This window comes from Loxodonta africana, chromosome 16 (genome assembly GCF_030014295.1).
Source record: "Loxodonta africana isolate mLoxAfr1 chromosome 16, mLoxAfr1.hap2, whole genome shotgun sequence".
In the NCBI taxonomy this organism is placed as follows: Eukaryota; Metazoa; Chordata; class Mammalia; order Proboscidea; family Elephantidae; genus Loxodonta; species Loxodonta africana.
The window spans coordinates 61,021,338-61,504,903 of record NC_087357.1 but is presented as its reverse complement, the minus strand read 5'-3'; the positions used below and the strand labels follow the sequence as shown (position 1 = coordinate 61,504,903).

General features: G+C 37.9%; 3 protein-coding genes and 1 long non-coding RNA gene across 12 annotated transcripts; 1 reads left to right on the top strand and 3 right to left on the bottom strand.

Moving 5' to 3' along the window:
- Positions 1-13,292: 13,292 nt before the first annotated feature.
- REEP3 (receptor accessory protein 3) lies at positions 13,293-101,021 on the bottom strand. The gene is made up of 8 exons (XM_064269628.1): positions 100,894-101,021; positions 62,890-62,962; positions 39,500-39,576; positions 36,415-36,535; positions 36,131-36,244; positions 27,331-27,478; positions 21,198-21,343; positions 13,293-20,084 (listed from the first exon to the last, which is right to left on the bottom strand). The coding sequence occupies exons 1-8, from the start codon at positions 100,923-100,925 to the stop codon at positions 20,028-20,030; spliced, it is 768 nt and encodes a 255-aa protein (XP_064125698.1). The 5' UTR covers positions 100,926-101,021; the 3' UTR covers positions 13,293-20,027.
- Positions 100,646-421,753, top strand: JMJD1C (jumonji domain containing 1C). Of its 6 annotated transcripts, none has more exons than XM_064269625.1 (26): positions 100,646-100,737; positions 235,436-235,600; positions 330,958-331,071; positions 374,206-374,311; positions 377,007-377,131; positions 378,581-378,724; positions 378,822-379,014; positions 379,120-380,804; positions 383,686-383,858; positions 384,128-386,334; positions 390,979-391,180; positions 393,112-393,326; positions 394,307-394,459; positions 402,282-402,371; positions 404,198-404,325; positions 404,513-404,726; positions 405,231-405,445; positions 406,158-406,436; positions 408,778-408,946; positions 409,487-409,577; positions 410,068-410,198; positions 410,393-410,515; positions 414,055-414,194; positions 415,405-415,581; positions 420,410-420,541; positions 420,841-421,753. In XM_064269625.1, exons 4-26 carry the CDS (start codon positions 374,305-374,307, stop codon positions 420,928-420,930), a joined length of 7,083 nt encoding a protein of 2,360 aa, XP_064125695.1. In that variant the 5' UTR covers positions 100,646-100,737; positions 235,436-235,600; positions 330,958-331,071; positions 374,206-374,304; the 3' UTR covers positions 420,931-421,753. The 6 variants fall into 6 exon arrangements, with proteins under 6 accessions (XP_064125695.1, XP_010587456.2, XP_064125693.1 ...); XM_010589154.2 differs by lacking the exon at positions 100,646-100,737 and adding an exon at positions 152,044-158,281; XM_064269623.1 differs by lacking the exons at positions 100,646-100,737; positions 330,958-331,071 and adding an exon at positions 152,664-158,281.
- Positions 386,323-401,234, bottom strand: LOC135227932 (uncharacterized). The gene is made up of 4 exons (XR_010318104.1): positions 400,478-401,234; positions 399,670-399,721; positions 388,923-389,032; positions 386,323-388,721 (listed from the first exon to the last, which is right to left on the bottom strand). It is a non-coding gene; the product is annotated as an uncharacterized LOC135227932 (long non-coding RNA).
- NRBF2 (nuclear receptor binding factor 2) lies at positions 411,384-460,198 on the bottom strand. 4 transcript variants are annotated; one of them, XM_010589150.3, is made up of 4 exons: positions 459,989-460,195; positions 442,623-442,707; positions 432,742-432,782; positions 411,384-431,460 (listed from the first exon to the last, which is right to left on the bottom strand). In XM_010589150.3, the coding sequence occupies exons 1-4, from the start codon at positions 460,016-460,018 to the stop codon at positions 430,750-430,752; spliced, it is 867 nt and encodes a 288-aa protein (XP_010587452.1). In that variant the 5' UTR covers positions 460,019-460,195; the 3' UTR covers positions 411,384-430,749. The 4 variants fall into 4 exon arrangements, with proteins under 4 accessions (XP_010587452.1, XP_010587455.1, XP_064125697.1 ...); XM_010589153.3 differs by lacking the exon at positions 442,623-442,707 and having other exon boundaries at positions 459,989-460,198; XM_064269627.1 differs by lacking the exons at positions 442,623-442,707; positions 459,989-460,195 and adding an exon at positions 441,142-441,296.
- Between the last annotated feature and the right edge of the window lie 23,368 nt (positions 460,199-483,566).

The window sequence follows — 483,566 nt, the reverse complement described above, 5'->3', positions numbered from 1 at the left end:
ACCTCAGTGCTTTGGCCTAGCTATGTTCTTTTATATATATGGTCTCCCTTATTTATACCTCTGATAGCTTTAATTTCCTGGGAACTGTGTCTATCAAATTTTGTCATCTGTTGTGCCTTGTGGGAAGTTTAGTGGAACCCATCATTAGTGATGTAGTAGTTATGACTTGTTGATATTTCCATTGTAGGCTCTAATTTTGAATTGTTTATGTATGACTGGGAGCCCTGGTGGCACAGCGGTTAAGAACTTGGCTGTTAACCAAAAGGTCAACAGTTCCAATGCATCAGTTGCTCCTTGAAAACCCTATAGGGCAGCTCTACTCTGTCCTATAGGGCCGCTATGAGTCGGAATTGACTCGATGCCAGCAGGTTTGAGTTTTTGCTTTGTTTTGTTTTTTTTATGCATAACTGTGGCTTTAGTTTGCACTGGGCTGAAAGTTGACAGAATTTCAAATAGTCTCTGTGAATGTTGACTTAGATTTATTATGTACATCAGAACCTTGTTTCTTACGAGAGCATGGGAAAAAATTCTTTAATGTGCTCTTAAACTGAAAACACTTTGTCTTTTACGTATAAAGTTTAGCTGATCATTAATAATGTGAATCAGATTATTTTCATTTTAAAAAATTAAACTTTTGAAGGCTTGGGTTTAAAAAATAACAGCATACAGTACTTGTAGTTTGAATAATTCAAATACAATGAGAATATTAGTTGAGAATGTTACTTTGCTGTCTACAGTTTATACTCTTTAATTGAAGTCCTAAAAGGATAATATAATGTGTGAAGTGACACATGGCCAACATGAAAATATTTTTCTAATTGTACTAAGTAAAATAATTTGAGTGCTTATCTAATAAGCCTTATAGTGGTTCTCTAACAAGCCACCAGGCAAGAGATGTCTTTCATTTATAAATATGTTAATATTTTCTCAAGGAACTAGGATTTCCAGTAACTAAAGAAAGACTAAATAGTTGTTGCTGCTGTTAGGTGCCATCAGGTCTATTCCTATGTACAACAGAATGAAACACTGCCTGGTCCTTCATAACCGTTATTATGCTTGAGCCCATCGTTACAGCCACTGTGTCAATCCGTCATCTCTTTGAGGGTCTTCCTCTTTTTTTGATGACCATCTACTTTATCAAGCATGATATCTTTCTCCAGAGACTGGTCCCTCATGTTCAATGCATGTAAGACAGTCTCACCACCCTTGCTTCCAGGGAGCATTCCGGCTGTACTGACAGATTTGTTCATTCTTCTGGCAGTCCATGGTATAATCAATATTCTTCTCCAACACCATAATTCAAAAGCATCAATTCTTCTTCAGTCTTTCTTATTCACTGTCCAGCTTTCACATTCATATGAGGCAATTGAAAATACGGTGGCTTGGGTCAGATGTCCCTTAGCCCTCAAACTGATATCTTTCCTTTTTAATGCTTTAAAGAGGCCTTTTGCAGCAGTTTTGCCCAATACAATGTATCTTTTGATTTCTTGACTGCTGCATCCGTGGGTGTTGATTGTGTATCCAAGCAAAATGAAGTCCTTGACAACTTCACTATTTTTTCCATTTATCATGACGTTGTTTATTGGTCCAGTTGTGAGGATTTTTGTTTTCTTTATGTTGAGGCACAATCCACACTGAAGGCATGGTCTTCGAACTTCATCATTAAGTGCTTCGAGTCCTCTTTCAGCAAGCAAGGTGGTATCATCTGCATATCATAGGTTGTTAATGAGTCTGCCTCCAATGCTGATGCCACATTCTTCTTCACATAATTTAGCTTCTCAAATTCTTTGGTCAGCATACGGATTGAATAAGTATAGTGAAAGGATACAACCCTGAGGCTTTAAAGCTTTCCTAACTTTAAACCATGCAGCAACCCCTTGCTCTGTTCAAATGACTGCCTCTTGGTCTATGTACAGGTTCTGCATTGAGCATAATTAAGTGTTCTGGGGTTCTCATTCTTTGCAATGTTATCCATAGTTTGTTATGATCCGCACAGACAAATGCCCTTGCAAAGACTAAATAGTTAAATATTCCAATATCCAGAATTATAATTATGCCTTTCTACGATCATTTTTGTCTGAGATTACTTGTACCTTAAAAGCCTTATCTAACTGAAGTTGTGGTTCAAAATAATTTTGAGAAAAGTTAGGACAGTATTGATTCTGTTCCTCTAACAGAACCTTGATGCAAGGGTTTTAATAATACTAATAGGGGCTTAATCTGATTTCCTTGTATCTTGAATTTTAGACTTTTTAATCTTAAATGATAACAGAAACATTCGCTGTCTAGTAGCGTTTTTTAGTTTAGCTAGGCTGATGTGTTTTTTCAAAAAGTGCTTGATGATTTTTAAATATCAACTTTTTCCACTGTTGTTTTAAAAAAAAAAATCTAGCCTTCATCACGTGATTCCTTACAATATTTTTATCAACTTAACAGAAGTGATTGGGAGAAAATAATATGTAATAGTAGTATGTCAATTTATTGATAATAAATCCATAAAATATTATGTTGGTATTTATAGTATCATAAAAGAAAGAGTTTTGTCAAGCTCTTAAAATAAGTCAAGTTTCGGATCTAGTTTTAGGGCATGATGTGGAAAGCAGCTTATTATAATTACCTTAAATTATCTCCTCCAACACAACGGAACAAAAGTTAATGGTTGCATTTATTATTTTTAAATTAAGTTGTCTATCTGTAACTTAATCAAAAGTAATAAAAATATATTGGAAGGGGCTTACTTTTATAGAGATCTTTTTATTTTTATTTTATTATATTTGCTGTACTTTAGATGAAGGTTTACAGAACAAACTAGCTTCTCATTAATTAACACACATATTGTTTTGTGACATTGGTTGCCAACCCCACAACATGTCAACACTCACCACTTCTCGACCTTAGTTTCCCCATTATCAGCCTTCCTGTCCCCTCCTGCCTTCTCATCTTTGCCCCTGGGCTGGTGTGCCCATTTAGTCTTGTTTTATGGGCCTGTCCAATCTTTGGCTGAAGGGTGAACCTCAGGAGTGACTTCATTACTGAGAAAACCCATATTCTTGGTGGTTTCTCTCGTCTCTGTCAGGCCAGTAAGTCTGCTCTTTTTTTGTAAGTTAGAATTTTGTTCTACATTTTTCTCCAGCTCTGTCCAGGACTATCTTCTGTGATCCCTGTCAGAGCAGTTGTTGGTAGTAGCCTGGCACCATCTAGTTGTGCTGGACTCAGCCTGGTGGATGCTGTGGTAGTTGTGGTCCCTTAGTCCTTTGGACTAATCTTTCCCTTGTGCCGTTGGTTTTCTTTATTCTTCCTTGCTCCAGACGGGGTGACACTAGTACAGTATATTAGATGGCCGCTCGCAGGATTTTAAGACCACAGACACTACTCATCAAAGTAGAATGTAGAACATTTTCTTTATAAACTATGTTACGCCAATTGAACTAGATGTTCCCCGAGACCCTGGTCGCCACAGCTCTCAACCCAGTAATTTGGTCCCTCAGGGAGTTTGGCTGTGTCTGTGGAGCAACATGACCTTGCCTTTGTCGTTGTGCTAGTTCCCCTAGTATAGTGTACTGTCTTTCCCTTCACCAAAGTTACCACTTATCTATTGTCTATTTGGTGTTTTTCTCTCCCCACCGCTCTCCTCCCTTGTAACCATCAAAGACTGTTTCTTTTTGTGTGTAAGTCTTTTCATGAATTTTTATAGTAGTGGTCTCATATAATATTTGTCCTTTTGTGATTGGCTTATTTCACTCAGCATAATGCCCTACAGGTTTATCTATGTTTTGAGATTCTTCACATATTCATTATTGTTCTTTATCATTGAATAGTATTCCGTTGTGTGTATGTACCACAGTGTGTTTATCCATTCACCTCTTGATGGGCATCTAGGTTGTTTCCATCTTTTTGCTATTTGAATAATGCTACAATGTACATGCACATGTCTATTCATGTGATGGCTCTTGTTTCTATAGGATATATTCCTAGGAGTGGAATTGCTGGATCATATGGTATTTCTATTTCTAGCTTTTTAAGAAAGCGCCATATTGTTTTCCAAAATGGTTGTACCATTTTGCATTCCCACCAGCAATGCATAAGAGTTCCGATCTCCCCGCAGTCTCCCCAACATTTGTTATTTTCTGTTTTTATGATGCGTGCCAGTGATGCCAAGGCTGAGATGGTATCTCATTGTGGTTTCAATATGCGTTTCTATAGAGATCTTTTTAAGTGTACTATATTTCTGAAAGGTGAACATACATTTTCAATGCATACTTAGGTAACTAAGGAAATGAAACAAAGAAATGAAAAGCTGCAGTAAAGAGCACGTTATTGAACCATTTGGGTGGTCTTCACATGTCCTTTTGCTTGAACGTAAACTTTAATAATTCTTGAAGTATATTTTTTATTTAATACATGCCTCTGAGAATTAAAAAAAAAAAAATCACATGTGCATAGAAAAAAATCTGGCCAGGATGTACTTCAAAATGTTAATAGGAGTTTTCTCCTGAAGGTAGAACTATAGTTGTTTTTTATTTCTTGTATATCCCAAATTTTCTATAATGAGTACATTACTTTCTGAGTCATAAAATAAACCAATAAATGCTTACAAAGTTCCTTAGAGAAAACACCATCTGATTCTTCTGGTGAAAATTCTCTTTAATAGAACTGAATAGCCGGCGGGGGAGATCATGGAGTCTCCTATGTCATGGCAAAAGGTTGGGATCATATGCCAGAGTTTAAGGAGAGCTGGTGAAAGATTTGAGTCTGGCCAAGATCACTTTAGGCAGATTGTGAAGAATGGATTAGAGGGGAGTAAGAAAGAGGCACAAAGTCCATTTACTAGGCAGTTACAAGAGCCTGACGGAATACCAAAACTTTGTGGACCTCTTGAGATCCCGTGACTGCCTCCTTCTCTCTGTCTGGGTCAGCGCTCCAGCTGTGCCCAGTTGTTGCTCTGCTTTTGGAGTTGGATGAGATACCACACCTTGGGCTTGGAATCTGCCTTCCTGAGCAGCCAGTAAGGTACCAAATGATAAAATACAACCCAGAAATTTGGGGTTGTTAGTTCTCCATGGGGTAAACCTTAACCAATGACAACTGGAGACTGGGGAGAGGCAAGCAGATATATTTCTCCTCCTTTCTCTTTCTGTGGACTAGTCCAAGATGCAGTTCCTCCTTGTAACTCTTCCAGAGAAGTCCCGTGCCTGCTGAATGATTTCTTGTATCACTGCATGACAGTCACCAGTGTGGTAATACAGTGCCTCTCACTGCATCACATCTTTTGCTTCACTTTCCTTTCCCCTCCATCTCACCATCCTAGGCTTGCACCTTGCTAACAGAATGCCTCAGGCCCTGCATTTGAGGGTAGCTGGGATAAGACCACCTTTACTAACAAAGTGGCATTGGGAGAGTGTAGCGATGAGGGCAAAAATTCAAGAGATATTTAGAAGGCAGTACTGCCACCAATTTGTTGATTGCTCAAATATGTGGGGAGTGAAGGAAGGAGGGTATTTAAGATGACTCAGAGGTTTCTAGCTTGGGCAACCAAGTGGCCAGCACTAGCATGATTCCTAGCATACATTAAGCCCTCAGTCAATATTTATTGAATGAATGAATGCATGAATAATGGTATTATAACTAAGGTAAAGACTGCATGAGATGTGCTTATTAATGTATCATGTGTAGAGTAACCTGAAGGAGATTTTAACAAACATTAGGGGGAAGAGTGTTTCTAACCCTTTCACGAGAGGCCCTGACGCAATGTTGAGCCTAGATAGGAGCTGGCAGCCTATTCACAGTTCAAACAGATTTTATTCTTGATGAACCTGAATGTGTACCTGATTTGTTCCAGGTAACACAGCAGAGTTTAAAACATCTCAATTGTCCATGATTCACAGAGCAGCCAGGCACAGTTAACACAGTGTTAAATCCTGAACCTCTCATTTCTAAGCTATTTTCATAAAAAAAAAAAACCCACAGAAAAATAGAGCTAAGGAGTCTTCCAAAGACGATCTGCCCAACTCCCCTGGTTGAGAGACAATTTGGCACACAGGTTTAGGAAAAGCACTGATGTTTGTTTTCCTATAGGGCTGACTGACACTGAACTACCAAATAACAATATTATGTTATAGAAAAGCTGGCCAAAACAAGCTTTCAAAAAAACCCACTGCCATCGAGGCGATTCCAACTCACAGTGACCCTGTAGGACACAGCAGAATTGCCCCATAGTGTCTCCGAGGCTGTAAATCTTTATGGAAGCAGACTGCCACATGTTTCTCCCATGGAGTGGTTCATGGGTTCCAGCTGCCGACCTTTCGGTTAGCAGCCAAGCACTTAACCACTGCACCACCAGAGTTATTTAAAAAAAAAAAAAAAGGTTTACAGAACTAAAAAGTAAGGAGCATCTTTTATTCAACCATAATATGGTGGATGACCCCGAAATATGCAGGTTCTTTTTTTCTTTTTGCAAAATTATGGATGTTTTGGCCTAAATGGAACTGATGGCTAAGCATAAATACTAGAGCAGAAATGGCCGTAAAATCATCATTGTGCTTGGCACTAAAACTAAAATTACTGATCTAAAATCATAATGAAAACTCCAGTGCCAATTACAGAGGAACAGTATGTTATGATATAAAATCTTCAAGAAAGGAGAAAATCAGTATAGTCAAGTGTTTTAAATATATAGTTTATTAAAAAATATACATAACTTACTATGTTCCAGGCACTAAGAACTTTACAAATATTATTCATTTAATCCTCATAACAATCTTATAAAGGAGCCACTATTCTTATCACCATTTTACAGATGAGGAAACTGAGAAGAAGTCAAGTAACTTGCCCAAGGTCATAGACTACCGTGGTGGACCTTGGATTAGAACTCATTACCCAACTGCCTTGCATTTGAGGGTCATGGTGCATCTTTTAAACACCCAGCTTGACAAACTGTTTACGCTATGAAAAGGAAGGGGGAACTGAGAGTGACAGAGAAGAACAGATTCATGTTTCCCATCTCATGCTATTCCAGTGCAGGGCCAGATTACCCAATAAGCATGGGCCCAATTGTGCCTTCCCACCAATTTACAGTGCACAATTTCACCTGTCTCCCACTACATCAAGGATGTGGTGAAACCCATGTGAAATTGATCACCACAACTAGCAAGTAAATACAATTAAGCCTGTGAGTACCTTGCTCAATGCAAGCCAGTGTATACCTTGCTTACCGGTTAATCTGCCCCTGTTCCAGTGTATACACTTACTAAGTAAAACAGTAAACAGAATTACTCATAACTGTTTACTTTGTCTCTCTCTCTCTCAAATTGAATGAATACAGATTGATTCACATACTTATATACATGCAAGTTATGGCCACATTCTTATAGCTGGTGTCCATCTTGGAGCAGTAGCCAATCACACTGGGGAAGAATGGAATTTTCTTGAGCTCAGGTTGGCTGAGAGAGACCTTGCTTCCCCACTGCTGCTCTAAGTATGAGTCTCTCTTCATTCATTAAGGTCTTCATATTCAAGATATATTTACTGGGTGCTTTTTTTTTTTTTTTTTGACATGCCAGGCACTGTTTTAGACTGGAGTCGCTTTGCAGAAGAAGATTGACCCAGTACTTACCTCCATAGAACATACATTTCAGAGGTGAGACAAGCAATTATCAACTAAACAGGTTAAAAAAAAACTTAAAAGATTTGGTAAGAGATATGAAGGAAACTAAACGAGGGTAATTGATTAGAGAGTGGCTATGGCTATGTTGTATCCATATTAGATGGGATGATGATCAGTCTTCTCTGAGGTGACATTTGAGCAGAGATCTGAATGAGGAAGGAAGTCATGCAAGATCTGGGGGTTGAGGGGAAACGATAGCTCAGGCAGAGGAAGCTGCAAGTGAAAAGACCTGAAGCAAGAGTGTGTTTCACATTCTTGAGGAACATGGAGAAGGCCAGTGTGACTGGAGAAGAATGCGCAAGGAAGACTGTGGCGGAACATGAGGTAAGAGAATTAGACAAGAGTCAGATCATGTGGGCCATGGTTCAGTGTGCAGATTTTATTCCAAATCTGACGAGAGACTACAAGTGGATTTTGAAAAGGAAAGTGAGCAGATTTCATTTACATTTTAAAAGGATGGCTTTTGCTACTGTGTGGAGAATGAAATTTAGGGTAGGGGAGTGGAAGGAAAATAGGAGGTTATTGAAGTAGATTGGGGAAGAAATGATGATGACTTGAACTAGATCGCTAGTACAGGATGTAATAAGAAGGGATGGAGTTTGGGATATACCCATATCTACATCCACATTGATATCTAAAAATTAGACCTGAGAGGAGTGGCTGGTAGATTGGACATGGGGTGTGAGGGAGAAGAATCTAGGGAGATGGAGAGGGAACTATGTTATTATTTGGAAAATATTTTTTGGGGGAGAGTGATGAGAGAAAAACACATGGGAGATATCCTGAGGTAAACTGGGACTGGGGCCATGACAGAGGGGTCACAGTCTTTCATTTCTGGAGGATTTTCTTGGTAACATGACAGGAGGTCCACAAGAGGGCGCACTGCTTTCTTCCAGCCAGAACCATGGTCACCTTCAGTTCCAAGTCCTTTCCTCTGCTAAAAAGTCACCCCTCAAACCATAGTAATGGCTGCGGGGTGGGGGTGGAATTCTATCCTTTTGCAGGTGGTGGAAAAAGTTACTAAAGGGGGGATTGGTGTTGTATAGGAACTATACTATTGATATACTATAAACACATATGCATCTTATAAATTTTAAATGCATATAATATGAATGTCTCCATTATATGTATAGAAATATGTTAGTATTTACCTGGTTAGAGGTACTTTACCTGGCTTTTTAGTTTAGTACTGCTCTCAGAGAATTTAAAAGACTCACATAGGATCCAACAGTTGCCCCGACCTTTTCAGAATTATGCTTTATGCTCATCAAAAAGTTTTCCCACCACCTATCTGTCAGTTTGTTGTACTGTGGTGGCTTGTATGTTGCTGTGACGCTGGAAGTTATGCCACTGGTACTTCAAATATGAGCAGGGTCACCCATGGTGGACAAGTTTCAGTGGAGCTTCCAGACCAGAAAGACTCACTAGGAAGAAAAGCCTGGCAATCAACTTCTAAAAGTTAGCCAATGGAAACCTTATAGGTGACAGCAGAACACTGTCTGACTCCCTTGCTTGGATGTCACCAGGAGGGATCAACTGCTGGAGGAAGACATTACGTTTGGTGAAGCAGAGGGCCAGTAAGGGCAAGGGAGCTCCTTGGTGAGATGAACTGGCATAACAGCTGCAGTGATAGACTGAAACACATGGTGATCTGAGAATGCTGCAGGACCGGGCAAACATTTTGTTCCGTTGTACAAGGTCGCCATGAGTTCGAATTGATTCAATGGCAGCTATCTATCTCTATCTAAAATCCTTATATGGTCCCACATTTTCATTTGATACAGGGGCTGCTCTAATCAGATTCCTCTATAATTAGCAAAGGGAGAAGATGGGCAGAATAAGGAAGAATAAAAGAAAGGGATGTTTCTGACACACATCTGTTAATACCGAGTGAAATTTTCTCAAAGAGTGGTCTTCTCTGGAAAGTGGTTGTAAGGGGAAACCCAGAAATCAAATTCCTGTTTTAAAAAAGCCACATTCTGACAAAAGCCTATGCATCATTATTATTTCATTCAATAGCCCCTCAATAGACTGAAAGCTCTGACAGGGCAAAGGTTGATGTGACTAGAGAGTTACTAGTTTTGATTGCTTAACAGATGTGTTAAAACTCGTATTCTTAAAGGAGTGACCTCAGGAGGCTATCTTTTCCACCTGTACTGCTGTAGCGCACAACTTTTATTTTGGTGCTAAACGGAGCCTGCTTACGTTAATAGTAATATTAACAATTATCAAATTCTTCCTATGTGCCTGGCTTTGTATTAAGCACTTGATTTGAATGACCTCATTTAATCCATAATCCTTACACCATCTCTATGTATTGGCGGTTCAGTGGTAGAATTCTTTCCTTCCATGCAGGAGAACTGGGTACGATTCCAGTCAGTGCATCTCATGGGCAGCCCCCATGGCTTGGGTTTTGCCATGATGTTGAACAGGTCTCAGTGGTGCTTCCAGGCTAAACAAGAAAAAGGCCTGGTGATCTTCTGGAAATCAGCCAGTGAAAATCCTATGGATCACAACAATCAGATCCCCAACCCATCGTGGGGATGGCTCAGGACTGGGCAGCAGTTGTACATGGTGTTGCCATGAGACCTTGCAACTTGACCAACAGTTAATGACAATAACAACGTTATAGGTGCAGTTACATTTTAGAAATGGTGAAACTGAGGCACCAAGCATCAAGAGGTTGAGTAATTTGCCACAGGTCACAGAGGTATGCAATGCAAGACGTTCGAACACTGTACTGGGAGCATCTAATGCCCTCTCTTTTGATTATTCTCAGCAAAGCCTGATAGTCTTTGGGAGAGGAAGCTAAAGCTTGTTCAGAGTTTCAGCTGATAAACAAGGTAGACTAGAAGGCCCATGCAAACACTTTGCCTCTAATGGGGCAGATTTGCCATAAATTAGACAGAGTAGTGAATGGAATTATTTTATTTTGCTGGAGGGAGAATATGCAATACTGGGGCTACCAGATAAAAAAAGGAACGAACACATTTTAACATAATTTCCTGTCGGTTGTGCTTTTTCTTTTAGGATATTTCCCCCCTCTGGTTTTCTAAATTATCCCAAAACATTTGAGCAACAACCTGGGGCATTATGATACCCTGAGATGAAAATCTAAGGACAACTTGGATGAAGGACAGCTTTTAAGTAAAAACATGGTCTGCCCTAGCCTTGGTTAAACAAATAGAATGGTAACGGTTTGTTCAGAATGAAGCATCCAACAGACACAGGCTGTTGGAAACAGCCCTGTCTCCTAAGGCAAACACTGTTGCTTAGCGAGACGTGAAAACTGCTCGCAAACCTCCAGGGGCGCGCAGATTTCTTCCGACAACCTCAGGTTTTCCAGAAAGTCCAGAGGGCACTTGTAGCTTCTCCCTCTCCGGGTAGCGGGCTGGGGGGAGGGCGATGAAGAGGAGCATGGGTCGAGGGCCCGGTTCATCTGAGATGACGGTTCTCCCCATCCCGGGAAAGTGTAGGGGAGGCAAAGGGAGAGTGACTCCGCCTGAGGAAAAGCCTGCTTCTCTGCGCAGCAGCAGAGGGCGGGGACCCACTAGGAGCGCGCCCCTTCCCCCCAGGAAGCATCCCTGTCGGCCCCTCCGCCTGCCACCCCTTCCTGGAGACCTGGGTTATAATATCCCACGCCATAGGGCGGGCTCGGTGACGTGGCGGGACGAGGCACTGCCGTTTACAGGCAAGACCCAGTATCCGTCTAGCATTCCGCCTCTCCAGCTTCCCAGTCACCCCAGCGCAGCCCCAGCACCCCAACAACCCCGGCTGGAGCCCCGCCCCCTCCTCAACACCCTAACCCGCGGACTGGCTCAGCTCGCTCCCCGGGGGCGCCTACCGGCTCTGGACTTGGGCTGCCTGGGCTGGAGGGAGGAGCCGCAGCCGCAGTATCCCCGCCTCTAGAGTTCTTGGACTCCCCGGCCCTCTGAACATCTGGGTGCAGGGTTTAGCGCTCCAGATGTGCCTCCTGGGCGGCCAGATGTGTGCGCTCCCCCGCCCGGAGCCCTGCGGCCGGCGAGTCTGGGCGGGCGCGTGGGAGGACCGGGAGTTTTCCCTCCCAGCTGACTTCAAAGCTGGCGGAACTTCATCCCCTTGGGCTCTCCGCCTTTGCCCCCTAGTCCTCTGGGACGCACTGCCTGAAAGTTTCCAATCTTGCCTCAGCCCGAGGGGCCTTTGGAGCCTCTCAAACCAGCAGGGGTAAAAAAGCAGCTCTACAGAATTCCCAAAAGAAAATCCTCATGTTTTGTCCGGGCGAGACCCTAGTCATGTTCGTGGAAGTCCAGCTGCGAAGCCAGCAAAACCCAGGTGTGGGGGGAGAAGTTACAGTAGGGTTGCATGTGGGGGCCTGCACTGAAGCGCTCTTTGACCGGTTATAGATTTCATATTTGAAGTTGGAGGTCATATTCCACCTGGTACGGGCAGCTCAGGGCGGGGGAAAAAAACCAAGTGAACCTTGTGACTTAACTCCCTTGGAATGTGCCTGGAATAATAAAGGGGACTTGAAAGCTTTTTATGGCCGAGGTAGGTGGTGGAGACGAGGCTCCTTCCCCTGCAGTTGGCGGACGGCCGGGGGAGGCAGTATTGCCTCTTACAGCGAGCGCAGCTGCGCCAGCAACGGGACAAAAATAGTCGGAGCATCTGGTTTAAATCAACCAAAAAGCATTTGTATCAGCTTAATCCACCATCCTACAGAACCGACAGAAGAGCACAAGCCAAATATATTCCCGGTTCTCTTTTAACACTCGGGTAATAGCTGAACCCAATCACATTTTACCGCTGGGATTTCTACGTGTCCTAACGTACAACTGTCACTATTTTATAGACGTTGCAAATTAAACTTCCTTTTCTGAGGTTGTGTGTGGGCATGTACTCAAACATCCACATTTGCAAGCAACGCTTGGACTACGTTGCTTTTTATTTTTTATTTTTTTGGTAATCGACGGCGTTCAACCATGCGGCCCCAGAATAGTAAAAAGTATCCGAGGCCAACATACGGGTTGCTTACACCAGTAAATTCCCTCCCTTAAAGCCCTACTCAGAATTCCAAAGGCAAGTTGGAACAAAAGGAAAACGTGTCTGAGTGTAAAGAGAGAACTTGTGCCAAGAACTACAGTCACAGGCTGGGTAAATAACCTTGTTTTCTCCTTCATCAGTGGCTGCTACCAAACCCCATTCTTGGGCGAGAGCCAACAGTCTGTCTGGTGGAGGGTGCTGCTAATTAGAGAGAGCCCATAAACCTCTCCCTCAAAGAGGGCATGTGACCTCCCTTCAAGTCTAAACAATAAAGCTGGCGAACTGCAGACTGCACTCAACACCCACTGCCCTGCGGATTCCCTAAATAGGAACAGGATGATGGCCAGGCTTAAGAGGTTACCATAGCTCTGCGCTCACACATTGAGGAATCGGTCACTCCACTTCCCTCGTGTAACTCGTTTCAATTACACTCTACAATCTATTTAGAGGAGAGCAGCTTGCAGAGAGGAGGCACTGTCTAATCTAAATGAGGAAGCAATTATTACTTGCTGCAGCCTAATGTGCCTTGAGACTGTCGGGTCAAATATCAGCTTGATCTCACATAACCTCGCTCTGCGCTTTGGCAGTTTATTTATCGCTGCTTTTCTGAAAGGTTTTTTTTTTTTTTTCCTTCAGTAAGTTTGCAAAATTTAGTTCCCCCCATCATCAATGTCTTTTCTAATTTTAGATTTTAAATGGATTGTAAAGGCCACAACTTCTACAAATGGGTTAATATTAAATAACTATTAAAAAACATTTTTTTTGTTTGTTTTCTCATTAACATTTCAGAATATAGCAAAAAGAGTTCTGTCTTCCCTTTCTCTAATTTACCTCCCTGGGAGCCCCCTGCTAGATTTAATTTTATACATGTTGTAAACTATAAACAATACAGCTCCACTTTCCTACAACCTAACATATGGTGACTGTCTCCTGCTATATATCCTAACTGTACTCACTTCTAGCTTAAAGGCTGAATAAAAGTTCACCTCCTGGGTAAACAAGCACTTGGTCCTTTGTATGTATGTGTTTTATTAGTTAAAACCCAGTATGCAGCAACACATGAAAATTCTTTTTGTGAACAGAGGACATAAAAGGGTTTACAAGGTGTGGTTTGAAGGGAGGAAGCCATGGAACAAATGCTGGTGGAAAGGCGAGGAAGGAAAGCTCTTCCTGAGAGGATACACCTCCCTTTTAAGCTACATCCTCTATTCATATCTCTTCTTCCTGTTTGTCTCAGCCAATAGTAAATTATTTGCCTTTATTCTCTTTATCCTTTTCGAAAGCACCCTTTCTCCCCTTACTACTTTAAGAGCCAAATCTACTATGAACTTCAAATGACTCAAAAATTTTCCTACATTTAATCTTCTGATAAAAATGTGACATTTTTGTGTAATGCATAGGTAGCCTGGTACGAATCATTTCTCAGTTAGCTTTTAAAGCATCCTGTGATCTCAGAAATAACCTAGTGTTAGTGGAATTAGCAACCCAGAGCCTGAAGTCACAAAGATTATGGTTGCACCCTAGGTTGGTCACTATGGAGCCTAGAGTCTTCCATTTGTAAAATATGGATGATTAACTCTTCCCAAAATGTGAAGACAAACTGAGATACACATTAGTTATCACAACTGAATACAAGGGGCATCGGGAGCCTTGTAATGTACAATTCTTCTTCTTCTAAATCAACCATGTGCTCCAATATTCCCTTGCTTTCTAAGATAAACTAATAAAACCCAGGATTGGTACATTTCTACATACTGAATTAGTCACAAGACTTTGTATTTCAAGGTAAACAGTTTCTTTTGGAATTTAATGTTAAGGATAACTACTACTGACTTCTGGCACTACCATAATCTATTATTGTAGCCCTCAAATTTCGAGTAACTTAAATTAGGCCTAGCAATGATGAGGGAGAAATCTCCACATAGATCCCAACCTATTTCCCAATATTTTGAGATGCCACCACGTCAGAACATGTCAGAATTCAGCCAGCCACTCTACCCTGGCTTCCTCAACTCCTCTATTCATCGACCTGGTCCTATTCTCAGCATTGCTTTTCTCTTCCAAGGCTGATATTCAAAAGCATCTACCTCTCTTCACCTCCCTTCTCTCCCACAATCCTTTTTTGAAATAAGTATTCCCTAAAGACACCAGTTTTAAAGATGAGACCCTGTGAGGATCCTAGGGGACCTGAGTTTAAGAGTCATCTTGACAAATTTGCAAGACTATTAATGTTTCAAGAAATTCTGCCTTAAATAAAAGTTATGCTCTGACTACTCCAGGCGCGAGATGATGTGACCTGAACTAGGGAAAGTTGCAGCGGAGTGAGTTACATGGTCAGATTCGGCATGTAGTTTGGAAAGACCCCAAAGGAGTAACTAATGTATTGGACATAGAATGTAAGGGAAAGAAGAGAATCAGGATTTAAGGGGGAAAAAAAAAAAGAAAAGAAAAAAAATCTGATAGAAACCAAGTAAACTATTTAATAACCTAGAATAAATCCAAGTATAAATAATACTCAAATAATCCAAAAATTGATTTGGTAACAGTGAGCCCACTTTTTAAAAGCAAGAATGATTTATCTTAAATTAATTGCTATGCTTTCCTACTTGGGTGTAGGTATTGTGCAGAAACATATGGTGTATTGTACAAAGTAGGCACTCAATGAATATTTTTGAATGAAAAAATATTCATGTTAATTTGATTTATACACAATGCCAAAATACTATACCTTCCTTCCTCCTTCCCCTTGCCCTTTATCTGGGATTGCCAGGTAAAACAAAAAGTGAGCGTGGTGATTATCCTGCTTTTGTTGAGTACTGTCTATCTAGTAACCTACACTTACAATTACCAATCTTGTGCTTTAAAAATTCAATTAAAAGCATTATCTTATACAAAATCAATTTTAAAAACATTACCACAGCCAGATTATGAGGAGGGTGTCTCAAGGCTAGATTATTGACGGGTAGGTAAGAGAGGGCAGAATGTTTTCCAGGGAACACTGAATCAGTCTCTGACAGGATTTTCATTCCATAAATCTTTCTCAGGAACAGTCAACCACTTAAAGGGCGAATAAAACACTGAAAAAAATGCTGCGGTTCATGTATTCATTGTGTTCTTTCGAGTTTTTATTTACATTTCTAACCTGTCTGAACCATCGCAAAGATACGCCCCATAATAAAAATGAAAATATAAAGCCATTTTAAATGCTGCCTGGCAATATTTTACTGGGTTATGTCATAATGAAGGAATACAAAGAAATTTTTGTAGAAATAGGATTTCTTTCTAAAGCTTAAATGTGAGACAGACAAATGTCTGACTTTAAAACAGATGGAAGCCCAGAACATTCCTGGGATAGGTAAATGTGAATTTTGTGTTCTATTTTATGCCTGAGACAGTTAACCAATCCTAATGGATGGCTAGGGTGTCTATGCTATTGCTGTTCCTGTCTTTCCAACATTGAAATTTAACAATTCAGTGTTTCTTTTGTAATCCTATGGATGAGCATTCCAGAAAGTATGTGATTTTTATAATTTGCTCTGTAATTTGTACATATGTTGTCCATTAACTAATCAAGACATACTCAGTAATAAATAATACCAATTCATGGAATCCAACATATGTACTCTGACACAAGAAAAAAAAAAAAAAAAAAACAAGTTGCCACTAATAAAATGAGTTTATTTTCATATTAAAGTTTTCAAAAAACACACTTGTAAAATCATCCACATTCTGGGCTTAAAGATACAGCCTTTACAAAGGGATTAACAGTTTATAAAACTTTTTTCTTAATTGTTAAAGTTAACAGATTTAAAAGGTGTTAGAAGAGAAAACGTTATGGTCAGTGTTTAAAAAATAAACAGTTAATATACATTAAATTTGCAAGATACTAGTACAAGATTAAATGTTAAAAAACGCTTAAGGGAAAAAAGCTGTACTTTCTTTTCAGAAAATTTTAATCTACTGTGGGATACACAGTATCCCACAATAACAATGATCTCAAAATTTACCTAACTGCTTTGCAAATGAACCTACCAACACCAGAGAAAACAGAGAAAATTGCTTTCAATTACATAATACTTCCTTAATTTTCCTGATAAAAGATAATTGAGACGAAAATTTAGTCCATTCCAATTAAAAATATAAATTACTGATATGCAATATAAGATAGTAGTGTTTTTTTAACAACACAAAATTTCAAGCATTTTCCAAAAGCACAAACTGTGTTATTTCAGGACAAAATAAAATAAAGGTAGAAAAACACATTTTATCCAATCAAGATTTTACAGAAATTTGGAATATTTACATTATAATACTGCAGAAATCTTTGGTGGTGACATATGGATTATGTTCCCTGAAAACACTTTAATAATAATTTTGTTCTACCCATCAGTGTAGTCAAGTATTTATTATGAAAAAATGCTGGCAGTATCACTTTCTTGCCAAAATCCATATATACAGTGAAGTGTATGGAGGGGACCTTACGCAGGACTTAGGTGGGTTACTATAATTAATTACTTAGCATTGAAGCTTGCTTCTGGCTCATTTTCATACCAGAATAAGTATGGTAAAGAATGGATCAATTTTTACTTCTAAACAAACTCTGGAAATAGCTAATATTAATGAACAAGTTGAAAGACTATATAATAAAATAAAACAAAACACCAGCTACAGTTTCTAGATACATTAACTGGCTACCAAACAGGATCATAAATACGCTTGTGGATGTGATGCCCATGCAAGAAATGGTGGGGGGAAAGCAAGGCACTGTGGCTCTAGGGATAACTTAACTTCTCTTAAAACCGGGAGACTTAAAAAGAGAGAAAGGCAAAAGAGCTACCCTGCCTTAGAAGAAAATAAAGTATATAAGCCTGTATACAAAGTACAAAGGAAATGACATGCTAAAACACACATGAGGGAGAAGAACTAAAATTTAAGCCATGAGAGAAGAGGAGAAAGAGGAAATGACAGAACACCAAAATGACATCAAATGTGCAGAAGGATGCCACAAAAATATATCAAGAAGCATTGTGAAGTGTGAAGGGCACAGAGTTAAACAAGACTTGCACTACCTCTTCCTGACTGGTGTTACGTTTGATGAAATATTTTGATTCTAGAAATGTAGAGCGATAATTGCTCCAATTAAAAATAGTATTTATGAGTTTACTATGATTAAAGATTTGATACGGAGAGTAGACTTGAAAAAGATACAATGGTGTAAATCAGCCCCCACAGATACTGTTCTTGATACAAAGTCACTCTCATTATCTCATCACACAATTTGAGATGACACTGCCTTTTTGCAGAAAAGATAGCACGCTAGCGAGCATTTATATTGAGACGTCTAAAGCCAGCTGCCATCGAGTAGTCTGTGACTCGCGGTGGCCCCATGTGGGTCAGAGTGGAACTGCACTCCATAGGGTTTTTCAGTGGCTGTTTTTTGGAAGTAGATCCCCAGGCCTTTCTTCTGGGGTGTCTCTGGGTGGACTTGAACGTCCAACCTTTTTGGTTAGCAGCCGAGTGCATTGGCTGTTTGCACTACCCAGGGACTCCTACTGAAAAGGCTAGATCTAGGCAATATAGATAAAACTCTCTTCCAAGAGTTTATAACGAAAAATTACTACAGGAATTTTGAACAGAAATTAAGGAGTTTTTCCAGAAACTAAGAGGCGAAAAATTAGTCAAGGTAAAGCTGATAAAGTTATTCACAGAGTTAAACTTGAGGGGAAAAGAAATTGAATGAATTTTTACTTGGTGTTATGTATCAAGAATGAGATAAGCTAGAAAATATTTTAAAGCCAGGATCAAAAGGCAATGTATGAATTATCCTAAATAAAATAAAATAAACAGTTGCTATTGAGTCGATTCTATACTAAGGTACTCCTGAGGAAACATTTTCTTCTCAGTTAATACTCTGAAGAGGTCCTGAATATACATTACCAGCTGGCTTCATTTCTTAAAAGGTAGAAAGATCAAGATCCCACAAATCTTTCTCACTTTTTTTTTCTTTTGGACAAACAAGTAGAACAGATAAGTAAATTATCTGAGTAAGCATAATTGCACAAATTTGATTACCGATCACTAAAACCATCACCCAAAATATACTCACTTAGGGTTCATAATGCATAGTTACCAATGTAATTAATCTAAGAGTCTCAAAGTTCAATAACTCAAAATCCCTTAGATTAAAAAAAAAATTATATTTTTCTAATTGTTTCTCATATGTATTTTGCGTTGGCACTCAACTTCAGGAAATTATTTCAGCCAGGAGAGAAGTGATTCAAACGATTCTGGTTAATGCCAGGTTTGTAAGCCTGCGGCACATCTGATGCCGGGCTTGTGAAGTGGGTTGGCTGTTGGGCAAAGCCGTGAGCTAGAAGAAACCTAAGTGCTATACCTACGTCTGACTCTATTTCACAAGCTGCCATTTAAAAGCTGAAAATGTAACCAATGTTAACAAAAACATCTTAAATTCAACTACAATGTACAGCTAAGTATGTAAAATTGGTTAATGTTTAAAATCATTTCTTATTTGTAAAGGAGGTAATTAAAAATTGTTAAAATCGAACAATTAGCTGTATTTTCGTATTACTAAAATCAAACAAATTTAACAAATGAAACCCACGGGAAAAGAGATGATGTAATTCAAGGCATTAATGTGACATTTCAAACCGTGATAAACAACAATAAGATAGTGTCAGTAATATTTAAAATAAATGTACAGCCATAATATAAGTAAACAGTCTTCAAGTGTGCAAAACTATTTAGGAATAAAAGTGCAATGTGGATACCTGGTTTTGAAATACTTGCTTAAAAACTTTCTGTTGATGGTGGAAAATCCAGAAAGGGTTATAAAGGTAAAACTTTAGAGAATATATAAAACATACTTTATCATCTTGCATTATGCCCTTGTTACATTGCTGATGGGTTGGAGGTCTATTTAGTTACTACCTTCATGTGATGTATATAACATAAATACGGGTAAACTATAAGACAATACCATAAAGGCTGATGTATCCTGAACCACAAAAATACTCTTCCCAAGTATACTGTGGGTTTGCTTTTCATTTTATATTCCAGACACTCAACGTTATTGGTGAATTTAAAACAGACAACATGAGTTTTGATAATTTTCGATATACATATTAATAAACTTTACATAACTACCTTTAGTAGTCAAGATTTGGAAGTGATTGTTAAAGAAATAAAAACTACTTAAAGTGATGAAAGTAAACCCTATCACCGCCACAATTTAAAGAACTAATGTATAAATCCTGAATATATAATGTTAGAAAATGAAGTTGATGTATTAGTATAATTTGTCTTGGGACTCTTGAAGCACAGATGGCTAAAAGTACACCTGTGGTCTCTTCTTCACTTTATATTTTAGTGACCCATACCGCACCTGAAGAGAAAAATGTGTTGTTATTATGAATTACATGATTAATTACATAGGATAGAGTAGTTCATAATCATAGTAATATTTTTTTAACTTTCTATTATAAAGAGCAAACCCTGGTGGCATAGTGGTTAAGTGCTACAGCTGCTAACCAAAGGGTCGGCAGTTCGAATCTGCCAGGCGCTCCTTGGAAACTCTATCGGGTAGTTCTACTCTGTCCTATAGGGTTGCTATGAGTCGGAATCGACTCGACAGCACTGGGTTCTGTGTTTGGTTGGTATTATAAAGAATCAGTTATCCCATTATGCTCTTTTAAGAACTATCTATATGGGATCAAAGTGACAAGAGCAACTCAAAAGGTTAGATAAGAACCTTAGTGAGTTTCTGTTAATAGGGGGGAACAACTCAGAAAGGGAGGGTGAGAATGGTTGCACAACTCAAAGAATGTAATCAATGTCACTGAATAGTACATGTAGAAACTATTAAATTGGTGTGTTCTGCAGTGTATATTCTCAACAACAAAATAAATAATCAGTTATCCTTTAATTGTGAATTCAAAAGACAGTACTGTTTATGTACTCATAAAAGTATAGTTGGTTCCATATGGGGTGCATGTTTCAGATTATTATTATTACTAATGGTAAAAACATGAACTGTTATTGTTTATTCTTTGCTTAGCACAATGGCAATGGGCACTGGACGTAATGACCTAAGGCCATTCAAAACCTCCACTGCCTTCTGGGCAGGAAGACAATATGTTGTTTTGGATAAACTTTTACTATTTAATCATCATGTAGGGCTGATACAAAGCAAAACTATGTGGTTAATTTTTTTGTTGCTTTCCTTGCTTTACCAACAGGGCTGGCGCTGGAAATTCACGATAACTATACTATTTGCTATATGGGAGCACTATTTTCTACCCATGAAGGGAGACTAGGAATTTACCATTTTCAAAATTTCGAGTGATCCTAAAACATCTGATCTGAATAAAGAGGTTTAAACATAACTGCTCCTCTGCCATTCCAATCTGTCATTTCTGGGTCATTAACATCCACGATAATGCAGCAGGGAGATCCCTTAATACTCATCATTAGGAAAACAACTCTATGCTCAACTAACCTCTTTGCGACCTTTGGTGGTTTTCACAGACTTCATGCTTTGCGATCTTCGAAGTCCTCTGTGTGTTAACATCTCATCGTCTGAGTATGGCCCGTTCTCTTCTTCATCTGTTTTCTCCTCTCCATCTTTCAGTGGAATTCCATACCCTAAATGAGTTGTCAAAACAGGATGTTTTGGTGAAAGGATACTTAGGCAGGATGGCCTCTTCACTCTACTGCAGTCTTTCTGTTTGCAGTTCTCTGCGTGGTTCGCCTTGGCCAGGTTGCTCCTCTCCCTTGCCTATCTGGGATGTGCTCCTTGCTCTTCATGATTAACTTTTACCCCTTGCACTATTCTAGATTTCCTCCACAGAGTTGTCCCTGACCATTCTTATTTCTATTGTGCGTATTTCAGAATAATTAAAAAAATTTTTTTGAGTAGGTAACACATTCACCTTGTTCAAAAATCAAAGAACATAGACACATAGTAAAGTCTCTTCCCACTCTGTCTCCTTTGGTCAAAATTGGCGCTGGTAGGAGTTCAGTAAGGACACACGAAGACCAAACGAAACCAAATCAATTGCCATTATGTCAATTCTGACTCATGGCAACACTATGTGTGTTAGAGCTCCACAGATTTTCAATGGCTGTGAACTTTTAGAAGTATATCACCAGGACATCCTTCTGAGGCATGCCTGGGTGGATTCAGTAGCCCAGTGCTTAACTATTTGCACCACCCAGGGCCTCCTAAATAAGACTCAGAGAGACTAACTAGAAATTTGGGCAAGTTGTATTCACTGGAAAGTCCCTGTGTGGTGTGAAGGGTTTGCACTGGACTACTAACTTAAAGGTTGGCGGTTCAAAACCATCCAGTGGCACCATGGAAGAAGTCCTGGCAATCTGTTTCTGTTAAGATTACAGCCAAGTAAACCCTATGGCGCAGTTCTACCCTGTAACATACCGGGTCGCCATGAGTTGGAATCGACTAGAAGGCCAAGGAAAAAAAATGTTTACTGGGGGAAGGTGATGGAGATGTTGCAGCTGCTGAACCAAAACCCAGACAGATGGGTTACCATAATTGGAAACACTGCAGACTGTGACGACAGATGTTAGTCAAAGAGAGGACCCAGCATCAGGAAGGCCAGTAAGAGAACATGTGGGCGTGCTAACAAAGACTTCATATTAGCCAGCATGCAAACATCCAGGCTGTCTGGTAGGTTACTGTCAGGAAGTAGGAGAGCAAGGGGCTGGGATCCAGGGAAAAGAACTCTCTCGTCCCTGAAACACTTGTTCTCAAATTTTAGCACATACCAGAGTCACCTGGGGAACTAGTTAATACACGGATTGCTGGGCCCCACCTCCAAAGTTTTTAAGTCAGTAGGCCTGGGGCTGGGCTGAGAATCTGCATTTCTAACAGGTTCCCAGGTGATGCTTATACTACTGGTCTGGGGCCTACACTTTGAGAACCACTGCCTGAGGTTCTTGGAGAGAGCAAGACAGGTGCCCAAGTCTAAGGCAAGCAGAATACTAGGTAAACTATGAAGATGGCGGTGAGGTTACAAGGCTCTGTTAAGTTTCAAATTTTCCTTTAATAGAGATAAAGGAGCACAACTAGTAAATTTTCAGGTAAGGAAAAGCAGAAGGGTTTCCAGGCTCAGGAGGAGGCAGGGATAGGCTCCTTGCTTATCAATAAAAATACACTCAGTAAAATGTTTATTAGTTTGCTCTCCTAAGACACAGACGATTTGAGACCCACTTTTCACCCAAACCAAGGTGCCCTGGTGGCGTAGTGGTTAAGAGCTCAGCTGCTAATCAAAAAGGTCAGAAGTTCAAATCTACCAGCCGCCCCCTGGCAACTCTATGGGGCAGTTCTACTCTGTCCTACAGGGTTGCTACGAGTTTGAACTGACCTGACAGTATCTAACAAAAACAACAAGCAAACCATGGAGTCCTGGTGGCACAGTGGTTAAGAGCTATGGTGAGTTATGGTTGCTAACTCAAAGGCTGGCAGTTCGAATCCACCAGCTGCTCCTCGTAAACCCTATGAGGCAGTTTACTCTGCTGTATAGGGTGGCTATGAGAATCAACTTGACAGCAACTTTTTTTTGAAGCCAACCATGAAGAGTTGTTAATAAGCTTCTTACTCTCATAATAATACAAAAATCGTTGACTGTAAATTGGGCGAATATAGTTTCAAGGTGCCAGACTTCTAAGGTAGAAATTAAGGAAGATTAGGGAGCAGAATCAGTTCGTCATCATTTTAGGCCAAGATCCTTGTTCTATCACTTGGTTTTCCCCCAGCAGTCCATAGCAGTGCATTCTGGGGAGAACAGAGAGCAGCGGTCCCAGGGCAAGGGGAAGCATGACACTGTGAGGGAGTGAACGGAGGCCAGGGGCTGGGAACTGGACAGGTGATGGGAAAATGCTCTTTATGCATTTTATGTGGAAAAAAATTGTATATATAGAAACAAAGGGAGAACATAAAGACAAAACTATTACATCTTTTGGAAGTGGGCTTTTAGGTGATTTTAAATTTTTTCCTTTTCCTTGCCAATTTTTTGCTTGAAAAACTATTACTTCTAGAATTAAGGAACATAAACTAGAAAAAACACATCGTTTTTAGGTTGCTACTTCTAGATTTTTCGCTATCGCTGTTGCTTATACACTATTCCTGATCCCAATGTAATAAAACTGAGGTAAAACGCAGAACGAGGAATCAAGGGCTGAATCAGAAAGGAAGCCAAAGTGATCAAAAAGTCCTCTAAGGCCACAGATGAAGCATAAGGTTACTGTTCAGCAAACATGTTGTTGTGTGCCTTTGAGTCCATTCTGACTCATAGCAACCCCACAGGACACCGTAGAACTCCCATAGTGTTACCTTGTCTATAATCTTCACAGATGAGCCCTGGTGCTCGTAACCGAAAGGTTGGAGGTTGGAAACCACCAGCCACTCCACAGGAGAAAGATGTGGCTGTCTGTTTCTCTAACTATTTACAGCCTTGGAAACCCTATGGGACAGTTCTACTTTGTTCTATAGGATCGCTATGAGTCGCAATCTACTCGATGGCAACTTTTTTGGGGGGGGGTAATTTTCATGGGAGCAGATCGTCAGGTCTTTTCTCCCAAAGAGCAGCTGGTCGGTTCGAACATCGACCTTTCAGTTAGCAGCTAAGCATTTAACTATTGTGCCAATAGGGCTCCTTTCAACAAACACAGTCCCTGCTATTTGAATTGTCTCCGTTTTGTACACTTAGGGATCAGAATTTCATTCAAAAGCTGTTTACACCGTATTTTATTCTTTCCTTGTTTCCTAATTTCTGTGAAGAAAAAAATCTTAGTTTTCTAATTATGGTTTCAGGAAAGTGGTGGATTGATTCCACGAGTATTTTTAAAATGCTAATAAGTGAGAGGTAGTGTACTAGATTATGTGGTGCAATGATGAATAAGACACAGCTGTCTTTTTTTCTACTCTCAAGTAACTTAAAATCCAATAGCGAAAACAGGCTCAAATGGGCATTACAGTGCTGTGATAAGTGTTATGAACAGAAGGTAAGGTCAAGACTCTGTAGTACACAGTGAGAGAATTACCTTAGCCTGGAGGTGTGTGTGTGCATGCGTGTGTGTGTATGTAGGCTGTCAGGGAAGACTCCTTGTACAAGGGAAGGCTAAGTTAAATCCTGAATGGCCTATAATCCTATACAGCTAGTACAAGATGGGGCGCGGGAACGAGGCTGGAGAGCTAACATACCACACTATTGAGTTGGATTTCAGGAGGGAGCTATGAAGCATTGCTCGTTCAAAGCGTTTTAAACAGAAGGGTGACACCATCACATTTGGGTTTTTAAAAAAGATTCTTCTCCAAAGGCGCACTTTGGAGAACGTATCAGAAGTGGATGAAACTGAAAGCAGGGAAGCCAAGGGTAGAGACTACTGCTGTACGGCAGGAAAGAGATGTTGGACAGAAAAGTAGCCAAATCTGGGATCTATTAACGAGGCGAAGTTAATAAATTTAACTTAGCAACTTATTAACCAAATCCTGCATCAAAAAGAGAGAAGACACTAGAGTCAAGTCAAATTCTTCATTAAAATAGGCATTTTCTATTCAACTTAAAAATCTGAAAATGAGTACTGTAATTTTTCAAAATGAAGAGCATTGTGGTTCCACTTCTGATTTTGAGAACTATGTTAATAATAAAAGAAAAAAACACTGGAAGTCCCACTACTTAGAGGTAACCACTGTTGCCATTTTATTAACATCCTTCCAGACTCTCTTCTGTGTATACGCATTTCAAAAATAAACATACATAATAAATCTATTTCATCATCTACTTTCTGTACCTGTGCACTGTAATCATGTCACGAAAAACGTTTTGTCATTTCCCCCCCCACAATCTGGATATGTTTCCATATCAGTAAGTATAGACCAATGTTATCATTTTTCATGGCTAATAAACCACAACTTTGCTTAACAATTTATCTCGGGCATTTAGTTTGTTCCGATAATTTGCCATCATACACGAGGAGGTGAACATTCTTATACACACACTTCTAAACACTTGTCTGATTACGTCCTTAGGATATATTCCTAGAAGTGCTCTTGCTAAGTTAAAGGGAGCAAATTTTTATAATTATTGCCAGATCGCCAACCAAAAGGATTACTTCATTTAAAACTCTCATAAAACGTATATGAGCGTGTTTGCTTCCCAACATGTTTGCTGTGGTGGTCTTACACATGTCCACAAGTTCTCTGACACTCCCCTTCCCTTAAATAGAAATCAATATACCCTAATTATTAAACGCTTATTAAGAAAATGCCTATATTAGGAACTTTTTTCTACATTATCAATGTATTAAGGCTGATGATTCAAAGTTCAGTGGTTCCTCCCTATTAAAGGCATTAACTACCTTAATCAGTGGCCAGCGCTTAATTACTACTTCTTAGATAATAGCCACCAACTTTGCCAAGTTACTCGCTTTAGGGAGAATATGGAAAAACATTAAAGTATTATTTTTTTCTTTTTACGAAAGGACTATTATTTATATTTCAAATTGGTTTTAATTATAAAGGATGATTTTCAATCTCTCTGTAAAAAAAAACCTCTGCTTAAAAAAAAAAAAAGGTCAAGCAGACCTGTACCTTATGGCCTTAATTTTTTAATAACAAATATCCTCAATATCTTAGTTCTTAGCTAAGCCTTGAACTCAAATGTTCTTTTATATGTTAAAACGACCAAGGAACTACCTTTTTGTTTATGTGTATGCTTCTAAGGCCACAGTAACTGACTAAAATTTTAAGGCATATCAATTATGCCACATTCATAATTTATATTAGAACACACCTACAAGTTAGCTCTTGAACTAGAGTATGTAATTTCAACACATTTCCCACTCAAGTAATCCTATTTTCAAAATGAGTCATCTGTTGTCATCTTAAAATTCTTTGTCTTGTGAGTCAGTACCTTTATTTGTCCGTGACATTTACGGTAAAGAGGGTTTAACTATACAACTCTTGGATGTCACAACATAATGTGAGTGGCAAAAGTATTGATTACAGGTCAGAACTAGTGTGGGGTGGGAGGTGGTGGTAACCACCCTCACGGCTTCGAAAAATTCATGGCAGCACAGAGGTTATGGCTACTTTCTTAGCTGGATCATCTTCCAGGGTCAGCAAAAGGCAAATACTCACCTAATTTAGAGAAAATTTAGAGGAAAGAGAACTACGGTTAAGTATAAAACTCGAAGACGTAAGCTCAGAAGTAAATTTGGCTACCCAAATTGAGATAGTTACCTAATGTGTTATTTTATTGCCCATCTTGACCAGCCAGCACAATTATCAAATAACTACTTATTGGTGGTTCAGTGGCAGAATTCTCACATTCCATACAGGAGTCCTGGGCTTGATGCCCAGCCAATGCACCTCAAGCGCAGCAGTCACCACTGGTATGCCAATGGAAGCTTGCATGTTGTGGTTTCAGCAGAGTTTCCGGACTAAGAGACTAGGAAGAAAGGCCTGGCAATTCATTTCTAAAAATCAGCTGATGAAAACCCCATGGATCACAATGGACTGATCCTATTGTGCATGGGGTCACCATGAGATGGGGGCCAACTTGAAGGCAGCTAATAACAATAACATATATTAAAACAAACGAGCACACCTGCTGATTCACTGGATGCTGGTTTACTTTTCTTTTTTGCATCCGGTAGAGGCTGGTATGGTCTTTGTCCCACAGGCTCGTCACCTTGAATAGTTGTTAAATCATGCATACTGAAACTTCTTAAACGTTCAGTTATTGCTCCTTGGCTCTATTTAACAGAGAAGTGATAGATTCAAGAAAAAAAAGACACTTTAAAATATTTAACAATGCTTACATTTAACTTTTGCCCAACATTTTATTATGAACTTTTTTCCAGCTTATTGTGAAATTTGCAGAAAAATAGAAGTGTACAGTGAACACCTGGGTATTATTTACATTTTCCTGTATTGGCTTTAGCATATATTGACCGTCTATCCATCTGTCCATTTTGTTTTTTTTATGTATTTCCAAAGTAAGTTGTAGACATCAGTACCTTTCATCCCTCAACATTTCAGAATTCCATTTAATTTTAAAATGTAAAACACTGAGGATGAGCTTATTACCTTCAGAGTATAAATAGCATCCACAATTCTGCTTTCTCCTTGAACTTGTACTTCAGGACTTGAATGTATGCTTTAGAAGAACTTTTTAAAGTAAAACAGACACTGTTTTAAAACTAATGTAAGTCCGGACTGATACTGGCTCTACTTAGAAGGAGGGAAAAAACTTGAGAGCCAAAGAATCTTGGCTATAACATGATATTCCGTAAATGAACTCATTCATCGGGCAAGGCGGATTTGCTGCTGTACAATTTGACTTCAAGCCATTTTGCATTAACAACGTTGTAGCTACTAGCCACATGTGGCTATTAAAATTAATTAACAGTAAATAAAATTAAAAATTCAGTTCCTTAGTTGTACTAGCCACATTTCAAATGCTTATTACCCACATGTGGCCAGTGGCTACTGTATTGGGCAGTGCAGATATAGAGCATTTCCATCACTGCAGGAAGTTCAACGACCGTCATCGTTAGCTGGCTCTGAAAGCACATTTCTCAACTTTTTCAGACATAGCTACGTTCTTCTCCAAGTTATAAAGCTTTGTAAAAAGAAAAAAAAAAAAAAAAGACCACTTCTAAATTTAACCACTTTGAAAATTTACGTAGCACATAGATGACTCATTTCTTATTTCTAACTAGATTAAAAATATTCTAAAGGTTTTTATACTTATTATTTCTTCTTTTCAAATATGTGAATTTATGATTGCCTCTAGTTATAATGTTACTGTAGAAACTCATCTGTAATGGTTCATCTCTAAATTTCAAAGCCTAAGATGGGGTATTACTGTTAATATGTATTTTATATGGAAGAAAAAGGTCTTGATTCATGAGTCTTGATTCAACTGCTCCAAACCAAAACCCACTGCCGTCAAGTCGATTTCGACTCATAGTGACCCTACAGGACAGCGTAGAACTGCCCCAGAGGGTTAGAGAGTTAGGAATATCATATTATGTCAGAACCAAATACCACGCCTCAACTGAACTTTGTATTTCTACCATATTATTTGAATTGTGAAAAGGAATTATTAAATTCCTGTTGCTGTGGAGCCAATTCTGACTCATGGCCACCCCATGTGTGTCAGAATAGAACTGTGTTCCACAGGGTTTCTATTAGCTGTATTTTTTCAAAACTAGGGAAGCAGGCCTTTCTTCCGCAATGCCTCTGGGTCGATCTGAATCACCAAACTTTTGGTTAGTAGCCCAGCACAAACTGTTCGGTACCTTAATTATTAAAGGGTCTATATTCTCAATAAGGAAACGCTGGTGGCGTAGTGGTCAGGAGCTACGACTGCTACCCAAAAGGATGGCAGTTCAAATCCACCAGACGCTCCTTGGAAACTCTATGGGGTAGTTCTACTCTGTCCTATAGGGTCGCTATGAGTCAGAATCGACTTGACGGCAATGGGTTTGGTTTTTTTTTTTCTCAATAAAAATCATTCCTCTACTGGATTCCACATATTTTAAAACATTCTTGGCATGATTTAATTCATTAGATTTTGTTCCTCTTCATCAGATACCATTTACTTATTAAACAGGTGGCTGAAAAAAGACTTCAGAGTCACACTAAAAGGATCAATGGTTATCTCAAGCAGATGCCTGATTTTCTCAGAAATGCCATTTTCTTTGTCCTACCTTTGTATTCCTGTGCCCGCTCTCAGCAATTCTTGACTTTTGTCCTACTGCCACACATCAGGAGAATGGCATGCAAGCCCCGATACCCTCTACCCATCAGGTGCAATGCCCAAGGCTCGGTCTAACTCCCAAACCTGCTCACACTCAAGAAGATACACCTCAGATCGCAAAGGAGTCAAAGTGCCATCGAATCGCAAGCAGTCCAGCTTTATAATCATGTCTTACGCAAACTTGGGTACTTTTAATGATGATAATCAACAAATTAGTTAGGACATACCACACAGGAACTCACACATTATTGCTACTTCTATTGCTGTGCTATGTATATTTTGCCTCCAGAGCAATATTAAACAGATAATAATCAAAAGAATAAGAAAAATGAGGAAAGGTGCTTTAGTCTCAGGGGGAAATCTGCATAGAAGTGGCAGTCTTAGTCAATAAGGAGGAAGGTGGTTACCATTCACAAGGTAATCCCACAGCCCAGCATTTTAGATCCTATTCTCTGCAAAACTGTATGTACACTGTGTATGTTAAACTAGATCCTACGAAGAAGAAAATCAAAGAAGTAACAGAAAGATTGTGATAAGAATGCAAAAGGCAAAGTAATTAAAGTATTCCATAGGATATTTTACATTAAACCTGATCATTATTAGCAGAGGTGTTCTTAATCTTTCTGAACTTTGGGTGGCTTAAAGGACACAGGGTTTGGATTTAGGTGGGCCCAGAAGGTCCGTTCAAGAAACTGACAACACTGCGGGGGCTGACTGGGCAGGACTGACAAGCTCACAGGGCCAGGTGGGCTTTCATGCAGGAGGCCGGGTCCAGATCTAACACACTCAAGCTCTGGGAAGGATTTTTCAGCTGACAACAGCTCCAGGTGCTGGCCCCATACAGAGCTCATTTATTTCTAAGGGCACTAGGACATTGGGGTGTCTACTCAAGTATCTTAAATGGCTGACATCTGTAAAAAGGAGGAAGTCTCTGACTTTGTGTGCATGACCAACTCTAACTTCCTTATACTTTACAAATTCTGCTTTTGTTTAAATATTTCATTTCCTGGTTAAATATTGCATTAACATGACCATATTTTATGTGAAATAAGGGGAGTTTATTGTGCTCATCAGCATCTTCATATAAAGACTTCAGTCTTTTCTCTTCACATTTTTATTAAGAATTTAAAAATATATAACCAGTAATGCTTTAGAACCATTTAAGTATGCAAATATTCCTTTACAGAATAATTTTTATTGTGTTCAATAACAAGTAGTCATTACGTTATATTTCTTGTTGATTCTTGACATGTTACATTATAATTGGGATAAGGTTTAGTTACTAGTTTTTAAGGGAAATCTCTTTTCCCTGTGGACACTGAACAATTAGTCTGATCAAACCCATAATGGAACTATCTCTACTTGCATTTATTGAATATTTTAGTGTTTTTAAGATTATTAGAGCAACATATATTTATTGAGGAACATTTGTAATAAAGTATTAATAACAAAACCCAGTGCCGTCCAGTCGATTCCAACTCATAGCGACCCTAGAGGACAGGGTAGAACTGCCCCATAGAGTTTCCAAGGAACGCCTGGTGGATTCGAACTGCCGACCCTTTGGTTAGCAGCCGTAGCACTTAACCACTATGCCACCAGGGTTTCCAAAGTATTAATAGGAAAATAAAAATTATTTGTAACCCACCACCAAAACTACCTATATATATTCATAGATCCTTCTAGTCTTTTTCTGACTCATCATACTTTGAAATCAGGGTTTCTCAACCTAAGCGTTATTGCTATTGGGGGCTGGATAATTTTTTGTTGTGAGGAAGCTGTCTTGTTCATTTGTAGGACGTTAAGTAGCACCCCTGGTCTCTACCCAATAGATGCCAGTAGCACTCCCCACCCCTGTTGTGATAACCAAAAATGTCTCCAGACATTGTCAAATGTCCCTTGGGTGACAAAATTACCCCCAGTTGAGAATCACTCTTTGACCGATACAAGGGGCTTCAAAGGTCAAGTTCACGCCTTTATTTTACAGGTGAGAAAATTAATATTTAGAGTGCTCAGGGTAGATAACTTGCCCAAAGTCTCACAGTTAATTAATGGCTGAATCAGGGCTAAAAAATCCAGATAATCCGACTGCTACAGAATCAAACGTTCATTATGCCACTCCACCTCCTTGGATCGCAGGGGAGATAGTATGGCTTTTCTTCTCCACTGCCTTGGACAAATGCTATTTTAGGGAATGTTCCTTAGCAGGTGGACATTCCCTTACCCTTTCACAGAGAGCCATTAAAACTGACAGTAAGATATCAGAATTTTTGACTTAATCCTGTGATAATTTAAAGTCAATTAGGTTTCAGCAATTTTACCTGTAAGGCTCTAATTTCTGTGATAAATGATTTTTTAAAAACAATATCTGCTAAGAAAAGGCAGGCAGAGAAAATGCAAAGAGATGATTAATAAGACCAGTAGTGCTTTTCTTCATCCGCCCTTCACCCGGCAGTAGTTTTGCTCATCTGTATGAAGGCCACCTCCACTTCTCATGGGAAAAGCTATGGAATGTTGAACATCCGCAGCAAAATCCTTGAAGGTCCTTCACATGTTTATGCTTTGCTCAGCCAAAATAAACTTGTACACCGACCTTGTGAACAGATGCCTGGTAATGAGGTCACAGAACTGAGTAACATTTTCAGAAAACTGCTTTACAGTGTAATAAATGTTCTGATTAGATTCCTATTTTCATCTTGAACACGCTCAGGTAGTTCAATCAGGGAAACCTCGTCGAGGGATTACTGTTCTTTAAAGGTCACACTATGAGTCCATTAATTTTTAATCTGAAAGCTATTTTTAACAAACTACATGTTGTAAAAATTTTAAATAATTGTCAAGTCTTAGTATTGGTTTTCTTGCAGTTTCTCCTTAAACTTGACCTATTTCCTATTTCAGTTTCAATTAACTCTTCAGTATGAAGTGTCTGGTTCAGTGATTCTTCCATAGCAATGTCTTTCTTCGACATCCCCAGAGATGAAACTAATTTCAACTACTTTAAAAGAGGTACAGTGTAACTTGTGGCAAATAGTGTTAACATGATGCTATTTTCAGCATACTTAATGACTATTTCTAATGAATAAGACAGACTCCAGGATGGTTAAACACAACATTCCTGTCCTCATGATGAGAACGGCAAAATTACAGTGATCTTGTTAATGAAAGTATTACCACAGGACAAATGTGGGGGGCAGTTTCAAAATGAATTCCAATGATGGAAAATGTGTTTATTTTATAATGATAACTTGGATGGCTTTTATACTCAATTATGATTCCGGCCTTTAGGGTGGGGAGGTAACTTTAATGGTGTTAAATACGTAAATGAAAATAAACAACGAATCATGGTGAAACGAAGAAAGCCAGAGAAATATACATACAGAATTGCTTTTATAGTTTTTTTTTTTAATGCAAAAGTATTTATTTTAATAATGGAAGGTGAGGGGCTGGCTCTTAGCAACTAAAGGGATGGTAAAATTTTTGTTTAGTGAATATGGGCATTAGCTGTAGCCACATAGTAGGGGCCATGTTTACCTTGTTTACGGCTGCATTCCCAACAGCTAGCATATATTAGGCATTAGATAAATAGAAGTTGAATAAATGATATGTAGGATGCTGAATACTTAAGGCAGCCAAGTATAAAATAAAAACAAAGGAGAGAATGAGGATAAGATAAAATAGTGAGGATTGCTAATTCTCCATATAGGGGGTTTGGATGTAAACACGTCAAAATAAAATAAGTATCCCATAAGACGTCATATTATGTGGAAACGCGAGTCACAGAACAATAGGATTAAAAACTATGTTAAAATTAGAAATTAGATACTATGTTTTCTAAAATGATATTCCAAAATGACTGCATTTTCTAAACAACTTTTCAAGTTGAAATTGAATCTTCAGTTTTTGTCCATGGAATCATGATGGATGATGCTTTCGGACGTGAAAAATCCAGAAAGCATCTTCTTTGGGATGTAAATAAATACATGCAGTTAAATAATGCTCAAAGCTTGCAATAAAGCTAATTTTTCTTGGGCCCCTTCTCCTCTCCATTCCCTTGAAGATGCAACCACTCTAAACCTTCTTATTTCCTATTAGGGCGGAGAAGGATTTCAGCTCTCTCCCCTCTCCCTTTTTCCTTCCCCTATCCTCCCAACACAGTGAAATCAGAGTTGTTGCTAAATCGACAGTCAGCGTTCTGTGATGTTCTGATTATGATGATGTCAATGCCACTCACTGCTGAGCTGAGTCATGTTCGCTTTATTTCCTTTCTTATCTAACTTTTGGTTTTTCTCTTGAGTTAGTGATTATGCCTTTTGACATTTTTCATTTGCTTAGTTGTCTTACCCTCGCCCTCTTCCACTGTCTCCAATACATTTTTCATGAGGCTCAGGGCTGATGGCGGCTGCATCAGTACCAGCTGTTTACAGCCAGAGGGTCTTCTGATTGGTCCCAGCATGGGCTCTGATTGGTTTAAACATCATCTTTGCACAGGATTAAACCCATCAGGTACTCTCAGCTCCCTATCCTTTCTAGAGACATCTCTCTTGGCACTCTTCATCCATCTCATCCAATTTTGGCTGGATGTACTCAGGATTTGCTGCACAGAGCTCATTCTGGGAATTCCCTTTACCTCCCTGCCCTGTTTCCCAGATATCATGGGTTTCTCTTTTCTGGGATTATTCTTTAGCTTTGGCAGGGCATCTCTCCTGACAAAGGATGGACAAGAGGTACACTCTGTGACTGACTGAGAGCTTGATGAGTTACAGAACTTCTGGGTAAAAATCATTTTCACTCAGAATTTTGATGGGATTATTTTGCTGTCTTCAGGCTTCCATTGTCACTACTCAGAATTTTAATGCCATTTTGAATTTTGCTTGTTTGCATGTGACATATTTTTCTCCCTGGAAGTTTTAAGAATTCTCTCTTTATGTCTGCTGTTATGGAATATCGCAGTAACTTTGCTTAGAGTCAGTCTCCTCTCCCTACTCCCACTCCATTTATTGTTCTGAGTACTTTGAGGAGCCCTTTCAATCAGGAGGCGAATGTCTTTCAGTTGCGGGAAATACTGTCATATTATTTTTTCAGTAATTCTATCTATTCTCTCTTTTTAGAATTCTTAGTTTATGAAAGTTGGATCTCCCAGATGGTCCTTTTTAGTAGATGTGCAAGTTAGGAATGCATTTTCATTAAGCAAGGAGTAACAAGCAAATGATCTGCTTCTAAAGTGGAAAACAGTCTTTAAAGAAGCTGAAAATTTTGCCATTTTAGTATCTGTTTATAAATCTAATCAAATAAAAGAAAAAGTTTATAAAAACCAATCAACACGCAAACTCTACCACAATTAAAATGCTATTAATAATCAACAATATACTCATCTTGTGTGAATAGTTAATAAATTCTCATTTAATCCTCAATGTAACACTGCTAGGTATATAATGTGACAATTTCACCTTTTTGATCATTATTAATTGTGATAACTGAGCCAAATACTCTAAGTGAAAGTTCCATAATTTTACATCCCTTCACTATTGCTGTCATGTAAAATCATCACTTAACTAGAATAATTATTTCCATACTATTGGTTTAGTTTTAAGATAACTAAGTTAAAAAAGCCTAACTTGAAAGCTGGAATATTATTAGTCTCAATGTAACTCAAGAGCCACCCACTGCCATCGAGTCGATTCCGACTCATAGTGACCCTACAGGACAGAGTAGAGCTGCCCCATAGGGTTTCCGAGGAGCGCCTGGTGGATTCGAACTGCCGACTGTTTTGTTAACACTGGTAGCAATTAACCACTACACCACCAGCGTTTGAATTGGGCTCCTACTAAAAGCAAGCAAGTACTGTGCTTATATATATGCTATCGCAGATAGGTATATTAGCCACAAAAATGAAGTAACTAATGAACAGAATGTAAGTAATTGCCTGTAGTTACTCAGAAAGTCACACTCGGTACATTCTGGATCTGATGTCTGTTTTCTTTCCATATACTACACACCAAAATCCATTATGCTATGGTATTTAAATCACACTAATTACTACATGCAAAAGTAATCCAAAAGCCATAATGCAAGTTTTCACAGAAAGCATTCATTTGATAACTTGGCTAGCAAAACACAACAAATGACATTAGTAATTGGCTGAGTAAGATCTCAAGTTTTTAAGAACAGAATTTTTTCATGCCTTATTTTGAATAATCAGTTACCTCAAATTGATTGAAGTAGAGGTGCAGAAGTAAGCCAGAAATCCTACCAAGATATTGCCATCGAGAGAGATACAGAGAGAGGGAACATCAAAGACAGAAAGAAAGAATGATCATCTTTACTAAAGGTAACGTATTCAAACTACTTTAAGGCTATAAAGTGGGAAAATCATGACAGAACGACATTTTCAGGTATGTTCGATTTATTAGCTAGGTCTCATTTTGTGATCAATTAAAAGATAGTTGTAAAATACTGAGTAGTTATAGAAAACACAATGTTAAAATGTCTTTCAAATTATCTACTTGTTCTTTCCAGTATTACAAAAATAAGCACAAAGCAAAATCGTGTCAAAATTTGACAATAATTTGAAATAAAAAGCTACCCCCCTTTATCTGTTGACTTAACAGGACACTGGATTAAAAAAATATAAATGAAAAATTACCTTCACTGCTGCGGTAACAGCAGCAGTAGCTGCTAAGTTTAAACCTTGTCGTCCAAAGTTTACCATAGTCTCATAGCCTCGTTCCTTTGCTTGTACAATGTAATCATCAATCTCCTGGGAGAAAAAAGCCCCGTAAATGTTAATTTTCTTTAAAAATAATGCTGAGAAGCAAAAATGAGGACTTTCCCTCCATAATATTATAATTTCACTGATTTTATAGTGTAAAGCACATGACAACATATATTTTTAACAAAAGATTTGTGGAAATCATTTATGTATCTTACCCTTTCCTTTGAAGAAAGAAGTGGATGAAGAAATTTTCTGTATATTAAACTTGCTCCTTTGGTATAAGGAGAGAGCAGCCATATGACAAAAGCAATCTTAAGCTCATAGTACAGGGGGAACCTAACAAGAAAAAAGGTTGAAAACAACTGCCAGTGAATATAAACTACAAAGAGTAAAAAAATCACACACACACAGGCAAAACTTTTTTAAAAGTTCAGTAACTGTGTTAAGTTTTCATGTGTAAATATTAGTGATTAGGGAAATAACCACTTTTGAACTGATGAATTAATCTCACAAATGTCTCAAACTATAGATCAGTGATCTGATCCCCTCAGAGAGTCACACAGTCTAGTATGTGATTCTTCCTTTTAAGTGAGCACAAGCAAGATGCCAAACTGACTGCAGCAGTAAGAGAGGGCATGAAGACCATTTAAGCAGGGCAGTAAGGTACGTATCTATCCCGTTGACATATGTGACGTGATATACATGATATCCCTCAAAGAGTCACGACACAACTTTATATGTTCCAAGCACACAGAATTTAACCCATAGACATATCTCCTTCTTACCTTTCTCAGAAACCCCAGGAAACTTCCCCTCTAATCTTATTTGGCCAGAATTGCAGCACTTTGTAGCTGAAATCAATCACTTGGAAGGGGAAGGAATCACTACTGTGGTAGATTGGGAATTAGGATTATATACCCACACTTTTCCGTAAGACTGTGCAGTGCCTTCCCCAGAGGCTGAGTATGCTCCTCCATCCAGTGGCTGTGGGTTTAGCAGTGTGACGTGCTTTGGTGAAGAGAATGTGAGTCTGACATGTATCACATGTAAGCAGAAGCTTTAAATGCCCTCGTGTGGTTTGGCTCCCTCACCTCCTTCTACTTGCCTCCACCCCCACACCGATTTCTTCCCTACGGCTTTTGCCTTCTGTCATGAGAGTAGCTGCTTCTTCAGCCTTGGTCACAAAGCAAGAAGACACTTAAAACTGAGCTGAGCCCAGCAAAGCTGCAGTCAACCATTTGTCCCCATGTAACTTGGGCAAGAAATAAATGTTTGTTTTTCCAACTCAACTGTGCTTTTGGGGTTGTTTGTTGCCAAAGTAAAATCTAATGAGGGGACCACTATCTTCTGGTCCATGATGCACTAAGACCTATGATAACTGAACAAATCTGGGCGCTTCTGGCAACGCAGTCGGGTAAGGTGGGTGCGAAATGACTATTGTGCAGTCAACAAAGAGCCTCTGCCACGGTGCAATTACAAAAGGGTTTCTGAACTTTCGTTCTTCATGTTAAATCTTTTCACCATCGTTCACATTTAAAATAATGTAGATACGCTACATCTGCACTCAGAAAAAAACCAAGTTTTTAAAAAATGAGCTTTGAAGCTTAAGAGACCTAACATGGTTTAGAATCTCTGCTCTGCCTCTAAAATACAAGCAAATAAATAAAATGTGGTATATACATATAATGAAATATTAACCAGCCATAAAGATAAATGAAATCCTGACACATGCTGTAACATGGATGAAACTTGAAGACATTATGCTGAACGAAATAAGTTAGTCATAAAAGGGGCAAACACTGTATGATCTCACTTATATAAAATATCTAGGACAGGCAGGTGTGTATAGACCAAAATTTATTACTGGTTATCAGGGGCAAGCTGGAGGGAGAGAAAAGGGGGGACTCATTGCTTAGGGGATATTAAACTTCTATTAAGGGTGACAGGAAAATTTGGAAATAGATAACGGTAATGATTGAATAACATGATAAACATAACTAATGTCACTACATTGTACATGTGAATAATTTAGATATGGGAAATAATTTGAGTAACTTATCACATATGTATTTACTACAATAAAAAATAAACAAAACATAAAACAAGTGAACAAATGGGGGGGAACCTCACCAAAACCCCCACACCCAAAACATAACAGGTGAAAGAATGATCTGTGAAATAGGAGAAGGAAAACCTATTTCAAATCAGAAGGATGGATGCAGATACAGAGCAGCTCATAAATAAGGGCAGGCTGTTAAGAACATTCAGGTCTGATAATTTTTTTCTAGTAAATCCAATGTGACCTAATGTGCTATGAATGAGAATAGCCAAGTGGGAAAGACAGCTTAAGGAGAACAGTAAAGGTTTGAAACAGACAGAGGAAGGAATGGAAGTAGTAGCTGACCAAAGCAAGTAAAGGGAATGCTGAGGTTTGAACTGACACCTATGTGAGAAGCTGGGTTTTTTTTGGCTGCAGTTAGCAGCTCAGTTAAAGAAGTAAAGACAAGTGATTGCTGGACTAATTTAGGTTTGTGCAACAAGAGCGGTTAAAGATACTGGCAAGGCGGTAAATGAAGTAGATGAATATACAGGACCAGGCTGGGTAGGAAAAAAGGTAAAACTAAGTGGAGGCAACAGACTAGGGGATAATGCCATAATCAAGGGATGAAAGGTCTCAGTGAGGTGAAGAGCAGGTATACTATGGGGAAAAAGGAGCTAAGGGCATTGTTAGAATACCAGGTTATGACCAGTCAGAAGTCTGAAGATTTTGAAGGGAGGACTTCTCCCTCCACGTGATGGCTAGGATTACATGGAACTGCACCACTGACAGACAGCACAGGTTTTGTTGGAATACAACAGCCATGAACTGGTGTTGAGGGGGCTGTCCACATGGATGGTGATGTTGTCCAGTTTCAGTGTTTGCAGATGAGAGCTTTAAGGAAGGGGAGGCAGTGGTAAAGCCAGATGGTATCGGCTTCAAAAGAGGAATTGTTTAGGGAAAGATAAATAGTCTGAAATCATCAGTATGGAAAAAGGAAAACAACAACCAAGTTTCTCAAACCCTAAAATACCAGGGAAGGTATGTGGGAGGTGAGCAGAGAGATTGCCACATGGGCAGAGGAATGGGCTACCTCTGTTTGAGGTGGGGTGTAAGAAAAGTAATGTTCTTATAGGGAAAGCAGGTGAAGAAAAGGAGACACTGGACAAATAGGTAACTTGATCAAGTTCACTTAGTTAACAGCAAGAGGAGGACCTGATAAGTAGTCTGTAGACTGCCTCTTGCTTGGTATTCGAACTTACCAAGCAACTGTTTGATCTGCCACTGTTTCAATCACAGTATAGAGAGCAAAAACAATCCAATACATCATCCATCGAACCTGGAAATAATAAAAATATTCATGAACTAACATTATTTGCCAGTCCGAATAATTATATTTACATACATACATACTATATATTTGCATTTTTTTCCATATACTAGATACATATTTAATGATGTCAAAAATTAAAAAAAAAAAGGAAAAGAAGAAGGCCCTATGCCTTTTTAGTTAAAACAATGACAACAACAAACTGTCAAATCAATAAGGTATTCCTCAATATTCTCCTGGGGTATTGACTACAATTTTATATAAGCAAAACCTCATGGTCTAAATCTTTCTTTGATGAATAAACTCTCTAACAATCTGCTCTCTGAAACTTATGGATTTTTCCATCTATTTATCAGAAACATGGACCTTCGAATATAGTTGAATGGAAGCAATAATTAAATAAATTCAATGTGTATGTGTTATTCATGGGAACAACCACAAAGAAAGTTAATCTTGATAACACATTGCTTTCTTTTTTCCCATTAATGGATTTGGTTAGGATTTTCTACCAAATGATTACTCAGTGAAGCTTTATTAAAACTATACCTCAAGTCCACTCAGCCTACTGTTTAAGGTTTTGCCCAAAGGAAATAACAGAAAGAAGTCAACGTCCAAAAAAAAAAAAAGCAAGTCACAAAAGATTAAACCTATAAGTAAGCATACGTGAAGAGGAAAAAAAAAAAATCTTGAGATCAACAGAAAACACCAAAAACAAAATGCATTATTAATACCAAATAACTGGTGGAAAATAATCAAATTACTAACCTTACGGATGTACATAACCAAATATAATAGAAATAATTTCTATTAAAATGTGTTACGCAAATGACTCAGTAATTTAACAGATGACTTTGATACATCACAATCACCTTTTAATTTACTAGAAAAAGGGTTACTAGCACCATCTTTATTGGTACAAATTTATGTTCTCGGGAAAGTGGGAACAAATACATATTTCTTTCCAATTGAAAAACAATTAGTAAGATCAATAAACTGCTGTCTTTTTGACTTTAAGGCAATTGAATTATCCAACAAAGTGAAGTTTCTATCTACAAGCACTAAAAAGGATATACACACACACCTCTACTTTTGATCAATCTTTCATAACAAACATAATTTAGTCAAATCTTGACGACTCAGGTGTCAACATTACAAATAACGCTCATCAATACAACGGTAGCAAATTCCTACCTACTTCATGGCCACAGGAACAGAAACATGAAGGTGACAGCTTCTGTCTTCAAAGATTTTACCAAGGAGAAAAAGTTCTGTGCCTTTACAGCACCGGATGCCTTACCTCCCAATATGAGCCAAGATCCCAACAATTTCAGGAAAGCTTAATGAAGGAACTATTTATAAAGTTGTGGGTGAGGTTCAGGGAAATTAATAAGGGATATAGTGGTACACCCCGAGCTAGCAAAAGCAGGAACTGATATTACCCTTAGGTGAGAAGGGGGAAGGGCAGGGAGGGATAAGAGTGAACAAATACTCTGACTGGTATGCTCCTCCTGCCTTCTGATCTTCTGCAGGACCCTCTCACTGGCCAAACTCAAAGGCAAGTCAGAGATGACTGTGTCTATAAGAATCAGCTTCCTGGGCCACGGAACAAGGTGGAGAGGTGTGGAGATGGGCACTGGAGGGGCAAATGGAAAATACTAGCATACTCCCCTCGTCTGCTTGGCTGACATCCACCCATCCTGTCTCTTTGAAACATACCCAGTATGGGAGCCATTTCTCACCACTTCCACAGATACCTCTCTAGTCCAGATGACCATCATCTCTTGCCTGGATTATGCCAATAGTATCCTAACTGATCATTCTGTTTTTTTTAGCCTATTTCCCATACAGCAGTCAGAATGACCTCTCTAAAACATAAGTCAAATCATGTCATGCCTCCGCTCAAAACTCCTCTGATGGCTTCCCATCGAAATTCTTACCTGCTAGTACGCCTCCTTCCCTCGTTCTGCCTCAGCTACACCAGCCCTTTGACTGTTCCTTGTATGTGCTAGTGTGTTCCCACCTCAGGGCTTCTGCACACGCTGTTTCACTGCCTGAAATGCTCGTCTCCCAGTTATCCATGTGGACAGCTTTCTCGTTTGCTTTAGGTCTCTGCTCTGATGTTACCCATCAGAGAGGCCTTTCAATATCGTCCTCACTCCTTTATCCTGCTTTACTTTTCTCTTCAGCACATGCCATAGCACACATCTAACAAATATTTAATTTTCTGCCTTCCCTTATTCAAACGTAAACTCTAAGAGGACAAAGGCTTTTATTTTATTCACTGTTGAATGCCCCGTGCCTGGCACAGAAGTGCTCAATAAATATATGTTGGTGAATTGCTGGTGAATTTTAGCAGGCAGATAATGAGATTCGAGTTATGAGAAAGCAGGGATATTTAACGAACAAGATCCTGGATGTCACAGACAAGAATAAGATTAGGAACATTGATGGAAAGAAGCATGGGCTCGCGAAAGAAGCAGGTGCATCTTCCTCTGAGATAGAAAGAAAGGAACAGTGGCTGTGTTGGGAAGAGAGTTGAGGCGGTTTACAGTTGAGAACCTCTATTTTTATTCTGCAGTGGGGGGCTGGTCATCGTTAAAGCTGAGGATAGGTAGGAGGGCGAGTGGATTTGAGAAAATCAGTAAAGACTTAGAAAAGCTGTTTTTAAGAATGGGAAAGGGAGCTGCCTAGGAAAGAGATGGAACAGAATATATGACCAATGATGCACTCAGCTGATCTGGGTGTTAGAGCAGGTGGTTTCGATGAAAGGTTTGGGACAATGAAACAAGAGAGGTGTGAGGTGACAACTTCCTGTCCATCAGAAGCCGTAATACAGAGTTGTGGCTAGGAAGTGGTTGCCCAGGCAGGGCCAGTACTTCTCAGCCCCACTTTGGAGGTAGGTGGGGCCACATGTCTAGTTCTCGCCAATAGAAGATGAACTGAGAAAGCCTTTGAGAAGTAGGTGTGTCTCCTCCACACACTCTTCCCTCCTTCCTGCTAGAGCTGGCATGGCAGGGAAAGGGCAACCTTGCACGCTACATGTTGAACATGAGAAGAGCCTCAGTCCTTAAATGGCTGCATGAGAACTCCTTGCCAAAATGGACACCTAGCATGGACTGTTAGATGAGAGAGAAATAAATTTCTGTATTCCTTCAGCCATTGCATCATTGCTGTATATTCTTATTACAGCAGCTTGTTATTTTGTTGTTAGTTGCTGTCGAATTGGTTTCAACTCATGATGACCTTTTCTAAAACAAAAAGAAACATTGCTTGGTCCTGTGCCAACGATCATCATGATTGTTGGTATGTCTGAGTCCATTGTTGAAGCCATTATGTCAGTCATCATTGAGGGTTCCCTTATTTTTGCTGACCCTCTACTTTAACAAGCATAATGTCCTTTTCTAGTGATTCGTCTTTCCTGCTCTCATACACTAAAATTTCTGTGGGAGATCAAGAGTGCAAGGCCACAACGGCACTGGTTCTAGGCTTGGGCAGGTGTTGCTATCTGTGGTACAGCTATGGCCTTGGTTGGCAGTGATGGGTACTATTACTACAATAATCAGGAAATGGAGGAGAGAGCTCTAATCATTTTAAGAAAGTCTGTTTGAGATATTCTCAGGGAACTTTCAGAAGTATTTGGGAAGAAGTTGGTAGGTAAGAAGTGTTGAAGTTCTCATATAGCAGACTGGGGCAGAGCCAGAGAATTACTTTTTTTTTTTTTAATTATGGTAAGTAAATATATATATTTATGTATGTACATATAACAAACATTTGCCATTTTAATATTTTTTACATGTAGAGCTCAGTGAAATTAATTACATTCATCATGCTGTGTGTCCAGCACCACTATGTGTTTCTTAATTTTTCCATGCACCCTTAGAGAAATACTATTTTAAATATTATTGTGATCTCACAGCAAGTGCAGCTTCTAGTTGTGTGGCCTTGTTATCATCTGCATTGTCAGTGTATATGACCTCAGCAGCAATCCCATCTTCTTTTCAATAATCCAAGATATTAGATAAATAATCTCATTAGAAATATATACCAATTTTAAAGCAAATAGATTCTGAGTGAAAGGCCAAGGAGATAGACAAATAATAAAGTGCATAGAAGTCAACGGGAAGACTACATGAAAAATATTTTAGTGGCCCAGTGGCCTGTTTTGCTTACTTGGCCTTGAATATTTTCTTTCCCAAAAATATATCTCATGCCTGACACGAAATAGGTAGGTACTCAGAAAGATTTATTGAATAAACTAATAAACTGGGCTAATGTATGTGCAAGATATTATCATTTTCCCTATTTTGCAATGAATGTCTCTTGAAAGTGGTCACAACGAAATAGCAATCATTTTTCAATTATGAAGTACTTTACCCATGACATTTTTTGGGACTATAAAAATATGAGAAATAGTTTAAGATAAAATATTTATAAATGAAAGATTTTTCAAATGGCATCTTAAAATCAGTTAAATATCAAAATGAATTTATTTTCTAAGAGGATATACTCTTATAATTAGGTAAGTTCCCCCGAAGATCATGGAGTCATCTGTGACACAAAATCATGGTACCTAAAATTACATTCTGGTTTGTAGAGTGCACAGATCAAATTATCAAGCCAGCGCTTGCTTTATTATTGCTCAAAATCCATAAGGCTTTTATAAAGCCTTAGCATTTCAGAAACCCAGACTGTCATGTGATGGTGTTTTTAGTTTTACTCTCCCAACGGAATTAGAGGATATTTTAAAATGGACCTACCCATAGACTAGATTTACTATCCAAAGACCACGCTCCATTTAATACAGATACGTTTACCAACCCCTGATGCAGAAGGAAAAGGAAAACTCATTTCATGATCTTTTAACAGGTTTCAACAAAAGAAGTTTTTACAATTTACATTCTTAGATAAAACTTTTATAAAATTGATTTAGATCCCAGGACAAATAAACAAAAAGTGAATAACAACTGTAAAATGATCCTTATGATTTCTACCACAGAAACTGAGAGCACTGCAAAGTTTCCAAGTATACAGAATATTGTCGTGTTCTGGTGGCAGGCATGTTGCTGTAGATGCCTAAGTCTGGAATTGTAGTTACAACTGCCTATTAATGAAAAAGTACTTGTCTGAAATCATATCTTTATATAACTATTCTCGCTATGGCCAGTGTGATATGATAATAGCAATGAAATCAACAGTAATATGTGTTAAATAATAGAACTGTACTAACTTATACTTACATGATAAGAAGAGAAATGAATGTGTTGTATCAGTTCAATAAGTATTACTTAAGGCCTATTATGAACAAAGCCTTTGACATGAAATACATAAACACTGATGTCAAGCAGTTCCTATCCCCAAGAAGCTTTTATGGAAAGGACTTATAAAAGAAGATATATAAAAGGATAAGAATGGGTGATTGCCAGCACAATGTTTGATTCTACTACTATTTTATCACATATTATATATTATCACTGCCTTGTATGAGTGAAATCTCTTTGCTTCCTAAGGAAAGCCTACTCAACTATGCTCACCCCCTTGAAGGTAATATATAATATCTAAGTATTACAGAGTCTTCCTTTGTAGCATATCTGTGTAATTGTTTCTTCAAAACCTGCCTCCCCTGTTTTTCTGTTACAACCAATACAGACCAAAACTGTTTTATTCATCATCATATTCCCAGCACTGAGCACACACTATGTTTGGTAAAGCAAGCTCAGGGGAAGGCGTCTATGAACTATTTCTTAAGTTATAATGTCTGAATTGATATAAGATTCAAACAATTAACTCTGAATTGCAAACAGCAGCTTATGACATACAAAACAGCCTATTTTGTCAAAGTTGTTTTCAAAATTATCAGAGATTAAACAACTTTTCAATTTATCTTAATTTTAGATTCTTAGAATCACAAAATTGGTCTTTCAGTTAAAGTGAAAAATTACATGTGTCTAATGATTTAAATTGTAACCACACTAAGTAAAGCCTGAGCATAAAATACTAAAACATGCTTCACTGAAAAAAAAAAAAAAAAATCTTTGCTGAGTCTGAAGAGAAATAAACACTGCTGAATTTCAGACCACCCAAAGAGAACTTTATTTTCTGACCATTATTCGTTATTCACTCAAGTCAATTCGCCCAAGCATTCATTCTACACCACATTTCAGAGACAACAGAAAGACCTAATATAGAGTTCTTTAGAAACAGTATGGAGTTGAGAACATTTCTCCGTTTCATTAACTTTATGCAATAATTTGGTTACTTCAAAATGATTTTTTCCCCATTAAAAGCAAAGGAGAACAAAATGTGAGAAATCAAATAGAAAAACTCCCTCTTTTATCCAACCCAGATGGCTCAGTTATGGGATTTTTCCCAGAGCCCTGCCAAGTTAGAAGCATGCTTGAAAATAAACTAGTTTAAGTTGAATCCAAACCGAGTAATACAGACCATGACTCAAAAATAATTTTTTAAATAAGACTGGGTATATGTGGGGGGTGAATATACTAAGCTAGGAATGATTTCGGCTTCCTCAACTTTGAGGTACTTTCCTCCCACTGCCTCTGTCTGCCTTCGTTTTAACTTTCTGCAGCACCCAGTCCTCAGATGTTTGGGAGTTAGACTTTCAGATGCTGACCTTGCAAAATCCTTTTCCTGCAGTTTCTAGTTATCACTGCCAAAGTCTTCACAGAATATCCTGTAGCTTTGAAGGAGAAAGTCTACTATTATATAGATGTATCTCATGTTAAGAAGGCATTGGTGGCTTAGTGGCAGAATTCTCGCCGTGCATGAGGGGAGAGCCAGATTCGATTCCCAGACAATACAACTCATGTGCAGCCACCACCCATTTGTCAGTGGAGGCTTGTATGTTGCTATGATGTTGAGCAGGTTTCAGCAGATCTTCCAGATGAAGACAGACTAGGAGGAAAGGGCTGGAAGTCTTATTTCCAAAAATCAGCCAATGAAAATTCCATGGATGACGATGGTTTGATCTGCAACCAACCAATCATAGGAACAGCACCAGGCCAGGCAGTGGTTTGTTCTGTTGTGCGCAGGGTTGCCATGAGTTGGGGGCTGAATCAACAACATCTCATGTTAAGTAAATTAAAACCAGGCAGATCGTAATTAACAAAGAGCCTCTAACTAGATTCAGGTAACTCTGCCACAATCCTGCCTTGGCCTTCCCCAGGGCTTTTAAGTCATGGAACCCTCAAGTATTTCATCCCTGACCTCAGTAGAATTTGAGGAACTGGAGAGAAGAAACTGTGCAAAAATGTTTAAAAACTAGACCATAATTAATTAAAAAGGAAAACTGAAAAGAAGTTGTAAAGAGCAGGAACTACTTGTGGGAATTATTCTATGGAGCAGAATTTAGGAAGCAATGGCTTCTCAGGCCCAAAATAATTCTCTCCATCCACACAGGATGAGAATTCACACTTCACTTTTTATATTATTTAATGTCCTATTGGTTTACTTGGGATAATAAACACACGTAAGAGGCACAGTTCTCTTTTCATAGCACCATACAGAATTTTCCAGAGTTTTAGCATGGGAAAGAGGCTACCAGGTAGGAGGAGCAGCCAGGTCCTCTTCTTGACCATCCTAATTTCCATCCTGAATTTTCACCTTACTTTTTTCTTTCCCTTAGTGTTCTCCAAGTCTTGGCCCGTTATGTTTCCTACGTGAGGTACTCCAAAGGGTTGGCATCACTTCTTAGGCCCCTGGGTTCCTCAGTTCCTCATCTATGTTCACAGTCAATTCCACAAGGGAACTAACCTAGCCACTAAAAGCAAAAAAAATATCCTACCACCTCTGTGTAGTTTCAAAGACATATCTTCTTTTTCCAGGTGACTAGGGCTGAAAGTGATTAAAAAATTTCGTTCTTTATGTAAGACTTACAGCTTTATTCCATAGGCTTGACCAGCATGCTTCAGACATACAATAAGCATTCAAATAACAAGAGCCAGCTTTTATAATACTAGGACCACGTGGTCTTTCCAAGAAAGCAAAGAGCCACAGAAAACACTCTGGGAAGAATAAGCCTCTGTCATTACTGCGAATGACCCTGTGTTACTATAGTAACTACTTTCCTTCAAAAGCATGTGCAATCAGTCTCACCAGGAGAAGTGAAGTTCAGGTTCGGATGAGTGGAGAAAGAGGCAAGTAACAGAGCTCAAGACTCTCGGGGTAAGGCAGGGTTGGCCGAACACCACTGTACAGGCCACCAAGAGGGCAGCGGGTAAACAGAGGGAAAGGAGCAAAGAGGCTGGAGACAGGTACAGAGACAGAGGTGGATGATTCTAAAGGGAAACTTCACCAAAACATGGACACTAGGAGAAAGTTTAACTTATTATCCTTATTTCCCTAATCATACACTCAATTTTCTCAACATATTATTTTTCTGTAACATATCTCTGGTTGTTAACCAATCAATTTACATACAAATGTCTGTAAAACAAATCATTTGTTATTTTGTGCCTGTCTGCATAAATAAATTTACTTAAAAAAGTACAAGGTAGATATTTGACAAAGGCCCAGTGTCAGTTAATTGGGGAAAAGATAGTCTTTTTAACAAATGGTGCTGGCACAACTGGATATCCATTTGCAAAAAAATGAAACAGGACCCATACCTCACACCATGCACAAAAACTAACTCCAAGTGGATCAAAGACCTAAACATAAAGACTAAAACGATAAAGATCATGGAAGAAAAAATAGGGACAACATTAGGAGCCCTAATACAAGGCATAAATAGAATACAAAACATTACCAAAAACGATGAAGAGAAACCAGATAACTGGGAGCTCCTAAAAATCAAACACCTATGCTCATCAAAAGACTTCACCAAAAGAGTAAAAAGACCACCTACAGACTGGGAAAGAATTTTCAGCTATGACATCTCCGACCAGCGCCTGATCTCTAAAACCTATATTATTCTGTCAAAACTCAATGACAAAAAGACAAACCCAATCAAGAAGTGGGCAAAGGATAAGAACACGCACTTCACTAAAGAAGATATTCAGGCAGCTAACAGATACGTGAGAAAATGCTCTCGATCATTAGCCATTAGAGAAATGCAAATTAAAACTACGATGAGATTCCATCTCACTCCAACAAGGCTGGCATTAATCCAAAAAACACAAAATAATAAATGTTGGAGAGGCTGCGGAGAGATGGGAACTCTTATACACTGCTGGTGGGAATGTAAAATGGTACAACCACTTTGGAAATCTATCTGGTGTTTTCTTAAAAAGTTAGAAATAGAACTACCATACAACCCAGAAATCCCACTCCTCGGAATATACCCTAGAGAAATAAGAGCCTTCACACAAACAGATACATGCACACCCATGTTTATTGCAGCTCTGTTTACAATAGCAAAAAGCTGGAAGCAATCAAGGTGTCCATCAACGGGTGAATGGGTAAATAAATTGTGGTATATTCACACAATGGAATACTACGCATCGATAAAGAACAGTGACGAATCTGTGAAACATTTCATAACATGGAGGAACCTGGAAGGCATTATGCTGAGCGAAATTAGTCAGAAGCAAAAGGACAAATATTGTACAAGACCACTATTATGAGATCTTGAGAAATAGTATAAACTGAGAAGAACACATACTTTTGTGATTACGAGAGGGGGAGGGAGGAAGGGTGGGAGAGGGTTATTTACTGATTAGTTAGTAAGTAAGAACTACTTTAGGTGAAGGGAAGGATAATACTCAATCCACAGAAGGTCAGCTCAATTGGACTGGACCAAAAAGCAAAGAAGTTTCTGGGATAAACTGAATGCTTCAAAGGTCAGTGGAGCAAGGGTGGGGGTTTGGGGACTATGGCTTAAGGGGACTTCTAAGTCAATTGGCAAAATAATTCTATTATGAAAACGTTCTGCATCCCACTTTGAAATGTGGCATCTGGGGTCTTAAATGCTAACAAGTGGCCATCTAAGATGCATCAATTGGTCTCAACCCACCTGGATCAAAGGAGAATGAAGAACACCAAGGTCACACGATAACTATGAGCCCAAGTGACAGAAAGGGCCACAGGAACCAGAGACTTACATCATCCTGAGACCAGAAGAACTAGGTGGTGCCCGGCTACAACCGATGACTGCCCTGACAGGGAGCACAATGGAGAACCCCTGAGGGAGCAGGAGATCAGTGGGATGCAGACCCCAAATTCACATAAAAAGACCAGACTTAATGGTCTGACTGAGACTAGAGGAATCCCGGTGGTCATGGTCCCCAAACCTTCTGTTGGCCCAGGACAGGAACCATTCCCGAAGACAACTCATCAGACATGGAAGGGAGTGGACAATGGGTAGGAGAGAGATGCAGATGAAGAGTGAGCTACTTATAGCAGGTGGACACTTGAGACTGTGTTGGCATCTCCTGTCTGGAGGGGAGATGGGAGGGTAGAGAGGGTTAGAAACTGGCAAAATTGTCACGAAAGGAGAGACTGGAAGGGCTGACTCATTAGGGGGAGAGTAAGTGGGAGTATGGAGTAAGGTGTATATAAGCTTATATGTGACAGACTGACTTGATCTGTAAGCATTCACTTAAAGCTCAATAAAAATTATTAAAAAAAAAAGCACAGGGTAATGATTATCCACTTTTAAAATAAAATAAGATGCCTTGTAATCAGTGTTTTTTTTTTTTTTTTTTTTTTTTTAACTTGGCTGTGGATAAGAATCACTTGGAGAATTAAGAAGAAAAAAACCCAAAAAACATAGATTCCTAGGCCCCCATCATCACAATCTGCAGAGGGAGGGCAGCCAGGTGTTTAAAAAGCATGTCCCATGAGTAGTTTTGATACATAACTAGTATTTTGATATGCACAAAATCCTTTTCTACTTGAAATGCGGTCTGTAGCTGAGCAGTACTGGTATCGCTTGGAAGTCGGTTTGAAACAAGACAGCATCGGGTCCATCCCAGGCCCACCAAGTCAGAATTTGCACTTTAACAAGATCCCCAGGGGATTCATACAGTTCTTAAAGTGGGAGAAGCACTGCAGTGGGAGGCTGCTCTGCGAATGCTTCCCTAAGACAGAGAATGTGAGAGCTGAGGGCTTAGAGAAGAGATGAGTTCAGTTTTCTGTGATAACTTGTCCAATGTAAACATTTAAAGTGTGCCCTTGTTTTCGTAACACTGCTTAGGCATATCGTCATTTTTTTTTAAAATACCAAAAACCTCACAAAGTGGAAGAAGCTGGGGTGTGAGTCCACCTCCCAGAGGCACTGTTCCTGGCTATCGATGGAAGATACTTGAGCAAACTACGCAGGGAAGGGCAGTCCAACAGGCTTTTTTACCCATGAGGAAATGTGCCTGTTATCTATTCATCCAAGAGCCCAGAACTATCTGGCAATTACCATTCCCTGGAGGCTTTCTCCCTTCCCAAGAAAAAAGCACCCTTAGATTCTCCTAAGAGTAAACCTATTCCCATAGAGAAAAGGCAAGAACGAGGATTGTTGTTATGTGCCACCCAGTTGATTCCAACTCATAGTGACCCTATATGAAAAAGAACTGCCCCACAGGGTTTCCTCTGCTATAATCTTTAAGGAAACAGATCACCTTGTCTTTTCTCCCATGGAGCCACTGGTGGGTTTGAACTGCCAACCTGTCCTTTCTGTTAGCATGTAACTTTGCACCACCAGAGCTCCTTAAGAACCTTGATTACTAGGCTGAAATTATATTCAAATATAACGCCAATGGCAAAAACTTCACCAATGTGCTCCAGCAATTTATTCTGACACTCCTATTAACCAGGATCTGTGGAACACAGAAAACCAAAGTGTTAGATCTTCATTTAAAAGCTACTTGTTGGGACCCTCTGGAAGTTACCATAATTTTTTAAAATGTAAATTATTCAATCTATTTCTGTGACTTTTCAAGACACTTTGAAGCATTTTTCCATTATACTTTCAGGGTTTGGATCTGTGATTAAAAAAAATGGAATTGGTCTACATTTATTTTGACAGCCAAGAGACAGATAAAATTTAAGATATATATTTGTCTATACAATATATCTTAATATTTTTTTTTATAGGTTTTCAAAAGAGTATCTCTTCACATTTCCATTTCTTAAGTAATATCTTTCTCATGCACTTTTGAGGTTTTGGGGAAAGATTTTATTTCTCTTACTTAGCTAAAATTTTCAGAAACAGCTCTAGTTTTGATATTTTTAGGAGGACCTTTCAAAGTGTGATGGCAATCTGGCTGACGATCAGATTATTACAGCTGTAGGTGGTAAAGCAGAGCATTTCCGAAATTACATAATGGGAAAATGATGTCCAGAGCCGGGCATTCCAAAGCAGAGTCTGGTATTCTGTAAGAGTGGGAAATTTCATTGCGTAAGTAAGGTAATCTTTAGCTGATATTAAAAAAAGAAAAAATCAGGTAGTTTAATATTTTCCTTGTGACTTAAATTTAGTATTGCTTGTCTAAGCTCTTTTCTTGTTTCCCATTTTGTCCATGCTTTTTCTATCCTTCCCCTCACCTGAGCTATTTATTTTATTAGGCTTACTCGGGGAAAAACTCTGAGGTACATTAATTCCCTTGATTTTTTTTGGTAATTCATTTCTGCCTTTATGTTGCTTTATTCATTCTCCTTTCCTTCCTTATTTAGCTTACAACCTTACTTTTCTTTTGGTTTTGACATTTTTCTTGCTTTGTGAGTTGAACGTTACTTTTTTTCTTTTCCCCCGTCCTTTTCAAAATAAAAGCTTTGAAAGCTGTTATACCCAAGAATATAAACTGTGGTATGCATTATTTCATTTTTATTTTTGAATCCATCTGTTACTACACTTTCGATTTTCTCCAATAGTCAATTATTATCTCTCCCTTTCAGAACTTACTGGGGGTTTTCTCAAGTAGTCAGGTTATGGTTTCTAAACAGATAAGAAAGAGGCATAGCACTAAGGGGAAGGCGGAACTGCCTCTGAACGCAGTTGTCCCCATCGTGAGGGCAGTGGCAGTTAATTTTTTCGGTTATTGGCAGCTTTTAAGATTTGAAGCTATTCTGTCACTAGGGACTAGGGTGGAGGTGGCTAGGCCTCCCTCCAAATTACTTCTTAGCAACATTTTCCTTTAATGGTAACAACTATTTCTGTCACTGCTTTCAAAATCTATATCCACTGGCACTACAGTTAGTACAATTCTTCCCAGATATTAACAAAAGCCTGATTTAGCCTTGTAGGTTTAAGTGCTGTTGTGAGATTTAAAAAATTTTTTATTTGTGTATGTTTTTCAAAGCATGGGCATTGAAAGCTATAAAAGGACAAGTCAGCTGAGGATGGCTAGCTACATCTTAGTGTGACAATTGTGGCAATGTTTTCAATTTACTTCATAGAGGTCAAGGGTAATTCTAACTCACATCCTAAAGCTGTAGGAACAACTACGTTAAGCGTTCCTTTTAAACTCTCCAATTACATAATCCCATTCAAATTTAACTCTTGCTTCCTTTTTCCTAAAGTGGGAAACCCTGGTGGCGTAGTGGTTAAATCCTACAGCTGCTAACCAAAGGGTTGGCAGTTCGAATCCACCAGGCGCTCCTTGGAAACCCTATGGGGCAGTTCTACTCTGTCCTATAGGGTCGCTATGAGTCGGAATTGACTTGACAGCACTGGGTTTGGTTTTTTGGTCTTCCTAAAGTGGGTGGGTTATAATGATTCTAAGACGATCATGAGGTAATTGTATTTAGAATTCATAAGGAAGAATTATAAGTCACTTGAGGACTGTAACAGTATCAGATACTTCAGCAATGAAGTTATGTACTGATACATCTAATTTACTTGAAGTAAATGGGTTTCCTTCAATAATCAAAATAAGAAAGAAAAAGGAAAATCAGAGAATCCGTCTTTCCACCATCTTTCCATGCCACCATAATGGTGAGCAAGAATGTCCTGGCCAATGCTCTTAAGAGCATCAATAACACCAGAAGAGAGGCAAATGCCAGGTTCTTATCAAGCCATGCTCCAAAGTCATCGTTTGGTTTCTAACTGTGATGAGGAAGCATGGTTACAGCGGTGAATTTGAAATTACTGATGATCACAGAGCTGGGAAAATTGTTCTGAACCACACAGGCAGGTTAAACAAGTGTGCAGTGATCAGCCTCAGATTTGATGTGCAACTCAAAGATCTAGAAAAGTACCCTGGTGGTGTAATGGTTAAACATTTGGCTGCTAACCAAAAGGCTGCCAGTTCGAATCCAACAGCCCTCCTTGGAAACCCTACGGGGCAGTTCTACTTCCTCCCATGGGGTTGCTATGAGTCAGAATCAATTCATTGGCAACGGGTTTGTTTTCGCTTGTTTTAATCTGCTCCCAGCCTATCAGTGTGGTTTCATTGTACTGACGACTTCAGCTGGTATCAGAGACCATGAGGAAGCAAGACAAAAACACATAGGAGGGAAAATCCTGTGATTCTTTTTCTAAGGGTGTAATACATACATACAAACAAAATGCCTCATTGGACCCAAAAAAAAAAAAAAAAAAAAGAAAGAAAACAGAGTCCAAAACAAGTGTGAGGTAAAGGGACTCCCCAGCATGCTGGTGGAGGAAGTTGTATGACTGATGAGAGCTGTGCTGCTGGCCCAGAGAAGACCCAGTCCAGAGTACCTAGCAGATGTGAACGCACCGAGAAGAAATTTACATTATGGGGCAGAGTTTGGGTTTGCACTTGCAAGAAGCATAGAATACCAAACAAATGAAAAAGAAAAAAAGACAACAAATAACACCAGGGAAAACAAACTATTATACAGGAAAGGAACAGTAATGGTAAGATACAGTAGAGATCAGCTACAAGTCAGGTACTGGTTTAAATGCTTTATGTATGTTAACTCACATAATCTTTATAAGTCCTACTACTGTACTCATTTTACAGATCAGGAAATTGAGGCACAAAAAGGTCAAACAGTTTGCTCAAAAGTATAGCTAGTAACGAGTATGGCTGGGAGGATAACCCAGGCAGGCTTGTTCCCAATGCTGTGTTCTTAATCTTTATATGCTACTGGTTCTTTCTAACTTAATCTGAAGGATGCAAATACTGAACACTGATCGAACCCAAATTACAGTATAATGATGCTGGGAGGCTATAGGTAAATACTCATGTGTACATAGCCTTGGGTAACTACATAAATCATCTTTCACAGGAGGAAGTCAATTGATGATGCACACCTGAAAGATTAAGAAATAACAATATAAGCATGTTATTTTAGAAATAGAGAAGTGAATTCTGTATTTGTTTCCTAGGGCTGCTGTAAAAAAGTATCACAAAATACCACATAGTGGTTTATATGAATAGATATTGCCTCACAGTTCTAGAGGCTATGGTTGGAATTCAGGGTGTCCAAAGGGCCACGTTTTCTAATAAGGCTCCAGGAAAAGATCCTTTCTGGTCCCTTCCAGCATCAGGTAGCCTCAGGTGTTCACTGGCTGGCAGCCACAGCCTAACTCATTCATGACATGGTCCTCTTCCCTTTGTCTCGCTGTGTCTCTTCTCCTTTTTCATAGGGCATCACTAAGGTTGTATTAGGACCCAGGCTGCTCCAGGATGACCTCATGTTAACTGATAACATCTTCAAAGACCCTATTTCCAGACGAAGTTATGTTCGCAGGTACCAGGGATTAGGATATCAACATAAATTTGGGGGGAATACAATTCAATCCATAATACTAAAAGATTAAGATAAAAGAGATGAAAGTGATTACTTTTAGAGAATGAAAAATAGGGAACGGGTAGGGTGGGAAACTGTTTTATTAATACAGCTTTGATAAAAAAGAAAGCCTAAATCAAAAGCAGACAGAACGGGGGTGGGGCGGCGGGGGAAGACCCAGACAAGCACTTGGCCTGACAAAACTAATTCAGTAAAAATCCCACCTTTATCAGTGGGTTAATCTTTATACTTTCCTAATTATTCAAATCCTTGTATCAAATTAATACTTTTAACCCAAAATTTCAAAAGATGCCTGGGGAACACTTCTTAACAGTAAAGAAAGATTATTTGATACTTTTTCCCCTTTTCTGTACCCTAAAACAACTTCAGAGTTGACTAATCAGCAAAAACTGTAGAACTGGCATGTGGTATAAATTTTTTCACTTTCAATTCCCCCAAATATTCAGCCAAATATTAGGTCACTTTCAAAAACAAAGTCACTGGGGTTTTAGAGTGCCATTTCTATGCCTTTTAAAGAGCACTCTCCTAGAGTTTTGTCTGCTCTTTGTTCCTGCTCACAGTAAATCTCAGGACCAAATGTCTGATTTTGATTTTTAGGGGCTGTTTGTTAATCTTCTCACTGCCACTTTCTTCAGCATTCTTAGAACACTGGCTTCCTAGAAAAGCTAGAGCAATTACACATGGACTTGGAAGTAAACACTCTATTTTCAAGTCCTGAGATGGTAAGAGCCTGAAAAAATTTGCAAAACCGTACTAACTCTTCAATAAGTTTACATTTCAATTACTGCAAGACTGAAAGACTTTAAGGAGGCCATGTCAGCCGCACGATACAGGAAATTATACCCTAGGAAAGCTCTGTTTTAAAAATAGGCGAAGGAAGAAAGGAGGGCTGCCAAAATATACAGCACTTCCCATTTGTTTTGATTTGAACACAGCATCTGTTTTATCAGGTGCAATCTACTATTTGCAGGCTTAAGGGGAATGGTAGTAGTTAGGGTGGGAAGAAGTAAATAAACTGAAAATGTTTGCTTCCTGAAAATAATTTTGAAGTAGGTAACAGTGAAATTTAGGTCAGAACCAAATACCCAAAAAAAAAGAAAAAGCGGGGGGGGGGCGGCCTTTGGGATAAATGTTCAGACTGAACTGTATACTCACCGACCTATAGAATCAAAGATGAGAAACTACCTGTATACTCGTTGCCATTGAGTCGATTCCGATTCACAGCAACCCTACAGGACAGAATAGAACTGTCCCATAGGGTTTCCAAGGAGCGGCTGGTGGATTCGAACTGCTGACCTTTTGGTTAGCAGCCGAACTCTTAACCACTATGCCATCAGGGTTTCCAGATGAGAAACTAGTCCAATCCAATTAAGAAATATACAAGCTCTTGTAAACATAATGTAATATCTGATATAGACTTAAAAGTCAACTCTTCTTCCTTTTCTCATTCATTCACTCAAAAAATACTGAGTACCTACTATATACCATATACTGTTCTAGCTATGAGAATGTAACAATTAACAAAGCAACCAAACTCCTCCCTTATGGAGTTTACATTCTGGTGGAGAACAACAAACACATGTTCAAATAACAATATAATAGCAGGTAGTTATAGGGCTATTAAAAATATAGCTGCAGTTTTAAGATTATTTTTACTAAAAAACTACCGTATGAAAAAATAAAGCAAATTTGGACGTAATGACCATACAGGAAAACTTTATGAGGTCAGAGTCCTGATAAAACTGTTAATTACAGTCAGAGGTTAAACTTGATGGCTAAGTTGAGGTAAGACAGCCTCCTTTGAGAGGTGGGTGCCAGGAAGTGATACTCAAATTTTCTGACAGAGGTAAATTTAGGTTGGAAGCACTTAAAGGATTGCCAAGACTTTACAGGACTTTCAAAAATGTCTCATTTCTTCTTCAAACTCTTTGTTCACAGGTGACTGAGATGCTTATGAGTCTGGTCCTAGTTCTGGTTAAGCTGTCTCGTTGCCCCTCCTGGAAGTGTCCATATGGTTGTGATGCGTGAAGGTCTGCCTTTGGAACTAATCTGAAGCATATTCACTGGCTGGTTGTGAGAGCTGTTTTAACTCCTTTTGTGAAGCTTGGATCCTAACCTACCTTTTTAAAGGCAGCATGGTAGAGAAGAATGAATGAAATATTAGAAACAGAAGATCTCTGATCTGGTACCAATCCTGTCTTTACAATCCATGAGACCCTAGATAAATTAACTTCTCTGAGCTTGTAATACTGGAATGCCTTCCATGTATACTTTATCGGGTTGTAATAAGGACCAGTGAGGTATTATTGTGTAGGCAAAACAATACCCCCCTGCTGCCCCTCCATCACAATTCTACCTCCTAACCTCCAGAACTTATAAATATGTTAGGTTACACAATAAAGGAAAAATCAGGTTGTGGATGGAATTAAAGTTGCTTTGGAAACCCTGGTGTGGTTGTGATTAAGAGCTACAGCTGCTAACCAAGAGGTCAGCAGTTCAAATCCACCAGGCGCTCCTTGGAGACCATATGGGGCAGTTCTGCTCTGTCCTATAGGGTTGCTATGAGTTGGAACAGACTCGGTGGCAATGCATTTTTAATTAGCTAACCTTGAGATGGGGAGATTATCCTGGGTTATTCAGGTGGGCCACAAGAAAGGCAGAAGAGAGAGAACCTGAAATGGCAGTGTGAGAAAGACTCAGCCTGACATTGCTGGCTCTGAAGATCAAGGAATGGAGCCGTGAGCCAAGGAATGCAGGCGGCCCCTAGAAGCTGGAAAAGACAAGGAAACAGATTCTCCCCTAGAGCCTCCAGAGGGAACACAGCCTTGTAGGCCCATTTCACACTTCTGACCTCTAGAGCTGTAAGAGGATAAATCTGTGTTGTTTTTAAGCCACTAAGGATGTGGTAATTTGTTAAAGAAACAATAGGAAACTAACAATAATATACAGACATATTTTGAAGTTGGTAGGAAATTACACAAACACAAGGGTTGTTATTACTCCAAGACGACATCTCAATTTAGTTTAGCAGCCTTGATGGCAGGCAACTTGGTTACTGGGAGGTCTTCAGAGCTGTATCACATTTCCTTGTCAAAAGCAGATGCTTTGTCCTTCCTGTTCAAATATGTGGCCATTTTTGCTTTTAGCTCTTTTTTTATTTGTGAAGTAGAGTTGATAACCATGTAATTATCAAACTGGCTCTGGCTACCTGCTTGTCTATCATATTTTTACGCAAATAACGTGTGCCTTCCGCGTTTGTTTGCCAGGCTTGCCCTCCCCTGTGAGGTATTTTCATAAGTGTGGCATACTAAATTTTTTTTTTTTTTACAGCAACATGTGGAAGAGGATTGGCACGGCAGTGGTTGTGAAGGTGCCTCAGAGGGGGCGTTGGCCAGCACAGAAACACAGTAGGCTGGGTTATTTGCATAAAAATTCCGTACTTCCCTAGTTTTGCTTCAATTACTCATTAATTATTCTGGTCTTCAAAGAGGGATGATTAAAAAATTTGTTTCAGACTCACAATACTACAGCAATATTGGTGTTGTATGCCACTGAGCCAATTCCAACTCATATTGACCCTATACGACACCATAGAACTGCCCCATGGGGTTTCCTAGGCTGTAATCTGTACAGAAGTAGATCATCAGGTTTTTTCTCCCAAGGAGCCGATGGTGGGTTTGAACCTCTGACTTGACCTTTTGGTTAGGAGCCAAGTGCTTAACCGTTGTACCACCATGGCTCCTTATGGCAACATTATGTATGGATAACTCTTACTTTCTTTGTTAATAATGAGTTACTGTATAAAAAGAACTGTGCAAGGTAATATGCTAAGTATCCACCTATCCATACATACAAACACATAGCAAGTTGTATAGTTTTCTCATCGGTTCAAGTAGGAGTGCTAATGGATTCTCTTATGTAGGTTAAATGAACTTACAAAGCTGAATTAAGGTTCCAGGGCTGCTGCTGTTGTGTGCCATCGAGTTGATTCTTATTCATAGCGACCCTATAGGACTGATTAGAACTGCTCCATTAGGTTTTCAAGAATGAAATCTTTACAGAAGGATGACTGCCAAATCTTTCCCCCGAGGGGCTGCTGGTGGGTTCCAACCACTGGCCTTCCAGTTAGCAGCCAAACGCTTAACCACTGTGCCACTAAGGGGTCCTTGGTTCCAGGGTAGGATCATCCTCATTACTTCCAAATTTAAAAAATAGTCCAGTGATAAAAATTCGAGTTATTGTATAAAACACACAAATCCATGTAATAAGTCTTTAAAAATTAACAAAGCTAAATTGATACACAGTGATAAATGGACAAATCTTTCTACAATGGTTCTTAGGCTAATCCCTAAACAACACCACCTTTTTCTCTTCTTTTAGCGTTCATTTACACATGGCAAATATATTTCTTTTTATTATTATTTATTTAATAACTTTATATTTATTGGAAACCCTGGTGGCGTAGTGGTTAAGTGCTACAGCCGCTAACCAAAAGGTCAGCAGTTCGAATCCACCAGGTGCTCCCTGGAAACTCTATGTGGCAGTTCTACTCTGTCCTATAGGGTCGCTATGGGTCGGAATTGACAGCAATGGGTTTGGTTTGGTTTTGGCTTTATATTTATTACTATCCTCTTACATATTTTTTTTTTTTTTTTTTAGGGGATGGTATTTCTATGCCTGCTGATAATATCCTCATAATATTAGGGCTTCTCAGCTAAACGTTTTCAATTCGTACTTTAATTCCCCCCTGCCCCCACCCCCCCAAATGCAAGCAGGTTTAGGAAGGGAGATGGGAAAATATTTTAAGCACAAATACATACACAAAGACACACAGACACACCAGTTATTTGGTATTCTGGCTATCTATAATGCTTTATAAGTGAGACAAATCACCCTGTACTTCAACTGTACAGTTATTAGATTCAGAAAAAGACCTCATTTAACAACAGTACCACAAACATCCCAAACAGGGAGAAGGGTCACATTTATTAAACACTGGCCAGTAGTATATTCCCCAGTTCAAATTTCATGGTGTCTGAAAATGAAAACCAACTTTTTATCTTTCAAAAGATAATTCTGATTACATTATTACAGTCAGGTGTTGTCTATGGACAAGTGCAAAGTTCTGAAGTGTTATTGTGTTGTTATAATCACAAAAATGCACAGAGTAATTTCATGTCTATTGAATATAGTAATAAAAAAAGTTGGACCGTATTTTCTGTATTTTTTTTTCCATTCCACTCTTCTAGTAAATAATTTTTTATTTTATTTTATAAAAGTATTAGTGTATGACTTACTGGAAATTAAAGAAACTGGTCTTTAATTTCTTTCCACAGGTTTCTTAAAAATCACTGTTTTAGAAGATAAGCACTGGCTTCTAAAAGCTACTTACGTAACGTATGATAGTACTGCGAAACACTACTTAGGTATTTATTACAACATATATTAAAATAGGCCTCTTAAAAGCATCCATAAAATTACTTTAAATTACTAATAGGACTTAAACTTGTCTCTATGGCTTGAGACTATTTCACCGCTTCTAGATAAAAGGTGTTATGGATTCAACTGTGTCCCCCCAAAAGATATAATGAAGTCCTAACCCCTGTACCAGTGCTTGTAAGAATGTTTGGAAATAGGCGTTCTTTTGTTATATTAATGAGGTCACACTGGAGTAGGGTGGAATGCTCAGGGTTACAGAAGCTGAGTGGGACAATGAAAGACCTTCCCCTAGAGCCAAGACAGAGATAGCACAGCCCTACTGATGACCTGAATTTGGACTTTTACTCTCCCAAACTGTGGGACAATAAATTCCCATTCATTCAGACCACCCATGTGTGTTATTTTTATTACAGCAGCACTAGGAAACTAGGACAACAGGATAGAAAACTTTCAGAGCTTCACCAAGTAACTTCTTTAACTCTGCTAGATAGATACATTCCACCGTTCTCATTGACTTGTATATATATCACTTCAAAATAGTTTTATATAAAAGAGAAAAAGTGACCAAAAAAGTTCCAACAGAATAGGTTAGTTAAAAAGGTTTCAGTTTTCCCAGGATAAAACAATAAACAAAGAGAATTAAGAACTATGATTGGATCTCTGATCATTTGATGAGCTGGATGCGAAGACTACCATCCAAGCTTCCTTAAAATGAACCATGGCTATATAGCCCAAAGCACTGAAAACAGGTACTCAAACAAATCCTTGCACATGAATGTTCAGAGGTGGAAATAACCCAAATGTCCATCAGTGGATGAATGCATAAACAAAATGTGGTATATACATACAATACCAAACCCACTGCCTTCGAGTAAATTTCAACTCACGGCCACCGTATAGAACTGAGTAGAACCGCCCCAAATGGTTTCTAGGAGCGGCTGGTGGATTCAAACTGCCGACTTTTGTGGTTAGCAGCTGAGCTCTTAAACACTGCGCCACCAAGGCTCTGATGAAATATGAGTCAGAAATAGGAATGAAGTATTGATACATACTACAATGTAGATGAATCTCAAAAATATTCCGTTACGTAAAAGAAGCCAGAAGCAAAGGTCACATATTGTCTGATTCCATTTCTATGAAGTATTCAGGATAGGTAAATCCATGAACAGGAAGCAGACTGGTGGTTGCTAGGGTCTAGAGAGAGTGAATAAGAAGTGATTGCTTAATGGGCACAGGGCTTTATACTGTAGTGATAAAATGTTTTGGAATAAGATAGAGATGGTAGTTGCACAATATTGCGAAACTAAATGCCACGGAATTACTCCCTTTAAAAGGACTCATTTTATGCTGTGTGAATTTCAGTAGGCGTGGCGGGGTGCGGGGTGGGGAGGGAAGCCACGGCTACTGATGTACCGACTCCTTACCTCCCTACCGACTCCTGACCCCTGCTGACTATCCACCAATAAGATCTCCTCTGCTATTCTCTGAAAATTCATTCCATCACAGATGGTAAACTATGCCAAGATTTATAGGTGGAAAAGGCTCGTTACATGAAACAGTATGGATAAAATTGGGAAAGAAGAGAACTTATAGAAATGAGAAAAAATAAACACAATAAGGAGAAGCGGCGGGGGGGGGGGAGGAGGAGCCACAATACTAGAGAACAGGGAAGAAGAAACTGAAAGAGAGAAGAAAAAATGTTGAGTAGTCAAAAGGAAATCACTACAAATCCAGCTTGTTTCATGAAGGAAAAAAGATTACATCTGTCAGTAGTGATAAAGTATCTGCATATCTGAATCGATCAGAAAGCAATAAAACCCCGATGACACAAGAAAAAGGCTTTGGGCCCAGAGAGATATATTCTCAATGTACCAATAAATCTGTAAGGCTAAAAACAAACAAACAACAAACGCTCCCCCAAACCAACCCCTTAATATACTGGAATTTACAGACTAAATTAAGAGCTATCTCTGATGACTATCCTGGGAACCATACATTTACTTAAGTGCCAATGACAGTGAATGATTTTTCGAAGTCCACTTTAGAATTGTCTTCAAAATTAGTTTCTTAAAAAAAGAGTGACTTCATTACTTCGCATTTAAACCGTTATTTTAACCCAAAATATTACAGCTGTTTCTAAAAGAATAATGGGTTTCTCTAACCTTGTACATCATTACACAGTCAGCCTGGATTAAGCACTCAGGAAACTATACTTACATATTCTTTCACGTTTTTTGTTTTCACAGCTTTGTAGGAATAATACGCAGGATAAAGCATTCCAAACACCAACCTAAAAGGAAAAAGTATGAGAAGACAAATCAAACACAGCAGTGATTGTAACAGCTCATGAAAATTTACCTAATAGAAAAGTAGAAAGTACACCCACGATAGTATCAATTTCTGTGACTGATAATTTGTGTATAAACTAGACCCACTCAGAAAAAAAAAATAAAAAATTTTTTGGTTTTATTATTTTTTTCACTCAGAAAAGCAAGGTAAAAATCAATCTTTTTTTTACAAAAAGATGATGTCAATTTCAATGCTTTAGATGGCTTCATATGAATGAAATATGTATTTTTGAAAAAATATTAACATTTAAAGCCTTTTTTTTTCCTGATCACAAAAAATATTCTGTGATTTCTCCAAGAACGTTTGGTAAATGTAGAAAGTCACCAAAAGTAAAATAAAAATTATCTTTATCCTACCAGTCAGAGACAACCACAGGGAACATTTTATTGACTGTGTATTCCACTTTTTTTTTTAATCTATTGTGTAATATACCTAAAACACACATGCATAAATTTGTGGTAATGAAAAAGTGCTCCTTCACTGCCATTAGTTGAAAAAGCACTGGCTTCTAAACATAATGACAGGGCTGTGGAACAATGTTTGATATACTTATTATAATAAAAAAATATGTACTAAAATAACTCTTCAAGTCATTTATAAAGTGACTTTAAATCACTAAAAGAACTTAATATCATCTCTAAAGATTATTTTACCAGATCCAGGAGATATGCACATATAATGAAATGATGATCGTGGAAATGCATGACACAGTATATAGCTTTTACGATTGGCATTTTCATGCATCCTAAATATTGTTCTACAGTATTAGTCTTAATGTCTACATTGCATTCCACACTGAGATTTCTATAAAAACCAAACCAAATCTGTTGCTGGTTGAGTCGACTCCGACTTAAAGCGACCCTACAGGACAAGAGTAGAACTGCCCTACAGAGTTTCCAAGAAGGGCCTGGTGGATTCGAACTGCCAGCCTTTTGGTTAGCAGCTGTAGCACTTAACCACTACACCACCAGGGCTTCCAACAGTTTATTTAAATGATCCTGAATTTATAGGCTTCTGGTTAATTTCTGAGGTTTTGCTATTGTACATAACACTGTAAAAAACATTTTTTGTGTACATTGATGGTCACGTCCTGCCTGTGAAGTTGCTGCTTCAAAGGATACAGGTTATTTTTATCTATTATAAAAATGCCCTCCAGTGAAGTTGTTTCAATTTACCTTCCTATACACTGCCAATAGAAAAGTTACAAAGATAGTACAGATAGTTCCCATATACCCCACACCCAGTTTACCCTATTATTAATATCTTACATTAGTACGATACATTTGTCACAATTAATGAACCAATAAGGAGCCGTGGTGGTGCAGTGGTTAAGCACTCGTCTACTAACCGAAAGGCTGGTGTTTACAATCCACCAGCCTCTCCTCGGAATAAAGATGTGGCAGTCTGCTTCCATAAAGATTTATAGCCCTGGAAACCTATGGAGCAGTTCTACTCTGTCCTATAGGGTCCCTATGAAATGGAATTGACTCCACAGCAATGGGTTTGCTTTTAGACTTGATGAACCAATATTGATACATTATTTATTAACTAAAGTCCATACTTTATTCAAGTATATTGTAGGATGCCCCTCTACTGAAATCTGTCTGATGTTTTCCTCACGATTAGACTGGGGTTTTAGGTTTTGGAAGGAAGATCATGGAGGTAAAGTACCATGCTCATCACATGATATATCAGGAGCACATACTTATCAACATGACTTATTCTTACGTTAACCTTGATCACCAGGCTGCGGTAGTGCTTTGGAAGCGGGTCACTATGTGCAGCCAACTCTTAAGGAGTGGGGAGCTATGCTCTACCTCTTTGAGGGAGGAATACCAAAACCAAAAGCAAAACAGAAAACAAACCCATTGCCTTCGAGTTGATTCTGACTCATAGCGACCCTATAGGACAGAGACGAACTGCACCAGAGAGTTTCGAAGGAGCAGTTGGTGGATCTGAACTGTCGACCAGAGCGGATAATATCTACACAAATTACTTGGGATTCTTGTGCATAGGAGATTTGTCTATTCTTTCCCAGTTGTTTATTTATTCAACCATTTATATCAGTATGGACTCATGCATATTTTTATTTTACACTTTGGGTTACAGTCCAGTTCTACTTTATTTGTTGCTCAAAGCTTTGGCCATTAGAGAGCTTCCAGTTAGCTCCTGTATCCCCCTTTAGACTATACTATCATTGTAAGCTTTGGGAACACTTCCTTACTTTTATGCACAAGAAGATGCTCTAGGCTCATCTTGCTATTTCCAGACCCAGTCCTAGAACTGGCCATTTCTCTAAGGAACCCTAGTCTTTCTATTGGAGAATAGTATCAGAAACCAAACTCTGGGTGCTACATGTACTTTTTGCTACTGGAGTATTATTGATTCTAGGCCCTGCTTTTCTATCTGCTAAGTTTAACTAATTTTTTTTACGTAATTTTTACTGTTTGATTTTATTTGTGAATTTTGCTGAAATGCATATATTGTGTATTTGTAAATCTTTATTTTGTATTTGCAATTGTTAACTAAGCTTTTCTAATCCTGAGAGCAAGTAAATACACATCTCTAGCTATCTATCTCTATCTATATATCTATCTAGTTCATTTACAGTTTTAATTTGGGGGAGGGGCAGTAAACACCTGGTGCCTTTCTTATCGCTCACAAAGTTGAGAACTGGGTTTGGGACTTCGGTCACTGGTCATAGGAATACCAAGTCTTCTCTAAAAAAAAAAAAAAAAAAAAACCCAAACCCATTGCCGTCAGGTCAATCCTGACTCACAGCAACCCTACAGGACAGAGTAGAACTACCCGACAGGGTTTCTAAGGAGCGCCTGGTGGATTTGAACTACCAACCTTTTGGTTAGTAGCCATTATATTATCCCTTACCAGCTGGAAGCCACAACATTAGCAATCTCTGCTTTACCTAACAATACTACTCTGTGAATGGTGCTTCATCCAGAGCCAGCACCAGATTTTAGATAGCTGTGCCACAGAGCTTTTCACGTTAACAGGGGCTTTCTACAAAGTGCGTAGGCAGTCCAGCTTACAGACTGCTAGGGAAGCGATCTCTCTACTCAAATAAGCATCTATCCTTAAGAAGTGAGGTAGAGACAAGAGCCCAATTCCCATGTCTGCTATATGTTCATCCTCCCTGTAGACACTAGGCATGTATGATCCCCTAGTTTGCCAATACAATTATATTTTATATATGCAAGTTAACAGTTTTAATCTACTTTGCATTTTTCTTTAGGCTTTGGACACAACTGATGTATTATCTTCCATATTCACACACAATCTGGTACCACAGATTTAAATTCAACATGAGAGTCTTTATTTCTATCTCTAGATGGATCTTTGACTCTGCCTCTTCTGATACTACATCCATCCAATTTGTAATCCACTCCTGCTGGTTCTTCCTTGGTGAGAGGACAGGCATTCATCTCCCTCTTTTGTTTTCAAACCTGTGGCCAATGATACTTTTGGGCTCATGCCATCTCATCTGACTTATTGAATAGTTTCCCAACACATTCCTCTGGCTCCACTGTCAGACTAATCTTTTTAATATACCTGCAACACCCCTTGCTTAAAGACTCCAATAGCTGGCCTCCTCACCTCCATGCCAACCAGCCCCTGCAGGGGCTCATCAGAACATAATTTGAAAACCACTGCCTTATACAAACCATCTGTTCCAACATGGCTTCCTCAATATGCCTCTTGTATTTCTGTTTCACTCCTGAAATGTACACTTCTTGCTCGGAATGCCTCCCTCTCTTCCCATCCTTACTTTTCTACTTTTCCCCTCGCCCCGTGTTTAATTAAATCACATCTTTTCTTCAAGATCCAGCCCTCCTCCATAGACTTAAATTAATTTCATTTTGACTTTTAGAAGAATTTGTCAGGATTAGTCATTTTGAATTTTGCATATTCTATCTCAAATTGTTTGATGTATTTTTAATGTATATAACTGACTTTCAGTAAAAGCTCAGCGCTAGTTGATACAATGCCCAGATGCTCTGCCTTTATTTTTTAACCTTTGTATTGAACAGAATAAGTGGAGCAAATAAATGCAATATCCCTAACACCTAACCAACTTTCTTGCAAGAGGAGAAAACAATAACATATTTCACTTGGAACATGGGAAAGATTAAATGTTTTAATGAATAGTGGGACAATTTTTAAGGATGGCCACTATAATATACTTTATTACTGCTCCAATGTGAACATTACTTAGCAATTTATTACTAACATCTGTAATATTTTTTTAGATTTCTTGGTTTATTTTATTTTAACACTGGGGTCTACTGTAGATGTTTCCAACTTGGGAGGCTAGGCGTAAGGCCAAATCATGAGCATAGTGTACAAAACCAAATAAAGTTTATTTTAGAAGGCCATCTACAAGATAAACTCATGGTTTATAAAGGGACTACTTGCTACAAATAAAACTCACCTATAAATTTGAATATTGTTTCAGTTACAGAGGCAGAAAGAAACCCTTATTCATTTCCTCTTAGTCTTATTTCTGCCTAAAGAGGGAAAACTGCCAAAATATTCATGACACCCCTTTCTCAAAATAAGGTGAAGTTGCCTATTGAAATGTACAAATGTTGGCTATTTTGAATAATTTATGCTATTTGAAAACAGAAAAAAAAAATCACTTATGAGGATGCAACAGTGGAGATGGTCCTTGTATCTTTAGCTATTTCCTGGACAAATGTTCAGATATAATCCATCCTTCCTCAACATTTCTTCAAAGCATTATAGCATTTTTGAAATAGCATGTTGGGAGTAGTAATGTCATTAAAACATAAAATTTATTCACATAATTTCATAAAAAACAGATTAAAAGTGCTATTTCTGATTAAGATCCTAACAACAGCTAACTGTAGAATTTTTGCAAAACGCAGAAAAGAATAAGAAAGAAACTAAGTCACCGGTATTTCATTACTGAGTGAACTCTCTTTCTGTTAATGGTTTTTTCAAACATTTCAATGCTTTTATTTTAATTTTAATCAACCTTTTCTGAAGTCTGATATAGCATATTCCCTCAAATCCTTTAAAGAAAAAAAAGTTAATTCATATTTAAACAGGTTACAAAGCTCTACTACCAAGGATTTAAACTTTTTAAATGTTATTCTTACTGTCAGACTTTTAAAAGACTTATTACAAAAATGGAAATATATAAAAATAGAACGGTATTAATATAATTAATCCCCATATACCTATCACCCCACCACCTGTCAGTTTGTTGTACTGTGGTGGCTTGCATGTTGCTATGATGCTGGAAGCTATGCCACCGGTATTTCAAATATCAGCAGGGTCATTCACGGTGGACAGGTTTCAGTAAAGCTTCCAGGCTAAGACAGACTATGAAGAAAGACCTGGTGATCTAGTTCTGAAAATTAGCCAATGAAATCCTATGGATTACAACATGATATTGTTTGATATAGTGCTGGAAGATGAGCCCCATAGGTTAGAAGGTACTCAAAATACACAGTGGCTGCAACGAAGGGCTGGAGCATACCAACGATGGTGAAAATGGCACAGAACTGGGCAACGTTCGTTGTACATGGGGCTCCCACGAGCTGGGGCCAACTCGACAGCAACTAACAGAAACATACCTATCACCTAATTTTAAAAATTATTAAGAGTCATGTACTCTTAACATTTTGGTATAATCTTTCCCAGTTTTAAAAAAAACAGTAAACAGCTTAGAGCATATAGAGATTTCTACCTTGCCCTTTTTACTCAGCGATACACTATGAGCATTTTCTTGTATCTGGAAATACTTTTTTAAGAGCATCATTTAACAACTACATGGTATACTATTCTTTCATAGAAATGATGGAAACCCTGGTGGCATAGTGGTTAAGACCTTGGCTGCTAACCCAAAGGTCAGCAGTGCAAATCCACCAGGCGCTCCTTGGAAACCCTAGGGGGCAGTTCTACTCTGTCCTACGGGGTCGCTATGAGTCGGAATCGACTTGACGGCAGTGGGTTTGGTTTTTTTGATTTTATGTAAATGATAATCATTCAAATTCTTTCCTGTGTGTTTAGTTTATGCTATGACAGACCATCATGCCATGACTAGAATAACCGCAATTATTTACAGGCCACTTTACATTAGGGGCAATGTTAAACACTTTATGTATATCATTCATTTCATTCTCAGAATAATACCACGAGATGGGTGCAATTTTTACTCCTATTTTATGGATGCGAAGGCTGAAATTTAAAGAAGTTAAGAAACATTTGCAAGTTTGTATACAACAAATCACACAGAAGTTGGGAGGCTGGGTTCAAAGCCAGGCACTCTCACTTCAGAATCCACACTTAAAATTGCTGCTTATTTCCTGATGACATTTTCCTAGAAGTGGGATAACTGAGTCAAGAGGTCTGAACTTTTGAAGGCCTTTGCTATACAGTGTCATATTGCTCTTTAACAGATGAATTACATAAGGCAGGAGGGTCAAGAGCCCTGTCAGGAACCAGCTAATCACACTTATCCGTTGTATGTACTGAGGTTCCTGAGAAAGATTTCCCCTAGGGAGAAAGCATCCTAAGCATCAAAAATCCATTGAAAAAGCATTTTTTTTCCAACAGTTGAACTGTTTTTCTAAGACAATAAGATACCACACAGTGTATAAATTGTTCCTAAAAGGACAAAAAAAAAAAAATCCAAATAATACAGTTAGTGATGTTAACCTTTAATTTTTGAAATACTTTTTCTTTCGTTTTTTAAAAAATTATTTTGTTGTTGCTGTTAATATATGCAGCAAAGCACACACCAGTTCAACAGTTTCTACATGTACAATCCACTGATATTAATTACATTCCTCAAGCTGTATAACCATTCTCACCCTTCTTTTCTGATTTGTTCCTTCCCCATTGACGTAAATTCATTGCCTCCTAAGGTTCCTATCTAATCTTTTGAGTTGCTGTTGTTAGTCTGAACTCAGTAGATAGTTCTCAAAAGAGTATAATGCTCAAGGCAGACAGTTTTTACTCCTTAAGCTAAACTACTGTTTGGTTTCAAGAAGACTTGAGGGGATATTTTTGGTTTAAGGTTTAAAGATTATTTTAGGGCACTAATTTCAGGGTTTCATTCAGTCTCCATGGCTCCAGAAAGTCTGGCATCCATGAGAATCTGAAATTCTATTCTGCATTTTCCCCCTTTTGATCAGGATTCTTCTATAGAGTCTTTGATCAAAATTCTGAACTACTTTTAATTTTCCCTAAAATTATCTTTACATTATAAATTTTTTCTCTAGTTATGTAAAGGTGTTTGAATAATACTTTTTAAAAAGTAAATATAATAAATAGTTTATTGCTGATAATAATTTACATGTTACTAATACTGAAAACATAGACACATGTGCCAACCAATCAGAACTGATGTTGGCACATAATACAATCAGATAACTATTTTTAAATTAAAAAAATAATTTAAATCAGCACACTTCCTGAGTATAACAATACTGCATGCTCACATATGAATTACTTGGCAAATTCTTCTTATTCTACTGCTTTCAGAACCATGATTAGATTTTTTAAAAATTTATGATTATGGCGTTCTATTAGACTAAAGCACAAAAACAACTCAGTGAGACTAGAGATGAACTAAAATGGAATAAAAAATATCTACTAGTAAATAAGCAAAATAAACTATAGACCAAATACCAGAATGAAGACACAGGTACTAGTATATTAGGATGATTTTTGACATCAGTGTTTTTCCTCTAGAGGGAATCTTTCTTAGGAACCTCATTAAATAAATAAACGAGATCAGCAGGTTTCTGAGATAATTTAATTTCATCAATTGTAGAATCCTCCAAGGGGGTCCTAGACCCTTGAGAACTATTTTAAAATTATCTCCTGTAACTGGTCACCTGGTTCACAAACCTGTCTGTGTATAAGAATAACATAGTAATGAGAACTTTTAGAAGCGGGGCCCAAGAATCTGAATTTCTAAATTCTGTATTGGCACCAAACTAAGGTGTGAGAGTATTATGCTTACTTTGGTTCTAGGTTGAAACTGATTAGGATTGAGCAATATGCTGTCAGTATGGTAAACCGGTTTCAGTCTAACAGGGTTTTTTAAAGTAATACGAAAGTGACTATAGGTGATCTTGACTTTTGCTGAACGCTAAAAAGAACAAAAAACAAAGAACTAAGCAATCATGATGAGGAAAAAGAGAAAAAGTTACACAGAGTAAGCTAAAGTAACAACAATTTAGCAAATCTTTGCAAATAAAGAATTTGTGTTTGCTTAAGACCAAATGTGTAAGATTACCCAGGGAATCTGGTGACATGGTGCAAGTTCCAGTGACAACCACTGTACTGGTGTGCATTCTTCCTATGTTACACTTCCTGTATAAGTCGTTCTGCCACTCATTAAGCAACCATCACGTAGCAAAAGTTTCTGCAATAATCATGGCCAAAAAAATATGAAATTCTGTCTTGTACAAATTTCAAGAAAAAGAGATAAGCTGCCAAAAATGCCTCCTAGAAGAAAATTCCCACATAGTAAAATAACAGTAAACTGGCCGTCAGGTAGCTATAACCCTAAAGAAAAACACATTTTCCAAAGATGAAAACTACATACAGAATGAAAAAGTCAAACTCATAGGAAATAAACCCAGATCTTGAATTCTATAACCAAAAGTGCAAGTTTAGAACTGGCAAGGAAAGAATACAATAATAATTCCCTTGAAAGACTTCATACATTATTGAATTACAGTATCAAGAGCTCTGAAGCTTGGAATTTTCATGTTGCTCATGTTCAACGTCTAATTTTACTCCAGAGCTTCTGATTTCTACTCTAAAAGTAAATCTAAAGATCAATCAAAGGGGGAAAAAAAAAAATCAATCTATGGCCAATCAGACTCACACTTTATCATTCTCTCACTCCTGCTGGCCACTGCCCCACCCCCCCCACTACAACCACAAGGGCCTACTCTGTGGCAAGCCCAAAAATAAAACAAATAATGTTTGAAAAGAATGCTGAACTCAGTACAGAATACACTATAGAACCAAGGATTACAAACCCCTGACGCACTCAAGCAGTAACCCAGTGTCCTGTGAGCAGGGTTCCGCAGAACAGTTCACAGAGCTGAAAGAAGGTGATGGCCCCATATCTACAGCATTCCAGTTTATCAGGTGCAATTTTTCCATTCCAATTGCCAAAAGCACTGTCAACAAGAAATTCATAGATGGGCTGGGCGGTAGTGTTCTATTTCTATAGATGATAAACCTAAGGCTCAGAAAGATTAAGGATCTTATGAATCAAGCATCCAGCAAGAAAGCAAAAACATAATACAATGAACTTCTAATTTCAAAACCTGTGCTCTTTCTTTCATACCAAAAAACTATGTACTTCCTACAATACATAGCTTATAGCGGACCTCCAATAAATATTAGCAGTTGAATGAAGTCAATAGTCAGAAGTTCGCTAAGTAAATATAATTGTGACCCTCCAATATACTTCTGCCATACATAAAAAAAAAAAATCTTCAATTAATATTCGTCTCACTCTCTTTAATTCCTATCAAACAGGTTAGGTGGCTATACCTGAAAAAACAAAAAACAAAAAACCTGAAGGAGGTTAAGAATTACTCATATCATCCAACCAACCCCTGACTCCTTAGTAACTCTAAATCCAGCAGAACTGTTTGCTTTATTTAGCCCAGTAAGAACAGAATCTGTTAAAACCCGAATTTACCTATTAGGCCCATCAACATTAAAGATAACTTGAGAGTTCACTTGTAATCTAACGGTTAAAAAAAAAAATAAAGCTTTTGCTGAAGAAAAATCACCAAATTTGGTGAAGAAAATTTTCTCTCCTAAAATACATTTCTTTATACAATTAAAAGGAGGATGAGTAAGAAAAGCCATCAACATGGATTCTACTCTGTTCTATGCAATTCTAAAAAATGCAATTCAGTTGGTATTAAAACCCAGCGCTGTCGAGTCGATTCCGACTCATTACATGACTACAAAGTGAACATCCCTGAATTGAACTCAGATCTAAAATTGCTGCCAAGTCCTGCCATAGGACATTCATCCCTACTGTGCAATCCAAGCTACAGCCAACTCACAAATGAGCACTACAACTCTTTATGAGGCTCCACACAATCTGAAGTGAATTTAATATTTTGCTTTCAAATAATCTTTTTAATTCCTCTCCACTAAACAAACGCAAATAGCACTTATGGCATACTACGTGCCAGGTGCTGTTTCTTCTAGCACTATGGATACAATAGTGAACTCACCACTGCTTCTTAATTACATCTAAATTTGTGATGCTGATTTCAGAAACAAAACATACTAACGCCATATTTCTTACACCACTTCCTTTGTTTCGTTTACTCATATCTTTCTAGTACCGCCAGTATCTCCAACTCAGTAATTTTTTTCCCACGCCACTCCCTATAGCCAGAACAATCTTCCCCTTTATGGAGGGAACTGTCTCTCCTCTCAATGACACTCTACATGTTACTATTTTATATTAATGAGGTTGAAAGGTTTGGTCTCTTTATTCTGTAGAGCAAACGAACAATAACAGAAATTAAACTACAAAATTAACAACCAGAACATAAAAATTAAACATTGTAAAAGCATTTTAAAACACTCTGTGTTCTCTTGAGAGAATGTCTAAGTACTTTCTTTGTCAAGAAAATCAGAGAGGTGGAACATTTATTTCTATCGTGGTCAACTTAACAGAAAAAGAAAGCTAAAATGTGCCCCAAGAACTATAACCCACTGCCGTGGAGCCAATCAGACTCACAGCGACCCTACAGCACAGAGTAAAACTGTCCCATGGGTTTTCCAAGGCTGTAATCTTTATGGAAGCTGACTGCCGTATCTTTCTCCTGTGGAGAAGCTGGTAGGTTTGAACTGCCAACCTTTCGACTAGCAGCCGAGTGCGTGACCTTTGCACCACTAGAGATCCTACTATAATACTGCCTAATTTAATCAGACATCAGTAATTATAGCACAAAACCAGCAAGCTGGCTGGCTGGCTGGCACCATCAAGCCCTCTGACTTTTTATGAAACGTTGCTCATTGTTTCACGAAAGGCAGTTTTGGATGACTCTACTCCCACTCTTGAGAAATGGTATAATCTCCACCAATCCTGACTTTTTCTACTTTTTATTCCCCCTAGAAAAACATATAAAAATGATTAAACGAAGGGCACTGATCTATCAATTGAAAAGAGAGGTGTGTTAAAATTTCTCACCATGCAAAGACTGTTCTATGTGAAAGACTAAAGAAAAATGACAACTAAATGCAACGTGTGATCCTTAACTGGATTCTGTATTAAAAACAATAATAGCTGTTTTTGGCATTATGATTCTTAATAAAACAACAGGGCATTATTGGGGTAACCTGTCAATTTGAATATGGACTGTACTTTAGATATTAATATTTTATCAGTTATATTTCTTAGATGATACTAACCTTGTGGATATATAAGAGAATGCCCTTGTCCTTGGGTAATAATTACTCAAGGAACTAGGACTAAAATGTTATGATGCTTGCAACTTACTTTTTAAAATAAACCTTTTATTTGAGAATAGCTTTAGATACACAGAAAAATTGCAAAGATAGAGGTGATAGTTCTCACATAATCCACACCCAACTTCCCCTATTACCAAAATCTTAAATTAGTACAGTACACTTACTACAATTAACAAGCCAATATTGACACATCATTGTTAACTAAAGTCCCTCAAACCCATACTTTATTCAGGAATCCTTGGGTGGCACAAACAGTTAAAATGTTTGGCTGCTAAACGAAAGGTTGGAGGTTCAAGTCTACCCAGAGGTATCTCAAAACAAAGGCCAAAGGATCTACTTCCAAAAACTTGGCCAGTGAAAACCCCATGGAGCAGTTCTACTCTGACACACATAAGGTCACCATGAGTAGGAATTGACTCTATGGAAACTTTACCTTGCTGGGTTTTTAGCCTCTGAGCAATCTGCACCTTCTAGTCAGATCACTGTGCATTTTTAAAAACAGACTTTATCTAACTTTTTTTTCTTGTTTTCAATGGGCGTTATATTTTTGTCCACCAGATTGCTGAAAATGAAACTCCAAGCTGCTCTTCATATTTAAATTTTCAGAGGCTTTGTTTTAAAAAAGATAATCAGAAAAACCCTGAAGGAGAAATGGAATCAGTTTCTCATGAGGAACCTCTGGGGCTGGAGGAAATAGTGTGGGAGTTCCCTCTACCTGATGTGAATTACACAAATTCATCACCTAAACTATTGCTTATGTGTGGCAGTGCTTCACACTATTCGATGCTTCTGGTCAAAGTGCTTTTCTTAAGACAGTAATCTCCTGCTCAAAACAGATTTCTTTCTGCTTTAAATACACAGCCATTCATTTTTTAGGCCAAATTTGTACAATATCAATTCTTATTCAATCCTAAAGATTTAGTAGTACAAAATAAAATCCCAGGAAGCCCTAATTCTTTCCCCAAAGATATATAAAGAGGGTGGAAATGTGGTTCAGTGTTACATAATGCTGCAACCCACTCCAGAAACAGAAACGAGCGCCTAGCAACAGTAAAAGGTCATCTCAGGAGAGTGCGGATTGCTCATTGGAGCATTGGAAACGCAGATGCTTTTCTATCCTTATCACTTCCAGTCCCCCTTCTACACACACGCTGGTTACCTTGGATCCCAGTGCCATCTCATGAAAACTTTCCTTCTATGACAATCAATAACGGACACTCAGGGCAGCCTCTATTTTTAGGTTACATTCTTGAAAAAAAGGCAAAATAAATTTTGAAGCATTGGAAGAAAACATGCATTCTGTGTGTACAGAACATCTCTACACATTCTTGTTCCCCAGCGACCATCTATTTCTTTTAGAGTATGAAATGCCAGTTTTCTTGGTGGTACTTTCCTGACTCTATCCCCCATCCTAACCACACCAGAAACAAGTGAAAGCCACTTTTTTTTTTTTTTTCTTTCATATGTTTACTGGATGTTTGCCTCCTCCTTCTTGGGGGTGTTGAGTATCTTGTCCAAGTTTTGGTCCACTTTTCTTTATGCATTCTAAATATGAGCCCTTTGTCAGGTTTATAGGTTACAAATATTTCCTCACATCTCTTTTCACTCTCTTACTAGTGTCCTTTAAGTAATGAAAAGAGCTTAATTCTAGTCTAGTTCAGTCGATCAGTCTTTGCCTTTATGACTAATGCTTTTTGTGTCCTGTTTAATATTTTTTTCCTTTAATTAAAAGTCATAAAGGTATTTTTCTACATTATCTTCTAGACATTGTTTTATTTTCATCTACAATCAGTCTGGAACTGATTTTTTGTGTATGGTCTGGTGTAGTGACCACAAATACTGTATACGGATAGCCAACTGACACAGGACCATTCTTGTGAAGAACCGTTCTCCACTGCTTTGTAGTGCCATCTTTGTCATGAAACAAGTATTTATGTATGTGTAGGTCTCCTTCTAGCCTCTATGCTATCCTATTGGCCTATTTGTCCATCTTGCCCCAATACCACATTGTCTTAATTAATGTAGTTTTACAATATATCTGAATATCTGATTAAGTAACTCATCCTACTATTGATATCTGATCAAGTCATTCCACTATTTTTCTTCTTTGTTCTTCTACTTAATGACTGTCTTAGCCTTTTACACTCGGCTGTTCTTTGCCCTTTGCCTTTCCATACACATTTTAGAAATAACTTGTCAATTTTCTTCCCTTCTCTAGGTATACTCATTTCCAAAGTGAGCTTATCTAGTGTCATTGCTTTGAATATCCATAGTCAATCTGTCAAACAATGCTCTTCGTTCTATCTTTAAAGCCAGTTTAGAATCTGACCACGGTGCCAACCTGGTCCAAATCACCAGCCGCCTCTCACTGGTTTTTAAAAATAGCCTTCTTCCAGAAGAGGGAGACAGGTGCTGGTTGAATGGTCATGGGGAATACAGGGTGGAGAGGAGGAACGTGCTGTTTCGTTAGGGGAGAGCAGCTAGGGTTACACAGTAAGGCGTATATAAGTTTTTGCATGAGAGGCTGACTTGATTTGTAGACTTTTACTTAAAGCACACACACACGCACACACACACACACACACACACACACAGAAAGCCTCCTTTCCAACTTGTCTCGGAGCTCTGTCCTTGTCCCTTTACAGTCTATTCTCCACTGTAGAGAGATTCTTTAAAAACACAGATCTTATAGTGTCACTCCTCTGTTCAAAACCCTCCACCGGCTTTCCACTTCACTCAGAGCAAACCCTAATGTTGCCAACAATGGCCTACATTCCTGGTCTCACTGCTAGTGTACTCCAGTCACAATGACTTCCTCGTTCTGAGCACAGCCCCCCTTAGGGCTTGAACTTGGTCCCCTCCTGTCCTACAACACTCTTCCCCCAGATATCTGCATGGGTAATTCCCTTACCTCCTTCAAGTCTTTGCTCAAATGTCACTTCTCACAGAGGCCTTCTTTAACTACCCTATTTAAAATTGCAATTTACTCCTTGAAACTAAATGAAAGCTCTATTCCGAAGAAAATATTCTATCTTTTAACAGAAGCATAACATGACAAAGTATTGCCCAAGATAATCAATTTTAAAAGATATTTCATTTTTTTTCAAATAAACAATTCTGTCTTTCTTGTATTTGTTAAAAATATTAAGACAGCCACAGAGAGTAACCAAACCCAAGATAAATACCACAAAGCAGCAGCTGATATCCCCTTCTGCTGGCCGTTGATCCCAGTTTTTTGGTTTTTATTTTTTTAATGTGTGGAGAAAGACCATGTAAATCAAATGCTTAACTAAACTCTAATGTATGTATACTCATACTCCAACTCCCAGCAATCCTACAGGACACAGTGGAACTGCCCCATAGAGTTTCCAAGGAGTGCCTGGTGGATCTGAACCGACATTTTGGTTACTAGCCGTAGCACTGAGTCGGAATCGACTTGACGACAACGGCTATGGTTTTGTTTTAACGTACGTACGTGTATGTATACATATATATATACATGGAGAACTGGGAAATTTCCAATGGGGAAATTTTCTCAAAATCCTAAGACTATGAGGATATGGGTATTTTGTACTATAGCAGTTATTCTAGAAAATTAATATGTAATATTTTATCTATATTAGAGAATGTATGTAGTATATATGCAAGTTATGAAATCTAACAACAAAATGAACACTGCGAACCCAATACCCAAATTAAGATGAGAACATTACCAATAACATTCCATCTACTGTGTGCTTCTTCCTCATCTACCAAAGTGCTCCAATTGCCCTTCTCTATTAATTCAACACCTTAAAGTTGCTGTTATTGTGGTTTAAACTTCCTTTACCTCTTTTAACCTGTTCTTCCTCTCATGTATTCTGTCTCATGAAATGGTGACACCTCCCACTCAAATAACCCAAGCCAGAAATCTAAAATTCCTTCCTCCTCCCTACCACCCATCTGTCAGTTTGTCTTACTGTGGTGGCTTGTGTGTTGCTGTGATGTTGGACGCTATGCCACCGGTATTTCAAATATCATCAGGGTCACTCATGGTGGACAGGTTTCAGCACATCTTCCAGACTAAGACAGCCTTTGAAGAAAGGACTACATATCTACTTCTGAAAATTAGCCGATGAAAACCCTATGGATTGTAACAGAATACTGGATGATGGAGTGTTGGAAGACAAGTGCCCTAGATTGAAAGGTACTCAAACTACAACAATGGACTCAAGCAGACCACGGTTGCAAGTCTCTGCAACATTTCATTCTGTTGTACACGGGGTCACCATGAGTTGGAGTCAATTCAACAGCAAATAACAACCACTACCACCACCATCACCTCACATCCAATCACCAAGTTTTGTCAAATTTATCCCCTAAATCTCAAATCTGTCCTCAAGTCCCAAACACCAGAACCTTAATTCTGACCCTTATTTTTCATGGGGACTATCTGCCCTCATTCATTTCCCCCACTCACCCTGTTAATATCATTACTTAAAATCTTTGAACTGCTTTCTCCATAAAGAAAAAAACTCCTCAGCAGGCTATGCAAGGTTAGACCTAATTTAGCTAACTCTTCTGGCTTCTATAATCTCATTTTTTGCAGTACTGTGCTTCAATGACATTGAACTACTTGCTCTTTCCCAAGAGAGACATGCTATTTTATGTTTCTATGACTTTGCATATTTTGTTCCCTCTGCCTGAAGCCTCTTCTCAAGGGGGATAACTTCAAAGACAGTTGAAAGGTAATTTTTCTTTTAGGGGATTTCCTTGGCTCCCTAAGTGAGGAACCCCTTCTTTGAATTCTTGTAGCATCTTGTACATACTTGACACCATACTACCAGCAAGAAAAGTGACTCTGGGCAAGTCATTAACCTTTCTCTATTTCCTTCCCTTAAATGCAGTAATAATAGTGACAACCTTACTGTGAGCATTAAATGAGTTAAACCGTGTAACAGTGCCAGGTACATGGTACACACTCTGTAACTGTTACCTAGTATTATCATCATCAGAGCTCTGTTGGTGCAGGGCTTAAGTGCTTGGCTGCAAACCAAAACATAGGCAGTTCAAATCTACCAGCTGCTCATTAGAAACCCTATGAAGCAGTTCTACTCTGTCCTACAGGGTTGCTATGAGTCGGAACTGACTCGATGGCAACGGGTTTGGTTTGGTTTTTGTTATTATCATCATCACACAAATATATGTTAACTGACTTTCCCATCTGTTGCCTGTGTGTTGGGTGTTCCTTCTGGACAGAACTGTGCCATGTTTAGCTCTGTGTCCCCAAGGCCTAGAAGACTCTCTGATATATAGTAGATACTCAATAAACAATAAACAGAATAAAACAAAACAAAAATATTTCCTCTACTCTGTATGACTAGAAAGAGAGTGGAATCTTCTGTATACATAATCCTAATATACAATTATAGCCTAAACCGAGGCCAGAAAATGAAAAAGTGACAAAAGAAATTGACAAGAGTGCTAAATTCCTAAACTGACGGTTCTCTTTCTTTTAGAGTTTAAAAAATGCAATGGCCATTTAGGATTAGAAAATTATCACACCAGTAACATTTACTTGTGGGTGGTTAAGTAGAATTATCAGTTAAGTCTATATACCAGCAATTTTAATTCTCAATATGACACACAATGATATCTTTTATCATAATTTATTAAACTACAAGGTCAAAAAAGTGGTAACAAGTTTAAGTTCCTTCTGTAATAGAACACTCAATGTCAACATACGCACAAAAATGTTCATATTTCCTGATGTTAGATTCACTTGGATTGACAGTCAATTTTCCTCATCTCTGATGCACGGTTATTTTATAAAGAGCATCTGTCCTTGTCTAAAACGTATTTGCTTCATTAATAAAATTTCTTTTTGAAGAATGTTTTTGTTATTGTTTGATGACCAAAGATTTACCTTTTATTTATTTCCCTTATTTTTTTTTGTTTCCAGAGCAAAATACTGAATCATACTTTAAATACCATACAGCTTCTTCTCAGAGATTACAGAAGGGACATAGAAAAGAAGGTGGACAAATTCCAACAAATTCCTGCACGTACATATCAGCTACATAGAAACGGGGTTCACAAAATGAACACCTTCCCCCAACTACTGTTTGCTAGAAACAGTAACATAATAAATCATGCATGCTCATACTGGTCATTCAGAAAAACTCATGTCTTAAAAATATACTCTCTCCTCCACCCAAATGTTTAAACCTATTGTTTCCTAAAAGATTTATTCTTTAACAATCAAAGCAACATTTTTAGTAAGCTAAAAGTCACCTACCTTTAGCAGTATGAGTCATGATCATCTAAGGACCAACGAATTACCTATTTGCTTTTTCGCTTAGAGTCAGTTGTACTTTCTTATTGACAAAATACAGACAACTTTTCAAATCATCCTAGAATTTGAGTCAGAGGGGGGAAAAAGCAGGGTTTATATACGGGGGGAAAAGTTTTTACTTAAATACTTCAAGATGACGCCTACCAACGCTGTTATTATACCATTAAATTTAAGACTTCAGATGTACAAAAAGCCCTGGTGGTGTAAATGGTTATGCTCTCTACTGCTAACTGAAACACCGGCAGTTCAAACCCACCTAGCAGTTCCACGGGAGAAAGATTGGTGATCTGCTGCTGGCTGCAAAGATTACAGCCAAGAAAGAAAAGCCCTATGGGGCAGCTTTACTCTGTCACAGGGATTGTTATGAGTCAGAACTGACTTGATGGCACCTAATAACAGTGCTGAAAAAAGTTTAATGCACCAGAATTCTTCTACCGCATGAAACAGCTTTAAAAAATAATTCCTAACAGGAGTCTGATATGCGATGATGGTATTAGGAAGATTAAAGGAAGCCATTTTCCTTTTCTACATAGAACAGAATTGTGAGACTTAATAATTAACGGTTGTCTCAAGGTTTTTTTTTTTTAACATAGTAATAGATAACTGGAAGCAGCAAGGAGCTCCAGGTGGCCACGGTGGCAATGAGTACAGACTGCTGAGAGCACTGGAAGCCAGGGGCCTGACGGATGGCTGGGGAGGAGCACAGGTAGTTGTAATAAAGTGCAGAGGAAGGTGGCATCAATGACAGCTAGGAGCACAAGGGAACAGCTATAGCCAGAAAACCCAGTGCTGCAGGTGGCAACTTTGATTATATGTGTGACATCTATACCAGAGATGCACCCAGAGAGACAGAAGTAAAGGGCTCAGGCCTTACCTAAGTGAGACAGGTTAGAGTTATTAATCTATTATTAGACTTGGACAAATTGTTAAAGTGACCTTACTTAAGGCCCACAAGTTGGTGTCTAGAGGATATTAAGATATATAACAAAACCAGAACTAATATAAATAGACTTCCAGAAGTCTATTTTTCCCATTTTCCATTTCTTACAATTCTAATAAAGTTTTGATAAAAGGGCTGCGAGTCTGAAATACTCATTAGAGCTTTGCTGTAATGTGAATGACATTCACACAGAATATCACATCTGCCTTTCAGCAACCTCCATGAATTAATCAAGAACAGAACTGTCCTCATTTCACACAATGCAGAAAGGTCACAAAGCTATTGAGAAGCAGTGATGTCACTTGTACTGACTGGAATCAAAGAACAATGATGATGTGTGTTTGCATTTTATGAAACTCTAAATTTTGATAATTAGAAATGATACAAAAAATTAAGTTTTTACCTTATGCACATAAACTGAAATGATATGAATCCTGAAACTTATAAAAATTTGTCAGGAGTTGCATAATTTCAAAGCTGGCTAGAAGAAGGAATGGAATACAGTTTTTATGCTACTGTCACAGGGTAATGCCACTTTAGTTGAGAAAAACATCTTTTATCCTTTGCTGAGATCTATATTATGAGATCTTTAAGACCTTAACCCTCATGTAAAATGCTACTGGCTGAACTTTAGTAGGAATAATTCATATTATAGAAACACTACCAAGAAGAATAAAGGAGAAATCTGAAACTCACACCCGGATCCATCACTTGAAATAATCAATGTTAACATTTGATGATTCAGACATCTCTCTGTGTACTATTATTAGAGACAGAAAGATGGATAGAAAAGATTGTGTAAAACTGACATCTTAAAATACATGCATTTAAAATTTTAAAAACCCTTAAATTGCATTTTGTTTAAATTTAATAGATGATAAGTAAAACTGAAGGAATAAACAAAAGTTTACATAAACAGTAGAAAAGATCAGTGTTGAAAGTAATCCTTTGATTTTAAGAAGGTAAGAAAAAAGGCTGGTGTTTTAACTCTAACCAGCATCTGTCTTTCTGCTATGAAAAATGAGGAAATTTGCCCCTAAGCTTCCTCTCATCTCTTCTCCCACCTCCTCTCCAGATTTTTATTACATATTATTTTTTAACTGAGACTTATAACACATGCTAGTCTACAACCTTAACACAGTGGCTGCTTTTAAAGGCATGGAATGATTTTGATGAATTTAACAAAAATAAATACACAGAAAACCCCACACAGACAAATTTTACAAATGATCCTTTTAAAGGCAGCAAAAATGTGTGCTGCTGCGAATGCACTATTCAGCCATTTCACAAATGCGATATTTTGTTGTTTTTAGACTTTGTTCACACAGGGTCTCTATGAGTCAGAATTGACGGCAATGGGTTTGGTATTTTTTGGTTTTTCACATGCTAGCTGAGGATATGAAATGCATTTCCAAGCTGAATTTCATGAGGTACTGTAGAGAATGTTGTAATAAAATCCAGACGTTCCATCCACTACATTCCTTTCCTCCAATACTTCTATAATTCAATCCAAAAAGACCCATCAAGTTTCCCTGGAAAGTTTATTTCTTTATAGACCACTTATCCTGCTTGTTGCTAAGCTTCAGATATTTTCTAGGTGCTCAGATTTCTTGGTTTTAATATCACCAAATCACTGAAAACCAAAATGAGGATAATTCACAATTTCTGTTTCCTTGTTTTAAAACGGGAACAGTACTCGGCAGCTCAATCTGTGCTAGCTTCGCAATGCTACAATCCCCTACTTATTCTGTGCCCCCACAAATATCATTACTAGGTTTTCTGCCTTATATCTTCTAATGTAATGGTTTTCAACCCTGGTTGCACATTCCAATCACCTGGGGCTCTTAAAAATAAGGATGTTTAGGTCCATCCCAGATCAGTTAAATCAGAATGTTTGGAAACGAGGCCCAGAAAAGGTGGTTTTTAAAAGCTTTGAAATATAGTATGGCGCTTTGTTAGCTCTAATTCTAGATGAAGAGTCCCAAGCATGTCTATGAAAACAAACCCGTTGCTGTTGAGTCTATTCCGACTCATAGCGACCCTATAGGACAAAACAGAACTGCCCCACAGGGTTTCCAAGGCTGTAAATCTTTACGGAAGCAGATTGCCACATCTTTTTCCCTTGGAATGGCTGGTGGGTTCAAACCACCAACCATTAGGTTAGCAGTCGAGGATTAACCACTGTACCACCAGGGCTCCTTTCCTATGAAAATGGATACTCTTAATTTACCATGTGTCTTTAAGTAACAGCAAAAATAATCTTATGAAAATTTTTAAGAGGTGAAAGTTATCACTCTATCAACCATATTTCTTGAATTAAAATGGCAGCATCAATTTTCAACATTAGTAAAGTTACAAAATTCCTTATCTCCAAAGCTGTAATTTTAAGTTTACCATTCATACAAAATTCTTTATTAGAGAAATGAGTTTTAAAAATCTTGTTTGTTTATTGGGATGTATTAGGATAGGCTGGTGTGATAAAATGTTAACAAAACATACGACTCCGACTAATAAAGGTATGGTAGAACAAGAATCACTGATTTCTGAGCCCATTATCCTTTGTAGACGAACACTGCTCACGTTAAAAAAAAAAGTGTTAAACTAAAATTTGCAATCCTGTTTGTATTTCTGGACAACTACTGGGGACAGGGGTTTGAGCAGTTTTTAAAGTTAAATCTAGTAAATTTCTGTTTGGAGTGATATAAAACTTCTGGAAATGGACGGGGTGATGATAGCCCAACATGGTGAATATAATATTACTGAATTGTATATTTAAAATGGTTAAAATGGCAAATCGTGTGTTCGTGTGTGTGTGCATGTGTGTGTGTGTGAAGCCCTGGTGATGTCATGGTTAAGAGCTTGACTGTTAACCAAAAGGTTGGCAGCTTGAATCCACCAGCTGCTCCTTGGAAACCATAGAAGGCAGTTCTACTCTGTCCTACACGTCTGTCCTACACGTCTGTCCTACATGGTGGCTATGAGCCGGAATTAACTTGGTATGTATATGTATATTTCATCACAATAAAAATTTTTACATGGGTGAATTTTGTTATATATATTTTACCACAGAAACTTTAACAATTTAGATCATTTTTATGGAGGTATTACACAGTTCAAGCGATGTACCATTTTGACCAGCCAAACTATCAAAATGGACAAGCAACACTATTAAAGAATGCAAAGCAGAAACTGTTAAGTAAACCTGTTGCCATTGACTCCATTCCGACTCACAGCGACCCTACAGGACAGAATTATTCTACATTTCAGTATCAATACAATGTCTTATCTGTTGCATTGGAGTCGATTCCAACTCATAGTGACTCTACGGGATAGAGTAATAACCCCAAAGGGTTTCTAAAGCTGTAATCTTTATGGGAGCAGACTGCTGTACCTTTCTCCCAGGAGCGGCTGGTGGTTTCAAGCTGCTGACCTTTGATGTTTTGGTTAGCAGTCCATGGTTTAACCACTGAACCACCAGGGCTCCTGTATACTGTGTTATCTCTTAGGTCTGTCTTAATCTGGAATTAGCTAGAGTGAAGGCATTTTAATTTATACATCTTTCAGACACTTAAATACTTTTTATAGTAATATCCCATATATCAGGCAGTCAGACAAGAAAATAATCATCTGAAAATAAGTAGAAGAAAAAAAAAGCCTTTAAGTAGCTATCTATATACCTACTTACAGAACTTAAAAAATCCGTTGGGTATTTGGATAAATAAGAAATTGGATACTTTTCAGTGGGCTCATATCAGCTTTGGGAAAAAGAGGGGATAAGTGACACCCTGCCTGGTGATTTCACAGAGGTTGTGGCCTTATGTTCACATACTCATCATGACAGGTGCAACCCCTTCCCGGCCTCCATCTGTAGCCTGGCTAAGCCCTAAAACTGGCCCCTACACCAGCAAGAAGCATATGGGCTGGGACAAGATCAGCATCTCCTTTCTGTTGGTATTTGCTCCCTGCTTGTCTTGGCTTGTCCCTTTAGTAATTATACTTATCTTGGTCCTGACTCGCTGCCAAGTGTTAAAAATTTTTTTTTATGTAAGTTGATATAAAGAATATATGACACATGCTTCTAAGTTATGAAGCAAATAAAATGAACCCCGTGAACCATTACTCAATTTAAGAAGTAGAATGCCACCAATACTATTATTGTTCCAGACCCTTTCTCCTGCCACCCCTCAGAGCTAATCTCTATCCCAAATTTTGTTTTTCGTTTTCTTTCCTCTTTAAAAATACATTTGCCAAATACGCCTAAACTATATGTTGTTCAGTCTTGCCTAAGCTAGAGCTTTTAAAATGTTATCATACTATATGCAATCATACCTGGCTTGCTTTTTGAAAACACACTCATTCATCCATGTTGGTACTTACAAGGGTATTTTGTCCACTTTTACTGCTATATGATATTCCGCTACATAAATATACCAATATTTATTTGTTCTCCTGACCAGGTAAATAATCAGTGTTCTTTGTAGATTCTGCTTTAAGAATTTTCCTTTAAATATCCTTGCAAATGTCTCCTGGTACACGTACCTAGTTGTAGAATCGCTGGGTTATAGGTTATATGAATGAATAACACATATATTGGAGCCAAATTGTCTTCCTAAGCCTACTCCCACTGGCATCAACTTATACTCCTATTGGCATCATAAAAAGGATCCTCTTGCTCCATACATCCTTGCCATCATCCGGTATTTTCAGACTTCCCAATTTTTGCCATCTAGGAGGTGTGAAATAGAATTTCAATGCAGTCTTAATTTACATTTTTCTGAAAGCTAATGAGTTTTTATCATCTTTTTATATGTCTAGTTGCCATTGGTTTTCCCTTCTAGGAGATGCTTATTCATTTGCCCAGTTTTCTTTTCTTTTTTTTTTGTTGATTTTAAAGAATTATTTATATATTCTGCCTATGACACTTTGTTAAATATGCTGCAAAACTATCGGCATTTTTAACTTGAATTGGCCTACAACACTGGTGCTGGCTTTCTTTGTCACACTCTCTCCCTCTACCATCAGGCGAGATAGGAATTGAGAAAATAACAATACGAGTTTCTAGAAGGAGTCTTGAAAATTCCTTATCCTTACATGAATCATGGCCACATCTACCCTTAAACCAGAAGAACTAGATGGTGCCCATCTACCATTACCAAGGCTGTTCTAATCAAGGTCACAATAGAGGGACCCTGATAAAACAGGAGAAAAATGTAGAACAGAACCTCAAATTGCTTAAAAAAAAAAAAAAAAGACTGGTTGAGACTGGAGGACTCCCCAAGACTACTGCCATGAGATATGCTTCAAACCTTGAACATTTGTCAAAACTCAATGAAATTACTGTATATAAATTATACTTCAATAAAGCTGACTAACACAGAAAGGCAGTATAGCAAATTGGTTAAGATCTGGCTCTGGAGCTAGACTGCCACTTAGCTCTGCCACTTAGTAGCTGTGTGACCACCTTGGGCAAGTTATTTTGCATCTCAGGTTTCTTCATGGTAAAATAGGGATAGCAGCAGCACTTATACCATTAGGGCTATTGTGAGATACAAACAAATTAGTTTGAAAGCGCTTAGAACAATGCTTGACACGGAATCAGCATCAGATACATGTTAGGCTTTTTTTTTTCATAAAAAATATACTCCAATTTATCAATTGTTTCCTCTGTGATTTGTTGTAAGGTCTGGAGAATTTCTTCCCTATTGGATCATAATGATATTCTCCTATTTTTTCCTAAATATGTAAGTATTTTTGTTTTCATATTTAGGCAGATAATCCACTTAAAGTTTACTTTTGAGATTTAATTAGCATCTAATTTAATTCTTTGTCCATAAAACCAAAAATCAAACCTGTTGCCACTGAGTCAATTCTGACTTAGAGTGACCCTATGGCACAGAGCAGAGCTGCCTCATATGGTTTCCAAGGAGCAGCTGGTAGATTCGAACTACTGACTTTTTGATTAGAAGCCAAGCTCTTAACCCGCAGGGCTCCCTTTGTCCATAGAGATAACCAAACTGTCGAAATGCTAATTATTAAATTACTCATCCTTTCCCACTGATTCTGAATGCTACCTCTGCCATATCAGGTTTCCACACACACCTGGGTTAGTTTCTGGGTTCTCTATTGTGTCTAGTTAGCCTATGTTGGTCACTGTACCAATATTACATAGTTTTTATTACTATAACATTATAGTTAGTCCTGATACGTAATAGGGCAAATCCTTGCTCCTTGTTCTCACAGCTGTCTGACTGATTCCTGGGATTTTACTCTTTCTTATGAACTTTAGATAACCAGTGTATCAAATTCCATGAAAACAAAAACAACAAAAATCCTGTTGGTATTCCACTGAATTTACAGATTTATTTGGGAAAAATACTTAAAACCATTATCACTTCTCTTTGTAAAACTGATGTAGGTATTAAAAAAAAAAACCAAACCCACTGCCGTCAAGTTGATTCCAACTCATAGTGACCCTATAGGACAGGGTAGAACTGCCTGATAGAGTTTCCAAGGAGCACCTGGCGGATTCGAACTGCTGACCGCTTGGTTAGCAGCTGTAGCACTTAACCACTATGCCACCAGGGTTTGCAAAGTGAAAATTTAAAGGCCTCACATTTCAGAAAACAGCAATAAAATCTAAGGTTGATGAAAATTAATGATTAAAAACATACAATGCAAATAAACAAACATCGAAAGAACAGCTGGGAAGTTTGTTCAACAACACTGAAGTTGGTCAGTGCCCCAGCAGAAAACACAAAGACCACAGGCACAAAGCAGTGAAGAAATGATACGGCAATAATGAGGCACATCAGGTAGATATCTCCAAATTTGTTTTTTAGTTGCTTCTGTGGGCCTCTCCCCAAGGTTAAACAAGAAGAGATGTCAATTTATCCACTTTTCATTTTCGGTGAAAGTGCATTCCAAATTTTCGGTGCCCTAAAGAATGGTAATTAAAGTTTGATGATGAAAAAATGTCACATTGGTGGAGTCTTTTGCATGCTGCTAAATATCCCACAATGTATAGGACCGTCCCCCCAAACAAAGAAGTATCCAGCCCAAAGTGCCAATGATGTTGAGGTTGAGAAACCCAAACATATTCAAAGGATCTTAAAATGAAATTAAAAATATTGTGAACAGTTGTATAATATTTTAACTTTAGTAGTCTGTTCATTACTTAAAATAATCTTTAACCACTCTTCTATAAATCTTTTTTTTTTTCTATAAGTCTAACCCAGCTGCTACTATTTTCTCTGTCCACTATATGTATGTGAATGAGTATGGCATCTCTCCAGATTTTCAGTCATAGTGGTCTTTGTAAATATTACAGCAACATGACTGAATCGGTCAACTTACTCCAGGGATAAGCATGAATAAACTCTTAGCAGCCAGTTAGTTCTGTAAACACAAAAACATTTATAACTCAACAATTATTACCTATGATCTAAAAAAAAACTTATGAGAGGGGTAGCTTAGTGCAAATGCATAATCAATGATGTAAAAATAAGTGTAAGTTATACTAACAGAATTTGCAGTAATCTTTTTCCATGCGGCAATTAAAGTGATAATAATACATTTTAAGATATTTAAACTACCCATTTTGCCGTTATCATTAAAATATACTATTTATTTGAACATTTTATTTATTTATTTATTTTTTAGAATTTAGGACTTTTTCATTTGTCCCAAAGTTGCTGAAGCAAAAATCATGATAAAACATTCTGCTCTCCTTTACACCTCCCAACACAAAAAACTATTTGTAAGGGGCGGGGGGTGGGGAGGGATTTTGTACATGGGATGAAACTTAATATAACATTTTAATTCTATGCTGAAAGTAGAGAGTATAAAAATCTCTGTCCTTGAGTAGCTAGGGCAGGGGTTTGGGGACCATGGTTTCAGGGGACAGCTAAGTCAACTGGCATAACAAAGTATATTAAGAAAATGTTCTGCATCCCACTTTGGTGAGTGGTGTTTGGGGTCTTAAAAGCTTGTGAGCAGCCATCTAAGACGCATCATTTGGTCCCAACCCACCTGGAGCAAAGGAGAAAGAAGAACAACAAAGATACAAGGAAAATATTAGCACAAGAGACAGAAAGGGCCACATAAACCAGGGACTCCATCAGCCTGAGACCAGAAGAACTAGATGGTGCCCAGTTACCACCAATGATCGCTCTGACAGGGAACACAACAGAGAATTCCTGACAGAGCAGGAGAAAAGTGTGAAGCAGAACTCAAATTTCCCATAAAAAGACCAGACTTAATGGTATGACTGAGACTTGAGGAGCCCTGAAGCCACAAAGGCCCCCCAGATGCTCTGTTAACCTGGAACTAAAACTACTCCTGAAGCTCACTCTTCTGACAAAGATTACACTGGATTATAAACCATACGATAATACTTATGAAGAGTTTGCTTCTTAGTTCAAGCAGATACACGAGACCAAGTGGGTGGCTCCTGTCCAGAGGCAGAATGAGAAGGCAGGAAGGGACAGGAGCTGGTTGGATGGACATGGGAAATCCGAGGTGGAAAAGGGGGAGTGTGCTGTCATGTTGCAATATGTGCAGCTAGTGTCACATAACAATATGTATCCATTTCTGTATGAGAAATTAACTTGAGCTGTAAACTTTCACCTAAGGCACAACAAAAATAATAATAAACATAGGAAAAAAACGATTTTGTCCTAAAAGGGTATACAAATTCAGCAGAAAAAGAAATAGCAAATACATAGCAGCAACAGTGGATAAAAGCAAATAGTTTCTGAAGTGAAGGCTAATGAATGAAATCTGTGGAAGTTCTTGGCCTACGCAGTAAAAACAAGAACTAATAATCTAGGATGCGCTTTCTGTCTCAGGGAAGGAAGACAGAAAATATGACTTCTAGTAGGACATTCCAGGCATTATACTTTTAAGATTTTAACTTTTCAACTTCCTTGAAAATACCATTGCTCCTATTATTTCTCATTATCTAACAGTCATTCCAGTAAGTGGGTCATACTTAGACACAATTCATGAACATTTAAGTTATTCACATGATGGATCTCATCAAAACTGGTAAATAAAGATAAAATCTAGCTTTACATAATTGAAAGAAAATATTCTAGCCATCATTGAGTTTTACAAGTATTTAAAAATATTTAAAGTACATATAAAGGAAGAAAGATATTTGTAAAATATGACTTCCTTCGAACTTCCATAATTTATTTTATCTTTCCAAGGACTTAAAAATTATTCATGATGCTTTTCCTTAATCCTGTTATAGTTTTAACCGACACACACAAATGCCACCTTCTCTTGCTATATACCAAAGATGAAAATAAGAATGAAATTTATTTTCAGCTATTATTTTAGTTTCTTTCCTATACTTGTTAAGTAAGAATACAATCCTACTCCCCTTTATTCCCCCAAAACAAGTTTAGCTAAGTTACCAAGTTTAATAGCACAACTGTAGAGCCTTTTTTCTACTGTTATCTGGACTAAGTATGTCTGGAAAAAGGCTCATGAGTGAAAAGAACTTTTAGGGAACAACATTCTTCAAGGCTGATTCTTCTAGTCTCTCTTTGTGAATAATTGACTCATTGTAGTTTTCATAAGGAAAAAAAAAACTGTCAAAATCAGTTTTGGAGGAAGGAAAAAATAAGGCAATTCCTCAATTCATGGAGCATAACATTTACTGCTAATAGTTCTGTAATTTATAGTTTGCATTTTTTTTTAATAGAATCAACAAATATTCACTGAGCTACTTCTGTGTGCAACAAACAAATCAGAGAAAAGGTCCTGCCCTCATGGAGATTATTATCTAGTTGGAGGTGACAGACAATAAATAGAATGAAGAAGTATACAGTATGCTTAAAAATACCAAATAGTATGGAGAACAGACAGGGAAGGGAAGCAGGAGTGTTGGGGTGGTCAAGGAAGACATCACTGAGAAATTGGCACCTGAAGGGAGGAAGGGAATGAGCCATGCGAATATCTTTTGGAAAGGCACTGAGGCAGGGGATCAACAGTGCCCAGGCTCTCAAGCAGGAATGTGCATGGCATGTTGGAGGAACAGCAGGGAGGACAGCATGGTTAGAGTGAAGACAGAAAGGCAGATGACAGTGGGAGATGAAATCTGAGAGATGGAGTCCAGATCCTTGTAGGCTAAGTGAAGGACTTGGCTTTCCTCTGAGCGAGGTAAGCAGAACTGAGGATGCAAATTAGTCATCCAAGGGTTCTGAGCAGATCAGCAACATGATTTGACTTGGGTTTCAACAGGATAGTTTAAGCTGCTCTGTTAAGAATAAACTGTAAGGGTGACAAGGGTAGGAGGAGGATGCTATTAAATGACACATTTAAGGGATGATATTGGCTTTTTTTTTTTTAATTGGCTTAGACTGCTGTTGTTTTTGTTAGTTGCTGTGGAATGGTTCTGACTTATGGTGATGCCATGTGTGCAGAGTAGAACTGCTCCACAGGATTTTCAAGGCTGAGACCTTTCAGAAGCAGATCACCAGGCCTGTCTTCCAAGACGCCTCTTATTTGGGTTCAAGCCACCAACCTGTCAACTTGTAGTCAAGCACTGAACTGTCTGCACCACCCAGGGATTCCTTTGGCCTTAACTATACCACATACCCATTGCTGTCGAGTCGATTCCGACTCATAGCAACCGTATAGGACAGAGTAGAACTGCCGCATAGAATTTCCAAGGCTGTAATCTTTACGGAAGTAGACTGCCACATCTTTCTCCCATAGACTGGCTGGTGAGTTCAGTTAGCAGCTGAGCACTTAACCACTGTGCCTCCAGGGCACCTAGCCTGGACTACCCAAAACAAAATAACCAAACTTACTACCTTTGAGTCAATTCCGAATCATAGCGACCCTACAGGACAGAGTAGAACTGCCCTATGGGTTTCTGTTATGGGCTGAATTATGTCCCCCACAAAATATGTTTGTTTTAAATCATAACGTCTATGCCTGCCTATAGGAGCCCTGGTGGCACAGTTGTCAAGAGCTACAGCCAGCTATGGCTGCTAACCAAAAGGTCGGCAGTTTGAATCCACCAGCTGCTCCTTGGAAATTCTATGGGACAGTTCCATTCTGTCCTATAGGGTCACTCTGAGTCAGAATCAACCTGACAGCAAAGGACAGTTGTTTTTTTTTTTTTTAATGCCGGCCTGTGTTTATAATCTCATTTGGGAATGTGTTGTCTTTGTTATGTTAATAAAACAGAATTAGTGGAGGGTATATCTTGAGTCAATTCTTTTTAAGATATAAAAGAGATTAAACAAGTAAGGAAAGAGTAGAGATGGGGAAGAGAGATGCCAAGCCACATGAAGATCGCTCAGAAGCAGAAGTTCAAGAGACAAGGATGCTCCGCCACATGAAGATCGCTCAGAAGCAGAAGTTCAAGAGACAAGGATGCTCCTCCAGAGCTGACAGAGAGGAAGCTTCCCCCTAGATATGGCACACAGAATTTGGACTTCTAGCCTCCTAAACTAAAAGAAAATAAATTTCTGTTTGTTAAAGCCATCCATTTGTGGTATTTCTGCTAATAAAAACAAAAACGAAAAACCAAAGGCCATGAATTTTGGGGGGCCAAAGAGAATGTAATGGATTGAATTATGCCCCCCCCCCCCCAAAATATGTGTTGTAAATCCTAACCTCTATGCCTGTGGTTGTAATTCCATTTGGGAATGGGTTGTCTTTGTTATGTTAATAAGACAGGATTAGTGAAGGGTGTGTCGAATCAATTTCTTTTGCAATATAAAAGATTAAAGAAGCAAGGGAAGAGTAGAGACGGGGGAAGAGAGATGCCAAGCCACATCAAGACTGCTCAGGAACAGAAGCTCAAGAGACAAGGACCTTCCTCCAAAGCCAACAGAGAAAGAAAGCCTTCCCCTAGAGCTGGCACCCTGAATTCGGACTTCTGGACTCCTAAACTGTGAGAAAATAAATTTCTGTTTGTTAAAGCCACCCATTTGTGGTATTCCTGCTACAGTAGCACTAGATAACTAAACATTCAAGGTTGTAAATTTTTATGGAAGCAGACTGTCACATCTTTCTCCCATCTGTGGCTAGTGGATTCGAATGGTCGACCTTTTCGTTAATAGCCGAGCACTTAGCTGCTGCACCACCAGGGCTCCTTTCCTGGATTGGACTAAAACCCCAAACCAAACCCATTGCCGCTGAGTCGATTCCAACTCATAGCGGGCCTACAGAACAGGGTAGAACTGTCCAATAAGGTTTCCAAAGAGAAGCTGGTGGACTTGAACTGCCAACCTTTTGGTTAGCAGCCAAATGCTTAACCACTGCACCACCAGGGCTTGGATAGGAGTGGTAATGTAAACATAAGTGGTGAGAAGTGCGTGGATTCTGGATATATTTTGAATGGAGAGTCAATGCTGTAGGATTCAATACAGGGAATGAGAGAAAGAGAGGAATCAGGGTGACCTCAATGTTTTTGGCATGGTGGCTAGAAGGATGCAGCTGCCATTAATTGAGCTGGGGAAGGCTGCCGAAGAGCTGGATCAGGAAAGAAATTCAGAAGCTCAGTTTTGGATATCATTTAAGTTTCAGATATTTCCAAATGTAGTTGTTAAGTAGACAGTTGAAAATATGAAGATGGAGTCCAGGATAAAGGTCCAAGTTGAGGATGTAAATTAATGAGAGTCTGCAAAGGAGTGTAGATGGAAAAGGGAAAGGTCTTAGAGACTGAGCCTCTGGACATGTCAGCCTTAAGAGGTCAGGGAATGTGGAGGAATCTGCAGGGGAAACTGAGAACAGAGTAGGTAAATTACTAGAGACACAAAAGAAGCAAGGTTTCCTCAAAAAACCAGTAAAGAAAGTATTTCAAGGAGAGGGTGAGCAACTGTATCAAAAGCTACTAATAAGTTAGATGAGGACCCAACAACTTGGCTAAGTGGAAGTCACTACTGACCTCAATGGGGGCGATTTCAGTGGAGTCCATGGTGGCAAAACTTAAATGGTATTGGTCTGAGAGTGACTGGGAGAAAAGTGCAGTAGGCGAATGCAGACAATACCCTTTTGAGTTTTTGCTTTAAAGAGAAAGAGAGAAATGGGGTGATAAGAATAATAATACATTGAAAGAGTTTTCTTTAAAGATGGAAGAAATAATAGCATGTTTCTATGCTGGTGAGTAAGATCTGCCAGAGAGAGAAAGAGATGATGCTGGGAAGAAGGGGAAGAAATTGCTGTACATTTTTAAGGCATGTCCCTCGTGGCACAGCGGGTACACGTTTGGCTGTTAACCAAAGGTCGGCAGTTTGAATCCACCAGCCACTCCTTGGAAACCCAATGGGGCAGTTCTACTTTGTCCTGTAGGGTTGCTATGAACCAGAATTGACTTGATGGCAACGAGTTTGGTTTTTTTATTTAGATTTTAAAGATGCCCATTAACTATAACTAAAGAGGAGTTATTAAAGAAGACTGAGGTTTTTACTAGTACTGCCAGACAATAAAATTATGGTAAAACAAAAATTAAAATGTATTACTAATGCAAATATGGAACTAAAGAGGAAGTCCCCAAATTAATGCAATTCTACACGAGAAAATACCCATTAAAAAAAATCCCTTGCTGTCCAGTCGATTCTGACTCATCTTGACCCTATAGGTCAGAGAAGAACTGCCCTATAGAGTTTCCAAGGAGCACCTGGTAGATTCGAACTGCTGAACTTTTGGTTAGCAGCCATAGCTCTTAACCACTATGCCACCAGGGTTTCCATGAGAAACGCTACTTATCAGGTATCTGAATATTTTATATTTCAAACTGATAAATCGTGAAGTAAAAGATGAACAAGTTGAACTGCATTAAAAGTATACACTCTCTATACAACGAAAAATAAAATATCTTAAAAAAGAATTACATTGAGAAATATATTTGCATCAAATATGACAAATGGTTAATTTCTTTATTATGCAAAGAGCTCAGACAAAACTAGTAAAACTATCAAGTCCGTAGGAGATAACGGACAAAGTATGTACAGATTATTTGTGCAACAGGAGATATAATTAACAAACAAGTATTATTTTTTTTTTTATTAGGACAAATATTCAACCTTGCTAATAGGAAATAAAATGAAAAAGTAAACAATGAGATCTGTTATACCTATTAGAAAAGTACAAAAAAATTAAAAAATTAAAACCTCAATGCTGACCAGAGCCTTGGTGGTGCAGTGGTTAAGAGCTTGGCTAACCAAAAGGTCTGCAGTTTGAATCTACCAGCAGCTCCTTGGAAAGCCAATGGGGCAGTTCTCCTCTGTCCTATAGGGTCCCTATGAGTCGGAATTGACTTGACAGCAACAAACAACAATGATGCTGACTACGTTGTAATATAGTATTCATACATTGCTGGTGGCAAGGTAAAATACTCAAATCCTTTTGGAAAGCAATTTGGCAATTCATTTCAACAGTGATAAAAGTATACATAGCCTTTGATTCAGAAATATTCCTTCTGGATATTTATCTAACCAAAACCCATTGCTGTTAAGTTGATTCCAACTCATAACAACCCTACAGAACAGAGTAGAACCGCCTCATAGGGTTTCCAAGGAGCAGCTAGAGGATTCAAATTGCTGATATTTTTGGTTAGCAGTCAAGCTCTTGACCACTGCTCTACTAAAAAAACAAACAAAAAAACCCCCAAACCTAGGGCCGTCGAGTCTATTCTGACTCATAGCAACCCCATAGGACAGAGTAGAACTGCCCGCAGAGTTTCCAAAGAGCGCCTGGTGGATTTGAACTGCCGACCCTTTGGTTAGCAGCCGTAGCATTTAACCACTATGCCACAAGGGTTTCCACTGCTCTACTAGGACTCCATTATTCCTAAAAAAAAAAAAAACCAAACTTGTTGCCATGCAGTTGATTCTGACTCATAGTGACCCTACAGGACAGAGCAGAACCGCCCCCAGAGAGTTTCCAAGGCGCATCTAGTGGATTCAAGCTGCCGACCTGTTGGTTAGTAGCTGTAGCACTTAGCCACTACGCCACCAGGGTTTCCCATTATTCCTAAGGAAATACTTGAAAAGTATATGTAACTCATATCCACTGTAGCATTACTTATAATAATATCAGAAATGATCTAAATGCAATATAAAAAATAGATTAATGGCTATAACAATTATGAGTATTGGCCTGATCAAATATTAGATATTAAGCAAGACTTCAGGGCAAAGTAGAAAATGCTTACGCTATAATAAAGAATAGTGTAAAGTTTTTACTATATTCTAATTACAAGCATGTCATACACATACACACACAGAGAAAATGTAAATTGAAAACAGTTTAAATGTTCAGTGTGGTAGGATTGTAGGTTTATACGTTATTCCTCATTCTGATAATAACTATGGCCACTTACCTGAACACTTACTATGTGTCAGATGCTATAGACTAAGCACTTCATGTATATGAACCCATTTAACCCTATGGGGTAGGTTACAGCCAGTAAATGCCAGAGCTGTTCCTTGAATACAGGGAATCTAGCTTTAGTCTTGATCTTACCCACAGTATTATATAATAAAAACAAAGAAAAGTTAGAAAAAATGGGACTTCCCACAGACTTGTGAGGGTCATGTTTCAAAAGGTGAGGTATGGGTATCACACATGACAATAATATCAGTTGGTAATCTCGGTTACTATCCTTTAATAATTGTGAACTAACCGTTCAATCTTGCCTATAAAAAAGGTTTAAGTTGATTTTAAATGGACTGGAAATTATGAAAAATACTTTCATATGTCACAGAATGCTAGAGCTGGACAAAAGAGCTTAGAGACCCCTTTACTTTTACACAGAAGGAAACTGAGGGTTGTAATCAGTAAGGTGCTGACTCAAGGTCATTACTCAGTTAATATAACCTGAAACCAAAAAACCCAAACCACTTGCCGTAGAGAAGATTCCAATTCATGGCTACCCTGTGTATTCCAAGTCAGTTCTAAATCCCAGGTTTCCTAAAGAGAATGCAATGACATCTCTATCCCTACAATATCTTGTATCCCTTTCCTATAAAAAAATCTATTGTATTTTAAATGCATACAAACTGCCAGCCATCACCCTCCGCATGTTTTAGTTAAGCTAATTTTTCACAACAGCCTTAGGAAGTAAAATATTATAAATATTTTAAGATGAGTCCGATGCTCAGAATGGTTTAGGATGTTGCCCAAGACCACACAGCTATCAACCGGCATCCATGTCTGATTCTATAGCCACTGCTCTTCCCCCAGTATTATCAGGCATACAAGGGAGCTTTGGCTATGGAGATTCCTTTCTCATCCCACCAGAGGTTCATGTGGTGAGAGCTATTTGATCTTTCTTCAGGCTTAGGATGAGCTGGCTGCTCAAGTAGGTTAAAACGCTACCTTCCAGTGTAAAAAAAGGGTTCCAAATTTGTGTAGATTCTGGGATTGATCTTCCATGATCAATCCCAGAATCAAGGGAGCAGACAAGATCTTCTCTTCAGAGATAGAGAAACTGAGGAGCGTGGGGCCGAAATACAATGATGTCCTGACAAGTGTGCTTCTAATATGCTCTGGCTTAATGGCTGATGAAATACATTTCTTGACACTTGATAAGTACACATCTTTCTATGACCTTCCCCCACCCCCCTCATGTTTGCTCCTTTCCTTTTGCCTCACATCTCCAGGACTTAAACCTGGAGGTTCTAGTATCACAGACATTATTATTAGTCCCCTCTCCCCAGTTAGGGAGGTCCCTGGGTGGTGCAAAAGGTTTGCGCTCAGCTACTAATAGAAAGGTTAGCAGTTTGAACCCGCTCAGTGGCACCATGGCAGAAAGGCCGGCGATCTGCTTCCGTAATGATTACAGCCAAGAAAATCCTATGGAGCTGTACTACTCTATAACATATGAGGTTGCCATGAGTTAGAAATGACTCTATGGCAACAGGTTTGCTTTTGCTTTTTTGTCTCCAGTTAGGGATCCTCCTAAATGGTGTCCCTGTCTCTTGTCTTTCTCCACTGCCCCTCATTTCACACAATGGCAGAGAAGTGTCCAAAGCAAATCTGTCACTGCTTAAAATCTATCACTTCCTCCTGAAATTCCTCAAAAACAAGCCTCAGGCTACCCTTTCTGCTCTTCCTCTCCCCACTCCCTCATTGGCACTGTAACTAATCTGGGCTTTTCCTCCCGTGCCTGAAATCCTTTGCTTTTTCTACTTCGTCTGCCTAACTTCAGCCCATTCCTTACTGTTCATCTCAAATGTAATTTCCTTTTTCTTTTCTGAACTTCCAACCAGATAGGATCCTCTCCTTGTCTAACTCTCATAGCACTGGGTGTAACTTTTATAAGACTTGACATTCTAACTCTTATTGTCTGTGTACCTGAACTGTCAGTTCCACTAAGATCAACTATGTTACTGACCTTTGTGTTACAGGTAATGCCTAGAACAGACATTCATATTCATCGGCAATGATCAAAACAAAAAATCTACTGATTTGAGTAACTCGAACTAAATCAAGGTGTTTCATAATTTTCAATCGGTTGAAGAACTGGTCAAGGGAACCCAGATGGTTTAAAATTTTTTTTTCCAAATTGTTCTGTGCCCTGGAGTTTATTCCAACTATAGGACAGAGTAGGACTGCCCCCACAGGGTTTCCTAGGCTGTAATCATTATGGGTAGTGATCCCAATGGGGCACTTGATTTTCTTGGTGCAGACTTAACTCTTGATAGACATCTCCTAGGCCAAAGAAGGAATGCCTCTATTATGTAAATGATACACTCAAAGAGATGCTTGAAAAGGCTTAAAAACACCAGAAGGCAACTGTGGTATGTATTTATTTCTTGATTTTTAGTTTTGTATAGGTGAATACAGGCAGTTCTGAGGAAGAACAACTGCATTAAGACAATCAAATGACATTGTAAATGCCTTTGCAAATCATGTGGAATAGAGCTACAAGAGGTTCAGCCCTAAACAAAATAAAACCCAATCTGAGACAATTCAGTTCCTTGTCTTAAGTGAAAAATGAAATAAAAAAATCTGATAATGTTATTTTTTCCAAATTCTAAAGCTCATCAGAGAAGCCTAAACATTTTATAAGGATGCTGAAATAATATCCCTACTACAGAGATCATGAATAATAAATCCACGGGCTCCTAATTACAGTTATAGGCCTACCGTCATTGTTGTTACTTGTCGACTTTTGTTTTTTTTCCTTTTTATGGGGAGAGGGGCCACGTAGGCAGGATGGTAGAAAACCGGTATGAACTATTCGAACAAATACTTTTTTGGAGTAAACACCACAACTCAACTAATTTTTTTTTTCTTTTTCTGAAAGACTTGTAACACTTGTTGATGAGAACACAATGACATGAACAGATAATATAAACAAAGGCAACAGACACCTGCAGCCTCTCAATCACTTAGCAAATATTTCCACCAAGACACGGCCAAACTTGGGGATCTGGGCGAGTAGGCGGGTGTCGCCTTTCAATATCGGGCTCCTTTCTCAGTAAGCTGTAAATCTTGGGGTAACTGGGACCCTTCCCTGGGATCCTGAGTTGGGAGCGGCCTCAGGTTTTCAGACAAATCTCTCCTCCTACCACACGTGACCGAATGGCAATCAGCCGCCAAGAGAGACACAGCAACACATCTGCCGCGGGATACAAAGACTGGGCGCCGCCGCCGCATCCTCGGAAGGACGGCGGAGCCTCCTGTGCTCGGCGTCTGCGGAGCCTGCGTAGGGCGCCGCCGCGAGGCGCGCCGCTCCCGGGCCTGCAGGGCGGTGCCGCGCAGCGCGGGGAGCGAGAGCGGGGAGCGCGCGCCGCCTGCTCTGTGCGCCTGCCCACCCAGCGCCGCGGGAGCAGGGGCGCCGAGCCGCACGCAGCCGGGCCGTGCCGCAGCCGCAGCCACAGCCGCAGCCACAGCCGCCAGAGCCGCCGGGCTCTCGCCCGCCGCTGGGAGCCCCGCAGCGACGAGGACCAGGGTGAGGAGGCCGAGGGCCCCCAGCCCCTGGGCAGGCCCGAGGCCGGGCCACCCCACCGCCGCCCAGGCCTGGGCCTTCCCTTCTCCTGGCCCCTGCCTCTCCCCACACCTCCCCCGGGCCTCGCGCAGGCTGCTGGGCGCCGTGAGCAGCACTTACACCACGGCTCTGGAGATGATCCAGGACACCATCTTCCCGGGGGCTTGGGCCCCACCTGTGGGGCGGGTGGACGCCAAGCGCGGCGAACCAGGCCGCCAACGGCAGGCCGCGCGCTCGCCGGCTCCTCGCGCTCCCCGGGGCCGCGCTGGCGCCCTCGGGAGCCGGGCCCGGTGTCTGCGCGCGGCGGCCGGAGCTGAGCTGCGGTCGGTCCCCCCGCCCTACCCCGCTCGCGGGCCGAGCCACCGCCGAGCCGGCCGGCCCCGCCCCTGCGCTCAGCTGATAGGCGGCGGCGGTGGCGCGGCGCGTTGGCCGGGGCGAAGGCCGGGGTGGCCGAGCTCCGGGGGCTGCGCGGGCGTGCGTGGGGGCCGGCGGGACCTCGGCCTGCGGCAGCCTGCCCCTCTGCTCCAAACCCTATTTCTCCCTTCCCCTTCTCCCTTCGTCTTTGGGTGGGGGGGGGGGGGAGTCTAGGGTGGGGCGACCTGGGGTGGGGGGAAGTCTGAGAAAGGGAATTTAGGAGTGGGGAGTGTTAGTGCGTGTGTGAAAAATAAAGTATTAGCAGGAACTCAGTGTCCGATGGAATCCTCTGGACCAGGCCCTAGATTTTGGAAAGCCAAGATTTTTGTGTGCACCCTGTCCCCTCATTGTTTACCGAGGCCCAGCGCCAAGGGCATTTTCGAAATTCTGCACTTTAAAGGTTCCTTACACAGGCCTCAGTATGCGCCTTGAGTCGTGTGGTGCGTGGTGCAATGCAGGGAGGGGCAGCAGGAGAGCGTTGGATTTCATGTTTGCAGCAGTGGGTGTAGTGACACCACTGTTCCGGGCCTTTTAGGGCACCTTTCCATCCGAGCATCTGCAAAGCCGGTTTTACTGACAATTCTGTGTTTCCCAGAGCCTGCCAGATAGTCCAAGTAAAAGCTGGGCCTACGGTTCATGACCTTTCCTGCTATTTACAACTGTCTGTTTTTTTTGGAGATTGGATTATTGCTTACAGTTCTTGCAAATGTAAGGTAGAATTTTAAAACGCTTAATTTTTTGGTGACAGTACCACATTGAGAAAATCATCTATAAGTTTAGTCTAGGGCTTTAAAAATTTTTTTTCTTCAGTTAAGATGATAGTAAAAAGTAATTCTAGTATTGAGATGGTGCAAGAAATAGAGGATGAAATGTAGGCTTGGAGCCTTTAATTAAAGTCCTAGAAAATATGATGGCTTATTTTGTGTCCATGCTGTAATTCTTTTGGTTCCTCAGTTTCCCTGTAGTAAAAAGAGGCTAATGATACCTTAGCCAACACTCTTTGCCTTCCAGGGGTGACATGAAACTCTGCTAAATAACATGTTTAGGAAGTGCCCTGACTTGTTTGGAAGAAGATCAAGGGGTCTTTGTACTGTCTAGATTATTCTGATTTATTTTCAGTTCCAGGGGTAAATAAATTCAGTATTGTTCTGATTATTTAAGAAATGAGCTCAGAAGCTACTTTCTACTCTTGGGTTAGGTTCTTTTGGCTTGCTTATATGTATGTTTTTATTTCAGGAAGCTCAATAATAAAATGCATTTGTCCAGAATCTTACTTTTGGGCATTATTCAGCATTATTTGGGGATCACGTGTGCCACATATGTACCAGTTTTCTGGAAACTTCTTTTGCTCAATAAAACTCAAACTCATTTGAGTGGCATTTATGTGCCTCCGTGATCAGGCCCTGAGATGATATTCACAGCCTTAATTATTACTGCTTCCATCCTAAGTATTCTTCCCGTATCTCTCTTCTCTGAACCAACCTGTGTTTTCCTGCTTCGGTGCCTTTGCTTAGACTTCATTTTTCCTTTAATGCACTGCTCCCATTTTCTACCTATCAGAGCCTTCGTTTTTTAGCATCCTTTACCATGAAGATGTCCTTACTTTTCCCCAGTGGAAATTATTCATAATTTTCTCAGGGCCCTCATAAGTTATTACTTGTATTTCTATTTAGTGCCTAGGTCATTCTGCTCTATGTTATGTTTTACCCATGTGTATTCTACTGGATAGTAAAATATTTGAAGATGGATATGGTGTATTAGATATCTTTGTGTTTTTCCAGTGCCTAGCGATAGAGTAATTTCTTAATCAAAGTTTGAATGATGTTTGCTAGGTATGGTCACCCCTTTAAGTATCAAAACATTTTAAAATTTTATCCATGTATAGTGGAAGTGTTTTAAAGATACATGTTTTTCTTAATTTGGGAGTCATTATTCAGAATATTAATTATCTCACTATGTTGTAATGTATTCCTTCCTTCAGGGGTGGCTGAGATATGTAGAACTTCTTGCTGCCCTTCTAGTCTGTCCCTAGACTGCTATGTGTTAAATTTCATTTCAGATGCTTATTATATTTTCCACCTTCTCCACATTTTCATGTTACTTTTTGCTGCTGTCTGTCACTCTGCTTAACTGGAACAGCCCCTGTTCTTCACATCTCAGTGAGCCTTGGGTTGGAAATGTAGCTTACCCTGTGCTGCATACACATTGTTGACTCATCCTGACAACTCAGAAAACCCTTTAGTATTTATTGCCGTTTGATACATTGGAAACTGGAGTTCAGGGAGGTTAACTCATTGGTCAGTGGTCACGTAGCTCATAGGTGACAGAACTGGAAGTCTGATTCATGCTTCTCAAGTGTTCTTTACATTAGATTGTTGTACTCAGAAGACTAGTGTCTAAAGCAGTGGGTCCAGATGGGGATCGCCCTCTAGAGGGAATTTGGGGGGGATTTTTTGGTTGTCACAATGGTTGCGGCTAACCACTAACATTTGATGGGGCCAGTGCTGCTAGACTTTTTGCAGTGTGTGGGACGATGTTGAACAAAGAATGTTCTGTATAATTTAGGAAGATCCTGCCTGACATTCACGTAATATTTCTAGTTACCTTAGCCTAGAACTTCCATTTTAACAGAGACTCCAGTTTCTATTTCAGCATTCACCTGTTGGGTAAATTGAAGGAAGATTTGTTTTGTTCACAACTTGACTAAGAGTTGTTATCACAGATGGCTTTGCTGTAGGTCTGCTAGTAGAGTTTTGCCCCAGAATTCACACTCTGAAATGCTTATTATCTTATTATAAATTATTTTTATTTTCCATTTACATTTTATTTCGGGTATATGAATTTGTTTGAAATTGAAGGAAGATTGCTATTTCATTTCAGGATGGTGAAGCATGAGTTGAAAAATTTTTTATGGGAAGGGGGACATTGAGTCTGATACGGTTGAGAACTATTGGTCTAAAGTAAGAGTAACTTCATCTGTGGAGCAACCTCTCATGAAAAGTGCCAGATATTAGTAGTAGGTAGATTTCTGTGTATTGAGCTGTGCCTGGGTAATTGAGATCTCCCGATAGGTCGCCGTTAGATAACGCTTCATAGTGTAAGGCAAAGCTCTAGGGGTAAGGGGAGAAAAGGCAATTCCTACTGCCCAGGATCTTTGAAAGTGTGATCTCATTTGGCATGGTAGAGATCGTTTCTTGTGTAGAAGATAGAAAATTATCTCTTTAAATGTTGCCCTTACTTGCTTTGTTTTCTTACATGTATTACTAGTATTCATGTGTTAGCCCCGCTACTCTTCACTGGGTTCTGTAAAGAACACTTTTCTCTTCTCTGGGTGTTGGATTTTTAATCATTGTGAGAGGCAGCATGTTGAGGGGAAAGGACATTCTATCAGGAGACCTATTTCTACTACCAGTAATGGGATGTTTGGCAAGTAACTCCGTATGTTCCTGTTAAATGGGGTTGATAACGTTATGAAGATCAAGTATAAGATCAAACATAAGGGTAATTAGATTCTCTTAAAAGAATTGCTTTCTCTTTTGCATCTTCACTTAGTTTTCTTAGGAGATGTGTAGAATGTCCATCTTCTACATGTTTAAGGGAGTTCATTTATTAGCAGATGAATAGAGGAGGAAAGTACCTAGGAGAGCAGGTAATGAGAGGAGAATTACAGAGTGCAGAGATAGGATCTAATCTATGTAATTATTAATGAGGATGCTGATGAGACTGAGTACTAGGTCACACCCCCATTTCTAGCATTTTCTAGTGCTTGAAAACCTTTTCATTTGGAGAAAGGCCAAAATTTACTAAATTAGTGTACCTTTAAGAATTGTTAAGAAAGTAGTGAGAGGGAGAGGATCTTAAAAGGACTAGCTTAAAAAAGAATCCTGTTCTTTTTCGTCTGCTACTAGGTGAATACCTCTGTTCTCTCATCCTGCCCACTTATGGTATTATGGTTACAGCAGAGGTCGGGTTTGGCATCCGACACTGAAATGGAATTATAAAGAAATGATACTGAAGATAACAATGATCAGATTGTAGTGGTTTAGAAAGATTAGACCTGACTTACGTATTTGACTCTAGGTGTCCTTAGAAAAAGATGGTTATTAGTTAGCAGTGAATGAAGATGAAATAAGGCTGCGATGGCTGGATATGGGAAACACACTCAGTAAGAAAGGACTTGACCATTCTGAGGTTCTTACACATTTGAGATAGTAGCTTCACCTGTAACAATTAAGGATGTAGATAAGAGTTTTATTTTTCCTTCAAGGGAAAAAATGTTTTTTTGCTTGATTAAGTTAAATGTTAAATGGCAGAGAAACATTAGTTCACAACATATTTGAGCCATTGTCACTATTCATTTAAAATAGAATATATTATAGTTGCCGGTTTTAAACTCAGGAAAGATCTATGATTTCAAGTATGTTCAGGTAGGTATGAGGTATATTGTATAATTTGCAGAAAGCTGAAATATTTGATAGTTCTATCACATCTGGTGGAAACCCTGGTGGCGTAGTGGTTAAGTACTGCGGGTGCTAACCAAAGGGTCGGCAGTTGGAATCCGCCAGGCGCTCCTTGGAAACTTTATGGGGAAGTTCTACTCTGTCCTATAGGGTTGCTATGAATCAGAATCGACTCAGCGGCACTGGGTTTGGTTTGGTTTTATCATGTCTAGTAAGTGCAACTTAAAAAAAATAATAATTCATGCATATGGAACAAAGTTCAAAAGGGTTAACAATGAAAGTTAGTCTTTTGCACCCCTACCCCCCAGCTGCCTGGTTGTTTTGAGAGGCAACCTCTTTTCCAGCCTCCCCCCCCCAGCCCCCCAGAGTAAATTCCAGAAGGGGGCATTGGTGGCCCAGTGGTAGAATTCTCACCTTTCATGTGAGATAACCAGGTTCGATTTCTAGCCAGTGCACCACGTGTACAGCTACCACCCATCTGTCAGTGGAGGCATGGGTGTTGGTATAATACTGAACGGGTGTCAGTGGCGCTTCTGCACTAAGGTGGACTAGGAGAAAGGTCTAGTGATCTGCTTTTGAAAATCAGTCAAAGAAAACCCTGTGGATTACAACAGCCCGATCCACAATCTCTCATAGGGATGCTGCAGGATCAGGCAGCATTTAGTTTTGTTGTGCATGGGGTCGGGGTCACCATGAACCTGGACTGACTTGAAGGTGGCTAACAACAACAAAAAGTCCACAAAGGTGCAATTTATATATATGTACTTAAGCTAAGATAAAGATGAAATTTCACATCAGTTGAAACCTGATGGATTTATTCAGTAAATGATTTTGTGACAACCAGCCAGCAATTTGATAAAAACTGAGGAAATGTAGAAGTACTAAAAAAGTACTAAAAGAAAACATATGTGAAGGTATTATAATCTTGATAGCAGAAAAGTTGTTCTAAGCACGCCATAAAATTAAAAACCATGAAGCAGATGTCACAGATTTGATTACTTAAGAATTTAAAACTTCTGTGTCTCCCAGAACAATTTAAACAAGATCAAAAGCCAAATGACAAACTGGGGAAAAAAAATATTTGCAAAACCTGACAAAGGGTTAATGATCTTACTCTACAATGCATATTTAAAAAATAATTAATTAAAAATAAAGCTCGGTTGGAAAATGTGCAAAGAATATCAGTAGGACACTTAAAAAGAAGTATAAATGTCCAGAGCATACTATAATCTGAACTAATCCAGAAACACACATGGTCCAAGTTCAGAGCTGGGGCTTGCTCAAGAAGCATAGTGCAACACCAAAAGTTATTAAAAAGGAATTCCATTTGTCCTGAAAGAGTATTAAAGTGAATTTAATTCATAACCATATTAATATTTCTTACAGGTACCTTTTCTTCTCCCATTTCTCTTGCTGTCCCCAGGCTTCTTACAGGTCAAACTCCCCCAATCCCAGCCCACAAAGTTGCTCCTCGCCCCCATTTCTTACTTTATTCCTTTTAATATGTTGATCAATTTAGTCACAGCAAGTTCTTCTACTTTCAGAAGGGAAAAAATGAGTGGACAAATACAGGATTTTCAAAAATTTTATTTTGGTGGAGGAGGAGGGAGGGAGGCTGCGTACGCTCACACGTTTGTAAATTTTGCCATGCCCCATTAAGAAAATATTTTCAGTTTCACTAAAAATTAAGGAAGTCCAGATAAAAAGTTCCTTCTTGCCTGCCAAATTAAAAAAAATAAATAAAAAAAAATTTTTTGTTCAAGTATTAAATAGAGTGATATTACTCAATGGTGAGGGTGTGTAGGTACTCCATTGTACCCATTGTTACTTTTTCATAGATGCCAGGCCTTTGATTCTGCATCCCACTTCTAAGAATTTAACCTGCTGACTCAGACTGTTAACGTGGGCCCACCATGTATGTGTTTTAAAAGCTCCGTGTTCATCTTTGTTTCTGTTTCATTCAAAAGTGATTCCGCTCTGGATATTGCAAAATGTACCACCTGTATTGGAATCATCTGGGTTGCTAAACAGATTCGCTCTTCCTACCTTAGACCAACTAAATCAGAATCTCTGGATGTAGGGCCCAGGGATCTTTTTTAACAGGTTCACCATAATTAGATGTGTCGTTGTTGTTAGGTGCCATCGAGTCGGTTCTGACTCATAGTGACCCTATGCATAACAGAACAAAACACCGCCCGGTCCTGCACCATTCTCACAGTCGTTGTTATGCTCGAGCTCATTGTTGCAGCCACCGTGTCAATCCACTTCGTTGACGGTCTTCCTCTTTTCCGCTGACCCCGTACTTTGTCAAGCATGATGTTCTTGTCCAAAGACTGATCCCTCATGACAACATGTCCAAAGTATGTAAGACACAGTCTCACCATCCTTGCTTCTAAGGAGCATTCTGGTTGTACTTCTTCTAAGACAGATTTGTTCATTCTTTGGGCAGTCCATGGTATATTCAGTACTCTTCGCCAGCACAATTCAAAGGTGTCAGTTCTTCTTCGGTCTTATTCATTGTCCAGCTTCCACATGCATATGATGTGATTGAAAATACCATGGCTTGGATCAGGTGCACCTTAGTATTCAAGGTGACATCTTTGCTCTTCAACGCTTTGAAGAGGTCTTTTGCAGCAGATTTGCCGAGTGCAATGCCTCTTTTGATTTCTTGACTGCTGCTTCCATGAGTGTCGATTGTGGATCCAAATAAAATGAAATCCTTGACAACTTCAGTCTTTTCTCCGTTTATCATGATGTTGCTCATTGGTCCAGTTGTGAGGATTTTTGTTTTCTTTATGTTGAGGTGCAATCCATACTGAAGGCTGTGGTCTTTGATCTTCATTAGTAAGTGCTTCAAGTCCTCTTCAGTTTCAGCAAGCAAGGTTGTGTCAGCTGTATAATGCAGGTTGTTAATGAGTCTTCCTCCAATCCTGATGCCCTGTTCTTCTTCATATAGTCCAGCTTCTCATATTATTTGCTCAGCATACAGATTGAATAGGTATGGTGAAAGAATACAACCCTGACACACACCTTTCCTGACCTTAAACCAATCAGTATCCCCTTGTTCTGTCCGAATAACCGCCTCTTTGATCTAAGTAAAGGTTCCTCATGAGCACAATTAAGTGTTCCGGAATTCCCATTCTTCTCAATGTTATCCATAATTTGTTATGATCCACACAGTTGAATGCCTTTGCATAGTCAGTAAAACACAGGTAAACATCCTTCGGGTATTCTCTGCTTTCAGCCAGGATCCATCTGACATCAGCAATGATATCCCTGGTTCCACATCCTCTTGTGAAACTGGCCTGAATTTCTGGCAGTTCCCTGTCAATATACTGCTGCAGCCGTTTTTGAATGATCTTCACCAAAATTTTGCGTGTGTTATACTAATGATATCGTCCTATGATTTCCACATTCGTTTGGATCACCTTTCATGGGAATAGGCCTAAATATGGATCTCTTCCAGTCAGTTGGCCAGGAAGCTGTCTTCCATATTTCTTGGCATAGACGAGTGAGCACCTCCAGTGCTGCATTCGTTTGCTGAAACATCTCAGTTGATATTCGGTCAATTCCTGGAGCCTTGTTTTTCGCCAGTGCCTTCAGAGCAGTTTGGACTTCTTCCTTCAGTACCATCGGTTCATGAGCATGTGCTGCCTCTTGAAATGGTTGAACATCTACTAATTCTTTTTGGTATAATGACTCAGAGTCATAATTAGATGTGTAATTGGCTGTATGGTTAAATAGTCAGAACCATCATTACAGACTAAAGTTGGGGAACTTCTCCTCTGATGAAGCTCGCAGTCTCACAAAGCTGAAATTCTGAGGAAACCTTGAAAGGATTTGACCAGAATATTTAACCTGTCCAACTCTACCTAATTCCTTGAATTTCCATTCTCCTTATCTTGAATAAAGTTCCTTTATTATCATTTATCACCTTCCCCTTTTTGATACCACATCTGCTAGGAAGAACACGTATCCCTTGCTAAAGATCACTCAGTCTGTCAAGGACTATCTTGATCTCTCTCACATGGCTTTCAGACCTTCTCTTGCTCTTCCAAGGGCTCTTCCTCCCGTTGTTCTCCTACTTTTACTTAATACTGTGTTTTTGAGATTTATCCTATTATTCGTGACTGTGATTCATTGATGTCCACTGCTGTGAAATATGTCTTTACATGTGTATACAATAATATATTTTTAAATTTCACTTAAAGATATTTTGGATGTTTGAAGCTTTTTTTTTTTGTTCCAACTGATGTATGAAGGTTAATCTAGGCTATGTGATGTTTAAAGTATCATATTTTAAAAATTGTGGATCTTTTTATGATTGCCATCTATCCCACTAGGTTTTAAGCTTCCTGAAAGCAGGGGTGGTATCTTAAACACCCTATCCTGCATTGCCCAACCTTACATATAGTAGGTATTTGTTTCATTGAACTGAATTTTGTTCTTTACTGTAAGTTTATGCAACATCCCCTGAAAACTTAGTTTTCTACAAACCTTTTATCTTACAAAAGATAACACTTGATAAGGTAAGTACATAGCTAGAATGTAACACATGAAAAGTGCATAAAAATCGTCTCAACATCTTGATCAATATAACTGAATTAGCAACACAACAAATATAAAAAATTCAGTTCTTATTTGACAATTTTAAGTTGGTATATCCTTGAGAAGTCTTTTTAAATATTAAGCATGACTTTTGTGTCTTTCTGCAGGTGGAAATAATAACCTCTGTAGTAAGCTGTGTAATATTTGTCTAGTGGTTACAAGAAACTTTCAGTGGTTTAGAGTAATGGGAATAATGTAATTAAAAATTCCAGCAGAAATAGAGAAGGTCAGTTATGTTTTTAAGCATTAAAGAATATTTAGCTTTATGATGCAGTTTTATTATAGGACTTGTGCTGTCATAATAAAAAGCCTGTTGATGATAGAGGCATATTGGTAATATGTTGAAAAGCTTGAAGGAAGGGCTACCTCTCATGCTTTCTATTCATCCCGTCTGGAAAGTGTGTCATTCAGTGCCATACTAAGGCTTTTGGACTTTATTCCCTAGGTTACAGGGAACCCTTATGAGGACTTTAAGCAGGGGAGGACTTAAAACAGGGGAGCGTAGCTGTTAGGTTGAACTTTGTGATCATTTATCATAGGACGGACTGGATGATGGATTTGAGGAAATGTCAGAGGTAGGGTCACCATCCCAAAGGCTATTATTGTATTAACCTGGGTGGGAAACAATCAGGGCTTTAACCAGGAGCTCTTAACCTGGGGTCCCCAATTAGGGGTCCCTGGATAGAATTCAAGAGGGTCTATGAACTTAGAGAGTGAAAAATTAATTTTTTTTTTTTTACTAAGAGAAGAGTTGGAATTGGCCCTAGGGCCACTAGCAACCACCACCTCCGCCTTAACGGGAAATTTTGCATGTCCTTCAATAATGAATGTAGGCAACAAACCGCAGTAATACTAGTAGTACTTTTAACTTTTTGACCAATAGAAATCACAGATATCTTTGTATCACATTAGTTGTTGTACGTATTTTGAAATGTATTGTTTCCACTTATCCCTACTTTGAAATTATGGTGGTTTTTAGATCTACTTTGAGAGCTTATTATTTAATGAGTTGATAAAGAAGCACATGTAATGCTACCAAAGCACATTTTTTTTTTTTACTATTTTGAAAACTGTAATTCAATGAAATTGTTTTCTATGTAGCCCTGTGCTTTTTTTTTTTTTTCATTAAAACATCATTTTGAGCCCAGGTTTACCATACTGCTAAAGGGGTCCATGGCACAAAAAAGGTTAAGAACCCTTGATAAAGTGAGACAGCGGCTGTTCTAGAATATACTGTGACCTTGTTGTTTTCGGCAAGTCAAATTAACCAGTTGAACCACTGTTGACCTCTCTCTAAAGTTGTTGAAGCAAACGTTCTATAAGAGCTCTTCCAACTCTAAATTTCTACTCTTGATTTTTCCTCCTTCCAACCAACATCTTTCCCAGCCTTCTCCATTTCACCAAATGACGTCGCTCTCCACCCAGCTCCTTGAGTCAAAAATCTAGTTGTCCTTGACTCCTCTTTTTTTCCCCGTCATGCAATATATCATGCAGTATATCATCAAGTCCTGTCAGATCTGCCTCCTGACCTGAATCTGCACCTCTCCATCGCTGCCACCTCCCTAGTCCAGGTGACAGTCATCTCTCAGCTGGATTGTTGCAAGTCTTCTGATGGATCTCCCTGTTACTATTTTTGATCTGTTAAAGCCTCTCATCTGCATAGCAACCAGAGTGACCTGTTCGTACACAAATGAGAGAACTTTGTTTACTACTTAAAACCTCCTCTAATGACTTTGCAGTTGGCTTAAACTCTGGCCTGGCCCTCAAAGCCCTGTGTGAGCTGGCCCCTGCTTGCCTTTGTCACTTCATTTTATATCACTCTCTTCCTGGCCCACTGAACTTTAGCAACACTGACCTTTTTTCTTTCTGTGTAAACATGTCATCCTACTGTCTTCTTTAGAGTCTTTGCGTTTACTGTTCCCTGCTTCAGAATAAGCAGTTATCTTCCCTGGGTTGGCTTCTTAATGCCATTTAGATTCCAGATGCCTCCTTGGCTGTTTGTTACTCAGTTTATCCTAGCCGCCTTATCAGTCTTGGATCATCCTGTTTCTTCTCTCTGTGTGGTACTTAACACTGGCTGCTGCTCTTATTTGTTTTCTGCCTCCTCCCATTAGAATGTAAGATCTATAAGAGCAGGAACGTTGTCTGTCCTGTTTCACTCTTATATTCCCAGTATCTAGAATAAATATTTATTGAAATATTTAGGACTACATTAAGTCTTAATGAATGAGTATTTAGGACTGCACTAAGTACATTCAGACTAGTCAGGATTTCAAAACTCAGAGGGCCAGTTACACCTTGAAGAGGGAGAAAAAGGCCCCCAAAACAAGTAAAATGGGAACTGAGAAACAGTTAAGAGTTGTTGATGGCTTTATAATGTCATCATATCTGTGAATAAAAATAGCTCTGAAGATTTGAAGGAATCGAATCATAAATTGGTTCATTCAGGGAGTTGGGGATGGGGAGGTTGTGGAGTTAGGTACATAAATAGCGTTCTTTAGGATTTTGAGGATTTCCTGGGTGGCACAAACGGTTAAGCGCTCGACTACTAGCCAAAAGGTTGGCAGTTCTAATCCACCCAGTGGCACCTCAGAAGACAGGCCTGGCAGCCTTCTTCCAAAAGGTCACAGCCTTGAAAACCCTATGGAGCAGTTCTTCTCTGCACACGTGGGGTTGCCGTGAGTTGGAAATGATTCCACGTCAAGTAACAACAGGATTTTGAGTGATTCTTTCTGCACAAAAAGCAAGTACTGAGTTCATACACTGGGTGTGATATTTTTATCTACGGGATGCACATATAATTTTATGGAACATGCCCAACGAAAATCGGCCACATTTAAAATTATCGTTTTAGAGTGTCACAGCAGAGTATGGCTTGTAGCAGATCAAGTGGAACTAGCAAGGAAGTAGAATTGGGAAGACAGAGGGCTTATGAGAACATGTGGATGTTTCTTAATAAATCAGAATAATCTTGATCCCAGACGGGAGTGCTAGAGTGGAGACTCAGGGTGTTCAGGAATGGAAGGAGCAGAACTAAGCAAGTGTCAGACAGCAGATCAGTCAGCAAAGAAGTCAGAACCATCAGAAAACAACAAAACAACCCAGTAAAAACCAGGTAAAGGTGAGAAGGAGTTACCCAGTATTCACAGCAAAGAGTAAATATTGAGTCAACTTCAGCTGCCTTTATTCAGTTTATTTTATGAGAGCTAATCTCAGTGTTTCCCAGTCCTGGCAATAATAATAAAAAGCAGCTGGTGGATTGGTTATAAGTGTGGGATTTGGAGGGAGGGACAAGCTGGAGGGTGGAGCCGAAATATTTCTGGGGTGGAAATGTTTGGCATGGACTCAGATGTTAGATCCACAACAGATCATTGAGGTCTTTTAGCCCAATCTCCCAAACTGTTCACACAAAGGATCTCTTAAATTGGTTTTCCAGTATGAATCCCACATTACGAAAATGTTTTTCCTCAAAACCTTTATGTGTAAGTAACTTGCATCTTCATTTTTAACTAACCAAAGACTGTAATTAGAGTAGCATATGCAGTCCATACTGAACTGACATAAGTTCAACCAAAAGGCAAAACAAAACCCCTATAATTTCAGTTGGCATTTTGCAATTAAATGGTTGTTTCTTTTAGATTTTTGAAATATAAAAATGGCTTGTCATCTTCTGGCTGAGAGCTTTGGAGCTCGTCCATTCAAGGCTTATCAATTCTCAGCCCCCTAGGCTTCACATCTTTCCTTCTCTGTCCCTTAGGAGCTGTGTAGTTTTGCCAAGGTTGCTTAGCTCTAAGCATCATTCTCCCCATCCGCAAAATGGGTCTAATAGTATCTACTTTAGGGAGTTAATTTGAGGCTCACAGAGTTAATGCCTTCAAGCACTTGGCATGTTGCTTGATACGTAGTAAGAGCTCAGTAATTGTTAGCCATTATTTTGTTTTGATTATATTGCTGTTCAGCTCTTGTGCCTAGGATTATATTGTAGGTTTTGGATTCAGAGTTTTATCTTTTTATTCTCCAAGAATTGATGCTCTCTTTTTCAGCTCCAAGGAAGATGCAGTTGAGCGAAGAATACATTATATTGACAGTTGTGGGTGGAGGGGGACTTGAAGAGCTGGCAGGTTTTTAAAAGCCTCCTTCCTATACAAAAAACAGCTGTTCTCCATCCACTGAGTACAGGGTGAGAGGAAACAGGCTTCAATTTCAATAGGAAGTGGGCTACTGATGTGCAGTAATGAGCTGCTGGGGATGTTCTAGGGGTCACCTTGTGTGAAATAGAAGGCATGTAAAGAGATGAAAGGGATAAAATTTGCAAATTAGCAAAATCTGTAAAAAATGATTCTGATTGGAGGTGTTTTTCATGCATTCTCCTTTACTGTACAAATTTCACAATGGGAATCAATATAAAAATGACTGTATGCGAATGAATAAAGTAAATTTCCTTGGTTAGCCATTGGCATGTTATTTCAACATGGGAAAAATATTTCTCTTAGAAAAAGTACTAGTTCAGTCATACCAATTTTGGAAAAAACGATTATTAAATGGTGAATTTAGCTAGATTTCAAATACTAAAATGAAGTCTTTCTCCTTCCTCTTCCTCTCTCCCTGTCTCACTTCCGCTCACATCACCACCAGTTTATTCTCAGGTAATGATTTTGCTGGAGAATTAATAAAAAGCAATCACCTGGCAGAAATATAATGGTACTATACTTATTAAATGATTTTTTCTAATTGGACAGGACCTTATATTTAGTAGCTTTTAGAGACAAATATAGGCAGAAAAGGGCTGAAAAATGTGACAGAGTAATACCGTTTTTTTAACTGTAAAATAAAAGTACAATTTACATCAATACTTTTGAGTCAGTCTTTGTCTCCCGCAATACTTTTGTAGCTAGTATAAAACTTATATAAAACCAACAAAACCAAAGCCAGTGCCATCGAGTCGATTCCGACTCATAGCGACCCTATAGGACAGAGTAGAACTGCCCCATAGAGTTTCCAAGCAGCTCCTGGCGGATTTGAACTGCCGACCCTTTGGTTAGCAGCCGTAGCACTTAACCACTGCGCCACCAGGGTTTCTAAAACTTATATAATTGCCATTAAATTTCATGCCTCTCTAATTTTTGTAACTAAAATATTGTCAAACTCTATTCATAGCATCCAATCAGTTGGCATTGCAGTGAACTGAGAATGTGGGCATTCACGTGTCCTGATTAAGTGACAGTGTCCAGCAGGAACAGAAGCCGGAAGATCTGCCTTCATGTTCTGACTCTTGCTCTTACTGACTGGGAATCTTGGGCATGTTTCTCAGTTTCTGAGTCTTTGCATCCTCATCCATACAACGCACTAGTTCATATGTGCTGTAATTCTAATGTGCCATACAGAGGGAAACGGTATTATTTATTTTACAATAAATAATTCTGCAAATAAAATTTAAAAATACATGATCTTAGCTAGGTTTGGTGATTCTTTACCAACTACCTTTGTGGCAACTAAATATTCATTTGTTATGGACGGTTCTGAATAACACGTGAATTATATATTAATTATATAAACACACGGCCTGTAGTTAACTCTGAGTGGGTTATTTATATTTACCCCCTAGTAAAACCTTGAAATATGACACATTAAAGGCTGATCTACTTAATAGGAATGCATTTAATGTATCTAGGTACAAACTAGACTACTAAATATTAGGTAGTAGAGTTCATTGGGATCGTAGTATTAAAATAGATGAAAACCAAACTGGTTGCTGTTGAGTCGATTCTGACTCGTAGCAACCCTATTATAAAAGGTAAAAAAAATTGTAAATATGCGAAGCATTTTTAATTACATAGCTTCTTCTAAAATGGGAGTCTTTAATAATAGCTTGTTTTCTGAAGTATTTTAATATACCCGCTTCAATCTTGTGTACATCTATAAATTTTCTTATTGTAAAATGGAGTTCAGAAGTTTAAGTTTACATATCCCTATAAATGTGGCTTGAGGTACTGAGATTCTGCTCTGAATTTGTTGTTAATTGATTTGATGTTTCAGGGTTTTTTTTTTAGTCTTTGGGCCATGCCTAAAAGGACACCTTTCAGTATTTTCTCAACTACGCTTTTTCCGTTTTATCTTTGCCTTTGAGAATATTCTGAATGTAAGTTCTTTTCAATTAAGATCCTTGAACTACATTAGTACCTCTGTCTTTAATCAGTCTTGCCTATAAATTTATGCAAGTTTAGAAGTTCTACTGTCTTTATTTTTTGATACAAAGACAGGGCCAGACCTAAATTAAAAATTAATAGCTTAAAACTTAGAGAATTTGAATAATACTACATCTCTGTTTTTATCTGTTTTAAGTAGGTATTTAAACAGATATCTTTATTCAGGTATCAGCACTAGTTTTTCCAGTTTTTTTTGTATATATCACTTTTGTATTTATCTGGGCTTAACACTTTAAAATAATATGAATCAGAGTAATAAAGCATACTGTGCTAATTTATTATTAGACTAGAAATCTCTTGACTATTCAGCTGATAGCAAAAAATGATGGGTTTTGAATTAATGTCCATATATGATAAATTCCTAGTTCATTAAAGTCTCTAACAAATGATTTAAAGCCACCTTAGTTCTAAATTGTTAACTAAGGATGCCTTTTGATACTCTTTAGTGTTTATTTCAATAAGGGCCAATGTCTCACTGTTTTTTCAAAATAGAAGAATACATATTTTGTTTATAAGGCATTATTAATTAATCAAACAGAATAGAAGCTTACTTGTTTATATTAATTTACAGTTTTTAGCAAGGAAGGATGGAAACCCTGGTGGTGTAGTGATTAAGAACCATGGCTGCTAACCAAAAGGGCAGCAGTTCGAATCTACCTGTCGCTCCTTGGAAACCTTATGGGGCAGTTCTACCCTATCGTGTAGGGTCGCCATGAGTCGGAATTGAGTTGACGGCAGCAGACAGGCAGGCAGGCAGGCAGGTACCCAGGAAGGATAGTAGAAATTGTAAGGAGTAGGCAAACCAAAAACAAAAAACAAACCAAACCCATTGCAGTTGAGTTGATTCTGACTCAGAGTGACCCTATAGACAGGGTAGTCCTGCCTCATTGCCGTAACTGCCACTAGTCCCATTTCATTAACATCATAGAAATAAGATTTAGAATACATAGAAAAATCACATCGGGTGACAAAATGGCGGACAATCACACTGTACTGGAAATCATGGCCTAGCCAAATTGATACACATATTTTTGGGCAACACAATTCAATCCATGATAGTAGGTAAGAGAGAGCATTAAGAAAACCAAACCAAACCTGTTGCCCTCGAGTCAGTTCCGACTCATAAAAAAACCCCAAAAAACCCTGTATTGCTGTATACTCATTGATGTTTATGGTGATGACTGTGGTTAATTAAGGAAAGGCAAAATTAAATGTAATTTACATTCTTTAGAAAAGTTAAAAAAAAGCTACATATTTTGAAAAATTTAAAATAAAACTAGTTTTAATGCTGATCAGATAAAAGAATTTTTCCAAATATTTGAAGCTCATCTGAAGCCTTTTGTTTTTTGAGGATGAGGTATTAAAGACAGAGCAAGGGTCAATATTGTGATGGTACAAGACATTGATGAGCCATCTTTTTCATAGACGACATGGTTCGTTCCCATCCTCAAACCTGCTGTCCTTGGTCTCTGTTCTCTGTTTTTATTAGATAGGTGCCTTGCAATATTTTCAGAGTAATTTTATTTACTTACTTGAGGAATAACTGTCAGTTTCTGACTCTTCTGAATTACACAGCTTCTTATAGTACATGCTTGTGATATTGTTACCTTAGAGACGATCTCATCCTTTCTTATCAATTTCATTATCTTCTTATAGTCTGCCTTCTAATCCCAATATTGGTAATGCATTTTATTAAAGGTCATTAAACAGTGCAACTTAATGATTAAGAGTGAGGGTTTTGAAGTGAGAGATACAGTTTGAATTCTGCCCATGACTTTTTGACTCTGTGGCCTTTGGGCAGGTACTGTATAATCTAGGGGTTATAAGACCTCTCTTATGGGCTTGTTATCAGAATTAAATTAGCCAGTGTTCGTAATGTGCTCGCTATAGGACCTGGCACAAAAATGGTTATTGTTTTTAATTACTGCCAAACTCAGTGATAATTTTATACCATTACTTGATTACCTGGTTTCCTGAACTAATTTGTAAATGAAAACTTTTGGCTTTTGATATGGGCACTCCTAGGAGGGTCTCCTCAAATAGAGAGGAAAAAGGGACATCAGGGAAGGCTTCCTGAAGGTGATGGCAACTGAGCTTAATTTTGAGGAATAAAGTGAAAGTACTTTTGAGAGGAGGGTATTTAGGCCATGTCTTTGTCTTTGCACTGCTGACCTGGCCAGTATGAGCCTCTGTTTCTTTGTATATAAATTTATGACGTTTATCAGCATACATTTTACTTGCCTTCAGGTTTTCTATTGATAATAATATTGTAAGAAATATCGCTGTATATATATCCTTGTGTATTTACCCATGTATTTCGATAGGACTAGATTCATAGGTCAAACATAGCAACAATTGTGAGGGTGGCACAGGACTGCACAGTGTTTTGTTCTGTTGTGCATAGGGTTTTGATGAGTCGGAATCAACTCGACAGCATCTAACAACAACAGATTCATAGAAGGGCAACTGCTGAGTTAAAGGGTATGTGCCTTTTAAATTTTGCAGTAGATAAATAGATAGGTAGTTGAATCAACTCCAAGTCATGACAATCTTAGGTACAACAGAATGAAACATTGCCTGGTCCTGTGACATCCTCGTGATTGCTAGCATGTTCAGATCCATCGTGGCCTGTGGCTGTCACGCCAGTCCATCTCACTGAGGGTCTCCATCCCTGGCCCTCTACTTGACCAAACATGATGTTCTTCTCCAGTATTGATCTCTTCTGATGATACGTCCAAAGCAAGTGTTCTGTTGTGATCCATGATGTTTGTGTTGGGTGATTTTTGGAAGTAGATCACTAGACCTTTCTTCCTAATCTGTCCTAGTCTGGATTCTCCACTGAAACCTTCCCACCGTGCTTGACCTTAGTGATAATTTGTAATATCTGTGGCATATCTTCCAACATCACAGAAACATGCAAGTCAGTACATCACACTGGTGGTGGAAATTTTATGTTGTTGTTAGTTGCCTGCAAGTCGCCATCGGAAAAAATTGTATCAATTTACAGCTTTCATAACAACGGGCTAGTGCCTATTTCTTTATGCCCACAATAGTGAATGTTTAAAACTAAAAAATTTTAAACTTATTTAGTATCACATTGTTTTGATTGCTTCCCATAATAATGTCAAAGGGAATTAAATATATTTGCTTCTTAAGGTACAGAATAAATATGATAAATTTTTTATATAAAATATTTTCAGCACTTTTGGAACCTAGAAACTGTTGTTTTATAAGTTTTATAATTCTTTTCTATGGATTAAATAACTTCCCATATTTTGAAAAGTAATTCAAAGTCAGGATATACAGAAATCGTATACCCTGCTTCCCACCTGCTGCAGGAAGAAAAGGCTTCCTGAATTCTCTTACTCTTTTTTTTTTTTTAATATGAGCTAGAGATCTGATTGGAAAGAAAACATTCTTAAAGTAGCTTGAAAGCCTTCTAATTTTGCCAGGTTTTTCAACCTTTATATGACTTTATTACCTCTGTTTTTAGTAGCCACTCGGTCTGGCCTGTGGAAATGGCTGAACCCTAAATGAATTTGTGTGTGAAAGTAGAACATTTATGTTCTTTCTTCAGGTGCTGTTGTATTTATTATTTTAACAATATGTACTTTCTTAAGTCATAACTTTTGTTCCATCTACTTAAAATATCCTATGATTCTTACATATGTATCAACCTAGATTTTATTAGTATCTATTTAAATGTTTCTGTTGTGAATTCTGTTTGTAAACATTATTTCATCAGGTCTCCATAGCTAGCGATTTTACATAAATTATGAATGGCATCTCTTAATTAAATTTGGTGGCTAACATTGAAAAAAGGTAAGGAAAAGAATAAGCTAAAGAGAAGGGAGAGGAATTAGAAAGAAAGAAGGAAATTCAGACAATTTAAAATGATTTTTCCATTTCTTCTCCAAAAGTAGAAAGCTAACATTTTGTCACTTCCCTTGAGGATTTGGTTGTTATCTAGACTAATCTTTTAGTCAGTACCTTGCAGCTAAAACAAAATGAAGACTTGAAATTAACATTGAGATTATTCGGCAGAACTGTGGGGGTGGTTATTTGTCTGAAGTATTTTCAATTGCTTTGATTGTTTTCCCTCTCAGTTTGGAACTTTGAGCTTGGTATATAAGGGTGTAGTGGTTTTTTTTTTTTAATGATTCATTGTATTTTTTAAATGATCTTTTAAAATTTTATTGTAAATTAATATTTCTCTTCCCGTGATTAATTTAGTCAGACTTTATTTGTATTAGAAGGAACATTTTTATTTGGAGACTCAGCTTGCCTTTCAAGGAAAAAGTGATAATTACTCTATATGTGGTTTAAAAGATAAGCTCTCTACAAGAACAAGAAATTTCTGCTAGGTTCTCTTTTTTTCCTCCCCTTTTTCAGCTTAGAATGAATCTTCTTTTGTGGTGACAAATAGCTGCTTCAGAAGTTGGCAAGGAAAACTTCCTCCTGGGACTCTCATAAAAGTGTTGTGGCAGCTATCTGATTCGACTGCTTAGAAAGCTGTCTGAAAGTTGTCTTATTTGCCTGGAAAGGGTCAGAAGCCCAAACCCGCTTTTTCCCCTGAGGAGGATTATAGCTCCAAGCTGAGATGGGGCTAACCAGGAAAGTTTCTGTGGTGTCAGTGTGAAATAGGTCAATACCAAGGCATAAATTTAAATTTTGTGCGCCACAGCAAATTTGCAGACATGATAAAGAACGGGGTTCTTCATGGTAAAGATAGGTTTGGGCAGTATTCGTACTCATATTCAACTTTTTAGGTGAAAAAGAGCAAAGGGGGAAACTTCTCCTTTTCTTATTCCTTTCTGTTTATTCTGAGTAGTCCACAACCGAACTGACTGCTGCATGAGAGTCATAACCCAAGAAAAGGAAGAAGAATCAAGAGTTATTGGTGCAGACTCCCTTTTATGAAAAAATGAAAGTGTAGGTCTTTGTATGATATCTTAAAAAAATATATATATATATTTTTTTTTTCTTAGTGAATACTAATTACCTTATTTTAAAGTATTGTTGTTAGGTGCCCTGGAGTTAGTTCTGACTCACAGCGACCCTTTGTACACCAGAACAAAACACTGCCTGGTCTTGCACCATCTTCGTGATCTTTGCTATACCTGAACCCATTGTTGCAGCCGCTTTGTCAATCCATCTCCTTGAGGGTCTTGCTCTTTTTTGCTGACCCTCCACATTATCAAGCATGGTGTCCACCAGGGACTAGTCCCTCCTGATAACATATCCAAAGTACATGTGAAGAATTCTCGCCATCCTTGCTTCTAAGGAGAATTCTGGCTGTACTTCCTCCAAGACAGATTTGTTTGTTCTTCTGGCTTTTTTTTTTTTTTTTTTTTCTGGCAGTCCGTGATATATTCAATATTCTTCACCAACACCACAATTCAAGGGTGTCAACTCTTCTTTGGTCTCCCTTATTCACTGTCGAGCTTTCACATGCATATGAGGTGATTGAAAATACCGTGGCGTGGGTCAGGCGCACCTTAGTCCTCAAAGTGACATCTTTGCATTTTTAACACTTGGGAGAGGCCTTTTGCAGCAGATTTGCCCAATGCGATAAGTTGTTTGATTACTACTGCTTCCATGGGCCTTGACTGTGGATCCAAGTAAAATGAAACCCTTGACAACTTCAGTCTTTCCTCTGTTTATCATGTTGTTGCTTATTGGTCCAGTTGCGAGGATTTTTGTTTTCTTTATGTTGAGTTATAATCCATACTGAAGACTCTAGCCTTTGATCTTCATCAGTAAATGCTTCAAGTTCTCTTCCCTTCCAGCAAGCAGAGTTTGGTCATCTGCATAACGCAGGTTGTTAATGAGTCTTCCTGCAATCCTGATGCAGCATTCTTGTTCATATAGTTGAGCTTCTCAGATTATTTGCTCAGCATACAGATTCAGTAAGTTTGTTGAGAGGATACAACCCTGACGCACACCTTTCCTGACTTTAAACCACACAGTATCCCTTTATTCTGTTTGAATAAGGGGAAACCTGTCTTTGTACAGGTTCTCCATGAACACAATTAAATGTTCTGGAAGTCCTGTTCTTTGCATTGTTATCCGTAATTTGTTATGATCCACACAATTGAATGCCTTTGCATAGACAATAAAACACAGGTAAACATCTTGCTGGTATTTTCTACTTTCAGCCAAGATCCGTCTGACATCCGCATTGATATATATCCCTTGTTCCATGTCCTCTTCTGAATCCGTCTTGAGTTTCTGGCAGTTCCCTGTTGACGTACTGCTGCAACTGTTTTTGAATTATCTTCAGCAAAATTTTGCTTGTGGGTGATATTAATAATATCGTTCGATAATCTCTGCATTCTACTGGGTCACCTTTTTTTGGGAATGGACATGAATATGGATCTCTTCCAGTTGGTTGGCCAAGTAGTTGTCTTCCACATTTCTTGGCATAGATAGGGGAGTGCTTCCGGCATTATGTGTTTGTTGAAACAACTCAATTGGTATTCTGTTAATTCCTGGAGATTTATTTTTCGCCAATGACATCTGTGCAACTTGGATGTCGTCCCTTCAGTACCATTGGTTCTTGATCATAGGCTCCCTCCTGGAATGGTTGAATGGCGACCAGTTCTTTTTGGTACCGTGACTCTCTGTATTTCTTCCATCTTCTTTTGATGCTTCCTGCGTTGTTCAATGCTTTGCCCATTAAAAAAAAGAAAGAAAAAAACAAACTCGCTGCTGTAGAGTCAGTTACGACCCGTACCGATGCTATAGGACAGAGGAGAACTGCCCGATAGGGTTTCCAAGGAACAGCTGATGGATTTGAGCTGCCAGCCTTTTGGTTAGCAGCTGAACTCTTAACCAGTGCACCACCAGGGCTCCCTTGAATCCTTCAGTATTGCAACTCGAAACTTGAAATTTTTCTTCAGTTCTTTCAGCTTGAGAAATGCCAAGCATGTTCTTCCCTTTTGGTTTTCTAACTCCAGTTCTTTGAGTGTCATTATAATACTTTACTTTGTCTTCTTGAGTCATCCTTTGAAATCTTCTGTTCATCTCTTTTACTTCATCTTTTCTTCCATTTGTTTTAGCTTTTCGACATTCAAGAGTAAGTTTCAGAGTCTCTTTTGACATCCATTTTGGTCTTTTCTTCCTTCCCTGTCCTTGACCTTTTGCTTTCTCCATGTATGATGTGCTCGATGTTGTTCCACGAATGGTCTGGTCTTCGATCATTAATGTTCAGTGTGTCAAATCTATTCTTGAGATAGTCTCTAAAATTCAGGTGGGATATACTCAAGGTCATATTTTGGCTCTTGTGAACTTGTATTAATTTTCTTCAGCTTCAGTTTGAACTTGCATATGACCAATTGATGGTTTGTTCCACAGTTGACCCCTGGCCTTGTTTTGCCTGATAATACTGAGCTTCTCCATCATCTCTTTCAATGGATGTAGTCGATTTGATTCCTTTATATTCCATGCGGCAATGAATAGGTCGTTGGCCTTGTGAAATTCTATCATGTGATCTCCGGTGTCTTTTCTGTCACCAAGGCTGTATTTTCCAACTACTGATCCTTCTTCATTTCCAACGTTTGCATTCCAGTTGCAGGTAATTATCAGTGCATCTTGATTGCTTGTTTGATCAATTTCCGACTACAGAAGTTGGTAAAAATCTTCAGTTTCTTTATCTTTGGCATTACTATTCGGTCCATAAATTTGAATAATAGTTATATTAACTGGTCTTCCTTATAGCTATATGAATATTATCACATTCACTGGCAGCGTTGTACTTCAGGATAGATCTTGAAATATTCTTTTTGACGATGAATACGACACTGTTCCTCTTCAATTTGTCTTTCCTGGCATTTTAGACCATACGATGGCCTGATTCAAAGTGGCCAATACCAGTCCATTTCAACTCACTAATGTCTAGGATATCGATTTTCAAGAATTCCATTTCATTTTTGAGATCTTCCAATTTTCCTAGATTCATACTTCGTACATCCCACGTTCTGTTTGAGCCATGCCACATCAGCAAATGAAGGTCCCAAAAGCTTTATTCCATCCATGTCATTAAGGTCAACTCTGCTTTGAGGAGGCAGCTCTTCCCCAAGTGGTACTTTGAAAACCTTATAACCTGAGGGGCTCATCTTCCCACTATATCAGTGTTCTGCTGCTATTCATAAGGTTTTCACTGGCCAGTGTTTTAAGAAGTAGATTACCCGGTCCTTCTTTCTAGTGTGTCGTAGTCTGGAAGCTCCGCTGAAACCTGTCCACCATGTGTGACCTTGCTGGTATTGGAAATATTGGTGGCATAGCTTTCATCATCACAGCAACATGCATGTATTAAAAAGTATTAAAGTAATACATCTAAATATTAAAATGTCTATATCATAAAATTATTTTCAGTTAGATTAAGTGGAGAGGAGAAAGGAATCAGTAATTTAAAATAATTATGAGGTGATAAAAGGAAAAGTGGTGATGAAGAGTAAGAAGAAGAAAAGCTATAATAGTAAAATGAGATGAGACAGGTAAGAGAAGAGTGGAGAGGCTAAGGAAAAGAAACCAAAACCAAATTAAACCTGGTGCCATCAGGTCGATTCCGACTCATAGCGACACTATAGGTCAGAGTGGAACTGCCCTGTAGGGTTTCCAAGAAGCTGCAAGTGGATTCGAACTGCTAACCTTTTGGTTAGCAGCCTGAGAGCTTAACAATTGTGCCACCAAAAAGCTTCTGATATTCTCTGTATAATGAGTCAATTCCTCTCTGCAAAATTTTGGGCCTCCCTGCAGAGAGGCCTACACACTAGGTTGGGCAAAGTAATTAATAGCTCCATGCCTGGGTATTCTCATTTCTGAGGTTGGTTGTGAGAATGAAGTGAGTTATTTGCAGATTGCCCAGTCAAGTGCATGGAATGTGGTAAGTGCTCAGTACATGTTAGCTGTTATTGTATTAAGCATTATTATTTATACTTTATTCATGTATTCAACAAATGTTTATTGAACAGCTTCTGTGCCAGGCAGTATATTGAAAGTTAGTGATTAAATAAGACAATTCCCCTTCCCTCATGAAACTTATATCTTGTGAATGAAACAAACAGTAAACAAGTAAACAAAGAGATTGCATTAAATGCTATAATGGAAATAGAAGGATGAGGAAAAAAGAGTAACTGGGAAGGCCCCTTTAGGTGAGGGTATCAGAGAGGGCCTTTTTGAAGAGGGAGCATTTTAGCTCAGGTCTGAAGAAGTGAGCCCTAATTAGGTAAAGAGCCGGGGAAAGTGCATTCCAACAAACGGAGCAGCAGGCATAAGGCTCAGAGGTCAGATACAGCTTGGCATGTTTGAGGAATAGGAGATGTGGAAGTATATGTGGACCATAGGACACAAAGAAGAGAATGGTGGAAGTGAGCCCTTGCCCTGCGCCTCTGGTTTCTTAGCAAGCTTCGGCTGCCCAGGTATCTTGTTTTGACGCATAGTTTAGTGATACTGGGCCCTGGAGGAAAGATCAACCCTCTGGACACACTGGAACTAGTGTTAGAGGAACGCCATAGTTCTCTCTTTCACATTGGTCAGGAGGCCAATTATTTATTATATCATTTTGCCTAATTATTTATTAGTCTTATCATAAATTCATATATTTTAAAAAAAAATTTCACCTGGCAGGCCTTTAATCCTTTCCTAGTCAACTGTTTCTTCCATTTTTCACAGGGCTATTTTAGACCTCTTTTACTCTTCGAATTTCCCATCTCATCATCTTCTTCCTATCCTTAGCAGATGACTTTATCTTCTCTTTCAAAAGAAAATAGAAACTATTAGATTTGCCTTCTCTCAGCTTTGTGACAATAACGATGAACTGACCTGAATTTGAATCCTGGCTCTAGCATTTAGCTAATTTTGTGACCCTCAGCAAGTTACTTATCCTCTAAGCCTCACTTTTTTCATCCGTGTCATAGCTTCATGATAGAATTACTTTACAGGATTGTTGTTGCTGGCTGCCATCACACTGGGCCCTGACTGACTCATGGCAATCCGATTATAATGGGATCAGGCCATTGTGATCCGTAAGATTGTCACTGGCTGGGTTTTGGAAATAGGTTGCCAGGCCTTTCTTCCTAGACTCACTTAGTCTGGAAGCTCCGCTGGAACCTGTTTGTAGGATTGTAACTGTAATTAAATGAGTTAATTCATGTAATGTACTTAGTGTAGTGCCTAGTCCATAGTGTCAGATGGTGATGGGGACTTATCAGATGTAGGTAAGGGGTTGCCATTTTATGTAAAGTGAAGAGAAAACCTCACATTAGGGTAATATTTGGTAGAAACCTGAGGAAAGTGAGGAGTGAGCCATGCAGAGATAATAGGAGAAAGGGCTTTTAAGACGTTTGAATATACGTCAAGAGATAGAATAATAACTGAAAGGGATGTTCTGTGATGGTGAAGACTTTGTAGAAATTACTAGGGTTTTTTTTTTAATCTTCATACTTTATTTGTAACTGAAAACAGTGTTTTATCCCTTCAGCTGTGTTAGTTTTCATGGAGAAGCTTAAACTAGCAAATTTTTCAGATAATTACTTCATTGTCTTTATGGTGAATGGTAAGAAACAATCCAGTTGATCCATTTTAAAGACTGTTTTGATTGATATATAGTTCTCTAATGTTAGATTTTATGGTTATTCCGATTTGAGATGAGTTCCTTTTTAAAGATGCTTATTTAGATTAGAGATATTGAGAGTCCACAAAAAGACCACAGTTGGATTAGATGAACCATATATGGTAATTAGGAATTTATTATTTTTTTAAGTTAGGAAACATTTTGTTAATTTTACAGAATGAGCAAATGGGATGTTACTGACTGGCCTTGGGATAGCTAATTCTTACCGAGTGCTTCCTTTATTCAACTATATTGTATGTATGTTACATGCATTCACACATTGGATCCTTAAAGTAACTTCTTAATTCGGAGCTATTATCATTCCTGTTTTACAGTGAAGAAACTGAGGCACAGAGCAGTTAAATAACTTGCTCAGGGTCACACAGCTAGTAAGTGGTGGAACTCGGATTAGAATTTAGGTAGTCTAGCTCAAAAAAAAAAAATTTTTTTTTTTTTAGCTCCAGAGTTTGTTCTCTTAGCCCTAAGTTATCCTATATTGTATTGGCTATCAGCTGAGAATGTTAAAATACCCTCTGATGAATTACTGTACATCTCTCTAGAATAGATCAGTATATAGCCAAAAATAATTGAAAGGCATATATATATTTTTTAAAGCTTCAGTAGTTTAATAGGCTTTCTTTTTGATTACAAACAGGGTGGTTAGTGTAGTGGGATAAACTCGGGCTCTGGAATCACAAGGATGTCTGTCACTTAATGATGGTGTCATGCAGGCAGGTCATACCTCTGCTCCATGAAATGTAGACGATGACACCACTCTCAGAAGGTTGTTTTAGGTTAGGTGAGTCAATGCATGTAAAACATCGAGAGTTGTTTTTATTGTTCTTAGTTGCTATCTATTCAGCTCTTGACTCACGGCAGGTGATCTTGTGTATTAGAGAACGAAATGTTACCTGGTCCTGGTCTTCACAGTCATTGGTATATTTGAGCCCGTTGTTGCAGCCACCATGTCAGTCCATCTCATGGAGGATTTCCCTCATTTTTGCTGAGAATGGTTCCTTCTGATAACATGTCCAAAGTATGTGAGACAAAGTCTTGCCATCCTTGCTTCTAAGGAACGTTTTGGCTATACTTCCCCCAAGACAGATTTGTTTCTTTTTCAGGCAGTTCATGGTACGTTCAATATTCTTCGCCAACACCGTAATTCAGAGGCATCAATTTTTCTTCAGCCTTCCTTTTCCATTGTCCAGGTTTCACATGCATGTGAAGTGATTGAAAATACCATGGATTGGGTCAGGTGCACTTTAGTCATCACAGTGACATTATTTGCTTTTTAACACTTTAAAAAAGTCTCTTGTAGCAGACTTGCTGAATGCCATGAGTTGTTTGATTTCTTGACTGCTACTGATTGTTGATCCAAGTAGAATGAAATCCTTGACAACTTCAGTTTCTTCTCCCTTTATCATGATGTTGTTTATTGGTCCAGTTGTGAGGATTTTCGTTTTCTTTATGTTTAAGTGTAATCTATATTGAAGGCTATAGTCTTTGACTTTCATCAGTAAGCACTTATAGTTGTCTTCACTTTTGGTAAGCAAGATTGTGTCATCTGCATGCCACAGGTTGTTAATAATCCTTCCTCCAACGCTGAAGCCACGTTCTTCTTCATGTAGTCCAGATTCTTGGATTATTTGCTCAGCATATAGATTGAATAAGTATGGTGAAAGGATACAACCCTGCCACGTACCTTTTTCAATTTTAAACCATGTAGTATTCTCGTGTTCTGTTTGAATGACGGCCCCTTGATTCATGCATAGGCTCTGCATGAGCACAATTAAGTATTCTGGAATTAAAACTTTCTTTCTAATGTTGTTCATAATTTCTTATGAACCATATAGTCGAATATCTTCGGGTAGTCAATAAAGCACAGGTAAATATCTTTCTAGTATTTTCTGCATTCAGCTAAGATCCATCTGACATCAGCAGTGATACCACTCATCTCACTTCCTCTTCTGAATCTGGCTTGAGCTTCTAGCAGTTCACTGTCAATATACAGTTGCAGCTCTTTTTAAATTACCTTCAGCAAAATTTAGCTCGCATGTGATATTAATGCTATTGTTTGATAATTTCTGCATTCCCTTTGATTGCCTTTCCTTGGGTGCTAATATGGATCTCTTTTAGTTGGTTAGCCAGGTAACTGTCTTCCAAATTGCTTAACATAGGTGAGTTAAGTGCTTCCAGCATTGCATCTGTTTGTTGAAGCATCTCAATTGATGATCCATCAATTTTCGGAGCCTTTTGTTTTTCACCAATGCCTTCAGTGTAACTTGAACGTCTTCCTTCAGTACTATCGGTTCATGATAATATGCTACTTCCTGAAATGGTTGAACGTTGACCAGCTCTTTTTGGTACAGTGCCTCTGTATTCCTTCCATCCTTTTTTTTTGTTGTTGTTTTTGAGAATATATGCAGCAGAACATGCACCAATCCAACAATTTCTATCTGTTCAATCCAGCGATATTGATTACGTTCTTTAAGTTATGCAACTATTTTCGCCCTCCTTTTCTGAGTTGTTCCTCTCCCTTTAACATAAAATCACTGCCTGTAAGTTTCCTATTTAGTCTTTTGAGTTACTGTTGTCAATTCGATCCCATAGAGATAGATCATAAAAGAGCAAAATGCTCAGGGCAGACATTATTTACTAGCTAAGCTAAATTATTATTTGGCTTTAAGAAGACTTCAGGGAATATTTTTGGTTTAAGGGTTAAAGCAGGGCTTCGAACCAATTCAAAATGGTTGAGTCATGGCCAGTGGAAACATGGACAGCATATGTGTTGCACAGCAATCAAATCTTTACGCATCAGCATTGGAGCGGCACCCTTTTCAAAGATGGAGTCCAACCCTGCCACTTTGAATGTGTGTTGGCTGCCATCTTTGAGTGGGGCACCACTGCCTATTTCCTACTTGAGCTAACAGTTGATTTGCAAGAGATTTGGTTGCTATGCAACATGTATGCTGCCCATGTTTGTATCAGCCATGACTGAATTGTTTTGAGCTGGTTTGAAGCCCCAGTTTAAAGATTATTTCAGGGCAATGCTTTGGGGGGTTCATCCAGCCTCCATGGCTCCAAAAAGTATGGATTCCATGAGAATCTGAAATTCTGTTCTGCTTTTTACTCATTTTGATCAAAGATTCTTCTATAGAATCTTTGATCAAAATGTTCATTAATGGCAACCAGGCACCATCCAGTTCTTCTGGTCTCATGGCAAAGGAGGCAGTTGTTCATGGTGAAAAGCATATAATTTTAAATTGTAGCATTGGAACATACTGTATGAGTTCATATATCTAGAAATACATAAGTAATGGAAATTGAAGGACCCCCTTCAGTCTCCATGCAACTTCTGGTTTTTATTTTTTTAATTTTTATTGTGCTTTAAGTGAAAGTTTACAAATCAAGTCAGTCTCTCGTACAAAAATTTATATACACCTAGCTATTTTCTCCTAGTTGCTCTCCCCCTGATGAGACAGCACGCTCCTTCTTTCCACCCTCTATTTTCATGTCCATTCAGCCAGCTTCTGACCCCCTCTGCCTTCTCATCTCCTCTCCAGACAGGAGCCGCCGACATAGTCTTATGTGTCTACTTGATCCAAAAAGCTCACTCCTCACCAGTATCATTTTCTATCCTATAGACCAGTCCAGTCCCTGTCCAAAGAGTTGGTTTTGGAATGGTTCCTATCTTGGGCTAAGAGAAGGTCTGGGGACCATGACCTCCGGAGCTCTTCTAGTCTCAGTCAGACCATTAAGTCTGGTCTTTTTACAAGCATTTGAGGTCTGCATCCCACTGCTCTCGTGCTCCCTCAGGGGTTCTCTGCTGTGTTCCCTATCAGGGCAGTCATCGGTTGTAGCAGGGCACCATCTAGTTCTTCTGGTCTCAGGCTGATGTAGTCTCTGGTTTATGTGGTCCTTTCTGTGTCTTGGGCTCATAATTACCTTGTGTCTTTGGTGTTTTTCATTCTGCTTTGCTCCAGGTGGCCAGGTGGGTTGAGACCAATGGATGCATCTTAGATGACCTCTTGCTAGCATTTAAGACCCCAGACGCCACTCTCCAAAGTGGGATGCAGAGTGTTTTCTTAATAGATTTGATTATGCCAGTTGACCTAGATGTCCCCTGAAACTATGGTCCCCAAACCCCTGCCCCTGCTACTCTGGCCTTCAAAGTGTTCAGTTTATTCAGGAAACTTCTTTGCTTTTGGTTTAGTCCAGTTGTGCTGTCAAGTGAGCATTTCTTAAACTCAGCTATAGGTATTTTAATTTTTTTCAAATCCTAAGATATGAATTATCTAACCCCACTGCTGTCGAGTCGATTCTGACTCATAGTGACCTCATGGGGTTTCTGAGGCTGTAAATCTCTTCAGAAGCAGATTGCCACATCTTTCTCCCACAAAGCCGTTGGTGTTTTCCAACTGCCGACCCTTTGATTAGCAGTGAATCGTGTTAACCACTGCACCACCAAGCCTCCTAGAATTATCTAAAGTAAGATTAAAAATCATTGCATTGTATAATTATTTATTAACTATAAGTCTAGAAAAGGCTTCATATAATTTATAACTGTATCTATAATCAAGGAAATCCTATCTAGTTCCTGAAGAAGAATACTTAAGTTCATTTCTTAATGAACATTTATGGTTCATTTTAACTTGAATTTAGCAAAACATTTGAGGATTCAGTATACAGTAAAAAAAAATGTTTAAGATAATTTTGTAATATGTCCACATATGAATGGCATTTATAAAATTCAGAAATATAAATAAGCCTTTGTTCTTAAGAGTCCACAGTGAGGTTATATTAAGCATAATTTCTCTAACATAAAAATATGAATTATGTGCTAGATAATGAAAATACTTACTATTTTTCCTTCTGAAAATTAATATCCTGTGACAGAATAAAAGTAAGGAAAGGACTATTTTTTAGAGTCACAAGAAGGAACATTTTTCTTTTATACTAATGCTGGAATCCTGGGCTTTCTCTTTTGCCAATCCATCCATCTTTCACTGAGTGATATATCAAGCATTTAGCAAAAGATGTTTGAATGAGAAGTGCTTCTTATTATAAATGATATTTCTATAGGCATTGAAACTAGCTGTTATGAATTATTATTATTATATAATAATATTTAAAATTATTGGTACTGTGCACTGAAGAAAGCTTTAAGCGCATCCCATAACCACTGTGCTCACAGCTTTCAGTGCTGCCAGTCTAGGGCGCCAGACCTTGAAATGCTCTTGACTTGTAAAACTAAAATTTGGATTGTTTCTGAAGGATTCATGACTGCCGTATTGAGTGTATCTAGGAGACCCACTTAGGGCCTGAAAGTGCTGCAAGAGATGGGCTCTGTATGTCATTTGCTTCTCAATCAAATGGGAGTCCTTCCCAACTGAATCAGAGATGTTCATATGGGTCAGAGAACAGTGTTATCTGCCTGGACAACCTTTTTGGAATGAAACGATCTGTACTTTTAAAAATACCTTTTTAAAGTTTATTTTTTCAATTGTCAAGGTAGTAGATATTCATATTTTTGTAGTAGTATCCTATGGTACTGGTTTTGGAAAATCCAGAAAAGTAGTAAGAAGAGAAGGGGAAAAAAACAAAACAAAAACTCTGGTAATCTTACCACTCAAAGAAAGCCACTGATGGTATTTAATCTTGGCAAAAAATTCTTCTGTATTTTTGGTTTCTGTGATCATTGTCTTCGTCTCCAAAGCAGAAATCTGAGGCTCATGTTTGATTAGTTACATTCAGGAAGTCCTGGCTAGTTCTGTGTCCTCTGTGGCTCTTGAATTTGTCCAGACCCTCAACCCCCGATTCATTCATTTTTATAGCCCTTGTCTTAAATATTAAAATAGTCTTCTCTACCTGGTCTTTCTGTTTCTATTCTCTTCGCTCCTTTATTCTTCACATGATTAGTAGATTTATTTATCTAAAAAACAAATCTGTTCACATCACTATGCTTAAAACCTTCTGTGTCTCTGAATACTTTAAAGGGTAGACAACATACTACGGCATATCTAGTGTGTTATAAACAAGTCTTATTTGGTTAGCCTCATCTATAGCCTCCCAAGGTACTTTATATGTAAATTATAGCAAATAACTTGAATTTCCCCCTAAATATACCACATATTTCCAAACATCAGTGTCATTGTTGATGCTATTCTTTTTCTGCCTAGAAATATTTTTTCTTTCAGCCTTTCTTCCTACAAAAGTGCTTCTTAACTTTCAAAACATAAGTGAGGTGTCTTCTTCCTTGGGAAACATTTTTACATTGCCCTGGGTAAAATTACTTATTCTGTGGTGTTCCAGGGGGAGCTAATTATACTGCTTTATAACACTTGCCATATTTTATTTTACTTAGTTGCATACATAATGTACACATCTGTTTTCTAGTTAGTTAAGGGAGGTATAGATAACTGTGATTCAGAATCACAAGATGGTTTTAACTATCAGAAGGTAATTCCAGGGAAGCAAATTTTGTTTCTCACTTGTATGAATTTCTGTATTGCTTGAGTTATTTTATTTGTTGCCTTTGCAATTCTATTACCTACGGTATGAACATTGATTCTATCTATATATCCATTTATCTATGCCAAAATATCTGAAAGGTTTTGAAGACATTTTTAGAAGAAAGAGGTAAATGTCTTTTTGAAAAATAGTCTAGGACCCTCAAGACTTACTTTGAGTTTCTTGGTGCTACCCTCACTGCTATCTCTATTCAAAAATTGATTACCAGTTTTTAAAAGAGGTCCTATTTTGGTTAAAATTACTCAGTTCATCTATTACAGTGTTAAAAGTTGGCAATACTGTATATTAGCATTCAAGAATCTGTCCAAAGTATTTTGAGTATGTTACTTCTATGTTTATTTCCATAGAATTCAGCCTGATAACGCCACTGAGAAGTTTATGAGAAGGGCAAAAAGAAATTGAGGTTAACTTATAAATAGGTATCATAGCTTTGGAAGGTGCTAGATTACCAATTCATTGTTCTGACAAATTATTAAAGGGAAAGAATCAAACATTAATCCCTTTTTTCCTATAAACTGCATTTTAGGGTAGCTAAATTTCTCTTTTAAATTGTTAACTAGGGAAAGTGCTTTTTAGACGAATCCCAGGTAATAAATGCAGACGGAATGATAGAATTAGCAAATCACCTTTAGGTAACGTCTAAGGAAATAATGGAGAATGATCATTGGGTCAATCAGGCTGGCAGCACTTGAACACAGTACCACATTTTTATGCAAATAATGCGTGCCTTCTATGTTTGTTTGCCAACTGCTCCCTCCCCAGGTGCCACCTGAGCTCCTGTATTAGGTATAGTTGTTGCTGATTTTGTTAGAGGAACCCTGGTGGTGCAGTGGTTAAGAGCTCAGCTGCTAACCAAAAGGTCAGTAGTTCAAATCCACCAACTGCTCCTTTAAAAGCCTATGGGGCAGTTTTGCTCTGTCCTGTAGGGTCGCCATGAGTCGGAATGGACTCGATGGCAAGGGGCTATTTTGTTAGCTGTGATAATAGCATTGTGGTGTATTTAGAAAAAAACATTGTCAACTGATAATGATACATTCTTTACTATTTATGGGCGAAATGATAGAATGTCCGGGATTGCTTTACAGTGCTCCCTCTATAAAGCGTCTTGATTTTAAAATAACTAGAATAGTGAATGGACTGTATCCTGCAGATACTTTTTCATAAATTTTTTATTTATTTGAAGTCTTTCTTAGTTATCTGGGCACCAGTGAATTTGAAATTATACTTCCTGGCAACTGTCTGAAATCCAGATCCTCTGTGTAACTGATCAAGACTGAACCAGTATTCTGACATTTGTGTGTGTGTATGTGTGAAAATTGAAATGGCGTGTTTTAACAAGGACAGGTCGTTTCTTCTAATTTGAGATGGAAGTTTTTTTTTTTTTGGAAAAGCCAAAATTGTCCAGAAAATAATTTTAATGACTGTATTAGCTTTCTATTGCTGTGTAACTTAACGCTACAGATTTCACTGCTTGAAACAACGGATATTTATTATCTCATGGTTTCCAGGGGTGGGGTGTCTGGGCACAGTTTAGCTGAGTCCTCTGCTCTGGTTCTCACAAGGCAGCAAATCAAGGTGTTGGCCAGGGCTGGAATCTCATTTGAGGTTTGGGATCCTCTTCCAAGCTCAAATGGTTGTTGGCTGAATTAATATCCTTGCAGCTATAGAGGTCATAGCAGTTTGCTTTTTTCAAGGCCAGCAGGAGAAAGAGTTTCTGGCTTCTGTCTCTGACTGCCACTGTTTTTTAAAGGGGTCACCTGATTAGATAGGCCCACTCAGGATAATCTCTCTTTTGATTAATGTGAAGTCATCCAATTATGGACTTCTAGAACATCTGCAAAATCTTTTCACTTTGGCCCTAAAGTAACAATCCTAGGAGTGGTACATCATCACCTTTGCCATAATCCATTGATTAGAAACAAATTACAAGTCCCACCCACACTCAAGGGGAGAAGATTATACAAGTGCATGGGTCGTTCAGGCTCAATTTAGGATTTTGCCTACCAATATTATCACTTATTTTAAACATTTAAAAAAATTATTTAGTTATTATGCAGACAACATTAATGGAACTTGAAGTAGAAGGGAAAAAAATAGTCACCCATTATCTTGCCAGCCAGTGAATCAAAATATTTTTCTTTGGCTGTGTATATGCATAATTGCTACAAAGTACCTAAGAGCTGAGGTACAATTTTCCATTTATATCTCTTTTTACATAGCAAAGACATTTGTCTTGTTGCTTCCATCATCTTTATATTTGCCTTATTAGGAAATTGCATCAGGTATCAACATTAAGGTCTTCATCTGGTTAATTGAGGTATAAATTAAAAATGGTAAAAGCCATTGTTCTTAATGTATTATTCTGTGAGTGTTGAGGATGGCGTATACTTCTGTAACTCCTACTACAATCAACATAAGCATATTTTTTGTGCCACTTTGTAATCAAGCCTTTCCCTCACATCACAGTCCCTGACAAGCACTGATATTTTTTCTGTCCCTATAGTTTTGCTTTTTCTAGAATGTGACAGAGATGGAATAACACAGTATTTTTGGGGTCTGGCTGCTTTCACTTAGCATGATACATTTCAGGTTGTACGGTAAAGGAGTAGCCCTGCCAAGAGAAAGATTTGGCCCTTGCCCAGCACTTGGGAGGTAACCTCTAAACCCCCCTGGAACTTCCTGCCTAGTAAGGGTGTCCATGTTTACCTGGGGACTTTGGGCCATGCCTGATAGTCTGTGCTAACAGCGTGCCTTGTGGTGGAGGCCTTGGGCCACACGGTATCAGCTTGACCTCTGAAGGGGTTGAAGAATAAGGTCAGCCATGGAGATGGTTAGCCATACCTATGTGACTGACTCCCAATAAAAACCCTGGACGCTAAGGCTTAGCTGAGCTTCCCTGGTTGGCAAGACTCTGTGTGGGTGTTGTTACATATCATTGCTGGGAGAAAGAAGCTTGCGCCTGGTATCTCCTGGAGTCTACCCTATGCTATTCTTTGATGATTTTAATCTGTATCCTTTCACTGTAATAAACTGTGTCTGTGAGTATAGAGGTTTTTCTTTGAGTTCTTTGAGTCCTCCTAGTGAATCACTGAACCTCGGGGTGGCCTTGGGAACACCTGAAATGCAGAGGTTAATTCATATCATTGTGTGTATTAATAGTTCTTTTTTATTGCTGAGTAGCATTCCATTATGTGGATGTATCACAGTTTGTACATTCCCCAGTTTAGGGACAGTTTTGATGGTTTCCATTTTTGGCAATTACAAATAAAGCTGCTGTAAACATTCAGGTACAGGTTTTTGTGTGAACAGGGTTTGTTTTTTTTTTTTTTGCTGTTTATTTTTTATTTTTATTAATTGTGGTAAAATACATATAACAAAACATTTTGAACATAGGTTTCTATTTCACTTGGGCAAACACCTAAAAATGGGATTGTTGGGTCGCAAGGACCATGTATATTTAACTTTATTAAAAACTGCCAAACTGTTTTGCAAAGTGGCTGTACCATTCTGCGCTTCTTCCAGCGCTGTATGAGAGCTCTAGTTGCTCCTCATCCTCACCAGTTTTTTGTTTTAAATTTCAGCCTTCTTGATAGGTGTGTAATGGTATCTCACCGTGGTTTTAATTTGCATTTCCTTAAGAGCTAAGGGTGTTGAGCATCTTTTTCCTGTGCTCATTTGCTATTTATCTATCTTGGTAAAGTATTACTTCAAATCTTTTGCCTATTTTAAAAAAAAACTGGGTTATTTTATTATTGAGTTTTGAGAGTTATTTAAATATTCTAGATGCTACTCCTTTATGAGATATGTTCTTGCTATGACTTCAAGTATGCTGTTATTGGGTAAGTGTGGTGAGAGCAGACATTCTTTCCTTGTTCTGGGCGTTTGGAGGAACTTTTTTTTTTTTTTTACCGATTACTAGGATGATATTAGCAGTACATTTTTAGCACATACACTTTATCAAGTTGTTGAAGTTCCTTTAATTCCTGATGTGCGGAGAGTTATATGAGGAATGGTTGTTGGATTTTTTAAAAATGCTTTTTAAAGCTTTAATCTGTTGATTAAAAAAAAAACCAAACCCATTGCTTTTGAGTTGATTCCAACTTATGGTGAACCTTTAGAACTGAGTAGAACTGCCCCATAGGGTTTCCAAGGCTGTAATCTTTACCAAAGCAGACTGCCACATCTTTCACCTGCATAGTAGCTGATAAGTTAGAACTGCCCACCTTTTGGTTAGCAGCTGAATGCTTAACCACTGTGCCACCAGGACTCCTTAATCTGTTGACACCATCATATTTTTCTTTTTAGTCTACTAATCTGGCGAATTACACTGATTGCTCTTTCAGTGTTGAATCAACCTTGCCTTCCTGGGATAAAATCATATTGTGACGTATAGGCAGCTCTCAGGTTACAAGCGTCTGACTTATGGACAACTGATACTTAGAATGGACTGCCATAAAACCTATTAAAAAAATGAGTTAAATACATAAAATGGTTCATAATAATGAATGCATGTACTACTTTGTGACGCATGAAAATATAGCATGGCCTGGAAGTGTTTCTTAAGTGTCTTATATGCATAGTAAGGTAAAACATATACTGTGTACTGAAACAAGCATTTGACTGATGCTAAATAAGAGCTGGATTACCTGTTCTGACTTAAGTGCAAATTTGACTTAAAGACAGACTTAGGAATGGATCTCATTTGTAACCTGGGGACTGCCTGTATTACCCTTTTTATAATTATAAGTTACCAAATTTGATTTGCAGATATTTTGATGGGGATTTTTTCATTTATGCTGATGAAGTTAATAGCTTGTATTTTTGTTTTCTTATATGGTCTTTCTCTGGTTTTGGTATCAAGATAATGCTAGCCTTATAAAACAAGTAGGAAACTGTTCTGTCCTATTCTATTTTATGTAGAATTGGTATTATTTTCTCCTTAAATGTTTTGTAAAATTTGCCAATGAAATCATCTAGGACTTGAATTTCCTTTTTTGGAAGATTTTAAACTATGAATTTAATTGCTTTAATGGATATTTGACCCTTCTGGCTGTCTATGTCTTTCATCTTGAGTGAGCATTGAAAGTTCGTATCTCTTACAGAATTTGTGTTTCCTGTAAATTGTTGAATTTTTTTACATAACTTTTTTGGTAATACCTCAGTATCCTTTTAATATCTATAGAATCTGTAGTGATGTTACCTTGTTCATTCCTTTTAATGATAATGTAGGCATTTTTTTCCCTCTTCCTTGATTTCTCTGGCTAGAGATTTATCAGGTTATTGATCTTTCTCAAAACCAGCTTTTGGCCCAAGACAGGAACCATTCCCAAAGCCAACTCTTCAGACAGGCATTGGACTGGAATATGGAATGGAATATGATACTGGTGAAAAACGAGATTCTTGGATCAAGTAGACATGTGAGACTATGTTGGCATCTCCTGTCTGGAGGGGAGACGAGAGGGCAGAGGGGGTCAGAAGCTAACCAAATGGGCATGAGGAGAGAGAGTGGAGGGAAGAACTGTGCTAGCTCATTAGAAGGAGAGCAATTAGGAGTGTATAGCAAGGTGTATGTAAATTTTTGTATGAGAGACTGACCTGATTTGTAAGCTTTCAGTTAAAGCACAATAAAAATTAATTAAAAAAATATTTCCAATCAAAACTTAATTAGCTTATATTTTTCAAAAAAAAATATATTTTAGTCACAGAATAATATGACAGAGTAATTACATGACAGAAAATATATGATATTTAAAAACTAAAGTATTTGTTAAGTATCTGGAGGGATAAAAAAAAATACAGACAGCATAATCAAAAGGATTTTATTTCAGAAAGTATAATGAAGGAATTGTTCATATGGGTTTTGGCAGGATAAGCGGAACACAGTGGTGGTTAAGGATCAGGGACTAACAACTATGGGAAGATGTTACCATCCCCTAAGGACAGAAGAAGAAACAGACTGAATAAAACCCTAGAGAGAGCTGCAGCCAGAATGAGCTGGATCAAGTACCAGTTAGACATTTGGAGTGGATTATCTCATTGAATTTGCTAACGAAAACAGTTCTATAAGGTAGAAATATAGTAATTCCCCTTTTTTTCAGGCCACTAGAAAGAGACATATAAAAGATGAATAATTTACTCAGGTCACACTATTTGAAATTTGCAGAATCAAAATTTGAACCCAGGACATTTGATTTGTAGAGACTGCCTAACTGTCAAATGTAGTCTGCCTGGTTGCTTATAATCGATGGAGTAGAATGGAAGACACAATATTTATTATAAAATAAAGATACTTATAAAATAAAAAACAGCTTTTGGTTTCATTGATCTGTCTCTAATAATCAATCTGTCTGGCAATTTGTGATGAATGTTCCAGGTGCATTTGAAAATAATGTAGATAGAATATAAATTGCAAGTTAGGTCAGCTTGGGTAAAGTATCGTTCTAGTTTTCTGTGTTCTTACTCATTTTTGGCGTCTTCATTCAAAAAATTACTGAGTATTGTAGTCTCCAAATATATCATTTGATTTGTCTGTTTCTCCTATTTTTCTATTAGTTTTTGCTTCATGTATTTTGGAGCTCTGTTAATAGATGCATACACAAATAAAATTGCTATGTCTTTTTGGTGAATTGATCATTTTTCATTATGTAGTATCTCTTTTTACCTCTTGTTTGAAGTACACGTACTTTTTCTTGTTTCGACATCTACTTTTTCTGATATTAATATAGCCTTTCTCGCTTCTTTTTAATTAGCTTGTTAAAGTTAAGTGCTTAGCTGCTAATCGAAAGGTCAGCACTTCGAACCCACCAGCCACTTCATGGGAGAAAAGACTTGGCAATCTGCTCCAGTAAAGATTATAGTCTAGGAAAACCTATCAGGCAGTTCTACTCTGTCATGTTGGGTTTCTATGAGTCAGAATTGGCTCAAGGGCAACTAACAACAGCTTCTGTTTGATTCATGTTTGCACAGTATATTTTTTCCATCCTTTTACTTTCACCCACGTGTCTGTCAGTTTGTTGTACTGTGGTTGTTGCTGGAACACACAGCAGACAGATTTCAGCTGAGCTTCCAGACTAAGACAGACTACAAAGAAGGACCCTGCAGTCTGCTTCTGGAAAGAATTAGCCAGTGAAAACCTTATGAATAGCAGAGGAACATTGTCTGATACAGTGCTGGAAGATGAGCCCCCCCAGATTAGAAGGCACTCTAAGTATGAATGGAGAAGAGCTGCCTCCTTAAAGTAGAGTAGACCTTAATGACGTGGATGGAGTAAAGCTTTTGGGACCTTCGTTTGCTGATGTGGCACAACGAAAAAAATAAGAAGAAACAGCTGCAAACATCCATTAATAATCCGAACATGGAATGTACAAAGTATGAATCTAGGAAAATTGGAAATCATAAAAAATGAAATGGAACCCATAGACATCAATATCCTAGGCATTAGTGAGCTGAAATGGACTGGGATTGGCCATTTTGAATCAGACAATCATCTGGTCTCCTATGCTGGGAATGACAACTTGAAGAAGAATGGCATTGCATTCATTGTCAAAAAGAACATTTCAAGATCTATCCTGAAGTACAATGCTGTCAGTGATAGGATAATATCTATATGCCTACAGGGAAAACCAGTTAATACGACTATTTTTAAATTTACCCACTGACCACTAAGGCCAAAGATGAAGAAATTGAAGATTTTTTACCAGCTTCTGTAGTCTGAAATTGATCAAACATGCAATCGGGATGCATTGATAATTACTGGTGACTGGAATGCCAAAGTTGGAAACGAAGAAGAAGGATCGGTAGTTGGAAAATACGGCCTTGGTGCTAGAAATGATGCCGGAAATCAAATGATAGAATTTTGCAAGACTAATGACTTCTTCATTGTAAAGACCTTTTTTTATCAACGTAAACGGTGACTGTACACAGGGACTTCACCAGGTAGAATACACAGGAATCAGATGGACTACATCTGTGGAAAGAGACAATGTAAAAACTCAATATCATCAGTCAGAACAAGAACAAGGCCAGGGACCAACTGTGGAACATACCAGCAGTTGCTTATATGTAAGTTCCAGTTGAAACTGAAGAAAATTAGAACAAGTCCACGAGAACCAAAGTACGCCCTTGAGTATATCCCACCTGAATTTAGAGACCATCTCAAGAATAGATTTGATGCGTTGTACACTAATGATCGAAGACCAGACGAGTTGTGGAATGACATCAAGGACATCATACATGAAGAACGCCAAGAGGTCATTAAAAAGACAGGAAAAAAAGAAAGATCAAAATGGATGTCAGAAGAGTTTCTGAAACTTGCTCCTGAATGTTGAGTAGCTAAAGCAAAAGGAGAAAATGATGAAGTAAAAGAACTGAACAGAAGATTTCAAAGGTCTGCTCGAGAAGACAAACTGAAGTATTATAATGACATGTGCAAAAACCTGGAGATAGAAAACCAAAGGGGAAGAACACGCTCGGCATTTCTCAAGCTGAAAGAAGTGACAAAAAAATTCACGCCTTGAGTTGCAATAGTGAAAGATTCTATGGGGAAAATATTAAATGACTTAGGAGGCATCGAAAGAAGATGGAAGGAATACGCAGAGTCATCATACCAAAAATAATTGATCGACATTCAGCCATTTCAGGCGGTAACATATAATCAGGAACTGATGGTACTGAAGGAAGAAGTCTAAGCAGCACTGAAGACATTGGTGAAAAACAAGGCTCCAGGAATTGACGGAATATCAGTTGAGATGTTTCAACAAACGGATGGAGCGCTGGAAGTGCCCTCTTGTATATGCCAAGAAATTTGTAAGAGAGCTGTTTGGCCAGCCAACTGGAAGAGATCCATATTTATACCTGTTCTCCAGAAAACTGATCCAACCAAATGCAGAAATTAACAGACAATATTATCATTAATATCACATGCCAGCAAAATTTTGCTGAAGATCATTCAAAAGCAGATGCAGCAGTATATCAACAGGGAACTGCCAGAAATTCAGGCCGGATTCAGAAGAGGACTTGGAATCAAGGATATCTTTGCTGATGTCAGATGGATCCTGGCTGAAAGCAGAGAATACTAAAACGGTGTTTACCTGTGTTTTGTTGACTATGCAAAGGCATTCGACTGTGTGTATCATAACAAATTATGGATAACATTGCAGAGAATGGGAATTCCGGAATACTTGTGCTCATGAGGAATCTGTACTTGGATCAAGAGGCAGTCGTTCAACAAAACAAGGGGATACTGTGTAGTTTAAAGTCAGGAAAGGTCTGCATCAAGGTTGTATCCTTTTACCTTCCTTATTCACTCTGTATTGTGAGCAAATAATCTGAGAAGATGGACTTGAGAGGAAGACTTATTAACAACCTTGCTTGCTGAAAGTGCAGTGGACTTGAAGCACTTACTGATGAAGATCAAAGACTACAGCCTTCAGTATGATTACACCTCAACATAAAGAAAACAGAAATCCTCACAACTGGACCAATAATCAACATCATGATAAATGGAGAAAACATTGAGGTTGTTAAGGATTTCATTTTACCTGGATCCACAATCAACACCCATGGAAGCAGCAATCAAGAAATCAAAAGATGCATTGCATTGGGCCAGTCGGCTGCAAAGGCCCTTTTTGAGGCGTTGAAAAGCAAAGATGTCACTTTGAAGACTAAGGTGCTCCTGACCCAAGCCATGGTGTTTTCATATGCATGTGAAAGCTGGACAATAAATAAAGAAGACTGAAGGGAAATTGACATCTTTGAATTGTGGTGCTGGCGAAGAATATTGAATATTGTGTGGATTGCCAAAAGAATGAACAAATCTGTCTTGGAAGAAGTACAACCAGAATGATCCTTAGAAGCAAGGATGGCGAGACTGCTTCTTACATACTTTGGACATCTTGTCAGGAGGGATCAGTCCCTGGAGAAGGACATCATGCTTGGTAAAATACAGGGTCAGTGGAAAATATGAAGACCCTCAATCAGAATTGACACAGTGGCTGCAACAATGGGCTGAAGCATAACAATGGTTGTGAGCATGGGGCAGGACCGGGCAGTGTTTCGTTCTGTGGTACCTAGGGTTACTATGAGTTGGAACTGACTGAAGGACACCTAACAACAGCATCAACAACTTTTAATTTAACTATATCTCCATATTTAAAGTGGTTTTTGTTGTTGTTTTTGCAACTCATTGAGATACCATGTGTTAAGCAGAATAGAACTGCTCCGTAGGGATTTCTTGGCTATAATCTTTTATGGGAGTACATCACCAGACTTGTTTCTTCCACAGTGCCACCGGGTGGGTTTGAACTGCCAACCTTTTGGTTACCAGCCAAGTGCAAACCATTTCAACCACCCAGGACCTTTAAAGTGGGTTTTTATTTATAAGAAGAATATAGTTGGGTTTTGCTTTTTTATCCTGACAGTATTTTTTAAGTTTTTTTTTAAATTGTGCTTTAAGTGAAAGTTTACAAATCAAGTTAGTCTCTCATACAAAAAATTTATATACACCTTGCTATATACTCCAGTTGCTCTCCCCCGAGACAGTACACTCGTCTCCACCCTGTATTCCCGTGCCCATTCAGCCAGCTTCTGTCCACCTCTGCCTTCTCATCTCCCTTCCAGACAGAAGCTACCCACATAGTCTCATGTGTCTGCTTGAGCCAAGAGGTTCAGTCCTTACCAGTATTATTTTATTTCTCATAGTCCAGTCCAGTCCCTGTTTGAAGAATTGGCTTTGGGAATGGTTCCCATCTTGGGCTAATGGAAGGCCTGGAGACCATGACCTTCGGGGTCCTTCTTGTCTCACTGACAATATCTATTACTGTTTGTGTTTGATAGTTCACATTTAAAGTAATTATTGACATGGTTGAATTAAAATTTACCATCTCTCTAGCTCTTTTCTGTTTGGTCCATCCATTCTTTGTGTTTTTTTTTAACCTTTTCTGCCTTCTCTTAGACTGAATATGTTTTATGCTTCTATTTTATGTCCTTTTATTGGCTTATTGGAGCCTTGGTGGCGCAGTGATTAAGAGCTTGGCTGTTAACCAAAATGTCGGCAGTTTGAATCTACCAGCTGCTCCTTGGAAACCCTAAAGGGCGGTTCTACGCTGTCCTATATAGCGTCGCTGTGAGTCAGAATCGACTTGATTTCAACAGTTTTGGTTTGGTTTTTTTGTTTTTGCAGTAGCTTTGCCCACTGCATTGCATTGTTTGATTTCTTGACCGCTGCTTCCATGGGCATTGATTGTGAATCCAAATAAAAAGAAACTCTTGGCAACTTCCATACTTTCTCCATTTATCATGATGTTGTTTATTGGTCTAGTTGTGAGGATATTTGTTTTTTTTTTATGTTGAGGTATAATCCATACCGAAGGCTGTAATCTGATTTTCATTAGTAAGTGCTTCACCTCCTCTTCACTTTCCATAAGTAAGGTTGTGTCATCTGTATATCGCAGGTTGTTAATGAGTTTTCCTCCAATCCTTATGCTGCATTCTTCTTCTTATAGTCCAGTTTCTTGGGTTATTTGCTCAGTGTACAAATTGAATAAGTACGGTGAAAGGGTACAACCGTGACACGCAGCTTTCCTGACTTTAAACCACACAGTACCCCCTTATTATATTTGAACTACTGCCTCTCGGTCTAAATACAGTTTCCATAATGATGTGTTCTGGAATTCCCATTCTTCACAATGTTATCTATAATTTGTATGATTCACACAGTCAAGTGACCTTGTGTAGAAAACAGGTAAACATCTTTCTGATATTCTCTACTTTCTGCTAGGATCCATCCGACATCAGCAATGATATCCCTTATACCATGTGCTCTTAATTTCTGGCAGTTCCCTGTCGATGTACTTCTGCAACTGGTTTTGAATGATCTTCAGCAAAATTTTACTTGTGTGTTATATTAATGATATTTTTCAGTAATTTTCCCCTTCTTTTGGATCACCTTTCTTTAGAATGGGCACAAATATGGATCTCTTCCAGTTGGTTGGCCAGGTAATATCTTCCAAATTTCTTGGCATAGACAAGCAAGCACTTCCAGTGCTGCATCTGTCTGTTGGAACATCTCAATTGGTTATTTTGTCAATTCCTGGAGCCTTTTTTAATTTTTTTGCCAATGCCTTCAATGTGGTTTGGACTTCTTCCTACATTACCATTGGTTCTTGATCATGTGGTACCTCCTGAAATGGTTAGACATCGACCAGTTCTTTTTGGTACATTGACTTTGTGTATTCCTTCCATCTTGTTTTGATGCTTACAGCATCGTTTAATATTTTGCCTATAGACTCCTTTGATATTGCAACTCAAGCCTTGAGCTTTTTTATTTTTCAGCTTCAGAAATGCAGAGTGTGTTCTTCACTTTTTGTTTTCTAACTCCAGTTCTTTGTACATTTCTTTATAATACTTTGTCTACTCGAGCTGCCCTTTGAAATCTTCTGTTCAGCTCTTTATCATTTCTTCTGTTTGCTTTAGCTGCTCTACTTTCAAGAGCAAGTTTGAGAGTCTCTTCTGACATCCATTTTGGTGTTTTCTTTCTTTTCCGTCTTTTTAATAAACTTTTGCTTTCTTTATGTGTGATGTGCTTGATGTCATCCCACAATTCATCTGGTCTTCGGTTTTTAATGTTCAGTCCATTAAATCAGTTCTTATGTGGTTTCTAACTTTAGGTGGGATGCCCTCGAGGTCATGTTTTGGGTCTTATGAACTTGTTCTGGCTGATGACCCCTGGCCTTGCTCTGACTAATGATATTGAGCTTCTCCATTGTCTCTTTCCACAGTTGTAGTCAATTTGATTCCTCTGTATTCCATGTGGCGAGGTTCACGTGTATAGTCACCGTTTATGTTGTTGTAAAAAGGTATTTGAAATGAATAAGTCATTGGTCTTGCAGAATTCTGTCTTGCAATCTCCGGTGTCGTTTCTGTCACCAAGGCCACATTTTCCAACTACTGATCCTCCTCCTTTGTTATCAACTTTTGCATTCCAATCACCAGTCATTATCAATGCTTCTTGATCGTATGTTTGGTCAATTTCAGACTTCAGAGTCTGGTAAAAAAATCTTCAATTTCTTCATTTTTGGCCTTAGTGGCTGGTACATATGTTTGAATAATAGTCATATTAACTAGTCTTCCTTGTAGGTATATGGATACTATCTATCACCGGCAGCGTTGTACTTCAGGATCGATCTTGAAATGTTCTTTTTGACAATGTATTTGACACTATTCCTCTTCAGTTTGTCATTCCTGGAATAGTAGAGCATTTGACCACTTTTATCAGTTTGCTGTACTGTGGTGGCTTGCATGTTGCTGTGATTGCTAGAAGCTATGCCTCCAGTATTTCAAATACAGGGAGAGTCACCCATGGTGGACAGGTATCAGCTGAGTTTCTAGACTAAGACAGACTAGGAAGAAGAACTTGATAGCCTACTTCTGAAAAAATTGGTCAGTGAAAACCTTATGAATAGCCCAGAACACTGTTTGATATAGTGCTGGAAGACACTCAGAATACTACTGGGGAAGAGCTGCCTACTCAGAGTAAGTCAGCTTTAATAATGTGAATGGAGTGAAGCTTTCGGGACCTTCATTTGCTGATGGGGCATGATTTAAAATGCTAAGAAACAGCCGTAAACATCCATTAATAATCGGAATGTGGAATGTACAAAGTATGAATCTAGGGAAATTGGAAATTGTCAAAAATGAAATGGAACACATAAACATTGACATACTAGGCATTAGTGAGCTGTAATGGACTGGTATTGGCCATTTAAAATGGGAAAATCATATGGTCTTCTATGCCAGGAATGACAATTTGAAGAGGGATTGTTCTTTATATATTTCTTTTAATGCGGCTCTGCTGGTGATGAATTATCTCAGCCCTTGAAAAATTGCTTATTTTATTATTTTTGAAAATCACTTTTTAAAGGGTATAGCATTCTCAGTTCACATAGTTTTCTTTCAGCACTTTAAAGATATTCTACTTTTTTTCTGTCATGCCCATTTTCTGACAGGAAGTCTGTCATAATTTTCATATTTGTCTCTCTGTATGTAATAGAAACCGTGGTGGCATAGTAGTTAAGAGTTCAGCTGTTAACCAAAAGGTCGGCAGTTCAAACCCACCAGGTGCTCCTTGGAAACCCTATGGAGCATTTATTCCCTGTCCTATAGGGTCCCTGTGAGTTGGAATTGACTCCATGGCGATGCGTTTTGTTTTGTTTTTGCATAATGTACTTCTCTCTCTCTCTCCCTGGTTGTCTTTGTGATTTTCTTTCTATCTTTAGTTTTTAGAAATCTGAAGGTAACGTGTCTAGGTGTTTGTGGGTTTTTACCCTGTTTGGACTTCTCTAAGCTTTTTGAATCTGTTGTCTGATATCTTTAAAACTTTTTTTTTTAAATACTCAGTTTTCTCTCTTCATGTATTTTATATGCTAAGTTCTTTCTTTACTTTATGTTAGTTTAATATGTCCCGCATATTTAAGGTTATTTTCCTCACTATTTTTTTGTATACATCGTTTGGGTCTTTTGACCCCATTACCTTCTGTCTTTTTGTTTTATTTTGTACCACTGTACTCATTTGCTTTGTTTTGGAAGTCACTAAAATGAAGGTCACTACTTTTCTAATTCCTCCTTTTAGGAGGACCTACTCAAATGCTGGCCGTGCAGAAATTGTGAGGTCGCGTCTCTCAGGACAGCTGCAAGGAGTGACTGGACATGGACATGTCTGATGGCATCAACGAATTAAAACTAAGAAACTAGAGAAGGAAATGCGATTCGTCTTTTGATTCACGACAGAAGTGTGGAGCTAGAAATGAGAGACAGAACCATAGAAGAGAAAAAGTGTAACCTTAGGAATGGCGCTGCAGCAGGTTCAGGGCAGTGTAGGAATGAGGGGGCCAGAACTTCCTGCCTTATTCAGGCACAAGATTGTTACGAGGTTAGGTAGGCACCAGTGGTTTTACTATTTCCCAAATCACATAAGTTCGTCTTAGTCATTATTTATATTTTTTTATTATAAAATTATTAGGGAAAATAAATAAATGGGCCGCAATCCCAGTAACTAAAAAAAACAGATACTGTTTTGGCGTATTTTCTTCCAGTTCTTTTTTACTAAGTGTATGTTTTTTTACAGAGTTGTAATCATTCTGGACCTTTTTATACTCTACTTTTAAATTAACATTTCAAGTATTTTACCTTGTATTACATAGCTTTTATACTCATTATTTTTAATAACTATAATTTTTCTTTGTTGCTGTGGTATAATTTACTTAACTATACTTATTGCTTCCAGTTTTTCACTATTTTAAATTATTCTGTAATGACATACTTTGTATTTCTATATCCTTAGCCTACTGGCTTAGGATAATTTTCAGGGAGTGGAATTACTGATTTCCTGATTGAAAGGGTATGATTTGTTTAAGGTTGCTGTTAGTAAAGATGGACAGATTGTTTTCCTGAAGTGTTTTAGCAAACACTACTAGGAGAATATGTGTACTTGTTTCACTATATCCTTGTTAATACTTGATGTTTGTCTTTTTTCATTTTTGTTAACTTGATAGAAAACATTCTCTTTCTCTATTCTGTATTTGTTTTGTAATTAAGATGGAATACATTAATAGATTTTAAAACTTTAATGTAAACTTTTGAATTATAAAACTACTAGAAGAAAATACAAGAGAATATGTAATATTTTCTAAACATGACTTTAGGCTGAAACATAAAAAACATTAGTATATTTAGCATATTTTAGCTATATTTAGCATTATTAGCATATTTTAAAATATTTTTAAATAGTCACAACAGCCAAATACTGTATGAAAATTTAAAAGTTGTGAATATTAAAAAAAAAATCACGAAATTTTGCTTCCATGCAATTTTAGATACAAAATTAATTGAAACAGTTGATTTTGAGGTATTTTTTATAGATAAAACAAACAGTTGAAAAAAGGATTTTTAACTGTTATTGACAGAAGAATATGAAGGCAAGCTAGGTTAAAGGTTTCAAATATAAAGATTATTTGAAATGCAGAGTATCATAGAAATTCTTCCATTTGAAGTTAGTTCTGAAAGATTATTTATTTTAATATGACAGTGTTAAGACCAAACTTGGAGAGCAGAGGAAAGAAACTCTACAATGATAATGTTTAAAAAACTGTGCTATTTAATTGGTAAACCCTTACTCTAGTATTCCAAAACCTGTTGCTGTGAGTTGATTCCGACTCATAGTGACCCTATAGGACAGATTAGACCTGCCCCATACGGTTTCCAAGGAGTAGCTGGTGGATTTGAACAGCTGACCTTTTGGTTAGCAGCCTGAGCCCTTAACCACTGTGCTACCAGGGCTCCCTCTGTATTATTAATATGTCTGTATTAAAGATTGATACGCATATCTTCTGTGAAATCTTTGAGAAAGAACAAATCTTCAAGGCTTTCTGGCTAAAAACATTTGCTTTCCTAAGCAAGATTACTTTTGTTAATTCTTCAACATTTTTCAGGTTTCAGCCTACCATGTGCTTTCCTACTTGCTGAATTATGTGGAAGCTTTCGGAACTTTAAAAATTATGGCAGCCTTTGCATTTGATATACTGGGTCCAGAGGAGCAAAGTGGTTTGCCTCAAGTATACAGCTAGTTAGTGGCAGAAGTAGAGACCAGAATCTAGACTTCCTTGACTCCTAGTCTTTCATTACACCACACTATGTGACTGCTAATATCTGGTTTGCTGCATTTGGAATATACACCTTAAAACATTCATTTGTAAATGACTCTGTGGAGTGGGGGTTGACCAGTTTTTCCTAAGTAGTTGCATATTTTGTGAAAACTGAATATGCTTCACATACTATTTCTCTTGTCCATTTAATCTTAGGTAATATTATAAAATTGTGCTCTGGAGTAGCAGAACTGTTTGGGCATGTTGATTTGAATTTTGAGTTTATAGTTGAAGTCTCTTTTTGGGGTCTAATTTTCATGTGTCAACTGATTTTTAAAGTAAAACCTAGAGGCATCCTAAAACCGAGACTTGTGTGAACACATGCCTTGGAATTGGAGCACTATTTTATATACGCTCTTTAATTGAATAAATAAATTATTCTGGTAGTGAAGCACATGTGGAGCCAGAAGACAATGCTTTCTTTTACATAGTGTAATTTATTTTTATTACATATTTGTTTGTAGTATATTATAAATCTCATTATACCTAATCATGTGTCCTTTTCTAGAATGCGCCAAAGAAAGAAATGACTAAAGATTCCCCATATTTCATTGCTAGGTGTTGTGTTGTTTTGGTTTTGTTCCTAGAAGCCAGATGCCATTACTTTGAGAAATGTGCCTCAGAGCTGTGTGTTCTTGATGTAAAGGCTCTTCATTATGTAGAATCTAGCTTCATCTCTCTGGAAGAGCATCAGTGAAATATAGTCAGCTGGCTGAGATTTTGAATTGATAATACTTTTTAGTTTCAATTTTACTTCAGATCCCTCATTCATAGCTTTAAATACAAGTGTAGAAGTTCTTTCACTTACTTAATGAACTTTTGTGGGTATCAACAAAGTCACTCATCTCTGCTCTTTTGCTACCAACATGTGGCAATAGTGAGGGCTTGTAAGTGAAAGCAATAGGAACATGGCTGTTTAGGAACCTAACTTGTTCGTAAGTAAAGGAGCTTATATGCAGGAAGATGCAAAGTGCAAACTGCTATCTAGCTTATTTTAATGGTAGTTAATAGTTGAAGCTTTTATGACAGGGGTGATGAATATAGAAAAAGTACTGCAGGGCTCTCTGGGAAGACCCTTGCTATGTGCTCAAGGGCAGCTTTCCATTTCTTTGTTTCTTCTGTCTCCTCATTCAGCAGATTAGTAATTTTTAATACTATATGCATTCTTTAAAAAAAAAAAGTTTAAATCATTGATGACAAAATTTACAGTACCTTTTTCAGTAAAGAGGAGAAAGAATGTTGAAAGGAAGTGGTAGGTTCCTGTGCAGCCAGAATTTAAATTGGAAACTGGGTAATAGATGATGGAGAACATAAAATTAGAAGGCCCAATAAAGTCTGCTTTTCTCCTTTCTTTCTTCCTACCTTCCATTTATGTTTCTTGCCCTCCTTTATCTTTGCATATAGCACTAAGAAGACAGTCAGAAACTTATGTTTGTTTTTTGGCTCCATCAAGGACATTATTTGAGATTGTTCTCTTCAGAAATCTAAGAATAGACTGGTGTTTGGATATATACTCATAGGATCATTTTTGGGTTTGCGTTAAATTGGTAGTTTGGTAATGAAATGAATGTTTTCTTGTGAATTTTAACTCTTTCTCTGTATCTGTTCTTTAGAAATTATCCCAGGAACAACCTTGCTTTTCTGCAGAAGCTCAAGTTTTATGAAGGCTTAACATTGTACCTCCATGATGAAATGAGATAATGTATGTAAAATATTATTATGAAGGCAATAAATAACTCTGTGGGAAGAATTAGAACTCTTATTTATGACTCATGATTTAAAGATTCTAAGTTTCTTTTAGATGGGTTGGATTTAGAGGAAGGTACATCTTGCTTTATTTGTTCATTAGTTCATTCAATAACATTTAATGAATATCTACTCTGTGCAAGGATTAGTAGATGCTGGAGGTGTAGTTATGAGTAAGATACACTGCCCTTGCTCTCATGAAGCTTGTCTTCTATCAAAGAAAACATGTAAAACAATCAATTAGAGAATAAATGATTTAAATACATTTATAGTAAGTACTAAGATAAAAAGGGAATGCTTTGAAATTCCATAATTGGGGAATTTGACCTTGTCTGGGAATCAGAGATGGCTTCCTTGAGGAAGTGACACTGAGTTACTTTATCATTATCACATATATGATTGAGGAATTCAGTTTAACTAATGCTTTTTTTTTTTTTTTAAATCAAAGTTATTTAAGGTTTACCTAATAAACACGGCACCAAACCAAACACATTGCCATCGAGTCAGTTTTCACTCATAGCTACCCTATATATAGGACAGAATAGAACTGCCCCATAGGGTTTCCAAGGTTGTAATCTTTATCGAAGCCAACTGCCACACCTTTCTCCTGCAGAGCGGCTGGTGGGTTTGAACTGCCAACGTTTTGGTTAACAGGCAAGCACTTAACCACTGTGCCACCGGGGCTTCAGTAAACATGGTAACAAACTTACATTCAATTCTATTCTTGGTTTTAGTTGAGGTGCATAAGCCCATTACTTTCTGAAATAAACAAACCAAAGCACTTCTGTTGTCTATCTTTCCAGATAGACTGTGAGCTTCTCAAGGACAGAAGCTCTATCTCTAGAGCCTTATAGTATGTGAGACACATAGTAAGTGCTAAATAAATATTGAACAAATCAATTATGAATAATCTGTTAATGTGGAGGAAGCAACTTGGTGATTTACCTTTGCGTTTCTTCTAAGCAGCATTTTAGTAGTTAAGAGCAGGAGGCTTTGAAATAAATTATAAAGCCTAGTTTTGAATCCCAATTCTTTAATGTAATAGTTGTATATACCTAGCAAGTTACTAAACTTCTCTAAACCTCATTTTCCTCTTCTATAAAGTGAGATTACATGTGTAAATTTAGCATAGTGTTTGACAATAATAAGCGTTCCATAAGTGAGGGCTAGTATTATTACTAGAGACATGTACCAAAGTTTTCACCTTTGGGCTTTATTGGGAAAGTTTAAAGTAGACACCTATAAGGGCACAAAACACTAGTATGTCTAAGACCAGATAATTGGCCCTCCCCAAAATTATACCAAGTTAAAAAGTGAAAAACTTATAAATAGTAGACTGCTATTGAAACTAAACCTCATGAATTATTAATCATTGATAATTAAGTGGCTAATCATGGCCATTATCAGTACAATGAGTATATTTCCTCCTGTTATATGTCAGTTTTTTAATAAATCAATGTTTTTATGAATGGATTTTTGTGAATATTTTTAAACCAAATAATCTCTCAATGTATCTTTTATGTCAATTAAGATAGTTAATGTATGAGGTTTGCTTGAATGATGTGTGCATATTTAAAATTATTGGTGGACAGAATTACATTTGGGAATGGAAAAAGCAGAAGATCTAGCCCATATTTCTAATTTTTCAACTTCCCTAAGTGAACTTGAAGCCTTGGTGGTGCACTGGTTAAGAGCTTGATGGCTAACCAAAAGGTCGGCAGTTTGAATCCACCAACAACTCCTTGGAAACCCTATGGGGCAGCTCTGCTCTGTCCTGTAGGGTCGCTATGGGTCGGAATCAACTCGACAGCAACGGGTTTTTTTTTTTTTGGTGGGGGGGAGTTTAAGTGAACTTAGTCATTTTAAATAGTTCTCTGTCACTCTCTTTGCCTATGTAGTGAAAAGTACTATCACTCTTTTTCTGTTTCTCTTTAATCCTGACTTTTTTCTGAATATCTTTACGATAGTAAGGAATGTAAGGAAACTTATTGACTAAACAAATATTCTAAGGTTTTAAATCTGACTTTAAAATTTCCTTTAATTCCATGTTACAGGAGGTCCCTGGGTTGAGAACGTCCAATTTAGGGAGATTGAGGGAAAATTCATACTTTAATGTTATGTTAATTTTCCCTCACTTTGAAACAACTGAGCCAGACTCTTCTGGCAACAGTCATCACAATCACCTGCAGTTGGGGCACATGCAGCTTTTAAATCATTGAAAAGGCTTTGAGCCTTTACTTGTACTAACCCGTTGCCATTGAGTTGATCCCACTCAATAGTGATTCTATTGGACAGGGTGGAAATGCCCCAAAGGATTTCCAAGGAGCCGCTGGTGGGTTCAAACTGCTGACCTTTTGGTTAGCAGCAGAACTTACCCACTTAACCACTATACCACCATGGCTCAACTTTAAAACCATGTGTACCTGTTCTGACTTACCTACGAATGAGACTTAAAGACACAGTTAGGAATGGATTTTGTTTGTAACCTGGGGACTGCCTGTATTTACAAAGTTATGATTTGCTTGCAAAAATAAAATAATATAATTACCCTTTAGAACAAAGCAATGCAAAAAATATCACCAAACAGAAAAACCATTAAGACCTTTTTATTCTACATTGAAAAAAAGCACTTCAAGTTTCTCGACACACTAAATACCCACAAATTAGTGCTTTTTTTTTTTTTTCTTGTAAACCCTTGAAATTGGCTGTAGTCAAGGGATTCAGAAGACACAATTTGGAACATATTTTTAAGAATACAAGATGTTTGATTAAAGTATTATGGTTAATATATGGCCTTCTGGAAAACTATTTCAGCACTTGAAATGTTTGGATTGAATTGGGTGGATTTACATGCTTTTCATAAGTTAACATTTAAAAGAACAGAATTCAGCATGTAGTGTGGGTTCTTTGAGGCTGTATTAAGTAAGGGACAAAGTGGGCAAATCTTACCTTTCTTGCCAACTGCGTGATAAGAATCAGCATGAATTCATTCCCCAAAATGTGGTGATGGATCCAGTCTTCACCTTCCCACTTCTCCCTTCTCATCACCAGCTGCTCAAACTGCACCCCTCTCTTCGACCCTAGCCACCTGGAGCTGGGTCAGAACTCACAAGTTACAAGGACAACCGTCTTTGAGACCAAGCTGCCCAGGCAGCAGTTCTCTGACAGTGGCTGCCCGGAACTGGGTCAGAGTTCACAAGTTAGAAGGACATCTTTCAGATTGTCAAACCGGCAGATGCCAGCCCTTGTGGGTTCATTAATTCGCTAGAACAACTCACAGAATTCATGGAGAATGTACCATATTTAAGGAGCCTTGGTCATGCAGTAGTTAAGAGCTACGGCTGCTCACCAAAAGGCAGCAGTTCGAATTCACCAGCTGCTACTTGGAAACCCCCCATGGGGGTTCTGCTCTGTCCTATAGGATGTCTATGAGTCAGAATCGACAGCAATGGGTTTGGTTTTGGTTTGGTACCATATTTAAAGCGACATATTTATTACAACCAAAAAAGATACAAATGAAGAGATGCCTAGGGTGCGGGCTGGGTAGGGTCCTAGCTTGAAGCTTCGCAGCCCCAAAGAGGGACACACTACTCTCTCCTGTGCATGTTCACCAACCAGGAAGCTTATCTGACCCTTAGGGTTCAGGGCTGTTAAAGCCCTCACCACGTGGACATGATCGGTTACATCATGCCTCCTGAGGTGTAGGCAGCATCAGGGCCGCCTAGGTGGTCCCTTTTGGTCTGGTCAGCCCCCTACTCATTAGCCTCAGGTGTTGGTCCAGTTTGAAAGAACTGAGAACCAAGGTCAAATTGCTTCTGCACCCTGATTCCACTCCTCTAAGAGGCCCATCTAGAGGAGTTTGTGTACAAAATTGAAAACAACTAGCAGTTTTATGTAAGGCATTCCAGCAACCTATAGTAAATGGGATTTATTATCATGTTAAACTTGCATCTGTTTTCTCCGATGACTGCGTTGTCTCATTTGCTCCTAGAATATCACTGAGAATTAGGATGCAATCTCCATTTTAACAATTTTGTTATGCCCAAGTTCACAAAGCAGCAAATCGTTGATAGTATCTGTCATCTCCTGATTCTGTCTTTTCTTTTCCGTATGTTGGTTTGTTTTCACCAGGTTACTTTCCTGGCTCCATAATCCAACCTGCGATTTAGGAAGTCATAGTGTGTAATTCTTAAGAAGATTTGCAAAGTGTTATGCTGTAGGTACTGAAGAGTGAACTTAAAAATTGCGCAAGTGAAATTAAAATTTTCTCTGAATTTGCCAGTATGCATTTCTGGACAGAGGTTTTTCCTTGTTTATTTATTGCAATTTCATATTTGATCTTTAGCAAAATTAAACTGTGACGATTAAAATCTCCCTTCCTTGTAATTTTGGTTTCTAACCTGTTAATGGAACCCTGGGGGCAGTGATTAAGAGCTCCTCTGCTAACCAAAAGGTCAGCAGTTTGAATCCACCAGCAGCTCTTTGGAAACCATGAGGGTCAGTGCTATTCGGTTCTGTAGGGTCGCTATGAACCATGTCAACTTGGGTGTTTTAGAGCAAACAGAGAAAATATTTATTTTTAACTATTCAGATTACTAGTGTAAACTTTAAAAAGGTAACTTTTTTCCTTTTTATAGTAGAGGTTTAGGAAAACCTTTAAGAAACAAATTTAAAGTAAATTTTTATTGGGCTAAAAGAATTTTTGAAGTTGATTATAATCACTAATGCTACTGAAAAACCGTAACTGGGATTTAAAAACTATCTTTTAAAAACACTGTAAAGTATGTATGAAATAGAACTGCTCACTGATAACTACAGAGAAGTTTGATTTCGGAGAATTCAAGGGCGGAATCAGAAAAGGAGTGATTGTTCCAAGTTGGTGATTTGTTTGGAATCAGGGTCACAAAATCCAGTTGCGATTGGACATAATTTATTTTTCTGAAATGTGATTGGCTAAAACCCTTTTCATGTTATTTTCTAATAACTGAGTCTGGAGCCTTTCTTTGTTTTTATCATCTGACCAGTGAGTTTGAGGTATGTACTCGTACTGAAAGTACTCAAATTGGCGCAGTGACAGTTTGTGAATTTTAAGGACGTCGACAGAGCCTGTAACGGAACATTTGGCCTTTCTTATAACAAAGTAGTAGCGAGGCGTGAATCTCTGAGTAGCTCCAACACGTAATCAGTATCGCTGCAAATGGGAAATATGAAAGGATGACAGCGTTTTCTTCGTTTTCACTTTATGAAGTCGTAGGTTGTGTTCTGCAGTGACCAAGTTCTCTGGGTTTTATTCAAAAGAAAGTGTTGTGCTTTGCTGCTGAGACGGCAGGGCTGTTAATTCAGGGTAACTCAGACGGCGGCTTGCGTTCTGAAAAACATCGCTCTGGAGATGCGACGTTTAACCTGGAGTTTATTTTTTGATCCAGCGTGGAACCAGCACATTTCACTTTCGCTTCATCTCCCCCCACCCACAGACGAGGGAGCAACGAATAGAGAGGTGGACCGCAAACGCATTTAATAGTGTTGCTGAAGGAGAGCACTCCCTTTCCCCGTGTCCCTCTTTCCTGGTTAGTCTTGAAGCAGCAGCCGCCACGGGAGCCTGGCTTGTGCCGCAGCGGCCGGCACTATTTTCCGTCTGTGGTGGTTCCTCCGACCCTCTCCCGCGACTCCCGCCCTCGCGCCCGCGCTGGCGGAAGGAGACGTGCAGGGAACTTGCAGCCTTGGTAGTGGATGGAAAGGCGGAGTAGTACTGGCCGCGGCGCTGTGGCGGCGGCGGGGGCCGGAGCTGGTTCAGTGCCTCCGACGGCTGTGTGGAGATTTCTGTCAGTTTTTTTGTGGAGCTGCAGCCAGAGGTTGCGAGTCCGGGAGTCCAGGGGAGTTTCGGGGACACCGAGCGACTGAGCTCGCTGTGTCCTTCCAGGCAGAGCGTTTGGTGCGCCCCGAGCCCGCGTTCGCTTTTCGCTGAGCTGCCGGCGTCCCCCTCAGCATGGGCGGCCGGTAGGAGCGGGGTTTCGCTGGTTCCCTGGCTGTGAAGAGGAGTCGGCCGGTTCAGCAGGGACCGCTATGGCGGTGGAGACGCGGCCGGAGCTGGTGGGAAAGCGGTTTCTGTCTGTGGCGGTCGGTGATGAGGCGCGGCCGGAGCGCTGGGAGAGCGGACGCTGCTGGAGGGGCTGGAGAGCGGGGGTCATCCGAGCCGTGTCACACAGGGACAGCCGCAATCCGGACCTAGCGGTAAGAGAACGAGATCCCCCCCCCTATTATTTTTGTCCCCACCCGCAGCTCCAGTCTCTCGCCGCCGCACCTTGTGGGTTATCTTTGGCACCTTGCTCTGCCGGGCCAACTGGCGGTCACGCCCCCCTTTCGAGGCCTCGGCGGGCTTGCCCGCATCCGCTGTCCGGGTCGCCGCCTCCCAGCGAGTGGCTTCCCCGGCGGGCGGGCGGTGACCGAGCGGGACTCCCGGCGCGTCGGCCGCGCGCCACGGGGGAGCCGCGGGGCTCACCCGGGCACTCGACTCCTGTGGGGAGAGGGCTGGTCGCAAGTCCCCCTGCAGCGCCCCGGCCGTCGCTCAGCCCTCATCGAAGGGCGGGGCTGCATATCCAGCGCCGCGCGGGCAGGTTGGGGAGGGGGGCACTAGGTGGTCAGCTTCACTAACATGTTTATCCTCGTGTGTGTGTGTGGGGGGGGGCCTTAATAGTGTCGAGGTTTGAGATGTAAAAGTTATCGGGGAAGGTTGCTGAAGGGGAGGGAGTAGGGGTTGCTGATTTTCCGGTGGATTTGCGTTTTAGAGGCAGAGAACCTGGAAGTAGCTATGCTTCTGTGCATCCTCTTACTAGAGATGCTTGAATTTCTAACCAGAAACCATGAAAACGAAAAATTTGGGTATAGAGGGTAATGAAAGTTTACCTTTTTTTGCTTTCTTTGTAAAAAACCGTAATAGTGATTAGTCGTTGTTGGGAATGGATAGTGCTTCAGCATCGGAATGTTCCTGGGTATTACACGATTTTAGATGAAGCAAGAAATTTTGTGAATTGGAATTATAAATGCCATGCAGAACCATAAAGTGTCAGTTTCTTTGCTTTCTTTTCCTATGAAGCGGCCAGTATTTCTCAGTAGCGTAGGCATGTGCGTGATTTCGAGACAGGATATGCTTCGTTGTGTTTCAGGCATAGTCTCACTGGGGAATAGGGTGGAGGAAGGGGACAAAGTAGAGACAAGACATTGACCAAGCTTTCCAAGGTTGACTTGTGAATACATAATCCATGAAATTTATTCCTAGTGTCCTCGGACATTTTACTTCCCTTTTACAACCTGATGTCAGCCGTTTGTCTATCTGTTCCTCAGCCCACCTGGCCATCCATCCTCCCTTGATGCTTAGGGTAATTGCATCCCTGTTTTCAAGCCAGCCTTGCCTAAAATGTGAATATTTAAGGAAGTGTGTTTCGTTTTTTTACAAACCTTAAAAGAAAACAATCATCGTGTTTCAAAGATTAAAGGTAAGGTTGTTTTGGGGAATTTTCTGGTGATCACCTAGAGAGTAGTTAAACTTGGAATGTAGATTTTAAACCATTCTAAACTGTGTACCTGTAGATAAGAGTTATTTTGCATATCTTATTCATGTTTAGGACATTTAAAGTGATTTATGATTTGTTTATAAAGAAGCCCTCTTTCTCCATTTTAAGTTGTATTTCTGTTTAGTTCTTGTTTGAGTTTAATATTAGGTTGAGAATACTTGATTCCTTTTTAAGTTTTGTTAGGATAATTCTTCAGGTCAATCTAAAATTTATCCAATGGTCTTACAGTATTAGTAATACTAATTTAGGGTGTGTTCATAAAATGTTCAATGAATGAGTGATTTTACTTCCTTGGTTCCTGTAGTAGCCTTGATAGGTTAAGCACAGGGAAACTTGTTTTATCTGGTAGGTAGAAAGACTTCTATGTCTGGTTTGAAAATACAGACAGTTTTTCACCCTCTCCTGAATTATTTGTTGTTATTGGTACTGAAGATTTAGGAATGGGGAAATGAGTATGTAAATTGCAGCTGTGGCAGCACTAGCTGGTTTTTAAAGGAAGGTGATAACCCAGTAAACCAAACCCAAGTATTACAGAGTAGAACTGCTCTACAGGGTTTTCATGGCTGTAATCTTACAGATGCAGATTATCAGGCCTTTCTTCAGTAGTGCCACTGGGTGGGTTTGAACCTCCAACCTTTAGGTTAGTAGATGACTGCAAATGGTTTGTGCCACCCAGGGCTGGATAACCCAGTAAATGGTGTGAATGGTATGTTTCTGGGTCATATTAGGTCCCTGGGTGGTGCAAATGGTTTGTACTCAACTACTAACCAAAAGGTTGGTAGTTCAAACCCGCTCTTTGATGCTGCTCAAGAAAGTCCTGGTGATCTGCTTCTGTAGAGATTACAGCCAAGAAAACTGGTTGGAGCAGTTCTGCTTTGTAACACATGGATTGCCATGAGTTGGGTTTGGTTTGATGTTAAATTAAATAAAGGAGGTGTCTTCTTTCTCTTGACTCATTACATGCACATTATAGCACCTATTTTGGTTCCGCTAATTTAAAATAGAGGATGTTTTCATTTATCAAGATAACTGAGCTAAGAAAATTTTTTAAGAAACCCATCCTTACTAGTTTCAGATAGGAATATCACTACATTTGAAAGTAAAAGTGTCTACTATATATTTTAGTGTATTTAAAGCATATAAGCTGTTTTCTTGTATTTTTGTGTTTAATATGTTAATTACTTTTGACTATTTCAAGTTATATACAAAGAATATCTTTAACTTTAAAGTCATATTTGTTTTCCTTCAGAAATTTAGTATAGTATGTAGCATTTATTCAGTTGTTCAGTAAGTGTTCATTGAATGGTTAATAAAGGAATTAGTGTCTTAAGTGTCCTGAATTCTTTAATCCATACTGACCATCTCAATTATCTATTAGTGTTTATTCTTAATTTTGAATCTCTGTTGTTTCATTTGTGGCTTTGTGTACCTTAATGGTTGTTTCCCCAATATCTATTCTGTGCCTTATCTATTGTATGATTTGACAAAAGGGTGAGCCATGGTTTTCCTAAGCTGAGCCCTGGTGGTGCAGTGGTGATGCATTTGGCTGCCAACTGAAAGGTTGGCAGTTTGAACCCACCCGGTGAGTCCTCAGGAGAAAAACCTGACGATCAGCTCCCATAAAGATTGCAGCCTAGAAAACTCAATAGGGTAGTTCTGCTCTGTCACATGGGGTCGCTATAAGTTGTGTTCAATGCGATGGCACCTAACAACAGTCAGAGAGAATGGAACTCCCCTGGCTACGTGGATGGCTACAGGCCCAAAATAGGTCCAGGGTGAAGAGTATTGTATGGGTGTGAGGTGTGGAACTGTTGAAGCCATTTTCAAACTTTAAACCAGTTTGAAGACAAAGCTGACACATACAGAGTAGTAGAGCTAATAGGAAAAAACGTGGTTGATCAGGATTTCTTAAAGTGTTTTATGTATATATATATGTGTGTGTCTATATATATGATACGTGTGTGTATGTATATCTATGGAGCACTGATGGTGAAGTGGTTAAAAGCTATGGCTGCTAACGAAAAAGGTCGGCTGTTCGAACCTACCAGCTGCTCCTTGGAAACCCTATCAGGCAGTTCTACCCTGTCCTATAGGGTCACTGTAAGTTGGAATCGACTCTACGGCAGTGGGTTTATATATGTATGTATATACATAAAACTGTTGGATTTTTCGTTACGGGATTTTTCATTACAGAAGAATGAATTTTCTTTATGTTTAAAAGGTTGTTTTGGTTAGTACATATTTCTCTTTCTCGTGAAGAAAAGCATCCTAATGGATACACGTGGAGTATTTTGCTCCACTTATTTTCCTTCTGAAAACATACAAAAATAGTGACATTTTCTTGACACTTGTGTTTGTTACTTGATGTTAAGGCACTAGAATTCATTCATACTGTTTTTGTAAATAACTTTAGTGATTTTCAAAAAGGGTGACATGTTTTGCTCTAATGTGTTCACCGGTATCCCAAAGGTTTGGAAAATAATTAATTTTGTTGCCATTGTTGTGTCATCAAGTCTGTTTCAACTCATAGTAGTCCCATGTGACAGTGTAGAACTGCCCCATAGGGTTTTTTAGGCTGTAATCTTTGTGGGAGCAGATCGCCAGGTCATTTCTTCCGAGGAGCCGCTGGCTGGATTTCAACCGCCAACCTGTCGGTTAGCAGTTATGCCACCAGGACTCCTTAAATTATTTTAATGTATATAACATATAAATAACTTTCCCAATATTTAAAAATAAGAAATAACATTTGAATTTTTATACCAGGAAGCATGTTAAGAACTCATTGTGTTTTGGGGAAAGAGAGGCATCATTAGTATTTCAGAAGTTAACGAGAAATGGCAGCCTTTACTTTTTAGGTAATATAACATAAACACGTTTATACCCTGTCCGTATTGCCAGCTAAATAACTATAGATCCCCTGTTCCTTATCTGCAATTCTAAAATTCAAATAGTTGTAGTAACTGAGTGTCTGGTAGTGATTCATCTGGAAGCAAAACATGACTGTACTCATTTGACAGTAAAACTTAAATATGAACTGAATATTTTTACGTTCTGTAGCAGAAGTATCGATGTGCTTAATTTTAGGGTGCTGCCGTTTCAGCAGTCTCCGCATGTACAGTTCAGTGACATTAATTACTTTCATCTTGTTGTACAGCTGTCATCACTATTCCAAGATTTTCTATCACCCTTAACAGAAACTCAGGGTTCACCTAAATGGTGAGTCTTCGGTTTCCCCTTCCTCCTGCCTGCCCCGGTAACAAATAATAAACTTTGGTTTCTATACTTGCCTAGTCTAGGTATTTCATGTAAGTGGGATCATATAATATTTGGCCCTTTGTGACTGACTTCACTCAGCATGATGTTTTTCAAGGCTCATTCGTGTTGCAGCATATATCAGGACTTCATTTCTCTTTTTGTCTGAGCGATATTCCATTGTATTGTCAAAAGAAAAAATCTGATCAATAAGTCAATTAGAGTTAAAAGGTTTTATTGTGTGGAAAAAAACTGTTCAAGAACAGAGAGCTCCCCTCCGAAGAGATGAGCTTGTTCCAGTATAATCTTGATTAGCTAATACACAGAGTAAACTGTTAGGAGATTTCCCAAAGGGAAATGATGGGTTGTAATTCACTTCATCGGCAGGAGACGGCTTGGTTTGGTTTATTAAGTTTGTATGTCTGCATTCTGTAGACTAGCTATCACTGATCTAATTTTAAACTTTTCTCCGAACTGTTTTTATCACAAGCTTTTAGTTTCTGTGAAGGGTTGAGGGTTAAGCTTAAAAAGGGGTTGCGGGCATTTTCTTTAACAGTGTGTATGTACTAAATTTTGTTTATCCATTCATCTATTGATGGTGGCGCAATGGTTAAGAGCTCAGGCTGCTTTCCAAAAGGTTGGCAGTTCAAATCCACCAGTCACTCCTTGGAAACTCTATGGGGCAGTTCTGCTCTTTCCTATAGAGTCACCATGAGTTGGAATGGACTTGATGGCAGTGGGTTTGATTCTTGTTATTATCGATGGACATTTAGGCTGTTTCCACCTTTTGGCTATTATACGTAATTCTGCAACGAACATTGGTGTCCAAATGTCTGAGTCCCTGCTTTCAAGTCTCTCGGATGTATACTTAGGAGTAGAATTGCTGGGTCATATGGAAACCCTGGTGGCGTAATGGTTAAGTGCTACGACTGCTAACCAAAGGGTTGGCACCGCCAGGTGCTCCTTGGAAACTATATGGGGCAGTTCTACTCTGTCCTGTAGGGTCGCTATGAGTCGGAATCGACTGGATGGCAATGGGTTTGGTTTGGTTTTTGTTATGGTAATTCTGTTTAACTTTTTGAGGAACTACAAAGCCATTTTCTACAGCAGCTGTACCATTTTACAACCTCTGCAGCAATGTACAGATATTTTAGTTTATCCACATATTTCTAATACTTTATTTTTCCTTTATGTAATTAAAGTATGTGATTGAATATTTTAAAATAAGGTATTCCTAATTTGACAGATGGTGCAATCAGATAAAATCAAATACACTTTGATTTTGATTAGTAATAAAATGTTATGTTTATAAACGTTTATGTCATTTAAAATGAAAGCATAAACTTTAGTGTTAGATGTAGATTATAATTCTGGGTATATATTAGTTTCTTTATCTGTAAAAGGGAGCTGTTGTGAGGATTACAGGAATTATGTATTGAAGGAGCTAATAGTAGAGGCCTTTTATAATTCTTCAGAAGCCCTGGTGGCATAGTGGTTAAGTGCTACAGCTGCTAACGAAAAAGTCAACAGTTCAGTTCCACCAGGCACTCCTTGGAAGCTCTATGGGGCAGTTCTGCTCTGTCCTATAGGGTCACTATGAGTTGGAATCGACTCGACAGGAGTGTTTTATTTTTTATTTTTTTTAATAATTCTTTAGTTTGTTTCCTCAAATCTTGTGTGTGTGAGGGTTGTTAATATGGGAATTGATATTTCCCTTATCTTTATGTATATACATTTCCTTAATCTGTGAAAAATAGGAGAGTTCTGAAATCATACAATCACTAAGTGACAGGACAGGAATTGAATACAAGTAGTCCTTCACTTATGACAGAGTTCTGTTCCTAAGGCTGTATAGTGAGTTGGTTCTGACGTAAGTGGAATATCTTGTTTTTGTTTTTTTTTTTTAAGTTTTCATTATTGCTGCCTTTTATTATTAATATTTTTACAAAACTGATCTTTGTCTTTGGGGGTTGGAAACATTACATAAAACTGATAGATAAATTTTAATACATATATAAGAAACTACACAAATCATAAAAATTTACTCTGATGATGAAGAGTTGGATAACGCTGGCATTTTGTCCGTTGTGGTAATAACTCTACTTGTGGAAGGTTCTGGATCATCTGGATTATCCTTAGGAATGGGGTTGGTGTTGCTAGTCAGAAAGTTAATGATTGAGTTGTCTGTATGGTCCTTTTTTTGCTTATGAGATGAAATCCAAACTTGTTTAGACCTTCTCAGTCTGCTACTATGTTTTTGAAACTTAGGGTTCACCAATTCCCTATACAAAATGTGTGTCTTTTTAGCAGAAGTCTTTTGTTGCAATTAAAAATATTATACTCCACTATTTCTAAAACCATAAAATATATTTCAAGATTCTTTTCAAATTTCATTTGCTGATACAAAGTTTATGATATCAAACTGATGTTAGACATTTTTCATTTTGTTAAAAATGATATTACTTTGTGTTGCATGAACTGAGTCAAAATGGGAAAACATTCTTAATGAATCAAAAATATATAAAATCAATTATTCCATGTTTTGTGAAAGACAAAATCCACATCAGCAGCATTTTACATAATATTCATGAATCTGCAAATACCACTTCTCTTTGATTCTAAGGTACACATTTTCCACATTTAAATGTTTCTGAAATGAAGGCACAGTGTGCAGTTCATGTCAGAAGTGACTTGTTTACCACTAGGCAGAATATCATGTGGCAATATGCTGGTAGTAGTCTACCTATAAGTGTTTGACTTGAATTGTGCAGAACTTTTCAGTATTTTCAGTATTAGTACCTTAAAAATTATTGAGGATCCCATAGAGCTTTATGTGGGTTTTATTTATTTATATTTACTTCTTAAAAATTAAAAGTTTTTATATCACAAGAACATACAAGCACACATTTCATTAGCTGTTGGAGCACTGACATCATGCATCATACAGCCTCTTAAAAATGGCTATACTTGTGAGGGAGTAAGAGTAGAAAAAACAAATAATGTCTTAGTATTATTATTATAAAAAGCTCTTACCTTACTAGCTCCATTAAAGGTTTCCCTTGCTCCTGAGAATGTGTGGTGAAGGTGTCTGTTTTTCTTAGTGTCTCCTTAGTTGTGATAGGAAGCAGCTTTGCCTTGATCGTTATAAAATAATTTATCAGTTGAATTGTTTACATTGGTATCACCACAGGTGGTTAAATTTGATTTCTTCATCATCATTTCAGACGTCTTCCAGTATTTGCTTTGTTGCTGTATTGCTATGAGAATTACATAGTTTGAACATAGAAGATTGCCTGTCACATGCCAGAGTATGTTAACAAAGGGAGAAGAAACAGCATTTCCAGAAAAGATTTTAGAATTTTCAAAGACAAGAGAGATCTATGTGACTAATTAATGTCTTGCAATAGACTGTCACTTAGGAGCTGAAACATCTGATCATCTGTCAAAATTATGAATTTAAGATTCAGAAAGCCTTTTTAGGCTTAGACTTGTGATATCAAATAAGGAAGTAGTATGTTAACTTATGGATAAAGTTATCCATTGCCATTTAATATAAAATGACTTCTATTTATTTTTTAAAAAATTTTTATTGTGCTTTAAGTGAAAGTTTACAGATCAAGTCAGTCTCTCATAAAAAAATTTATACACACTTTGCTATATACGCCTAATTGTTCTCCCCCTAATGAGACAGCACACTACTTACTCAACTCTCTGTTTTTGTGTCCGTTCGGCCAGCTTCTGACCTCCTCTGCTCTCTTATTTCTCCTCCAGACAGGAGATACCAACATAGTCTCATGTGTCTACTTGATCCAAAAAGCTCATTCTTCACCAGTATCCTTTGCTGTCACATAGTCCAGTCCAATCCCTGTCTGAAGACTTGGTTTTGGGAATGGCCCCTGTCTTGGGCTAACAGAAGGTCTGGGGACCATAACCTCTGGGGTCCTTCCACTCTCGGTCCGACCATTAAGTCTGGTCTCTTTATGAGAATTTGGGGTCTGCATCCCACTGCTCTCCTGCTCCCTCAGGGGCTCTCTGGCAGACACCCTCTCAGGGCAGTCATTGGTTGTAGCTGGGCACCATCTAGCTCTTCTGGCCTTGGGCCTATGCAGTCTCTGGTTTATGCGGTCCTTTCTGTCTGTTGGGTTCAAAATTACCTTGTGTCTTTGGTGTTCTTCATTCTCCTTTGCTCCAGGTGGATCGAGACCCATTGATGCATCTTAGATGGCCACTTGCTAGAGTTTAAGACCCCAAAAGCCACTCTCCAAAGGGGGATGCAGAATGTTTTCTTAATAGATTTTATTATGCCAGTTGACTTAGATGTCCCCTGAAACTGTGGCCCCCAAACCCCCGCCCCCTGCTATGCTGGCCTTTGAAGCGCTCAGTTTATTCACGGAGCTTCTTTGCTTTTAGTTTAGTCCAGTTGTGCTGACTTCACCTGTATTGTGTGTTGTCCTTCCCTTCACCCAAAATAATTCCTAGCCACTATCTAACTCGTGAAAACCCCTCTCCCTCACTCCCTGCCCCCCATAACCATCAAAGAATATTTTCTTCCCTGTTTAAACTGTTTCTCCAGTTATTATAACAGTGGTCTTACACAATATTTGTCCTTTTGCAACTGAGTAATTTCACTCAGCATAATGCCTTCCAGATTCCTCCATGTTAGGAAAAGTTTCACGGATTCATCATTGTTCTTTATCAATGCATAGCATTCCACTGTATGAGTATACCATAATTTTATCCATTCATCCGTTGATGGGCACCCTGGTTGCTTCCATATTTTTGCTATTGTAAACAGTGCTGCAGTGAACATTGGTGTGCATATATCTGTTTGTGTAAAGGCTCTTAATTCTCTAGAATATATTCCAAGGAGTGGGATTGCTGGATCGTGTGGTAATTCTAGTTTCTGAAGGAAGCGCCAAATTGATTTCTAAAATGGTTGTACCATTTTACATTCCCCCCAGCAGTGTATAAGTGCTCCAGTATCTCCACAACCTCTTCAGCATTTATTATTTTGTGTTTTTTGGGTTAATGCCAGCCTTGTTGGAGTGAGATGGAATCTCGTAGTTTTGATTTGAATTTCTCTAATGGCAGATGATTGTGTGTATTTCCTCCTGTATCTGCTAGCTACCTGAATGTCTTTAGTGAAATGCCTGTTCATATCCTTTGCCCATTTCTAAATTGGGTTGTCTTTTTGTAGTTGAGATTTTGCAGTATCGTGGATTTTAGAGATCAAACGCTGATCGGAAATGTCATAGCCAAAAACTTTTTCCCAGTCTGTAGGTAATCTTTTTACTTTTTTGATGAAGTCTTTGGATGAGCATAGGTGTTCGATTTTTAGGAGCTCTTAGTTACCTATTTTCTCTTCTGGTGTTTGTGCATTGTTAGTAATGTTTTGTATACTGTTTATGCCATGCATTAGGGCTCCTAGCATTGTCCCTATTTTTTGTTCCTTGATCTTTATCGTTTTAGATTTTATATTTAGGCCTTTGATCCATTTTGAGTTCATTTTTGCGCATAGTGTGAGGTATGGGTCTTCTTTCATTTTTTTGCTGATGGATATCCAGTTATGCCAGCACCATTTGTTAAAGAAACTATCTTTTCCCCATTTAACTGACTTTGGGCCTTTGTCAAATATCAGCTGCTCACATGTGGATGGATTTATGTCTGGATTCTCACTTATGTTCCATTGGTCTGTGTACCTGTTGTTGTACCCAGGCTGTTTTGACTACTGTGTCGGTATAATAGGTTCAAAAATCAGGTAGAGGGAGGCCTTCCACTTTGTTCTTCTTTTTCAGTAATGCTTTACTTACCCAGGGCCTCTTTCCTTACCATATGAAGTTGGTGATTTGTTTCTCCATCTCGTTAAAAAATGTCTTTGGAATTTGAATCGGAATTGCATTGTATCTATAGATGGCTTTTGGTAGAATAGACATTTTTACAATATTAAGTCTTCCTATCCATGAGCAAGGTATGTTTTTCCACTTACGTAGGTCTCTTTTCGTTTCTTGCAGTAATGTCTCGTAGTTTTCTTTGTATAGACCTTTTACATTTCTGGTAAGATTTATTCGTAATTATTTCGTCTTCTTTGGGGCTGCTGTAAAGTGTATTGATTTGTTGCTTTCCTCCTCCATGTTCTTTTTGATGGTGTAGAGGAATCCAACTGATTTTTGTATGTTTATCTTATATGCTGATGCTCTGCTGAACTCTTCTATTAGTTTCAGTAGTTTTCTTGAGGATTCTCTAGGGTTTTCTGTGTATAAAAAACCCAGAATCTTACGTGTATAAGATCATGTTATCTGCAAATAGAGATACTTTTACTTCTTCCTTACCAACCTAAACAAAAAATCTTATGTGTATAAGATCATGTTATCTGCAAATAGAGATACTTTTACTTCTTCCTTACCAACCTAGATGCCCTTTATTTCTTTATCTAGCCTAATTGTTCTGCCTAGGACCTCCAGCACAGTGTTGAATAAGAGTGGTGATGAAGGCCATCCTTATCTGGTTCCTGATCTCAAGGGGAATGCTTTCAGACTCTCCATTTAGGATAATGTTACCTGTTGGCTTTGTATGTCCTTGTTGTTGTTAGGTGCCCTCGAGTCAGCTCTGACTCATAGCGACCTTATGCACAGCAGAACACTGCCTGGTCCTGCACCATCCTTACAGTCCTTGTTATGCTTGAGCCCATTGTTGCAGCCACTGTGTCAGTCCACCTTATTGAGGGTCTTCCTCTTTTCCTCTGACCCTGTACTTCGCCAAGCATGATGTCCTTCTCCAGAGACTGATCCTTCCTGACAACATGTCCAAAGTATGTAAGATGCAGTCTCGCTATCCTTGCTTCTAAGGAGCGTTCTGGTTGTACTTCTTCCAAGACAGATTTATTCGTTCTTCTGGCATTCATCGTATGTTCAGTATTCTTCACCAACACCACAATTCAAAGGCATCAGTTCTTCTTCGATCTTCCTTATTCACTGCTCAGCTTTCACATGCATATTATGTGATTGAAAATACCATGGCTTGGGTCAGGCCCACCTTAGTCTTCAAGGTGACATCTTTGCTCTTCAAAACTTTAAAAAGGTCCTTTGCAGCAGATTTACCCAATGTAATGCGTCTTTTGATTTCTTGACTGCTGCTTCCATGGCTGTTGATTGTGGATCCAAGTAAAATGAAATCCTTGACAACTTCAGTCTTTTCTCCGTTTGTCATGATGTTGCTCATTGGTCCAGTTGTGAGGATTTTTGTTTTCTTTATGTTGAGGTATAGTCCATACTGAAGGCTGTGGTCTTTGATCTTCATTAATAAGTGCTTCAAGTCCTGTTCACTTTCAGCCAGCAAGGTTGTGTCATCTGCATAACGCAGGTTGTTAATGAGTCTTCCACCAATCCTGATGCCCCGTTCTTCTTCATATAGTCCAGTTTCTCGTATTATTTGCTCAGCATACAGATTTAATAGGTATGGTGAAAGAATACAACCCTGACGCACACCTTTCCTGACTTTAAACCAATCAGTATCCCCTTGTTCTGTCCAAACAACTGCCTCTTGATCTTTGTAAAAGTTCCTTATGAGCACAATTAAGCATTCTGGAATTCCCATTCCTCGCAACGTTATCCATAATTTGTTATGATCCACACAGTCGAATGCCTTTGCATACTCAATAAAACACGGGTAAACATCCTTCTGGTATTCTGTGCTTTCAGCCAGGATCCATGTGACATAAGCAATGATGTCCCTGGTTTCACACTCCCTTCTGAAACCGGCCTGAATTTCTGGCAGTTCCCTGTCAATATATTGCTGCAGCCGTTTTCGAATGATCTTCAGCAGAATTTTGCTTGTGTGTGATATTAATGGTATTGTTCTATAATTTCCACATTCAGTTGGATCACCTTTCTTGGGAATAGGCCTAAATATGGATCTCTTCCAGTCAGTTGGCCAGGAAGCTGTCTTCCGTATTTCTTGGCATGGACGAGTGAGCACCTCCAGCGCTGCATCCATTTGTTGAAACATTTCAATTGATATTCCACCAATTCATGGAGCCTTGTTTTTTTGCCAATGGCTTCAGAGCAGCTTGGACTTCTTCCTTCAGTACCATCGGTCCTGATTATATGCTACCTTTTGAAATGCTTGAATACTGACTAATTCTTTTTGGTGTAATGACTGTATCTCTTCCATCTTCTTTTGATGCTTCCTGCGTCATTTAATTATTTTCCCCAGAGATTCCCTCACTCTCGCAACTCGAGGCTTGAATTTTTTCTTCAGTTCTGTCAGATTGAGAAACACCGAGCGTGTTCTTCCTTTTTGGTTTTCCATTTCTAGCTCATTGCACATGTCATTATAATACTTTGTCTTCGCAAGCCACCCTTTGAAATCTGCTGCTCAGTTCTTTTACTTCATCAGTTCTTCCTTTTGCTTTACCTGCTTGGTGTTCGAGAGCAAGTTTCAGAGTCTTCCTCTGACATCCATCTTGGGCTTTCTTTCATTCCTGTCTTCAGTGACTGCTTACTTTGCTCATGTATGATGTCCTTGATGTCATTCCACAACTCGTCCAGTGTTGGGTCGCCAGCGTTCAATGCTCGAAATCTTTTCTTCAGATCGTCTCTAAATTCAGGTGGGATATACTCAAGGTCATATTTTGGCTCTCATGGACTTGCTCTGATTTTCTTCAGTTTCTGCTTGAACTTGCATAGGAGCAATTGATGTTCTTTTCCACAGCTGGCCGCTGGTCTTGTTCTGACTGATGATATAGAGCTTTTCCATTGTCTCTTTCCGCAGATGTAGTCCATTTGATTTTTGTGTGTTCCATCTGGCGAGGTCCGTGTGTATAGTTGCTGTTCGTTTTGGTGAAAGAAGGTATTTGCAGTGAAGAAGTCGTTGGTCTTGCAAAATTCTTTCATTCCATCTCCAGCATTGTTTCTATCACCAAGGCTATATTTTCCAACTATTGATCCTTCTTCTTTGTTTCCAACTTTCTTATTAAAATCAGCAGTAATTATCAATGTATCTTGGTTGCATGTTCAAACAATTTCAGACTGCAACAGCTGATAAAAATCTTCTATTTCTTCATCTTTGGTCCTAGTGGTTGGTGTGTATATTTGAATAATAGTTGTAGTAACTGGTCTTCCTTGTAGGCATGTGGATATTATCCTATTTCTGACAGCATTGTACTTTAGGATAGATCTCGAAGTGTTCTTTTTGACAATGAATGCAACACCATTCCTCTTCAAGTTGTCATTCCCAGCATAGTAGACTATATGATTGTCTGATTCAAAATGGCCAGTACCTGCCCATTTCAGCTCACTAATGCCTAGGATATCGATGTTTATGAGTTCCATTTCATTTTTGATCATTTCTAATTTTCCTAGATTTATGCTTTGTACATTCCAGGTTCTGATTATTAATGGATGTTTGCAGCTGTTTCTTCTCACTTTGAGTCGTGCCACATCAGAAAATGAAGGTCCCAAAAGCTTTGCTCCATCCACGTTTTTATGGTCAACTCTACTTTGAGGAGGCAGCTCTTCCCCAGTCATGTTTCAAGTGCGTTCCAACCTGGGGGCCTCATCTTCCAGCACTATATCAGACGATGTTCCGCTGCTATTCATAAGGTTTTCACTGGCTAATACTTTTCAGAAGTAGACTGCCGGGTCTTTCTTTCTAGTCTGTCTTAGTCTGGAAGCTCAGCTGAAATCTGTCCTCCATGGGTGACCCTGCTGGTATCTGAATACTGGTGACATGGCTTCCAGCATCACAGCAACACGGAAGCCCCCACAGTACGACATACTGACAGACATGTAGGGGTGGGTTTGTATAAATACCCTTTATTAAGTTGAGCATTTTTCTTCTGTTCCTATTTTGCTTAGAGTTTTTATCGTGAATGGGCATTGAACTTTGTGAAATTCCTTTTCTGCATGAATTGATAAAATCATGTGGTTCTTGTCTTTTGTTTTATGTATATGATGGATTACAGTAATTGTTTTTCTAAAGTTGAACCATCCCTGCATACCTGGTATGATTCCCACTTCGGTCATGGTGAATTATTTTTTTTGATATGTTGAATTCTGTTGGCTAGAATTTTGTTGAGGATTTTTGCATCTAAGTTCATGAGGGATGTAGGTCTGTAATTTTTTTTTTTGTGGCTTCTTTACCTGGTTTTGGTATCAGGGATATGCTGGCTTCATAGAATGAGTTTGGAGGTATTCTGTCTTTTTCTGTGCTCTGTAATACCTTTAGTAGTAGTGTTGTTAACTCCTTCTCTGAAGGTTTGGTAGAACTCTGCAGTGAAGCTGTCAGGTCCAGGCCTTTTTTTTTGATGGGAGTTTTTTGATTACCTTTTCAATTGCTTTTGTTGCAGGTCTATTTAGTTCTACCTCTGTTTGTGTTAGATGAGGTGAGGTAGTATGTTTCTAGGAATTCATCCATTTCTTTTAGGTTTTCAAATTTGTTAAGAGTACAATTTTTCATAGTAATCTGATATGATTCTTTTAATTTCAATTGGGTCTGTTGTAATATTGTCCATCTCATTTCTTATTTGGGTTATTTGCTTCCTCTCCTATTTTGTCAGTTTGGCCAGTGGCTTATCAATTTTGTTAATTTTTTCAAAGAACCAGCTTTTGGTTTTGTTCACTCTTGGAATTGTTTTTCTGTTTTCTGTTTCATTTAGTTAAGCTCTAATTTTTATTATTTGCTTTCTTCTGGTGCCTGAGGGTTTCTTTTGTTGTTCTCTTTGTATTCATTCAAGTTGTAGGGATAATTTTTTTGATTTTGGCCCTTTCTCCTTTTTGGATGTGTGCATTTATTGATGTAAATTGACCTCTGAGCACTGCTTTTGCTGTGTTCCAAAGGTTCTGATAGGAAGTGTTTGCATTTTCATTGGATTCTGTGAATTTCTTTGATCATCCTAAGTGTCTTCTGTAACCCAGTCCTTTTTGAGCAGGGTATTGTTAGGTTTCCAGGTGTTTGATTTCTTTTCAGTGCTTTTTCTGTTACTGATTTCTACTTTTATGACCTTAAGGTCAGAGAGGATGCTTTGTACTATTTCAGTGTTTTGGATTCTGCTAAGGCTTGCTTTATGACCTAATTTCTGTGGTCTATTTTTTTTCTTATTCTAGAGTATGTTCCATGTGCAATAGAAAAGAAAATTTACTTGGCTACTGTTGGGTGGAGTGTTCTGTATAATTCTGTGAGGTCGAGTTGGTTGATTGTGGCATTTAGATCTTCTGTGTCTTTATCGAGCTTCTTTCTGGATGTCCTGTCCTTCACCGAAAGTGGTGTGTTGAAGTCTCCTATTATTATTGTGTAGCTGTCTATCTCACTTTTCAGTGCTGATAGAGTTTGTTTTATATATCTTGAACCCCTGTCATTAGGTGCATAAATATTTCTTATGGTTATATCTTCTTGGTAGATTGTCCCTTTAATCATTATATAGTATCTCTCCTTGTCCTTTGTGGTGGATTCAACTTTAAAGTCTATTTTGTCGGAAATTAATACTGCCAGTCCTGCTCTTTTCTGATTGTTGTTTGCTTGGTATATTTTTTTCCATCCTTTGAGTTTTAGTTTGTGTCTCTAAGTCTAAGGTGTGCTTCTTGTAGGCAGCATATAGACGGATCTTGTTTTTTTAATCCATTCTGCCACTCTGTCTCTTTATGGGTGCATTTAGTCCATTTACATTCAGTGCAATTATAGATAGGTGTGAGTTCATTGCTGTCATTTTGATTTTTTTTTTTGATGTGTGTGTTGTTGAGAGTTTCTTTTTCCCACTTAATTTTTTGTGCTGAGTAGTTTATATATCGTCTTTTCCTCTTTTTTCGTTGTTGTTGGTTTTGTATCTGCTGAGTCTCTATTTTTTTCTTGTATTGTATTTTGATAAGTAGGATAGCTAGTCTCCTTTGTGGTTACCTTAATATTTACCCCTATTTTTCTAAGTTAAAACCTAACTTTTATTTCTTTATATATCACCTTGTCTTCTTCTCCCTATGTAAGATCTATGACTATATTTCTTAGTCCCTCTTTATTATTTTATTATCGTCTTCTTTTACATAATAACATTGCTGTTTCTCTGTTTTGAGTGCTTTTTTATCTTGATTAACTTTTGTGATATCCTTGTCTGAGTTGACATCTGATTGCTATGTCCGGTGTTGTAGACTTGGGTTGATACCTAATGTTATTGATCTTCTAAGCAAACAACTCCCTTCAGTATTTCTTGTAGTTTTGGTTTGGTTTTTACAAATTCCCTAAACTTCTGTCTATCTGGAAATGTCCTGAATTCACCTTCATATTCGAGAGACCGTTATGCTGGATATATGACTCTTGGTCGGCAGTTTTTTTCCTTCAGTGCTTTATATAAGTCATCCATTGCCATCTTGCCTGCATGGTTTCTGCCAGGTAGTCCAAGCTTATTCTTATTGACTCCTTCACAGGTGACTTTTCATTTATCCTCAGCTGCTCTTAAAAAATCTGTCTTTATCTTTGGTTTTGGCAAGTTTGATTATAATATGTGTTGGTGACCTTTTTAAATGTACCTTATGTGGAGTTCGATGAGCATCTTGGGATAAATATCTTCTCCTCTTTCATGATATGAGGGATGTTTTCTGCCATTGAATCTTCAAGAATTCTCTGTGTATTTTCCATTGTTCTTCCCTGTTATGATACTCCAATCTCTCATAGGTTATTTCTCTTGATAGCGTACCACTTGATTCTTAGGGTTTCTTCATTTTTTAAAATTCTTTTATCTAATTTTTCTTCAAATAAATTGGCTCCAAGTTCTTTATCTTCAGTCTCACCAATTTTGCCTTCCACTTGCTCAGTTCTACTCCTGTGACTTTCTTTTATGTTGTTTAATCCTGTAACTGTTAATCTTCTGAATTTCTGATTGCTGTCTCTGTGTGGATTCTTGCAGCTTATTAAATTTTTCGTTATGTTCTTGAATAGCCTTTTTAGTTTCTTTAACTACTTTGTGTGTTCCTTGCCTTGTTCTGCATAATGCTTGATCTCCTTCCTAATCTTGTTCCTGATGTCTTGAAGAGTTCTGTATATTAATCTTTTGTATTCTACATCCAGTAATTTCCAGGAAGACACCTTCATCCAGAAGATCCTTTGATTCTTTGTTTTGAGAGCTTGTTGAGGCAATCATGGCCTGTTTCTTTATGACTTGATATTGACTGTTGTCTCTGAGCCATCTATAAGTTATTGTATTAGTTTATTTTGTTTGCTTACTGTATCCTAGCTTATTGCTTTTTGTTTTGATATGCCCACATGGGTTACTTGAGTGAACTAGCTTGATTATTTTCACCTTTGAAGCTGTGACGTCCTGTCACCAGATGGCTAGAGCTGTTATCAGGTATATCAGTCTAGGAGACCGTTCACTTATATGATTTCAGCTCAGGTGTCCAGGTAGCTGGTCATCAAGTGTGTGGTACAGGCTCTGTCCTACAGTCTTAGAGGGGCAGGGGTGATTGGTGTATGTACTGGTATCTGGTTGAAGCAGAGTTTCACGCTCTGAACAAGGCAGGGGGCTGAGAACTGTCCCACATGTGCCTGTGAGGAAAGCATGCCCCTGTTCTCTAGAGCGTATAGGTGGGTGGGTTCTGCAGACAGACCATGGGCACTCAGTGCTTTTGGTTGTGAGGATTGGGAGGTACCAGTTATCCTTGGACCCCTGTCGCAGGTGGCTGAGTGACCTGAGTGGAGCCACCAGTCCTTAGGCCCCTGATATGAGTAGGCTAAGACCCTGTTTAATAGGCAGAGCAGTGTCAAATATCAAATATCCACCCTTCACCACACAACTGAAATGGTTGCAGCCTTCCAACAAGGGTCTGTTCTCCTAAAATAGTCCCACACTGATCCTTGCAGGGGAGAAAAGTATTCAGTGTCCGTGGACTTTTTATGCCTGAACAGGAACTGCTTCTGTCATGAGCTCCCCCGGTTAGTGGAGCTGACAAATTTTGTTTTCCCCCAATTGTGAGTTTGTCCCTACTCTAAGGCCAGGAGGATGGCTCCGGGCACTCAACAGGGCCTGTCTCAGGCCCAGGGACATCAGCAGCCCCTGAAACAAGCTTGGGAGCATGGGGCACGATAAAGTATATGCAAGTACTTAGCTTTTTCCGAGAGCGCCATTCTTCTCTTGTTCCGGACATGTGATTAGGCACTGTGGCTGACTGCTTCTCCCTGAGGAAACTGCGGGCCGAATGCTAGTACCAGCTCACTGCAGCCGCTCCCAGGAATGGTGCCAGAGGGATCCCGGTGATTCAGATGCGGCAGCTCCTCTCTGCTTCTGAACCGTCTGTCCCTTCCACTGCTGCTCCGTTTTCTAACTTTGCCTTTGATTTTCAGGGCTCCTAACTTGTCATAAATATAATTGTTTCACTTGTTTTTTTGGATCTTTGTTGTAAGAGGGATCGCAGGAAGCTTCTATCTCTTCTGCTGCCTTGACCCTGCTTAGACTATTTTGATCTAAAATGATTTTTAGTACACAGTTTATTTCCCCCTAAAATTTTTATCCCATAGATGAAATCTTCAAATCAAAGGCAATCTAGGTAAGGTATATGTGAAATAATTTAAGGTTGGTAAACTTGACAGTTTTTTGAATAGTACAATACTGTTAACCTTGGTCTTTGTTCTTTTTCTTCTTCAGGAACACATTGATGAATTTTTTAGTGTTTTAACAATTCCCTACCATGTTTCATAACTAGACTTCAAAACGTTTTAGCATATTTTAATACCAAAGTCAATGATGACATTTTAATGGAAACCATTTTAGTTTGCACTTTTCATGTGAATTAAGAGAATAATAAACATGAATATAGACTGAATTCCACCTGTCCGTAATGGTTTTGAAGTATGTAGACGCACATACGTGTTTGTAGAAATAATTATTACATTTCATTGAAATATAAAGTTAAAGCAGTTAAGAAGGAAAATAAATATGCTTACAGAGAGAGTGTTAATATAATATCGCCTTAAATTTGTCTCTGAATTTCTAGTGTTCAGATCAAAATGAGAATTGTGATGGATTAATGAGATACCACTTCACCCCCACTAGGATGGCTAAGATTAAAAAACTGGCAAACAAAAATGTTGGCAAGTATGTGGTGAAATTGAAACCCTCGTCCGTTGCTGGTAGGAATTCAAAGTGATGGTAGTTGTACAACATGATTTATGTAATTGGTGTCACTGAATTGTACACGTGAAAAATGTTGAATTGGCAAATGTTGGGATATATATTTTTACAACATTAAAAAAATAGCATTGGTTTTCAAAGTGTTTTTCACTGAGTATACTGACTTTTCAGATTACTTTCTGGCATTCATTGGAAAGGTAGGTGAGTGGCCAAGGGTACAGGAGACAAGCAAGAAAGCCAATGATAGAGTTCCGGCTCTCAACTGATAAGGATATTGCTGCAGGAGATTAAGCTGATGCGATCCATTTTCATAATTCCTTAATGATCAGTGGAACATAGAAGAGGAGAACCTGATACATATAACTTAAGTCAGCGATTTTCAACCTTTCATGTCCTTTTCCTTATCAGTCAGTCTCCCGGTACGTAAGGTCAGACTTTAATGTACATAAGAATCTTGGTGAAAGTATATTTAAAATGCTCTTTTCTAGACCTCATACTGAGGTATTTTGATCTTAACGTGGAGTGGATGACCAGAAATCTGCGTTTTATTAAAATTTAATAATGTTCTTGCTTAAGTACCAAAACAATATGAAAAGCTGTATGTAGAATAATCTCACTCCAAACCCTGCCCCCGTCAGCCCAGTTTACTCCGTCACTCCTTCAAGTTTGCATTTTAATAAATTCCTGAAGTGACTTTCCACAGTTTCTTTTATAAAGTTATGGGCAAATGCACTTAGTCTCATTCCTCTCATTCACGTGTGATAATCTAAGCATCACTGAAAGAGAAACAGTTACACATTATGAGTCTCCTGATGAAATACAGTAGGAAGTACATAGCCCAGCCCATAAAATATTTTTGCAAAAAACAATTGAACCTGATTATAATCAAGCTTCTAGAGTCAATCACAAGTTTACAGGATATTTGGGAGTAGAGAAGCATGTTAAACCACACCACAAAAATGCAATCAGCCAGATACCCAGAATGAGAGAAACTCTAGAACTGTGTTGTCTCATATGGTAGCCATTAGGCATGTGTGATAATTGAAATTAATTAAAATGAAATAAAATTAAAAAATCAGTTCCTCATTCCCACTAGTCACATTTCAAGTTCTCAGTAGCCACATATGAATAATGGCTATGGTTTTGGAGAATACAAATAATAGAATAGTTCCATCATTGCAGAAAGTTCTGTGGAACCAGTACCATTCTAGAATGATCATTAAAAGAATAGAAAAAGTGTATAACTTCCAGATTAGTACCCACGAGGGGAAAAAATTGGAATGATTAAAAAAAATTTTTTTTTTCAAAAGGAAGGTGAGACAAAGAAACATAGCAAAAGTGGAACAAATAGAAAACACAAAATAAGGTTTAATTTAAACCCAAATATTTTGATGATTACATTAAATGTAGAAGAACTAAATATTACTATCAAACCTGAGGGGAGAAAGCCACAAAACCACTTATTTGCTGTTTGTAAGAAAATGCATCCAAAATATTAGAATACTGAAAGGTGGAAATAAAAGGATGGTAAAAGATTTCCCTGCAAATAGTAAATAAAGATAATTGATGGAACTATTTAAGGCGTAAGGTAAGAAGCATTATTTGTGATAAAATGCTTACTTTAGCATGACAAAAAACTTTATTCATCAGGAAAATAGAATAATTTTAATTTTATAAGCACCTTTTGACATGCTTATAAAACATAAAGGAGAAATTGATAGAACTATTAGAGAAAATACCCAAATGCACAATCATAGTGGAAGATTACTCTCAGTAATTGATGGACGTTTGTTGTTGTTGTTAGGTGCCATCGTGTCGGTTCCCACTCATAGCGACCCTATGCACAACAGAACAAGACAGTGTCTGGTCCTGCGCCATCCTCACAATTGTTGCTATGCCTGAGCCCATTGTTGCAGCCACTGTGTCAGTCCATCTTGTTGAGATTCTTCCTCTTTTTCGCTGACTCTCTCCTTTACCAAGCATGGTGTCCTTCTCCAGGGACTGGTCCCTCCTGACAACATGTCTAAAGTATATGAGACAAAGTCTCGCCATCCTTACTTCAAGGAGCATTCTGGTTGTACTCCTTCCAGGGCAGATTTGTTTGTTCTTTTGGCAGTCTGTGATATATGCAATATTCTTCTCCAAGACCACAATTCAAAGGTGTCAATTCTTCTTCTATCTTCCTTTTTCATTGTCCAGCTTTCACATGTACTTGAGGCAATTGAAAACACCATGGCTTGGGTCAGGTGCACCTGAGCCCTCAGGGTGACATCTTTGCTTTTCAGCACTTTAAAGAGATCTCTTGCAGACGATGTGCCCAATGCAACGCGTCTTTTGATTTCTTGACCGCCGCTTCTGTGGGTGTTGATTGTGGATCCAAGTAAAATGAAATCCTTGACAACCTCAATCTTTTCTCGGTTTATCATGATGTTGCCGATTGGTCCAGTTATGAGGATTTTTATTTTCTTTATGTTGAGATGTAATCTCATACCATACTGAATGCTGTGGTCTTTGATCTTCATTAATAAGTGCTTCAAGTCCTGTTTACTTTCAGCAAGCAAGGTTATGTCACCTGCATGATGCAGGTTGTTAGTGAGTCTTCCTCCAATCCTGATGCCCCGTTCTTCTTCATGTAGTCCACCTTCTTTGGTTATTTGCTCAGCATGCAGATTGAATAAATATGGTGAAAGGATACAACCCTGACCCACACCTTTAGTGACTTTAAGCCATGCAGCATCTCCATGTTCTGTTCAAATGACTGCCTCTTGATCCGTGTACAGATTCCTCAGGAGCACAATTAAGTGTTCTGAAATTGCCATTCTCTGCAGTGTTATCCATAACTTGTTATGATCCGCACAGCCGAATGCCTTAGCATAGTTAGTAAAACACAGGTAAACATCTTTCTGGTATTCTCTGCTTTTAGCTAGGATCCATCTGACAGCAGCAATGATATACCTGGTTCCACGTCCTCTTCTAAATCTAGCTTGAATTTCTGGTAGTTCCCTGTCAGTATGCTGCTCCAGCTCCTTTTGAATGATCTTCAACAAAAATTTGCTTGCATGTGATAGTAACGATATTGTTTGATTAATTCCACATTCAGTTGGATCACGTTTCTTGGGAATAGGCATAAACATGGTTCTCTTTCAGTCAGTTGGTCAGGTAGCTGCCTTCCATATTTCTTGGCATAGATGAGTAAGCACTTACAGTGCTGCATCTGTTCGTTGAAACATCTCGGTTGGTATTCTGCCAGTTCCTGGAGCCTTGTTTTTTGCTGTTGTCTTCAGTGCAGCTTGGACTTCTTCCATCAGCACCATCAGGTTTTGATCATATGTTACCTCCTGAAATGGTTGAATGTTGACCAGTTCTTTTTGGTATAGTGACTCTATGTATTCCTTTCATCTTCTTTTGATGCTTCCTGCCTCATGTAATATTTCCCCCATAGAATCCTTCACTATAGCAACTTGAGGCTTGTTTTTTTCCTTCAATTCTTTCAGCTTGAGAAATGCAGAACATGTTCTTCCCTTTTGGTTTTCTGTCTCCAGGTCTTTGCATATGTCATCATAATACTTTGTGTTCTGGAGCCACCCTTTGAAATTGTTTGTTCAGCTTTTGTACTTCATTTTTTCCTTTTGCTTTAGTTACTTGATGTTCAAGAGCAAGTTTCAGAGTCTCTTCTGACATCCATTTTCGTCTTTTCTTTCTCTTCTGTCTTTTTAATGCCCTCTTTCTTCATGTAGATGTCCTTCATGTCATTTCACAACTTGTCTGGTCTTTATTCATTAGTGTTCAACGTGTCAAATTTATTCTTGAGATGATTTCTAAATTCAGGTGGGATATACTCAAGGTTGTACTTTGGCTCTTGTGGACTTGTTATAATTTTCTTCAGTTTTCAACTTGAACCTGCACATGAGTAATTGATGGTCTGATCCACAGTCAGCCCCTGGCCGTGTTCTTACTGATGATATAGAGCTTTTCCATCGTCTCTTTCCACAGATGTTGTCGATTTGATTACTGTGTATTCCATCTGGCGAGGTCCATATGTATAGTTGCAGTTTACGTTAGTGAAAGAAGGTATTTGCGATGAAGAAGTAGATGGTCTTGCAAAACTCTGTCATGCAGTTTCCGGCATCGTTTCTATCACCAAGGCCAAGTTTTCCAACTTCTTTGTTTCTGACTTTGGCTTCCAATCACCAGTAATTATCGGTGCATTCTGATCGCATGTTCTTTCAATTTCATACTGCAGAAGCTGGCAAAGATCTTCAGTTTCTTCATCTTTGGCCTTAGTGGTTGGTGCGTAAATTCGAATAATAGTTGTATTAATTGGTCTTCCTTGTAGGTGTACGGATATTATCCTATCACTGACAGCATTATGCTTTAGCATAGATCTTGAAATGTTCTTTTTGATAATGAATGCAGTGCCATTCAAGTTTGCATTCTGAGCATAGTAGAACATACAATGTTCTGATTCAGAATGACCAATACCAGTCCATTTCAGCTTAACAAATGTCTAGGATATAGATCTTTATGCCTTCCATTTCATTTTTGACGATTTCCAGTTTTTCTAAATTCATACCCTGTACATTCTAGGTTCCAACTATTAATGGATGTTTGCACCTGTTTATTCTCATTTTGAGTCATGCCATGTCAGCAAATGAAGGTCCGAAGGCTTGACTCCATCCACATCATTAAGGTCGACTCTACTTTGAGGAGGCAGGTCTTCCGCAGTCGGTTTTGAGTGCCTTCCAACCTGAGGGCCTCATCTTCTGGCACTGTATCAGACAGTGTTCCACTGCTATCCATAAGGTTTTCACTAGCTAATTCTTTTCAGAAGTAGACCACCAGGTCCTTCTTACTAGTGTGTCTTAGTCTGGAAGCTCAGCTGAAACCTGTCTACCACAGGTGACCCTGCTGGTATTTGAACACCAGTGGTATAGCTTCCAGCATCACAGTAATACACAAGCACCCACAGTACGACAAAGAGACGCGTGGGGGATGGAGCTAGCAATTAAGAAAAAATCATTAATGAATAAAAAATTTAGAATAATATTTTGACCATAAGGTTGTTATGGGGATAAGATATTCACTAAATATATTGTCATTCAGTAAATATCTTTGTTCAATAAATACTTACTTATTGTGTCCCAGGTACTGTTTTAGGCCGTAGTGCTTTGTGAGGTGTACAACCTTAATCAAATATAAAATCAAATCATGTAATGTCAAGCACACCAATTTCAAGCGCTTAATGAATGATAAGCAGTGATATCTGTACTGGCCCATAGAAGTGAGTGATACAGATTTAGAGGTTGCCTCCCTTGAGGAGATGGGTCTTTTTAGGCCCTGAAGAGTGTATGGCGATTGGAACGTTAGAGAAAGGGGCAAAAACAGTTTTGGTAGGGAGAATAAGAAACCAACCCACTGCTGTCGAGTTGATTCCGACTCATAGCTATCCTGTAGGACAGAGTAGAACTGCCTTATAGGATTTCCAAGGAGCACCTGGTGGATTTGAACTGCTGACCTTTTTGTTAGCAGCCGAACTCCTAACCACTACCTCCTCAGGGTTTCATGAGGAAATTATTATGTGAAGTGTGTTTGCATTTTAAGTAAATTAGTGTTCTTCAGAGAGCATTCATATTGGGAAAACAGTAAGAAAAATAATTGGAGTATTGGGGCCAAATTGTAATATCAGATTGGGAAATTTGTGATATGTATAGGAAGTAGTTAGAGGGAATGAATATCCTACATTTACCATTTCACAACTTTACAAGTATTTCTGAAGATAAATTGGAGAGAGTTGGTATATGTCCATGTTTAATTTTAATAACTATTTACAACAGACTAATCTCCATAGAGATTGTACCTGGTCATACTTCTACCTGCAGTGTATGAGAGCACGAGCTTTTCATACCCTCATCAATATTGGATGTTGTCAGTCATAAATTTTGTCTAACTGACAAAAAAATGGTAGCTGCTTTAATTTGCATTTAAGTATTTCAGCATTTCATGTATTTATTGACATTTTGTATTTTTTTAATATAGCCTGTTTGTATTTTTGCTCCTTTGGATTTTTCTTTTTCTTACTAGTATATAGAAATTCTTTTTATACCTAAGGTATCTGTTACTTTATTACATATAGTCCAAGTTTTTTTCAAGTTTGTTATTTTTAAATGTTTATACTAAATTTCTCCATATGACTTCTCTTAACATTTATAGGGTCAGTGTATTTTTGCCTTTGACTTGAGTATTGTATCTATTTTAAGAAATCATCCCTCGCTCAAAATTATTTTTAAATTCACTTTTCTCCCTTTTGATATGAAATGTCTCTTTTATCTTTTGCCAAATAATGGTACATACTTAGGAATATTTATAGCTCTCTGTTCTGTTCTTTTTATTACATCACAAAATCAAAATGCTTCAATAATTGCAGTTTTATAGAATAGTAATGTTTGGTATGACAACCTGTTCATTAATCTTCATTTTCAGAAATTTATAGGAATTTCTTGTACTTATTTTTTTTATATAAAATTGTTTGATAATTACCCTCCATCATTTCTTCCACCTCCTCCTACAAATATCCAGGTATCATTTTTGATTGGAATTGTATACAGTTTTATAGATTGATTTGGGAAAAGTTAACGCCTTTACATTATTGAGTCTGCTCCTGAAGTAACATGGAATATCCTTTCAGCTATTTGTGTTTTTGTTTTTGGTTTTTTCCCCTGTATTTGACCTCATTTTATTTATATAGGTCTCGTACACTTGTTAGGTTTATTTTTAGGCACTTTATTTTCATTTTTAAATGTATGCGGGCATAACTTGAACCAAATACTTTTGTAAGTCACTGATTTGTTTCCACAAACACAATTTTTGGAATAAAAATAGTGTCATCTTTTTTTTTCCTGTGTATATATTTTACCTCATGTTGCTTAGTAGATCTTTTCAGTAATGGGCTTAACGAAATTAACAGTGAAATAAGAAAAGTGTAACTTTTCTCACTACCTGTTGGAAATGTTGTTTCCTTAACAGATGTTACAATTTATAATTATAATCAAGTAGAAATATAAAATTTATGTTTATGGAGCTTTGCTTTTAGATTAAGTGTGTAAATGTATAAAACAAATTTCTGCATTAAAAAATACAGCCATTTTGGTGATGATTATTTAGTATCCAAAAGAAATGTGTATCAGAAATCTTTAAATTTCTACGTGTATTTAAATTATTTCCTGAGGTAACAATTCATTTTAAACACTACTTTTTCAAAATGCCATATTTAAGACATAAAGTCACAATCTTTGAAGTATGGCATATCTGTTCTTTTCCATCTCCTTGCCAATAGACTTCATTCTCAAATAATTTTCTACTTGTTTCAAGTTTTAGAGAACTCTTCTATTTTTCTTTCTCAAGAATCCTACCTAGTACTTTCATAAGGGTTAAAACTTGGAGAATAGGAAACTGACGTTATGTGTACTATGATTCTCTTATGTTGCCTTCAGGTGGTAAAGTTTAGAAAACAGTATGTCAAGGTATCCATGTTAAACAACAAATGGTGGGTGACACTTTCTAGAGTCTTAACTAGGGAAATTGTGACATTTTAAAATGTATGAGGAAAATGTTCAGTTTTACAAAATCCAAGAATGTGCAAAAAGCAGAAGGAGCATAGGTGCATTAGGTACTAATTTGTATTTTTTTGTTGTTTTTTGTACAGGACAGAAAAGTAATTCAACCTTTGAAAAACTTTAAGCTTTTTTCCAAGGAAGTTTTTTGTTTTGTTTTTTAAACAGTTTTGACTTATACAAAATTAACAGTCATTGGAAACATTAAAAACTTTTATCTTAATATCTTAAAGTGGTCTTTTTGCTGTTCGTAGTAAAACAAATATTTTTTCTCTTCTTTCTTGCCCCTTACTCTTCTCATACTTGACATATTGCAATTAGGCTATGCACTTAACTGCTGTTTCTTTTTTTTTTTTTTTAATTTTTATTGTGCTTCAAGTGAAAGTTTACAAATTAAGCCAGTCTCTCGTACAAAAATTTATATACACCTTGCTGTATACTCCTAGTTGCTCTCCCCCTAATGAGACAGCATGCACCTTCTCTCCACCCTGTATTTCCGTGTCCATTCAGTCCACTTCTGTCCCCCTCTGCCTTGTCATCTTCTCTCCAGACAGGAGCTGCCCACATAGTCTCATGTGTCTACTTGAGCCAAGAAGCTCATTCCTCACCAGTATCATTTTCTATCTTACAGTCCAATCCAATCCCTATCTGAAGAGTTGGCTTTGGGAATGGTTCCTGTCTTGGGCTAAAAGAAGGTATTGGGAACATGACCTTGGGGGTTCTTCTAGTCTCAGTCAGACCATTAAGCCTGGTCTTTTTATGAGAATTTGATGCCTGCATCCCACTGCTCTCCTGCTCCCTCAGGGGTTCTCTGTTGTGTTCCCTGTCAGGGCAGTCATCAGTTGTAGCCGGACACCATCTAGTTCTTCTGGTCTCAGGCTGATGTAGTCTCTGATTTATGTGGCTCTTTCTGTCGCTTGGGCTCATAATTACCTTGTGTCTTTGGTGTTCTTCTTTCTCCTTTGCTCCAGGTGGGTTGAGACCAACTGATGCATCTTAGATGGCACTCGTTAGCATTTAAGACCCCAGATGCCACTTCCAAAGTGGGATAACTGCTGATTCTTTTTAATGGCAACATTGGGAACACAGACCATAGAAAATAAGATTTATTTTCTTAAGGTTATAAACTGTTTACCTTTATTATTTCTGCCCTTTTACTTAAAGTGGAATATTATGTTTCATGTTCAGGTTTGAGTACCCTGAGTGTTAAAAGAAAAACGTGAAATTTGACTGCTTATTTAATCATGCAAGAGGAAAGGGGTCAGAAATACGTTGAACATCATTACAGGGGGAAAAAAGAATAAGGGTAATCTAAATCCACTACCATTTTGCACCCTTTAAAATTACAGTTTTTTCTTCCTCTTTCCCAAAGTCTTCTAGATATCACGGGCTGTGTTTTGCTCAGATGAAAAAGAGGAGGTTTCCAAGAAGCTTTGTAGAAATAATGTGGGAACACTGGGAAAAACTGAGTTGAGGTCAGGGAAGCTATAGACCTTTGAATGCTTTTGTCATGTGCTGTGCTCTGTGGGAGGCTCTGTATGAGGTCAAGCTTGAGAAACTTGCCTGGTAAGAATGTGACTGTTAACACGTTGTTGTGATTAGTTGCCGACTCATGGCAACCCAAGTGTACAGAGTAGAACTGCTTCATAGGATTTCCAAGGCTGTGACCTCTTGGAAGCAGATCACCAGGCCTTACTTTCGAGGCGTCTCTCAGTGCCTTTGAATGGCCAACTTTTTGTTTAATGGTCCAGCGCTTACCCATTTACATCACCCAGGGACTCCTTATAACACGCGGAGTACCTCTTTTTTGTCAAGAGTGTATTGGGAAGATTGATTTTTATTTAAGATTGTCTTTATTGTGTTTTTCCCTGATTATCATATGCTTATATTTTATCCCTAGAGTTAAACCAATTCCTTACAAATATCCTGAGACACAAATCTAATAACAGAAAAACTGTGTTGCAAATAAGGAAATTTCTGGTGATTGGACGGAGATTGGAATCCCTACTTTGCAAGGAAAATTGTTTCTATTGCATCTTCAGCCCCTCATGGCCTATAAGGTGCTTGATATTATACAGACTATAACATTATACAGATGTTATACAGGGGCCTTCAGTGTCTTGACCACTGTTATCTCTTGAACTCACTCTTGCCAGGCTTTTACCCTCATCACATCCCGGGAACTGCTATGATCAAGGTCATTGGTGACCTACGTTTTTCTAAATGAAATGCTGTTTTTCTGTCTTCTTCCTACTTGATTTATGAGCAGCATTTAATGCAGTTAATCACTGTGTCTCCCTTCATATACTTTATTCACGTTGCTTCTGGAACATTAATTCTTACCTGGTTTTCTTCCTACCTGTCTTGTTTCTCCTTTGAAGTTTTCTTTGCTGGTTTATTCTCATTTTCAGGGCTGATTAAGGGTTCAGTTCTTGTACCTCTCATTTTCTCTTTACACTTTTATCCTTGGTTATCAAGTTTAGTTTTAAACACCATATATATGCCCTGGTTGCGCAGTGATTAAGCATTCGGCTGCCCGGAAGGTTGGCAGTTAGAATCTACCAGCTCCTCCCTGAAAACCCTTTGGGACAGCTCTTCTCTGTCCTATAGGGTCACTATGAGTCGGAATTGACTCTATGGCAATGTTTTTTTTTTTTTTATATGCTAATGACTCCCACATTTAAGTTTTAGTTTGGACCTCTTCTCTAAACTTACATATACCAAAACTATCTATTCATTGTCACCATTTGGATGTCTAATGGGTATCTCAAACTTACAATGTCAGCAACTGAACTCCTGATATGCCCAAACATGCTCTACTCAGAAAGTTCACCATCTACTAAGTTGCAACTCTATCCTTCTAGTTTGGGCCCTTTGGAGTCATCTTGACTCCTTTCTCTCACATCGTATATCCAAACTGTCAGTGAAGTCTTTTTGGTTCTACATTCAAAATATAGCCAGAATCCCGGCACACCTGTGGTGAATTAATTTCTTTTGTGTGTGGCCCTCATAGCCATGGTCTCGTAACTCCCACCCAGGTGATTGTGTGATAGGGTAATTGTGGCCTACCAAGGGAATAGGTCAGGCCATCCTTAAAAGAGAGCTAATTCCAGAGCAAAGAGGAGAACCCACCACCACCAAAGAAGCAGATACCCACAGGAGACTGTGCAGTGGGCTTCCTGGCTCATGGAGTGAGAAAGCTGAGTGCCTTTGGGCAGAGACTGAGGGCCAGGGAGATGTCTATGCCTGACCTACGGATTTGGGACCCTCCAGCCCGCAAAACCGCGTGAACCATTTCCTTTATATGATCCGTGAGTTCTGTGAGATGTTGCAAGAAATTAGGGAACCCAAAGACAGGAGGGAAAGTACTGAGGCAAGAGAGAGTAATTGATGTTAGAGATGATGGAGTGGTACAGCAGCTTGGAAAAGTTAGACATTTGGGACATCCTTAACCTCCTCCTCATAGGAAGCAGCTTTGTGCTGATCCTTATAAAAGAAATTATTCATTTAACACCTCACCTCTGTTACTGCTACTGTAGCCCAAGCCACCGTCATCTTTTGCTTAGATTATTCCAGTACCTCCTAACTAGTTACTCTTCTCCCTATTCATAAAAGTTTGTAGCACATACAGCAAGCAGTCAGATCATGTTACTCCTATGAACAAATACCTCCAAAGACTTTCAGACTGATTGCAGAGTTAACAACTGAAGGCTTTATAATGGCCTGAGAGGCCATACATGATATGCTGGTTTCCATCCTCCCGCTTAGACCTCCTCTTCCATTACTCTCTGACCTAGGTATTCTTTTCTATCCACATTGGCCTCCTTGCTGTTCCTTGAAAATGCCAGATATTGTCCCCCCTTGGGGCCTTTGCAGGAACTCTGGTGACACAGTGGTTAAGAATTGGCTGCTAATCAAAAGGTTGGCAGTTTGAGTCCATCAGCTGCTCCCTGGAAACCCTTTGGGGCGGTTCTACTCTGTCCTATTTGGGGGGCTTTGCACTTGTTCCTCTGCCAGGAATGCTCTTCCCCAAGATATCCCCATGGGTCACTTGCTTATGTTCAAATGACTCCCTCATTTCAGTAATAGAGTCCAAGGAAACCTTTTAGAGTTACAGAATGAGGTGACTGCCAGGGTTCAGTTTAAACCAAACAGAATAGAAGGGTCACCTGAGCCCATGGATCTTAAAGAGAGCTTTTAGTTGTACAGCATATACTACAGTGTTTTCCACTCTGCCTTTTGTATTTGTCCCTTTTGCCTGGAGTCTTCTTGTATTTTCACTTATTCTTTGCCTGTTTAATTTCTACTCTTCCATGGTCCCCGCCTACTTCCCTCCCCTCCCTGGTTGAATTAGGATACTTGGAGCAGGTCTTCATAACTGTTACCTGTGTGACTCTGTGAAAAAATGATTCAAGCTTTCTGAACCTCGGTTTTCTGCTCTATAAAATAGGGAATATTTTATACCTAAGAGGGTTGTTACAAGGGCTCACTGAACAGGTGTAAAGCACTTAGCCACAGTACCTTTTTATGTCTGCTTTTTTACTAAATGTGGTTGTGCTTGTAAACTCACTCAGTTTTCGAGGGACTGTAGTAGACAGTGTAGTAAAAAGGCCAGTAACCTCAAGGCTCAGTCTTTGAGGAATGTATCTTGAATTAGGAGATGCAGCAACAAGGTGGGAAAAATCTGGTAGTGGGTTCTGTTCCTTCTGGGAGTTAGCTGACCATTGGGGTTCTAAGTGATATCCCATAGAAACTTCTTGTAAAAGCTTACATCCACTATTATTTGATAGATATTCAGAAAATGCATTTTAATTTTAATAGGAAGAAACTTTTGTAGAAGAAGAATGTAAATATAATCGTATGAGGTATTATAAAGGCATATGTGAATGCTTGGATCATTATTTGAATTACCTGCTTATGGTTTCTCACTGGTTTGAGTAATTGCCCCTTGATCGACAATACATTTCTTGAAGATTTCCATCAGTAATTCCAATCCTTTCTCTGTAATGTGTGCACATTTTTCATTGTCTGTATTTTGTAGATTAATGCTGCTTTCATGTTTCAGTGTCACCTAAGGTGAAATCATTACACTTCATTTCCTTGCTACACATATACTTTTGTTTAGCTGGTAATAGTACTGTCATTCTTGCAGTTGGTAGAGAAATAAGTTCAAAAATAGATTATAGACTAGAAAGATTATGATATATATCAGTCAGTGAAGTCATTTCATGACACACACATAATTTTTTATAATAATTTATAGTTTTTACCATGCCTTCTTTATATGTGTGATAACGTTGAGAATTATGTTCTATAGTGTATCGATTATTGACGTCAATAAAATTGAAGTGGCTCCTGTTAAAGATAACTATCAATAAGGTAGATAAAGTAGAAATAGGACATTTTTTAAAAATCCACGCAAACTGAAGTAGACTCTATAAATATACCTCAAAACTTAGATTTATGAACTAATGGTGGTTAAGTGTTCAGTTTAACTCTGAAATCTGTTATTGGTGTACAGGTGGTGATGAGTCAGGGATATATTGTAGACTGAAAATTTTTCATTTCTTGGAATAATAATGGAATGAAAGAAATTTAAGGAATGATTTTTCCTGGCTCTAAAGTGTTAAAGAATCTTTAAGTAATATTTAATGTCATAATGAAGTATCTGTTATAGGGTGTTATGGTTTATGTGGTGGTATTTTTTTTGTGTGTGTGTGCTTTAGGTGAAAGCTTACAGCTCATTTAATTTCTCATACAAAATTTTATACACATATTGTTATGTGACAATAGTTTTAGTCCCTGTAATGTGACAGCAAACTCCGTTTTCCACCATGGGTTTCCCATGCCCATCCAACCAGTTCTTGTCTCTCTGGACAGGAGCTGCCCATTCGGTCTCGTGAGTATGATTTTATGTTTTATAGTCCAGTTTTACCTTTGTCTGAAGAGTGGGCTTTGGGAATGGTTTTAGTTCTGGGTTAGCAGAGCGTCCGGGGGGCCATGGCCTTTGGGGGTTTCTCCAGTCTCAGACCATTAAGTCTGGTCTTTTTACGAGAGTTTGAGTTCTCTACACTTTTTTTCAGTTCCGTCAGGGACTCTCTATTGTGTTGCCTGTCAGGGCTGTTGGTGGTGGTAGCTGGGCACCACCTAGTTCTTCTCGTCTCAGGCTGATGGAGTCTGTGGTTTATGTGCCCGTTTTGTCTCTTGGTCTAATATTTTCCTTGTGTCTTTGGTGTTCTTTATTCTCCTTTGCTCCAAGTAGGTTGGGACCAATTGATGCATCTTAGATGGCTGCTTGTAAGCTTTTAAGACCTCAGATCACTCACCAAAGTGGAATGCTGAACATTTTCTTAATAAACTTTGTTAGCCAGTTGACCTAGATGTCCCCCGAAACCATGGTCCCCAGACTCCAGTTCTGGCTGTTCTGTCCTTGAAAGTGTTTGGTTGTGTTCAGGGAACTTCTTAGTTTTTGGTTTAGTCCAGTTGTGCTGACTTCCTCTGTATTGTGTGCCTTCACCTAAGATGATTCTTCTGTACTATCTAGTTGGTGAATTCCCCTCTTCTTCCTACCTTACCCTCATAACCATCAAAGAATGTTTTCTTCTGTGTTTAAGTCTTTTCTTGAGTTCTTGAAATAGTTGTCTCATACAACATCTGTCCTTTTGTGACTTAATTTCACTCAGCATAATGCCCTCCAGATTCATCCATGTTGTGAGATGTTTCACAGATTCATCATTGTTTTTTATCATTGCGTAGTATTCCATTGTGTGTATATACCATAATTTGTTTATCCATGCCTCTGTTGATGGGCACCCTAGGTTGTTTCTACCTTTTTGCTTTTTCGAACAGTGCTGCAGTGAACATGGGTGTGCATATATCTATTTGTGTGACTGCTCTTATTTCTCTAGGATACATTCCAAGGAGTGGGATTGCGGGATCTATTTTTAGCTTTTTAAGGAAGCGTGTGGTGGTATTCTTAATACAGTTATTTAAAAACAGTAACATTAAGTAAAAGCCAGTAACAGAATATTACACCATGACTTTGGCTGTTATTTCTACAGGGAGAAAAACTAGTAAGGTTTAATGTTCAAGCTTTATAAAATGATAGAAGTTTGAGCATGTAGCTATAGGGATGAATAATTTATCTCATGATATTTGAAGACTTTACTATCTTCTTTAAATACCAGTTGTTTCAGCTGTTCTCTGACAGGTGCTGGGTAGCAGTTTAAGATTGAACTATGAGGAGGAATCCGAGAGTTAGAGTCCAATTCAGCAGTTACTTATTGAGTGCCTACTACGTACAGGCACTGAGACTACAATAATGAACAAAACGTACAAATTTTCTGCCTTATGGAAATTATAGAAGGGAGACAGAAAGTAAAGAAGAAAAATAACGGCATGTATATAATATAGAGATAAATGGCAAGAAGGAAAATAAAACAGGGAAGACCAGGAAATGGAGGTAGCATTTTAGTTAACAGAGCCAGGGAAAGCTTCCCTAAGAAGGTGACTTTTGAGTGAAGATTTGAGGAAACAAGGGAGCCAGCCATGCAAATGCCTGGAGTAAGAGTATTCCAGGCATAGGGAAGAGCAAGTGCATAGCCTCTGAGGTGGAAATAAGACTAGCATTTTTACAGAGCAGCGAAGGTAGTACAGCTGTTCTTAATTGCCATCCTGTCGCCCCTGACTCGTGGCGATTTTTTGTGTAACAGAACTAAATGTTGTCCAGTCTTGTGCCATCTTCATGATTGTTGTTATGCTTCTCTCTGTTGTGTCTGTCCATGTCATTGAGGGTTTCCCTCATTTTTGCTGACCTTCTACCAAACATGTCCTTTTGCAGCAGTTGTTCTTTCTTGATGATGTTTCCAAAGTAAGCAAGTTGAAATCTTGCCATTCTTGCTTCTAAGGAGCATCCTGGTTATATTTCTCCTAAGACTGATTGATTCATTTGAATCGACTCGACGGCACTGGGTTTTTACTGGGCTTCTATGGGTATATTCAGTATTCTTCACCAACACTTGCACTTTGAAAATGTATCAATTCTTTTGCCTTCTGTTTTTATTGTTCAGCTTTTGTATTTATATGAGACAATTGAAAAGACTATGCATGGCTTGGGTCAGGTGCACTGTAGTCATCAAAGTGACATCTTTGCTTTTTTAAAGCTTTAAAGATGTCTTTTGCAGCAGATTTGCCCAATCCAATACGTTATTTGATTTCTCAGCTCCTGCTTGCATGGACATTGATTGTTGATTCAAGTAGAATGAAATCTTTGACGACTTCAGTTTTTTCCTCAATTTATCATTATGTTGTTTATCGGTCCACATGTGAAAATTTTTGTTTTCTTCATGTTCAGGCGTAATCCATCCTTAAGTCTGTAGTTTTTGACTTTTCATCAGTAAGTGCTTCAAGTCCTCTTTACTTTGGTCAAGCAAGGTTGTATCTTCTGTGTGTCGCATCCTGATCCCATGTTCTTCTTATAGTCCAGCTTCTCAGATTATTTGTTCAGCATACAGATTGAGTAAGTAAGGTGAAAAATTAGTATCCTGCTGTTTCAGGTTTGAACCACACAGTATCTCTTTGTTCTCTTCAAAGGACTGCCTCTTGATCCATGTACAAGTTCTGCATGAGTACAATTAAGTGTTCTGGATTCCCATTCTTTGTAATGTGTGATCCATAATTTGTTATGATCCACACAGTTGAATGCATTTGTATAGTTAATAAAACACAAGTAAACATCTTTCTGGTATTCTTTGCTTCCAGCCAAGATCCATCTGACATTGGTAATGATATATATCTGTCCTTTTACATCCTCTGAATTCGGCTTGAACTCCTGGCAGTTCCCTGTCAGTGTACAGCTGCAGTCATTTTTGAATTTGCAGCAAAATTTTGCTAGCATGTGATTAATGATATCGTTTGATAATTTCTGCATTCTGTTTGATCCAGGTTATTCAAAATAATGGCTTTATGTCACTTAGAGATAACATTTCAGCAGGCCACTTAAAAATGACATCAGTATTTTCATATAAAATTGTTTTGCATGAAGAAATGTTATTCTTCATTTCAAAAATATGCATGAATACCTTTTCACTAAAGTACCTACAATTTAGTATGGAGTGGCAAAATCTTATATGGTCCATTTGACTATTTTCGATGACCATGGTTTATGTTCTTTTCCAGCTCTTACTGTTTCTTTTCATGGTAATCAAATTCAGAAGGCATATTTTTGTCCTTCTGTTCTTTATGCAAAAAGTAATATGCAGTTTGGTAGTCGGGTACAATGTTTAATTTGCATTGAGTCAGGACTAGGTCAGCTGGAGAGGATGCTGCTTAACACCCAGAAGAGAAGTGCTTAGGTTTGATTTGAGGTTTTCGGAGCCACTTAGATAACTCTAAAGCTGGGCTGCAGACCATGAAAGAATGGGTTTAATTCTGGGTCACTTTTACTCCTAGGATACAGCCTTTCAGTGTTCTAGCCCAATTAGTGTGGTTACCCTCACCTTTGGTGGACTCTGAATTTGGACCTTATTCTATCTAGCCTAGTGAGGCCACCAAATATATTGCTTGGCCTTTTGACCTCAGGGTCACTGTGTCAGTCCACCTTGTTGAGCGTCTTCCTCTTTTTCGATGACCTTCTGCTTTACCTTCTCCAGGGGCTGGTCTCTTCTGATAACATGTCCAAAGTACATGAGGTGAAGTCTCGCAATCCATACTTCTAAGGAGCATTCTGGCTGTACTTCTTCCAAGACAGATTTGTTCATTCTTTCGGCTGTCTATGGTATATTCATTATTCTTTGTCAACACCATTATTTAAAGGCATCAGTTCCTTGATCTTCCTTATTGATTGTCCAGCTTTCGCATGCATTTGAGGCAATTGAAAATATCATGCATAGGTTATGTTAGGTTCACCGTAGTCCTCAAAGTGGCATCTTTGCTTTTTAACACTTTAAACAGGTTTTTTGCAGCAGATTTACCCAGTGCAATCCATCATTTGATTTCTTGACTGCTGCTTCCGTGGATGTTGATTGTGGATCCAATTAGAATGATTTTTGAAGTGTTGGCTTGAGACAGGTACCATCAGCATTGCTTAGAACTCATTAGAAATGCAGATTCTCTGGTCCTTTCTCAGACCCTCTGAATCAGAAACTCTAAGGGTGTAGCCCATAAATCTGTGTTTTAACAAGCCTGCAAAGTCATTCTGATACATAGAGGTACTACTGTAGTAGAATAAAAACTGAATATAATTTTTATACAGACCTCTTAAAACCTGTTGGTTATTTATCTTTCTATGATGGTACCATTTTAGGAGAATGTTAACATTAATTTTTAACATAGCCGCAATCTTAGTCTTTCTTTAGAAATAAACAGTAAGCTTATATAAAGTTATTATAGTTATTAAAGCAAAATTATGACCTAAATGAGTTCACTGAAAAATAAGAACTTGTCTTTATTACAGAAGAAAAGAATGTGATTCTAACTGTTGACGGTAACTGTTTTATTCTAGTAGTGTTTATAGTGCTGAAGGATTAGATTATTTGGGACCCAACTTTTTTTTATTTTATTTTATTGTACTTTAGATGGTTTACAGAAAAACAAGTTTCTCATTAAACAGTTAGTATACATATTGTTTTATGACATTGGTTAACAACCCCACAACATGTCAACACTCCCCTCCTTGACCTTGAGTTCCCTATTACCGGCTTTCCTGTCCCCTCCTGCCTTCTAGTCCTTGTCCCTGGGCTGTTGTGCCTCTTTAGTTTTGTTTTATGGGCTTGTCTAATCTTTGGCAGAAGGGTGAACCTTGGGAGTGACTTCATTACTGAGCTAAAAGGGTGTCCGGGGCCATATGCTCAGGATTTCTTCAGTCTCTGTCAGGCCAGTAAGTCTGGTCTTTTTTTTTTTTTTTTTAGCATACTTAAATATATATATATTTTTCTTTTTTATTCTATTTTAGGTGGTTTACAGAAGAAACCAGTTTCTCATCAGTTAGTACACACGTTGTTCTGTGACATTGGTTAACAACTGCACGACTTGTTGACATTCTCCCTTCTCAACCCAAGTCTGGCCATTTTTTGTGAGTTAGAGTTTTGTCCTACATTTTTCTCTAGCTATTGTGATGCCTGTCAGAGCAGTCAGTTGTGGTCGCTGGGACTCAACTTTTCTAATAGATGTCTCATTAAAAGAAGGCTCTCTGGTATTTACCTTTCTTTGAAAGGAATTAATTTACATTGGTGTCACTCATGATGGATGGGTTTCAGTGGAGTTTCCAGATTTACAATAAGAAGAAAGGCCTGGCTAGCCATTTCTCAAAATTAGCCCATGAAAACCCTGTGGATCACAATAGAACATTGTTGGATATAGTGCTGGAAGATGAGCCCCCTAGACTGGAAGACACTCAAAATATATACACAGTAACCACAGCAGTGGACTCAAGTAGACCACCAATTGTGAAGATGACACAGGCAGTGTTTCATTCTGTCCTGTTGTACATGGGGTTACCATGAGTCAGAGCCTACTCAGTGGCAAATAACAACTACTACTATGTACATCCACAAGATGGTAGAAATTCCTTAGTATATGAGATAATCACATACCATTTCTTTCCATTTCTTTGGAAGTGGTCCATTTATTTTCTAGTCAGCTTTAACATAATTTTAAATGAGACAAAAGATTTTTATGATACGTAAAAGTGCTGACATTAATCTTTTTAAAAAAGCTTCAAATACTTACCGATCCATGAAATTTTGCTCACTAATTTTCTCAGGGCCTTTGGCAACAAATGTTAGTTGTAGAATTTAAAACTGTCCGTTCAGTTTTTGGACTGCCTTATATGAAAGCACCCCCCCCTTTTAAAAAAAATTTCTTTGTAGCCACAATTTGTTTATCAAAAAATAATGCTAATAATAAAAAAATATTACTAACCTATTTATCCTTGTCCTGAAATGGTTACTTGCTTATCTTTCTAGGAATTCAATTTACCATTAAAGAATAAAGATTCCTCACAAAGTTCACATTAAAAGTAAAAAAGTTTTTAGTTTTGAATACAGTTTAGAGAGTGGTTTACAGAAAGAATTTGAACTTTGGCAGCAGTGTGAGTATAGGGTGGTAATATAAAGGGAAAAGTACTTGTTAAATTTAGCTTTAGTGTTTCGACTGTAAAACAAAAAAGACCCTATATAGTAGTATATTGTCTGTGTATGTGGAGTCCCTGTGTGGGGTAAATGGTTAATGCACTTAGCTGCTAACCAAAAGGTAGAGTGTTCGAAACCACCCAGAGACACCTTAGAAGAAGGGCCTGTTGATCTACTTCAGAAAAATCAGCCATTGAAAACTCTGGAGCAGAATTCTACTCTTAAACACATGGGGTTGCAATGAGTTGGAGTCAACTTGACTGCAACTTGTTTTCATCTAATGTTGTGTACATTGAACGTGATTTTTGTATTTGTTTACCTAGAATTTTTGTAGCCTGTTGTGTTCTATTATGTAAGTAAATGATTGATCAGGTTCCTGATGTTGTAGAGTATAGGATGTGTTCGATATGATTTAGGTCAAAAATTTTTTTCAAAACGTGACATTAGTCATTGTGACCACAGAAAAATCTCAGTGTTCCTGTGACAAGTTTAGTTTTAACAGTATAACTTCTTGTAAACTCAGTAACGTGGTTAAGTAAATTAGTTGCAAAATGAATTTCTCTGTTACTGAATTAAGTGACTTTCTTAATGTATTTTCAGACTTTTAAATATCTTGCCTATAAATATTGTGAACATTAAAATTATCCTTAAAATTTCATTTGAACATTGTCTTTGTCATCTAGCAGTGCTATAGCAGGAATACCACAAGTGGATGGCTTTAACAAAGAGAAATTTATTTTCTCACAGTCTAGTAGGCTAGAAGTCCAAATTCAGGGCATCAGCTCCAGGGGAAGGCTCTCTGCTGGCTCTGGAGAAAGGTCCTTGTCATCAGTCTTCCCCTGGACTAGGAGCTTCTCTGCGCACGAACCCTGGGTCCAAAGGATGTGCTCTGCTCCCTGCGCTGCTTTCTTGGTGGTACGAGGTCCCTACTCTCTGCTTGCTTCCCTTTCCTTTTATCTCTTGGAAGATAAAAGGTGGTGCAGGCCATATTCTAGGGAAACTCCCTTTACCTTGGATCAAGGATGTGACCTTAGTAAGGGTATTAGAATCCCAGCCTAATCCTCTTTAACATAAAATTACAATCACAAAATGAAGGACAATCACAGAATACTGGGAATTATGTCCTAACCAAGTTAACACATTTTGGGGGGACACAGTTCAATCCATGACAGACATGTAACCTTATTTTGGAATGTGAAGTTAAAAAAAAAAAATAAGAAGTTTTAGCAAATGAAAATTAGGGTTTTATATTTCACAATTCATGAACATAGTAATTTTATAACATAATTTTAGAAGAAAAATGCAAGGAGGATTTTATAATCATTCTCTAAATGTATAAATTCTGTGATAAGAAAGGGCTAGGCTTTGCTACAGTTTATTACAAAGCCTTAGGTTATATTTCATTACTTATGTAAAATAGTGTTCTTTGTTTAGCTTCTTATAGGAGAATTGTGTAGTTCTATTGATTGGTTTCATGCAATGGAAATTTGACCTTTAGCAGATGATTAAGAAATTACCAGTACAGCATGATCAGCCAACTAGACAGTTTTTCTCTTGTTGTTTGACAGGCCTTTTCGTGGTTCAGTAACATGACAAAGAAATGTTTAAACTCTTTTTCATAATGTCAGAAGCGTTCTAAGATATTAAGGACATGTTGAAAAAACATTGATTAAAATAAAATAAAAAATTTTTTTTTTAAATTTCATTTTCTCCCTAAATCCTGGATTTGCATTTCAGCTAATTTTTAAAATGTTTATCTATGTATCTATGAAAATCCCAACTGTTGAGTAATAACATTTTACTTTGAGATATAAAGCATTTTTGCCTATGAAATTAATGATGATTTAAGGTTGAAGTTATATGTTATTATTTGCTTTGGTTATGTTTTTCTTTGTGCAGTTTAAACATTATTGCAAGTTTCTCTTTATTTTAGAGTTCATATTTAGTTTTAAGAATCTTTTAAAAATACGAACTTTTTAGTAGGGGTGAAATGTTATCCTGCCTGGAACTCCTAGCTTGGAGCAGGATGTTACACGAATCCATGTTAAAGCCTGTTTTCTGAAGGACAGTATTTTTTAAAGAATGTAATGGGTTCAGCTGTTTAGTTGTGGGAGGTCATCATGAACACTATAAGCTCTGTTTCTTCAACTTCATTGATTGCGTGTACAGGAAGGGAGAAGGAGTGCCTTGGTGTTGAGAATTCAGTGATGAATTGACAGTAGCAGCAGTTGCCATACTGGATCTTTTCCTGCAGGTGCTGGTTTTCCATAGGGCATTGCAGTTGTTTTTCATTGTGTTAAAAATGGAAAGAAAGATTTTATTTTAAGAAAAGTTTAAGCAATATATCTTACATAGTTCCATTTTACAGTTTGTAACAATTTTATGCCTTTCACTTATACTCAATTTGTTCTTTTAAAGGGTTATGATTTGTAGTTAAGTCTCTTGGCATGGGCTTACCTATTACCTTAGAAAAATAGAGTTTTTTTTTTTTTTTTTCTTAAAGTATAGATTCAACATCAGGAGTTCCAGGAGTAACTTGGCTAAAATAATATTTAAAAAATCAAATGTTTGTGGTAGAATTTTGCTTAATATACACGAATCAAACTAATAGCCAAATATCAGTTATGTTACAAGTGAAAAACAGTTTCATGTTTAAAAGTTTTATAATAAAGAACATAGATAATTGTTTCTCTAATAATAAGTTATCCTCATCACAGCAACTCTTCATATTTGTACTTCTGATAAAAGGCATGTACAAGAATTTATTAGCCAGGAAAGGGTATGTAATTTAGCAGACTGGCAAGTAACTTTTTAAAAAATGGATAGAACAGACTAAAATTTATAAGTTTTAAGTTTAATGAAGTGTATCTGATTTATCTATCACCATCACAAGTTGTAGAGTCTACTTTGACTCATGGCAACCCCATATGTTTCAGAGTAGAACTGTGCTCCTTAGGGTTTTCAGTGACTTTGAGTTTTTGTGGGTGAACTCGAACTTCCAACCTTCTGGTTAGCAGCCAAGGGCCTTAACCCTTTGCACCACCCAAGGACTTTGGGTTTTCTGTAGATGGATGGTAATGTCTGTTATATTACATACTGATACTAAGGTTTCTAGTAAAGTCACTTTGTATGAAGAAAACAAATCTTAAGTGGGATTTTCTAGGTGTCCATATTGCTACACATACCCATGCTGCCACACTTGTACGTGAAGTCATTTTCTAAAACAATGGAGAGTAGTTGTATCTTGCGAGGAGATTAGGTTGTAGAGTCAGCAGCACATAAGGTCAAAATGCATTTAATCAAATTTACTCTTAAAGAACTCTTAAAAAGACTTGTTGGTTAGACCAACCTGTGTGTGTGTTTTTTTTTTTTTTCGATTCATCCTACAGAGTTACTTTTTTCTTACAGTGTTGGAATATTGTTTTGTATTTTCCTCTGTTGAATATTAGACAAAGTGATTTTCTCGCATCTAGATCTTTCTTGTATCTCTAAATCACATTCATCTCTGGGCAAGGTACATTATAAGAGCCATGAGGAAACTGTGAGGAAACAGTAATGATGACCTGGTTAGACTTGAGATTTTTAAATCAGAAAATATAACACACAGAATCAAGTTGAGACCATTATGTAGATAAAATTTTCTTGTTAATAACTGTTTTAGAAGAATATATAAAATTCAGAGTAAACTTACAAGAAATTCAGATTTCTATGTAAAAAGTGGGTACTTTAAGATTTATCATCACTCTTTATTTTGGTTCTCTTTCAGGTTTGAATCATACCAATAATGTTTTATTTTTCTTGATTCAACCGGGATTTATTTGTGTTGTAATTTTTAAATCCTCTGATTTTCATCGCAAATGGGAGAAATCCAGGGAGAAAAATTTAAACACTTGTGAAAGTTAAAGAAATTGCTTTATTATTTGTCTTTACATTTCTTATCATAAAAAGCTTCTGTCATCATCTTATCTCCTGACTTCTTTTTTTGTCTCCTAGCGGGTTGGGTTTTTAGCAAAGCAGAAGAAAAAAATTATATAGCAGTATAAGGCAGCTAATTTGAACCTTTTTCTCATCAGAAAGGAGCTTAGCCAACAATTTTACTAAATAAATGTAAGATTTTCTCCTTTCTAACAATTACGTCTGAGTCAGAATTAACTCGATGACATTGGGTTTGGTTTTTTGGTTAGTAGTTACCTCTACTTATGTACAGTTTTAGGAGGAGCCCAGTGGCGCAGTAGATAAGTGCTCGGCTCTAATTGAAAGGTCAGCTGCACGAACTCCCCAGCTGCTCTGCAGTAGAAGGATGTGGCAGTTTGTTTCCATGAAAATTACAGCCCTGGGAGCCCTATGGGGCAATTTTACTCTGTCCTATAGGGTTGCTATGAGTCGGAATTGCCTCGACGGCAGTGGGTTTTTATATACAATTGTACGGTATGAGATTATGTGTCTCTATTCTGTAACTCTGCTGAAAAAACTCATTCTTAAAAAACTACACATTAAGTTAAAGTATGTGTTCTATTTTTAAAATGTTAATAACATTTTAAATAACATCTTTAATACTATAAGGCAGTAAAACACAAATAGAATAATAACTTATTTTGATGTTCAGCAGTAGACTTGGACTCTAGGACATAAGTGCTCTTATTAAAGTACAGACTATTCTGTATCAACAAAATATTGAAGAGTGCCTGTCTTGGGTATTTTCCCATTGTCTGATTAAGACAAATACAAACACATGTTTATTAGAAGGTGAGGCCACTCTAGGTAAATAGAAATTATATCTTATATTTTTCTATCTGCCTGATAAAACTGCTTCTGTAATGATAAAGCCACTGAAGATAAGTCTTAAGATAGAGCTGATCCAGCCAATCATTCAGTAGGTATTTATTTGGCTTTTTTTTTTTTTTTGTGGTTATCACTTTGATATGAGTACACCGTGTTTGCGTGTTATCTTTTTCCTTACTGCTTTTAATTAAATCATCTCATATATTCACCAAGCACATGATACAGCTACTCTTAAGTACACAGCTCTTTGATTTTTTCCCCCATATGTTTATATGCCAGTGTACATACTACCAAGATCAAAATATAGAATGTTTCCAGGACACACCATACTTACCCGAGTACCTCTTCCCAGTCTACACCACTCCTATCTTCTCCCGTCTGAATTCTATCACTGTAGATGAAATAAGCATGTTGTTGAACTTCATATAAGAGAAATCCTGCAATGGGTTCATTTATTCAGTATAATATCTGTGAGATTTATTTTATTAGTTTCCCAGAGCAGCTGTAACACATCACCACGTTCCTGAGGTTAAACTGTAATAGTCGAATGGTAGCCCCCTCAACAGATCTGCCCTCCTCTTAACCCAAGAAACCTGTGAATGTGACCTTATTTGCAAAAGGAGTCTTTACAAATTTAAGTAAGGATCTCCAGATGGGATCATCCTGGATACCTAGGTGTGCCCTAAATCCAATGATAGTGTGTCCGTGTAAGAGACAGAAGTAGGGGAGGCCATGTGAAGACAGAGACAGAAGATGAACTTATGTAGCCACAAGCCAAGGAACATCTAGAGCCACCAGAAACTGGACGATAGAAGAAAGAATTATCCCATAGAGCCTTTGGAGAGAATGCAGCCCTGCTAACACCTTGATTTCAGAATTCTGACCTCCAGAGCTGTGACAGAATCAATTTCTGCTGTTGAAAGCTACCTGGTTTGTGGTGATTTGTTATAGCAGCCCTAGGAAACTAATACATTCAACATTGTTTTTGAATCTACCATTAGTTCCTTCTTTTTATTGCAGTGTAGTGTTCCACTGAATGAATCTATTATTATTTATGTGTTCTGTAAACGATGGGCATTTGGGTTTTTGTTTTGTTTTTCTTCCAGTTCTTGGCTTTTGAATAAAGGTGCAGTGAATATTCTTGTATGTATATTTTTGTGGATTCATTTATTCCTTTTTTTTTTGGTAGGAGTGGAGCTGCTGCATCATAGTGTAATTGTATAGTTTCAGGGGCAACCACCAGTTTTCCAAGGTGGTTGTACCTTGTTACACACCCAACAATGTATGAGTGCTAGCTGTATCATATCTCCACTAATACTTAATATTTCCAGTCTTTTAAATTTTAACCATTCTGATGGATACGGAATAGTATCTGATTGTGATTTTAATTTGCATTTCCTTAATGAGTAATACATTGATTACTTTTCATATACTTGTGACCATTTGGGATATCTTCCTTTTTTTGAAGTGCCTAATCAGGTCTTTTGTTGCCCATTTAAAAAATTGGGTTGTCTTTTATCTTTGATTTGAAGATCTTTTTACAGTAGAACCTGCAGTAAGGTGGAAACCTGTCCAAGAAGGAAAACTCAAATATTTTCCACTAAAAGGAGCAAAAGAAAAGTGGTAAGGCTCCACCTTGACAAAGGTAGAAAAACTAAGTCCTGTTGAGTTCGGCTCTCACACGTTTTCACTGTGTGTTCTGAATACAAGTCCTTGACAGCAGGGCTGGGGCTACAGTGAGGCCAGTGGGGTATCCAGGTGCAAAATTTAAGGAGACTTCCACTGTCAAGGTTGTGTTTTCTCTGTTCTTAGATTCTGTTTCCCGCATACATCCCTGTGGCTTCCTCACTTAATTAAGTCTCTATTCAAATGTTAGCTCATTAGAAAGACCTTCTCTATCATCTTTAAAATAGTATCCCACTCCTCTGTCAATCTATCTAATCGTAGACGCCTCTGTATTTCTTGATAGTACTTATTACCTACTGACATATTCTTGTGTGTATGCTTTCTTCTTTTTGGTGGTGGTAGTCGTATTAATTGCCATCTAGTTGATTCCAGCTCATGGTGACCCTGTTTTTTGTAGAGTAGAACTGCTCCATAGAGTTTTTCCATCGTGTGATCTTTCAGAAAGAGATCGCCAAGCCTGTCTTCTGAGGAGCTTCCGGGTGGGTGTGAACCACTAACCTTTCAGTTGGTGGTCCAGCATTTAACAGTCTATGCTACCCCTCCAAAAGAAAATTGCTGCATGAGAGCTGGAGCTTTATTTCCACTGCTGTTAACGCAGTTTCTAGAGTAGCGTGTGGCCTCAATAAATGTTCATTACTAAAAAGAGGGGTGTTTGGAGGAGCAACTATTCAGAGAAAATTTAAATTCCATTTTAGACATGCTAAATATGCATAGGGAGCAATACAGATAAGACTGAACTAGATCGAGGATCGCTGTGAGTCGAAATTGATTCAGTGGCAGCTAACAACAACAATAGGTCAGGTATCAGCAGCCTTTTTTTTAAAGAGCCGGGTAGTAAATATTTTAGGCTTTAGGCACCTTAAGGTCTCTGTTACAACAACTCATCTCTGCTGTTGAAGTGAGAAAGCATCCATAGACAATATGTAAACGAACGAGGATGGGTGTGCTCCGGTAAAAGTTTATATAAAGAAACAGGTGGCCAGCTTGTGGGCCATAATGTGCTGATTTCTGATGTAAAACCAAAAACCACCCAATGCTGTCTAGTCGATTGTGACTCATAGCAACCCTCTAGGACAGAGTAGAATTCCCCATAGGATTTCCAGGGAGCATCTGGCGGAGTCAAACTGTGGACCTTTTGGTTAGCAGCTGTAACTCTTAACCACTACACCACCAGGGTTTCCATTGTAGCTAATGGAGAACTATAAATCCGAGACTTAGGAGTTTAGTCTTGATTCTGAAGGTAGTCATGATATCTTTTACCTTAGTAAAGTGAGATGAGGGAAGGAGGTGTTCTAGGAAGACTAGTCCGGCAGTAACTAGTGTAGGTAAGCTGGAGAAAAAAATGATTGGAGGCAGAGATATTGGTTAAGAAATATTTAGTCTTATATAGAGAGCTTATGAAGTAGATTCTTTTATCATCATCTTTTCACATATAAGGAAACGGAGACACAGAGAAGTTAAATATTGGCCTAAGTTCACACGATTGTTAAGTGGTAGAACAGTATTTGAACTGTTCCTCAGTCAGTACTATTTTACTATGTCTTATAGTTAGTAGCTCAACTAGGATATTGGCATTGAAAGGGACGGGGCAATGAGATATGCGAAGGAGGTATGACCTGAGCATAAAAGACAAAAATTTAAGGGAAAGGAGAATGAGGAGAAAGAAGGAATTCTCAAGGATTGTACCTTGAAATTGGAAATATTCTTTATAGTACATAAGGAATGTGAGAAAGGGCACTCATTAGGGAAGGATGATGTTAGTTTTGCACATTGTTTGAGATGACGATGAAGCATCATTGCATGGAGCCCCGTATCATTGAGAATGAACAAATGGTGCTTGGATGAGAGTATGTGCTTGGAGATGCAAATCTAAGAGCTATTAGCATTCTTTCAACAGATTTTGAGCACCTGCTTTTTATGTAAGACTTTGAATGGGAGATGACAAAATAAAGATGATAGTTTAAGTAATATGAGAGACTGATTTTTCTGAAGAACTGGATATAAAAGAGGAGTTGTGGAAGATCAAAGCCTTGATTGGGAAAATACCTTTATGTTAGATAACTAAGTAGCAGAAGAGAAACCAGCAGAATCTAGGGTTATGAAAACCTGAAAAGGGGATATTTTTAAGTAGGAAGTGATTATTGCAAGTGTTCTCCAAAATTTAAAAATTAAAAACCTGTTAGGGGCAATAAAAGTGTCTTAGGGAACAAGTTAAGGAACCCTGGTGGTTCAGTGGTTAAGTGTTCAGCTGCTAACCAGAAAGTCGGTAGTTCAAATCCACTAGCGGCTCCGTGGGAGAAAAGACCTGGCAATCTGCTCCTGCAAAGATTACGGTCTACAAAACCGAATGGGGCAGTTCTACTCTGTCATATAGGGTCACTGTGAATTGAAATAGACTGGATGGCACACAAAAGGGAATTAAGGACATTTTAGTACATTCTTGCAGTGGAACACTGTTAAGCCATTAAAATGATTAGTTGATATGATGATGAAGATAGATAATGTAATGGATATACCTCTGAGAAGAGTGCTGTTGTGGATTAAATAGGATCTTTGAGATGTTATCAGTTAGGTTAACATGAGATTATACCAGAGAACAGTGGGTCCTGATACTGTCTGAGTGGTGTCTTATAAAAGAGAACAGAAGCAGATAAACACAGGGGGAAGATACATTGTGAAGATGCATCTGCAAACCAAGGAATGCCAAGGATTCCTGGGATCCACCAAAAGCTCAGAGAGAGGCATGGAGCAGTTCTCTCAGAGCCCTCAGAGGGAATCCTGAGTTGGATTTAGAGCCTCTAAAACTGTGAGATAATAAACTTCTGTTCTTTAAAGCCACCCATTTTGTGAATTTGTTTTAAAGCAACCCTAAGAAAAAACAAACAGAAATCACCCGAACCAAAAAGTTAAAGGAGAGATCTTCATAACAAACAAAAATGTGGCGTATTTTTTGAGCAGGCAGCATGAAAAGAGACAACCAATTTGATTGTGATACCTGAACTTCTTTTTATGGGACATGAGCTTAACTAAAAATAGAATTACCTTCGTGGGTTCTACAATGAGCAGTAGCATAATCATAATCTAAATGCTGTTTGCAGATATTTCAGTTTGGCATTAACCTATTGTTGTAGAAGAGAATGCAGATGTTAGACACTTTAATGATCTAAAATTATAGCTGGCATAAATAGGGATGTAAAAGGGGTAAAGACGGAGGGAAGTTAAATGCTTTATCTTAACGGTTAAAAAAGTTCTAATAGAGTAGAATTTACATTGATGAAATAAAACAAATTTAGGTATATCGCGTATTAAATTTAATACTTAAAAACGTAGCCAATAGGATAGCTAAAAGGAAACTACTACTTAAACATGGAAGGAAAAATAGGGGATGAAATGACCTTAATGAGAGACCTGGGAATCAAAACCTAATTTTAGTATTGGGAATACTGAAGTGAGAGAAGCAAATATAAACCATTCATTTAAGAAGTTTTATACCAAAACAAAATGAAAAGAAATATTTAAGAATAACGAGAATGGGTGCAGTGGAGAGGTGGGTGTTTGATGTTTGACACCGCTTTTCTTGTTAAACAGGGTCCTCACCCACATCAGGGGCCTAAGGACTGGTGGCTCCACTCAGGTCACCCAGCCACCTGCAACAGGGGTCCAAGGATAACTGGTACCTCCCAGTCCTTACAACCAAAAGGATTGGGTGCCCAAGGTCTGTCTGCAGAACCCACCCACCTGTGCACTCTAGGGGACAGGGACGTGCTTTCCTCACAGACACTCGGGACGATTGTCAGCCTGGTGTCTTTTTCAGAGCATGACCCCCTGCTGCCACCAGATAATGGTACCTACACCAATTACCCCTGCCCCTCTAAGACTGTAGGACAGAGCCTGTATCAAACACTTGATAGCCAACTACCTGGACACCTGAACTGAATCCATATAAGAAAAGTGAATGGACCCCTAGGCTCATATACCTGGTAACAGCTCTAGCCATCTGGTGACAGGACGTTAGAGTTTCAGAGGCAAAAATAATCAAGCTAGCTCACTCAGGCAACCTTTTTGGACATAGCAAAACAAAACAAAGCAAGAAGCTAGGATATAGTAAGGAAACATAAAATAAGCTAGTATGGTAACTTATCGATGGCTTGGAGACAACAGTCAATATCAAAACACATAAAGAAGCAGACTGTGATCACTTCAACAAGCTCTCAAAACAAAGAATCAAGGATCTTCTGGATGAAAGTGCCTTCCTGGAATTACTGGATGCAGAATACAAAAAAATTAATATACAGAACTCTTCAAGACATCAGGAAGGAGATCAGGCAATACTCAGAATAAGCCAAGGAACACACACATAAAGCAGTCGAAAAAATTAAAAAGTTTATTCAAGAACATAATGAAAAAAATAATAAGCTGCAAGAATCCATAGAGAGACAGCAATCAAATTTAGAAGATTAACATTACGTTAAAATTACAGAATTAGACAACTCAGTAGAAAGTCAGAGGAGCAGAATTGAGGAAGTGGAAGGCAGAATTAGTGAGATTGAAGATAAAATACCTTGCACCAATATATTTGAAGAAAAAGCAGATAAAAGAATTAAAAAAAAAAAAAGAAACCCTAAGAATCATGTGGGACTCTATTAAGAGAAATAACCTATGAGTAATTGGAGTACCAGAACAGGGATAACAAAATACAGAGAGAATTGTTGAAGATTTGTTGGCAGAAAACTTCCCTGATATTGTGAAAGATGAGAAGATATCTATCCAAGATGCTCATCGAACTGCACGTAAGGTAGATCTTAAAATCACCAAGACATATTATAATCAAACTTGCCAAAACCAAAGACAAAGAATTTTAAGAGCAGCTAGGGATAAATGAAAAGTCCACTTACAAAGGAGAGTCAGTCAATAAAAATAAGCTTGGGCTACTCGGCAGAAACCATGCAAGCAAGAAGGCAGTAGGATGACTTATATAAAGCACTGAAGGAAAAAATTTGCCAGCCAAGAATCATATATACAGCAAAACTGTCTCTCAATAACGAAGGCGAAACTAGGACATTTCCAGATAAACAGAAGTTTAGAGAATTTGTGAAAACCAAACCCAAACTATAAGAAATACTAAAGGGAGTTCTCTGGTTAGAAAACCAATAATATCAGATATCAACCCAAGGCTAGGACGCTGGACAGCAATCAGAGGTCAACCCAGATAGGGAAATCACAAAAATAAATCAAGATAAAAAAACGCTCAAAACAGGGAAACAGCGATGTCATTATGTACAAGAAGGCAACATTAAAACAATAAAGAGGGATTAAGAAATATAGTCATAGTTCTTTCATATGGAGAGGAAGACAAGGCAATACAAAGAAATAAAAGTTCGGTTTAAACTCAGAAAAATAGGGGTAAATATTAAGGTAATGCAATAGAGACTAACAATCATACTCATCAAAATAAAATACGAAAAAAATAGAGACTCAGAAACAAAATCATCTACAATGCATGACAGGAAAAGACAATTTATAATGATAAACTACTCAGCACAAAAAATTCAGTGGGAAAAAGAAACTGTCAACAACCCACAGAAAAAAGACATCAAAATGATAGCACTAACTCATACCTATTCATAATTATGTGGAATGTATATGGACTAAATGTACCAATAAAGAGACAGAGAGTGGCAGAATGGATTTAAAAAGCTACAGTCTGTCCATATGCTGCCTTGAAGAGATACACCTTAGACTTAAGAGACACAAACAAGCTAAAACTCAAAGGATGGAAAAAAAAAAAATCAAACAACAATCAAAAAAGAGCAGGAGTGGCAATATTAATTTCTGACGAAATAGACTTTAAAGTTAAATCTACCACAAAGGATAAGGAAGGACACTATATAATGATTAAAGGGACGATATACCAGGAGGATATAAACATTAAATATTGAGGCACCCAATGACAGGGCTGCAAGATACATAAACTCTTAACAGCACTGAAAAGTGAGACAGTGCCACAATTATAGTAGGAGACTTCAACACACCACTTTCAGTGAAGGACAGAACATCCAGAAAGAAGCTCAATAAAGACACGGAAGATCTAAATGCCACAATCACCCAGCTTGACCTCACAGACATATACAGAACACTCCACCCAATAGCCACCAAGTATACTTTCTAGTGCACATGGAACATTCTCTAGAATAGACCACATATTAGGTCATAAAGCAAGCCTTAGCAGAAACTAAAACAGAAATTTTACAAAGCATCTTCTTGGACCATAAGGCCGTAAAAGTAGAAATCAACAAGAGAGAAAGCAAGGAAAAGAAATCAAACACTTGTAAACTGAACAACACCCTGCTCAAAAACGACTGGGTTATAGAAGACATCAAGGATGGAATAAAGACATTCATAGAATCCAATGAGAATGCAAACATTTCTGACCAGAACCTTTGGGACACAGTAAAAGAAGTGCTCAGAGGTCAGTCTGTATCAATAAGTGCACACATACAAAAAGAACAGAAGGCCAAAATCAAAGAATTACCTCTGCAACTTGAACAAATAGAAAGAAAGCAACGAAAGAAACACACAGGCACCAGAAAAGAGGAAATAATGAAAATTAGAGCAAAATTAAATGAAATAGAGAACAGAAACACAATTGAAAGCATTAACAAGACTAAAAGCTGGTTGCTTGAAAAATTAACAAAATTGGTAAACCATTGGCTAAACTGACAAAAGCAAAACAGGAGAGGAAGCAAATAACCAGAGTAAGAAATGAGATGGGCAATGTTACAACAGATCCAACTGAAATTAAAAGAATCATATCAGAGTACGAAAAATTGTACTCTAACGAATTTGAAAACCTGGAAGAAATGGACGAATTTCTGGAAGCACACTACCTACGTAAACAAACACAAATAGAGGTAAAGCAACTAAATAAAACCATATCAAAAGAAGAGATTGCAAAGGTCATTAAAAACTTCCAAGAACAAAAAAAGCCCTGGTCCGGATGGCTTCACCGCGGAATTCTACCAAACTTGCAGAGAAGAGTTAACAGCACTACTAATAAAGGTATTACAGAATGTAGAAAAAGACAGAATACTTCCAGACTCAAGTCAGCATATCCCTGATACCAAAACCAGGTAAAAATAATGAGAATGGAACTGCAAGTTCAGTAGAGTTTTGGTAGTTGCGCTCCTCCTCCCCCATCAGAATTTATTTGCGTGAACAAATAGAGAATCCAGTAGAAAAGAGGGAAAAACAAATTCCTGATTGTCTCAGGCAGGGTTCTCTAGAGAAGCAAAACCAGTAAAGTGTATAAATATACACAGGGAGAGATTTGTATCAAAGAAATGGCTCACGCAGTTATAGAGGCTGGAACATCCCACGTCCATGGATTAGGATAGAGGCTTCTCCCGATTCACGTAGCCACAGGGGCTGGTGAATCCAAGATTGGCAGGCCAGAGAGCAGGGCTCCGCTCGCAGTCTGTGAAGATAGACGAATCCAAAGATCGGCAGATAAGCAGATCGCTCAAGTTCCAAGAACTAGAGGTCAGATAAACAGGAGGCAGCCACAGGATTCAGAGTGAGGAAAAAGCCAGAATGTCTTCTTATAATTCAGATGCAGGTCGTATTACCAAGGAAACTTCCTTTCAACTGATGGGCTACTCACAGCAGATCCCATCATGGGAGTGATCACATTGAGAATCATGGCACAGCCAACTTGACACAGTCTGCATCACACTGATGGTATCCTTTCTCACCCATTGTTGCTACCCCCTTAAAGTTTGTAGAAATGAATAAAAGATAATGGTTTTCATAGGGACACTTCTGGGTGTGATCCTCTGTATTATTGTTTAATAACATGTTTGTTTTATTTGGTCACATTTGTCCGAAAATAATGCTCTAACATTTGCTGTATCCTGGGCTTGAGTGGCAAAACACACTGTATTCCAAAGTTTGTTTTGTTTCTTCACTATGTGGATTATTGCTTATTCTTTGTAGGATTTGAGCTTTTTCAGTATTATTTTTCTGGTCTATCTACTCTTTTCATTTTTCCTCAGCCTCCTTCTTGTCCTTCACTGGTTCTATAGAGTTAAAATCATATTCTCATAATACCTTCAATTTTTATGTTTTTTTGGGTGAAAGCATGTCTGTCTTTTGATGTGTTTCCATTTTCTCTTCCTTGGCTTTGCATATGAGGCTATAGAAAAAATGAGAGTGTTGTGTGGAGTATTGACAACTCAGTTTTCATGCATCTGGGTAGGTCTTCTCTTGGCTGTCCTATAAATTTTAGGACTCCATACATATGTCAATTCTCAAGGTTCTCCAATTGATGAAAAAGTTAATGAACTGAAGGTAAACTAAGGATAGTATTAAACAGCATTGTCTCTTTGGAGAAGAGCAGTTGAACTCAGTTATCACTGATATCCTTCTGAGTTTTACCTCTGGAAGTAATAAACTTGGATTAAAAAATCAAAACTTTTTCATAGTTTGTCAAGTATAGTGTGTGTCATGTCTCAATCCTTTTGATGACTTTTAGTTTTGTGTTGAGAAGTGTATTTAACTTTATAAAATTTAAATGTGTTCTTGCTTTATTTTCTAAAACCACTCATTAAATGTTGTGATGATAGCCTATTTTAGATTTAACTTATTTTAATGCTGTGATGTTTGAACTATACAGCCTGCCTGGCTAAAAGTTGACTGTCATAGGGCCTGAAAATGCTTGGAATCATTTCATATTGGAAGACATGGCTTATTCTTACTCACTGTTCACTGCTAGCCACCTGTAGTTCTCCTGGCCCTGAGAAGAAGTTATATGGTCCAATAAATGTACTCTAGGGTGAGTATTAGAAAAATCTACAATAGCCAGATTTTTATAATAAAATATAAAAATAATACACATTATCAAAATCTATATAAAATCTGTTTTTAAGCTAGGATATTTTTTCTTGAAAAAAAAAAAAAAAGGTGCTTACTGAAAGAGGAACAATATGATATATGGGAAAGACTGTTAGATTAGAAGAGTCTGATTTTTAGTCCTGGCTCTGTTGTTAATTTTGTGTCTTTGAACCCCTAGGGAACCTATCTCCAGTTCCTCATGTAGCCCTTGATATTTGCAGTGTCCTTACTGTCTCTTCACTTTCTCTTCATTTCCTTCACTAGCAGTATTTATTTATTTACGGTACTTCTTTTTTTAAAATTTTTATGCTTTAAGTGAAAGTTTACAAATCAAGTCAGTCTCTCATACAAAAATTTATATACACCTTGCTATATACTTCTAGTTACTCTACCCCTAATGAGACAGCACCCTCCTTCCCTCCACGCTCTATTTTCTTGTCCATTCAGCCAGCTTCTGACCCCCTCTGCCCTCTCGTCTTCTCTCCAGACAGGAACTGCCCACATAGTCTCATGTGTCTACTTGATCCAAGAAGCTCACTCTTCACCAGAATCATTTTCTATCCCATAGTCCAGTCCAAGCCCTGTCTGAAGAGTTGGCTTTGGGAATGGTTCCTGTCTTGGGCTAACAGAAAGTCTGGGAACCATGACCTCCAGAGTCTTTCTAGTATTAGACCATTAAATCTGGTCTTTTTATGAAAATTTGAGGTCTGCATCCCACCGTTCTCCTGCTCCCTCCTGTTGTGTTCCCTGTCAGGGCAGTCATCGGTTGTAGCCAGGCACCATCTAGTTCTTCTGATCTCAGGCTGACTTAGTCTCTGGTTTATGTGGCCCTTTCCGTCTTCTGGGCTCGTAATTATTTTTTGATAACATTTTATTCTCTAAAATACCGGTTGATACTAGACTAACCCACCCATTGCCATTGAGTTGATTCTGACTTGTAGCAACCCTACAAAACGTAGTAGAACTGTAGAGATCGAAAAAGTGTGTTGACTTAGAGAAATTCATAGATATGTTGCGCTGCACATGCTGCTTTGTTCAGCTAAGTTCATTCACTGAATAAGTAATTTCCTCTGCACAAAAGTCATGAAGTATGTGTAATTAAATTTGTGTCTAGGTAAAATGATATACGGCCTTTTGGGGTTACTTTTAACTGATTAATGTATTTTAAATTAGAAATACCTAGGGATTACTAGTCTTTGTTTTTTTCTAACAGGTACCCAACAGCGCTTTCAGATATTTAGAAAGGGGGTGTGAGATCTTTTAATATTTCCAGAGGATAAGACAGTTCCTTATCTGATTTATTCATTTATTTGGACAGTATTTATTGATGACTTACTGGGTGCCAGAAACTATGTTGAGCAACTCAGACATAGTTCCATCCCTCCTAGAGCTTTCTGTCCATGGTGTCTTTAATATGTAACAGGGTTACTAGTGGTTCCTCAGTGACCATTCCTTTAAAATGCTAATAATTCTTCTTAATAAGCTGTAGGTGTTTCTGAAAGTAACCTGTATAGGTGAGGAAAGAGGACATAAAAACCGGCATTTAAAAATTATGTTTCTAAAATATGAAGAGTAGATAGAGTATAAAAACTTGCACACACCCCCCCATACTTAGAATATAGTTTCAACTTTGGTTAGATGGATACCTGATATTTACATTATTATGACTATAGAAACACTAATTTTAGTTGACTACTTAGTGTTCTGTGGTGACTTTTAATTTCCTGGAAAGTATTGTTTTTTGGGGGGGGTTAATAGTAATTGTCTTGCATTTCCTTCTTTATTTAGTTTTCTGTGTACTTGTCACTGATTTAATCAGAGCTTTCCCAAACTGTATAAAATCCTCTCACTGTATTCAATTGCATTAAGTATCCTATCTTCTCCCCCCGCCCCCTTCTTTAAGAACTCTTCCCTGAGACCGTTATACTACTACTGCTTGGACTGCCTCTCTAGAGCTTTTATGATCTTCCTTCACCATCATCCTTTTTATTCACTTGCCTTTCTTTTTTTGTTGTATTCTGTTCCTGGATTCCATGCCTTGGTTTATTCTCTTGTATTGGTGGAGTATATCCTCCAATACTTTCTTGCAGGACTTCCTATTATGACATTTTTTTTGATGCCTGGCCATGTAAAAATATCTTTACCCACAAACTTGACTCATGTCTAACTGGATATAGAATTCTGAATTTTGAAAGCATTGTTCTAATGTTATCAAGATTCTTATATTGTTTTTGAAGTCAGGTGCTATTCTGCCTTTTGATCTTTTATGTGAAAGAATCTTGTGAGATCACTTGTGTTTGGAAATTTTACCAACATCATAGATGTACATCAATTTTCATCCATTGTTCTTAGCTCTGGTGGGCTTGCTTTCCAGCCTGGAAATACGAGTTTCAGTTTGGGGAAATTTTCTTCAATTGTTTCTTTGATGCCTTCTTTTTTTTTTTTTTTATCCTTTTTACTGGAATATTTATATTGGGATGTCAGATAGTACTGGGCCTCTTTTTTCTTGATTTTTTTCTCTCTTACATTCTTTTTGTTGTTAAACTTTATTTTCCAGACCTTCTACTGAGTTTTTCATTTCTGCTATCATAGTAGAATTTCCTAAAGCTCTTTTTTTGTTCTCCAAATAGTCCTTTTTTTTTTTTTTTTTTAATAGCATCCAGTTCTGTCTTTTGATTATTATTTTTCTTTTAGGTTCATTGAAAATATTAATGTTATTTTCCCCCTTCAAAGTCTGTTTTCTTCCAGTCACTTTTTTTCTCTTTGTGTGTTTTAGTCTCTTTTGTCTTACATGTTTCCCTCAAACAAAATATCTGGTGATCCTTTCTGACCCTTCATATTTAATAGTGTAACAGTAAAAAGCCGACTGGGAGCTCTGAGCATGTGGGTAGAACTTGTTGACTCTAGCCTTTTATTATTAATATGTTTTCATTTTTTACTCCTAAATATAGTTTGAGGATTTTTACACGATATTTTGCTAAAATCAAGATAGTAGTGTATATAAAATTATGCTAATCTACCTAAAAACATTAAATTTATTTGAAAAGAAAAAGCTTGGTATCACTTGTAGTGAAATAAAATTGGCTCTTGGTGATAATCTTTACACACCATCTTGCAGATAATATTTTTTAGATTTTTGATACAGATCAGTATTAATGGATTGTCAAGAGCCTTTCTAACTGAGGTCCTATATTTCTTTGATGTATATTTCCCTTAAAAATTTTTTCTCCGTTTTTTAAATCAGTGGATTTTAGAAATTGTTTTCCTTTTCTGTGACATTTTACAGATAAAACATCATGGTTTTAGAGCTGCATACCTCATTCAGGCCTGTGATTATTTTAGGCTGTATAAACAAAAACTAACGTCAAAGTTGCTAGGTATTCTCTTGTTTCTGTGTGGTGCGAACGGTTAATGTACTTACTACTAACTGAAAGATTGGATGTTTCCGTCCACAGAAAGATGCCTTAGAAGAAGGTCCTGGCAGTCTACTTCTGAAAAATCAGCCACTGATAGCCCTGTGGAGCACGGTTCTACTCTGATACAAAAGGGGTGGCCAGCACCTGGTTTACTGGTTTTAGATATTCTCTTTACTGTCTTCTTTTTCCGTATCAACTTCATTTACTTTTTAACTATGTTTCTTCTACCTTTTCCAGTTTTCTACTCAGTTCTCCTTGGTGGAGAAGATGGATGCAGAACAGGAGGTGTGAGTAGTTCTTTATTGTCTCTGCACCTGTTAACATTACCTCATCTTTCCCATGCTGTATTCTTGTTTCTTCTTAGTTCATCTTCTTACTTTTATACAGCCAGCGGGCCTTTTTGGTTGTTCCTCTGTATTATTTATAAAATAATTCTGATAATATTCTTAGAAGATTTAACATATTATTTTGTAAACATTCTTAGTTGTTTCCCTCCTTTCATTATTTATATATGTTCTCTTAAAATGTAACATCAGAAAATTCTATAGATAGTCACATTGTTTCCGTCACTTATCCCCTTTATTTATTCAATTCACTGATATTTATTAAATTCCTACTGTTGACAGGCCCTGGGAAATGAAATATTGATAAGATACTACTCTTGCTATTACAGGTCATACTTTCTTAGGGAATGTCTCCCCGTTTCGTAACAGAATTTTTCACATCTGTATAATTATAAAGTGTACCTGTTGCTTTTCCATTATATTGTTGGATATAATTTCCTTTTGGAGGTATGTATATAGGGTTGCTATGAGTCGGAATCTACTCGACGGCACTGGGTTTGGTTTTGGTTTTTGGTGGCATTATAAATGTAGGCAGAAATTTGAGTTCTGGCTCTGACATAATATTAACTTTGTAATGTTGGATAAATCACTTATCTCTCTGGGTCTTAGGATTCTCACCTATAAAACGTATGTAATAATACTGCTTCATTAGGGTTGAACAGAGATGTTGAAAATGAATTTAGACAATGTTCATACATGTATCTTATAAACTTCTAAATTTTAAAAGCTATGTTTTTTTTTTTTATGTGATAGTATTTTTATAAGGATCCCTATCCAAATTTTTTTTTTGCAGTCCTTTTGAAGTATAATTCTGGATTATGAACCTCTTTGGAAGCAAGGACTGTATTATATTGATTGCTGTCCATTGCAACTGGTAAATAGCAAGGACATGTATTTTGGATCACATTTCCTAAAAAATGGACTTAGAACAAGCCTTAACTTAGTTGATATTTCTTTTCACTTCTTTGTACTACCTCTCTGTCACTTCAGAATTTATTATTAAGAAAACATTCTCATAAGGCCAATTTCTATTATGTATTTATGAATATTTATATTTATTGCTTCTGATTGTTCTTCCCAAATTCCATTATCACTCTTGGGTTCATGAATTTCTTGATGTCTTGCGTCTCTGGTCTCTACTACTTGGTAACCTCTCTTCTATGTCTGATTTTGAGAGATACTTTGTAGAGATTTATTACTGTATTCCAATCACAAATTATCCTTCATATAAAGAGGTCATTTTTACCTCTTTATATTAAAATCTCAAATACATTTTAAAAGTTACTGTGTGGCTTAGACAACGGGATATAAAAAACGGGGGTTAGAAAGACTAGTGAGTTTATCTGCTGTTTGTGTGTCTCTTTTCCTAATTAAAAAAAAAAAGGTCTTTTTTAAAATCGTATTTGCTATTTTTCTGAATAACTGCATTTTATCTGTCTGTCTTTCTAAGATTTTAATACAGTACAATCTTGATCATTGTGGCAAATTTCTAGCCAAATATTTTTTCCTCTGGTGTTTATAAGATACTTATAGTTTTTGGTCAGGGGAAAAAGAGAAGAGAGACCAGTATTTATGGTGTTCACACCTACCCTGTGTCAGGTACTTTGCTAAGTGCGTTCAATACATTATCTTGTTTAACTGTTAAAACCGCCCTGTGAAGTATTATTTATTACTTCTCTTTTACTAATTTGAAAACTGAAGCTCAAAGAAGTTTTATAATTCCGGGTCTTACGATTCTGACTGCAAAGAATATGCTCTTTGCATTATGATACATGGCCTGAAAGGTGATGATCTATAACATTGAATACCATTCCACCGTGTCTTCTACAATATCACCTATGTAGCATTATCACCCAAGTCAAGACCTTACAGATATAATTGTGTAAGAAAATTCCTGCTTTTCTAACAGTTGTAGGTAATTAAAAACATTTTATGAAATCTAATCTTCGCTACTTCTGCTTCACTTTCAGTGTTTTTCCATAATCTACCCATCGATTAGCCTATCTAGCTTAATTTTTGAACAGTTTAGCATCTTCCATACATTCTTTTATTTTTGTGCTGTAAGTTATTTTTAAGAGACACATAAATGTATTTTATAGGCCCTGAAAAGAAAGTGTAGAAATTAAAAAGGTAGTATTTGATAAGTGAAAGAATGAATTACTAGGGTAGCACAAACCGTAACATACAGAAAGCTAGAACTCAGTTGGGAGGAGAAAATAGATTAAGAACATCTGAAAGTGTTCACAAAGGCTTTTGGCAGAAAACTAATTTTAAAAAGACAAGAGGAAAGGAAAGATACTTTAACAAAAGTGTTTCAGTGTTCTTTGTAACTCTACCCAATTCTTATTGTTTGTTTTAGAAGTAAATTACTACTAGGTTTTATATTAAGGATGGTACCTTAGTAGTACTCTAAAATCAGTTTTTGTTTTCATTTGTTTTTTGAGAAACTGACCATCGGTCTGCAGATGTTACCGTTAAGAAGGAGATAGCCCTTTTTCCTCTTCTATTGTTGTGTGCCTCAGTCAATTCTGACTCATGGCTACCCTGTAGGACAGAATAGAACTGCCCCATAGGGTTTCCAAGACTGTAATCTTTATGGAAGCAGATTGCCACGACCTTCTTCCGTGGAGCAAGCAGCTAGTGGATTTGAACTATCGCAGTTTCGGTTAGCAGCTGAACACTTAACCACTGAGCCACCATGGCTTCTCACTCTATGCTAGGGGAGGGAAGAAAGCTAATTGTACAGGCTAGTAATCAAATCCTGGTTGCATAGTGGTTGAGAGCCATGGCTGCTAACCAAAAAGGTCGGCAGTTCGAATCCACCAGGTGCTCCTTGGAAACTATGAGGCAGTTCTACTCTGTCCTATGAGGTCGCTATGAGTCGAAATTGACCCTACATCAACGGGTTTGGTGTGGTTTGCTTTTTAATAGTTGTCTTTTGTTTTTGTTGTAGTAATACTTTTATCCGAACTAAGGAAATTATTTAAAATGTAGGATTATATAACTATGTAAAAATAGTAATATAAAGTCTATGTGCTAGATTTTCTCGTTGGTAACATTGAAATTTATTTATTCCAGAAATTTGGAAAGATGGTAAGTCAGCTGTTAACCTTTCTAAGATGTAATGCATTTATTTGTCTCGTATAGAAGTTTTTTTTTTTTTTTTTAATAGAAGTGGATTGTATGGATTGGGTTTCTTAACCTCTTTACTAGAGAATTTAACTTTTTATACTTGCAGTCTTCCTCAGCAACTCTAAATCTATGTTTTAGAATAAATAATTTCACCTAATAAAAATATTTCTTTGCTATAATAATAATTATTATTATTTTAAATGTAAGGGCATTCAGTGAAATAAAACCTTGTTAGGACTACTTTGTTTTCAGTTCTTTAAAAGATGCATTAAATTTAGATAATTGCCATGTAACTTAAATGTTTATTAGTTGAGTTGTTTACATAAATAATGTATCCACCTATAAAAGCATTTTAAATGAAAACTTTCAGTGTCACTAGTCAGTATTTTTACTTTATATCCCAATGTTATTATGACTTGCGGTTTCAAGGTTGTATAGCGTCATTCTCTGTCTTAAGAATGAAGCATGTTTCTCATTTCTCTACATTAATGTAATGGATTTAGGGATACCCTATAAACATACGGGAAGATGTTCTCTATGAGAAACTTCCTAATTCACTTTCAGATAAGCTCTAATATGTTTAAGTTATTAAAATCATGGAGCTAACAAAAAACAGGAAAAATTGCTTAATTACAAAATGGTATATTTTTCCAAGTTAAAGAAATATATTTGCATAATGCTGAATATTATCTAAGTATTTGTTTCTTATTACTAGCAGTTTTTCGAACTTGGAAATAATATACATCTAGATTTTATAAAAGTTATATCATCAATGAAATTTTTAACATTGCTTTTCAAAATTGTTTTCTGTCAAATAGACGATATTGTTACCTAAAAGAGACAGATTGAGTAAATCCTAATTTTGCTAGTGGTTAAGAGCTATAGCTGCTAACCAAGAGGTCGGCAGTTTGAATCCATCAGGCACTACTTGGAAACCCTATGGGGCAATTCTACTGTGTCCTGTAGGGTTGCTATGAGTTGGAATTAACTTGATGGCAATGGGTTTGGGGTTTTTTTCTTTCTTTTTTTTTTTTTTTTTGATGTGACATTGGGTAAGTTAATCCTCTAAGCCTGCTTCCTCATTTCTAAAATAAAACAAATAGTATATAACTTAATGATTTAATGAGAGAATTCATGAAACAACGTTTTAAGGAAATAATAGGTACTCCATTCTTTTTTTTTTTTTAAACACTCTGATGAATTCTGTTTCCAAATATCTCAGCTCTGATAAATGTTGACTTGGCTGATTTTTATCTTTTTGCCTTGGCATACTTTCGTAACATTCTCTCTTACCCCACTGACTCCTACCTTTATACTGTATAGTGATTTAAGCCATTCTTAGCCTTTTAAATATAAGTTTTCTCAGTTTGCCTAGAAAATGATTTAAAGGAAGAGTAAATGAGATGAAGAAAAGATAAGAATAATTGTCTAAAAGTGATTTTCTTAAACTGATTTTTTTATTTTTTAAAAACTTTTCGTCTTATTAAAGTGGTTGAACATGTTTACTCTTGGAAAAGTTAGGAAAACTCAAAAGTCGATACCCTGCCTCAGATAATTTTCATTTTTATTTTGGCAGGTTGCTTTTATTAGCTTTATTTATTTTATAACAGCGTAATAAAAGGACAGTGAAAAGCTGTAGGTCCTGGACTGGGTTAAGGAATTGGTCAAGTGTGAGCTGGAAACACAGGAGAACGAAGTGTTTGAAATTGAGGTTATGGAGAAAGTATTTAACCTTGGGGGAATCGAGTTTGAAGTAGAATGAATGACCAGGAAGGGAGAATGGTCTCTGCAGTAAGGAATAAAGAGGAACCTACTCCAACCCCAGACCTAGTAGTATAAAGGGCCTGGGAGCAAAAACAGTCATACTTGAGAGGGTGCCAGGAAAAAACACTGTCTTCAGGAAAGGCAGCTTTCATTTAAAACAAGAAGGCAAACATAGAAAGTTCAGAGAAGAGCTTGAGGATATGGTGAATATTTGCTCTTATTCCAGAGCTCATTGTAGTAAGATTTCAGGAATTATGTTTTAAAATGTTATATGGCAGAATAAATATTAAAGAATAGCCAAGAAAAGTATGATGAAGCGTGATGTGTTCATACTCTGTTTTGCTAAAATTGTAACTCTTCTGGTATTATTGTCATTATTTTTTAAAGATACAATTAGTAGTGCTACATTTTAATTTCTGCAGTGGGCAGTGCTACAACAAAGGATTTTATGTCTTGCCAAAAGAAGGATCAAGCAAGAAAATTTTGAATGGAAGCATGTAGGGAAGGAGGACCTATATATTGATAGTTAAAATAGCTCAGTGAATTTTTTTTTTTTAATTAAAAAGTGAATACAGATGCACATAAATCTCCGTTATAAAAATATCACTGTTAAGTAATAGAAAGCATCCTAGAATCCTCATCGGCGGATTTGGTTTCCAGGTTTCAATTTTAGTCCTAACCCTTATTTGAAGAAGCTTTGGAATTTAACCTCTATAACACCAGTTTTTTCATATGTTAAAATAACAACCATAGTGAAAATACATTGAAATAATGTATTTGAAAGGAGCCCTGGTGGGCAGTGGATAAGAGCTTGGCTGTTAACCAAAAAGGTTGGCAGTTTGAATCCACCAGCTGATCCTTGGAAACCCTATGGGGCAGTTCTACTTTGTTCTGTAGTGTCGTTATGAGTAGGAATCAATTCAATGGCAACGGATTTTTAATGTATTTAAAAACTCCTGATATATTACAAATTAAATGTAATATGCATTTGTGACGTTTCCACTGAGTGTAAAACACAATGGTAAGTAAGTATGATTTTTGGCACTATCTGTAATCAAAAGATCAATAATTTCCAACTACTTTGAAGTATTTACCTTGAAACTACATTACTTTGATGACTAAGAAAAAGGTTAACTTATTAAAATAATTCAGTCTAAAACCTTTTTTCTGGCTGTTCATTAATTTAGTTTTATTAAACTGCTCTTTTGAAATGTAAGTTTTATGCAATAATATTTACCTATTTTAAATGTACAGCTTTATAGTCTTTGCAAATGTGTTTGCTCATATAACCACATAAAACTTGGAACATTTTCATCCCCCAAATCATTCCTTCAAATCCCTTTGCCATCAGTCCCCACTCCTGGCCCTGGGTCTGTTTTCTGTCACTATAGTTTGCCTTTTCTAGAATTTAACATGAATCGAATCATATAATATGTAGCCTTTTGTGTCTGCCGTCTTTCTCTTAGCATAATGTTTTTTATGAGATTGATTCGTTGTTGATATCAGTATTTCAGTTCTTTAACTGCTTAATAATATTTAATTGTATGACTCCTGTACCACATTTTGTTAATCCAGTCACTAGTTGCAAATATTTTTAAGTTGTTTTCTTTTTTTTGCAATCATGAATAATATCCTTCTAAATATGTGCATGCAAACCTTTGAGTGTACATAGCTTTTTGGTAGATACACTGGAGTAGAATTACAGGGTTTTTTTATGGCACAGATACAGACAAATACTTTAATAGCCAAAATTTGGGACATAACACTTGGGGACTTGTATTGCTTACTTGTGTTTGTTTTGGGGCAGACAGAATCTTTTAGGAAGATTCTGTCTCCACTCCTCAATCTACTTCCTTATGAAGATGGAATGGCCATTAATTCAAACATGTGCTAGGTTAAAGAGGATCTTAACCACGCCTTGTGTTCCATAGGTTTGTGTGTGTGTGTGCGCGCGCGCCCTAATGTAAAATACTCTGTCTCCAAATTTCGGTAGAACTCCCCAATCATTATCAAAACCCGATTGCAAGAAAAAAGTTATGGCAAATAGATTAAAGTATATTCCATTTATTCTTCCAGATAGCCTAGACCTGTACTGTCCAAAAGGTTAACCACTAGCCACATGTGGCCATGAGTTGGGATTGGCTCCATGGCAACTACTTAATCCACTATAGGGAACAGGGATAGAAGGAATAACTAGACTTCTCTGGATATACTCTGTTTTTTAATGTGACTTTGAAACTATTTAAATGCTTTATATTATTATAAAACAAATTTTAGTCATTAAAAATACAAAGCCTGAAAAGAGAAAGCAAAATGAAACAAAAAAGCCTAAGTGACGTAACCATAGGAAGGAACTATTTCAGGTGACTAAAACACAGTAATTTGATTATGTATTCCTAGTAGGTTACACCCAGAGGACAAAAAGAGCTGCATAAAAGTCTTAAATGTTTTTCATTAATTGTAATGCTGGTATTACTTATTTCTAGACTGCTGTTTGTGCAGTGGAAACCCTGGTGGCATAGTGGTTAAGTGCTGCGGCTGCTCACCCAAGGGTCGGCAGTTCAGATCCACCAGGCGCTCCTTGGAAACGCTATGGGGCAGTTCTGCTCTGTTCTGTGGGGTTGCTATGAGTCAGAATTGACTTGACGGCGCTGGATTTGGTTTGGGTTTTTGGTATGTGCAGTGGAAACCCTTGTGGCGTAATGGTTAAGAGCTATGGCTGCTAACCAAAAGGTCAGCAGCTCAGCCACCAGGCGCTCCTTGGAAATTCTGTGGGGCAGTTCTACTCTGTTCTGTGGGGTTGCTATGAGTCGGAATTGACTTGACGGCAACGGGTTTGGTTTTTTGGTTTTGGTAGGTGCAGTGGGTTTGGTTTGGTATGTGTATTGTGCTACAGAGCAAATGAATTTAATTATGTCAGTGTCATTGTATAACAGGATTTTCAGTATGGGTGAAGTGAGTGAGAAATGTAAGATCAGTGAAGTTAAAAACCCTGCAAAATTTTATTTGAAAGTGTTAGTATGAAGTTATACTAATCCTGACCACTATAAAAGACCTAGAAAAAGAGACTAACTCGAAGTAAGGAGCACCTGTAATCTAGTGGCCACAGAACCTTTCTAAACTTAGGGGGAGGAATGAGAATCAAGATCAGTCCAAAACAGATTCCTGAGGTAGAGGGCAGACATACCTCCACTCTGCAACCTTTTTAGGAAGAAACCCAGGTGGCAGTGGTTAAAGTGCTCAACTGCTAACTGAAAGGTGGGTGGTTTGAACCCACCAGCCACTGCACAGGAGAAAGATGTGGCAGTCTGCTTCCATAAAGATTTACAGCCTTGGAAACCCTATAGGGCAGTTCTGCTCTGTCCTGTAGGGTCACTATGAGTCGGGATCAACAAGATGGCAGTGGACTTAGTTTTTTCCAACCTTTTTATCTGTTCTCACACCAACTGCTCTCTCCATGGCACCGTTTCTCTGCTTGATTTGATAATTCATTGCACTGATCACACTGAACTCACAGACCATACTCACATTTAAGTGGTTTATTGGAGAAAGTAACAGGTTACAACTCAGGATCAGAATCAACTTGGAAATAATTAGATACAACTCAGCATCAGAATCAACTTGGAAATAACTGGATATATTCAGAAGGTGGCATACAATTCTTCAGTCATGACAGCTTTCAACCAAGACAGCTTTGAGTTCTTTCTCAGTCTTCCTTTGCTTGGGCCTACTGTCCCCAGGCTCTGCTATTGCTCAGCTGCTTCTCGCTGTCCCACACCATTTCTTGCCATCTTCTCTCTCCTGGGTCTAGGAGGTTCCCAGGGCAGGGATCTCAGGTCCAAATTATGTGCTCTGCTCCCGGCTCTTCTTGATGATAGTGAGCCCTCCCCGACCCCCCACCAACCTAAGTGGTATTAGCCCTTTTATAAGTCTACTCCTCCCACCAAGACCAGGAACAGACCAGTACCCTCAGTAGGCCACAAGTCACCTAATTTGCATAGTAAACTGTCCAATCCCTGAAAGGGTTTTATGTACGTTCTTTGCATAGTAAACTCTAAAATCCCTTTGTAAAATTATTGCATAGTAAATCATCATGACAGAACTACAAACCCAGGGCCAGGAAGGCGTATATAATGAGAAACCCATTGCACTGCAGCACCCTTAGCACCTAGATTGTTCTCTCTGAATGCTATTTTCCACCCCAAAATACCTTTATTCCTTGGATGTATGTTCTCATGTCTACTGCAGGAAATGGTAATGACGACCCTGGGATATTTTGTTACGCCACAAGAAAGGAATCTACCAGAGACTACTAAGTTCAGGCCAGGAGGATTCAGGAGCTAACTTGAAAAGACTCTCACTGACCAAAGATGGGAAAATTTAACCTTAAATAAGCGTAACAATTGCAGTGGTTTATAACATACCACATTTGTTTAAACTCAAGAGTTTATAATGATTCTTTCCCTAAAAAAACATTGTGTTCAACGTTATGGGAGGCTAGGATACCCATTCGTTATTTTAAAAACTTATTAAAAAAAGAAAATTGTCAAGCATTTATCCCACCTTTCCTAAACTACCTCATAGAAACCAAAGATTTGAAGAGGGTAATTTCCACTTAATAGACATAATCCAGATAGTAAATGATGAAGGAATGATATAATGGAATACCACTGTTTGCACCTGTCAGTGAAATACTAAATTTAGGCAGTAATTATCATTGGTTGCCATTATCATAAAAAGATAACCAAACATTACATATGTGCCTTTCGATGAATTACACAGTTCTGTATATGAGTTAGTCTTCTGTAATTATTCCTGAATTTGATAAGACTTTAGATTCAACAAACAATTTACAGGTACAAGGACAGAGTAACGTGCTTTAAAATGCCATAGGAATACAGTCAGCAAAATACAGATAATTGGAGACTGGGGGACAAATGACTTGATCTATTTAACAACAACAACAAAAAAAAAATTGGAGGAAAGTATAAGAAGGTAGAACTTGTAGAGTCATTTGGAGTCATGTTAACCAGTTGAAATATGTGCACCCAAATTTGGATCGTAATTTGAACAAACTAGGGTGAGGGCTCTCAACCTGGGAAACTTAAATGCTGACTGATAATGGATAATATTAAAAGAATCAATTTTTTTGTTGAAACAAGATTGGTCATGAATTGAAAATTGTAGAAGCTGAATTATTATGTTATTCTCTCTATAATTGAAGACTAAAAGTAAAAGAGATTATTTCAAAGTAGCTTAATTTACCCAAAATTGGAGTCAGAATCTAGCATATTAAATAGCTGAAGAATTATTTATGAATTAGGAATTTGTCACTTTCACTTCCTTCTGGCAAAGAGAACTGTAAGTTAAAACATGAGGTCAGTAAATAATAGAGCATGATTTTCACTTGAAGGACTTTGTGGTTACTTATTAAATTCAACTATAGTAGTTGATATAATAAGAATTAAGTGATCAAAACAATTCCTGTTGGATAGGAGGAAAATTCATTTAATGTATTTGGTTATTGAAATAGAATGTTAGTATTGAAAAATATGTACATTTAAATGCACTATTTCATAAAATCTTAAACTGAAAATGGAAATTTCTATGAAATAGGTATAAAAACCAAATCCATTGGTGTCGAGTCGGATCGATTCCTACTCATAGATATAGTATATATACTAACTGTTGCTTCCCTTCCACCTTCCTTCCTTTTTTATTGGATCTAGGGGAAGTACTTAGGTGTTTCACAAGAAATACCTAATACTCTGTGCTCCAGTGCCCCCTTGTGCCTGTCATGAAGAGATATCATTAGTTTCTGTTCTATAAGAATTTGGTCCTTTCTAGGTTACCTGGAACCCAAGTGTTTAGTTTGTAAGGTTCTATATCCTAAACTTCCTGAGATCCAAGGATTTTTATCCCCCTTTTATCTTAGGACATGCTGTTCTGTTAATGTCTTTACTTTCCACAGAAGTCACTATATTATCAGTTATATCACATGATTTATCTTTTTTTTTTTTTAATCTCAGGTTATCAGTATATCTACTCCCACGCCAGGTGAGAGGGGAGGGTGGATATGATGTGAACTCAATAACAGGGCTCTTCTTCCCTCACTTTCAATAGGAAATAAGATCCTGGGATCAACCTGTGCCACAATAATGATTAATTGCAGAAATTTTTACCCACCAGCATATTGGACATGACCTACATTTGAGATTTCTGTCTCTCCTATCCTTCACCCCAAAAGGTATATGAGACTGAGATTTTTTGATATAATCCCAATATATGTAATAATATTACATTATTGCTTTTGGGAAAAGGGAGCGGCATGGTTTTTCATCTTGCTCATTCCTGCTTTTTTTTTACCTTTTAGTTAAATTCTCTTACATTAAAAAAAAATATTCAGTAAAATTCACTCTTTATGGTGAACTGTTCTATTAGGATAAATTCATAGTCATGTAACCATTACCATATTCATCTCCGTTTCAATTTTCTTATGGTACTACTCCTTTGTGGTCAAACCTTCACTACCATGACCACCCCCATTCTTAACCCCAGACAACCAGTGATCTATTCTCAGTCCCTTTTGTTTTGTCTTTTCACAGAATGTCATATGAACAGAATCGTACAAGTAGCCTTTTGAGCCTGACTTCTTTCAGTTATCCAAAAGCATTTGCGATTTCATCTATCATTGTTGCATGTATCAGTAGTTTTTCCCTGTTATTGCTGGGAAGTATTCTATTAATGGATCACCACAGTTTATCTGTTCTCCAGTTGAGGGATACTCAGGTTGTTTCTAGATTTTGGCTATTAAAAATAAAACTGCTATAAACATGTATGTACAAATTTTTGTATAGGTAAAGGTTTTCATTTCACATTGGTGAATACCTAGATGTGGGATTGCTGGGTCATATGGTGATTATATGTTTTACATTTTAAGAAACTGCCAAACTTTTCTTAAGTGTCTTATTTTGCATTCCCACAGAATCTAGTTTTAGTTGCTTTCCATCCTTTGGTTTGGTCAGTTTTAAAAATTTTAGCCATTCTCATAAATGCATAGTGGGATCTCATTGTGGTTTTAATTTGCATTTCTCTAATGATTACTAATTTAGAGCATCTTTTCATGTGTTTATTTGCTGTCTGTGTCTTTTCTTTGGTGAAGTGCCTGTTCCAATATTTTGCCCATATTTCGGGATTTGGTGGTTTGTTTTCCTAATGATGAGTTTTGGAAGTTCTTTATATATTATGTGTTCTGACTTTAAATAGGTGATACCTGTCATTCCTTTCCTCAATTCATGAGAGAAGTGGAATGTGTTTAGGACAAGTCCCTTGATGAGGACAGGCTTTTTTACAGAGACTCTTGTAGCTGGGATGGAAAGACCTGAAAGCAGTCATTGGATCTGGTGTAGGCAGTAGCAGGAATGGTGGTAGAAGGGACTGGGTATGGCAGGACCCATTCTAGGTTAAGTGCCTGCCAGTTGGCTGATTGGAAGTAAAACACTGCTGAGATAAGTTGTGGAGTTCTAGAACTGAATTAAAAAGGCTAATAATCAACTGCTGGAGAAATAATGAGAAGTTAAAGTATACATAGAAAAAAAAAACAGTACATAGAAGATGGTTGATATTCATGTTGTCTTGGAAGATTTCTAACCTACTTAAACAGTTACTCATAGGAATTGGAATTATGAATTTGACCTGCATTTGACTGCTTTTCTGTAGAAGCAGTATAGATACTACAATCTCTAATCATGTCTTAGCATACCAAAACCACAATTCTAGGCTTTTTCTAAGTAAATTGTGTTGACAGTTTATCAACAAGCATTTATAATTTTCAGGACTTGACATTTAACTTGTATTTTCTTCTCTTAGATTTTTAGCTGCTGACCCTTTTCTTTATACTCTTCAATTACATCCTTTTGTCTTCAGATATGTGAAGTATTTATTTAATCCCTTATATCTTTCACAGGAAGCTTAGGTTACTTTAGGGCTCCCAGGAATCCCTTCTGTCTTAATTTATGTAATAGCTCTCTTCATTAATTCATTCCTATGGTTTAAAAACATTCCCCAAATCTCTGTTTCTGGAATACATTTTCCTACTGTTTGGTCAAGGCACTTCCCTCTTTCTGTCTCATGTTTTAAAATATCTAGAAAGGTCTCTTAGTTTCCTAGTGCTGCTGTAACAGAAATAGCACAAATGGGTGGTTTTAAAGAACAGAAATATATTTTCTCACAGTTCAGGCGGCTAGAAGTCCAAAATCAAAACAGGGGCTCTTGGGGAAGGCTCTCTTTGTAAGGGCTATGGGACAAAATCCTTGTCTCTTTCCCCTTCTATAGCCCAAGTGTTCCTCAGTGGCATCTATAGTCTCCTGTTTGTGCTTGCTTGTGTATCTACTCTGCTCTTTTTATATTAGGACACACTCCTCCACACACACACTGATATGGCCATTAACATAACAGAGAAAACCATATTTCCAAATACGATTACATTCACAGGTATAGGAGTTAGGATTCTAACGTGTATTTTGGGGGAATACAATTCAATCCATAAGAGTCTCTATGAAGCCTTCTTATGTTAAAAGAATTTAACTGATGGTTTTCCTCCTCTGGAGCCATTCAGCATTTTTTAGTGGTGCTATTAAAAAAAAAAAACACACACACACAAAGAGGACTCTGATCTTAGCTATTACCATTTGTGTATCATTATTTAAACAATTGCTTAGATACTGTTAAATTGTGTAACCTGTTTGCCGTAGTTTCTCCTGTAAATAAACATTACTCAGCTCATCGAAAGCACTCAAATTTTACCTGCTGCTGTCATCATCATCATCAATGATACTGCATTAAAAACTGCTCATAATATATCTGAAAAGCATAGTATATGTGTTGAATCTTATAATAATGAGCTTAAGTTACATGACAAGTAAAAAATTAAACATCTTTGAATATCTTGAAATTCCTGATGCATCTTGTTATTCACCAAGTAGCTTTGTGAAAAGATTAGTTAGGTAAGTAATTCATAGGAAGGAAGAGTAAACAACATAGATTTAGAGTGTAAGCTGACTAAATTTCCTTGGCCTCTTATTTTGCTATTTACTGTCAACAGTCAATGCCAATGGAAGCAGCAGTCAAGAATCAAATGGCATATTGATTTGGGCAAATCTTCTGCAAAAGATCTCTTTAAATAAAGTGTTAAAAAGTAAAGATGTCACTTCGATGACTAACTTGTCATCTTATCCAAGCCATGGTCTTTTCAGTTGCCTCATATTCATGTGAAAGCTGAACAATGAAAAAGGAAGAGTGATGAAGAATTAAAGTATTTGAATTAAGGTATTAGCAAAGAATAGTGAATACACAATGGACTGTCAAAAGAACAATTATCCGTCTTGGAGAAAGTACTATCATTTGTCTTGTTTACTTTGGACATGTCATCAGGAAAGACCAATTGCTAGAAAAGGACATCATGGTTGGTAAAGTAGAGGGTCAGGGATTAGGAGGGAAACCCTCCCTGAGATGGATTAACAAGGTGGCTGCAACAGTGAGCTCAAACATACCAACAATTGTGAGGATGATGCAGGACTGGGCAGTGTTCCACTGTTATACATAAGGTTGCTATGAGTCAGAGCCAGGTTGATGGCAGCTAGCAACAATCTTCATTTGACCCTTGTAGACTCCTTGTGGAAAATCTTTAAGTTGTTTCAAGTGTTTTGTTTTCCACCTTTAAGCCACAGGGGATTTAGCTATCCCAGCATCTCTCCCTTATTCAGTCAGTTATCAAGTGCTGTGTGTGTGATCTTATAGAGCCTGTGCTACTGTGGCTGTTAGGCCTCTTATGAGCTATTCCATTGTTTTCATTGACTCATTTATTAGCTGTTTGACCGTAGGCAAGTAATTTTTCTGTATCTCGCTTTCCTCATTTGAAAAAGTTTATAATAATAGTACCCATCTTCCAAGTTGGTTATGATGATCAAATGGCTTATTATATGTGCCTGACACATGGTGAAGGAGTCCTGGTAGTACAGTGATTATGAGCTTAGCTGCTAAAACTGAAAAGGTCAGTGGTTCAAACCCACCAGTCACTGCACAGGAGAAAGATGTGCCAGTCTGCCGACCTTGGAAACCCTATGGGACAGTTCTGCTCGGTACTACAGGGTCGCTATGAGTTGGAATTGATTCGATGTTAATGGGTTTGGGTTTTTTGTTTTGTTTTGTTTTTTGGGGGGGGTGCATGGTAAGCATGATTCAAATGTTACCTGTTTTTGATATTAGTTTATTACTATTGTCAATAATATGCATAATCTCTGACATAGATTTGAATGTTCCTTGGGAGATGAAAAATTATCCCTTAGACTTCTTTAGAATTTTCAGAACCTGAACTTATATGTCATAATATGTATTTTGTTTTTACTTATAATTGTTGTTCCAGTAATATACTGTGCTGGTTTGAATACATACCGGACTCCCGTATAGTATTACAGTTTTAGTTCACCGTGAAATATTTAATATAACTATACAGAATATAAAATTTGTGTGTTAAAAAGTTGAATTTTAATATAGTTGCTTCTGTATTGCATATTCTTTCTAACTATGTGAAAACAAGTGCCCTTTTAACTTTCTTGAGAGACCTTTCCTTCTTCTGTCCACTAACTAAGCTTGGGAGACAGATGGGGTGGGTGCTGATTTCTGGCCTAAAGACACATAATTCTTGTTGCTCTGTGGACTTCAGAGAGTGTACTGTAGAGATACTGTCTCCAGAGGGGATACAGTTACCTTTTTAACTTTTAATGGGATAGCCCAGGGGAGAAATAGAGTAAAAATCCAACTTCATGTATCTAACCAACAACTTCCCTCCCTTCCACCATATAAAATAGAATGAGGCTAAGATCTAAATGAATGCTACTTAATCCTCCAAAAGTTATCTGTCCTCTTCTTCTCACCATCTTCTGGCTTTTTCCTGGATTGTTGCAAAATTTTCAGCCCGGTATAATCAGAGGCTCCTCAGACTTTGTTAGGGATGGGAGTCTTCTACCTTAGTTTTTAGACTCGGTGATAGTCATCATTTAGGGCTATTCAAAGAGCTGTTTTGGCTAGAATCTGCCAGGCGCTCCTTGGAAACTCCATGGGGCAGTTCTGCTCCGCCCTGTAGGGTCGCTATGAGTAGGAATCAACTCGACGGCACTGGATTTGGTTTTTTTTTTTTTTTTTTCCTGAAGTCTTGGCTATGTAGCTGATGGTTAAGAATTCTAAGTGACCTCTGCATCAATGAAGTCATACTCTATAGCAGTTGCTGAAGTCAGATTGCTATAAAGTATATGCCAATTTATATAGCACTCACACAAATCAACAGTTATACTTGGAGTATAATTATATCCTTCCCTTATTAAATAAATAGAACATCTAGATAGAAAACCAGCAAAGATACAGAAGAACTGAACAACACAACTAACCAAGTTAACCTAATGGCCATAACAACATCATAGAATACACATTCTTCTCGAGTACACGTGGAACATTCACCAAGGTAAATCATGTTCTTGGCCATAGAATAAACCTTTACAAATTTAAAAGAATTGAAATCATACAAAGGTGTTTTCTGACTGTAGTTGAATTAAAGTAGAAGTCAATAATAGAAAGATACCTGGAAAATTCCCAAATGTTTGGAACTTAAGCAATATCTTATAAATACTCATGGGTCAAAGAGGAATTCCCAAGGGAAACCAGAAAATATTTTGACTTGGTGGAACTGTAAATGTTACAGTCAGCTAAAGCAGTTCTTAAAGGAAAACTCATAGCATTAACTGCTTATATTGGAAAGGAACAAAGGCTGTAAAGCAATAGTCTAAGCTTTCACCTTAAGAAACCAAAAAAGGAAGAACCTGTTGCCGTTGAGTCCAACTCATAGCGACCCTATAGGACAGAGTAGAACTGCCCCATAGGGTTTTCAGGGAGCAGCTGGTGGGTTCAAACGGCTAACCTTTTGGTTGTCAGCCACAGCTCTTAAACACGGCACCACCAGGCCCCCCTAACTAAAAAAAGAGGAAGAGCAAATTAAAATTCTCAAAAAAGCTGAAGGAAAAATACAAAGAATAGAAATGAATGAAATTGAAGACAGAAAAACAATAGAGAAAATTAAATCAAATGTTCTTTGAAAAAAATAAAATTGATCAAAATTTAGCCAAACTGACCAAGAAAAAAAAGAGAATATCCAAATTACTAATATCAGAAATGAAACAGTAGAAATCACTACAGTCCTTAAGGATGTTAAAAAGATATAACAACTCTATAGAATTCTACATCTTAGGAAAGAGACCAATTCTTTAAAAGAAAACAAGCTATTAAAACTAAAAAAGAAATCCATAATCTTGATAATTTTATATCTATTAAAGAAATTGAATTAGTAGTTAAATACCTTCCAACAAAAAAACTTCAGGGCCAGATGGCTTTACAGACAAATCTACGAAACATTTAAGAAGGAAATAATACTGCTTCCACATAACCAGTTCCAGACAAAAGAAGAGGGAACATTTCCCCACTTATCCTATAAGGGCAGCTGTACCCTCACACTAAAACCAGACAAACACATTATAGAGGAGGAAAACTAAAGTTCAGTATTCATAATGATATTCCACGAAATATCAGCAAAGAGAAGCTATTGATACATAAAATGATAGTATATCACAGGCAATTTGGACTTACCTTGGGAAAGCCAGGCTTTGTCAATGTTTGAAAAGCAGTTTTTGTAACTACTGATATTAAGAAACGAAAAATCGTGTCATACTAGTAGAAGCACAGAAAGAACTTGAGAAAATTCTAACATTTTTTGATGCTGTGATATATGTTTGGAATAACTTGGGTATGCAGATCTACTTTTTTATAACTATAGGTTTTATGAAGTTTAAATACAGATCAAGGACTTGCAGTGAAAATGTAGTATATGTGTTGAGGTTTGCCATAAATACAAAATACGGGATTTCCAGGATTTAGTTCAAAAAAGAATGTGAACTATTTCACTGATAATGTTTTACATTAATTGGATTTTGAAATAATATTTTGGATATAGTGTGTTAAATAAAAATATTATTTAAATTGACCTATTTTTATGTGTTTTTTTTTTTTTAACTGTGCCTACTAGAAAATTTAAAATTTAATATGTGACTCGCATTAAATGCATTAGGACATGGGTCAAAACCAAGGCCTATGGTCTGCTGCCTATTTTTGTGAATAAAGTTTTGTTGGAGCACAGCCTAGCTCATTCATTTACATATTGTCTATGGCTGCTTTCGTTCTACTAAGACAGAATTAAGTAGTTGAGACAGACCATATGGCTTGCCAAATAATTGCTCTCTGGCCCTTTTCAGAAAGTGTTCGCTGACCTCTGCTTCTAGAGACATCAATATAGACACAATTTTTTAATGGGTATTTAAAAGATAGGGACCAATCTTTCTTCTGATTAACACTCTAAATTGCTTTTTTAAAATAAATTTACTGTTTACCTTCCAGTTATACAAACAGGTAAGGAGATAAAATCTTCTTAAGGAAAAAAAAAAAAATTTTTTTTTTAATGAAGAGTTAATTATTGATTTTAAAAAAATGCTAATTTGAATAATGAATTTGTTAATGCCTTTTCCAGTTCAGTGTCATAGTTTATATTTTGAAGTATCACTATGCTATTTTGCTTATGGAATTTTATTTATTTATTTCATAGGCGTACGTGGAATTTGATGGTCTTGAATGGGATAAACGAGAGTGGGTTAAAGTTTATGAAGATTTTTCTGCTTTCTTGGTGGAATACCACTTAATTTGGGCAAAAAGGAAGGACCCTCGCCAGACTCAGGGATCAAAGAGCAAACAAATTCAGTGGCCTGCGTTGGTAAGATCTCTTCTTTATTCATTAAATATTTTTAATTGTATAAAAATACAGGAAATGAGTGTAGCAATTCAGATTTATCTTGTCGGTTATAAATTAATATTCTTGATGTTGCTGTTATTTTGTTAGAACAAGTTCGTGTGTCTCTTTGTTACTGTCTTTCAGCATCTCTAGTGCACAGTTTATTCTACCTGGTTAGGTCTAGAACATATAAATTGAATTAAGGGCTGCTGAGAGAGTGTTGACTGGTTTATATGGAACATAGAACAACTTAGCTTAGAAAGAAATGTAGATGGAAAGTAGGGGGTATTTTTTATAAAGCATTCAGTAGCACATAATTTTTCTTGGTTAAATTTAGTGAAAGTTCAGTGAATCATTGTGGGTGGTAGCAGATGTTAAGTGTTATTATTCGAATACTAGGTAAAATTACTTAATATCAAGAAATTTTCCATTTAAGAAAATAATAGTAGGTTCCAGTACATTTTCAGGTAGTTTGAAGAGTTTTATAAAAGAAATATGCTAACTAAATAAACAAAAACATAAATTCTTTTAGGAAAAGAGCCACATTTGTTTTTAACCATTGTGTTTGTTTTGTGGTTGAGTGCCTGGCATGTAACAGACAATCTAATTTATGTTCCAATGAAATAGTTTTTACATTAATATGAAAGAAGTATTTTTAAAGCCATGGAAACATTATTTTAGGTATTTGGTGTATCAAATGTGTCGGGGAGGTACTTTCAGGTTTTTTAAAAATGTAATTAGCTACTTAACAAGGATAGTTTTCATTTGCTGATAATTGTAATTTATTTACATTTTCTCTTGAGTCAACCCTTTAAACCTTTTGTATATGTAGAATAGTCACTTAATGTATCTATTTTCTTGACCATCCCTTTTTAAAAACTCTGACGAGATACTCAATTAAAAATGGAGGAAGGGAATGAATTAAATCAGTAACATTTTAAAAAGGAAATACAATATGGAAAGAGGAAGGATGATATCCGTGAACTATAGTTTTAATAGGATATTTTGAATACTGTAACAAAATAAAGAAGATAGTTTTTATCAGTGATAGGTTTTTAAAAAATAATTGTTGAATGAGTATGTTTGAATTGTTAGTATTAATTTTTTAAATTGATGGAATACTTATTGATCTTACAGACTATAACCCCAAAATTGTTTAAAACCTGTGAGTAATTATGACATATTACAGGAAACAGTAGCTCAGTAATACCAGGAAGTTTGCCTCAGTATCATAGTTCGAGCATAAACAGAACTTTATAGAAAACTGTTACCATTTCTTAGAGGCAATTAAGGTGAATTTCCTCTATATTCATAAATTAATGATTTTAGAGAAAATTTCTACAAACTACTGTTTCATAATAATTTTCGTCATAATTTTCGAAACCTATTTCTGTTGAAAACCTTTTAACTTCACAATTAAATCCATATAAACAATCAGCAAACGTCTTTTTTTTTTTAATTCAGCCTTTTCTTTATTATAGAAAAAAATGTACATACTATGAAAAGTTTGGAAAATACTGCATGGTCTAAAGTAGAATGTCATCATTTTACTCCTACCCCAAGAGACAGCCAATATTCTTTTGACATATTTCCTTATAAAATATATTTTCCTGTTTTCTTTAAAATAGTTTTAGTCAAAACTGCATTAAAATTATAGATCTTGCTTTTTTACTTAACATTTCATCCTATGTATTTCTCCTCACAGGTAATATCTTTAACATGATTTTTAACTGCAGCATAATATTAGATTTTGTAATGATCCTTTTCCCTAATGTTTGGTATTTCAGTTTCCTTTTTTTTGTGATTATAAATGAATGCTATAAATGCCATCGTATGTAAATCTCTGTCTGCATCTCCGATTATTTTTTAAATTTAGGTTCATAGTAGTAGAATTACTGGTCAAAGGGTATGAACTGAAAAACAACAAAAATCCAAAAATCTCTTGATACTCTCCACCAGATTGCTTAAAGGTGGTATTGACTGCCTTTGCCCCAAGCTAGAGTATGAGTATTTTCGTCTCTGTACACTCTTGCAAACATCAATAACTTATTTTTGGACCATCTTGTTTTAAAATCGAAACAAAGGGGAATTTGTAAGACTTGGGAGATGCAGCATTAAATGTTAACCATTTTATCACTGCTAATATGATATTTAAAAATACTATTTTCATTGTTTTAATTTGCATCTCTCAATAAGGATGAATAGTTTTCATGTTTACTAGCAACTTGTATTTTGTGTGAGTTGTTTGTCTTTTTTCAATTATTAGGGTTTTGTGTTTTATATTTGTTGTGAACTTTTTTTATATTACTACAGATACTATAACCCTTTTGCCGTATTTGTTTCATAGTTTGCTCAGCTAATTGTTTGATGGCAAGTCTTTTTAATTGTATGTTTATGTTTAAAGAAAGTCTATATAATGGGATATCTTCGTTAATCCAAACAGTAGAGATGCTCCCCCCTTTCTCTTTCCTTTCTTCCCTCTCTACCTCCTTCCCTCCCTTCCTTCCTCTTCCTTTCTTCCATTCTTATAGGAGGTTCTAAAAATTAAAAGAACGAACAAGTGAGATAGAAATACTTGTAAACTTAAGAATAATCCTTTTAAGTTTCACAAGCATTGTATGAACATTCATTTATGTATAGTACATTTAACAGATTCTGCTGTTTCCCTATCTGGCCATTAAAATAAGGTTTAAAAGCAAAAGTTATGAAATTTAGAATTTTTACATTCCTGTAGCAGAGTAAAATAAAATATTTAAAATTGTAAGAGATTTGTTGTATATATGAGGAGGTAACAGAATGAAACACAGTGGTAACTAATACTTTGTCTTTAATTTTCTGTAGATTTAATGTTTCTAATTCTGTGCACATGGTACTTGCTTTATGTTCTTGTGTACTTAAACATATGTTTGTACTTATCCTCTTTCCAATTGTTTCACCCCTCGTGTGGTACCTGCTAAATCTTAGATATTGGTTATATTATTTTTGTCTATTTCTTATACTGAGAAATTAGTGGAAACTGCCAGTGTACCTGCTGGTTCTTGAAATCATGGCAGGATCAAAAAAAAAAAAGCCCTGTTGTCTCGTTAATGTACTTTAAGATTTATTTTTAAAGCTTTAAGTCACTAAAACTTCAACAAAATTTGGAATAGTAGAAAACCCAGGTTACTTCTCTGGAGTTACCTCTTCATCTTTCTCCCCAGTATATCAATAGGAGAACATGCATCAGAGCACCACATACTTAGCCTGCTGAAGTGGTGTCTATTAGTTTGGTCCTGTATAATCAGGGTACCACCTGAGGCCGTTCTGATGATGGAGGCCATGGTAACTTACATGTCCATGTAAGTTACTTAATATATTGCCTTTTTTTTTTAAAGTAAAACATTTGTGAAACCACATTTATCTGCACCAGGGAAGGAAAGTGTTGGCATACATAATTGAAATCACCGAATCACCTGCCTAACTGGGTTAGGGCCCTGGCTCCATCTCCTTTAGGAAAACCTTCTGTGGGGAGTGGGGCTTTGACCCTAACCCAGCTGGGCTGTAACACTGCTGCATTTTCTAAGGGGCAGAGTTTTCTACTACTATTCTACTGGCCCAGCCTTCCAGATCACCCCAGCCAGAATTAATCTCACCATCCTGTGTGGTCCTGTAGAACTTTGTTTGTACCTCTGTTATAACAACCAGCATGTCCTGCTTTGTATTATACCTATTTGTTTGCATGTCTGTCTTCCCCTAATAGATTGTAAGTTCTTTGAGGACAGGACTCATGTCTTAGTCATCTTTGTATCATTCCTGGGAGTCTAGCACAGTGCCTTGCCCATAGTAGACAGTGAGTATATACTTATTTTAAAGTGATGAATGAACTCCAGCTTAGCTGGCAAAAAATAACCCTGCTGGGAGCTATAGCAGGTTTTCTGGCTATCATGTCAGCTCATGCTAAGATTAAAGGACAGGCAAGAAAAATATGTCAGTGTAGTCACAAATAATAAAAAAGCTTACAATGGATACTCTCATTTTAATCAGATAAAAATCTGATCTCTTAAATCGTCGCAAGGGAGAAGTGTAAATATTATCCAAAATGTGTTATTGTAAAAGAACAGGTATCTTTTCACAGTCAACGAAATATGCTCATCTGCAATAATTTACCTGAATTTCTGGAGTGAACTTTATGAAGCCAAGATTTCTGCTTTCTAGTGCTTTTCCTTCGTAGTTATTCTGGTTTGAAAAGGAATTGTGATGAGATCTTAAACGTGTAAAACTTTAGCAGTTTACTCCTTTTAACGTGTTTGTCTGGCAAGAGTGCTTTTTAGCTTCTATCTGTTCCGTAAGAAACCCTTTCAAAGGGGAGTAGAATTCATTACTCTTTGGGACGAGCATACACTTTTATCTGACTGCCAAATTGCCAAACTTGGTTTAGATTATGGCCTCAACCAAATTTGACTATAATATGAAGGCAGGACACATTCTAACTGATTGTGAACTTTAAAATAAGGTGACATATAGATAATTCAGTTTCCAGAATAAGAATTACTAGTTTTAAAGGCCTTTGTACTTTGGTGAAAGAGCTCTGGTGACATAGTGGTTGAAACACTTGGCTGCCAACTGAGAAATTGGCAGTTCTAACCCGACAGCCCCTCTGCAGGAGGAAGCTGTGGCAGTCTGCCTCTGTACGGATTTACAGCCTTGGAAACCCTGTGGGGCAGTTCTATTCTGTCCTTACGGGGTTGCTATAAGTCGGAATTGACTTGATAGCAGTGGGGTTTTTGGTTCTTTGATGAATAATGAAAGGGAAGTAATGACAATATGATACTTTCAGCATTATTATTTCTCTGCAAGGTAAAGAAATTTCAAGAGATCAGTTCATAGTAAACTTTTTAAATGATAAAATCTAATACTGGCATTGCAGTGAATGAGCACACATTCATTTTGTGTGGGTCATAAAAACATTCTTTTGCAAAGTATTATGTTGTAAGAACGAAAAAGTTCATACTTGATTCATTAATTTTACAGTTGGGAAATTACCCTTAAAAGCATTTTTTAAAAAGTAAAAAAGTGTATTCAGTTCAACTAGTGCTTATCAGCTACCTGATATGAGCCAGACACTATGCTAGGAGCTGGAGATACAAAAATGAAAGACATACGCAGAAAGATGTTCATTGCAGTCTCATCTAAAGATGGGGAAAAAGAAAACAGCCTGGATGTCCAACAATATGTGAATGTGGTCAAATTAATGTTCTGGGAGATTATGCAGCTTTAAAATGATAATTATGAATACTTTCGAGAAACATAGACAAATGAAATTTAAATAAATTTTGATTATAGCACTGTCAAAATTATGTATTTAAATAGTGTAAAATAATGAAAACTGTTTTACAGAATGGTGGGATTATACTTGAGTATAATTTGTCTTTCAAATAAAAACAACTTATTTATAAGAAATTTGGGGATTTTAATGTAAAATTTAAATTTTCTGTTATTTTCAATTTTGGAAATACTTTTCTTTACATGGGTTAGTGTAGTATGCTCATTTTAGGCTTCTGTTAATATATTTTGATAGCTACTTTCTACTTTGTAAATAGAATTTTTTGTCTGTCATTAATAGTACAAATTAATGTTTTACAATAAAAATGACAATTTAAACTATGACAGAGTAAAAAGATAATGAAAATTATATAAGGTTTGTTTTTAACTCTATCTTAATTATTTGTTCTTAGATTTGCGTGGCTTGATGTGACCTTAGAGATCTTCTTGTCACAGATGCAGAGAATATTAGAGCTCCAAGTGAGACTCTTCGAGGTCATCTAGCAAGGCAGTCTAAGAACATAGGACTTGTAGTCAGATTGCCTGGTTCAGATACCAACTCTGCCGTTTGCTATTAATATCGGATTAAACTTAAGTTACCTTTCCTCTCTGTGTCTTGTCTTCGTAATAGTGTTGTTGTTGGGTGCCATCGAGTCAATTATCACCCTGTAGGACAGAGTAGAACTACCCCATAAGGTTTCCTAGGCTGAAATCTTTATGGAAGCTGACCACCAGGTCTTTTCTTTTGCAGAGAAATTAGATCACTAGGCTTTTCTTCCCAGGCATCTTTGGGTGGATTTGAACCACCAACTTCCTGGTTTATAACCAAATGCTTAACAATTTGTGCCACCTGGGGACTCAACATATGTAAAGCGTATCATAAAAACCATTGGTTTTGGTATTATTGTCATCATCCAGTCTAATGCCCTTCTTTTTCTAATAAGGAAAGGAAAAACCAAACCAAACTCATTGCTGTTGATTTGATTCTGACTTATAGTGACCCTACAAGAAAGGAAGGCCTAGGGTAATGATGTTAGTTGATTAAAGTTTATATTTAATTTAATTTCATTGATGGTAAAGTAGAAGTGGAAATGGAACCCAAATCTCCTTACTCCAGCGTAATGTGTAAGTAGATCTTATACCCTACCGGTTATTGAATCTTACTGAGAAAAGCCAAAGAAGCGCCTTTTTTTTTTTTCTCTTTTCAGTTAACCTCATTTTAAGAAAAGTCTTAGAAGGAAAAAACTGATTTTCTTGCCGATTTATTCCTGATTAGATAATTTAAGGCTTTGTGGAAATAAAAGAAAACTATAATCTTTATGTACAAGGAGTTTAAAGAGAGAGAGGTGCATTGGTAGAGAATGAACCATTCAATAATACAAATAAAAAAAGTTTATAGAAATGAAAGAATTGAGGGGAGAGAGTGCCTGGCAGGGAGTGAAGGAAGAGCTACACTGGGGAGGATGATATTTGATACGGTTTTAAATGCCTAATTGGAATTTTATAATCAGAAAAGTTTGCAAGGCATTTTATAAGAAAACATGTCATGATTGGAGCTTGCATCAAGCCAAAAAGTAGAGTAATTTTAGTGGAGTGGCAGAAGACAAAGTAGAAAAGGGTAAAGAGAGACCAGATCATAAAGGGTTGTGTTACAAAGAGAATTCTAGACATTTTACTTCTGTAGGGGTTGGAATGCCAGTGAATCATACTCAATGCGGGTTAAATCATCAATTTTATATTTTAGATAGATTACTGAAGCAGCAGCATAAAGTGATTGGTGAGAGGGTAGGACCTTATTTGTCATTTATCGCTTTGTTTATATAGCCTGGAAACCCTGGTGGCATAGTTCGAATCCACCAGGCGCTCCTTGGAAACTCTATGGGGCAGTTCTGCCCTGTCCTGTAGGGTTGCTACGAGTTGGAATCGACTCGACAGCACTGGGTTTGGTTTTTTTTTTTCTTTGTATAGCCTAGGTGAGATTTGATAAATGTGCCTGGTAGAATGTATGTTTATCATTGTTACCTCCAAAATTGCACTAAAGTGACAGTAAAAAACAAAAACAGCAAAGAAAACTGACATGTATGTCATAATTGATTCAGGGAACAATCATCAATGGACATTAAAACTATTGGACAAAGGCATGTTGAGAAACAAGATATTAATAAGATCTCAAAATACCATTCCCATGGATTACTCATTAATTACAAAGGGAAAAATGTATCTGTGTATTGAAGAGATCAGGCAGAGTCACTCCCTTAAACTTAGCATCACTAGTAGTTGGACATCGTTGGCATTATGTTCCTCCAGATGTGATGCAGGAAGACGTGCGTAGATTACCTACGTAATGTTCTTGCCAAAGATGTTTAACCTGACCCCTAATCGAGAGGAGAGAATCAGACAAATCCAGAATGGGGATTTTCTACAAGACAACTAGCCTAGACCTTCTTAAAAAAAAAAAAAAAAAACTAAAAAGAAAAATATCCAAGGGGTCTTTTCCAGGTCAAAAAAAACCCCAACAACATAACTATAGAAATGTGACACATGAAACTTTGTAGCCTAAATAGGGGGACAAAAAGCTATAAAATATTTTGGGGACAGTTGGAATTTAAAAGTACACTGTATATTAGATGATTTTAAATTAATGTTAATTCTATTAGGTGATACATAGGAGAAAGTTCTTATTTTTAGGAGATGCAGACTGGGATATTTAGTGATGAAACACTGGTGTGTTCAGTTTTCAATCTGCAAAAAAAAATATGTATGTACTAGATACATATATATGGTGGTATGTTTCGTTTTCAGTCAGCAAAAAAGAAAGTATGTATGTATGTTCTAGATACTTACAGAAAAAGGGCAAATGTGGCAAAATGTCATTATTGAAGAAGCTGGTGGAAGGTATGCAGGTCCTCATTGTACTTTTTTTCTGCTTTTCTTAGTCTTGAACGTTTTTAAAACAAGTTTTAGGAGAAGGCATGGATGGATAGGTCAGATAAGAAGTCATGAGGACCTGAACTTTGACATTTGGAATAAAATTAAGGAAACAAATTAGATATAGATTGAGGTAACAGTGACAGAATTTGGTAACTGAATTAAAATTAGAGTGTGAAGGAGAAGAATAATTCTAGGAAGACTGAAGTTTTTCCTTGGTTTACTCTGTAGGTAGGTGTCATTCACTGAGATAAGAAAGAAGCAGATTTCAGGGATGGGGGCTAGGGATTGAAAGATGGAGTGAGCAGAAAACCAAATGCATTTTAAGTTTTTAGAGAGGATCTTTATTTTTAATGAATAAAATGACAATAGAAGTTTTTAAATAGAGCTTCTTCCTTCTGCTACTTACTGTCTTATTAAGGTCACCTCACTTCCTTGTTTAGTCTGTGATGAATGCGTAAAAAAAAGTAAGTTCCAGATTTCATGGTCAGTTTCAGGAACCACTGAACCAGCTACATGCTCTTACTCTGTTATATTGTAACTACTTTTCTCATCTAAGCAAAAATCACACTTGAGTTTTGATCATTTGTATCAATGGAATGAGATAATAATGTGTTTTTTTTAGGGAAAAGATAATTCAAAATAACATTTTTCATTACTTCATATTTAGAGAATTAATCGTATTTCAGGAATTGTATACAAATACAGGCAGTCCCCAGGTTCCAAAGAGATCTCTTCTCAACTGTGCCTTTTAAGTCCAAGTTGCAAGTCCATAACAGGTGCATGAGTCCTAATCGACGGCAGTGGTTTTTTTTTTTTTTTTTTTAACAGACGCACAGAGTTCTTACTTAGCCTTACAGTAATAAATAAATAAATATATATTTTTTTTTTAGTGCAAGAGAAGCCTTTTCAATCATTTAAAAGCTGCATATGCAGCAATTGAAAGGGGTTGTGATAAACAATTTGTTGCCTGAAAAAAAAAATTTTTTTTTTCTTTTAGGGGTTGGAGTAGGGGTTGATTGAGTCCTTTCAAAGTGAGGCCAAGTTTATGTAACATTAAAGGGCAAGTACAGGTTGTGGCTGAATCAGAAAGTCAGACGTTAGTAACCAAGAGTTGCCTGTATGTATTAAACTATTGAGATTAGCTATTAACTTTTTGCCTGGATAAAAATAAATTGGTTCAATATAGGAGCATACCATGATACTGTTAGCTATCGATTATTTACTGAATGAATAAAAGGGATTTTTATGTGATTGTGAATTGAAGGGAATTTCTTTTTTTCAATTTTAAACCTCTTCTTTAAAACCAGTAATTTTAATATACCAATATTTATAAGGTGACATGAAAAGAGAAATGAACCAGTATCTCAAGTATCCTCGTAATTTTTTCCCCCAATTAATAAGCTTCCTTTAGAAAAGTCAATTTAAGTTTTTTCTTGCCCATAATCTTGGAATTTGCTTTCTATATTTGTTGAATGGATCAAATTATGGCACAGGATATGGTTACTGAGTCATAAATTGAAGATGTGGCATAAATAGAGAAGAAACCAGCAAAGCTATTAAACTACATATAAAACCCAAGAGACATTTCTACTTTTATCTGGTACTTTACTTTCCTTTTACTAATTGCACTATGCCAACTTTTAGATATGTAAGTACCAAGTTACGTTATTTTTTTCTTAAGACATTAAAATAACTCAATATTGAAGTCAGAAAATACAGTTAAGCAAAAGAAGTAAACAAAAACAATTGGAATCTTAAGCCATCCTGCCACAGTTAATATTCGAGACAATTCATTTTGTTTTAATTATGGTAAAGATATAAAACAAAACACTTGGCAATTCAGCACTTTTTACACGTACAACTCAGTGATTATGTAATCACTTACCCTTTCCCAAATTTTTTCACCAGCGTAACAGAAACTGAGTGCTCTCTAAACTAGGGCTCTCCTTTATCCCCTGCCTTCCCATCCTATGTAACCACTAATAAACTTCAATATCTATACATTTGCCTATTTTGTATAAGTGGGATCATTTACCATTTGTCCTTTCGTGACTGACTTTGTCCACTCAGCATAATATTTTAAAGTTTCATCCATGTATCAGGACTTCATTTCTCTTTATGGCTGAGTAATATTCCATTGTGTGTATATACTATACTTTATCTGTTCATTTATTGACAGACATTTAGGTAGTTTCTACCTTTTGACTATTGTGAATAGTGCCACAATAGGAATTAGTGTGTAAGTATCTCTTTGAGTCCCGGCTCTGAAGTCTTACGAATGTATCTATAAGTAGAATTGCTAGATAATATAGTAATTCTATGTTTAACTTTTTGAGAAAGCACCAAATTGTTTTCCACGGCAGCTATATCGTTTTACAATCCCAGCAGCAGTGAATGAGGGTTCCAACTTCTCCATATCCTCACCAACATTTGTTGTGTTCCGTTTTTCTGATAGTAACCATCTTAGTGGGTGTGATATCTCATTATGGTTTTGATTTGCCTTTCTCTAATGACTAATGAAGGAGCCATGGTGGTGCAGTAGGTAAGTGCTGAGTTGCTAATTGAATGGTCAGCTATTTAAACCCAAAAGCCACTTTGTGGGAGAAAGGTTCGGCAGCCCGTGGTCGCAAAGGTTAAACCAAATCCATTGCCATGGAGTCGATTGCAGCTCATGTCGTTGTTGTAGTTGTTAGGTGCCATTGAGTGGGTTCCAAACCATAGTGACCCTAGGTACCACAGAATAAAACACTGCCTGGTCCTACACCATCCTTAAAATCGTCGTTATGCTTGAGCCCATTGTCGCAGCCACTGTGTCAGTCAATCTTGTTGAGGGTCTTTGTCTCTTCTGCTTATCCTGTACTTTACCAAGCATAGTGTCCTCCAGGGACTAATGCCTCCTGACAACATGTCCAAAGTATGTAAGACGCAGTCTTCCCATCCTTGCTTCTAAGGAGCATTCTGGTTGTACTTCTTCCAAGACAGATCTGTTTGTTCTTTTGGCAGTCCACGGTATAGTCAATATTCTTTGCCAACACCACAGTTCAAAAGCGTCAGTTCTTCTTTGGTCTACCTTGTTCATTGTCCAGCTTTCACATGTATATGATGCGACTGAAAATACCATGGCTTGGGTCAGGTGCACCTTAGTCTTCAAGGTGACATCTGTGCTTTTCAACACTTTCAAGAGGTCCTTTGCAGCAGATTTGCCCAATGCAGTGCATCTTTTGATTTCTTGACTGCTGCTTCCATGGCTGTTGATTGTGGATCCAAGTAAAATGAAATCCTTGACAACGTCAGTCTTTTCTCCATTTATTGTGATGTTGCTTATTGGTTCAGTTGTGAGGATTTTTGTTGTCTTTATGTCGAGGTATAATCCATATCAAAGGCTTTGGTCTTTGATCTTCATCAGTAAGTGCTTCAAGTCCTCTTCACTTTCAGCAAGCAAGATTTTGTCATCTGCATAACGCAGGTTGTTAACGAGTCTTCCTCCAATCCTTATGCTCCGTTTTTCTTCACATAGTCCAGCTTCTCGGATTATTTGCTCAGCATACAGATTGAATAGGTGTGGTGAAAGGATACAACCCTGATGCATACCTTTCCTTATTTTAAACGACGCAGTATTCCCTTGTTCTGTCTGAACAACTGCCTCTTGATCTGTGCACCAATTCCCCATGAGCGCAATTAAGTGTTCTGCAATTCCCACTCTCCTCAATGTTATCCATAATTTGTTATGATCCATACAGTCAAACGCCTTTGCATAATCAGTAAAACACAGGTAAACATCTTTCTGGTATTCTCTGCTTTCAGCCAGGATCCATCGGACATTAACAGTGATATCCCTGGTTCCACATCCTCTTCTGAAACTGGCCTGAATTTCTGGCAGTTTCCTGTCGACATACTGCTGCAGCCGCTTTTGAATGATCTTCAGCAAAATTTTGGTTGTGTGTGATCTTAATGATATTGTTTGATAATTTCTGCATTTGGTTGGATCACCTTTCTTGGGAATAGGCATAGATATGGATCTCTTCCAGTTGGTTGGCCCGGTAGCTGTCTTCCAAATTTCTTGGCATAGATGAGTGAGCACTTCCAGTGCTGCATCCATTTGTTGAAACATTTCAGTTGCTATTCTGTCAGTTCCTGGAGCCTGGTTTTTTACCAATGTATTCAGTGCATCAAAGATGAAGAAATTGAAGTTTTTTTTTAGCTTCTGCAGTCTGAAATTGATCAGACATGCAATCAGGATCCATTGATAATCACTGGTGATTGGAATGTGAAAATTGGAAACAAAGAAGAAGGATCGATAGTTGGAGAATATGGGCTTGGTGATAGAAACAATGCCAGAAACTGAATGATAAAATTTTGCAAGACCAACGACTTCTTCATTGCAGATACCTTTTTTAACCAACATAAATGGCGACTATACACATGGACCTCACCAGATGGAATACATAGGAATCAAATCGACTGCATCTGTGAAAGAGGTGATGGAAAAGCTCAGTATCATGAGTAAGAACAAGGCCAAGGGCCGACAGTGGAACAGGCCATCAATTGCTCATATGCAATTTCAAGTTGAAACTGAAGAAAATCAGAACAAATCCACGAAAGCCGAAATATGACCTTGAGTATATCGCACCAGATTTAGAGACCATCTCAAGAATAGATTTGACTCCGTGAACACTAATGACTGAAGTTAAGACAAATTGTGGAATACATCAAGGACATCATACATGAAGATGGTCATTGAAAAGACCAAGATGGATGTCAGAGGAGACTTTGAAACTTGCTCTCAAACGTCAAACAGCTAAAGCAAAAGGAAGAAGTGATGAAGTAAAAGAACTGAACAGATTTCCAAGGACGGCTCGAGAAGACAAAGTAAGGTATTATAATGACATGTGCAAAGAGCTGGAGATAGAAAACCAAAAAGGAAGGATACGCTCAAAGTTTCTCAAGCTGAAAACTGAAAAAAATTCAAACCTCAAGATGCAATAGCAGAGGATTCTATGGGGAAAATATTAAATGACGAAGGAAGGGTCAAAAGAAGATGGAAGGAATACGCAGAGTCATTATACCAAAAAGAATTAGTCAACATTCAGCCATTTCAAGAGGTAGCATATGATGAGGAACCAATGGTACTGAAGGAAGAAGTCCAACTCATAGGGACCCTATGGTACAGAGTATGGCTGCCCTCTAGTGTTTCCAAGGCTATAATCTACTTATAAATTGCTGCAGAAAAGGCATTTGACAAAGTCCAACACCCATTCATGATAAAAACTCTCAGCAAAATAGGAATAGAAGGAAAATTCCTCAACATAATAAAGGGCATTTATATAAAACCAGCAGCCAGCATCATCCTAAATGGAGCCTGAAAGCTTTTCACTTGAGAATGGGAACCAGACAAGGATGCCCTTTATCGCCACTCTTAACTCAACATTGTACTGGAAGTCGGGGTCAGAGCAGTTAGGCTAGGAAAAGAAATAAAAGGCATCCAGATTGGTTCGGAAGAAGGAAAAGTATCTCTATTTGCAGATAATATAATCTTATATACAGAAAACCCAAAAGAATCCACAAGAAAACTGCTGGGGCTAACAGAAAAAAAAACAAAAACAAAAACAGAAGAGTTCAGCAAAGTATCAAGATACAAGATAAACGTACAAAAATCAGTTGGATTCCTGTACACCAACAAATAGAACTTCAAAGAGGAAATCACCAAATCAATGCCATTTGCAATAGCCCCCAAGAAGATAAAATACTTAGGAATAAATCTTACTGGAGATGTAAAAGACCTATACAAAGAAAACTACAAGATAATACTGCAAGAAACCAAAAGAGACCTGCATAAGTAGAAAAACATACCTTGCTCATGCATAGGGAGACTAAACATTATAAAAATGTCTATTCTTCCTGAAGAGATCTACAGATACAGTGCAAGCCCAATCCAAATTCCAGTGGCATTTTTTAATGAGATGGAGAAACAAATCACCAACTTCATATGGAAAGAGAAGAGGCCCCAGATATTAAAGTGGCCTCACACCACCTGATTTAGAACCTATTATAACGCCCAGTAGTTGAACAGTTTGGTATTGGTACAACAATAGATACGTAGACCGATGAAACAGAATTGAGAACCCAAACATAAATTCATCTGCCTGTGAGCAGCTAGTATTTGACAAAGGCCCAAAGTCCATTATATGGGGAAAAAACAGTCTCTTTAACAAATGGTGCTGGCGTAACTGGATATCCATCTCCAAAAATGAAATGACCCATACCTCACACCATGCACAAAAACTAACTCAAAATGAATCAAAGACCTAGATATAAAATCAAAAATGATAAAAGCCATGGAAGAAAAGATAAGAACAATGCTAGGAGCCCTAATACATGGCATAAACAGTATACAAAACATTACCAGCAACGCACAAACATCAGAAGAGAAACTAGTTAAGTAGGAACTCGTAAAAATCAAACACTTACGCTCATCCAAAGACCTCACCAAAAGAGTAAAAAGACAACCTACAGACTGGGAAAAAAAATTTGACTACAACATATCCGATTAGCCTCTGATCTTTAAAATCTACAGGATACTGCAAAACTTCAGCAACAAAAAGACAACCAGATTTAAATATGGGCAAGGGGTATTAACAGGCATTTAACCCGAGAAGACATTCAGGTAGCTAACTGATACATGAGGCAATGTTCACGATCATTAGCCATTAGAGAAATACAGATACCATCTCACCCAAACAAGGCTGGCAGTAATTAAAAAAAAAAAAAAAACAACACAAAATCGTAAATGTTGGAGAGATTGTGGAGAGACTGGAACACTTATGCACTGCTAGTGGGAATATAAAATGGTACAACCACTTTGGAAATAGATTTAGCTTCCTTAAAAAGATAGAACTGTCATATGATCCAGTAGTCCCACTCCTTGAAATATATCCTAGAGACATAAGAGCCCTCACACCAGTAGATATATGCACACCCATCTTCATTGCAGCACTGTTTACAATAGCAAAAAGATGAAAAAAAAACCAAGATACCCATCAATGGATGAATGGATAAATTATGGTATATTCAGACAATGGAATACTACGCAACCATAAAGAACAACGATGAATCCGTGAAACATCTCATACCATGGAGGAATCTGGAAGGCATTATGCTGAGTGAAATTAGCCATTGGAAAAGGACAATTTTTGTATGAGACCACTATTATAAGAACTCATGAAAAGGTTTAAACGCAGAAGAAAACATTCTTTGATGGTTACAAAGGTGGGGAGGGAGGGAAAGGGGTATTCACTAATTAGTAGACAAGAATTATTTTAGGTGAAGGGAAGGAGAACAGACAATACAGGGGAAGTCGGCATAACTGAACTAAACCAAAAGCTAAGAAGTTTCCTGAATACAACTGAACACTTCAATGGACAGAGTAGCAGGGGTAGCAGCGGTCTCGGAACCATGGTTTCAGGGGACATCTAGGTCAACTGGCATAACAAAATGTATTAAAATGTTCTGCGTCCCACTTTGGTGAGTGGCGTCTGGGGTCTTAAAAAGCTAGCAAGTAGCCATCTAAGAGGCTTCTATTGGTCTCAGCCCACCTAGAGCAAAGGAAAATGAACACCAAAGACAGAAGGAAAATATGAGCCTAAGAGACAGAAAGGGCCACATAAACCAGAGACTCCATAAGCCTGAGACTGGAAGATGTAGATGGTGCCTGGCTACCACCAATGACTGCCCTGACAGGGAATACAACAGAGAACCCCTGATGGAGCAGGAGAAAAGTGGTTGCAGATCTCAGATTCACGTCTAAAAGACCATACTTCTCAAGGTCTGTCTGAGACTGGAGGGACCCCAGATGTCATGGCCTCTGTACTCTCTGTTAGCCCAAAACTAAAACCATTCCCGAAGGCAACCCTTCAGACAAAAATTAGGCTGGACTATAAGACATAAGAGGATACTGGTGAGTAGTGTGCTGCTTAGTTCAAGTAGACACATGAGACTCTGTGGGCAGCTCCTGTTTGGAGGTGAGATGCTAAGGCGGACAGGGATGGGAGCTGGTTGAATTGACGTGGGAAATACAGGGTGGAGGGAAGGAGTGTGCTATCACATTGTAGGGAGAGCAACCAGGGTCTCATAACAATGTTATAAGTTTTGTATGAGAAACTTACTTGAATTGTAAAGTTTCACTTAAAGTGCAATGGGCGGCGGGGAGGGAAGGGTATAATCTTTATGTCAGTGGACTGCCACATCTTTCTCCTGTGCAGTAGCTTGTGAGTTTGAACCACCAACCTTTTGGTTAACAAATGGGGATCCTTCAGTAAAGATTACAGTCTTGGAAAACCCAAGGGCGGTTCTGCTCTGTTGTATAGGGTTGCTTTGAGTTGTAATCGACACCATAGCAACAAGTTTTCCGGTTTTAATGACTAATGACATTGAGCATTTTTTTATATGCTTGTTGGGCATTTGTGTATCCTCTTTAGTGAAATGTCGATTCAGGTTTTTTGCCATATTTAATTTGAATTGTTTGTTTTCTTCTTGTTAAGTTGTAGGAATTCTTCATATATTGTGGCTATTAAACCTCTCTGAAACGTTTTCTTCCATTCTGTAGATTATCTTTCACTTTGTTGATAAAGGCCTTTGATGTACAAAAGTTTTTAATTTTTATAAGGTCTCCTTTATCTACTGTGCCTTTTGCTGCTAGTGCTTTGATGTCATATCTAAGAATCTGTTGTTTCAATCTAGATTCCAAAGCCATACCCCTGTAGTTTTTTCTTAAGAGTTTTGTGGTTTTAGTTTTCACCTTTAGGTCTTTGATCCATCTTAAATTTGTTTTTGTATATCTTTGAGGTATGGATCCAGCCTCATTCTTTTACATGTGGAAATTCAGTTTTCCCAGCACCTTTTATTGAATAGACTCTTCTTTCTCCAATGAATGGGCTTAGTACTCTTCTCAAATCAGTTGACCCTAGATGTGTGGGTTTATTTCCTGGATGCTCAATTCTATTTCATCAGTCATTTTACCAGTATCAGGCTGTTTTGATTATTGTAGTTTTGTAGTATGTTTTGAAATCAGGAAGTGTGAGTTCTCCTGCTTTTTCCTCTTTTTCAAAATTGCTTTGGCTATTTTGGATCTATTGTTCCATATAAATTTGAGAATTGACTTTTCTCTTTCTGCAAAGAAGGCTGTTGGGATATTGATGGGGACTCCATTGAATCTATAGATTTCTTTAGGAAGTATTGACAGCTTAACAATATTTAGCCTCTAATCCATGAACGTTTAATGTCTTTGCATTTATTTAGGTCTTCTTTAAAAATATTTTAAATATAAAAAAAAAAATTTTTGTCTTTTAACTAAAAATAGCAATCACTTGCAACTAACTCGAATTTGTTTTACAAAATGGTTAGGTTTTTTTTAAAGAAATTTTTTATTGTCTTGGAAGGGTTTTTTTATTTTTTTGCCTTTTTGGGAAGTCACAGTTTTTCTCTAGAGATAATTTGTGAGAAATCTTCATATCCTACAGTAGGTGATATATTGGAGTAATTGATTATTTAACCTTTCCATTGCCTGTATTTCCATATCTTCATCTTTTTTGTTATATTTGGAATTTCTAGAGATTTTCATTTTGTTGCTGTTGTAATTCGAAGCAGCCAAAAGCAGCAAGCCATGTAATACAAAGATGGAAGGTGTTGATTCCAGTTTCTTCCTGTCCAAAATGTAGTTGCCATGTCTACCATATGTTCTAGTTTGAAAGATTTTATTCAGCTCTTGGGGAAAAAAGTCTGTTTGGTGGGTAGTTATAAAAAAAAAAAAAAAAAGTTATACTAATATTTTTTTTTTTTCAAAATGCTTATTTCTTTATGCAGGTTGTCTCTATTTCACAGCATATATATATATACTTATTTTAATTTAAAAATGGTTACAATTAAGTAAAAATGCAGCAGCATCATATGTGTTGCAGCATAATTTGTTTTATTCAAGGAATTTTTTTTTAGTTTAATTTTTTTCTTGTGAAAATGTGCATTAAAAAAACATGCCATCTCAAGTTTCTGCATGTACAGTTCAGTGACATTGATAACATTCTTCAAGTCGTGCAACCATCCTGCAGTCCTTTTCCAAGTCATTTCACCACCATTAACATAAACTCAATGCCCCCCCCTTTCTCCTTCCCTCTCACCCTTGGTAACCACTAATAATTTTTGTTTTCTATATATTTGCTTATTTCATGTAAGTGGAATCATACAGTATTTGTCCTTTTGCAACGGACTCACTTTGCTCAGCATCATGTTTTCACGTTTCCTCCCCGTTACGGCGTGCATCACAACTTCAGTTCTCTTCATGGCTGAGTATTACTGTTGTATGTACAATACAGGTAGTCCCCAGGTTATGAATGTCTGACTTACGGACAAGTCATACTTAAGAACAGACTGCTGTAAAGCCTGTTATATTAAAAATTGGAGTAAAATGCATATGTAGGTTTGTGATAATGAATGTACCCACTACTTTGTGACTCTTACGAAAATATTGCTGGTTTGAAAGTGTTTCATATGCATGTTTTTGTTGTTAAACTGAAAAAAATTCCTTGATTAAAACAAATTGTGCTGCAACACATATATGATACTGCGCCTTTTTAGTTGTAACCATTTTTAAATTGAAAGAAGTATATATACAGTGAAAGGGAGACTACTTGCATAAAGAAATAAGAGTTTTTTGACCTGGTTATTGTAACTACCCACCAAGCAGATGTTCCCCGCCAAGAGCTAAACAAAAGCTCGTTGCTGTGTTTGAGCCCATTGTTGCAGCCACAGTGTCAGTCCATTTCATTGAGGGTCTTCCTCTTTTTTGTTGACCTTCTAATTCACCAAGTATGATGTCCTTCTCCAGGGACTGGCCCCTCCAGATAACAAGTCCAAAGAATGTGAGATGAAGTCTCACCATCCTTACTTCTACGGAGCATTCTGGCTGACAGTCCGTGGTATATTCAATATTCTTCACCAGCACCACAATTCAAATGTATCAGTTCTTCTTCGGTCTTCCTTATTCATTGTCCAGCTTTTTTACATGCATGTGAGGTGATTGAAAACACCATGGCTTGGGTCAGATACACCTTAATGGTGAAGGTGATATCTTTGTTTTTTAACACTTTAAAGAGGTCTTTTGCAGCAGATCTGCGGAATGCAATATGTTGTTTGATTCTTGGCTGCTGCTTCTATAGGCGTTGATTGTGGATCCAAGTAAAATGAAATTTTTGACGACGTCAGTCTTTTCTCCATTTTTCATGATGTTGCTGGTTGGTCCAGTTGTGAGGATTTTTATTTGTGGTGAGGTGTAATCCATACTGAAGGCTGTAGTCTTTGATCTTCATTAGTAAGTGCTTCAGGTCCTCTTTCAGCAAGCAAGGTTTTATGATCTGCTTAACGCAGGTTGTTAATGTGTCTTCTTTCAATCCTGATGTTCCGTTCTTCTGCATATACTCCAGTTTCTTACATTATTTGCTCAGCATACAGATTGAATGAGTATGGTGAAAAGATACAACACTGATGCACATCTTTGCTGATTTTAAACCACTCAGTATCACCTTGTTCTCTGAACTACTGCCTCTTTCTCTGTGTAGAGGTGCCGCATAACACAATTAATTTTTCTAGAATTCCCATTTTTTGCAGTGTTATCGATCATTTGTTATGACCCACACAATCGAATGCCTTTCCATAGTCAGTAAAACACAGGTAAACATCTTTCTGGTATTCTCTGCTTTCTGTCAAGATCCACCTGACATCAGCAGAGATATTCCTTGTTTCACATCCTCTTCTGAATCTGGCTTGAATTTCCTGCAGTTCCCTGTTGATGTACTGCTGCAACCATTTTTGAATTATCTTTGGCCAAATTTTAGTTCTGTGATATTAAGAATACGTGCACAGAAATGTAATACATGTACTACATTCTAAGACAAACATTTGACTAACTGATGCTAAATAAGAACCATGTGTGTCTCTTCTGACTTACCTATAAATTCGACTTAAAGACAGACTTAGGGATGGATCTCGTTCATAACCCAGGGACTGCCTGTATAACCACATTTTTTAAGTTTATCCATTCATCTGTTGATTGAGATTTAGATTGTTTCTATCTCTTGGCTATTGTGAAAAGTGCTGCAAAGAACATTGGTGTACAGGTTTCTGTCTGTGTTCCTTCTTTGGCTTCTGGTTATATTCCTAGGATTGGGATTGCTGGCTCATACGGGCAGTTCTTTGTTCAGCTTTTTGAGGAGCTTCCAAACTGTTTTCTACAGTGGCTGTACCATTTGACATTCCCATCAACAATAGATGAGCGTTCCAGTTTCTCAACAACCTAGCCAAAATGTATTGTTTTTTGTTTTTTAATTGCCAGTCTAAAATGAATGAGTTGGTATTGCCTAATTTTGATTTGCATCTCTGTAATGGCTAATGACATTGAGCATTTTTTCATGTGGTTGTTAACCATTTGAAAATCTTCTTTGGTGAAATATCTTTTTAAGTCCTTTGGCCCCCCGCCCCCCTTTTTAATTGGTTTCCCTCTCTCTCTTTTTTTTTTTTTTTTTAGTTTTTATTGTGCTTTAAGTGAAAGTTTACAAATCAAGTCAGTGTCTCATACAAAAATTTATGTATACCCTGCTGTATACTCCTAGTTGCTCTCCTTCTAATGAGGCAGCACACTCCTTCCCTCCACACTCTATTTTCATGTCCATTTGGCCAGCTTCTGACACCCTCTGCCCTCTTATCTCCTCTCCAGACAGGAGCTCCCCACATATAGTCTCACGTGTCTACTTGATCCAAGAAGCTAAGTCTTGACCGGTATCATTTTCTACCCCATAGTCCAGTCCAATCCCCTTCTGAAGAGTTGCTTTGCCCATTTTTTGATTGTGCTTTTTTGTTAAGTTGTGAAGGTTTTATATATTTTTAATGTTAGGCTCTTATCAGCTATATGGTTCCTGAAAATTTTCTCTCAATCTGTAGGTTGTGTTTTTACTTCTTAAAAAGGGATATTTTAAAACATTATGTGTTAAGCATTATGCAAGTACTGTGGTTCAATATAGTCCCCACTGTCCTAACAGTTATTTAACTGCAATTGTGAAGAGTTTTATGAAAAATATGCCTCTCTGATAGTGTTTTAAAGCATATTTATACTTTCCACTTGAAAAAATGTGATTTGTACCAAGTTTTTGTTATTTTATTACATTTGATATTATCAATAATGTAACAGTTAATTTTTGAGGGCTTACTAAGTTCCAAGCATTTTTATTAGTGCTTTACATCATTTCTTTGAGATAGATATTATTGTTATACCTTTTTACATATGAATTAACAACACTGTAGTTAAGTAACCTACTGAAATCAGAAGCAACTATGGTATCGAAAAGTTTAACTGTGAATTATTACCCAGTGCTAGGGAACCATTGCGGTGGAGTCAGTTCCAACTCATAGTGACCCTATAGGACAGAGGAGAACTGCCCCATAGGGTTTCCAAGTAGCAGCTGGTGAATTCAAACTGCTGATCTTTTGGTTAGCAGCCAAGCTCTTAACCACTGCGCCACTAGCACTCCAAATTGTGAATTGTATAAGGTTAAGAGTGAAAATCTTATCTCACTCCCTTTCCTGTATTTCTCAGGGGATATTGCTAGTTGACAGGTTGTTGTATGTCCTTTTAGACCTCTCCCCTCCTATTGCCTCCTTTCCCTTACTCTCCCTTCTCATTTCTTTTCTGCCTGCCTTTTTGATAAACATACAGATGTTTACCCAAAATCTTGTTTTTTACCTAAATGCATACTATTTTGTGGATTAAATGTGATTTTGATATGTTAACGGTTGTAACATTGAAACTGGTTCTTCCCCATTCAGTCACAGTTGAGGAAGTGAAACCGGAACAGACCTGAATTATTAAAAATTGGTTGAACCAGAATGAGAGATATTACAGGTTATAGTCCTGCTAGTCTGAATCTCCCTCTTGGAAAACAAGGGTTGCATATGGTTGCATAGCAACCAAATATCTAGCCCCTCTGAATTTGAGCACAGTTAGAAACAGCAGTGCCCCACTCAAAGATGGTGGCTGACTACCCTGTTTTAAATGTGTGTCACTCTCCGCAGTCCTGCCTGATTCAGTCTCACACATCAGGCTCCTCAAAGGGCTGACTATACCTCTTCCAAGTTTCCTATTCCAGGATTTTGAGCTATAATTTTTCCTGTTCTGGTTATTGTTTCAGAGCACCCAGGCAACTAGGCAAGAAAAAGAAACAAAAGTTGTCCAAATCGGAAAAGATAAGTTGGGAAGAAGGAAATAAAACCATCCCTCTTCACAGATGACAATGATCTGTTGTTAGAAAATCCCCAAAGATTCCACAAGAAGGCTATTAGAACTAATAAAGTTAAGTCAGCAAAGTTGCTGGGTATAAGGTCAAGACACAAATATCAGTTGGGTTTCTATACGTCGGAAACCCCGGTGGCATAGCGGTTAAGAGCTGCGGCTAATAACCAAAAGGTCAGCAGTTCTAATCCACCAGCCTCTCCTTGGAAACCCTATGGGGCAGTTCTACTATGTCCTGTAGGGTCGCTATGAGTAGGAATCGACTCATCTGCAGTGGGTTAGGTTTTTTTTTTTTTTTTTTCTATATGTCAGTATAGTGGGCATTTTATAAAGGAAGTTAAGGAAACAATTTCATTTAAAATAGCATTTAAAAGAATAAAATACCTAGGAATAAATTTAACAATGAAAGTGAAAGACTTGTAGAAAACTATAAAGCATTATTAAATGAAATAGAATCTAAATAAATGAGAGAACATTCCATGTTCACGCATTAGAAGACTTAACGTTAAGATGTCAACACTATCCAAAGCAACCTATAGATTCAATGAAATCTCCATCAGAATTCCAGCAGCCTTAGCAGCCTTCTTTGCAGAAATGGAAAAGCTAATTTTCAAATTTATATGAACACCAAGGGGCCCTGAATAGCCAAACCAATCTTGAAAAAAAATGATAAAGTAGGAGGACTCACACTTCTTGATTTCAAAACGTAAATCTAAAGTAATCAAAACAATATAGTACTGGTATAAGGGTAGAATAATGGAATAGAATTGAGTATCCAGAAATAAGCCCATACATCTGTGGTCAGTTGATTTTGACAAGGGTGCTAAGTCCATTCAATGGAGAAAGATGAATCTCTTTACTAAATGGTGCTGGAACAGCTGGATTTCCACATGCAGAAGGATAAAGCTGGATCCATACCTCATAAACCAAAAACATGTTGCTGCCAAATCAATTCTGGCTCATAGCAATCCTATTAGACCGAGTAGAGCTGCCCCTTAGAGTTTCCAAGGATGTAATTTTTACTGAAACAAGATTGCCACATCTCTCTCCTGTGGAGTGCCTGGTGGGTTCAAACTGCCAACCTTTTGGTTAGCACCCAAGCTCTTAACCACTGCCTGGTTACCAGGGATCCTTCCCATACCTTACAGCATATACAAAAATGAATTAAAAATGGATGAACCTAAATGTGAGATCTGAAACTAAAACTTTTAGAGGACAACACAAGATTAATGCTTTCGGGCTTAGTTTTTAACAGTGAATTCTTAGATATGCCAAGAAACGTACTGGCAGCAAAAGACAAAATAGATAAATAAGACTCCTTCAAAATTAAAAACTTTTGTGCGTCAAAAGACTATCAACAAAGTAAAGAGACAGTCTGCAGATTGAGAAAATATCGGGGACCCATATATCTGATAGGGATTTCATATCTAGGATATATAAAGAACTACAACTCAACAAGAAAAAGACAATCCAATTTAAAAATGGTGAAGGTCTTAAATAGACATTTCACCAAAGAAGATATACTAATGACCAACAAGCACATAAAAATATGCTTAACGTTGTTAGTCATTAGAAAGATGTAAATCAAAGTGAAAGGATACCACATCACCCACAAAAGAGAATAGCCATGATTAAAAAAAAAGAAAACGTGTTGATGAGAATATGAAGAAATTGGAACCTTTACTCATTGCTGGTAGGAATGAAAAATGATATAACCACTATGGAAAACAGTTTGACTGTTTCTCAAAAAGTTAAGCATAAAATTACCATATGACTCAGCAATCCCAGTTCTAGATATATACCCAAAAGAATTGAAAGGAGGAATATAAAAAGAAACCTGTATACCAATGTTCGTTGCAGCACTGTTCACAATAACCAGGAGGTACAAATAACCTAAATGTCCCTCAACAGATGATTAGATAAACAAGATGTGGTATATACATATAGCAGAATATTACTCAGCCACAAAGAGAAATGAAGCCCTGATACCTACTACAACATGGAGGAGTTTTGAAAAGAGTATGCTGAGTGAAATGAATCAGTCACAAAAGGACGACTATTGTGTAATCCCACTTATATACAATAGGAAAATGTATGGAGACCAAAGTTTTCTTCATGGTTACCAGAGGTGAAAGGGAGAGGAAAAGGGGGATTCACTTTTTAGGGAATGCTGAGTTTCTGTTAATGGTGATAAAATAATTTGGAAAAGGGTAGTGATGATGGTTTTGCAACTTAATGAATGTAGTCAAGGCCACTGAATTGCCCATGTAAAAATTGTTGAATTTGCAAATGTTTTGTTACGTATATTTTTACTGCAATTAAGAAAAAAGAAAAAGAATCCAGCCTTCTTTGTAGCTTAGAGGATGTTTCCCGTTTCCGTCCCCTGATCAAATTGGCAAGCGGGAGAAAAATTACCCGGTACAGTCTGTTTTAAACTAGATAATACTTTCCTTTGCTGACCTATGCTGTGAATAGCTGAGAATTGATATGTATAGCCTGTTTTTGAAATTTATTTTCACTCTTCATTTGTGTATTCATAGCAGCTATCCTAAATAGCCACTATGTTGAAAATGGAGGACCCTCATTTAAATTAGGTAACTTATTAATTTATAAATTAGTAATAGACAGGTTAAGAGGGCCTGTAGTTGAAAGAGGCTTTTTGGGGCCTCGAAGAGGTTAATGTTTTACTAGAGATAAGTGAGCAACCTCAGCTAACTCCTAGTACGTCCCGTTTCTCCTTTAAGGTTGCATAAATTATTAACATTTTAATATTACAGTTTCACATCAGCTCTGCTAACAGCTTTGAAACCTGAATTTGTCTGTGTGTGTGTGTGCGTGCATGCATGTGTAATATTTCCTTCTAAGAGTTTTATTTAGCCATTATTTGACATTTTGTCTTTGTCCTTGAAACTTTAAAGGCAATTATATAATAATTAGACATAATGTAATATATTAGTGAAGGAAGATGAAGAGTAGTACGTATAGTTTTCTAGTATTTTTTGCAAAATAATTGTAAGACGGGTGAGGAAATTAATACCTCTATTTACATATACTTGTATTCTCATAAAGGAACTTGACAGGGAAGGATAAGAAAGCAATAATCGTGGTTACCTTTGTGTTTTTGTTTCAGGTAGGGGCCTTTGACTAGAGCAAAGAGATGAGGATGGGGCAAAAGAGGATGGGCTTTTCTCTATACATTGTTTTATGTGTTTTGGAAACCATTTGAATGTGCTGTCTGTTAAAAATTTTTTCAGACATCTGCTTTTATTCATTGACCACTATGCCTTTCCTTCGCTGCAATTAAAACAAACCAAAACCCCTCATCTCCTTTGTTTCTGATTGACTCTTCATATATTTTATTGTTAGTTGCTGTTGAGTCAATTCTGATTCATGATCACCAGAGATTGCATAAAATAAAAATAATAGTTATATAGTTGTTTTAAGTTATAATTTTCATTTGTTCCCTTTATTCCATACTGTTGTTGTTGTAGTTGGGTGCCGTCAGATTGCTTCAGACTCATAGCGACTCCATGTACAACAGAACAAAACACTGTCCAGTCCTGCGCCATCTTTGCAGTTGTTGCTATGCCTGAGCCCATTGTTGCAGCCACTGTGTCAATCCATCTCTTTGAGGGTCTTCTTCTTTTTTGCTGACCCTCTGCTTTACCAATCATGATGTCCTTCTCCAGGGACTGATCATTCCTGACAACGTGTGCAGAGTATGTGAGACATAGCCTTGCCATCTCTGCTTCCAAAAAGCATTCTGGTTGTACTCCCTCCAAGACAGATTTGTTCCTTCTATGCTGGCAGTTCATCATATATTCAGTGTTGTTCTCTAGAACCACAATTCAAAGGCATCAAGTCCTTCTTTGGCAGTCGAAAACATCGTGGCTTGAGTCAGGTGCACCTTAGCCCTCAAGGTTACATCTTTGCTTTTTAACACCTTAAAGAGATCTCTTTCAGCCAATTTGCCCAATGTGGTGTGTATTTTGATTTCTTGCTGCTTCCGTGGGTGTTGATTGTGGATTCAAGTAAAATGAAATCCTTGACAACCTCAGTCTTTTTTCCGTTTATCATGATGTTGCCTATTGGTCCGGTTGTGAGGATTTTTGTTTTCTTTTTATTGAGGTATAATCCATACTGGAGGCTTTGGTCTTTGATCTTCATCAGTAAGTGCTTCAAGTCCTCTTCACTTTCAGCAAGCAAGATTGTGTCCTGTGCATAACCCAGGTTGTTAATGAGTCTTCCTCCAATCCTGATGCCCGGTTCTTCTTCATATAGTCCGGCTTCTCGGATTATTTGCTCAGTGTACAGATTAAATAGGTATGGTGAAAAGATACAGTCCTGACGCACACATTTCCTGACTTTAAACCATGCAGTATCCCCTTGTTTTGTTTGAACGACTGCCTCTTGATCCATGTACAGATTCCTCATGAGCACAGTTAAGTGTTCTGGAATTTCCATTCTTCCCAATGTTATCCATAATTTGTTATGATCCACACAGTTGCATGCGTTAGCATAATCAAAAAAACAGAAGTAAACATCCTTCTGGTATTCTCTGCTTTCAGCCAGTATCCATCTGACATCAGCAGTGTTATCCCTTGTTCCACGTCCTCTTCTAAATCTGGCTTGAATTACTGGTGGTTCCCTGTCAATATATCCCTGCAGCTGCTTTTGAATGATCTTCAGCAAATTTTGCTGCCTGTGATATTAATGATATTGTTTGAAAATTTCCACATTTGGATCACCTTTCTTGGGAATAGACATAAATATGGATCTCTTCCAGTTGGTTGGCCAGGTAGCTGTCTTCCAAATTTCTTGGCATAGATGAGTGAACATTTCTAGTGCTGCATCCATTTGTTGAAACATCTCAATTGTTAATCTGACAATTCCCGTAGCCTTGTTTTTTGCCAATTCCTTCAGTGCAGCATGGACTTCTTCCTTCAGTACCATTGGTTCCTGATCATGTTACCTCCTGAAATGGTTGAACGTTGACCAATTCTTTTTGGTATAGTGACTCTTTGTATTCCTTCCGTCTTCTTTTGATGCTTCCTGTGTTGTTCAATATTTTCTCTTTAGAATCTTTCAGTATTGCAACTGGAGGCTTGAATTTTTTCTTCAGTTCTTTCAGCTTGAGAAATGCTGAGTGTGTTTCCCCACGCATCTGTCAGTTTGTCGTACTATGGGGGGGTTGTGTGTTTCTGTGATGCCGGAAGCTATGCCACCAGTATTTTAAGCACCGGGAGGGTCACCCATGGTGGACAGGTTTCAGCTGAGCTTCCAGACTGATACAGACTAGGAAGACGGACCTGGTGGTCTACTGAAAAGAATTAGCCAGTGATAACCTTGTGAATAGCATCGGAACATTGTCCGATAATAGCATCGGAAGACAAACCCCTCAGGTTGGAAGGAACTCAAAATAAGGCAGGATGAGCTGCCTGCTCAAGGTAAAGCCGACCTTAATGACATGAATGGATTCAAGCTTTCAGGACCTTCATTTTCTGATGTGGCACAACTCAAAATGAGATGAAACAGCTCCAAGCATCCATTAATTATTGGAACCTGGAATGTACGGAGTACGAATCTAGGAAAATTGAAAATCCTCAAAAATGACATGGAATGCATGAAACTTGATATTCTAGGCATTAGTGAGCTGAAATGGACTGGTATTGGTCATTTTGTATTGGCCAATCACATGGTCTACTCTGCCGGAAATGACAACTTGAAGAGGAATGGTGTTGCATTTATTGTCAAAAAGAACATTTCAAGACCTGTCCTGAAGTACAACGCTGTCAGTGATAGGATAATAGCTATACACGTACAACGAAGACCAGTTAATATGACTATTATTCAAATTTACGCACCAGTCACTAAGGCCAAAGATGAAGAAATTGAAGGTTTTTACCAACTTCTGCAGTCAAAAATTGATCAAACATGCAGTTAGTGTGCACTGATAATTATTGATTGGAATGTGAAAGTTGGAAACGAAGAAGGATCGGTAGTTGGAAAATATGGCCTTGGTGATAGAAATGATGCCACAGATCACATGATAGAATTTAGCAAGACCAGTGACTCCTTCACTGCAAATATATTTTTTTACCAACATAAATAGCAGTTATACACATGGACCTTGCCAGATGGAATACACAGGAATCAAATTGACTGCATCTGGAAAGAGACGATGGAAAAGCTCAATATTGTCATCCAGAACAATGCCAGGGGCTTACTGTGGAACAGACCATCAACAACTCACATACAAGGTCAACTTGAAACTAAACAAAGTTAGAACAAGTCCACGAGAGCCAAAGTGCTACCTTAAGTATATAGCACCTGAATTTAGAGACCATCTCAGGAATAGATTTGAGAGGCTGAACATTAATGACCAAAGACCACATGAGTTGTGGAATGACATCAAAGATATCATACATGAAGAAAGCAAGAGGTCATTAAAAAGACAGGAGAGAGAAAAGACCTAAATGGATATCAGAAGAGTCTCTGAAACTTGCTCTTGAATGTTGAGTAGCTAAAGCAAAAAACTGATGAAGTAAAACAGCTAAACTGATGAAGCAAAAGAGCTGAACTGAAGATTTCAAAGGGCGACTCAAGAACACAAAGTATTATGATGACATGTGCAACAACCTGGAGATTAAAAAAAATAGGGTTCACAGTAGAGAGTCCCAGATAGAATGGGCAAAAAATGTAGAACAGAATTCAAATTCACGAAAAAAGACTAAACTTACTGTTCTGACAAGAGGGAAAAAAAGGAAAAATACCAGTTATAAGGAAAGACCAAAAGACTTTATTAAAACAGGTTTGATGCAGGGATATGATTAAAAAAAAAAATTGAGAAAGGCCCTATAGTAAGTGAGCTTTCTCTCTTAATGATACTCTACAGAGTATACTCCACAAGCAGTTATTGTTTTTTTAAATCTTGCCAATTATTTGTGTATACAAGCACTCACAGCAGTTTTCCAACCAGCCCCTCGTTATAAGCAGAATAAAATATATTCTTGAACCCGTTCTGTATTTATGATATATATTCCTTCTAACTATACTGAAAGTGTAAAACTCTCCACTTTAAAAATAATGCTAAACAGTTCTAGAGAGAATGGGTAGATACAATTAGTATATCCAGAATATTATTATTTTCAAAAGCTCTTCAGTGGTACATCTGTTTCAGATGGTATCACGGTCACCTTATGCTTGATTATCGCATTGAAACATCTCGGGTTCCGTTGCTGTCTTAGGCTTGATTCTCTAGAGAAGCAAAACCAATGAAGCATGTAAATACGTATAAAACAAAAAAACCAAACCCATTGCTGTCTAGTCGATATGAACTCATAGCAACCCTATAGGATAGAATAGAACTGCCCTGTAGGGTTTCCAAGGAGCAGTTGGTAGATTTGAACTGCCAGCCTTTTGGTTAGCAGCTGGGCGCTTAACCACTGAGCCACCAGGGCTACAAATATTATGTAGAGAGAGATTTATATCAAGGAAATCGCTTATATCAAGGAAATATGCATATAGAGGCTGGAAAGGCGAAAATCCTTGTGTTAGGCTGAAGACTTCTCTTAACTGAGGTACCTGCAATGGCTGTCGAACCCAAGATTGGCAGGTCAGACAGCAGGCCTCTGGCTCATAGGTTGTGAAAGCTGACGAATCCCAAGATTGGCAGGTAAGCTGCTAGCTCAAGTCCCAAGAACAGGAGGTCAGATGAACAGTAGCCACCTGCAGGATCCAGAACGGGCAAAAGCCAGTGAGATTTGCCAGAAAGTTCACCTATATTGGATGCAGGCCACACCCCCAAGGAAAATCCCTTTCAACTGATTGGCTCTTGATAGCAGATCTCATCACAGAGCTGATTACATTATATCAGATCTCATTATGGAGGTGAGTATATTTTTGCATAGCTGCCAAACCACTGAGAATCATGACCCAGCCAAGCCGACACACAACGTTAAGTATCACAATTACCAATCAAATCTAGTAGGTTGTGTTATAGGAGTCTAGATTTATGTAGCGGTTATTAGTTCAGTCCTTAAAGTTCAGAGGGGTATGCCTTAAGAGGTAGAAATAACTATTAGAAAAATTCTCAGATGATATAACCCATAACTTGTAATTACATTGATAATTAATATAGCCAGCATTTACTGAGTTTTCATTCAGTACCAGGTTTGTGCCTAAGTAACCTTATATGCATTATATCTGTTAAGTCTTTACCTCTTACGAAGATACATGCTGTCGTCATCATTTTTCTGCAACTTAGAGAAGTTAAGTTGGCAAAGATGTATTTTTTAGAAATTACTATATGAGAAATATAAAAAATAAGGTAAGCAAAAATGTTAATATAATAAATACCCATATTTCTATCACACAGAATTAACAACCACAGTCATCATATGTTTCAAGTATATTTTAAATAAAATAGATACACAGAAATTTGAAGTTCATTTGACCTGTAGCCTTAGTTAATTCTTCCCTCAGAGACCAATAGTATTGTTTATTTATTTTTCAAATTATGTGTTTATTCTCTTTGCCCTGAATTTATACGGTCAATAACATACTTTCCGTTGCTTCACTGATCTGGAAGGCTATTCACTATTTCAACAGTAATGACACTGAAAATAGTTAGGTAGCCTTTTTTATATAGTATCTTTTAGAACTGTTTTACCGTACGGCTGATCCTCCATATGAGCAGGTCCTGAATCCATGAATTCAACCAACCACAGATCAAAAATATTTGGGGGAAAAAAAGTGTTGCTGCTGTGTACCTATATAGTTAGGCCTAGGATGGTTGCCTCTGTACTGAACATGTACGGACTTCTTTTTTTCATGTCATTATTCCATTGACAATACAGTGTAACAATTATTTACATAGCATTTACATTGTATTAGGTATTATATGTAATCTAGAGAACATTTAAAGTATATGGGAGAATGTACATAGGTTATATAAGGGACTTGAGCATCTATGGATTTTTGGTATCCTTGGGGGTCCTGGAACCAGTCACTGGCAGATAGCAAAGGAAGACTGTGTTCATATTTTAGGTTTTTCTGTGCTAATTCATTTGAGCCCACATAATTTTTGGCCCCTTCATTGTATCCTCAGAAGAATGAAGATTTTCTACCACTTTGAGTACCCTGATTGAACTAAATGAAAGTGCTGATTTTGTAAGCCAAAAAACGGCTGAATATGAGTAATTCCGTGGGGTTCAGCCTAATACATTAAAAATTTGAAGTCTGTTCCAAAACATCCCAGATATTTTAATGTGTAATGGACATGTTCATACAGATTTATGGATTTTCAAAATATAGGCCTGAATTCATCACAGGTTCGTTGCCTCTTCATTTGGTTCCCCCCCCCCCCCCCCCGCTTTTTATGGCCTTTAGATAGATATTTTTCATTTGCTTAGAGGAATGTTCCAAAAAAGAAGAAAACAGGCCCATTGCCATTGAGTCAATTCCAACTTATAGTGACCCTGTAAGGACAGTAGAACTGTCCCATAAGGTTTCCAGAACTGTCCCATAAGGTTTCCAAAGCTATAAATCCTTACGGAAGCAGACTGCTGTATCTTTCTCTGGAGGAGCAGCTGGTAGATTGGAACCGCCAAATCTTTTGGTTGGTATAGGGTCAGTGGAAAAGAGGTAGACCCTCAACGAGGTGAATTGACACAGTGGCTGCAACAATGAGCTCAAGCATAACAACGATTGTAAGGATGGTGCAGGACCGGGCAGTGTTTCGTTCTGTTGTGCATAGGGTCGCTATGAAGTTAGAACGGACTCGACGGCACCTAACAGCAACAACTTAAAACCTCCACCACAATCAGGATACAGAACAGTTTCCTCACCTTCATAAGTATTCTCCTGTTGCAGTTTTATAGTCAGCTTCTTTCCCAGTCCTGACTTCTGGCAACCACTGATCTGTTCTCCATCCCTTTAGTTTTGTGTTTTTCAGAATGTCATATAAATGTAATCATACAGTAATGTAACTTTTTGAAGCAGGCTTCTTCCATTTAGTATAAGGCGTTTGAGATTCATCCACGTTGTTGCATGTATCAGTAGTCTGTTTTACTGATGAAGAGCATTCCATTGTATGGATGTACCATTGTTTGTTTAACCATTCACGTGTTGAAGGACATTTAGGTGGTTTCCAGTTTTGAGTGATTATGAATAATGCTCCTAAAAACATTCCTGTATATATTTTTATAAGAACATAAGTTTTAATTTCACTCAGGTAAATACCTAGGATGGCTGGGTCATGTGGTAAGATTATGGTTAGCTTTATAAAAAAATCCACTGTTTTCCAGAGTGACTGTACCATTTTGAATTGTTGCCAGAAATGTATGAGTGTTCCAGTTCCTCTTGAGTCCTCACCAGCACTTGATCATACTGGCAGAGGTTGTTGGTTTGTTTGTAGTGATTACATTAGGTGTGTAATGCCACATCATTGTGGTTTAATTTGCATTTCCCTTATGGTAATTGATGTTGAGCACTTTTCGTGTACCTTTTTGCCATGTCTCTTGTTTGGCAAAGTGTACAAATCCTTTGCCTGTTTTCATTTATGTTTATATATTTATATATATTTTAGGTTTATGGGGCTTTGAAAATATTCATTCATTTAGGATATAAGTCCTTTGTCATTATGTGCGATTCGCCAATATTTTCTCCAGGTCTGTAGCAAAAGTTTCAAACTTCTATGAAATTCAGTTTGTCTTTTTTCTTCCCTTTATGGATCAACTTTTGGTGTCATAATGAAGAACTCATTGCTTAACCTATAGTCACAAAGTTTTTTCCTTATGTTGTCTTTTAAATATTTCATAGTCTTAAATTTTGCGTCGAGGCTGTGGTAATGATTTGAGTTGAAGCAGAGATGTAAGGAATTTCTATTGACAACATCTTTATGCTTATATATTGTCTCTGTATGTTTATGTTCCATAAATGAGAATAGAAAAACTAAAAATGAAATCACCAATCAACCTAGGCTATGCTTCTTCTGCACATAGCTTATGTTAAAACCTGTAGTTTTTAAGTATGTATTCCTTATGTCTCTGCTTCTACTCAAATCATTATCTTATCCTCATTCTTCTACCACCTCTCATCCTGTGTATTTGCAAGTCTTTTTTTTAATCATTCATTCCCTAAATATTTATTAAGCATTCAGAATCTTTTGGGCCCCATTTTATGTGCTAGGAATACAAAGATGAGCAATAGAGACAGGTTCCTTGATCCCCTGAATTTACATTCTTGTAGGTGAAACAGACAATAAACAAATCATAATAAAAAAAAAGATAATTTCAGAGCATGGGTATAGTCTTTGAGAAAAATAAAGCATAATGTGTTCATAGAGAATGACTGGGAATGGTGGGAACAGTCGATAACGGTGGTTAGAAAGAGCTTCCTTTTTTGTCATCTTTTCTCAAAAGAGATGTATTTTGAGCTGAGACATCCATAGTGAGGTTTCAGCCATCTGGCAAAAGAGTATTCTAAGCAGAGGAAGTAAAAAGTACTGAAGGCCTGAAGTGAAAACAAGTTCAGTATGTTTGTGTATCTGAAAGGCAGGTCAGATTACAGAAACATGAGTAAACAGAGGGCAGTGTTGGATCAATGGTAGAGTTCTTGCCTTCTATGCAGGGGACCTGGGTTCAATTCCTGGCCATTGCACCTCATGTGCAGCTACCACTTGTCTGTCACTAGAGGCTTGTATGTGGCTATAATGCTGTACAAATTTCAGTTGGAACTTCCAGAGTAAGGAGGCATAGGAGAAAGGTCTGGTGATCTGAAAAATCAAGTTGAATCCCTTTGTGTATGGAGGCACCATGAGTCAGGGGCTGACTTGAGGGCGTTTGACAGCTACAACCATGAGTGACTAACATGAAATGAGAGGGCGTCAGACCTTTGGAGCTTTGTATGGTCTGGTAGGGTTTGAAATTTACTTGAAATAGAAAGAGGTGGTATTGGGAAGTTTTAAACAGGAGCATGACATGCTTTGATTGTTGAGTAGTGGAGGTCATTGGGCAATTTAATAACTATACCTCTGCTTTCTGGCCCAGAACCCCTCATCTTCTTAGAGCAGAGGATATTTAGCTCATATAGGTCAACTCTGTCACTCCAATTGAAAATTTAGTGTCCCTAGACAAACTATTCAGACAAATGAAGATGTTATCGTTATTTTAGTTACTGATGACAATATAATATTTTCTCTTCAAATCTCCTCCCCATCAGAAAATTCCAAGGGATTTGCCTTTCTTCCATCACCTAGACAGTGAAAATCTATTTACATGGGGCACAGTAAAGTAGGAGGAAGTGGGAAGGCTTTTCTTTTTCTGGCTGGTGTGTAGTAAGTTCACTGCTGCCCGGTCTGCTTCTCCCTCTGGCTCTGCAACTTCTATTCTGTGGTATAGTTGAAAAGCCTCACAAGATTTAAGACCCCAGACAGTACTCAACAAAGTAGGATGTAGAACATTTTCTTTATAAACTATGGCACGCCAATTGAGCTAGATGTCTCCGGAGACCATGGTCCCCAGCCCTCAGCCCAGTAATACGGTCCCTCAGGGAATTTGGATGTGTCTGTAAAGTTTTTATAACCTTGCCTTGGTCAGGTTGTGCTGACTTCCCCAGTATTGTGTACTGTCTTACCCTTCACCAAAATTACCACTTGTGTATTGTCTAGTTAGTGTTTTTCCTCCTCCCACCTCCCCGTCAAGCAAGTCTTATTTAAAAAAAAAAAAAAATTAGTTAAAGCCGTGCTTCCTGATCACTCTCACTTTTCTTGACCTTCTATCAAAGAATGAGAAAAGGTTTAGATGAGGAAAAAAAAAAAGGTAAAGCTTGTAGAGCTGTTCACAACACCAAACTTCCTGAGATATCCATACTTGTCTTAGGGGCAATAGGGTTACTGCACCAAATATATGTATATTAGAAGAAGGATCAGCAAACTTTGTCTGTACAGGACCAGACAGTAAATATTTCAGGCTTTGCGCCAAGATGGTCTGTGTTCCAACTACCTGCTCTGTCTTCGTAAAGGTAAACCGGCTGTAGACAACATGTAAACAAATGAGCATGACTGTGTTACATTAACATTTTGAAAACAGGCATTGGCTTGGATGAGGTTGAGTGGGTAGGAGGTGTGTGGATTTGCCCTGCAAGCCAGATAATTTGCTGATCCCTGTGTTAGAAGAACGAGATGCTTGATAAATTGATTAAAGTACTGGTTCCCAAATTTGGCTACAAATTCTTAGCACGTGGAATGTTTATTAAAATACTGATGTGTGGGTCCAACCTCAAAAAATTCAGATTTAATCGATCCAGAAGAAGACATGAGCATCAGGTTAAAGTTCCCAGGTGATTCTAATGTGTAGCCAAGTTTGAGAACCACTAATTTAGAAAAAGTTTGATACTGGAATTAAGTTTATACAGAAACCTTGAGAACTTAGTATCAGTTCAGTTCACATATAGATAACTCAAACGTCTTTGGGGAGAAAGTACAATATAAATATAAATTTATTGGCTTCTTTTTCCTTTGTTTTAATTGGTGAATCTGAAACTTTCTTTAGGTGTCATAACTATTCTTTTTCTATTATAAGAAAAATAAAAAAATGTTTTAAGACATGGTAGCAGTAGTGGTTCAGTGGTAGAATTCTTGCCTTCCATGTGAGAGACCTGGGTTCAATTCCTGGCCAAAGCACCCCAGGCACAGCCACCACCTGTCTATCAGTGGAGGCTTGCATGTTGCTATGGTGTCAAACAGGTTTCAGCCAAACTTCTGGCCTAAGACCACAGACACATCCAAACTCCCCGAGGGACCAAATTACTGGGTTGAGGGCTGTGGGGACCATGGTCTCAGGGGAATATCTAGCTCAGTTGGCATAACATAGTTTATAAAGAAAATGTTCTCCATCCTACTTTCGTGAGTACTGGGGTCTTAAATGTTGTGAGCGGCCAACTGAGGTACTCTCTCTACTGGCCTCAACCCATCTGGAACAAGGGAGAATGAAGAAAACCAAAGACACAAGGGCAAGATTAGTCCAAAGGACTAATGGTCCCCAACTACCACAGCCTCCACCAGACTGAGTCCAGTACAACTAGATGGTGCCTGCCTATCACCACCTACTGCTCTGACAGGGATCGCAGTGAAGGGTCCCAGACAGAGCTGGAGAAAATGTAGAACAAAACTCTAACTCACGTACAAAAAAAGACCAGACTTACTGGCCTGACAGAGACTGGAGAAACCCTGAGAGTACAGCGCCCGGGCACATTTATAGCTCAGTACTGAAGTCACTCCTGCGGTTCACCCTTCAGCCAAAGATTAAAAAAAAAAAAAAAAGATTAGACAGGCCCATAAAACAAAATGAGACTAAATGGGCACACCAACCTGGGGCAAGGATGAAAAGGTAGGAATGCTGATAATGCTGATAATGGGGAACCCAACTTCGAGAAGGGGAAATCGTTGACATGTCATGGGGTGGGCAACCAGTGCTACAAAACAATATGTGTATTCATTGTTTGATGAGAAACTAGTTTACTCTTTAAAGTACAATAAAAAAAATTAGAAAACAAAGAATATGTTTCTACATATTGAATATTTGCAATAAAAAATACTTTCTCACGTGTGGTAGGAAAAAAAACTAATATATTTGAGATTTCAAACATTTTACAGTCTATTCTGCATTTTCAGGTTTCATTTCTTCTTTTGCATTATTTTTTTTCCCTTTTCTTCTTCTTATTCCATTTTTTCTCTTGAGTATCTTATGCTGTCTTTTTTTTTTTTTTACAGTAATTTTTTGTGTGTTTTAGGTGAAAGTCTACACAGCAAAATAGGTTCCTCTTTAATAATTTCTATACAAATTGTTCCATACTGTTGGTTACAATTTTTTCAGAAAGTCAGCATTCTTATTATTTCCATTTTGTTCATTCTGTTTCCTTTGATTTAGCTTCCCTTCCCCTCCTTGCCTTCTCCCCTTTGCTTTTGGGTAAATGTTGACCGTTTGGTCGCATATAGTTAATTGTTTAAGGGAGCACATTACTCATGGGTGATACTGTTTATTTTATAAGCCAACCTATTATTCTGTTGAAAGGTGACCTACAGAAATTGTTTCATATCCAAGTTCAAAGGTTATCTTAGACAGTGGTCTTGGGGGTTTCTCTAGTCTCTATCCATCTAGTAAGTTTGGCGTTTTTTTAAGAACTTGAGTTTTGTTCTACATTTTTTTCCCATTCTGCCCGATACCTTCTGTTGTGTCCCTGGTCAGAATGGCTGGTAGTGGTAGCCAGACACCTTCTAGTGTGAGGGGTGTTAGTTCTCCTTTGAGCCTTTGATTTCCTTCATTCTTTTTCGCATCATACAAATAGAGGCTGCAAGTAGAGACCAGTAGTTGTATCTTAGATCGTTGCTCGCAAGCTTTTAAGACCCCAGTATGTCTTCTTTTTTAATAGATGCCTTTGCTGTTTTAACATGTGTTCTTAAAATCTGAAGTAAATCTTTTTACTTTCCTTCTCTACTATAGCCCCAGTCACACTCTTTCTATGTTTGTGGTTCTTAGTCAGTATTTGAACTGTATTTAAGTTTTCTTTACTGAAGATCAGAAATTATTATTACTGTGTTATACAGTGTTTGTTTATACTTACTGCCGTATTTTCTATTTACATTGCCCTGTATTCCTTTCAGTGATTCTCATTTTCAATTCTTATGCCTGTCACATATTTTTTTAGGATTTACTTTAGTGAATACCTATTGTGAGGAAAATCTGACAGTTTTTATTTATCTGATGGTTTATTTTACCTCATTCTTACAAGATTACTGTGTTTAGAATTCTAGGTTGATGATTGTTTTCTGTTAACACAGTAAAGATGTTATTCCATCAAATTCTGGCTTTTAGCATTATACTTAAGACTTCAGGCAGATAATTTTTCTTCCCTTAATCTATAGGGTCGATACGAGTCAGAATCAACCCGACGGCAACATGTTTTGAGGTTTTTATCTCTTATTTCTGGTTATTTGTATGAATTTCTCTTGAAGTTTTCAGAACAGTCATGCAGCTTCACTGTATTGTATTTTCAGTTTGGATTTTGTTTTATTTATTATGTTGGAGATTGGTTGGTCTTCCCATATCTAAGGTTTAATGTCTTGCAACATCCCTGTGAAATTCTCGGCATAATCTCTTTAAATTTAGTACCCCCCCCCCCAATATGTCTGCATTCTCCTTGTGGAACTCTGATTTCACGTATGTCAGATCTTCTAATTCTGTCTTTTTTCACTTCTCCTTCCTATTTTCTGTTACTTTGTCACATGATTTGTATGATTTATTTGAGTGTATCTCCCAGTTGGTAATAATTCTCTATTCCATTTTAGTTTGTCTGTTGTTAAATCCATTCAGTGAGTTTCTTAAATTGCTATTTAACTTTAGTTTTTTTTAATTCTGTTGCTTCTTTTTCAGGTTGCATTGATCATTTTTTTTTTTTCCTAATTTTATTTTTCTCAGTATATTTTCCACCTTTTATTTTTTCTTAGGCATGTTAAGCTGTATGACTTTATATCCTGAGTCAAAAATTACCTGAACATTTTATTTAAGCAGTTGCCTTTTTTTTTTATTATTGCTTTTCACTTATGGTGCCTTGTTTCCTTATGTTTTTGTACATTTTTTAAAAATTGAGCACTGTTCCTTTTCATTGGATGTTTATTTTTGAGAATTCTTTGAGGCTTCTGAATTGAATTAGCATTTGCTCGTTAATATAAAGTCTTAAAGTATTGGAACCATATATGTCATATGAATTTGTTCCAGAAGTCTGCGTGAGGATGATTGTGATTCAGAATTCTCAGAGGAAAACCCAAAGCAGGAGTAACTCAGAGAATACCAAGCCTAGGTACATCTTAGTCAAACTTCCGAAAACTAAAGGCAAAGTACCAGTTGCCATGGAGTCAGTTCCGACTCGTGATGACCCCATGTTTGTCAGAGTAGAACTGTGTTCCATAAGGTTTTCACTGATAATTCAGAAGTAAAACTCCAGGTCTTTATTCTGAGGTGCCTCTGGGTGTACTGAAATTTCCAACCTTTCAGTTAGCAGCCAAGCACATTAGCCGTTTGCACCACTCACGGACCCGAAAATCAGTTGCTGTCAAGTCAGATCTGACTCCTGGCAGCCCATGTATGTTAAAATAGATCTGTGCTTCATAGTGTTTGCAATGGCTGGTTTTTAGGAAGAGAGGGTCTCTTAAACGCAGCCAAAGAGAAAGGATAATTACCCTCAGAGAAGCAACAATTTTAGATCATAAACTGACTTTGCAACAGAAATTAGGGGAGCTTATGGTATGATGTAGTTAATGTGGTGAAAGAAAACTGTTAAAAGAATTCTATATCCAGTGAAAATAATCAGAAATAAAAGGTAGTAAAGAAATTTTTAGGCTAAAACAGACCTGCCACTACAAAAACTGCTCAAGGAGAGCTTCAGTCTAAATGAAAATGATTTAATATAACTGTAAAGAGGAATGAAGAGCACCAGAAAGTATTAAAATGTAGATATTTTAAGGTGTATTGTAAGACTCTTGGCCTAACTTCCAAGAGGAAGGAGTTAAGAATAGAAGTATCAAGTTGGTAGTGAGGAGAAGTGCTTATTAGCTCTTCCTTTTCCCTCATTCCAACTGGTTGTACATAGACAAATTTTCCTTTCATTTAACCATTATATCTTTTTTTCTTGTGCTTTTAGATGAAGATTTACAGAGTAAATCAGTTTTTCATTAAACAGTTAATATACATATTGTTCTGTGACATTTGTTGCCAACCCCATGACGTGTCAACATTTTCCCCTTCTTGGCCATGGGCTCCCCATTTGCATTCTTCCAGCTTTCTTGTCTGCTCCTTCCTTCTCATCCTGGCCCCTGGCCAGATGTGCCCATCTAGTCTCATAACCATTATATTTTTTAAGTAAAATACAGTTATTTGCTCAGACAAACTGAGTTTTTGCTAAGATAGAAAAATAGTAAAGAAAGTATTTTTATCTTCTTGACATAGCAGGAAACTGGAAAAATGTGGTAGATACATTTTATAATAAAATAGTGGTTTTGAACAGCAAATTGAACATTAGGCAGTTAAATTTAATTCTCACCTATGTACTCAGTAGTAGACACCTGTTTGTCATATACCTTACCAGGTTCTTTGTTGTAATAAACCATCTATGGCTGTTTTACAGAAAAGGATTTTGGAACACAGGATCCCCGGGGCCTGAAAACTGTGCTTTGTTGCTTATAAGCTGTCAGTATAGCATGGATAATCATGCCACAAAATTGGTTCTGTTTTGGGCAAAAACGCTTTACTAATACCATTGGTGCTTTCTTGGTTTTCCATCATAATTATCAGTAGCAGTTCCTTTCACTCTTAGACGTGTCTCAATTTGTATGATAAATCGTACGGTCACCCTGTCAAAGTTGGGACATCACTACCCCTGGAAAACAGATGAAGATGCTGCTACTTTCAGCACCCTTGTCAGCATCCAGTTCACCTGTCCCTTGCTTCTTAAAGGACTGGCTTTCAGATTCAAATTTTGGGACAGATTTATCTAATTGATAATTCCTAGCTGCTAAGGTTTTTTTTGGGTAGCTGCTAAGGAGCCTAGGAGATGTATTATTTGCATTGTCCAGTTTCTGCAGTGAGAGACTGCCTTAAAAGATGGCAGCTTCTCCAAACATAAAGGAGGTCATAAGCTGGGCAGACAAAATAATAATAGATGTCTAGTGCATCATGAAAGGAGCCCTGGTGATGCAATAGTTAAAGCACGTAGCTGCTAACCGAGAGGCCAGAGGTTCAGCCCACCAGCAGCTTCACTGGTTAAAAGACCTGGCGATCTGCTCCCGTAAAGATTCTAGCCTAGGAAACCCTGTGGAGCAGTTCTGCTCTGTTACATAGGGTCACGATTAGTTGGAATCAGCTCAGTGGCAATGGGTTACTTCATTTTATAGCACATATTGCACAAGATTGATTTAGTCCTTGATTCGTTGTCTCCTAATTTCATAGAGTATAAATGGAAAATTAAAAGAAAACTAGAAAATTTTGAAAGTTCTTTCCCGTTTTCTCAGACCCATTTCCCAGTTTCATAGGCACATTCTTCCAAAGCTTACTCTCTCTCTTATCCTAACACGCTTTCTCTCCCAACCCTAGATACGGTAATGCAAAGATCCTTCCTGCGTTGTACTGTTCCTGCTCCTAGATCATCACCAGTTTTGGATGGGGTAGCCAGGTTGGTTGTCATAACAGTTTTTATCATCAAGATTGAAGCTGCCTATAACAACAGTCTCTGACAGCAGTATTCAGAAGCACTTTACCAGACTGATGTATCTGACCTTATCTCCTGTGAGGTAGTGTCTCCATTTTTCTAGGTCAGTTCTTTTTGTGAAGGACTCGAATTCCTTAGCTCGAGAACAAGATTTAAAACTGGAACAAAATAAATAAAAGAAAACCTCCTAGAATGTACTCAGCATATATAATTATACATTATCCTGTGTACATTACTGTTTATTAGCTCAAAGAACATAAGGATAATGCAATTTGACATTAAAGTGAAAAGTCAAATTAGATGTCTTCTTCCTAAATGTTAAAGAAGTATCAGTCTTTTAGTTTGAAGCTTAGTTCGAACTCAAGTTTATGTTCAGGAGAGAAGAGCAAGAATCTCTTTGAGTCTCTCCTTTACTGATCAAAAATTTTGATGCCGATAAATCAGTTTTAATGGTACGGAAAAAATGGTGCGTGCAGTGGGAAAATGGAAGGGTGTCTATTACCTCTTTTTGGTTCAACATCTCATACATTCTACCACAGTAGTCTTAATATCTGTGAAGTCTCTAAAGGTTATTTACTGTGCAGCGAATCACTTCAGTTACTTCTTTCCTTTTCATCAGTGCACCAAATAGTCACTGGTATTAAGATGTTTCTTTATTGGTCTGTCAAACTGCTTTGTGATTTCATTTTGGTATTTGAATTCAGAAAACTGTGTCTATCCTTATAGATTAATTTTGCTGAGAAAAGTTGTAAGTATTTAATATCCAAAATTTAACTAAGAAATTGCTCAAAGTGAAGTGACCCTTATACTTCATTGGCAAGCATTGGAAAAAATCCCTTAAGACAAAATAGTGAGTGTTCAAATGAAGAGATTGTGCAAGAAACGTTTCTTCATTTTTATAGCAAGGTAAGTGTGCGGTAATACTCCTAGGTTTCTGCCTCATAATTGTCAGAGGATTACAACTAAATGAGAAGGTTTTGCAGGACAATCGGTGAGCTCACCACAGGATACCTGTTGAAGTCAATTTCAACTCTTAGCGGCCCTATGGGAGTAGAACTGCCCCATAGGGTTTCCATGGAGCAGCTGCTGGGTTTGAACTGTGGAGCTTTTTGTTTAGCAGCTGTTGCTCTTAACCAGTGCACTACCAGGGCTCCCACCACAGGATAGTGTGGTAGCATTTTTACTCAGTGAGACTCATGCTTTGAGAGAAATATTTATAATTGGTAATAAATCTATTTTGCTTTTCTCATAAAAAAACAAAAAAACCCAGTGCCATATGCAAGAGAGAAAAAAAAAAACCATAAAAACCAAATCCATCCCTTAAGTCGATTCCAACTCAATGACCCTTTAGGACAGAGTAGAACTGACCCATACATAGGGTTTCCAAGGAGCAGCTGGTAAAATCAAACTGCCAACTTTTTTGATTAGCAGCCTGAGCTCTTAACCGCTGCACCGCCAAGGCTTCTGTGCAAGAAAGGAATACAACTATTATGTCTCACCTTAAACTATATTATATGACTCATTGTTTTTTAATGTTCATACCATGTCTTTAAAGGTCAACAGGTTTTCATCATCTGTAGATAGAAGAATGTTGCAAATCCATAGATATAAATCCGTAATTGTAAAAACTATGTTTTTCTTTTAAAAGATCGTTGTGACTGCTAAAAAACTGATAAAGTTAAAATATACAGGCTTGTTTATTTTTTTTAACTTTTGAGAAATACTTGTCATTGATGGCATGCAAAGACTGGAAATAACTTTGTAAACAAGTAGTGCAAGCCTGTCACTTGATCAGTATTCCTAGACAGCATGCATGATAAGCCCTACCTCATAAAGCTAGTTAAGAAACTCAGTTCTTATAACTCCCAATCCAGTTTTTTTTCCATTAAAAAAGCAATGGCATACATAAGCAAAAATATAATAAACAGTTCTAAATAAATAACTAGTTTTCAAAAAATGGAAGTCTTCTAACCTGCTTAATTAGGTACCAAGGTCCTTTGCAAATTGATGTGATTTTTTATAATTTCTCCTGATGACTTTATTCATTTGTTTATTCAGAATGTGTTAATTGATATTTATCAGGTACCAGACACAATTTGGAATGCATCGTGAATTAGCATATCCCTTTGAGTTGCATTCCTTTGAAAAGTGACCCTTAGATGGATAAAAAATAAATCGAAGGTAAAGACAGGTGTCATTTCTTCAAACTCAAAATTGATGGTGATGGTAATTATCATTATTGATGCTGTTGTCAGGCAGTATTACTTTGAATAACCATTTAAATGATATTTTAAGTCACCTCCACTTTATAAAGGAGAAATCTGAAAGGTTAAATGACTTGGCCTAAAGGTGCACACCTGGTGAATAGTAGAACTGTTACAACCAGTACCAGTTGCTGTGGAGTTGATTTCAACTTAGGATGACCCCGTGTGTGTCAGAGAAGAACTGTGTCCCACAAGGTTCTCAGTGGCAGAGTTTTTGGAATTAGATTGCCAGTCTTTTCTTCTCAGGTGCTCTAAGTGGACTCGAATTTCCAACCTTTCTCTCACCAGCTGAGCGCATTAATAGTTACACCACCCAGGAACTTCAGAGCTGTTAACTGTTTTATTTCTTTCTCTATCTTCCATGTCACCTCGATTTACTTAACCTGAGCCTGATACCAAGGTTCAGTCTGTTCTTCCAGTATTATACTTAATCCCCAGTGTTCATTGCAGAGATGATGCTTAAACCTTTTTATTGTCTATGGTAGTGCTTGATACTTTGAAACTAAATTTTCAGGTTGTTTATGTCAATATAGAGTTGGTCCATCATATTCAGTTCTTGGGAGTTCTTATGAACCATGAATTGACATGGAATTTAGTAACCCTCATGGTGACTTCTCCTGATGAATAATTTTCTTACTGCCCATGCAGAAGCTGCATTTTCTTATTGGTTTTATATTTTGAGATTCACTTAGAAAATCTCAAATGTCTTGCCACATCAGCCCACATCCAGTCAGTAAATATTGGTCTAGAATTTTGAAAAACTTTAAAAATTTGTTTTCTGTGGAAATTGAGAAGTTATTTTCCTTTTAAGATCTGTGTATTAGTACTTTAGTGCAGAGAACTGTCAGTTACCCTACTTTCTGAGCATCTAGTGAACACAGGTAGTAAACACACTCCAGTAATATACACTAAGTCAGTAAGTATTGGTTGTTAATCTCTTTTGGGGTCGTGAACTTCTCTCACAATCTGAATTTAAAAAATGGGATCATTTCTGTAGAAACAAATATGTTTAACCAGTTTTGCATTAGAATATCAGTGGATTTGTGAACTTCTGTAAAACCTATCCTTTGAGCTTAGGTTAAAACTCACAATTGAATGTATAAAACCGAAAAACTAAACTCTTTGCCACGTCAAGTCATTTCCTACTCATAGCAACCCTATAGGACAGACTAGAACTGCCCCACAGAGTTTCCAAGAAGTGGCTGGCAAATTCGAACTGTCAGCCTTTTGGTTAGCAGCCAAGTTCTTAACTACTGTACCACCAGGGCTCCTAGTGAATGTATAGTCAGTGTAATACTAATTGTGTGGTTTCACATAGATGTTTTGAGATATTCTAAGACTGTTGGCAATAAGTGAAAGTGAAAGTTTTGATGGGGGAAATTAAGTAATGAGAAGTGAATTTTAAGAATTTTACCATAGGGAATGAATACATTTTCATAGAGCATAGATGTAAGGTAGAAAGCTCTAAGACAGACATCAACCCATCTTACGCAGAAAAAAAGTGTTGCATTTCAGTGAAACCACACAATGCAGGGAAGTAAAAAGTAAAAGAGAAGAAAAAACTTTGTTTAGACATAGTATATTTAAAGTGTTTGAGATACTAATTCAAAAATGTCTTACTGATAGTGCATCTTGTAGAAAAGAGATTAATTAGTACTTTGAGATTCAAACTGCGCTTGGAAGGTAACTTAAGCCAAGTGCATAGGTTTATTTGCGGGGAGAGGGGTAGAGGAAAAGGAGTACCATATTTTTACTACGTGGTATTTTTGCAAGTGTGCTATGCTAATTATTTTTACAGCAACACGTGGAAGAGGATTGGCATGACCAAGCTTTTGAGGGGGGTTATTGGGGGGAAGGACACATCAGGGACACAAACGCAGAAGACTTACATTATTTGCATAAAATAGGAATAATGAGCTGAGTGTACAGAACCTTTAAAGGAATGTCTGCTTTCACCACTTTGTATCAGAGATGTAAGATGATGAAATCGTAAAAGTGTTTCCAAAAGGAAAAATAATAACTCTTTTGGAGTAAAGAGTGGAGTATTTGGGGCAATTGTAGTGGCACATTGAAGGTAGGGTTTCAGCTGCTAACCAAAAGGATGACAGTTTGACTCCACTTGGCACTCCTTGGAAACCCCATGGGGCAGTTCTACTCTGTCCTACAGGGTTGCTAGGAGTTGAAATTGGCTCCACAGCAATGGGTATTGAAGGTAGAGCCAGATTTCAGGAAGGCAAAGAAAGAAGGGTGTTACGAAATTGGAGAAAAATGATCCTAGATTGTGATTTCAGTATTTTATCTTTGATAAGGAGATACTGATCCTTGTTGTCTGGTAGAAGTTTCTTCAGAGTAAATATTTTACCTAGATAAACAAAAGGATAGAAATATCCCAAGATAAAAAAGGTAATAATAGGGATAAGAAGGAGTGGTAGGAACTCTGCTATTTAAAACATGTAAAAGTTAAGAAGGAGAAAGTGTGGTCTTACTCTCTTGTAACCCTTGGTTTTCCCCTTTTGTTCTTTCCCATTGCCTTTTTATCTTGACTTTTTACTCACCAGTAGTATATCTTGGAAATCGATTTCTTAGGAAGTTTTGAATTTTTTTTCTGAGTGAGAATTTTAATATCTTTTGCTTATTAAAGATTACATTATTATTATTATTATTATTTTACTGCTCTTATGGTGGACCTGAAGTTATCTTTTATAGTTCATATTCTTGTTTTTTTTTTTTTTTCATGGAAGGAGATACTTTCTTTCTCCTAGTTTTCTAAATAATTGACACAAAGCCCTGTTACTAGCTCATCCCATCACAAGAATGGGTAAAGAAGTCTATTCAAAGTCTGCAAAAATACTTTTTAGGTATTTTCCACAGGTGAGTACAGTTTTTAAGTTGTTAATTATTGATAGTAAAGATAATTCCCTCTGCCATGATTACATTGTTTCCATAGGTACCACTGCCTTTGTGAAATGATGATGTAACCTTCAAGCTCATGAAATGTAATTATCATGTAGTATTCTCCAGTCCCTGGAGAAGGACATCATGCTTGGTAATATAGAGGGTCAGTGAATAAGAGGAAGACCCTCAATGAGATGGATTGACAAAGTGGCTGCAACAGTGGGCTCAAGCATAACTATTGTTTAAAAAAAAAAAAAAAACTAGTGTTTGGATGATGCATAACCAGTCAGCGTTTCGTTCTTTTATACATAAGGTCGCTGTGAGGCAGAAACGACTCAGTGGTACATAAGAACAACAGCAGCAAAATGCTTCTACTTAAGGAGCCCAGGTGGCGCAGTGGTTAAAGCATTCAACTGCTAACCCAAAGGTCAGCAGTTGGAACCTACCACCACTGTGCAGAAGAAAAATGTGGCAGTCTGCTTCCATAAAAATGACAGCCTTGGAAACCCTATAGGGGCAGTTTTACTCTGTCCTACAGTGTCAGTATGAGTCAGAATCAATTCAGTAGCAACAGGTTTGGTTTTCTGGTTTATCCTTCTACTTACTGTTTAAATTTCTTAAAACTAACCACAATAAATGCTACAGATTAATTACATTGAAACAACCCTGTGTTAACCAAAGTTAAAGTAATTCTCAAACTCTGTTAGACATTTTGATATGATTGTGTTTATTAGACACTTATTAGATTGTGTTTATATGCTTTAAGGAAATAACCTATCTAGGTACCTCGAAGTTGATTTCGTCTCATAGTGACCCCATGTGACAGAGTTGAACTGCTCCGTTGGGTTTTCTTGGCTGTAATCTTTACAGGGAAACGCTGGTGGCTTAGTGGTTAAGAGCAACGGCTGCTAACCAAAAGATCGGCAGTTCAAATCCACCATTCGCTCCTTGGAAACCCTATGGGGCAGTTCTCCCCTGTCCTATAGGGTCCCCAGGTCTTTCTCCGATGGATTCAGAGCTGCCGGGTGGGTTCAAACCCACAACCTTTAAATTAGCAGCCATACTTAACCATTGCACCGCCAGGACTCCTTTAAGGAAATGTTAGGTCCTTGGAATGCAAAGATAGAAGATAAGCAGCTATACCCTTAGGAAATATACACTCTAGGAGGAATAACACTCAGTTTTAGGTGAGAATTATTCTCATGTTTGGGATAATACTGGTTCCCATGAGAACTACTGACATATTTATATATGTGTACATTGGATATTTCAGTTGTATAAACAAAAATTATATTTAATGTCGTATACCTATGACATCACACCCTCACCAACAAGACTTTAAAATTAAAGCCAATACGCATATATTCACAAATACAAGTTTTATTTAAGTCACTTAATGATATTGTCCATGTGTATCTCTTTGTAGTAAATTTGGGAGAGGAACTCTCTCCTCCCTCTTAAATTTTTTTTTTTATTATAAAAAATTTACATTTACACAAAATCAGGAGTTCTCAGTAGTTTGCCTTTTTTTTTTTTTTTTTAAATCCCTTCAATCTTTTTGTTTGACTGGACATCTCTGATAGCATATTTGTTACTCCTTTCAAAACTTCAGAATGTACTTGATAGTTATTTTAGGAACCGTGCTTAGAAAACAACATGGTTTAAAGAGCATTGACAAGAGAATTTGAGGTCTAGATTCAGATAGACATGAGTTTGATTTTGGGCTCAGCCATTTACTTACTTTTGTGAAATTAGATAACTTTTCCAAATATTGATTTCTTCATTTGTAATATGAAAAAAAAAAAAAACATTGTTTGATGATATACTGGATAGTATTGTTAGAAGACATACAAAATAGATTATTTGAACATAGAAAAAATTTATAAGATTATGCCTGGTATATATTAAGCTCTTAATAAGATTTAGCCACTGTTGTTATTAAGAGAATGAAAATATTGATCATTCATTTAGATGTTTATTATTTATAATAATTTTTCAAAAGAAAACAGGCCTCTATTTTCTCATCTTGTACTGCATGTGAGTGTGTCAAAAGTATGTGAGAGGTTATTTTTAGTTTTTTGTTCCCGACTTTCCTTATTGTGATCATTGTGATTCCTGTTTTATGAGTGGATAACATTGTTTTCCAACTTTTGCTTTAGGACACACCAGTGCTGTCTGTAGGTTTAAATAAATTGTTGGGACCAGCAAGCTTAACTCGTCCTTCATAGCTACAAAGGCAATCCTCTTGACTTTCCTCTCACGCTGTTTCAGCCTAACCCTCCTTGTGTCTTGCTCAAGTAATCATTTGCATCCTGCTGTCTCTTCTCACTGTTTTTCCTCCATATTATCTAATTTGCATGAGTGCATGCATGCGTGAGTATGGAGCCCTGGTGATGCAAACAGTTAAGCTATGGGCTGCTAACCCAAATTTTCCAGGGAAAGTATTCTGACGTTTGAGAGTCCTCCACTGAAATAGTCAGCACTTTTCTAATTATCCTACCAAAAAAAAAAAAAAAAAAACCAAACCCAGTGCTGTCGAGTCGATTCTGACTCATAGCGACCCTATAGGATAGAGTAGAACTGCCCCACAGGGTTTCCAAGGAGCCCCTGGCGGATTCAAACTGCCGACCCTTAGGTCAGCAGCTGTAGCACTTAACCACTGCGCCACCAGGGTTTCCAATTATCCTATAGTGAAGCTGAAACACACATATTCCAGTCATATTTTTAGTTCATCTTGTATGTAAATGGATAGCCAAGGAACACTGGACATTTGAGGAGAGCCTTCCAATATGAGAGAGAATGAACATATAGAAACAATACACGAGAAATTGCAATGAGCAATTTTGAATATTTAGGGGAAAAATCCTTAAATATATTCAGGGAGATGAGAAAATATTTCATCCATTGAGAAGAATGAACTGGATAGGAGAAAATATTTGCAAAACCCTTATCTGATAAAGGACTTGTATCCAAATTAAACAAAGAACTTTTAAAATTCCACATTAAGAAATCAAACAGCCCAATTAAAAAGTAGGCAAAAGATTTGAACAGATACCTCACCAAGGAAGATAATACAGATGGAAAATAAGCATATGAAAAGATGTTCAGCATCATATGTCATTAAACCCAGAAAAAATCCAGTGCCATCGAGTCGATTCCGACTCATAGCAACCCTATAGGACAGAGTAGAACTGCCCCATAGAGTCATATGTCATTAGGAAATTGCAAACTGAAATAAAAACGAAGTACCCCTGCACATCTGTCTTAGTCATCTAGTGCTGTTACAACAGTAATACCACAAGTGGATGGTTTTAACAAAGAGAAGTGTATTTGCTCACAGTGAAGTAGGCTAAAAGTCCAAATTCAGGGTGTCAGCTCCTGGGAAAGGCTTTCTCTCTGTCAGCTCTGGAGGAAGGTCTTTCTCATCAATCTTCCCCTGGACTGGGAGCTTCTTTGCAGAGCAAAAAAAAAAAAAAAAAAAAAACCCGGTGCCATCGATTGCAGAGCAACCCTGGTCTAAAAGACTCGCTCTGCTCGCGTGCTTCTTTCTTGGTGGTATGTAGTCCCCCTATCTCTCTGCCTGCTTCTCTCTTATATCTCAAGAGATCGCCTCAAGACGCAATTGAATTCTGCCTCACTAACCCAACTGCAGCTCATCCTCCCTCATTAACATCACAGAGGCAGGATTTACAACATATAGGAAAATCACACAATACCAGGAATCATGGCCCAGCCCAACTGATACACACATTTTTGGGGGAACATAGTTCAATCCAAGACATTGATTAGAATGTCTAAAATCCAAAACACTGGCAATACCAAACGCTGGATGAGGATGTGGAGTAACAGGCATTGTCATTCATTGCTGGTGGTAATGTAAAACCATACAGCTGCTTTGGAAAGTTTTCGTAGTTTCTTACAAAGCTAAACATAGTCTTACATATGATCTAGCAGTTGCACTTCTTGGTATTTACCCAAATGAGTTGAAAACTTATGTCCACACAAAAACCTGCACGTGAATGTTTATATCAGCTTTATTTGTAATTGCTAAAAAAGTGCAAGCAACCAAGATGTCCTTCAAAAGGTGAATGGATAAACACATTGTGGTACATACGTACAATGGAGTATTATTCAGCAATAAAAAGAAATGAGGTATCAAGCTACAAAAAGACATGAAGGGGCCTTAAATGTATATTGCTAAGTGAAAGAAGCCAATCTGAAAAGAATCCATACTTTATGACTCTAACTATATGACATTCTGGAAAAGGCAGAACTTACGGGAACAGTAAAAAGATGAATATTTGCAAGGGATTTGAAGAGGACAGGAAGAAGAGATGAAAAGGTAGAGAACAGGGCGTTATTTGAGCAATGAAACTGTTCTGTATGATAATATAGTGGTAGACACATGATACGCATTTGTCAAAACCTATATAGTACTGTACAACACGATGCATTAACCCTAATGTAAAATATAGACTTCAATAATAATAATATATCAGTACTGACGTATCAGTTGTAACAAATATACCACAACAATTCAAGATGTAACCAATAGAGGAAGCTGTGAGCAGGGAAAAGAGGGTATATGGGAATCCTCTCTAATTTCTGTGCAGTTTTTCTCTGTAAATCTAAAACTGCTCTTTAAAAAAAAAAAAAAAAGGTCTATTAACAAAAACAAAACAAAAAAAAGAACTGTTTCACATTCTTAAAAATGATGCTTAATTATCATGACGATTGGCTCTCTCAGCCAAGATCAGCTTTGGCAGAGATTTAAGTAAAAACCAAAGATTCGGAGAGTATGGTAGATGGTAGAAGAAGAGCTGTCTTGAATTGTTGTGTAATGGGTGGAACATTGCCCTGAGGCCAGAGGCATTGAGTTTGGCTCTGGGTGGAAAAATTGAGAGCTGCTGGCTTTCTGCTCTTCTCTTCTAACAAAAGGCATCTAACCTCTCTTGTACCTAGAACATTTTAAACTCTGGTCCAGGTGGCCTCAGGAGTCAAATCAGGACAGTGTGGAAACCCCTTTGCTTCTGAGGAAATGATAAAAATGGATTATTGCATTCCTCATCTCTTACCTACCAGATGCCTAAGGCTGTTGAATTATAGTCTAAGGAGAAGTCTCCCTTTTCGTGATGTGTTTCTATGTAGATAAAGAATGAAGTTTCTTTCCCAAGAATTTATTTTGAGAAACGAGAGATAGACTGTAGTTTTCTGCGGCCTGGAACTTTTCACCTGAAATGTTTTCCACCTTCATATCCTGAGCTCACAGAGGTGGTGGCTTGGCTTTCTCCCACATATACATTGCTTGAGTTTTTCTTGAAGAAAATAAGCACACAGGCCAAAATACTAAGGCATTAAAGAAAAAAAGAAAATGTATTAGATTACACATTCTACCAGCAGCAGAAATACTAGAATAGAAAGGCAGAGAATGTAAATTAACCTAATATATATACCTAAAAGTTTGGAAAGGATATTAGCAACATGAATCCAAAAATATACAAAAGAAAAATAGACAATATAAAAACATAATTGTTGAAATAAACACACAAAAAAATAGGTAAAAAGCATAATGGACTTATTTGTGGAACAAAATAGTTAATTGAAAGATCGGATTGAGGACATCTCTCAGAAAAAAAGGATGAAAGTACAAAGATATAGAAAAGTTGAGTAATATTGAGGATGGAAATACACATGCCAACATCCAGGTGGTAGGAATCCGAGGAAAGGAGAGAAATAAAAATGAGGAGGAGAAAATAATTGAAGGAATAAAGAGGATGGATTTTCCAGACTAAAAAGAAGAGCGAGGGGGGTGACAAGTAATTTCAATTAAGTAGTCCACAAAGAGTCAAAGAGGAGAAATAAGGAAAAACCTACAACATAACATAAATGTTAAACGTGGACTAGCAGAGAAACACAAAAACCCAAAATCTGAGGGAGAGGGAGAAGTAACAAATGAAGAATTAGTTGGACATCAGATTTTTTTCAACAGCAATTGTCTTTACAGCAGCGTATTTTACTGTGTTCAAAAATTTGAAGAGAAAGAATTTAGAACTTAAAATTTGATATCCAAGCAAACTACTATTCAAATACAGTAACATAATATATTATCTGGCATACCGGTTTCGGAAGTTTTGCCCCACAAATTCTCACATTAAAAATAGCTTTAGGCTAGGAACCATTGTCTCAGGACATCTAGGTCAATTGGTATAACATAGATCATAAAGAAAATGTTCTACATCGTACCTTGATGAGTAGTGTCTGGAGTCTTAAAAGCCAGTGATTGGCGGTCTAAGATACATCTGTTGGTCATGTCCCATCTGGAACAGGGAGAGTGAAGAAAACCAAAGACCTAAGAAAAATATTACTCCAAAGGACTAATGGACCATGTGAACCACAGCCTCTTCTAGCCTGAGCCCAGAAGAACTAGATGGTGCCTGGCTACCAGTACTGACTGCTCTGACAGGTATCATAATAGAGGGTTCTGAACAGAGTGGGAGAAAAATGTAGAAAATTCAAATTCACCAAAAAAAAAAAAAAAAAGACCGGACTTACAAGTCTGACAGAGACTGGAGGAACCCTCGAGGCTATGTCCCTGGACACACTGCTAACTCATAACTGAAGCCACTCCCAAAGTCCACCTTTCAGCCAAAGATTAGACAGGCCGATAAAACAGACAACACGCATGGAGAATATGCTTCTTAGTTCAGTCAAGTATATGAGACCAAATGGGCAACAAACATCTGCCCAAAAGCAAAGATGAGAAGGCAGGAAGGGATAGGAAAGCTGAATGAATGGACACAGGAAACCCAGGGTGTAAAGGAAAAGGGGGAAGGTGCTGACATAATGCAGGAATTGCAATCAATGTCACAAAACAATTTGTGTATAATTTTTTGAATGAGAAACTAATTTGCACTGTAAGCTTTCACCTAAAGCACAATAAAAAAAAATTTTTTTTTAATAGCTTTAGGTACAAAAAGTTAGAGAAGGGTGGTGAGAATGTACAACTTGAAGAATGTAATCAGTGTCACTGAGTTGCACATGTAGAAATTGTTGAAATGGTGCACGACTGTATTTTCACCAAAACAAATATAAATGGCTGGAAACAGTTTTTTTTTTAACTTTAGAGAATTACTGAAATGAGCAGACAACTTAAATAAATGCTGAAAGAGATACATGAAGTAAAGGTGATAAATTACCATGGTAAATTTTTTTTTTTTAAAAGAAGCCAAAATAAAAAAAAAAAGAGAAAATTATACTAAACTTGAATTTAAAATCTAGTTTACTACTTTACCAACTGTGCTTAAGGAAAATTAAAAAAATTTTTTTTCTGGTTAGTTTTGGAGCAATACTTTTGTAAACTATAAAATCATAATCATTGATGTCAACTTGTAATATTTTTAGATACACACTGTATTTTTATGAAAATAACGTGTGCCCTCTGCAGGCTGTGCCCTCCCCCTCCGACACACCCTCACAGGTGCTGCCACGCCAGCCTCTTCCCATGTTGCTATGAAAAAATTAGCATAGTGCACTTATGAAAATGCCTCGAGGGGAGAGGGTGCAGCTGGCAAGCAAACGCACAAAGCACACGTTGTTTGCATAAAAATACAATACTCTCAGTTCCTGTACTTTGTGCACCAGTAACAGATACTTCAGACAGGCAGTCAGTAGAAACAGATGTTGAAATTAAAGAATTTACAGACAAGGTCATTAATACAGTATTGTTTGATGGGTTCTCTTAAGTATTTATTACATTAAAAATAAAATAACATTTAATAAATGCTTCATTGTTATTTAAAACCTGGGGATAAGAAATGTTACCAACCAGAAATTTGATTCAGGTTTAGCCACTTTTTTTACTGAATGACTTTTAAATTGATGTTTTGACATTGTCAGAAGAGCACGTTCCCGTCAACTGTCCCCAAAGGTTTTTATATTAATTTTTTGTTTGACCTCTACAACATTGATGTTTCTTTTTTAATGTAGCAAATTATGCTTAGAGACCTTAAAATACTTACCTTTTTGTCCTATACTCAAGTGTTGAAACTACTGTTCAAACTCAATGTCTGTTTAACGCTAGAAGTTTATTTGTACTCCTTGTGGGCTACCAAATTGCCTGATGAGTAAATTTACACAACAGGATGAAACACTGCCTGGTTGTGCCACCCTCACCATCGTTGACTGTGTTTGAGCCCATTGTTGGCAGGAACTGTGTCAGTCCACTTCATTTAAAGTCTTTCTCTTTTTTGCTGACTGTCTACCAAGCATGATGTCCTTCTCCCAGGACTGGTCCCTCTTGATAACATATTCAAAGTATTTGAGATGAAGCCTCACTATCCTCCCGTCTAAGGAGCATTCTGGCTGTACTTCTTCTGAGGCAGATTTGTTTGTTTTTCTGTTAGTCCATGGTTTATTCATTACTCTTCACCAATACCGTAGCTCAAAGGCATCAATTCTTTTTCAGCCTTCCTTATTCATTGTCCAGCCTTCACATGTATAGCTTTCAGCATCAGCAGCAACGTGTAAGCTACCACAGTATAACAAACTGACAGATGGGTGGTGGTGTTTATATACTATATGCTAATCTGTTGTTGGTTCTGTATGACATGTATTATCTCCCAGTAGCTCATTTTTTCACATTAAAAAAAAAAAACAAAAAATCAAACTTGTTGCAAAAAATCAAACTTGTTGCATTGAGTCGATTCTGACCTATGGTGACCCTATAGCACAGAGTAGAACCTGCCACACAGGGTTTCCAGGGAACGCCTGGTGGATTGGAACTGTCAACTTTTTGGTTAGCAACCTTAGCTCTTAACCACTACACCACCAGAGTTTCCTTTTTCAAGTTAGGAAATAAAAAAAAAAAAATTTTAATTAAAAAAAAAATTATTTTTCATGTCAGTAAATAAAAATTTTGAATTTTTCAAGTTAATGTATTTTGTGAGGTAAGAATTAATTTTTTCCCATGTAGTGAATTAATTTTCTAAGCAACATTTATTATTTTCACCACAGATCTGCAATGCAGCTTATTTCAGATAACAAATTCTCTTCATGAATAGGTCTGTTTCTGATTTTAGGGGTGAGATTATTTAGAAATCTTTGCAAATCTCTTTACAGTATTGGAAATTTTGGCAGTGGATGTTGCCGTTGGTTATGCATGATTAGTATAGTTGATGTCACTGAATTGTACAAATGCAAAACATTAAATTGACAAATGTTATATATAGTTTTACAGTTTAAAAAGTGAGGTACATCTCTGTGGGCCGATATGAAAAATTCTCCTAGATATGTGTCTTAGTTATCTAGTACTGCTGTAACAGAAATACCACAAGTGGATGACTTTAACAAACAAATTTATTTTCCCATAGTTTGTTGTTGTTGTTAGGTGCCATCGAGTCGTTTCCGATGTCTAGCGACACTATGTACGACAGAACGAGACACTGCCCGGTCCTCAGCGATCCTTACAATCATTGTTATGTTTGAGCTCATTGTTGCAGCCACTGTGTCAGTCCATCTCGTTGAGGGTCTTCCTCTTTTCCGCTGATGCTGTACTCTGCCAGGCATGATGTCCTTCTCCAGGGACTGATCCCTCCTGACAACACGTCCAAAGTATGTAAGACGCAGTTTAGGAGGCTAGAAGTCCAAATTCAGAGCACCAGCTGTAGGGGAAGTTTTTCTCTCTCTGTGGGCTCTGGAGAAAGGTCCTTATCTCTTCTGAGCTTCTGCTCCTGGGCCGTCTTGATGTGGCTTTAGCATCTTTCTTACCCCCAACTCTACTTCTCTCCCTTGCTTGTTTAATCTTTTTTTATCTGAAAAAGGATTGATTTAAGACACACTCTATTCTAATTCTGTCTCATTAACAGATACAACCCATTCCCACATGGGATTATAACCACAGGCATAGAGTTTAGGATTTACAAAATCATATTCTGGGGGGACACAATTTAATATTTTAAATAAAAAATGAAAGAATTAGAACTGTGTAGTATTCTAACATTTGGGTGAAAGGGAGGAAAAACTCTGTGTGTATGTTTGTATATGTGTATAAACCAAAAACCAAAGTCCCTGCTGCCAAGTTGATCTTGACTCTTAGCAACCCTATGGATGTTGGCCCTACAAATATCTCCTGATCCTCTAACTTCACCTCCTATTTCTGTTTCTCTCTCTTTTTGCTCTGCATTCCGGGAGATGTGTTCAACTTTCCTTTTAAGCTTTCTTTATCTTTTTATTTTTTCACTCCTGCTATCATGTTTTTAATTTCCAACATTTTTTAAATAAATATCCTTTTCTGTGTCATCTTGTTTTCCTTTCGTGAATGAAATACTGCCTTTCTCAGTATAGATTTTGGTGTTCTTAATGTTTTAATCTTCCTGTTGTTAGTTGGTGTCGAATCTGGCTCTGACTCATGGCAACCCCCATGTACAGGAGGCCAAAATGTTGCCGCTTCTGTGCCACCTTCATGATTGTTGGCACCTTCTGTGCCACCTTCATGATTTTTGGTATTCATGAAGTCCATTGTTGTATCCGCTGTGTATTTTGAGTGCCTTGCAACTTTAATCTCCCTACATAGTGTATTCCATATTGCTTTATGTATGTCTATGTATTTTTTGCTTTTTAATACAATATTTTATTGTGTTTTCCCTGAAGTTTTACACAGAAGGTTAGATTTCCATTCAACAATCTCTATGCAGATTTTTCAGTGACAGTGGTAACTTTCTTTACAGTGCGTGAGCATTCTCAATATTTCCATTCTGGTTGTTCCTTTTCTATTAATCTGGTTTTCCTGCCCCCTTACATTCTCATCTATGTCTGTTTGTTTTTAAGACTATAATAGATTAGAGGCTTTCCATAGATACCAAATAATCACTGTCTCTCTGCTCAAGGTTATGAAAAGGGAACTAAAATGCTGATTGGAAGTTCTAAGTACATGAATAGGGTTTATCAATTTTGAACTTCCTTGGATGGTGATCTTGGAAGGCTATTTGTGTATCAAACCACAGTAATAGAATCTCAGATTTGTTACTTTCCCCAGGAAAGTTTTTTCTGTCTCCTTCCTATGAGGATCTGTCTGCAAACATTCTGGGTACCACCTGGGGGAAGAAGGCTGAAGATCTGTGCCTTTAGATAGTAGTATGCATAACCACTTAGTTTTTCTATTTTGCATATTTGGTTTGGGTGTCTCTGTCCAGAGACTTTCTGCTTTAAACTTTGTAGAGGGCAAACTTCCAAGAGGGCCAATCTCCCTGGTATATGGAGCCATGAAGTGGGAATAAAAGGATCTAATTTTTTTTTTTTTTTTTAATGACCCTTAAATCCTTTTTGCTTTAGTCCTCCACTGCTTTACCCCGGTTCCAGCATTACCTGGTACTGACAATCTTGTGCCTCCTGAAGATTCTTTGGTATACAATGAGTTGATTCTCAGTTTCTGTCAGTGTCAGCCTGGAATTCAACTAAGTCAGTTACCACTGGTCCATTTCTTTTCTAACTTTCAGAAGGTCATTGTTTTTTCTGTTTCCTCCTCTTTTGCCCCATTCCTCGGAGGTATTTTTAAAGAATTCACCTGATGTAGTGTTTATTTAGTAAGGTTACAGGAGGGATTGAAATTAGATGCATATACACAATTTGCCATCATAACTCAGAAACTTAAACCTACTTCTTATTTGTCCTCATTTGTAATAAATATACCTATGATGAAGCATTGAAATATCCTACCTTAGGTGTTCTTTTTTTTCTTTTTTTTTAATAAACCATTGAGTGAATAGTATCAACTGTTTTTTAAATATTAGCATTCATGCTTCCTTTTTGTAATAGGAGCAAGAAAATAAAAAGACATAATAGGAAATTTAAGATGAATCTTCAAAATTATTTACCATGAACACCAATCACCATAAAATATTAAAATAAAGAAATTTTGCATTTAATACCTTCTTTTCATGTAAAGGTGCTAAGAATTAAGATCAGGAAACTGTATTTTAATTAAATTACTTATAGTGAAATAAAGTTAGATCACAAGTGTAGTGAGAGGTAGTATGCTTTTGAGAAAGCCCTTTTTAAAAAGCATGTGCAGTTAATTCGGGAATACCTAAGGCAAGAAAAAGGATTGACTGTACAGAAAAATGATCTTAATAAACATGTTGAAGAGTACTTTGGTTTCATATGGTAGTAAAACCGTCTACAAAATTTATCTGTTGTATTTACTTGAATATTTGGGGTACTGAAAAATGTTATCTCAATAATGTGTAAGATCTGGTATTGTTGTTAGCTGCCGTCGATTTGGCCCCAACTCATGGCAAATTCACGCACAACAAAAAGCTGTGTGGTACTATGCCACCCCCATAATCAGTGGCCAGTCGGACCTTTATGGTCCATAGGGTTTTCACTGGGTAGTTTTTGGATGTATACTGCCAGGCCTTTCCTTCTAGTCTGTCTTAGTCTGCAAGCTTCGCTGAAACCTGTTCAGCGTCATAGCAGTACTCAAGCCTCCACCAACAGACAGTTGGTTACGCATAAGGGGCGTTGGCTAAAAGTCGAACTCTGGTCTGCCACATGGAAAGTAAGGATTCTACCACCGAACCACTATTGCTCCCCAGTGTTATTAACAAATTATTAATATTTAATATTCTACAGGCTTAATAGTGGAAATACTTTTAAAAAATATCATTACACTTGTGTACATATTTTCAAAATATTTTGGACACTTGAAAAATAAACATGGAATAGGTAAATCAAGGTATATATTTTAATAAGAGTATAGTCTCATCTCACACTCAGCCAGCCTCTTTAATGCTTAGGGATCTAAACTTCAGAAGCTATAAAGATAAAAAAAAAAAAAAAAAATTAATCTGAAAGTCATGTTAGCACTTAGTCTTTATTGTATTATGTGTATTTTTGTTTGTTGTTATATTATTTACTATTAAAGCCTATTTACATCTAATAGGCTTTATAAACCACTGTATTTATGTTAAGGAGCTCTGGTGGCACATTGGTTAAAGTGTCCTGCTAACCAGAAGGCCAGCAGTTCAAACCCACCAGCCACTCTGTGGGAGAAAGATGTGGCAATCTTCCATAAAATTTTACAGCCTTGGAAACCACATGGGGCAGTTCTGCCCTGTCCTATAGGGTTGCTATGAGCCTGAGCCAGAATAGACTTGAGGGCAGCGGGTTTGGTTTTTGGTTTGGTATTTATGTTATCTCTTGAAGCAGACTCCTGTAACATATGCAGTATCCATCAGGTGAAAACGTGTTATGCTGCATATTAAAGTGCAAGTACTTAAAATAGCCTCAGTCTACTTGAGGAAAAGTAAAACGCAAAAATAAGCAAATTGCTATCCAGCCAAGCCCTTTCCTCTTTCTATAACGTAAGATCCTACCTCATACCCCCGTGTCAGTGAAGGCTACAATTGTTGAGTGTGAGTTTTATTCAGGATATAGTGACTCATTCTGAGACTTTGCTCTGAAGACAAAATTCTGTGGTAACAGCATATACATTGATCTCTTTGCCCCTATGTGGGTTCCCCGCAGTTTCTCTAGAATTTTTTTATGAAGTATGTTAAAGGGTGAAATCATGCTACTAAAGAAATTTCTCTTTAAAATAGAGGATGTATCTCCTGATAAATAAAATAATTTATTAAAATGCATTGTTACGTTGTTACAGGTAATAAGAATGTAGTTTCCATGTTGTCAGAAACATGATTTGGAAAGGAAAGCAGTAATGAAGTCTTAGCACTAGTCCTGTTTTTAAATGGATCCTGTCAGAGGCAGCTTGGTAATTATCAGTTTGTTACAGGAATCCTAAGCAAAGTCTAGATTTAAAATAAAAACAACCTTGCTTAATATTAAACACTCTACAAATGCTTGAATGGAAGGTGTTTTGTACTTATCTTTCCCAGACATCTGTTTATAGGTTATCCTAGTCATTTTTTAGTCAGATATGCTAAGCATATAATAGTGGTTTCCTTGTTAATTGGGATCAGAAAAGCTATCTTTTAAAAGTTTGGATAGAAATGTTTTACTGTGATTTGTATCCTAACTTCGCTTAGCTTTGACTGTGGTTTAACTTCTCTGAGTATAAATTCTGTAAAAAAAAAATATATATATATATGTATATATACACACACATATAAGTAAATTGCTTCGTCAATATAAAAGATGTCTTTTAAATAGAGTAAAAGTAATTTCTCTCTTTTATTATGTACAATGGAATAGACTTTCAAAACTTGTCAAATAGCCTTTGCCAGCACTTTTCATACAACTTAAAAACGAGTAAAAACAATTACTGTCTGTGATCTCTTCTTTGGCCTAAGTAATTGAGTAACCCAATTCTTAGTGCCTTTACTATACCGACTGTTCATAGTTGGTATTCTTCTTGTGTCAGATTTTTCCAACAATAAAAGTTGATTTTGCACTGTAGACAAAATAATCTCACATTTAGAATTAATCCCACCAACCTGAAAAAGTAAAGTTTAATTGTTAATATGAATGCTTAACGCATGCTGCTTTCATTTCTACTTGAGTACTTTTCCATTTCCAAGTTTAACAGGCAGCTGGTTTTCTTTCTTTCTTTCTTTTTATTTTAATTACTGGCTATGAATCCTAAATTCTCATCCCTTCAGATGTAGCAAGCAATATGGGCATGCCTTGTCTGAAAAGTAGAGACAGCCTTATGCCCAAACTTCTGTTACAAATGCCTTCTGATATCCAAAAAGTGTTATTTTTATTTCATTCCTGATCATGGTAATGGCGGTAGCTATTACTTGTATTTAAAATGGTTTTCAAAAGTTTGAAATTTGTATCAGTTTGGCCTGTTTGCCCATTTTGGAGCCATAACAATTAAGCAGTTTATTTAGTACCAGCTATAGGGTTTTCCAAGGAGCAGCTGGTGTATTTGAACTGCCAACCTTTTGGTTATTAGCCGAACTCTTAACCACTACACCACCAGGGCTCCATCTCTTCCCATACCAAAAAAAAAAAAAAAACCCGTTGTCGTCGAGTCAATTCTGACTCATAGCGACCCTATAGGACAGAGTAGAACTGCCCCATTGGGTTTCCAAGGAGCACCTGGTGGATTTGAACTGCTGACCTTTTGGTTAGCAGCCGTAGCACTTAACCACTACACCACCAGGGTTTCCATCTCTTCACATACCTAGTGCCGTCGAGTCGATTCCGACTCATAGGGTCGCTGTGAGTCAGAATTGACTTGACAGCAGTGGGTTTGGTTTTTTTGGTATGGGAAGAGATGGAGCCCTGGTGGTGTAGTGGTTAAGAGTTCGGCTAATAACCAAAACATTGGCAGTTCAAATATACCAGCCGCTCCTTGGAAACCCTATGGGGCAGTTGTACTCTGTGCTATAGGGTCAACTATGAGTTGGAATCAACTTGATAGCAACAGGTTTGATTTTGGGGGGTTTTATATGAAGAGATGCTGATTGAAAGATGCTCCTAGGAATACAAAGATGAGTAAGGCAAAGATTTTGTACAAAGTACATTAATAACCATAATTTGAAGTGGAGTAAGATTAGTACCATAAGAGTGTACTTGTTTCTAGCATCAATATATATTAGAGACAGAGGCTTCTCAGGAATGTCCCTGCTGTTCCTTCTAAAACGGTTCCATTGTTACCAGAAAAAACTCATAGGAAGAAGCTAACTTGTTAGTAATATAACCTAATGATAAACAAACCCTTAGTAGTTTGACAATGGACAAGGATGGCTAACAAGCTTGTACTGCTTTCTTTGAGCAGAGCACTGTGTTCTACTGTGATTAAATAAATAAATAAATATTTTTTAAATGAAAAATATATTTCTAAAAGAGCCTGCTTTCAAATAGTTTGTTACTAATCTTAGATGAATGAAATATTTTATGTGCTTAAAAAGCAACATAACAGAACAGGCAAATAACATGATATGAATCAGATATGCAAGTCGATTCGGTATTGGGATTGATTAATAGTACTATCAAAGTATAATCAGAAAGCCCTTCTTGAGGAAATTTTTTATTACATGTTGATATAGGTAAGAAACATGGGTTTTATTCTAAATAAAATTGGATAATTTATCCCAAATCATATGCTATAGAAAACCTGGTGTTCTATTAAAAAAAAAAAAAAAAATCTGTTGTTCATTAAGTTTGTGCACGGCTGCCAGTGCTAACTGCACTACAAAAGGGACAAGATGGGCATACTACGCCTTTGTCATTAACTCCCTGGCAAATATCAGTACGAATCCAATTCTCACCTGGAAATGGATTTGAGCTTTACCTTCCCACATCTCCAAGATCGTTGTCGCCAGCCACTTCTTCTGTGGCACTTCCTCTCACCCTAACCACACAGTTAGGTCAGAACAGCCCTGGCCACTCAAGGCCAGGTCACTGGGGACCAGCTGTAAGCTCAGGGGTCTGCACAACTCCCTGCACATCAGACCATCTAGCCTCACTCCTTCGTTCCCTGGGGATAGGTCATAATCTAGAAGGACTCTGTCTTTCATCAACTGCTCCTGCAGCCTTTCTCTGCCATTCAGCCCCCAAAGCTGCTTCCTCAGGAGTTAAGACTCTCTCCTTTCGACTGCCTGTGCCGCTCTCCTCTGAATTAGCCATCCTGAGCTAAGTCAAAATCCCATTGCCCCTTGTGGGTTTATTAATTTTCCGTAACGGCTCACAAAATCCACTGAGACTCTTACCTATACTTACAGTTACCCATTTATTATAACCAGAAAGGATACAAGCAAAGAGGCGCATCAGGCAAGTTCTGGGAGAGTTCCAAGCCAGGGGTTTCCATTGTCCCACGGATGTCTCCTGAGGTCTGCTTACGGATGTTGTCACCAATCCAGGAGGCCCTCTTAGTCATTTGGGGCCTCAGCAAATATGCACAATGGGGCCTTAATTCATAGCTATATAGGTCTAATCAATGAATATGCATGACTGCATCATGTCCTCCTTCCTTCCTGAAGTTAGTTAGCCAGGTGTGGGAAACAAAGGGCACCTCAGTTGCTAGGGTAATTCCAAGAACTATTTTCAGAAACCAGAGATTAAAGGCCGAATTAAGTTCTTTGTCCCATAGTTGACCCCTTGGAATTTGGCTGTTGGTTTTGTTTTGTTTTATGCCTTACATTGGAGAACTATTCCCGATTCACCCTTAATACCATCAATATCAGAATTCAGCAGTTCCAGTGTTATACCATAACCTGAAAATAAGAAACGAAAAATATTGGCATATTACTAGAGTCCCAATCAGTTAATAGTCATTATAGCGTTAGTCCCTCACTATATTGCTTAACAGATACTCCTCTCAAGTCGAGATCTGCTTGCAGGCCTCCATCTGGTCTGGTCAGTCAGATTCCACAGGCTCTAAAAGCAGTCGTCATCTCAGCTTTGCCCTTTCAAGCACCTTTTAAAATTGAGCTAAGAGAAATATTCCCTTGCTCTCAGCCTCTCTTGAGGCATTAATATAATGTTGGCTTTCCCCCACTGTGTAACCCACTTACTTATTCCTTCACCCTGGGCAATTATTTTTCCTTCCCTACATTTGTCATTTATTTTTACCCAGACTTTTCCACATTAGTAACGGACACTGGTGGCGTAGTGGTTAAGTGCTACGGCTGCTGACCAAAGGGTCAGCAATTCGAATCCATCAGGCGCTCCTTGGAAACTCTATGGAGCAGTTCTACTCCATCCTATAGGGTTGCTATGAGTTGGAATCGACTCGATGGCACTAGGTTTTTAACGGACATTAGGTTTGGCCACTGTACTGTCTATTCCAGTACATGCTTTCCCCCTCAGTCTACTTATTCACAGTTATAGCCGTTACACACAATTGCAATTCTGGTGCTGTTCCTACTATATCAGGTAGGAAAGACAAAAACAGAAAATTATTTGAGATGATTGTGGGGAAAAATGGCATAATCATATCAGCATCCTTCCCCGTTTCCTTTTTCCCAAATCCACCTAGAAGCAAAGGAATTGATCTAGTCGGGGTCTGGAGGTAATACCTCTCTCGCTTTGATGGTTCACAATACGTATCAGCATGTTAAAGTCTAGTTAATAGATGAGGAGTCTTAGGTCCAAAGACTTCTAAATCATTAGTCGAAGAGTTGGCCAGTCAATGGTGAAAAAATTACTTTAAAACATGCTTAGGGAATGTTGCAACATGAATTTTTTTCCCTTTGGGTTTTAAGAACGTTTCTATATATATTTGTAAACTCTAGAAGAAATGTAGATCTTTGCAACCCTTGGTTTCTAAGAGGAAATTATTATTTGAGTGTGACTTAAAAATACTTTTTAAGTGACAGTAATTGTGACTAACTCCAAATAAGATCTGACCTGACAGATGGCCTCATTACTAAGTTGAGCTAACCCGTTGCCCTCGAGTTGATTTCGACTCATAGTTGGACTCTAAAGGACAGAGTAGAACTGTTCCATATGGTTTCCAAGGCTATAAATCTTTAAGGAAGCAGACTGCCACATCTGTCTCCCGAGGAGCAGCTGGCAGGTTCAAAGCACCAACTTAACTGCTCCACTACCAGGGTTCCTCAGTTGAGCCTAGTGCTAGAGATTTTACTAATTGTCTGAGCCTAAAATTGGTAGTTGGACTGCAACAATCTCAACTTGATAAACATTTAATAAGTTGACCTAACTATTTAATTCTCATGTGATTCATAATTGAAGTATAGATGTAGTTCTGAGATATTGTAAAGATTGCTTTTCACTTTTTCACTAGCCTTAGCATTCTATGAGGATAAGCATACAACTTTGGGGCTTATTAAAGATGTTCTCATTCAAAATAAAGCTATAATGGGGTGCCATTTTTGAAATATCAGGTAGCAAAGATCAAAAGGTTTGATAATACGTCTTTCAGAAGAGAGTGTGGGGAAATTGCCACCCTCATTCATTGCTGCTGTGAGTATATACTATATTGTTAAGAGCTTTATGTAGAGCAATTCTAATTATATATACCCATTAACTCAGACATTTACCATCTAGGAATTTATCCTATGGTCTACATGTATTTGTGGGAAATGACTTAAGTACAGGGCTTCTCCTTCTGTATAATAACAAAAGATTGGAAACAGCCTAAATTTATCTATTAAATAAATTACGATACATTCATCCAGTGGAATACAATGCAGCCAGCCTTAAAAAGATTGAAATTGCTCTGTATATACTGATAGGAAATGGATTGATTTGCAGAATATAGTAAAAAAAAAATTTAAGTCAAAAGTATCTTAATTATCTAGTGCCACTGTAACAGAGGAAACCCTAGTGGCATAGTGGTTAAGAGTTATGGCTGTTAACAAAAAGATCAGTGGTTCGAATCCACCAGGTGCTCCTTGGAAACCCTATGGGGCAGTTCTCCTCTGTCCTCCAGGGTCGCCATGAGTCGGAATTGACTCGACGGCAGTGGGTTTGTTTTTTTTGTTTGTTTGCTATAACAGAAATACCACAAATGGATAGCTTTAACAAACTAATTTATCCTCTCACAGTCTGGGAGACTAAAGGCCGAATTCAGGGCTCCAGCTCCAGGGGAAGGCTTTTTCTCTCTGTTGGCTCTGGGAAAAGGTCTTGGCATCAGTCTGCCTGGGCCTAGGAGTTTCTCAGCGCAGGGAACTCAGGTCAAAGAACATGCTGTTCTCCTGGCTCTTCTTTCTTGGTGGGTGGAGATCCCTCTCCTTACTGCATGCTTCTCTCCTGTGTATCTCAAAAGAGATTTACTCAAGATACAACCTAGTCCTATAAATTGTGTCCTGCCTCATTAACATAACTGCCTCTAATCCTGCCTGATTAACATCATAGAGGTTAGGATTTACAACACATAGGATAATTATATCAGATCACATAATGGAGTATAACCACACAATACTGGAATCTTGGCCTAACCAAATATTGGAGGGACATAATTCAGTCTGTAACACAGTAAAGTATATGGAAAGTTTTTTTAACCATTTTTTTAATATGTGGTCTGTGTATTATGTGTACATATATGCATGCTTTGAATATGCATGCATACAGTATCCCTGAAAGAAAGCATATTAATTTGTTAAAATTTGGCACTGGGCTAGGAAATTGGTTATATACCTCCTGGAGCAAGAAGGTAAATGGCTTTTCCCAGTGTATCTTTAAACGTTGTACATTGTGCTTGTGAGAGAGATTCTCAAGCATTTTCCTTTATTGCCCTTTCTGTAATATACAGGTTTCTCCCGCCATCCGGAAACCCTGGTGGCGTAGTGGTTAAGTGCTACGGCTGCTAACGAAAAGGTCAGCAGTTTGAATCTGCCAGGCGCTCCTTGGAAACTCTGTGGGGCAGTTCTACTCTGTCCTATAGGGTCTCTATGAGTCGGAATTGACTCGATGGCACTGGGTTTGGTTTTTGTTTTTGGTTCCTGCTATCCAAAAGTAAAGCGTTCCAATGAAACCTTTTGTAAGCTGAAATGGCGTAAAGTGAAGAAGCAGTTACCATTAATATATATGGGAAAAATTTTTGAGCATTCCCAGACCCCAAAAATAACCTGCTAAATCATACCAAATAACACATAAAACCTAAAATAACACTAACATACATTAAAAGCAGGAATGATATTATAAATACATAGCCTCTGTGAAGTTGGAGCCCTGGTGGTGTAGTGGTTAAAAAGCTCAGCTGCTAACCAAAAAGTCAGCAGTTCGAATCAGCTAGCTGCTCCTTGAAAACCCTATGGGTTATTTCTACTCTGTCCTATAGGGTCGCTATGAGTCAGAATCGACTTGATGGCAACAGGTTTGGTTTTTGGTATAATAAAGTTGAAATAATGTATGTACAGTGTAGTTTCACAAACACAGTTCAAAGCTGTGATGGCTTGATGCTGAGAATGGTGAGTGTAGTTCCCAGGAAAGGAGCTTGGTGACTACTCTTGCTGCTTTGGGTGTGTGTGCTGCCTCTTTAATGGCTTGCTGCAAAACAAACGGGTGATCGCTATTTCCACTTCTCCCCTTTTTTCATAAAAGCAAACATTCTGTTCGGATTTATTTCAGCTAGAGACAACAGGTACTAATGTAAGTCTTTTGTAAAAGCAAAATGGCATAAAGCGAACTTTTGAAAAGAGGAGTGGGAATTCCTGTACATGCTTTACTAGCTATTGTAGAAATGTGCTCTGAGGCCTTAAAATTGAACATGCAGTGTTTCTAGATGGTTCTTTCTTAATGATTTTTCCCTTAGGCCTCAACTTTAGTCCTGAAAGCTGTATCATACTGTTTACATGGTCTGCCTTTATTGTTCAGAGAAGAAAATAATAAAGATGCTGTTCATAGAAAAGAGATGGTTCTATAAAAGGACGCTTCCTGTGACAGAACTTGATACTTTCCTTTTTTTAAGTTCTCCAAACTAGTATTTCCTAAAGCAGCAAACTTGGAAGATATTTTATAAACCTTTTTTGTTTATGTTTGGACAAAGAGAGGTAGCCTTCCTTCCCCTTTGATAGAAATATTTCATCACAAGTTTTGTTGTGGATTTGATGACTGTGCTGACTCATTATTTGAGGGTAGTTTGTGGCTCTGAAATCAAACATACAAGGCTTTATGTGAGAGATGGTCCCTGACCTTGGCCTCATTAGCACTGCAATTAACTGAGCTTCCTGACCAGAATGCATTAGTGTACTACTTAGAAATTTGATTAGATGTTTTTTTCACTGAAGTTTGGTAACTGCCTAGTAGAGTCAACATTTAATACAGTTGTTTAAAGTGTTGTGTTCTCTGATTTTCTAGAAAAAGCAGATTATTATCAGTTCTAATTATATTAGCTCAGACATTCCACTTCTAGGAATTTACTTTACAGTTTACATGTGTTTTGGGGAAATGGTTTAAGCACAGAATTATCATTAGAAGTGATATAATTGAGAGACTTAATCATCCACAGAAAACTGAAAATTCAAGAAGACCAGTTTCCTTGAGAGGCTTTCTCTCAGTTTCTTGCAGCGACGATTTTGCTGACAGCCTTGAAATTTCAACCTAAGGATAAGGGAGTTCTGTGTTCCTTTTTGGCATATGAATTAACATTATTGACATTGTTTGGTTATCTTTAAAATTTATTTTTATATTTTTTTGTTCAAAATATACTGTGTTAATGTTTTAGACAAAGACTACGGGTAGCAGTAGCGGGGTAGACATTTATTAATAGAACATTTGAAGTGATTCTTTTGCTGTATCATCATTGCTGTTGTTTGTACCCAAAGTGAGCTCTGTTGTGTTATGAATTACCCATTTTAAAATGGCCTTGCCAGTGTACTATGACAGGAGATGAAATTTTAATGTTTAAGGACACAGTAATTCAAATATCATCGTCCTTTCTAAGCTTTTTTCCATATTGCATAGTTTCTAGCATGGTGCTTGGAATTAGAGGCTCTCTATAATTTTTTTTATAAATGTTTATTAAATAAGTAAATTAATGATTCAAGATTTTAAAAGATTAGGACACATGGCATTCTGTTTTTAAGTGATGTAGCAAGAACACTTTAAATATATAAATATTTAGAAAATATAAGTATGAAACAGTTCACGTTTTATGTAACTGCAAATTTACATTCACTAACTTATATATTCCAGTTTAATGTTTCTCTTTTATTTTTTAACCTTTTCCTTTCCCTTGTTTTCTCACTCTTTCCTTTTTCCTTACTTCCTTTGCCTTTTTCTCCCTACAGTCTCATTTTCCTCTCCAGGTGAAGCTGTAGTTGAAGTTCATCCCTCTAGGGTTATTAATCAGGGTTATAAACTGACCCCCCACCCCCCACCCCAATCTTGTTCTTCAAACTGCAGATCTATGTGTAATACAAGAGCATAACGAAACATTGAATATAACAGAGTATGCCTGTTACGGCCCATAAATGCTCCTTGGGAGAAATTTAGATGTCTATAGTTTTGCAGGTAGGAGAAACTGTATCTTTTTGCCTCATCCTTTGCCTTTAGAAATGCTCTTATTCTCTGAAATGCTCTGGCCAAGTTCTCATGTTCAGCAGATCTTACCACTGGGCTTTTAAAAATCAAGATATGAAAAAAATCCAAGTAATTTTGAAAATAGTGCACTAAAAGTTGACATTTTTCATTACAGTGTGTGAAAGAGTCCTTTGTTCATACATAGTATATATAGTGTTTTTTCAAAATTCTTAATATGGTTTTAATTTTTATGAGAGGATAACTTTGTGCAGTAGTCATAACTGAAATACTACCTCTATAACCAACGAAATTATTTCTCCCACTAAATTCAGGAATGACTTAAGCTAGTAATAGTTAATGCTTATTATATCAGAGAAAGATCATTTCATAGATGGAAAAGTTGAGGGCCAAAGAAGTTTCCAAAATGATACAGCTCATTAAAATATGACCTAAATTCCCAAAATGAATAATTAAATAGCCCGATGCATGCTATGTGTTTATAAACAATGTGGTCATTCTTTATAATTATTTTAGTGCTTTATTTACTAAATGTATGAAACTATATATACATACATATATTTACACAAATTTTAATTTAACCGCATTTGCTCCCTTTTATCTGCAGTTCGTACTGTTGTAACTTATAATCCTTTTGTAGAAGTTTTATTTTGAAAATTGATGGTTTTAACGGAAAAACATAACACTTTTAAATTTATTTTCGTTTAGCTAACAGGATTATTATGTACTAATTTCCTCAGTGTTGGTAAATTGGTTGTGATATTGTTTTCAACTTTATCTTTCTTTGCCTTTTCTTTTGCCTCCTGTTATGATAGGACATTGCTTACTCTTGGGATCAGCAGCATTTTATTCAAGAAATTAGAGGATTCCTGGTAAATTCCCAGTGAAGCAGCAAGATGGTCCGTTTCATCTGGGGCCTCCAATTTTGAACTTTCTGTGAAAATTCTAGATTTCAGTGAGATGAGAAAAGTACAGAAAAATTATATATATGCCATTCATATTCACTTTGGTTCCCAATACCATGCTTTTTTCTCTTCTTTCTTTCTACAGCTCTTCAGGTTCATGAACCCTGGGTATTTTTAAATGAACAGCCTTCACTATCAACAAAAGTAACTGCATACACTTTTCAGGATCCTAGGGGCTGATAATGCAGAGAAAAAAATGCCAACGGAGATGATAGAGTCTTAATTTTGAGTAACTTTTAATCTGGTTGGTGAAACAAAACAAACATGCATGATACAAGTAGACAATAATTATCTAGTAACATGTATAGAGAAGAAATGTATAACCTGATTTATGAAAATCTTAAAATAGAAACTTACATTAAAAACCCGTTGCCGGGGAGTCAGCTCCAACTCATAGTGACCCTATAGTACAGAGTAGAACTGCCCCGTAGGGTTTCTCCAAGGAGTAGTTGGTGGAATTGAACTGCTGACTTTTTGGTTAGCAGCTGAGCTCTTAACCACTGCTCCCGCAGGGCTCCAGAAACTTACAAGTAAAATAAAAAAGCCAGTGATTTTTAATTTATATTCAAAAAGGGGTTAGTCCTGTGTCCTGTCCCTTTCTTTTAAGAACGTCATACTCCCAAATGTAGCGACTCTCTTATTTATCTTTTACCAACTATATAGATAACTAGACTTCCTGGTACATGGAAAATATTACCAAATATTCATTGACTAAAACATTAAAAAATCTACCCTCTGGCACTTTGGAACTAAATTATACATTTTTTGTATATAAAGAACCTTGCTTATAAAACTTAAAATCAGATTATTATTTTATGAGAACTTTCTTGATCAAAAACAGGTTATCTGGTGAGCCTGTCTAGACTTAGAACAAGAAGGGAGCCTATGAAGAGAGAGCTCATGGGTTTGAAACACTAATTTCTTATTTAAGCTTTCGGCTTATAATGCACCTGCCCTCAGAATTCTTCTAAATACTATACTAACTTTAAAAAGATTTCGTGGTGAAATCTTTCTACTGGAGAATTAACTCCTAATTCCCCCTTTTTAACTTGGTGACCTCAAGATGGTTGTGGTTCTACCTTATGTTTTAGTTTCCTCTTATAAAATTGTAGGCTGATTCTAACAGTTAAGATCTACCTTTTTTATAATGCCTTTTAAAATTAATTTCGTCAAAGGTACTGGTGGGAGGTGTTTTCCCCAAGGATTATCAGTTTTAGAACTTCTTTACCAATAATTAATGATAGATTTTGTTGTACAAAACCATTTGTTAGATACTGTGGAAAATATAAAGATGAATATGAAAAGATCTTTATCCGCCTAGAGCTCAAAATTTTATGGAGACACATAAACGCATAAATAATAAATTAAAAATTATTTTCTGTATTATTACAGTACAAACCTTAAACAAACAGCAGTAGATAATAGGAAGCAGGAAAAGGTTAATTTTGACTGGTGAAATGGAAGTTCATAGAAAAAGCTCTGTCTGAGCTAGGCCTTGAAAGGAACAGCCTCATAGAATTTTAACCGATGGGCCTGGGGAAACATCTTGAGCAAAATCAAAAGAGAATATCTGAAAAAGAAGAGAGCATGTTTGAGAATGGAAGATGTGCATTATTAGGGAAATGAGAAAACAAGGTTGGAATGAGTTGAATTGTTGAAGACTTCACCTGCAAGGTAAAGAAGATTGAATTAATGTGAAATGCTTCTAGAAAGACTTAAGCAGAGTTGAGGACTGAGAAGAGACCATGGTGTTTAGCAATAAGTGGGCCATTACTTTTCTGAGAGCAGTATCAAGATAATGAGAAGATGGAAAACTAGACTATGTTGGATTGTAAAACTGTCATGACCTGGAGATTTTATCTTGAGGGTCTATTTTAATGACAAAGGAGCGCATTGATTATGTAAGGTGTTTTCCTTAAAGGTGGGGAAAAATGTTTTAAAAATTGTCATTGGTGTAGTACCTGAGAGTGGTAACAGTGAATATAAATGGTAAGTGAAAGAAAAAGAGAAGCAGTCTTCTTAACTTTAGAATATGGCTAGGGAAATAGTGGTACGTTGTTTATCTACCCCACTAGAAGGAAAGCCCAGTGAGGACAGAAGATTTTTGTTGAGTTCCGCGTTGCTGTATTCCCCAAGTATTTGTTTGCTCATCTGCTGATTAGATGGATGAATATAATGGGATGGTAAAGTTTTATTGTAGTTAAGGTTTGGTGGCATTGATGACATTCCAGAAAAGGTCAAAGAAATCATTTATTCTATGAGATTGGTTCTCAAATGACAGTATTGCAAGTGATTGGAGTGTGACCCTGCTGGAGAAAATAACTTGGCTAGAATGGAGGTAGGTAGTAGCTTTAAGGAAGGGATTAAGAATGGTAGGTAGTTTGCATCATCATGTTAATAATAAGGGACTAGAATGAAATAGATTTGGCTTTAGGATATCAGTGGAACATTAGTACAATGTGATGATGTATGTTCTGTCTTGGTTGCTCCCACAGGCTTAAATAGATTCTAGTGACCATTTACAAAAATTTCTTTTAAAAAACCTGTGGGAGTGGAATTAAAATATAAAATGGAAAATCGTTCCGTCTGTACATGTTTTCACTTCCGTGCCACTCTGTCTCTGTCTCCTTGATGCCAGGGAGAACAGTCATTAAAAAATTAGTCTTAAAATAGACTTCATTATAGAAAAAAGTAACAAAAATACTGCAAAAAGTTGTAATTCCAATCAGATGTTTCTTAAACTGAGTATCTGCTATTTGGAAATGTTTCGAAATGAATGATATATTTAGTATTCTTTCTCAAAATTAGCTATCTCCAAAAAAAAACAAAACTATTCATGTTTATTTTTTTTTACCTTGCCAGTGCCCTTCATAAGCTTAGTAACTTAAATGTCTATGGTCAGTTCTCATTTATTCATTTTGTATTTTCATTGCAAAATTAATTCTAAATTCTGAATATAGGTGATTTTATATATAATAACAGCATAATTGCAAGCATTTTGCAACAGTTTGCATGTTAATCTCTTTTCATAATAAGCACATCAGGGAAATCACAGACATTAGAGATAGAAAAGTCCTGTTAGGTCATTTTGTTTATGTCTTGTCTATTTAGAGTCTTTCCATATAGTATAACCTCAGGAACTTTTTCTCATCCAGTTTTCAGTATTAACGTTTTTCAGAGATCCCAGAAGCCTAATGAATGCTTTTTAGACCTTTCCTTAAGGGTATTTTTCCAGTGTTGACCTAAATTTTCTCTTAAAACGGCCCAGAACATTCATGTGATTAATATGTTTTCAAACAATTATATCTTTATTTGAAATAAGCATTTTACATGTTTGATTATATGTATCATCTGTCATGAATCAAGGAGCACTGATTGTGCAGTGGTTGAGAGTTCAGCAGCTGACCAAAATTTCGGCAGTCTGAATCCACCAGCCACTCCTTGAAAACCCTACGAGGCACTTTTACTCTATATGGTCGCTATGAGTCGGCAATGGGTTTGGTTTTTTTCAGGTATCATAAATGTTTTATTTTAGATACTATTTCAGTGATTTTGAAACTTATTTATTATAATACATATTATTTAAATTTTGTAAATAACATGGGGACAATCCTTAAAAGTTTTGCTCCATAATTAGGTTTTTGAATAACAAATGGCATTTCTAAAATGCCCTAAGTATTAAATATTTGTGGTTTTTATATTCATGTGAAATCTTACTATATTAAATACCATTGTACTATTTATAAATATTTTCAAGTTTCAACAAATAGCCCACAGCTTTAAGCAATATTAGCTGCAATGCTGTTTATTTTAGAATTAAGGAATTCATATAGTCTCTTGAAGCTTTATTGCAATAGGATTTAACTTAGAAATACATAAATTTAAACTGTTGCTAAATATGCAAATACCCACCCATCAAATAGCTCTACTTACCTAGACTGAAAAGTCACTGCCCATTGAGTCTTAATTTATAAGCCATATCACTGCTAGAAAAAAGAAATACTCCAATGGTTTTTATTATTCATCAGTCATTTTTTACTGTACTCGTTAACATTTCCATCCATGAATTTACATCCTTGATTTTTGTTTTGTGCACTTCAAATCATAATTATCATGTGTCTAGCAAAATGGATAATTAGAAGGTAAATTAGTAGTTTTCCAAGAGAGAAAATTTTTAGTTTTCTCGCATGAAATTCTTATATGAATAAACCAAATGAAAGCCTTTTCACTTGACTACAAAAAGAATAAACTGAGGAAAAGTGCAATAATTTAAACTACACTGATTCTAAATTTTTGATAACTGGATTTAAGTTCACTGTTGCCCTGTAGGAATTGAATTACCCTGATGCAATGCTATCTTCCATGTGTACTACCTGGCAAGGCCTCCCAGAGGCCATGGAAGAAAAAAGCCCACAGACTATATTAAAAGCTGGATGTCCAGTCGTTAAATCAACTTAAAATATACAGCAAGAAACAGGAGGAAAGGTATGGTATAGATTGATGCACTCAGGATAGGGTACAGTAGGGATGAAAGAACCATAATATTCTTATGTCCTGTCTGCCACAAAGCCCTCCCTGCTGATTATGTGATTATAAGAAACAGAATTGGATGTAAGCATGGGGACTCAGTAGAAGAAAGGGACCAGGAATTAACATATGCTTATTATTGCAAGTTTGTAAAATCCTTCCGTATTGTGACTTGAAGACTGAATTTTTTCAACAGTTATTTCAGCTTGAGAAATGCCGAGCGTGTTCTTCCCTTTCTGGTTTTCTAACTCTAGGTGTTTGCACATTTCATTATAATACTTTACTTTGTATTCTCCAGGTACCCTTTGAATTCTTCTGTTCAGCTCTTTTACTTCATCATTTCTTCCATTTGCTTTAGCTACTATGCATTCAACAGCAAGTTTCAGAGTCTCTCCTGACATCCGTTTCGATCTTTTTTTTCTTTACTGTTTTTTTAATGACCTTTTGCTTTCTTCATGAATGATGTCACCGCACAACTTATCTGGTCTTTGAAAGACCCAGGAGCATCAAAAGAAGATAGAAGGAATACAAAGTGTCACTGTACCAAAAAGAATTGGTCAACTTTCAACCATTTAAGGAGGTAGCATATGATCAAGAACTTAACGGTGTTGAAGGAAGAAGTCCTAGACTGAAGGCATTGGTGAAAAAGAAGGCTCCAGGAATTGATGGAATGCCAGCTGAGATGCTTCAACAAATGGATGCAATGCTGGAAGCGCTCACTCGTCTGTCCCAAGAAATTTGGAAGACAATTACCTGGCCAACCAACTGGAAGAGATCCATGTGTATGCCCATTCCAAAGAAAGGTAATTAAACAGAATGTGGACATTATTGAACATCATTAATACCACGTGCATGTAAAATTTTGCTGAAAATTATTCAGAAGCGCTTGCAACAGTACATTGACAGGAAACTGCTAGGAATTCAAGCTGGATTCAGAAGAGGATGTGAAATGAGGGAAATCATTGCTGATGGCAGGTGGATCTTGGCTGAAAGCGGAGAATACCAGAAGGATATTTACTTGTGTTTTATTGACTATGTAAAAGCATTCAACTGTGTGGATCATAACAAATTATGGATAACATTACAAAGAATGGGAATTCCAGAGAACTTAATTGTACTCACGCAGAACCTGTAAGTAGACCAAGAGGTAGTCATTCGAACAGAACGGGGAGATACTGTGTGGTTTAAAATCAGGAAAGGTGTGTGTCAGGGTTGTTTTCTTTCATCATATTTACTCCGTCTGTATACTGCACAAATAATCTGAGAAGCTGGACCATATGAAGAAGAATGTGGTATCAGAATTGGGGAAAGACTCACTAACAACCTGTGATATGCAGATAATACAACTTTGCTTGCTGAAAGCAAAGAGGACTTGAAGTACTTCCTGATGAACATCAAAGAGTACAGCCTTCGGTATGGATTACACCTCACTATAAAGAAAACAAAAATCCTCACAATTAGACCAATAAGAAACATCATGATAAACAGAGAAAAGATTGGGGTTGTCAAGGATTTCATTTTGCTTGAATCCATAGTCAACGCCCATGGAAGCAGCAGCCAAGAAATCAAAGGACGTATTGCGTTGGGTAAATCGGCTACAAAAGACCTCTTTAAAGTGTTAAATAGCACAGATGTCACTTTGAAGACTAAGGGGCACCTGACCCAAGCCATGATATTTTCGATTGCCTCATATGCATGTGAAAGCTGAACGATGAATAAGGAAGGGGAAGAATTGATACCTTTGAATTAACAGTATTAGCAAAGAATATCGACTATACCGTGGACTGCCAGAAGAAGGAACAAATCTATCCTGGAAGAAGCCAGAATGCTTTTTGGAAATGAGGATGGTGAGACTTTGTCTTACATACTTTGGACATCTTATCAGGAGGGACCAGTACGTGGAGAAGGACATCATGCTCGGTAAGGTAGGCGGTCAGTGAAAAAAGAGGAAGAACCTCGATGAGATGGATTGACACAGTGGCTGCAACAGTGGACTCAAACATAGCAATGATTGTGAGGATGGAGCAGGACTGGGCAGTGTTTCGTTCTTTTGTACATAGGGTCACTGTGAGTTGCAAGCAACTCGAAGGTGCGTAATAACTATTCTTGAGGAGTAAGTAACCCTGGCCACAGGTCTCACTCACCAAAGACTTGCTGAGCATCCATGCTTTTCACCTTTGATTCTTAAGACAGAGAACACATGGGCCATAATGGGTGTCACCAGTGAGTGGCCATTTTAGGAGTGACATAGCTATCAATCTGAAAGTGACATGATCTGAGCTTTATGAATGGTTATGGTTGACCAGGTATTTCCATCCATTTTGTATCTATTATCTTTTATTCTGTGTTTAAAGCAACACAGATCGCTTGTGGCCTATACTTAATACATCTTTTGAGTTTCATCCATTCCATTTGTTCTTATTCTCTAGAGCTGAATTGAATATTATCCAAAAATACAGCAAATGCACATATGCAGCTGTTTACTATGTCAAATATTGCCTACCCATAAAGAAAATTCTTCTATATCAGTGATTTTAGCCTCTGATACCTTCTTTTGATAACGTTAAAAACTCTTGCTCTCCTTAAATATGATTTAAAATTTAAAAACAAATATCTTTCAAACTATGATGGTTAAGATTGTGTGTCAGGTAGGCTGGGTCATGATTCTCAGTGTTCATATGTGGTCAGTGCCATGGTTGAATCTGCTGTGAGTAGTCAGTTGAAAGGGAGTTTCCTTGGGGAGGTGTGGCCTGCATCCGAATATAAGCAGACATTCTGGCTTTTTTGCTCACTCTGGATCCTGTGGCTGTCTCCTGTTATCTGACCTCTGGTTCTTGGGATTTGAGCTATCAGCTTATCTGCCGATTTTGGCATTCATCGATCTTCACAGCCTGTGAGCAAAAGCCCTGCCCTCCAACCTGCCAATTTTGGGTTCACCAGCCCCTGTAGCTCCGTGAGTCAAGAGAAGCCTCTATTCTGATCCACGGACTTGGGAGGTTTCAGCCTCTACAATTGCGTGAGCTGTTCCCTAGATATAAATCTCTCTCTATATATATTTACATGCTTTACTGGTTTTGGTTCTCTAGAGAACCCAGCCTAAGGCACAAAACCACTGACAGTTTTGAAAGTGTTGCCTCAACCCTCATATCTCCTCTGCATGAATGCTTTCTTCCTGAGAAATTACTACTTTATAAGATAGCCCATCCCATTACTAGGTAGCTGAAATTGTAATAAAGCTTTTCCTAACATCGAATCGAAATCTATCTGTATCTTCCATATATTGGCCCTAGTTTATTTTCTAGGAGCTGTTTCTTGAATCTTTTGGATCATGGACTCATTCAAGAACTTAATCTTTTTTCCAGAAAAAGAAAAAACAAACTCAGATTGAGATTCTGTGGTTTAAAGCAAAATATATATCACTTTTTTTCAATACCTTAAAGTATATTTGGACCTTAGGCTAAATATTCCCAGTTCTTTTAACCACTCTTAACATGACTTGATTATAGATAGAACATCACTATCCAAATCACCTGTTTTTGATTATGTTCTAATTATATGTCTGTCTGAATGCAATGCATTTTCATTCAGAGTAATCTCAGTGTATTGGAACTGTTACTTTACACATTTGGAACACTATATAACAGCAGCTTTAACATTTATACCAACAGCACATTTTTGCCTCATACTGAGTTTTTGGTTCGCTTCATCTTTGCATCATCCACCATCTCTGGGACAATACTTAACACATTACAGATGTTTCAGTATTTGTTGAATGAATAAAACTTCCTAATCTGTTTAATGTGTCTGTGTGTTTAAAGCAACACAGGTTGCTTGTTGTCTATACTTAACACATCTTTTGAGTTTCATGCATCCCATTTGTTTTTCTTATTCTCTAGAGGGGAATTGAGTATTACCCAAAAATACAACAAATGCATCAAAACTGTCAAGCAGGTTTTACTACATATTGTACAAGCATGTGTGGGGGGTGTGGGGGTAAGTGGGGTTGGGGCGTGTGCGTATGGTATGTTGCACCGTAAGTAAATAGTAGCATTTTTGGAACCTAAACAGGAGATTTAATGTTTACTCCTGTTACATTTCCTTACACAAGAGCAGTTAGTTCCATTGTTATCTAGATAGATGCCAGGCAAATTAAAATACTGATAATTTTTACTTTCCTGTGTATAATAACCTAGCACACTGGCTAGCACCTTATGGTACTTAATAAGATGTTAGCTAACTTAATGAATAATGAATGGGCATGGACTTAAACTTAAGCATGTACATCAAGAGCTTAGTTTACTACTAGTGAGAGAATTTTGTTTCCTGTTTGAAAGTTAGTAGCTCAAAATATATTTTCCTTATAACTTCACATACACTTTCTGGATCTCAAGATAGGACCCCTAACCTTAGTTTAAAAAAAAAATTTTTTTTGCTGCAACTGTTACTATAGAATGGAAAAGGCTATGGCATGATTTTTGAGCGTCAACTCTGTGGGCCAAAGCTTGAGCCAATTCATTCTAGCTCATGTGACCTGAAAACTTTATTGCTGCTTCACAGGCAATTTAAATCAGCCTTGAAGTCTTTTGTTAAATGATTAACTACATATCTGGCTCTTCATGAGTTCCCTTGAGGAACTTCCTCTTTGTTCTCTTACTGTGAGTGGTAAGTAAGAAGCCTCAATGGTTGGAATCCTTATTTTTTTTAAGTATTAAGAGGAAACAACTTTGGAGGTTATACTGTTTGGTATTTGGTGCGTGTTCTAGCTTTCCATGTAATCTGGGGAAGCAGCATTGCCACTTTCAAAGCCTGTTGCTTCAGCTGCCTGATGTTTTAGGAAGCCAGAGGATCCTTAAATAGGTCTTTGCATAATACCAAAGAGCTTACCTCTTCTAGCCCTGGGTTATTCGATTTTGGTAACCTGGTATATGAAATTGGGTCGAGTTTAAAGGGCCTCAGTATAGTTCAAACAGCCCCACACTGAGATTGGGCAGCTTTCCAATATAAGCTATTGGCAAGCTATTTAAAGATCCTGTGCTTCCTGACAAAGTAGGAGGATGAGAGAGCAAAGTGGCAAGGAACTCACATCTTACAGGAGAATGTCTTAAGTCCTGGACTGGACACTCTGCTCTGAGATATACTCAGTCTAGGCAAGTATTCTTGACCAGGATTCATGGTCCCCAGAAGCAGTGGTTTCCAAGGCTGACTAAACATCTGAATTACCTTAGAAAGCTTTTTTTAAAATTAAGGATTCCTGGGCCCCACCCTGAGTTTTTAAACCAATAGATCCAGAATGTAAGGCTTAGGAATCTATATTCTTAGAATGTTCTCCCGGTGATCTTGAAATTGTGGTGCAAGATAAGTGTTTGCATGTTTCTGGGGAGCTATAACTTTAACCAGATTCTCAAAAGGATCTTTGACCCCACACAGGTTAAGAATACTTGCTCTAAGCCACTGGTTCTCAAACTTTACAGTATCAGAGTTACCCAACCCACTAACCCACTGCCCCAAGGACATGTTAAAACAGATTGCTGGGAATGACTGTCAGAATCTCTGATTCAGTGTATTGGGGGTGAAGCCTGAGATTTTTAATAAGTTTTTTGATGTTGCCATTGCTGCTGGCTGGGAGTGAGTAGAGGGAACCATTTCGAGAACCATTGCACTGTAGGCCTTGGCTAACATCACTCTACATTCAGCGTCAAGCTCTGAAAGCAAAGTATCCTTTTCAGAATTCTTCACTGATTAATGACAATAATAAGCATAATAAAACATAATAAAAGTCAGTGTACTTCACCACTGTCAGAGAATGGTAAAGAAAATTCCTTTCTTCCGGGCAAAGGAAAGTACGAGAGCATTTTAAGTTGACCCTATTGACAGCCTGTTTCATACACAGTTGCTTCTCTTTGTAGCATTTTGCGTTTTTTTTTTTCCCCATGAGAATAGAAAAATGCTTATTTCTATGACTAAATTATTTGATTTTTAAAATTTTCAAATTATGTGACTTTTTAAGTATGCCCATGTTCTCCAGAACCAAGTAGGATACAGCACAAAGTTAAAATGTAAAGTATAAAAAAAAAAAAAAAGTTTGGCCTAAATGTGAGCGGAAGGAGGAAAGATGATCCTGGGGATTCCTGAAATGAAGAAGGCTGATCGTATTTTAAAAAGCTCAGAAAGTAGGTGGTCAAATGGTCAGTGCAGAGAAACATTCAGATCCCTAAGGAAAAAGCAACTGGTTCGACAGCTATAAAACACTACTAGATCCACAGAACTCCTAAAGAAGTTTGTTTGCCCAGACTGCTTACCTGCTGTCTGAAACTTTGAACGAAACTAGAACCCTGGAAGGAATCTTTATTATCCATGAAGACTCTAATTGTGAAACTTTTCGTTCTCTACACAGATAAACTTAAGGAAGGCTTCTGGGCATCATTAATGGGCCTCGGCTTTTTCCTGTTTCGTTTAGCCCTGGGACATTGGTTGCCTCATCCCTTTATAGGGAGATGTCCTCAGTGAAAAAGGAGTTGGCCTGAATTAAAGTGTAGAGCAGAAATTTTCAAGCGATATCATTAATACCACAAGCAAGTAAAATTCTGCTGAAGAGCATTCAAAAACGGTTGCAGCAGTACATCTACAGGGAAGTGCCAGAAATTCAAGCTGGATTTACAGGAGGATATGGAACAAGGGATATCATTGCTGATGTCAGGTGGATCTTGGCTGAAAACAGAGAACACCAGAAAGATGTTTGTTTACCTGTGTTTTATTGATTACGCAAAGGCATTCGACTGTATGATTCATAACAAATTATGGATAACATTGCAGAGAATGGGAATTCCAGAATATGTAATTATGCTCACGTGGAACCTGTATAGACTAAGAGGCAGTGTTTGAACAGGACAAGGGGATACCGCGTGGTTTAAAATCAGGAAAGGTGTGCGTCAGGGTTGTATCCTTCCACTATGCTTTGTCTGTATGCTGAGCAGGTAATGTGAGAAGCTGGACTATAAGAAGAAGAATGTGGTATCAGGATTGGAGAGAGACTCATTAACAAAATTGATTGCTGAAATCAGAGAGGACTTGAAGGACTTATTGATGAAGATTAGTATGGATTACACCTCAACGTAAAGAAAACAAAAATCCTCACAATTGGAGCAATATGAAGCATGATAAACAGAGAAAAGATTGAAGTTGTCAAGGATTTCATTTTACTTGGATCCACAGTCAAGGCTCCTGGAAGCAGCAGCCAAGAAGTCAAAGGACTTATTGTATTGGGCAAATCTGCAAAAGACCTCTTTGTAGTGTTAAAAAGCAAAGATACCACTTTGAGGACTAAGGTGTGCCTTACCCAAGCCATGGTATTTTCTATTGCCTCATATACATACGAAAGCTGGATAATAAATAAAGAAGACTGAAGAAGAATTGATACCATTGAGTTGTGGTGTTGGTAAAGAATACTGAATATACATACCATGGACTGCCAGAAGAATGAACAAATCTGCCTTGGAAGAAATACAACTAGAATACTCCTTGGAAGCAAAGATAGCAAGACTTTATCTCACTTACTTTGGACTTGTTATCAGGAGGGACCAGTCCATAGAGAAGGACATTATGCTTAGTAGAGGATCAATGAAACAAAAAAAAGTAAAAAAGACCCTCAATGAGGTGGATTGACACAGTGGCTGCAACAAGGGGCTCAAACATAGTAACACTTGTGAGAAAAGTGCAGGACTGGGCGATGTTTCCTTCTTTTGTACATAGGGTCACTGTGAGTCAGAACCAACTGGATGGCACCTAATGACATTGTAGCAACAGAACTTTCTGCGGACTAATATTAAAAAGGAGTGTCTTTATTAAAGGAAGTGTATCAGAGTTTTATTGGTGGCTATCAACCTGAGAAGAGATTTGGGGTATTTGTTTTCTCTGTACTGGTTTGCGTATAACTGTTAGTTGTCCCGCAACATATTAAAAGAAGGGAAGAAAAGTTAGTTTTAAGTGAAACGTAATTTGTAATTGAAATATTTAAGTGCCAACGTCTTTAATTATGTGAAGGAGCTCTAGCTGCCATTGTAGTTTTGTTGTTGTTTTACTTTCTATTGCAGTACTTTGATAGTCACAGTTGTCAAAATATTGGCATAAATTATCAATAAGAGATAAATGATTGAAACTTTGATAACTTCGGTGTTACCTTCCAAACCAAAAACGTGTTGCCATTGAGTCGATTCCTACTCATAGTTACCCTATAGGACAGAGTAGAACTGCCCCATACAGTTTCCAAGGAGCGCCTGTTGGATTTGAACTGCCAACCTTTTGGTTAGCAGACGTAGCTCTTGACTACTGTGCCACCAGGGTTTCCTCATTTAAAATCTCAACACTAATTAGTGTAGGAGATCATTGCCACCTGAAATACATATATTTTAGAATTACCAAAATTATTATGCTGTCATACCGTTAATTTAATAGAAATTGTAAATCCCTTTTGTTAGTTGAAAAATTCACTTCGAGATTGTTGCTGACATCAGAATTTTTTTTTTTTTTTTTTTTTACAAACAAGGAGGTAATGAGGAAATAATTGTAGAGCCTGTTGACTTGTGCATTTCCACGTTTACCAGATGGAAATGAATGAAACCAGTAAATAAATAGATAGCCTATTCAAGTTTCAAAGAATACAATGAAATGATTAGGAAAAATCAGAAATATATTTTTAAGTTAGATTTAGCCCAAGAAAAGCCATGTAACCAGTCATGTGCAGACGTAAGGGTGCATGCCCTACTCTTTAAAATGGTATGCTTGACTGGACTCAAGCCACCTCCTGTAAGAGTTTATTTTAGCTTAACTTCAAATTTCTTTTGTGATTTTATGATTATTACCATTTTAACACATTTTGTATTTATGATTGGCTTGATTTAATTGTGTAATACTTCTTATCCCCACAAAATTATATTTGCTTTTTTCATAAGAAAGGATTTGTAGATCACAGAGATCCTATGCCACAGAAGCTTACCAAGTAATTTTATTTCTCTCAAGCAGAATACCCTATTTAGTTAACTTACAATCTGTTTTGAAATGGGAAGTGTTACTTTTAATTTTGCCACCTTGTATGAATAATAAATGAATGTTCAGGAGTACTTCTTTTCATTTCCTTTATTTATGCACAAGTAGCTGTTTATGAAAAGTTTAACTTAATCTTGCTTTTAAACATTAATTGGCTTGAAGAAGACAGTCATAGAATCTTAGAATTGGAAGACCTTTAATATTTTAAAGTATCCCGTTAAAATCCAGAAATGGGATCCTTCAGAGGCAGCCTTGACAAGGAAGTTTTCATCCAGATATTTCTTAAATGCTTCTAGTTATAGTAAGCCTACTTCTTCATGAAGAAGTCTGCTTCGGTTTTGAAGAGCTTAACTACTAGAAATGTGTTCCTTCTTCATGCTGAGTTAGAAATTGGCCTGCCCATAAATTTTTCTTTTAAGATTCTTCCCTCCCAAAGTTACCTAACCTTTTAAGTAGTTGTACACAGTTACTGTTTGTCCATCTCCCCCCTCTCTCTCTCTCAGCAAGACATTCTCCTTTCCTTCAGCTGATCCTTATAATCTATGATTTTTATGTTTCTTTAACACATCTGTTTATTTTTATAACTGTGCCTCTTATAGTGCCCCACATTGAACAAGCTCTTCAGAGATTGGGTAACCAGTCCAAAATCTACGGAGAGTATTACCTCCCTTGATCTGGGCACTTTGTGTTTATTAATAAAGGTTAGATTTTTATTTGCCTTTTTTTTTTGGTGGGGGGGATACATAATGTGTTGGCTTAGCGTCTTCAAAACTTTGAGGATTTTTTCACATGAATTTCTAGGAATCTGGGTCTCCCATATATTCATTTTACACATTTTTTAAACCAAAATGTAAGACAGTCTTTTCGTTATTAAGTTTTGGGTTTAATCCTTGTTGCAGTTTTTCTCCATTATTTTAAAATCCTAATTTTGATTCTTTTATTTTTGAATCATTGTCATTTTGAAATCTGAAAATAAATCCAGCTTTCAAGTGATAAAGAGTGTGTAAGACCAAAGATGGAGGGATAGCATATCACAGGTTAATAACAGCACCATTAATTGGCTCTCTTTAACCAGCTGCAGATACATTAGAACTATCATCCAGCCTATATTTCATTGACTTATCTATTGCAGGCTGTCTTGAGAAAAGTTCTGTTATAATCGGGTTTCCTATGTGTATCTTAGTTTCAAGTATTATTAGTCTAATAACCTTCTTTTCTTTAATTAAAGACAATTACTCTCAACAAATGTATTTTGCTCTGAGTAATAATTACTGTTTTTTCTTTTTATTTCCATTATCTGTTTATCTCATCTGATAGTTCATTTTGGAATTTTGCTGAAGTTCATGTTTACAAGCATATAGTTACTAAATAGCTCTCCTTTGTAAATACAGTGAAACCTGTGAGAGCTGGAATTCAGCGAGACTGCCTTGTTTTTCCTGGTCTTGCAAGTTTTCCGCCTTTGACAGGGTGCAGTCTTACCACTTCTCTTTTGCTTTCTATTAGTGAAATTATTTGAGTTTTCCTTCTCTGACAGGTTTCTGCCTTACACAGGTTGCAGCGTTCACATAATTTGTTGTATTAATAAGTGCCTATGTCTCACATACCGCAACGATGGTAAGGATGGCACAGTATCAGGCAGCGTTTCCTTCTGTTGTACACAGTATGGCTGTGAGTCGGAAGCGACTCGATGGCGCCTGACAACAACACCTCTAATCTCTTGGTAATGGCATGTTTTTTTTTTTTTCAAAGACCAATAATGGCTATAAGCTTATATACCGATTTTGAATTCTAAAATGTAATTGATTTGGACCTATCTAAACTTGAATTGTTTGTTATGGTAAAAGCATGAAGATGTTCATTTTGTTATTTGTAATAGTACAAAATTGAAAGCAACCTAAACATCTAGTATTAAGAGAATGAATAATAAAGCTCAATGCTTATTTACTGGACTATGTGTATATTAGGTGGCTATTTAAATTAATAGCAATGAAGACTGTAACAATGTGAAAAAAATATTAAGTAAAACGAGCAACTTGAAAATTGTACTGTATGGTAGAACTTTGATAACAAATACGCTTATGAAAAAAGGCTGGAAGTGCAATAAAATGGTTAACTGGCTGAGTTTGGAATAAGACTGTTATGGGATCCTTTTCATCTGTTTCTTTTGTTATCCAAATTCCCTCTAATGTAATTATGTGAATTATTAAGGAAACTAATTTTTATTTCTTAAAATGGATCCTTTACCTGTTAGGATTTAGGTCATTTTAAGTAATTTCTAGTTTACATTTTCCATATTAAACATATTTTTTCTTGTCAAAAATAACAGTAACAAATAGGAATTAAATAAGTTTTACTTCCAGCTGTTACTATTTTATCACTTTCCCCAAACAATGTCCTTTTTATATTTCTGAGCAAAGCTTTAAAATCCTTTTATGTAATATAATTCTTTGGGCATTACTATGACACAGAAGTTACATGTTTTATTGTGTTACAGAGTATGAACTGCTCCATAGGGTTTTCTTGGCTGTAATCTTTACAGAAGTAGTTTGCTTAGCCTTTCTTCCACCATGGCACTGAGTGGGTTTGACCCGTCAGCCTTTCGGTTAGTAGATGAGTACAAACCATTTATGCCACCCAGTGACCTTGTATATTTTTATAGATTTATAGGGCAATATCTACCACCCATCTGTGGTGGTTTGCGTGTTGCTGTGAGCTAGAGGCTATGCCACCGGTATTTTGAGACTAGCAGGATCATCCATGGTTGACAGGTTTTAATGGCACTTCCAGATTAACACAGAGTAGGAAGAAAGGCCTGGCGATCTACTTACAAAAGTTAGCCAGTGAAAATCTTATGGGTCACAATAAAATACTGTCTGATATAGCGCTGGCGTATAAGCCCCCCAGATTGGAAGGCACAGCACAACAGCAGCAACAGTGGCCTGAAATATACCAATGATAGTTAAGATGACACAGAACCAGGCAGCATTTAGCTCTGTAGTATGTAAGGGCACCATACGTCAGAGCCATCTTGACTATAACTAACGATATAGCTTATTGAGGAATATATTCTTGAAGCTGCGCACTTTGTATGAGGCACTATCGAGTTAAAATGTTTTAGCCACTAACTAAGCTGTAATCTTTACAGAAGCGGACTGTTGGGTTTGAACCGTAGACTTTTTGGTTAGCAGCCAAGTGTTTTAACCATTGTGCCACCAGGGCTCCATTATTTATTAATAACGCTAGGTCATCGAACATAAGAGTTTTTTGATTTTTTTTTTTCCTTCAGTCTGTGCACTCAGAGAATCCACTGGTTTAAGCTTTCTTACCTATAAGGATGATGTATTTATTCCTTTCATGGCCGAGATAAATGGAATTTTAAAAAATACCTGTTTAACTCTAAATTGTTACATATAAGGTTCTTATATTATTGAGAGGAAGATATTTTCTACCGATAGCCACACAGTGTTGCCTTCCTTTTAGCCTCTGTTTACTTTCCCACCTTTGTTGATTTTTTTCAGTTTGTAACTTAGAAACCAGCTAAAAAGGAAGGAAATCAGAGATGTGTATTTCTGGGCAGTAACTGGAGTAGTTTCCTCTTCCCCTAGCCTGGTTTAGCTGCCAGGAAAGGTCTTTTAAACTACCACAAAACCCCTCCTCCCCGCCAAAAAAAAAAAAAAAAGGGAAGAAAGAAAAATTAACAGTAATTCTTCATCTTCCTTCCTCAATCCATTAAAGCAAGTATAAACCATGGAACCATCAATTTTGGGGGGACAAAATGCTACTGTCCTCAAACTGGTGCTTTTGTAAGAACCAGAGAGAATGAAGATAAGGAGACTTGGTGGAAAAACTGAACAATTTATGCTTGTTTCCAAGTGTACTATCACTTCACTATTTTTGTTTGAGTTGAAAATTTACTAGATTACCAGGCCAAACTCATTTTCAGGTATTTATAAAAATATGTGTTAAAGTGCAACTTAAACAGTATTTCAACTACCTCATTACACCCTTTTTCACTCTTCTTTACATCAGGAATTGACTGTATGCATTTTTTTATAATAGTGGAGAAGCATCTGGTTTTACTTCAACCATGATGTAGTCTGAAGTACAGTCCTTTTTTAAAATAAATGCCTTTTTTTTTTCCAGTATTGATGTTAATTAGAATGCTTTTATAAAAATTAATGCATCTTATATTCTAGGAATATATGAGTATTATAGCAGTTTTTTTTTTTTTTTTTGGATAGCAGTTAGATTCTTGGGTAAGTATAGTACTCTGTGCTATTTGATTTTATATACCCGAGGAACAAAAACACCTGTTTTTAAATTTACTTCATATATAGTCAAATCTGAGTTTATGTAAGATTGTAAGATGAATCATATAAAATATTCATCCCATTCTTCAATATACAATGAATTGTGGAATATACTATGAAATGTATTTAAAATTTATAAAACCCTGTATCAGTCATTTGAGTTTGAATCGACTCAGCTGGACAGCGAACAACATATATCCAGTTGGTTGCCTGGTAGTTTATATGACATTGTAAATTCTTTTATTTTCATATATATTTTCTTTTTCATATCTAAATGATTAATTATTAGGCTAGGTTTCATAATTTAATATTCACTTGACAGCAGTATAAAAAATACTTTGTTTTAAAGTTATATTTTAGCATCATCCACGTTCTAAAACTATGTTTTACTAACATCCTTAGAATAATCAGTATTATTCATCTCTTTATCTTAAAACAAAAAAAGTTGATTGATTTTTATTATTGCAAGTCTATAATATACTAAATTGAAAATATCTTTTCAAATGGCTAGCCTGATGTTTTCTGTGAAATAAAAGTGGTAGATCTAGAATAAAGGGAAAGGGTGTTGGCTGGTAGCTCAAAATTTCTCTTTTGCCATGATTTGATAAGTTGTTCGGGTATGTGATATAAAAATAATCAGTGTGAGTTTTGAGATTGAAGGTGATTGAGATAATCTGGGAACAGATTTATAATAAAAGACCGTTTATATACATCAGTAAAATAGGTGAAATACTTTCTTGCAGTTACAGGTATATTTTCAAAGTTTTCATTGCATGGTATTTTAAATTTTAATATAGAAGCATGTTTGACTAAAGTATATGGCCAACATTCCTTTTCTAAATCAGAAGCTAGCATATTTCACTGAATGCTGGGAAGGTTAAAATCTGTACTGACAAATTAGTAGATCTCACCTGATGTTTTAGCATACAGTCACATGAGATTCAGAGTTTTCATATCTGTTCTTTGATTTGAGTGGCTGAAGTTAGCTTTATATCATCATGTAAGCTTCTACTGTAAAATGAGAGATTACTGCTAGAGCCTCACCGTCCAGTAGAAATAAAATGCGAGCCACATGTGCGATTTAAAATTTTTAGTACTTGCATTAAATTTTTAAGAACAGATAAGATTAATTTTAATACATTTATTTACTAACCCAGTATATCCAAAATATTATTTTAATGTGTAATCAGTATAAAAATATTAGCAGTATCTTAGTTTTTCCACATACTTGATGTGTATTTTACACATAAAGCACACATCTCAATTCAGACTATCCTAATTTTCAGCCATACGTGTGGCGAAACCAAAAAACCAAACTCGTTGCCAGTGAGTCGATTCCAACTCAGAGACCATATAGGACAGAGTAGAACTGCCCCATAGGCTTTCCAAGGAGCAGCTGGTCCGATCCCTTAACTACTGTGCCACCAAGTCTCCCATGTGCGGCTAGTGGCTACCATATTGGATAGCACAACTCTAGATAGAAGTGAAGAGCATGTATTGGGTATCAAATTTGAAAAATATTTTATGCTTTTAAATTATAGGCCTTTGTGGACTGTCTAAATTGTTTTTATTAAAGTTGAAAATATTTCAGGAGTATTCTCTTTAACCTGCCAAAATAAATACCAGTTTGTTTATCTTTTGAATAAAATGCCTCTGAAATTGGTGGTTATGTCATTTGGTTTTAGTTAGACCAAAAATGTTTTTTTTTAGATTTTTATATCTGTATATTTTAAGGTAAAATGATTAAACTAAAAATAAATTCTTTGCATGAAAACACCCTGAGAGTATTTCTGATGATTTGAAGTTTTGCTTTATTTTTGCCCAGTTGAGAGATATTTACATATTATTTGTTTTCTGCAGTTTTTCACTTTGGTAAATCTGGAAAGCAAAACTTTATTTCCATTTGCTTTATGAAAGAGACAGTAAACTTGAGCTCTCAGTCTCGCCACTAGTCTGCCTTTGTCCGTAGTTAAAATTATGAGCCAGTCTCTATGGCCGCAGCCAAATGAGTAATCGCTAGTAATGTGACTCGTGCTGGAAGTGACTCCATCAGCACCTGTGACGGGGGATTAGTTACAGTTTACAGAGCACCGCCTCTTCCCTTCTCTCAGTGTGCCTTAAGCCAAGTACTCCGTTCTCATTTGGGTGTCTGCACTCTTGGAAGCTACTGCAGTGTGTTTCCACGCAGACAGAGTACAGTGGGAAAGGTTTTCCGTAGCTGATGGATGGCTGTTCTCTCTATTTGGAGTATCTTACTGGTTATGTAAGCGACCTCGGGAGAAATTATCCTGACCCAGATCGGAGGATGCAGTAGTGCTTCAGCTGCAGGATTTCGTGGTCGTTAACACCACAGTGCTGATGACAAAGAGCAAGTTGTAATCCTCATCACTGCCAGGCTGAGCCAGAGCAGACAGAAAATCGTCATTTGCTCGTTGGAGACTTGTTAGGTTACAGCCTCTGCTTCATTCTGTGGTCTTGGCTTTTCTTCCTATACAATGACGCCGCCGCAAGTGAGCTCAGAAATGCTGCTTGGTTTGAGAGCCATTTGCCCGTGATTTTTGAAGACTGAAGAAGTATTTACGCTAGATTAAAAAAAATACTGTTCAAGAACAAAATGAAAATGTCAGTTATACTTCTTGACCTTTAAATCCGTGTCGTGGATTTCTGAGATTTAAAGAAATTTTAAAATTCTCAGGAACAAAGTACGGTTTGTATTTTTCTGCTTCCTTTTTCTTTTGTCTTAATTTACATTTGGTTTTGCTTCTCTGCCTTAGGAATTAAGGCCACTGCCTTTTATAGATCTAGCCTCAGTGTTCTTAGTTTTAAGAATTTTTAACTATCTTATTTGTTTAGGAAGAGGTTTATCGTGTGATAATTTCATAATGCTGTAAAAGATTAATTTAAGAGCTAGAATTTAATTAAAGTATCATGGCTGAGAAGTGTTTAAAATTTGGGTTTTCAGAATATATTTCCAGAGAAGGGGGGGGTGTATTTGCTTTGGAGGCTTTTTGTGTGGTGTATTCCCTTCCCCACCCCCCAACTTGTTTTCTAACAGCATACTGTTTCTCAATAGACCTGCTTGGGTGGGAATTTGGACTTTGTTCTTTCAAGTCACTCCAGCCCTTTTGCTTTTTTTAGGTAGACTAATAAACCTTGACTTCTAAAATGTTGCTTAGATTGTTTTCTGCTTCATTATTTTCCTTTAGTCAGAATTTTATCAGCATTTTTTAAGTTAATGAGCCTGATTTCTACTTGGAAAAAGAATTGTTAAATGTTAACCGGAGATGGTTAGAAACTTAAGTGCAGACATAAACTCTTTGAATTTCCTGTTAAATGGTGAGCTTTAACATGGTTTGTTTGAGCAGCTGAGCTGTGTTTGAGAGCTATAGCTGATTTATTTTAAAAATGTTTTTCGGGGAGGGCTCATCTGTTCGCCTCTTCCTCATGTGAATGGAATGTAGTACAGCATGGAGCCCCAAACAGGATACAGTTGTTCTAAGCATTTTTCCTATAGCTTGGTAGGCCCTACTAAAAATGTAGGCTCTCAACTAAGTATTTATTTTGGCTTCAAACATTTTTAAAATACAGGTAATACTGACAAAAGATCTTAACTCTCAACTATTAACAAAATTGAAAGTGTGTTTTGTTTCAACTATGAATATTTGTTTTAAATTGTAATTTTCATTTGGAAATTCAAAGGCTGCCTTCAGCATTTGAATAATAGTCTTTTTGTGATTAGGGCCATATTCTACTCTAACTTTTCATCAGATGGCAGCTCATTGCTTCCCCTTAGGCTGTGGAAGTTCCTCATAGAATGGTATATCTTTAGAGACTTGAATTACTAAGTTATGCATGAGTTCTAGTTTCTTTACATTCCAGTGCACCTAGACCTGTGAAATATTTACTACAGATTCATCATAAAAGTTACAGGAACCATTTGCTTTTACTTAAATATGTGTATTTTTAAGTTTTAAGCTAATGTCTTTTTGAGATGTGTTTGACTTGGGTATAAATTAACAGTGTTGATTTGCCACTTTAAAGAAAAATCAGGATGTAATTTAACTATATCATTTTATATGTTGCTTATCTTTAATTTCCCATAAAGTAGGATCAGTCACACGTTTTCACAATCGTTCCTTTAGTACATGTTGAAACATTTCTTTAACAAGTACTGGAAAGGTATATATCCACTCTTGGTGGGAACATATTTGTAGTTTAAATAGAATCTGTAAGTTGTGGCCTTTATATTTGCTATTGAAGAAGCATAATATACTTTGATCTACATTTGTTGATGATTATAAGTGCTTAAGTATCAGAAGTAGATCAGCATTTTTAAATATTAAAATCTGATCATTGTAAACTAGTCTCTTTTTTGGCACCTAAATTCTACCAATGACTTCCAACCAGTTATCTTAAAACTTGAGAAATTCTTTTATTTGAACATAGAAACTAAAATTTTCCTTATTAGCTCAGTGTAATTTAAATTATTTTTAAGTTGACCTGTTGGTATTTATCCTTAGAACTCTGACTTAACCATAAAAAGCAGAGCTCAGAGAGAGTCTCTTCAGAAGAATGCTTTTCATATTATAAAATAACTGGGTCTCATAGGAAATGCAAACCACCTGTATTATTTGCGTAAGAAAGAAGCACTCAAGACTAGAGAGGTTCACTTCTTTTTCAAATCCACTTAATTGAATTGCATCTTTAGCACCAGATAATATCTTTTGTGGACCTTTTTGTTAACCTTGAGAAGTTGACCTGACCAGCAAGGTACTGTTTGAAAAGAAATAGAGCATTTGATAAAGTTCAGTGATTAAAAGCCCTCTTGAGAAGGTGCCAGTGTTTTCTAGTTGACTACAAATATAATATGAAAAGGATTATTTTTCCTAACACAGATCAGCTGAATCATACTTTTTTCATGTTACAGCTATCATGTCAATCGATCATATATTAAACGTGCTATTTCTTACAAACTTTTAGTCACTTGTTAGATAAAATAATGAATAAAATTGATAAAATGTTAATTTTAGGAGTTTACATCTTGGAAAATGGAAAATGTTAGATGAAAACAGTAGCTGGAGACCGCTAAGTAATGTGGGGATTTTCTGTTTTGAAAATTAATGTCTCACTGAATTAAAAATACTTTTTATACGTATGTAGTATATAAAAAGTGAGCCTAGGACATAGTAAGGGGAGATGTTACTGAGATTAGGTGTTCTGATCATAAATATTGAAAATTGGTTAATATATTTGGTGTAGATAGTATAGAAATAAGGTATTTTTTAAATACTCGCCTGTTCTCGTGTGTTTTTAGTTTTTCAAAAGACTATTTACAGAGCTCTGTGATGAGTTGAATTTAAAGCTTCAACACGAATTTCTTAAATATAGAAATTCCATAACAGCTAGTCAAAACTAAAGATCATGAAGTTTTACCCCAGAGTATGTTTATTAGTTGTGATTAGCAAGATGTTAGATTTCCTTAAGACATAGAAAAGGGAAAAACACAATGGCACTGGAAATCCTGGGGGATTATTACTGTCTGTGCCAAGGGCTTTGGTTTGTATCCAAATGGTCACATGTTGCCTTTTAGGGAAAAAGTGTTGTCCATGTGATATAGGTAATTTGGGAGCCCAGTTGGTTAATTCCATTTTCCAAACTTTGATTCTTTTGTAGTAAAGTCACTATATGTCTTAAAAAAAGATGGTGGAATTTTGTTTCTGTTTTCGAGTTTTTAGAACAGTACTATGGATATAAAACATTTTGTTTTAGTCAGACTTCCTCTACTTCAAAATTCATTCAGTGCAATAGGAAAATGCATAATACTACCCTTATTTTCTTCCTCCTCCCCTGCCCACCCTGTCTCCCACTCCAAGATACGAGTAAAATCCTTTATGTAAAAGATGAGTCTTCCTTTAAGAAAATCAAGTGACCTTAGATTCACTTTAAAAAAAAAAAAAAGGCAGTGGAGACGGAGAAACTTAGTTGGGCTGTGTTGTGCCTCTTAACTCCCTCTTCCTGCTCCCTTCCCCCACGGTGTCTCACTGAAGCAGCTGGATTTTTATTTGTGCTTGGGGCTGGGGTGGGGGTGGTGAGTACAAGGGGTGGAGTTAAAAGACCAGATGCATCCTGATCATTTAAAATCCTGCTTCATGTGAATGAGCTAGGAAAAAAAAATTACGTATTTTAGCCATGACTACTTTGTTTTATAAAGAATAATACTTGTGGTTGGAAAAAAAGGCTGGGGTAAATATACTCTGCAATCCCAATTTACTTTTTTAGAAGCAGTCTCTTCTTAACAGATATTTTATACATATGTATTTGATCGGACCTTTTTTATTTTTCCTAAATAAACAATTTGGACTTCAGCATGCTGCAATTTTTTCATACTCCGTATATATCTACCTCATTCTTTTTAATAGGTACAGATATTCTATTGTATGAATAAAACTATTGCTTTAGATTATAATGAGACTAACATCAATGGGTATGATAAGACCATTGTGATGACACTAATCCATTTTTTTTATTTTTTATATATACCCCTTCATATTTTGAGGCTACTACCCAGAAAGCAATCATTAGAAATTTTTTTTTCTTTTGACAGACTTTCAAACCCCTGGTTGAAAAAAGTGTACCCAGTTCAGTCACTGCAGTAGAATTCCTAGTAGATAAACAACTGGATTTTTTAACTGAAGATAGTGCCTTTCAGCCCTACCAGGTAAGAAATTTTAGGTTACTTTTTAGAATTAACTATTCATTAAACCTCATTGATATTCAAATGTTGATTCTTTTTAAAATATTAAGCTTCGGCTAATATCTAGGTGTGACCAGAACCCAATACATTCAATAAATTTTCAATTGATGATAGGATAAATAATTTATTCGATCATCAAAAATATACTGAGAGCCTATTGTGAGCCAGGCAGCATTATGTCCTTGAGAATACAGAGGCGATAAAGTCCCTCTGTTGTGGAAATTAACGTTTTCAGTAATACTCATTGATAGAAAATAACTGGTTGGATATTAGTATAAATTATTTTGTCTCCAACTCTAAAGGTTAAGAATGGTGTCTGTTAATGTAATTAAAGAGAAGTAGTGTTTACTCTGTGCATACACATCAGTTTAGCGTAATTGCAGTTAATTTTTCTTTTAAGGGGGAATTTTCCTGTAGATAGTCATTAATTGAAAATTTTAGTTTCCCAGTGTTGTCAAGTAAATATAAATACAGATGTATGTAATTGAAAAAAAAAAAACGTTTTCTAATGTGCTGTTCGGTTTAAACTGAGTGAAAAGTGTCACATTGAAGTGATAAACTTTGTAAAAAGTTTTAATCAAGTTAAATCTTGTAGGTATAAGTAAAAACCATAGAAGTTTGTTCTCTTTGTGTATTTAGACTTCAAATTGAATTAAAGCTATATTTTATAGATTTCTTTTTATTTAAATATTGAAAATATAGTAATTGAAGTACAAGAAAGGATAAGTGAATTTGTTTGATTTTTTTTTTTCTTAATGGAGTAGAAAGTCAATATACCTGTTACTTTGTTTCATCCTAGTAACTGTTTTTTGGGAAATAAAGTGTAGAGCCACTGTTTCTATGGAAAAAACAAGAAGTTGAGTTAATGAGCAGCGACTTGTTGTGTGGAGTTGTAATGCTTAGGGAATTAGAGTAGTTTAGTGCCTCTGGGTCTACCAAAATGAACTGGTAGTCCCATCGGCGTAAATGTTATTTCCTAGGAAATAACTATATTGAAGTCTACATAACTGTGCTCTTGTCTTACCGCATGATCTTCCTTTATTTCACTAAATGGCCTAGTTATTGTATTGTTACCTTTTACTGTGCATTTATAGTACTTATAGCTAAAAGTTCGTAAGAAATCCCAGATTAATAGTAGAGGCATTGGAGCTTTCCCCTTGGGTTTTATTTTTTTTGTTATTAATGTGAGTGCTATTTAGCTTACTGTAAACGATTACACACATACCCAGTAAAACCATACACACACATATGTATTTCTAACAGTCTTTTAGAGAGAGTTAGACTAGGTGAATTCAGGTAGCCTAAAACTCTACAACATATTTATTAAAATGATAATGGTTGAAAGAATGTTCTGACACTTTATAGGATTTTTTAAAACATTCATATTCACATTCTGATGTGTCATTTTTCAAATAAAGGCACAAGAGCTAAAAAGTCTTACGTGCCTTGGTGCATTGTATGATTATCTGTGTTAGTAGGCTAGCTACTTGGACTGCTCTGTGTATATGGAGTCTCTGGGTGGTGCAAATGGTTAAGGTGCTCAGCTGCTAAACAAAGGGCTGGCAGTTGAGTCCACCCAGAGGCACCTTGAAAAAAAGGCCCTTGATTTAATTCCAAAATGTTAGCCATTGGAAACCCTGTGGAACACAGTTCTCTGATACACGTGGGGTCACCATGAGTTTAAATAGACTGGACAGCAGCTCATTTTTGCTAGTATAGAAGTTGACCTCTGGCCTAAAAGGATACTGTATCTCTCAGAGATGAATTGATTCACTTAACATTTCAACGTTTTGTGTTTCCCAAATAATGTGAACTAATTCTCAGTTCTAAGAATCATAAAGGAGTTTAGCAAAGAGCAGTTGATTTTAGGATCGTTTGCCTTAATTTTTGAATTTTGTATGCACTTTACAGGTAATAAATGGTTTATAATAAAACTTCTTTAGATGCATTCCAATTTTTATATTTAAGGTGTTTCTTTAAATCAGGTTAATAAAAAATATATCCCCAAGTATATAAATGCTACTGTAGAATTCTGAATGAAAATTTACTTCTAAGACTTAGGACGATTCAGTCTAGCTTTTCTAATTTAATTTTTTAAATGAATTTGTGAAATGTAGACACATTGTTGGTAAAGGAAGAATTAGGAGTTCATCTGATTAGTGTTTTCACAAGCCACTTGTCCAAACAGTGCATTAAATTCCTTGGCATCTTAAACATGGCAGCTGTTACCGGCATAGATTTTGTAAATAGTGCCTTGCCATACCTCAACCTCAGGGTAACCTTGTGTAAGTCAAAGGGAATTGGGGAAACTTGAACAAGTGACTTTTTTTTTTTAAAATGGTTCCTTAATTGTGTTTTCTCACATTTTTAAATTTCATGAAGGCAGTTTCTTCTTAATCTGGGTGCTAATTATCATTTACAGACTTGTTATGGGGGCAAAAACATCTTTTGTGGAAATGGCCTTTGTGTGTTTATATATATATATACATATATATATATTTTTTAATCGAGAGTGATGAGTACATGTACCGTGTGTCAGAAATTCCCACAAGATTATATTTTGCTGTGAAATCCTGGTGGCTTAGTGGTTAAGTGCTGTGACTGCTAACCAAGAGGTTGGCAGTTGGAATCTTCAGGTGCTCCTTGGAAACTCTGGGCAGTGGTTCTACTCTGTCCTGTATGGTCGCTATGAGTCGGAATCGACTCGACAGCAGTGGGTTTTTTTTTTCTTTTCCGTTTTTGGTGAACCGAATTAAATGTTTTTACAATGGGAAATCCCATTCACCACTTTTCTTTAGGAAAAAAAAAAGTTTTTTTTTTTAAAAAGTTTCAGAATGATAACATATATTGTAATAGTTAGAAAACAGAAGACACAGGATTAATACAGATTATAAATTCTTTCACTTGTAGGTCACTTGTTTGAATCCTGTGTGAATGATTTCCATGCAATGAATATCACGTGGCATGTATTAAGTTAGTTGTTCTTGTCAGTTTTGGGTGACACGTAGTTGGAGGTGGGGATTTAAGGGTGTAACCATCATAGATTATAGTTTTCAGTATTTGGGAAAGTTAAATGAGGAGAGAAATAGAACGATTATTTTACAGACAATATAACGGATGCATATTAATTAGGTCACTAGCCAGGATACCATGATATTGTTGTGTTTTTTCCTTCCCCGTGTACACAGATGAGTTCCTACTTCCTCCTTTTACATTTCCTGGCTGCAGTTAACTTTCTTTGAAGTAGAGGGGTGAGGGAAAAGAGAGAGGAAGTAGGAGAAAACTCTGGCTAAGAAGGAGGAAAAACAAAATATTGCTTCTTAAAGATGCTATTATAGGTTGTGGTTTTTGTTTAAGAGGACTTCTGTGGTATTGTTGCCTTAAACATGATTTGAGTTTTGTTACTTAATAGAAACAAGTCTTATAGTTTACTCTTTGGAATATGATTACAGAAATTATAAAAGACTCTCCTTGAATTTGATTGAAGTTTTGATCAAATTTAATTTACATTAAAACAGTTTGATAGTGAAATATGAACATTCAAGATGCTTTTGAAATCATCTTGTCGTAGATTTTGGCGACTGGCCATACACACACCTGCAGTTTTCAGCTTAGTTGCTTCACAGAGGATACAGAAGATTATTTCGTGCCTGAAAGTTGTGCGTGACTCATCTCTATAAATCTGGGTTGGTCAGGCTTGTTAGTCCAGTATTTTCTAGGGATCACAGTCCTCTTTCCTTTTAAATGTAATTAAAAAAAAAATAATGCAAAGGACACTGGTAAAACCATTCGATATTTGATGTAGAATGGTGCTCGTTCAGAATTACACCCCATGTTTATCTTATTGTGCACTAAAATCCGTTGTGACAATGAGATGTTTTCTCTCGAATAAGATAGAATCGTAAATCCTAGACTTGAAGGACGATTGTATTTGAAGTCTTGGGTCATAATAAGCATCTAAAAGTTTAGAAGTAAGACTATTAATATTACAGTTTCTATCAACATGTGGGGTTGCCATGAGTTGGTAATGGGTTTGGTTTAGTTTTTATCATCTTACAATAAAGAGTGAACTGCTTTATTAAATGCTATTGTGCTTTGACTTCCTGGCTGAAGGAAAAGGGTATGGATGGAACAAAGCTGAGCATCTTCTTAGTACCTGAACTAAAGATTGCTTAAAGACTGGAACAGAGAAGAATCTTACATTGTCTACTAAGTGAATGTGTCTGTCCTGAGCTAGATCTCTTTTATCTATAATTCTATAGGCCTTCAGTGAGAAAGCTGTTTTTCCAGTTTGAGTTGTTTTAACCCATAATATGATCATGTAAATTTAGTGACTTTGGTTTTAGATTATTCCCAATGTAGTAGTAGCTCAGCATATCTAGTTTGCTAGAAATAGTTCAAAGGACTGCCTAGGATAAGTTGTCATAGTTGGAATGTAGCAGAGGCATTTTTTTTTCTTCTTCTAAGTTTTTGTTACTATCCTGTGAAGTTTGGAATTGCTTCACAACCAGGAAGAGATAATGTAAGTAAGATCAAATTTAGCCCCGAATCAGCCAAGGTGAACAATTTTATTTTGTTTTTACTAGCCAAATGTTATACTTTGTTGACTTAAATATTTGACATAAGTGGTCCACAGACGAAGATTTGAAAGTCTTGTTGGTATAGATTTGACTTATAAGCAGATCTAGTCTCCAGGGTGCTGTGATGATATTGCTAGTAGTTAACAGGTTAGTATTGGTTGGGGAAGGGGAGAGGCTTGTGTTTTCAAACATTTCTTTACCCTCTAAATTATAGTTTAGATATATCACTTCAGAGCATTTTTTTAAATACAATATTCCTATAGTGGAAGTGAGCATTTGTTTGCCTTAGTGTACAGTATTTATTAGTATACTTATGTAAATGTTTCTATCCCAGAATTCTTCTCAGATTTGTTCTCTTCCTGGTATCAAGTTACTGCTTCCCCATTAGTTTTACTGATAGTATAAGCAAACTGTTTGACTTTCAGAAACTGCCTAGCAAACTTTTTTATGATAGAAATAAAAATTTTTTTTTCTTAAACATTTGAGGAGTAGTGACTGGACTCAATAAAGTGGTTTTATAGATATTTCTAAGAAACACTGGATAACATCCACTGTTAGGTGTGAGTACGGAGCCCCTTAGAGTGAGGGCACTGCAGTATAGTTCAGGGTATAGAAAGCAGAAAGCCCAGAGCGAAGCAGGAGGTGTCTAGAGCTCTTAGTGTTCCACTGACTGCTAATTAACTTGAAACTTCCATGGAAAAGAGTCTTTAAACGGAAACTTTATGCTTAGACTCCCTAAGTCTAAAAGGTAAAAACCAAAAAACCAGTTGCCGTTGAGTCGATTCTGACTCATGGCAACCCCATGCGTTGTGTCAGAGTAGAACTGTGCTCCACAGGGTTTTCAATGACTGACTTTTTGGAAGTGGATTGCCAGGGCTTTCTTTTGAGGTGCCTTTGGGTGGACTCAGACCTTTAACTTTTCTTTTAGCAGCCCAGTGCATAACTGTTTGTACCACTCAGGAACTGACTTCTAAGTTTAAAGGTAAGGGTTGACTTACCTTTAAAAATTTGAAATGTCTGGCTTTGGTAACTAAGACTTTCAACTGACTTCATTCATTTCAAACAGTTATTTAAGCTCTGTGGTTTCTGTATTCACAGAGCCCTTCCTAAGGCACTTAATGATTTTTAAAAGTTTATATAAAGCCTTATTTCCAAATAAATACATATATTTCAAATAAATAAATATGTATTTATTTATATGTACACAATTTCCTTGAAGTACACTTGATTTTAAGGGGCCAAAACACAGAGTAAAACTTCAATAATATAAATAAAGGAGAAGTTAGTAAAGACTGGCATGGTTAAGAAGTCTCATAAAGGAGGTAAAATGTGAAGGGGATTCACTTGAAAGGAGATGGAAATGAAAAATAGAGTAATGGAGACATGTGACAGGAAGTACAGCATAATCGATGATGAGGTAGATTTAGGGGACAGTAGAATATCAGCCTAGCTAGAAAAGAAAGTTTGTTTTTGAATAGTAGGTATACTAGGTAAGTATGGTAGGTCCAGAAAAAAGAGGAAAAGGGTTGCTAAGTACAGTGCTAATTGCTTTTATCTTGTAGGCCATAATGAAACTTGGAAACTTTGAAGCAAGGGAGTAACAAAAATTTCTTCATAACCATAACAAGCTAATTATTGTAATATATCAGCTAATCGATTGGTTCTTTACTTAGTGTCCTTTGTCCTAGAGATTCAGTCTAGCATAATGGTTAAGATGTGAATTTTGAAGTCAAGACAGGCAAGCATGGGTTCAAATTCTAGCTTTGCCATTTGCTAGCTATGTACCATTGGAAAAGACTAAACTATTGTAAGTAAATGGTTTCCTCATCTATAAAATATACCGTCTACTTCAGGGTTGTTAGAAAGCTTCAGTGAGATTAGTTAAATTAATTTCTACATAGAAACTGCTCAATAGAAGGTAGCTGTTATCTGTGCGTGTTCTAAATTTCCCATTTTGTAGATGGTGTCCTAAACCTTTGGGGGGATATTTGGAACCCCTTTCTCTTCCTATCATTCATATGCTGATTTGACATTTCTCTCCCACATTCTCCCTCTCACTTTTAATCATCCCACTTAATTTGTCTTGTCTTGAACCCTACCATTCTTGCTGCAGCTGGTGCCAGACAAGCTTTTTTAGGTGCTGTGCAACATATAATCAACGTATAACACAACATCCTTGTAGATAAGATTCCATGGTGACCTCTTAAACTTATTTTAAGGCAAAATATTAGAAAAGATGACTTCAGGACCCTAATTGTGGTATTACGCTCCCCAGTGCACCCTTACTTTTTTTTCTACAGAGAAAGTCATGAACGTCAGTCGCTACTGATAGTTATTTTTACCTTAAAAAGTATTAAGTGATATTCGGCAAGTTACAGAATTGTTTTTCTTTATTTGGTTCTGTGTAATACTGGCTGTGGGGAGAGGCCATATGGATGGATATAATACTAGGGTTTAGAAATCCTCTAAGCATGGAATAAAAGTACTGGGCTAAATGACCTTGAGCTCCTTCCTAACCACTAACAGTCATAATTTTATGATCCTGCTCAAGGTGGAAGAAGCCATCCTTGACCAACATTAAACTAATAAGTTAAGCCCTGACTAATTATTTTAGTTGCAGGGATAAGGGCCTTTCAGTCTAAATAGGTTTATCAGAGGAGAGAGCTTTTTAGTCAGACCATGCCAGATGCGAATCAAAATTCTGCAAACTTAGAATAACAAGATTGTTTGGATTAACAGTACTTACCCAGAGCTTTCTGTTCTGTATTTTACTATATCTGTTTCTCACTGGTATTTTGAAAGGAATTGAGCACATTCCCAATTAATGTCTATGAGTTTTCATATGCATTTCCCTTTTCCATTTTACTTTGCATTCATACTAGCATTTGCCTAGTAGTTTTTTGAGTTTGTTGAAATAAAATCAGTAAAAATGAGAACTGTGAGATTGTAGGATATATACTGCGCCAAGAGTATTAAAAAATATGGGATCTTCGCTGTGAACTGGTGGATTATTGGCTTGGTAGGATCAGCATCTGTGGGCAGGCATGGCCTGGGGGTGGTCTAGGAGATGGGGCCAGAGCAGGAAGCCGCTATTGTGTAGTCCTTGGCTTTATACCATTTCTAGTCAAAAGTGACAGCTTGCAATGGTGGACCCAAGCTGAAATTTGGATCGTAGGATGGATTACAAGAAAAGGGGAACTAGTGGCTAAAACAGGATCATTGTACTTCCTTATTTAAGACTTTTTTTTTTTAATTTAAAGTTGATACATATTTAAATACTTAGGAATTTTACAGTTCGTCCTGCATTCTATTTATTAAACCTTTTCTCTCACACTTGTCTGATCTTATGTAGCCGTGGTTTAAAAAGTAGTTATGAAACATACTTATTAAGTTTCTACAAATCAGGTATTTCGATTTACCCAAATCCATATCTTCTATGATTAAAAAGGAAATTCTTTATTTGTAAAAATTAGTTGCAAAACTTGGTGTGTTGAAAATGTATCTATGGAATCCAGGAACATGTTATTCTGACTGAAATTTGGCCCAAGTATGAGCTGTTCTGCAGTAGTCAGGTTAAAAACATTTATAAGTCACAGTCTGCAGTAGTTCTCTCCTGGTCCCAAATCTGCTATGATCGTATGCTAAAAAATCTGCCAGTCTCTTTTTAATTTTTTGTGGTTGCTGTTATGAATTTAAACTATGTGAAATTATGCTTGTAGAAATCAGATTTAAAAAATTTTAGCCATAGTTAACCATTGAGCAGGATTTTCTAGTTTCTCTTTGCCAAAAAAAAAAAAAGGTGATAGTATTTATTCCTTTTGCCCAGTTGCTAATTCTTATTAAAGTATAGCAAAATTAAAATGTTACTTCTCAGTTTAATGTTAATATTTTATATTTGTAAAATTCGACAATTTCTAAAACATTTCCATTTGCATTGTAATTATTTTGTTAACCTTGAGAGGAAAACAGATTGTATTATTGTCTTAATCCATACAACTCTTGAGAGTTCTAATGTACAAATGAGAGAAGGTGGAAGAAATAGAGCCCCACTTAAATTAGGTTAAGTAAATGTGGGAGGGGGCTATTGTCAAGATACAATAGGCAGTCTCATGGACATTCATAGCAGGAAAGTACAGCTGGACCTTGTTCAAATTGGAAGTAGGAACTGGAAAGTCAGGAGCTAAAGTCACATATTCCTTCTTCTCCCTCAATCTCTTTTCGGCAGACAGGCTTCTGCTTACTCATTGGTTTTGCTTCTCATAAATATTAGTTTCCATGTGACTTTGACATGTCAGCGTGTCTATTCTCCCACCTCCTCTTCATCCTCCTTTATAAGACCTTTTAAATCTAGTATTTGTGCTTTTTAGGAGAATGGAAGGCTGAAAGGAGAGGAAGGAAGAAATATGAGGAAGGTAGAGAATATATGGTAGCCATTTTTACACGCAAAAAAAAGTGAGGTTTTACGGAAGTTGTGACTTAGCATTAAGGTTCACACAGCCATTGAGTAGCTGAACCAGAACTTGAACTTAAATCTAGAACTGTAGATATTATTTCTACTATACCACCCTGCCTTTGTGAGCCATCAAATGGGAAGTATCACCAATTTGCCCATCGTTGGACAAAGAACTTGATTTGACCTTTTATCTCTGGTTTCTGAAAGTAGCCCTTGAAATTCCCCAGCAATCCAGTGTGTCCTTGTTTTTCTAAATCAGCCAGGCAATACTTGAAAGTGTGCAGATGAGGTGGGAGTCCAAGGACCACACCTGGCAAATTAACTTCAGGAAAAGGGGGCAGGGGGTGATGAAATCAGTCATGTGTATTAATGATGTACGTAATCATTGACTGTGCAGTAAGGCCCCAGTCATGCATATAATTGAATCCCCTGTAACTATTATGAAGGACCCTGGACCTTCGAGCCGCCTGTCCAGCCTCCCGATTGATGATATACGTGGGAGGACTGGGCATATCTCTGGCAACATGGAGCCCTGTGCTCAAAACTCCTCCCAGACTTCACCTGTGCGTCTCTTTGTGTATATCCTTTTGTTATATTAAAAAGGTTGGTGAGTATAACCCTTTTTTGGGGTTCTGAGTTGTTCTAATGGATTCTCAAACCCACCAGGGACAGTGCAAGCCAGCAGGCCCTGGCATCTGCCTATTTGGCAGTTGATTAGAAGGACAGAGTCCTAATTTGTAAGGAACCAGCTTTGGGTGGCTGCTGGATAGAAGGCTATGCAAGTAATCATTTTGTAAGGACTTAACTTGGGGCAGTTAGGGTCAGCAAGAGAGAAAACTCCACACGGGCAGGTGGTGTCAGAGATGGAAAAGTGGGGAAGCAGGAATGTGAATAATTTCGGCACTTGGCCTTGCGTCTTTTATAAATACACCCATCATTCTCTTTGATTTGATGCTTTGTTACTTTCTTTTGACATCGTCCTAAGTATAAGACTACGTTTTTCCTTAATTTTATTGCCTGCACTATTTCCCTAGACTTTCCACATACTAGCATCAAGCTATACTTCAAATCTGTGTGTCATTTTTAGACTCCGTTTGTTCCCTAGGAGAGAATCCAAACAGATTACAATATTTGGCAGTCTCCCTGTTTTCTCAGCTGCCTAGTTTTCTCTGTTAAATGTATAGGTATCCTGAAGACCTAAATTTGCTGAAAGTTAAAATGAAAAACAAAATACTTTAAAATGAAGTCCTGTCAGCCTCTTGCCAAAAGGGTTATCTCTAAAATTCAAGTCTTCCTAGGCTTCAAACAAAAGGCAATATAGTACCACCCTTAGTTAATAAGTAATACAGATTGAAGCCTAGTCATTCATATATTTGAGAACCTGCTCTGTTGTACTCAGGAATACAAACACAAATGCCCCGTCTTCATAGATCCTATAGTCTAATGGAGAAACACACATAGATATAAATGTAAATAAAGGTAAAATATAGTAAGTAGCAGATGCCAGGGAAGTATACGAACCCAGAGTGGTTATGGGAAGGATACGGAGGGGATGACCCTATTCTTAGAATAAGTAACCCCTGAGTTTTCTCAGGATGAATATAAAATAGCTAGGGCGGCAGGGCTGGTGGGTACATGAAGACAAGTGAATAAGCAGGATGTGTGTTGATGGTTTTGCCACTTAAATAGACCCTGACCATACCATCGTACTGTGAAGGTCGAATGGTGACGAGAGGGAACCTTATTAACCACTTTTAGTTGGGTCAGTCATTTGACTGGTCTTAATCTTGCTGTTCTCATTGAGTCAAAGAATAATTATCATCTGTTAAAAAGAAGCAGCATCGGCTGTAAGCGTTTGGGGCACCACTTTTCTTTTTCTCCCTTTTCTACAGCTGCATGATTTGCCGGAATGATTGTTAACCCTGAAGATAAATGACATCAAATATGCTAATCTGTTTTACTGTTGAAATTTTCCAAGGCAGGAGATAAGTCTCTGGAGTGTATAAATTATTAGGCAGTAAGTAGGCCTATCTTTTAAAGAATGTATGTTTTAAGATCCAAGGAAAAAGAAGATCATGTCATTGTTGAGCTGTAGTGTATAGACATTCACATAATTGCTATATGCCAGTCAGTTTACTAGATACCCATTGCCGTTGAGTCAATTCCCACTCATAGCAACCCTATAGGACAGAGTAGGAGTGGCTGGTGGATTTGAAATGCTGACCGTTTGGTGTGCAGCCAAGCTCTTAACCACGGATTTAAAGACAGATGAAATACTTGGTTTTCTTTCAGGTTAGAGAGAGAGAGACAAATAAAACTATAGCAAAATACTGTAAGTTCTAAAACCGGTACGTTCATAGTGTTTTATGCTGTGGAAGTAACCGATAAAGGAATAGCAGATGTGTGCCCGTTTCTTTTTCTTTATTTCTTCTCGAAGACAGGGTTTAGAAGATGGAAAAAATGTAAGGTAAGCTAGTATATGGTATTTGGGAAACCCTGGTGGCGTGGTGGTTAAGTGCTACAGCTGCTAACCGAAAGGTTGGCAGTTCGAATCCACCAGGCACTCCTTGGAAACTCTACGGAGCAGGTCTACTCTGTCCTGTAGGGCCACTATAAGTCAGAATTGACTCAGTGGCAACGGGTTTTTTTGTTTGTTTGTTTTTTTAGTATTTGATTCTTTGTTTTATAGTGCATTATAGGATAGTCTGCATATGTGGCTCTGGGTCAGTAAATGCCTTTAGCACCTCCTTCCATTTATTTTGATAATGAAAAAACTAAAAGAAAAAAAAAATCCCCTTACCTTTACTATGCACTTTTTCCCTTTCCATCCCCCCTCCTCTTTGTTGAGAGCCACTGGGGTTATAGATTAGACTTAATAGGAAAAGTGGCGGCCTTCTAAGCAGTCTTGCCAGGTCAAGAAAGTCTAAGTGGCCTACACTGCCCGCACCCTAATCGTTGGAAAGTATCTGGCCCTGTTTCCTGAATCATTGCCATAGCTCTTGCTTCTTCTTCTGAGTCTGGATACTGTGAAGTTCCCTGCTGTCCAAAACCTCGTACCAAGATTTTAATTTCAGGTCAAATTCTTGTATCACAGACCCATTCCCTGAGATCTCTACACCAAAAACCAAACCAGTTGCCACAGAGTTGATTCCAACGCATGGTGACCCTATAGTACAGAGTAGAACTGACCCATAGGGCTCCAAGGCTGTAGTCTTTATAGAAGCACACTTTAATATCTTTCCCCTGTAGAGTGGCTGGTGGGTTCGAACCACCGATCTTTCTGTTAGCAGCCAAACACGTAACCAGTGGGCCACCAGTGCTCCTCCCATGACCCCTAGACTTAGTTCTTTAATAAAGGCTATTAGCTATAAAGGGGTAATATGTTTCCCATGGTCACATTTGAGCTTAAATAGGGATACCTATTGTCTTAATCGTCTAGTGCTGTTATAACAGAAATACCACAAGTGGATGGCTTTAACAAACAAAGTTTATTCTCTCACAGTCTAGTAGGTTGGAAGTGTGAATTCAGGGTGTCAGCTCCAGGGGAGAGCTTCCTCTTTCTGTCAGCTCTGGAGGAAGGTCCTTGTCATCAGTCTTCCCTTGGTCTAGGAGCTTCTCTGCAAAGGAACCCAGGTCCAGCTTTCTTGGTGGTAAGAGGTCCCCTGTGTCTCTCTGCTCATTTCTCTTTTTTATTTCTCAAAGGAGATTGGTTTAAGATACAGCCTAGTAGATTGAGTCCTGCCTCACTAACTTAACTGCCATTTATCCCACCTCATTAACATCATAGAGATGGGATTTATAACACATAGGAAAATCACATCAGATGAGAGGATGGTAGACAGCTACACAGTACTGGGAATGATGGCCTAGCTAAGTTGACAAGATATTTTTAGGGGACACAATTCAGTCCATGGCACCTGTGTATCCCTGTGTTTCTAAGCCTTGATGCCATCAAGTCAGTTCTGACTCATCTAAAGTGATATGAAATACAAATTTTTGTTTGTTTTAGTCCACTGCTCTTCTAGATGCTCTTTGCCTGAGAGTCAGGTACTATACATGAAATTAATGTGCTTTTGTCCCCGATTAGCAACGCTTCATCTTTTTGCCATTTTTGGAAATAGCCTGTATAAAAACTAGAATTTTGTATAACGAGGGTAAATTTTAAAATCTGGATATATAAGACCTTCTTGTACATATAAAGTCTTCAACGTGAAGACTTTTAAGATATTATCCAGTATGTGGACCTTAAAAACACAATACCCTAAAGCACCTAAGAAGGATAGGTTTTTATCCTGTTTCTTTATCCACTCCAGGTCTTTTTCAAGGAATCCTCTTTTGTCACAAACTAACAGTTCCTTATAATGCTTAACAGTACTCAGTGTTGAAAATTTTTCCTAATGTTTATTGCATATATGTTATATCAATTAGGCAAACTTACATCAACTAGTAGTATCTGCCTGGCATGTATGGAGAAGGATTGTGAGGCTCTTCCCCGGCTGAGCAAGAGTGTGGGTGGATAAGTGATAGCCACTACCAGTACTTTACAGGAGCAGGCTGAACTAGCACTTTGTTTTTTATTGGTCTTGATCACTTCTATTTCCTTCCCATTTTGTCTTGTTCTACAAAAAGGTATAAATATACATATTTGTATCTATATATTTTTAGAAAGTCAATTTGGATGATGTCACAACTTAATTAAATCTACCTTCTCCCCCCCAAAGCTCCAAGGACTTTGGTTTAGTGCTAATATTATTAAAATAAAAAATAATTCAAAATTAATCAAATTAAAAAATATAAAGAAACAATCAGCACACAGCAGTTGTAATATAAGTTGCCAGATTTTGTTGAACAAGTTGTATTACCTGTATACAAAGATACATGCCTACTCAAAAACATAAACCAGTTTCTACTGAGTTGATTCAGATTCATGGCAACCTCGTGTGTCAGCCTAGAACCATGTTCCATTGGCTGATTTTTTTTTGGGCGGGTAGATTGCCAGGCCTTTCTTCTGAGGCACCTCTGGGTTGACTAGAGCCTCCAGCCTTTCCATCAGCAGCCAAGTGTGCTAAACCTCTGTACCCCCCAGGGACTCTGTGTCAAATACATATATAAAATGCATCTTCTCAGGGAATTTTTGTTCTTATTGGGGAGGCAAAAATAACAGAAATTGTTAGTAGGACAACAGGCCAACTTGGACTCAAATCCCAACTCTGCCGTTTACTATCTGAAATGTTAGGCAAGGCACATAATCACATAACTATTACTTATTTTCGTCTATAAAATGGGCATCTAATACCTATCTTATGTTATTGTTTCCATACTTAATGAGATAATATAAAAGCACATTGCACCCTATACATTTTTTGTGATAAAGAGAATGAATGTGGTAGGAATTCAGAGAATAAAAAGATCTGTTTGGGTAAATCTCAGTTCATAATATATGTACTTCTAAGAAGCCCGTTAGAAGTAATCTTTTTTTTAAACCCCGAGCAGACAAAATAGATGTTATTCACAACTTTTACTGCTTCACCAGGGGTATATCCTGCATTCTCCTAGTTTCTTCTTCTTTTTTTACAGCCAAGATTTTGTACTGTAGTATATAATTTCAAACATTCTCACTAGCACTGAAACTCCCTTACGCCTTCTGTGACATCTACCCTTTAATTTCCTATCTTGAAACAGTTCCATTATTTGCTTTCCCCACTTTTATACCCTGAATCTGCGCTGTCCAAATTTAAATTAAAAATTCAGTTCCTCAGTCACACTAGCCATATTTCTGGTGCCCAATAGCCATGTATGGGACAGTACAGATGTAACATTTCAACCATAACAAAGAATTCTATTGTATAGCCTTGCCCTAAATGGCTAACACTGCAAAAGAAAGTTACGTGTGTGTATTTTGGTGCCATTAGAATTAAATTGTCTCCAATCTCAGCAGAGCGCTTAGAGTACCATTTGGCATCCTTTTGTATGCCCCTGGTAAGCTTCCATTTCCCAGAGCGGTTACTCCAAATCATCACTATTCCCTTGTACTTCTGCATTTTCTCTTAGCAGATGACCTTTCTCCTGCCTCCCAGAGGAAATTGAGGTTGCAAGCTGGAACTCCCTTAACTTCTGTTCTTATACTAATATTTGCATCTTTTTTATCTCCTTTTTTCTTGTCTCAGAGATATGCCTCTTTTCTACAACAACTAAATCAATTTTACAAGTATTTATTTGGTACCTGCTATGTCCCAGGCATAGGTACTATAGTGTTGGGTGCTTGGGGATAAAGCCACGAACAAAACAGAAAAGTCCCTGCTCTCATACACCTTGTCTTGTAGCGAGAAGAGACAGACAACAAACAAAGTAACTTTTAAGTGTAGTAGAAGACAGTGGAGAAAAATAAAACCAGAAGGTATCAGAATAATAAGGGGAAGATGGCTTGTAAAGTTAAATAGGGTAAACAGGGAAGGCCTCATCCTAAAGCATCATTTAAGCAGAAATTTGAAAGGAAGAAAGGGAATAAACCCAGGAGATGAGAGTTGGTTGGCCATTCCATTTTGACCTTCCCAGTAGGATAAACAAAATGGAAAGACCCTAAAACTAGAGTGTTCAAAGAACAGCAAGGAAAATACAATATGGAGATTAGTAGAAAACAAGGTCAGAAAGGTAATAAGGTACTGGATCAATTCTCCTCTACCCCCCTCTCCACCTCTGCAGAAACTTATAATAAACACGTATTCAGAGTAGTATAATGAACCCTTCACGTACTCATTATTCAGGCTTAACAATTATCAGTTCGTAGCAGGTATTGTTTTGTTTTGCTACCCCCTCTTGTATTATTTCAAAGCAAATCCTACACAGCGTATCATTTCATCCCTCAATGTTTCTTTTATCAAAATATCTAGTTCACTAGCAATCTCCGGGGTCACCACTTAGTGTTTTGATTAGTGTTATTGTCAACTACTGAATTAAGAATATTACATTTTTCTAATTCTTAAGAATTTTATATTTCCAATGAACTCTGAAAGTTGCTCTTGAACGTAGAGTAGCTAAAGCGAAAAGAAAAAATGGTGAAGTAAAAGCTGAACAGAAGAAAGCCTCAAAGGGTGGTTTGAGAGGACAAAGTATTATGATGAAATGTGCAGAGACCTGGGGGTAGAAAAGCAAAAGGGAAGAACATGCTCAGCACTTTTCAAGCTGAAAGAACTGAAGAGAAAATTCAAGCCTCGAGTTGCAATATTGAAGGATTCTATGGGGAAAATATTAAACTATGCAGGAAGCATCAAAAGACAATAGAAGGAATACACCTAGTAACTATACCAAAAAGAATTGTTCGACTTTCAGTCATTTCAGGAGGTAGCATATGATCAAGAAGCGATGGTACTAAAGGAACAGGTCCAAGCTGCACTGAAGGCATTGGCAAAAAACAAGGTTCCGGGAATTGACGGAATACTACTTGAAATGTTTCAACAAACGGATGCCACACTGGAAGCTGTCACTTGTCTGTGTCAAGAAATTCTGGAAGACAGCTGCTTGGCCAACCGACTGGAAGAGTTCCACGTTTATACCCATTCCAAAGAAAGGTGATCCAACAGAATGTAGAAATTACCAAACAATATCATTAATATCACACACAAGTAAAATTTTGCTGAAGATCATTCAAAAGTAGTTGCAGCGATACATTGACAAGGAACTACAAGAAATTCAAGCTGGATTCAGAAGAGGACGTGGAACGAGGGCTGTCATTGCTGAAGGCAGATGAATTGTGGCAGAAAGCAGAGGATACCAGAAAGATGTTTACTGTGTTTTATTGACTGTGCAAAGGCATTCAACTGTGTAGATCATAAGAAATTATGGCCAACACTGCAGAGAGTGGGAATTACAAAACACTTTTAATTGTGCTCATGAGAAACCTGTACATTAACCAAGAGGCAGTCATTCGAAGAAAACAAGGGGATACTGCATGTTTTAAAGTCAGGAAGGGTGTGCATCAAGGTTGTATTCTTTCACCATAATTAATCTGTATGCTAAGCAGATAATCCCAGAAGCTGGATGGTATGGCGAACACAGCATTGCGATATGAAGATGACACAGCTTTTGGTTTGCTGAAAGTGAAGAGAACTTGAAGCACTTACTGATGAAGGTCAGTGACTAAAGCCTTCAATATAGATTACACTACAACATAACGAAAACAAAAATCCTCACACTGGACCAATAAGCAACATAATAATAAATAGAGAAAAGATTGAAGTTGTCAAGGATTTCATTTTACTTGGATCCATAATCAACACCCATGGAATCAGCAGTCAAGAAATTAAATGAGGTATTGCACTGGGCAAATCTCTGGTAAAAGATCTCTTTCAGGTGTTGAAAAGCAAAGATGTCACTTCAAGGACTAAGGTGCCCCTGACCCAAGCCATGGTGTTTTCAGTCACCTTATATGCATGTGAAAGCTGGACAGTGAATAAGGAAGATGGAAGAAGAATTGACGCCTATAAATTATGGTGTTGGTGCAGAATATTAAATATACCATGGACTGCAAGAAGAACAAACAAATTTGTCTTGGAAGAAGTACAGCCAGAATGCTCATTGGAAGCAAGGATGGCAAGACTTCAGCTCACATACTCTGGACATGTTGTTAGGAGGGACCAGTCCCCGGAGAAGAAAGGACATCATGCTTGGTAAAGTAGAGGGTCAGCAAAAAAGAAGACGACTCTCAAGGAGATGGATTGATACAGTGGTAAACAATGTGCTCAAGCATACCAACTATTGTGAGGATGGTGCAAGACCGAACAACATTTTGTTCAGTTCTACACAGTTACCATGAGTCAGAACCAACTCAAGGGTGCCTAAGAACAGCAACCCAATATGGTGATGAGCCTTATTGATGCTTAGATCTTTGGCTAGTGAAATTCCCTCCAAATTAGCTCCTGAATCCATGTGATGTCACACTAGTAGTTGTGATTAGCTGCCATCAAGTCGACCCCCAACTCTTGAGGACTCATGCACGATAGGACAAAATGCTGTGTGTCTGGTTCTTCACCATTCCCATGATTGATTGTGGATGGAACCGTTGTGATCCCCATAGGGTTTTCACTGGCTGGTTTTTTGGAAGTAGATCACAAAGCCTTTTCTTCCTAATCCATCTTAGTCTGGAAGCTCCAATGAAATGTGTTCAGCATCATAGCAACACCCAAGCCTCTACTGACGAGTGGTGGTGGTTGCACATGGAATGCATTGGCTGGAAATCGAACCCAGGTATCCTACGTGGAAGGCAAGAATCCTACCACTGAACCACCACTTCCCCCCACAGTAGTAGTAGGCTTTACTAACTAGTATGACAGGGTGTTCTGGGTTCATCTTATATATTTCCCAGATGTGATATCATCCATTTTTCTAAGTAGCCCTGGTTCCTTTTGGTGGAACATGATACTTGGAGATCACTGGAGGGACCAGTCCCTGAAAGAGAGGACATCATGTTTGGTAAAGCAGAGAGTCAGCAACAAAAAGAAAGACCCTCAACAAGAGGAATTGACACAGTGACTGCAGCAATGGGCTTAAACATAGCAATGATTGTGAGGATGGTGCAGGACTGAGCAGTGTTTTGTTCTGTTGTACATAAGGTTGCTATGAGTCAGAATCTATAAGACTTCTCAATGAACAGAGGCAGGAAATTTTTTATTTTTTAAAATAAAACACATCATGATAATTCTAATTCAAATGAAGAACTACAGAGCTCTTACTGGATTACTTTTGCCTTGTCTCTGTAACTCTTTTCTCCCACTCTGAGAATCCCAGTTCTCAGGAACACAGCAATGGCATAATTAGAGTATCACATGACTATTGATTTCCTCTAACTATTTATTATGCAGCCAGCAGATTGAGAATAACAGCGCTGACATTACGGCCAACAATATAATTGCTGAGAATAGTCTAAATTTTTGTTGCAGTTTTTTTTCTTCTTAGGATATATCCCACTAGGAATATGCTCAGTTTATTATTTTTTAAAATCTTTTAGAATTGTTCTTCTCTGTGATCTTGGTTTTTAAAAGCTAATTCCTCTCCTTGTGTTTTAGATTTCCACCTTCACAGATACTTTCTTGTATTCACCATATTTTAAACCTGTTCACTTTATTGTTTTTTCCCCTTCCATTTTTTAAATAAACTCTTTTATTTTTGTAATTTATTTTGTTGTTGAGAGTACACACAGCAGAACATATACCAATTCAACCGTTTCCACATGTACAATTCAGTGACGTTATGTTCTGTGAGTTGTGCAACCTTTCTCACTCTCCTTTTCTGAGTTGTTCCCCCCCCATTAACATAGATTCACTGCCCCCAAAGTGTTTTATCAAATCTTTTGAATTGCTGTTGCCAATTTCATCCCATATAGGTAGATCTTAAAAAAGCACAGTGCCCAAAGCACACATTCTTTACTAGTTAAACGAAAGTATTGTTTGGTTTTCAGAAAGCTTCAGGGGATATTTTTGGTTTAAGGTATGAAGATTATCTCAGGGCAGTAGTTCCAGGGATTCATTCAGCCTCCATGGCACCAGAAGTTCTGGATTCCTTGAGAATTTTAAATTTTGTTCTGCATGTCTCCCCTTTTGATCAGGATTCTGCAGCTCTTTTTATAGTATAAAAAATAAAGGTCTTCCAGTCACACACATTGTAGTTGTTGCTTTGTTTTACTTCCTTGCTTCATAGTTGGGATTCTTAAGTTCTCTCTTTTAATATCAGTTTTTTTCAAGCTTCATAAAAACATCTCAATCAATGCAGCCTGGCTTCTGCCTCCACTTCCACTAAACTGATGTTTATTAGTAATCTCTTAATTACCAAATAAATATTTGAGTTTCCATCTTTATCCTATTGAACCTTTGCATTTAATGCTGGATCACTATCTTTCTGGAAACTCTTTACTCCCGTTGTTTTTTATGACACCTCTCTCCAGATTTTCCTCCTCTTTCTTAGCCCTCCTTGTTGGCTGTGATTTTTTTCTTTGTAGTTTTAACGTTAGGTTGTTTTGAACAATGTTTTTGTGCTTTGTGCTCTTCTCATTCACCATAAGCAGTGTCATATTTCCGATGCTTTCACCATCATTTAAAACCCTACCCACCCTCTTAATCATCAACTATGTGCCAGAAGTCCTGTAGTGTCTCTGTGAATCGGATCGACTCAGTGTTAAAGGGTTTGGGTTTTTTGTTTTTTATGTGCCAGAAAGGAGCCCTAGGTGTAGTGGTTAGAGTGCTCAGCTGCTAACCAAAAGGTCAATGGTTCCAACCTACTAGCTGCTACGCAAGAAAAGGATTTGGCAGTCTGCGTCCGTAATGATTACAGCCTTGGGACCCTATGGAGGAGTTCTACTCTGTCCTGTAGAGTCACCACGAGTCGGAATCGACTCCACAGCAGTGGGTTTTGTTTTTCATTCATTTGCCAAATGGAGTCCCTGAGTGGTGAAAACAGTAATGTTCTCAGCTGCTGACCAAAAGGGCGGAGATCCAGGTTTCCTCGAGAGACGTCTCAGAAGAAAGTCCGGGTGATCTGCTTCCAGAACATCAGCCATTGAAACCCTGTGGAGCCCAGTTCTACTCTGACACACATGGGGTTGCTGTGAGTCAGAACTGACTCGGTGGCAGCTAGTTGTATGTGCCAGGCATTGTTCAAATAAAATTTCTGCCTCATAGAGCTTAAATTCCAGAGGGGACAAGATAAATAATATAATAAATTATGCAGTATGTATTAAAAAAAAAAAAAAAACACCCAGTGCCGTTGAGTTAATCCTGACTCATGGCGACCCTAAAGGACAGAATAGAACTGCCCTATAGGGTTTCCAAGGAGCGGCTGGCGGATTCGAACTGCTGACCCTTTGGTTAGCAGCCATAGCACTTAACCACTATGCCACCAGGGTTTCCATGCAGTATGTATAGATGGTTTAATAAATGCTTTGGCAAAAGAAAAACTCAAGCAAGGTAAGAAGGATTAGGAAAGGCAACAAGTTGGGTAGAGTGGTCAAGGTAGATATCATTGAGAAAGTGAGACCCATATATTCTACTGCCTGCTTCATTAAGACATCTCAAATTCAGCGCTCAGACCTTTCTTCTTGATCATTCGGTATCTGGCTAATGTCATAACCACATCTACCCCATTTTGTCACTCAGATCAACATCTGGAAATATTTTCATTTCCTCACTTTATCTCACTTATACCTCTCTTGCCCTTATTTATTGGTCTCCAAGAATTGCTGTGATTCTGTTTCCTTTACACTGCACATTTGTCCCATCCTTCCAGACCACTATTAGGCTTTCATCCTCACCTCGCTAGACAATTACAGAGCTCTCCAAATGGGGTTCTTCAGTCTTCCCCCTCGCCTACCTTCCTGTCCACATTCAATTCATACAGTTCAAGTCCCAACTCAAAAATCTAATACCCATAATTTTTCTTTTCTCAAGTCCCGACTTAAATGTCTCCTCCTCTGTGATATCTTGCCTAATACACTCAAACCTAGTTCATCTCCCTCCCTCCCCATTTTTGTCTTACATATCCTGTGTAAAATTCTTCAGTTTGCATTGCAGGGACCTGTTTGTCAGTCTCTGTTGACTAGGCTGTAAGGTCCTTGAGCCCAGGACCTCTGTCTTGTTTGTATTCCCAGTTCTTTGGCACAGTAGTTGGCACCTGGTGTTCAAAGTGGTATTGAATGAAATATATTCCTAATGCTTTTTACTTCTAAGAAAACTCTTTAGTTCCACACACAGACTATTCCAAACATAATTCCAACAAGCTGTCTAATCCAGTTTCCTCTGCAATACCATATGAGAGACTAAAAGTAGAATTAAAAAAAAAAAAAAAGTGGTGATGATAGATTCCAGCTTGATAGCACGAGAGGTTATGTTATGAATTGAATTATGTCCCACAAAATTATGTGTTGTAAATGCTAACCTCTGTGTCTGTGGTTATAATCCCACTTGGGAACGGGTTGTTTTTGTTACATTAACAAGGCGGAATTAGTGTAGGGTGATCTTGAGTCAGTCTCTTTTGAGATATGTAAGAGATTAAAGAAACAAGCAGAGAGGAGATGGGGTCAGAGAGATGGCAAACCACATGAAGATTTCTCAGGAGCAGAAGCTGAAAGAGACAAGAACCTTCCTCCAGAGCGAACAGAGAGAGAGAGCCTTCTGAATTCGGACTTTTAGCCTCCTAAACTGTGAGCAAATAAATTTCTCTTTGCTAAAGCCGCTTACTTGGTGGTATTTCTGTTATACCAGCACTGGATAACTAAGATAGGTTACAAAAAGACACTAAAAAGTAGTTACAACTCAAATTTTGCCTGTCTGTGACATTTTGTATAGAGGCAGAAATACTTTATAAAAAAAAAGTCAGCATCATAATGAGTATTGATGATAAAGCTTAAATTGTGTTTAGTATGTTATTTAATGAAAGCACTTTAGAGATACTTCCATTCAGAATTCATGGAATTTTGACAAGTTTTGTCAGTTGTATAAGTTCTCTTTTAAAACACCTTTTTTTGTAGACAAACTATAATCGTTTAACGTAAACATGCTTACTTGGTTTACATTCTCTTTTTGTTCTAATTAGATTTTCTGGATAAGTTAAACTTAACCCTTATAGGACCAGCATAAAAAGTTTTGCTGGAACTGCCCTGACAGGGAAAACAACAGAGAACCCCTGAGGGAGCAGGAGAGCAGTGGGATGCAGACCCCAAATTTTCATAAGAAGACCAGACTTAATGGAAGGACCCCAGTGGTCATGGCCCCCAGATCTTCTGCTGGCCCAGGACAGGAACGATTTCCAAAGCCAACTCTTCAGACAGTGATTGGAGTGGACAATGGGTTGGAGAGGGATGCTGGTGAGAAGTGAGCTTCATGGATCAGGTGGACACTTGAGACTATGTTGGCATCTCCTGCCTGGAGGGGAGATGAGAGGGTAAAGGGGGTTAGAAGCTGGCGAAATGGACACGAAAAGAGAGAGTGGAGGGAGAGAGCGGGCTGTCTCATTAGGGGGAGAGTAATTGGGAGTATGTGGCAAGGTGTATGGAAACCCTGGTGGCGTAGTGGTTAAGTGCTATGGCTGCTAACCAAAGGGTCAGCAATTCTAATCCGCCAGGTGCTCCTTGGAAACTCTATGGGGCAGTTCTACTCTGTCCTATAGGGTCACTATGAGTCGGAATCGACTTGACGGCACTGGGTTTAGCAAAGTGTGTATAAGTTTTTGTGTGAGAGGCTGACTTGATTTGTAAACTTTCACTTAAAGCACAATAAAAATTATTAAAAAAAAAAAAGTTTTGCTGGAAATCATTGTGGATGTACATTATGAAAACTATCTTAATACCAATAACCAAACTAAAGCCATTGTTGTCAAGTTGATTCCGGCTCATTGCGAGCATTTATACAGGACAGAGTAGAACTGTCTAGTAGGGTTTCCAAGGCCGTAATCTTTATGGAAGCAATCTTTATGGAAGCAGACTGCCACGTCTTTCTCCTGCAGACGTGCTCGTGGGTTAGAACCTACAACCTTTTAGTTACCAGCCTAGCGCTTAACCATTGGACGACCAGATCTCCTACTGTTTTAATAGTGCTAAGTGATTAATTAAGATGGAATTGTAGCCTTAGCACCCTTTCCCTCTTTGTCCAAATAACTTAAGGCATTTTTCATATATTTGCAGTTGCTCTCCGTGGACCCCAATGAAAGGAACAGTTGGAATGATAATGATAAAAGACTAAGTGACTTGGCAGATCAAAGTTTATCGAATAATAGGACTTGCTGATCATCCCAGTTTCCATTAGATTTCATTAGTTCTTTCTGAGGAACTAGTAGTATGTTTCAATAGTTCTTCAAGTTTAAAGGCTTATAATTTACACAGACAGTATATTGGAAATATAGAAAATCAGCCCCAGAAGAATGTGGTTTTGTATTCGTTTTGAGATTGTATCCTTTCCATTTTATATTTTTAGGTAAACTTTTTTTTATAAATGTTCACTCTAAGGATCACAGTAGTCATTGGCACAAAAGCTCAGTATTAGTTTGTACCTTGAAATTATTTTTGGTATGGTACCCTCCGAAAAATGATCCAAGCTTGTAATTTTATTTCTTTCTTAGGTTGAAGCTTCTCACTCTTAAAGAAATTCTTTTTTTAATTTGTACTGTTCCGAAATAGTATTTTCATTTGTTACTTTGGAAAACATTAGACAGTTCCTAGGCCTTCCTGAGTTTGTTCAGTTGTAAGTTTGAGGAAGCTGCAGTTAGTAAATTGTGGTTGGCAGATGCTGTAAGTAGGTGACTCAATAGGTTGAACTCATGATGACTCAACTGTGTAAAAACCATGCTGATAAATAGTTTGAAAGAAAAATTGCCTACCAGACTTTTGAACTGCGATAAAAAGTTCAAAACCATTATTAAAGGTATCAAAAAGAACATGTGGCTTTAGAAGAAGGAAACACATTTTCTTTCAAGAGGTTTTAAAATTTTTTACTTAATTGTTCTGATTTTTACTCTGTAGTAACTCTGTGAGAAAAGTACGTTACACCAATGAAACCTATCAAGTACTCTTAAAATACAGAAATATAATAGCCTTACATCAGAGAATGTTTTCGAAAAGATTGGTTTTAGTTGGAAGACTAGCTGAGAAACCCAACTGGTACTTACTTTAAAATTGATGTAATAAAAATAAGGTGGTTAATTGCTTTTTATTTCACCTTGATATAATGGGACAGATCAAAGCAAAATATATAATTGTTTCTTGTTGTGATTTGCTGTAATAGGATTTGTATATTACTATGTATATTCCATTCCAAAATCCTTCTTGAGAGTTTTGATAAATTATAGGGTCCGTTTTTGTTGAGTCCCTAAGTGGGACTCAGTTAAACGCTTGAAGGATTAAGTGTTCGGCCACAAACTGAAAGATGGGTGGTTAGAATCCACCTAGAGGCACCTCAGAAGAAAGGCCTCTCTATCTACTTCCGGGGGGGGAAAAAAAAAATCAGCCCTTGAAAACCCTATGAAGCACAGTTCTACTCTGACATACATGGGATCACCATGAGTCAGATCAACTTGATGGCAACTGGTGGTGTTTGTGTTATCATTGCATATCTTGGAAATTAGGTTCATGTCAACTGATACTAATTTAGCAAACATCTGTACTTCAAAGTAACAGTAAAATATTTTGGTAAATTGTGTTTCTTTTCACTTTATGGAAACCCTGCTGGCAGAGTGGTTAAGAGCTACATCTCCTAACCAAAGGTCACCAGTTCAAATCCACCAGGCGCTCCTTGGAAACTATAGGGCAATTCTACTCTGTTCCATAGGGTCACTATGAGTTGGAATTGACTCAACAGCAGTGAGTTTGGTTTGAGGTTTTTAACTTTGTGTGACCGTGTTACTAATTTCATAAGTGAACTGTTGAAAACCAAGCAGAGAACATTCAAAATTTTGATTCTTCTGGTGCTTTTATTGGAAAGCCTGTGTGGGAAAGCAGACTCTTAGTGACTTGCCTTTTAGCTGTGTGATTTGGAAGAAATTATCTGATCTTTAAGCATGTTTCCACATCTGTAAAATGGGAGAATAATATCAAACTAGGAGAAGACTTGTAAGGATTAAGTAACTTTAATACTTGTGAAAATAATTTTATCAATTTAAAGTTTTCTTTACCGTTGTCACTGATGAACAAATATTCTTACTATTAAGTAGGCATTTTTCAAGACTGGAAATAGAATTTTCTTCTTATACGAGTTAATTTAGCATACATTTAAGTTAGATGGAAACCTAAGGACACTACTCATCTAGAATGATTGAAGAGTCCTAATGCCAATAATCCATTAGGCTAAATTTGGGTTCCTTTGTAATGCCTGTGTGCTGGAGGTGATTTTCTGAGAGCTAGCAATGTAGAAATTAGAAGTGAGTGAAAAGTGAAGGGGCAGCTGGCCTAGTTTAAAAGAAGTAATCTTTCTGTGAATAATGGAGAATTGACTGAATTTTGGTTTTGTAATCACAACACTGGTTTTCTGAAATTGCTATATTGGAGAAAATTTATGTGGTGCTTTCTAAATTGCCTTTTTTCAAAATACTAGCTACTTGTGTACGTGTATTTTCTCATGTTAGGTAGGTTTCTTTCCTAGACAGTTAATCATCGAATACATAGTAAAATGTTCTTCATAACACAATCTATTAATCATTGAGAAACAATATATTCCCTCCAGCTCAGTGGAAATTGAATTTTATGACTTAATATTTATCAAATGTGTATTACACAATTAAAATTTCTGTTTTAATGAGTAGCAAAGATTAATGAGAAGTTCACTTGAGTAGTACCTGTTATAATCGATGTAGTGTAGTATTAACGGAATTGCATTAAATAAATCATTCTCTTTGTAGGCTTTTGATGCTGTTTTTAGTAACTAAAAATTTAAGTAACAGATATTTCAAAGGTTTTTAAAAGTAATTTTTATAAAATTATTTAAAGGAGTTTGTACTATAATGACGTAAAGGGAAAGCAGAGAATGTTTTCAAGTGTATCTGTATCAACAAAATTTCTAAGCTGGTCAAGTTTGTAGAACATACTTATGGTATTTAACTATGAATTACATTGCATTTGTTATTGAAACTTTACAAAATCGATTTAGAACATCTTCAGATGGAACTTTATAACAAAAAGGCAATTAGTGTTACTGTGATCAAATTTATTGGCATCAATCTATAGCATTCTAAAAAATAGCTTAATTGTCTTGTCATTATAAAAACAATACATACTCACTGCATTGCAAAATGAAACAAAAAACTTACAGAAAATACATAACAGTATAGTGGAAGAAAATAAGGGTTATCCATAATTCAATTAGCTAGAGAGACCACTGTTAATATTTCATGTCTTAGTCTGATATAAATACCCCTATGGATAGATTTTGATAGTAATGAAATAGATCACTCTGTTCTTGTTATTCTGTAATCTTTTTTCTTTTAATATATCATCAGTTTCTTCCATGTCAGTATACATGTATCTACGTGATCATTTTTATCTTTGTTATATTCTGTTGTATGGGTGTATAATGATGGATCTAAATTTATTTTCTTTATTTTGAAATGCACGGAGAGAGACTCTCCTTGTACATGTATCATTATGTTTTGCTGTTCATTTATTTATTTACTTAGATTCCTGGAAAGTGATTTGTTGGGTAAAAGAGTATGTATTTAAGATATAAACATAGCTGTGGCACAGTGTATGCATATTCTTGGAAAGCCTCGTGTTCTGTAAAATCTCGCTAAAATAAAAATTCTGAGAATAAGAGTGCTAACAATACTAATTCTATAAAAATATTAGCAAACTTTATAAAGACATTATATTTCTGAAAAATAACGCATTGCCATTGAGTCGATTCCAATTCATAGCAACTCTATAGGACAGTAGAACTGCCGCATAGAGTTTCCAAGGAGCAGCTGGTAGATTTGAACTGCTGACCTTTTGGTTAGCAGCCAGGCTCTTAACCACTGCGCCCTCAGGGCTCTAAATAACCAAAAGATTGGCAGTTCGCATCTACCAGCTGCTCCTTGGAAACCCTATGGGGCAGTTTCTCACTGTCCTATAGAGTCTCTGTGAGTCGGAATCAACTCTGCGGCAACGGGTCTAATGAATACTTAGATTAATATGGTACTTCACCTGAGGTTGCCTGATATAAGATTATGTAAGGAAGAATTGAGATTGCTGAGTTAGGAAGTCAAAAGCAAAATGCCAGAAGATTGGGGATATCTGATTAACCAGAGATGTTGTAAATGTCTGTACTATATGTTTATAATCCTAAAAACCACCATTACGAATGTAAGTCAAAGCTCCTATTATTATTATATTTTGTGCATATGAAAACGACAAAACATTAGCTCTAGGATAATGTAACATTTTAGATATTAGGTAATTTAATATGTTGTTCTGTTTAATTCTTACGATTAAATGATGATGCTGTGAAAATAGGTGGTATTGAAAAAATAGATGAAATATATGAAAAAAGGTGGTGTTTTTATTTAGTGGATGGAAAAACTTAAGTGACCTGTCCCTGGAAATCCTGGACATTATCTTAAACTTGACTCCAGGTTTACAACTGCCTTTAGACATCAGTGTCTGGTGCAGATGCTTGGAAGCATGTTATTTTTAAAAACAAAAAAATTAAACCAAGATATTTCTAATTTTTTATACACTGTTGACCAAAATCAGTCAGGTTTGATCAGTAAAGGATCATGGTCATGGGTCAGATGAGTACACAATTAAGGATATTTATCACTTTGATTTGTTTTTAAATAAAAATAAAACAATGGTGCTAAGAATATTTGAAAGCATGTACTTAAGAATAACAAAAGATTAGAATATTGGTGTTGTTTTCCCACTGAATCATTTTTTTAACCAATAAAAAAAAATGCCTAAGCATCATTCAAATTTTCCTATCATCACTCCCATTGCTCTATTTCCGTTAAAAGTATTAAATGGAAACAGAATTTTAGTGCATTAACTATTATTTACGTCATTTCAAATAAAAATTAGATTTTCTCATTTGGTTTCAGAATGTCAATAGTTTAGAAGAGATCTTGTTTTAAATCATCAAAATAATAGAGTAAGCCCTCAGTGAAAGCTACATTTCATTAAACTGAAGATGGTATAGGCACCTGTGCTTTTGAAGACCTCCAGGGAGCTCTCAAACTTTGTTGCCTTCCTGTCCCCGCAAATTCTATAAGTTATGCAAGGACTAGTATGATACCAGCTGTTGTCACTCTTGACCTATGTGGACTTAGCATTATGTTTTTAAGTATTGGCCAGCAACCTCAGGGGCCTGAGGGTAAGCGGTAAGTTGTAGTTTTGCTTAGGCATGAATTTAATCTACGATTTTGCAGGGGGAAAAAAAAAAAACTGGTGTTGCAAAACATTTTAATCACCTAACCTGGCATTCAAGATAAAAATAGTTGCTTTTATGGTACTCTTATAAAATAAAATCAAGTTTTATTTTTATGGGTTAATGTATGTAATATAAGGGATTTAAGAACCTTGCTTGATGTCACCACCAAGAATGGTCTGTTTATTTTGGGGGTAGAAGAATCATTCCGTTATTAAGCCATACATCAGTCTCAGTTTGAAAGTGGACATTTGGTCATTCTCTCTCAGAAACTGTCCAAAGGGAGAAAGACTTTTTTTGATGCAGTTTTGTGATTGTTCATGTGTCTTAAAATGAAAATGACATCAGTTGGAACTTTAGGGCAAATCCGTTATAATTATTAAGCCCATCAGCTCAGTCACTTAGAAAGGAATTAACCACTGGTATATTATTACCCTGGAATCCCTGAGTGGCACAAACAGATTAATCACTCGACTGACTGAAAGGTTGGCTGTTCGAACCCACCCAGAGATGCCTCAGAAGAAAGAACTGCAATCTGCCTTCAAAAGCCACAACCTTGGAAATGCTATGGAGGACAGTTCTACTCTGCAACACATGGACTTGCCGTGAGTCAGAATCAAGTCAGCAGCAACTTGTTTGGCTCATTATTACTAGAGGACAGTGGTGGTTCAGTGGTAGAATTCTTGCCATCTTTGCGGGAGACTCAGTTTGATACTCAGCCAGTGTTCCTCGTAGGCAACCATCACCTTTCATTGGAGGCTTGTGTGTTGCTCTTATGCTGAACAGGTTTCAGCAGAGCTTCCAGACTTAAGTCAGACTAGGAGGAAGAGCCTGGCAATCTGTTTCTGAAAATCGACCAGTGTTAAAACCCAATGCATCACAGTGATCAAATTCACAACTGGTCAGGGGGATAGCATAGGATTGGTAGAGTTTCGTTCCATTGTGTATGAAGTCATCTCGAATCAGGGGCCTACTTGATGAAAGCTAACAGCAATAACCTAATTCATGCTTCTGGTAGAAACCCTGGTGGCATAGTGGTTAAGAGCTACAGCTGTTAACCAAAAGGTTGGCAGTTTGAATCCACCAGGCGCTTCTTGGAAACCCTATGGGGCAGTTTTACTCTATTCTGTAAGGTCCCTATGAGTCAGAATTGACTTGATGGCAGTGGGTTTGGTTGTTTTGGTATGCCTCTGGTGGATCATCTGTCAGTAATTAAATTCAGAGTATGTGTGACATAAAAGTATTTGTTGATCAAATTTGTAAGACAAATAACTACCAATTATAATAGAAAATGTGTCTTGTTATTTTTTGTATGTGTGGTAAAATATATATAACAAAACTTTGCTACTGCAACCAATTTTAAGTGTACAATTTAGTGACATTAATTAATTCTCAGTATGTTATGCTGCTATGACCGCAGTCAATTTCCAAATGTTTTTCATCACCCTTAACAGAAACTCAGGCCACCTTAAGTAATACCTTCCCATTTTGCCCTCCCTCAGCCCCTGGTAATCGCTAGTAAATTTTATGCCCCTTCCTTTGCCTATTCTAGATACTTTATTTATATGGGATCATACAATATTGTACTTTTGTATTTGACATTTCACTCGGTATGATGTGTTGTAGCATATATCGGAACTTGCCTTCTCTTTATGGTTGAATAGTATTCGATTGTATGGCTATATCAGAGGGCTGGTGGCACAGTGGTTAAGAGCTCAGATGCTAACCAAAAGGTGGTGGCCAGTTCAGATCTACCAGCTGCTTCTTGGAAACCCTATGCAGCAGTTGTACTCTGTCATACAGGGTCACTATGAGTTGGAGTCCACTCAATGGCAGTGTGTTTGGATTTTGTTTTTTGGTATGGATATATCACGTTTTGTTTATCCATTCATCTGTTGATAGACCCTTGGGTTTTTTTTTCACCTTTTGACTGCTGTGAATACTGCAGTGAACACTGGTGCACAAACATATGTTTGAGTATCTTCTCAAGTCTCTTGGGTATATACCTATCAGTGGAATGCTGGATTATATCGTAATTCTATGTTTAAGTTTTTCAGGAGCCACCAAGCTGGCTCCACAGGAGCTGCGTGAGTTTACGTACCCCCCAGCCTTGGGTGAGGGTTAACAGTGTCTTCATATCCTTGCTAAACTTGTTTTCCATCTTTCTGATAATAGCCATTCATCCTAATGGATGTGAAGCAGTAACACAGGTAGCCTCCATTCAGGTTACCAAAGCGCATCTAGGACTGTCTGTTTTTTTATTTCGTTTTGGTACATCTTACTGTCAGTAATGTGTACTACATACAATGTTGCAGCACATAGTTTGCTGATGTTACCATCCTCAGATGTTCACTTGCAGGTGTTCAAAGATCGGATTTGTAAAGACACTGATAGTAAAAGGCAATAATGATGAAAACTAAAGAAAAAGAAAAGAGGTATTCGATTTATGTCAGAACTCACCACGGACGGAGTCTTCGAATGCGTAAATTAGGAACTGCCTGTTACCTTATTTTGATTTTGAATTGCATTTTCCTGATGGCTAACAAAATTGAGCATCTTTATATGTGCTTGTTGGCCATTTGTATATTTTTGGAGACATGTCTGTTCAAGTCCTTAGCCCATTTTTAATTGAGCAGTCTTTTTTGTTGTTGTTCAATTGTAGGGATCTTTATTATTCTATATATTAAACCCATATCAGCTTTCTGGCTCCCAAATATTTTCTTCCATTCTTTAGGTCGTCTCTTCACATTGTTGATAAAGACCTTTGATGCATAAAGTTTTTAATTTTCATGAAATGCAATTTTTTTTCTGTCTCATTGCTTATGCTTCTTGTGTCGTATCTGAGACTCCATTGTCAAAAACTAGATTCTGAAGCTTTACCTCTGTTTTCTTCTAAGAGTTTTATGGTTTGAGTGTCCACATTTAGGTCATTGATCCATTTTGAGTTAATTTTTGTATGTGATGTAAGGTATGGGTCCACATGCATTTGCTTGTGGAAATTGTTACATCAGCACTGTTACACACATGTATATGTATACATATATACATATTTAGAGTCTACTTTAAAATTTTTTTATTGTACTTTAGATGGTTTACAGAGCAAATCAGTTTCTCGTAAAATAATTTATATATGTATATATTGTTTTGTGGCATTGGTTGCCACCCCCAAGACATGTCAATACTCTCCCCTTCTCGACCTTGGGTCACCCATTATCAGCCTGCCTTCTCGTCCTTGCTCCTGGGCAAGTGTGCCCATTTATTCTCGTTTTGTTTTATGGGACTGTCTGATCTTTCACCTGAAGGATGAGCCTCAGGAGTGACTTCAGTACTAAATTGAAAGGATGTCTGGGGGCCATAATCTTGGGTTTCTCCAATTTCTGTCAGACCAGTAAGTCTGGGGTTTTTTTTTTTGGTGAGTTAGAATTTTGTTCTGTATTTTTCTCTAGCTCTGTCTGGGACTGTATTGTGATCCCTGTCTGAGCCATCAGTGGTGGTAGCCAGGTACCATCTAGTTGTGCTGGACTCAGTTTGGTGAAGGCTGTGGTACTTGTGGTCCATTAGTCCATTAGACTAATCTTTCCCTTGTGTCTTTGGTTTTCTTCATTCACCTTTGCTCTAGACGGAGTGAGACCAGTGGAGTATCTTACATGTTCCCTCACAAGCTTTTAAGACCCCAGACACTACACTTCAAAGTAGGACGTAGAACATTTTCTTTATAAACTATATTATGCCAGTAGAGCTAGATGTTCCCCAAGACCATGGTTCCCAGTCCTCAGCCCAGTAATTCAGTCCCTCAGGGAGTTTGGATGTGCCTTGGTGAAGCTGTACTGACTTCCCCAGTATTGTGTACTGTCTTACCCATCACCAAAGTTATCGTTTATCTATTGTCTAGTTCCTGTTTTTTTTTTTCCCTCCTGATCCCACCCCTCCCGAGTAACCATCAGTGAGTGTTTCTTTCTGTGTGTAAACTTTTGCGTGAGTTTTTATAATAGTGGTCTCATACAGTATTTTTCCTTTTGTGATTGACTTATTTTACTCAGCATAATGCCATCCAGATTCAACCGTGTTGTGAGATGTTTCGCAGAGTCACCATTGTTCTTTATTGTTGCGTAGTATTCCATTGTGTGTATGTACCATAGTTTGTTTGTCCATTTATCTGTTGATGGCCGTTTAGGTTGTTTGCATCTTTTTGCTTATTGTGAATAACACTGCAGTGAATATGGGTGTGTGTATATCTGTCTATCATGTGATGGCTCTTATTTCTCTAGTATATATTCCTAGGAGTGGGGTTGCTGGATCATACAGTATTTCTATTTATAGCTTTCTAAGGAAGTGCCATGTTGTTCTCCAAAATGGCTATACCATTTTACATTCCCATCAGCAGCAGATAAGAGTTCCAAACGCCTCGCAGCCTCCCAACATTTTTTTTTTTTTTTTGATTCATGCTGGTAATGGTAGAGTGAGATGGTATCTCACTGTAGTTTTGATTTGCATTTCTCTAATGGGTCGTGATCTCGAGCATTTCCTCATGAGTCTGTTAGGTGCCTTGACGTCTTCTTTCGTGAAGTGTCTGTTCATATCCTTGGCCCATTTTTAAATTGGATTATTTTTCTTTTTGTTGTAGAGACGCTGGATTTTCCTATAGGTTTTAGAGATTAGACCTTCGCTGGATTTGTCATGCCAGAATTTTTTTCCCAGTCTGTAGGTTCTCTTTTTATTCTTTAGGTGAAGCCGTTTGATGAACATAAGTGTTTAATTCTTAGAAATGCCCTGTTATCTAGCTTATCTTGGCATTTATGTATTGTTAGTTATGGTTTGTATGCTATTTATTCTGCATATTAGGGCTGCTAGTGTTGACGCTCTTTTTTCTAATATGATCGTTATAGTTTTTGGTTTTATATCTAGATCTTCGATGCAGTTTGAATTAGTTTTTGTGTATGGTGTGAGGTATGGGTACTATTTTATAATTTATAGTTGGACACACAGTTTTGCCAGCACCGTTTGTTAAAAAGACTGTCGTTTCCCCATTTAATGTAGTTTGGGTCTTTGTCAGTGATCACATGGCCGTAGGTGGATGGATTTACATATGGGTTTTTGATTCTATTCCATTGGACAGTATATCCGTCGTTGTACAAGTACCAGGCTGTTTTGACTGCAATAGCTGTATAGTATGTTCTGAGGTCAGGTAGTTGCGAGTCCTCCTACTTCATTCTTTTTCTTTTAATGGTGCTTTACTTATCCGGGGCTGCTTTCCTTTCCATGTAAAGTTGATGATTAGTTTTTCCACCTCTTCAAAGAATGCTCTTGGTTTTTCGATCGATATTGCATTGTATCTGTTGATTGCTTTGGGTAGAATTAACATTTTCACAATGTTGAGTCTACGCATCCATGAACATGGTATGTTTTCCCATTTATGTATGTCTTGTTTGGTTTCTTATGGTAGCGTTTTATGGCTTTCTTTGTATAGGTCTTTTATGTCCCTAGTTAGATTTACTCCTAAGTGTTTTATTTTTTAAGGGACTATTGGAAACCTTGGTGGCATAGTGGTTAAGTGCTATGGCTGGTAACCAAAAGGTCGGCAGTTGGAATCCACCAGGTGCTCCCTTGGAAACTCTATGGGGCAGTTCTGTAGTCTGTCCTGTAGGGTCGCTGTGAGTCAGAATCGACTCAACAGCAACAGGTTTGGGTTTTTGCTAAGGGATTGTTATAAATGGTATTGCTTTCCTGTTAGGAATCCAACTGATTTTTTTTTATGTTTACCTTGTATCCTGCTGCTCTGCTGAATCTTTCTATTAGTTTCAGTAGTTTTCTTGTGGGATCCTTTAGGTTCTCTTTGTATAGTACCGTATCATCCGCAAATAGGGATAGTTTTACTTTTTCCTTACCAATTTGGATGCCCTTTATTTCTTTTTCTTGCCTTATTGCCAGCTAGGATTCTAGGACAATGTTAAATAGAAGGTAGTGATAAAGGGCATCCTTGTTCTGTTCCTGTTCTCAGGGGCAATATTTTCAGGCTCTCTCTGTTAAGAAGGATGTTGGCTGTTAGTTTTGTATAGACGTTGTCATGGATTCAATGGTGTCCCCCCAAAATATCTTTCAACTTGGCTAGGTCATGATTCCCAGTATTGTATGGTTATCTACCATTTTGTCATCTGATGTGATTTCCTTATGTGTTTAAATTCTATCACCATGATGTAATGAGATGGATTAGTGGCAGTTATATTGATGAGATGTACGAGATTAGATAAGTGTCTTAAGCCAGTCTCTTCTGAGATATAAAAGAGAGAAGCAATCAGAGACGTGGGGACCTCATACCACCAAGAATAAAAAGCAGGAGCACGAGGCTTTTGAACCCAGGGTCCCTGCCCTGAGAGAAGCTCCTTGGCCAGGGGACGATTGATGACAAGGACCTTCCTCCAGAGCCAAGAAGAGAAAGCCTTTCCCTGGAGCTGGTGCCCTGAATTTGGACTTGTAACCTGCTAGACACTGAGAATAGATTTATCTTTGTTGAAGCCATCTACTCGTGGTATTTCTGTTATAGCAGCACTAGATGTCTAAGAGAGGTGCCTTTTATTATGTTGAGGAATTTCCCTTCTGTAGCTATATTATTGAGAATTTTTATCAGGAATGGGTGTTGGTCTTTATCAATTACCTTCCGTGTGTCAGTTGAGATGATCGTGTGATTGTTATTTATGTGGTAGATTTTGTTGATTGATTTTCTAACATTGAACATTAGAAAATAAATCTATGATTTAATCATACCAAGTAGTGATTCAGGGCAGTGTTGTAGGTCAGTCACTACCAAGGAAATTATCATATCTGGTATGAATCCCACTTGTTTGTGGTGTATTTTCTTGATACGAATTCTATTGCCTAGAATTTTTGCATCTATATTCATGAGAGGCATTGGTCTGTAATTTTCCTTTTTTGTGGTGTCTTAGCCTGGTTTGGTATCAGAGTTAAGCTGACTTCATAGAATGAATTCGGAAGTATCCCTTCCTTTCCTGTGTTCTGAAATAGTTAGAATAATACTGGTACAAGCTCTTCTCTGAATGTTTGCTAGAATTCTCCAGTGAAGCCATCTGGGCCAGGACTTTTTTTATGTTGGATGTTTTTAAATTACCTTTTCAGTTTCTTCTCTTGTTACAAATGGATCTGTTCAGATTTTCAACCTCAGTTTGTGTTATTTTAGGCAGGTAGTATGTTTCTAGAAATTTGTCCGTTTCCTCTAGGTTTTCAAATTTGTTGGAGTATAGTCTTTCATAGAACTCTGTTATGATCCTTTTTATTTCAGTTGGGTCTGTTGTAATGACCCCCATTTCTTTTCTCATTAGGGTTATTTATATCCTCTCGGTTTTCTTTTGTCGGCTTGGCCAGTGGTTTGCTGATTTTGTTGATCCTTTCAAAGAGCCAGCTTTTGGTTTTGTTGAGTCTTTCTGTTGTTTTTCTATTTTGTATTTCATTTGTTTCTGCTCTGATCCTTATTATTTCCTTTCTTCTGGTGGCTGTGGGCTTCTTTTGCTGTTCTGTATTTGTATGAGTTATATCACTAATGTTTTGATTTTGCCCCATCTTTTTTGATGTGTGCTTCTATTGGTATAAATTGACCTCTGAGCACTGCCTTTGCCGTGTCCCAGAGTTTTGTTACGATGTGTTTTCATTCTCGTTTGATTCTAGGAGTTTTTTAAATTGCATATTTGATTTCTTGTATTACTCAGTGGTTTTTAAGCAAGGTGTTATTCCATTTCCGTGTATTTGATTTTTTTCCTTGCTCTTCGTGTTAATAATTGCTACTTCTGTGGCGGCGTAATCAGAGCAGGTACTTTGTATTATCCCAGCGTTTTGGATTTTGTTGCGGGTTGCTTTGTGGCCTAAAATGTAGTTTATTATAGAGAACATTCTATGTGCATACTATTACAAAAATTTTGAGCATTGAAATAATATCGCTATTAATGTTCAAGTAAGTAAGGTACATTGTAATGTTTTAGTACTGTGATATTATTTTTTGGGGCTACCTTAATTTTCCCCTGCCCCCTTTAAGCTTGGATGAAGTAGGGATTCACTTGAAAAATTGTGTTAATACAGTAGTCTTACTGTCAAACTACAGATTCCAAACCAATTTTAACTTTTTTTTCTTTTTTCAGGTTTTGTGTGTGTGTGTGCTTTAAGTGCAAGTTTACAGTTCAAGTTAGTTTCTCATACAAAAATTTATGTACACATTGTTATTTGACCCTAGTTGCTGTCCCTGGAATGTGACAGCACGCTCCTTCCTTTCCACCCTGGATTTCCCGTGTCCCTCTTACCAGCTCCTGTCCCCATCTGCCTTCTCATCTTGCCTCCGCACAGGAGCTGCCAGTTTAGTCTCATGTGTCTACTTGAGCTAAGAAGTACTCTTTTCATAAGTATCATTTTATATCGTATAGTCCAGTCTAATCTTTGAAGAGTTGGCTTTGGGAATGGTTTCAGTTCTGGGCTAACAGAGAATCTGCAGGCCACATCTTCATGGGTCCCTCCAGTCTCAGTCAGACCATGAAGTCTGGCCTTTTTATTAGAATTTCAGTTCTGCACCCCACTTTTCTCCTGCTCTGTCAGGGACTCTCTGTTTAACTTTTATCTTTTAATGAATCCTCTTCTCCCCTGTTTCCTTAGCTCCATCATAACCTTATTTACACATGAAAATATATCTATGATTTGATCATACCAAATAGTGATTCAGGACAGTGTTTATCTAAGAATATAGCATTCATTAATTTGTAGGTCCCAGCTAAGGAAATTATCAAAGAGATAACTTCTCTTTTGTGCTTTCTGATTATTAAAAGATTACCTGTATTTCGAAACACTGGTGGTGTAGTGGTTAAGTGCTACAGCTGCTGATGGAAAGGTCGGCAGTGCAAATCCATCAGGCACTTCTTGGAAACTCTGTGGGGCAGTTCTACTGCATTCTGTAGGGTCACTATGACTCCGAATTGACTCGACGGCAACAGGTTTTTTTGGTTTACCTGTGTTTACCACGCTGTGCTTCTCCTCTTTGATGAGTGTTACAATATTGCTACATGTGAAATTTCACATAAGCAGTGTTAGAAGGTTATAGAAATCTAGCTCCATCAGATGACCCTTTCTGACTCCATGAGATTTTATCTTTCCCTCTTTTTTATATAAAGAAATGTATCCAAATTTGAAAGCCACTGACGGTAATCAGCTTATTAGTTCATTCCTTTTGCTTGTGCTAGTCAGAGAGAGACAGATGAAAAGAGCTTGAGCTCTGGAGTCACAGAACTAGGTTCAAATACCAATTCTCTCCTTAACTTCATGTCTATAAGGTAATCATGGACTTCTCCGAGCATAGTTTGTAAAAAAGGTATAATAATTTCAAGCTCAAGAAGTAGCTATAAAAATAGACAGTTAATGGAAAGCACCTAGCACAGTATCTGCAATAGTAAATATACAATTACATTATCTGTTTTTATATATTATTGTTTGCATTAAAGTTCCTTGATAATGTTCAATTAGAGCCAAACTCTGTCTTTGCAAAAGGAGGAGCAACATACAAGTGAACAATAAGTATAGACCAAAACCTCACTTAGGGCTTTGTTTTGAATTTTTCCATCTTTTATTGTATAAGTTTCTGATAAAGCAAACTTTGCTGAACCAGTTTCCCTCCATTTGTCATTTGCTGCAATTTATAACCAGCAGTGAAATATTTTAGTTGCCAAGGAGTTGGTTCTGAGTTATGGCGACCTCATATGTGTCGTATCCTTTCACCATACTTATCTGTATGCTGAGCAAATAATCTGAGAAGCTGGACTATATGAAGAAGAAATGGGGCATCAGGAATGGAGGAAGACTCCTTAGCAACCTGCATTATGCAGATGACACATCTTTGCTTGCTGAAAATGAAGAGGACTTAAAGCACTTACTGATGAAGATCAGAGACCACAGCCTTCAGTATGGATTACACCTCAATATAAAGAAAATAAAAATCCCCACAACTGGTCCAATAAGCAACATCATGATAAATGGAAAAAAAATTGACGTCAAGGATTTCATTTTACTTGGATCCACAATCGACACCCTTGGAAGCAGCAGCCAAGATGTATTGCATTGGGCACATCTGCTGCAAACGACCTCTTTAAAGTGTTGAAAAACAAAAATGTCACCTTGAAGACTAAGGGGAGCCTGATCCAAGTTAAGGTGTTTTCAATCACCTCATATGCATGTGAAAGCTGGACAGTGAATAAGGAAGACTGAAGAAGAGTTGACGCCTTTGAATTGTGGTATTGGTGAAGAATATTGAATATACCATGGACTGCCAAAAGAATGAACAAATAAATCTCTCTTGGAAGAAGTACAACCAGAATACTCTTTAGAAGCAAGGATGGTGAGACTGTGTCTCACATACTTTGGACATGTTGTCAGGAGGGATCAGTCCCTGGAGAAGGACATCATGCTTGATAAAGTAGGGGGTCATGGAAGAAGAGGGGAAAACCTCAACAAGATGGACTGACACAGCGGCTGCAACACTTGGCTCAGGCATAACAATCCTGAGGATGGCGCAGGATCGGGCAGTGTTTCATTGTGTTGTACATAGGGTCGCTATGAGTCGGAACCAATTTGTTGTTGGCACCTAACAATAACATTGTCAGAGTAGATTTCTGTCCCATAGGGTTTTCTTTCTGTTTGTCTTTTTTTTAAGATCACCCTTGTACTTTTTATACATTTGTATGTTTTATTTAATCAGTATCATAGTACATGTATTAATTTTGTGACCACATTTTAAAGCTGTTAAATGTCTTTCTTGACTTAATTTTCAATGACTGCGTAGTATTCCATAACATGGATAACTGAGATAGCCAATCGCAAATTATTGACCATTTGAGTTATTTCTAGGTAGTTTTGGTATGTTAACACTTCAGGGAGCATTCTTGCACATACACCTTGAACACATCCATGATTGCTTCTCTAGGATAAATTCCTAGGAGGAAAGTTTCTGGATAAATGACATGTTCATTTTGGTGTTGTTGTTGAGAATATGTGAAACAAAACAAAAGCAATTCCATAGTTACTACATGTACCACTTAATGATATTGATTATATTCTTTGAGTTGTGCAACCATTCTCACCCTCCTTTTCTGAATTGTTTTTCCCCCATTAACACAGATTCACTGCCCCCCTAAGGTTCTTGTCTACTCTTTTGAGTTTCTGTTGTCAATTTGATCCTCTATACATAGTCCTTAAAAGAGTGTAATGCTCAAGGCAGACATTTTTTACTAGTTAAGCTAAACTGTTTTTTGGTTTTAAGAAGGCTTCAGGAGGTATTCTTGGTTTCAGGGCGATAGTTCCAGGGGTTCGCCAACTTTCACGGCTCCAGGATGTCTGGAATCCTTGAGAATTTGAAAATCTATTCTGCGTTTTCCCTCTTATTTTTTGGATGATCACGATTCTGTTACAGAATCTTTGATCAAAATGTTCAGTAATGGTAGCTGGGCACCATCTGGTTCTTCTGGTCTCATAGCAAGGGAGGCAGTTGTTCACAGAGGCAATTAGCCACATATTCCATATTCTTCTATTTCTGACTCTCCTTCCTCTGTTGCTCCAGGTGAACAGAGACCAATTGTGGCTTGGATGGCTGCTTGCAAGCTTTTAAGACTCCAGCTCCATAAGGTTTTCAGTGGCAGATTTTTCTGAAGTAGATCGCCAGGCCTTTTCTTCCAAAACGCCTCTGCGTGAACTTGAACCTGCAGCCTTTTGTTTAATAGCTGAGCCTCACCATTTGCACCACCTTGGGACTCCAGTGAAATACTTAGGATACAGTTCAGGGAGGAGGGAAGAGACACAGAGAATACTGTTCCTTCATTGTCTGGGTGACTTGCTATTGAGAAATTAAAAAATGTTCATTATTTTAGTTATTCAAGATAGAAGAATTCTGTCTGTAGGTAACTAGTGCAATTCTGTGGGGGGGGGGGGGGAACCACTGCCGTCAAAAAGTGTGAAAAGTAACCAGAAAAAAAAAATCAAACCCGTCACCCTCGAGTCAATTCTGACTCACAGCGACCCTATGGGACAGAATAGAACTGCCCCATAGAGTTTCCAAGGAGCACCTGGTGGATTCGAACTGCCCACCTTTTAGTTAGCAGCTGTAGCATTTAACTGCTACACCACCAGGGTTTCTTTGAAAAGTAAAGTACTGTGCAATTAAATTGTTTTTAGTCTCATACAAGGTCAAGGTACAGGTGTTCTGTATGTTTGTCTTATTGTATCTGAATTATTCAGGTCAATAAATTTCATTTGGCCACTTGCTAGCAACTTTTTTTTTTTTTTATTGTGCTTTAAGTGAAAGTTTACAAATCAAGGCAGTCTCTGGTTTCTTTGGCCCTTTCTGTCTCTTGGGCTCGTTATTACCTTGTGTCTTTGGTGTTCTTCATTCTCATTTGCTCCAGGGCTAGCAACTCTTAAAAAATTTGATCACTTAACCTTTTTTTTTTTGAACCTCTGTAAAATGGGAATAATGACAGTGTAACAGAAATGCCTATAATTTACAAAGCAGTATATGTATTAGAGAAGTCATAATTCAGCAGTAACGTGCCTACTGTAAACCAAGCATTATGTTGGGATAATTTTAATGGGTGTATTAGTTTTCTAGACTGTTGTAATAAGTTATTCACAAAGTCGGTAGCTTTAAATAACAGAAATGTATTCTCTTGCAGTTCTGCAATTGCTAGAAGTTTCTTTATAAAACAAAGACACACTATGGGCATTTTTCTTCAAAATGACAGATCTTAACTACTTTTTGTATGATAAATTTCCACCCTAGGTGGTCCTTCTGCTGTAAAGGAGCATGTCTGTACATTTTCCATACAGAACATAGTAACTGTAAAGGCCTATACTTCTGCATGTTGTCCTTTAATGGCATAAAAGAAATACCAGAACATTTATCACAGTATTATTCTAAAAATACAGAGTTGTTCCTTAAAGCAGTGATGAGATGAGAAGGAAAAGCTTTGTTTACTTTGGAGCAGAAGAGAGAGGAAGTATGACTTTTTTTTTTTTTTAATTGTGCTTTAAGTGAAGTTTACAATTCAAGTCAGTTTCTCATACAAAAACTTACACACACATTGTTATGTGACCCTAGTTCCTCTCCCTATAATGTGACAGCACACTCCTCCTTTCCCTCTTGTGTTTCCCTTGTCCATGCAACCAGCTCCTGTCCCCCTCTGCCTTCTCATCTTTCCTCCAGATAGGAGCTATCCACTTAGAACGACCATTCTTGATCAGAGGTCCTTCTTTAACTCTTCAGTCACCTTTGGCTTTTCCAGATTATTTTTACTTAATCAGATATAATCCTCTCCCTTTAGCTCCTTTCTGTTCACTGGTTTTCATGATCTGCCAGTCCACGTTTAAAAGAGCCGCCAATAGACAATACTCCTTTGTTCTTTCCAGCTACTACTCTAGGGCTTCTGCTGCTGATCTCAAATGCAGGAGCAGCAGAGCTGGTTTGAGAGAAAGAGAACAGAATGTCAAAGAGTCCAGTGGGAGACCGACAGATTGTGGGAAACCATGTGACTGTGTGATTCACATTTCCAAGGAGAGAGAACCGGTTGTTTCTGTGTCTAGATCCACCCTGTCATGAGGGTAATAATACCAGTAATGTAATTTTAATTGCCTGGGTGCTTTGACACTGGCTTGAAAAAATAAAACTTAGCAGCGAAGTTACTGGTCAGATAAGGTTGAGTAGAACTGAATCTAATGACATTTAAATCAAGACTTTGGATAAGGACTTTAATAGTTCAGGCATTATGGAAGGATAACATCTACATATATATCTGTTATCACAGATATTCAACTTTTTTTGCCACTGCTCTTAAATGACTTGATGCTATTTGGTTTGTGTATTGTGTCTAATAGTGAAATCTATGAAACACTGAGTTGAATAGGGACATGCTTTAAAAGTTAGAAAATGCATTACTAAGTTTCGCATTTTGGCACTAGGACATTGTCGGCAGGTACCAAATCTTAGCACAGATGAACTTCTAATGATCTGTTGTTATACAGTTGCTAATGAACTACAACTTATGAATTTGTGTTTTTGCATACACTTAGATCAAGGAATTCAGTTCCTTAGAACATAAATGAGAGAGAGTCGGTAACATTAATGTTAGGAGAGCGTAACATGGACCTTTCTTTTAATCTATAATTCTAGGACGACATAGACAGCCTAAACCCAGTTCTCAGGGACAACCCGCAACTTCATGAGGAAGTGAAAGTCTGGGTAAAGGAACAAAAAGTTCAGGAGATTTTTATGCAAGGTAACTATTTTGAAGTTATGCATTGTTTATGGCAACTAGGTAACTTATCCTTTGTCTTTGGTTGTTCAATAATGTGCAATATAAATAGAAGGGCAAATCTAATATTTTGGGTTACATGTAGTCAGGGGAAAATAATAGCAAAATTATAATTTCAGTAGAAAGTTATTTCACCAGTTTATTGATTTTTCAGGTCAAATGCCTGACATAAAATTTTAGCCACACAGGTGTCTCATTGATTGGAAATTTTCTGTATTGCAGAATAGAATGCGTTAGGTGTGTCCTTCCTGGAGAAGGAAGCATTGTTTGCAATAGAGGGTTGCCCAAAGCCACAATCGATTTCCTTTCAAGAATGCTGCTGATATCTGATAAAAGTGGCCTCTTTCAGTGTGCCTTCCTCAGCTGCTACCACAACACTAGTCTTAGTTTTGTTTCCTTTTTTAGTTACATACAGGTTTGTCTACAACATGTGACCTTCAAACCACAGAGGTTTTGTAGTTCTTAGTGATTACTCTTTCTCTCACTGTACGTAAGCATAAAACCATAGATTGATGGCATGAAGCGTTGATAAGTTGTTGATCATTTCCTTTAATTTTAAAAATACAACTCTGTTGTTAAATCCCCATAGTTATTTCAGCCCCAACTGCCATGCCATTTAAGCATTAATAGAGATATCTCAAAATAGTGGCCTGTTTTGCTTTGTATGGGTGTTTGTAGCAGCAGATTACCTACTTACTAAATTCTTCTTAGGCAAATTATTTTTTAAACTTTTCATTATGCAGAATTTCTAACATATACAGAAATAGAATTTTTCTGTGAACTCCCATGCACCTATCACCTGGCCCCAACAACTTTCAAACTTTGGATACTTCTGCCCCATCCACAATCCCATTTACTTCCCTCAAATTTCAGGCACCACCTCATTCTATAAGTTTTTAAAACAAACCACCATACCATTATTATAAGTAAAAAATTAATAATTTCTTAAGAAGTATTGGATGGTCAGGTTCAAATTTTCATTTGTTTCACAAAGTCATAGATGCTTTTAAACAGGTTTTATTTATTTATTATTTTTTAATCTGGGAATCCAAACAAGCTTTATCCATTGTGATTGGTTGGTATGTCCCCGCCATCACTTTTTTTTTCCTTTTTCTTGCGAATTATATGTTGAAGAAATCAGGCTAATAGTTTTTTCACCAAGTTTGTTTCTTCATCTCTTACTTAAAATTGAAAGATTAAGGCATCCTATACAGAATTGTTTGAAGCCGACTCCAAATGGTGCTAGGTGGTGGGAACAAGCCAGTGTAGGTGATGTGCTAATGGGAATTGAAAATTGGTCATATTTGAATTATTTTATAAGCATTTTCTATATTATTTAGGGAGAAAAACATGGATTCTTATTCTTCCATAGTTAGAAAAGACTGGCAGTACATGTATAATGGATTATGGCTAATAAGTAGTGCTTACCTGTCTCCTCCCTTAAATCGCAGCCAATCAGCATCTCCCTTTTTACGGATGAATATATTTAATGTATAGTACAGGTCATATGGAATACTTTCTACAGATGTGTTGATTTACTTGAGGCTGCTGTTAGAGTAGGTTTTTCTAAGCTGGCAAGTAAATATTAAACCATTACTTGGTATGCTGGACGTGTTACAACTGTAAAAGGAGGAGCATCAGCCTAGGAATCAGAAAAATAAGTTCAGTCCCAGCTGTTTCATTTAAAAATTCACTTAATCTATTAATCTCACTTTCATAGACTTTAAAGGGATAACAACACCTAGTTGGAGTTGGAGAGGATTAAATAAGCACATGCAGATTTTGAAAGCACTTTGTAAATTGTAAATGTATAATACTATTGTTGTTGAGGTATGTATAGCAGTTTTTACAGCTCCCCCCCCCCAACAGTTTCTGTTGAACTTTCAAGAATTTGATATCGTTTTTGTATCTGGGAATTGAAAACGTTTTCATCTCTATGATCCTCTTCTGTGGAGTGACTTTTGTTTTAATAAACGTATCTGAATATATACAGATATATAGCCTTTTTCATTTAATCATTTTCTAAATGCTGTCTATATATCTATGTAGATAACTATTAGAAAAGGGAGCTTAACCCAAAAGTGTTTTACCACATTGCTTTATAAAAACATTTTTAGTGCTGTAATTTATAAATTCTTTTTAACAATCTCTGCATGTTTTAAGACTTTGGGCAGCTTTTTCCAGCTGTCAAAGAGGAACCAAAATTTTGTAATTGCTTATGGGAAAGTTTTGGTACCAGAAGACTCAGACATTGAGTTGCAAATTGTCTTTCCATTTCAGCTTTGTTCCCCTATGTCTTATTGAACAGCTTTGTAACCATATTACTTTCTAGGCCACTATAACTTTACGTTTTTGTTTTTGTTTTGTTTTTTACTGTCCCCTTATGAACTTGTCCCAGAAACACTGAATCATTTTTGTGACTTAAAGTAATTTTATTTCCACTGAATCAGCATGTATGTGTTTTTAGTAGTGTGTTGGTATAAGGATAACTTCTGAACGATCTTGCTCTAGAGTATATTCACTTGTCTTCTAAAATTTTTTTTTGAAAATTGATGTTTGGGTTTGAGATTACTCATCAATCACAACTCATGTTTCTTCTACAGGGTAGTTAATGTCTTCATTTAAGGCATCCCTATCTCTTGTGTTCTGTTTTTTGAAGGTCCCTATTCCTTAAATGGATACAGAGTGAGAGTATATAGACAAGACTCTGCCACCCAGTGGTTTACTGGCATAATTACTCATCATGATCTCTTCACCCGCACCATGGTCGTTATGAATGATCAGGTAAATGGTCCAACTAATATTTTTGAAAAGACGTTTTTATAATTCAGATATCCCATGCCAAAAAAATAATGCACCGACTGTTTGATACCAAAATGGTTTTCACCTTTTGGTTTCTAATAAGTTTAAACGTATCAGATGTGTTGTATAGAGGTCATGTTACATAACAGTGGAGATTAAAAAAATAAAAGCAAACCCATAGCCATCAAGTCAATTCCAACTCATAACAATCCTGTAGGACAGAGTACAACTGCCCCCAAGGGTTTCCAAGGCTGTAAATCTTTTCGGAAGCAGATTCCCACATCTTTCTCCCGAGGAGCAGCTAGTCGGTTCAAACTGCCGACCTTTTAGCAGCCAAGTGCTTAACTAGTGATGCCAAATTTATTTTGAGATTGATAAAATCAGTCCCTGAAATAGAGGCATTGAACTATTTTAATTGATAAGGTTTTCAGTTTGGGTTTTTTTTTGTTTAAGTCCTTAGGTCATCTAAAAATTTTTTTTCTCCAAGTCTGAAGTTTTGTCTCTCCAGTAACAAGAACATTTCCCGTATGCTTTTTTTCACTAATGAAAACTTTAATGCACACACTGTTTCTTTTCACATTAAGTCCCACAGTAGATATTCCCACTAAGTTTTAGTTAAGGATGTAAGTTTCATGTGGAGTTTTCAATAACACTGTGAAAGTCTTTAGATTGGTTTTCTTCTTTTTGGCGGAGGGGGGGGGGCGTGGGTAGGGCTGGGGGTGAAGGAGCAAAAAGCTTTTGCTTTTAAAGCTTTAACTTATTTACATAAAAATAAATACTTCTCACAGGAGTGCATTGGGGAGGGTATCTGAATAAATGAGAGTGCCTTTGTAAACAATCCAAGTGCCTTGGTTAATTAGTCTGAGTGCTAAAAATAGTTTTATGTTGTTTGATTGCATTTGATTTTTTTCCTAAAAAGGTGACAAAATTTTACTTTTCAATGAGGTAAAAAATTGCTTTTAATCTTTAAAATAGTCTTTCCTTTAGTTAAGGTTCCATGTCCATTTCTTTAATGTCAGTCTTCTTTTTCTATTATTCATTTGTACAATTTTTGTCAATTTTTGTTTCCTTCCTAACTCTTCCCTTAGTTTTGTTTTACAGTTGCTTTAAGCAAACTACTTCCTATTTTTTAAATATACTTATGACTTCCTTGACATTTGTACTTTGATAAATTCTTATCCTTTTTTCTCAAGTTTTGTTTATAGTAGATATATTTGCTTTTTAAGTCTTAGCAGTTGAAACAGGTTTCAGAAGGTTAAAAAGATAATTATTTTATTAATGATTACAATTGATTTATTGTAAACCTGACACTATATTACAAGTTAGATCACAAACTGATTTCTAAACATTTCTACTAAGAAAGTGTACTTAATGTCGTATTGGTTAACTGATAGGGTTTAATTCTTGTCTTTGTTTTGTGTCATAAATTAGGTACTAGAACCACAGAATGTCGATCCTTCTATGGTTCAAATGACCTTTCTAGATGATGTTGTTCACTCTTTGTTAAAAGGTGAAAATATTGGCATTACATCACGACGTAGGTCTCGCGCCAGTCAAAATAGCAACACTGTTCACGTATGTATGTTATCAGTGATGGATTATTGTAAAATATTTTCCTTGAGGTTACTTAGGATCAGACAGTAAACAGTCATTGTTAATTGGTTATTTTTAGGGTCATTATACACGTGCCCAAGCAAATAGTCCCAGACCAGCAATGAACTCCCAAGCTGCAGTACCAAAACAGAATACACACCAGCAACAGCAACAAAGAAATATTCGTCCAAGTAAGAGGAAGGGCTCAGATAGCAGCATACCAGATGAAGAGAAGATGAAGGAGGAAAAATATGATTATGTAACACGAGGAGGTAGGACCTTTTTTTTTTTTTTAAAAAGGGAAATATGAAACATTTATAACATGCTGATTTAGTATTGATATGAAAATAAGACTGTTCTTTTTTTAAACCTTACAGAAAATACTAAAAGCAAAAATAAACACTTGATGAATAAAAGAAGGAAGCCCGAGGAGGATGAAAAGAAACTAAGTATGAAGAGACTGCGAACTGACAATGTTTCAGATTTTTCTGAGAGCAGTGACTCAGAAAATTCAAGTAAGAGAATAACAGATAATTCCTCAGAGCAGAAGTCAGAGAATGAGTTGAAAAATAAAAATACTTTAAAGATAAATGGAGAAGAAGGAAAATCCCAGAGTAATGAGAAGGCAGAGGAACAGACACTAATGGATAGCCCAGCTCCCTGGGATCAAATACAGGAAGATAAAAAACATGAAGAAGTAGAGAAACTGAAGTCAGTTGACTCTCAACTTCAAGAGAAAAAGCTTATCCATTCAGCAGAACAAACCACGCTTTCTGACCGTAATCCTAGTGATTTACTTCTTCAGGAATGCAGTATGGAAAAGACACACACAGTGGCATTAGTACCAAAGGAGAAGTTTGTATCCACACCACCCACACCAAAATGTGTTATAGATATTACAAATGACACTAATTCACAAAAGGTGGCTCAGGAAAACTCAAGTACCTTTGGCCTTCAGACACTTCAGAAAATGGATCCTAATGTTAGTGACTCAAAACATGCTATGGCAAATGCAAGATACGTGGAAATCACGAAACAAGATTCTGATCAAAGCTGGGTCAGTGATGTAGTTAAAGTGGACTTAACACAGCTGAGTATGAATGCGTCTTCAGGAAGTGATCATCTGAATTTGGAGAAAGAGAAACATCAGTATGTGTCTTACATGTCATCGTTAAGTGCAGTTTCTGTAACAGAAGATAGTAAGCTGCATAAGCTTAGTCCACCCCCGGAGACCATAAAATCTAAACTTAATATGTCAGTAGATGTTCCCAAGACAAAATCCAATCCATCACCTGAAGTTGTTAAATCCAAAATTACCTATTCTCCTGATTCACTAAAGTCTAAGGCTACTTACGTGAACAGCCAAGCTGCTGGTGAAAGAAGACTGGCAAATAAGATAGAACATGAGTTATCAAGATGCAGCTTTCATCCAGTTCCTGCTCGAGGCAGTACATTGGAAACTACAAAGAGCCCCCTTATCATTGATAAAAATGAACATTTCACAGTTTACAGAGATCCTGCACTTATTGGACCAGAAACAGGAGCTAATCATATTTCACCTTTCTTAAACCAGCATCCTTTTCCTCTTCATTCCTCATCCCATAGAACCTGTTTAAATCCGGGTACCCATCACCCTGCCTTAACTCCTACACCCCACATATTGGCTGGATCATCCAGTCAAACTCCATTACCTACCATTAACACTCACCCTCTGACTAGTGGGCCACACCATTCTGTTCATCACCCTCATTTACTTCCTACTGTGTTACCCGGAGTGCCTACTGCCTCCTTACTTGGTGGCCACCCACGACTAGAGACTGCTCATGCCAGCAGCTTAAGCCACTTAGCACTAGCACACCAGCAACAGCAGCAATTACTACAGCACCAGTCACCTCATCTTCTTGGACAAGCCCACCCTTCTGCTTCATATAATCAACTTGGACTTTATCCAATTATTTGGCAGTATCCAAATGGAACACATGCGTACTCAGGTCTTGGTCTACCTTCTTCTAAATGGGTTCATCCAGAAAATGCAGTTAACGCCGAAGCTTCCTTAAGGAGGGTAAGTTACATGGCTGTTTGCCAGATATCAATACACAGATGTTTATCAGAATATGTCCAAATGTTCTTTTAATATCTATTCTGTTAATTTTTAAATCATTTGTTATTATAAAACATGTTCGAATATCTCAAACAGTATTTCAGTTATAGTTAAACTTGATGCTTAATAACTTTGGAATAGTGGAAACTGAAATCTCAAAAAAGCCTATTTATAAAGTTAAAGCTTTTTAGATTGTTTCTAATATACCCTATTAATAAGAGTGAATGTCTTTATAGCTAACTAATACATAGCCATAATTACTTTGCTCAGCTAAGTTCCTAAAAGTGAAACTTCTAGGTCAAAATTTGTATAAAATTTTAAGACTCTTGATATGCATTATCAAATTATTCTTAAAAGACAAGTTGTTAAATTTCCCTACTGCATACATTATATTGACGGTACAGTACAAGATATGACTTTCTAAGCCCATTGTTGTCTTACGGGAGCCCAAGGGGGGCGATTCCTGATATTTGGCGGTAAAGTTGAGGCCGAGAGTCTCTCTCCTTAAAAGGTCGTGGTATAGGGTGTTTTTTTTCCTTCCTGGACCATGTGGTTTCTCTAGCCAAATTCATTTTCACATTTTAATAAAAAAAGGTTTTGAGGGCAAACCAGCCCCAAGATCAAAAATGCAGGATCGGGTATCACTATTAACCTCCCAGGAGACAACCTTGTCCTTGTATAGTCCAGGATGTTCTTCAGATATACCTCAAAAGCTTTTAACCACTTTCTTAATATTGTCTTTTATTGTCAAGTAGGGTGAGATCCACGGTATATATGTTGGAGACGGCAATTTGAAGAGAATGCTAGTAAGCTTAGGGATAATTTTGCTTGCATTAGCCTTGATGGTAGTACCAATAGATGAAAGGATGATGTTCATCATGCCTAGAGTTTGTTAGGGGAGCCATCACGGCTAGCTGTGATGACAGACTGTGGTCACAAGTTCTTCCATGATTCCCAAGTTGTGCCGCTGGCAAGGGGCGCCCAGTTGTTGGTGATGCAAGATGCAGTGCTAACAGTTTTGAACGATATTTCTAGTGGTTTATTCTCGTTGTAAACATCAAATCCTTTTGACTCCACTTTGATATGAACTTCAGCCTTCTTTAAGTATAGTCAGCAGTGAACTCCATAATTATTTCGTGCACCAGCATCCCCACATTTGATGTTGGTAGCATCTGAATCCTAGGATTGTGCTTCCATTGATCACAAGCTTCCGATTCCCGTTCTTGCTGTGGGTAGAACCATACTACAGCATCAACATCAGGTGGTCAAGTCAATGATTAGTCACTTGTCACTACGATAGCATCTCTGCCAGAATTGAAAGCAGGCCTGCTGACTCTGGTGCCCCAGTTTACGCACATTTTTGCTTTAATCCTTCACCATTATTTGTCATGAATGTAATTGCAGCTGTTAACCACACAGGGGAGGCTAGGGGAACACAGAGGAGCCAAGATCTGACAAATAGTTTTGAGTCTTTTTTCGATAGCTTTATGACAAACTGTGTTTTTAGAAATAGCTTGGGGGGAAGGAGCCTTTTTCAGTATGTGTCATGTGTACACACATTCACACCATATGATTCCAGCCTCCATGTTTATAAGGACATAAAATGTTTTACTCAGTAGTCATAAACTTGTTAAAACAAAGATGAACATATCAAATTTTTATTTGTTATATAAAATGATGATATAAAGTAATAAATTCAGATAACATTTGGAGCAAAAGTGAAGGTCTTTTACACCCTAGTGTTTGTGCAAAAGTGAAGGAGGAATAACAGTAAAAGGCACTAAATGAAGAAATAATTCTATGGTAGTTTATAAAGCAAAATCTTATTGCCGTTGTTGATTGCAAGTTAAGATTTCTGGATCTTGTCAATCTCAGGCTTTTTGAAACATATTTGAATGATCCTTAGGTGTTTATACATCAATTTTTTTCTCTTACGTGAGGTTCATGACTATAGTGTATGTTTTTAATCTAAATAATTTTATAGTAACATGTATTAGGTGTGATATATTGCTCGTGAGTTTTCATCTTGAGATGTAAAATTTGTTCCCTTTGTTAAAACCAAAGGAGGTTGTGTTTTCCATCTATTTGATTGCCCCACCCTGTAGACAAAGTCATAAAACATGTCCTGGGAGAATGTCAGTGAACCATAATATAGAAACAATTCTTAATTTAAGCGTGAAATTAAATAGTTGTATGTCTCAACATATAGAGGTCTCTGTCACCAAATTTTCAATTATGAGAAAGGCAGCATGTGTATACAAAGAGAATTAACTTCATTATATCTACAGATTTAATGATCCTTTAAAAACAAAAACTGTTTATTGCTTATATTGAAATGGTGTGCATTTGGGCCTTAAAAACGTGCTCATTTGCCAATCGTAAGAGTAAATTGTTACACTGAAAAAGTTAATTGTTTTTGACAACAAAAATTGGCAGATGAGCTTGATTACTTCTATTTCTGATAAATGAATTTTAGGAATGACAAATTCTGTTTTTGCTATTAGCAACATACATTTTTCCAGTGTTAGACTCTCAGGAAATCTTATAAGCTGGGCTTTCTGTACATCCCTGTACGCAATGTTAAAAGTACTGATTTCACAGTCTTTTTAGTAAAATAAATAATAAATTTCTGGAAATTGTATTTTATCACTGGTTAGTTTTCTGCATCACATGGGAAAATCCATATAATTATGCTGGTTACTTATTTGTGTATATATTTCTCATAAGATGCTTTTAAAAAGAGGTTTGTGCTTCATGTATGCATTGTTGTTAAAGACTTACTTTTGTACTGTGTTTAGCTTTCACTAGTAACTGAAGTCTGTGCTTTGCTTTGTTTTGATAGAATTCACCCAGCCCTTGGTTACATCAGCCCACCCCTGTGACCGCAGCAGATGGCATTGGATTACTTAGTCACATTCCTGTCAGACCATCCAGTGCAGAGCCTCATCGGCCTCTTAAAATTACAGCGCATTCCAGTCCACCGCTCACGAAAACTGTAGCTGACCATCATAAAGAGTAAGTTCACCGGTGCTTGAACCTTAGAATTACCTGTCTTTCATAATTTTTCTTAATTATTTTCTAAATAGGTAATTTTATGTTAATAAGTATCTTAAAACTAGGCTTTGAAAAAATTAGTTCTATTTTGATATACCGTACCTCCTAATTTATTCAGTAATAATGCAAAGACATGTTTTACTTTCATAATAGGAAGATACTGCATAGAAACTATCTTTGTATTATATAAGAAAAAGCAATCACAAAAACCTTTGTTATTTTATTTATAGAGACTTTGAGAGGAAAGCTTTTATTGAACCGTTACGATCTGTTGCGTCCACATCAGCAAAAAATGACCTGGATCCAAATAGGTCACAGACTGGAAAAGATGGTCTTTTGCACAGGCATTTTGTAGATCCATTATTGAATCAATTACAGAGGCCACCCCAGGAGACTGGAGAGAGATTAAACAAATATAAGGAGGAGCACCGACGAATTCTTCAAGAAAGTATTGATGTTGCTCCCTTTACAACTAAAATCAAAGGGCTTGAGGGTGAGAGAGAGAATTATTCCAGAGTGGCATCGTCATCTTCTAGCCCTAAAAGCCATGTCATCAAACAAGACAAAGATTTAGAACGCTCAGTATCAGATCTTTATAAAATGAAGCACTCAGTGCCTCAGAGTCTGCCCCAAAGTAACTATTTCACTACATTGTCCAATAGTGTAGTCAATGAACCACCAAGATCATACCCATCCAAAGAGATTTCAAATATTTACACAGAAAAGCAGAGTAGTAGCCTTGCAGCAGCAGCTAATCCTCAAACTCTGACTTCATTTATATCATCTCTTTCGAAGCCTCCACCTTTAATTAAACACCAAACAGAAAGTGAAGGTTTAGTAGGCAAGATACCAGAACATATTCCCCATCAAATTTCATCTCACTCAGTAACAACTTTCCAAAACGACTGTAGGAGTCCTACCCATTTGACAGTTTCTTCTACAAATACACTCCGGAGTATGCCTGCTTTACATAGAGCACCAGTATTTCACCCACCAATCCATCACAGCCTGGAAAGAAAGGAAAGCAGCTATAGTAACCTTTCCCCTCCAACTTTAACTCCAGTGATGCCAGTGAATGCTGGTGCAAAAGTTCAAGAATCCCAAAAGCCTCCAACTCTGATACCCGAGCCTAAAGACTCTCAGGCAAATTTCAAGAGTTCTTCTGAACAGAGTTTGACAGAAATGTGGAAATCTAATAATAACCTCAGCAAAGAGAAAGCTGAATGGCACATGGAAAAAAGCAATGGAAAGTCACAGGCTGCTATGGCATCTGTCATTGTACGTCCACCTTCTAGTACAAAATATGAGAGCATGTCAACAATGCAGTTTGCTTCCAAAGAGCGACTTAGTGAAAGATCTTCAACCGAGGCAAATCAAACAGATTGCCACAAACCAGCAGAAGCCGGAGAGACTGGTAGAATCGTTCTGCCGAGTGTGAATTCAGACAGTGCTCATATAAAATCTGAAAAAATCTTTCAGTCTGTCTCACAGGGCACTGTTCCCAGTTCAGTCATGTCTGCTGTAAATACAATGTGTAATACCAAAACGGATATATTTACATCTGCTGCCACTACCACCACTGGTTCCAGCTGGGGTGCTTCAGAAGAAATTTACTCTTTATCAAATACCACTTTGGCCTCTACATCCTTAGAATGTATCTCTTCAAAAAGTGTTAGTCAGTCAGTGGCTCAGGCACAGGAATGCAAGGTCAGCACCACAGCTTCAGTTACACCAGCCAGTAGTAAGACAGGAAATGCTGTCCAGCCCAGCACTGGGTTCTCAGGCACAACTGATTTTATCCATTTAAAAAAGCATAAAGCAGCATTGGCTGCTGCTCAGTATAAAAGTAGTAGCATCGGTGAGACTGAGCCTAATACTGTGAAAAATCTGACATCCTCAGCCTCCCTTCCCTTGGAAAGCACTGTGGTCTGTAGTACAATAAACAAAGCAAACTCTGTAGGAAATGGGCAAGCATCCCAGACAAGTCAACCGAACTACCATACTAAAGTGAAAAAGGCCTGGCTCACTAGACATTCTGAAGAAGATAAAAATACTAATAAAATGGAAAATTCAGGGAACTCTGTATCAGAAATTATTAAGCCATGTTCTGTCAATTTAATAGCCTCTACATCTAATGATATACAAAATAGTGTAGATAGTAAGATCATAGTTGATAAATATATAAAAGATGATAAAGTCAGTAGGAGAAAAGCCAAAAGAACTTACGAATCTGGCTCTGAAAGTGGAGACTCCGATGAAAGTGAAAGCAAGTCAGAGCAAAGGACTAAAAGGCAGCCGAAGCCAACTTACAAAAAGAAGCAGAATGATTTGCAGAAGAGAAAAGGTGAAATAGAAGAAGATTTGAAACCCAACGGGGTTCTCAGCAGGAGTGCTAAAGAAAAAAGTAAATTGAAGTTGCAGAGCAACAGTAATAGCGGTACGTAAATTACTTTCTTTCTTCTAACGTGGGGAAAAGGGCTGTGTGTTCTCTAAAGACCAGTGTGCATGCAGACATCTTGTCCCTTTCCTGGCATGCCTTAGAATTATGTATGTGCTCACTTGACGGCACTGGGTTCACTGACCTTATTTCTGTATTTCACAAGCACCCTGTAGGAGGAAATGAGAAGACTTGCCCCCCCATTCTTAAAAAGATTTTGTAGAAATACATGGTTTACTTAGCACTTGTTGGCGAAAACCCAGTGTCTACTTTAGTAGTCAGAATTCTGATCATTGCTAAGAACTATCAAAATGCAGTTGTAGATGTTAACACCAAAAGTAAATAGCTAATATTAGCTAAGATATTTACCTACAACAGGATATAATTGGAAAAGAAATCTCACTGATATATACTTATGTTAAGCCACATTTTTAAGAATAGTGTGTATTTGGCCTGTATTTTGCCTTTCTGTCTTTTTGGTGACAGAATTGACAGCTATTGAAATTACCAGCTATGTAACTAGTAACACTACTCTTTCCGACAGCCCTTAATGGCTAAAAAATTTAAAAGAGGGAGGTGATAATGGTTTATGTGTTTATTTCTGTATTTAAGAATAAATTACATGGTAAGTAAAAGCTACAAAACTGATGTTTAATATTTCTTTTATGGCTATGGCTGCAGCAAGGCAAAATATGTGATACTTACCAATAATATTCACTGTGAAGTGTTTCTGTATATTTACTCTAGAAGTATTTCTCAGTTTGCTTATTTCTTTTTAGGTATGTTGCACAATGCAGAAAGCACTTAATAGTTTATTATATCCGTGTATTCATCCACATACAGTGTATGAAATATCTGTGACAATGTGGACACTCAAGAAGTACTTTGACAAGCACTTGGATGTTTTAAGACTGTTATTGTGCCTTTTCACTGAATGAGGTTTTCCCACGTGCCTGTGTGGAAACCAGAGGCAAAGTGAAGGAGAAAAAAACAGGAGGATGGAATCATAGAAAAGGATAGTAAGGAAATGACAGAACCAAGGAAAACAAGCTCAACTAGAGACAGAGAGGCTGATAGACTGAAATACAAATATAGTCAGAAGACGGAGAGGGATTGACAATGAGAAGGATAAAAGGAAACGTGCCATTTATTTGAATATATACAGTGTTGCCTTTTCTTTCTCCTATGTTCTTATCATGTCCCCCAGTGAGTTTATAATAGGCTTATTACAGTCAAAATTTCTCTTCTGCCTTCACATAGCATTTACTTTGGTGTCAGATATTCAAATGCTTGAGTTAAACTTACAGAAAACAGATTTAGGAACCTTCCAGCTTTCATCATTCAGAAAACTCTTAGGAAGTCATATTTACAAAACTCTTAATGAAGTATACATGTTCTGTTTTCACTTTGAGACTGGATGTCATGATCACAAGTAAGAAGTCTAAGACAAAGGCCAGAATCAGCACTTTCTTTCCCCCAAGTTGTTGATGTTTAGTCAAATCTCTACTTGGTAACTAACATTTAGCTTCAGAAAGTCTATTTAAGTCCCATTTGTTTTCAAGTTCAAAGTAATAAGTGACTGTTAATGCCGACTATTAATAATAGGCAGAGTTGACTTGCATTTTTTCTCGGCCACCTAGAAAAGTTTCTTCAGTTGGGAGTTCATAAATCAAGGAACTTCTGAACCTGAGTAGATTTACCTACTTCCTGGATTAAATAGGACCTTTTTTTGTTTGTTTGTTTAATGTTCAGTGGAGTTGTCATCAGTCATAGTCAATTAAAAAGAATGAGTTAAGCCAGTACTTGAGCATGTAATATGATTATATGCACTTGTATACATCTATAGTTACATTATTATTTACTTACAAATATACATCTAATAGTGTTTCTACAGGGTCGCTATGAGTTGGAATTGACTCGATGGCACTGGGGCATGGTGTTTCTTAGTGCATTCGAAAGTCGGATACAATAGATATTGCTTTATTTGCTCTTTTAGAATGTCTCTTATCTGCTGCCCTTTGTTATTGACAATTAAAAGTTGCCTGCTTTTCCATGACTAATTTTTTATGATCTGAAATAGCCCACCAAATTTAAATACAAGATCCATAACACACAAAACCAGTAGATTAACTATAATCTGAGTTTAATTTCTCCCCCAAAATATTTACATTTTAAAGTGATGGAAAATCAGAGTAAACGTTAGCATATCTCTCTTACTTTCTTCCCTAGTGTTCTGTTGCTAGAGCAACTGTTTGTGGTTTTGCTAATAGGGAACTAAGGTTGGAAAGGTTCTTAGGGTATGAAGGAAGCAGAAATATCCGTTGACTTACATATTTTTTGTTGACTCAAGTGCCGTAGTCTCACATTTTTAGATTTTGGATGTCAACCTAAGATTAGATGCACAGAATTGGAGGATGAAGTTTTATTATATACACTATTATTATAATAAAATTCATAAAAGGAGTTAGCTATAGTTACATGTGGCCTAGACTAGAAGCAGAAGTTACAATATCAAAAGCTGTCCATTTGAACTGTGCCTTCATATCTTTATAATTCATTTATTCATTAGAAAAAAAAGCTTTAAGTACCTTTTGTGTCACAGAAATTAGATTCCTTTGAAATGTCTGGTTCTTCGTTATATTATTGTTTCAGTTGTTCACCATGGCATGGTAATCCATACTTTTTGAACTGTTCCATTCTGTGGAATTAAAAGCATATTGGTTAAAAGTTGTTTCCTATTCAAAATAGAAATAGATTGCATTTACTTTATTTTAGTGTAATTTTTAAAAAAATGGTTGGAAGCAAGTATGCTAAATAAAAATTTATTAGCAGTGTAACATTTCCTTTGTTCATTCTGACTTCTAAAAGCTCGAAATTTTTATATAGTCCGTAGGAGAAATGTGTATTACACACAGTGAAGAAAGAAATAGCAAACATTTTATACAAGCCTTCTGGCAACAATGTCAGTCCGTAAGTGTACATGTGTATGTATGTATATGCAAGCATGCTCATCTATGTGTATTTCTCTAGTGGATTAAGCCAAATGGCTCATTGACCTAAATTGGAGACAGATGGGTAGAGCATATATGTAATTGTAGAGAACCAGGCAGCAGTCCTAGAAGTACTTAATAATTGGAGCCAATTTTAAATGGGCCACCCTGTAGTTTAAACATAGTACTTCCTATGTTGAGAGATGTGATCTTTCTATAATTGTACTGCTTACACTATCAACAGATAATGGGAGATCTGGACAAGAGACTTCTGCTATTGAAAAGGGGTTTTTCCTGCAAGTTTCTGGAAGATATATATAATCTCAGGAGAATAGTCATACCTCTGTTCCGCAAAACGGGCATGATTAGAGAACAGAAGAGTATAAGATACAGTTTATTTTTGCAACATGACAAATAGCAAACTATGTAAATCTCATTATGTCTGATGTTTAGATAAAGTTATATGGGCAATATAAGTACAAAGTTATAATTAGAGTGAACAAATATTTGCTTGTCCTAGCATGGCTTGCTTTTAAATGAATATATTTATTAAAATTTAATAGGCAAAATTTATCATTTTTTGGGTTCCTCCTGCTTTATAGATGACTGATTACTTGAGCCAGTGTTTTTTACAATTGTTAAACTCAAGTTAATGAATGTGATGGGAAAATGGTACACAGTATAATAGATTTTTTCCTTGTAAATATTAGACTGTTTAGTGATGTTTTTTCTTTAGATTTTTTGATGCCTTTTTTTTCATTCTGACATCAAAAAATGCAACCAAGATTATTTTTCTTGTACTTCCTTCAAACCCTTTTACTGTTCTAAAAGGTATTGCTCCTACTGATTTATTGGTATCGAATGGATGGAATTAAAATAAGGGAAAGATATCAGAAGAAACACAGCTCAGTGCTTCTTAGCCCCTCCTCTCCCAAATGTAGGCAATAAAAAGTCAGCACTTAATGAGCTACATTCACCTTAGAGAATCAGATTAAGTATTTCAAGACAACAGATGTTTCTAAAAGTTACTAACATTTGGTCTTTAAATTCTTCCTGTGAATCTTGAGTTTCCTCCTCTGTAAAACAAATTTCTGAATATTAGGGCTGTATGTTTATGTTTAGTTATAAGGAGCCATGGTGGCACTGTGGTTAAGCACTTGGCTGCTAACAGAAAGGTCAGTGGTTTGAACCCACCAGTCTCTCTGTAGGAGAAAGATGTGGCAGTCTGCTTTCCATAAAGATTATAGCCTTGAAAACCCTATGGGGCAGAATTGACACGATGGCAATGGGGTTTTAATTTTTAGTTCTAGATTTGCATAGTATAAATATCAAGAATTATTATATTTGCTACATACACATGAATATTTAATATGTAAAGATGACAGTCAACTGAAAATTTGATAATATACTGAATTCCGCGTTCCAGTATACTGACAAGAGTCTGGTTCATTCTGGTTAGTGGAATAATATGTGAGTAGAAATGCTGCTGTGGACTTATAGTTACTGAGTACCTGGAACTTGTAAATAATCTCTTCGCTTCTTCTCTACAAGCTTAGTGTATTGTCAGAATTGTATAATTGGCTTGAACTTTATCTCAAGGAGTATACATTCTACAAAACATCTTATTGCTAATACTTCTGTACTAATTTTACAGCTGGCATTCCTCGTTCAGTGTTAAAAGATTGGCGTAAAGTCAAGAAACTGAAGCAAACTGGGGAGTCCTTTTTACAGGATGACTCTTGCTGTGAGATAGGGCCTAATTTACAGAAGTGCCGAGAATGTAGACTTATTCGGAGTAAAAAAGGAGAAGAACCAACTCACTCACCAGTGTTTTGTAGGTTTTACTACTTTAGACGGTAAGTGAAAATACCTGATCAGGGTATTTATCCAGAAATAATTTCTTAGTGCTAACTTTAACAACTGCTAATTGTTTGAACAAGTATTTATTCACATTACTACTTTTTTTGATATGACCTTTCCTTTCTGAAAGATTTTTTTCTTATTTAGAAAATGTTAATGGTTTTTTTTTTTTTTTCTTTCATATTGAAAATTAATTTATATGTTCTGACTAGGGCAGTGTAGCATATGTATCTGAGCAATTAGCTAGTAATCACAAATAGTTCATAAATCTAGGTAAAAAAATATGGGCCATTCAACTTGTTAAATACACATTTTACACTTACAGATGTAAAAATATAGGCATCACAAGAACAAGGATTTGTTAGTACCATGTCACATTTCACTGATTTCGTAGTAAAATATAAAACCCACTTAGTGTTGTTATTTACCTAAATACTGCTTTATTTATTATTATTAAATAATACTTTTAATAGATTTGTAAGGGTTCAGTTAAAGAATAATCTAGCCAGTAGAGAGTAGTTAAGGAGCCCTGTTGGTACAGTAAATTGCTCAGCTGCTAACCGAAAGGTTGGTGGTTCAAAGCCATCTAGTAGCTCTGTGGGAGAAAGACCTGGTGTTCTGCTTCTGTGTAAAGACTATAGCCTAAGAAACCCTATGGGGCAGCTCTACTCTGTTACATTGGGTTGCTATGAGTCAGAATTGACTCCAGGGCACTTAACAGTAACAAGACAAGTTAATGGCTCAGACTCTGAAATCACCCAGTCCTGGGTTTGACTCCCAGCTCTGCCCTTTAGTTCCTGTGTGACTTTATTAACTGTAGTAGGACCTCTAAGCCTGTCTCATCTGCAAAATGGGAATAATACTGGTAGGTACATTGGAGGGTTTCATGAAGATTAAATGAGATAAGGTCCATAATGTAGTACCCCCGCATATTGAATGTTCTGTTAATTTTGACTGCAGTTATTCCCTTAATTACCATCATCATCTTCCTAAGAAGTTAGGAAACACTTCTAAACTAAATTTTTTTAGTTTATTTAACTAAAATGTGTTTAGATAGAGCTAATAGAACAAAGCTGAGGTAAGATGATGCATTTTGAGAAAGGGAGAAAATTGGTTTTAAAAAGGAAAGGGGTAAGGTAATAAAGTATGGAAAATAGGGGTAAAAGGAGTTATCGTTGGTGTTATCCATTTAAAAAAATACAAAATAATTTGTGATAAATTTTAGACATTTCATGTCTGATGTCTGAGTTAGTAAGAGTGAAGAAAGCAAGTATAAGATAATTGAGTAATAACCACCAGCCAGTAAAGATAATGACAGTTCAGCATTCCAGTTACCCTAAACTTACCTGAATAAAAAAAAGTAATAGTTCATGTTAATTGGGTGTCAGAAGCTAAGAGAAGAAGGCATACTAATTGGAATTATTATTGTGCCTAGTAAATTATTGAAATCTCATTCCTCCTCTAAATAACTTTATTAGTATCATTTTAACTAATGAAAAAGGTATGTGTACATGGCATTTTATTTTGTCTTCCCAGTGAAAGTTTTAAGGCAGTTTAGAGCTTTGACAGCTCTAGAGGTTTCTGTATAAATCAACAGCTTTGCTCTGGGCAACATTTGATTAACATTTTACCTCTTGTCACGCATCAAATACTTGGACATAGTTTTCATTTGGTTGGAGTTAAGTATAAACAATATGGAAAATCTTATTTCTTGAAATTACTTAAATTGGTACTGCTTATTACTGTCATTAGCTAACACTATGAGTTATTTAAATTGAGCAAAATAGGTACAGCAGTTCATTGTATGGGTACATGAAGAATACACTTTTTCTCTTAAAAAATTAATTATAAATTTACAATTAGAAAAATTGGACTTAGGTTTTATTAATATATTGGAATCTAATATGCTTATGGTTTAATGTTTCAGATTGTCATTTAGTAAAAATGGAGTGGTTAGAATAGATGGTTTCTCTTCTCCTGACCAATATGATGATGAAGCTATCAGTTTATGGACACATGAAAATTATGAAGATGATGAACTAGACATAGAAACATCTAAATATATATTGGATATAATAGGTGATAAGTTCTGTCAACTAGTAACATCTGAGAAAACAGCTTTATCCTGGGTAAAAAAGGATGGTAAGGAAGTTAAATACTTAAAAATGTATACATTTCGTTTTCAGAATTTTTCTAATTATGTTTACTCTGTGGAAGAAGTCCCTTATCTTCCATAATCTTTTTTATTTTTAATAACAACACTTGTTTATGAACAAATGCACCTATATATAACTAAGGTCACATATTTTCCAGTGGAGGTTGAATTGAATGGTTTAACAATTCATAAAATCACAATAGCATTTCTCTATTTTTCCCATTCCTGCATACATTAGTTACTGTGATAAAATACACTTTGGATGCAAAATTCAGAAATTTTAGCATTTGCTAGATAAGGACATAATTCATCACAATTATTTCAGTTTTTAATCTGGTGTGAGTCATTACAGTCATTAAAGTTAAATAGATTTGTGTTCAAATCTCAGCCTCCTTCCTGTTTAACTGTGTGACCTTTGGCAAGTAACCCCTCTGAGTATCAGTTCTGAAAAATAGAAATGAAAACTACCTTATAGACTTGTTTAGAAAATAATTGTGTTAACTTACGTAAAGCACCTAGCACAGTGCCTGAATGTGTGCTCTACATGTCAGCTTCTTTTCTTTCCTTCCCTTAAATCAATGGTTCTGAAACAGGGGTGATTTTGCCCTGGTGGGGAGGGGGGTACATTTGGCAATGGCTGAAAACATTTTTACTTGTCATGCCTGAGTGAGGGTGGTGGTGGTGTGGTACTAACATGGAATGAGTGGAGGCAAAGGATGCTACTAAACATTCCGTAGCACACAGGAGAACATTTCACACCAAAGAATTATCAAGCACAAAATGTCAAAAGTGCCAAGATTGAGAATCTGCCTTGCATGGAAACAGTTTTTTATTTTTTACCTGTGATCATTTGTGAGTCTTCTGAAGAGAATAATTAACTTGGAAAAAAATCTGTGATTGATCTTTAGTTAATATAGTCTTCAGAGTTCTTCTCTTTGCCTTTAAATTTTTGTTTTCTCTATTTCAGCCAAAATTGCCTGGAAAAGAGCAGTGAGAGGAGTTCGGGAGATGTGTGATGCATGTGAAGCAACATTGTTTAACATTCATTGGGTCTGCCAAAAATGTGGATTTGTGGTTTGCTTAGATTGTTACAAGGCAAAGGAAAGGAAGAGCTCTAGAGGTCTGTTCATAACTTCATAGAAATTGTAATTTTTGTGTAATGTTTGTTCTCATCTTTAGGATCATTGATCTGGAAAATTAAATGTGGTGTTTGTTTTTTTAACCATTTTTATGAATATTAAGGAAGTTTTACGAAGTTTGTTTTGAAATGAAAATAACCACAATTTACTAATGGCCAGATTTTCTAGAATAAAATTGCACCCACATTTTTTAGCCTTATTAGTGGATCCACCCTCTTACTTCAGGCAGATAATTCCTAAAGAAGCCCAAATTCAGGTTAGGCCTTTGTGCTTTTGGGTTCCACTGTGCAGGAATCTTAAGTCCCTTTTAGAACCTGTTAATTACACAGTCATGCACTTAAGTCACAAATACTAGCATGAATTGATTTTTCTAAATACTGGCCCATAAAGTTCAAATCAAAATGTTAAAGAATATGCTGCCCGTAGCACCATTATCTCCCAGTTCTTAGAAAATGAAGAAACAGTCTTTGTATTTGAAAACCAGACCAGACGTATTGCTGTCAAGTCTGCTTTGACTCATAGCGACACTATAGGACAGAGCAGAACTACCCCGTGTTTCTCCCGTGGAGTGGCTAGTGGATTCAAACCACTCACCTTTTGCTTTGCAACTGAGTGCTTTAATCACTGTGCCACCAGGGTTCCTATTTGAAAATAGCCTTTGAAACTAATACTTCTAATTTTGTAGTAAAATGACACAAAAATTGTGTTCAGCTTGTTTATACAGCTAGAGATAATACAAAGTTAAACAAGAAAGTAAGTCCTCCCTTTTTTCATTCTGTAAGTGTTCTAGAAAAACTTTAACAGGGCAGCTTTAGAAACTTTGACCTGTTACTGGTAGCCTGATAATATTGGGGCAAATTCTAATGAAATGAGAGACTTAGAATTGTGAAAGTATTAGAATTAAAATACTTGGTGACAGACTATTCAGTGTCTTAAAAACAACAAATGTCATTTTCTCCTCTCTTCTCCCTCCTCCCTATCATTTGTTTTATTGTACTTTTTAGGTAAAAATTTACAGAGCAAATCAGTTTCTCATTCAAAAATTTATACACGAATTCTTTCATGACATTGGCTTCAGCCCTCACACTGTCAGCACTGTCCTCCTTTCCCTTTCCTCCCCAGTTCCATTCTTCCAGTTTTCTTGTCCTTTCCTGGCTTGTTGACTTTCTTTTTGGAAAGGTGTTGCCCTTTTGGTCCCATACACTTAATTGATCCAAGAAGCACATTCCTCACAATGTGTTTTATAGGCCTTGCTAATCTTTCGCTGAAAGGTAAACTTCAAGAGTGGCTTCAGCTCTGAGTTAGATGGGTGTTCGCGGGGCCACAGCCCCTGGGATTCCTAGTCTCTGTCAGACCAGTAAGTCTGGTCTTTTTTGTGAATTTGATTTTTTGTTCTATGTTTTTCTCACATTCTGTCTGGAACCCTCGGTTGTAATCAGAGTCAGAGTGATTGTTTTCTGGTCTTAGGGTCATATATGCTGTGGTCCATAAGTCATTTGGAGTAATTGCTCCCTTGGGTCTTCAGTTTTTTTCACTCTCCTTTGCACTGAACTAGAGGAAATTGATAGTTGTATCTTAGATGACCAATCACTTAAAACCCCAGGTGCTACTCACCAAAGTAGGATGTAGAACATTGTCTTTTAAGAACTGTGTTGTGCTGGCTGATGTAGATGTCCCCAGGGTCTATGGTCTTTGCCTTCGAGCCTGACTGTGTCACTTGTCTGTTTTATTGTCTATATTAATACACGAGGAGCACCTACTATCATGTACTTAGAAATTTCTACCACCAAACCTGTATCTGCTGGTGTGTATGCGTATGTGCGCCCTTACCCCCTCCCTCACTTCTTGGCATATCTATCTTTGTAACATTTGTAGATTATGTTTGTTAATACTTTTGTTGTAGGATTGTCTATGCTGTAGTAGTTACCAAAAAAACCAAACTTGTTGCCGTCGTGTTGATTCCTACCCATGGGGTCCTATAGGACAGAGGAGAACTGTCCCATAGGGTTTCCAAGGGACATCTGGTGGATTTGAACTGCCAACCTTGTGGTTAGCAGCCATATTACTTAACCACTGTGCCATAAAGGCCCAGTAGTTACCATACCCCTTGTCATCAAGATGATTCCGACTTACAGGGACCCTGTAGGTGGCATAGTAGTTAAGTGCTACGGCTGCTAACCAAAAGGTCAGTTTGAATCCACCAGGCGCTCCGTGGAAGCTCTGTGGGGGCAGTTCTACTCTGCTCTATAGGGTTGCTATGAGTCGGAATTGACTTAACCGCAGTGGGTTTGGTTTGGTTTTTTTTATAGGACTGAGTAGGACTGCCCCCATATGCCAAGGAGCACCTGGTGGATTCGAACTGCAGACCTTTTGGTTAGCAGCCGTCGCACTTAACCACTACACCACCAGGGTTTCCATTGTTGTCCTTTATTCCTGTGTTGCTCTCGGTGTCTTATCTTGCCTTAGTCATACTGTGCTGACTTCTCCCGTATTACGTATTGCCTTTCCCTTCACCAGTATTAACAGATGTCTACTATCTCTTCAGTAATTTTCTCTCCCTCACCTTCCCATCCCTGGTAACCATCATAGAGTTCTTGTTTTTTTCTCGTGTGTAAACCTTTTGTTGTTACTTTATAATAGCAGTCTCATACAATATTTGTCCTTTTGTGATTGACTTATTTCAGTCAGCATAATGTCCTCCAGATTCATCCATGTTGTAAGATGTTTTGCGTATTCATCGTTGTTCTTTATCATTGCATAGTATTCCATTGTGTGTATGTACCACAGTCTGATAATCCATTCATCTCTTGATGGGCATTTAGGTTGCTTCCACCTTTTTGTTATTGTGTATAATGCTGCAGTGAACATGGGTGTGCATGTCTATTGTGTCATGGCTCTTATTTCCTTAGGCTGTGTTTCTAGGAGTGGGATTGCTGGATCGTATGATATTTCTATTTCTAGCTTTCTGAGGAAGCGCCGTACCATTTTCTGTAATGGTTATACCATTTTACATTCTTACTAGCAGTGTATAAGAGTTCCAGTCTCCCCACAACCTCACCAACATTCATTATTTTCTTTTTTTTTGGATTAGCACCAGTGATGTGTGGGTGAGATGGTATCTCATTGTAGTTTTGGTTTGCATCTCCCTAATGGCTAACACAAGCCCTGGTGGCACAGTCATTAAGAACTTGGGTGCTAACCAAAAGTCTGGCGGCTCAAATCTTCCAGCCGCTCCTTGGAAACCCTATGGGGCACTTCTACCCTGGCCTGTAGGGTCGTTATGAGTTAGAAGAGACTCTACAGCAGTGGTTTTTTATTTGTTTGTTTGTTTAATAGCTAACGATTGCGAGCATTTCTTCGTATGTTTGTTACCAGCTTGAATGACTCCTTTGGTGAAGTGTACATTCATACCCTTTGCCCATTTTTTAATTGGATCATTTGTCCTTTTTTGTTGTTGTTTCAGGTATTGAAGTTTTCTATAAATTTTAGAGATCAGACTGTTGTCGGGTATATTGTATCCAAAAATCTTTTCCCAATATGTAGGTTCTCTGCTTACTCTTTTTGGAGAAATCTTTTGTTGAGCATAAATGTTTAATATTCAGGAAGTCTCATTTATCTAGTTCATCTTCTGTGTGTGCATTTTTAGTTATGTTTGTTATTCTAATTTTGCCACGTATTAGGGCCCCTAGTGTTGTCCCTGAATTTTCCTCCATAATCTTTACAGTTTTAGGTTTTATATTTAGTTCTTTGATACATTTGAGTTAGTTTTTGTCTATAGTATGAGGTATGGATCTACTGCTAGATATTCAGCTTCGCCTGCACCATTTGTTGAAGAGACTCTCTCTTCCCCATTCGGTAAACTTAGATCTTTTGTCAAAGATTAGCTGACCTTAGGTGGATGGATTTTTGTCTGGGTTCTAGATTCTGTTCCATTGGTCTATGTGTCTGTCATTGTACCAATACCAGGTTGTTTTGACTACCATGATTATATTGCAGGTTATGAGATCAGCTAGTGTGAGGATTCCTACTTTCTTCTTTTTTTAACAAAGCTTTACTTATTCAGGGCCTTTTTGCTTCCATATGAAGTTGGTGATTAGTTTTTCCATCCCGTCGAATGCTTTTGGAATTCGGATCAGGATTGCATTATATTTATATATCACTTTGGGTGGTATTGACATTTTCACAATGTTCTTCCTGTCCAAGAGCATGGTATGTTTTTCCATTAATGAAGGTCTTTTGGTTTCTTGCAGTAGTGTTTTGTGTTTTTCTTTGTATAGGTCTTTTATGTCCTTGGTTAGATGCATTCCTTAGTATTTTATCTTTTTAGGGGGCTATAGTAAATGGTATTGTTTTTCTGATGTCCTTTTTACAGTTCTCTTTGTTGGTGTAGAGGAATCTAACTGATTTTTGTACGTTGATCTTGTATCGTGCTACTTTACTGAATGCTTCTTTTAGTGCCAAAAGCTTTCTCGTGGAGTCCTAAGGATTTCTATATATAGCATCATATCACCTGAGAATAGGGATAGTTTTACTCTTTCCTTACCAATGTGGGTGCCCTTTATTTCCTTTTCTTGCCTTATTGCTTTTGCTAGTACTTCTAATACAATATTGCATGAAAGTGTTTATAAACGACATCTTTCTCTGGATGCCTTTTCTGCATCGATTGATATGATCATGTGATTCTTTTGCTTCGTTTTATTTATGTGATGGATTACATTGATTGATTTTCTAATATTTCACCAACCTTGTATGTGTGGTATGAATCCCACTTGGTCATTATGTATTATTTTCTTGATATGCCATTGAATTCTATTGGCTAGGATTTTGTTGAGAATTTTTCCAACTATGTTCATGAGAGTTATTTGTCTGTAGTTTTATTTTTTAGTGATGTCTTTGCCCGGCTTTGGTATTAGGGTTACGCTGGCTTCATAGAATGAATTCAGGAGTATCCTTCCTTTTCTGTGTTCCAGAATAGTTTCAGTTGAATTGGTGTCAACTCTTGTCTTAGTATTTGGTAGAATTCTCCTGTGAAGCTGCTTGGAACAAATGTCATTTTAATTCACGGCAGCTCTTTTCTCAGCCTGCTGTATTAGATAGATGAACCGTGATTTAGCCATCAGCATCTTTTCCAGCTAATAAGATTATTAAAGCCTCACTCTCTGACCTTTTTTATTATACAATCAGTACTTACCCACAGAGATCTGAACAATGGGGAGGCATGTCTGACCATCAGCTCAGTGTTTCTATGATATGCAAAAATATGTAAATATAAATAAAAGGCGAGACCATAGTACAAAATGCATTTTAGGCAGTCAAATGTCTTCAAAACCACATAAACATATTTTGGTATTTTTAATTGGTAGGTCTAACTGCATTGTTCTAACACTTCCTGACATTCATTTTATAGCCTTCTTTCTCTGTTCCCTATTACGTTTGTTTTCTCTTTGCCAAATTTAAAAAAATAATAATTTTGATTTATTTGTTATATGTATATTATTTCCATGAGTCTTTATTCGAACAAGATAGTTGTGTTGCTACTGATACTAATTTTGAAAGTCTAGTCTATTAGCATATCATTTTTCTGACTATAACCTATATGCCCTGCATTAGTATATTCTGTTAGCTATATATCTTCTTATTCTACTGTTTAAATATTGTAAAAATCTCATAGTGATCAGGATTAATATATAGCTCTTTATAGTGGTAATCACCATGTATCTAAAATATAAGCCCCCCATGGAAACAGTAGTCAAGAAATAAAACTATGTATTGCATTGGGCAAATTGGCTGCAAAAGACCTCTTTAAAGTTTTAAAAAGCAAAGATGTCACTTTAAGGACTAAGGTGCGCTTGACCCACAGCATGGTGTTTTCAGCCACCTCATAGCATGTGTATGTTGAACAAAGAATAAGGAAGACCTAAGAAGAATCGATGCCTTTGAATTATGGTGCTGGTGAAGAATATTGAATATACCATGGACTGCCAGAAGAACAAACAAACCTGTCTTGGAAGAAGTTCTGCCAGAATGCTCCTTAGAATCGACGATGGCAAGACTTCAGCTCGCATACATTGGGCATATTATCAGGAGGGACCAGTTCCTGGAGAAGGACATCATGTTTGGTAAAGAAGAGGGTTATCTAAAAAGAGGAAGACCCTCAATGAGATGGACTGACAACAGTGGCTGCAGCAATGGGCTGAAACATAGCAATGATTGTGAGGCTGAAGCAGGACTGGGCAATGTTTCATTGTGTTGTAAAATAAGGTCACTATGAGTCAGAACCAACTCAGCACCATCTAACAATGTGTAACAGCAGTGGTAATCCCCATTTGTCTAAAATATAAGCAGTTAGAAAACCTTTGCGAGTTACCATGTAAGCTTTGGAGGGAAAAGTGAGAAAGCTTTTGGAAAAGAAAACTAGTTTTAGACTGGATTTCAATTTTATTTTATGAGGCTTTTCATCGTACAGTTCCCTGGGTGTTGCAAATGATTTATGGTCGTCTACTAACATAAAGGTTGGTGGTTCAGTTCCACCCAGTGGTTCTTCTGAAGAAAGGCCTAGCGATCTGCTTTCATATTAACTGAAAGCCAAGAAAACATGGAGCAGTTCTACTCTAACATAAAGCGCCATGGGATGGAAGTGACTCAAAGGCAGTGGATGTGGTTTGGGGTTTTTTTTGTTTCCAGGAAACAACAGTTATAGATTCTTTTGGTATTGTTAATTTAATGTGCTTTGTGATATTAATTGAAGGTTACACAGTTATATTACAAGTAGCTGCCTATGTAATTAAATTCATAAAGACTTTGACATCAAGGTAGTGAATATTTTTTTGTGTATACGATGTTTTCCTTGCTCTACTATAATATGTTTACACCTCAGGTGTAGAGCCTTGTTTGAAGGCAAGATTAGCAACTAACTACTAGGTACATAGTAGCCACTTTTACGCATGTCTCAAGACTGTTTCTTTACACGTCTCTGACGCATAATAGGAAAATGAGTTAGCAGAAGCATCAGACTTGTCAATATAATGTATTAGGATCAGGCAAAAGCCCTGTTTGGCACAGAAAATAGGGAAGAGATACAAAGAAATTAGCTACAGAGAAACTAGACTCAAACAAGGAAGAAATTGAAACTAACAGTGATTTCGTTCTGCTCGGATCCACAATCAATACCCATGGAAGCAGCAAACAAGAAATAAAACAGCGTATTGCATTGGTGTCATTTTGACACTAATGGTGTTGGCAAAGATTATTGAATATATGCTGTGGACTGTCAGAAGAATGAACAACTCAGTCCTAGAAGAAATACAACCGGAATGCTCCCTAGAAGCGAGGGTGGTGAGACTTCGGTTCACTTTGAACACATCATCAGGAAGGATCAGTTGCTAGAGAAGGATATCCTATTTGGTAAAGTTCGAGGGCCGTGAAAATGAGGGAAGCACTCATTGAGATGGATTACAGTAGCCAAAACAGTGACCATAAAGGTGGCATAGGACCCGGCAGCATTTTGTTCTGTTGTATGTAGAGTCACCGTGAGTTGGAGCTGACTTCAGTGTCAGGTAGTAATAATAATACATTGATAATAATATAAAAAGTGGTCATATTGGAAAAGCCTATTGTTACATCCATTTTGAATCAGTTTATATAAAATTCACTTTTTTCTAACTATTTTGTTACAAACCAAGCATTTGAAGACTATCATTAACATTTCATGTAATCTTTAAGCTCTTTATATGCAAGCTGTCAATTTTACAATTCTAAACCCATGAATGATACAAAACTAGGTATGTTATAATCTTCTTACAGATAAAGAACTGTACGCTTGGATGAAGTGTGTGAAAGGCCAGCCTCATGATCACAAACATTTAATGCCAACTCAAATTATACCTGGTTCTGGTAAGTATAAATATACATTGTTTACTTAGTATAACAGAGCTTTTGGTTGCTCCAGACTATACAGCAGTATAATGGGATGGAGAGATAAGGCTTATCAAATCTTGACCTATTCTTGCTCAAAGTTATTAGAAATCCTCTGTCATAAAGCTAGGAAGTCAAACAAGCTCCAGTGATGAAGAAAACCGTAGGAGAATCATTTTAGATGGGAAAAATTAGAGTATAATGAAAAAGCCTATTGGATTTATAATGAAAGCTTTCTACATTTTTTGAACTTACTGAATTTTAAGAATAGAGTTGACAGCGTGACTGATTCTGCAGAACAGATTTCAAATTCTCATGGACTCCAGACTTTCTGGAGCCATGGTGACTGAATGAATCCCTGAAACTATTGCCCTGAGATAATCTTTAAACCTTAAACCGAAAATAGCCCCTGAAGCCTTCTTAAAACCAAACAGTAAAGAATCTCTGCCTCGAGCATTGTGCCCTTTTAAGATTAGATGGGAATCTTAGGGGGTGGTGAGTTTTTGTTAATAGGGGGGAGGATCAGCTTGGAAAAGGAGGGGTGAGGATGGTTGCAGAACTTAAAGAATGTAATTGATGTTACTGAGTTGTACCCGTAGAATTTGTTGAACTGGTATATGATCTGTGTATATTCTCAACAAAAAATAAATTAAAAATTGTAAATGGATAGTGGGGATGGTTGCTGAACATGTTGAAAGTAATTAATGTCACTGAATTGTACATGTAAAAATGTTGAAATGGAAAGTATTTTGTTATATATATACTCACCACAATAAAAATAATAATTTAAAAAGAAAGAATAGAGTTGATAGAGAACATGAATTTGGTTGAATGATTAAGCTTGATGGAGAGGTGGTATGGAGAAAAATGGAAGAAAATTAAAATGTCACAAGAAAACCTCCACTATTTCTAATTATAAAACATAATAAGAAAAATGTCGAGAGGGAAAAGCACTAACTACACAATAGGTAAGTGAATAACTATGGTAAAAGGTAAGATGGCACACAATACTGGGGAAGTCAGCACAGCTTGACCAAGGCAAGGTCATGGAAGCTTCATAGACAAATCCACACTCCCTGAGGGATCAAATTACTGGGCCGAGGGCTGGGGACCATATATGTCCTACTTTGGTGAGCAGCATCTGGGGTCCTAAAAGCTTCTGAGCAGCCATCTAAGATACTCCAGTGGTCTCACCCTGTCTGGAGCAAGGGAAGATGAAGAAAACCAAAGACACAAGGGAAAGATAGTCCAAACGACTAATGGACCACAGCTACCATGACCTCCACTAGACCTGAGTCCAGCACAGCTAGATGGTACCCGGCTACCACCACTGACTGCCCTGATAGGGATCACAGTAGAGGGTCCCGATCAGAGCTGGAGAAAAAGGTAGAACAAAATTCTAACTCACAAAAAAAGAGTAGACTTACTGGTCTGACAGTGACTAGAGAAACCCTGAGAGTATGGCCTCCAGCCCTTTCAGCTGAGTACTGAAGTCACTCCAGAGGTTTACCCTTCATTCAAAGATTAGACAGGCATATAAAACAAGACCAAACGGGCGCATCAGCCCAGGGGCCAAAAGAATGCAGGAGGGGACAAGAAAGCTGGTGATAGAGAACCCAAGGTCAAGAAGGGGAGACGTTGACATGTCATGGGTTTGACAACCAATGTTAAAAAACAATGTATTACTTTTTTAACGAGAAACTAATTCGCTCTGTAAACCTTAATCTAAAGCAGTTAAAAAAAAAAGTTTCATGGTCTTAAAAAATAGTAGTGACTTTTTTATTAACTACCATTTTATCTTGTAGTTTTGACAGACCTTTTAGATGCGATGCACACTCTTAGAGAAAAATATGGTATTAAATCCCATTGTCATTGTACTAACAAACAGAATGTACAAGTTGGAAACTTTCCTGCAGTGAATGGTGTGTCTCAGGTGAGTAAAATCTCCTTTAATTAAAAAAAAATGAATGGCTTAAATAATAAACTTTGATAATTGACATCCAGTGTAAGGCTGTTTTGTGAATTACGTTTTCTGTGTTATTGTGTAAGAATCTTATAACTACTTTTAACTCTGAATAATTGGAGAGTATTAAAAAATTCAATTGTTCTAACCCTTGTAGGTTTTGCAGAATGTTCTTAATCATGGTAATAAAATTTCTCTGTGCATGCCTGAGTCTCAGCAGCAGACTACCCCTCAGCAGTCCAAGACTAATGGCAGCAGCAGCCCAGGAAGTGATGTAAGCACAGACAGCAAGGTAACACCTCCAGAGTCTCAGTCACCACTGCACTGGTTAGCAGATCTTGCAGAGCAAAAATCCAGAGAGGAAAAAAAAGGTAAATATAGTTAGTTATCTAAGCATACGTTAGAGGGTTACGGTATAACCAACAGAGCGCTATTAAACTTAGAAGAGTTTACATTTATCCTGTTTCCCTCATGGCTTAGGTTCATTAAAACATTGTCTTCTCTCATTAGATGCCTTCCTGTGATTGTATCAAAATTAGTTACAGAATCATCATGGATGAGCATATCAGTAAAACCACCAGGGCAATATATATGTAACTTACCTATGCTTTCTGCCTGTCTTAGCTGTAGCATTTTTCATTTGTGACAGGTACAAACTCAGCTACATGTCTAAGATGTTGAGGAAGGCCTTTTCATATTCAAACTGTTTGACTCCATTTTGAAGGATCTAATCCATCCTCTGGTGTGTGTTCAGGTGAATAAATCACTAGTGCTACAGTTTTTACCTCCCACTATAAAATGCAGGGTGCCAGTTTTTGTTTATACTTTAGCAGCAATCTTAATCGTGTTAAAATTTGTGGAACATTTTATTTCAGAAAACAAAGAATGTACTCTTGAAAAGGAAATAAAAGAAGACCAAGAACAAGACAACCCTGATTCTCCAAACTGCAGAACATCACCTCATGCGTCCCAGAATAATGAACAAGGCTCAACCTTACGGGATTTGTTGACCACAACAGCTGGCAAGCTGCGTGTGGGCTCTACAGATGCCGGCATTGCCTTTGCACCAGTGTATTCAATGGGAGCTCCGGTAAGTGTGATGCCAGGTGTTTTGTCTTTAATTTAGGCCTTAAATTGAAATGATAAATAGCTGCAGGTAAAATTAAATGTACCAGATTTATAGGCATGTTCACATTTGTATTATAACTTCTCTTAGGAGTAGGAATTTTTTAATCTCTTTTTCCCAGAAAAAAAGACTGGGGGAAGGGACTTTTTCTGGAAAGCCCTAAGATATACCCCCCTTCAGAATTTCAAACCATAGATCTGAAGTAAAAAAAAAAATACATACGGAAATGAATGTTTTATGTTACTTAAAATATTTAGAAATCAAATTTTGCTGTAATCATGCACCAGAAGAGAAAAAAAGAAAGATCACATGGGTATATACAAATTTTTAGTAGCTTTAAAAAGTATATAGGGGCCTGCACCCATCCAGCCCCTCTGCTACAGGCCTAAAACAGTGTGCAAGATAGGAAGGCCATCGTTCTGGGTTTTGCAGACCTGGCAGTTCTATGGAGAGCACCAGACTTGTGGTGCCCAGCTGTGAGGAACAGTATAGGCACTGGGAACCCTTGTGTACTAACATGATTGCAGATGCCGGACACAGGGATGTTGTTGTTGGCTGTGTTAGTAGTAAATAAAAGTGAACGTTTATAAAATAATAGTGCATCTGTGGGAGAAAATGTATATATTTCCCTCAAAATACGCATTTTTTTTCAGACTTTTTTTTTTCCCCTTAATAGAGTAGCAAAAGTGGAAGGACTATGCCAAATATTCTTGATGACATAATTGCTTCAGTTGTTGAAAACAAAATTCCACCAAATAAAGCCTCCAAGATAAATATAAAATCTGAGCTTCAAGAAGAGCCTAAAGAAAGCAGAAAATCTGGCATGAATGAAAACAATAAATTGTACAGTGATATACCACATTCTTGGATCTGTGAGAAGCATATTTTATGGCTTAAGGATTATAAGAATAGTAATAATTGGAAACTTTTCAAAGAATGCTGGAAACAAGGACAAGTGAGTATATTAAACTCAAAGTGTACGATTTTATTGGAACTGAAACAAAATAAATAGGTGAAATTGTTCCTTGTTAGGGATAGAAACAAAGGGTAAAGAAATAATAGTACTTAGCATATTTGGGAGAACAAGAGATACGGAAAACACCCCAAAAAGGTTACTACAATGTTTGCTTATCAGTGAACAGATACATAATAAAGTCCCGTCCTCAAATTTTTATTGTCCAGTTAGTTTTATACCTACTACTAAAATGTTAATAATATTAGAAGCATTTTTCTTGAACTGATAAAACATGTAGATATTTGTGCCTTTAATGTTTATCCATACCATAGAACATTTATTTGTAAGTCAGTTCATAAAATCTTGAATGACAGTCTCCATTATTTAATTCTGCTCTAACAAAAATTATTTTTTGTTTGACCAAAGTTTTGATAGAATGTTTGATATGCATCCCACATGGCAATTTATTACATTAATGCAAAAATTGTGAACAACTTAAAGAATTTGCATGACCTAATAATGTTCAACTTATGTCGTGCTTTCTGGAAAACGTAACTACAATTTTATTTTTACTTGGTTCTTTGAACAGTTACTGAGCGCCTAGTGAGATCCAGTCTTTGAGATAGGCATTAGGATATTGAAACAAGTAAGCTATATAAAAATGATTTAAGTTTTGAGTAAGAACCACTATAGTCCAGTGGTTGGTTATTAACACTTTCTGGTCACTAGTTCCTTTCAAAATCTGATAAAAGCTTGGTCCCTCTTTCCCCAGACAAATATATACCTGTGCAGTGCATGTACACAAAATTTTACTTATAGTTTTTTGGTGGGGCTTCATAGATTATCTTGAAACCCCTGAGGCCATCATGGGCCATAGTTTAGAGCATATAGTTTTGTGTGGACTTGAGGTATAAAACAGATACATAAATATTTTTATAAATACGTTAAATGCCCTAAGATCTATGGAAACAATGAAGAGGCAACTCTGGGAATTAGGGTACTAGTTCAGAAAGTCTTTTGTGAAATGATGTCTTAAATGAAATTTTGCTAGATGGCTAAAAGGTTGGAGATACTCCAGAGCGTCAGGTGTTTGGGGAACTGTCAGTAGTTGTGTTTGAGAGGGAGTGGTGGGGAAGGAGGTGGTCTGGCTAATGCTTATAAAGCACGCTTATGTGCCATGCTAAGGAGTTTGAACCTTATCTTGTTAGTTGATAGTTTTAATTGAGGAATCAAAATAATCTGATTGACATTTTAAAATAACTGACAGCAAAAGTAAATTAGAAGTTGAATTAGTGAGGGATAATATCAGAGGCAGGGAGTCTAATTAGGAAACCTTTTAGTATTTCAGGAGGATGATGATGGTAGTGTAAGAATTGTGCTTTGAATTATTCCCATGTGCTAAGTAATGAACCTTATCATTTTTTTTATATCTACTTCATTTTTCCCAAGTTGCTGATTATCATAAGAAAGAATTCTGGGGGGGTGGATAGTAGTATTACTAGATAAGTGTAATAGAGACTAGGAATTTATATGTGATTTGTGATTTGTGAATTGCCAGTAATAGCTAATTATCTAATTAAACAAAAACGTGTTGCTGTCGAGTCAATTCCAGCTCATAGCTGGACCTATTTTAATAGCTGAATGTATTATTAGTCTATTGAAAAGAAGTCTAATAAAGTAGTCAACTAAGTGGTTAACAAGATTTTTTTTCCTTTTGATTTGTCTTTTGTGATAAGAACCCTAGCTAGAGCTTATTCTGCTTTATGGTTCCAAAGTTTTAATTATAAAGTCTAAAGAGCATGTAATAACTACCATCTTTTGCCAGACACTCTTATGTCACAACTTTTAGTGTTCTCTATATTCTAGACTTTTTATTAAGAATAAAGAAGTTTTTAAAAAAGAACTGAGAATACTGCTAAATTAGATATCCTTACAAGTGTTTTCACATTATAATTGGCACTTCAGAAGCTATAAATCTTCAGTTGGCGGGTTGCTAGGTTAGAGTCTTGAAGGAATTTGAATTCGTGTTATTTCAAAGGAAAGATTCACTGTCAGGGAAGTGGTCATTGGCCTTGAAGTTTAATGTTTTTATTTTCAAAAATGGCAATATACTCTACATGGAATTCCCTTTTCTATTTAACAATATATTGTGAACAACTTTTCAGGTCAGGGATTACTGTTAATAGCATCTTTTATACTCACCAATCTGTCATTAGGCCTGAAAGTTAATGTGTTATCCATTTTATGTGTATATATGTAAAATTTTTAAGTACCCATATACCTTTTAACATTAATGTTACATTAAATGTTTAATTATCCATTCATTTATTCATATTTTTAGCCTGCAGTGGTTTCTGGTATGCACAAGAAAATGAACATCAGCTTATGGAAGGCGGAGTCAATTAGTCTTGATTTTGGAGACCATCAAGCAGATCTTCTGAACTGCAAAGACAGCATTATTTCAAATGCCAATGTTAAGGAATTCTGGGATGGTTTTGAAGAAGTTTCAAGTAGGTTTTTTTGTTTTGTTTTGTTTTGTTTTACTATTTTCTTAAGCACACTCTTCAAAAAATGATAAATTTCAAATATAAGATTTAATAGATTTCTTCTAATCTTTGACATTTCTACATTACATTGTTGTCTGATAAAAAGAACAAGTACTTGGTATCAAGAGACTGGGTTCTGATCCTGGCTCTACCACTAAGTTTCCTTTAACCGTAAACAAGTCACTTACACAGTTTCCTTCTGGGGAATAATTTTAGCAACCCCATAACTTGTGAAAATCGAACAATATAATTTTTATAAAGCACTTTGAAGAATTAAAAGTAAAAATGTAAGATGATATTGTCAATAACAATTGTGTAGATTTTTTAAAGATATTACCAGCGAGGAATGCCATATGTTCTTTGTATGTATATAAGGAGCATTATTATCAGTAAAGCACCTACTGTATAACAATCAAATGATTCATTTAAATTTATTCCTTCTTCCCAAAACATTAACAAAAAGGCAGTGATTACCTTTCTAGTAATTAACTGCATTCTTTATAGAACGGCAAAAAACCAAAAGTGGAGAAACAGTTGTTTTAAAACTGAAAGATTGCCCATCAGGAGAAGACTTCAAGACTATGATGCCAGCAAGGTAGTATATCTTTCAAAACTTTTTATTTTGACCCTTGATGTTTGAGGTTGAACTGAGATTACCCCCAAAGATAGAATAAGAAACTACAAATTTGGCTTAAAGAGTTCACTTCCTCAATTAGAAAAAGTAAATAATTAAAAAAACAAAAATCTCTGTGTCCTCACCAAGGGGAATTCTTTCTGTTAGAGCAATAAAGGAAAGACTGCTTATGTCAAAGGATACATTACAGCCCTGTTTTGGGCCTGCCTTCTTTTGATCCTTTTTGTGGTGGTCAAGAAAGCAGAATTGTAATTTTAGTCAGTATCACTTCTCCTGTGCTTGTATATATGTAATGTATTTATTAAACATTGAATTAAGTCAAGGAAAGTTTCACCTGTCAGAAGGCCTTAAGGAAAGGTTATCTTTGTTTTGAACAATGGGGAAATTATATATTCAAAGTACTTAAAATGCAAATCTTTACTCAAAAGAGCACAATGTTCTTATTCTTCAGATATGAAGATCTTGTAAAGAGCCTACCATTGCCAGAATATTGTAATCCAGAAGGAAAATTCAATTTAGCCTCTCATTTGCCAGGATTTTTTGTACGTCCTGATCTAGGACCCAGGTTGTGCAGTGCATATGGTAGGTATATATTCACATTTTTCCCAGCATGGAATTACATGGGGTTTTAGCAGAAGCTTCTAACCAAAAATAAATTGCACAGTGATTTTTAGTGTTTACGGAATGTGTTCTTTTAATAATCGTTTGAAATATTTTTCTATATCAAGCACTATATTTAGGAATTAACAGCCAGTAAAATTTTATTTTATGTACAGGTGTAGCTGCTGCTAAAGATCACGATATAGGAACAACAAATCTCCATATTGAAGTTTCTGATGTTGTAAATATTCTAGTCTATGTTGGCATAGCAAAAGGAAATGGTGTTCTCTCAAAAGCAGGTAAAGAAAATTAAAGGAATTACAGCTTTAGAATAACAGTTGAACAACCACACACACTAGTATCAGCCAGAACGCCAGCCTCTGAGTTAATAACAGATTCCAAAAAGAATTTCAATGATGTTAGGGATATTCTAATCTTCATTACTTGAAGGTTGCTTAGTTTTCCTGTCTCTTTTTGATATAAAAGAAATTTTAATTTTAAAAATGAATCTTACTGTTTATTTGCTCCTTTTCAATCATAAAATATTTTTATTAAAAGAAAAAATTTATTAAAGAATAGAAACTAGGTCCTGGGGCTCTAAAGATACGTAAGACATGGTTTGTGCCTCTCACATTCATTTTTCCCTCCAGTATCAGAGGAAAGAAGGGTTATTTCCTAATTAAAAATAACCTTTCCATCTGGTCCCTAGGTTTTAGATCCTGTCCTCAGTTTTCTTCCCTGAAACCTTTTTCCGTCAGTCACTCCTTCCTCTGTAGAGACATAAAGACATAAGTCTTTAACCTTTCCCTCTGCATGGGCGTTTTCTCTTCAGAATAAGAGGCTCTAAAGACTTCCTTCCTTCTCAAAAGAAAACCTTAAAATTTTGTCTTCCTTTGTACCATCCTATCTCTCCTGCCTTCATAATAAATTCTTGCCATTTCTGAGACCTCCTTCTCACATTTGAACTCAGTGCAGGCTTGCCTCTATACCCGCTGCCTAACTGAAATTACTGTTGCAACAGTTCTTACCTCCTCTCACAATTGGGCAATTGAATGGTGTCCTTCTGATCCTTCTGTAATAAATGGCACTGCTGATCACTACTTCAAATACTAGCCTTGGCTGTGGTGACACCGCCTCCCTGGTTCCACTTTATGTGCTGCACCACTCTTTTTCAGTCTTTTTTTTTTTTTTTTTGCAGCTTCCATTTAATGTTGCTCTTCTTTCAGAGTTACAGGCTTTGTTCTCTACTTTACATGCTCCTCCTGTGAAATTCTATACATGACTTCCACCACCACGTAGAGTACTAATTGTATATCTGGAGCCCAGAATGCATCCAAAGCTTAGTGGCTGGGAGCTGAGAACATGGGGATCCGTCATAGTATTTATTCTGTGTTTGTGTATATTTGACAATTTCTATAACACACAGCCTGAATTCCCCAAAACTGTAAAAACTTAAATTTTGTTTCTCAGCCTCCTTAACGGACAATTTTCACTATAACAGGTGGGAACTTTTTTTCCTCCCAGAGATTCTAGAGTCAGGCACACTTGAATTGTAATCTCAGCCATACTACAGAAGTTTGTGCCCTATGGTTCAGATTACTTACCCTTTCCAAGTCAATCATTCCCTATAGCACTTACTCTTCAATACAATTGTTACGCCTGTCTTTTTTCCTCACTATTTTTTCATTTCCTTAAATGCTAGAACTTTGTAGTTCATCTTTGGTCCCACACACACCACCACCCCCTATCCCAGTATATTATCTAGTCTTTTGAGGAAACTTTCAACATTTTTAATAATTCTGTGGCTCTCTTTCTTTATCTAAACTTCTTGTCACTTTTTATAGGTGGACACAAACAATGTTTCAGGGTTATGTTAATGCTTAAAACACATCGAGAAATACCCATCCTCTTGAAGCATGTGCCTTCTTCTCTTCCTACAAGGACTCTCCTACCTCTTTGTCTTCCTGGCAAATTCTGTATTTATTCTTCAAAATGTATCTGAAAAAGTTAAACTTCTCTACCCCAGCCAGTCATTTCCTTCTTTGTGACGTATCATCTACTCCCACCCCTCCCCCCTTTTAATCCATAAAAATCCAAACCCGTTGCCGTCTATTCCGACTCACAGCAACCCTATAGGACAGAGTAGAGCTGACCCATATGGTTTCCAAGGAGTGCCTGGCAGATTCGAACTGCCTGCCTTTTGGTTAGCAGACATAGCTCTTAACCACTATGCTACCTGGGTTTCCTTTTAATCCACAGAGCAGTAAAATTGAAAGGAGAAAAAATAGAAATCCAGCCTAAGGTTTCCAACTTTTAGTTTTGTTAAGAAAGCACTTTTTAAAAACCATCAACTGTTACTTTAAAGAGAAAACATTTTAAACCCTTCTCATATGAAGGGTATAATCTGAGCAAAGGGTAGTTTTTTTTATGATAATTATTTTACATTGTCCTTAATTTTCTTGTTTTACCATGGATTGGGAGGAGGGGAGCTTTGTCAAGGTAATATTTGAGAACCAAACCAGTGATCTGTGTACTCCTAACATCTTATGACAGGGTTTAGCGCATACCCATAAAACACCTGTTGCTGAAGAGTCGATTCCAACTCATAGCAACCCTGTAGGACAGAGTAGACCTGCCCCATTGGGTTTCCATGGAGTGGCTGGTGGATTTGAGCTGGTTGACCTTTTGGTTAGCAGTCAAGCTCTCAACCACTGCACCACCAGGGCTCCACGTAGCACATAGTAAACAATAAATGTTTGAATTGAGAGATCCTTACAGCCAAGTTTAAAAATATAAAAAGATTTTATTGTCACAAATTAGGAAACGTGATGTATCCTTTATAGGGGATAATGTATTTCTTGTTCTTTTAAAAGAACATTTCTTCAAAATGTTCATTATGGTGAAATCAAATTCAGATAATAAGAAAAAGAAAACCTTCCTTTAGTTCCACAGTCAGAGACAACCAGTGAATATTTTTGGTGTATGTACTTCCAAAATTTGTTTTTTATCTCACACACACACACGGCTTTTTTTTTTTTTTTTTAAGAAGAATGGTCTGACGTTTCCTCACAACCACAACTTAGTTGTTCATGAAGCGTTTGCATTTGTTTACAGATGAGCCATAATAATATAGCAGATCCCCCAGGAACTAGAGTCAGAAGACATTTTGTTCTGCCATTTATTAGTTAGGGTGTAAAGAGCAAGTTCCTTCACCTTGCTGAACCTGAGCAAATGCTCAGGTGTAAAATAGATGTGTTGTGATCCCTGCCTATCTGACCTGAGTACTTATGGAAAAAAAAAATCAGGAAAGGCCTTTGTAAATTAAGGAATGGTCTATAAGTACAGGTCATCATTAGGACCACATCCTTGGGACAGAGAGAAAGTTTTGGTTAAGTTTGAGTAGAAGCTCTTGATTTTTTTTTTTTTTTTTTACTCTCCTGCTTGGTTTGCAGAAAACAGATGAGCTGAGAAAATGACTGTTCTATCCCCAGTTGGAAACGCTGGTGGCGTAGTGGTTAAGTGGTACAGTTGCTAACCAAAAGGTCTGCAGTTCGAATCCACCAGGCACTCGTTGGAAACCATGGGGCAGTTCTACTCTGTCCTATAGGGTCACTATGAGTCAGAATCAACTCTACGGCTACGAGTCTGGTTTTTGGTTTTCTATACCCAGTTACACAGAGCAGTTCTAACAGTTTTAAATATATAACTGTATTTGACTGTTGCTCAAGATTCCTGGATTCAGTGAGGCACTTCGCTGCTCTGATTAAATCAGTTTTAGGAGATTTAGTTTTCTGATGATCTTTACTGACCAATCTGAAAATACTCTTCCGTATCTCAGGAATACTTAAGAAGTTTGAGGAAGAAGATTTGGATGATGTTCTGAGAAAAAGATTGAAAGACTCAAGTGAGATACCTGGTGCTCTGTGGCATATTTATGCTGGGAAAGACGTTGACAAGATAAGGGAATTTCTTCAAAAGGTATAATTTATGTTGCAAATAATGTATCTCTCCACTTTGAAGAAGGGCTTATTTTTAAGATAACCTCATTTGGCATTCAGCGATACAAGGTCATTAAATGATTTTTACTTCAAGAGATGAGGGAATTTTTAAGTATTTGTTGAAAGTCAAAAGATTCTCTTCCTTGTACCTGTGAAACCTTTTTCATGTTGAAGCTTTTGGATGGCAATTTCTTCTTAGTTACTAGTGCTCCCCAACCCCTTATAGTAAAGGACTATTCTGTTGATGTGCCAGGTGTTATTCTTAGGGATTGAAGGCGAAAGGGTATAAAAACCGATGCTTTATGGAAACATCATAAGAAGGTAGGATCTTTACTATTTAGTCTGATATTTTTGGCTGATTCCACACTATCACATCTAACCCCTCTGCAACATGTATTTGAGTAGACTGAAATTTTGAGAAACGGCACCATTCATTTAGTTGTTAGACACACTGAAAGAAAGCGACAAATTTGAAATGAATGGTTCAAACCCTTCCCTCAAATATTTTTTAAATTTTACAGTTATGAGGATTTTTTTAATGGGTCATCACTCATGCCTATCTTGTTTTACTTTGTCCTTCTTGTGATCAATGTGAAGTAAGGAAGCTGTCACTCTGTACTACTACCTTATCCCCGAATACCTGCTGGTATTTTAATCTACAGTATGACAAATTATGCCTTTTAAAACAAGATCATTTCACTGATTGGTAAAAAGGCCCCTGAAATTGATTTTCAAGGGTTAGAAGTTCTAGTAATATAAAGGTATTTATCTTTGTACTTATCTTTAAAAAAAGAGCAGCAATCAAGAAATGTTTATGAAATCCATATATAGGAATGATTGGGCTTTTGGGAAAAAAGCAACTAAACTCTTCCTCAGCTTTGTGCTGTATTCTTAATGCAAGCGTAAGAAAAGGAACCACGTGGATGGAAACTTTATAATGGAGGGAGTTGAGAAGGGTGTATGATGCACTTTATGAACAACATACCAGTGTGCCATATTGTTCTGTTATTCTTTGGCTTTCAAAATATTGTAGAATGTTAAACTCTTTAACTCAAGAAGTGTAGTCAGTGATTCTTAAGATTCTGAGAACAAAAGACTGGTAAAGAAAATTGAAATTTAACTGAACGGGATTTAATATTTCCCTTATTTAAAAATTGGGGCGTATATTTTAATTTTAATCCATATTTCAGATTTCAAAAGAACAAGGCCTTGAAATTCTACCAGAACATGATCCAATACGTGACCAAAGTTGGTATGTGAACAAAAAGCTCCGCCAGAGACTGTTTGAAGAATATGGAGTCAAAACCTGTACTCTTATCCAGTTCCTTGGAGATGCCATTATCTTGCCAGCAGGAGCACTTCATCAGGTATATAAAAATTTTACCACACCTGGTATTGAAAGAGCCAATTTTAGGGGAAGAAGAAACAGTTTTCTGAGTATTGATATGAATGGAAGAAGACATAAGTAAGGGAATGGCCTACACCATCTGCCTTCATTAAGAAATCACCAAAATGCCTTTCTACGGCTTAGGGAGATCTGGCATGATTAAATAAGTTTAACAACTTAACTTGTTTAACATAAACCAAGTTTCCATTTTCCTCTTGTCTGACTGAATGGATTAAAATATAATTTCATTTTTAAGACTTCTTTTAGGGGAAGTAGTTACTATAAAATAATTTTCAATTGTGAAGCTTAAAAGTGGGAAGAGGAGGACCAAGACTTACAGATCGTGGGTATTCTAAGGCACCAAGTGTAAGAACGAGTCACTGACTTGACTGTTCCATAACTGAGGCTTTAGGTGTGCCTTCTGCCTCCTTTTAGCATGCTAACACGGCAGGAACCCTATCAAAAGAAATGCGCTCCTGCCAAAAGAAATGCAATATATAATTTCTATAGTAACAGATGCACAAAACTTAAAAAACAAATAGACGTTAAAGGCTTACTCTTTGTTTCTGTGGCTTGACTGTGGCATCTGGAGGAATGGCACAGAAGAGATGGCGCATGTGGAGGGGAGGACTGGAAGCATACAGTAGATTCCTCTAGGTATAGTGGGATGGGGCTACCGCAGCCCACCTTAGCCCTTCTTAGGAACAAAGTGTGCACATGAAAGCTGAGATCCCAGAAGCTAGTTTTCCCCTGAGTTGGTTCCCAGCTTTCCCAGCGCCTAGTAATTGAGATGTCTCTGCTGGGTGTGCGTCTGAGGAAGTTTCCCACATGTTATATAAGGATAGATGCAGCAGGCTGCCTATTTAGCATTTGAAAGACTATTTGCAAAAACACTCTTAAAGTGAAAACAGTAGCTAGTTTTTAAGATACCAAATTCAGGATCAGATTTATCAGTCTTAGTTCTCAAATGGCATTAATAATAGTGAAATATAAAATATAACTAATAATAAATGTACAGTCTTCTATACAATAACATCCTAGAGAAAAAATATTTATGTTAACTTGCATAAATGCCTTCAGAGGAACAGCCTATTTAAGGGAATAGTATAAGTAAAATCATATTAGGTAAAAAAATGTCAGACTTAAAAAGGCTACCTATTGCAAGATCCTGTTTATACAACATTCTCATTAGGGCATAACTATAGGGACAGAGGGGCCTTGGTGGCACTGTGGTTAGGCATTCAGCTGCTAACCAAAAGGTCGGCAGTTTGAATCTACCAGCTGCTCCCTGGAAACCCCGTGGGGCAGTTCTGCTCTGTCCTATAGGGACACTATGAGTTGGAATCGACTCTGGCAACAGGTTTGGGTTTTTATTAGATAGGAACAGAAAACAGGTAAGTGGTTGTAGGGACATTGGGTAGGAGGAGTTTGACTAAGAAGGGGTGTGACTTTTTTTTGGAGTGATGGAACTGTTCTATTTTGATTGTGTTACATGACTATGCATTTGACAAAACTTAAAGAACTGTATGCTAAAAGTAAATTTCACTGTATATAAATATTATCTGCATTTCTGTAAACTGGAATGTTGTTAATTGTTACCGAGTCAGTTGTGACTCATGGCAACCCTATTTGTGTAAAATAGAACTGCTTCATAGGTTTTCAAGGCTGTGACCTTTCGGAAGCAGATGGCAAGGCCTGTCTTCCAAGGCATCCCTGGGTGGGTTTGAACTGCCAGCCTCTCTGCTAGTAGTCGAGGGCATAGCCTTTTGCCCACACTAGGAGCCTGTCCTTTGCTAATACAAAACAGTTGCTATTGAAAATCCTTTTTCATATGTTCAACGTAACCAAATATCACATTTTTTTAAAGTTTAACCAGAGAGTGCAGTTGTTTTTGTTTGTTTTTTCTTTTCTCTTTGAGGTATAATTTACATCCAGTGAAATTCACACTTTTTAGTGTATAATTCTAAAAGTTTTGTCAAACACATAGTGATGTAACACAGTACATCTTTTTATTTATTTAGGTATTTTTTCCTGCTGAGTTTTGTGTGTTCCTCGTCTGTCCCAGATACAAGTCCTTATCTGATAATCTGTATAACCTTCACAGTCGGGGGCTTGTCTTTCTGTTCTTTCAATGATGTCTTTGGAGCACAGAAGTTTTTAATTTTGATTAAGTTCAGTTGATCAGTTTTTTTCTTTTATGAATTATACTTTTGTTTTATCTGTGAAATTTTTGCCTAACCCAACATCAAAAAGGTTTCTCTACATTCTTCTTCTAGGAGTGTTTTTAGGATGAAAAGGAACCCTGTAAAAAGTCAGTCTAAGATGTGTTTTTTCACATTCTTCTTATGTTATCTTTTTGGTGAGGTTATCCCTAACAACCTGATAAAGTACAAATTGTGTCCCCCAATTCCCTGTCTTCTTTCCTGCTTTATTTTCTTCCATTGTAATCATTACTTTCTAATATGGTTTATGATTTATTATTTTGTTTATTGTCTTTTAACTAATCCCCACTAGAATGTAAGCTTCATGAGGTCAGGAATTTGTTTTTCATTGCTCTTTCCCCATGCCTAGAACAATGCACTTAAAATACATATTTGTAAGACCTTTTTCTAGAAGTCCTGAAAATATGTTCTCATTTACAACAAATTTTTGAACAAGTATATATGAAAGCAACATTTAGGGATTTCCATAATTTATGTATATTATACTATTTCTATATACATTTATAAATTTTGACCTCTTCCTATATGTGTCTTCTGAGTACTTCAGAAAGTTCACTTAAGGTTAGAATCCAAATTCCAGTTATGACTCTACACATGTACTAGACATGTTTTCTTTTGAGATTTGTTAAAAAAATTCTTGTAGAGTGTAGAAAGCAAGTTTTGTCTTTGATAAAAGAATAGGCTGAGGCAGCATACGTGACCTAGAGTAGCAAATTCTGTTCTGAATTACGCCACTAAATTGTTGAATGATTCAAGACAAAAGGTTAACTGCTGCAGTTTTGACATAGAAAAATGGCCAATTATAAAAACCTCCCTGTGTGGCATGGTAATGACAGCCAGTTCTTTGTCCTCTGTTGAGAGAATGCTATCCATGGCTCACAGTTGGTGACAATACAGGAAGGAAGTGATGACTTCATTCATAATCTTAACTTAGATTTGAGATACATTGTTATCTACAGCCTATTTAGTTCTTAGAGGTTTTGAAAACTGTTTATTGGTGGCATCAACTTTTCCAGTAGGATACAGGTGGCCCCTAAATAATCCCAAACTCTTAAGTCAGTGATTCTCAAGCTTTAGCATACATCAGAATTTCCTGCTTGGCTTGTTAAAACATCGATTGCAGTGCCCCACCCCTAGAGTTTCTGATTTAGTAGGTCTAGGGGCTTAAAGGAAACACTGGTGGCATAGTGGTTAAGTGCTATGGCTGCCAAACACAGAGGCTGGCAGTTCGAATCCACCAGGCGCTCCTTGGAAACCCTATGGGGCAGTTCTGCTCTGTCCTACAGGGTCGCTATGAGTCAGAATTGACTCGATGGCAGTGTGTTTGGTTTTTTGGGGGAGGGGTTTAGGGGCCTAAAAATTTTCATTTCTAACAAGCTCCCAGGAAATGCTGATGATACTGTCCACGGACTACACTTTGAGAACCACACCAGTTTTTTCTCCTTTCCCAGGAATTCTGTGACATCTTTTGATACCGCTAAAAGACAACCTAGAAAAATTACAATATCCAGATGGTATCAGCTTGGGCCTTCCTCTGTCGTCAATACTGAGCATTAATAAAAAGCAGTCCTAAGAAATAATGAAGGGTGGAGTCCTTTTGCACATGCTGAACAACAACAAAAAAAAAAACAGATGAGAGTATTGACTCCTTGTGAAAACCTGATACAATAGGAAATTGAAGGCTATCTTTAAATGGTTAATTTGAAAGAAAGGCACAAATAAGCATAATCCTAGGATAATTCTAAAACTGTTGTGGTCAGTAGACCTGCTTGAACTACAGGTTTCCTCTCAGCTCCTCACAATCGAACCAAGTTTCATTTCCTTTTCTTTAACCCACCCTTTGCTGTCAAAGTTAGCAATGAAATGACTAAAATGCTGCAAACCAAAGGAACAACAACAAACATACTCAGATTGATGTCACTGGTAAAACAGATTCTTTCCAGTTAACACATTTTTTTTTTTAATCCATCTTGACAGAACTGATAATTTAGGATCTGATTATCGGCCTTTCCAAAATGATTCCTGGGAAAGTTCTATTCATCGTTTAAGTATTCCAGGAATACTGTTCAGCCATAAAAAGGAATGCCATTCTGATACACAATATTACATGTACGAACCTTAAAAACTATGCTAAGTGAAATAAGCCAGACACAAAAGGACAAATAATGTGTGATCCCATTTACATGGAATATCTGGAATAGACAAATGCAGGGAAAGAAAGTAGATTAGATGTTCACCGGGACTGGAAGGAGAGGTGAATGGGGAGTTCCTGCTTAATGGGCACAGTTTCTGTTCAGGATGATGAAAAACGTTTGGAAAGGATAGTGGTGATGGTTGCACAACGCTGAGAATGTAATTAATGCCACTGAATTGTACACTTGGTTAAAATGTACTTTTAAAAAGTATTCCATTTATGAAGTCAGTATACATGAAGCTTCTCAGTATCCTAACTTTCTCATCCGATTTGAAATTCGTGGACGTTTTAGAGAAGATAAGTTATCCAGTAGAATTGTCCATATTAGACAAATTTGCTGTTCTTTGTTCCCCCTCCTAAAAATTATATTTCACTTTTTCTTTCGGGGATAGGTACAGAATTTTCACAGCTGTATTCAGGTAACTGAAGACTTCGTGTCTCCAGAACATCTCGTACAGTCATTTCACTTAACACAGGAACTGAGACTTTTGAAAGAAGAAATCAATTATGATGATAAATTACAGGTAAGAAATGAATTTCCTAACTAGATCGTGTCCTACAGGCTTTTTTCTTCAGAAATATGAAACGTTCAGTTTAGGGGTGGTCATTGCCTAGTTTGTCACACAAGGGTGACGGCCAAAGGTAACACCAATATGTATTTAATTGTGGCCTTTCAATTTTTTTGTTTAATGACTTTTTTCCTTTAAATTTGGCCTTCTTTGGCCCCTGTTAAATTGTATTTTGCCTGTTTTAATTGAACCCAATTTTCATTTGTTCATTTGTCTCCAACTGAAGTGACTATAAATACCAACATCTCTTTCAGGTGAAAAATATTTTGTATCATGCAGTCAAGGAAATGGTGAGAGCTTTGAAGATACATGAAGATGAAGTAGAGGATATGGAAGAAAACTAAGTGTGGTCCAGTTAGGTGTTTCTAGCCTGTCAAACTGGGATTACTTATCCTTGAACTATGATATGTATGCACACTGACTTAAACTTCATGAAACCATCAGTGCCAAGAAATTCTCTTTGTAGTAATTACTTGTTACTGACACCGCAGCAGTATAGCATATGTCACAGCTACTGTGATTCAATATTAGTTATTAAAACAAGCTAAATTTAAAAAGCAGCCCTTCACAGCTGTTTTTGTATTATACTGTATATTAAGTTTGTGAAAATGCAAGATTTAAAATGATGTATTTATTTTTGGAAAAAAGACAAAATTCTATGCTATATTGTTGATCAAGTGTAAATGTGACCTTGTACAGTTTGCTAAAATAACTGATATTTTTCACTACATTGAGACAGTTAACTGTGAGAATAGGACACAAACACCAGCTATTGCCTGCATTTGGGAAATTGCTGAATCGCACAGCAGTCATGTCATAGTCAGAAAATTACTGCCAAATAATTGTAAAATTTGTAAAATACAAAGTATAAAGTAGATAACTAAATACAGACACTTCAATATTTTGTTGAAGCTATTCACTGTACAATTAAACATTTTCAAAAGGTGTAATTTATTTAAAATTGTCTCATTTTGGTAAATTTATGTGAACTTTTAAAGCTAAATATTAAACTTAATATGCTCTGTAAATATATACATATATACATTTAATGATGTATTTTTTTAAAGCATTGGCTTGCTTTTATTTGTTAAAGTGCAAGTGTTACATATGGCTTTGTACATTAAAGTTGAAAGGGGTTTTACATTTTCCATTAAAAAGACTTTACGAAAAGTTGGCTTGTTCCAGTGTTCTCCCTCTTTGACATGCATACTACTGGGGGTTTCTTTTGCATCGCCATGACTACCACCATTTTCTTGTGACAATTATCTTTCCTTATCTTTTATTCTTGTTAGGGTTCTTGGTCTCTTCAGGCTTCATGGACAGTCACAAATAAGTGCCCCAACTTACTTGTAAAGTAATTCCAGCATTTGTTACTTACGGGCGCAGTGAAGAGGAATCATGTGTGAACTTAAAAGTATTTGACCAGACAGTTTGAAGTAAGTTTGTTTTTCCTACAGGCTAAGACAGAGGGGGAGGGGGAGGGGGAGAGGGAGAGGGAGAGGGGAGCAGGTGGCAGGAAAGAGTCTGTAGTCCGACAGACCTGGGTTTAACTGAGTCCTGCTGCTTACTGGGTTACCTTGGGCAGACTGCTTTAATCTGGTGTCTTGGTTTTAATAGCTGACTGCTGTTATTAGTTAATTACTTGAAGCTCACATAGTCCTAAACCTATTTATCAGTTATTGGAAACACACAGCCCTCCACTGACACCTGCGTGATTCTAAGGGGACGGCCTTTCCTTTTCTTCTGAAAACAACTGTCACACAGCTTAAAAGAAAAAAAAAAAAAAGTAGCCCCAAGTTGTGACATCTGGCAAGTTACTTGTGGGTATTTGTTCTGCTTTTGCTAATGTCCACTGTGTTGTAACTCAGTGTAGGCTGTTAATGGCACCCTCCACTCCAGGCAGGGTTCAGCAGGAACGTGAGCAGTTAACGTTTACATTAATTACCACACCTGGCCCAAGAGTTAGTGGGATGAACAATGACTAGTTGGCTAGAAAAAATATTGGGCTGAGGGATATTTCAAATGATTTTGTGAATCTTATTGTGGTGAGTTTTTGGCTTTTTAATGCCATTTTTCTAAATGTGACTGGACTCACTAAATTGTTACCTTTTTGCCTAATACTTTCATATGCTCCCCTAATTTCAGTTTGATGTGAAATTAATTTAAAACCAAGATATTCTGGGGTAGAAAAGCCCCTCCTGGTCCCCTAACGCCTACAGAGAACACAGAGTCTTTGGTGATTTTTAAAAGGTTTTTGTTTCTCTTGCTGTCTCTTGAGTCACCTTCTAACCATACTACAACCTCTTGGGAATAGCTGAAGTAATTCCCCAGAGTGGCTTATTTCAAAGCAAACCAACCTACCCATGGCCGTACTGCCACTGAATTTCACAATAGTGGCCTAGTTCCTGTTAAGTCTGATGTTTGGAAAGGACCTTAATACTTAAACATCGTTAAAGGCATTTCTGGATATTTAGAAGGTTGGGATTTGCATTGCTGATCAGACCTCTAATGGAGCGATTACTCTGGCCATTGACCTTGTTTCTTCTATCCTTTTGATTGGCTCTGATGCTCATCTGAGTATGTAAGTTTCCTCCAGATAATGGTGTAGTAAATATTAAATGTGTAGAATATTTTGAAAAACTTCTGAATTATGCTGAATATTAAGTTTCCTCTCATTTTAGTCTATGATTGCATCATTTATATCTGAGTATCAATTCCTTTTCCTGATTACATACAAATCATTGTTGGATTTCCTGTACTTCCCTTTGGTAGATGGGGTATGGGTTTAATGATATCTGAATAATGAGCATCAGAAGAATTGTAGTTAGGTGCCAACTCATACCTAAGTACAACAACGAAATACTGCCTGGTCCTGCGCCATCCCCAGTCATTGCTATGTTTGAGCCCATCGTTGCAGCCACTGTGTCAATCCATCTCAGAGGATCTTCCTCTTTTACCAACTGACCATCTTACCTTGCTGACCATCTGCTTTACTAAGCATGATGCCCTTCTCCGGGGAATGGTCACTCCTGATAACATGTCCAAAGTATGTGAGATGAAGTCTAGCCATCCTTGCTTCTAAGGAGCATTCTGGCTGTACTTCCAAGACAGATTTGCTCATTCTTCTGATAGTCCATAATACATTCAATATTCTTCTCCAACTCCATAATTCAAAGACATGAGTTCTTCTTTGGTCTTCCTTATTCATTGTCCAGCTTTGGCATGCATTTGAGGCAACGTAAAAGGCCATGGGTTGGGTCAGGTGCACGTTAGTCCTCAAAGTGACAGCTTTGCTGATGGACACTTTGAAGAGGTCTCTTGCAGATTTGCCCAATGCAATAATACATCATTTGATTTCTTGACTGCCGCTTCCATGGGTGTTGACTGTGGATCCAAATAAGATGAAATCTTTGACAACTTCAGTCTTTTCTCCATTTATCATGATGTTGCTTATTGGTCCAGTTGTGAGGATTTTTGTTTTATGCTGAGGTGTAATCCATACTGAAGGCCGTAGTCTTTGATCTTTATCAGTAAGTGCTTCAAGTCCTCTTTGTTTTCAGCAAGCAAGGTTGTGTCATATTTTAATGCCGCATTTTTCTTCATATAGTCCAGCTTCTTAGATTATTTGCTCAGCATACAGGTTGAGTAAGTATGGTGAAAGGATAGAACCCTGACGCACACCTTTTCTGATTTAAAACCACTCAGTATCCCCTTGTTCTGTTTAAATAACTATGTATAGTGTTGTGGAATTCCCATTCTTTGCAACGTTATCCATAATTTGTTATGACCCACACAGTCAAATGCCCTTGCATAGTCAATACAGGTAAGCACCTTTCAGGTATTTTCTGCTTCCAGCCAAGATCCACCTGACATCAGCAATGGTATCCCTCATTCCATGTCTTCTTCTGAATCTGGCTTGAATTTCTTGTCAGTTCCCTGTTGATGTACTGCTGTACCTGTATTTTAATTATCTTCAGCAAAATTTTAGTTGTGTGATATTAATGATATTGTTTGACAACTTCCACATTCTTTGGATCACCTTTCTTTGGAATGGTCACAAATATGGATCTCTTCCAGTCAGTTAGCCAGGTAGCCGTCTTCCAAATTTTGGGGCATTGATAAATGAGCACTTCCAGTACTGCATCGGTTTGTCAAAGCATCTCCATTGGTATTCCGTCAAATTCCTGGAGACTTTGTTTTTCACCAGTGCCTTCAGTGCAGCTTGGATTTCTTCCTTCAGTATCATCAGTTCTTGATCATATGCTACCTCCTGAAATGACCGAACGTTGACCAATTATTTCTGGTACAGCGACTCTGTCTATCCTTTCCATCTTCTTTTGATGCTTCCTGCATCATTCAGTATTTTGCCCCTGGAATTCTTCAGTTTGAAGGATCAGAAGAGTAATGCTCTTTATCTTACCTCTGTGTGTGCGTGTGTACATTCTGCATACATACAGATAACATAGATACAGATTCAGCCTGATGCCCACCTATCCACAACAGGATTGTTAGCCATGGGAGAGGAAAAAGAAAATGTGATTTAGAAATTTTACATCTATTCAGTACACTGAACTGGGGTGTGACAAGTTGGCCAAGATACAAAGCAGTATTCTACCAAGGCTGTCAACAGGATTCAGGCTCAGGCCTTTCATGACATCCTTAATTACACTGCAACTAGATTAACCTAGATATTCCCTCCTTGAAACCATATGGAAGGTGTGAGAACTGAGTAGTTTACAAAGTATTTTGGCTCTCACAGCCACCAACCTGGCTCTTCTAATGAATTCTAAGTTGATATTCAAACAAAAATGAGATGTTGGCAAGCTCTGGGTCACTGGGTGCATACAAAGTTAGTTTGCTTTCTTGGAGAGGTTTTCACAGCTGACATAAGCTGCCCTCATTTGGCTCTCTGTCCATGAGTCAACCAGCTGTAGGTAATACTACAGAATTGCCGTTCTTCATTGTGGCTTGCCTGTGAAGAAGAGCTCAGCCTTGGGACTAATGGTGGATATACTGCAGGACATGTGTTATATGTAGGGGCCATAACTGGGCTCCACTTTGAGAGGAGGTGCATTCTAAAGAAAAATGAGTCCCGTGTTGCGCCCTTCAACTTTCATCTTTGACCCCAGATTTGACAGATGGTTCAAGATTTGGATAGCTGGGTCAGTGAACAAATACAAATGAGGACGAAAGTGCAAAATTAGGACTAACTCCTAACTCCTTTCCCAAAGAGAGCCAGCTTAGCTCTCGTGACAGCATACAGGCCCCATTAGTATTGCAGAATACAGAACACAGACTCGTCGAGGTGGGGCATACGGGGTTACCAAGTGGAAGTTCATGATAAAGAAAATGCAGGGATTATTGTCGCTAGCCACGTGTGCCTTGCAAAAAATGAGAGTTGCAATACGAGGATATCCTTGCAGCATAGAACTATCTTTTACAATCGCTTCAAAATCATTTATTGAACCCTTGCTTAGCAGTGGTAATAAAAGTTAGGTGGTAAGAAAAATACTTCTTTAGGAACCCAGAATTGTGCCATCTGTGCTAAATGCTACATAACATATACCCTCCCCCCCCCCAAAAAAAAACAGTGCCATCAAAAGACTTATTTTGCCTGAGGGCTAGGGAAGAAGCTTCAGAGAGGAAGCAAATATTACACAACTCTATGAAGAACAGAAAAAAAAATCAAATGTTGTGGACATTTTTTAGGTGATCTTCCAGCCTTTTCCATTAACACATGAGCTGTTTGACACTTCCAACACACCTTCAAAAGTGGTTTACAAAGTCATTCACGCTGCCACTCTTCTTCTAGAGGAGCAGAGGGGCAGGAAGCTGCTTCTTGGAACTGCTTTTACAAGAGGTGAACGTCAGGTAAACCAATGCCTATCAAGGGTGTAGTCCAATAGGCAGCAACTTCCAGGATATGTTACAGGTCAAGCAGCGTAGTCTCATCTCCCCCATGTATTTATTTTGTTTGTCCCTTAAGTCTCTGAAAATGGGTAATCCACGTGAGGCATGTATGGGAACTCTTCATCAAAATTGTCAAATAACTAGAATTTACTTGCTTGTTTTGTGGAAACAGATGTCAAACGAAACAATATTGTGTTAGATATAAATGAAGACTTAGTGACACACTGAGCGATAAACAGCAGTTTTACACGTTAATAAATACGTAAGTACAGTAGTTAAGAAACATACAATACCAGTAACCTGAAAAACACGCAAAGTTTGCTTGTGGAAGTGAGTGGGCATCCGAAGGGTTAGAGCTCATGCTTTACCGTGAAGTGGTGGAAGGAGCGTTATCGGAAAACCAACGCAAAGTCTTAACACTGGATGTGGATGGGTTTGGTTCATGATGTACACTCTGCATTAAGTTTTTCTCTCAGACGAAATTGCCCCTACACAAAAGCAAAATCCGTGTTTCATAACAGGCAATTTGAACTCACCAGAAAGATGTGGCAGTCTGCTGCTTTAAGGATTTTGGCCTTGGAAACCCTATGCGGGCAGTTCTACTCTGTTCTATAGGGTTGCTTTGAGTCAGAATCATCTCGACAGCAGTGGGCTTGGTTTTGTTAATAGACGATTCATGTTGGAATGTCTGAATTTTCAAAAGAACCACTATAAAAATAGCTGAGCTAATTACCCAACAAAGAACCAGGATAGCTTCTCACTGTCCACCAGATGGCATTGTTGGCCAGAAGTGGCCCTTAAAGGGATGATTCCAACTGGGTCACAGCAATCTAAACACTTTCTTCCTTTTTAAACAGCTACTCTGCCTGCTCCAACAGGTCTAGTGATAAGGCTATCCTGGGATTATGACAAAATATAATGATTTTAGAAAAATAAAAACCCACTGCCGTCGTAGCTATTATTATGGTTCACATCTTGACTCTTCAAGTAGGTTATAAATGCCCATCACAGACTATGCCTCACACTATTTTTCACCTACATCTATAGAACTTTAGCCACACACAGCTCCCCACAAATGAAAAGGATACTACAGGAAATGGACATGTTGAGTGTAAAAAGAAACTCAGCAAAGGGTCTCCAACTCTTTGGGAGGCTGAGAGTGAACTGATGTGTGGTGGTAAAATGTACACCTAAAGTTTGAATGACCGGGCCCCTTGGCCACAGTGGGAAAACTAGACAACACCACCCCGGCGTGGTCCAGTAAAAAGAGCACAGGACTTTTAGTCAGACCACATTTCTTTGCTCTTGGCTCTGTTCCCAGTCTGCCTTCACCAAAGTCATAACCTTCTGGACCTCAATTTCTTTATATATAAAACTACCTGTTCTTTTTTATCCAAAAATATATTTAAACAAGAGTAGCCAGAAAGTGGAGCCAGGAGTTCGGCTGCTAACCGAAACAGGTCGGCAGTCTGAATCCGCAAGCCACTCCTTGGAAATCCCATGGGCGCAGTTCTACTATGTCCTATAGGGAGGGTCCCTATGAGTCAGAATCGACTGGACAGTGAGTTTTTTAGATCAGAAAGTTTCCAAATTTTGGAATTAAAAGCAAAATAACATATTTAACATTTTGAACTGACCTACCTAGAGACAAAACAAGTATTATTTCAATAACTTTGGTAAAACATTGGGGACAATGGCTGTGAAGGAACTGATTATATTTGAAAACATCTACTATGGTTTCCATGTAGTATGGAGTGTCTGGTTACCGTGGCAGGATATTTAAGATTGTTACTATATACCCACTTCCTGAAAAGAATGTCTTCTTACTCTCTAAAAAGCTGAAAATGAGAACCCAGGACTATACTTTCTGGGCTTTTTAACACTCAGCTTATTATCTGGAAAGGAGCCCTAACGGTGCAATGGTTAGCAGCAGCCAAAAGGTTGGTGGTTTGAACCCACCCAGCAGCTCTGCGGGAGAAAGACCTAGTGACGTGACCTGCTTCTGTAAAGATTATAGCCAAGAAAACCCCATGGGGCAGTTCTACTCTGTCACATGGGATCACTATGACTCAACGGCACCTAACAACAGTTACTTGGATTCAAAAGCAACAGGCTACCACTGGGTAAGGAAGAAGAGCCTGTTCAGCTTTGTGCACATGCACAGCGCATAGTTATTTGGGAGAAGCGAGCTTATTCATAAGTGCCTTCCAGTGCCTCATGCTGGACAAAGACACATGAACACCTGAAAATTCCAGCCAGGAGATGGGCCATGTGCTCAGAGGCTACAATTGAATAAAACAAGTGGGTGGTTGTTTTTTTTCCAATATCTAGTCTCTGAAAAACCTTCGGGTAGAATGCTGCAAAGGTACTGTATATTCCTGGCCGAAAGGCACATGCATTGTAATGATGTAAGACTTACAGATTAAACAAGAGTACTAGATAGTAGGAATAAGAGCTTCAGAGAAAATGGAAAAGTAAGGTTAGTCTGTTAACTTGCATTTGTTAACAAAAATGCTTGGAAAAGGTCCTCTAAGATATGCATCAAATTGCTAATCATAATGGGAGGGAAGGTCAAGGGAGGAGAGGAGGAAGTAGTGGTAGAAGAGGTGGATGGAATTAGAAAATGTTCATGTCAAACATAACAAATTTCATTCGTTAAAAGAGAAATGGGTCAGGCTAAGAAAATAGTTTATTTTTGGCACAAACTCAAATCTCAAGTTTTGTTAAGAAAAGTTAGGCAAGCAAATGTCCTCAGAGTCTGGGATAATACAACACTGAGATGGACAAATAACACTTGACTTTGAACAGAACTGAACTCTTAAGACCTAGTTTAATTTTGGTATTCACCTGTAGCAAGACGAGGCAGGAAAAAAACGACCTCTGGATGGTTTACCTCATCTGATCCTACTTAGTTTCATCACTAAGCATGTGAGCCCAAACTCCCTCAAGCCACCGTCCCTGAATCCCTCCCAGGAGGCAATATGGTTTCCGTTCACATTTCTGTCACTCCTGTAATTCCACACAAAAAACTAAGGTCATACTTTAGACAAGCCCAATGGCTTGTGCCCCGGTGTTTTGCTTGTATCTCCCTCCTCCCCTTCCAACTCACTCCCAGGACGTTCTCTGACTGCAGGAAAACGCCAAGGCGGGGCTTCCCCAGCCAGGGTGCCCTGCCAGGATGGCTGGTGCCCCAGGAGCGGGGACCTCCAGCCAAAAGTAGCCCTGAGCGTTTTCCATATGTGCTGAGTCAAGAAAAAGTTTGGGAATGCATTTAAACCTCAGGAATTTGTGTTCTCTCTCCCTAGCTGCAGGGAAACACTGAAGCAAACAGTTAACGCACCAAGTTAGTTATTTGACTGCATCTGCTCAAATTCATATTCAAAGTTTAGAACACAGAAGCCATACAAAACTTGCTTTGTAACTACCAACCACATCCAACGAAGGTATAAAACACAATTACTTTATTGATTTCTTACAACCAAATACTGCCAACTAGCATGACTTCCACTCATGCATCATTAAAAACAAAAGGATATTTCCTCGGTATTGTCAAATGACGCCTACAGAATAAACAAAAAAAGTTAGAACTTAAAATGCACCCTGATTAATTATGTAAACTGGTCATTTTTTAAAAAAGCATAACTAATAATTTGGTTCCTTTCTTCATAAAATGGAAATTTAAATATTTCTCCTGATAGTCTTGAGGTTATCATTATGTTAGGAGTAGTGCAAAGTGTGGCACATGGTTTCATCTAGAAAGGTGCGTACTGTATCTTACACACCTCATTTAAACAAAATGTGCATAACAAAATGCATACAGTCAATGCATGATAGAAAGCACGTTTCAAATACAAGGCAGCCCCTCAGGCTATCATATTATTTAGGTTTGCATTATCATTTATGGCATTATAGATTAATTACACATAACATACGTTTTATACATTTTAACCCTGAAGATAAGAAAAATAAAATTGTTGCTTGAAAAACTTAATTCCAGGTAGCCATTTGGTTTGCATCAGGAGAAGAGTGACCCTCCAAGAGTTTAGTGTCTGCCGAGTCCGGAATCATTACCGAGTCAGTCAATCCGACAGGTAACATATTTCACAGTGACTGTTTTCCAAGTTCTGGCAGCGCCTCTTCTGTAGTACGCCAGAGAGCGACGCATCTCCAGGACCACCCTGGCGTGTGGGTTTCCCTTTTGCTTTTTCTGGATTAACTGTATTAGTTCCTCTTCTCTTCTACAGTCATCCATTTTAGTTATTCATAAGTCCTTTCAGAATATCCTCAGAAAGCTCCATAAGGGGAAGTTCTGGAGATGGAAAATCCAAGGGAGGGAGATTGGGAATTGGAATGTCCTTGGCTTTCCCACTATTCGTGGCAAACTCCTGCCAGGTTGAAGAGACCGCGGGGGTTTCTGAATGTGGCGGCAAGCTCCATAACTCCGAGGTCTCCACAAAATCTGCATCTACGTCCAGCTCCTTTTCCACTGGGCCTTTTAGAAGTCTGGCCTTCTCAGCTTTTAGCTGTTTATTTTCTTTCCTTAATCTTTCATTCTCAGCCACAAGGAATTCCACATGCCTCTTCAAGGCAGCAATTTTGGTTGCCTGCTCCTCTATAATTGTTTTGTCATCTTTTGGGGCTTTGCTTCCAATGCATGGCTCTGTTGGCTCACTCTTCTGCTGAAGTAAGAAGAGTAGTGTGTCTGGATCCCTGTCGAAGACCCGCTGATTTTCAGGCAGGTGTTTCTCTGTGGAAGGGCTGCCCTTCTGAAGAACAAGGGGACTCTGGCCCTCTGCATCCTCCGCAGAGGGTCTGTGAGATGCCTGAAGATAGTTAGCGATGTCCCTGTCTGTGCTCTGCTGGGCTTTCAACCGTTCCTCGCGCTTCGCCCTCTTCCACCTCTCCTGGATAAGAAGGAGCTGTTTCATGTGGCTATCCCTTTGCAATTCCAGTGACAAATGAGCCTATTACACAGAAGGAAAGATACAATTTGTAAAATTTAAAATTTTAAGTCTCTCTAATAATGTCCTATGTACTATTCCAAAAGCCTCCTTTCTGAATAACCAGTACCACTTAAAAGTTTATATACCATGCTTACAATTCCATAGAACCTCAAAAAATTTTCAAATTAACTATGTCTTTTTCTGGATAAGCTAACGTTTTACTCACAAACAAGGTATCATTCATTCAGGAATTCCAAAGTTGTATTCCAAGTCAGGGAACCCTGGTGGCATAGTAGTTACAGCTGCTAACCAAAAAGTCGGCAGTTCGAATCCACCAGGCATTCCTTGGATACTCTGTAGGGCAGTTCTACTCTGTCCTATAGGGTTGCTGTGAGTTGGAATTGACTCGATGACAACTTTTTTTTTTTTTTTATTATTCCAAGTCAACACACCAAATTGGACCTTTTTAGAATGTGATTACCCTCTTGCAATGCCATTTGTACTTAACTTAAAATGAGAAATCCTAATTCTACACCCAGCTAAAAAGAAAGTCTTCCTATCAACAGCGTGTTTAGAAGGCTTAGTGCATGTCTGTAATACACAGCTAACACAAGCAGGTTCTATACAATCAAAATGGAAGGGACAGATCATAACTTTTAAGTTCCCTCGGTTCAGTTTGGGGAACTGATGGCTTTTCCCTGCCACTGGGGGAGTTAATGAAATCACTTTACATCTCTCACAGAAATTATCTCCTTAATTCAGTTAAACAAACATTTACTACACGCTATGTACCATTATCTTTGAATAAAGGTATTTTAGAAGCCCAGGGAGGCTTTCCCCAAACGAAGAAAACAATTTTAAGCTACTGGTGAAACGAATGTTAAAATACTAGAATTGCTTGGGAATTCAGAAAAGACAAGTGGGAAACTATTCAGATTTAAATTATCTTATTAAAGCAAAAGGTAGTCTACCTGATTTCCCCTTGGCCCAGCCTGCTTGCTTACCTCTGAGCTAATAATGGTTGAAAACTGAGCTAATGATCATGGAAGGCCGTAGAATGGGCGTCTAACCTCGGAAAGGACACGTGACAATCTGAGATCTGAGTAACCACTAGCAAAAAGGACAAAAGCTTCTGCAGATCATAGCTGGCATCAACAACAGTTCACTTAGTTTTAAATTCCTTTCTTCTGCCCATTTTATATACATTTTGAGAGGGGCACAATGGTTTATTTTACACCCAACTCAAATCTTCACAAGAAAACCCGTCAAACCCTTGTTGCGAATATTTAGAAAGTGTCTCACCTGCTCAGACTGTGTCAGCTTCATGGCTTCGGAGAGATATGCTGGTTAAAGAAAGAGGCACGTCAGCGTATGAGCGTTGTTGTTTTGTGATTAACAGGTCAGAGGAAGAAAGGGTATGGACGGTCTTCTCATGACAAAGACAACTGGGCTATAAGCAATTCTGCCACATAATAAACACACTCCTAAAATGAAACAAGTGGTGGTGTGGTGGTTAAGTGCTACGACTGCTAACCAAAAGGTCGGCAGTTCAAATCCACCAGGCACGCCTTGGAAACCCCATGAGGCAGTTCTAATTCTGTTTTATAAGGTTGCTATGAGTCAGAATTGACTCGACGGCAATGGATTTGGTTTTTGGTTTTCTCTAAGGCAATTCTTCCCTTCTCCAAAAAGGGTATCAGTGGTCATCAAACAGAGATATTCCCTACCCCATTTTGAAGGTTAGGTTCTTTAAAATACCTGTAGATTCTACAAGTAAAGAACCACAGATGGATAAGTAAGAATAACAGGATTAAGGAGGATTAAAGTTAAACAAGAACCCATCAAAAGCCTAATACTCATTATGCTCACAAAAACAGCAAAATACTATCGGTGACTTTTTACCCACCTGAATACCTGGGCTGCATCAACTCTGGCCTCCTAGAGAACTAATTTTACTAAATCGTGTTTCTGACTTATGCCATCAGCCTACTGTTGTTGTTAGCTGCTGTCAAGTCGATTCCAACTCATGGTGACCCATGTGTATGAGAGAACTGTGCTCCAGAGGGTTTTCAATGTCTGCTTTTTCAGAAGACTGCCTGACCTGAGGCACCTCTGTATGGACTCAAACCTCCAACCTTCTGGTTAGCATGTTAACCATTTGTACCACCCAGGGGCTCAATCAGCCTGTTAGGTCAGTTAAAAATTAGGTTAGTTCAAAGATCAAAGAACTTGTTGACATATTTACAATAAGGAAGTTGTTGAGGACAGTATACTGTCATTTATGAGCCCTTTAATAAAACTTCTCTCTGATCTTAAGATCAGTTCCCGAGTGGCTTAATTTGTTTGAATTGAAATAGCCACTAAGAAAGTCCATTAATTTTCCTCTTCGGGCTGGCTGTCAGAAAGCTTAAAGGCCAAGTTCTCAATCCCCTTGTAGCATCCCCGTAACATAAAGATATGTAAAAACACTTGGTACACTTTGTGAACTATACTCCCAGTCCTTCCCCGTTTTACCTATGCATTTTCCTCATCTGCTTACTTTTAATTACATTTTATATTTTGTTATATGTTCCTCAGTAAGGCATTTCATATCCTTTCTGGAACAAGGGGGGAGGGGTATAAATAACAAGTAATTAATAATGAATCATACAGTTACTTTCCATTTTTTTATATCTTGCTTGCAAAAAAACTTTGCAAGCACTATAAAGCATTGCTTTCGATCTAGTCTTAATCCAAATATGCTCATGATTTTCTGAGTTCATGACTTACAACTATTGTCTGCCAGGTTCTGCCACAGTCCCCGAGACACAGATTAACCCGGATGCTCCCCTCTCCCGGCCACCAGAGGTGGTTATGTAGCCTTTGCTCCAGCCACACTGACCACACTTTGTATCTCCTCAATTTTTTTCTGGTCTTTTAATCCTACAGTATGTTTGTATAGCTCCAAACTATTTTTTTTTTTTTTTTGCCCTTTTGCTCATGTTAAACTGGGTAGCTCTGTTGCTCTGACATCTTTCTTGCTTTGACATTGTGTGGATGGTTGACGTTGTGTCGATGACTTTTCCTAGACACCCCATCATCTGACCTGCACGTATTTGTCTCTCAGTCTGTACTGTAGTTTGGTTTAAATGCATTTTCATGACAAATGCAAGTTTCCCACAACCAAGCTTGCAATGTGCTTGTTTTGAAGAACCTTGAAACCACATTAACAAGACAGAAGGGATACCCAGGGAGAGAGTTCCCAAAGCACAGAAATTTAACAAGAGTCAGGCTGTCATTTAAAGTATTTCCCATATTTGAATTTCAAAACTGTGGCTTTTAAAAACAGTCATTTTATGATACTGGTGAGGAGTGAGCTTCTTGGATCAAGTAGACACAGGAGACTATGTGGGCAGGTTCTGTCTGAAGGGGCGATGAGAGGGCAGAGGGGGTCAGAAGCTGGCTGAATGGACCTGAAAACAGCGAGTGGAGAGCAGAAGTGTGCTGTTTCGTTGCAGGGAGAGCAACTAGGAGTACATAGCAAGGTATGGGTAAGTTTTTGTATGAGAGACTGACTTGATTTGTAAACTTTCACTTAAAGCACAATAAAACTTTTTTTTTTTTAAAGTCATTTTAAAGGAAAAAAAAAAGAATGTGAAAAATATGACTACATGCTCACAGATTTGCTCCACAGATTCACAAAAGGAAGAAATACCTGCCAAGTCAGAAATCTAGGAAAGGAGTACCTATCTCAAAAAAAGTTAACAATTCTGGTGAAACTGCTTCTCCCATTATGATGCAAGGCTAATATTTAAAGTAGACGTGAACTAAATGGTGGGAGGGAAACTAAGAAAACTAGAAAAAGCTATTCTCAAAATAATCACTTCTTTTATTATTATTTTATCGGGAATCTGTTAAATTCTTACCAAAGCACAAACTATGCAGCCTGACTGCACACACAGCAAATAACTCCCCTGACTGGTAAAGCCTGAGCGTTCTAAAATCATTTTCTTGGCACCACTGTCTCTTTATCATTTCAGTTTCCTGGGAAGGTCCATGTCAAGATTTGTTTTAAAAAAATGGAGAACAAATGATCAAATTCACAAAAAAGACCAGACTTTCTGGTCTGACAGAGACTGGAGGAACCCCCAAGACTACTGTCCCTGGACACCCTGCTAACTCAGACTTGAAGCCATTCCCAAGGCTCACTTTTCAGGCAAAGATTAGGCAAGCCTATGGTACAAGCAGTAGCAGTGAGCCAAGTGCTTCTTGGATCAACTAAATGTTCAAGGTGAAATGGGCAACACCTGCCCGGGAACAAAGATGAGAAGGTCGGAGGGGACAGGAAGGCCGGACAGATGGACGTGGTGGATCCCGGGTGGAAAGGGAAAGGGGGATAATGCTGACACAATGCGGATTGCAGCCAATGCCATGAAACAATTTGTGTACAAATTTTTGAAGGAGAAACTACCTTGCTCTGTAAACTTTCACCTAAGTTTAGCACAATAAAAAAAAAAAAAAAAAGATTTCTTTTCAACCAAAGTAATGATCAATTACATATGTAGTCTGATGTCTGCTAATCTTCTGAAATGTTCCTTCTGAGTTATAAGCATTGTCCCTTATTAACTTCCTCATTTCACCTTCTGCTCTTTTGTTGTCTACAGAAGAAATGAGATGCACTTAGAGAACCAGACTGTGTGAGACTAAGGAGTGAGAATTCTAACAATCCAGTTACAGCTGCTACTCAAGGGTTTAAAACAAAAGATGATTTCTAACAACGCTGAGTCCTTGGGAGGCTATAGTTTCTTAAACTTTCCCTTACCCAGTAACCATTACTCAGGTCAATTCCAACTCATGGCAACCCCATGTATGGGGTGGGAAAATGTGGACATCCCCCCGCAACTCTAAAACACAACACAACCACCAAGCCTAAACTCCGAATCACATCTTTCTGTAACATGTTACTACTCAAACTTAAGTTCTAGCTCCATAACTAAAGTTAACGTGACCCAAAAGCCTACCTTCACCTTTTCTACTCCTGAGAATGTCACAGAATTTAAATACAGAGACAAGGGGATGACGATCCATTTACTATCCAGTATTAGTTTAAGTCTTCCAAGACAGTGAAGCAGGTTAACAAAAACCATTTGTGTGTTCAGACTATCTTACTGCTCACTGCACAGCATATGCTTATTCCTCTGTTTTAACGTACGTCACACACGTGTAACCATCGTTACGTTGGGTTATAAAACTAAAGGTATTTCACTGGTGCATTCATCCACAATATGGATGTCCTACAGTGTCGCTTATGCGTCGGCATCAACTTGATGGCAATGGTTTTTGTTTTTTTTTTTTAATAGTTTAAGCATAGTACATTGCCTTTATAGAGACCACAAATTTCAACAATTTGACTGATAAGGAAATATGGTTTAGAAACAATTTAAACATGGACTGCTAGAAGAACAAACAAATCTGTCTTGGAAGAAGTACAGCCAGAATGCTCCTCAGAAATAAGGACAGTGAGACTTCACCTCACATACTTTACACATGGTATCAGCAGGGACCAGTCCCTGGAGAAGGACATCACGCGTGGTAGAGGGTCATCGAAAAAGAGGAAGACCCTCGACGAGATGGACTGACACAGTGGCTGCAACAATGAGCTCAAACACAGCAACGATTGTGAGGATGGCGCAGGACTAGGCAGTGTTTCATTCTGTTGTACACGGGGTTAGCATAAGTTGGCACCAACTCAATGGCACCTAATAACAACAACAGTTGCCAAATTTAATGTTGTACTAAGTCCCCATAAAATTCATCATGAAAATATACAAAGATATATGGGGTACCTACTATATGCTCAGACGTACAGTAGATACAAATGTAAGCATGTGGTACATTCCTGTGACAAACAATTCTTTAAAAATAAGACTTGAACTTTTCTCTGAAAATTACTGGCTTTTAGGCCAAATCATCAAAGCACAGATTTAGCCAAACCAATGCCCACCACAGTCTGCACTTCAGCAATAAGGTTAACACATGAGAGAGAGACTCTACCAAGAAATAAAGAATATGGCTTTGAACATTCTACTGGTCTAGGGGGCCCAAAGGAAAGAGCCTGCTTCTAAGAAAGGTGGCCTACACCCATTTTGGATGTAACAGGAGTAAATAAAACACTCCCTCCCTGTCTTAAGCTGGATTCTCTGGAGTAGCAAAACCAGTGAATCGTGTATGTGTGTGTTACACACATACACAGAGACAGAATTTTTTTTAAACGGTTCATGTGTTTGTAGGGACTAGCAAGTCCCAAGTCCACGGGTCAGGCAGCAGGCTGGAGGCTTCTCCTGACTCATAGCTGCAAGTGCTCATGAACCCAAGATCCGCAGCTCAGATGGCAGGCTGCTAGCTCACAGGCTATGGAAGCTGATGAATCCCAAGACAGGCAGGCAATACGGCAGGTCACTGGCTCAAGTCCCAGGAACCGGAGGCCAGATAATGACAAGCCAGATGCAGGATCCAGAGCAAGCCAACAAGCTTTGCCAGAACGTCCGTACATATAAATATATATTGGATGCAGGACACACACCCCAAAAAATTCCTCTTATAACTGATTGGCTGATCACCTCAGACCACATCATGGAGGATGGCTATATTATTACATAACTGCCAAATGACATCATCACATAAGTGCCAAATTACATCATCATGTAACTGTCAAACCATTGCAAATCATGGCCCAGCCAAGTTGACACACAACATTAACCCTCACAGTCCACATCTTGCCAACGTGGCAACCATACACATCTGCTTAAACCATAAACAATCCCTAAGCTAAACGAAGACAATTAAGAAGTCATACCTGCACCTAACATGATACAACTAACATGTACAACTGAAAACACGAGCCCCATTTACAGCTTTTATTTTATAACAAAAATATTTGATGCGCACATACAAGGAAGAGATACTCGTTAACAACTGCAGCCCTCATTTCTACAACTAGTCATGCTGTCATTGGCTGGTATTTAGAACAATCTTTTTCCACCACCCATTCCGTACTCCCTTTACCCTCAGCAAGTACTTCATCTTGTCATGGTTCTTTGCCCGGTGATTTCATTCCTTAGCCATTAGCAGTCATGTCGGGTTGCTGTAGTTTTCCACTGACTTTTAGTGAGGGTATGATAGTACTAAGAGACTCAATAAGGGATCTCCAGTATTCCAGACCTAATCTTCTTTACCTCCATTATGCAACACCAATCCAATTTCCCCTTGTCAGTCAGGATCAAATACACCAGCCAATATGGTAATTCCCTTCTCTGCCTGTTGACCCAGAAGCAGCAGGAGCTCAAAGTGGCCGGGTAGCATTCTTAACTTCCAGTTCAATGGAATCTGTGCTGTGTCTCTCCCATGGAAAAAAAAAAAAAAAAATTGCCATTGAGTTGACTCATAGCTCACAGTGGGAACATTCATCCCTTTGGAACAAAGACTTCTAGACCTGCATAACATAGGGTCACAGGGACTGGAAGCAAAAATTTGGCAAATGGGTCACTAGGGGTAATTGTAGGTGGTGCCACTCCCATTTCCACCCCTTGATTCCTGGAACTGTGAATACCGGCTACGGTGGAAACAGCACCATATACTGGACACTGGTTTAGAGTATATACTGCCTCCTGGAGAACACTGCCCCAACCCTACAAGGCACTGCCACCTAGCTTGCACCATAATTGTGTCTTTAGGAGGCCATCCCATGGTTCTACCAAACCAGCTGCTTCAGGATCATAAGGAACATGGTAAGACCAGTGAATTTCATGAGCATGGGCCACTGCCACCCTTCACTTGCTGCAAAGTGCACAAAGTGAGTCCCTTGATCCAAGGTGATGCTGTTGGGGGGGCGTACCATGACAGTGGATAAGACATTTTGTGAATCTACGGATGGTAGTTTTGGCAGAAGCACTGCGTGTAAGGAAGGCAAATCTGTACCACAGTGTCTATCCCAGTAAGAACACTGCCATTTCCATGCTGAAAGCAGTCCAATGAAATCAACCTGTTACCAGGCTGCTGGCTGATCACCTCAAGGAATGGTGCCATTATCGAGGACTCAGTGTTGGTCTCCAATGCTAGCAGATTGGGCACTCCGCAGCGGCTGAAGCCAAGTTGACCTTGGTGAATCTAAGCCCATGCTGCTGGGCCCATGCATAACCTCCATCCCTGCCACCATGGCCACTTTGTTCATGAGCCCACTGGGTAATAACGGGAGCCGCTGGGGAAAGACGATGACTGGTTTCCATAGAACGCACAATTCTATCCACTTGGTTGTTAAAATCCTCCTCTGCCGAAATCACCTTGTGGTAAGAACTGATATGAGACACAAACATCTTCACCTCTTTGGCCCATTCAGAGAGGTCTATCCACATGCCTCCTCCCCATACCTCCTTGTCACCAATTTTCCAATCATGTTCCTTCCAAGCCCTTGACCATCCAGCCAAACCATTGGCCATACCCCATGAAGCAGTATATAACTGCACATCTGGTCAGTTATCCTTCCAAGCAAAGCGAATGGTTCAAGTTCTTCACCTCTGCCCTTCAAGAAGGTCCCAGAAAGGGGCTGTAGTGCTGCCGCTGTCCACCTTCAAGTGGTGCCTTCATACAGGGCAGATTTTTCTCTTACTCAGTCAAGTAATCATAAGGAACTCCCTATCAGGCCACAGGTAAGGACTGGAAGACGCCAGGTAACACGGCAGGAGTGGAGACCATGGGTATTTGGGCCACTTCCTAATGCAACTTACCTGTGCCTTCAGGTCCTGCTCGGGCCCAATCTCTTACATACAACTTTCATTTAATGATGGAGTGCGGCTGTGAATGTTTGGCTTTATGACTCTGTGGGTGAGACAACAGTCAGTTCACGATGGGCAGCTCAGGCCACATGGTGACTTGTTGGCCCACGGTTAAGCATTCAGTCTCTACTAAGGCCAAAAGCTGTTTCTCAAAAGGAAAGTAGTTATCTGCAGAGGATGGCAGGGGTTCGTTCCAAAATTCTGAGGGTCTGCGCTGTGAGTCACCAAAGTGGGCCTGCCAAAGACTCCAAACAGCATCTCTATCTGTCACTGACACTTCAAGGACCATTGGGTCTGCTGGATCATATGGTCCAAGGGGCAGAGAAGCTTGGACGGCAGCAGGAACCTATTACAGGTTCTCTTGTTCTGGGCCCCACTCAAAACTAGCAGCTTTTGAAGTCACTTGATACAAAGGCCAGAGTAACACACCCAAATGAGGGATATGTTGCCTCCAAAATCCAGAGGCCCACCAGGCATTGTGCCTTCTTTTTAGTTGTAGGTGGGGCCAGAAGTAACAACTTATCCTTCACTTTAGAAAGAACATCTCAACATGCCCCACACCACTGGAGTCCTAGAAATTTCACTAAAGTAAAAGGCACCTGACTCTTTGTGAGACTAATTCCCCACTCTCTAGCATGCAAATATTTTACCAGTAAATCCAGAATCACTGACACGTCTTCCTTACTACGTCCAATCAACATGTCATCAATGTAACGGACAGTGTGACATTCTGTGGAAGGGAAAGGTTTCTTTAAAACCACTCTTGGTACCAAATGTCTTGGGTTAGGCTCTCTAGAAATGTAAAACCAGTGAAGCATAAACATATATAAAGGGAGAGACACAGAGGGAGAGGGAGAGAAAGAGAGGGATTTATCTCAAGGAAATGGCTCACACAGTTATAGACTGGCAAGTCCCAAGTCCATGGGTCAGGCATAAGGCTGGAGCCTTCTGACTCACGTAGCTGCCTCACGTGATCACAGAGACTGTCAAGTCCCAAGTCCGTGGGTCGGGCATCAGGCTGGAGGGTTCTCTTGGCTCATTTAGCTGCAGGGGCTGACTAATCCAAGATCGGCAAGTCAGACAGCAGGCTGCTGGCTCGCTTGCAGGCTGTAGAGGATGAATTCCCAAATCTGCAGCAGTATAGTAGGCCACTGGCTCGAGTCCTAAGAACCAGAGGTCAGATGGCAAAGAGCTGGATGCAGGACTGAGAGCAAGCCAGCAAGCTTTGCCAGAACATCCACATATATATATATACACTGGATGCAGGCCACATCACTGAGGAAACTCCCCTCACAACTGATCGGCTGATCACATCAGATCACATCATGGAAGATGACTACATCATTACATAATTACCAAACTACATCATCACATAACTGCCAAACCATTGAGAATCATGGCCCAGCCAAGTTGACACACAACCTTAACCATCATACTCCCCAAAGCTTTTTGGTTTATTACTCAGCCAACAGAAACAGGTGTGTGCAAAATAGGCCCCTAAGATCTATTTCTGAGTTCAACATATGCTAGGTTACTTTAACTGACTGGGATAAAATCAGGTTTTTGATAAGAAGCTAAAAATTCTAAATTCATACCTAAAAGAAAACTACCATCAGCATGTTACTATGGACATGAATGCAGAGATGAAATAGAAGAGAAGCTAAAGAACGATTATGGGAATAATCTTTCATTTTGGGTGGTGATGGCTTTTGACAGATTTTATGTCATCAACATCTCAAAAAACAGAAACTCAGTGAAAATAAACTGACTGGAGTCAAATTAGCTGTTACTTTCAGAACACAAAATGGCCAACTATTTGAAACCCATAAGCCTTTTCCATAATGACTAAGATGAACTGGCAGAATTCTTGCAATAAACTTCTATCTTTAGGGATCTACAGGCTCAGAAAGCTATGTCTAGGAATCATTTACTAGCATGACAGGTATGCAATCTTCATCATTTGGAAAGAAGACTGGGTTAGGAGAAGCGGAGAAATCCAATACAACCACTTGAAAAATAAGCAAAGCCGATGATGGTCCAGTGAGTCAGCAGTGCCAACCTTACATGTGCAGGGCAAAATCACATCATCAGTAGTGTGACCTTCATTCTAAGTAAAATGTTAAGTGAAAATGGAGAAATAAAATTGCTCTCCAGCTTTAGACTCAATTATTTCTTAAAAAGAATACTCACCTGGACAGAGAAACGAGGGTTTTGCAAAAGCAACAACCAACACACAAAGAGAATGTGAACACACTGTGAAAAATGTAAACTAATACCACTGAACTATTTGTGTAGAAACTGTCATATGGGAATCTAATCTGCTGTTTAATCTTTCACCGAAAACATTACTTAAAAAAAAAAAAGAATACTCACCTGCAGCTTTTTTGTGACAAGAAATAGCCTCTTCGTATTTTCCTGCAGCTAATAAACGGTCTGCTCGTCTGCTCTGTTGATGAGCCTAAAAGACAAACAGTCCTAAATTCCTCCAATCATAAAATAAGATATGACTTTAAAAAAATTGCTTTGAAGAAGATAATGTTATTAAGAAAACGTTCTGACCCTGGAGGTCATGGTCCCCAGACCGCCTGTTAGCCCAAGACAGGAACCATTCCCAAGGCCAACTCTTCAGACAGGGATTGGACTGGACTATGGGATAGAAAATGATACTGGTGAAGAGTGAGCCACTTGGATCAAGAAGACACATGAGACTATGTGGGCAGCTCCTGTCTGGAGAGGAGATGAGAAGGCAGAGGGGGTCAGAAGCTGACCAAATGGACATGAAAATAGAGAGTGGAGGGTAGAAGTGTGCTATCTTATTAGAGGGTCAGCAACTAGGGATATACAGCAAGATGTATATAAATTTTTGTATGAGACTGACTTGATTTGTAAGCTTTCACTTAAAGCACAATAAAAATTAAAAAAAAAAAAAAAAAGTTCTGCATCCCACATTGGTGAGTGGTGTCTGCAATCGTAAAAGCTTGCAAGCAGCTATCGAAGATGCATCAACTGGTTCCAACCCACCTGAAGCAAAGGAGAAGGAAGAACACCAACGACACAAGGAAAATATCAGCCCGAGAGACAAAATGGCCACATAAACCCTCCATCAGCCTGAGACCAGAAGAACTAGATGGTGCTTGGCTACTGCCAAAGACCACCATGACAAGGAACACTACAGAAAGTGTAGTGCAGAACTCAAATTCATGTAGAAAGACCAGAATTCACAGTCTGACGGAGCCTAAAGGAACCCAGAAGACATGGCCCCCAGACTTTCAATTAACCCAAAACTAAAGCCATTCCTGAAGCCAACTCTTTAGACAAAGGCTAGGGTGGACTATAAAACAGAAAATAATACTCATGAAGACTGTGCTTCTTAGTTCAGGTAGATACACAAGACTAAATGGGCAGCTCCTGTCCAGAGGCAGGATAAGAATGCACAAAGGACAGGTGCAGGTTGAATGGACATGGTAAACCTGGGGTGCAAAGGGTGAGTGTGCTGTCACTTTACAGGGATTGCAACTAGGGTCACATAACAATGCATATAAATTTTTGTATGAGAAACTGAGCTGTAAACTTTCAACTAAAGCACAAAAAACAAAAAGATAATGTTGTTTACTGCCACCAACACCAAACTCCCATTACAGCTACATCTATAATTAAGGAAGATAAATGGCAGAGCCCACAACTATAGTACAAGTAGTCCCTGACTTACCATGGGGATACATTACGACGACTCCATCCTAAGTTTTGACTTAAGTCTAACATTTCATTTTCTTGTTTGCTTTCATCATTAATTGCCTTTTATTATCAGTATCTTTTATAAATCTGATCTTTGTTTTGGGGGTTAGAAAAATTACATATAAACTTACAGACATATTTTAACACATACATAAAACCAAAAACCAAACTCACTGCCATCAAGTCAATTCCATTCAGATTTACTGCAACCCTACAGAACAAAGGAGAACTGTCCTCCAGGGTTTCCAAGGCTGTCATCTTTACGGAAGATTTGCAGAATTGATGCCTTTGAATTACAGGGTTGGTGACGAATACTGAATATACCATGGACTGCCAGAATGCTCCTTAGAAGCAAGGGCGGCGAGACTTTGTCTAACATACTTCAGAGGGACCAGTCCCTGGAGAAGGACATCATGCTTGGTAAAATAGAGGGCTAGCAAAAAAGACGAAGATCCTCGACAAGACGGACTGACACAGCAGCCGCAACAATGGGCTCAAACACAGCCATGACTGTGAGGATGGCACAGGACCAGGCTGTTTTGCTCTGTTGTACACAGGGTCTCTGAGTCAGGACCCACTCAAAAGCACCTAACAACAACAATCTTTATGGAAGCAGACCACCACATCTTTCTCCCCCGGAGCAGCTGGTATGTTCAAACTGCTGAACTTTTTTGGTTAGCAGCCGAGCACTTAACCACCATCCCACCAGGGCTCCTTTTAGATGCATACGTACATACATTGTTGTTGCTGTTAGGTATCGTCAAGTCGGTTCCGATTCATAGCAACCCTGTGTACAAAACAATGAAATGCTGCCCAGTTCTGCGCTATCCTCACAACTATTGCTATGTTACAGCTCATTGTTGGAGCTACTGTGTCAATCCATCTCACTGAGGGTCTTCCCTTTTTTTTTTTTTGACTCTCTACCAAACATGATGTTGTCCTTCTCCAGACACAGGTCCCTCCTGATAACACATCCCAGTAACATGAGACGAAGTCTTGCCATTCTTGCTTCTAAGGAGCATTCTGGCTGTACTTCCTCCAAGAGAGATTTGTTCATTCTTCTAGCAGTCCATGGTATGTTCAATACTCTTCACCAACACCATAATTCAAAGGCATCAATCCCTCTTCAGTCTTCCTTATTCATTATCCAGCTTTCACATGCATATGAGGTGACTTAAAACACCACGGCTTGGGTCAGGCGCACCTTAGTCTTCAGGGTGACATCTTTGCTCTTCAACACTTTGAAGAGGTTCTTTGCAGATTTACCCAATGCAATGTGTCTTTTGATTTCTTGACTGCTGCTTCCATGGCTGTTGATTGTGGATCCAAGTAAAATGAAATCCTTGACAACTTCAATCTTTTCTCCATTTATCATGTTGTTGCTCACTGGTCCAGTTGTGAGGATTTTTGTTTTCTTTATGTTGAGGTGTAATCCACACTGAAGGCTGTGGTCTTTGATCTTCATTAGTAAGTGCTTCAAGTCCTCTTCACTTTCAGCAAGCAAGGTTGTGACAGCTGCGTAACGCAGGATGTTAATGAGTCTTCCTCCAATCCTGATGCCCCATTCTTCTTCATATAGTCCAGCTTCTCGGATTATTTGTTCAGCTTACAGATTGAATAGGTATGGTCAAAGAATACAACCCTGACGCACACCTTTCCTGACTTTAAACCAATCAGTATCCCCTTGTTCTGTCCAAACAACTGCCTCTTGATCTATGTAAACGTTCCTCACGAGCACAATTAAGTGTTCTGGAATTCCCATTCTTCGCAGTGTTATCCATAGTTTGTTATGATCCACACAGTTGAATGCCTTTGCACAGTCAATAAAATACAGGTAAACATCCTTCTGGTATTCTCTGCTTTGAGCCAGGATCCATCTGACATCAGCAATGATATCCCTGGTTCCACGTCCTCTTCCACGTCCACTGCTAGTAGGAATGTAAAATGATACAGCCACAGTAGAACACTTTGGCAGTTTCTCAAAAATTTAACCACTGCAATTACCACATAACCCAACAATTTCACTTCTATATACACAAAATAACTGAAAGCAGGGACTCAAACAGGTAAGTGTATACCAATGTTCGCTGTAGCATTATTCATAATAGTGAAAAGATGAAAACAATCCAAGTGTTCATGAACAGACGAACAGATAAACAAAATGTGGTGTATACACACACAATGGAATACTATTCAGCCATAAAGAGAAACGAAGTTCTTATACATGTTCTGACATGGGTGAATCCTAAAAACATGATGCTGACTGAATTAAGTCAGACACAAAAGGACAAATATTGTATGATCCCACTTACATGAAATATGTAGAACAGGCAAATGCACAGGAAGTTACTAGCAGTTACCGGGGCTAGTGTTAAGGAGGAAGGAAGGGTTACTGCCAAAGGGTACCGAGTTTCTGTTTAGGAGGATGAAAAACTTTCGGAAATAGAGAGTGGTAACGGTAGCACATCTGGCAGAGCCCAGGTGGCACAGCGGTTAAAGCAGTAGGATGCTAACCTAGAGGCTGGTAGTTCGAACCCACCAGCTGCTCTGTGGGAGAAAAATGTGGCACTCTGCTTCCATAAAAATGTATGGCCGTGGAAACCCTGTATAGTTGCTATGAGTGAGAATCGACTAGAAGGCAGTGGATTTGGGTTTGGAATGGTAGCACACCATGATGAATGTAATTAGTGTCACTGATTTGTACACTTAAAAACAGAAAAAATTTTGCTATGTTATTTTACCACAATAAAAAATTTTGAAATGCTAAAAAAAATTACGCAAAATCTGTTTTGTCAGTAAGGTATACAGTGATTTATCGTGAATGCTTTTCAAGAAACGTGCCATGGAGGTCTCATAAAAACACTTCAGAGAAATACTTTTGCACTTGAAACTGGAAATACAGTGGCTTGTTTGCACTTATACTCTTCAGTGTAAAACAGAGGTGGAGACAAAAGTAGAAAATAGCACTTCCTGCAACCCATGTTGTTTGCATTTTCCCCACTTCTATTTTTGTAAGAAGAAACAAGCAACACTCTCAAAGTGAAGATCATCTCTTTCAGTTGGCTTCAAAGGCTTTTTATTCTTTAAATAGTAATTCAACAAACTTTTAAGTCTGAATCTATTCCTAACAAAAATAACTGGTCACCATAAATAACTGATGACTTAAAATAATGGATAAAATTTAACCGTAGACTTGGACTGAGCAAAAGATATTTTCTGAGCACATTAAAATTTTATACTATCCTGAAATGATAACGATACGGGTCTTTTAGAAAGATTATGCACATGATAAAGAAAGCTAGTAAGTATCAGCAGTTACGATTAACATTATTTTTTTAATGCACGTGTTCTAATAGTATTGTGAAAGACCAATGCAGGCAAAGAAACTCTACTGTCCTGGGAATGCAAGTGACAATCAACAAGGTTTTAAGGAGAAAAAAAAAAAGGAAATGGAAGGGGTAAACGGGAAAGTGCCTCTACCTTTCTGAGCTTTAAAACAGGCTTCAAAGAACAACCCAAAAGTTCTCATGCAGTAACACCAAGACCTCATGGCTCTCCTGACTCCCCACAAACCTCCCCATGTAAACATACACCCACTCTAAGTTATTTAGTGTCACAACAATCAGATTCTTTTCTTAAAAAAAAAGCACTGTTCCTACTAAGTTTTAATTTGACACCCAGCAAGTGCAGACTCTGGATAGAGCCTGAATTCCCGAGTTCAAATCTCAGCTTGAACACCCATTAGACACACGAACTTGGCATTCTTAACTTTCTGCCTCAATTCTCTCACCTCTAAAATGAGAGTTGTGAAGATTAAACTAGTTATATCGGAGTACTTAGAAAAGTGCCTGGTATATTAAAAAAATATATACATACCAGTGGTTTCAAACTGCTGACCTTCTGGTCAGCAGCCATAGCTCTTAATCACTGTGCCACCAGGGCTCTGCCTGGTATATAATACTCAATAAATCCATCACTATCCTAAGTACTACGAAAGACAATAAAAGCATTGGAGGTCCTGCCATCAAAAAATTCACAATGTACTTGGAGAGAACAGACTAAATTGCATCTTTATTTTTACTGAAGATACTGTAGGAAATCTATTTTGTCTGTCATTTTATTAAAAAATCTTTGAAGATTTTGCATATTAAAATGTATCTCTTTAAACTGTGTTCTTGACAGAATCACAGCTATTTAAAGTAATTAGTTTTCACTACATCATCCTGAAACCTGAAGAACTAGATGATGTCCGGCTACAACCGATGACTGCCCTGGCAGGGAACACAACAGAGAACCCCCGTGGGAGCAGGTGAGCAGTGGGATGCAGACCCCAAATTCTCATAAGACCAGACTTAATGGTCTGACTGAGACTAGGACTCTGGTGGTCATGGCCAGACCTTCTGCTGGCCCAGGACAGGAACCATTCCCAAAGCCAACTCTTCAGATATGGATTGGAGAGGGATGCTGGTGAGGAGTGAGCTTCTCGCATCAGGTGGACACTTGAGACTATGTTGGCAACTCCTCCCTGGAGGGGAGATGAAAGGGTAGAGGGGGTTAGAAGCTGGCGAAATCGACACGAAAAGAGAGAGTGGAGGGAGAGAGCGGGCTGTCTCATTAGGGGGAGAGTAATTGGGAGTGTGTAGCAAGGTGTATATGGGTTTTTGTGTGAGAGACTGACTTGATTTGTAAACTTTCACTTAAGGCACAATAAAAATTATTTAAAAAAAAAAGTAATTAGTCTTTAAATACGTTCCATTGGTAATTCAAGATAAACCAGGAACAAGAAGCAAATAAAATAGGAATTTTGGTAGAGATCCTAAAAGCAGTTTGCGCACTGATATCTTCATAATTCTGATAACATGTTTTTCTTCTTGACCAAGTACTCCAAGATGCACTAAGATTTTGTGAGAAAGACTTTATCTCAATATTTCATATTCATTCAGAAAGGACAAAAGACACACTAGGTCGTTATGATAGTTTCACTAACAACTCAAATAATGTTTAAGTCAAGAATGCATTTATTTCAAGTACTAATCAAATTAAGCTTGAATTTTTATGTATTGGTATTATTGCTGTTGTTGTGTGCCCTCAAGTCGATTCCGACTCGTCAATTCCAACTCACAGCAACCCTATAGGACAGGCCAGAACTGCCCTGCAGGGTTTCCAAGACTGTAATTTTTTTTTTTTTTTTGTACTTCAGATTAAGTTTTACAGACCAAACAAGTTTCTCAATAAACAATACACATATTGTTTTGTGACACTGGCTGCCAGCCCTACGACAATGTCAACACTCTCCTTCTCGACCTTGGGTTTCCCATTACCAGCTTTCCTGTCCCCTCCTGACTTCTCGTTCTTGACTCTGGGGTGGTGTGCCCATTTAGTCTCGTTTTGTTTTATGGGACTGTCTTGCTTTGGCTGAAGGGTGAACCTCAGGAGTGACTTCTGTACTGAGTTGAACGGATGTCCAGGGGCAATACTCTCGGGTTTTCTCCAGTCTCGGTCAGACCAGTACATCTGTTCTTTTTTTGTGAGTTATAATTTTGTTCTACATTTTTCTCCAGCTCTTTCTGTGACCCTCTATCGTGATCCCTGTCAGAACTGTCGGTGGTAGTCACCAGGCAACGTCCAGTTGTGCTGGATTCAGTCTGGTGGAGGCTGTGGTAGTTGTGGTCTGTTAGTCCTTTGGACTAATCTTTCCCTTAGGTCTTTGGTTTTCTCCAGTCTCCCTTGCTCCAGACAGGCTGGGACCAGTGGAGTATCTTAGATAGCCATTCACAAGCTTTTAAGACTCCAGACGCTACTCACCAAAGTAAGATGTAGAACATTTTCTTTATGAACTATGTTACACAAATTGAGCTAGATGTTCCCCAAGACTATGGTCCTCAGCCCAGTAATTCAGTCCCTCAGGGAGTTTGGATGTGTCTATGAAGCTTCCATGACCTTGCCTTGGTCAAATTGTGCTGGCTTCCCTGGCCTTGTGTACTCTCTTACCCTTCACCAAAGCAAGGCCTGAATCTTTAAAGAAGCAGTCTGCCACATCTTTCTCCTGAGGAGTGGCTGGTAGGTTAGCAGCCAAGCACTTAACCACTGTGCTACCTGGGCTCCTAATTTATTGTTTATTGCTCTTCTTAAATGAAGTATCACTATTTATCAGGAAGCTATTAAGATAGTTGGGTTTTGGGTTTACTAAGATAGTTCTCTTCAAGAACTTCAATTCCATTAACCCATTTTCATCTCCCTTGCTGGTATATAAACAAGTTCAATTTCTTGTTTTGTTGAGCTTCCAGACTTCCTATAGAACTGTATAAATTTGATCTTCATAAAAATCAAAGTGTTTTTGTCTCAGTTACCTTTCCCATTCTAATATGTCACATAGTGTATTTACTAAATCATTAGTAGCTGCTTTCCTTAGAACTGGAGCCCTGGTGGTACAGTGGTTAGGAGCTATGGCTGCTAACCAAAAGTCTGGCAGTCCAAATCCACCAGCTGCTCCTTGGAAACCCTATGGGACAGTTCTATAAATCGGAATCAACTCAACGGCAACAAGTTCCTTAGAACTAAAATTTTCTTCATGCTCTTTGTAGTTTAGTTCTTATTTTCTTTGCTTCTCTGTCAATAATTATGGTAAGCAGTTTCTAACATGGCTCCCAATGATCTCGACTCCTGGTATTCACACCCATATACAGTCTCCTCTTCTCAAATGCGTGCTGGACCTAGTGTCTTGGATCTAAGGAAAAGAATACAACGGAGTGGATGGATGTCATTTCATGATTAGGTTACAAAAGACTATCACTTCCGTCTTGGTAGCACTCTCTCTCCCTTGGTTAATTTAATGAAGCCAGCTGCTATGCTGTGAACTGCTCTACGGAGAGGCTCACAGGGAATCGAAGGTGGCCTTCAGTGAACAGCCAGCGAGGAATTCAGGCCCTCAGTCCATAAGCCCTCAAGGAATTGAATCCGACCACCGTGTATGTGAGCTTGGAAGCAGATCTTGCTCCAGTGGAACCTTCACAAAAGACCAAAGACCCTGCTGATACCTTGATTGCAGCCTTCTGAGAAACCCTGAAGCAAAGACACAGTTGGCCTACAGAAACTGTGATGTAATAAAATGTGTTGTTTCAAGCTGATTAGTTTTTAGTTGTTACGCAGCAACAGATAAATAATACAATTGTAGTAGTATAGCAACTCTGTTATTGTAAACTTCCTCAAACGCTATTAGAAAAGTTTAAATAGGGAGAGTAGTGACTGTCAATCCTCAAGGAGTTGTGATACCCTATCGCTGAGTTATTAGATTTAGTGATACTACAATCTCATAGTAAAATACTTTCTGGCACTTAGGGCTTATGATAAACAAGTTGTAAGAATTTCTTTAAAATTCTCATGGAAATCTGGACTTTCAATTCCAGCCATGTAGAGTAGCTAGCATTGACTTATTTTCCTGCTGCAAACAACTACAAAGCTGAACAAAATATGTGAAAACAACTGCTTACAGGCACTGGACAAAAAAATAGTGGAGGGCTATATTCTTTGAGAAAAAGGAAATATACAAGGTGAAACCCGCATTCATCCCAGCTTAAGTTTTGAGGTCATTTTCCAAAATGGAGTACAAGAAAATAAAACCCAAGGGGAAGGTAGTATCTCATCCAACAGGGGGGATGAAAACTTAAACTCAAAAAGGTTGGGATTTGAGGAGCAGAGTCCAGGATTGGAAGAACTGCCATGAAGATACACTAAAAGAGTGCACAAAAATTCCCTTGGGTCCTTGTACGCTAAAAAAAAAAAAAAAAAAGGTTAAAATGAAAACTTTTTATTATATTTTACAATATTTTTTAAATCTATGTGTCTCCATACATATAAATCAGTTGCCACAAGTCGATTCCAACTCATGGCAACCCCATGCACGCTCCATTGAGTTTTCAATGGCTAGTTTTTCAAAAGTAGATCACTAGGTGCGGTGCAATGGATCACTTGTGTGGCCTTTCTAGCCATGGTCTTGTAATTCCTACCCAAGTGATTGGGTGGGACTATCTGTAAGGTAACTGTAGCCCACCAAAGGGATTGGCCAGTTCTGCCATTTCGCTGGGCTTGAAATGAGCCACCCAAGAAGCGGGATAAAGAGGATCCCACCATCACCGAGAAAGAACAGCCAGGGGCAGAGAGCGTACCCTTTGGACCCGGGATTCCTGCATTAAGCTCCTGGACCCAGGAGACAGAGCGCAAGCTGTAACCTTGAAGATGTCGAGAAGCAGTGGCAGGGGAGACCAGCAGGAGAGACTGCTTAATGGGCTTTCTGGCCCATGAAGCAAGGAAGCTGAGTGCCTTTGAGCAGAGGCAGAGGGCCAGGGAGAGGTGTGCCTGCAAGTTACTATCAGACGCACGTCATTAATGCACTAAAAGGTCGGACAGCAGATTTTTCACTATTGTCATGAATGCAAAACCTCGGATAATGAGACAGTCAATAAGTGAGGAGTGTGTGTACAAGAAAATGCTAAAGAATCTCCACGAGTCACTAGACTTAATAAATGAATTCAGCAAAGTGGCATGGTTTAAGGTCAAGAGACAAAATACACAAGGCCAATAAAGAAGGTCAATACACAAAAATCATTTGAGTTTCTATACACCAGCAATAAGCAACCTGAAAAGGAAATGTAAGAAAACAATTCCATTTACAATAGCATGTGAAAGAATAAAATACCTAGGAATAAATTTAACCAGAGAAGTAAAAGACCTGTACACTGAAAACTACAAAACATTGCTGAAAGAAGTTAAAGAATATCTAAATAAATGGAAGGACATTATGTGTTCATATATTAGAAAACTTAATATTATTCAGATGTCAATACTACTGAAAGTGATCTATAGATTCAATGCAATCTCTATCAAAATGCTAACAGCCTTCTTTGAAGAAATGGAAAAGCAAATCCTCAAATTTGTATGGAACTGCAAGGGACCCCAAACAGCCAAAGCTATCTTGATAAAGAACAACAAAGTAGGGGACTCCCACTTCCTGATTTCAAAATGTACTTTAAAGGTACAAGACTATAGTACTGGTAGAATGACAGACATATAAACCAATGGAATAGAACTAACAGTTCAGAAATATACCCTTACATCTTTGGTCAACTGATTTTCGACAAGGATGCGAAGTCCATTGAATAGGGAATGGACAGTCTCTTCAATAAATGGTGCTGACAATTATTTTCCATATGCAAAAAAATAAAGTGGCCCATACCTCACACCATATATGAAAGTTAACTCAAAATGGATCAACAACCTGAATTTAAGTACTAAAACCATAAAACTCATGAGACAAAACATAGGGGAAATGCTATAGAACCTAGTTTTCAAAAACTGATTCTTAGGTACGGAATAGAACACACAGGCAACTAAAGACAAAAGAGATAAATTGGACGTCATCAAAATTTAAAACTTTTGTTCATCAAGGGACTTTATCAGCAAATTGAAGAGACAACCTACAGAATGGGAGAAAATACTTGGGAACCATCATCTGATAAGGGCTTGATATCTAGAATATATAAAGAACTCCTACACATCAATTGTGATATGATGGATCGCTTCTGTGTGGCCTTTCTTGCCATGGTCTTCTAACTCCCACCCAAGTAATTGGATGGGACACTGCAAATAAGACAATTGTGGCCCAGCAAGAGGACTGGTCAGTTTTGCCTTAAAAGAGAGCCAATTCCAGAGGAAGAACAGCCAAGAACAGAGAGTGCGTCCTTTGGACCCGGGATCCCTGCACTGAGAAGCTCCTGGAACCAGGAGACAGACAGAGATAAAGAGAGAGAGCTGTGACCTTAAAGATGGTAAGAAGTAGTGGCAGGACAGACCAGCAGGAGGCCACACATTGGGCTTCCCAGCCCATGGAACGAGAAAGCTGAGTGCCTGGGGTGCCTCTGGGAACTTACTGGCAGGGGCTAAAAGAGCTTTGTAACACTTGCCTGAGCAAGGCAGAGGCCTAAGGCCAGAGAGAGGTGTGTCTGCGAGCACAGCTGCAGAGGCGCTGTCCTGATGGAAGAACTGTATCCTGTGTGTTCCTGAGCCTGAACTGAAACTTACTGTAGCGGCTAAGTGCTATGGCTGCTAACCAAATGGTCGGCAGTTCAAGTCCGCCAGGCGCTCCTCGGAAACCCTATGGGGCATTGCATAGGGTAGCTATGAGTCGGAAACGACTCGATAGCACTGTTTTTTTTCCCCCTAATAAACCCCATAATCTTGAGTATCATCTGTGAGTTTTGTGTGACCACTGCAATGAATTATCGAACCCAGGAGAGTAGTAAGTAGTGTCGTGGAACAGCTGGTGTCAGAATTGGTAAATATGTCAGAGAGAGGAAGCATGTCTGACCTCCGCCTCACAGGAATCAGCCTTGGGCTGTTGATCTTGATTCTCCTTCCCCCTTCCAAAGTTAAAGGAAGTCAGATACCACCCCCATGCCATTTTTACACCAGGCTTTTCTTCTGAGGCACCTCCATGTAGAATCAATCCTTCAATCAACCTTTCGGTTTGCAGTTGAACATGTTAACTGTTTGTATCACCCACAGATTCCATCTATCTGTATATAAATATGTATATTCATATTCAATGGTCCACTTATTTCACACACTATTTCATCCATCCTAGCTCTAGGACATTTTGACCAAAATTCTCCTACTCCCTCAAGTAAAAATGAAAGCACAATACTATAAAATGTTCTAAAACTTTTATAAAAAGTAAAACAGCTTCAGATTTAGTAATGTTGTAAACACCTTACTCTGTGTACTCTATACACATTCCTCCCTCGCGGGGCCCCTTCTTCTTACAAATAGCCAACACTTTCCATATGCTCCACCCCTTTCTGTGAACTGTTCTTCCTAGGCAATCCATATGATTGCTGTGCAAGCTGTCATATTGTGATATGACCTGGTCCCCTGGACACATAAAGAATCCCTTCCTCCAGATTTTCAGACTTAGGGCCGGAGAGCAATTCCAGGAAGTTTCAAGTGGTTTTAACTAATGTGACATTCAGGATCTAGCCAGATGGAAAAAACAGGCCTGCAGTGAGGAGTGAGCAGTCAAGCCTGGAGAGGCAGAAAATGGAGAATCTTGGCTTCGTCTGAGATCCAGGTCCAATATGTTCTTAGGTCCACCTGCATTGTATGCCTGCCCTTCCAGCACCTTTCTCTGGATTCCAACAATTTAACCGTTGGGTTTTAATTAATTTCAAGCAGGTTTCCAACACCTGCCACCAAAATAATCCTAACAATTATAGATTACTAAGTGACTCCCTCACTGCCAGGTACTACTTTCACAAGCTGCTCTAAAAAGTTCCAATATTGTCTTCTCTCCCAAAGGACAATATCACTTTCTATTTATAGTGTCCTTGGGAAAAGCTATATGGAAAGGTGAAAAGAAAAGGAATACTCAGAGTATGAGACAATACCAAAAAGAGTGTGGAAAACAAAAAAAAACCAAACTCACTGCCATCGAGTCGATTCCGACTCATAGTGACCCTATAGGACAGAATAGAACTGCCCCATAGTTTCCAAGGTGTACCTGGTGGATTTGAACTGCTGACCTCTTGGTTAGCAGCCGTAGTACTTAACCACTATGCCACCAGGGTTTCCAAAAGAGGTAGAGAGAAATTTCTTATACTTCTGATCTTGTGGTACAGTGAAAGAGAAACCTTATTCATGCTCCCTTTTCCAGTCAACTCCTACAGACAACAAGCAGCAAGCAGTACTTTCTAACAATAAGCACTAAATTGACTGTCATACCAACTAATGTAATACAATCATAATTAAGAAAATTGTTCAAGTGTTAGATAAGTCCAGGAAAACCTCTTTACAATTTTAAGTCTAAGAACCAACTTTTCCCACATGCAGCTCTGCCAGCTTTTTTTTTCTTCCTTAATTTTCCAGTCTAGTTTACTTCTTTTCAGAACTACCACCATCTGCTTTGAAGACAGTGGGAGGGAACCTAGTATAAAAAAAAAAAAAATTTTTTTTTAGTATAGCATCTTTCAAATCACAGGTTGCAACCTACCTTACCTGCCTGTTGTGAAATCAATTTAGTGGGTCACAAGCAGCATTTTAAAAATCTCATATTAAATGTTAGGGGGGGGGGAAAAAAACAAACCTGTTGCCATTGAGTCGATTTCAACTCATAGCGACCCTATAGGACAGCGGGTTTCCAAGGAGAGTCTGGTGAATTCGAACTGCTGACCTTTTGGTTAGAAGCTGTAGCTCTTAATCACTATGCCACCAGGGTTTCCATTAAATATCAGAGTGCATCATACACAAAAAAAAAAAACAAAACACAGCAAAGTTTTATTTTGTTTTGGTAAAATTTACAGAGGGCCCCTACTTTTTGCACAATGCCAAGAGACACCATCCATAATGTAGTAGTTCTAGATTAATATACACATATGTATGTGTGTACTGGTCATTATGTAAAAACTTCTCATTGTGGATCACAGTCAAAAAAGTTCTCACATTGAGTCAAAAAAGAAGAGCAAACATTAATCTAACGGAAAAGGTCAATATTTAGAATACTGCTTTCAAATCCTATTACTACCACTTTGCACTGCAGTGTCTTCACCTGTAAAATGGGGATAATTGCTCATATGGATGTTAAAATTACAAAATAATATATATAAAGCACCCGATGCCAATCCCAAACCAAACCCGTTGCCATCAAGTCAATTACCAGTACTTAGTAACTGCCGGATGCAGTGTGTGTCCATTAAGCCCAGCAGAGCTTGTGACATGTGATAAATGTCCCTTGAAATTTCTCAGGGCAACAAGGAAGGGGTTTCAAACCGCCTCATTCTACCTTAAAGATTTTACTGCCATCCACTACAAAACAGTGAAGAGCACCAATATAATCACTATGGGATAGTTATGAAGACTCCAGGTACATACATGGCCATTCCTTAGACCATGATATTGGATTTCTTTTCTTAGATGAGAAGCTTAAAAGTAAAAAAGCTTCATTAACAACCTCATGTGATGTGAGAACTCACCACACTAGGGGGAAGCTCAGTTATTCAACAAATACTTTCTAAGCACTCTTAAGAGCCAAACACATGAAACACAATTGTGGCCAAGACAGTCACACGGTCAGTCCCTGTCCTTAAAGAGTCTGCAGTCTAGGTAAGCAAAGCATGAGCAACAGTCAAGTATAAATGAAGGTCTGACATCACTTACCAAGTTGGCAGCCAACAAGCCAAAGAGCTAGAAATTATTTCACATAAGTTTTGACATCAGCCAATAGCATTCACATTACCAAAATTAAACGTATTGGAAAGCAGTGCCTAAATACACACTAAGTAATTTTATGTTATATTTTTCCCATATTAAAAATTGGCAAAAGAAAAACTGATGGAAAAAATCTTATTCTGAGTTCAAAGCCTAGCTATTATTTCTTCAACAGAATACAATTTATCTCATTTCTCTTTTGACCCAACTTCATCAAAGCAGGGAACCAGAGCACAGTATCTATACTACCTATTGAAATGAGTATTTCAAACTGGTCTCTTCCATCACTATCTGAGAGGAAATAAAGTCTAACATAGAAGAATCAATACGAGATCAGAGGCACCAAATGCAAACACAAATGAAATGAAAAAAAATTTTTTAACAAGCACAACATAGAAGTAAGCATTACTAGAAAGAGGTCACGATATCAAAATAAGTTGTGATCCATAATGTATTTAAGTCAGGGCCTAAGCAATTACTGAATTTCTCTGTTTAGGTCTATTCACCTATAAATCTGAGAAGCATTCTTATCAATTCCAAGGATGCCCTGAAGACGCAGAGTTATAAACCTATACTGTAATAAGTCCTAATATGATGAATTTGGGCTATGCTATACCATTAAAAAAGTTTGTACATACTACTGGGATTTTCACAGGCACTCACTGAATCATAGCATTGAGAACTATTTCTCATGCTGAGTCAAATGGATACTAATTTGAATACCTGCTGATGTAAAAGAATGCGAGTCTTCAAAAACCCTAGTCTTCTAAAACCCTGAGTGACACCACTGATACTTACCAGCAGAATTAAAATCAATCAGGTAAACGCTAATCTCGGTTCCATCATTATCTTCCAATAAACAGCTATAAGTCAGGTCTTTCAAATCTCACATGGTTTAAAAATTCAAGATGCCAAATTTCTGATACCTGCCCACATAAACTTCATGGCAGGATTATCCAATTATGCTAGCCTGCTTAACAAGACTCTTCTCAAAATTCTCCTTCTAGAAAAATACTATTGCCATCATTTAACTACTTTTTTCCTAAATGGATATTCAGCTACTCCACCTACAATTCTAACTCAGTTTTAGTCTTCTCATAATCCACCACACATTTGTGGAGCATTTGGCTGTGGCTATACTGCAGCCTGCAGTCAAATAAAGTGAAGCTAACTGGAAACAAACCAATGGTTATTTTGCAAGGACACTTGAACTTTGAAGCACTTTGTAAACTGCTGATTATTTTTAACTATGTGACGTTTCAGTATTAGGCCATCTATTATATTCAACTGCAAATTACACGTCACCTTAAGAGCAAGAATGGTGCCAAGAGAGTTCCCTGATTTTTAAATATAAATCTAGACCAATTTTTCTTAAGTGTAAACAACTCTTATCCATGGGGGTGGGGGAAGGAGAAGGGGGAAGACAATTTGGAGGTGCTCCTCAGAGCAGCTAACCAGCTAACTTAGCACCAGTCATTTGGGAAAAACAGCTTTCCCTCCAAGAATTTTAGGCTTTTAAAGCTCAACAAGCCCAGACCTTTATTTTACAAGTGAGATTTTAAAGTAAGGGCTCATGGTCTGCTTACAATAATAACTAACTCTTATACTGTACTATGTACCAGGTACTGTTCTAAGGACTTTACACCTTTAATCCTCACAACAAGCTTAAAAGAAACCTGAAACCTCGTGAGGTCAAGTAACTTGCCCAAGGTCATGCAGCTATTCAGTGATAAAGCCAGAACTCAAATCCAAGCATTCTGGCTCCATAATCTATGCCTTTAAACCGTCAGTTGTGTATGGTTCTGTGTAGAGGTCCAAACCCAGTGCAGGGCTCTTCCAAGACTCTAGGGTTCAGAGTTCCAATTTGAGGAACTACATACATTCTTTTTTCCAATCCCACCCAGGAGAGAACTGCAAACCTGTGACTCTTAAAAGTTCCTTCTGTCTGCCACCTTAAATAATCTGACTTGTGCATTCAAAATGGGTATCCTCTTTGGGAAACCAAAGGATGCAGTGGCCAGTCCAGAAAGAACTCGTGTGTGTTTGTTTTAATTGCAACACCTGAAATGACTAAAAGCATAATAATAAAAGAGAATGGACTATCAGCACTTCTTCTGAGAAAGGCAAATCCCTCTCATACTTTCCTGATGCCCGAAGTGATGAAACTGAGTTAAAAACAAGGATGGTCCTTTTTTCCAGCTATCTCGAATTTGGGGAGAAAGGACTCTCTCGGACTATTCATCTGAATGTATGCCACAAATGGGTGAAGGGAAAAATGGGCGCAAAGCGGAGTATATTCATCTCTTCAAAGTGGGAGGCTCAGACTCGGGACCCCAGTGTTAGAAGATAACCCCAGTATTATACACCACTCCTGCCCTGGCCGGCTACGCTGCCTCTCCAGGTTGCATGCACGGAGGTGGCTACGTGGCGCCTGGAGGCATTCCCCCCGGACTGCCGAGAAGGTGGCGGCCCCGGCTGGTGAATCCCCTTGCCCAGGACCTGCCGCACGGGGCGGCGGCAAGTGGGACCCAAGAACTCCTCGGGGGTTTCTTCCGTGGGGGGCAAAGTCTGGGGGAGCCTGCCTCGAGCCGCTGAGGGGCCACGGCCTGCCTGCTGCCCCCCGCCTCTGGGACCGTCACTGCCAAACCCGCCGCCAAGCCTCGAGGATCAGCAGGCACGCCGGGGATGGGATCGGACTCCTGAGGCAAAGGCTCCTGAGGGGGGACGTGATCCTCTGTGGGCTCACTCACCAGGTTGAGGGGTCCTTCCATTACTTCCATAGACCCCGGGGTAAGCGGCGGCCTGAGGAAGGGGAGCGGCGGTGCCCGGGCACATGGAGGGGACCAGCAGGGGAACGCGACGCAGCGGCGGTACGACCCCACTCTCAGCCCCGAGAGCCAGCGGTGGGCGCAGAAACACCAACAGGCGCACCACTTCCTCCTCCGGCGCCTCGCCGCGGGCCCGCCCCCTGCGCCGCTCCACGGCCACGCACGGCGTCCTGACGTCACACGCGCGGGAGGCTGGTTCAAAGTGGGAGTGAGGACGCGGAGTAGGTGGGGCTTGGGGACGACGGGCCACCCAGTGACGCGCACTTTTGCGTGATCCGTATTTCCTCTCGCGAGAGCCTTATCTTCAGCTTCTGGAAGGCTATCCTGACGTCACGTGAGAGGATGCAGGCTCAGTTGGTAACTTAAACGGTCAGGCTGTTGTCCGCTATTGGTTTTTCCCATTTTTTTCCCGCCTGGCTTTTCTCCATATCTACCCACTCTCCTTAGCTACACTGTCTTGCTCTCCGATTCGCACTTTTATCCCATTTGCAGTTCATTACTTTTTTCAAAAACCAGACGAGCAATTCTAGACTGGAGGAGACAAGCTTGAATAATTCCGGGCTTTGCCCTCGAATTGCTCACAAATGAATAAAGGAAATAATATGGGTCACAAATGGCCGAATTTGACAATTATGTGCCAAAGCACCATAGCAGGTCCTTTCTATTATGGAATTCACGGACAATAAACACCACCACCAGTCGTCAATTGCCATACTGTGGTGGCTTGTGTGTTGCTGTGAGGCTGTAAGCTATGCCGCAGGTATAAAGTGTTAAAAGCCAGGCATGTTACTTTGAGGACTAAGGTGCACCTGACCCAAGCCATGGTGTTTTCAGTCGCCTCATATGCATGCGAAAGCTGGACAATGAATAAAGAAGACCAAAGAAAAATTAATGCCTTTGGATTATGGTGTTGGGGAAGAATATTGACTATACCATGGACTGCCAAAAGAATAAACAAATGTTTCTTGAAAGAAGTACAGCCAAAATGTTCCTTAGAAACCCGAATGTTGAGACTACATCTCACGTACTTCGGACATATTATCATGAGAGACCAGGCCCTGGAGAAAGACATCATGCTTGGTAAAGTAGAAGGTCAGCAAAAGAAAGGAAGACCCTCAATGAGATGGATTGCCACGGTGGCTGCAACAGTAGGCTCAAATATAGTAAGGACTGTGAAGGTGAGATAGGACCAGGCGGTGTTTTGTTTTGTTGTCACAGGGTCACTATGAGTCAGAACCAACTGAACAGCAACTAACAACAAACAAATAACAATTGTGATTTATGCTTTGAGAAACCATTTTAATTCTCTTGGAATCCAGGTTTCTGGGGTCCATGGAGTTGGGGAGATCCAGGCTATTTACCCTTAGATGTCCTTTTGAACCTTTAGCCTTGAAGAAACTAATAAGACCATTTTGCCTCGGGCATTGTGCTCTTTTGAAGAATTGAGAAACAGACTCCGAAGGTGAGATTAGACTATGTGTTAGGTTAAAACAGTAATTATTTTAGTTGTTTTTCAAGACAATGCTGTATCAAATCCTTTCTGACCACAAATTATGTATCAGTTCTGTCCCAGCCCTTTTTCCTTGACAACGCGTATAAGATTGGGCATAAGATTTTTTAAAAGTTCTGTCATCTTCAAGGAAACCCTGGTGACTTAATGGTTAAGTGCTATGGCTGCTAACCAAGGGGTCGGCAGTTCGAATCCACCAGGAGCTCCTTGGAAACTCTGTGGGGCAGTTCTACTCTGTTTTATGGGGTCACCATGAGTCGGAATTGACTCGATGGCAGTGGGTTTGGTTTGTTTTTCTCATCTTCGGGACATTTTTGACTCTATAGTTGAAATGTTACCTTGCTTTGCAAATCCTGTGTTCAATAAACTTCAATCAGTTTGTTACTGGCTTAGTAAGATTTTTGTTTTAACAGCTCCAATGTGAAGAGATAGGAAACTGTGTTAGAGAGTAACCAAGGTGTATGTGGCCCTCCTAGAGGGTGGTGAAAGAAAGCCTCTCTGAGGGTGTAGTTTCTAAGATGAAATCTGAAAGATACGAGCCAGCTAACCAAAGAGGCTTCTGACAGAGGAGATGTCTTGTACTAAAATTCTAAAGCCAAATAAACCTACAGCATCTTTGGGATGCAGGAGAGATGCAAAAGAAGGTGCCAAAGAGGTGGACAAATTCCAGAACATAGAAGGCCTTGTAGTACATAATGAAACATCTGGATTTTATTCAAAGTACAATTGGAAGTAATTGAAGGATATTAAGCTAGGCAATGATCTGTGCTAATTTGAAGTTTTTAAAAGATGAGTTTCCCTCCAACGTGGAGAATAGATTGCAGAGGGACTAGAGCAAAAGAACCAGGACAAGCTAAGGTACCAGGCAACTAATTATGACAGCTTGGACTAGATAGAACGATAGCAGTGAAGATTCATTCATTCGTCCACTCTATTATTATAATATGCGAATAATTATTGCAGTTCTACCATGTGCCTGGCACTGCTTGGGAGAGAGTAAAATATATTTTGGAACATAAGGTTGAAAGGATTTGGTAAAGGATTGAAGGTAAACTGTGGAAAATGGAGGAATCAGTTCTCTACTTTGAACAATCAGGTGGAAAAGACAGGGAAGAACTGGTTTGTAAGAGAAATCAAAAGTTTTATTTTGGACATTGTATTAATTTCATATGGCTTCTGTAACAAACTACCACGAACTTAGTGGCTTAAAACAACAGAAATGTGTTCTTTTACAGTTCTGGAACCAGAAGTCCAAAGTGGTTTCCCTGGACTGGAACCAAAGTGTTGAAAGGGCCTTGCTCCCTCTGGAGGGTCTGAGCAAGTATCCATTTCCTTGCCTTCTCCAACTTCTACAGCTGCATTGCTTGTACTGCTGGACTCATGGTCTCTTCTCCATCTTCAAAGCGAGCAGCATAACATCTTCAAATCTCTAGCTCTGCTTTCATTGTCCCATTAGGTGACCAGAGAAATAAACATCTGTATCTCCCTCTCTTCTTCCCTCTGACATCACGCTGGGATTCTCCATTGGTCAAATCCAACCAAAGCCAGAAGGCAAAAGAGCCCATTGATATAATCAATACAAATCAACCTCCTAGGCAGGGAGCAAGGCAGTGAAAGGTGGAGAGTGGATCTGGAGAAACTAATATAAAATACCTGGCTCATACAAGTGAGAGACATATTAACATCTAAGTGGGTATGTCAAGGAGGCAGCTAGTCCTCAAAACTGGAGCTCAGAGGAGAGGTCTAGGTGAAGATGTTAATTTCAGCAGGGAAAGAATACATGCAGACAAGAGCTGCATGCCTAGGACTGAGCCCTGAGAAATACCATCAAGTAGGCATCTGATAGAGGAGGAAGGTACTGCCAGTGAAGGATGAGGAAATCAAAGACATTCCATAAAGGATAAAAATGGCACAATTGAGCAGGAGGTCAAGGTGAGATACATGAAAATGTGTGTATGCAATAAGAAGATAATAGATGAGGCAGAGACAGGATGAGTGAAGTTCCTTAAGAACGTAAGGAGGAATGGAATTCAGAGTCCAAATGGAGAGACTGGCCTTGGGAAGGAAAGATGCTTCCTCCATTTTAACTGGAAGGAAAAGGAAAAGATGGATACATAAAAATAGTGTCTTAGTTATCTTGTCGTTGTTGTTAGGTGCCACGAAGTCAGTTCTCACTCATAGCGTGACCCTATGTACAACAGAACGAAACACCACCCGGTCCTTTGCCATCCTCGCATATTGTTGTTATGCTTTATTTAGCCTGTCATTGTAGCCACTGTGTCAGTCTATCTTGTTGAGGGTCTTTCCCTTTTTTGATGACTCTCTACCCAGCATGATGTCCTTCTCTAGGAACTGATCCCTCCTGATAACATGTCTAAAGTATGTGAGATGAAGTCTCGCCATCCTTCCTTCTAAGGAGCATTCTGTCTATACCTCTTCCAAGATAGATTTTTTCATTCTTACGGCACTCCATGGTATATTCAGTATTCTTCACCAACATCATAATTCAAAGGCATCAATTCTTCTTTGGTCTTCCATATTCATCATCCAGCTTTTGTATGCATATGAAGTGATTGAAAATACCATGGCTTGGGTCAGGTGCACCTTAGTATTCAAGGTGACATCTTTGCTTTTCAACACTTTAAAGAGGTCTGTTGCAGCAGATTTGCCCAGTGCAACGCATCTTTTGATTACTTGACTGCTGCTTTCATGTGTGTTGATTGTGGATCTAAGTAAAATGAAATCCTTGACAACTTCAACCTTTTCTCCGTTTATCATGATGTTGCTTATTGGTCCAGTTCTGAGAATTTTTGTGTTCTTTATGTTTTTTTTTTTTTTTATGTTGAGGTGTAAGGCTATGGTACTGAAGGCTATGGTCTTTGATCTTCATCAGCAAGTGCTTCAAGTCCTCTTCACTTTCAGCAAGCAAAGTTGTGTCCTGTGCACAATGCAGATTGTTAATGAGTCTTCAATCTTCATGCCCAGTTCTTCTTCATAGAGTCCAGCTTCTCAGGTTATTTGCTCAGCATACAGATGGTCCTGGAAGAAAGCAGAGAATACCAGAAAGATGCTTATCTGTGTTTTATTGACTATGCAAAGGCATTCGACTGTGTGGATCATAACAAATTGTGGTTAACGTTGTGAAGAATGGGAATTTCAGAACACTTAACTGTGCTCATGAGGAACCTGTACATAGATCGAGAGACAGTAGTTCAAACAGAACAAGGGGGTACAGCATGGTTTAAAGTCAGGAAAGATGTGCACCAGGGTTGTATCCTTTCACCATGCTTATTCTGGCCTTTCACCGTACCTTAGTTATCTAGTCTGCTATAACAGAAATACCACAAGTGAGCGGCTTTAACAAACGGAAATTTATTTTCTCACAGTTTAGGAGGCTAGAAGCCCCAATTCTGGTTCTGGCTCTAGGGTAGGCTTGCTTTCTCTGTCTGGCTCTAGGGGAAGGCTTTCTATCTCTGTCAGCTCTCTTGTCTCTTATGAGCCTCTGCTCCTGGATGATCTTCATATGGCTCGGCATCTCTCTTTCTGCATCTTTGCTTCACTCACTTGTTTAATCTCTTTTATATCTCAAAAGAGATTGACACAGATACACCCTACACCAACCCTGCCTCATTAACATAACAAGGACAACCCACTCCCACAGGCATAAAGGTTAGAATTTACAACATATATTTTGGGGGGACATAATTCAATCCATAACAAGTAGTTTGTAATTTGCTTACGGGGAAAATGTGGGAATTTGAGACCAATTGCTTCTTCTTCTTCTTTATAAATGAAGAATGTGGTAAAAACCATTAACAGAGAGAGGATAGAGTTCATCTTAAGAGAATGTTCCAGAGTGGAAAAGGCAAACTATGAAGGAAATAGTTGAATTCCTGGGTAATGGTGAATGTCCATTTGAGGTGTAAAATTATAAATATGAATTAAAGATAGTGCCAAGGGAGCTAAGAAGTTTTTTTCAGCTGTTGGATCAGAGAAGTCTATAACCCAAAAACCCATTGCCATCAAGTAGATTCCGACTCATAATGACGCTATAAGACAAAGTAGAACTGTCCCTGGTTTCCAAGGAACAACTGGTGGATTCGAACTGCCAATCTTTAGGTTAGCAACCAATCTCTTAACCACTGTGCCACCGGGGCTGCAGAGAAGTCTGTGGGGTCAGTGAAATTTCAGCTGGGCAGACCTCAGGTCCAGAGGAGGCAGGGTTAGTAATGAGAAGACTTTATTTCAGGACGAGCGAATGGCTGTTTGTAGGAGACCTATATGCCCAGAATTCATTGAACATGTCTTCTCTGGTTCCCGTGGAGGAAACCTAAAAACCAGACCCTGAGAAGTGGCACGTACCAAGTTCTACCTAGATTTGTAGTTGGGCCCTGTTATGTATTGAATTGTGTCTCCCAAAAATATCTGTCAACTTGGCTAGGCCATGATTCCCAGTACTGCGTGATTGCCTGCCATTTTGTCATCTGGTGTGATTTTTCTATGTGTTGTAAATCCTACCTCTATAATGTTAATGAGGCAGGACTCAATCCACAAGATGAGGATGTGTTTTAAGTCAATCTCTTTTGAGATACAAAAGAGAGAAGTGAGCAGAGAGACAGGGGGACCTCGTACAACCAAGAAGTAGTGTCAGTAGCAGAATGTGTCCTTTGGACTCAGTGTCCCAGTGCTGAGAAACTCCTAGACCAGGGGAAGATTGATGACAAGGACCTTCTCCCAGAGCCAACAGAGAAAGAAAGCCTTCCCCTGGAGCTAGCACCCTGAATTTGGACTTCTAACCTCCTAGACTGTAAGAGAATAAATTTCTCTTTGTTAAAGCCATCTACTAGTGCTCTTCTATTATAGCAGCACTAGATAACTAAGACAGGCCTTAACCCATTGCAAGCATTGACACATACCACCAACCCCTCAGAGACCACTAACAAGCCTAAGGCGAACAGAAAAGGAGGTCAAGGGGCAATACCAACTGTCTCATTTGCAAACAGACCTAGGAAAGTAGCTTCTCTGATTCCATAGTTACTGTAAGGAAGGATGCCAATTCCATATTCTTTCAGAACTGCAGGCTGCCAACCATCACTACCACCAGTACCACTTACTTCCCCTCTTCCTCTCCTTCTTTCTGAAGGTACCTAAACATTGACATTCAGTCTGATTCCATAGACTAAGCAAGAAGAGGATTCATGTTCCCTTGGGATATTCAGGAGAGAAAGCAAGGGCGCAACATATGTTGGCCATTAGAATAGGACAGTCCATCATCCAGACTTAGAAATTCTACTCCTAGGTGTGTATACCCTGGAGAAATTCTCACGTGTATGTTCTAGGAAATGACTACAAGAATGTTTAAAGCAAGCTAATTTGTAATTCCAAAACACTGGAGATAACCCAAATGCCAATCAAGAGGAGAATAGTTAAATTGTGGAATATACAGACAAGGGGACACTATACGGCAACAAAAATGAATAGCGGCCATATCCGTTAGCACGGATGAATCTCAACCACAGTTGAATGAAACAAACAAGTCACAGAAGAACATATGTGATATACTTCTCCTTTATCAACCAGGTCATAGCAAGCAATGTGTTGTTTACATATTTGGTAAAGCTGGAGAAAAAAACAAGGGAATGACAATGTCTAAAACCTAAACTCACAGAGAAACGCCAAAAATAGTGTAACAGAATATATGTACTGTGAGTAAATGTGATTCAAATAGGGCAGTGTCAAAATCGAAAGTATTCAGAAAGATGCTCAGAAGAGGGGACAGGAAAGCCAGTTGCATAGGTCATTGTTATGTTAATTTCTCAGGAAAAATATCGAATCACATGCAAAATAGAGTCACTGAGGACCTGCCATACATTTTCCAGTCAGACCCTGGGGTTCCTGCTCCTAGTAACTGGCTGCACATAGATAATTCTCTGAAGGAGTCCAATGTCTAAGGCAAATGATCTCAGCTAACCTGCTTACTAGGCTATTGTTTGACGTAAAGGTGACTTTAGGAAAACAGTCCCTTAAAGGTTCAAGGCTCAAAATAACACCTAAGGGCTGATGGCCTGGGTGGGTCACCCCAATTCCCTGAACCCAGAAATCTGGATTCCAGGAGAATCAAAATGGCTTTGTCAGTAAACTCAAAATACAGGTGAATATCATTTTTTTTTTTCCTGAAAATAACGCATCCACATATAATGTTCATAGGGGTTGTGAGGTTGACAAAAAATGCATAATATATGCCTTATTTGCATAAAAATACAGTGGATGTCTCTAGTGCAGGACGGAGGGAGAAGGGATGAGGGAGGTGTGCACAAAGGCTCACAGTAGCTTGGGGAATTGTTCTGTATCTAAGCAAGGTGGTGAGTTTGTGGGTGTTTACTGTTCTTTTCGCCCACTTTACCATCGCTCAAATCCACCCCAGACCCGTAGCTCTCAACCAATTGGTCTATCTTGCACTTTATTGGATCCCATTTACATCACAGATTAACCCACTGCTGTCAAGTCAATTCCAGCTCACAGCAACCATATAGGACAGAGTACAACTGCCCCATTGGGTTTCCAAGGGATGACAGGTAGAGTCTAACTGGCAACCTTTTGGTTAGCAGCCTGAGCTCTGAACCACTGTGCAACCAGAACTCTCTGAAATCAGGTGGTCCTAAAACTACTGTCAGGCAGTAGCAGTTGAGATGAAGTTGTACCACCTTGGGAATACTTCTGCCAGCTTCTTTCACTTATGCTTTCTTCTTTATGTTATGCACAAGAGAAGCATCGGGCAAAAATAGTGTCTTCATTTCCTAGTGCTGCTGTTACACAAATACAACAAGTGGGTGGCTTTAAAGAACAGAAATACGTTTTCTCACAGTATTTGAGCCTAACAGTCCAAATCAGGGTCTCTGCAGTGTGAATATCTTCCTTGTTGGTAGCCCCAGGCATTCCTTGGTTCTGTGGCTATTCTGGCTTTTATAACTCAGAATGATAAGGCTTAGGATCCACCCTACACTGGACAGCCTCATTAACATAACAAAAGAAAATCATATTTCCAAACGTGATCACATCTACAGGTACCAAAAAAAAAAAAAACCCGTTGTGGTCTCATGTGTTACAATGTCGAGGTGCTCCACATAGTTCTCTTGGTTGTAATCTTGATGGAAGCAGGTCTCCAGGCCTTTCTTCTGAAGAGCTTCTGGATGGGTTCAAACCATCAATCTTTCAAACAGTAGCTGAGCGCTTAACCATTTACACCACCCAAGGATGCCCCCATAAGTGCAAGGGCCAGGAATTCAACACATATTTGTGTGGACACAGTTCAATCCAGAACAATGTCTAAGACTGAAAAACCAACCTCTTTGACTACATATGAAAATTCTTAGAAAGCCAGTTTGCCAGCATAGTTGGCATGTAATGGATGACTCTTTTTACTATACTATTGCGCCATTCCTTGATAGGAAAGGTACGACTAAATGTTTTACCATTTCCAACTTCGTAATGAATGAAGGGGAAGACTGCCTTTAACTTTAAACAGAAACTAACTATAGATTTCATTTGTTTTTAATACTGAACATGACATGGAACAGAGGGTAAGCACTGTCTTTTATCAAGTTGATTCAAGGGCCTCTTGAAGATTTAAATTACTCTTTTTCCTAAAACTTTCAAGTTATCCTCATTTCCCAGTAGTAATAGTTTAACATATAGCACTTTTCAGATTTCCAAGCACTTCCATGTATATTCAGCCATTTAAATTCCAAAGGTTCAAATTAGTGACTTGCTCAATGTTGTAAAATTAGTGCATCGCCAAGCTAGGTCTTGAATCTGGGTCTGTCTGGCTATAAGCCCAGTTCTTCTTTCACTACAAGCAGCTAAATATCTACTGAAGTGATATCTAATGTTGGTAATAGCAGAAATAGACTGTTAGGGTAACCCACTGCAATTACATAGGTTATTTTTGGTTTTCCTAAATTCACAGTCCCTAGTACTAAGAGATTCAAGCTAAAAAGGGAGCTGCTATTGTTAGTGCACTATTCTCCTCCAGGGTAATTGCCAAGAACTATTCACAAACTAGACTGGGCAGGAATAGGCCATGTGAGGTAGGGGGAGGATAGCCCTAAGATCGGCAGGCTCTAACTCCTTGGACTCTGAGCCAAGTTGTCCAGTTGCTCTAGCATGAGCCAGGATGAACAGAGCCAAGTTAGGCAGAAGCCAGGCGTTCTTTTCAACAAAGTTCAACAGAGGGGAGGCCAAGGAAAGTAGAATTTCAGGGCAGGTTTTTTATCCAGTAAGATGACACCTGGGAAAATTCAGTCAAATAAAGGCAGAAAAGCAATGATTCAATCAACTTTGTTCTAGGTTAGTGTTTCTCTAACAAGGGAGAAGGAGGGAGCTGCTCCCAGCTCCCCCTCAGAATCCCAAACGTTCTTGGACCACACAGCTGTTGGTGTATCAGTAGAGCTGTCTTGTTTGCCTGTATGAAAAATAACTTATCCAGAAACAATTCTGCATGATACTGTGATGGTAGATAGATGACATTATGCATTTGTCAAAGTCCTTAGAACTGTACAACACACAGAGTGGACCCTAAACCATGGACGTTGGTTGTGTCAAAGAGAGAAACTGATAGCAAATAATTTGCTTTGATTTGGGGATTTTCTTACTCACAGTACCAAATTTCACTTTAAAGAAATCCGTGACCAAAGTTCATTTGCTGGCAGCCTTCCTTTAAACAACAGTTGCAAATCCTTTCTTTCCTGTTGGAAACCAGGCTTACCCAATTTGATTTTCAGAAGATATGGCTGGCTGAAGCGGCAAAGACTGTCTTGAGAACTGATATCCCTTGCTCGCAGCAAAAGGGAGAGGGCAGGGTTCAGTTAATCAAGTTAAGGTTAGCCAATGGTTGATCTTCCATATTTCTCCCTCCTTCTTTTTGTAACCCTCATTGTACCTAGCTTCTTCCAGCCATTTGCTTTTTCTGGAATCAAAATGGCCTCCCTATATGCACATAGAATAACTGCTCAGAATAGAATTTATGTTCAAATTTCATTAAGTTTTGATTATTTGTAACAGTTAATAGTAATTTAGCAAAGTTGGTTCATCAATTGTAACAAATGCACCCACTAATGCAAGATGTTAATAGCAGGAGGAACCATGTGCAGGGGGAGAGAGGATATACGGGAACTCTGTACTTTCTGCCCAATGTTTCTGTAAACCTAAGAATTGTTACTGTTGTTGTGAGTTGCGATCAAGTTGATTTTGACTCATGATGACCCCATGTGTAGAGTAGAATTGCTCCATGGGGTTTCCAAGGCTGTGCCCTTTCAGAAGCAGATCACCAGGCCTGTCTTCCACGCCCCTCTAAGTGTGTTCAAACCTCAACTTTTCAGCTAGTAGTTGAGCACTGAGCCATTGGCACCATACAGGGACTCCAAATAAAGTGTATTAAACATAAATAAATTTTAAAAATAACTTACGTATTGATTTGCTTCAGATCAAGCACTAGGGGAAATCCCTTTCACCTATATTACCTTCCCAGGCATTTCAGAGAACTGAGACGTCCTTATCAAATCCTCTCTGGCCTTTATATTCACCATCCTCAATTGCATGGACCTCAAACTTCTACCTTTACCTCTTGCTCTGACCGTTTAAGGCAAAATGCTAATCGACCTGGGATTTATTTTGAATAGAGCAGTCACACGTTGTGAATGAGTCAAGGGCATCATGATCTATTAGAAAATGATAGATTCAATAACCATTGAATAAGTGTAGATGAGAGGATGCTTAGAAACTGAATGGTAGGAAAGAAATGATTAAAGTAATAGGCAGAAGTTCATTCATTGTTCTTCCTTAAATTTTCTAGGAAAGATTTGCCTCCAGCCTCCTCTTAGCAAGCAATTTCCACACCCGTCATGATTCCTAAATCTATTGTTTAATCTGGAGTCCCTGGGTGGTACAAATGGTTATTGACTGTAAAGGTTATTGGCCTCATAGGTTGGAGGTTAGAGTCTACCCAGAGGTGCCTCAGAAGAAAGGCCTGGCAATGTATTTCTGAAATATCAGCCATTGCAAACCCTGCGGAGCCGTAATTCTACTCTGACACACATGAGGTCACCATGAGTGGGAATCCGCTTGACAGCAGCTGGTTTGTTTTTGTTAACTGCTTAACCTACTCAGTTCCTATTGTGTTCCATGTTCCCTGCTACCACTTTGAATAAGCAACAGCTAACATAGAAGACATCAGTTTGGCAGTCTTGGGAAGTCATGTGAAGGCTTCAGAGAAAGGGGGAGTCATGGCAAAACAGCACAGAAAAAAATGAGAGTCTTACCACTAATTGAATCTTCTGCCTCTCCCTTTGACTATACTTTTCACTGCTGAAATTATCTTTTTCACAAGTCTTGATATTTTCTCCACCCTCTAGGATCTGAAAAGCCTTGAGAGGAATCTCTCTTGAAACTATTCAGGAGTGTGGTTCTCCCCCTCAACCCCAAACACACACACACAAAGAAAACAAGAAAGAAAGAAAACATGACACCTTATACTCTGTGCCCTGACAAGTTTACATCACATGCTGTTGACATTCAGTCCAGAAACAACAGTGGGAAGAATGGTGCAACCTCAGATGTTAGGACATCAGGATTGTAGCCAAAGAAATTTTCACAGCATAGATGGAGCCTGGCCAGACTTCAGCTTGGGCCAGATGCTTAGGTTATTTCACGCTAAATTCTCCCTCAAAAAAAACCAGTTCTAAATTCTGCAGGACTCTGATTGGCTCTTCCATAGCGTGTCTGCCATGTTCCTTCCACTCTTCTTTTCCAGCTCAGGTTTCGGCAGAAGGGAGCGGGGTAATTGGAGAAATGGACAACTGGAGAATTTTGGGTCATAACAATGAAATAATTTACAGAACTCTCTTGATTTCTTCAATCAGCACAAAGCAAATATTCTGCTTAATTAAATCACAATTATTGCCTGGATTTTACATGATTTGTATTTGATAATTGTAAAAACAATTTTGGGGGGGTATTTGGATTTAGGTACACTTTTATACTTTTTATCATGAAAATTTTCAAATGTATCCAAAAATATAATAGTGTAATGAATACCCAGATACCCAAACCATGTATTTAGAAGTTATTATAATTTTGCCATTTTTTTTCAGCTATTTGCTGAACTTTTCAAAGTAAATTATAGGCAATGTATACTTTACCTCTAAATAGTTTTATAAAAAATGTTTATTCCTATAAGAAATACTGTAGTCATTTCTAAAAAAAAAAAATTTCACTTTACTATAATGCCTTCCTTGTACATAATACAATTAACAATTACTCCTTAACATAAACCTATATTATACTCAGATTTCCCCAGCTGTTCCCAAACTGTCTTTTACTCCTGGTTTGTCCAAACCAAGATTCAAAGTCTACACCCTGCATGTAGTTGCTAAATCTCATAATTTGCTTTTAATCTAAATCAGTTCGGATTTTTCTTTTTTTTAATTCATGACATTTACTTGTGAAAGACATTGGGTCAGATGTCTACTCCCCCTCCCCATTTTGTTTTAATCATTGAGTATGTTATGTTTGTTAGGTGCTGTGGAGTTGATGCCAACTCACAGCGACCCTATCCACAACAGAATGAAACACTGCCCAATTCTGTACCATCCTCACCATTGTTGCTATGTTTGAGCCCATTTGCCTTAGTTATTGTCTTAGTCACCTAGTGCTGCTGTAGCAGAAATACCACAACTACATGGCTTTAACAAAGAGAAATTTATTTTCTCACAGCCTAATAGGCTAGAAGTCCAAATTCATGATGTCAACTCCAGGGGAAGGCTTTCTCTGTTGGCTCTGGAAGAAGGCCCTTGTCATCAATCTTGCCCTGGACTAGGAGCTTCTTGACGCGGGAACCCCAGGTCCAAAGGATGCCCTCTGCTTCAGGCACTGTTTCTTGGTGGTGTGAGGTCCTCACTCTCTGCTTGTAAGATAAAAGGTGGTGCAGGCCACACTCCAAGGAAGCTTCTTTTACGTTGGGTCAAGGATGTGACCTTAGTAAGGGTGTTACAATCCCACCCTAATCCTTTTCAACATAAAATTACAATCACAAAATGGAGGACAACCACACAATACTGTGAATAATGGCCTAAAAAGTTGACCCATATTTTGGGGGGACACAATTGAATCCATGACAGTTATCTAGTGCTGCCGTAACAGAAACACCACAAGTGGATGGCTTTAACAAAGAGAAGTTTATTCTCTCACAGTCTAGGAGGCTAGAAGTCCAAATTCAGGGTGTCAGCTCCAGGGGAAGGCTTTCTCTCTCTGTGGGCTGTGGGGGAAGGTCCTTGTCATCAATCTTCCCCCAGTCTAGGAACTTCTCAGCACAGGAACCCTGGGTCCAAAGGAGGCGCTATTCTCCTCTCTCTTATTTCTGGTGGTATGAGGTTCCCCTGTCTCTCTGCTTCCTTCTCTTTTATATCTCAAAAGAGATTGACTTAAGACACAACCTGTCTTAGTCATCTAGTGATGGTATAAGAGAAATACCACAACTGGATGGCTTCAACAAAGAGAAACTTATTCTCTCACAGTCTAGTAGGCTACAAGTCCAAATTCAGGCACCAGCTCCAGGGGAACACTTTCTCTTCTCGGCTCTGGAAGAAGGTCCTTGTCAGTAATCTTCCCCTGGTCAAGGAGCTTCTTAGTGCAGGGACCCTGGGTCCAAAGGACTCGAGTTCCTGCTTTTCATTCTTGGTGGTATGAGGTCCCCACGTCTCTCTGCTCCCTTCTCTCTTTTATATCTCGAAAGAGACTGTCTTAAGACACTATCTAATCTTGTAGATCTCATCAATATAACTGCCACTAATCCATCTCAGGAAACCCTGGTGGCATAATGGTTAACTGCTACGGCTGCTAACCAAAGGGTCAGCAGTTCAAATATGCCAGGCCCTCCTTGGAAACCCTGTGGGGCAGTTCTACTCTGTCCTATAGGGTCGCTATGAGTCGGAATTGGCTCAACGGCACTGGGTTTGGTTGTTTTTGGTTTTGGTAATCCATCTCATTACATCATAGCGATAGGATTTACAACACATAGGAAAATCACATCAGATGACAAAATGGTACACAATCATACAATATTGGGCATCATGACCCTGCCAAGTTCACAGATATTTTGGGGGGACACAGTTCAATCCATGACACAACCCAACCTTGTAGATCAAGTCCTGCCTCATTAACATAACTGCCTGTAATTTTGCCTCATTAACATCATAGAGGTAGGCCTTACAACACATAGCAAAATCACATCAGATGACAAAATGGTGGACAATCACACAATACTGGGAGTCATGGCCTAGCCAAGATGACAGATATTTTGGGGGGCCACAATTCAATCCATGACACCATTGTTGCAGCCACTGTGGCAAACCATCTCAATGAGGTTCTTCCTTTTTTTTTTGCTGACCTTCTAATTTACTAAGCATTATGTCCTTCTCCAGGGACTGGCCCCTCCTGATAACATGTCCATAATATGTGAGACAAAGTCCTGCCACCCTTGCTTCTAAGGAGCATTCTGGCTGCACTTCTTCCAAGACAGATTTGTAATTATCTTAGTCATCTAGTGCTGCTGTAACAGAAATACCACAAGTGGATGACTTTTCAACAAAGAGAAATTTATTCCCTCATAGCCTAGGAGGCTAGAAGTCCAAATTCGGGGTGTCAGCTCCAGGGGAAGGCTTCCTCTGTCAGCTGTGGAGGAAAGTCCTTGTCATCAGTCTTCCCCTGAACTAACAAAACCTATCACTTCATAATTATTTCAGTACATTTTATATTTATCTATGCCCTTAAGTCTATTTAGGTTTATGGTAGCAATATTGTAAAATGGTGTACTATAGCATATTGTGTTCCCAATTCAAATTCAGTGATATCACAGTGGTAGCTTGAAACTGGCAATAATGAGAGTATTTATACTGAGAAAATCAGCAAAGAGATCAGCACTACAAACCAGGGCCTTTTTCCCCTAGGAGAAATGATTGTTAAATATTTACCAGCACAGCACTGGATTGTTCCAGTTTTAAATGTTCTGCCTCACACTCCCATAGCAGGTTGTATTTATTGGAATATGTGCCCAGACAATTGATCAGGAATATGCTATAATCTTTAAGCAATAGGAATATAATTAATTTAGCATTAATATTGTCCGGAACCAATTTCATCCTTTCCTTGAAAAGTCAGAAGATACGTGAAGATTTGTGAAAGCCTAAGAGATTTAGGAATAAAAAAATCACTATACTATAAATCGCCCTGATAGAAGAGTTAATAGAATGTTAGTGTCTGTTCAGATGTGGTTGATATCAGCAGCACTGCCCTCTCTTTTGTTTTCTGTTTATGACAGTGTTCAAATCTCCTTTATTCAGAACAAAGCCAAACAAAACGAAACTTCCCTTTCCTCTGTTAGCCTCCGAATCTACCTTTGTGCCTCTCCTATTCCTTTTATCTTCAAGTGCTTGGAAGGAGCAGTGTATGCCAATAGCCAGGGGCTATTCTCATTACCAATTAATACATTTCTTCTTTCTTTATGGTCTCTCAATGGTGCAAACAGGTTACTAAACTCGGTTACCGAAAGGTTGGAGGTTCAAGTTCCTCCAGAGGTGCCTCAGAAAAAAAAGTCTGGTGACCTACTTCCGAAAAATCAGCCATTGGAAACTCTATAGAGCACCGTTCTACTCTGACATGCACGGGGTTGTCATGAGTCAGAATTGACTCAACAACAACTGGTATTCCTTTCCTTATGGACCTTAGTACACAGATTTGAATTAATCACAATCCTTGGTTTATGTCAAATTGTCATCAGTGGTCCATGCATGGCACTTTTATTTCTTTTAAATTAATTTAGTTTACAATATAATCAACACTTTTGAACCCACCACTACACCAAAACAAAGCTAATATGAACGTTTTGTATGTTTTTTTGGATCACAGGTGCACGCATTTCTGCTGAGCATACATTTAAGACTAGAGCTGCTGGGTCATGCATTATCCATGTGTTCACTTTAACAGATATTGCCAAGCAGTTTTCCAAAATACTTACACCAGTGAATGAAAATTCCAGTTGCTTCCAATTGTTACCAATCCTTTTATTCTTTGTCTTTATCACATTAAGCATACTACCAAGTTTGTAGGTTATCTTACTCTTTAAGCCCTTGAAATTTGACTTCAGTTACTTTATACTAGTAAGAGGTGTGCCCTTGAAGATGTCCCTGTTAACCTCTTGATCACCAAGTCTCATGATTTGCCTTTAATTCTTATCCTTTATAACTCAGTAATGTTTGAAACCACTGACCACTGCTTTCTTCTTAAAATGATTCCTTTGACTTCTGTGACACTGCATTATCCTAGAAGGCAGTAAACCAGAAACACCACACCGGTTGCCATCAAGTCGATTCTGACTCATAGGACACAGTAGAACTGCCCCACAGAGTTTCTAAGGAGCGCCTAGTGGATTCGAACTGCAGACCTTTTGGATAGCAGCTGTAGCACTTAACCACTACGCCACCAGGGTTTCCTAGAAGGCAATTGATGGCCATAGATCCTAATCCACAATTCCAAAATCCAGCACACCCTGAAAACTGAAAGCTTTAACATTACTCATTTGGTGACAAAACCTATCCTGAACTGTAATGAGACTAACCCGCTGGTGTCGAGTTGATTCTGACTCATAGTGACCCCACAGGGTTTCCAAGGCTGTAAATCTTTATGGAAGTACACTGCCACATCTTTTTCCCACGGACCCACTGTGGTTTCAAACCTCTGACCTTTCAGTTAGCAGTCGAGTGCTTTAGCCGCTGAGCCACCAGGGCTCCTTAACCAGTTGCTGTTGAATTGATTCTGACCCATGGCGACCCCAAATGAGTCAGAGTAGAAGTGTGCTCCATAGGGTTTACCAACGACTAGCTTTTCAGAAGTAGATTGTTAGGCCTTTCTTCTGGAAGCACCTCTGGGTGGACTCGAACCTCCAACCTTTCAGTTAGTAGCCAAGTGCATTAAGCGTTTGCACTACCTAGGGACTCCCAGGCTATTCATAAAAAAAAAAATAGTCCTGGTTTATTCCACTTAGTGTGAATACTCACATGATTCAGTAAAGATTTATTAATGTGTTTGATTATGAGATATTGCCCCAGTCCTTATTCGACCTTATTTTTCTATAACCCAGAAAATTCTGAATACACCTGACCCTTTGAGTTTCAGGTAAAATTTTGTGGACTGTGGTAGAAAGAGTATAACCTTGAAGTCAGATAAATCTGCGTGTGAATCCCACTTCACTTAACCTCTTGAAACGTCAGGGATTTTTTATTTTTATTTTTATTTTTTAAACTCTAAAACAGGGCTCAAAATAGATAGCTGATAAGACTGTGACATCTTTACACCCATTCCTCTCTTATTGACATGGTTAGGTTTCAAACACCAGGTCGTTATGTGAAAATTGGCATTATGTGAAAATCAGAGTAGCCTAGGCCTAAACAACATTGTGTTTGAGAGTTTACTTTAGCCTACCATACTCAATGTGAAATGGAGGAGGACAACATCAGATCACAAAATGGAGGATGACTACATCATTACATAACTGCCAAACCACTGAGAATCATGGCCCAGCCAAGGTGACACATAACCTTAACCACCACAGCCAGCGTTATTCTCGCCTCACACAGTGGTATTTGTTACTGACAGATATATGCTGTTAATGTGCAAAGTAGTCGGATAGCAGACTTTTTGCTACTGCCGTAAATTGGAAATGTTGGATAATGAGACAGTCGATAAGTGAGGAATGGGTGTAGTTGTACGAGTCACACATTTAAAACTCAATGCATCGAAAATTGGTGTCATCATTCGCCTCTCCCCCTAACTATCTGCTTCTCTATTCCCTATCTCAGGGCATGGCACCAACTTCCATCCATTTGCTCAACCCAGAAACTTCAGCACCATCCTCAGTTTATTCCAGACAGAAAGGGGAATGATGATAATCCTAAAGGATTTTATCTTAAGAATAAATGAATGCTCAGGTTTGTCATGCATAAACCCACTTAATTTATTGCAAGGTAGTCATGGCAAGGCCCACAAGTAAAACCTCAAGACATTCATTTAACATTGGAGAATCAAAATTAATAATTACAATGTTAGTTTAAATGAGAGAGTCCAAATCTTTAGACTTCAGGCTTTTGCTTTTAATGAGTGGTCTCGGGGAAGAGACTTCACCATTCCTGGAACTCAGAGGAGGTCCCTCATAGCTAGATTCCAAGGTCGGTTGTGGTGAGTAGCATCTCATCAGTCTCCTCAGTCTTCAAATGGAGAGTCAGAGAGAACTTTGCTTCTGACTTCTCCAAAAATGAGGAGAAATCCATGGGTTTATATAACCTGTGTGCTGTCATGTTCAACTGTAATTGGTATGTTTTATTGCCAGTTAAAGAATTGTTGTGTGACATGTTTGTATTTTGTTAATTTATATTATGTTTTATTGTCAATTAGAGAATTGTTGTATGTCGTATTTATATTCTTGTTTACTACATGTTTCAAGTCCAAGTTAATCAATTAACATTAAGAGAAGTATGTGAAGGTTATAAATAACATCTTTAAATTGGACTGTGCACCTGCACTCTGTAATAATGGAATGTAACATTAATCAAATCTTCCTCTGGGAGGTTTCTTGAATTTTTGTTCTGGTCACTTGCTGAAGCCATTGTGGTCTGCCTCTTTATGTGACTTGATATTGACTGTTGTCTCCAAGCCATCAATAAGTTATTATATTTGTTTATTTTATGTTTGCTTACTGTGTCCTAGCTTCTCGTATTGTTTTGTTTTGATATGCCCAAATAGGCTGGTCATGTGAGCTAGTTTGGTTATTGATACCTTTGAAGTTCTCACATCCTGTCACCAGGTGGTCAGAGCTGCTAGTTGGTATCTGAGCCCAGGAGTCCATTTATTTTTCTTGCGTGCATTCAGCTCAGGTGTCCAGGTCGTCAGTTACTGAGTGTGTGGTGCAGGCTCTCACCTACAGTCCTAGATGGGCAGAGATACATAGGTGTGATTGGAGTAGGCACAGGTTTCTGGCTGTAGTAGGGGGCTATGTGCTGAGCAAGGTAGGGGGCTGATGGCCGCCCCTGAGTGCCTGGGTGGAAGGCGTGTCCCTCTTTTCCAGAGCACATAGATGAGTGGGCTTTGCAACCAGACTTTGGGCACCCAGTACTGTTGGCTGTAAAGACTGGGAAGCACCACTTATTCTTGGACCCCTGTCATGGGTGGAACAACCAGTCCTCAGGCCCCTGATATGAATAGGTGAGGAGCCTGATTAATAGGCAAGGCAGTGTCAGATTGTTACCGGAATAATGCTCTTGCCTCTTACTGGTCAAGAATAAGCAGGTAAGGCACGTAGAGTTTTCCACACAAGCAAAGCTTTATTGAAGAGGCTTGCAAGCGGAGAGGAAGAAGGCCTAGAGCAACGCATACCCCTGTCTCACAAAACAAAAGACGGGCCTGAGTTTTTAAAAGTTTTTGAGCAGGAAAAGATTCATGTTTATTCATAGGCACAGGAGGGGATATGTTAACTCAGGTGCTCACGCAGCAGCCTTTCAAGATGGCTCCTGTCCTGGAGGCCTCTGGGATTCGTAGCATGACTTATTATGCAGTGTTGCGCCTGCACAGTCTCTCACTTCCCGGGTTCAATTCCCTGGCTGGGACCGCAGCCCCTCACTGCCCCTGGTGGAAGGTCACACAGTGGTCACAGGTGGATGTTCTGCACATGTCCCTGGGGCTGGCTTTCTCCAGCTGCCTCTGAAAGGCAACTTTAAAGAAGTTTGTGAGCTATTTTTAGATACCCTGCCCCTTTGTTCTGGGGAATGGCTTTGTTTCTGCATCCTGGCCGGTTTCTTGTTACTTTGGAGATTTGGGGGCCCTTCTGTTCCTTGTCTTACTAAGTCCCTAGGTTCCACACCCAAACCCCATTACCTCCCTGATAGTATAGCCTATCTCTCTTTTACTTGTTTCTCCTCTAACCACACCAGTCTCCATGTTATTCCTCAAACAGGCACCCTCCGATCTCAGGGCCGCTCCCTGTCTTAAAATGTCACGAATCTGCCACTCTCCTTTAACTTTTGCAGTTGAGAATAGGCTTCAGGTATATACCCTGTTATATTATGCTAATGAGGGTCTATGCTGTTGAAATGGACCCACACAGGTCTAGGCAGGGGTGAAAGTCATTCAAAGTCTATGGACCACTTATGCCAGTGCCTAGGCAAAGGGGGCTGTGCCTGCCTTGAGTTCACAGCTCAGGGGAGCTGGCAGATTTTTTTCTTTTTATTTACTTTAGATGAAGGTTTATGGAACAAACTAGTTTCTCATTAAACAGTTAGTACACATATTGTTTTAAGACATTGGTTAACGACCTCGCCGCATGTCAACACTCTCCCTTCTCAACCTTGGGTTCCCTATTACCAACTTTCCTGTTCCCTCCTGCCTTCTAGTCCTTGCCCCTGGGCTGGTGTGCCCCTTTAGTTTTGTTTGGCAGATTACTTTTTCCTTGTTTATTAATTTGTTCCTTCTCCAAAGGTGGGAGAGTGGCTCGGGGTGTGTCATGGGTCCCACTCTTGGCCCAGGGAGTGTGGCAATCGCTGAAGCCAGACCAGGACCACAGCAGAGCAGGGAGGGGGTTGGTAAAGGGCAGAGAGGTACTTACCAGAGAGAGGAAGGATTTTTTTGATTCCACGAGGTAGGTCAGATGCTTGCAGCTAACTTTCACAGATTCAGTGCTGCTTCTCCCTGGTTCTGGAGGCTTGTGCATACTCTCTGTTGCTCAGTTTCTACCAGTATGGAGAATGTGTCCCGAGTGTTACTGTTTGCCTTACCCTGCACGCACTGGCTGACCCAGCCTGCAGGGTGCCGGCCAGGTCAGGTCTGGCAAATCCACACTGCTTCTGAACTGTGTCTCTCTCCCCCTGCTGCTCAGTCTGACTTCTCAACTTTGTCTTTGATGTTCAGGGCTCCTAGATCCTTGTATATAATCGATTCACTTGTTTTTTCGGGTCTTTGTTGTAAGAGGGACTACAGGAAGTGCCTGAATATTCCTCACCTCCATATTTTTAAAGATTTTTTAAATGGACAAACTTTTATGAGTACATGGTTCGTCTATTCCAAGGCTAAAGGCTGCACTTATCATTTGTTTATAAATTGTTTCCAATAAACAGACATTACATCAGATGGATTTTCAGACCGGATAAATATATTAAAACTTTCAAAAGTCAAGTAGATTCCACAGAGCTCTTGGAGGCCAAGTTCACTTAGAATACACGCAAATCAAATAAAAATGCACTAGACCAACTTCTTTAAAAATAAACAGGAAAAACATTCAGAATTATTTTAAAATGCTATAAAGTGTACTTGTAATTACTGCATTTTTAAATGATCGAAGCCTCAGTGGTCACAGTGAAAAACAGTGTTCTTCAAACAAAGGTAATTTTGTGGGAATCATTAAATTAATTGTGGAATTGTATTCTATTTTTGCATAAAGAATTGGAAAAAGTATCAAAATAAAAGAACAAGTGTGACATAATTATCTAAAAATTTATGAAAGATTAATCAAAATATTGGGAAAAATGTGCAAAATAAAGTGATGAATCAAAGGACTAAACCAGATATCCTTAAACAAAAAAACTCATTGCTATTTAGTTAATTCCAACAAAGTGACCCTATGTATTACAGAATAGAACTGCTGTATAGGTTTTTCTTGGCTGTAATCTTTATGGAAGTGGATCGCCAGGCTTTTCTTCCTCAGCACCACTGGGTGGGTTGGAACCACTAACCTTTATGTTAGTAGCCACAACTCCATTATTTAGAGTCTACGCTGGATGTTACAAACATAATCAGATGGCGATTGTTGTGCTTGCTCTATGTTAGTAATTGAAACACCCATGAGTGATTTTTAAGTTTTTCGCCAACTGAAAACCACATATTTGTGACTTTATTCAACAATTGCTATCTTCTGTTGAACAGTATTCATGGTCAGTTGTACTAGAATTCAACTGTTACAATAGGTGAGGGCAAAGGGCTGCAAGCATTCTTTATTTTGTGGAGAACAAGCTGCCTCCATAATACCTGAAGTTGTCGGCTACTTCAGTATTTTGCAAAAATATTTTCCTTTTTGGGTTCCTTTCATATACGGAATATTTATTATTATTATTATTATTATGCATTAGGTGAAAGTCTACAGAGCAAATTAGTTTCCCGTTTAATACTTTGCGCCTAAAGCCTATATGGAGTGTTCTAAGGAAACGTGCCAACTTGGATTTCTCTTTATAAAGTCAAAGTGTATGAGATGGTATTGCATCATAAAGCTGTTCTAAGTCTTGCAATATGGATACAAAAACGTTTTAAGGATTCTAAAACATATTTTTCAAAGACTCAGGTAAGAAATCCAAACACAATCAGATGCAAAACATTTTATTCAAAAAGATAAGGAAATTGGATATGCCACTTTAATTGCAATTTAGAGGGTATTCCAAATTTGAAGTATTTCAATAAATCAAAATTAGAAATCATAAAACTCTAATTTGGACTCATCAGGATTACTTTCTTATAGCATCTTACCAAAAAAAAAAAAAAAACCCCAATCCACTGCCATTGAGTCAATTCCAACTCATAGCAACCCTATAGGACAGAATAGAACTGCCCCATAGGGTTTCCAAGGAGCAGCTGGCAGATTTGAACTGCTGACCTTTTGGTTAGCAGCTGTAGCTCTTAACCACTGCATCACCAGGGCTCTATACACTAAAGAACTGAGAGCTAATTCAGATTAATGTGAAACAAAAATGACAGAGAAATTATTCTGAGATTGAGAAGCTAATTGCTACGAAAAATTTGCAGATCATATACACCAAAAACTGTAACACAGTATAAGAAAGAGAAACATTTTGATTAGATGTAGTGAATAACTCTTGAATTGTTCGAAAATCACTTCAGTGATGAGCA

Excerpts from the sequence above, each read along its gene's own strand:
- REEP3 (XM_064269628.1), bottom strand. The coding sequence starts at position 100,925 with ATGGTGTCCTGGATCATCTCCAGAGCCGTGGT. Across the intron at positions 62,963-100,893 it reads ATCATCTCCAGAGCCGTGGT|GTTGGTGTTTGGAATGCTTT; the intron begins GTAAGTGCTGCT and ends TTTTCCTTTTAG. Across the intron at positions 36,536-39,499 it reads GCAGATCAAACAGTTGCTTG|GTTCCCCCTGTACTATGAGC; the intron begins GTAAGTTCGAAT and ends TTTTCTTGTTAG.
- JMJD1C (XM_010589154.2), top strand. The coding sequence starts at position 158,114 with ATGGCGGTGGAGACGCGGCCGGAGCTGGTGGGAAAGCGGTTTCTGTCT. Across the intron at positions 410,516-414,054 it reads TGGTGTTCTCTCAAAAGCAG|GAATACTTAAGAAGTTTGAG; the intron begins GTAAAGAAAATT and ends TCCGTATCTCAG. Across the intron at positions 415,582-420,409 it reads CAGCAGGAGCACTTCATCAG|GTACAGAATTTTCACAGCTG; the intron begins GTATATAAAAAT and ends TTTCGGGGATAG.
- NRBF2 (XM_010589150.3), bottom strand. The coding sequence starts at position 460,018 with ATGGAAGTAATGGAAGGACCCCTCAACCTG. Across the intron at positions 442,708-459,988 it reads TGGAAGGACCCCTCAACCTG|GCTCATCAACAGAGCAGACG; the intron begins GTGAGTGAGCCC and ends TTTGTCTTTTAG. Across the intron at positions 431,461-432,741 it reads AGCTGACACAGTCTGAGCAG|GCTCATTTGTCACTGGAATT; the intron begins GTGAGACACTTT and ends TCTGTGTAATAG.